The sequence below is a fragment of the Poecilia reticulata genome, chromosome 23, assembly GCF_904066995.2.
Source record: "Poecilia reticulata chromosome 23, P_reticulata-male-v2, whole genome shotgun sequence".
Taxonomy (NCBI): Eukaryota; Metazoa; Chordata; class Actinopteri; order Cyprinodontiformes; family Poeciliidae; genus Poecilia; species Poecilia reticulata.
In genome coordinates, this window is record NC_088852.1 from 12,128,942 (window position 1) to 12,698,148 (window position 569,207).

The following is a 569,207-nucleotide window of genomic DNA, read 5'->3' on the forward strand; positions in this document are numbered from 1 at the left end:
TATTTTATGAGAATAAAATACAATTTATTTTTATAAAATACATACATTTTATAAAATAAAATAATGATATGTTTAAATTTCAGAAATGTATAAATTTTCTTTGTTCTTTTTTAAGAACAAAAATTTATTTTGTTGTTCTCAAGAGGAAAAACAAAGTTTCCTTTGTCCTTCAAGAAGATAATTTTAAAAAATCACATTTATACTCAGGTAGACTTTTTGAGCTACTCCTCCTGAAGCTCCACCTACATTACATTATTCATAGATGAATAATGACATTCTTTATGCAATTCACTGCCAATGGTTATCCACTGAAAATTGGCTGTTTCCTTTCTCACACAGATGCGCCATATGACTGTGAGTGAGTGGAGGGGTGGATTTCTTTCCTTCCACTATAAACCGTCTTTGATAGCGATACTTTTTGCCCCAGGCATGTGAAACAACTGGAATCTTGGAGGGTAGAAAGACGTCGAGCCTGAGGGACAGAAACACAACAGAGTTCATGGCGCAGTGACTTCAGATAAATCTTGCCGAGTCAGCAGCCAGATCATCAAAACGATTCCTGGGGATTTTCTCAGGTGAGACGTTGCCTTGTTTTGCTGAACTTTTTTTTTTATATTTTATGTTCTCTACCAAAAGAAAACGGCTAATGCCACAGACCACCTTATCAAATCTCTCTAAATTTAATCTAAAATGTTATTCTCTCCATGTCTGAGCCAAAAGATCAAAAGACTTTATTGCAGCATTTCTATTTGGTTTTAACCATCACATATTCAGCGCTGGCATGCAGTGACATTTTAGAGGCAAACATCAAGTTGTTTTGTAAAGACTAGCTCTAGGCAGGCTTTGAGTTTGACTTGTTTTATTAGTTGCATCATAATGTGCAGTTAAAATCTTAAAAAACAAAATCTTTTGAGTGACACACGGACTGATTGTGTCCAAAAAATATGAGACTTTCAACTACTTCCCTTCACAAAGCTGTTTTTAGGAAAGAGTGTTTGAGTCTCTACCTATCACAGCACCACAGGTCATCAATCGATCGATATCCATCCATCCAAATCCAATCCAACCTAATTTAATTTTCAGAAAGCTGCAGCAACCAGTCCAGTCTCTCTGTTCTGATTGTCATATAAAAGATTAGAAACACCTTTATGTGTTGTTAGGGAACACCTTCATTTGTCACCTCAAAATTCATAATTTTCCGGTTTTGTAGTTGATTTTGTGATGTGACTACAATGCATGAGACAATGCAGAGGTGGGGAAAATCATCTAAATTGTCTGTTTTTTTGTCAATAAAAATGTTTAGATTTTTTTTATATATATATAGTTTTTTGTAAGATTAAATTGAGCCCAAAATTTAAGTTGGATTAATTGCCCAACCCAAGCTCTATGGTCTTAATTTCAATAATGAACAAGTATTGGACGTCATAAACTCAGACCTGGCTCAGTCATCTATCCACGCCGAACTGGTCCGGGTTCCTTTTATGGGAAAATGCTGCCTTTTACAATTGAACAAGCGCACTGAGAAACCACAGTGCACAACTTCTCCCAAATTGAAATGGAAAAAAAAAAATGTATTGTGATTTCTCTACTGGACTCCTTTTACCATGTTAATCCTGCTCCTGATCACCTGCAGGTTGTTGCAGTAGATAGTTCTCCTTCTTCAGCGTCTCCAGGTCGACTAACACCAAAACGTTTCCTCCTGTTGCGATCGGTATTTTTCACATCGACCTCCGGCGAAGCGACTTCGCCTGCTGCCTGGTGACACAAGCGCGAGCGTTGCCACCTCTGTTCTAGCTCCCTCCGAGACGAACAGAATCTCTTCTGTTAACCCTGCCAACGACGAAGCGAGCGTGGGCAGATGGAAGAAGAACCCGGTTCGGAATGTTCCTTAGATCGCAAAGTTCTTTTTCGAGTTGGACAAGAGTGACCAAGAGTGAAAGCTGGTTGGTGCCAATGAATCAGCCGTCTAACGCTGTTGTGATGTGTTATTATTTTTGCCAACATCTGCTATAAAGACTCAAGGTTGAATTTGCCTCTAGGGCAGCCGTAATTGCTGTGCATATGTTGTTTATGCGCTGTGCTGGAGCAAGTTTAAAAAAAAAACAAAAAAAAAACAAGAGAGAGCCTGTCCTGGAAATAACTTCAGTCACGCATTTGTAGTTGAGTGGGGTAGTAAGCGGTTAATTAGTAAGAGTAATTGGCTTTGTACTCATGTTGCTCTTAAGCTGACTGAACACTTTTGATATTGATTTTGCACTGCTTTACGTGTATTTTTACCCCATGTGGCAGCTATAAACTGCTGCGTTTTAGTGCGATTTTATGTGACTCTACCAATTTAATGTGTAAACAACCCCACTGAGTCCGATGGATGGATCTGCCATGATTCTTCACCTGTATGATGCTAATTGTTCGCTAACATTTTCGCAAAACATCAGAATTTACGCTTCTTTTTTTTTAAATTTCCTCCAATTGCATTTCTGTCAACATTTGCTTGGGGGCCTGAATCTTTTACGCTCGACTAAAACACAAACTGAGGAGAAATGTAACAAAATAATTAGACTGACGTTTCTACCAAATGAATCCTCACTGCTGCTGAAGCTGAAGCTGAAGCTGAAGCTGAGCGTTGGTGAATGAAATGGTTACTGCTGTAGAGCCTGCACTGCTAAAGGAAGTTTCACATTTTTACATTTTGAGCTCAAATCTGAACATGTCACACAAGAGGAATCCTAAAATACAAACAGTTTGATCTGCAACAGTAAGTAAAACCCAGTGGTGCAAAAATTCAATGAAAATTTATATTTCTAGATGTGATTTTTTTATATATATATATATATATATTTTTATGTATGAGCACAGATACATGTGTCACATGAATCATGCATTAACTAATGTATTTTTATCTTAAATAAATATGTGTCTTTAAATTAATTGCTAATTACACATAGCAATTATGACTTTGTTGAAAACATTAATATATTTAAGCTCCACATTACCAAAATAATTTTTTCTTATTAGACTTTACTGTATATTTGATTCAGGTTTTGATTAGGTCCTTGAATTTTAGAGTCATAAATCCAAACCTTACAAATATATTTCTTTATCAGCTTGTATTCGAATTACTACATATAACAGTGTAATACTGTAACAATTTATGATTAGTTGTTTTTAGTTTAATTTGTGTCACTTAGCATGAAGATCAAATAGAAATTCAAATGAACAAAAATGCTAAAAAAAAAAAAAAAACAATAAAAAGAACCTGGAGTTGATGTGGGGAGTGGATTGCAGGAGACATGAGTCGAATATGAATCAGAACAGGCGGTCCATCAATCATGTCTTGAAAAGGTAAATATTAGTTACACAGTGTCGTGGACGAGGGGCCCGCCTCCGATTATCTGAAGACGGGCAGGTGAGGCTGTCAGCCGGCTCTGTCCCCGTCAGAGCCGAGCACGAATCCCTTCAGAGAGCCTCCGACTTCTCACTTGTCAGATAACTAAAAACAGTCTGTCCTCGGGGATGGCCACCATCATTCTAATATATGCTGATTTGACTTTATGTTCCTCCGCCAAGGACAGAATACCACCTGCTGGAGGATCGGCTTTATGTGCATGTTTACGGGCATCTCCACTCCAGGGGCCTCGGCGTGAGCGAAGTCTTGCTGCTCCGCAAGGAGAAACCTGCCTTGCCTACTGCCACACCTCTCCGCTCATTTATCATAGTGACAAGTGAGCGAGGGGGAGCGCATCCTCACTTCCTCTCCGCTCACAGCCAGGCGACGTCTCCTCGCTGACAGATGGAGAAAATGAAACGCTGCAAAGAACGAATGACCAGAGTGTTGGCCAAACCGAGAGTTGCTGACATTTGGTTTTAGTCCCGTCTCCAGATGTTATCCCGAACTCTTCAGCGTCCCCTTGACCCTAAACTTAGAGTCGTAAAGTGCCGAGGTTAAAATATTCTCCAACAAAATGGGGGATAGCTCCAAGAAGCTAGCAAGAATATTTTGTGGAAGTATTTGCTTTTATCCCTGACCTGTCTGGTGTGTTTCTTTGTTTTCAAATATAATAAAGTTGCTTCCAACAAGTTTCTCTAATCGTAGAAAAAATTATTGCACACCGAGATTCCGAGTCTTTGGACCTTCCTCAAAGCCCCTAAATAACTTTGGCTAATAATGGAAATATGGTTATTTTTTTAAAATAAAGATCAAAATGTTAAAGTTGCCTTTTTTTAAAAAGGTCAAGTAACCTGTTTTTTTTTTTCCAATAGTTCATGCAACTCCAAATAAGTTTTTGTTTGGCTGGACAAAGGGGAAAAAAATCTCTTTGGATTGCAGAAGTTGTAGACCTGTGTCTTTGACCAAAGCAGTTTGGAAATTGTGACCAAAAAATATATTTTTTAATTCAGAATAGGATGGAAACATTATGTATTGATTTTCCTTTTTTTTTTTTTTAACTTGAATACATCTCACTCTCTAATACGCAGCGAGTCTAAAGTGCTTCATAGTGACCACCGATGGCCTTCAAAATGACTTTGTGCCTCAATTGCAAACCAACAAGTTACAGAAAGTATTTTTTTCAGAAAAACTTGTTGGCTCACAATAACGCCTACATCTTTTTAATTAAAATATTTCATATTTAGTTAATTTTTGAAAATGTTGAAATATTTTTTCCATTTGAATTTAAAAAATCAATCTTTTGTGGCCCTCAAATACTAAGTTTGCATACCACTGCTCCTATGATAGTGATTTACCTTCTGAATTAGTGTTCTAACACAACACAGTCATTTGGCTTTACTTTTTTTTAAACAATAAAAGATATCATGTGGTCAGATGGTAGGTGAAAATTCTCTGAAGGTACAGTATCTAAAATGATATTTCTCAAGTCGCTTTTCATATTTTCTTTACTTTGTGCCTGAGAACCAGAGCTGTGGACTCGTGCTATGGCAGAGCTCCAGAACCAGACATCAGAAGGCTACATTATTCGTGCAGAACACTGATCACAATGTTGTTTTTATGCTTGTTCAGGAAGATTGCCAATAATACCAAAGTTGAGACGCATGACATGAGATGACAAAATAGTTTCCTCAGCAAAGCCGGCACGAAGGCACAACATGGAAGTACAGTAGAGTTAACTAGTTGGGGAGGGTGACACAAAAAATATGAGCAAAATACTTCGGACTAACCTCAAGTCAACAACTTGAAAACAGATCGCTAACTTTTGTGCTTTCCTCGAAATGGAGATTCCACATTATTGCGAATTTAAACACAAGCCTTACTTAACCCTCTTGTGCTCCTTTAGGTCTTCATCTTAATGCTCGGCATTTAACACAACAACCCTCCAATAAACTTACCTCCACACTTCCTGAGATCACATTACCGAGGTGGGCCGACTTTGCGCCGTTTGCACGCTCTCGATGGCTTCCCCCCTTTTCCTCAGCGCTCCTCTGATCGTTTGAAATTCAATTATGCTAATCAGGGCTAAGGTCGGGAACATACAGGCTCGCTGCTTCTCTTCTCCTCTGCTTCATCTGCACGCCTTTGAGAATAATTATTCTTAAAAGCGTATCATTTAGGCCTCTTTAGATAGACGGAGTAATCGGTGCACTTTGGAGTGCGGCGGAACCTGCTGTGCATAGGAAAGAACCAAATCGACTGCTTGCGGAAAGTTGTAAAGCGGCAATAGGCATTCAGCTTCGCCGATGGAATTTTGCTTTTCTCAATATTTTTTTTCGTGGTATAATGTTTCCAAAGCAGTGCGGACAGCAGCCACAGTAAGAGGAAATGACCTGTCTTTAGCCCAGATGGTGGTTGTTTGCTGGATTACTAGCTTAAATATTCTGTCATATTCAGTTTTCACTGATGTATTATCGTTATTTTTAACTACTTATACAGTCATTTAACCAGCTGCTCTGTCCCTGCTGAAGAAAGGAAATGCAATAGCATGATGCGGCCACTACCGTACTTCATGCTGGGAGTGTTCCGAGTATCGGTACTAGAAATTTTACTGCAGATATTTCTCACTTGACATATCTCCATGCAAATTCTCATCCAACTGGAGGTGAATGTATTCCTTGTATTACTTTTATCTTGTGTTGCTATATTCGTTTTCATACTTTGCTCAATCCTATTGTAAATTTCAGGAAAGCTTTTTTACTTTTACTTACTTTTTGTCCACTTGAGCAATTTTTGAAGAAGAAAAGAACAATTATCTAACATGCATTATTCTGAGCTATGTAACAAGAAATGGTCTTAATCCTGATTTGAAAACATACACCACCGCCTGATCTGTATCTCCACAGCTTGAAGTAACACTTGGCGCCATTTTCTCCCTGATAAATAACTGTATAAATCTAGCCTTTAGTTTTCACATTACGTTGTCAGCTTAAAGTGGTCTGCCAGCCTGAAACGCCACCGGTCCACGGCGCTCTATTTATATCAGGATAAACATATATAATATATATTCCGGGGGTATATGTTCTGTAATATTATTATATTAGGCGCCACCGCGTCTCGCCTTCATAATCATAATTCTGCAACCCCACAGCTGCTTCCAGACCGTGGGGCTGCTGCCAACTGGCATTTCTTTTCCACATTTGGAGGTAATGTGTTGAATATATTTGTTTAGATCTGTGGACTACGTTCAGGTCCTGTGACAACCTAAAGTGCCACTTGGAAATCCATTCCACTACAAAGAATTTAAACAGATAATGAAGGAAATAAAATAACTCGCTGCATCCCAAATTGTTAGTCTGGACGTTTGTTTGTTTGTTTTTTTCTAATCTTATGAAAAATAAGCTGCAAAAATTTCTCCAGGCTTCTCTGAAGGCGGTGGCTGGTTCCCGGCGGCTTAGAGCCAGCAGATTAATATTACCATCTGTCCCCATCAGTGCGACGATGTTGGAGTCGCTCAGGAACAGGACAAAGAACTGTACTTTTATTTATTTATTTTTTTAAAAGGGGTTGCCCATGTTCGTCTTACAATGTGAGACGTTTTTGTCTTTTGTTCTGGAAAATGAGCTTAACTTTCACTTCAAAATGCTTTGTGTGTTAAAAAAAATTGGAGCAGGGACTGTTGGAAACGACCTAATCCCTGGAAATTGATCAACTCTTTAAACTATATGATCATTTAGTTCTTTTGAATATATTATTATGACTTGTAATTGTTATAGAACAGGTTTTATGGTGGGAAAGCTTTTTAAAATGTACAGTTGGTTGCAGTGTTTTGCAAAAGTATTCACACACCTCCGTGCATTTTATAGGGATTTATTTTATATATGGACCAAAATTAAGTATAAAATTGTTTTGTGGAGGGAAAATAATATGTGATTTTGCTATGTTTTTATGTTAAATCTGAAAAGTGTGGCATGTTATTGTATTTAGCCTTTTAAAACTCTGAAATTACAGCTGCAAGTTAATTTGGTTGCTGCACTTTCAGGTTTGAAGGAACATTGTGGATAAATCAAAGGTCACATCACCAGTTTTTCAGATATTTAAAACAAAACAAAACAAAACAAAAAAAAACACAAATCAATAATTTTCTATATTGACTTATATGAAATGTTTATGTCATCATATGTTTTTCAGCTATATTGCCCACCTCTATATGTAAGGTTTTGAACCTTGACCAAAGTTTTGCATTTTTGCATTTTCTCACCAGAGCTGCTGCTTAAAGTTACTTGAGGTGTCCACTAATTTTATTTAGGTGTGTCAGACTTTAAGAGGCAAAAATACGAATGTGCGCCACACTTTTCTAAACTTTTTCACTAGCTCCAAAAACGCATTGAAGTTTGCGATTATCACAAGTATGACTACTTCAGCACGCAGCTTGGACATTTAAGCCAACGCAAGGCTGCATTTCTGAATCATCGTGCGATAAGTTGTGATATGTCTTCCACAGCCGTGATCTTTTACAGCATTTTATTCCTCAAGGGAAACCAGACTGTAGTAGTAGATATCCACGCCAGGCCAGCTGTTTCTGCATGGATTCTTTCTAAACTCAGTGGTCACTTAACGCGATTTGTAGTAATGTCACTTATTTACCTCACAGAGCCATGCCTCTTCCTCCTGCTCCAGTTGGCCACAGTGACTGATATCGTTGTGGGTTATCCACAGAGCGGGTAGGCAAGCCGAATTGCCTAATGTACTGTAGAGAACAAAATGTTTGTAAATGTATTATTTGGCTTGATGAGACTGCCTCGGGCGGTTGTGTACTTCCATTGTTTGCCCAAGCTGTGGCTTTCTGTCAGCACTTTGAGTCCATTATCGCCGCCGTAATTTTCAGCAAATAACAAGGAGTTAATGTACAGGCGAAAGCGGTAATGTGGCCAATATGGCGATATCAAATTTCTCAAAGTGAGCCCACTTTAACTGAGTATCTGCGACCGTATGAGAGCTTTAAGCAGCAGTGTCGGGATGTGATGACATTTACGGAGGTGGAAGCTTTGGCCGGGTCAAACATGCGGAGGTCATTCATGGTGAGTCTGGGCCGCACGCGCGCTCCGACCTGCCAAGAAGCAAAGACGACTTCAATAACTCGGCGAATCAGGGCTACAAAAGGCACAAGGAGGGCTGTCCTTGGGTGTGATGGATCGAGCAAAGTCAGCCTTACAACAGAGTGATACACTGGCAGTTGTTTCACACAACACTAAATTGCGCCAGCTGACCGGAAGCCTGCATATTTTACAGTATCAGTCACTGTCTGGTGGTTTGCAAGTAATAATAGGAAAGGTTTGTTTTCATGGCTTTCAACGAAGCAGTAAAGACAGAATTATATATGTATATTCTTGCTGCTTCTATTGTTTAAGGGGAAAAGAAGCAGCCAGGTGTTGCTGTTCAAAGGTACTTGATTGTTCGATGTTCAGCCAATCTGACCGCCAATGTAAAAGTAAGGAGTTTGGTGGTCTGGGACAAGCAGGCATGTGATAGAACACAGGCATGTGATAGAACACAGAACACCAGAGTCACTGATTCCACAATCTGAAACGGGTATTTAGAAACGGTTTGAGGTCCATCATTTCACAGGAAGAACGAGTGTTCAATTTGCTGGTTTGAGGTGTACAGTGATGTTTAACACAATGACAAGGGAGGAAAACACAACGGGCGATTTTTAGAGGAGAAATTTCTTCTAGCCACCAATGTAGCGAAGGTTATAAAGATTATTCAGTTTCCTTGAAGCATGCCAGCACGTAATAAAACAATGACAAGATGGGAGGGCATTTGCAATAACTTTAAAAAAAGAAATCGTCACCGGCCCATCAGTCTGAGAAAGTTTCCATATAAGTTGAAGGCCTTTAACTCAAGGCCGGACTTTAGAAACCTTAGTGAACAAGTTAGTTTATTAGAAAAAAATTAAACAGTTTACTTTGATTCTAATCTGCTGTTCCACCTCTTCTACAAGTTTGATTGGATCGAGATCTGGTGACTACAGAGGCCAGTGGAGTATAGAGAACTCATCGACAGGTTCAAGAAGCCAGTTTGAGGTGATTTGAGCTTTGTGATGCTCTGTTGCAGGGGGGCATCAGGAGACAGGCAACCTATAGCCACTTTGGCTGTAATAGGTGCTCCCTTAAGCCACCGTTTCCTGGGCATTTTACTCTGACATCAACAAGGCATTTCCACACACTCAACTGTCACCCTCAGGATATTGTCCTTAGACATTTCTTTTTTTTTTTACAGACCATTATCTGTAGAAATGCTCAGATCAGCCTATCTGATACCAATAACCATGCCCCATTCCTAGGATCTTTATTTTTTGTTAAATCTTCAACAAGCTTCAACAAGTCCACTTCTTCTGTATGCTGAGTAGTGATTGGCTAGTTTGATAAATCAGTTGAACTGGTGTTCCTGGTACAGTAGCTGGTGACTGTGTTGGATTTCTAGGTGCATCTTTCTGAGGATGCTAGAGGTTGGATTGGCTTGGAAGAAAGTTTAAAGAAAAGTCAGGAAAGTGAGACACGTGCTTTGACCACCATTGCTGTAATCACAGTATAACAAATCCATCTAGGCAGGATTGGCATGGTTAGCAGTAAAGCAGATCGTTCAGCTGACAATTTGACATTTTAAAAGTTAACGCACAAATTGGTTTATGGTTATCTGTAACAGATGAAAGTTTATGAAAAGAGACATACGTGATAAAATCGGGCAATTCCACATGTAAAATATCAGTTAAAAATGGCTTAACTTACATTTAATTTATAGAAATTATAAGTGTTACTATTTTTTTTTCTTCACTGGATAAATAAATTCAAGTTAAAACCTATGTTAGGATTTGTCTTGAATGCTCAACAAGGGAGTTTAATCAAAAAATAAAAGCTATTTTAGCAAATCTTTAACAACGGTTCCTAGAATACTCCAGTACACCGGATGTACTTTCTTTTACAACAAACAGGTTTTCTGCTCAGACCAAGCTTCCATATTTTACTTGAAATCCAATAACTCTGGAGAAAAAAAAATACATGTTTGTGGTTTTATTTGATTTGCAGCATCTGGGAAGACTGGTGTCTGAGAAACAGTCATGGGTTTCTATTCAATTTCTCTGAAAAATCACTTTCACCTTTTTTTTTTATTCCTTGTCATGTAGATTCCTTTGAGGAGAGCTGGAGAACCCTTTGAATTTCTTTTTCAATGTTAGAAAAAAAATCTCTCTCAAAAATGTTTTTTCTGTGCAAAAGTTGCAAAATCGGGTGAAGCAGAAAATAATAATAATGTGACGGAAGGGAAAAACGATATCTTATCCTGTTTGTCCTTTGTAGAAAACGAGCTAATGATCTGGAAAAGAACATTACAACAAACCAAAAACAACATACAGTCATATTGAATCAAGCAGAATATTTTCCTTTTTTTTTTTGCATGTTTGTGGTTTGGAGAATGTGTCTTTTAACACCTTACTTCACGTAGTGTCAGGATTGGTGTTGGTCCTTGTCTTGTTAGGACCTGTCAAAACAAAAGCACTTCCTTTTTTTCTGCAACACAGAATTGAAATGAACTAAATAAAGTCTTTTTTGTAGTTTGAACACGTCGCCACTGCCACACGGGCCTCCACATGCCGAACATGTAGAGCCATTTTATTTCAGCTGTGGACTCTTGCTCGGTGTCGTTGCTTGGATACGATGATAAAAAAACTTAAAAAAGCAAGACATTACAGCAACCATTGAACAAAGTGGAGCCGTGCAGAACACCACCAGCCTGGCTACCTCTTGTCAGTCTGGCCTACAGCTTGGTCACTCACCGCTGTGGAATGGCATCGCATTCCTCAGCCTGCATGTGTTGCCAGTCAGTGCAGGTTGGTATGTGCATAGAAATTGCCTGTTTTGTTCCTTTAGTAAGAAGTACACAGCTCCAAACCATCACACTTCCTACACAAAAGTTGTTTTTTTTGTTTTTTGTACTGCAGAAAGGATTTTAGAAGTTTTGTGTGTATAAATATGATGGAAAATTTTGCATTTTCCTTTTTCAGGTGAAGTAAAAAGAATATTACAAATGTCTGAGATTTATTGCCAAGAATCCTTGTTAAAACAATAAAAAACAAATCCCATAAAAAACAATTTTTTTACCTTGTAATACCAATATATAAGCCGTTGCTGAACGGGGCTTTCCCAGTATTTCAGCTTTAAATTGTAAAATCACAACGAGGTGTCTTTAACAATCTGGCCACGTGGGGGTCAAAGTACTTTAAATGCAGTGATACTTTGAAATTTTTTCTGATTGTGTGCTAAATATTGCTGCATTTTCCTGAACAGCTGATCCACCAACACTTTCCAAAGTCTGCCAATGCGTTTACGAATGCTGGGTATGAAGAATACAACAATACATTCCTGTTGTTACTGAAATAAGTAACTCCACAGTACCAAACAGAGTCCTTCTATGTAATTCTTTGCATTAAGTTATTTAATGACCACTTGCATGAGCGCCTACGTCCCAAGTACAGATGGCATTGGACCCGCTTTTTAAAACAAAAAACCCAACCATTTCCACAGGATGTATAATAATTGATATTTGTTAATTACCTCAGTTTTCCCACAGGGATGCATAGATAAACCATGAAGAAATGAACATTTTCTGTGACGTTTGTGAAGCCTTTATGCGAGAGTTCCTCCATTGACTGGCACTGAAGCTAATTTAAAACGAGCAGTTCTGAATTATCCATGGCCCAGTGGAGTGGTAAACATGCAGTTTGTAATTAGGCAACAATAACAAATGCTGCATTAAAACTCAGGGGTACATCATTTTGTCCGCCCCTGATAAAGAAAAGGTTTGAATTAACTGTAGGGGAACGCTTGGAAAATGTGCTTCCCACGACAGTAAAAGCAGGCAATTTAGCAAGAGAAATGCCAACGCCAGTGAGTGACAGAGGTATGTGTTAATATCGTTCTAATGCAGCGTGGAGGCAATAAAAACTAAAATTGGATGGGGGCTAAATTCATTTCAGGAAGTGCTGAAAAGAAAGATCTACATCCAAAATGTCACAGCGGATATTGAAAGAAGATGGAGTGTCAAAGGCAGCGCGACCTTGTCAACTACATCAAGGCACCTTGAGTCGCCGGCTATTAATGTATTCCAAACACAGACACGGTTTCTGAGAGACCAGCTGTCCCTGGCTGTAGTCCAGCCGCCAATCATCTCCCGAAGACAAGCGGATTCAGAAGTTGAGCCCCAGGCAGAGCTGAGCCAGGGAACGAGCGTGATGGAGAACCCGCTGGGGGGACACAGCAAGAAATGAGAGGAAATAAAATGTTGATTTCAGAAAGTGAAAGATAGGCTTCAGTGGAGTTAAAGCAACGGAGTCTGCAAGAGAAACCTTGGCCTTTACGGAAAGATTAAAAAAAAACAAGAGAAGTAAGTGCAAACAATTGAGAGTCTTATATCAGCATTAGCTGAAAGAACAATCAGAGGAAGAAGCCATTACTCTAAGGGCAAAAAGAAGAAAGCTAGATTATAGTTTGCACGTTTTTAGAGACATCTTGTGGTCTGAAGAAAATCGTACTAAAGGAAAAAAGGAATCTTTTGTAACTGAAGACAAAATCCAACTTGCAAAGTATAAAGGTGGATGTATCATCGGTGGAGTTTTGCTACAAGAGTGAGTGTTGCACATCTGAAAAATATGGCAAAATCAGGAAAAAAAACCTTAAACATCTCGAGACATGAGCCAGGAAATTCAAGCTTGGCAACAAAAAGATCTTCCAAATGAATAATAAGTCACATGACATAAAAGGCAGTTTTACCATCTACAAAAAATGTATGCACATCTGACTTTGAATTAATACATTTTATTTATAAAGTGCTTTTCATGACACTCAAAGACACGGTTCAATAACAAAAGCAACAACATGAAATCAGATAATCAACATTGACAGAGATTTTAAATAGGTGATTTCGAGTAGCGAAGTAAAGGGAAAAATTATTTAATTGCCTTGGCCTTCAGAAAATACAAATTTTTGTTGGGAAACAGTAAAAGTTTAGCCTGATTTTGTGGTTTTATGCATGCGCAAACATCTGCTTTTTGATATTAGTAAAATTTAATCAATAACTAAAATGGGGTTAGTCACATATATATTTTATTTTCTGACCACCATGTTTTTTCCTCCACAGCTCCGTCTTGTATTTAGATCAGTAACTGCCATGAGAGTAATTCCCATGTTAAACAGTTACTCCACCGTGTTGATGGTTCACTTTCTTGCTCTATTTACTGTTTATTTTTTTCAGCTGGAATAAAAGAAGAAAAATCGTCATCCCAGACTAAACTTCTGTGAGACATTTAACTCAGATCTGTCAAAACACAAAAGTATGTTTCACCCCTTGCAAACTGGAAGCGGGAGAGAAGAGGGAAACGGTGCAAACCAAACCCTAAAAACAGGCAGTCTCCAAGCGATAAAACAATAACGCGGCAGAGGCAGGAGGTCAGACTAGAACAAGAAGCTAAACATCCTCTGAGCCACGGTTTGAAATTTAATCACGCCTGCTATTTTTATTTTTTTTTGGATGCGACTACCATCCAAAATTGTCCTGTGTGGGATTCACAGGACAATCCCACACAAGTTAAACCCCAGGCAGATAACGGCCACATTTTGATTTTCTTCAACAATAATTGAAACGGGATCAGCCGTGTTTATTCACAAAGATGGAACGCAACTCAAATTTCACTTTGTTCCCAGAATGTGATTTAGTTGCTTCTCTCGTCTTAGAGTTCAGGATGAAAGTTCATACATAATACAAGATAGCAGATAAAATTATTGTATAACTTGATTTTTTTTCTTCTTCTTTTTTAGGAAATTTTAACGGAACAAACTCATATCTTTTTTGGGGGGGGGTAGTCAGAGGACAGGCATCGAGGTTTTGAAACTGTCCTTGAAACCAGTAGCAATAGCTTCAAGTGGAATGTGACACGTGTCTCGGGGGTTTGACGGTATTAATCCATCTGCCAATCACCACGGGCGACCGGTCCACTGAGGAACCCCGAGTGTGTTTATTAATTAAGACGCTGTCATGCTGAGCGTAGAAGTATTTGGTGCACAACAAGACAGTATCATTATCCCGGCCACTAGGCCTGCAGCTGAACGCTTCTGTTATTCAAGTCGCTTCTTCTTTTTTCCCCCTTTATCTTGTTGCTCAGTGACATTTCAGGCAGGTTGGTTTATGAAGTAATGTCATCTGGCAGCAGGAGTTTTTCCATAACTGTAAAATAATAGCGTTGTAATGACATAAGAAAAAAAGAACTATTTCTGTTGCACGGGCATTAATATTCCTCGCTGTTCCGGTCTGTATTGTCAAAGAGACGGTGAGATGTCAATATTTCAGAGAAATGGAGCGTCTTTGATTGAAGGCGGGATGTTGGAAAAGGACATGAACAGAGAACATTTGGACGAACAAATGCTAAAGAGAAAACGCAAGAAGATCTTGAAATAAACTTGAAGAACATTGCAGAGTCATTGCAGAAATTCCATACATTAAGTGAAACTGCATTAGCTCAATTTGAACACATGTTTCTAGTGTTTTCATTTATTACGCAAGACCATAAGGGAAAAAAATCTTATTCGTTATACTAATGTCATGGAATTGAGTCGATGAAATAAACTTTTGTTGATGATATTCTGAAATACATTACAACGTGGACAAAATAAACATTACTTTAATTTCAATTTGTCTTAATTTAACGCCAAAATCTTAAACTAAGTTTGTTGCTTACAGAAGTGCTACTGTTCAAGTGTCTTCTTGCACTTGAACATGGAGGATGCAGCACACTGAGGACAGAAAGCTTAGTGCGAACCAACTGACTGTGTTTCTACAGTTGAAGTGTATAAAGAATGATTTTAATGTGACTCAGTGACAGGGCCTCGGCAGAAAAATGAGGCTACCTTCCCCCCAAGGGTTTCTGTGTTTCAGCTGATAATTGAAAATAATGTAAAAATAGTCATGGACTGCGGACATGGGTTAACTCTCGGAGGACGGAGGACTAAGGTCAAACTCTCTCCTTTTACTTTTAATTTCCGTATGATTAATTAAACAGCCAGAGTTGGGTGGGGAACATGTTTTACACTTGGTGTTGGATGTTCTTCGTTGATTTCAAAAGTCAAATTGATTTAGTAACAAAAGAGCGTGGATTCCTGGGGGTGAAGGAAATTAGACGCAAGGGTTACACATAATAACGGTAATTACAGTCTGTCCCACATTAATGGAATGTGGTCAAACTTTTTTTTTTATTCCTTTCTCTTTGTAACTTTACATCTTCGCTCTCCAGATCAAAGCTCTCTAAAACGTCACGAGTGTTTGTACAAGCACATTATTGACTCGTCTCGATTGTCTGGGTTTCACTCATCAAAGTCCCTTTTAAAAAAAATACAGACTAGCAAAATATTCTAATTAGTGTTTCAACCTCTAATCTTCCTTTCTAATCTTTAAAACCTTAAAATCTGTGATGCAGCCAAAGTAATCTTGCTTTAATTCCCTCAGTGATCAGCGAAATGTGTATCTAAGTAAAAGCTGCAATAGGATTACTTTCATAATGAGCATAATTACACAACAACACGGCACTCTTCCCTGTAATTGAATTAAAACATATGATGTAGGCTTAAAATCTGCAACATTTTTATTCTGTCTCTGGAAATGTTTTTCTTTTTTCGTTAAGCCACGATTAGAAAGTTCCATTCAAGTTGTTTCACTCTCGTTTCAATCTGCTTGATTATCAGAGTAAGAGGCTTTCACACAGTGTAAGCATCATAATTGTCAGACAGTGGAAGACAAACATGCACAGTGTGCATCTATAAAACCTAAACAACGGCAAGGTTAGCTGGTATGAGGGAGGCGAGAATCTCAACATCAAACGTTCCATCAGTCATCCACATTAAAACCATCCCACCGTTTTGCCTCTGCTCAGTTATGCATCGGCTCAACGAGCCCTAAGGTGCTCTGCGGTATCCGTCACCTAGCCTGATTAGCAGCAGATGCTTTCAACATTTAGGGTTTTCAAGTTCATTACAGCTGATGTTGTTTTTAATTTTTAAAAAAAATAAAGGACGTAAAAAACTGAATCAAAACATTGCTTAGTTTGAGTAGAGTGTGGCGCCCCCTCTGACCTGGACACAAGAAACAGTTTTGTGCCAAACAGCCATGTCTTCTTCTGTGGTGGGTCTGCCTGAAGCTGTTGTACCTTAGCTTGTCTGTGTTTAATTGGATAATGTTTGGGATACAAAGGTGACGCCCCAACACAATACAGAAACGCACATGACTTTTCGGACGGGGGGCTGTCTTGTTGAAACTGCACTGTGCCAACAGGGTGATAGTAATCACTTAATCACTACGAGGGGGTTATGAGGTCGTACGCTCTGATTTCCCCTGTAAAAGGCCGGTAGTAACAAAGCGTCGGTTCCTCCACATTGCCAGCAGAATAGGTCCTTCCATACTTGGGCATGATTGTTGTCATGGTAATGCAAGGTTTATCCTTGAGAATTATTTGTAGCCAGCTGCTGCTGATGTTTGAAGGCAGTCTTGGGATGAAATAGTGACCTGATAGTCCTACTGATGTCAGTAGATGAGAACAGGGTCGCAAGGGTTGTGGAAATACATTGCTGTGAGAGAATTTAGCGCCTCATAGATTTATTCTGTTTTAATTGTTACAATGAAAATTCAGTTCCTAGATGACGAACTCATCTAATGAAGCTGCATTATGTAACTTTTGTAAACGGTATATATATGTTTTTATATATATATATATTTATTGTACCTGTTACCATGTCATGACAGTATAACTTGATAGATAAAATCAAGCTCTTCTGCCTCCTCCTTGTAGTCCCACAGCCATCTTCAGAAATACCCCTTTCCTGGTCAGAAATAACCAATCAGACCCAGGAGGAGGGTCTAAGCACTGTCAATCAAGTTTGTGTACGCGCTGGTCAATGTGCTTAAAGTGGAAAAACAACTTACTGTTACAGGAAAACTGCTTGTCCGCAATGATCTGTGTCCATGCTAACTAGCCTGGGCATTCTCAATGTGGGGAATTATCTGTAGCATAGCAGAGAGCAAAGGTGAGGGTGTGAGCAACATGTTACACCAGAATGATTGACGGCGCTAAGACCCTCCTCCTGGCTCTGATTGGTTGTTTGTAGTTAAGTGGTGTGATTGGTTGTTTGTAGTTAAGTGGTGTATCGAAGTAGAAGTAGTAGTATTGGAGTATTGGTCTCATATTATACTATGGAAGTGTGAGTCAGATACATAGGCACTTGAACAGGGAGAACAATGATTGCGGGAATAACTACAGTTCCATATCATTTGCAAACATTACAGTCGGGATGTAAAATGGATTTATGACGTAAGGTGGTTAGAGTGTGTGAGTATGTTAGCTGTTAACTTGACAAAGTAGTTTAAAAAGACTAAATTTCTCTAAGAAGTGGCTGAAAATTTAACCCCTAACATAAAACAGCAGCAGAATAATTGTAAAACTTCACACTTTCATCTGTTTGGTATTGTTTTGTGGTGCTATTAGTTTGTCACAGCTGGAGAAAATGCAGTTTGTTTTAACCAAATAAGTATCTGATAGATGCCACCGCCATGAAGAAACACTATTGCTATGCATAGTAAATAGCGCACAGAGATGCTGAGGGTGATTGTTTGTAGAACCCGAACGTTTCTTTCCACATAACAGACCAATGTTCCCTACATGTTGTTTCAGTAGACCGTTCCCTCTCCATGGTGTTTCCCACATCTTGTGAGTTAATGAGTGGACTCCAGCACCCGGCTGCAACCCTGACTAGTATTAAGTGGCTTTAGGAAATGGTTAGGCCTTCTCGCCATCTCTTCCCCAGGAAATGAGTGCATACTTATTTAGCATTAGACTCATTGTGACAGAAATACGCACCGAGTTGACAATTCGTCCATCGCTAGGCGATCCAGTTCAGATTTTCACATCCTTATGGCAGGGCACATAATGTCCTGAGCAGAGGTCAGCATGGTCAGCCTGACCCATCAGCAGATATATAACAGATATAATTAAAACTACGCCGCTCCTACCATTTGGCCAATTTTCCTGCTTTTACCGCAGCCACTTCAACAAATTGACCGATGCCATTCATTATTGCTAGCTGTTTTAATTCTGTTGGGAGATTGTTAGGTATTTCCAATTTGTTATAAAATGTGTAATATCTTTTTTTAAAAACTGAAAAAAGTAAAACAAAACTCAAGCCCATAATGTCTGTGTGATTGACATGAGAATTTATTCATACACTTTCAAGGTCTCTCAAGCATTTACTCCGCAACACTTCAAAAGCTTCCAGAACACACTGAGTGGGTGCATGATTAATGTCATTTACCGCTAACCATCCTTACTTCCTAATGTACGCACTGTAATGCACTCCAACTCTCTGCTCTCGTGGAGTTTAAAAGGCTTTCAAGTTGTTGTATTTGATTTCCGCAGGATTTTTAATGTGCCTGCTTTCCAGTGGCAAGCCGCAAATGCTCAGGCCCCCGCTGCCTCGCATTAATGCAGCCTCTAAAGCTGTTGTGAGCCTGATTGAGCAGTCCATCTTACTGCCTTTTTCTTCTTCTTTTTTTTCTCCAACATCTCTCAGGCTTAACTAATGCAGGCAAGGAGACATCAGACTTGTACAGATCATAGAATTGTATGCAGCTGCGCGTCATTCCCGGTGTGGTCGAAGTAGCGGTCACGCCGGTGACAGATTTGATGTGCGGACAGAGGCACAATGTAGTGTAAAGGAAATAATGCTTTGTAAGTGGTTCAGTCTCCCGACTTCCAGCGAGATCTGTCAAACTTTTGAAGTTGGCAAAAGGAAAAAAAAACAAAAAAAAACTTTCCAATATCAACAGCCTCTGTAATCTACAAACACAGCAGACTTAGAGTTGCTAGCGGGAGCCACAGCTGAGGTGAGATCCAAGGCAACTTCTGAATTGTCAGCTCAGACACAAACAGGAACTCGCGTACGCACCGACCCTCCCAATCCTTGTAAGATGTAGACTCACCATCAGGCATAAGCGTCCCTCCCCTCCCTGCCTGCCTCATTCCCCCAAAATGTCTCTCTTCTCATGCAAACGGTAGCAGATAGACTTGTGGGGTTTATTGTCAAGATATCACAAAGACAAAGAGCCAGCCCCCTCTTGGGATGACTGAGCTTGATCAAAGCAAAGCTTTGTTCCAAGTCGAGATCACTTTTCAACTTCTTGAGCTAATGAACAGTTTATACAGCCTAATGAAGTCATCAGTGGCTAGCGAAAGTGACAGTGTTTTTGGTGTTGCTAAACAGCACATTCTCAGAATAACATTGTTAAAGTATCGCTTTGCTAGGCGGCAGCAGCGGCGGCGCCGTAGAATGAAAAAGTGGGAAATGATTTCACACTCTGTCTCCGCTCCCATCACAAGAACAAGCATGTCAAGGATAATCAATGTTCGCGTGTCTTTGGATCATTTAGTTCCTCCCGTATGCCAGTCGGTTTATGAGAAAATGTCAGATGCAGAAATGTGCAGATGATCTGCCTCCCACATACTCAGAGCTGTCGCTGTGCTCCCCACTGCCTCCCCCAGCAGTCCACTTGGCCATAATGTTAATGTGAGACAAAGTATAACTGCAGTTGTCCATTAATCTAAGGTTGATCACCATTCATTAGGGGGTGCATACGGGGAGCCCATTGAAACGGTCTCTGTGTTGTATTACAGCATATTACACAGCGGCTTGATGGCCGGGTTTACAAGAAAGCTGCGATCATATTAATATAATAATTCTTATTCGGATCGGAACCTCCAGCTGTACCAAAATGAACAGTTGTTAGAACAGTAATTATAGTGAGAAACACATTTTATTTTGTAACTGATCCATTTAAAGTTCTATACATGACAATGGATTATGATTACGGAAAGCAATGCTCTGTTTAGAGAATTAGCTGCCGCAGTTGACTGTGCATTAGTTTAAATTCTAGTAGAGACACCAACATGCTGACGGGAAAGTTAAACGCAGATGTTACTTTGGACAAGCATAACCATGCTAAGATGATAATTGTAAAGTAAAACAGAAATGTTAAAAGCCCGTACATACTCCGCAAGAGCTTTGAAAAGCTGAGCCTTCTTTCTTACCGCACATGTTGATGTACGGTTTGGGATCTTTGAGGGTGGAGAACAACAAATGATGGATGCAGCAGTCCGCATCATTTGTAGACAAGACGAGAGCTATGTCCTTTAGCAAGATGTTGCTGACTGATTTCTTTTTGCCGTGGCAAGATGGGTGTTTTAAAAAGGCTTTTATGGCCACAGATGTCAGCGCAACTACTTTCCCCCACAAAATCTATAATCCTGTTGGGTACAGGGAGAGTGACGAAGAATTTATTGATGGCAGGTTCTCTGAAGTGTTGCCCCGACTCATTAAAACTCTCCATGTGTGCAGGGACTAATTCTACTGCATAGTCCTTCACAGAGGATAGCATGATCTTGTGGACTTGCATATGGGAAGTATAAATACTAAGGGCTTCTTCTTGTCCTGCTAATCTGTGTTCTACTAATGTTTGGTATGTCTTGGCGAGGCATGGTATTTTTCTGACAGTAGACTCAAGTGAAGAACTGTACATTGTGTAGTTCAGCTACTTTCTGGATTATCTCTAGGCTGGACAGTGTTTTTCATCTAAAGGGCAAAAAGATACTGTAATGTTTTTGGTTGTGTTTTTGCAACACAACCAAGTGCATTCTTCTTTTGGCAATAACATGCATTCTCTTCTGAGCTTTAGGAAATCTGAGGAAATCATGAAAAGTTCGAAATACAAGTCAGTACTGACCTAACACCGTTAGATATTTTTCAGCATCACTACGAGTCCCAGCTTGCATCGAGGTCAGCAAAAGAACAGCTTCACCACGAAAGAATGTATGTCTGTGATTGGTCAGGTCAGGCTCCAGAGCCTAATCTGACAAGAAATCTATGGAGTTGGCCAAAAAAAAAAAAAGGCCATGCACAACAGATGCCCTCACAATCTGGTAGATTTCGAGAGGTTTTGCAAGGTAGAGTGTTCAAATACTGTCAAAATATTGGATGCCGACAGACTGCAGGGAAAGGAAACCGAATGCCGAAATTGAATCAAACGGTGATTCAACAAGGTATTTGTTTAAGGATGTGAAACCCGGTTATTGCAGCTGTTTTTGTTTATTTGTATCTTTCCTCCAGGCAGATTGGCCTGTTTTTCAGTTGAACTGTCCAGGAAATGCGTTCATTTAAAGGCCTCCTGACAACGACAAACTTTTTTAAACAAAGATGTGTTGACTTGTGGGATCCACTATACAATAAATTACGAAGCGTTGTCAAAGTGCGTTAATTGGAAGGACAAAAACCTCAAAACATTTTTACTTAGATGTTTCCATTGTTATTTTAAACTATCTTATTTTCAGTTAAATCCATTTTGACTGAGCCTAAAACCAGTTCTAAAGTGTAAACGGTTTTGTTGACGGTCTCAAAGTCAAGTCGTTCATGACGATGAAGCATGAAGCAAACTCTCCAGTTGAGGAAAATCAGACATCTTCCATTGTTGAGTCATGCACTGAGGATTAAATATGGAATGATTCAATTAATATCTTTGAAAGTCGATGGAGTGAATCCAGAGCAAAGGACACCTTGTGCAGATCCCGTCGTCTCTGTTAATGATTTCACGTAAACCTGAGTGTAGCGGCTAAACTTCAGTTCCTAAGAACTAATCTGACCTTTTATTAGGATACCAAAGCACAAGGGAATCGTATCTGAATATAAATATGCACATCAGCTGTTCCGATCTGACCTTGTGGGATGGCTCGCCCCGGCAATATGTTCAGCACATATGTTCCTCTGGCAAATCTCGCGAGCATATACAATGCGTTATGCGGCGCTCTTCGAAACACCTTAAACATCTCTGTCATGGTGAGTGAGAGCTGCTCTGTCCTTTGGACAAACGGAGAGCTGTACTGTAAGGAAGACTCTGCGCCATCTGCCAATCGCTTTCCTGTAATAAAAGTGGGGCTCGCTCAAACAAAAGGCAATACGTACTCTCCTCACCACACTGACATAGCAAAAGAGTGGGAAGTCACAAATCACTTATGGCCGAGAGACAGGTTTACTGCGGCAGTAACTCTCCCCCCGCTCTCCACCGAAGCACACACACCGATGCTGCAGACCGATCATGGCGACGTAGTTGCTAGGAAACACCTTGGGGCCAGCTCCCTTAGTATCTGACCTGATTAGTTAATTGCAAAAAGTGAGTAAGTGGCGAAATTGCTCTAACTGTCGTCGACTGGCGCAGGCTGAAGCTTTCCAGTATTTTAGCAGGTGATTGATGATTAAAGCTGCCTCGCCGGTTAGAGCGTTTAAACAAATTAAGGCCAAGGAAGAGAAATCATGTACTGTGGTTTGCTGATATTAATATGCATCAGTGCTTCAAGTTGGCAGTGGCTATGATGAGGTGAAAAAGTCCATAAAAAGCCTAAAAGCATTAGCTATAAAACTGACACGGTAGAATTACTTTCAGCACATGTTAAAACTCAGATTGGATCATGTTTAAAAGCTAAAGTAGTGCAGCACTCTCCACTGCAGCCACATTAAGTCATTCATTGATTTGATGGGTTATAGATGCTGTATTGGAGGTGATTCAGGGCCTTTATTGGCAACGGTTTAACTTTCATGCCCACACATGACATTGTGGTGTTTACACAGGAGCTGATATACAATTTACCATATGGGCGACGCAATTCCACTTACCAAAGAGGTCGTAAATGACTGTAAATGTCACTTTCAGGGCGGGTGTGATTATTTTTTTCTCTTTTTTTGCCAGACTCATTCTTCATCAGCGTTCCTCTAAAATATGGGCGGCAGAAGACTTTGACTTGTGCCAGAACATGACCTTTTGCCTCAGAAAGGAGTCATTGGTAACCCAATTAAAAGCAAATGTCACGCTGGTAATTGCGCCTCACAATGTGAATCATCCACGCGGGGAAGCTCACTCTAAGCCCAGGGACAGAGGGATTTGTGACATCGAGGTTTCATCGTCTCATTGCTGCTCGCCGTCCCTCTTGTCTGTGGTGTATACAGTCATTGGTTGTTCACCCTTTCAGCGTGCAATTGTTGTGTTGTAGTGTTCAAGAACATCTAGCTGGACAACATTTAGCCTCCTCTCTGTTAATAACCAATAACATTGTGTTGGAACCACAAAGATGGCTGAAGGAGCCATATAGACAGAAATAATGGCTTGAAGCATCATGAACTTCTCTAAACCTGAATATCTACAAAAAAGTTCCTCGGACTATTAGTGATGATATTCCAAATCAAAACTATTGTATGAATAGTTAATGGAAAGCATTTTTTTAGTAAGAGTGAAAAAAAGATTGTGTGCCACAATGTGTGTGTGTGTGTGTGTGTGTGTGGTTATGTTTTGTTGTTTCGACTCTTCATGCAAAAACAGATTAAATAGTAATAAATGCCTGATAAATTTGTAAAAACAAAATTTTATGTTTTTGTGGGACACTCTTGCCACCCCCACTAAATGCCGCCCTGGGTGGCTGCCCATGTCGCCCATCAGAATATGTTACTTCCTTAATACCTTTAATATATTTGAAAATTTAAATAAAGGGGATTTTAGGTTTCCCCTACAGTATTTCTGAAATCTCTTCTTGTTCTTGTAAAACCCTTCATTTTTTATCACCCTGCCTTGTCAGATGTATATATTAATTCCTAATTAATCCAATTTTTTTTTTTTTTACCATAATAGCATAAATACTCATCATGGTCTCATTGTGAGGCAGTACAAGATCTGATTAGATTTGCTTTTTTACCCTCTCCTCACATCTGATTCATCCAAAATTATGCCAAAAATATGAAAGGGTATTGAACCCTGCAAATTTCCTACTACATTTGCTAACACTGCTAATATTTGGAATTGAATGGGTAGGAGTAGTGGTTATGGCCAACACAGTCAAACAGCCTGCGCCACATTTGCTCTACAATAACGCCACACAGTTATTAGAATGTGTCGAGCATTGAAAATGAAAAAGGAAATTACTTCTTCCCTCTGGCAGATGTATTGGAGGGTATGTTTCGCACAATGTATATTGAGTTAAGCCGTACCTATAATAGCAGACAGTATAATCTTGTGCTTGTTATCTAGATTGTCTGTTTCTCAGAGCTAAATGCAAATGTTAAAGCAGATTCGGGCACAGATGGCTGCTCGCCTCTGTCCTACAGCACAGCAGATGGGAGGTATCAGCTTCACAGCCTCACATTCATTTTGCTCTCCATTCCAGTTGTAAATCAAACTTGGAGGATTTTTTTTTTCTTTTTTCTTTTTCCTCTGTCTTCCTCTCCCTGACACGTTTGTAAAAACCTTCCATTTCTTTTTTTAGCTGGGGTGGCACACATCCCGCTGCCTCATAAATTACTTGAGAAACACACAGCCCTCCAATATTGCATCCTGACTTTGTATTTTATTATCTCATAATTGCAAAGTGATGATTTGAAAAAAAAAAAAAAAAAAAAAAAAAACAGAAGAAAGAAAATAAATTGCGATACAGTTTAAAGGTTTGGTTTTTCCGAGTCACAGTTGTTGTTGTTTGGGTTTGTGAGATCAAAGATAACGGATTGATGTCCATAAAATATGTTGTCACCAACGAGACGATAGCTGAGAGCTACAAACGTGACATGCAGTAGATGATTAACTGGTGAGCCTATGTCAGGGCTTTGCTCAATTTATTTATTTTTTATATATATATAAAAAAATGCATTTAAAGTACTGTTGATCTGATAGATCGCTTTGTAGACATGAAACGTTTTTCTTGGTTCTCCAAGAACCAAGAAAAGATGGTTCTTGGATCTTGTCAGATAAACTAAAAACATTTCCGTATCTTCCTAATCTTGATACAGTTTTGGGATTGGGAACCCAATCTGACTTGGCAAGACTGTTGAGACAATTTAATGACGCAAAATAAGACTAGATATTAGCAATGTTTTTGAGAAAAGCTCTTTATTTGTCACAGAGGGAAGTTGAATCGCTCTGTGTATGCCTGCCTCATTCTAAATTAATCCCACTGCCAAGAAAACAGTAATATTCTATCATGAGGTTCAGGTTTCACCAGCCCGATATGAAATTGTTTACTAAAAATGACACTCCAAACTTATTTTTAAAAAAATTGTAAAATATTCCTGTAGTTCGGCATCAAAACAAAATATTGTTTCATGTGGCATAGTTCCAAAAGTTGCATGTCTAAACATAGTTTGAAACTTCAGTTCAACTGCTATCCATTCTGCATGCCAAGAGGTCTAAAGCGACACTACATCTGTTTGGTTCCGATCTCTACAACCCAGAAGGCCCTTTTACTGAAATCCTTCACCACGAATACATGCTCTGTTTCACATCTACCTTGAAGCACGCAATAACTTAGATCCACCTCTGTTGTTGTAACTGATACCTTGGGAAGAAGGCACAGAAAAGGAGAAAACATTTACTTTTCATGGAGTTTTGCACCTTTAAACTATAGAGTTACACGTTAAATATTGCAGAACGCCTCGAGAGTTTAGGTGTTGGTGTCTATGCGGGGAATTCGTGCTCCGATTGAAATGTTTTGATAGCTTTAGAGCACAACAGGAGAATCCCCTTATCTGGCAGGTTTTGCAGATGCTGTGTTGAACTTGTTTTGAGGAAAATATAATAATATCTTTGAATAAAAATAAAAGAACCGTTGTTTCAGTGGTGTCGATCACAGATGTCCGCAGTAAGCATCCATGCCTTCTCGAGCTGCAGAGCAGCTAAAAATCTGGCGAGTGCGCCGTGGAATCATTCAGCGTGACATTCAGCAGACATGCTAATGCTATTTTAAAAGCTAATTTACTGATCATCCAAGTTTGAAGTGTGAAGGGAGTTCTGTCACAGCACACTTTTCTGGTTTCCTCCAGGTTTTCACTGTGAAAGCAGTGAACAGTCAGAGGCAAACTTTAATATTGTGTTGGAGAGAAAAAAATACGTTTTCACACCAGTCAAAGGATGAATTATTCTATCAAGAAATTGCTTTTTTCTCAAAAAGCAAAATGATCTGGCTTTTTAATATCCTGTTCTTGCACGATATATGACATAAAAAAACAAACAAGTAATACAAATAATTAATTCTGAAGTACTGATTGAATTATTAAAATAAATGTCCAGTCTGTTCTTTGAGACGCATGGATTAAATCTACAGCCACTTCACCACATTGTAAAAGTACTATACCTCATGCTAACTTAATAATTTATCCTCAAGGTGACACATACAATATTATTCACACCACTAAAAGACTTAGGTTTAGATAAATCACCAAATTTTACTTATACATTCAGATCTCCAATCTGAATGGAGCTACAAAGAAATTAGGATGATGAAAGACGTGAAGCTCATCACTAAAGATAAAACATCAAAATGCCACCGGGAACGTACAACAATGCTGACAGCAATTATAAGATTATAAGATTTCCCACTAAATATTTCAAATGATTATTAAAATATGCATATACAATGTTTTGCACACATTTTTTAAGAAAATGTAAGAAAAAAACTAAGAAATTTCACATTTTCCATAATTATTTTAAGAGATGTCTGTTTAATTTCCTGACAGAAAAACAAACTACTTGCTTGAATAATAATTCAACTCCTCAACCTGCCAGGGGCGTGAATACTTGTATAATTTCAGTCCTGTTGCAGTGGTTTCAGAAGAGATGAAAGTTCAGATCCATGAATCTGAGGAATTAAATACTATTTACTTAGCCGGAGACTCTTGAGCGGCTAATTCTCATTAGCTTTGGCATTAGCCCCTGCACAGATGAGAAAATAAAAATGATTGGAATGCAAATTAGAAGATTCCCAGTCTAAGTCCAAAGCGAAGGCCAGGTCTGGTTTACCTCACTTGATAAGGAGCGATTTTGGAGGATGGGAAGCTCTTTAGGATTGAATGGGGGGAAGAAAAGAAAACTAAGCTTTTCTCCTTGCGAGAACTGAAGTTTTATTTACCTGCCACGGTTATCAAGATTCAATGTTGGTTCACCTCCTTACATTAAAGCAGTGATAATCTTTCTGACAACTCTGGCATTAGTCGGAGGGAGTGTCAGGGAAACACTCTGCTGAATTCGGCTGCAACTGTAAGTCTAAATCCATCTGCTAGAGCCCTGCCATTCTCCTGTCTAATTCCTTATCGTCTTGAAAAATGAGGACTCGATTTATCACTTTTCGGGACGTGGAAGACATTTATCGCTTTAAGTGAAAGCCATTGTCATAAGTTTCTTTGGAAAAAAAAAAAAAGCTGAATTTGACGTTAACTTATAGCAGATTGCCAATTTCACCATTTAGTAATTCGAGAGAAATCACTCAAGCTTATATTCCTCGAGATTTAAACCTCGGCAAAGAATTTTATCTTCGCTGGCTGATTGTAAATGTGTAACTGTCTTTTGAGACTGCACTGATGAGCCCTAGGCATGATGGGGACTGGATCTTGATGCCGTTTTATCATCCAGTCTTCCTACTTCTATTTGAAGCCCATAAACAAACAATATCACATCAAATCAGTTGCATATTGGTTTATTTTTCTATAGATTCACTGAAATGCTAAGATTTTACATGAAATAATTGTTTTTTTTGTTTTTGTTTCTGCAGTTTTTGTCAGGAAATGTTAATATTACATCAGCATTCGTAATAGAAGCCCGGGTTATTTTGATAGCAGCCTTTAAGTCGTCTGCATTGTTGGGTTTTGGTGTCTCTACATCTCCCTCTTGACAATAAACTGTCAGTTCTGTTTGGGCTCAAGCTATCTTAATGGTCATGGTCATTTCTGCCTGTTGCCATCAGGCTTTATAATGCCCAAGTCTGTGCTAATTGATTCACATTTTTTCTGCACTCATTTATGGTTTATGATTGACAAAAACTGATACTTTTTCAGTCTTTTTTTTTTTTTTTTAGATGTCCCTGTGTATGTAGGTTTGACACGGTTTTGACACGCTTGTGTCTCCCAGAAGGACACGCTTGTGAGATTTCATGGTTGCATTCTGATCAAATGCTTGAACCTTCTTACTTCCTCTCAAAATGGAGGCCCCGTCTCTGTAATCTCGCCCTGAAAGATGGGGTTCCTCACCTTATCTGATCTTAGTCACCCTACATGGATAATGATCATAGGTGAGGTTTGGAAAATAGATGGAGCAGCAAATCATGAGTTTCAGCCTTTACTAGGAGCAAGCTCAATTTTGTGACAAGAATGGAGATTAAAAAGTCTTTAAAAACATCCTTGGCTTGCCACACTTATACAATACGAGCTACAAAAGGTTTCAGGCGACACAATCATCTTCTATCAATCAATCAAGTTTATTTGTGTAGCACATTTCAGCAACAAGGCAAACGTTGCATCAGTCCTAAACTTGACAAGCGCAATATCTTCCTGTATCTAGAAACTTTAAAGACTTTTTTAAAAATTGCTTGATTTAACTCTCCAAGATATGGATGGATTGGTTGTGAGAGAGTCTAATAAACCACGGTAGTTCTGAGATGTTAACTTATTTTCACTGAACCTTATATTTCCCATAGAGATGCACTAACATTCGTGTTGGACGACATTAGTCATTTTTTAACAAATCGGTGTCGGCCCATAAAGTAAAACTGGACGGTATGAGCAACCAGTAATTATTTTCTTCTTGTTCCCATTTGTTTCTGGATGGGACGTTATGTGGTTGGTTTTGTGGTATTTGTCAGTCATGCCGCACAGGATTGTGGGGAGTTTAACTGAAGCAGGGATCTTTTTTTTTTTTTAATTATAGTATATCTATTGGTTATCGGATATCAACACCACCCCAAATTTTTATATTGGTGTTTTTCTAATTTTCAATATATAACAAAATAAGAGAACATCCAGAAGTGGGAAAAAAAGTGCAGTTCCATACTTGGCCTCAATTTAGGTGAATAGTTTTCGATGATGATTCCTATTGCTACTGATTCTTTGGGTTTGTCTTTTCTCAAAATTGTTTTAGATCATGGCTTGATAGACGACAAATCATCCTTAGACAGAAAGTAACTATGGACTAGAAGTGTAATGGTGTGTATAAGTGTGCTTCTCATGCTGAATCCACTTTACACCTACTCACCAACCTGGCTCTGTGACTGCTTGTCTTGGCATCTTAGCTTTTTTAAACTCATAATTTCTGCACAATTCAATTCCAATACAGTTAGTTAGAGGGAGAAAGAAAAGTTATTCAAAAAGTTGAATAATTGTGCGTGTGAACTAATGCTTTATTGAAGCACATTTTGATTTAGTTTCGGCATTCATACTTATTAGGATCCTACATCTTGACTTGATAATATTCGTCCCCATCCGACTGTGATGAAGTTTTCCAAACCTATCAGATTGTGAGGACATCTTATCTTTCTTCGTGGGATCTTCATCTTCCAAACTTGATATAACTTCCCCACCGTAAGCTCCTCTTGGCAGAGTCATCTGTGCAAAGATAAATTTGCAGGTCAGTCCAGATATGCTAAATTACATTTAAATCCAAATTCTTCATGTTCCTCTCAAGGACTTGCAGAGTTTTCCCCAAGCTGTGGGATTTTTTTATCTATTTTTGCCAGTACACTGTGTGATTCTGTTCTTTTTCAGTCGTGTACCTGTGTTCCAGCCTGAGATTCTGGCTTATCAGGTGAAAGCTTTTACTCTATTTTCCCTCATCCATCTTTCCCTCTTGAAATCCTCTTGGAAAGACGGCTGTAGGAATTGCATGAATGGGGAAACTAAAGGCCCTGTTGACATGCTTGGCACTCCTGAGGGATGAGATTAATTATTACAATTTACCAGTGTGGTTTTATGAGCTAAAGATTGTCAGGATGTGTGCGTTTTTGGGGGGGGGAGGGAGGATTAGTAAGATTCATGTCTATCCACGCTGCGTGAGCGATGTGTTTGCAGTTCATAAAAAGGTCAAACATCGTGATCAAAGCTCCTTCCAACATTCTGCCTCAGTGCCACAGCTTGATAGTAATTTTTAGCACAGCCAGCATTCTGTGCGAGTTTAATCAAAATTTGTCCCAAAGATAACATATAAATCCAGGCACATCTAAAGGATCAGGTAGAGGTGTGGAGGAATTTAGAACGGGAGGCTTCATTTCAATATTTGAGGCGACGGCATGCTGCTTTTCTGCTGCTTAACGGACCCATCAAAGGAAATTGTAACGCAGATATCCATTTGTCAAATGAGATCCGAGGCTGATATTGAGGCAGGGCTGCTTATGTGTCCTTTGTGATTTTTATCTCGCTGCTCTGATGTGTTTCAATAGGCATTCATTCGCTTTCAGTCCCGTACTGCCTGAGACTTGATGGAAAGTTTGGAGAATCCAGCGTGCCAGAAACAGTAGTCTCGCTTCATCTTTCATTATCTTTGCTCTTCTTTCCTCCATCTGTCTATACCTCCTATTAATGCGGCCTCTTTCTCATCTTGCACATGGAGGCCTTGCAAATCCAACCGTCTTTTAATCTCAGCAGCACAGCATAATGTGTAATAAGTTGAATCTATTCAAGAATGAGCCCATCATCCATCTACCAATCCAACCTTCTATAAGTTGTCCATCAATTAATCCGTGAAAAGTTCACCATCTGTACATTATAAACTTTGGAACTTAAACTACAGTCATTTCCTGACTATAAACCGATACTTTTTTTTTTAGTAGCTCTGAACACTTCGGCCAGAACAACAGGTTTGTGCGTGATGAAGAGGACAGCACAATCCGAAGGGAGATTTGGCCTCTAGACGAAAGTGACATTGAGAGAGCGACAGCGAAAGAGAGACTGAGGAAGTGTGTGTGAGGCTGTTCGGTTCAGACACTGAACAAGACGACTTTAGTGGTTTTAGTGCTCAGGAGCGAAATGAAGACGGCGACCTATTGCTGTGTTTACATTACAAACGTGCGCAAAACTTTGTTGCTGTCCAACTGAGGTTGATTGCGTTAAACAAATCTGACGTGAAGTCATTAAAAAGTAAGCTGAGCCATGATCCTCTCACCACTTCCTGTCGACTTCTTTGTTTCTCCGCCGGAAGTAGCATCCGGTCGTTGAGCACATGAATCATGTGACGCGAAAGAAGTATTTTCATCGAGTTTTGCAAAATGCACTGATTTCAATATGGCCAAAAAAGGACATTTCACACTAGCGGCAAAACTTTACATTGAAAAAGGAGAGTTTTTTTTTCAAAATTGTCGCATTTCCATTAAGCAAGTTTATTTTCAAAATGTCACATTTTATATTTTTTTTATAAAGGGTACTTACAGTATGTATTTGTGTATGTAATCAGTACATATGAAAAAATCTTTGTTTAAATATCTCAGGTTACAACATGCAGTATAGCGCCCCCTAGGGATATGGGTTGGGTTTTTTCTTTTGCTTCATCACGCAAAAATATTGTATTCTGACAATACTTTTATGATCCCTCGCACTAATGCGTTTACTAGTCATGCAGCATCTTGAATACCGACAGACTTTCTCCTACAGCAGAAGGTTTTTCCATCTATGTTAATATCTCTCTTGTGAAATATCTTAAGTTTCATATCTTTTACTTTGGGAAACAAACACATCACAAACTTATGTGGAAAATGCTTGAGGCGACCTATTTTTGTATTTATTTTTGTCTTATTAAAAACAACTTTAGAGGACTTTAGGCGTCCTCTAAAGTCCAGGAATTATGGTAATTAAAAGAAAAGCAAAATGTGGAGATCTGGGCATGGAAAGGCTTTGGAGTTGTGAAATAAAACCTGGAAGAAAATTCTTATTATTCCACATAAGTGGTGTGCTGCATGTTCATACAAATATACCGGAATATGAATGGGTTATTACCGTACAGTTTACATTAAAACATTATATCCGTAACACTGCAGAGTCAGAGTTTAATTTAGATATTTTTAAGAATTACAATTCACCTGGCAGTACGCTTTCAGATAAACCATCAAAAGCCTTTTAAACACTATGTTAATTTAAACTACCAGCCCACTTTATCCATTAACCTTCAGGTGTAATTTGCTTTGGGGGCCATTATGGATTGGTTGTTCCCAGAACGCCCTCCTCAGTGGATATGTTCATCTTAACGGTGACGTTTCTAACCTGTGGCAATCACCCTTTGCTCAGTTGTTTAATTTTGCTTTAATGGTCTTAAATGGCTTTCATTTAATTGGCAGAGGGAGCCGATGCCCTGGGCAAGGCTCTTGAAACTCTGAGCCGAACAACTTTCTATCAATAACTAAATTAGGCTGAGGCGCACCTCTAATGAAAGTCTTGTAACAGTCTGCACAGGAGATTGCAGACGCAGGCCCTCCAGTGAAACAAAGAAACACGGGGCGAAGGTTTACAGTAGACTTTCAGTCGTGACAGCTTCGCGAAGACAAATCATTGCCAAGTGTTTTTATCAGCAGCTGTCGCATCACACATCCATCTCAGTTTATCTGAACGCTGTCGCACATTACACGGTGAGAGTGGGTGAGTGTGACGGGGAGAGTCGGCTCTTCTGTTGGAAGATGCAGGACCTAACGTGTCCAAAATATTAAGTAACCATCAAAACACATCCGCCGCAATGCAAACTGACGTGGAGCCGGAACGTGAGATCATAACTGCAAGGAAATTTTTAAACGAGGGAATAAATCAAGGGAGTAGGTCTTATTCTAATTTAACTGACTCAGAGGTGGAAAGCATCTACGCAGTTTAGACTGAAACCAACCCTATATTTCTGCAGATGTTGACTTTTTGACCTTTTGTCAACATTTACTCCTCAAACGTTGCCCTGACGACAGACGAGGCCCTCGGTTTGACCTCTGCCTTGCGTCACTAGTCCGCCTTGCGCTGATTACCAAACAGACTTGGTAAATTGAACTAATCGCCTTTGATTAACTACAGACTTGGGGCTCGCGTTACAGCGGAGACAAAGGTCATTCTTCATAATGTGATGTGACGTTGCAGCTTGAACTGTCGAGGCGGCGCGCCGCGACGCAGCTCGTGCGTGGACAAAGTGACGGGGTTGGAGGAGCAGAACAGTGATTGAACATCAATCACCGGAAAGAACTCAAAATATTAGCTCCTGGCATGAAAGCAGTGTAAAATCAGTCGGAGTTTGCTCAGATTTTATGAAGGCTTAAACACAACTCTGCAGTAGATGCATTATTTATGCATCTACTGCAGAGTAGGAGGATGGATTTATTTTACATTCAGTTGATGCCAAGCTAGCAAAGCAATGCATGAATGGTAGGTGTCTAGAGGTAGTTAAGACAGTTTTAAGGAGTTAGAGGGTTCCACCCAGCACTAACACAATGTACCAATTAGTATAGACCTGGTAACACAGTGGACTCCCAGTATCCTTAGGGATTAGGGGCCACAGTGGCCTGCAAATAGCTAAATTTTGCAGATACTTGAGGCCCCCTATAAACTTCTTATAACTTCCTGTTTTAATAGTTCACATACGAAGTATACACTACTGCACATCAATATCCACTGTGATATTGATGCCACTTTAAGCCAATACCTGCAGTTTTCCTTATTTCAGCTCTTGGAATTACAGCCAATCAGTGGCAAGAAAAACAAATGCTGCTCCGGGGTTGGCTGCTTTGCAATAGCCAACCAAGTAGCTTTGAGAGTCAATGGTACAACAATGAACATCCTCTACTCTGTTAAGTATACTAGGCATATGAAAGACAAAACCATAAAAGTTTGAAAAGTATTGACACTGCAAACAAATTCTCCAGGTATCTTTTACATAAAATAACTGGGTTAAGACCAATTACAGTATTTACTATAATCTAAACAGATTTTTCACAACATGAGCACAAGTAGAACAAATAAGCCCCATGTCCTATTAAAAACATTTGTATTAGCATAAAGAACTGAAACAGACTCGGGATATTCTGATTTATGCACAGTATCAAAACATTATCCCCGTTTGATTTAAATTTTTATGCCAGCCTAAGCTAGCTCTCTCTGGTCAGCTCCTTCTGTTGGCAAAGAACTAATTAAGCCCCTTCTGTTATATAATTTCATTGTCTATTATTGTATTCCTAATCTGCATCCAACACAACACATTTTGAAACTACTCCAAAGTTTTAGTTGGAAATAACACACAAGGTAAAAGCTAATTAACTTATAACCCTGAACAAATTGCTTTCTGTCTGCTCCAGATCCAACGATTAAAAAGGGGGGCTTTTTGTTGAAACATTACTATTGCGGAGGTGCAGGAGCAGCAATGCCAACCATGGGTCTTATCACTCCAAGCACTCAAAGTCCATTAGCGGGCGCAAAGACTTTGAGCTGATTAATTGATTTTTAATTGGCTGCGATGATGGGGCCACTCCTGGCACAGCATGATGGCTTTATGAGGGGACAATTTCACTTTGACAACATGTGGCCGTTGTTATCCCCGACGAACACCCACACAACTTCATCCACACAGACACGGCGAGCTTTTCTGCTCCCCTGAGTGTGGTTGTAGCGATGTTAACTGTGCCGTGCTGCTTGTCAGGTACAGGATTATCATCGAAAGTGTACACAGGTTTCCCACCCCCCCCCTCGATATGTTTCTCTCAGGGGGCTTGGTTGGTGTCGGGAGCCCTTTTCTTCTGTCAGAAGAGCCTATTAAACAACCCTTTATTGGACAAGGTCTCAAAGAACAAGAAAATATAGTCTGAGGAGATACAAACATGCGTTATTGGTTTCGTTTTCGCATTTATTCTGCCGTGCTTGCTCGGCATCGTATCTGCAAAGCCGCATCTCTTGTCTGTCTCCAGCATTGTTATCTGCCTGAGCCGAGCACATGTATGCACAAATAAAACGGCACAAACAATATTTTATCTCCTGACTTTGCGAGTCCAATCTGCATACGCCAAGCGTCACCCGGACAGGGGGGTAGAGGGTGTCATGTCGAGATGAGTCGGGCACGAAATGAAATGCGACTGAACGCGCCTCGCTATCTGATGCCTCCGAGGTTCTTCAAGGATGCAATCTCTGAGGTAAACGCGAAGCCGAAACGTGATGGTGGCGAGAGTCATAATTCATCACGGAGATGCGCGGCGTGGTGGGTGGTCAATTATCAGCGTGGAAAACAGGCGTACGGCGCCGACACGCCGGCCGAGGTGAGCTTTGAAGAGGAGGTTGTTGGCATTAGTCACGCGCAAAGAAACGGCATAAATAACTACAGTATGCAGGAAATTAGCCGGTGAAGGGAAAGGAAAACAAGTCTTTACAATAATCATCAAGGGCACTTACTGGCAGGGGTATTCTTCATTATTCATTCAAAGAGGATAATCGCGCCTTAATCCCTCTGTACCTCAAGGAAAAAGGCTTGCAAAAGTATTGCTTGTACTTTAACTTTCATATTTTGACACATTAGACCTGAAAACCTAGATGTATTATTACGGTTTGATGCAATGGACAAATGAGAAGTAGTGTACAATTGCTTTTGGTAAACATCATATTTTTATCCTCAAAATAAATAAAACGCATAGCAAATTAGCTTAGGCTAGACATACTGACACCAAATGATACCTTTAAAAATATAACCAATAATTGGTACTAATAACATGACATTTAGTCGCACTGGATTTCATTAAGGCCTACCGAAGAAAAATGACAAAGTTCAGAAAGGATCAAATCAATGTCCTGTATGTCTAAAAAATAATTTAAAAAAAAATGACCTGCTGTTTTTAATATTACCAGTAGCCAATTCCGTCTGCTTTGGTACATATCTGAACTAGAGAACATCGCTAAGTCATAATTACACTTTAAGGCAGCAGAGCTTAATGGCTGAGCGCTACAGAAGCAGCAGAAGCAGAGCGAGGGAGGCCGGATGCCTCTCAGCATTAAGTATCTCTCTTGGAAATTGTGCAAATGAAAAGGATTTTAGCCTTGCCAGAACCTAAACGGGTTGAGGTAAATCACTGTGATCAATAATCCCTGACCTAAAGCAGTGCTTAAACTGCAGCGACATAGGTGCTCACATAGACTGATTTCCCCTGATGCGAACTCCTGCAAATTCACAGTTGGATCCCGCTCGGTTGTTCTTTTTTTTTTGTACCCTATTGGGACTCCCCCGCCCCCCTCTCCTCCCTCCATAATGTAATGGTAACAGCTTTCTAATCCCTATGGGAGGATAAATTTAGGACACATTCCCATTTGGTGCCCTTCTTATTATCACAACTGGAACTTAATCTGAAAGTTACACTGAAGCGGAACACCGTCGATCAAGAATACCAATAAAGTGCTCTCTGTGTATGTGTGTGTGTGCATTTTGTGTCTTTTTGTCCATGTAATTGTTGCCGGCATCAAACACACATCAGAGCTGAGGAATTACAGCAGCCCGACAAGTGCTGGTGGAAGAAAATCCTCATTTCAGCCGTCTTTTCCGTCTGCACTCGGCTTCTGCGGGAACTGCCCTGATTTCCATCTTTTCTCCCTGAGTGGGTTCAACATTAATTTTGTTTTTGCGGTGAATATGGATTGGCATTAATCACAGATGATAGAAATTTGCAAGTTTAATTCTGCCCTCTGAAAACTCAGCTGCATGCTGGCTGCTTATGATTACCAGCCCTTCCCTTCGCCACACTGAATTTTTGCAATAAAAAATAATTATGGCAGGAAGAAGAAAAAAAAAAAAGTCTTGATGATAACTCGCTGATTTCAAGTGCTCTTAATGGTCTATTGTCTAAATTTGTCAAGCGCTAAGAGTTGTTTTGTTGTCTCTTGAAATGGTAATTAGCCCAATGCAATCTGTCCTCAAACACCGTATCTACATGACTCAGGCATTTCAGCCAATTTATCTCAAGCCTGCCACAGCAAATGCAGAATGATGAAGGAAATGGTCCTAGCTTTTAATGTACACACAGAACCGCAATCTTTGTCACAGCAGAACAAACTGTAGCTAATGGTTGTTTCTTTTGGACCGCAACCTGGCTACTTTTTTTAAGAGCTTTTTGTCAAAGTTTTTACGTTTTTAAAAAAATTGCTACAAAGTAGCGTTAAAAATTCTCTGTTTGACAATTAACCCCTTTGCTTTAGTTGGTCAGTTCACCTCCGTATGTAATGCTCTTAGCTAGCAGCCACTTTCCCACTTGCGTTGCGCTGTTAGCTAAACACCAGGTGTGTCAACATGGAAATTCGCTACTTTTAGATACATTTAAGCTGTTTCTCTGACATTTCTGGGCTTCTTAGTTTTCAATAGAATTCCCCTTTACAGATTTTTTTTTTTGTTTTAGTTTTATTGATTTCTGATACATCTCAACAATTAAGACTCACTTAAAAAGAATCTGTATGACTAGCTAAAGCTAAAAGATCTTGAAAAGCAATCTGGTGAAAAAAAATCAATTAGCAGACTGCAATCGAACTTATTGACATCTGGAATGGGACTACAGAGAATCAGATTAAGAAGCATTATCCGCAAATGGACGAAAATACGAAACGGTAGGGAACCATTCCACAAGTGGGCCTGCCAATCAAAATTACTCCAAGAACACATCAAAGAGTCATCCACAAGGTGAAAATATAACCAAGAACAACATTCAAAGCACTGTGGGCCTCAGTTGTCTCGGTGAAGGTCAATGTTTATGATTAAACAATGAAAAAAACCAAGTAAATACACCAAAAACCTTCATTGTAGACCAATATTAGAATCACAAACCCTTCACTGACATTGCAAACAAGTCAATGACTCTTTACAAACTCTATGAGACAAACAGACCCACTGCTATCCGGTTCAGACAAGAATTACTCATCTGGTCACACTTCTTGTTTCCTATCTATCCTGGCAACTGCAAATAATATATTGGCTGTTCATATTTAAAATTAGCGTTCACATTAGTAGGGAAAATTGACCCTGAGCAATTGTCTGGTAGCTTTCACCTTCGCGTATTCTGATTGTCTGATAGCATTTTGCGATGACACATGCCAGCTTAATCAATCATAACCATTATTATATAATTGCATGACTGCCAATCACCGCTGTTGTTATAAGAGTACAAATATAATTTATGTCTTACACGCATTTTTTATTTTTTTTTGGCTGAGCGTCTGATTTCCTTGCAATGTAGATAAGACGGATTTAAAGGAATACAGTCGTCTCCCGGCATCCATCAGGACCTCCTGCTTGTACCTACACAAAATGTCAAGGTTAGTAAGTATTTAAATGTCAGGATGATTTATTTGGACTTGATTTACAGTTCTTTTATGTTTGATTAATAGGTTCCGTCTGATAAGATTTGATAAATGACAGCATGACAGCTTTATAGATGTTAACGTTTAAATGGTTTATTAAACTCCCACCAAGAATACTGCTTCTAAAATTAGATGTACTTGGTTGGAAGATTCTTTGGGGGGACTGTTAATGGATCAAATGTATGCAAAAAGTCTGAAAAGTGCAGCCTGCATTTGCATTACACCCTTAAATTAGCACTTTCAACTCACTTACAGGTGTGTGACTTGTTGGGCATATGCCTTTGCTGCTCCGCACATTCAGGGACTGAATTTTTGTGCCCATTCTAATTAGATTTATAATTTGTAATGTTTTGCCACAGATTCCCAAATGGTTTATGGTCTTAACCATTCTAACACCTGATTATGCTTTGATGTAAGCCGTTCCTTTGGGGCTCTGGCTGTCTTAGGTCTTTTTTAACCTCGCTCATGTTTTAATTGTCAGTATTTCCTCTTTCTGTCTTTATCTTTCTTCCGATCAAAGTCAAACCAGATCCCATGTCCCTTTTCAATTCTTCATATAGCATGGTACTGCAACTATAATGTTTCCATTGGGGATGGTGTGTTCAGGGTAACGTTCGGACTTAGTTTTTCTTGATTTTGCAGGGTCTCTTTGTATTTTGCCTATTACGGACTTCAAATCATACCACTTAAGGATTTTATTCTCCATTTACCAGTTCATCTGCATTGCAGCTTTGAGACATGGATCATCTCCAGAAGAACTAAATCCCAAGCACAAGCTAATTGAGATGTCCCTGTCCAGTAACCGGGATAAGATCCTAAAGTGATTGTGTTGCTCAAATTTGGTTTTGGAATCCTTAGAATAGTTATCCACAGTTTTTTTTATTTTTAATTTTTATCTGATTTATGGTGAGTGATACACCAACTCTTAAAAAGCTGATTCAGATTAGTTTTAGCTTTCTTACCCATACATGTAAACTGTCCAACTAAATAAGTCGAGCTGAGATGAAAGGACTTTCAAAACCAAACTGTGGCATATGGGCTCAGTTGGATAAAACCAAGAGGAGGCTGTATTTCTATTTTATTTTTTTTTTGTTATGTAAAATAAAAATAAAAAAATTAATAACTTAGTAAATTTGGATTACAGCAGGGGGTGAGCACATTTATTTTGAGTCAGAAAATTAGGGAGCAAAAACATATGAGTTTGCATAATCAGTGTCGTGTTTCCTGCCCCGCCAGTTGCACTCACACAGAGGGGAGAAGCACACGCTTTTGTCTTTAAATTTTTATGACTTAGAAGTAAGCACTAAGTTTGTAAACATCTTCTTTGCTGAAAGTTTTCTGTACAGACTATCAGCTAGAACTGCACAGAAATGTGTCAGAGTAAATATGCTAGCATTAGCCTAGCATTTCAGCTAACTTCCGGATGGAAGGATTGTCAGCAAGAGAAAGAAATGTTTAGTGAAGAGATGTGAGTTGAGTTAGGTGTGTCTTTTGAAACTAATGATGGAGCTGTGAACCTTTTATGTGACGGATAGTCAGAACATTAGAGCAGCTTTTATAACCAAGTTAGCTCATGTTGGAGCTGCGTCGTTAGTCCGCTCTGCAGAAACGCTGATTGGTAATAAATATCTGTTCTTGTCAAGAAACAGAGGAGGCTGCAGAGTAATGAACGTCATTACTGTGAGCTGAAGTGTAACGATGACAAGTGGTGCGTCGTCGTACTGCACTGTAAAATTGCCTTCAAGTTTATTAATTTTAATGAATCATCGGCGTGTGAATCATGTCAGGCGATGCCTATTACCAAATTGCATGTACCTGTTATGGTTTTCGGAGTAATTTTCACCCACATAAAGTAAAACCCTCAGAAAACACAAAGGCGGTTTTAGGCTGATACTTTTGAAAACGCTGTGTTTTCAAAAGTACCATACGGGTCTTTTATATATTAATAAAATATCTGCAAAGGAGAGAAAACTGCAGATTGAATCGGAAAGTGTGTTGGTCCATGTTGTGGTGGAGAGGCGAGTTATTTCTAGAAGGTCAACAGAGAGTTGGAGGGTGGAAAACAAAATGCAAGTAAGTGTTACGTTTTGTTAGATGTTTAGTGAGGGAAGGAGCTACAAAGGACATGGCTGGGTGAGTAATCCATGTTAGAAAATTGTTTGTGTTCTTGATGATCTCCAGAGGATTGTCTTTCAGGAGTTGATGAGAGGAGCTTCACTAATGAATCGTGGAAGAGGCCGATAAACAGCGTAGTGTGAAGTGAGGAAACATAAATCAAAGACTTACGGAGGGCTTTGGACTTCCACTTAGGGTCTACATTCAAGTGCAGAATGACTGCTCCCTATAACCAGCAGTTCCGATGGGTTGCAGGTGAACGAGGTGCAGCTCTGACAGGAAGTACACTTCCGAATCAGACAAAAAGAATCCAGATCCCGACATTTCTACAAGCTACAGACATAAACAAGTGGGTGAGAAGATAAGAATAAAGTCCTTGTTTCTCAGAATTGAAAGAAATTGGTAGTGTTTGTTCAGGGCACCTACTCCAAGAACCCTTCACCATGGTGTGGCTTTAACCGGTTCTTTCCCAGCCAACCCTGTTCAGATTTGTCGCAATTTGCATATCCTGCATAGTTCCTTCTTGTCTTTTAGAACTGCCTCTGGGGAGGTAGAAGGCGGACTGGCTGGATATTGCGCGCAAGCGATTTGATTGGCAGTAGACCGCATTCATCAGCTGGCCCGTGGAATCTGTGAGGGGACTGTAGAAGCTGGCAAAATGGCGAGCTGACAATGGTCAAACCTTGAGGTAAAAACCTTTTTATCAATTGTGGCGAAAGTGAGGATACAGTGTCAACTTGCAACCCATAACCGACAACTATACTGAGAAATTTCAGAGAAACTGGTCGCTAAAGGGTACATGCACAAAATTACATCAGAGTGTTAACCACAGCTCCTGCTCGCTGCCAATGAACACAACCCAATTGGCTAGAAACTTGATATTGGATAGCGGTTCAATGCGGGGCCAGTCAGACTTGAAGGAGACCTCAGGAAATAGCCAGAACTTCCCGGTGGGTCTTCATATGACGGACGGATGGATCTACTAATGCTATCTATGCTTCATCTTCAATCAATCTTTGTTTTCAGTATTTAATTGGGCATATGCCGGGCCGCCTTCAAATTCACATTAATCCCGCAGACTGTGAATGGCTTCATAGCTCGGTGTTCGTTTTCTCAAGTTTCACTCCTGCTGATATTTAAAAATACCTGAAAAAGTCACATGAGTGCATGTGATTCATTACTCCCACCCCTGGGAATATTTGACATTTGTAAATGATGGCTGCCTTTGTTAAAAGCGTCAAAGCCGAGGCGTTCATTGTTGTATCTCTCGCTTTGTAGCTCAACCTCTAATCTCCTTGAAGCACTTCAAAACCGACGCAGTGCCGCAGGTTCGCCGTCTCTCCCGCTGCCTTCCCTCTCCTTGCTCAGACTTTCCTCTTGTTTCGCCACAAAGTGACACAGAGCCCCCCCTCATTGTTAGCAGATTGTGTCCTGCAATGGAAGGCAGTGGCAGCTGAGTCTTTTGGATCATTTTTCGACAGATTAAAAGCTTATTCAAATTATGTTTCTGCCTCTCTTATAAACAAGACAAGCTTGGATTTCCCCGCAGAGAAGTGCTGGTAAGTAGCTTTGTAAACATTTGGGTCTAGAAGCGCACAAATTGAAGCCTGAGTGATCTACTTCTTGTTTGTGGAAAAAGAAATTAATAAATGCCCACAGACATAAATGGATAAGTCGTTTAGCTGCATTGTTGTAATTGTTTGTGTAATCTGATATAGATTTAAAGTCAAAAACATTCCATCATTGCATCAGAAACACGGAGGAGCGGCACCTAAAATTAATTCGCTACCACGCTAATGTGCCTCGAGCGCTTCTGAACATGGTAAAGAAAAATGAATGCATTAAGACCCATTTTGCTGAAAACAAAATGTGGCCGAGCAAAATTGCATTTCACAGGCACATTTAGGCCCCCGTGGACCCCTATTAGCTAGGAGCGTAAGAAGGCAATGGACAGAGGAAATTCACAACAGTTCGGAAGCACGAATGCAGTAAATGGAGAATTTCTTTGATCGCCCCATTTGTAGGCGGCTGAGCACTCGGCTTGTTATAAAAAATGAATCACGTGTGCTTTTCAGTGGAACAGGCTCAGATCTCCACAATAGCTCAGGCTGTGCTGCACCAGTTTTGCTCCGCTCGTGCGTTTGGCAGCCTGGCAAGTCCCCGTTCTTTGCATATTCATGTGGAGCTTGCAAAGCTCTGACACCTAGCTGCAAACACGGCTGAGGGAAAGCAGTAAGACACTGGTCCTAAGCATCAGGCTGGAGATGTGTTTTTTGTTGTTGTTGTTGTTGTTGTTTCTTCTTCCACTGTCAGCTAGGTTGTCTGAGTCAGACTGACTGCAGTGGAGTTGAGAAGCGCTACGGTAACAGGAGGCGTCATTGTGATGCTCCAGCGACGGCTGCTGCTGATGAAAACATACGCCTAAGAGACGGGAATTGTTTTTAATGAGGTGGAGTCATCCTCTCCCAGGAGAAATCACTAAAGTCTTTTCAGGAACCCTCCACAGCACCCCACTAGGTTTTTTACAACAAGAACTACAGACAAACTTCTCTGCATGAATTATTAAAATATAAACCGCTCAGCTTAACCGTATTTGAACAGCACCTCTGGAAACCAGAGCAGAAAAAAAAGAAGAAAAGACAAATTTCAAACTTGTTATAAAATGCAGCGTTTCAACAGAAACTTGAACTGCATATTAAAATAATCAGACAAAGTCTACAGCTGCGATACATTCATGTGTTTTTCTTGAGTTTAGTTTAGGATGGGAGCTGGATAACTGCGCTGAAATTAGCATCTGAATCAAGTTTCTGATTTGGCGGCTAATTTACTGATTATTTTACATTTATTTGAAACTGGATTGTTAATCACCAACTCAGAATCTCTGTCAACACTGGACAGAAATTAAAAAAAAAAACTACCATCATGTTTTTGGAAAAGAGCAATTGGAGAATTTTTTATGCTTCTTTTTAATGGAGGGCCACCTTCTATTATGAAAAGCAAAGTGATCTTGTAAAAGTATAAAAATATACTTTAATATATACCAGGGCTGGCTGCCCTATTTCTACCTGCTCTTTACCAATCTTCTTTTTTTCTTTTTGCTCTTCTGTTGTTCAAGAGTGAGACATTTTTCGCCACCTCTTGCCTGCGTCTCTGCAGGGCTTGTGCCTCTTGTGAGATGCTAATGCAACGCTAGCTTAAATTTGGAAACAAATTACACTTTCTACCCATCGAAGCCTGTTATCACTCTATGACTAAACAGAATAACCCGCTATTTGTCTCTCAGCGCGGAGATTGAATGAAGGGCCGAGTCGGGGAGCGAACGGCAAAGGGAGTTTGAGAAAACCCACAATAGAAAAAAAGAAAAAGAAGAAGAAAGAGAAAAAGACGGAGCGAAGAACACTTGATTGGTAATTTTACTGTCAAACACCCACACTTGTGTGCAGTTTAGGCACAAATTTTTCCTCTAGACACAATGATCGTATGCGTGCAACGTTTATGACATCATTAAACTGGTTTTGCTTTGTGATGTTCAGACTATATACTTACAACAACAGCCTGATGCTCCTCTCTGACAAAATTACGTCTCTTACACAAAGACAAAACCAATAACAGAGGGAGGGAGAGTGTGTGTGTGTGTGTGTGTGTGTGTGTGTGCGTGTGTGTGTGTGTGTGTGTGTGTGTGTGTGTGTGTGTGTGTGTGTGTGTGTGTGTGTGTGTGTGTGTGTGTGTGTGTGTGCGTGTGTGCGTGCGTGTGTGTTTTTTGCAAAGTCTATAACTCAGCTGTTCCTCTTCTCTGTCATACTTGGAAATGTAGGCGACATGTGGGGGAGTGTGTAGCAGCGATAACATAGTTGGAGGGCTGCTGTGTGTGCAACTATGACTTTGGCAGCATAGACAAACAGGAAATCAGTGGGTCTGGTTGCCTTGCAGTGTAAGTGGCAGGTCTGGTCCAGTTTGCTTTGGCAGGGTGGGTCCAACGTGCTTTAGGCCACAACATTCATAAAGGAGACAAAGATGAGGATGATGAGAGCAAGGAAAACCCTGGAAATGGCAACAGGGACAACCAATGATAAACCAATACTTTAAAGAGCTAAATCTGTCTGCTACACCCACAGCAAATATAACATCTACCCTGTCAAATGTTACATTTGAAACAAATCAAAGTTCAACATGAATAAAAGTGAGGACAGTGATTTAATTAGAGATAATAAAAAAAAAAACAGAATCAAACTTTGTTGCTGTTTTATTTATTCAATCAAAGGAAGAAGAAGTTGCGACTCCCCACAGCTGGTCTTACTCCCTTTAGTTGAATTAACTTCATTGAGACGCCTCCTGTAGACGTCTAACAGTCTCTGACATAAGTCTGAAGAAAGTTCACTTTCTGCTCACTTTGATCTTTGAGTTTTGACTTTTTTTGATGTATAGCTCTTTTCTACTCACCCCACAGCATCTCAGTGATGATGTGGACTTTGAATCAGCCCGAGACTTTATTTCTTATTTCTCGGCCTGTCCTTGGCTGACTCCTGCTATGTTTTAGGTCATTATGACGTTTCAGGGTCCAGGTCTGCTTCAGCTTTAATTTTTGAAAATGCTGTGTTTGGTTAACTTTCATATAAAGAAGCAACAACCTGCTTTTGGGGCTATTATGACATTTCTGTGAGGATTTCAGTTTTTCTGCGTGTTTATTTTTGGTTTCTGTGTCTTTATAATTTCACTGTTTTTGGAGACTTCTTTTAGTATCTTTTGGTCTGCTTTCAGGGCGAACTTGCTTTACCAACCAGACCTAAGCATGTTGGCCCTGGTTTTCAAATTATTTTGACATCTCTTTAAATCATTTACCAAACTCATGAGCTACTATAGTTGTTGTAATGGGCAGAGCACATCTTTGGATCTCACTATGATGTTCACTCCATCGTCAGCAGTGTACTTAAGTACAGTTTTCGTGTATCTGTACTTTACTTTAGATTTAATAATGGGTACTTTCTACTTTTACTCCACTACATTTTACAGTAAGTATCTGTACTTTCTACTTCACTACATTTCTACAAAACTGTCTCGTTACTCGTTACATCCAAGTCGCGTTGCTCTTTTTTTCCGTTAAAATGTGAAGTTCAGGGATTTAAGGTGGCGCCGTAAAATCCAAGCAATAACGTGACTTAGTGTCTGTTGTCACCCATCGGCTCCACCTTTACCCGCCCGCAGAGCTCCAGACATGCGCAGTGGTTTCCTCTGAGCGGGAGAAGATGTCTGTTTAATCGATAATAGCTGCATAAATCATAATATATGGCGACATGTAAAATAAGCAGCGCTTCGCTTTCACAGACAGTGGGGGCTTCGTCCAACTTTTAGCGTCACTTGGAAGGAAAGCTTAAAGAAAGGTAAGCTCTGTGGACGTGACGCTAGCTAAGCTAGCTGTACAGAGACACATGTTGCATCTGCGATGAAAAAAAGTTGTCACTCATGCACTGAATTATCGTGTGGAGGTGTTGACTGAGGTGTCGCTTGGGACAACGCTGTGACCGAAGTCTGCAATATAGTGATATAACATTCAGGAACGATCCGATTCTTCTGGACGGATCTTTACTAAGTCCTAAGGTCTGAAGCCTCACTGAGAGCCGATCTTTGTTCTTGTGTACACTGCGGTAGCTATATATATATATATATATATATATATATATATATATATATATATATTTAATCGCTGAATAAGTAAAAGTTGAACGTATGAACACAGAGCATGCTCATTGCTCATTGGTTACTTGTCGCGCCGTTGGACAGTGTTCATAGTTGAACGTTATTTACCGTTAATTGCGATGTTTCAGTTGTGGTTTCTGACATGGGCAATATGGTCAACCGCCCAGGGCGTTATTTTTCTAGGGATAGCAGGAGACATCTGCGGATTGTAGCACAGCGATGAAAGCAAAACAGAATGAAGTGAGTTTTAATTGATACTGGCTAAATTCATTTCAGCTCTTAAGTATTTAATATCTAGGTGTTTTTATGGGAATGTGGATCTTTCAGATCAATCCGAGAACCAATTTTGATAGGTAAACTTAATGTTATTGTGTCATTTAGCGCGGGGCGCTGGTCTTGGGTTCGGTGGTCTTGACTACAACTCTGCTACATGGCTCCTTGGTTGCATGTCCTCCACCCCGCCCGCACCTTCTTTACATCCCCTTTCTGTTCTTTCTAAATAAATGTGACTAATGAAGTTCATGCTATGTTAGGACAGGAGACAAAATGTTTCCATCCCTGAAATTATGATTCATAGAATCACATATCTAAGTCTAAACTGTTACAGAGAATAAACACAATAAGAACATGTTTAATCTGTGGTAGTGTTAATTAAAATGGCACATTTCTGATGTATTAAAATTAAATACGATCGGCACACTTAATGATATTAGCGATTGGGTAATGCATTCAGCGAGTACTTTTACTTTTAATACTTAAGTATTTTTAAAAGCCAGTACTTTTTTACTTTTACTTAAGTAAAATGTTAATGTGGTACTTTGACTTTTACTTGAGTACATTTTTGACTGTGTATTTGTACTTTTACTTAAGTAAATTTTTTGAGTACTTTCTCCACCACTGATCGTCAGCCAGGGCCACCAAACTTAATGTCCTTCAAGATTACATTCTGTGTACTTCTAGCCATTTTATCTGGGGTGTGCCAACATATTCCAAGCCAGAAACTGCATTCTTAAATTCAATTTTGCAGATATTTTTTAAATTTACATTACTTGAATTTCTCAGCGTGGGCATATCAACGTGTCTAAGTGGATATGTACACTTTGCAGGGATGCTAGTGGGGTGCCCAGTTTGCTACCTGGTGTTGGACATAAACTGCAGCAGAACCAATCAGGTCAAACGTCTTCGTTTCAGTAAGAATTTAAATTGATCTTTTTACCCAACTCCTAAACGCCTTGTAAACTCCTGCGCAAATCTAAAAGACTCTTTGAATGACACATTTTAGGACCTAAAGGGAGCTAACCAAATGCTGACTTTTGAAGTAATATATATTTATTTCAGTATCCACTTCAGACACTGCAATACACAATCCCAAGGACAATAAAGTGACTTTTTAATAACTTTTCTTTGTTTGAGGTAAAAGAACTGTTTCAGGCTCTTTTTTTTTTTAACCAATATGTATTTAAAAAGCAGGCAAATAGTTTGTTTTGTTTATAACCTCTGCTGATTTCTGTATTCATTACACACAGGTCACCTTAAGGGGTGTTTAGTCCTGTCCTCGAAGTGCATTCATATTTTTGTTGAGCACCATAAACAAACCTAATTGGCTGAGAGCAACAAGGGAACGGAAAAATGACGATGTTTGTAACTGGTCAGTATTTTTTATGCTGGTAATTATTAGTTCAACAGATTATGTATAGTTTTTAAAGATTCATTATTTTAGTGACACCACTGCTATATCATATGCAGGGGTGAAAGTAAGGGGGTACGGCAGGGTACTGCATACCCCTAAAAGATTTAGAGGGGGTACGCAGTACCTGCAAGAGAGGAACGGGTGTAAAACATCAATGGGTTCACAGTGCAGCCGAGAGTTCACCCACTGATTAACCGTGACTGATTAGTTTTTCAAGAACAATCTAAAACAGACTTAATCAGTTAATAACTTTTTTCCCCTTTTCATATTGTTTCTGCTAGAGCAGCAGTGTAACACGTCGATCGCGGAAGGTTTTGAGTCGATCTCAGCTTTAGGTGACAAACTGAAAGCAGCCAGGAGGCTGAGAGCAGCACGTCCTCCTCTGACTCGCTTAAAACGTTATTAACTTTATTAAAGAACAACAACAACAAAAAAATCAACAAAAATAATATTCTCTGTAATTATTGTTTCAACGAGGTGTTGCGCAATTCTGTGTGGTTCGGTTCCATTACCAGCAGGAGTTTAAAATTAACTAATCAACTACTGCTGTGTTCAGGGAGCGCTTATTAATGATCGCAAAAATAAATAATGATAGCAAACCTGATATCGTAACGGACTGAATGTTTTAACATAATCTCTGGTCGGCTTGTGGAGCGCAGGAGGTTGCCATGGCAACGGGTGTGCTGAAATGACAGAGACAGACGGAGAGTAAAAATGTGCGAGTGGTTTAGAGTTGATCACCTGTTCGGGTTGTTTGACCTTTTTTTTACTTTTGTCTTGACGCAAAAGTCAAGCCATAAAAACATAAAACTGTAATGGACTGGATATTCAGATTTTTTGTGGGAATATTATTAGTACTATTATTATTATTAAAAAAACAATAGTAATAATGACAAGTTAAAATTTTATAATTTAATGTTGTTATTAAGTTATAATAACAAAGTTATAATATAACTGTTATGTAATTTTATATAATATTGCTATTGTTTTTTAATCATAATAGTACAGTGCTTTTTAATGATAATGATTTATTATATATAAATATGTGTTTATTATATACAAATATATTATTTATATATAAAAATATATAAAGTGTATTATTTATATAATATATATAATAATATAGAATATAGAATATAAATAATAAGTATGAGAATATAAATATTTATGTTCTCATAAATATTATCTATATTATCATGAATATTATCATAAATACTATAAATATTATCATAATAAATATTATTACAACAATAATATTATTAAATAATAATTTGATTATTAGTTAATTAAATTATATAATTGAATTAAATAACTAATTATTATTAATTATTCGGCTCTTGGGACATTCCACGTCCCAAGAGCCGAAATGGGTTTTCTCCGTGGGGTGTCTGGGCTCTCTCCCTTAGAGATGGGATGAGAAGCTCGCTCATCTGGGAGGGACTCAATTGCTACCAGAAAATAGTTTGTCAAAACTGTTCCTCATTCCTGAAGTAATCAAATATCCAATGCCAAAACCCAGGGGAAAAAAACATGCTGACTAAGATCTCTGCCATACTAAAAATCTGGGGGAGCGCTACAGATGTAACATGGTGTCGGTCAAGATGACGGTCAAGAATTTCAATTCCTTTGATCGCAAGCTCAGCAGGCGGCAAATTCGAATTAGTTGGGAGATCGAACATTGTAGATATTCTCTTCTTTTGCCCTTTTCTGCAGCACACAAGTTGAGGTTTAATAGTCAGGTCTCTTCTTTCCAGAGCAAACGTCCCCAGCCGGGAAAGTTAGCTCTTTTGGAAGATCGGCCAAATCACTCCCTAGGACGATTCCAAACTTCCCCAGCCGGAGAAATTTGTTGACGAAAACGGCCTTAGAAGACTGAACCCATCAAGAGTCTTCCCCAGGCGGGGAAGTTTGCTCTTTGGGATTAGAGAAATAGTTCCCTAGGACGATTTCTCTTGATGAGTCTGGTCTTGTAATATCCCTATCATCAGCACAGAGGTTGAGCTTTTAAACTCAACGCTCTCCTCTTCAATCCAAACTTCAAAATGACAAAATTCATAGGAAATTATTTGGATTTTGTCATTTTGAAGTTTGAATTATGTCAACAAACTTCCCCGGCATTGTTCAAATGACAAAATTTCAAAATGACAAAATCCAACTTCAAGATGACAAAATTCAAACGGAAGTTTGGATTATTTGGATTTTGTCATTTTGTAGTTTGAATTATGGGGAAGTTTGGATTGTTCAAATGACAAAATTTCAAAATGACAAAATCCAACTTTAAAATGACAAAATTCAAACAGAAGTTTGGATTATTTGGATTTTGGATTTTGCCATTTTGAAGTTTGTCAACAAACTTCCCCAGCCGGGGAAGTTTGTTGACGAAAGCGGCATTAGAAGACTGAACCCATCAAGAGACTTCCCCAGCCGGGGAAGTTTGCTCTTTTGGGACTTGATGGGTCCAGTCTTTTTTTGCTGCTTTTCTCAGACCTCTGGTTGAGTTTTGGGACGTCTTGATTTCCTTCTGATCGCTCCAACCCTCCTCAGTCGATGCACTTTTTGGGGACTGGGGAAATCATTGTCCTCATCTCCCGTTTCTCTATCAGAATGGTCTGCATAATCTGTTAGTTTTGTGTGTCCTGTTGGACCATAAACTCCCCCAGCCGAGGAAGCTAAATGTACATTCTGATGAGTTGATCTTCTCACTTTGGATGAAGGCTTAAACAAATACTCGTCGAACTCGTCATATTCGGTGTCATCCTCGTAACTGGCGATATCAAATTTAATATCAGGAAGCAGCTTATTGAATAACTTTCTTACTCCTGTAGTTATTAAAAATCCGGCTCCAAAAGTAATAGGAAAAAAAATTGTTTTGAACGCAATTTGCTCCATTGTAAATAAAGGTACTTGAAGACAGCGATCGCTAACGAAGAGATGCTTTAGTGACATTATTATTAATAATAATTAGATTGTTTTTGAATACGATTCAGGATTTAAAATGAACTGATGAAGATGGTTTATGTGTCTAGTCTGGCCTGGGAGAGATGCCTGTGGTTCCCTTCTGGACCTGTTGCCCCATCAACCCGATGTGGAAGACTATCTTCAGAATTCAGGTCTCACGGCATCTCAACGTGTCAACATTGCAGCCAGTGGGCTGAGGGAAATACAGCTCCACTTTGTAGCAATTCAAGAGCTACACAGCTTTTATTGTGTCGCAAAAATTTCATCAGCATAGAAACTCCAAAGTGTGCTTTATAGTTTTGTCATAGTACCCCCAAGAATTTAAAACTACATTCACCCCTGATCATATGTAAAACTTTAGTAGACTTGGATCTACTAACCCTGTATTTACGCCGCAGCTTAATAACAAAACTGCAGCTTCAGAAAACCGTTGTGTGCCTAAACATTATTTTATCAATCAATTCAAAGCCGTTTTTATCTTTATACCACATAAATTACAGCAATATGAAAAGTTATTTAATTTTTAGTACCTATCAAATGCAGAGACAGCTACTTGTTAATATTTGATCAGTTTGCTAATGGGTTTTATCAATACTTTCTGTCATTACCAGCCGTTTGAGGACATTCATGATCTCGATATGGCCCAAAATAAAAGTCAGTTTGATAAGAAATCGCAGCATATTGATGTGTTAGCATGGCCTAGTAACTCGTCTGTTTCTTCTGTCTCCGATTGAGATCCCTTCAGTGTTTAGAGACAGCAATCAATGACCTTAAGGCGGACATATCAAGCAATCTTACAAGACACCAAAGTGGGAGAAGAGAAGCAATATTTGTGCTTTTCATATCCGGATGACGCCACTTTGTGATCGGCGGCACCGTGTCACTTCCAGAAAGGCGAATCAGCCTCCATCACCAACGCCTTGTCACCTCGCAGACGCCGTCGCTTCAGCGTACAAGCCGATCAGACGTGTCGCTGCCACTCCCGCTTTCCAGTGCGAACAGACGCACACCTGGCAGGTCTGAGTGACAGCCGCACGCTCCACATGAACACCAAGCAGACGCAGCTGAGTGACAGGGACGTCACTCGCACAACAATACAATTAAAAGCTACAATAATTGCCTACATGAGAGTGAGCGAGGCTATTATGCTGTCAAGCGGCTTGAAGGGTTTAAGACAGCGGAATTTGTAAAGACTCCTGCTTGATGATGGGGAAATCAAAAATGTTCACCTCTGCGGCGGAGACTGCAGCTCCCTCCTCGGCACTCGCGTTTGGACAATGCCTCGTCTTTATAATCGTCTTTACCAACTGTCAGCAGTGTGTTTACAAGGCCGCTCAATTGAAATAACCCATTTCCTTCTCTTCCCACAAGTGTTTGAGCCCCTCAGAGCCATCTGGTGGTCAGCGGGAGAACTGCAGCGCAGGAAACTTCTCTCCAATTGGAGTACAAAGCTTCGTTGTGCACCACTGAGCACTTTGACTCTCATTCTTATGAATTATACAGCTTCTTCTCTCTTTTTTTTACACTTCTTTTTCATCATGTGCCCACTAACAGTAATCCAGCACAACAAAACATCCCGGAATGTACCTTAATTTGCAAATACTATGTGAAATGGGGCTTGAGGGCTTAAGTCACTCGTGTGCAGTGAATCAATACACTTGTTGGCAAGATTGCTCATTGTGCAGCCTGATCATACATATGCAAATGCCCTCTCATGATCCCGGCACAGTGAAAGAATTACAGCGAGCATCCGTCACACTGAAAGACACTGTACCGGCCCATATAATCACTCAGCTGAATTGAGGGCAAGCGGAAAGAAAGGAAGTGTTTTTCTTTCGTTCCCCCATCATCAGTCAAAAGCCGGGGTAAGAAAGTGCTCCCCGTGTACTGCTGCACAGATGCTTATGAATCATTTTCATAGACTTTTTTTTTTTTTTTCTCATTTCAAACACTCTACCCGCTGCTGCCCCTCTCCCCCCTCCACGAGCCGTAATCGGGTGCAGCTTTTTTGGTAAATATTTGATGGTCCTGGCCTGGCGTATTTGAGAAGCAGAGATCGTCCACGTGGAGTTGTTTTTAGGTCATTTCCGAGACTGTTCCTCTTCCACTTCTTCTCGCCTTGCTTTTCTTCTTCTTCTTCTTCTTCTTCTTCTTCTTCTTCTTCTCCTTCTTTCCAGCCTTTCAGCTTGCTCCCAGTGAAAACTGAAAAAGGACAGGATGTGATAGGTGGGTGGAGATTTGTTTGAAATTTGCCCCAGTTCAGAGAAAAGGGAATCAAGCATGTTGTCTGTAAGTGTGTCGGGAGATAGCAGAGGGGAAGACTCCTGCCTTTCCATTTCCCCTCAAAGGATATGCAACTGATTCAGGGCTTCCTCCCTACCCCCCGCCTCCTATCTCGACATTAAACAGTGTGCCAACCTCTGTGATAAAGCAGGAAGGTAGAGATAACCTTGAGACAAATGCAGGAAAGGAGCTGAAAATCCATTGAAAAGTTGTAACGTTGTGCGATACTAAAAAACTCAAAAACGTGCCAAACCAATTTACAAAGCAATGACGTGTGCAATGCAAAGAACACTTCAGAGTTGACAGAGAGTCATATTTCAGTCAAGTTATTTTCACTCTCAGAGCACATTTTAAGCAATATTCAGTTCGACTTTCATTTCGCAACAAATGCGGTTCAATTCAAATGCGGCTTGTTTTATTCCAAAACAGTCCCTGTAGGTCACCAGATTTAGATGCAGTCCCACATAATACAATCTAAAGCACATTTTAATAAAATGGTAAATTTCCGGCAATTAGTAGAAAGTTATCCTTGAGGCTGATCAGCTGATTGCAGAGAGTTTATGACTTGGGGAGCAATCCTAAGCAAGCATGTGGCGACAGGGGAGTAGAAGCATTCCTTTATAACAGAAATAATATCCTCAGGCTCTGAATGAACGGCCATCTTTGAATGAGCGCTAGAAACGAGACAGAGTCCGAGTTGTTTCTTACAGAAAATATAATAAATAGGCGGTACAGAGTTAAAGGCTGAAATAATTTCGTTTAGGAAGGAGAGACGGCTAAACACAGAAGCGCTGAACTTACTTTCCACAGCAAAGAAAACAGAGTACACATACAGCAATTAATGACATCAATGCCTTGATCATTGGTTTTGTTGAGAAAGGCAACACATAGAAGTGCTTCCTTTGTACAGGAAAGAAAAAGCAAGGAGATTACCCGTCGTCGATGGCAACGACCGTTTCATCCAGCACTCCATTCGGTAAAGAAAAAACACAGAGGCCTGGGACATACTCACATTTCTTGGCAGCAATAGCTACAATTAGGGAATAAACACCCAAACACTAATCTACAGTTACTTTCTATGTGAAAGAGTATTAAAGATGATACATTAATGGCTCAATTATGGGAAATTGAGCCACTAATTAAACATGGGAGAAGTGAGCCTCCTTCTGCGCAACAACAATTTTATCTGAAATCAAACCAATCAGACCACTTTTTTTTTTTTCCAGGAAAAAGCTAGCTCATTTCACCACCTCATTGTCAAATCACCTTTCCTTATTAACGCTAAAGACATCCAGGATGATGTATTAAGGCTACCACTTTCACGGCCTGTCAAGTACCGTGAACATAAGGTGCGCCGTAAAACAGAAGCAAACTCAAAACTGCTACACAGGTTTAATTCTGGAGTTCATCAATCAGTAGAAAGCACATTTAAAAAAGCAGGAACTGACCTTCCCTCTTTCTAAGCTCTTCTTAGCTGGTGTTAATGATATAATGCAGCAAAGTGGAAAAAAATTTTCTTGCCTTCAACTTTTGACATGTATCTTTGTGCCATTTTAAAATTGACACAGGTTTTAAATAATTTGCCGAGACACAAGAATGAGGTCTGCAGTTGGGAAGAGTAAAATCTAAGGGTGTACTTCTACAAGCACTGTGTACAGGTGTAGAGTCCCTTTGGTCGGGCAATCCCTCAGGGCCAGCTGAGAGAAATCCATGTGACAGTCTGCAAGCCAGAGAGACGCAGAAGGAGCGAGAGAGCCAAGAAATGGGCTTTGTTTTGCTAAAATCTGTTAGGGTTTACCTGTCAGCCCCTAGGCAGAAACAAAGTGGATACCTCATTAGTTTAAAGGAGGAAGTTAAACAGCACATTTGTGTCAAATTCCACTCATTTTTATATTATATCTAAATTAAGGAGCCTAATAACCCTAATTCGGTGGGACAGCTTGACAGTGTACACTGAAATTATTCGCTGGAAGAAACATTTCTTCTGATAGGAATTAAGATGTCTCCAGAAGAACCGATCCTATGAAAGACAAGTATTTGGTTTTCAATCAGATATTGTTTTTACATCTATTAGAAGTGTTTGGAAGATATTTAACAGCATCATCTGGATTTTAATACCATTAAAAAAAATTCTTGTAATGAGATGTGAAACCTGCATTTACCAGAACTGAATATTACCAATGATCTTCTAGCATTTGTTCCTGCTTTGGTTTGCAATCTACGCCATTTAAGATCTGGAATGGAGAATCGGAAACAACTTGTTGAGTTGCTTGGATCATCAATGAGCTTGAAAAGTGCCAAGTTCTCTAATCTGATCAAAAGACTTGACTTGATGTCTTCCAGGCAAGGGAAGAGCCATACATCTCAAAGAGTGAAGCAGATGTTCACTCTTTGAGAGTGAACACTGAAGGAAGTGAAGGCTGTAATGTTGGATCTATGAAGTTTGAGTAATGGTGCCTGTAAGGCATTTAGTGGAGAATGAGTGATATGGAAGGGGCAGCAGAACCTCTGAACTGGTAGGGCTGCGCAAGTGCATTTAGTCCTAGCTGGTCAGACAGAAAAACCACAAAGCAAGAAACCAGGAATGTAAGGTGCAATTTATACTGTTATGCATAATGCAGTGGACTGCCTTGCCAAATATTGTGTGTCAGTTGACGTCTTTGATACGTCACCCTGAAATGCACTGAGGCTGGACAGATTAAGATGCTCCAGCCTGGGATAGATTTATCAGGGACAGGATCCCTGTGTGCGGCACCTTGGAGCGTCGGCCTCTGCTAAGGTGCAGCCTGTGTGAGTTGCTTTTGACCCGGTTTGATGCTGCTGATGTGGTGTTATTGTTTTGGCTTGCATGACAGAACTTTTGATGATGGTACTTGACAGCTTTTGTTGATGTAGTCTCAAGGGTCCTCTAGATCCTCCTTTGAACAATCATGCTCAGCCTGGGACTTTGCTGACCGTGTGCACCAATGACGATTGTCTGACAAGGGAGAGGTTTTAGCAGTATTGCCTAATAGGAATGATGTCGGTGCCTCTGTCGTTGTGTCCTTGGGCAAGACACTTCACCTGCCTTGCCTGCTCCTCATGATTGGGAACTTTCTCCAATCTTTCTCCAATTATTTCCAAACTGCCTTTAAAAATGATCTTACACATCCTGTGATGGACAGGTGATCTATGCAAGGTGTTGTTGCCTCTAACCCACTGACCATGAGATGCACACCAGCTACATCACCTTTATTTAAGGGTAGAGAAAAGCTGGCAAATAAGCAACAAGCTTTATCAAAGAGGCTCAATGTGGCAGCAAGAGAAGAGCTCATATCATGTTGGTGTGAGAAAAACCATTACCATGCTGAAATCGGTTGTCCCATGGGAGGACTGCACGGGTGACGAGACAAGAGCTAACACTGTAGAGGTAGTAGACCAATTTCCATAAAAATGCAGCAATTGTTCACATTTCAAAATCGCTGATCTCGCCGGTCCTTTGATGGAGCCTCTGTACCGGATTCAATCTGGGAATTTCTCATGAAATGGAGTCATTGAGAGAGTTTCTGATAGGAAAAAAAAAGAAGAAAAAACACATTTCGTCAGGGTGACTTAACACTTCTTGACAACACTTTTTACAGCTAAATTACCAGAGTTATTCACTGTGTTTCTCCTTCTCGCCACCCACACTACAAAGTGAGGGCGAGAGAGAGAGAGAGATGAGATGGAGTGCATTCATTTTATGCGTGTCTTTGTAAATTGACGTTGCAATATGCTAGCACCGTGAGATAGGTTAATGAAAAATCATTATGTAAATCCAGGCAAACACAAATTGGATTCAAATGAGCCAAGTCTAAGGTATGGCTGAGGAGATGTTAACATTTATTTGCATCATGCACCGTCACTCTGTCTTCGTACTCATTTCTGACTGAATCCCAACAAAAAAACAAATCTTTTCTTGGGCTCTTTCTAAAATGTTCTAGCTTTAACTTCTGTTCAGAGCAACAACGAAATTGTCTTGTGTTTGCAGATCGTGGGCCGTCTGATTAGGTGCCTCAACACCTTAACTCTGATACATAGCAACTCTGTGTGTAGGTGTAATGTACAGTATGTGTTTGTGTGAAGACAAGAAAGAAACAGACTTTTTTCTTTTCATCTGTTCCTGTGTTAATCATTCATCTACCACTAACCCAGTTGGGATCACTAGACATATCCAACCATTATGTCATCATCTGTGCTCTTTAATTTAAGAATCCCTGTAAATATTTACATGTTCTGTTGATTTCTTTTGCTTTACTGCCTGGAGAAAAGATCCACACAAAGTTGTTACTTTTTGCAGTGTCGGGAAGAAAAATGTTGAGCACAACTGAAAAAGTGACGAAGTGTCTGATATATTGTACAATTATAAATAAAAACGAGGGCTCTGGCGCTGGTGTGGCAATCGCACTGCTTTAATCAGAAAGCAATGCAGTATCTGTCACTGAAAAAGGAAATATGAGCTCATCTTAAAGGCAGCTTAAAGAAAATAGTCCGGTGACGAAATAGTTTTTTCGTCTTATTTGTCACAAATAGATCGAGTCGGGGATGCTCTCTCTGAGAAAAGCCATTAAACGTTACTGTAAGGTTACGGTATAAATAAGGCAACATAGATGTGCCATCTTTTTTTAAAAACAGAACTCCAAGCTCTTTCGGTCATTTTAAATGGGGTTATGAATGTGTGAATTAAGTATGCATACCTTAAAGTAAGGTATTATTCACGGAGGCTGCATACTCCCTCATCACTCAAATATTCAATGATTTATTTTACTTTCCTACTCTACCTTTGTTCATGGTTGCAGGATGGCTTGGGGCTATCTCAGGGCAGGTCAAATGATGATGCTTTTATTTAATAAGCAAAAAACCTATGCAAACCTAGCTCCCGCTATCTGAAAAAGTAATGTTTTTCTTGTTAAATCATAAATTAACTGTGATTTAGGGTGTTTTCACACCTGGTAGATTGATAGACTTGGTGCGATTGGGACCAACATTTTGCTACATTTCCAGTTGGTGCGGTTTGGTTTCACGCTGCACTGTCAAAAGAACGGCCAAGAACTACTGAAGGAAACAACACGAAAACCTCTGAAGAAGACATGATCTCAAATTTCTTCTTCACAAAATGTAAAACAAAAATGGAGTAGCGTCAAATTTGAGTGATTGTAGCATTTCTCTTTTGTCATTGGTGAAAGACCACAAATGTTTTTGCACGTTAGCACTAGACTTGCACATTTTGGGTGACCTGCGCTACAGTTTTGTCTACTGCTGTTGGAGAGGTTGGCATTCACATATGCATTCGAACCGCACAAGAGTTCACTTCAACCGAAACCGAGACCTAGGTTTGTAGGCAAATGAACTGATCATTCACATATGCATTCGAACCGCACAAGAGTTCACTTCAACCGAAACCGAGACCTAGGTTTGTAGGCAAATGAACTAGAGTTTGATTAAAGCGGTATGACTAGGAAAAAGTGAAAGTATTTGTTAGTTGTGTGTCCTGTTACAGCTAGTGTCAAATTAGCATAATAGTAGTCAAACATAGTGGTGCAAACAAGATGGTCTGGGGCTGCTTTGCCTCTTCTTTCCACAATCCATAGAGCCATGAATTCTGTTTACCTGAACCTCAAGCTTACTTAAGAGCTTTGTTTTGCTGAAACCTCAAGGAGGGCAGGGCACTGAAATGACGACGGCATCCATTAGTGCAAAATGGGCACAGAAACAGCGTCTAAAGAATACCTCTGTAGTAGCAACTCTTGTGACTTAAAATAAACCAGCTCAAGCAAACATTAACGGAAAAGATGGGTACAAGTACCTCTCTGTCACATTTAGCGGTGGTTCAAGTATACTTAAACCGTTCAAGTATACATGCGTATGCACATGCCAAAATCTATCGGAAATCTCTGAAAAAGACTGACATCCAAAGGCTTTTTCCATAAACTGATATTTCCTGTAGGTAAAGTCTTTCTTTAAGCCGACTGCTGCTGGAGCATGTAGCTTTCTGCACCTGCAGCATAATCAGATGTGATGGTTGAAGGCTATTTGTACAGCTGCAAGTGGTGCATGCTATATTTTACAAAGTTTGCACACTTGGTTTAGCTTGTGTTCATTGGTTTGCAATAAGATTCTGCGTCTGAAAGGCTTTAGAGAGAGCTCATTGACAGACGTTGGAGGACGGTCTGCAGGGAGCAGTTCAGCTCATGCAGAGCAGTGCTGTGGGACAGTATCGGGATACCCTGCATCACTGCGCACAGACAGCTGCGGAACAGTTACTTTTGATCATAGAACAAAATATACCGTAGGTGGATGGATTCCTGCCGCACCAAAGCGTTGAGCACATCATTCTTCGGTGTGTTTCTCAACAAGCACTCCTTTAAAGCCGATCCTCTGTGTATTGGAGATGCAGGGGGAGGAACGGCACGCCCCCGTCCTCTTTAATGTCTTGCGTTCAGAATAAGGTCGGACACACCACACAGGCACAAAGCTTCGGATGCGCCTCTTCCCTCAAGGTAGCGACACACGTCGAGCAGCTGGGCTTTTCCCTGCAGTGAGCTGAAATCCACCTGTGATTAACCCCGCATTACCAAACCCAACGTGTTATCGTGTGGAATCCAGAGCCTCCGGGCCTGCACTGACTCAGTGTCGCCTCGTAAAATGCACCATTAAACAATTATGAGGCTCTGTGAGTGCGCCCCCGGACCAAAAACACTATCGGCAGGCGCTGTCGTCTTTGGTGGCGGGTAAATGGAGGAGGGAGGGGGTTGGGTTTCATATAGGTTACGTCTCCTGGGCTGATTATTGCCAATGGATCATTGACCCATAAACTATGTGCTTCCTGGATCTCCTTTTTTGTGCTTAGAGAAACTCTAGAAAGCTTGGATGCTGTCCAGTATTGACAGCTTGAAAATATTGAAGTTGTACAGGTTACAAGAAAAACTATATCAACCAATCAAGTTTATTTCAGCAACAAGGCAGTTCAAAGTGTTTGTGGATCATAAAAACACAAAAAATAAAAGAAACTATAAAACATCATCCAATTGAGAAATCAACAACAAAAATATAACATTTTGTCAATGATTATGGGTTAAAAGCAACTCTAAACATATAGGTAGTTTTTTAAATAAAGCAACTTCATCATTTAATAACTTCTCCCTAGGACTTGAAGATATATTTTAAAAATACAATATTCCTTCCATGTAAAGGAATTTAGGGTTTTGCCGTGTTCCCATACTGCCACATTAAACCAGACGTGACTTCAGTTTGTCTGCGACAGAATGCATCGTTTTAGACGTCCTGCTCGTAGCAATAAAGTGGAAGCATTTTGCATCTCCTCAACACAATGTGTTGTTTAGTGAAGATGGAGGACAAGAATATTGTAAACAGCTGCTCTCTCTCTGCCAGTGAGGTAGTGCAGAAAGTTCATGATTGCAGTCTCTGAGTGTGTATTTTGGGCTCTTTTAAGCAACCAGACTGGAAGGTAAAAAAATGCATCTGGCAGATCAAAGTAGTTGCACCCTTTTTTATAAAGGAGACCAGACGCTACTTCCAAATATGTATGGATGATGATTCTGTACCTCCCTAATAAAGCATAAAGATGTTGGAAAGAGACATTTGGCACCAGATTAAGGAGAGGGCATAACATATTTTTACCTAGTGTATGGTAACTAGACCAGCTGAAGAGATAACGGTCACCTTTTCCATCAGGAAATCTGTCCCTTTCCAATCAGACTGAGTTTTTCCTGCAATAGCTGGAATCACCATGGTCGTGTCTCAGATTCTGTTCATTTCATTCATGTGGCAAAAATTCCAAGTTTCCAGAAACTCCACACTTAAGTCAACTTTCCACTGCATTTTTGCTTTTGTATGAAGCACTCAAGAAGCTTCTGCAGATAGAAGATCTTGGCCTGGTAGAGTAGGTGAGAGGCAGCCTGAATAAGAATTTGCCCCCAGTTCAACTGAGCAGCTGGCTTTGAGGATTGATGTCTTGCTTCTGATCGGGAAAAAAGTGCTGCAGTTGTCTAAAGTTTAGAAGTGCACACCTTTTGAGTTCTTGTTCCCTAGTGTAGACGGAACAGATAGTATTATTTATGTGGAGCTGTGCAGCACTGAAAGTTTTGTAACGGTGTGTTTTGGTGAAAAGCTAGCTGATCCAAAAGAAAAAACAATCCGGCTATAGCCTACCGATTTCTATCTTAATCTTGATCCTTTGATACTCTGGATGGTGATTGAAAGGATGACATCTCAAATACAAGAAAGGTGGTATTGAAAAGAACTCGAGGTGAAAAGGAAAACTATGAAGGCAATAAAATGTTCCATTCTGAGTTTGTTGCTTACTATGTTGATGATGTTGTGAGCGGCACATGAAAGCATGTCGTAATCAAAGCTGAAAGTGGTTTAAAAAGATGAAGCATTTCTGAGCCAGGCAGTGTGTCGGTTCAAGGTGTGTATACTTAAGCGTGTGCTGGCATAAATTTGAATGCATCCTTCAAAAACAACACAAAAGCTGAAATTTCAGTTACACAAAGACTTCTACATCAGATTTACATTGACATGGATATCTTATCAATTCGATTCAGTTTATTTGCATGGCGCAACTTCACAATGAATGCCGTCTCAAGGCCCGTTAGGAAATAACACTCAATCCACTCCAAACGTATAGACAGACTTTTTTCTTTTTTTTTTCTTTTTTAAATTAATGCAGTTGATTTCAGTTTATTCAAATTGGTTAAAAGGCGCTCTATCCAAAGAAACTCAGCGGACTCCTAGACGGAGAGTCCGCTGACGTAGCGACGGTGAACTGTTGCTTGCATCGAGTCCTTGACTCTCAGTACGCTATGCTAAGTTTTGAAGAACTTCTGTTGGGTGTAGTCTCCATTTTAGTACATCATTGTATTATTCATTATTATTTTTACCCAATTATTTTGGATCCGCTGCTGCCAATACTTGCTCATGTTAATTTTGGACACTTTGTTTTATGACCTTTACTTTCCTTATGGTTTGGCCCAACTCCTTCCTGTTTTAGTGTCTTCAATTAATAAATAGTGTGATATGGAGTGGTTATAACTTATTTAAGTGAATAAATCATAGTTTGTGACATTTTGAATACCAAGAATATGCCAATTAATTATAGAAAAATAAAAATTGGCAAGATGTAAAATTATTCAACAGTCTGCTTTTAACCTCGCCTTTGGAGGATCTTTGTGAGTTTTAGCATAAGAGCTGTTTCTGCAGCCAAAGCAAAGCTACATGGTTAGTGGAGCTAAATCATCTTTAAACTGTATATCTGGCATTTGTCTGAAGTCAGAAGTAAACACCGGAAGCAGAACCAAATCAAGTTTCCAGGGACTTCTAAAGCTGATGAAACTGTTCTTCGGCTCTTCAGTGTTGCTGTACTTCTGGTTTTGTACTAACAAACTGGATAATTCGCCTGTTATCACCGAGTCATCATTTTAGCCATTAGTCCCTTCATTTCAGGCATCAGCGGTGACGCCCACAAACGGGTCAAGTCGTTGCAGTCGCCTGATTGCTTTTTGAATTTGCATTTGAGTTCCACGTTGCTGGCACAGCACCTCTCCGGGTCTCTCAGGGTGGTCCAGCGGCTCATATCCTCCTACATTATCGGAGCTCGTAATCCTCCCAATAATGCAGCGTTTTATTGGTGTCAGATCGCCTGCTTGTAAAATGGTGTGTTGCCTTCATCACCCCTTCCGCTGCTCCTCCTCCGCCTCTTGTTCTTTATTCATTTGCGATACAAAACATCTCTCTTTTTCTGTTTTGCAAAGGGAAAGAAATGGGTTTTGCGTCTTTTCTGCGACTGTCATCTTTGTTATGAGAAAATCTGGACATTGTGAGAGAGTATTCGAGGCCTGTGGGTGTATGCATGTGGCCGTTTTAACTCAGAGGAGATAATAAGGTCAGCAGAACAATGTGTAATCATGAAGGTCAGAAGTTCAGACCCAGTGCGAAATGTCATGCTGGTAACACTAAAGTAGATGGCCTCTTAACTCGGCAGCGTTGTGCAACTCTTTGGTACAGCAGACACCATGACTGACGCCTTATTATGCTCCCTAAGCCTCAATTACAGCATGAAATCTTATCTTCCATAAGTCTCTCCTTCAAAACATCTGAAGGGCAATCGGCCACACAAGTAGACGTGATGGGAGAGGAACTCAAAGAGAGGTGGCTGTTTTCTATAAAACGTCTTCACCTCTATTTTTTCTTCTTCTTTTTTTTTTTTGTTTCCATCATACACATGATTTCATCCTCAGACCCTATTAACCCACAGGATGAACTTTCGTTCCCCACTCCGGTCCCCTTGTCTCTGTGTGTGATGAGGGAGGAAGGGTCAGGTGTTTTTATCCTGAGCTCAGTGAGGATCTTGTCATGCCGGTCCCCAGAGAGGAGGCGGTAATAGCGTTTTTGAGGGAGAAATCATGGGGCGAGGTGCAGCCGGCAGGTCAAGGTCAGCATGTTGGATCTGCAACTAGTCTGCCAATTGAGACTCGAAGACCGTGGCGTTTTGAGAGTCCGTGCTCCCTGCACGGTCTTCTTCTGCAATTAGTTGCAAGGAATGCTGAATTAGAGCCGATCGCTGCTGTTTTCGCTCGCGTGTCTGTGGATAATAAAAAAGCAATGATAAAAAGGTAAGGTTGGATAATTGTGAGACATCACAATGCGATTAACATATTTGTCTGTTAATGACCTTGTTGAAAATTATCTCGTACAGATGCGCTCATGTATCACAACACCAATAACTTACAAGTAATTTAATCATATAATTAAATCTCTTGATCATGTAATCAAAACCATATGGTGCATTGGAACAGCTGTGTATTGTAAGCCAGCCAGTTCCTTAACTCACTGTGTTGGCGCTCCACTAGTGGGAGACGACCACTAGGGGCGCTGCTTCCCCCTTCTCACTACACTGTATTTGAATCACGCATTTCATTAAAAGGAATGCTTTTGTTTTTGATGTTTCTGTTTGTTGTTGACATTGGGCAATGGTGATAGTGGAGCTGTCTTTCTACAAGTTTCTGCTTATTTTAAGTCTTAAGTGACACTTTCTTCAATGTTTTGATGCTTTTTTGGTAAAATGACACATTAAGAGCTTAAAATCATCAAACATTGTGTCTCTACCAGCTGCTCTTCGCAAATACATATGAATGAGCTATTTTATGTATTTAAGTTATGTAAAAGTTTTACTGAATATGGATTAAATTCGAAAAATGTAAGTTGTGTGCTTTCTGTAGCTGCAACATTAAAGTTGCTTTTTAAATAATGTTGGTATTTGGCAATAGACATGTACTCACATAAATAAAATATTTCAAAATTAATGGAGTATTTTTCATCTGAAATAGAGATTTATTTATTTGTCATATTTTGGTCAGGTATTTGGTTTGTTGGTTATAGGGTTGTTTGGATACTTGGTTGGTTTGTTGACCTATGGGGTAGTTAGTGGGTCTGTTGTTTTGACTGGTCAATGGTAGAGTAGTTTGTTTGTTTGCTGGGTAGTAAAGTTGATTTGTGTCTTTTTGTTAAATTGATTTGTGGATAACTGCTCTCTGTAATCCTTTCCAGACCGACAGATCTTAGTTGTTCCTGAATTTCCTTGAATGTCAGCATGTCTTGGTGGAGAACAGGTGTGGTAATCATCATGGCTGGGTGGCTAAAGATGGTGATGTTTCAAAAGGTAAATAATAAATACTTCATTTAAATTCTGCATATTGTGTTTACGTTAATATTTAAATTGGTTGGATGTTCTGAAACACTGAAGTGTGACAAACATGCACAAAAATAGTAAATCAGGAAGTGTTGCCAGTACTTTTTCACGACACAGTAATGTACTACAGGAACAGGAAGTTGAAAAAGATGTAATGTGAAATAAGTGAGGTGTTATGTCCAATGCAGCGACTTCCAGAGCAGGAAGGAAGTCTGAACGCAGACCTTCACCGCTGGTTCTTGGATGGCTCTTTCTCTGTTAGTAAATGGAATCATAATTTGAAAAACCGTGTTTTAGATTCACTCTGGTCATCGATCGAAGACATTTTCAAAAACGGCAACCAGCAAAAGAAATTTGTAAGCGGGGCCAATACCTTTTCATAACTGACTGAACAAAGAAGAGCAACAAGTCATGTAAACACTGCATGCTAAAGGACAAAAGTCAATTTTTGCCTCGTGGGTTGTTGGGTGTAGTTCACGATGTGTTACTTTAGTTTTTTTTTTTTTTTTTTTCTTTTAAGGAGGTGATGATTTTCACTGCTATGAAAGGTTGTGCAAGTGTTCTCTGGCTGAACTTCATGAAACTTGAAAGAGAGGTCAAGCAGGTGAAAGGGAAGAACCCAATAAATCACGGATCAGTTGCTGTTAAAACCAGGAGGTACGGTATTGGTCTTGGTGGTGCTCTGAACCTCGCAGGTGTTACTCTTGTTTGGTCACACAGCACCTGTTCATTTGCGAGATTAAGCCTTCTTGACCCAAACTCCCCTCAGGTACTTGTAAAGAACTTTTGTGCCACCTGCACAAAGGGTTTGTATTCCAGCAGGATGTCGATCCTGAACACATTTTGAACATGTCGGAGTGTGATAATACAAGGTGTTTGAAAACCCCTGACCTCAGGAACAGATTTTATTTTTCTGTTTCAAATTTTACTTGCAGAAAATATAATTTTGAAATGAAGTTTCATAGGGAAAATGAAAAGGTAAACACATCTTTGCCTTAATAACTGGATGTGGTCGCTGTCATTAACTGTTGGTGATAACTGGCATCAGTTCTAGGAATGTTTGCCTTTTAATTGTATATTTGTGAAGGGCTAAAGGTCATGCTAAGGTCATGTATTGGGTTAAAATTTGGCTAGGCCATGCCAGGGTATGACTGAAATACAGGTGCATTCTCAGCATTAAGAACAGGATTCAGATCACTCTTTCATTTAAAAAAAAAAAGTTTCTTTATTGAAACAATTTCAGTAAATTAGGATTTTACTGCACCAAAGCCTACATTGAATGCAAAGAGCTTAGTTAATTAAAAAAAAAAAACAGAGTACACAGTATTTTCCAGTCCAACATTGACGAGTAATAACTTTGCTCTAATTAGAGATAAAGCCTTTACATGCATCAACACTGACCCTCACTGAGGTAGATGAGGTCTGCGGTAATTTACATGTTCCCTACTGCTCCATGTTTTCACAGACTTTATGTATTGCAGGTAGCATCAGGATTAGCTGCTGATAAACAACATCTCTTCCTGCTTTATATGTCACTCTCTTAAAAGTCAGCTCCAAAAACGCCCTGCTACCTGTCTGCTTTAAGTCTGAGCGAAATGTGAAAAGCCGAGGCTTTTTTACATGCCATTTGATGAAGAATAATTTCCTTCTTCCTTTTTATTTCTACCCTGTAGCAGTTTAAAGGAACCCGAGCTGTCCGAGGCGATCCGTAAGGATTTTACACTAAGGGACCGACATGGTGGATGACGAGGGTTAGGATATAGAGGTGAAGATGACCGAGAATGAGAACAAGGAGCTTGTCTTTGTAATGGAAATGAATCGAAGTTTAACTTCATTTTTCTTTTCTTTCTCTCTTTTCTGAGCACCGGCTACGCTTTTCTTTACCCCAAACACCAAGAAACCCACCGACTCTTTGAAGATCAAATGCATCGCTCCCATTCTAATCCTCCTCCTAACATGATATCTATTTACATCTGCAGTCACACCAAAGCGAAATTAGGATCCCTCACGTACCGGCTGAACTCTTGGCGAATCGCAGAGATCGGCGTGAAAACCTGCATGTCACGTCAAGTGGCGTTCTGCCACTTTGTGATCTATCCTAATATGTAGAGGAAACACAGGGCGAGTGTTTGTTTTGAGTGCATCATGCCTCCGATTACGAAAAGACCTGATGTTGTTTTTCTTTTGTTTGTTCCCAGAATCTGTCATTATCCTGTTGGAGGACTCGGCAGGCGTTTTGAAGAGTTAATAATTTAAAAAGAGCACATTTTCCAATGGCATTTTCTCTTATTTTTCCAATTTTTATGAGAGAAATAAAAGAATCATGAAAAACTTTTTTTAATTGCTCTGAAAATGGCAGGTAAAAAGTGTGTGTGTGTGTGTGTGTGTGTGTGTGTGTGTGTGTGCGTGTGTGTGTGTGTGAGTGCGTGCGTGCGTGCGTGTGGGGGTGTGCGTGTGTGTAAACCTGAGTGGTATGTTCACTTGTGTTTCCTAATTTGAAGAATAGCTTATAGAAATCATTTTATTTTTTACCATCAAAAAGAAATACTAGGTCATCAGTTAAAAGTTGGTTTATTTAAGCTTCAATTAAGAACTATATATATATATATATATATATATATATATATATATATATATATATATATAAAGTAAATATTATTTTTGAAGATATTGTTCAGAGAACCTCTACAGGTTTCCCACTGAAATTTTAAGTTTTTTCTGGAAGACCTTTCTCACTGGAATACAGATTCATTTCTTTAAGACAGCGTGTATTAATTTTCTATCCAGAAAATCTAGAACTTTAAAACACTTTGAACTTTTTTTCTTAGACTTTTTCACATTTTAATTGATAAGTGATCACTTCACCTTTTGCTTGGATTTTGCTTCATTTCAGTCAATTTCGGCCTGCTACAGGCATTAAAGGTCAAGGTGCTTTCACCACAGCCCTAAAAATATCTGTCACACTTTAAATAGTCACTTTATTCTAATCTCCACCAGGGGCTGTCCAAGTATCACCCTCCATTCACTCATTCATTATTCACCGGTGTATTAATAAAGGCCGCAGGACAGAAGGGAAGCCACAAGGTCACGTGTTGCTTCACGTCAGTAAAAAAAAAAAAAAACATGGTTTTTGAAGTAAGAGTCTCTACTCACTTTTCTGTTGGCAACCTGTAATGAATGTGCAGAAACGTTTGAAATCAGATATTTACACACACTGCATAAAAAAATAAACACAACTCTTCATTTTTTCTTATTCTCTCACATTAAATCAGACCAAACGTCTCCGGACCGATTAAAAAAAAAATGTATTTGCTAAAGGTCTGAGTAAAGATCAGAACAAACTTAAGAAATAAAACTTTTTTTTTTTTTTTTAAACAAAGTTTATTTAAAGTAAACTTTATTTACTTTATTCTTTGCGAATGGGTACAATTTCTCACCAGAAATATTTTGTACCAAAACATTTTCATCTCTGGGTGAATTAACCAATCAGAAGCTTACAAAGCATGACGTCATGACTTTAGCTTTTCCCAATTCTTAAGAGGTAAAACATTTCGCCTAAGTCACTCAACGTCTAAGTCAATTCTGCCAAAAATACTAACAAAATTTATGTGAACTTCTGAATACGAAGAGATTATTCTGGCATTTGGCAGGTGTTTAGAAACAATCATGGTGACCCTAACTGACACAAAATATGAAAAAAATGTACTCCGATCTGTCTCACAGTGACATGAAGCGGTTTTCAGTAGTGTATTTAGACATCTGGTTCATAACATAACTATTATAGCTAAGTTATGGCAACGTGAAGTATAGATTATGCGCAGAACATACACACATAAACACAAATTTTCTCCCGTGTCATTTTTGTGTTGCTTTTACACCGAACAGATGGCCCTGCTGTCAGCGGACGCAAACATTTCACTCAGCGATGCGTTTGCCCCGACTTTGACTCTCGCGTGGAAATCATATCAAACGTCTATCGGCCCGCCGCCGCCGCCGCCTCCTGCGTCTCCCAACAAACAGGAAGTAAGCCGTGACGGAGATCATTTGGTCGTAAATGTCTCGGCTCCGTCCAGACCCCTGATATATGTGCGTCTTTATGGTTGTTGACGCGGCAGCGCCGGGTATCATGGGAACGGCTCGGCTGAACATCTGTAATGGGAGGTGCCAATTATTTCCCAGTGAAAGCCCATCTCTAACGCATCTTTCTTCGCCGTGTCCCAAAGCTTCATCCCTGGGCTCACACATTGCGTTTTAACACTTTATTTCCTGCATTACATCATGTTTTATGACCAGTTACCATCTCGGTTTCCGTGGAACGAAAGTGTATTTGCAGTTGATGTCGACAGCTCGTTCTGATAGCTCAGGTAGAGTGCTTTGTTTTCTTTTTGTTTTCGACAAGTTATTCCTTTTGTAGACTCTGTGTGTTTGGAAAGCCTGCTCGTCTGACAAAGGATTTCGGTTGTAATGTGCAAGCCCCGAGCAATAAATAATTTCCACTGATGCATCTTTAAAGAAAGAGCGAATGCTACATTTCAGAGTAATGATGAAAGAATGTACAAACATTTCTCTTCATAGGAGCCGAGTTCAGAGTTGCTTTGATGTCACGAAAACCTGACGTCAAAGAGATTTCTACCTTTAAGCCACAATTCTTCACACAAACGCACTAAGCCAGACTTTTTGACAAGGCGTCATACACTCTTGACTCGTTTCAGCAGTTTGCAGCGAAGAACATCAACTGTGTTTGATTTGTTGGACCCAAAGCCGATGTGACTGATTCACCTGGGTACTGGTTACGGGAGTCTGAACATGTCAATCAGAACCTGAGCCTGGTGAGCCGCAGGAAGAGACCAGATTGTTTTGTTCCTTTTTTACTTTTAATCTTCCAAATGCTGCTTGTAAATTATGGAAAGATGTAATTTTGCACAGTTGAAATTGTCTTGTGATGTTTACACGCAGTTGATGTTTATAAAACATGTTAATTATACTCCTAATTTTATGAAGACCTTTTTTCTAATATTGCCGATTTCTAGTTTTAATCATGTAGTTCAGGACATAATTAAAGATATCAGACCTGTTTATGAATCTGCAACAAAATAATCATGTAATGACATATAAATCTATCGATATGTATGTATATGTAAACATATTGTGCATCTGATTAAGACATAAACCACATATCGACAAGATATGTGCGCTGAATTTATTCCACTTTAAAAATAAAGATTTAGACTTTAAATATTAAACTTTTTACTTCATAATCAAATTCAAAAACACTTCACTGATCCCAAATGGAAATCAAACGTAAATTATATTATTCAAGATTCGTCAAAGCGTATCTGTAGAGGCTGAGAGCTCTGGACGGAATCTCCTGTAGCAGTCAGTGTTACAGTGAATATGAAGAAGCTTTTAACTCAACACAGTTTTTCTGTGACAACCTTATGTAGACGATGCTTAGGTTTTTCCACAATTTCCTTAATTTTATGTATATTCCGTGTGTAATATGAAGTTCTGTCAGATCATTTGCATCACTGGATGCAATTTTTGTTATGCTGACATAAATATTCATGCAGGATGAATCAAATAAAGTAATTACACTACAAACTTTATTTAAAGACACTAAAAAGTTTGTAATTTTACTGTCTTTAAATTAAAATTAGACCACATTTTTTTCACCTGTACAATATTACATATAATATAAGCCAGTCCTCACTTTTGTTTAATCTAAACTGGACTTCTGTAATTCTTACTAGGATGTTGCTCCTACTATAAAAGCAGAATTTATCTTTGCTATCGTACACATCTTTACCAGGAGAGCCAATAAAACTTTAGATCCATACTATAACAGCAGAAAGCTTTGAGTCATTGTAAACTATAACAGTTGACATTGTAGGAAAACTGTGCATAAAAGGAAAACTTAAAAAGAAAGCAATAATTCCTCTTTATTTCCTCTACCAGAATGCATCCTTTGCAGGTGCTTTTTTTTTTTTTTTTTTAGAGACACTTAAAGGGAAGGGGAGAGCGATTCGGAGGATTCAAGCAGGTTTTTACTCAGGACGCCTCGGGTGTTTGGTATGCACCCCAACCGGCTGAAAATCTGAGATACCACTCATCCATCATAAATGCACCAGTCAGGCTGCAGCAGCCATTAATCCATTTCAACATGGCGTTAATAAACCTTATCAGGGTGACGCCGGCTGCACGTTCTACGACTGAAACTTTGCAGCGTTAGCGTCACGCAAGACGGCAGCGGCCTCTTTTATCTGATTCGAAACAATATGATGAAACGAGAAAAACATCAGTTTTGTTAAAAACATCAGTATGATGTCAGAGCCGTCATAATTACTTCTGATGGGTTTTCTCTGATGTAACACTTCGGAGATGCGTAATACTGATAAATATGACAGTTTGGAGGTTTTTCTGGCCTCAGGCTGTAAAGATCTGAGAAACCTTGATAGAAGCTACAAACTGCTCGCAGAAAGCAAAACAGCCAAAGGCCATAGTGCCCCCCACCCTACCCTTCGTTAGTATCTATAAGTACCACTTCTGCTGGTATAACAGGCTCTGTCCAGTTTCTGCAAATCTGTTGCCCCCCCAACCCCCCCTTCCACTCCCCTTTTTCCTTACTTTCCAGCAAGGCCAGAGCCCTGAGGAGGCGGAGCAAACCGAAGCGTGTGGTTGAGGTAAACACCTGAGCTCGCCATGTAAATATAGCAGATAGGGGCATGGTGCTGACTGTAAACTTTTCCCCGAGCCTCTTCATCATGTCGGGCAATCAGACCAATCCGCGGAAGGATCCCGCACTCGTTTAATGGGTCTTCCTGACCGACGGCGTGCAAAGTGGAATGGCAATAAAAAGGCCCGAAAGTAAACAAGCAAGATGAAGAGTGACGGGTTTTATCGCCAAATTCATCATCATTCAGAGGACCGGGGGAGACGAACACTTTTTCAGATGAGCGGAACAGGCTGCCGACCTGCGCTCCTTTCGCTTCCCTTCATGCCGCTCCTCTTGTTCACTTTCCGCACGGTCAACATTTCTATTGCCTCGCCTTAAAAAGAAGCAAACGTGTAGCAAGAGATCAGGAGAGCGCATATGGTGCTCGTTTCTGCATCAGCGGACTAATGCTCTTAAGTTCCCCCCTCCCCTTTGTTCTGAGTGTCATTGTTTTAAAGGTCGAGACAAAGCGGGGCAGTGTCTGTGCGCCGATGCATCATTGCAACAAAAAAAAAAAAGAAAGTAGAACATTGCGCCTATTGTTAGTCACCTCATAACTCCCTGAAACCTCAGCAACATTTCTGATGGATGAAAGGTCGTATTTGGAAATACTTGCAATTCCATGTAGAGTAAGGAGGACCTGTTGGCTAGTGAGAATACTCCAAACAATTGTTGTTTTGTTGAAAAATTTATAGTTGGGGTGTAATGAGATGTTGAGGGGAAAAAAAAATTATGCTGCCAGTTTTTTGTCAAGAGAAACGGGATCGGACCAGAATATTGTGCAACTTTTTAGTTGCATTTGTGGATGTATTTTAAGACAGCACCTCAAACACACCATTCCCATGCGATGCCACATAAAAACTGTGTAAAGACGGAGTCTGAAAGTAGGTGAAGTGAGTGTATTTATCAATAATGGGCTGAAACGCCGCTCATAGACGAAGAAGCCATGAAAACCTCCAAAAGCAAACTAGGCGCTAGTGAGCAAATGCCTTAATTTGCTCCTGCGCTGTGATGCAACTAAAGTTTCTGGGCATCAACCAGAGAACACAATCGAAACCCTGAAGGGAACGACTGCCTCATGCTGCCGGGTGTTTTGCTACAGAAGGAACTGGTGCGCTTCTAAACGTAGATGGCTTCATGAGGAGGAAACATCCTATAGAAATATTGTCAATATCCCAAGAAATCCAAAAGGAAAATAATCCTAAACCTACCACCAAATTAGTTGCAAATCGGTATAAGGACGATGAAACCCATTGCCGATTTGTGAGCAGAGATGAAAAGGTTTATGACAGCAGGTAAGGCCCACAGACCTGACTTGGATGCAACAGTTCTCTCTAGGCTCTAGAGAAATGAGGCCACTTTTTTATTTTTTGCAAACTACTCTGAGAAGTTTGTGAAAGGATACCAAAAGGGTCATACTTTAAAAGGCAACTATATCAAATACTATGGAAGAACATGGGCTTTTGAATTTAAGGAATTGTGATTGTCTTCAGGAAAGTTGAAATAATCCAACAAAATCCTCACAGCATTCATTCAATAATCCTAACTGATCTAAGCTGCTGCTTTGTTTGCTTATGCCTTGGGCCTTTTCCCCGATTGAGTTATTTTAATGTAAAATGCACTCTAGGCCTGTATGTGATCTGCTTAGACGGATTTATTTTTTTGTCTCAAAATGTTTATGGAAGAAACGCAAAGACCTTATTTTCTCTTTATAAGTCTTTCAGATGTAAGGAGTTCTGCGTAAGTTTTCAGACTGTGGCTATATTTCATGTTTTCATTTTGACTGCAGTGGAGTCTTTGCAGGAATTTCTACAACTTTTTTTTTCACGTTTTAAGAACAGACTGAATAGCTCGGCCCAGACAAAAAAAAAAAAAAACGTAGATGGCGATTATGTCTTCTTAAAGGGAGGGGCTTGTGGTTTAACATTGACTGTAGTAGAGGATCAACTGCAGACTGGCTCCCCTTCCTCTCCTCTCAACCAAACTCCAGAGCTCTACTTTTATCCCGTTAAAGATCCACAGGTAAGCCCCGAAAACACTTTCACAAGCGATACAAAACCTTCTTTTAGTTAGCGGAGAAAAAAAATAATAAAAAAATACACAACAACGGAGAAAAAAGATGATGCGACAACTTTTTTTTTTTTTTTTTTTAAAGCAGCAAAACGAGGTCAGACTATCCCACCTTTTCTTTCCAGAACATCTTTTGTTTGCTGTTTTACGCCACCGCGGGCGAATTAAAGTCATGTGGCGGCGGCGTGTTGGAACTTTTTCGCGTCCAAGCAGCGAAAACGCACAAAGAAAGGCGAATGTCCGCCCCTTTAATGCGCGCTCAGCTCTTTCTGATTCTTATCGAACAAAGTATGAAGGCGAAGCCAGGGCGGTGGAGGGGCTAGAGGGGGCTGTCTGCGACCAACCCTGGACAGCTAGTGGCCGACATGACGCTAAGCTACTGCTACATTCCTGGCAGAATGTCGCACAAGGATTTATACTGTTTTAAATGCTGTTTGAGCATCTTCCAGGGTTATTGTCCTACAACGGAGTGTCAATATATGGAAAGTGTTGAACTGTAGTTAAAGGGACCATCGTTAACCACTGTAAAAAATAGTCTTGTTTGTCATTTGTAAAATTAGTTTGACAATAACGACATAGTGGGTGTTTAGATGTGTTAATTTCCATTACAGGATTTCAAGAAATGGGCAAAGAAAAAAAAAAAGAAAAAAGGAGGTAGATATTGCTTTGTTTGTATTTGGGTTGATGACATCACAAGGGGCAGAGGGGGAAAAAAGAGGAAAAAAAGCACCTCCTGGTTAATTCAACTGTTAGGGCAGTTTCCTACCAATTTTAGATAGATTCTACAACTCTTTTCTATTTTGTATTATTTTCGGGCAACTTATATCCATTTATAATGGTTATTTTTCCTGTTGTGATCAGTCTGCTCTAATGTAAAATTACTCTATGATCACTGATCAAACCAAAATTAGTTTAAGAAACCTCTATCTGGCAGATATTAAAAATTGATGAGGGTGAATGGTATCAGGAAAATGTATAACTGGAGTGCCATTGGTAAAAAAAATTGTAGGGATTAACCATCATTTTCTTCCTCACCATTGTCTTCTGTTACCACTGCACAATGTCCCCACCACTCTCCGTGACCTTTAGCCTCTCAGCCAATAAAGCTATACATCAGATGTGAGCTTTAAGGGCAGTAAGAGTCCATCCAACTGGCCAAATATATTATCACGGTGTAGACTTTAAGTTTGTGACATTTGAACTATGACAACGTAGCAGATATTTTGTCCTTTGCTATTGTACTGTCATCACAGTGACACAGCAGCAACGACTGCTGGTTTTTATAGATTGGAGCTTCGATTTATTTTTAATTGCATAACTGCAACGTCCCTCAGGCAATACAAATGAATGCTGGACTGGTATTGGGAAACGGCTCCATTTTATTTCTATTAAAGGAATCTAATTGTACAGACTACAAATTATGAAGGTGATCACCATTTTTTCCATAAACATTATGGCACATTAACGACTTTTTTTATAATATTTTTGGCGTTGATTCTAATGCATTAAAATAGTGTTTGATTTGCAAGCTTTTCAACCCAATGTGTGGGAGAGAATATTGACCCCAATAACCTCTATGCCACAGATAGCAAGGCTATAGCTAACAGCAACAATGATAGTGTTCAGAACTTTTATATAGTATCAGTTTATTAATATTACTTTGTGAATTGTGCCATCTGTGCATATTTATCACTCATAAAGTGAACAAGTTCCCGTATTCTACTTGTGTCACCTAAAATAGTTACATGATTTGCCACTACAGTTGCACTGCATGTAGCCTGGGCTCAAACTATCCTTATATTAACAACTTATCTTGTAGACAGCTTTGCAAGTTGCAACAGCTCTGCAGGAAACAATGTTGTGACTTGAAAATCATCTAAGTTGTTTGGTAACCTTAATTTTAGGTTACCAAGCAATTTTAAGTAAACTGGTCACTCCCCGGTATCTGAAAGACCTTTAAAAAGCTTGAATAGTGTGATGGAACATCACTTTTGCAGTTATGAAAAGATAACCCTCTGAACACCTGGATATGCCTTTGTACTTGGGATATCCACATGGCTTTTATAACAACTTGGTTTGAAATGGATGCTGAACATCTCTGAAATCTGGCTATTCCAGTCTGCCTTGGTCTTCTTCAAAAAACACTTGTGAAAAAGACCAATGAGTGTTTGATAGTTTCTTACGTTTTCCTGAAATCCATGTAAAACCTCCCAATGCGGTTATTGCAGGGTAGTGAACACCTGTCAAGGAGCATTTTTTTTGTTGAAAACATGCAGATAAAAAGGACAAAACAAGAAAAACATAATTGAAATATTGAGCAAGTTATTTATTTTTTTTAACTGTTAACAGTACGTTGCATTAAATAAAATAAAAAATACTGCTCTGTAGGTGGGAAAGTGTAATTTACAATGATTTCGATTGACTTTCAGAAAGTCTCGATTGTTGTTTTAGTATCTGGGAAATGTGAAAAGAATGGAGCTAGAAAACCACGGATACGTCAGATGTTTCTGAAGGCTTTTTGGCCTCAAGAGTACTGATAGTTTTTTGTGTTACTATATCTGATAAGTTGAGTTGGGGGTTTGGAAAATGTGTGGAGAAAGCCCCTCTGCTCCTTATAAGGTCCAGCTTGGTGACAGATGATTGGATTCGTCTCTGAAATTCAGTAATTTTTTAGAGTGGGTCAACATTTTATATCCCGACAGTCTGTGCCAGGAGTTGGTCATTAAGGCCAGTTTTGCAGACTTTACTGTGTGAAAGAAGACTCCAAGTTCTTGATAAAATAATTATCATTACTCACAAACCTACTTGAGGTTTGTACATTTTGTACATTTTCATCTGTTCCCCCAGATCAAAAGTTGTTGGGAAGTAGTGTAACAATTGATTAAGTTTACGAGATGAGGTGATGCACAGTATTTGGGTCAAGAGAATGAGAGAAGGTTTTGAGAACTTTTTTTTGAGAAAGCTAGGAACCTCTCTCGTCCATTTTCACAAATACGTAAGGCTCAACATAAAAAGCTGTAATCATTGCAGAATGTTCTATATGTAATATTTATGCCTCTCTAATTCCACATTAGCTCTAATGTCCATCGAAAGTAATCTGATTTATGTGGTTTTTGCATTACATCTTGTCTGTCCCTCTCAGCTTTTTATTTTTTATTTTGACCCCAGTATCTCAAATATTGCTCCACAGACAACTGAAAAGTGGTTGGGGTTCTGGGTGTTAAGGAGTTCTGTTCAGATTTTATTAGCCTGAAGGTACATGCTGTGCACAAAAAGAGAAACTTCTTCTTTCACTTGAGGTGGCAAGAACAAAGTTCTTTCTGACCAGGACATTTCATACTTCTCAAGAACTGAAGTGCAACATTTGTATATAATAATTGTCAGACACGAGATGAGAGAAAAGTTCTGTCAAATGAAAAGAATACATTTTTGTTATTGTAGAGTATGCGTAGTTGTTGAGTAGTGAAGACTTTAGAAAAGGGAGAATCCAATGCAGGCTAGACCTGTTAAAGGAACTGTGAAGTTATGTTCAGAAGTTTCAAGGCTGTTGCTAACTTTAGCATTGTCAGTAGCTAGCGTTTAGCTGATAGTTCCACAGCAGCTACACACAATATTTAAGTGGTTGGGGCTTCTTGTTAGTTTGCTTGATGAGCAGTTTTTGTCAGTCAACACAATTTGACTGTGCGTCAAGGTAAGAATTGCAAATATAGACACAACAGGATATGAACTTTGAACGTCTTTGTCGAGGCTAAAAATATGGACGGCTAAAGAAAAAAACGGGCTGTTGCTAACATGTTTTTGTCCAAATAAAAACAAGAACTAGGTAAACTTTTGTAGCCCTTAAGATTTCTTTGGAATGTGTAGCTACTTGAATAAGTATTACGTTGGGTTTTACTTTTTTTTTTTTACAAGAAACGCTAAGTACTAAAAAAAAAAAAACTTTGTCTTGCTGCTTCTGTTGCATTTTGTGAATATACCAAAAATAACCCAGCAAAGTTTTAAACTAGCTAGCAACTTTCCACGCATTGCATTTTTTTTCACATACCACTTCCCTTATATGTACAACACAGCTGTGAGTTCAACAAGTGCTACTTTGAGCAAACGGTTTCAATTGCTTACAAGTGACTTTTAATTATAATTTTCTTCTAAACTGTCTTGCCAAATTGCTTATAATTTTCTCCGTGGTAACGTATTTTTAAAGAAGCTGACACCAGTATATGTCGTCATTAAATAAGAAGTTTTGTTTTGAGAAATTAGAAATTCTACTCTATTTGAACAAGCACCATCTTGTGGCCAGACAGTTTTTTTTTTGTTTGTTTTTTTTGCATGCACAGACCTAGAAGGCTGCCCCTATACAGGCTTGTGTTAAACTGCAAGCTTTAAAGTACAACACAAAAACACAAGTTTTTGTGTTGTACTTTGTACTCAGAATGGGATTGTATAATTGGCCCAATATGATCTTGGTGCCGTGGAATCTGGAGGTAATTGCATGGAGTGATAACAGAGGTTTGGCAGTGTGGGGGCGAGGGCCTGGGCCAGGGTTAGGGCTGGGCGGGCAGGATGTAGGGAACACAGCCATGCATTTCCGGAGTCTGGCTCTGGACTGCCCGGTGCGGTGAGGCCTTGCATTTACTGTACGTAGCTTTCATTTTCTCCCAATCTGCATTTTCCATCCCATGTTTTCCTTTAATTAAAATTAGACGTCAGAGTCTGGGTTATTTTGCCTCATTCTCATTACAATCAGCAAGTTGCAACGGCATGAAGCATGTTTTGCATGCATGAAGTGCATGTGGTTGGTTTGTTATATTTTGATGACTAATTGAATCCAATACAGTATCAAGTTCCAAAGCAAGAATCCACCGTTTTTCTTGCGAAGCAGTTGTTGTTTCACCACCGCTGAGCTAAAGCAGCCAACCGAGCGGCGGAGTGAAGTTGAAAAATATTGGAAAACTGGCAGGGGGAATCATCCCAACACAAATGACTGGACCGTTCAGTCCTGTTCTTTAAAAAAAAATGGATGGTGAATGTAAACTATTAAAGCTTTCCAAATGCGATTCTTGGTATTCTGGCGATTGCATGCTGACATGTCAGTTCAAACACACATTGTTTCTACACAGCAGGTGCCAAAGCTATTTTCTGGTTTCTCCTCACAACAGACGAGTGAAGCAATGTCAAGCATGTTTTACGTGCTGCGGTGTAATTTCGGGAGGATTTGTTTGTCGTAATGATACGGTTTGAAAGTGATATTCGGCACCACCGTGTATACTAAGAAACGCAACAAATGTGTGCTTTTTATTTTATCAGTCATGTGCTTGTCGTCCATGAGCTGTGGTTGTTTTGGGAAATAAGTCAGTTTAAGGTTTCAGGGTTGTGTTTTCTGGACAACAGACAGAAGAGGAGAGGGTTTTGGCTCAGCCGTGACTGACGTGCCGCTCAAGCGGCTTGTGGGACCTTGGCAGTAGACTTGAGGCCAACTGCCTTGGAATTCTATACCATGTAATTTGAACGAGCAGCATCCAGAACCGCAGTCTTAAATTGTGTAATATGGTGAGCTTGGATGTACCAGCAGATGTTGGGGCGAATAGGAAATTCAGCTCGAGTACATCGGGGAGCAACGGTAAGCAAATGCAAGGTTGGTAGGCAAAAGCTGGTAACCTTAGATGCATGAGATCCTCACAGTCTGCCACTGTTGAGTAAAAACACCACAATATTAATACATCAATTTAAAACAAAACGGACAACACATTGTAAATGCTTTTATTTAGAACTTAAAGGTATTAGTTATTCTCATTATTAGAAGTAGGAATAACAAGAAGCACTCCTGATTTGGTTTATTTTTTACCAGTTCATATAAAAATTTTGAACTAGATTGGCACAAATGTTTTCCAGTGTCCCTGAAAAATATGAAATATATATGTTTAGCACAACAGGAATAAAGTTGCGAAATTTAGCAATGTTGCCAGTAGAACTGTATGAAAGATTGTAAATGTATTACTTTTGTAGTAGTTGTCAGTATCGTAAAGAACTCGATGGACTCCAAAAAATATACATTTTATTTGTACCTTATGTTCAAAATACTCCTTGTCAGTCTTTTTATAGATGATTTTTTATTATTTTTTTTTTTACAGAAAAACACTTAAACTGGCAAAGTCATTGAGAAACTACATTACGCCCCTTACTAGTGAACATAGAAATACCAACACTACTGAGCTCAGTATTTGAGTATTGCAATTCATCGTTATCCCATGCTGTGTTAATATCTTGACCTAACTTCTTTAGCTGGTCTCGATATTTTCAGAGGGTCCTACTAACTGCATCTTGTCTGAATCATCGTTGGACTTAAAGCACTCACCAAACGGCAACTACATCATTTTGAATATTGCAAGATCTCGTCTGGTAGTTGATCTTTGATTAAAACAAGCAACTGACACATAGAGTAGGGCTATGTGTTGCTATGTGTCTAGTTAATTAATTGAGCATCTATTCTGGTAGCCTAACATAAATGTTCCTTGAAGCTTTACAGCTGTAGCGTATGCAACCCAAGAAAGCTCTGGTCACTCCAGGACTCTGTAGAAATGGTTGTTTTAAAACCTTAGCTTTTACAAACTTTGGTACACCCTTCTTATTTTCCTTGCAGTTGAGCATGAAGCAGCCATACCGGGAAGCATGGTCCAATTGGATGTGCTGGTATTTTCTCAGACTCTGGTTGTCTCTTGAGGGATAGGGAATGATTGCTATGGTCTCCTTTTTTTTCCCCTGGCCTATTACACATTCACCACCAAATCCAGCCTTATTGAATCAAACCACACTTAGAGTAATCTTCTGCAAGCCACAATTCAATACACTGTACAGCATGAAGGCCTTTATAATGATCCCTTCTCCGTGATCGCTCTCTCCGTTTCCTTTCTTTCCCCTAACAAACTCTTCAACTTTGATCCTACTGGCTAAATCAGTCATGTGGACCCAAAAACCTTTGTTTGAATTCCTCTGGGCTTTAGTCACACTCTGATGGAGAGGGTTTGTTAGATCAGCCACTCGCTCCTTTGGTTTTCTGACTTTAAAGTGTGATCATTCAGAGCCAGATTGCCTAATAGGCAGCATGGCACGCCAGTGTTGGTAATTGGCATATCGGTCCACCATCTGCTAGTTGCCAGATGCTCGCTTTGCCAGAGGTTTCATAGCTTTGGAAAAAGAAACAGACAATTCTATTACTGTAGCTGTACTTTTATTGGGAGATTTAATTCATGAGACAGCCTTGGTTTCTATCTTAAAAGGTAAAAACTCCACTCAGAATCACGTAGCCTGGATTTCAAGTGGATGATTGATTGCATGCGAGTGAGGTCAGTGCTCCTGAGCAGCACGTCTGATGTCATCCCTCAAAGATGCATGTTTTCTACCCTTTGTTTCCCAAAGCGGGTTACCCTGAGAAATGTGCAACCTTGCTGAGAGGGGGACATTTAGCCTTTAGGCTTCTTCTCATCTGATAAAACAAGCACAGGAAATGTCTCTGTTAGCTGATTGGCCTCGTGTTTTCATTCGCCGACGTCCCACTGGGACTTCAGACGTGCACAGTGTGTCCCCGTGGCAGAGAAACCACCTTACACGTCTTTCTCCAAGCAGCTATGCTAACTTCATCTTTGCCTCTCTCTCTCCTCTCTGATTCATTTCCACATCTCCTTTTAATTTTTCCCCAATCATTGCTAAAACTAAACAGGAATAATCAAGAGCCTATCAAGTTGGTGTTTAAAACGCTCGTATTTTAGGGTAATTGGGTAATATGGTCATGTAAACCCCAAAGGAGTGTGTGAAAAATACCATTCAGTGTGTACACATGACTAAATGAGGTCATGCGTTTACAGAGTTTGGAAGTTTAACCATTCAATGAATGGAGCAGGAGTGAAAAGAACAGACAGCCGGTTTGCAGGTCTATCCTGCAGGATTTATACTTGTGGCTTTTACTAATGTGTTGAAGTGTGCATGGTGATTGTGAGGGACAACGCAGAAAAGTCATGTTGGATGGCTGCCACCATGGGAGCGAAAACTGGCAAGAGTGAAGTTGGACTAGTATGTAGTAATGATGAAAGTGAGGACTTACCTCATCCACATAAAAAAATCATTGTGTCCTTAAATGGGTATTCACATTAGTCGGCCCTCTAATTCTTCCCGGATTTAACCTTTAGATGAGCATGGTTTCTGTTGTAAGAAATTGTTTATTTTAGGTCTTGGAGTAAAATAGGGTGTTGTAACATGTTCTCAAACAGCAGGCAGTTGGTATTACATTTATTAGGGGTTGGCCATCTTAGTAGTTGTGTCCTTGGGCAACACACGTCACCCCCCTTGCCTACTCTTGGTGCTCAGAGGGCCTGGTGGTGCTGATTGACAATGTTTCCTCTGTCCGTCTGCCACAGGGCAGCTGTTGCTACAATGTAGCTTACCACCATTAGTGTTTGAATGGATAAATAACTCAGTTTAGTGTTAAGTGCTATGAAGTCGTCGTACATAATAAAGTGCTATATAAATGCAGGCCACTTAGCATTTGTGAAAACAGAAAGACAGAAGACATTTACATTTGTACTTGTGGTTTTTGACTGGTTTAAGTGTTGCTAGTAAGGCATGTGGAGTATTGTTGATTGATCATATACCTTGAAAAATACTTGAGTCATAAATTTAACTTCTAACTGATGGTGTTTGCAGACCCTAAAACCACTGGTGAGTGCAAATAACGTATATTGCTGTTTTAAATTCCTCGTAGTAAGTTGACCTTTTCTTACAGGTGCTTTAAATGTTTACTGTTCACATAGTAAACACAAAATTCACTGTAGGCACAAATAGTACATTAGAAAACCACATTATAAAATAAGGGTGACTGGTCTTGGCTAAACAAGCTAATAGTGGCATGTATGCTAGCATTACTACTACTACATGTTTTAAACATGAACCCATGTCTAAAACCTTTGCTGGAAGTTTCTCATGTGATACTATCAGAGTGGTTTTCATAAGTGGTGACTTTCAATTAGGCAAAATAAATATTAATCCAGGATATGACGGACAAAATGCTATGTCGTGGTTATAAAAACTATGTTAGCACAATTATTCAGTTCCTAACCCACAGGGATTTGTTTAAAATGTGTTGTGTTGGCATGTTTTTATGTGACGAAGAAATAGACTTTTTCTTACTCTTAGTATGGTGGTATTCCAGTTCATAATTATCAGTCGGGCTGTTCTCATAATCCAGCTTTACATCCATGTCCACCAGCTATAGCTATTTATAGTGAACAGGACAAAAGTTAGAAACTGAGGGACTTCCTTTCACCTCGCATTATTCTGTTTCCTTATGGAAACATCTGGCTTGCTAGCTGCTAAACCCTTAATTTCCTTAACTGAGAAGTTGCTGTCACATGGACATTTAGGCCATAAGTCTTTTCATTTGCTACTACCACAGTGTAGCAACTGTATTTAGCTTAATTTTTCAACACATTAACTTGCATAAAACAAAAGTGCTGAGGTTAGCCAAATGTTATCTACTGTCAACAGTACAGTTGTGAAATGTTTATCTGTTAATGTGAAAAACAAATGCCTGCAGTCCCACCAGAAGGTACTTGCACCCCTTTACTTTTTCCAATGTTATTATTTTGCAGAGTCATTTTAAAATTGGCTACTGTAGAGTATTACTTTTCTGCATCAACTAGTAGTGCCCCAAAATAACTAGCCAAGAGCAACTTTTTAGAAATATGTCCAGATTTTTCACAGCCAAGGCTTAGTATTTTCTCCAAGCACCTTAGGCAGCTGGTGCAGCCTCAGATCTTTTTAGTTAAGTCTGTGCAAACTTTGTACATCTGTTTTGGGGTTATATTTTCCCATTCTTTTGTAGAACCTCCCAAAAGCTCAGTCAGCTTGGTCTTTCCAGAAATTTACAGGGCCACTTAAGGATATTCACAGGCTGTTCCTGAAGCAACCCCTTTGTTATCTCGGCCAAGTTTTCAATCACACAACAGTCCTAATATTTCCTCTGAAATTACCATAATAAAAAACAGTTCATGCTTGCATTGCTTCCAAAAGAACAAAGAGAAAATATCCACAATGTTTGATTATTAGTATATTTTATTGATGTGCAAAGAAAACCTGAGAAAATAGAAAAGATGCAGTATTCAAATCTTGGATTAATTTGCAAAAGGGGAAAAAAAAAACAATCAAAACCAACCTGACCTTATGTGCAAAAGTCACTGCTCATTGCTACATGTGGTGTAAAATGAACGCATCGCTTTAGAAAACGAATATACCAACAGTGAAACATGGTGGTGGTAGTATGATGGTGTGAGGGCTGATTTCCCGTATGAGGATCTTTAGAATGTTCCGTAATTGATGGACCCTTTAATTTTGCTTTAACCACACCATTAAGCCAATCTGTGAATGGCAGATTGAAGCTTTTGGAGTGGCGTAGTCAAAGTCTGAGCTTGAATTTGGTCAAGATACACTGGCATTACCTCAAACAGGCTGTGTTTGCTTAAAAAAAACAAACAAACTCTGAAGTGACTGCAATTCATCCACAAACCGATGGTCCGTACTCAAAGTGCTTCAATTACATCTTAATATGAACTTTGTTAGTTGTTTAAGACTCAAAACATTTTAGCAAAGAACCGGCATTAAGTTTTCCGCGTCCTGGTTGGCGCGTCAGGCAGCAGCCCCGTCTGGATTCTGCGTCGGAGTTGCAGTAATTGTTTAACAGTGCATTTATAGAGTGTACTCTTTGTGCCTCCTAATCAGAAGCATACTGAGGCATTTACATATGAGCCTCAGAGGATTGCTCAGGAATGCATTACAAGACAGAAGTGGAGAGCCGGCACTGGTGGACTACTCCATTGTTGGCCCTTCTTCCCACTTCATATGTTGCTGTCCGGTCCGGTTAAGAGAGGAGTGTTCAAAAAATAAATGTCCATGAAAATGATTAAGGCTGAAGATGTCACGTGCAGAATAGCTAATACAAAGCCATTTCGAGCTTGACACTCTGTACCAAATGCGCACGGGGACACTGAGAATAAATTTCTGTTAAAAGGCAGAACTCCATCCGTCTACCTATCCAGAGGCCCTTTTATAGATCAGATCGGTTTTGCGGATTCATTTCAGTATGTATTGGGTAATTTGTCAATTTTTCCCTTCTGTACTTTAACTTGGTTCTGGCAAGGTTACAAGGAGAGCAAAAATATAGCCTCAGAAAACCATTTTAATCAGACGGCGCTCCGCGGGGACAGCGGCTGGCATTGGAGGCCTCTTTACCTCATCAGAGCTCTGCCAGCGGTGATTGGGAGAAACACTCAGTCAGGTTTTTATTGAATAACCCCGGCTCAATACCAGAGGGGCTTTACTGTAATAGAGCAGCTCTACAGCCGCCGAGGTGACAGCCAAATGGTACTTATTAAACTAAGGGCTAATTCATACTACATGCCCCTGCTGCAGCTTTAACCTTGTTGGAGGGTTATGGTTTGGTTTAACTGCTAAAGTCCGGACGCTCTGGTAAAACAGACACGCATGTGTGTGTGATTACCCCCTGATCAGACAAATCTAATGTCATTATTGTAAACGGCTTTGCTAATCCAGCCGGATTCCTCGTTCTCTAGCTGCCGTACATACATGTCGGCGCCTCGGATGCAGCCCCGTTCGGGGATAACAGGCCGTGGGTGCCATCATCTCGACTTATTTACACAGTACACAGCTCTGTGCACAAATTGAGCATGACATCTAATGGAGTGTGAGCACAGATTAATTACCCCCGCATTCAGACTAATGGCTCCTTTCTTCATGATTAATGATGACACCTGTCACAACGGAGCAGAGCGAGGCCAAAACATACCAAAGACTTTTCACAATGCCGGAATGAGAGAGCTGAAACAAAGAGGCATTAATAAAATTTTTGGTGATTTCCTATAACGGAGTGGGATATGTCTTGGACTGAGACGCGGTACATTCAGTATGTCGTCATGCTGTGATTCACAAAAGGTAAACCATAGTTGAAGACAAGGACAAATTGTTTCTGAAATCTTCTAAAGGCAAAAACCTACTTCCATTTGTATGCCCTGTCCTTTATTTGGGATATGGCAAACTGAAAATTGGTTTTCTTATACAACAAAGGTTTTTTCTCATTTATTTATTTAGCGGTAATGGAGTCAAGAGACCTAAATACAGATGTCTACAACAATTTTTTTTGTCGGAATACACCAGTAGATTGTCTGATTCCCCTAATTTTGCGAGATTGGTTTCACATGCAAGAATGAGACGATTGTCAATCATATTTACCTCCATCAACCATTATAATAACCCATTTGGTTAACAATGGTCGCCTCACCGTTTCCAACTTGGCAAATTTGCTGCCATCTTTATATTTATATATATATTTATGTTGCTCCATTTAAATAACAATAAAACACAAGATGGTAGTTAAAAAATTTAAAGGCTAGTAATTGATTTGGAAGGCAATGTAAAAAAAAAAGTCAAATCTGATGACCAAGGTATTATTCAGAGTTTATCTGAAGAAGTGGGTGTGGCGCTCATTCTGACTGCCCTCATTACACCCGCCTTAATTGGAAACGACGCAAAACCACCCTCCTCCCACAATTCCAGTGGAACAATGGGCTCTTGTTACCAAATAATCTGCATTCTATGTATGGGTTGAGTCAGGCAAAAAAATTTATTGGACTCGGTGTGCCTGCAGTGCCAGTCGCTCCTGCGACAGCCACCTGGGAGACCACCTCTGGAAAATAAGCCCCTATTAGTTCAGGTTAGACTTAATGGCCAGTAATGATACCCTGGCCAAGCCAAACTGTGCAGAATGGCTTTGGGCAGCGACGAAATGAAATACCAGTCACTCAAGCAGCGAACATAAACACAAGATGGGTGGCGGGCTCAATAGGTGCGTCTGTATTTGCATTTATCTGTGCGTTTGAGAGGGGAGGAGAGAAATTTCCCCACCAGAAAAAATGGGTGACCCCCCACCCCCTCCACCAAAACCCCCCTTAAGGGGAGATTAGTGCTGGAAGGAGAGGAGGAGGGGTGGGGAGATTGGATGTGGTTTTGGATGTTCTCCAATTTAGCGCTGCTGCCTTGCTGATCCAAATCTAATTTCCACTTTTGCCATTAAAAGCTCGGCGCGACCTCGTCTGAGCGACCAGTGAATCCTCCCTAAGAGCAGCTCTCAATTATTTACAATTTCATGCCTGTCGGAGATATGTGTTATTCTAATAAATTTAGGAATTAAGCAGACTTGCGATCCGTGCATATATTAACCCTCCGAAGCTGAATTTTCTCCCTAATTTAGTGGTAAATGCCACATCGCGCCTAATGGTATTGAAAGATGATTGCGACTTCCGACGTCTGAACAGTCCGTGGTGGAGAATTAGCGCGGGCGTCGCGATGAGAAGCGGACCGATGCGCGGGCGTCGCGATGAGAAGCGGACCGATGAGAGGCAGTTCGCGATGAGCAAAGCTGCGGCTCGGAGGCCTGCTGAGGCAAACTCGCTGTAGGAGACTCATACAGAGGAAGAGAGGGAGCTTTGTTATGTCTCATGAAGCTCTAGGGTTTCCTGGAATTTTTGGCAATGGATCCCGAAATCACATAACCACTAAAAGAGAGAAGAATGAGGCCGATGTGGGGTAACTCGCCTTTTAAAACAAAACAAAAAAAACCCAGGCATTAAAAAAGTTACAAAAGCTGCAGAGTGCGTTGCAGGTGTTAACATGACACAGATAATGCATTGCGTACGGACATATTAAGGCCAGGGTAATTAGTCATGCAAACTCCACCTGATGCAAATGTGCAACATGCGTGATGCTGTTTGGTGGAGTGTTTATTTTTTCCTTGACGCTTTAGTCCCTGCACTTAGAAAGGAAAAACAGCAGAACCGTCTAAAGTTCTGCAGTGTAGTAGAGCAGTGGTCCCCAACCCCCGGTCCACGACCCGGTACCGGTCCGTGGACCAATTGGTACCGGGCCGCGCAAGAAATAATCAAATATTTCCGTTTTATGTATTATTTTAGTCTGGAGGATCTTTTATTTTGAAAATCCTTTAACCGGATTCTCTCTGTTACTTGCGCGCCAACATTGAGCCCATAAGCAGCAGAATGAGTAGAAACAGATCAGATGTCTTTTGAAAGTTTCTTTGCAAAGAGGAAAAGGCCCAGAGAAGAGACAGGAGAATGGATTCATCCCGGACCGGTAGGTGTATCCCACATTACAAGCCGCTCTGCGCGACATGCGGTGACCGGCTGCTAATGAGGAAATTAAGCTTCAAATTGCTTCGCCACGTGGAGACCAAGCAGGCTGTGGATATAAGCAACACTTCGGGTGTCATTGTCTCCCATCACTCCCAGGTGGGACCGCCTCGTTGCATAGAAACAAGCTCAGGGCTCCCGTTAGTCATTATCGTGAGTTAAAATTTTCACGTAAGTAAAATGTTCGTTTTTGTGGCGCATCTGTATCTTATTTTGAAGGGATATGTAAACGTTACCATAGCGAACAGAGTCAGAGAGCGTTTGGGCAGTGGTCGAGAGGAGATGAGTAGAGCTTGTGAGTCTGAAGTCTAGTTTAGATGGCAAGATTTAAGAATTGTCGGCCGATTCTCCAAACCTCTGTTACCACAGAGCTGATAAAAGATAAAAGTACAACAGGTTGGATCGGTTCGTGTCTCCAGCCACACGGCAGGAACCGATTCCAGTCACGAACATCCCGATTCCAGAGGATAATCCAGTAAAACCCCCAACATAGCGGGAATTTAGAATAACCAAACACGGATGACGATGTAGTAGCAGTAGTGATAGTTTGTGTACTCGTTTTAAGAGATAAAAGACGTAACAAAAAGAAAAGGCGGTGGATAAAAGAGGAGGGGAGCAGCCGCTTTATTTGCTGCACTATGATTTGGAGGTGACTATGTTTTTTTTTTACATTTTTAACTGAATAAACATATAATGACCTTTACATATAATAATAAACATTTTCACGTATCATCTCTGATATCCACCGGACTCACGGTTGAGCGATATGTCAGCTGTTTGGGATTCCCCTCTGTTCTTATGACACGGCGCTTTCTGATTGGCTTCCTGCCGCGCTTTTTGATTTCTGATTGGCTACCTGTCACATTCAACAGGTTTTATTCTCGTTCCCAGTCAGGGAAAACCCCACAGGCTGCGATAAAAAGGCCAAGAAAAACTAAATTGGGCATATTGAGGCTTTACCGGGAACACCAACATGCCCCCCGCACCCCTCCCTCCCTGCACCCCTTCCCCGGCCGCAGCAAAATTTCCAAGTCTTGACCGGTCCGCGGCAATAAAAAGGTTGGGGACCACTGTAGTAGAGTGCTTTCAAAACCACTGAACTTATAAATTGTCACGTATTTTATTAATATTTTATGTTTTGTATACAATGTGACATTAATTGTACTTCACTCTGATAACCCTGAATGAAATAAAGTGCAACAAATTGCACAAAAATAAAATCAATTGCCTCGATTCTATACACCAAGTCAGAAAACTTCTGTATGCACAATCTTTGTGGTGAAGCAAGGTGGTGGCAGTATCATGTTCTGGGATTATCTTGTTTTCAGAGACTGAAAAGTTCGTTGGAAGACAATACTGGAAGAAAATATATTTTTCTAATGCCAGAATCATAATGCAGTGTTTAATAACCTCTGAAAACGGCCCATTCAAAGTCTAGATTCAAAACCTGAATCCAATTAAGAATCTTTGGCACGACTGACAGGTTTACACAGCATGATGGTGCCACCACCCGAGCTACATTGAAATTATTTTAGATTTTAGTGCTAAATATTTATAAGAAAGAGTTGTGGGTTCACTAATCAGTCGACAGATTGATCCGATTTCCTTAAAGGCCTGAAAATCAGCCACTGACACCTGGTCACCTCTGTCTGCATTGAGACTTTCCAGATTTAAAAAATCGATATCAGCCAAGAATTTGAATGAGCAGGTCGGGCTTTTTAAAGATCGGTGATCGCCCAGAAAACTGTAGTCTGTGCACCCCTATATAAACCGCTTGACCGCTGTTGCATCACTGCAGCGTGATAAGTGAAAAAAGTTAGAGATGTTTGGATACTTTTGCAAAACTCTGTAGGAAAAAAAAAAGAGAAAAAGGAATCGGCTCAGTCTAGTGACTTCACGCTGCTGTCACACAGCAGGAGGCAGCGATGTGTGAAATCTGGCCTCTCTAGCTTAAAGCGTCGGTACACCTGTGCAGAGCTTGTTCCAGGCCCTAAGACCCCCGGCTTAAGTGTATCACCTCGAGGGAGGTTTAGCAGGGGGCAGAAGACCCGCTTGTGTCCAACACAGCCATGCACGAAAACGAAAGCGTGTATGGTGAGTGAAGTTCAGCCTTGTCGAGCCTCGAAAGGATCAGCGGTATGAGAAGAGTGGAATGTTTTTTTTTTTTCCTCTTTTTTTTTTTTTTCCCCCTCACAGGAAGGGAATGAAGTGAGCTCACTGCCACTCAGAGAATGTGCTTTCACTGATTCTAGAGCAGTGTTGAAGATTTGATGACTGTTGCTAAATGGTTAATTATCTCACCTTAAAACTGAAGTTGGTGGAATAGACCTTCCACTATCAAGGTGATACTGAAATATGTAGTGCGGGTAAATGTTGTATTTTTAATTAAAGAAACTGAATTTGATGAGGTTTAAATCATGCAACATCTTACAAGTATGTGCTATAATACACAATGAATCTGCTGTTAAAGAAGACAACTAAAAGGCTAAAAGGAAAATGTGCTGAAGTAGAATTATATTGAGCAGATCACACAAAGTATTTAATTTTTATATCAACTGGATGTCGTTTTAAGTATGGGATCCATTTAAATATTAATATCTTATTCCAAAATATATACAACAGAGGCATTCAAGCAGATTTAGACATATTAGCTCAAATGTTTCTACACGTAGAAACCAGGGGATTAAGTTCATTGCGAGGGTACAGTGGAGAGGAACAACCACTATAAACAGGAAGAAACCTCCATCAAAACGGGGCTCAGTTTGGGCTGAAATCTGGCTCAGCCGGACAGAAACACTGATGATGATGAAGAATGCCTGCCAAGACAGAAAAGTCAGTTTTTGACGGCGGCAGACTGTAGTTATCTGCTTTTAAGGTGATGGTTTGCTTTGAGTGGAAACATGTGCCTTAAAGGCAAGAGGTCAGATTTAAAATTAAAAAAAGGCAGACGCACAGTTGACAGGTTATTTCTTTGAAAGCGTGTTGTGATGAAAGCCTCCTCTTGTGGTGAAAATCAAACAAGCCGCTTTTTCTTCAGTGGTTCCGTGGAGGCAGCGGGTCACACCATGGAAATATGAGCAGAAGCAGAGCTGACTGACATTTCAGAGCTCCTGTTATTAAAGTCTAAACGACAGCCCTGTCTTTTGATTCAAAATGAGCAATATGCATCCCTTCAGTGTGTACTCATTGCACATTTTTGGTTCTAGTCCTTAAGTGGAAAATTTGCAAACTCCTCTGCTTAACTCTGATAAGGCAAATATATTATTAGTCCTATGTCTTTTTACAAGTTGGACTGTTCTGATGATGAAAAGTGATTTGGCTCTCCTATCTAGAAAGAAAATGGAAACGTATAAATGTCTGAAAGCTGTTTAAAATGTATGTGACAAAATGACAAGCAGCTGTGGACAGATGGTAATCCTGTATGCTGAGGTGTAATGTGAGTTGGGACTGCAGGGAATTAAAACTGGATGTCGCCCAACCCTTCAGCGCACATCCACCACGTGGCAGCTTGGGCCCGAATCTCTTTACTCGCATCCAGTTTTGGATGAATACCGCCGTCTCTCACTAGAGCAAGGGTCTTGATCTCAAATCTATCAGGTTTCCATGCACAATAGGCTTTTCACATAAATAAAAAACATTTTCGTAGCAAGACGGAACTGTGTACTTGCTCCGCTGTTCCTCGCCCAGTGTGAGTAATAGGCCTTCTTGGTCAGGTCATCTTGATGGTCCACCACCCCACTCGCCACCCACCCCACACTTTAATCTCCTCCTATCTTTCTCCAGGAATGCAGGCCCTTATTTTGAAAAATACCTTGTCATGTAATACCCTTGAAAAGCTTGCAGAGTACCTAAAAAAAAAAAAGAAAAAAATGGCATTCCACTGCGTGATTTACTCGTGTGCTAAAACAAGGCAGGGAAGATGAGGATTTATGGCATTTCAGGGTAATTTTTAAATAAATAAGTCTTCTAGTTTGATGATTTTTTTTTTTCATTTAAAAAAGGGGCATGCACAAAAAAGGCAATACTGTGTCAGGGTCTTCACTCAGCTGTCATGTTTTCAGCAGTCTCTCACAGTTTGGGGGCATTGCATCATGCATTGCAGCCTCATGCATGTTTCCATGTAAGGTATGATAGGAAGACATTCTGCCTTTGTGTGGGTTTGAGTCAGCCTCATAAATCACTTCACTGCTTACAATACTTTTTTTTTTTTTTCCTCCCTCCCAGCCCTTCCGATTTTCTCTTTTCTTTCTTACCGGAGTGTAATTTCTCTCCAGGCTGACGGGGGGAGCCGCCTCCCTGTCCGGCGCGACCAGAGCGCGGCGTTTATAGGAAGCGTGTCAGAGTTGCTCAGCAGATCCATTTTGTTTCCACTTTCTCCTGTAGGGAAACGCATAAGGAACCTCTCAAGCTTTATGAGAAATACATTTTTATGTTCCACTTAATGATTCCAGCCTGTCATGTTATTGCCAATAAACCAGAGGCGGTGGGGCTGCTGTAGATTCCCCTCTGGGGGTTCTTTTTAGCGGCGGACAACAAGGGAAAAAAGTCCGATTTCACCCTCTTACGTTTTAGTTTTACTTTATTGCCATCAGCTGGATAATCTGTTCTCTGGCCACGGTGTCAGCAGTAGCAGTGCTTTCAGTGAAACTCGCCATATATCAGCACTCTGGCTCCGCCGGTCTCCTCGGTCAGCTCACTTGTAGCAGATTGATGTCCTGTTGTGCAGATGCAGACTTCTGGCCGGGGCTCATTTACTCTGACGGAAGGCAGGTGTCAACGCGGGCCGTCCCGGAGGCGCGAGCCGAGGCTTCCGCTCTCCGGGAAATTGACATGAGGAAGGGATGTGACAGCAGGGACGCTGTCAGTGCCAACATGGGTTTTTTTCTGTTTCAAAGGAAAGAGGAAATTAAACCATTAAATGTCTGTCTTTAAGATATTAATGCTTAAAATGTTTGGCCTTTTTTAAAATTTTATCTTTGACTAGATTCGGTTTCCAGAGTGGGTCTCTTGTAGAAACGGTGCCTGTGTAGACTGGAAAAGTCTGGTTTTCCAGATCTGGATAAGTATGGAAATAAAACGGTATGAGGAAAATGTTTCTATTTCCAGACTTTACCCCAGAGTTTATCCTATTATCTGAATGTGATGACCCTCCTTCATCACTCCATCATGGGCTTCTCTCATTCTTTACTTCCTCCTTGGTGCTTTTGCTTCTTTACCACCTTGTCTTCCCTTCGTTCCTTTCTTCTGTTTTTCCATTCTTATCATACGTTCCTGTTTTAGCCTTTTTCTTGCATCCCTCCTTTCCTTCTGTTTTCCCTTAGTTGCTCTTTTTTTGTCCTTTCTTCCTTTACCTCCCTTTTTATTTCCATGTCTTGCATGCTTCTCTCCTTCCTTTTTCATACCTTGTTTCTTTTTGTTCTTCTTTTCTTCCTTCCCTTTTGTCCTTTCTAGCCTTTGTCCTTCCATTTTTCCTGTTTTCTTCCTCCTTCCCCTGTGTCCTTCCTCCCTGTCTTTACTTCTTTCCTTGTCTTCATTGCGTTCCTTATGTCCTGTTTATTTTTCATTGTCCCACCAGCTTCCCTCCTGTCTTTTTGCTTTATTCTTATATTCTTACCTCATCTCTCCTTCTTTCATTCCCTCTTTCCTCACTTCTTTGTTTCATAATCCCCTGTCTTCCCTTTTCCATCTCTCATTGTCCTCAGTTCACTTCTCCAGCTTATTTGCGACTAGCTGTCGGAACTCTTTCTCATGGCAGCATCGTTGCATCACTGTTACAAGCAGGCATGAGCTGGCTTCTGCTTTCAAAATACACCTCAGTTTTAAACCACTAAAATATGGCGTCACACGGCTGCACCGCTATGGAGTAGTTTTAATAAGACGCCAAAGAGTAAAGTGCAGAGTTTCCTCAGTTTGTATGACGCACATAAAAGTTGTGGAGGCGTCAGTCAAGATGAAGTTGGCTGGCTGGAAATGTTTGTGGTAGTGCCGTCATTTGTAAGAAACAGCCATTGGAAACAAGCAAAGTTAGCATGACGGTTAGCTAAAAGAAATCTGTTTTCCCCTAAAACATGCTAACAAGCTAACGTTAGCCTGTCAGACTTCTCCCTTCTTTCTGTGGCTCCTACTTGTCCAAACCTCAAGAAGTTTGCACAATAATGTTGAAAACCGATCTGTGAACTCCAGTTAGCATGGTCCGTATAAACTAAGAACTCTGGGAAATTGAGTGTGGAAAAGTCTGGAAGCACTTTAGAAGTGTGTCGGAACCCCTTCACACTTCTAAAGTGTTTCTAAAAACTAGCTTAAATTGTTTCTTCCTGAACAGCTAAAGTCTTTTCGGATTCGTGTAATACAAAAGTTTAGCAGTATTTTTCATCTACGTTGCCAGGCTCTGTGCTGCCTGAGTGTACTTTTGTTTTCTGCTGACGTAAACAACAAAACAGAGAAAGTTTCAGATAATTCAATAAGTTTCTTGTAAAATGGCATGCCCACACAGACATTTATTTTGTTGCAAGAGGATGTCACATAGCAAGGCCAGGGAGGGGAAACGACTATAAGGGAGGGTGGGGGGAGTCCGATAAACAAGCTGTCTCCAACTTAAGAAGAGGACTGTGGCGTTGCAGACGGCCACTTTTTCACTGAGAGGAATGTGAGGGGCTGCAGAGACTCGGGTGGAGAGCTCATATGTGAGAGAGAAAGAAAGAAAAGCTTTGGAGTGTGTGTATAAAAAAAAAGAAAAAATGAAATGTCAGCACCATGAAAAGATCGGCGTGCCTCTCTCCCGCGTCTCCCGGAGTCGCGCAGGTGTTCGCGTTCATGTGCGCGACCGTGCCCAAACACAGAGGTGTCACGGCGGGTCCAACAACACCATCAATCACACTGTGTTTGAGAGGAAGCCAAGGCTGTGGCCACTATGTAGTGAATGTGAGAGCTCTATCTTGCTGTGCATGCAGCATGCAAGAAAACCTTCCCTCCTTTCTTTTTTCTTTTTTTTCCTTTTTTCCCCAGTTTGGTTACGGGAAAAGGCAGCATTTTTTCCTTCCATATTTGGTCATATGGAGCACTGCCAGTGAGCAGTAGCCTTTTGATGCTGTACAAACATCCCTATTTTGTGTGGGATCTGTACTTTTTGGAATGCTCTTACTACAATTTAGCCTGATTGTGGGTGTAGCATCTGAAACGGCACTTTTTAAAAGGGACACAAACCCTTTAAAAGTCAAACACTAGAAGGAGATTGGATTGCATTTTGTTACTCTCCTACGGAGAACTTTCCTCTTTGCGCGATTATTTACGATTCGGACCGAAGGAATCCAACTCCTAATGCAAATGTCCCTCTTAAAACCAGCTTTTAAAAGTGAGGCAGCGTTTCATAACCCGCTTTTTCCAGCCAGCGGCTTCAATTGTCTGCTCTCGGACAGTCACTTTATTTGGAGAATCGGATCAGCAGCTGACAAATAGGAATTTATCATTTTGGGTCGGTGGCAAACTTTGGAGACGTTTAAATGAGGTTTCAGAGTTGGCTTTAGTTTTAAAAAGCGTTTGTTTTTTTTTTGCAATTTAATCTAGTTAAGAGGTGATACTGTGAGTAGTTTAAATAAAGAAGCTACTATGAGATTCAGATGATGAATATGGTGCAATAGTGAATTGTTATTGCAGTTTAAGAGTAACACAGCTTTAGGCGTGGTGCTTAGGAACACAATAACAAACGGTGCTTATGATGGTATTTATATCGCTAACATTGTCATAGTTTTACCCCAAATTTTTATGGGATTTTATGTAACAAACCCACACAAATTCAGCACAAAATAAAACTTGGAAAATTTTAAGTTACCAGATTTGTAAATTAGGTCCATCTGAAAACTGACACCAAACACCAACCTAAACACACACACTCCTCAGTGTAAAGGATGCATCATGCTGTGGGGAGGCTTTTAGTTTTGCCACAATTAGATTTAAGTCTACTCTTTGACTGGGACTTTTAAACACATTAATATTCTTGGATATACATATCAGATATTTAATACAATTAACCTGCATTTTCCTTTGTTTTATTTTTTTTCTCCCTTCATTATTGCCCCACCACACTTTGTGAATGTTAGTATCTCAACCATAAATGTGTGCTGTTTAAATTCACTAATTAATGTGACTATGCTATTTGATAATGGCTAGCTTTTAATTTTTGGGTAGTGTTTGTGTTCTCAATGTAAACAATGATGGATGATTTTGCAAAAAAAAAAAAACCTTGGCTAGCTTTGAAAAACTTAACATCGCAATAAATGCCGCAAAGCTGTAATTCTAAGAATTATTGAATTCAAGCAGTCTATCATAACCACAGTCTGGGATATATGGATATTGCAATGACAACTCTGATTTCATTACATTAATTATTGCATTGTAGTTCTGTATACTGGGTATATTTAGGGCCTGAGTCTTCATATTCCACACCTTTTTATATTGATAGAAATTTTAAAACGGTGTCCGTTTCTTTCCATTTCCCAAATGTGCACTACTTTGCACCAGTCGTTGATGTAAAATTCCAGTAAACTGCATTGCTTGTGGTTTTATCGCGACTAAATGTGAAAAGGTAAGTAAGTTTCCTTCAGCTGTCTCCAAAAGAAATACCCCGCCTCTCGCCCGGAAAGTTAGCTAGAGATAGGCACCAGCAACCCTCCCGACCCCACTAAGGGACAAGGGTGCAAGAAAATGGATGGATGGATGGATGGATGGATGTCTCTGAACACAAAAACTGAAGAGCAGAGGAAAAAATATTCCAAAAAAGAAAAAAAAAAAGAAAAGTGAGTCACAATCTAAATATACAGAAGATTACAGCATGTAAAGTGAAGTTGAATTATTTCCCGCACTTAAACACAGGATTAAAGTGCTACATAATAATAATCTGTTTCAATCAAGGCAGTGCTTAAGAAGGTATGTAACTACAAATTTCCATCCAAGAAGAATTCCTTAACTTGACAGATAATTGGAAGAACTGTTCTTCATAACATCAGTTTTATCAAAGCGTTCGCTTTGGGAAAGTAAGATGGCGCCAAAATAAGAACAGCTGATTTTCATGGTCCTTTTAAGGATATTTCCAGTGTGTTGGACCTCACTTTGCGTAATTTCAACCATAATTTGTCTTAATGTTTTAGGCCATGGTTGGAAGGTCTGTACAACAAAACATGATAAAACTGGAAACCCAATCTGGGGTAGAGCAGATCAGTGCAAACAAACCCAACATTTGAACATCAGATCAGCTAATTTTCCCCAAGTTGTCCACATTATTGTTAGGATCGTGGTGCCGTTTGTCTTCTAGGCCACTGATTGAGTGTTGAATTTAACCCCAGCTTGTTTTGTCCAGCGAATAAAGCCTCCACGGTATTCCATTGAGACTTTCTTGGCTGTGTGTGTGTGAGAAGATGAACCTCAGTCCGCCTGTCTCAGCACATATGATTCACATGGCACAGAGAGGTGCTATGGAATGTGAACCATTGTCTGGGAATGCAGGAGTCTCCTTTTTCCTCACCAAATGGAAACTTGACATCTTTAACCTTCAGGTCTTTTCCTCATCCTGATGTGAAGATTTCCCTCGCTGGTTGATCTTTTGTTTGTTTTTTTATCAGCTTAAGTCAGCACAGAGGAAACCGAAGAAAGATTTAATGGAGAATTGCGTTTTAATCACTAGATCCTGATGACAATTCGCCTCGGGCGTTCATGGTTGCGTTTCACTTTGCGTTGGCATTACCCTCTACCCTGTAAATGCCGTAGGCTCACGCTTGGTGAAAATTTTCCCCATTTCAGCTGAAGCTTCTGAAATTTGTTTTGGAAGACGAGCGAATGTATGCGGAAAGCAGATGGCAGTGAGGCCAAGCTGAGCGCTGATGCAGTTGGCCACCTCATACGTTGCGTACAAAGTACGGTTGCAGCTGAGGATCCTGGCGTTGGGAGCAAAAGTTTGTGGTTGACATTCGCTATGACAAATCAAGAAAGAAGTTTGGCTCCAGCGAAGGCTTAAACCCTGTAAATTAAGCTGAGCACTCGAGTTAATTCATAGCCAACCATCCCCGCCTCTCTTCATATTTTAGCTATGCAGAGTGTGCAGCTGTTGGTTTAGCTGTGGCGTTGTGGTCGAAGCAGGAAGGACAGTAAGAGAAGTGTGTGTGGGAAAGTTAGAATTAAACTCTGAGCAAAGGCAGTAGAGTTTTGACACAAAATGTAGTGCGAGTTATTGTGTTATAAGAAATATTGGAACCGTTGTTTAAATAATTATTTAAATGTTAATACAGGAATAAAAAATGTTAGTAAAAGATTTTAAAACCCAACACAAAGTGATTGTGAATGTAGCTCAGTGGGTTGGAGTGTTGAAACAAAAATGATTGGCCTACTTGACATGATTAAACCACAGCACAGCAATTCACAACATGTGACAAGTGGAAATTAAGGTAAAACATTCAGTTTTATGATAAAGAAAAAATTACATCTGCATTTTTATAATAAATTAGCATCGTAAACTGACAAGGATTTCAAGCTAACATAATGTAGCTAGGAATCTGAGTTGTTGGACTAAAAGTAGAGCTTGGATGTCACACCGTGTGATACATTTTTAAAATGAAATTTAGACAAAGCACAAAAATAAGTTTCATAATGAAGTAAGCTGTGTAATGAATAACATTAGCTGTCTATGAATAGCTAAAACAGCTTAAACCCATTAGGCAGTCTAAACAACAAATTAGAAAGAAAAAATATAGGACTGTGTCTTGAATTTGGATCATTTCAGGTGTTAATGAAGAAATAAAATCTCTCTTTTGGGAAAGAAAATACAATATAAGCTAAGAAAGTGTGAATGTACAGATACTGGGTCTGTAATATCAGTGTTGCTTCAGATTGTATTTATAGTGGCCTCGTGAATTTGTGGCCCAAAGACTGGTGGGAGACTTGTCAATTAAAATATTTTACTTTGAAAAAAAAAAAAAATTACTTTTCGCATTATAAAATATAAACCCCCTTACACTTATTTTAACAGCTCTGAGACTACTCTCAGGAGACTCCTTACCTCTGCAAGAAATGATACATTTACCCAACTCAAACTGTCCCCGGAGCCTCGGCCAAAACAGCTGTTAGAGCGCACTACCTACCGGCATGAAGTGTCTTCCTCTCATTACGTCTCGTCTTCCTTATTTTACTGCCAAGGCTTTATCTGTGTGATAAAATAACCATAAAATGATCATTCTTTCTTTACTGAAATACACTTTCTCAGCTTGAAATGAGAAAGAGCACCTGCCCCTGCTCTTCCTCTTCGGCCTTTTTTTAATATGTATATATACTTCAGTCATTTTCTCTTGAAGGGTCGTAGATTTAACGTTAGTAATTAGTGCACTCTTGCTTTCCTGCAGAGGAACTCCAATTTGAACTGAAATTTCCATCATTATTTCTATAGTTTAAATTCCAGAGAAAGTGTCCAAAAGAGTAACCCAAGAGGGGTCACCAAGGAACTCAGAACAACATCCAAAGCTTTCCTTTCCTCACTTGCCTAAAGTGTCTACATAAACCTCAGAAAGTACATAGCTGCACCCCTGTTGAACAATCCACCCCAAAGTAAAAATACTGTCGGAATGTTTATGCTGTCAGCATGATGGGGTAAATTCACACCAGTCCTGTTTAGTCCACTTTAATCGAGCAGCAGTCTGGTTTGTTTGGGGAGGTGTGAATGACTAACTGAACTCTGATACTTACCAAAAACGGGAACTTAAAAACCGCTTTAAAACCTAGGTTTTGGTTCAATTAACGTGAACTCTATCTCAGTTTGGATTCATATCTGAATGCCAAGTGAACCAGAGACTGCTCCAAAAGCAGGAAGCAAACTATAGCGCAGGGAATTCTGGGTCAATGGAACCAAAACAAAGACGAGAGTATAATGCTAGCAGGACAAACGAGAAATCCTACAACTGCTCAATGGTGATTGTGCTTTGTGAAGGAGGAAGATGTGTTCATGTCATCTTTTTAGGTTTTCATGTTGTTTCCTTCAGTAGTTCTTGGTGCAGCGCCTCTACAGGTGAGGGGGGGAAACGGGCAGGTTTTTCAATTGGTTTGAATCATTTGGCACAATGCAGCATGAAAGTGAACCACACCAGCTGAAAATGGTAGAAATGTTGCAATTTTTAACATAGAACTGAGTCTCTGAGACTATCTGGTGTGAAAACACACTTTAATGCAATTTAAAAATGTTACGTTGACTTAGCACTGACTTGTTGATACACTTTGTCACCTTTGTTCCTTTTATTAAGTAACCGCACAGCTGGAAAATCCATAACTAGGCGCAATGCTGGTTTTTGCTCATCCACTTCGTCTCAACGTAAACCCCCTTTTACTCAATAACCAAAACAGGGCCTGCGCACACAAAGAAGAGGAGCTTTGTTGAACTGGCATGTGAAATAAGAAATATGGAGTCTCTTTAAAGTCCGTCTGTTAGAATCAAAGGTGAAATAACATTCCTCACATAACTTCATGACTCTACCTTGAAGATTAATGTGTTTGTGAAGAGATTGCAAGAGGATAGCAAGTCCTCTCTTGTGATAGAAGTTATCCAATGTTGGGAGCATTTCAGCAGAACCCGAAGCCATTTTTTCTTTCCCAATCCAACCTCTTCCCTTTTCTCTAGTGGTGCCTCATTCGAGCAACAATGTTCTATTGTTTGAACTCAAGACTTTCGGTGTGTGGAGTCATGAAGTGTAATCCTAGTGAATGTGAGGATCATATCAGCTTGGGTCTTAAGGGCTTTCAAGAGACTGCCACTTAGACGGTGGGTTATGTGCCAGGTTCTGGCGGTCTCGACGGCTAGTAGTTTGACTGGTAAAAAAGCCATTATTCATAGTAAGATAGAGAAGGCAGACGGTGAAAGAAGGAGAGGCGAGGAGTGGATAGATGGCACTGAATAGGAATAAACGGACAAAGATGGAGAAGGGATATGTTTTACAGCTGACAGGCATGAGCAGGTTCAAAATGTGACAAAATGTTTACTCTGGCTGCCTCGACTTTATGCCTTTGTTAGCTTTTTTGCAATGTGTGGGTGGTCCCTTCAGCGATGCACACAACAGTTACACCTCTTGGTTGCACTAAAGACCCTTTCTCTAGGGACCCAGGTGATTCCTCAAAGGGACAGTCGTATGCACTGCCTTTTGATGACAGTTTATTTTATCGCTCTATTTTAGAGCAAATTTAAGGGACTTAAGTACAATCCAATTACATTGCCATATTCAGTGTTCAGATCATATTACTTGGAGTTAGTCAAATTCGGTTGGTCATGCAATAAAGCCCAGCTAATTACACTGAATTGTGACTTTTGGTAGCACTGAGCCAGGTGAACTTTCTATGGGGAAGAAAATAGAGCTAAGCCAAAGTTAATAGCTGCAATAATCGGGAACAATACATATATTATAACAATAAAAAGTTTTTAAAATGCTTTTATTCCCTCTCGCCTTGTTTATTACTCGATAATACTTTACAACATGAATCACAAATCAACTTACAATGTATTTGTTGCATCCATCTGTTGATAAATGACAGGTCGTTAAGTAATTTTTAAAACTGTGCACGTTGAGCAAACAGGCTTGCACCTCAGCTGCATAAATCAAACATTATGTGTAATAATAAGCCCAAATTTATATTCTTTGCGTGCTCGCATTGCTAATACCTTCTCCCTCCCTGGGCGTTTGGCGGTTTATGGTAAGCGTGCGATGAGGACGGCGAGGTCCTCTCAGGTTTGGTGGTTGTTGCTCTCGTCTCGTTTCTTGATTACGGCGGTGTGACCGGCCATTAACCACCCTCATCGTTTTCACAAATAACTCCAAATGCAGAGCTAAACATGGAGTCCTCGCTCTATTTAGGGCTCCTCTTAAAACTAGGGTAAAGCCGTACGGAGGCATGGTTTTTGTTTACTCTACATGCTCGCGTGAAAAGGGTTGACAATGCAATACGGGGGGTGGGGTGGGCGAAAGTCTGCAGGTGCTTTTCACATGCATGCATCCGTTTCTGGTCATTAGTATGTGCAAGCACAGAAAGTCTATAACGCCTCTCCTACGTGCCTGTTTGCATATATACCTGGGTGGCAATGTCTAATGTGAGACCACAAATGGGAAGATATGGAGGCATAACTCACAGCATACAGGAAGCTGAGAAGGAAAACAAAGTTTAGCCAAGCTCTGACACGTCTGTAAACAACACGGGGAAAACATTTTGGAGCAGAGATGGGAGCACAGAAAGAGGGAGGGGACAACTAGGAAGGAAGGAGGAACAAGCAGGCATTTGCTTTTTTCTGTCAAATGATTCCAGCTTTGGGAGACGTTGTTGCTTTGCTTTTTCGCTCGGACAAACCGTTACAAGTCATTGGTATGGTGTGAGGGACAAAAACAAAAGACGTTGGAGGCTAATTCAAGGTACGATGCAGTTCCTTTAAGGCTTAAGTCTGTTTTAAGAATCTTATTCTGAGCACCGTTGTTTTGTTTTTTTTGTCACACATTATTAAAATAGGTGTTAAGCCGCAGCTTACATGTAGCCCGTCGGTTATAGTTCGCTCCATTTCAGTTAGACTTTTCATAAGAATCATAGATATATGATGGAAAGCTCAACAGCTCCTGGGTGGTCTCAGGCCTCACAGCCGGTCGTGTACCAAGTCAGTTTTTTTTTCTTTCTTTCTTTAGATTTACTCCAAACTGATGATGTTAACATCCTGTCCTGGCTTCATCTTCTTTCTCTCTCTCTCTCTCTCTCTCCATCTCCCTTGTTTTTGTGCTCAGTTACTGTATATGCTTTTTTTTTCTTCCTTTTTTTTTAGGTTAGCTTCTCAGCTTGCTGACGACTAATGAGAGCTGTGTGTGCAAAATTATAACCCCATTGAGAGAGGTAGCAATTAAAGTTGCACATCGTGCTGTTTAAGTCCAGTGTAGTATTTAAACATGAAAAGGAAGCACTATCTGGGCCGGTGCTTGCATGAATTGAAAACAACTCTGGCAAATACGTTTAAAAAGCCTTTAAAATAAATGTAAAATATTCATGTTTTATTTTAGGAATGCATTGCTGTTAATGGATTCCTTCTCTTTTCCCTTTAAATGAACTTAGCATATCAAACATGCTAATTTAACTTAGCTTCTAGCGACTCAGTGGCTACCTTTAAAGACCAACTAAAAACATATTTTAAAACATGTCTTTGCTTATATTTTTGTGTATTTAGTTGTTTTTTTTAAGCGTTTGTAATTTTTTTCTTTAATGGTGCTGTATATATAAAGTTTTACTGATTTTTTTTTAAAGTCAGGAAATAACTACAAGAAAATATATGTAATACCACGGCCTGTCACAATAATAAATTTAGCTGGATTATAACTTGTCCCAGAAATGATTGTGATAATCAATAATGTTATTTTGAGACTGCTTTCTAGTAAAATGTAATGCAAGAAAACATTCTTAGAGGTCAATAAAATGTACATTTTAATGAATGTTTAAAACAGCAACTGGAAGACATTGTAAATATCCAAAATAAATTAAGAAAACAAGCGAAATGACAAACTGAATCATGAAGAATTTGTAAGCAGAATTGATGCTGTACAAACATGAGACCGATGTGAGTCTGAAGTTTTGTCATCCAGTTTTTGGAAGAAAGTGAGAGAAAAATGATAAAAAATGGAAATTATTGAACTTTTTTTAATTCATCATGCAATTAATTGATTTATTGCTTAATGCAACAGGCATACTAAGATCTACAATCTTTTTTTCTAAATTTCCATAACAACAATCAGACATTTTTTACATGGGTAACTGCAGTAGAACAATAGTTGGAGCAGAACCACGTCCAAAACATACGGGACACTGACTGGAGCTGCGGCCCTCTGCTGTTGAGGTTTTTGTACATCTTTTTTCTTTTTCCAGTGGTGCCAATAAATGAGGTCAGAGCTGTAAATGAATGCTTTTCCGTCCTGCTTCCTGTCCAGAAAGCGAGCAAATGAACATATCTGTGTTTGATGATGTCTCCGCAGAGCACCATCATGGAGGACATGGACTTTGAGCGGCGCCGGGAGCTGAGGAGGCAGAAGCGGGAGGAGATGCGCCTGGAGGCTGAACGGTGAGACGCGTCCTGGGTTGTCTCTTTTAATATATGTATTTTTATTCAGGCGTGGTTGTTAATTCTCTGCACACCACCTCTGATGCTCACGCCAAGTTAGGGGAGGACGTTAGCCAGGAGCCGGGTCTTTTAAAAACATCACTCAGCAGATATTGGCTTTCCCTAAAGCAGGCAGGAAGAAGAAAGGCTTGATAAGAAATCTGATACGCTCTGTGATGACCTTTAATGTTCAATCGTGCCCTGCCTCCCTGTTTCCAATTTTCTCTCCCAGATACTATGGCCTTTTGAACCCTCTTTTATTTAGTGGAAGAAACTGATTAAACTAAAGTTGGCTTCTGCAAATTGATTCAGCCACAACACGCTAAAGTGGACTAATCAAAACGATAGTTAAAAGGCGTTTTTATTACGAGGGTTTTATACAGAGTGCGACAAGAAAGCGTTTAGACTCTTATTTTTTTTTTTAGTTTTCTAAAAGGTCTCTTCATCTTTAGCGCTAAGGAAGAGTCTGATTTGGATGCAGATAACCATCCAAGGTCACTTGCTGCTTAGAAGCCTTTATATTAGAACCAGCATCACTTATGGAAAACAAAGTGACACCGGGTTGAACTCTACAGAACGCTTTGATGAATTTTCTCTGAAAATTCGTTCTGAGGCATTGTGAATATGCGAGTTGTGTTTTTTTTTTTTTTTTTTTTTTTGTAAAGAGTGAGGCCAGCCGCTCAAGGTGAAATTGTTTATGTGCAAAGGAAAATCTGCAGTACACTTGAGGTAACATGTAAGGCACAGTCATTTCAAATTGGTGCTAAAATTAAATCTACTTTGCACCTGATAAAATGTAATGTTTTGGTATTGGTTTGAATTTAGGGCTACATTTTTATAATTAGATTTAAATCTGACCAAAGCTGCTTTACTGCTTTAATAATGGTCTTTGGCCATTTAAGTCTGCAAAAGAACTACTTCCTTTTTTGCTTCAAAATAAGAGTCACAAGCGTAGATTAAAGGATGTCCTGTGCAAAATAATGCTGTGAATTAAAACAACAACAACTAGATATGGCCTTTAAGATGGACTTCACTTAAATGAAAACGCATGATCAACACTTTTACTTCTCCACAGAGACTAAATACTGCATTGCTGACATGCTAGTTGCTAACGCTGTGCCAATTATATGATACCAACCTAATTTTTCATATTTAGGTGTTTCTGTGGGTGGAAAAGCCTGTTTCATGCAACCTTTGAGGTCCTTAAAAAAAAGTGCCAGCTAACTTTCTGCCTACCAACATGGACAGAGAGATGTCCTACTACTTTAAATTACTTTTTAAAAATTACTTTACTTGAGCATTTGTAAACTTTAGCAATCAGATATCAAACAATGTATCCTTGGAGAGCTTGTTGTAGTGGTAAGATGGGCTCCTTATGTATGATTACAGTCGTCAAGGCTTCTGCACTTGGTTTTCTGCCTGTTTTCATTTGGACAGCTGTGAATAAAAGCCAGATGTTTTAACCTTGATCAGCTATTGCTAATTTAGTTGTTGCATAAGAGGATAAAATATGTCTGAATCAAAATATGTTGATGTTGGATTTTCTAGAGACGCAGTGCGCTTGTGTTTGGTTTTCCTCGGCGAAGGTAAGCCGGGATCGCTCTGAAAGCCGAAAACGATGGCGAGGATAGCGCTCCTCATTCAATTACAGGTTTTTAGATTCAAGATCTCTACAACCACTTTTTGTCTGTTATGCAGAAGTAATGTCTTAAGGGCCTCTTTTAATTTCCACCTCTTAGACTTTCATGCCTCATTTCCTCAGATGCACTCTTAATAGCTGATTTAAGTGAAGTTTAATGGTTTCACAGCTCCCTGCCCCCCTTCTCACAGTACACTGCTTGGAATTATTTATACATTTTTCAAGTGTTTATGTTTATAGAGGAGATGGAGTTGGACAGAAAAAGCAGACTAAAAGAAAAGGCAACGGAAGAGATCAAAAGGGTCAACTGTGAGAAAACGTTGAAGCTTTTTGGGAATTCATTTATACTTTGTCCATGATTTTATGTATCAGGCAACACAGATCTCTTGTTGGTGTTTTTTCTGACAATACATTAAAGCAAGCCATATTTATAGTGTTGTTGTAAAGTATTTTCCCCTTACTTAGTTCCAACAGATTTGTCTTAGATCATCAAACTAATCTTATTATTCCACAGTGTTAACAAAAATGCAGTTATCAAATGATTTCATTTATTATGAGGAGGAAAAAAGCTGCACTTAACCTCGCCCTGTGTGGAAATCTACCCATACGCTAAGGCTATAAATGTTGCTGAAAATGTGCTATATAAATAAAATTGCCTTACCTTACACCTGTTCAATTAGAGAATCGGGAAATTATATGACATGAGATGGAAGAGACGCCAAAAAGCAACTTATCAGGTCCCAATTTAAAGAATTCATGAGCAGATAAGAAATGGTTACTGACATCTATTGCGTGTCTGGAAAATGTTAGAAAGCATTTTTTTAAGGCTTTACGGCTGAAATAAACCACACCAGGAGCCACGAATGGATAAAAATGGATGAGTGACGAACCATCCAAGGAGACGCTAGGCTGCCTAAATTATTCCCAGAGCACATCAAGGGACACGTTCAGGAGGTCAAAACAGAACCAAGTACGACGTCTAGAGTAAGATCGGTGTTCGTGGGGTAGACATGCAGGGTGATAACCGCACCTGAAAACAAAATAAAAAAGAATGTAAACCCTCATCTTGATCTTGATGAGCTCCAAGACTTTCTGCAACATCTTGAGTGAGCTGACGAGACAGAAGCAAAACGTTTTGGGAAGTGTGTGTCCCCGTTGCATTTGGTGTGAAATTACACACTTTCAAAGAACCACAAACAGATTGAGGTGCTGAGGCAGAAACTTAAACAGGCATTTTATTCTGAAAAATTAAAAGGCAGAGTGGGCCATAGTTTCTCCTCAGAGATCTAAACAGCCACTGCCAGTCTTTCCAAACCCTAGATGCCAGTTGTTTCTCTGAAGGATGGCACAAACAGTTTTTAGCTTTTTTTTCACCTGAAATAAATTAAATAATTATTTGGAAACTGTATTTTTTTTCCCCCTGCTTACTCAGGGAATTGGTACCAATTGGGAATAAAATTGGTTTGATGATGACAAAAGGTAAAAACAAATCAGTAGGGAGGCATTTCAGCTCCGAGTTTCTGTGAGGAAGAATGTGGGGCCATGTAATGGTGCCTGTAGGGATGCTAAACTCCTGGCTATTATGTGTTTACTGGCCAGCTCTCCATTTACTACATGCTTGGTCACTGCTATTGTCTGTGCGGTAGAGTGTGAATAGTAGTGTGGTCAGTGGGTGTTTGCATGCTGCACTCGATCATGTTGTGCTTTGTGTGGGGCGAGTTCCTGCGTGGAGTAGATTTTCACTCTGCGTGTTTCACCTCCAGAGGTGATGAAAGCTTGACAAGCTCCGTTCAAGATTTTTTTTTTTTTTTTTTTATGTTAAATCCATGTTTTGTTATGTATGGCGTGGAAGACAGGCAGCCAAGTCTTCCCTGTTCTGTTTCGCATCAGCCTCCGTTGGTCGTATGGAAGTCGTTGCTGAGACAGAGGTGCACGGAGGGCTTTGATTTACTTCTCAGGTTTATTCAATAAAGCCACAGACGTCCGCATATTATTCCTCAAAGCTTTCTCACACGCTCGTGTTCTTCAATTCCCCAATCAATGCTACTCATCAGTGCCGGAGTATGTTTCCCTTCAGCGAGAAACACTCAGACAGGAATGTCTCCAAAGAGCTCATAGACATGGAATTTTCTCATTCGATTCTGAAACCATGCAGCTTTGACTGAAACTGGTCTTTCTTTGTGTAGAAGCATACGCGAGTCAACAAAAAGTTAATAATCGTCAAATTAAGTTTACAAACTTTTCTGGAGTCTGGCAGAATTTTAACTTTGCTGTACAGACAGCTAGTTTGTGATGTTTAGATGTATAGTTTTTTTAAATAAAGCTGTTCATTTTCTGGTTACTTATTCTGTTGCTTGTATGTTAAACCTGTTTTTAACAAATTTTTGGGTGAAAACCACAAAACTACTTGTTGTTAATTTTTCAACATGTTTAGCTAGCAAAGCTACTCATTAGCTTTGTGCTAACAAGTCAGCTAATTGTTATATATCTTTGCAAAATTTTCTTACTTATAGCATATGAAAGTAGTCGTTTTTCTCAAGCTTTTCTGGTGTTGTCTTGGATTTATTTTTCATTCGCGTTGGCAAAGGAAAAAATATTAGCTTTTCATTAGCTAGCTATTTGCTTTTAACCTGGTTGAGTTCTGTGTTACAAAATAGTGGCACATGTTCTGCTAAAAGTAAAAATAACTGATTTTCAACAAATGTTGGATAAGATGCTATATCTTATTTATAAAACCTGGTTTTTTGTTTTTTCTTTTAGTTTTTGTAATGAAGTGTGCCAGCATTAGCTTAATTTTCAGACATTTCAAGCTAAAACAAACTAGCTGGTAGCTTTATGCTAGGCTAAAAGGAAGGGTAGATTGAAGCTTTGTGGAAAATCTTTACATAAAAATAGAGAAAAGGTTTAATAATAATCACAAATGTCCAATAATGTCGTGTTGCCACAGTCCAGATGTTAGATCTTCATGGACTATGATGTCAAAGACTGTTTGAAATCCTGAAAGATGTGCAAACTTGTACTGGAGAAGAGTGGCAGATAGTCATACTCTCTGATAAATCTTTCTTCCAATGGTTTAGAATACCCACAATTTTTATTTTTATTTTTTTGGAGAATAAAAGACTAGGGATACCTTGAGTCCTACAATGTGTTAACAGAGACGCACCCTGATGGAATCCACATGTTGGATTTCTTCAAATTCAAGGGAGCACAGTTGCTCATAATTCTGCTGAAGAACAATTCGTTGAAGGGGAGGAGGGACCAAAACTTACTCCAATAAGCGTTTTTCTTTTTTGAAAAGTCATTTTCTAGCAATATGAGGCAGCTTGTCTCAAGACAGTTTTAGTGAAGCGTCTCAATGATCACACGTCTGAAATGAGAAAACGCTGAACTATTCCTTCATCTTCTCACCATTCAGATGCGGCTTTCTTTCTGCTGACCTAGTCCTACCCTTTCCTCTTCATTCTTTACGCCTCTCCTGACACTCCCCTCGAGAGACCAGGAAGTGCTGAGGAAATAACACCCATCCCCTGTGAATGAGCCATGTCAAACAGTCCCCACCCTGGCTGAACACCACTCCAAACATGAGCCGATCGTGCTTCGTAAACCTTCGACTTCTGACAGGAACACCGACAGACACGGACACATGGAAACCTTCCGTGGACGGAGAGGTTGCTGCCTTGCTTTTTAACCCTCGCGTGCCAAATCTTAACCTGCTGGACCCTTTTGAAAGCTTTCAGTAATTCAGGAATTTATTGTGACGTTTTTCTGTGAGTAGGAATAAATGCGTCTGGGTGGGACTTTGTATCAGCTAACGTTGTGTATCTTTGGAGGGATGCAGGGAAGGGTGGACTGTGGTCCTGTGGGCCGGCGGTAGGAAGGGAAATGATCCAGGGAGACCAGCGTGGGAATGGGTCAGCATTTCTGACAGCCCAGTCCAAGCCCCCGCCCTTCACTCCCCTCCCAACCCCTCTACCATCCTTAATTCCTCTACCCCGCTCGTCCCTGCAGCCTTTCTCTCTTCACTTTCCTCCCTCGCATCGCTCTGTCCCACTGTTGCCACGGAGGCTTTAAGAACCCCTTTCCCATGGGCATTTCCCAAATTATTTTCACTGACATTTCTGGGATATTTTCTTGTAATGATAATATTTGGACATTTTTCTCCCTAATAAGCTCACTGATGGCGATGCTATGTCTGCAGACAGTTGATTTTTTTAAAGCTCACTCAGACCTATGCTGTATTGCCTTATATTTTGAGCTGTAAACTCATGTCAAACTGCTGTGTCTTGAACTTTTTTGTTATGTTAGAAAAAGCTTAATGTATTTTTTTTTTTTTTTTTTTTTAGGATTTCACGTGAACATAAAGTTGTGCATATTTGTGGAGCGGAAGGGAAATAAAATCATTTTTCCTTCCACGTAACAATATCGCGCTGCAAAGTGTTGACACATCATAAAAGTTCCACTCGCAGAACTCGACTGTAACGTCGACAAAATGTAGGAGAAGTTCAAGAGGTGTGAATACTTCTCGCTATAAATATGTAAGATGTCACCTTGTGGTCTCGAATGTTGTTTCCTTTACATTCCATGTTTGGTCTCCCTAGAAACGGACATCTGTTGAAGGCAAACGCACTTGGCTGCAGCTTTTAACCGTGGCTGCACATCATTTTGTACAGGAAAAGTTGGCCGTGATAAAATCTGCAGATTACTCCTTTTTCCATTATTGTGCACACCCTTTCCTTCCCGTTTTTCATTTCCCGCTTCTCCTTTTTGTCCCTGCTCCCCGTTTCGCCTGCTCTCTTGTCCTCTGCTCCCACCTCATATTTCTGTCAGTATGCTGATAGAGTTTGGGGCCCAGGTACGGAAGGAGGCGGTGGGAAGGGGGGGGATATTAAATCAGAGCTTTGCTTAGTGCATGCGTCTCCAGCCAAGGCTGTGATTGACGGGAATGCTAATTCAGCTTTTAGGAGTTTGTTCTTCTCTCCTACTGGGGGAATCTTTAACCCTGAGATCGTCGTCGTCATCGCAGCCACCAAGGACCCTTTTGTTCCATATTTAGCCCGTGTCTTTCCCTCTTTCTCATGACATTCGGTGCCGTTTCTGGGGCGGACCGGTCCCATGGGAGCTACGCCGGTTGTTTCACAACCTTTTTTTTTTTTTGTCTATAAAAACATCACGTTGCCATTGCATTTTAAATGAAGGTTAATGTGCTTTCTATTAAAGGGGAGTATAGTTAGAGGACATTATTTAGAAAAGCATATACATTACTCTTTTGAATTGTGGCTGATGTAAGTGCACTGGACAGTTTTATGAATTTGTTAGGCTTTTCCTACAGAGAAACATAATAAAATGTAAAATATTTCCTAATATTCTCAATTCAACCAATGTAACTAACTGCTAATGTCATGAGAAAATAGGTTTCCTTACAGTCATGAGGGGAAAAAAACTAAGTAAGCTTAGACCGACTTCTTTTGGATTTAAGAGGAAAAAAGGAACATCCAGTAGCTGCTAATCAATTGCACTTGATTTATGGCTCAACAGCAAGTGTGACCACATTTTGGAAGCCTGCTAATCAGTAATGAAATGGAGGATTCCTCTGTGTAAATACAATGCCAAAGCAGGAAGACATCAGCATTACTGCATCCTCAAAGATGCAACTGCTGCTGCCCGTCAGTCTGGGAACAGGTTATAAATCCGTTTACCAAACAGTCGAACTCTTGTCTTCCTACAGGGGGAAAATAGTATTCTTGATCCGCTGATCTGAAGCATAAATACTTGCTAATACAATATGAAGCTGGAAAGACATCAGCAATGACTTCAGAGCAGCAAGTGTTACTCCCTACCAATATGGGAAGAATGTCGGGCTGTTTCCAGGTTATTTCAAGTCTCTCCTTCGTTGGTGAAAAAGATTATTCCCAGATTGTTGGGCTAAGAGATACAGATGTGTATTAACACAAAAAAAGAACTGCTTTCTGGATAAGGGGGGAAAAAAGGACATAACTGCATGACTTGGGGTTTACCAAGCTGCATCTGAACAAACCAGAAGATTGCTCGAACACATCCTAGTTTGGCTCCAAAGCACTTTGTCGTATTGGCTGAAGCCTGAACCATATCAGCTCAAACACCTTCCGTGATCATAAGAGATTAGAACGACGGCAAATTTAGCATTTTGTTTTTTTTACTTTTCTTCCAGCAATTCTTGTAATTAAGTCAGTTTCAAACCCCAAAGTTCCCCGATTTAAAGAATCGCACAAGTAAAGCGCTGCCTGACATCACCGACGTCACCGTCCCACAGGCCTCGTATGGGCGTCAGCAGATTTATCGGCGCTGTTATGACAACACGGTCCATGTGGGAGCAAAATTGGAGCCAGAGCCAGAGAGACGGGTAGCAGCCAAACGGGGCGAAATGAAGGGAAAAGTTGTTCACAAGCTGTAAAACTTTGCATAAACCAGAGCAGCTTTGGCTCCGCTCACCACACATGTTGCAATTAACATGCAGAGGCATGCTTCGCTGGCTGACCTCAAGAAGCTGCGCTGCGATCTGCGGTAGCTGGGGCATGTGGTTCGCGGTGGGAGTGTAAAGGTCAGCCAGGGCAACGGCGACGAAGCGTGGAACTCTGTTCATAAACGTGAGGTGGCCCGATTTCAACCAGAAGTCCTAAAGTTTAAAGGGATAAAAAAAAAAAAAAACACCAAAATGATGACTTTGATGTCGGGCATCCATATTTAAGAGGTAGTTTGGTATCGGAGGTACTTGGAATTGCAGCAACTTCCATGTAAACTGCTTATTGTAGCTCACGTTCAGTTGCACCTTCCTAGATTCCCCAAGCCGACTCTGGCCCCAGACGAAGGCCTGGACTTGTTGCTTTTCATCACATCAAAGTTACATTTAAATTTGCTTTAAAAGGAAATAGACTGTGAACTTTTTTTATTACCTTTTTATGATGTCTTGTTGATGCAGGGCATTAAATAGATGTAACCACAGTGTTGTTCTTTGCCTTTTTTTTTCTTTTACATCCTTGGTAATGTCTGGGCATTATAGTAAGTAGAGCAAGAAGGTTGTAAAACCTAATTCAAAATCCAGATGTTTGCCCGTGTCTGAGACTCGACCTGCTCTGGCCGTTATCGCATCCGCTGGAGGCTTGACCAGATATACCTCCAGGTGGAAAATCGGCAGCAGCTTTTGAGCAGCTGCTGTTGTTTTTTGTTGAGTTTGAAGCAGTAAAACGCCTTTGATTTTTATTGCCTGCACTACCCGCCGCTTAATCGGCACACTTGTTGAGAAAACGGTGTGAAATTTAGAGAAATTTGAGATTAAATAATAAAAAACGATCTAAGAGTTGAAAACATTTTTAAATAAACTGATTTTTTTTCTCCCCTTTTTACAAAATTACCAGTTTCACTACTGTTAATAAATTTCAATAAAATAAGTACAACTGAAGCACTGTTAAGTTAAAGATGCACCAAGAAATCAACTCATGATCAGAATTGACTTTTTCCCCCTTCTGCCTGCCTTTTCTGGTTTTCAAAAAATCTGATTTTTTTTTTTTTTTTGATCAGTAAACTACGTCATGCAACACTCTTCGGTGCGGAAGTTGTTCCAGAAGGATTAGCTGATTTTTTTCTGGAACATATCACCAGGGAGTGATCCTAACTAGATGCCTGAAACCGCTACAAGTCCGACTTACTGCCGTCAATGTTGACCAGGTTCTGATGGTGGTCACACTGGAACCTGACAGCACATATAAAGGGGTCTCCAAGTTCATAAAACACTTGTGAACTGGTTGGGTGAACTTCCATGCACCTTTAGGATCCTGCTAAGGGTTTTCCATGGCCTGGATGAAAACCAGAGTATTCCCAGGCTCACCATTCCAGTTCAATTAAAGATTAAATAACGTGACGCTTTTAGCATGCAGATAAGTGCACCCCTTGCAAAAATATACAAGACTTGCTGTAATTGAATTAATGTACCTTTGACATACACGTCTATAGTTACTGGCTCATTCCCGTCATGTCAGCACAAAAGAACAACTTTTCTCTTGATTTTATTTCAACTTTTCGTTTAATTTTGTTCATGTTCGAGAATCCCGATTCCTGGTTTTAATGCGTTTCTCAAAGAATTAACTGTTAAGATCGCTTATAATTTAGACCAGATCTGGACAATCCCGAAACACTTTCATGGCTCTCTCTTATCCGCAGCCAAGCGAGGTCTCAGGCTGACTTTTTATCGCTCGTGAAAACTGCAGCCTCGATAAGAAGTATTAGATGTCTCACAGCTGACAGGTCAGCGTGATAAGAGAAAAGGAGCGGGGCAGGGGGTGTGAGGGAAAAAAAAAACCCCGAAGCAAATCCATCAGCTCTGGTCACTGTGGTGATTACAGTCCAATTTAAAGAATCATTCACTTTGAAGTTTCTGACTTGGAGGTTTAATTGAAGAAGGGAAGAAGGGTTGAAAGTTGGCTTAAGAGGACAAAAAACAAAGAAGAAAATGTCCTTTTGTCCTCTCACTTGGCTTTTCTTCTTCTTCTCGCTGCCCTCAGCATGCTCAGGAACGATGACGACGAGGAGGAGGCGGCCCGGGAGAGGAGGCGCAGGGCGCGTCAGGAGAGGCTGAGGAACCGGGAGAGCGAGGAGCCCAGCAGCCAGCCGGACGGCACCATCATGACCAACAGCCACAGGTGACGCTCGCACTGAAACGCGACTGTATGAACTTCTTGGGTCCCGGTGTCGCTGTTAAATTAGAGCTGGAAATAAAAACGCAAATTATAGCAAACGGTTCTGCTCTCCCTCAGCAGGGGGGACTTACTGTGAAGTTTCCTGCTGGTACAGAGTTCAGCTTTTTAAGCCACAAACTAGTGTAGCTGAGTAAATGGCGCTTCTTCATCTCAAATGAAATGTCGATGACCTAGATAGGGAATAAAGCAAGCAGCAAATTGGGAGGACTTCCTTTCTAGAAAGAAAAAATGCATGCTTGGTGTTTCAGTAATGTATGATCTCATCTGAAAAATAGCCAAAAAAGAAAAAATCCATTGCGTTGCAATGGTTGTTTGATGAATCGTCTTTGCAACAGTGGAAGTGGTGGGATGAACCGACATCCAGAAATACAAACGTCGCTTTGTGGTCATGAATGTTTCCTCCCTTTGGGCTCGGAGATACATCCTGGGCTGGTCAAACAACAAGGGGACTGTGCCCGAGGACGCAGAGACGCGACCAAGCAATAAACCATTGTTGATTGTTTGCCAGACGTTTTAGGCCAGAGCAGTTTGAGTCACGCTGGTTTGAGTGAGGTCGGAGGATATACACTTTCAGACGGTCTGTTTGTGTGTTGGCTTAAGATTGATTACGCGGATGTAGGTATTTGTTTTGGACGTAGGTGTGTAAATGTAAAGTAGTGATTTATTGTGTCCTACCTGCAGTCACGGCAATCTCAGTTTTGGGGGGGGGGGGGTGGATTTAATATTCCCTTTGGGAAGTGAAGCTAAGCGCTAACCGGAGCAGGGTTTCCATTCAGGAATTCATTTGCAACCTTAAATAAGTTTGAGTTTAATCATTAGCTCTATTAATTGTTATATATTTTATAAATGTATATTTTAAATGCTTATAGCTGCTGTTTAATTGAAAAGTGTCCGTATTTCCACGTTTACTCGCTAAAACTCTACTATTTAATCCATCCTGCCACAAATCTGGTATTCCTTCAGAATTACAATTATAAAAAGTAACTACAAAAATGGGACAGATTCATAATTAATAATTACATAAGCCAAATACTGATGAAAATCTTGATTTCCATCACTGTTCATTTCGGTGTTAAAAACCTAACTAATTTTAAAAACACTGTAATAAAAAAATAACAAAAAAAGTTAGCTTATGAAAAAATGTCCCTGTTTACTTCACTGATGCACAAACTTCTTTTATTGCAAATTTTTATATAACAGACCACACCACTCTACGAAAACTCAACAAACCCATTTTCTCTCAATTCTTGTGCATCCTATCAGAGTTGCCCTGACCCCATAACTGTTCGATTTTGACCTTTTGCTGAAAGGTTGAAGGACTGAGAGGAAATTGTAAACGGTGTGCAATGAAAAACATTTTTCATCTACTTCGCATTATTTGGCAGCTATGCTAAGAATGTTATGTATTTTGATGTGCTTTGTGTTTTTTTTTTTTTTTTTTTAGTTTCTCCAGATCTCCATTATAAGCACATTGATTTACTTTTCAGTCCATATTTTTGGTATAAGATGCTTGAAAATAACGTATCTTAAATGTAATCTTCATTAATAACAAACACAGTAAAATAAATACAACAACAAAAAAATAGCAAAAACTGTAAAGTGTCCTATAAATACGTTGTCTGAACAGCCGCCGCCTTCTCTGACCTAACGTAAAGATCCCCCGCAGTGAAACGGTTTGTCCTCTTCCTCTCCCCGTAGCGTGACAGAGTCCGTCTCTGTGAGCAGCTCCTACGGCGGCGGCGGGGACGACGAGGAGCAGGCCTTGCAGGAGCGCATGGCCAAGCGCGAGGAGAGGCGGCAAAGGCGCATGAAGGAGGCGCTGGAGAGGCAGAAGCAGCTGGAACCCGCCGGCGACGGCGTCGGCCCGGAGAAGAACAGCACAGAGGAGGAACGGCCCTCCCGGCGCAGCCGCCGTTACCGTGACACCGTGGAGGACGAGGAGAAGACTGAGAGTAGCAGCTCGAGGCGGGAGGTGAGAGAGCAAGAGGAACCTAGAGAGGAGGAAGAGGAGCCTGCTCCTGAGAGAGAGGAAGAGGAGGAAGAGGAGGAGAAAGTTGAAGTTGTGGAACCCAAACCAAGAAGGTCTAATCTGAGAGAACAGGTCAGTCATGGTCATCCCTCTTGTAGTTTTCAGGCATTAACACCACCTTTTTAACATTACAACATAATTTATTGTGATTTTATGTGATAGTTGTGGATAATTGTGAAGCAGAAGGACTTTTTAAAACTCTGCTGAAGAAATTGATGATTGTAAATCTTGTAGACAGCTGGTGGCATTGGATCTATTTCCAGGTGCCAGATTAAGGTTTGTCCGGTTTTATTTTTAAATCATGAGCATCTATCATATAAAATCCCAATAAAACACATTGAAATTTGTGGAAAATTCAGAAAAGTTCAGGGGTCAAATGACTTTCTGCTGACAAATACCTGCAAACACGATGCTTGTCTCTGCAGGCATCAGCAGAGGAGACTGTAATGCAACACAAGGTATGCCAGCCAAGACCCTTGGAGATTTCTCTTTTTTTTTTTTAGCACAAATCCTTGAGCGAATCCCAGATTTGTGCTTCAAAGAACTGCTGTAATCCCTTTTCTTAGGATCTCATTGAAGACGAAACCCATTCGGTAGTCAGTGAGAGTTCAAGTCAGGCCAAGTCAGCAAACTCCGAGGCTGAGGAGGATTCAGTAGCATCAGGGGAGGCTGAAGAGGTACCTGAGGATGATTATGTAGATATCCCAACAGAGAGCAAGAGTTTATTACTAAATGACATTGAAGAGGACTTTGAGGTATCTGAGATACAGCAATCAGAGGATAATGAGGTATCATACATGCGGTAAGAACTCCAGTGTAGGTGTGCTGCACCGCTTCAAACGAAAGATGTTCCTGGGTAACTTCAGCGTCACAATCAGACCTCTTGAGGAGTTCGGTAAAGAGCAAAGAAAAAAATGTGGTGTGATTAACCGAGCGGGACGCTGAAATTACCCGAGCACCTGGTGAATGTGGCGTGGTCCGCACCGTAACCGAGGCAACTCCGTTACGTTCCACAGAGTGGTGGTCACTGTGTTCCTTCTGCAACTCTTCCACTTCGACAACTCGTCACGTTTCAGTCACGTCTTATTTGGATTTTGCTCACAATCGACCCCCCCCCGCCCCCGCCTCTTCTTTCTGCATCTCCGCCCCTTTTTTGACCTCATGCCCTCACTGTCGCTGTTGTCGTGTGTGTGTGTGTGTGTGTGTGTGTGTGTGTGTGCGTGCGTGTGCGTGTGTGGCGGCAGGTGAACGAGAGGGAAGAGTCTGAGGAGGATCAGAGGAAACATAACGGAGGACTGCATGATGAGGCGGCTCCCAAACAGCACAGGAAACCCGAGAGGACCCTCAGGTGCGCACCTGCTGCGTCTCTGTCCACTTCTCGTGCTGAGGATACTGTCGTCTTAAATATTTCTGAACTTTTCACCAAGTTGAAACTGGGTTAATTAGCCATTGTGGGACGTTTGTGAAGATTTCACAATGTATAAAATATGTTCCTTTATGATACTTCCAGTTTCAGTTCATTACTTTATTATTAACCTATTTATCTTTTTAGTTAATGTCATCCATCACCTGTTTATCTGTCCATGTATCCATCTATCTGGTCATCTCTCCATCCATTTTTGTTGAGCTATTCCTCATTGACCATCTTCCTAAATAACATTATTTGCACATAAATATCTCAGAAGTGTGGCCTTTTATTAATAAAACAGGAGTGTTAGTATTCAGAATAAAGTCATATTATAAGAATTGTGAGGGAAAAGTTGTACTTGGTTATAATATCACGATAATATAGTAGTTCTGAAATTGAAATTGTATAACATTAAGTTGAAATAATACTAGACTGAAGTTGCATTACAATAGTAAAATTGTAATAATAGAAGAAAAAACATTGTAATGTTAGAATAGTTGTAAGTCAAGGTCATATTACGAGAATAGATGTAATAATAAAAGGAAAGTCAGATTGAAATGAAATTAGTCTTATTACCAGAGTAAAGTCACAATATAACCAGAATGAAGTCATAATATTAGTAGAATGAAATAGTAATTTTATAACTTCCACATGAAAAATAATCAAAATGAGGAATGTTGAGCATCTTGTGAAGTGATACTTTGGTAAAGATGTGTTTAATCTTTAAACACATCAGCATCAAATTATTATCTGCTGCAGGACTTTAAGACGACTGGATGTTTCGAAGAAAGAATCATGGACTTGATGAGCAAGTCACAAATCTTTGCTTCTTTCTTGTAATTTTACGACTTTATTCTGCTAGCATAACTTTGTGTATTAGTCAACACTTTATGGAACCACTTTTTGTTGCAATTCCAGCTATAGGTCTTTTGGGGGAACGACTCGATTAGCCAGAAACCTTTCACAAGCCCCAGCTTTACCATGCAAAGCAGTACTGTGTGTATTTTTTATGTTCTCGGAGAGAAAATCCCTCGGTGTCTGTGTTTAAATATTAAGCTCAGATCAAATGTCAAGCGGGTAACCCTAGTCTGTGTTTTCGTGTCCGCCTCAGCCGTGGCAGCGTCCGTTCCCCCGAGGTGTCCGCCAGCGACGAGCAGGACGACGACGCCCGCCTGGAGGCAGAGCGGAAGCTGGAGGAGCTGAAGCGCCGGCGCGATGACGCCGAGAGCGAGGAGTTCGAGAGGATGAGGCAGAAGCAGCAGGAGGCCGAAGCCGAGCTGGAGGAGCTGAAGAGGAAGCGGGAAGAGAGGAGGAAGGTGCTGGAGGAGGAGGAGAGGCAGCGGAAGCAGGAGGAGGCCGAACGGAAAGCCAGAGAGGAGGTAATGCTTCACCGACGGCGCTTTCACCTTTTTCTTCTTCGACGATGGCAGACTCTATAGATCAGAGCTTCACACTGAAGTCCTCGCCCTATTTGTAGCTCTTTCCTATCTGTCGCTCTTTCCTCTTCCCCTCACAAACGGCCTCACCCCGATGTCTTTCTATGAATCTTCCTTTGTGTTCGCCTAAACGGAGGTGTCGTCGCTTTTCCTTCCACCCGAGGGCCCCCACGCTCCCGCCGTCACCCAGGCCGGGTCGTCTTTGTTGATCTTGGCACCGAACGTAGCGGCCCGTCTCTCACCATCAGCCCCCGCTCTCTTCCTCTTGTGTGATGTTAATGAGGCCTTTTGGTTAGTAATTAAAAGATGGCCCAGAGATACAGGGAGACTAATTAACCAAGACAAGGAAGCTGGAGAGGGTTGACACTCTGCCAAGCACCAGCCATTGTCTGAATTTACTACAAACGCCTCGCACGCTAATTGGTTTTTGTAGCAGTTTGTTGGGTTGTTGTCCAAAATGGGCCGTTGTCTGACTGAGGGGACAAACTGTAAATAAGAATATCTTCTGAGGGGTTTAGCAGGTCCGTAACCTGCTGCAGTTGGTGAACTAAATCGGTTCGATTCGTCTTTAATTGGTTCTGATTGTCTGACTGTCTGACTCGTTGTTTCATTTTCCTGGTACCGTCCTTGGATATGAATATATTTCAAAAACATACAGTTCAAAATCAGGTTACTTTTGTTTTTGCTTTTTCGTCACACAACAAAATTCATCCAAAGTTGATCTGAAATCATTTTTATGAACTTTTACTTTGGTAAAGATGTATTAAAACTAACTCATTCAGATTCAGACTTGGTGGAGGTCACGAACTCATGATGGACTCAAACTCTAATGGATTTTTATTCTACAGAGCAGAATTCTTGGTTCTATTAATTACATTAAAAGCCCCACATCATGACACAGCCACCACCGTGTTGGACTGTCAGTGTGTTATTTTTTTCTGAATTGATGTTTTGTGGTAGATATGAAGGGACTCTCACCTTTTTGAAACTTCCTCTTCTGTCTCGTCAGTTCTCCGAATGATTTCCCAGAAGTCTTTGGGGTTGGTGCTGCAGTGAGTGTTGGCTTTGGCCTTGGAAAGTTCAGCTCCCACTGAGGCTATTTTTGCCCAGTTTCTTGTTGTTGCACACTGACCCTTAGATTTTCTTGAGGTCTTCAGTTGTTTTGGGTTCCTTTACGACCTCCTGGGCGAGAATTTGATTGGCTCGGCGAGAACGTTGGGTAGATCGGCCACTCGTGGGACGGTTCAGCACCGCTCCACGTTTTCTCCATTTGTAGATAATGGCTCTCACTGTGGTTCACTGAAGTCCCAAAGCCTTAGAAATGGCCTAGTATCATTTCTCAGACTGATAGATGTTTATGACTTTGTTTCCAAAGCGTTCTTGTATTTCTTTAGATTGCGGCTTATGATGATGATCTGTACATTTCCGTAAGCTTATTTCCGTACATAAATTAAATAATCACTTACAACCGACAAAAAGACAAAAAAAAAGTGCAGAAACGGAAGAAACCTGTAAGGTTCTCGGTTTTTTCCTCTCCTCTCCTACAAGTATTACTTATGAAGAGTTTTAGTGGATTGCTGGTTCGACGGTGTCCTGCAGCTTCAGCAATAAAAAAACGAATGTAAAAGTAAAGCCCCGATCAAGCCTGCCTCGTCTGTCTGTCTGTCTCTGTCTGCCGCAGGAGGAGAAGAGGAAGATGAAAGAGGAGATTGAAAGGAGACGGGCCGAGGCTGCGGAAAAGAGGCAGAAGGTGGACGACACCGTGGACGGGGAAGGGAAACCGTTCAAGTGCTTCAGTCCTCGAGGCTCTTCTCTCAAGGTAAGCTCACCTTCTCAAGCTGTCACTTCAAGCTCACATTAATTATTCTTTTAAAATCGGCTCCATTCCTTCAAACCTTTCGTTCCATGATGGTGAACTCAGGAAGAAAAGTCCTCCAACCACCAAACCAATTTGGTTAAAGTTGAAATTTATCTTTAAAATCTAAAACTTTGTTGCTTTTTTTTTTTTTTTTTTGGCTTCTATATCTGTCTCCATTAGGGACGGACTGGTACAAGATTCTCACGGTATGTTGTTAACCTGCAGGGAAAATACCATCATATTACAGTCTAATCAAGTGTGAGCATGGTCTAATTACCCGGCATTCAGACTACAGGGTCATTCCTTCATGAACAATGATGACACTATGAAGCCAAGCAAGGCGAAAAACATGAAGATTTTTGAAATGCTGGAATTAAAATTTTGTCCTGAGATTTTTTATTCCATTGTTGGTGCCATGTTAAAGTAGACTTAATATTTCTGGTCGGATATAAAATTGTTTTTCTTGTTGCAGCAGGTAGAAACTAAGTGTTGGGAAGCATTTTATAACAAAATTCACAACAAACTCTGAGTACAAGTTGTTTCGTAATGTCTTTAAACTTTGTTTTTTTGTACATGCCAAAGATCCCAAGCCGTTGTTGAAACGGCGCCCCTGGTGGTAAAAAGTGAGAAGTTTTAATTTAATACGAAGGTACAGCTATAAAACTTACTCTAAACCTTTTTGGTTACAATCACTGCTCTGGATAGACATATAGTGAACAGGTAAATTAGTATTGCATCTTTTGCCTAAAATCTCCCTCATCTGGCAGTACGTCAAAGCTTTTACTCATTATCCAAAATGTTAAAAGATTAAGACTTCACTGCACCTCTCGTCTTCTTTAGGTCTTATTTATGAAGAGTTATCTCACAAAGATCAAGCATTGCGCACAAATGAAGAGAAGTTCAGTGACTCTTTAAAAGTCTGCCGATACCTTATCCTGTTTATCACAAATAAACATATATAAAAGAGATCACCGTTCTGTGTCCCACACTTCCTTTCCTCTTCATTAAACTGTCACAGATAAGGAAGGTTTAAGTAACTTAAATGTGAATAAATGTCTCCAGTGTTGCCAGAAGTCAACTCCCACACGCTGAAAACCAAGGGGGATTTTCAGTGTGTGGAGAAAATCTAATTAGGGACATTTAGTAGTAGTGTGGTGCTGGCTCAGAGAGACCCCCAGACTAAATGAGGGCTCTGATGGTGAGCTCTGATCACACCGGAGTCCTGAATGTCGCCGGGTTGTAAATAAATTTCAATTCTCCACCTTTCAGACACAGCCTTACTTTGTCATCATGTTCACTGTAGGTACTGTTGTGCATGTGTGTTGGGGGGTGTTTTTATGCATGTGTGTTTGCATGTGGTACAAGATTGCTAATGAAGGAACTTAAGGTTGTGATTTTGTTGAAATGTGTGCATTTTTACACAACTGCACTTAGAAATTGTGGCTTGCAGCAGTTTAAACATCTATACGGTTAATATCACAGAAATGTGAGACATTGTCACCGATTTTCAATGTATTGAAAATAAAAGTTCTAACCATCAGAACGGCTATTAAAAAGTTTTTCCTTCAACTTTCACTATATGTGGGAATATTTGGCAGTCCCAAACCTTCCCACTCAGGAATATGACTTCAGTGTAACAGTTTCCAAAAAATGAATCCAGTATTATCCGAGAGGCTACTTAAATATAATGCTAATGCTGTCGCATACTACAGCCACGGCATCGAAAACAGTCGTTTTAACTGAAACGCTAAACAATTTTTTTGTTTAATGACTGGCAAACAAATATCTTTTGAAAAAAATAACCAGAGTGCAGTTGTTGGCTCCTTAAAAAAATTGAGAAATAAATTTGATCACATACCAGCAGTGTAATAGGTAAACAGATCCACATGATGCAGCTTCCTTCAATGCCAAATCTGCTATCTAGCCAGCTAGCTAACAAAAGCAGGCTATTTACTCTAGCTAGCTAGCTAGTCAGCTACCTACCTAGCTAAAAAGAGAGATTAAAAAATATGTTGTTCTTTTGTCTCACTTTAAGGGTAGCAGAGTGTGGGAAATTCAACAACAAAATAACAGTTCAGTTGCGACATGGTTGCTAACATTTGTGTTAAGGAGCTAGCCAGCTAAGAAACACCTGGAGAGTTAGCAGTGTGGCTAAAACAGTTACAGTAATGTGTACAGATTGACTAATACAGCTTTATACTTTTATTATGGCCTTTGTGATGTCTTGTTCTATCTTTTAGGTGTACCAGTCCTATAAATGGAGGCATTGTATTAAAAAGAGTTGAATCAATTTCATCTAGCTGCGGTTGTACCATGTAAAATTGCACAAGCTGAGATATATTGGCTTTTTTTTTTTGTTTTGTTTTGTTTTGTATTCCATCCAGAAATTGAGCAATTTCCTGCTCAATTTATGTGCTGAGTGAATTTCATGCCTCAGTGAAACCTGTCAAAAGCCTATTTCAGATTTCAAAAAATACAAGCATGCAATTGAGAATATACACTTTTTTCCCCCCATTTTCTTTTTTTTTTTCCCAGTACACTCCTCTTTTTTTGTTGTTGTTGACAACGGCGATTTTTATGCATCCTGTTCCATTAAAAGCATAGATAATTATGCCTCACTGCTTGGAAAAAGCTCACGGCGCAACCCGCATCTCCAAGTGCTCGCATTTCCGTTATCATCCGTCAACCAGCATAACCCTGGTTGGTGCTGTAGATAAAGCAGAGACGGACAGCAGGCCAAATGAAGGACAGGCTGCAGGGATGTGCAGGAAAGCGATTAGGGTTAACAGGATTACTTTAACTGCGTTCGGGTGGAAGCAGCTCTTTATAAAAAATAAAAATAAAAAAAAGTACGCGTCTGAGAATGGGGAATTTCCTGTTGGGAGACTATTTTTGGAACTTCAACATTCGGTAGCAGCCGAGCAAAAGGTCTGTTTTCACAGGAGGGGTTAGGGGGGAGAAAAAGAAGGGAAAAACGAGAGCATTTTCTGAGCATTTGTCTTTTGTCCATCTACTGAACGTTGTGACTGAGGAATGCGGCCTCCTCTTTAAGTCTTCGTGTTGTGTATATCATAAACACCCCTCTGAGATTCCCACAGTTCTACAGCAGGGAAGGGAAAGAGCCCGCTCTGTTTGTCTTGTGTTTTCTGCATGTGTGTGCTTGTTTGGAGAGCAACTTTTGCACACAGAGGGAACAATGAGGGACTTTTTTTGATGAGCTCAATCAAGTTTTGGATTTTAGATTTGTCCTCAATGTTTACGTGAGAAAAATCTTTCATCCACAATTAGTATGGAATAATGTCCAAGTTAGGTACAAAAGCAATATTTCTAACTCGTTTTTTATCTTGTTTTCCAGATTGGAGAAAGAGCAGAATTCCTGAACAAGTCGGCACAGAAAAGGTAGAACTTCATCTAAAAATTGCCTTTTGATTCTCTTTGTTTGATATTAAAATTAGCTTGATCTGAAATATTTAGGTTCGACATATTAATGTGAAAGCATGTCGTCTCTGCAGCTCTGTGAAGGCGTCTCATTCTCCTGTGGTGTCCAAGATAGACAACCGGCTGGAGCAGTACACCTCAGCTGCTCAGGTCAGTTGTTTTAAGGCTATTTATTCATTATTCACGGGGACAAAATGGCACTGGGTGGGTACGAAATCTTGTCTTTTTAATAAAACATGGTTCAGTCACGGCTACAGCTGCCATCCCTGTTTAACCCGGCCGCTATTCGTCTCCGCAGCGAGAGAACAAGGAGTCCAAATCCCCTCGCTCCACCGTGTTGGATCTTCCCATGGTCACTGACGTACGAAACATTAAGAGCATGTGGGAGAAAGGCAACGTGTTCAGTTCACCTGGAGGTGCTGGAAGCACTTTTAAGGTAAAAAGAAAGAAAACTACAAAAAAAATGATACCAATTAATATTTGAATTTTGCCACCTCAATTGAAAGCCTGGACAAAAGTGCAAAATTATTCTTGAGTTTCCATGTGTCAACACTTTATAGAACCAGCTTTTGATGCAATTACAGCTAAGTTTTTTTATGGGATATTTCTCTTTATCAGTTATGTAAATCCCTTTTACCCTAAAATATCCATTTTTTTTATAAGCAGCAAGGCATTCTGGGACAATTGAAGGAAAATGTTTCAGCTCTAGTCAAAACCCGACTCTAGAGAGTTAAATTTTTGTCTTTTATTAATTAATGTATTTTTTGTATGAAGCCTCAGACTCAATTGGATTGAATGGAGTCCATCTGCAAGCGTCACATTTCAAGTATTATCTCAATAAATCTTCTTTCCTGTAGTACAATATGTCCAAAGCATAATACTACCACCGCCATGTTTCACTGTAGAGATGGTGTGTTCAGGGTGTTGTGCAATGTTTTTTTGTTTTTTTTCTACCACACATTGCATTTTGCTTGATGACTAAGAGCTATAACTGGACGCGTTACTTATTAGGTGATGGTAAAAGGCAGGAGCATTTCACTTCCTTATCTGTCAAACTTGCACGACATTACAAAACGCCAAGTGTGAATACTGCTGAATTGGCAAGAATACTGCAACTTTGGCTGACCTTTGACCTTGCTCAAACAGGAAGCAGCTGTTATAAAGACGGGCGTGGCGGGCCGCATCAACGACTGGCTGAATAAAACCCCAGAGAGCGGCAAGACGTCAGGAGGAAGGCCAACGGTAGGTCACTGCCAGGAAATATACTGCAGCTCCAGCTCAGAGGCGCTTTCAGTGGTTTATAAACCGCAACATTTACACAAGTATATTAAGAGAGAAATGTCCTAATCAGCTACCCTGCTGTGGGTTATGATTCCTCTAGTTTCTGGGCATCCGTTACATTATATAACAAAAGATTTGAACCGGAAAGTTTTTTTTTTTTCCTTTCTTTTTGTCTATCCCCTTTTTTTTTATCTTGTTTTGCAAGAGAGCTTTCATCTTGCAACATCTAATCCCTTTCAATAAAAAAAAAAGTTTCTGACTCTTCCCTGCAAAGCAGACTTTGTTTCAGGGAACAGTCTGGTCATCTAGTTGGCGCCACCTGGTGGCCACAGATATAGTTGTCATTTCAACATACAGATGGAAACTGTCGACAGCAGTTGGGTGCACTCCGTCATGCAGTTTTAAAACTTTATTATGATTCATTTTCATTATGCGGTTTTATCTGATGATAGTTTGTTGTTAAACGCACTGGAAAAAAATTAAATGACCCCTTACAGATTTCTTCTATTTCTACTTTTTTGTCTCACTAAAATAAAAAAAGTGGTTTTAAAAGGATGATCTTATGTATTGAGAGTAAAAGATTTGAAAAGCAAGTTGATTATATGTGAAAAAATTAATTGCCGCTTTTGTTAAATTCTGAGTTATCCGTGATTACCTCAAGGTTGATTAATCATCCATCCGATCCAAAAACCATCAGTGTGGCTGAATTAAACAGTTCTGCAAAAAAAAATAGTGGGCGAAATTAAATAAACCGTGATGTAAAAGACTCGTTGGCTATTTTCTTTGTTGGTTATCAATGGCCTGAAAATGTTTGCGCTTACCACACTGCAAAAACACAAAATCTTACCAGGTATTTTCTTTTGCCTAGTTTCCAGTGCAAATAAGAGAAAAACTAACTAACTTACTAGAAACTTTTCGGTAAGAAATACAAGTCAATAATTCCTTAATATTGATTTGAAAAAAGTACTTGTTCCAATAATCTGCCGATTGCTGAGCAATATTAAGGAGTTGTTGACTGCTATTTCATGGTGAAAAGTTACTTGTAAGTTGATTTTGTCATATTTCAAGTGTACTGATAATTTATCATTAGATTTTTGCAAATATTTTGTGTTTTCTGGGAGATCTGTAAGGGAATCAAGAGGAGAAGGAGGACATTTGTGTAAGAAATCGAGTCTAAAAAAACCGAGAACAGAGTTCGAACCTTACAGCAGATTCAAGTAAGATGGTGTTGGGTTTGGAATGAGGTTTCCGTTTTTCCACTTCCTCTGAACAAACAAACACTCCTCCAGCTTTCCCTTCCTCCTCACTCTCCCAGCTATCTGTTGCTTCAGTCTAAATCAAACAGATCTACAGTTGCCGAGCGCCACAGATAAATCGCTCTGTCCCTGCCTTTTGTTCCCCGATTCACTCCGACAGGACCTGAAACCCGTTGATGTCACCAACAAGAGGAGTCTATGGGAAAACAAAGGCGCCACTCCAACAAAGGTAGCTCCTATTGATCTCCGCTCACTCTGTCTTCTTCTAACATGAGCCGGGTGATTAGAGGACCAGATCGGAAAAGGGAAGGGGCGGGGGGGAGAAAAAAAAAAGGCTAGCTGAGCATTACAACATCCAGATGAAGTCTTAACTATGCCATGAAGTGGTTTGTGGTCTTGGAAAGCTTTCCAGGCTTGTCCTCGGTGTCCAGTTGTTGCTACTCAAGAGAATGTTTCGCTAAAGCGGAGGCGGAGGTGGGGGGGAAGGAGCCGGAATCTCACGTTATTTTGACCCCGCCGTAGCAGGAATGGAAGTAACAATCACTCGTGTTTGTTTTTGTTTTAAAGAACTCTCACAGCTAGTTGACCTCGGCATTCAATCTGGAATAAGCCTGGAGAGGTAAAGGAGTAATTAATCTGCGTTTCCTCAACATGCCTGTCCTAGAATGACCCCACGCTCTGCTGTCACGCTGTTTTGCTCTCTTGTCACGGACACAGCTGCATTCTGTTCTGCTTTGTTTGGACACCACTGCTTATTATACTCGCAATAACAATAAGGCGCCCATGAGTTTCAGACATTTATTACGGGCTTGATTGGAATTTAGAGCAATAAACAAGAGTCGGGCTCATTGGAAAAGACAAAACGTATAAATCAAGCCCAAGTCCGGTCATCTCGACACCCATCGACACAGATCGCCGCTGTGACTGGGTGACCGGTGTCCAAACGCAGGGTGTTCACGCTTTTCATGGGTGGCTTTGTCACGTCGCACTGCTCCAGCTTCTGTTGGCCACGAATCACAGCTCTACGCTCAGCTTCGCTGAATGTTTTGTTGCCAAAGTTGGTGAATTTGTTTTTACATTTTTTAATCTGCACCCTTACAGACTTCCTTCTACGATGATCTGAAACATTTTGAGTGAAAAAAACAATAAAAATCTGTAAGACTGCAAATACCGTCACAGCATTTTATATAAAACTTTTGTTTTTTACTGCAGAAAGAAAAGTGTGTGTCGAGGATATTCTGCAAAGTGTCTCGGTCAGTTTTTCATACTTGGGCAACAGCAGACCCGTCTGCTGTAATGAGTTCTGTGGTCTGGGCTGTGGAGAAGCAGGGTAGTGGTTAGCAAGCTCATTGTTAGCTTACAGTGTGATGTAAGGAAAAATGGTTCAACTGGAGAGGTGGATGTATTTTTGTAGTAAGTAGTTCCAGGTATGTTTTTATTAAATTTCCATGTCTTTGCTGCTTTATAACCTTCAGTTTGTTGTGATTTTTTTTCCAGATGGCAGGCAGAGGAGAGACCAAATCAGTCGCTAACGGTGAGTCTTAGGTAGGCGATATAAGGGTTAGCTTGCTATTGCAAGCCTAAAGGGTTTTTTAACAAAACAATTAGTAGTTTCTTTAAAAGATTTTTATTTTTTGAAAGAGCTTTTAGCAGGAATTTGATCATTTTTATGGCTGTTTTGGAAATTGATGTCCGGTTATCTCGTTAAAGTAGCTACCGTGTTTCCCCGATAGTAAGACACCCCGATTGTAAGACGTATTGGGGGTTTCAGGGGGGTCGGCTAATATAAGCCGTACCCCGAAAGTAAGTAAGACATATGTCTTACTTTCGGGAAACACGGGGGTATTGCCACCTCCCTCTCATCTAGCTGCGCGCCGCCTCCTGCCCACGTCCGCACCGTCCCCCTCTCCATACGTCACCGTGCCGTCCCCTGCACTTCCTTTTATAAAACTGTTTTGTGGTGAATACAATACTGTTCAGGTTGTTAATAAATGTTAATTTTATGGTTAAAACAAAAAATTCGACAATTTTTTTCCAATATAAGACATACCCCGAAAGTAAGACATAGTAGGGCTTTTGGGGATAAAAAGAAAGTAAGACACTGTCTTACTTTCTTACACTGTCTTACTTTTGAAAGAGCTAAAAGCTCTTTCAAAAAATAAAAATCTTTTAAAGAAGACACTGTCTTACTTTCGGGGAAACACGGTAGCATTAGCATTGCAGCACGGCTAGCTAAAAAATTAGTAGTGCAGATGAATGTGAGTTTGAAATGACATATACTTGTTCTTGTTGACATATAAGCATCTAAATAAGCTAAAGAAAATAAGTGTAAAGTCTTATTTGTTGATAAAATGAGAAGCTAGCAAAACGTTGTTAGCCGTAGCATTTTTCTACAGGAGGAAAGAAAAAATGACAAAATTAATCTGCTGTAACAGAAAGTAAAAAAAAAAAAGTAGCTTATATCAGTTCCTAAATATAAGTGAAAATATGTATATCTATACCATTTAGCAAAAAAGTATTTCTGGGAGCGTCTGAAGGAGATTTTCTGGAAAGTTGACCCAAAATAAAAAACGTTTATCCACATGTAACCTTAAAATTCTCCTGTTAAATTTAAAGCAGTTTTATCTCCATTACCTAAAATTTCATGCCTCACAAAGGACTAATACGTTTTAGTCCTTACAAATCTGGTCAGAGAGCACCAGATTTCTAAAGAGCAGAGTGGACATATTCTTTCTCCAAGCTGTCACTTTACCCTCTCCAACCAAAGAGGGTTGCAAAGTTCATTGATGTTTTTTTTTTTTTTTAAAGTACCACCTTTTCCCAGTTTTTTTCCCCCTCGAATGTTCACGTGAAGATTAGTGACCTTTTTGCGACACGTGTTAAATTGTCGACAGAGCTCTGATTTACACAGCACCGTGTCCTTAAAATGAAAACTGGCCACACCACTGCCCTCCCTGCTGTCTTTTTCCAGGGTGCCATTTGTTTGACTCCACAGCCTTTTAGGATGCCACCTAAACATTGCTTGCTATTTTAAAATCGGACCGCAGTCCCTCACTCTCCTCCTCTCCTCCACTCCACCGCCACCTCCGCTCCCCTCCGGCAGTCAGGCAGGCGAGAACTTTGGCCTTGATGGATTCTGTACATGTCGATGTAATGCGCCGCTTGTTCGGTGCACGGGGGGGACAACACACATGCATGCTCCCCTCCTTCCTCCTGCTTCTATAAACACACTCAGCAGCCATTGTGACGCCACTCAAACCTTTTAGCTTTTTCACTCACGCACGGCTCCACTTTTGCTGCTCTAGACCCGATGAGTGTTAGAAGCGGAGCTCCTGCCAGGCCGGTTTTGACACATTAATGGCTGGTATGTTGCAGATTAGTGCACCATTTCAGGCCGACTTAGAGGATGACAGAGGATTTGTACAGATTTCGGATTTCTCACCCAGAGCCGGCTGCAGGACCTTGGTGGACGTTTGACGCTGCAAAACACACACACACACACACACACACACACACAGGCGTGCACACGTTGGCAGCATATGTGGAAAAATAAGCTTTACTTGAAATGGTTTCATTTTGAAAATATTGCTAGCTCATCACAGTTAGCATTGCTCATCTAATAATATCTAATGATAACCTTTTAACATTTTTGCATTTCATCATGTTACATCCATAAAAGTCTGTGTTTTGTAGAGCCTTCATTTGCTCGATTAAAACAAAGTAGCACATATTTTTGAAAAAAACCAAAGTGTGTTTGTATTCACCCTCACTCAAGACGGTACTTTGCAAAACTACTTCTATTGTGTCTCTGCCAGATTAGCATATCTAGATACTATTCAGAATAACTAAAGAGCAGACATGTTCAATGCAAAGGATCGTTTAAGACTTGGAGCATATTCTCATTGGAATTTAGGTCTAGACTTTAATTAGGCCGCTTCTAACAAGTGAAAATGCATTGATCCAGGAGTCGGCAACCTTTTCAATTCAAAGAGACACTTTTACCCTTCCTAACTATGAGAAACATTTGTCTAAAAAGATAGATTCTGTAAATGTGATGTTTTGATTTTTAAAGCTAGTGCAATTAGACTACTTTTTACTTGTTTTCAGATTTTAGGGGGGGGGAATATTGTGATCTAACTTGTGTAAAGGAAAGCATGATGCTGCCATCACCATCCCCGTGCATGGTGTTCAGGTTGATGTGCAGTTTTTGCATAATTTTTCTCATGCAACCAACGATTGCGACAACATGACCAAGTGTATATTCTCCAAATTGTACGGCTAAAATCTGTTGCAAAGATATCCAAAATGAAAATCAAAGCATGCTAAAAAGAGGAATCCTTGCTCTGTATATATAAACCCACGCCACATTTTCCAACTGTTACTTTGCAAAAAAATGTTAAAAATCTGTCTTTCCATTTCAAAGTTATGGATTAAACTCTCCGTCACCTAAAATCGCAACAAAATACACTGAGGTTTGACCAAATGACTCCTTTTTCCAAGCCGCTGCTTGCGTAATGTTGCCCTCTGAATGACACGTTGTCTGCATGCAACTACGTGACTCCAGCTCCTTGCTGTGCTCTTTATTTACTTCGACCCCGCGTGTCTGACCATCAGCCATTAACCCACACCTGTCTGCCACTGATGGACTTGTATCGTGTCTTTCACCAGGTATGGGACACTAATGTCTTAAAGGAGCCACTAAAGCTGGGGACCACGACAATCCAAGATTCTACCTTTTGAACAATTTTATTTTTTTTTCCCCCCCCTAAGAACCAAATAACGACCAGATCCCTACGAGGAGTGACGCCACACTGTACTGAAAACACCTCCTGCATTTTTGCCAAGTGTAGTACTTTTTGCACAATGGGTTAGGTTCTGAAAATAACAGAAGAGGGGGGGGGAAAAAGAAAAAGAAAAACGCTGTGAAATTTGGACATTTTTAGACCTGAATGAGTTCCCAATCAGCATTTTAGATTTTTAGATTCCTCCACTTTTTAAGTTCCTCCCCGTTCCAAATAAGACGAGTGAAACCAGATCTCTCCCTCTTACAGCTTACTTTCCATCTCTCCTTAATTTTTTCTGTTTTTTTTTTTTTTCTTTTTTAATTTATATTTAAAGAGACGGCTTCACACATCGCTATTTTATACTCAGCAGCCACCAGTTCAGGATAGAAATGTAAGCACTTCTAGATTTTAGCGGATTTCACTTGTATTAATTATGTCTTAACAATAGCAGAGGAAAGGTCTGAGTAATATAAGTTAGCACATGTGACGTTTTGAGTATCATTGTATCATGTATAACATCTCTACGCTCCTAGAAGGTATTTTTTGCTTTTTTTTTTTTTTTTTTTAATTTACGATGGAAAACTTCACCAACAGACGGTTAATTGTGAAGGTGAAAGGATTACTGAATATTCAGAAGGCCATTATGACTTATTATTATCCTTTATGTCATTTTAATTTAAGTTTTAATGTGGTTTATCGTATCTGGCTGTTATGTATTTTTTTTTTCTTAAAAGCTTTTGTTGATCACTTTGTACAGCACTGCGAAAAGTGTTTGCCTCCTTACTGATTTCTCCTGATTTTTATTATTATTGTCCCACTTAAATTCCTCACATCAAACACAAATTGTAAGTAAAGGTACAAAATGAATTTTCCAAGCAGTGATATCATTTTTATTTGTATTTTTTAATTTGGGGTAAATAACCTTATCCAAACCCAAATTGTCCCTATGCAAAAATGTAATTTCCCCCTTTTTATGTCCTTATTTATTTAAGTGCGACAAAGAGAGTAAAAAAAAAAAAAAAATGGAGCAAGTCTCTAAGGGGGGACATCCGTTACCGCAGTGCTGTGAAAAAAAATAACGATAAAAAAAAAAAAATCTTCCTACATTCCTGTTTGAAAAGCTCGTGGTGCCTTCGCTGCTTTGAAGCTGTGCTATGTACGGAAACTGTGCAAAGAAGACCAAGTTTTGTATTCTGCCTTTTACAGTAATCTCTTCCACGCCTCTTCTGCTCGAGCAATGTAACGAGTTAGCAGTTTAAGGATATTTACCACTATGTAGAACCTCTCGCCTTCCGACCGCAACAGAAGATGAAAGAATCTCAACAAAGATTCTGTGATTCTTTTTTTTTTTTTTTTTACTTTTCTCTCTGACATGTTATGTAGCTCATATCGTCGGCGCGGCACAAGCTTTGATTAGTACATGATCGGTTTGTCGGGGCATTAAATTGATTAACGTTACTGCTCAACAGTCTGACAATCACATTCCTGTGGCTCCTCTAAAAAAGCAGGGGGCTTGACCAAAATATTTTATAAAGAGTGAATTAATGTGACATTTATTTTTTTTTGTAATACAGTGGTTTTATTGTGCTGTATTTTTTTTTGTTACAATCGTGTCCTTTTTTTGATGTTTTTTATGCTTTTCTTTTTCAATTTTTTACCAGGCACTTGTTTGTGTAGCACCAAGCCTATGCAACACACACATCTGTACTTGTATCTTATTCTGTATCTCGGTGTCATAAACGTGGATGGATGTTTGTAACATTGTACCATGGACTGACTCAACTGCAACAATAAAGACATTGAGGTATTCCAGTTATAGTCTCTTTTCATGTCTTCCATTAAGTATTCAAGCTTCTCTTTTGTTCATAGTCGCTATTTTTCCCTTTGGTTTACCTGTAAGCTGTTTTTACAATGTAAATACCAAGACCATGGATGAAATGGATTGAAAAGCCAGGATTCCTTTCCAGTCAGAAAAAAGTCTGGAATTTTCTTTGTCTTTTCCACATATGGACAAACGGAATACAACATTTTCCATTTCTTAAATTTTCTTCTCCCTCTCTTCTTTCCTCCTGCCCTCTTTTTGCCATTTAACCTTACCTAGTTCCTTTATGTTGCATCTTGTCCTTCCTGACATTTTTCAAATTTTTATGTTCAGTTCTTCCTCTTTGTTCTTCCCTTCCTTGAGTTTTCTTTCCTTTATTTCCTTCTTCCTTTCTTTGGTCCCATCTTCTGTCTTTTGATGTTCCTTTTTCCGTGGTGACCTACTTCCTTTTTTTCCCATCCAGCCACTCATGTAAAACCTCTATTTCTTTTCCTAATTCTTTGCGTGTTTCCTTTTCTTCTTTGTGCTCTATACGCCCTACATTGTTTCCTTTATATATCTAGCCTCCCTTCCATCCATGTTTACTTCCTACCTTTGAGTCTCTGTTTCCATGTTTATAAAGTACGAATTAAATAAAGTTGTAATATCTGTTTTTTCTGGAAGCCTGTTTCTGTGATGGAGGGATATCTTCCTTTAAGCAGATAGTATCTCATTTTAAGGCACCATTTTATCATTTTCACAGTCATCTTAAAATTACATCAGAACAGTCGATATTTGTGTCATTTGAAGAATGTATCAATATCCATGATAAAATAAGGTATTTAAAATGATTAAGTTTTAAATATGACAACGCTTATTATAATTTGAGAAGTAATTTTGAACTATGCAATTTGAACAAATTTTTTAATGTTTGACGTGCATTTATGTACCAAAATGGTTCTTTAGTAGCAGCTACTTGGTTAGCCAGCTAGCTAGCTAGCTAGCTTACTCAACATAAAGGTAAATTCATTATTTTATTTATTTATTTATTGCATCATGAACTTCATTATACACTATTAAAACAAGATTAATGCAAGTGGAATTTGTAATTGTCATATTCTGCTAGCTTGTTGTTGAAACTGAAATCCTTTGCTAGCTAGCCTAGATTTTTTTTCCCCGTGGTTTTCACACGGTGTCAGAATGTTTGTCATTGTTTAAAAAATACGATATATATTTTTTACTTTTTAATTAAATTTATCAAATTCTATATTTGTATAGCACACATTCACAATCGCAACATCTCGGTTAAGACGAGTCGGATTCCAAAGATCCTCTGTCCATTCTATCTGTATTATCTATATCATCTCTTCTGTCTTATTTTGCTACAACTCTCCACCCTCCCTTTCTCCTCCTTTTGCCCCCCCCCAGCATGTGAAGGCTGTATTTAGGTCCAGGTGCGTCTCATCTGACTTTTGTCTCCAACAATAGAAGGGACCGTCCCAACCAGTCATTGCAGAGACATGCGGTCACGAGACCCCCGGGGCTGTATTAAGTTGTGCCGTTTGGTTGGAAGAGAGGATGACTGAGTTTGTATTTGGCTGGATGTAGAAGAGGAAGAACAACACTTGCCCTTAAATCCCATCGCTTCTTCAGGGGACGCATAGCGTAAGAGGTAAGAGTGGCCTTGACCTCGGGGACAACTAAATGAACATGACCGTAAAAGAGAACTAAAAGACGGCTCTCGGCGTGGTTTTAAACACGAAAGACATTGGTGTAATATCTGATATTAGCGTGACGTACCAAGTGATTTCACACGCAGTATTAAAAAGCCAGAAATGGAGATATAACTAGTGGCCTAAGTTGGCTCTAGTGGGGATTTTCTTCCTGCTTTTTATTCCGAGTGCTGCATATGCGGGTGAAGAAGGTGCTAAGCTCGCCCCTGAGGCCGCTGTGTTGGTGGCATGCTTTGCAGGCTTTGACTTAATGCTCCTTAATGCTGAAAGCAGCACCGGCAACATTCCTGCCGCCGTCGGACGGTGTGCTGTTCCACAGTTTCAGCCAAACGCCAACTGACCGCGTTCATTAAACCAAACGCGCATTCAGTACCCAGGGCCTCCGGGGCTTCCGTCCGTTCCACTCTGAACGGCATCTTCTGGTTTTTATCCGTATCCCATGCTTTTCCCCACTTCCTCGACCTTTGACTTCCCCCGCTCTAACCTCTACTGGCCCCTATCAAATACCACAGTATTTGACTTTGAGAACCTAAAGTCGCAAGAAGAAAAACCCAATTAGATTCAAATGTGCATTCAAACTTTTACAGTGTTGGAAGGAATCTGGCTCGTTTCAAAGTCAAAATCAGCTTCTCCTCAGTTCTGTTGTTGTAAAAATGTCCCCTCTCTCCCCATTACTGGCAGCTGGCTGTCAAACCTGCAGCAACATAAATAGCCCGCTGAATGTTTGGACCCGGCCCACTGATTTACTGGAGCACAGACGAGGTGAGCCATTGTCTGGAGGAGCTGCTCCGCACCTGTTCAAGAGCTCGTCCTATTATTCTTAAAAATAGACCCTCGCTCTCCCCTTCGCTCCTTCAGCCATTCTGACATTGGATTTTATGATCGTGTGATTTATAAGCCTGTGGAAAAAAAAAAAATTGGAAAAAAAATCTCTGAAGGAAGTGTTGTGTGCAATCAAATCTTGACATCTAATCCAATGACGGGGCGCGCTGATGCAGTCTGCTCCTGTTCACCTTGATCTCCAGCAGCCAGAGGTCACTGCTATGCTTGGATCAATGTCTGAAGCGCCTCTGCTAAAAAGGAACATGGAGGCTGTATATAAAACGGAGCGGTTAGAGGTGGGACAAGGTGGGAGTCGTAAAAAGCACATTGATTTCTAAAGTTCATTTCCTTTTACCTTTCAGGACTTTGCGACCTCTGGTCATTGTTAAATCTTGGTCCGTATTCACAATTGGACACGAATTATGACCGACTTGATTTGTTTATGCAGTCAAGTCGGTCGCTTTACTGACTATTTAACCAGTCTGACAATGCTAGGGGAAAAAAGCAAAAAATGTTTTGTGAGAAATTGTTTATTCAATAGCAGGAAACTGTTCACCTTTTCCTGTATAATCAATAGAGTGAATTTTTACTCATTTTGTCACTTTTAAAGCCTGAAAATGTATTGTTTTGCTAAATTGTGATGCGGGGGAGGAGGGATGCATCCATGTTTTCCAAATCTACGGAAGCCCACTCCCCAAAAACTTGTATCTCATTATTAAGGCTTTCTCATCATTATAAGACACAAATTGTGTTTTTCATCAGAGTTGTGGAAATGGGTTTCATTTAGCATGTGCTCCTCTTTACTGTGGTGCATCCAAATAAAAAACCAGCACGACCAATTCATTTAAAAAAAGATCGATATTAGTAAATAGTAAAGATATTAGTAAATTTATTAGTTGAAACATCTTCACCTACATACAAATCTAGCATTCCAGGCTGGTTGGAGTTGAGGGATCCTGTAAGGTGCTCCGAAAAACATTACGCTGCATGAATATGGAGGCAACAAAATAAAATTACTATTGTCAACTTTTATTGCTCTTGAGCTATTTTGTAAATAAGAGAAAAACTTTCATCTCTACTTGTCACGATTCAATAATAATAAATATGCACTTTCTGTTCGATCTGATGACGGGAAATCTGAAAACTGGGCGCATCTCTTTCCAACAAGCTGCTTCAAAGCTGCTGTCTCTGCTACCTGATCAACCAGTGTGAGGATTAAAAAAAAACCCAAAAACAAGCGCATCACGTCTTCAGATGCGTCGGTGGGTCATTAAAAAATTCATGCGTTCCCTGCAGTTTGAGCGCCACTCAGGCCTCCGTCGGCTGCCTGCAGCCTTGATCAGCGCCAAGAGGAAATGACTGCGGATTAGGCTTGGAGCTGTTTAACACCCTGGGCCTCAGCCTGCAGAATCATTTCTCCCTCCACTACTGTTCCAACTTCACAGCCCTACCGCCAAGATATTTTCTCTCTCTCTCTCTCTTTTTTTTTTTTTTTGTTGTTGTTTTTGTTGTTTGCACAAATGATAAAAGGCTCCGAACGCTGGGGAAGAAAGGAGCCATCTGTCGAGGGCTTGTTGTAACATTAGAGTGATTAAAAACAGGGAGCCAGGTAAATAATCGCAGCAGGGAAACATCTGAGAAATGAGTTTGTTGTTGTAACTAATCAGATTCGTGGAAAACTTAAGCCGTCTAAAAAGATGTGATGAATGTGAGCAGTTTCTATGAGCACAAGGTGTTCGCACATCCTTAAAAAGTCTTGAATCAATGTATCTAAAATGATGGCCTTGAAATGTCTTAAATTCAATCAAAAACTTGCAAGTTGGCCTTAATTAATCAGTGATTTAATTTTGTTGTGACGGGACTATTTCATCTTGTATTCTCTTTTCTCATGGGACGTTTTCTGTCAGGCAAACATCTGTGACTCGGGGTGGTTGAGGCTACCGCTAACTAGCTGCTAACTACCCTTGCTAGCTAGCTACGTATCTTTTTGCGTTTTTATCATCAGTTTTCTGGACGGACGTTCTGTACCACCGGCTCACCTCTCTTGTTAACCCGTACGATGCTACGTTTAATCTGCGCAGCAACATCTTGGCTCTACTACAACATGAAATATGCAAATTCTTTGGTACATTTTTGTCGTCTTAAAAAAAAAAAGTTTTTAAATTTGAGTTGGTGAAACCTGAAGAAACCCTGTAATATGATTGTTTTTCTTCAGTTTGATTAAAGAAACTATCAGCTAAAATGTCAGAGGAAGCAGTGGAGGACGTCGTCGAGGAAGAAGTTGTGGAGGAAGAAGTAATTGAAGAAGTTCTAGTGGAGGAGGTGGGGTAAGTAAAATCCACTTCTAAAGCTTTTTATCACAATAAAAACAAAACAATCAGATACTCTGATCATTTCAAATCTTTGCCTAATTTCTTTTCAGGGAGGAAGGTAAGTGACGACTTCTGAAGATGCTCCTTTTTGTTAAAAAAAGAAAAACTCGTCACTTCTAGCCTCCATTCTTAGACGCGGCTGACCTGATTATGTCAGCTGAGGTGGAAGACGAAGCCACGGGAAGGCGAAGGCTTCACGTGTGCAGCCTCTTTGTTGGAGTTACATGCCTGCTGTCAGCGAGGAAAAGCAGACAGCAGGATTCGGAATGCTAACACCTCGCTTGTCAAGCGCAGTGATGGCTGCATGCTTTTAAAGTGTGGAAAATTAACAACTAATTTTAGGCTTTTTTTTTTTCTTCTTCTTCTTTTGACACATCTTTCCAAACAAATGTGCGTGTACTTTTTCCGAGTCCATCCTGCCGCTACACGTCAGCATAGAGCTGCTTTACCGTCTGAGGCTACAAGTATCTATTGGGGCGCGTTACAGACGGTGATCTAAGCTCATCCCTCTGTGTTTGTACCTTTGCTCACGATAAATGTCCAGCACTGCGGGGGGTTTGTGTGTGTGTGTGTGTGTGTGTGTGTGTGTGTGTGTGTGTGTGTGTGTGTGTGTGTGTGTGTGTGTGTGTGTGTGTGTGTGTGTGTGTGTGTGTGTGTGTGTGTGTGTGTGTGTGTGTGTGTGTGTGGTGTGTGTGTGTGTGTGTGTTTATGCATCCCAAGAGACGGTGATGTGACCAGATTCCTGCTGGGAGCTGTTTGCCGAGTCCCATTGATCCACTAATCCATATTTGGTTCACTCAGTCATAAAGGCTCAAAGAAAAGAGAAAAAACAGGCTTTTTTTTTTGTCTGTGAACACAGCCTTTTTATTCTGCTCTGTGCTTACCCCCTCGGGTCGTATAATCTCAGCAAAGTGTGTTTGCATGTGTGTGCGGGTGTTGCTGCAAGTCTTTTGTCATGTCTGCAATAACAGAGCTTGACTGTTTTTTTTTCTTTCTGTTTTTATTCTTGTCTTCAGAAGAAGCTCCACCTGGAGTAGAAGGTAATTTTCGTCTTTTAAATACTTTATGGTTTCGCCTCTCGTTTGTACAAACCGTAATAACATTTACGACGACGACCGCTTAATTTGATATTATAACGGCCTAATGTATGGCACTCTGCCGTTTGCAAATAACGCACACAGAGCTGACTGAGTGAAATCTGTGAAAAGCGGCCTCCACCTGCAGATTACTGTAAATGATGTTGTCTTTTCATAGCTGCTCATTCGTTTTAGTCCCATTAGCCGTTTTGAGTCCAGTCATCAGTAATCACTGCTTTGTTTGGCTGCTCAGCCGCTGCCTGCAGAGTGAGGATCAGATGAATTTACTCTAAATGAGATATCCATTTGTTCGTGTCGCTGAATCCACTTAAGAGACATTTGCCGTCTATATGCAGGAATAACTTAAAGACCAGGTTCGTTTATTTCCACTTTTCATGACTGGAATCAGAGTAGTTACTATGTAAAATGTAAACTTTTTTATCTAATGTTTGTATTGCTTCTTTTTTTCCGCAGAGCCCCTTGTCTCCACTACTGAAGGTAAAACAAAAAAAAAATCCTCTTTTTACTTATTTTTGTTTTACCATGAACTCCACACAGAGCCAGCCAAAATTATAAGACCTCCACACCACAGGGGGCCCCCAAGAGCACTCATCTTGTGAATTTCTACACAAATAATCAAAATGTTTCATTTGTAGTCTATTATAAGAAGAATGAGCTGATTTCTAAAATCACTTTGAGATTTTCTGGATTGCAAAAAAAAAAAAAATCATGTATCAGATGATCAATGTGCCGGTTTTAATCTTAAAAACAACAGGCTGATATCTGAGCTGTTTACAAACAAACCTAGATAAATCCTTCCATCCATTCATGTGCCAATGCCACAAACTGTGGATGGTCAAGCAAAATGTAAATGGGCCCCCAAAACTGAAATATCCTCTGGGGCCCCATAAAACTTTTGGCCGGCCTTTACTACAGATTAAAAGTTTTCTTGCCGGGATACTGGGAGCTTAATCAGTCTAAAAACCTCAAATATTGTTGAAAAAATTTCAACCCACATGTCCTGAAATGTATAATAAGGCATGAAAGAGAAACCAATAAACCAGGTTACATAAAACTAATGTGATCAGAGATTTGTAGAGGCACTGCAAATACATTAACATGTTTATTTGGATGTTCTGTAGTTATTTTAGTTATTCTGACCTTCCTAGACATAGAAATCAAAGATCTGAATGGAGATTTGTTTTCTGCCTTTCACCTTAATTTTTGTGCGTTTGTAAGAAACTTTAAATGAGTTTAGAGAATCTGTGCAGATAACGGTTTATTACTGCAGTATATTTGTGTGCTCCTGCAAAAACAAAGATGCGTTTCCCTGTTATTAAAACCATTTCTCAAGAAAACTGTCCCATTCCATGTTTAATCTTTTGAAAAAATCCACTCTGCTTCCATAATTCCAAAATTATTCTTATTACACCGAGTCAATATTGTGATGTTTAGCCCAATATAAACAATCAAAGTCGTGAAAAAGAAACTGAAACCTTTAAAGTGAGAAAAACATTTATTCATTAACTTTTGTGTTTATTCATTCCGCGCCGGTCAGTCTTTAGTCAGCAGGACCATCTGAAACAATTCATCAACGCTGGTCAGGAACATAAACAAGACAACTTTTAAACATCTGAGAGGACGAAACCCAGTGATGATCTGGGTCTGTTTTCCTGCATCTGGCTTCCTTTATCCTTTATGTGAAACTTGAATTTAATATCTTGTTATACACGCCCGTGTTTTCTTGAATGTAGAAATCACTTTCAAAGCGACCTGAGCCACGTTTATTGATGATGTGTTTTCCATTTCATGCTGTCTCCTCCGATTACGTTCCAAAGAGCCTGCAGAAGAAGGTACTTCTAAATTGTGTTGTGCAAACTTACAATGTTTTTGTTGGGGGTTTTTTTCCTGTTGTGCAGTTTGGACAGAAAGACATTACGAGCTGATTTGTCTGTTATCTCAAATACTAATTTTTCAATCTTCTGTATGTTGTGCTATGGAAGGATTTACTTGTAAATGCAAATAGCTTGTTATTTTCCCCTCTTGGCTTCAGATTTATTCTGATAACACACTTTAATAGAGCTGCCTTTATCCAAAAAAAAAAAAAAAAAAAAAGATAAGACTTTTGTGCCTTGCCTGTATGCCCTGGTGTGACATGGCATACAGAATGAGTTCAGGCTTTCCATTTCACCCTGACATGCAAGAAAGGTTTTCACTTCGGAATATATAAAGTAAATATCAGAGCTCGGTAATGTGGGGTTTGGAAGTAATAAAAGGAAATCCATTTATATTCTGCCTGTTGATGCTCTAACATTTCCCTCTGTCCTTTCTTGTTAGAGGCTCCGGCTGCGGATGAAGGTGTGTTTACAATATTATAAACTCTCAAAAACACGCCGTCAAATGAACTCCACTCTGAATGGTGGATGTTCTGGGATTTACTGTTTAACTTTATGGGTGGAAGATATATTTGCTATTAAGGATCACTGACAGTGTTTTATGTATGAGATTTTAACAGTTGAGTAGATCAATCAGAACTTATAATAATGTCACGTAGGTGATTTTTACCTAAACGAAAAAAAATATGGCTTTACATATAAACTCCTCAGATGTGGACGTTTTATACTTTATATTTTCTAGTAAAGAGTGCAAAAGTATTTGTACCGATTTTTACTTGAAGAGAAATAACTCTTGGAGACCAGTTCTGTGTATAGTCAAATAATTCTATAAATATAAGCAGAATATTTGGTTCAGATTGGTTAACTTTGCAAATTATTTTACTTTCCCACATTTCAGTACAAAAACCTGCGACATACTTGTTTGCATAGCGGTGGTAGTGTCATGAATTGGGGCCACGATGGGCTACATGTTATCATTGTAATTAGACTGTAATTTTAAAAAAAATGCAGAAACTGAAGAAAATGTCATAGAAATATTTCTAGTCATTGATGATTTCACCCTTTTGCTTTTTGACGCTCTTCTTTCCTTGTTCTTTCCTTTAGAGCATCCAGCTGCAGATGAAGGTATGAAGTACGACCAGTGAATTCCTCATTACATGACTGCAAATTCACGCTGTTAAAAAAACACAAATTAATTAATTAAAAAGTGCTGAATACACTGCTGCACTTTATTAAATTAATTGAACATCATACATTAAGCGCCGGATTGAGTTTTGGTAACAAAACTCAGTCATGATCGCTGAGCAGCATTTTACATGAAAGAAAAGGAAAAATGATGCATTAGAACTAGACAAATTAACCATTTTTACCCTTTTATATTATTTATAAACCAATTTATTTTGCATGGTATATGGGCTTTTTATTATCGGCTCTAAATAATGAGTACTGTATATACACGATTAGCATTTTATGCGAATTAAACAGCATTTTAATTTGCAGTAAATCTGTTAAAAAAATATAACAAAACATACTTTTTTCTTTTGTTGTTATAACAGATGAATCCAGGCCCAAACCAAAGTAAGTTTTCACCACCTTTTTACCAGTGTACAAATGATTCTTATTATTCTAACAGACGTGCTCCTTCGCAGGGCGTTCGCTCCTCCCATCGCCGTTCCTAAGATACCAGAGGGGGAAAAAGTTGACTTTGACGTGAGTCAAACTGCTTAAGGTTGGAAAAAAAATAAGCATCTGGTGAATGCTACTGATGTTTAAAGCTACCCAAGTGTCAATGAAGGTGGACGTTTTGAGTGGAGGCCCCATTTGAGTGTGTGTGTGTGCGTGCGTGCGTGTGTGACCTCCTTGTAGGACATCCACAGGAAGCGTCAGGAGAAAGATCTGTCTGAGCTGCAGTCTCTGATCGAGGCCCACTTTATTCAGAGAAAGAAGGACGAGGAGGAGCTCATCGCTCTTGTTAACAGGATTGTAAGTCTTCCATGGAACCATGCACCACTGCCAAAGTGATGTACCACCCAGCAAACAATTACGTTTTGTTTGTACCCACGCGTGTGTGTGTGGGCGCGGACGATTAGGAGAAGCGTCGTGCTGAGAGGGCTGAACAGCAGAGGATCCGCACCGAGCAGGAGAAAGAGAGGCAGAATCGTTTGGTTGTGAGTACCTTTTGAAGCTGCGGTTAAAGTGATTGTTGTAAACAGGAGAGGAATCTCAAATTGGTCCAAAGTTACTCATGGAAAGTTCTGGATGGCACCAAAGAAAAACTAGAGTTTCACACCAGCTTTAATCTGCAGGAGAAAATTAATTGTTGTTAGAGACGAGTAAAACAAAATTCCTCTTTCACTTGTATTACAAAATAAATAAAATAAAAGCTGTGTGTTTTTCCTGTATCATAAATTGTCAATGAAATATATAGATGTTTGTGGTTGCAGCATAAAATGGGGGGGAAAAGTTCAAGCTCAAAAAGCATGAACATATTTGTGGGAAACATTAAATTCCTTCATGTTTTCTCAAACTGAACAATGTTGGTGTTTTATGTGTGAAATGCTACTGTCTCTTTAAGACTAGCTTGCTCTTGTCAAACATGCCACAGCGCAGGTGATTCTTATTATGTGGTCAAGGATTTAACACATTGAGAGAAGGAAAACTGACAAAAAAAAAAAAAAATATATATATATATATATATATGTATGTCAGATTTCTTACAAAAAACAAAAACGTCATGTTATTGTTGCTTAGTTTTTTGGTTTGTCGTGGGCTTTTTTAGATGAAAAACGGGTTTGGAGTGCTTCTGTAAAGATGGTGGATTTTTGCATTATTTGCTTGACAGGAAGAAAAAGAGAGGAAGGAACAAGAGGAGGCTCGTAAGAAGCAAGACGAGGACGCCAAGAAGAAAAAGGCCTTGACTAACATGACTCAACAATATGGTGGCCAGCAAAGGGTCGGTCACAGTTCAGCATTTTTTTTTTTAATCTAATAATTAAAAAAAACCCATCAAAAACAACATCCTGCACCTTTTTTTGATTTTGCAGCCAGATGGAAGGAAGGGAGCAAAGAAGCAAACGGAGAGGGAAAAGAAGAGAAAGATCCTGGCAGAGCGGAGGAAGCCGCTCACCATTGACCATCTGAACGAGGACAAGCTGAAGTGAGTCCGAGGCAGGACATCGGTTCATTAATCAAAAGCCATCTGTCGTGTGAGTTTGTAGCAGGTTTTGGTTTTCAGCCGCTGATTTTTCTGCCTGATGTTTAAAAGGGAGAAGGCCGGTGAGCTGTGGCAGTGGCTGATGATGCTGGAAGCCGAGAAGTTCGACTACACCGAGACGCTCAAGAGACAGAAATATGACGTGAGTACTGACAAACTAAAGTAAATAACACATTATTTATTTATAAATAATCGGTGCACAATTAGCTAGCATCAGAGAAGTAGATGTGTTTGAATAAACCAAGTTATTATTGGTCAGTACAGCAAAGATTAAGCAATTACATACAGAGGAATATATATTTTCCATCTGTGGGGCCTTTATTGTCCCACAGATGGAAATACAGGTAATATTTCATATTTTTATATAAGCAACTTTTGGTTTTGACATTATCTGGAAATTGTTAGCTCTCCTGCTGTTGTGACAAAATCAGCATATATTACAAATTTTTCCAGTAATTCACATTACGCTTTTCCTTTATGTTGTTAACATCTTTCCATCAAATTTACTTAACTCTAGTTTAAACACTAGACTTTCTGAGCCAAAGTAAATACTCTTTTTTTATGATTAATAAGCTTGTCTGTGTTCCAACCATGAAATTTGCATTAGTGATAATTATGCTAACGGTATTAAACTCGATGAGCGTCTTTTTGAGACATCTGCTCGAAAATCACCAAAATGAACTGAATACATCATGGGAACTGCAAGGTTCCTGTGTGAATGGTTCTGGTTATAATTACGGTAACACTTCTGAGAATACACCAGAGGTCTAAAACACAATATTTAATATTTAAGTTACTGAGTATTGGAATCAGGTCTTGAAATGGTTGTGAAAAGGTCATTTAGATAAGTGGAGTGGATATGCAATGTTAGCATGAGCATAATTAGCTAAATATTGATCTTGGTGAGGAGCACAAAAGTATAATTTCTTTTTTTTTTGTTGGCCAAGCGGTGTATTTAATGGAAATTCCTATTTTCCAAATACATACGCTAACAATATCAGCATTGCTGACTCTATCGTAGATCTTTAAAGATATCCTTTATGGAAATATTCTAGTTGCCATTTAACAAGTCACTTGCTTTTTGTGTTTTTTGTTTACCTTTTTACATCTTGAAGGCATGCTGTCGCTCTCGTTCGCGTTGAGCTGAAATCATTTTGTCAGACGGGGCTTCATTCATTCCTCAGCTGAAGCTGCATTTTGACAGCCAGTGATGATAAACGTTTCATTTCTGAGATCGCGTTGCCTTTTCCTCTCTGATTTTTCTTGATGATCGAGTTCAGTCAGGAATTATTTAGACGTCCATCAGTGAAACAAACAGCGTCTCAGTTCTTCTTCAGCACCACCAGATTCCCTCTGGCATTCAGTGTGACTTTAACTAGTCCGTTTGTCCTCCACAACAGATCAACTTGCTCCTGAATCGGGTTCAGGCCACCCAGAGGTAAGCAGTAGCCGTCTGTAAACTCATACACTCGTCTCTTGGAAAAAACTAATTCTACGGGAGCATTTTTTTTTTTTGTAGACTTAAAACTTTAAAAAATAAAAAAAGTTAGGGTTCTCTGTGTGGAACAGTCATTGTCTGCCATGTAGCAGAGCTGCTAAATGCAAGATTTACATCAGTAAAATAGAGCCAGTCTGCATGGACTAGACCGCATTATATCACGAAGAAACATTGTTTTTTTTCATGCTGGAATGAATTAAGATTTAAAATGCTAAATTTGAATCATTGATTATGGGGGGAAGTTGTTCCAAACTAACAAACTAACCCTAGAATCTGTAACGTTTGCCTTTATTCATTTTTATCCACGTGTTTGACAACTAAATTACCTAACGTTTTGTTTTTCTTTCATGTAATGTGAATTAATCCCTGAGTGTCCAACGCTAACTGTGATGCTAATTTGTATAAATGTGCTAACATTTCTGTCTAACTTGCAGCGCCAAAGGAAGAGGCAAGGCCAAAGGCAGGGTGAGATAGACGGCCCCAACCAGACAAGACGCCTGAGCAGGAGTTTGCGTCGCAGCAAAACACAAGTTGACAGAAATAAACCTACATTTCTGGGTTTTAGAGCACCAGTGTGTTTTGTTGTATTTCTTGAAAATCCTGAAAAAACCTAGGATTTTAATTTCACCAACTGAATATATGTCAAAGTTCCGGTAAATGTTTTTATTTTTTCAGTGTGGGATAGTTGCTGCAATAAAATATTAATTTCAGGGTTTTTACCGTGAATTATCCAAGAATGCTAGTAAAGGTCTGATGAAGCAGGTGAGATTTTACTCAAAATAAAGCAAGTATACAATGTGCTTTATTACATATTACATACATATGTATGTATGTAATGTGTCACATATATACACATGTATATATGTGTATATATCTGACACATAACATATATAGTTATGTGTCAGATATATACATGTATACTGTATGTATGACATATGTATATAACGTATACATATATATATATATGTGTGTGTGTGTGTGTGTTATGTGTCATTTGATGTCATACTAGTTATGTATCATTTGACATATTATGTCAGTTATGTTATTTTACCTAGTTTTACCTACTTTATGGCATCAAATGACATAGTTACGCGTCATTCGACATTGTTTTTGACATCATACCGAAACGTATAAACGTCATAGTATTGATATTGAGGTGAAATGACATGATTTACAATTATATTCTGTGGTCTTAGAAAATGTGGCAAAATGGCACAGTATAGCATGGTGTCAAAATTTAGGTAAGAAAGACGTCAAAAATAATGCAGACACTGAAACTGTTTATTGACATATTATGTCAGTTTATCTAGTTTATGGCATCATAAATTTTATATTTATGTGTCATTTGACATGTCAGTTATGTCGTCATATGAAATTATGCGTCATTTGACATCATAGTATGACGTTTTATGATGGTAGGTTTTCTCTATGACTTCTTAATCGGACGTGTCATGGCAACTTTTGTTCACCTCTATATGTTGAAAACATTCTGCCATTCTGACTTTGAGCTGAAACCATTTTGTCAGACGGCGCTTCATTCCTGAGCTGTAGTGGCATTTTGACAGCCAGTGATGATAAACATTTCATTTCTGAGATCATGTTGCTTTTTCCTTTCTGGTTTTTCTTGATGTTCAAGCTCAGTCAAGAATTATTTAGACATCCATCAGTACAACAAATAACACTCGACTACTGAAAAAGCTAATTGTGCTAGTACATCAGTGCAGCATCCGTTACTAGTCTGGTGTTTGCTCTTTCCTGTCCTGATTTTCATGCAGCCTTGTAATGCTCTTGTTTTGCTTTTTTGTACAGCGTGACAAAAAAGCAAATCTGTATTAAATTAATACAGATTTAATAGGAGTTTCCAATTTTATTCGGGGAATAAAGCTGTTCACTGGTCCTAAATAAATAAATAGGATTGTTGTTAAAAAAGGCAGTAGCTAAATTAACAAGCTGATTGGCTCATTTTCACCTGGAAGCCGCTTGTGCTTCGCATCAAAAAACAAGTTGAAGAAAAATCACAATTTCTGGGTTTTAGAATACCTTCTGTGTTTTGTTGTATTTAATGGCAATAAAATACTTTATTCATTGTTTCAGAAGCCTTACAGAAATTTCACATCGAGGCAGCAAATGTAAACTTAAATAACACAATAAATAAACTGTGACCTGCTTTACAATACAGTTTGAAAATAGTGAGAAAAACCCCCCAGAAGTTCAGTGTTCTTATTTGACAAGTGCTACTTCTTAAAAGGAAAAAGGCTGGAAATGATTATTTTCTAACTTTCAGTAGGTAACCTTCCTTACAATGTCCAACAAATTCAGTGCAAGTTTTTCTTATTCTTATGCCAACATGATACATATTGTACAATTTGATCAAGTTCAGACATGATGAATTGAACATCTATCCTCTGGTCATACTGTGACTTTTTCACCAAAGATGTGTTTCCCTGATCTCAGCGATCACCTGACTGGCCCTTTGCAATGCCTGTTGGATAAAAATAATAAAAGTAAAAATGGGAAGAACTGGGTTCCTACAGTGGAGGGGCGGGGCATTTTACCTGCAGCATGTCAGCAGCCTCCTTGCGCCGCTGGGCCATGTCTTCAGACTCGGTCAGCAAGTCGTTGAGGAGGCCTGACTTGTACAGCTGTCCGACCAGCTCGCTCTGCAGGCTGTCCTTCACGTGGTTCACCAGGAAGTGCATCACTGCCTTCGGCACACTGCGGAAGGGGGGGCAAAGTAAACGGATGGAGATCCTCATGGGTCCTCAGTGGTGTCACCCTAAAATAATCTTTTGACGGTAGAAAGCTTTTTTTTATGCGTCACTGATGAGTATAAAAAGTGAAGCATTTCCTGGTTGACATGTGAAAAGGTTCCATTTTGTTCACCACTTTTCAAAATCAGAAGGCCCTGAGAACATGGCATTAAAATAAACTTCTAGAAGCACACTGTGGATTTTTATCAGGGTATAAAGGTTTCGCACGAGACCCCTGAGCCCACCTGTCCTGGATGTTCTTTCGGACGATGAGGAAATACGACTTGATGAGGCGCTCGATGACCTCGCAATCCCTCTGCTCTCGTGACGACAGCTTCCTGGCAACCGGGACCGGCTGGGGAAGCAAACCGAAAGGTCCAAACAATGAAAGGAGTTCATTTATGAATGGTTGAAAAACAATCCAACAATGTGCTTTGCAGGGTGAGGTTCGGTTACCACATCAAGCAAGTTAACAACTCCCTTCAGCGGACTTCCTGGTCCGGAGCCGGCCGTTTCCTCTCCCTTCTTCAGCATCCCTCTCCAGTTCCCGGTGCCGTCCTGCTCACCTTGAGGCCCTGCAGCCGCTGCCTAACACACACACACACACACACACACACACACACACACACACACACACACACACCAAGGGTTAAAAGCAAAATAGTTAGGACAGCAACAAGGACTCACAAATTCTGTTTCTGGTGGAACAAGCAGATACTCAAAGAAGTTGGACTGCAGCTAATTTATTCATCCCCAATTTAATCCCACATATCAGGACTGATTAGTGGTGGTTGCAGTGGCAGGTTCATGATGTGGGACGCTTTGTTGCAGGTTTGAATTTATGCTCCAGGAAGATTAAAACAGTCTCGAGAATGAAGCAACAGCCACGGTGTGGGGATGTACGGCACAAACGCTTGAGATAAAAGTACAGAGATCAAAAAGTCTTTTTAAGTGAAGCTGGGCAATCCAGAACTGGAAGTCAGAACGACTGAAAGATGTGAAGCAGGGCCAAGGCAAAGTCATGCTGTGGGGGAACCTGGTTGCTTTAAATGGGGATAATATTTACTGCTCAGAGATTTAAAAGGTCCTACACTGTAAAAAGGAATCCAAGCAGCTTTCTGACATTTGTAAGCAAAGGTAAAATAACAGCCGGGCACAAAGATATCAAAATTAGATCTGTGTAGAAAAAACAAAAATTCTAATTCACCAATAAAACTCAAACGTGATCTGAACCTCACAAGATCTTCCCAAGATCAAAGAAGCAATAAAAAGCATCAAAAAGTGTTGAGTTGGAAAAACAGGGAAGAGAAGGAGATGATTATTTTTGGAGGGTTCTCCTGTGGGACGAGCTTTGGTTGAAGAAAAACACGCACACAGCTGTTAGAGCAAGTTCCATCAGGCTGAGGGACAGCAACACATCAGCAGACAAAGATCACAGTGCATGCCAGCAGCTCATGCACATCCATCCATCCATCCATCCGTCCGTCCGTGCAGCACCATCAGACCCACAGCCGGCCGGGCGCAGAGCCAGCAGGCTGCAGTTTGTGCCCACCTTGGCACTGTCCATGTCTGTTCCGGACGCAGACGGCTCGCCAGAAACCGCAGCTGGGCCTGCCGGGCCTTTGCCAACAGACTAGCAGGAATATGAGGGCAGAAATGTGGAAGAGGAGAGGAGGGGAGGAAAAAAAAAAGGCTCTGAGAAGACAAAGGAAAAAAGAAAAAAAAAAGACGAGGCTGGCAATGGAAAGTTGAGAAGACTCAGAGAGAAAGAGCCTGGAGATTTAGGATTAGATTCCTGGACGGAAACTATCCGGAGCCGTTCGCGTTTGCTGGTCGTCTCGCTGTGGCGCTGTGAGCCGACGCTGCAGATTCCAACCCTAATATTAGAGCAAACGAGCTGAGACTTCAGAAACCCGACTCAAACGTTTACCTTATCCCTCGGTACGGCGGCGGGCAGCTCTCTCATCCTGTTCCTCCTCTGCTCCTAGAAAACGAAGAGAAAAAAAAAAACGGTTAAAAAAAAAAGAAATTTCCGGTCAGATTAAATTAGTGGAGCGAGTACGGACCTCTATGTTGTTATTCATGACTCCACAGGCGTCTGCAAAGTCTGGGTGCTTGGTGTTGATGTAGGCCAGCTCGATTGCTACCAAGTTGTGAACCTGCAACAAGAACAATAACTGAACTCTGCAGCCAATCAGACGCAGGCGTGCGGGTGGAGGTTCGTACCATCTCGTTGGTGATGGGGAGTCTCTTCCTCAGGAGGGAGGTGACCACTTCAACGATGGCTTCATGAAGCTTTGGGAATCTCTGCAGCTCCTGACAGATAAAATGGTGTGAACATGAACGTGTGTGTGTGTGTGTGGAGAAGATGAGGACACAGGATGAGTGTTTTCTACCTGAGTGCTGTAGTTGCTGCAGTGCTGGATGATCCGCTGCATCTCCTCGTGAACCAGCTCCACGCAGCGCAGACTGGGCTCCTCCAAACGCTTCACCTGCTTCTTCACCAGCAGCTCGAAGGAAACCTCGGGCACAAACAGGGACGGCCGCGGGCCCTGGCAGGGTGAAGGCGGGGGACGGCTTTATCATCAGGGCTGCGACTAAAATCAGCTATTCTGACGATTAATCAAATAAAAAGGAAAAAAAGGACATTAACGCACCGTTGCGTTCCTGATGGCTGTCAGGATGTCGATGGTGCTCAGTCCTCCGAGGGGATCCACGGACTCCAGCGTCCGGCCGAACGTCTCATGGAAAATGTAGCAGATCCGGGCCCCGCCGCACCTGAAACGCAGCGGCAGGAGATGATGGAGATTGCCGTCATGTTAACGCTGCGGCATCCGACTCACAACTTCCAGCATGTTAAAAGACAAAAAATATGTGTCTAGATGTCATCTATTACTCTGCAGTCCGTTTTGGTCAGTATTATTCCTGATGGTTTGCAAGGGCGGGCCAAAATGTATTTGTTAAATGTTCTTTTTACAGCAGCCCTGAAATGCAATGGATGCAATTGGAGCCGCCTTCTTACGACTTATGGGTTCAAAAAGTAAAGGAATTGCATACAATGGAAAAGATAACCTACTCACTCAGACTTCAAAAATCCAAGTATGACCTGCGCTGGGGACCTGCAAAGGCCCTGTTGATTTAGTTAAACCTAATGGATTTGTCTTTTGCCTTATGTCGTTTGGTTTTCTCTTCCAGAGTCCATTCTTATTTAAATGGTGTACAGTGATGAGTTTATAAACATGCTGTAGCTGTAAATTGTTATTCCAAGATGTTTATTGTATGGAAAACATCATATTGTCAACATTTGTATTATGTACCACTGAAGTATGATTGTACTATGCTCTACTGGAAAAAATTTTTAAAAATCTAAGTTCAAAAAAAAAAAAAATACTGACATATTTCAACTTAATAAAAATCACAGTACATTACCTAATCTTGTCACTATAATCAGTAAAAACAAACTAATTTCCACTACATGATTTATTGTTTCTCTTTTTTCTCCCTCTCTTTCTGCCAAAAACTGGATGATAAAAGTCTTCAATTTGGTGTTTTGGTCTCAACGATTCTGCTTACAAGGACTTCAAAATTCATTTTATCTGTTGCCTTGTTAATTTATTTTGGATATTTAAAGTGTAGTGTTAAATATTCATTAGAATTTAAAGCTTACTGATCTTTGCGAATGTGTAAAGTTATTTTGCCGTTATCATTGTATTACTTAAAAATGGTCTCAAAACAACATATTTTATCGTTTATCACAATAACGTCTGGAACAAAAATTATCGGCCTAAACGTACCTATTTTTAAAAACTGCTCACTTATGTGTATTCAGTTTTTTTTTTTTCTCCATTTCATGACATTTTTCAGTTTTCAGCTGTGTGATATTTGAATGTCTTCTGAACAGGTCATTGTTCAAAATAAGAATTTGTTCTCAGTCTTCTCATCTCGTCTTAAAGGTTAAACAAATAACATTAAATCAGAAACCGAAGCAGCTGATCCGCTCCTCTTTCCTCGCTGGCTCAACAGCACCACCGCGTGGCGGAGCCGCTACTTACAGCTCTGCCGTCTCGATGTACTTGGCCGTGCCCTCGATGGTGTTGCAGTACTCCGTGGCGAACTTGGTGATGAGCTGCAGCAAGGTGGCGCTCTGGTCTTCCACGGGCTCGCCGTAGCTGCTGAGCAGGGACTGGTACTGGGCCGCCAGGACGTTGATCCGTGTCTTCAGCTCCGGGAGGCAGTCTCGGATGTGATGCATCAGTAGCCTGACATTAGCAGGGGAAAGGGCAGAGCGCTTGGCTTTAGATGACAGACATTAGCCATTCTCACTCGGACGGCTCCGGGAAGGAGCGATGCGGCATTACATCATGATAACAGGGACGGTAAATATGGGAGCTTAAGGCACAAATACAAAATGTGAGAGCTGAATGTCAGAGAGTTGTTTTACAAGTTCTTAGGTTTATTTAAAAGAAGAAGAAGAGCCACAGAAGAACAAAGCAAAAAACATAATTCAGCAGCACTCCTGCCTGGGTGTAATTTGTTGTTGTGGGGGATGTAAGAAGGCTGCTGCTGCTGCGCGCTTGAAGAAATTGAAAAATTGAGCTGAAATTATGAGAATTTATTTTTACTGAGATGACTCAGAGCTGCCTGCAGCAACATCAGCTGCTTCAGAGCCAGAACCGTCGTAGGAGGTGCAGATAATAAGTCAATGTCAGATCTAAAAAAAAAATAAAATAAAAATCTGCATTGTTGTTTTGTAATTGATGTTTAGGTTGGAAAAAAAAAATACTTTATTTATATATACATATTTTTTTCCCTGGGTCTATCTAAAGCTGGGTGATTAAGTTAGAGATTAGATTTTTCAAATCAATAACACTATATAAACCTTTCAAAAGTATTTTTAATAATTCACTTGAACGATTGATTCTTTCTGCTGCCATGCATTATGGGCGATGTAGTTTTAGGTTATACATCACCTTATAAAGAACTACAACACATGGAACAACTGAATCCAGCAGAAACAAATTACGATAGGAGAAACTAGTCATAAGCAAGTAAACAGATTTAAGTTCAAAGTTAATATGAAATTTGAAATGGAAAATCTGGGTGTTTTTAAACACATAAACGCCGTAAATTTAGATACACCCACAGAAATGCTATGTAAATATGTATATAAATGTATTTATTTTTGACCTGAAGCTAAAACTTTTAAGCATTCATTCAACGAAATCATTTTAAAAAATGTGCACACAGGCTTTTTCCACATTATTGGACACACAGAAACAGTTGCAAAGTCAGCCTTTCATCACTTTAGAATATTTCCTGGATTAAAGAACTAACGTCTCTTGCATTCAATTAAAAAAAAGGAGTTTTAAAAGAGCAAAAATATCTGCAGTTTAAGCTCTTTTTTCAATGTCTGGTTTGACGAAATGTGTCTTTATCCATTTGATTGTTATATTTTAAGAATAGCAGTAAAGGCACAGTGGATAAAAGATCAAAAGGCATAAAGCACGGCAGTGGGAGCAGCTTGATGTGGGAATGCAAATTCTGATCTTACTGCTATAAACTTTTAAAAACGGACTTTTATCGTTTTATTCACTGCATCATTGCTGAACCATTTCCTCCAGAGGTGAGCTCACCTGTTAAGGGTCCGGGCCAGGTACTTGGTTCCATTTCTGTTGGCCAGCGACGGGTATTTCTTCTGCAGGAAGGCGTACTCGTCACGGATGGCGTCGGTCACAGACTTCCTATTGTTGATGTCCAGCTGACTCCTGAGGGTTCAGACCGGAAACGTTTACAGAAAGAAATCTTCATCAGCGCATGCCTGAGTTCATTTCCTCAGCTAACAGCAGGGGTGGGAAATATGATGATAACATCGCATCTGGAAGGACAACAATCTATCCATGATCTGCAAAAAGAGGAAGATTGTCTGAATGCACATTCTATACAATAAAGGTCTATGCTTTCACATCGGTTTTGTTTCTTTTCCTTCAGCCTCACAAATTAGCTTCTGCTTTTAGGGTTTTAATGATAAAAGCATAAACAGGCATTAAGCTTTTAATATAAAATTAACATTAAAGCCATATTTAGTTGCTGCAATGATAAAAGGTTTTGATTGTACATTAAACCCGTCACCTCCGATAAGTAGCATCTGAAGCAAGCAGACGGCATCAATTACTTTTACTACAAATAATAATAATAGACCATTATGTTGATGATAAACCAACTAATTAATATGATAACCATTCAATTCCATTTAGACACAAACATTTTTTAAACCTCAGTTATGTTTGACTCAAGTTGGCAAAATTAGACAAACTAATATTTTTATCAAATCGGGAATTTATGGGAAAAAAGAAAACGAGTTTCTTTTCGCCCTAATGCCGAAAACTATGAGGCATGATGGCCACTTTCATGTTAGATAATAAAATGCTGCCCACCTGTTCACAACTCCAATGATCCCCAGCTTAACAGGAATGACTCTGCCCATCAGGACGTCCATAGCGTCCGTACCAGCGTCCATCAGGTCCAACTTGGTCACCACGGCCAGCGTCCTCCTGCCTGATGATTCACATTCAGACGGGAAACGTTTACAGAATGAAACCTGGGCGAGGATCACCGCCATTTAAAGATCACGTTTCTGCTGTTCGTACCGTCTGGATCCACCTCCCGGGCCACCTTGAGGGCTTCCGAGGTGGCCATGTCCGTGTTGGCCGCCGTGACCGCCAGGATGATGCAGTTGGGGTTGGAGATGTGCTTGAGGATCAGATCTCGTATCTGGATCTCGATGTCTTTGGGCTGGTCACCCACAGGCACCTGGAGAGGCAGAGGAGTTGGAGTCAGCTTCCTTCACAGGGCGATCGAAAGGCTCATGGAAACGGGATGGGTTACCTTGGTGATTCCTGGCAGATCCACCAGCGTGAGGTTGACGACGTGAGGGGAGAAGATCTTCAGGTGAATGGGATCGTCGCTGATTCCCTGCAGAGGCACAGCAGTTAGCTCAGCGCGTCGTCACAGAATCACAAGCAGCAGGACGAGTTTAGATTCTCCTGCAGGCTGAGATCAGCAGCAGTATGCTGCTGTTCGTCTGACAGGCAGCGGATACCACTCTCTAGAGGATCTTTGTTTTTCTCTCCAGCAGTAAATTTATAACTTAATAATTTGATACTACGCTTGAATAATGGATTTCCAAAACACAGCCAGCTCCTGCCAAACCCCCAAACAGTCATATCATTGAGATGCCTGAGATTAATCAGCTCTAAAATAACTAAATAAATGTCAAGATCAATTTTAGACACAAAACTCAAGAATGAAACATAAACAAGCTGACAAAGTATTCATCATCCAGTGACTTTTACTCTACAGCACTTTGTGGTGCAGCCAAAGCTGATTTTAGTTATGAGACTTTATTAAAAATAGTAAATGATCCAAATCCTGTTATTATTTCAGAGGATAAAGTACATTTTTCAACAGAACCCAAAACTGTTTAAAAATGTTCTTTCCTTCTGTTAAGGCTAATGAGCGACACCCTGTCCAACAACATTAACAAAAAACATCTACTATAACTAAAATATTGCATGTTTAGTCAGTAGTTGAAAATATGTTGAAAAAACAAATCAATAGAATTAAGGATTTTAAATTTTATACTTAAAAAAATAAATCTTATTATTATAAGAGTACTTTTAAATTGATGACTTTTGCCTATGTGATAAAAAAATGAACACAATACAGTTTGAAAAAAAACAAAACAATTAATGTCCTTTAAAAAACTGTGGGAAATGTAAACAGAAAATAATATTTAAAAACAGTGGAAACATGAATAATAAGACAAGAAATATATATTTAACAAAACTAATTATACGGCTTGTCCTGCTAACTGTTTGTTTGCTAAAAGGTGCCGTCACCTCCATTGTCGTTATTTCACTCTTTTGTACCTTTGCAGTTTTGTGTGCCGTGTTCCCAACCTTTACCGGTCATGAAATACTGTCGTTTTATTTGTTATTATTATTATTAGCTCAGTCCTAGCTTTAGCACATGTCCTCTTTTCTTGGAGCTAGGACGAACTTTAACTCTGTTTCAAAATGTAAGTGCTGGCGATGAGAAATTAGCCTCTCAGGTATAAATCCAGTAAAGGCGAGAGTCTGCATCCATGACGGTTAAACCTTTGCAGAGTTTGGATCGACTTTACAGGAGCTATAAAGTCTCCCTGCTGAGAAATACTCACTGTTATAGTTTTAATCCTGAAACTTAAAGCATCTTTTTCCCCCCCTGACTCAGAAAAAAATAATGACTAAACAACTGATTCAAAATCAATAATTTTGTTGCCCCAAATGGCAATATTCATGCTGACAACATAGAGATGAAGTTACTCTCTCACTCAAGAAATACAGATGGACACAACAAACAATTCACAAGAGACTGAGGGTTTGGTGTATTTACGTTTTGGCGAATGAGGATTCGTGGTAGAATAGTACAACATTACAAAGCGAAGGATTTATTAAACCCAAACAAAAAACTAAAGCAACATTTTGCTTTTCATTTTGTTTTCTAATCGCAGTAACTTTTTGGCCATCAGAAAACACACAAACACTCCGCCTCGGTCCAAGCTCTCCATCTCACCTTATTATTCCCCGACACTCGCTCGGTTTCGTTTTCAATTTCCTGTCGGATTTCATCAAAATCTGAGTAGATCTGCAAAATGAAAAGAAAAAGGGAGGAAAGCTGCACAACAAGTCACGACCAAGGTCACCACACTGCGCAGGATTATGTGGAGGAATACCTTATTTTTAGTGTGTAGAAACTTCCCCCACTCCTCCACATCTGACAAACACAATGAGAAATTGAGTCATATATATATATATATATATATATATATATATATATATATATATTCTACCACGCATAAAAAAACAAACAGTAAAAACTACTTAAAGCCAGAAAGAAACAGCTGAAGAGGCAAATCAACCACAACTAACGCAAGGATCAACGTCTCACCAGAGGTAACGTTGTGGTTTATCTAAGCAGGTTCAAATACGGGAGGAAACATGACTGAGCTGCAAGGCGCTAAACTCAGCTATTAAAAATAAATAACACCTGGAACGCTGGAACTCTGAGACGCTCTGCTCTGCGTCTGCATGTGGTTCGGAAAAGAGTGACAGAGAGAAAACTGATTGCTTTACTCCAACCCTGTGGGAAACTATTGAAATATATAGTTACAAAGTTCACCCCATCTAATTCTACAGGATCAGGAGTCCACATTTATTGTATATAGTTTTGCAAGAAGTTGTGGTAAAGTGCATCCTGATGTATAAAACTCTACAGAATTCAAAATGGTGTGTTTGTTTATGTCCATTACCACATTAAATACATTTTCTGTTGACTGGACACCACACATGTCAAGCAAAGATGTGCATTTCCTGCAGGCACCCACCTCCGTCCTCATTTTTCCGGCCGTCTCCAGGATCTACGTGGACCAGCTGAAGGATGAGGGGCCGCCTGGTCACAATGCCAGTCCCACGGGGCAGCAGGTCCCTGCCCACCAGGCTCTCCAGCACGGAGCTCTTTCCGCTGCTCTGGAGACATGAAGACATTATGAACACAGCCCGATATGGAAGCATATTCAGCCAGGCTGGGGTGTTTGCGCTCAGGAACCGACCTGCTTTTAGATAACTGGGGCTAATTTAAGAATGTGGGCTGATAACATTTACCAGTGTGCAGATTTTTATCATGTGCATCAGCTCCAATAAAAGCTGTTACATCATAGCTATTTTTTTGTCAAGTCTCACTTATTTCAAGGGTATAATAAAGTGCAATTAAATCAGACACTGTAATATTAGTGCTTCCGCTTCATTCATGCATGTTTTGAAGCAAGGTTACAGGGCTACGACTAGCATGACAGCTGCTATCACCAAATGCTCACAGGCACAGCTTCTTACCTGAGTCCCCACCACTGCAATCTGCGGCAGCTGGATGATATCGGCCCCCACGGTGTTGAACACATCCTGCAGCTTGTTTATCACGGGGATAAGAGCCTCCATGTTCGCTGGTTAACGGGTTTTAAAGAGACTCTATAGCGAGATGCAGCCAAAGTCATTCAATGTCCCCCCCGGAACCACCATTGCAACAACGGAGACCGGGTAGAGCTGGGAGTTGCAGTTTCGTCAAGCGGGAGCAGCTGAAAGGAAAAGACTACAAGTCAGCTGCTCAGGACGAAAACGCCGAAGCGCATGCGCACACTTCTGTTGGTGGACGGCTAGCTTCGTTAGCTAGCTGGTTTGGATCATTTCAACGCCGACCTGCTTTTAACTACAAAGTTTATGTAACAGGAGCAGAACTTTAATAAGCTTATTTAAGTCATCATGTTGCAGTTTTTGGTGAGTTATATTTTCATGACGACATCCATAGTTTTGCCAAGTAGCTTAAATGGTAACTGTTAGCGCTACATGCTAATGAAATATCTGCTAAAAGTTCAAAGGCAATCATGAGAAAATACCTAAGAGGCGACGAGTTTGTTTCCATTTTTGGCACATCAAATATGTATGCTACTAGCAATATGTATGCCATAAATAGATTTAGATTATCAGAAAGAGCAGTAAATTAACTTTAAGATGGCAGCAAGTTAGGTATGTATTGTAAAAAATGGAATAAAAAACATTGAAAATGTGAAAAAATTGACACCCCATTAATACGACTTAATTTTCGTTTGAAGCTAAATTATCATTTGTGAATAAGGTCTAGTTTAGTGGATATAGTGTCAGTTTATGAATCAGTTGGTAATTTTGTCGGCGCAGGATGAATGTTCTTGAGCTGAAGAAGAAAAAGCTCCTACAATTACTAGTTTGCTTTACAAAGTTGATGTAACAAAGTCTTTCTGTGTAAAAACAGTTTTCTATCATGTCTTTTATTTTTCTATTGTAGACAGTAACGTGAGCAGGCACCCTCCAAAAGCAGCGACTATGGGTTTTGAATGACCCAACATGGAAATGAATAACAGCTCTACTTTGTTTACAGGCTGGCTTCACTTTGGGGAATGTAGTGGGGATGTACCTTGCTCAAAATTATGAAGTAAGTCATGTTTGTTTGTTTAATTAAAAATGACATTCCTAGACTGCTCATACTGAAATTTTTTTTTTTACCAATGCCATTTCTCTTATTTGCCAATTGCCATTTCTATTTAAGTGTTCTGTTGCCAATATTAACCTAGATTCTGACCCGTGTAGGTACCCAACATAGCCAAGAAAATTGAAGCTTTTAAGAAGGATGTGGAGGCCAAGAAGAAGCCCCCAGAGTGAGCAAAGCTGGACTGTGCTTCAAGGAAGAGGAGACATCTTCTGCTGAGATTATTTATCCACAGGGTTATATTGGCTCAGGGGGTGTGTGCATTTGCTACAGGATTATTTGACATGAGTAAAAGCAGAAGCAGTATTCGTTTCCCTCCTCTGTAGTAAATCCTTGTTCCCATTGGAGTTTTCCTCCTTGGGTAAATTGCCTAGAAACTTGATTTAACGAATAGTGCAGCTAACTGGTGGGATCACTTTAAAGTCTGATTTGCCAGCCAGCACTGGTCGCCTGTTTTTTTGTTTTGTTTTTTTTTTTTTTTTGTATAATGCAGCGTGACAATGTTTAAAGTGCATTGAGATGTACAACATAATTTAACTACCTTCTGAATTTTTAGTAACAACTGCCAAACGTTTTGCTACACCTTCACAAACATTGTTCTCATTCCTCAAGCCTACAATAAAGTTACAGAAAATGACATTAAAACATCGTCTCATTCCTTTGAGCATCAACTCTTGCACTAAAAATGCTCTTTCAACAGATGGCGCTATAACCCTGTAATGTTTGGCAGATCTTATCCGTCTTCTTGTTTTGTTCCCTTTTGGGAATTTGGCCACCCAAACCCTCTGAACTCTAGACAGTCTGGTGCATTGTGGGATATGTAGTAGAGATTCTCCATGGCTGCAGGGCTGAGGATGTCCACCTCCATCTTGTTGCATTTGGAAGATTTCTTTTTTTTGAGTTTTTGGACACCAGGTCTTCTTGGCAGACTTGGAGCTGTGAGATCTCGGCTTCTTGGACTTGCTAGGCTTACAGAAAGAAAATAAAAAGTAATTGTTCTTAATATATGATTGACAGGTAGGCTTTTTAAAATATTAACTTTGAATACTTTACCATAGCATAAGATATTTTACATTTCTGTAAGAGAATAAGACAATTAAGTTGAAAGTATAGAGGTAAAAAAAACAACTAAAATAATTCTTACCAGTGGTTGTCTTGGCACGGTTCGGAGTGGCAACCAAATGGTGAGATGGTGATACTCCCGTCTGTTTATAACCTGTTGTCATGGAGACCGCGGACACTGGACTGAATGAAGCGACTGACCTTTCTCACAGACCTCTACATTTCTTCACTGAACCCAAGAGACGGCAAACCTCCCAACCCAACTCGCAGCGCCACTCTCTCCTCATTACAAAGTCTTAACAATTGAAAATGCATCAACTGAAGTGAAAATTTGTAGAAAAACTTGCATTTTAAGACAAAGAATATACTGAAACCAGGCATTACTTTCAGTTTTATTTGCAGGGCACTGTGAAGTGGGGTTTTTGTCATTTGAAAGATGATGGCTTTCTTTGGCAGCGTAGATCACGACCCGTCTCTGTAGCCCTTCTGTTCACATTGTTAAAGTGTAGTTTTGACATCATTTCAACAGAAAAATACATTCAGCATATTGGAAACTATCTGAACACCATGCAACAGCTCTTGGATCTCAATCATGCATTTCAAATAAATACACATTTGCATGCAGTCACTTCAGAATTGAAAAAGAAAAAAAAAAATCCAATATGGACCCGAGAAAACGCTCAAGTTGTGACACACAACCCCAACTACAGTGACCTCTTAAAGAGTTCATCTGACATCAAGTGCACGTGTGCTTTAGTGCGTGTGTGGTAACGGTTTGGAATCGATACACAAAACGAGATATCAAAAATAAGACTTTGTCGTCTGCATAGAGCTGGAGATTCAATTACAGTCAATAGCAGAGCTCAACCTGTTTTAGCCCTTCAGGGTAAACGGATCGTGCGGTGCTCCGCCGGGGCCTTACTGGGTGGTTATGAGGTGGACGATCATGCGGATGATGCGGGAACCTCGGGGGCAGCTGCACAGGTCAATGCTCGGGCTCCTGATTTTGTCTTCCAGCAGCTGGTCCAGCTCCCAGCGCAGCTCCTTCACCAGCTCAGCCACCTGAAAACACACACACACACACAGGTTGGTAGTCTCAAGAATTTGGGATCAAGTTATTTATTTTATTTAACCCGTAACAGTTTGTCTGACCTGATGCGACGCTGCTGAGAATCGGATCCAGCCGTCGTCCAGAGAGATGACGAACTCCCCTTTGTGGAGCTCCACGTTGATCTGACCGCCTCCGAATAGCACCAGCGGGTAGACGCACACCATGCTGCAGTCTCTGATGAAGACGCGGCTCGTCTTCACCTTCTCGTGGTAAACCAGGTAGGGGCTGCCGTAATGGCGCACCTGTGAGTGGAAAGAATCGTGTTTTTTTTGGTTTTTTGGTCTGAGCCGACCTCGGCGGTTCCGTGCGGCTCAGGCTTACCGTGTAGTTGACGGACGAGGGGTGGATGTGGACGCAGCCGTCGCTCTTTGTCATGAAGCGCAGCTCGTTGGCTTTCGGTTGCATCTTCATGGCGCCCTTGCTGGTCATCTTGTAATTCCCCTGAGGAGCTCGAACCTGGATCGACCGAAAACATCGAGTTTCAGCTCATGAAAGAACCTTTTTTAAAACTATTGGAAGCAGGAGACATTGAAGGACAATCACCTGGACCACGTTTGGATAGAGAGCTGCGCACAGCATTGCAGACATCAGGCGGATGTTTTCTGAGTTAAGGTTGGCCTGGGAAGCAAAATATGACTGATTTCAAAGAGGTGTTCTTCACATTTAAAGCAAAACGATGGATTCAGTGTGTGTGTGTGTGACTCACCTCAGGCCCAGTAGCCTCCAAAACACCATCCGCTCCCTGTGAGGATAAGCGTTCAATAACCCTGGCCCTCAATCCCTCCTTAATGAAGCCGATGTCTGACAGCAGCTCTGCAAACTGCCTCTTCAGGCTGGCGATCTCCTGGATATGGAGCAAAGTTTAAGATGTTTAAAGAGCTTATTTTACAACACGATCACAAATTTTTATCTAAGAAGTTTGTGATTTCTGACCTGTAAACTGCGCCAGGACAGGAAGTTCTCCCTACAGTAGCGGAAGCCGGCCTGGTTACCGCTCTTTGCAGCGCAGCACCAACTCTGCCAAGGAGGGAGAGAATCCGTTACACAATTTATACCGTTCCAAAACTCAGATTCCCATATATTTTTATCCTATGTTTTTGCTGCATCATAAGACACTGGATTGCTTTTTTTTTTACACGGAAGCAGCAGATTTAAAACACAGATGGTGGGAAAGGTAATTTGACTGTGTAATGCCATTCATACTTCGTAGAAAAGAAAATAAGTCAGTACCTTGTATGCCTGTAACAAAGCCAGATGGTCACTGTTGGCCACTGCAAAGCCAAGTTTCTTCTCACTGGCTTCCTCTCTCTTATCCCAAGGTGACACCTGGAAACGGCCCAAATGCACAAAGGCTTCAGGAATCAGGATGTTGGATTGTTTTTTTTGTTTTTTTCATATTACAAATTAGCTCCATGTAGTTGTGATTCACATCGCAAAGAAAATCCTGCTTACAAACGGTGATTTAAAGGCCAGACTGGCTGCGATGGTGAGCGCCGGGTCGAGGCAGCGGAAGATGGCGCCAAACAGCATGAGTTTCCCGATACGCACGTCGACGGGCAGGCAGGCCAGGTGGTAGCCCAGCGGAGTCAGCTTCTCGTCCGGGGTCAGAGCTCCCAGGTCCTGGAGGCGCTGCCTGGCAGCGTCTTGGCTCCCCTCGGCCGGCGGCTCAATGAGCCGAGAGAAGACGGACTCCAGCTGCTGCTCGGCGAACAAGTCCAGGATCTTAATTCTGTTGTCACGGAAAGAGCAGGAAATACGAGTTAGAATTGGAAAACTCCGCTTTAACAAAAGAGCAAAACCGGGAAGCAGACGGACGGACCGGAGGCAGAGCTGCTCCAGGGGAACTCTCTGGATCTCGGGCAGCTGCTGCTCAGCCAGCTGGTGGCGGAAGCAGTGGCTGGTGAAGAGGTGGAAGCAAACCCCCGAGGCCACTCGGCCCGCTCGACCTTTCCTCTGCAGCGCGTTGGCCCGGGACACCCATGAGTCCTCCAGGCTCTCCATGCTCTTGGAAGCATCGTACCTGAGAGAACAGGCAGTGCAACGAGGACTCGTCTCAAAACCGTTTAAAAAAAAAAAAAAAAAAGGATTCATCTGTTTAATCTAATCTAACCGAACCTCTTTTCCTTCATCTTTCCAGAGTCGATGACGTAAACTACGTCGTCGATGGTTACCGAGGTCTCTGCGATGTTGGTGGAGATGATGATCTTGGTGACGCCCTCGGGGGGACGGCTGAAGACGGCCTGCTGCTCCTCATTGGATAGAGTGGAGTGGAGCGGGTAGACCACGCATCTGGTGTGTGTGTGTGTGTGTGTGTGTGTGTGTGTGCGTGCGTGCGTGCGACAAACACAGAAATTGAACATCATGGATCTTTTACAAACTGAGAATCATGTAATACAGTGAATTCACAGGATGTGCAAAAAGCCTTAGAATAAGTGAAGCGATCATCTTAAACTGAGTACTACTCTAAATGCTTAACTTAAAAAAGAAAATGAGTTTTTAAGTAAATATTTCTGTTTATTTTAAGGGATTCTTGCCATTTTTCTTAAAGACAATAATTTCACCCACCGACTAAACGTCCAAAAATTATTTTGCTGCACAAACAGCGGGATTTAATGTCGGTAAATGTTCCGTTTCTGTAAAGCTCACTTAAAAAAGAAAAAAAAAAAAGCATTAAAAAAAATAAAATAAATTATAATAAAAGTCCCAAACCTGGTGGTGCGTCTGTTGTTGAATATTCTGTTGGATTGCAGCTGCTCGTAAAGCATCTTAATCTCAGCGAGGCCTGGCATAAACACCAACACAGCACCTGCAATCAAACCAATAAAAGTAGTTTAAAATATTAAGAATATCACCTTTTTACAAAGAGAAGCACAAAGTGTCCTGACTGGCTCTGAGAAACTCTGACCTGGTGGGTAGTTGTGTTGTCCGTCCACTATCCACTCCAACAGGCTCTCCACCAAGTCCATGTTGATCTTGTCCAGGTCCATGGCAGCGATAGTTTTAAGGACAGATTTCTTTGTGTCTGTAAGAGCAAAGTGGATCATTAACACCCTGACAGAACCTTGAAGCTGAACAATTTCTTCTAAACTCGCCTTTGTATCTAACGGTGAGCTCCTGCAGGCCGAGCTGCTGGTCTGGGATCGAATCTTTGACAAAATCTTTCTTGCAGAAAGACATGAAGTTCCACACGTCGTCGCCCAAGTCGTCCACCGCGTCCCTCACGCCTCCACGGCCGCTTGCGGAAGACGAGCTCTGTTTTCCTGAGCGCATGAAAGGGCTGCCATCTTCTATAACGTAGCTGGAGACATAAATGAAACAAAGGATTGGGTGGCAGAGGTCAGATGGAATAATGGATGGACAGATAATACAGACAGACAAATAAAGGACAGACAGAAATGAAAAACAAAAAGCAAAGAAAAGACAGAAAACAAGAAAAAAAAGGTGCTAGACAGACAGAAAGTAAAAAGAGACAATGAATGAAAGAGAAAGAAAAACAACAGAAAAAAGAGAAAGTAAAAGACAATGGAAAGAAAAACAGAGAAAGAAACAAAGACAGAAACCAAGAAAGGAAGACAAATGGAATAAAAAGTAAAATGTGAAAATTCAAACATTTAATTTCATCCAGACATGGAAAATCTCAAATCAAATGCTAGGCTTTTCCAGACTATTTAGTTAGAAGAAAAGTGAAGATTATTACCCAGTTTTAGCAATGGCATCTTCAAGGAAAAACTGATCAACAGGGAATGTACGACCTGGAGAAGATAAACATTTAGATTAGACACATTAAAGTTCCACATTCAAGTTATGCACTGTGGACCAGAGTCCGTACCGGGTATATGGATAGTAGGACAGTTGTAGAAATACTCTGAGAAGAGGTTGGCATTGAGAGTGGCACTCATTAGAATAATCTTCAGGTCTTGCCTCTTTGTAATAAGGTCCTTAAGCACCAACAGCAGGAAGTCACTGTGTAGGAAAAAACAACAACAGAAGACGTAAAGAAACACGAAGACTCTGCACAGAGTTTAACATTCATCTGAGTTCAGTAAGCTGACCTCTCCTCTGTCCGCTCATGCACCTCATCCACAATAACGTGCGACACTCCTCTGAGGTCTGCGTCGCCCTCCAGTCTTCTGAGCAGAACGCCTGTGGTGCAGTACAGCAGCCGGGTGGCCGACGTCTGGAAAATGTAGGAAAGAAAGAGATTTATCTTCTCTGCACGCCGGAAGGTATCCACATTTGGGTTTCCTCTACATGTAATCAGAGTTTGAAATGACTTTAAACGTCATGAAATGTTAAAATCCGGCACACGCACTTACTAATGGAATATAAACCAGCATGTGTGCATACCCTGACGCTCTCCAGGCGGATCTGGTAGCCCACCGAGTTCCCCAGACACTCGGCCCGCTCCTGTGCGACTCTCTGAGCCACAGAGATGGCAGAAATCCGCCGAGGCTGGGTGCAGATGATGTTGGCCACCTGTCCGGCGGGACCGGCCAAAGAGGCGTCCAGGATGAACTGAGGAATCTGAGTGGTCTTACCGCACCTGGAAAGAAGGAGACGTTTTAAAAATGCACAGAGAACAGAAACACGACAGATGAAGAGCATCGCCTTACCCGGTCATCCCGCTGATCACCAGAATCTGGCAGCTGTCCAATTCATCCAGGATGTTCTCTTTCTCCTGCCAAGCCGGGAGGTTCCTCCTCTGCTCCAGCATAGACTTAAAGCGCCTGGAAGACTGGAATGAAGGAGAAATACAAGTCTAAAAGTTAAAATTCTGAGAAAAAAAATTCAGAATTCTGAGATTGGATTTAGGGATTAGAGTCCAGAATTCTGAGATTCAGCCTTCTGAGATTAAAGTCCGAAATCTGAGTTTAAAGTCAGAATTTGGAGAGAAAAAAACATAGAACTTGGAAAAAAAGATGTCAGAAATTGGAGGAAAAAAAACATCAGAATTAGAAAAACCGTCAGAATTTGGAGGAAAAAAAATGTCAGAATTTGGAGAAGAAAAAAAAAGTAAAAATTTGGAGAAAAAAAAAACCTCATTGGAATTTGAAGAAAAAATGTCAGAAATTGGAAGGAAAAACATGTCAAAATTTGGAGAAAAAATAAACAGAATTTGAAAAATAAAAAAAAACTGTCAGAATTTAGAGAAAGAAAGGTCAGAATATTGACATTAAAGTCAGAATTCAGTTTTTATTCGTGGCCCTGATCATCTCCCGTACCAAAGTACACGAATGGACACCTTTCTACAGTTATGGCAAATGTGGTTTGGGCACAAAATAAAATCACCTGTTTCTTTCCAAATGATATCTTAGATAAAAAAATTCTAAAAAATCACTTTTTGGCATAAAACGACTTGGGCCATTGTTGTACGAAGGGGACAATGTAAAGTTTCTGATGTTTTCTACCTGTTTTCTCTGGAAGTCTCGACACAGCTTGCCATTTTCTTGCAGGAGGTTCTCAGTTTTCTGACTGTGCTTGCTCTCCATCTTCTTCTTCAGGTTGACGTAGCTCTCGGCCTCCACTGGGACGGCTTCCACCTCCACCTCCTCCTCAGGCTCCTCAGCCTCTGCAGTCTCTTTTACTGGAAGGAAGAGCAGGTATCAACAGCAAAACAACAGACGTCAGATGTCTGCGGACCTGGATGACTCACTTTCTGCGGGTTTCTTGGTTGCTGGCGGAGCGGCCCTCCTGCTGTTGGTGCTGCTGGTTCTGCTCTTTGCGATGCTGAGAGGATTCGGTTGTGGTGCCACCACAGGAGGCGGCGCGCTGTACTTGTGATGCCCGACGGCCAGAAGCTCCTTCATACACTGCTCGTCCTCGCAGAGGGTGATCAGGGTGTAAACGACGGGCTCGCCGCTCTTCGCCGCAGCTAGTGCTTCTCCAAACAGCTTCTCGGTGACACTGAGTCTCCCCGCGGCTGCCACCGACTCGTCGTTGGTGCTGAAGGCGACTATCGGCGCCTCGTGAGGGTAACGGTTTCCCTTCGGGAAGCGGACCTCCAGCTCGTACTCAGGAGCAGAGTAGCTGGTGAAGCCGGGCTGGCTCGGCGCCTTTGGGTCCGAGGAGCCCGCCCCGGACTTCTCTCTACCCGGAAGCTCGTGTCTGAACCGGCATTTGTCGCCAAAGCGGCAGCCGCGGTCTTTGAGGTAGAATTTACAAACACTGCGGCTGCTCTTGCCCGCGGCGTCGCCTCTGTTTCTGGCCGGTTTGTCAGTGAGGAAGGGGATGTCCAGAGACACCGTCCACACGGCGTTGGCGATGCGCTCGTTGAAACGGTCGCCGTAAATGGCGGCCAACGCCAGGGCTTCCTCCTGACGCTGGTTCAGGCATTCGTCCATCGGCACCCCCTGGAGGCCGTCGGGGGAAACCGCTTTCTGTCCAAAGCGTTCGCTGAAGACCTGGAGGAGGAGATGCTCTAAAGTCGCTCCGAATTCTCCTCCGCCGGACTCCAGAGCCTGTTTGCTTCTCTCCCTGTCGAAGCCGTATCTTTAAAAGGGAATGCAAAAATGTTATGAAAAAATTTATTATAAATAATAAAACAAATAAAACTGGTTTAGAGCAGGAAATTAATTGTAACTTAAAAAAACAACAAAAAAAAAACATTATTTTGATTATGTTTAAAATGAACAACATAGAACTTTGGATAAATAAGAATGCATCTGTTTTCATTTTTAGGATGTTGATGTTCATGGAAAATGATCTGAAACAAAAAAGCGTCCAACATGACAAAAACAGATCTACATCATGTTACTGGGACCTTTAATTTAATTCTGTTGTGGAAATTCAACTAATTATTCAATGAAAGACTGAAAACCTGCTTAAGCCTGGATCTGTTATTATTCTTATAATTAAAGATGTTAGTAGAAGGAAGGAAAAGGGGATGAAAGAAAAGAAGGAAGGAAGAAAAAAGGACAAAAACACACAGATGATAATATCAGAAATAAAGTTTGGAAAATCAAATACTGAGTAAAAATACTTTGGTTAAAGTCCAAACGTTTCCAGAGTCTTAATAGAAACTGGTTAATTTCAGAAGCGGCTCGAGTTTCAGGTTTCAACCCTGCTTGACCTTAAAACAAACTTTCTGATGTGATCACCTGCAAAGCTTCCCGACAGCAAATAAGGAGATGACAGGTTCAGGTGTGGGATGCTCCTTCTCTTCCTCCTCCTCCTCCTCCTCTTCCTCCTCCTCTGGGTAATAAGCAGGGCTCTCATCTCGCTCCACAGGCTCATCGTTAGTGACCCAAAACTGACCTTCCTCACGGAGATCCAGCTCATCATATTCCTCTTCTTCTGAATAATCAGAGCCTGACTCCCTGATGCAAACAGAGTCATACGTTTGTTTCTAATAACAAATAAAATAACAATAACAACAAGAGAAGCGTAAGCTCACTCATAAGGCTCGTCAAAATCCTGCGTCTGCAGCTCCCGCAGCAACTCCTTGAGCTGTTCTTGGTTCTCATTGGTCATGAAGATTCTCTGCAAGGGCATGCTGCTCGCCTCGGGCCTGCTGCCGTCGCCTGCTTTCAGAGGGACCCTGGTGCTCACCAGGGACCTGGGGAGGGGCTTCCTGTCGCTCTTCGAGTCCCTTCGGCGATCGTTAAATCCCCGTCCTCGTCCCGCATCTCTCCCCCTTCCACGCCCGCCGCCACCACCACCGCCGCCTCGTCCTCTTCCAGGTCTGAAGAGACAGAAGTTCAGGGAAGGCAAAGCTGATAAAGTGATAAGTGATGCCGTGAGTACCTGCTGGAGCGAGAGGGTCCAAAATTGAGGCTGAAATCGTTATCGTCGTCATCCCAGCGACCGGCTCCTCCTCCCTTCCGGCTTCCACCTCCGCCACCTCCGCCTCCTCTGGGTTTGTTAAACCTTCCTCCTCCTCTGTTTGGCTTCCCTCCTCTTCTCCTGGCGTTCATCTTTCTGCTCCGACACACACACAATCAGTGTAAAAAAAAAAAAAACACGCAGGATTTCTCCAAATAAACTCCCTTAAACTTCAAAGTAGGCAAACCTTAAATCAGTGTTCCTTCATGGCTGCGAACCATCTGTGAACGGAGACAAAAAAAAGAGCAGATTGGATGTGTGTGTTTTCAGCTTTAAAAGCAAGAAAAAGAAAAAGAAAAAAAGAAAGGCAGCCTGGAATCCTGGGAACAGCAGCAGAGACGGGAGATGGACGCAGAGCGAGGCGGTTACTGTACGGGCACGACGGAGCGGAGAGTGGCTTATAGCTGAGGGGGGATTTTCAATTCAAGTGCAAAGCAATGAGATGGTGGCTGACACACTACGCTGTTGGCTGCAATTATGCAATCAAACTGCGGAGCAACAACCCCAGCAGTGCCGTGCAGCCCAGAGGCGACGCGGCTGCTCAGCCGTATTATTAGCAAAAAGAGCTTTGAGGGCACAATCATGGGGAAGGTTAGAAACACTTCAGAGAGTTAAGAAACGTCAGATGGTGGGTTGCTTGTCACAGTAACGCATGAAGTTTGTACTTTTTTAAATATATTTAGGTGTTTCGTACACACCAAGTTTTAATTCCACAGTGCAATCAGGTTGAGTTGTACACAACATTATTTACACTTTTTTTCTTTTAATCAATTCAACTATCAAACTTTATCTACAAAACATTCTTGTCCAATTTTAATTGTTTAACAGCTCTACATCGGCTTTTATAATAATAATAATAATAATAATAATAATACATTGTGTTTGTGTAGTGCTTTTATAAACACTTAGACACTTTACAGGAAACAAGTAATATTACAAACAGCACATTAAGTACATCAAACAAAATGATAAAAAACTTAAATAATTAGCACATTAATAAGCATAAAACAGGACAATAATCATACATTAAAAGCTGTTTGGAAACTGTTTTGAGATGTGATTTTAATTTTTATAGAAGATTAAATTGAGTTATAGTGTCTGCAGAAATGCTGCAAAGTAAAAATCAAACTAACATCAAGATTGAATTTGCTACGGTCACTCTTCAGCATTACTAGGAAAAGATTAAATTCAAGGCTATTAAGGTATTAAGAATAGTAAATTTATCTTTATTATTCTTATTATTGCATATACTATATATAGTCATTTTATTATTATTCCTGCTGCTTTATTGTTGCCATTTTAGAAATATTAACCATTCCTGGTGGATACAGTTACTCCAACATTAACCTACAGCTAAATTTAATCAATATAATCTCTTTGGCTTAGCTCTTCTGTCTTCAAACTGTTTTGTGTTTTTTGTATACGTCAAAAAAGTAAAAAAAAAATTAAAAAAAAAAATCTTATGTGGTTGTAATCAAAACTTTTACTGTTAAGATTGTGGGTTTTTTATTTGATTTTTTTTTCACATTTAATTTTAAAGCAGACTCAGTCTAAACTTTTACAGTTCCTATTATTAGGTTATTTTCTTTTTTACATGTAGCTGAATAAGACTAAAAATGTATATGATCTGTAAATTATAGTATATAGTGAATATACTATATTTCTGAGGTAAATGTGATTTAAATATGTGTTAAACAATCACTGAGTGTACTTAAGGAGACATCTAGTCCAGTTTACTACCACTGACCTCAGGCTACTGATGTTCATGGTGGTGGTCAATTAATTTGACCTCATTATTAATTTAAAACTACAAGCATTCAAATTTGAGAATACGTTCACAGCTTTTTCATGACTAACCCCAATTAAATCATATTTACTGAGTGGGAATTTGTTTGAGGGTTTAATGAAATGTTCCACGACGCACTCAAAATTAATTGAATGTAAGGGAACTTGATTACATGACTTCAATAAATATTATCTGACAGCAAGAGGTCGCCTAGAGTTATTCAAGTGGGATCACTTGAATATGTTTCGTGTACCGTACAAGTTACCATGTCAAAAACAAAGATCATCATAAGCATCAACTGAAAATCTATGTAGAAAAAAAAAGTTTAAATGGAAATAGTACACAAATTAAAAAAATATATGATCATTGAGACTTTTATACTATTATGAAGTTAATAGTTCATCAAAAATACGTAGCCACTATGAGAAATAAACTGTACAGGGTCTCGGTACATGTGTGCGAAAAGGTTTGTTTACGAATGCGAAATTAGCGTGCCTGCAGCCCGACCATATTGTTAGCTAACAAGCTAACAGCTAGCACGCTCTTAACTTCCACTGTAGCATGCTAGGCTATGTGAAAGATTTCCTCACAACCCAGACTCTCATGTTTCACAGTTTAGGATTAACCTAAACGTCTGAAACGTATCATAACCGATAAAGCCGACGATACATACCTTTCAGAAAATAACTTTTAAAGCGTGAACATACCTGAAACAGCAGCTCCAACACCCTCCGCCCCCCGGCACAGTGCATTCTCTTTCATTGGCCGAAGTTCGGAGTTCAGACTTTCTTTTCCGGTTCTTGTGTTGCATAACTGTAGTTTTTAAACCACTTTTAAGTTACTTATAACATTTGGCATCACACAAGGATAGCAGTAATATCAATTTTCATGAAACAATACCTTAAAAAATATACATTTTTCAACTACGTGAAAGAAAGTAGTCCCGCCCCCTAACTGCGGTGATTGGTCCTTGATTCTCCAGTCTTCTGCTGCTACTAGACTTTATATTAAGTTAAAGGGAAAAAAAGAAAGCAAACAAACATAAGAAAAATACTAATAAAAACTTTATCATTCAGCTAGCATTAGAAACTTTGGTAAATTTCCTTTCTTTAATGTAGCATGCATATAGAGTTATATCATCATCAGCTAGTAATAAAGCTTTCCATACCAATCACTGCAAATAAAAAGCTGCATGTACAGTAATACAGACGTAAAGCTTTTAGTTGTATTTCAGAGAAAAATGGTGTCTGGCTGCCTTTTCTGTTCATTTTTATCACTAAATGTATAAAAAGTCACACAACAGGCAAACTACAAATAATATAAATTGAAAACATTTCTTCTTGTATTCACAATGTAATAAATGCAATAATACCACCAGCTGTGTGTCATCATTGGGTTTAACGTCCCCAACTTAATTTTTTTAATAATATTTATAATATATAATATTTGAATAAGAAAACCTTGAACTGAAACTTAATTTTATTCATGTCTGGCCATTCCTAACAATATCAAAATACATTTTGAATAAAGCCAAGGAAACCAGATTCATTGAACTATTCTGATACATAATGGTAAATTTATTAAAACTCTTTTTGTAAGGTTTTTAAATGTAGTTGTAGTTCTTTCCGCTCTCTAGGGGATGGCGGTGTTCGCCTCAGCCCGGTTTTTAAAAAATTATATATATATATATATATATATATATATATATATATATATATATATATATATATATATATATATATATAGGCCACGCCCCTTCGATGTACAACCCCGTCCTTTTCCGCAAACAGCGGTTGCTGGGCCGCGTCAGAGACCCCATTGTTACCATGGCAACACCTACCTGCAGTTAGCTGCCGGAGCTCATTCTTAATGAAAACGTGTGAAAATTTTAGACTAATTACACCCATTTGGGCACAGCTAAGACTGATTCTTCATTCTCAACGACTCTGGGTTCAAATTTCCGACTTTACACGTCTTTTTTTTTCCCCATTCAGAGTGAAACAGCGTCTGTTGTGGACTCCGACAGCCATCTGCCAACTGAGGGAAGCTGTCATAGCATGACTGGTGAGGTGCAAATACCATCACACAGAGAAAAAAAACCCCAAGTGATTCTATTTTCTGTCAGACAATAAAAAGGGGACATAGTTTGAATCTGTAAATATCCACATGTAGACCAATTTTATTTAAGTGTTAAATGCGTTTGGATGTGTTTGTCTGCAGACACTGCAATTAAGGTTTCCCTCATTTTTCCAAATGGGGACAAGTACGGTGAGTAGGGACGGAAACCCAACCAACACTTGAATGTTCGGACCCTTTTCCACAGGTTATGTAATTTCCTGTACAGGTTTAATGACGTTTTACTTAAGATACAACAAAAATCTACAAAGGTTGCCCAACTGATTCCAACCAATGTGGAGCACATTTAGTCAAACCAAGTGGGTCTCACACAGGTTGAGTTGGAAACATTTGTTTGACTAAATGTTTTAATCACACAAAGATAACCTGAGTAGTTATAAAAAATAATTCAAATGATGACAAAAACTTAAGAGTAAAATAAAGTAAATAAAGATTAAAGTAATCAAGAGCAGTGCCAGAGTTACATAAACTGTGTGTTCACGTCACAGAGGGCGAGTGTCGCAAGGCTGAATCTGGAGAGCTGGTGAGAAGTGGCACAGGAAAACACACTTCAGCCAGCGGCATCATATACACGGGAGAGTGGCAAGAGGACAAAGTATGCGTTATCCATCTCTCTGTCCTCTTTTTAACGCCTGTTTGTTTATGATACATGTCTTTCCTCTCTCCAGATGCTGGGCAAAGGGACCCTGCAGTTTCCCTCTGGGGCCGTGTATGAAGGAGAGTTCAAAGGCAACGCGTACAACGGCTTTGGGACGTACACATTTCCGGATGGCTCTATGTATAAGGGCCAATTTTGCAATGACAGGTAGTCACCAGAGTACCCTCAGGCATTTCAAATGTCACAAAGTACAGTTCTGAATATCTGAACTGGTGTTTTATAGGTTGGAGGGAGAGGGTACCTTCACTGACACACAAGGCCTGAGGTGGACTGGAGACTTCCACGGCGAAGCAGCGCCTGGTCTCAAACTGATGCACAACCTCTAGACAAAAAAAAAAAAACAGACTGAAGAATCATTGATTAAAACTAAACTGCATTAGAAAAACACTAACACTGAAGGTTGATTAAACGTTCAAGTGTAAACATCTCTATCTCTATTCAGTAAAACACTTAGATGTTGGAAATCTTGAGGAAGCAGAATCAACGGGTATAGTTTAATCGAAAATATCTTTTATTTAAATTCTTGTTCTCTTCTAAACAGTATAGTACAAACAGTCCGTCTCCGATTGGCTCATCAGGACCTGCTGACGACTCCTTCCCACGAAAGCTCCCAGCTCTTAAAGCAGAATTTGGACACGTAAGCTTTTTTCAGAGAACAGTCGAAGGCAGGGTTAAGGCACCTTTTTACGTTTTCCATGTTTTTTGTGAAATGACAGATGTGGCAAGGGGCGTTTATTTGCTTCACGGATTTAGGAAACGGGTGTAAATGAGTTATAATTTCCAATGAGCAGAGTAAGAAGCCAAGATATACAATTTCAGTTTTAAATTTATTTTGCACCATGTTGACTTTGGAGCTACATTGTCCATCCATCCATCCATTTTCTTACACCCTTGTCCCTTAGTGGGGTCGGGAGGGTGCAGAAAGACCGGGGCCGGCAATCGAACCCAGAACCTTCTTGCTGCAAGGCAACAGCTCTACCAACTGCGCCACTGTGCAGCCCGGAGCTACATTGTTCCAGATTGATTAGCATTTTGGATTATTTCCTTGCAAGGATGAAAATGTTTGTAGAAATGATGCAGAGTTTATCATGAATTTTGTTTTTAAAACACAAATGGTTTGGAGACACTCATGGGGACAGAATTGAAAATCATTGGAAGTCAGCCTGCACCTCACTATGAATATATTCTCACTTTCATGTGTAAAAGAAGCTTGTGTGGTGAGGTCGCCAAACTGGCTCTGGCCCGGGGAGCCACATTTTGCTAAATCCGGCCCTGCTCCCGACACGCACCACATGAACGTTTTAAACTGCCGCCATGAGGCAAACAGTGCCACAACAAGAAAGCAGAACTACTAATCGCCTGCATGGTTTCCTGCCTCAAGACATTAAAACATTACGGGTTTTTTTTGTTTCTTTTTGTTATTCTGTGTGTTTTTTTGTTTCATCTACTAAATTTTTCCACTCTGGTCTGAAATCCCACAGAAATTCTTTCTCAATTTGTTGTATACTAAAATTATATAATGAAATCCCAGTTAATTAATTTGATTAAGCCAAAGAGCAAGTATCCATGAGCAGAATATCTGCAGTTCAGCGGGCAGCTATCTGAAATTAGCGCGTCATGTCTGTAGCTTAGAGTCACTTTCTGTGCTTCGAAACAGCAAGTGCCTGCCTGTGTCAGCTTCATTTAACACATTACATTATCGGACGGGTTCCGCTTTGGGCGCGTCGGCTGTTTGTAACTACTTCACTTCCAACTCTTACTCCAGGAATTTTAATGGAAAGTGGATGAAGTCAGTTCTCTGTTCTCTTACTTCTGAATCCCCCCTGGTTGCGTTTCACCTGACCTCCAGCATGCACAAATACACTTGGCTTAACGCACATAGCATCCTTAAAAATCAGAACACAAGCAGATCAAGTTTTTAGACAGGGTTTAATAGATAACTCTGATATTATAATTTATCATTCTGTTGTATAATGCCTCTGTGGATCTGTAATTGCACATACCCCTGAATAAATTCAGTAAAGAGAAGTAACTCCATCCAGAATATACAGATATGGAAGAGTAATAAAAACACACACATATAGATACTGTACCGACTTCCACAGAATCCTACATGTAAAACACTGTACAAGGTACAAGACACAGCTATTATTATTTTGATTGTACAGTTAAAAGGTAGAAAATAAAACAACTGTATTGCAAACCTCCAGTAGTGATTTGAATGCAAAAGTGTCAACATAATTAACAAATAGGAGATGGCACTCAAATTTGGCACAAGATACAAAAAAAAAAAAGAAATTAAATGCAGCTGACAAATACAACGTCACAACTGTGTACACCTTCTGGAGTTAAAGTTTGTTGTACTGAACTATGAGAGTGAAGGTTTGTACTTTTCTCCATGTAGTGAGCTAGAGAACGGTGAGGAAGATTTTTAAAACTCTTGCTGTATGTTATCTCCATAAACCTGAGAATATATATAAACTATTTTTAAACTATTTTCTTTGTGAAGAAAATTGTGACTTTAACAGGAAAACAGAATAACAATAATAGAGCTAGAAACACAGTTTTTTTTTTTTCATAATTTCTGAAGAAAGATTCTTTTCAAAGGTTGTAAGCCGTTGACATCTTACCTGCAGTCGCCAACTTTCTTGACGTCATCGTTCAGGATAAATCAAACCAACTTATTTAGAGTTATATTAATGTAGACACCAAAGGTATTTTCCACTGCATGTAAGATATCGACAGCTTATTACCTTTTAACCCACCTCCGCCTCGGAAATCCTGAAGTATCCTCTTACTGTATGAATACAGGTGCAGAGAAAATGTTGGTCATGCACAATTTGTACACAAAGGCAAGCAGCCGAGCATCAAGATGAGCATCCTTACAAAGACACGGAGGAACCTGTCCCACAGAGCGAGTACACTACAAACCAAAAAAAATGACATCAAAACATCCCACTGTGCTTGTCCGTGTGCGTAACAGCAGCGTTCTGCGCTTGGTGCCCTGCTTGGGTACTTCAAAGTGAAGGAAGAATAGCAAACAAAAAAAACCCCAGCACCAATTATTATAGCAATCAAATCCCACCATCGGTGTGCTGAGCAGTTACATATTGTGCTGTAGTTGGAAAGATAAACATGGCGTCCAAGAGAGTCGCTACAGATTTCCAGCTGTTCTGAATAAGTGCTAATTGCTGAGATTTGAGAAACCCAGATGGTTCAGCAGAAAGGCTCAGGGAAGCAACTCCACAAGTAGGAGAATGTAGTGACTGTTGGAAACTGTGTTGAAGTTGCAGACTTTCTCATTTGTAACTACTTTATGACACACCAAAAATAAAAATGTAACTCAACAACATAGAGAAGCCACAGTTTAGTCAACGCTAACTCTACTGTACAGAATATCAGTAAGTAGCTAGCTTTATTACTACATAATTTTGTGCCCAAGCACGATAAGTTAAATGTACTTTTTGTACAGGAAAGGTCTGAATTTCATCTCCCTGGACTTTTCTGTAGAACCACCCAGAACTCTAGTGCTGACAGGTTTTGATATTTATAGCAGATGGATGATATCTGTGACTGCAAGTTTAACTCCAAACTCAAAATGAAAGTAATTCTCCCCGTCAGTTCTGCCGTTTAATATTAAGCATTCGGCATATAGCTTATTTGTTAATTTTTTAAAAGAAGGATTATTGTTTGACATTCCTTTAACTATATTTGCTGTCCTTTCATAAGCAACACCATAAATAAACTAATACACCTACAGCTGGTTTTGCTTTCCTATTTTTTTGTAGCTCCCAGAACCACATTTTTTTGTGTTTATATTTATCATTCTTCTTGTAACTTTTTTTTTATTTAGAAAATGCAAAAAACAATGTTTGAGTTTCTGCTTACAATCTAAAACCTCATAATTTGAGCTCATTTGTTTCAGAATAATAAAAAAGTTGTTTTTTAACTTATATTTAAAAAAGAAAATCATCATAAAATGTTTCCCATACAGTGTTACAAATAAATAAAACATAACGAAGGAATCAGAAGAGCACTGACTTACTAAAGAAGAGGAACCAGCGTTTTTTTGGGGGGGAGGGCAGTAGAACTGGCCGAAACAGTGTTGTGCTACAACAATCTGAAAGGTTTTTGAGCTGCTACTTTCATTCTTATGTGCTTACGTGTGTTCACAGTAGTTTTAGGCACATGTTATCATAGAAAATGTGTATGTGCTGCATCAAACCGACCTGATCTTACCTGCGTTCCTTCTTCCTCCTGAGATTTGACCAAACACCGTTGCTTCTTGTCTTGTCGTCTTTCAGCAAAACTTAGCTAACTTCAGAAATAAAAACCACACTTTTTAAATCAACCTCTGCAGTGCCACGTCTCCCCGCTGCCTCCGCCTCCCGGCCATCACGGGTTCTGCAGTAGCCCCTCCCACTGGATGGGCTGAGAGAACACCTCTCGCTCCAGCCACATCTCGTAGCTGTAGTGGAAGTCCTCCGGCAGCTCCACGCGCTGGCCCAGCACGCTCTGCAGGCAGTTGTCCACGGGCGCGAAGTCGCCGTTTTTGTTCTTGTCGTAGCGCCGGCTGTTGAACTTCTCGATGCTCTCCCGCAGAGCGCACTCCTCCGCCTGGAAGTCCCAGGGTCGGGCATCGATATCTGGTGGCAGAGAGGAGGAGGAGGAGAACTTATATTAGCGCGCGTCGATTGAAATCAATTCCACTTTTTCCAGACAGAACATTTGTGGCCACATTTGCTCGTCTCCAACTAATCCGTCCTTTTCCTATCAATCTGTGCTTCTCTGATGGTGACAAATCACCCTCCTCTGAGGAACAGTGACCCTGAGAAGTCTCCCCCATCTATGTTGCTATGGCAACACCACCCAGATTATTGCAAGAGGCTGCTGCAGGATTATGTTTCAGAGCGCACAGTAATACTATAACTAAATGTGCGTAGTAAGGAAGGAAATGTTTGCCTTTTTTTAAATCACACTTATATGTTACAAATGAAACATATTTTAATAGTGGAAAGGAATAACGCTGAAGTAAACACAAAGTGACATTTTGAAATAATGGTTTAAATTATTATTGTGTAAAAAAAAAAAATCTCTCCAAACCAACCTTTTGTCTTTTTTTTTTTGAGCCACTCTGAGTTGCGTTGCTTTCTGAGATGTTTTGGACCTCAAACCTCCAAACATTAGCCGTTAGAAACGCATGTTTACCGTTTCCGTAGGCCCAGTCGTCATTGAGCCTGTGGCGGACTTTCTGGTAGATGGCCGACATGGTCTTCATGTTGCTCTTCCTCCACTGGCGGCCCAGGTACTTGGTCTGAATCTTGAGCAGCTTGAGAACGTAGAGCTGCATCATGGCCTGCTTGACCTTCAGGGCTCTCTTCAGGATGGGGGCCGACTTAAAAACAACCAACATCTGAAAAGGAGGAAGACATTTACAAAACAAAACTGAAGGAAGGAGTATTTTGTGTTTTGAATTTGAGTATAAAACGCTCGTCTTGAGGAAAGGCTTGTTCTCAAAACACTTGTTTGGCATGTAGATAGCATATAATGGTTGTTATGGAAACTCTTATTGCCCTCCTGTCTGTGCATGCTAGCACCATATATATATATATATATATATATATATATAGCTATTTATCTATCTCTCTGACTGAAAATTTAAGTAAACTATTTTCTCATAGCTATTTCCTGTCCTGTCTTGAGTCATGTTCTCTTGTCTTTCTTATTATGAACAGTGGCATTTTAAACATTTGTTGTAAAATCTAAACACTGAAATAAAAATCTGATCGCAGCTTTGAAGTATAAGGCCTCTGGGTTACATCCCGGGTCTGCCACCTTTACAATCTAAAGAGCCATTTTTCCTCTCAGTCTAGCTAAATAAAAGCCGTAAATGTTACATTACAGTAAAACAGACAATATTTTTTTGACATTTCTACTACAGAAAATATTTCAAATGACCCACAGTAATATTTCTATTTCTAAGTTTTAAAATCAGAAAGAGCATAAAACTTTAGCAGATAGAAAAGCTCGTATTTTCCGAGATAATGAATATAAAAGATGTAAACAAATATTACAAGAACTCTCAAAAGGTGGTAAAAATCTCCAATTAATGCAAAATTACACTGCTGCACCTAAATATACATAAACATTGCAGCTTTCCATACATTTTCATCAGGGGTGCTAATGGCTTATCAAGACATCTTACACACACACACACACCATGGTTCTGGAGTGTTTCCACTTGGTCAGCTTGTTGAGGATCCTCAGCAGGTTGATACAGGAGAAAAGGTTCCTCCAGCAGAACTGGTTGTTGTCTCCTGCTTCCTAAAAATCAAAAACAAACGAAACAAACGCAACTCAGCCGAGTCAGAGCGACGCACAGATGCTAGCTGATCTTCATCTGGCGCTTTCCGTCACTCACCAAGCTCTCGGCCGTGAGCTCAGGCATCTCATGGACCACGCAGTGGGGAAAGTCCAGCACGCATATGCTGCGACACATCGCACGTTGTCACGTATGTAGCGAAACATTCTGCAACGGTTTTTAATTCGGTACGTGAGCTAACATTTCCTACCTGTTTTTGGCACTAATATAGGACATGATGTTCTGGTTGAAGAACTTGAGGATGAGCGGGATGCAGTTGGCGAACACCAAATGCTGGGAGACTATTTCGAACTGCGGGAAAAGGAAATGCTCAAAGATGGAAAAATAATCCCGTTTCGTTAATAAGGTTTTTGCACGTGGGAAAGGTCAAGAGTCGGAGGATTTTATTCTCATGCAGCAGAGATAGAAAATCCTTCACATTACTGGAGAGGCTTTAGAAAGATTACACACAGCGTCAGTTCAGCAGTGGACTATCAGGATTTAAAAGTCAAGTGATTAAATATGAGTTAATTTTTTATATCTATCCTGAATTGTTTGGTTGTCAAATAATGTAAAACATATACGAACATTTACGAACACAAACCTATTTGTATTTTATTTGGATTTAATGTGACAGATCAACACAAAGTAATGCATAATTGTGAAGTGCAAGGAAAAGCAGGGCCCTAATATTTGCTAATTCTCAGTATTACTGTAGTGCATGCAGTTCCTCTTTGTGGCAGCAGAGGGAGCCAACATCTTAACTCTACACAGCAGCAAACTGAAGGAGATTACAAGAAACGTTTCCTCATAGCAACAGGAAATATCTGCATCGGTGCATCCCTCCAGAGCAGAACGGAGTGATGATGTCTGGGAGTTTTGGGTGTGGGATCAAAGGTCAGGGGAACACCTGCGCTGATGGCTTGTACCTGGTAGACGTGGTTCAGCTTTAAGTGCTTGAGCAGCAGGAGCAGCAGGGCGGAGATGGCCTTGACGATGATTTCTTTGTGACGGTTCACGTCAATCCCCAGCTTCATGCTCTGAAGGACGGTGATGCTGCAGGACAAACACACACACACACTATAAGTAATCCATTAGATTTTTATGACACAAATATGTCTCGAAAAAACACGATCAGGCTCTTCCTCCTTCGGAGTCAAGGAATAACTTAGACAAACGTGTGACACATCGGGTGGGAAATGTTTCTTTTTTCCACTGACTGCATCAGAGACATGCAACAACATATAAATAATACAAAGCGGTTTATGTTCAACAGCGCCTCCTGTAGACAAAGATACAGACTGACGACAAGTGTAACTTTCTGTGTCTATGGTTAGACAGACTGTGATGAAAGCAGACAAATTCTGTGGAGTAAAAGTCACCTGATGAATAAATCCCTCCTACGTAATGACCAACTTAAATATTTGTATTTGTAGACTTTATTTGCCATCTTATCGTCTTATTTCTCTCCTTTTGCCATTATTCATTCCTTCCTTCCTTCCTTCCTTCCTTCCTTCCTTCCTTCCTTCCTTCCTTCCTTCCTTCCTTCCTTCCTTCCTTCCTTCCTTCCTTCCTTCCTTCCTTCCTTCCTTCCTTCCTTCCTTCCTTCCTTCCTTCCTTCCTTCCTTCCTTCCTTCCTTCCTTCCTTCCTTCCTTCCTTCCTTCCTTCTTCCTTCCTTCCTTCCTTCCTTCCTTCCTTCCTTCCTTCCTTCCTTCCTTCCTTCCTTCCTTCCTTCCTTCTTCCTTCCTTCCTTTCTTCCTTCCTTCCTTCCTTCCTTCCTTCCTTCCTTCCTTCCTTCCTTCCTTCCTTCCTTCCTTCCTCCTTCCTTCCTTCCTTCCTTCCTTCCTTCCTTCCTTCCTTCCTTCCTTCCTTCCTTCCTTCCTTCCTTCCTTCCTTCCTTCCTTCCTTCCTTCCTTCCTTCCTTCCTTCCTTCCTTCCTTCCTTCCTTCCTTCCTTCCTTCCTTCCTTCCTTCCTTCCTTCCTTCCTTCCTTCCTTCCTTCCTTCCTTCCTTCCTTCCTTCCTTCCTCTGCTTCCTTTCCTCTTGCTTGCTGTCCCTGGTTTGGGTGGACTTCATATTTAAAAGTTTACCCAGAGTGAAAAAATCTGCCATAGGAAGTGTGCGCTTACGGCATCTCCTCGGGCAGCACGTCAGCCAGGATGTTGATTGAGTCGGTTTTGGCTTTGGATGTTGGAGCTGCTGCCAGCAGGAGCTTCAGGAGGGCAATCTGATGAGAATACGAAAATGGGCAACTTTACATTATCCATTAACAGGTTAACTTAATATATTTGTGTTGGAAAAACATTTCCAGGTTTTACCAAACGAAGCTCAAAGTGCGCCTGTTTCATATTTCATATTAATGAGGTTGTGAAGTTGAATATTTGTTCACCACTTTTTGCCTCGATACGTCTTTCTTTATGTTTTGGTGAGGATTAGTGTGTGCAGTCTTCCCAAATGCATTTAAGTGAATGGAAATAAAAGTTTTCATGAACATTTTGAGCTTTACTGGTTTACAAACATCAAAATCACTGCTTTTATTTTGAAAGAAACTGCTAGTTTTGTAACAATTCCCAAAAAGGGCTCCAATGGTTACTAAAAATATTCAACAAGTAATGGGGGAATAGAGAAGGACTAAACAGATGACAGCAAAATCACTTATTTCAAGTAGTCAGTAGAATGGGGTTTGTATCGACTTTTAATTGAATAAAAAAGAAGCTGCATCTGACTTTTATTATAGCACCACCTATTGGTCATATTACACCATTACGCTTTCAGTCTGATCCAAAAGGTTGAAATGCTTCGGCTATGTTTGAAAAAAGTGCTCAGGTTTCCTGCACAGAGGGGTACGAGTAATGAGAAGTTAATAAAGAGCCACTCACCACGTACTGCGAGAGATTAGGAAGCATCCCCACGTATAAAATCTCAGCAGGGGTTTCCTCCACCTCCTCCTCACCCTGTCAGCACAACACACACATCCGACAAGCACTGACTGTGTTGAGTCTCTAACAGAGATGCCTCTAATTAGAGTTTTAATTTGAGCTTAAACCAAATATAATGATAAATGAAGAGAAACTGAAACAGCAGCTCACCAGACTGAGCGGACACTGCAGGAGCTCCTCTTCTCTCTTGATCTGGATCTCAGACACAGACACATACTTGTGCTAGAGAAGAGAAGAAAAAGGCAGCTGCTGTAACGGTTCTAAATAACCGGTCTGTTATTTAGACTGTGAAAAAGTTTGGTGTCTTCTTTTTTGTTGTCGTTTTTGCTTTTGTGGATCGTCCAACTTCGTTTGACAAAGGCAAAAATAACCAGAGGAACTTCAAAAAAACATATATTGAATAGAAAAGCCCTTGAAAGCCAAGCTGACCCTTTGTGGAAAAGTAATTGATCTAAATAGAACCTGTCTGACAGCGTGAAGTAGGATAGCAAATTTCAAATGCCAAAACATGAGGCCGCGTTCTTCATTATTTTAGTAATCGTTTATTGTAACGATTAATCGGATAAAAAAATATGCATGCTCTCCAGATTTTTCATTTAACCACTTAAGCCGTTTTATGCAACAGAAATTAATTAGAATATGCAAACAAATAAATCAATTTGTTTATTAGATTTAAAAAAATCAACATTTTGTTGCCTAAAATGTAACAACATAATGTTCGTTTAGTGAATTTGAACCAGGTGAAGCGAAAACTATGTAGTATTCAATGAAAACATATTTACAGACAAATATGTTTTTAACATGAAAGGCAAAATGTAAATATGTTTTGTACAATTCTGGTTTAATTACTGCTCAAAGTAACAATTAATCAATAACTTAGTTGACAACTGTTTTGATTAATCGGTTAATCACAATTAATCTGATTAATTGTTTCAGCCCTACCACGATTCAAGACACGAGAAACAAAGTCATCAACATGTATTAGTCTGAAAAGTATTACAGAGTCATTTTTCAGGTGATTGGACGCCAATAAACCAACATGAGAGTCAAACAGTCATTAAGTTTGATGTTCCAGATTGATTTATGACCTGAAAACTGCATGAAAAAAAGCAAAAGCAGAAGAAATCTGTGGGTCAGGAGCCCAATGTTTTCTCACAGCACTGTAAAAAATTTCTGTAGAAAGCAAAACACAACAAAAGTTTGCCTGCTCACCTGTTTGAGGGTCTTGACACTCTCATGGATGGGTCTGGGTAACCCCACCAGGGTCTCCGTGTCACTGCGGGAGAACAAAGGGTTAAACATGACAGAGAGATGAAATGATTGACCTTCAGGAGTGGCACGCTTACTTTCCCAATGTAAAACCAATGAACTTGTTCCTGCTGGTCTCCAGGAAATGCTCGATGTCCTTCTCCCTGTGAACACAAAGAATCAGACGGTGGAGTAAACGCAGGAATCAACGGAGCTCAAGAAAGAGAAACCCAAAAGCTCGGTGTTCTGATAACAAATAAAAGATGCACAGCTACGATGAGACACATTATTCATGGGTATAGAAGCAGCAGAGGCACCCTGCAGAAACACCCAGGCTGCTCTCTGGCATAAGCAGATGGAGAGCATATTGCTGCTTGAGCGCAAAGAGAGAAAACTGTAAGGATTTTTTATTTAGACCTAATTTTAACCTCTTAAATGCTGGCATGTACCAAAGCAGGGAAAATTAGTCCTGACGCTATGGCTTTTCAGGCTTCAGCGATGGGAAATGGATGGAAAACAAACATCACGTTTCTGACTGTAGTTCAGGGATGTCATGATTTAACAAAAAAAAAACAAAAAAAAAAACAGACTAATACTACAAATTGTCGTTGTTTATGTGAAAATCCGATAACATAGTAACAAAGTGAGGATTTTCTTTTACTGTAATCTAATTTTCCTCTTTAGAATTTGAAAAAGTGCATTAGCAAACTATTATTTTTCTAATCAAATATTCTGATGATTAATGGATTAATCAGATAGATACATACACATATTTTATACAAGATCTGAAATATACTAAAAGAAAAACATTTTATTACCTACGATGCAATAGCATTGCATTGTTTTTGTGTACACGGGATCATTTGTAGCAAAGGATGAATGTGAAGCTAAAAAAATACCCTTCTAACAACATGTGAAAAACTCAGTTATTTCTCCTGGATTCAATGTCAACACAATGCAGCACTGATCTGTTAAATATTGTTTTTGGATTTGCCAGTTAATTATTGGATAGCAAAAGATGCTTAACAGACTTTTTTCACAGAATTTTAACTGGATGAAGCTAAAACTATGTCACTTCTTAGAACATATTTATTTATAGGATTTTTTTTTAATCTTAAATGCAAAATGTGTAATATTTTTGTACAGTTTTGGCTTAATTACTGCTTTTGTCTGTATTCTCCGGTTAACAATTAATCAATTGTTAAATTAGTTGACAATTATTTCAATAATCGATTCATCACGATTAACCGTTTCAGCCCTATACTGAAATAAATTCCAGCATTTTCAACTTTCTTTCAACTCCTTCAGTGAATGAGACGCTCACCTAACTTTGGGGGCCCAGGGCAGACCTATGGGGAAGTTGACCCTCTCTGTCGGGGGTCTCAGTGGAGGCGGAGGCGGCGGAGGCTGGATGATGACGTCCCGATCCAGGGGGTCCACTTCCCCCTCGATGCCGCTGTCAGTGTCCTCCGGGTCGTCCTCCTCGTCACGGGCGTCGTCGTTCTTGAAGGGGTCCCGCTCGTTGTAGGTGTCCAGGCTGTCCTGCTTGACCAGGGGCTGGAAGGGGAGACAGAGGACAGGGAGTCAACACTCACAAGGTGAGACTGTACTTATGGGAGTTCAAATGTGCCATCTTTGAAAAAAAAAAAAAATCAACTACATTCTAATCATCTTTTAATCTTCATTTCAGTTGCTTTTTGGATGAAAATATAAGAACATTGACAGGTCTCCTTAAACTTTCCAGCCCACACTGCTGTTCTCCAATATAACGGCTGATTTAATTTATTTATTTATTTTTTAAAAAAGGACGATTTAGAGTTTGAGTCGTGATCATCAAGTGAGAACGAATGAAAATTTCCCATCGTTTTGCCTTTTAACAGCTGCGACGAAACAAACAGGAGGACGAGGGAGACGTCAGTCAAGCGCAACTTGCACACACCCACGCACAACGGAGAGGAGGACAGATTAAACAACGATAACACCTGTTTGCCTGCGGCACGTGTAATAAACCCACAGGAGTTTATCTGGGTTTACATAAGAAAAAAAATATTCCACTCACTGGTTCCTGCTTAAAGGCCGCAGATGGTAGTTACATGTAGACTGAGGATGTAACAAGAAGTCAGAAAATTGTTTTTAATTAAGAAATATTTAAACTAACTTAAATGTCCTTGTTGCTGTTTGTTATGGGATTAAGTTCAATCTAATATAAAAATTGCAAGGGCTTAGAATCAAGAATTTGAGACCACAAACAATATGGAAAAAATATATATTTATGTTTTTTTTATTACACATGTTTTTTTTATTACACAATTTATTACACAATTAATTAATCCGTATTTTCCAACAAAACAATCATCATGATACTGCATTCACCGTTACTATTGATTGGCAACAATTGATGGTATATTTGCTTCTTGTGAAAGCATCCTGCAATATTTTGGAGATAACCTTTTAGGTTAAGCTAACCTAAGCTTTCCCACATCATAATACCACCACCACCGAACTTGGCACAAATCAGAATCACTTCAAGGGATTTTGAGGTGGAATTAAAAAAAATGAAAGACCCGGACTCTTACTGTTATTAGATCATTATTTCTCAAATCCATCATATTTTCTCATTTGCATAAGAATACAAATCAGAATGCTGAAAAGCTTTCTAAAACCTCAAAAAACAAACTCCAGTTGCTGACGGCTCGCAGTAGTTTGACTCAAGTGGGGGACAAAAAGAACGTTTCCACAGCAACCAAACGCAGCGTGTCGTTTTTGAACTTACCACACAGGGGCACATCAGAAGAAAACAGGCACACAACTCAAGCCAACACCGAGTTTTCATGTCCAAACAATCCCATTCCGAGCGTGAACCTCACAAACTCACACAGCGTGTGAATGGCAACGGTGCAAGCATCAGGCATGAGTAAGCTTTCCGGCTGCTAGCTGGACTACTGCAGCTGATGTATGGTGCATCAATCGGGGGACTAGAGGTGACGGGTGTGTGGTGGGAAGGTGGTGGTGGTGGTGGTGGGGTGGGGTGAGAAGAGAGGAGCAGGTGGAACTGTGTGGGGAGCCATTCTCTATGGAAAAGCCATTCTCTGCTGAGTGAAACGACAAAGCCGGAGTTCTGCTATCGGGGTTAGGAGGACCACCGCTTTCAATTACATCCAGTTGAGAGCTTGGACAAGTTCAAGTTAAAAATGGAGTCTCAATGAATGCATTTTAAAAGGAAGTGGTCCCTTGCCGAAACGCTACAGAGCGCGGTGGCTTGTTTTGAAGCTAAAAAAACAACAAAAAACTAGTCGCAATGTGATGAAAACTACAGGAGAGATGCTCCTAAAGTGAATGTTTGAAGTGAACTGTCTATATGGGAGAGTGGAGAGAGTGCCCCACTCCGGAGCCGATGGTTACAGCCAGCAAGTCAGCCCTGTCCCGCCAACCCTGCTGCCCACAGAGGAGGAGGAGAACGGGAGGGAAGGAGAGATAGAGAGAGGAGGAATTAGAGAAAGTGGGATAATGAGAGTAGAAAAGAACATACGAGGAGAAAGTAAAGGAACTAGCAGAGAGGAAAAAGAAAAGTGGGATCGCAGGGAAGTGGGAGAGGAGTGCAAAAAGTCCAGCTCGGTGCAGAGAGGAAATGCAGGAGGAAAAGAGAAGGGAATTTGTGGGTAAAGACCTGCTTCTTGGGAAAGGGACTGTCTCCTTCCAAGCTATCAACAAAGGCACTCTGTGGGGACAGAAGGAAGAGGGGCAATGAGAAACCAGAGGGCAGTTAGAGCTCTAATAAAACAAAAAAATAAAATAAAATAATAAGCAGAGGGGCTGGGAATCCCACCAAGATCATCTGTGGTCACTGACTTACAGCAGGGAACTGATGATATTGGCGAAGCAGTTAGAGAAAAGCTGCAGAAGATCTACTCTTCCATGCTAATGAGGGGTTAGCTGTTAGCAAAACAGCTGAGGTGTGTGTGTGTGTGTGTGTGTGTGTGTGTGTGTATGCATGTGTGTGCGCGAGCGGGTCTGGATGCGTGTACCCTGCGGCTGCGGCGGCCTCTCTTCTGCTGCTGCTGCTGCTCGATGAGCTCCATTGCCGAGGCTGGGGGAGACGCCGCCCTCATGGCTCGCACCACCTTGATGCTGTCCTCCGGCAGCGGGGGCAAGGTGAGGCGCTCCCGGGCCCCCACCTTCATCTGCTGGAGCTCCTCGAAGCCCCCCAGCGTGAACTGGGAAGGGGGACATAATATGAAGTCTTCTCTGTTTTTCCTAGCAACTTTTTGATTTTTCCAACTCTGCTGTTAATACTAAAATTTAAGTTTTCTCACGTTATTAAACTTAGACATATTTAAAGCATAAGACAGAAACCTCTTCAGTCGCTGAATATAAAAAGAAAGGATGAACAGAATAAAATTCTCCTTAATCTCTCATCAACAGAGGGATATTAAGAAAGGCAGACTTCACTCGCCACTCTGCGTCAACGAAAACAATCCATCACCGCAGCATGATGCTGCCACTACTAGTTTTATTTCTGAAAAAAAACATTAACATTTTTTTTTTTCAATTACATAAAATCATAATAAAACATATTAAAACTCATAGAACATAGAAAAATAATGTAGCTTTATTACACCAACCAGCACAGTTTTCCACAGCAGCAGCAGCACTTTCTTCATCGGGAAGTGAGGCGCGTTCATGCTGCAGAACTTGGTCACCATGGTGAAGAGGAGCAGAGCGAAGGGCTCTCCGTTGTACAGAGGCGAACCTGAGGGTTGTACGAGCGTCTGCGGGTTAGAAACGACGACTGAGAGTAGCTGATGCAAACACACTGCGTACACACACACCCAGCTCGTTCTTGAAGGTCTCTCTGGCTGCCCTCCACTCGGGTCGGTCATCCTCTGTTTGGACACGAACGGTCTCCACCATCAGGTACATGATGCTCAGGAGCACTCTGAGGATTTTGAACACATAATACAGTTAGACGAATCGTTCAAAGGGTGGTTTTGTCCTGAAAGCTGCAAGGGATTTTGCAAACAACTTCTGTTTTAGTAGAAGATCAGATCGTCCACAGCCTCTTTAGATACTATATTTCACATAGTAGTGCATAATTATGGAGTGGAAGAAATATGAGAGACGGATTGGAAGTGGAAATCCAAAAATGTGCAAAGCTGGCAGACTAGATACTCTACTTACATTGTTCTATTTTATTTGGTGAATTATTTTAATGCAGTTGCTTTGCTTGTACAGTGTCCTCACATATTTCACTGTACAACACACTACTGACAATTATATATACTGTAAGTGCTTCTAATTCAACAGTTATCAGTTCTTTAGAACTACTTGGGTGTAAATCTGCTTCTCCAGCTGGTAATTATTTGTGCACATTTATCCAGAAAGAGCACAGAAGGAGCTCTGAGTGTGTCATCTGAGCAAAGTGTGTGATTGTGGCGTTCGGCCTACTTTGCTCAAGCATCGTTTCCACCAAAAGAAGCCGGAGCTTAGAAATTAAAACGAACAAACAGTACAGAGTCGGTTTCCTCCAGTTATTGTCTCTCAGTATTTTCATCTGAAACGAACGAGGAGTCGTCTCTTCCTGCGATTCGTGTGACTTACCTGAGCTCGGTGCTGTCTGCCAGAGAGATGGCAGGCTTCCTCACTGCACTGCTGCACGCCTGGCTGTTACTGCAGAAAGAATTACTGCTTTATTTTTATTTTTTAAATCGCACAAAAGTCTGAAAATCCTTGCAAACGCATAAAAGATAACTTGTTATAATCACATTATAAATTAGAAGTCTTATCAAGAGTGTTATTTTTTTTAAATTTCCCAACATAATCCATCACTATTCTACATGTATTTGTCTCACTTGTACAGATTTGTACTTAGACTGTGCCTTGGTGAAGCTTACATAACTACATTCCCAAGGAGGCTGACACTAGCAGCACTAACCACATACTTACAAAAAATTTAAGAAGGGTAAAGTACCTTTTAAAGTATTTATAAAGTATACAATAAAGTACCCATATGTAAATTACAATTTTCTCTTGGTCTTTTGTGAAGGGAATCTTTTCCTGCTTACTCTATCTCCATGCTGAGCAGCTCCAGCAGCGCTGTGAAGATGCCCATGTCGTAAAGCAGGAAGATGTTGTGTCTGGACCACTGGAGCACATCCACCTCTGTGTCACACTCATCAAACACACCTGGTCAAAGAAGTGGGGGGGGATGAAACACAGAACAATTGATTGTCAGTAGCTTAGCTAGTGTGGAGTCCCAATTAAAGATCTGAAAGTGAAAAGAAATTAAAGGCAAAAGTGATAAAACAATAGAGTAACACTATCACACTATACAGTTCTGGAAAAATTAAGATCCCACTGCATTGAGCCTCATTGAAAACCTCCTGGTTTTTCCACCAAATACTGATTTCTGAACTCTTCCCGAGTTAAAACATTAGTATTGTTGTCTCTGAATTAATACTAACTTGTTCTCTTTGCATTATTTGACGTCTGAATAATGCATGTTTTTCATTATTTTGACCATTTCTCATTTTCCGCAAATAAATACAACATTTTTGCTTGGAGCTTCAGAGACATGTTGTCAGTAGTTCATGTAATAAAACAACAATGTTCATTTTACTCAAACATATACCTATAAAAAGCAAAATGCAAGAAACTGATATTTTCTTTTTCCAGAGCTGAATGTGCTGAGGCTGTTGGTGATGGACTGGGAACACGAACCCTGAGCCAGGTAGAGGATGGCCCTGGCCACCTTCAGCCTCTTGTCCCTGTCCGTCACCTCCAGCGCGTCCAGCAGCCTCATGATGTACGTCCTCTGCTCGTCCACCGTCAGCTCCGTCCACCTTCTGCCTCGAGCTGCAACACACAGTTTGCTTCTGTTTTTGCTTTTTTTTCCAACACATTTTAATACCAGGCAATGTGAAAAACAGCTTTCAAATGATGACTCGATTTATCGGGTGGAGAAAAAGCGACTGAAAGCTTTCCGGCCTGTGTGAAAATATATTTAACCACAATTTACCCAGGCGTGATCACTGCTTGGCTAGTGGTAATAAAGAAAACAACTGATATGGCCTATTCAAAGTCTAACCTAGGATGTTCTATTAAAAAAACCCTCCGAATAAAAACGATTCTGAAAAGAAGAGTGGGCTAAAATTCAGCTAGAAAAATGTTGGTTTTGCATGACTCCAAGTAAAAAAATATTCAGAACTACAATCTTTGTTTGAAAATATTTTGGTTTAGTGACAATATAAGCCTAAAACCTTTGAGGTGCTACATTTTCTAGAACATCTTGAAACATTTTAGGATTTTATCAAATTGATAGTCAATAAATTGCACTGCTCATCATCCCCTGACTTAAACAAATTTCTTCACCATAACACATCTGCTTCAACAACCCTTTTCGTGGAACTATTTTTATTTATTTTTGAGTGAAATGGACAAAGCCAAATCACGGGGTTCCCCAAGGCTCTGTTTTGGGCCCACTTCTATTTCTCAAAATAAGAAGTCGGAACCAGGAACTCTGAAGTATCCTTTTGTTTTCTCCAGTAATCGCCAGATTGTCTTAAGACATGATTTGTCCTACTTGTCTCCTAATCGGGCCTATCATCTCCCTTACTTTCTAATAATTATGTAATAATAACAGTTATATAATAACAATTTGTTTAGCGAGTACGGATGTGCATCAGGAGGCCAACTCCTGCTTCAGTCTGTGTGTTATTACTGGAATATTGAGTGCCATCCCTTTGCATTAGCTGCAGGAAATATCTGAAAGCACAGAAAGCCCTAATTAACAGGAACTGATTATGTTATTATGAGAAATTAGAAAAGATTATTAAGACCCAGCAGGAAATGAGGCACACACAATAAGTACACTTCTACAGAAGGAAAACAAAGCAAAATGCTTTTCCTGTTTTCACTGCGATCCATTATTAGATGGTTTATTTGATCAGTTTTAATAGACACTATAAGCATCATCATCATCGGGGAAGAACTGATAGCCTATAAAGGATGCTGAGACTTACTCTGTGTGCTCTCAGGAAATGAAAATAAGATTTTTAATTTCAGCCCCATCTGCAAAAGGCCTCAATCAGACACGTATCGTCTATTACTGTAATTTATGTTCGTGACTTCCTGAGAATTCATGGGGCAGCAGCATAAAACATTGATGAGCAGCCTGACAGTTTCACATGCACTGCAGAGCCCAAGTCGAGCAGGGAAAGCAGCCTCTGTCGATCGGTTGCACCACACAATGCACTCGACCTAATGAAAAGACCGCGGTGCAAACAGGCGGCCCTGAGCTGCATCTCTGTGAAGCAGCAGCCTGAGAGGCTGTCGTCTAATCCTGCTATTTATTACCCGTCAATTCAGAGGCGAGGTGACGGAGCAGCGCTTCTGATTAAAAAGAAAATAATACATGCTTTTTTTTGGAGCACAACGGGTGCTTTGTGTTTTTTGTTTTTTTTATGGTGAAACCCTCTGGCTTGCTAAAATGAAATGTCTGCAAATAACGGGGGGAAAAAAAGAAGAAGCAAAAACGGGTTTGATCTAGAAATGAAAAGTACGATTTGGGTGGTCTGTTCTTCGAAAGGCTTAAACAAGCTGAGCTTTGATGTGCCTGTTCCCCACTCTGTTCTCATTTTAGAATAAAAACCGTTTATAATATCCCAAAGACGCCATTTCACCAGAAATGACTTTGAAATGACTGTTATCCTGGCATCCCTCTGACCACAAAGGTTGTTTCCACTTAATTAGAGGATAAACATTGCTTGGCTTATTTCCTAATAACTTTTTGGTTTATGCAGCCATGTATGCTGCTGAAATTTCAGCTGAGTTAATCTTCAGGTTTAAATTTAAGAGCACTGTAAGACATCAGCAGTAAAATCAAACGCTTCTGGTACCTGTCTATGCCTAAGCTTGTTACACATTCAGGTCTGCAACAAGCTTTAGCACAAAAAGCAGCCAGTTCATACTTTAAAACTGCACGCAAATGGTAGAATTAAATAGGAATCTGTCAAGTGAAAAAGCTCTGGGATTGGGCGCACCGCAGGGAGCCATCCTTAGCTGCCTGTTTGTTTTTTGTGATTTGTGAACAATTTTGAAGCTTCTTTCAATAAAACTGAGGAATTGGTTTTATTGGTTGCAGACTGGGTTGAGGACATGCTTAGCACCGAGTTACATAAAGTCAATGACTGGCTGGTAGAGATATCTCTAAATGCCCAAACCGTAAAGAGAAAAGCTGATTCCTTTTTTTTTTTTACAAACTGGTTATAAAACAGTAACTAAATTAAGTTTAGGTGTCCAGATATTCTGTTCTTTAGGGTTTCATTTAGTATAAGTTTTATACTATCTCTTTCCTTCCATTTGTTTTCAGTAGTATTGTATGTTTGTACTGAATTTTAAGGGAAATATGGACATAAGCTCTTTGCTTTTTTGTCTTGTTATGCTCGATGATGATACCCAATTCTAATTACTAGGTGTTAATTATGTTATTGGTTCCATTACCAAAATAAATTCAATACATTTCAATTTAATTCAAGTCAGACACATTAAGACGGAGAGAAACACTACCATGGCTCCTGAAGTCCTCCTCGAAGTAGTCTCTGTTCAGGGCGAACTCTGGCTCTTCTGTGTAACTGTACAGCTCTGCAGAAAACATGAAACAAAATATTAAAATTTTCCTGTCAAAAACGTGTAGTTTTTGTGTCTTGGCTCAAAGAAAAATGATGAAGTACTTCAGTTGAAGTCTAGGCTTAAATTCATGCTTGAAAGTAAAAAAAAATTTCCAAAGAAAACTGAACTACAACAAATTTAAAGACAATTTTATTATTGAAATGAATTTTGCTTAATTTATGCTGGTTATGTCTATCTGTTCTTAAAGTTGGGCATACAATCTGAAAATTTAAGCGCGACAAAACAGAAGAAATGTGTAACCGTGGAGATGGGATAACTTTTCACCTCAGCGCTGTCAGGTCAGTAACTACAACCTCTTCTGTCTGTACTCAGAAAACCCAAAGTTGGTTTCATTAAGTGTCAGGTAGGTGTTTAAAACGAAGCCTCTCACCAGAGCATAATTTCGACTCTCCAGGCCCTGATTCCCGTCAACAATCATTGCAATCCTTTAAGCTTTACAGCAAACTGAAGACGCCTGGCTTAAATTCTTTCGTGAAACTGACCTAAAACGTGCCTGTGAACAACGCAAAGCATGTCAACTCCTTAAAGGAGGCTAATTAGACCAGGCTCTGAATCAAAAAGGGGTAACTGGTTCTGGCTAGACTCACAGAAGAAAAGACCTCAGCTTCTGTCTCAACTGATGTGGATCACATCGTTTTCGTGGGCATTCATCCATTTGTCACACTGCTACACGTCTCCTTCTGCTCTCAGAGCACTCGTCATCGTCTGACCCCGAGGAGATGAGCTGTTGTGACTGACTGCATGCTCACCAGGGTGAGTAAGATTCTGGCAAATTCCCCACCGCGTGCCGTGAACATCATGACTCAAAATCAAACGCACCAAAACACAAATTGGTGCTGGATGAAAGCCTAAATTAGTCACTCAAAATTAACTCATGGTCAATCAAAAAAAAAAAAAAAAAACATTTGGATATGGTTGGATTTGAAATGTAAACAAAAAAGTAGTAGTGCGAGACCTAGGTTTTTATGTGAACCAGAGTTTATTTTTTGGTCCGCATCAGAGTTGGATTGCACATTTAACCCTCCCCAAAGAAACAGGATTTTCTAAGGAAATGAATGAATGAGGGTTGGTGTGAATGCACCCTTGGAAAGATGGAATATCAAGGTACAAAGTTCAGGAAGTGGCTCCAAGAAAAAAAAAACTACTGATCTAAAGTTGCCCTTTTCTACAGCCTGAGCAAAACCGAAGAGCCTGAAACAGCTGAGCTGTGACGTAAGTTTATCTTGCCACAATGGACAGTGAAGAGGAAGGCAAAGAAGTTAGGAAATAAAAACAAACTTCGTCCCAGCTCATACAGTAGTTCGGGAGCTGCAGCAAGAAGTGAAGGTTGGGGTAAGTCTCCATAGCGTCAATCTCCTTTAAGGCTTTTGTGCACATTTTTACCAGGGGTTCCAATGATATGGAAGGGTGGCAATGCATGGAAAAAGGTCAGCATGCAGCAGATGAAGGGACTTCAGTAACCTTTGACTCCTACCTGAGAGCTCAGCCGTGAGCATGTCCGAGTCTCCATATTCAAACTCCAGGTTTGGAGACTCCATGGAGCTCTGAGGGGAAAACAACAAAATTAGCCCATTGTGAATCATTCTGAACTTTCATTCATCGCTGTAACTTAAACCTAGGTATAGAATAGGCATGATCTATCCGACGGTGTCATTGCATACCAAAGTTTTCATTGTCCTGAGATTATTCTGCACCATTTGTCTTACATTTTAGTTTCACCCATAAACAACACATACATCTTTTGGTTCATTCTGTCTCCTCATTTGGATTTTCAGGTTATTAATATTGCCTGTTCCGGCTTCAGGCCGTGCTGATTAGCCATTTACATATTTTGCCTCAGATCCTTGCCCTGCAGTTTACAGGTGCTCTCTATGGGGCATGTGCGGCTCCTGAATTAATCAGCCTGTAATTGAGCGGTTACAGGAGCCTCAAAGTGGTCTGGTGTTGCAACAAAGAGCAGCGGCAATGCAGCAGTGAGACGGGAGAGAAGAGGAGAGGATGGAAGGCACACACAAGCAAATATGGCCGCCTCAGTTTCACACAGGATTAGCTGCCGTGGTCAGGAAGAGAGGGTGGGGGGATCCCTGTTGGCTCCATATGATTAGCACATGGGATAGAAAATCCTCAGCAGCTCAATGCAACTGCAACAAATATATTACAAAAGTGTTTGCATTAAAATAATAATAATAATAATAATAAAAATTACCTTCAGCACAAGGAAGAACGGGTTTCAAGAAGTTTAAAAGTTGGTTTCGAGGTAACAAGGTCCAAGCTTGACGGATTTCTTTGCACTCTCACGCAAGCGTGTGACAAGGAAGCAATTTGCAGGAAAACGGGTTGTGCAAGACACACCAAGACATGAAAGTGGAAGACAACACTGGAACGTAAACAGGAACCAATCATAATAAGAGTAAGGTGCACTACAGCTTTGACATTACGGACCAATGCATCAAACAAAAACCAAACGAGGGAAGCAGCCTGACCACCAGATTAATAACAAAAGTCTAATTTTATGCGGATGAGGATTAAATACAATCCTGACGTCACCTGGAGCTCCGAGCTCGGAGCGTTAGCTGCATTTAACCCAATGAAAACAATCCCTGAGGGGCCCAGCCCAGATCCGTAAATAAGGACGTGCTCTCTGACTCAGCCGTCCCGGTTAAGTAACCGTCTGCTGCCGTTCATTAACAGTCTCTTATAAATACACGCTGACACTCAGTCAGCATCGTGTAAGACTGGCTAAATAACGCCATTCCATACCACTACTGCTCTTAAAAAAGACCCGCTTAAAAGTGCAAATAAGTAAGGAAATCATTCGCTACCGCATTTGGAAAGTTCAGGATTTGGTTCAGTGGAGGAACAAGAGTGAGAATCCAACTCCGCTTTAAACCGCTCCACCACTTTCACCCTGACATGCGTCTACTGTTTGTGTGTTGGTCTTCATGATGCGATTTGTTCACTAATGTTATCTAACAGACCTCTGAGGCCTTCATTAAACAACTGGATTTATTCACAGATTAAATCACACATAGCTGGAGTCTAATTGAGAATTAAGTGGCTCCTGAAGGCAAATGTGTTGCACTGAAATTTAATCAAAGGTATCAGACTAAAGGGGGCTGAATACAAATGCTCACCACACACTCCAGACCTAATCTGTTCGTCCATGTAAACACACTAATAGACTTGACTACAGCAAAAACTTCTGAAAAATATGAATTATCCTTTTAAGTATCTGAAGGAGACATGGCTCAGAACAGAGATGTTTATCCACCATCCTAAAAGTGAGAACTTGCATTCGCATCAAGTCCATTTCGACTTTGTTTCCTACCTTCTTCTTCATCCTGTCTTCTCACTTGCCACAGAGACAACAGATGACCACTCAAACCGGCAGAAGCAACTAATTTCCACACAGCCCTAGATGCTCTACATAGGCAGAGCATCTAAACACAGCTTTGACAATAAAAGCTTTCAACGCCTGAGCCATGGAGCCACCGACACCATCAACCAACCCCCTCCTCGGCCCTGCCCATCCCAGAATCCAGTGGCTGTGAGACGAATTTGCTCTAATTCTCTCAAACGCCCCCCTCCGCTGCTTTCAAAGCACGAGCTGAATGACAGCTCTGACTGACAACCAGAGTCTCTAATGTACCGCATCTGGACTCAGCAAGCCTAGCAACACAGCTTCATCGTCTAGTTATTTTTGCATGAGGAGAATAATTAATAGTCATGAACTCAGAAGGAGGCATTCAAAGTTGATTTCCAAGGTTAAAACACAAGAAAACAGGAGCAATATGATTCATTAGCAAAGCTAGTTCTTTTAGCTCAACGCGTTACTTAAAGTTACAAGTCAGACTCTTTTTTTGAAATCAACCAAAATGTCCTAAGATATGAATGGATACTCCATGCCATGGTGTTTTTCTATCTGTTCTGCCATTTTAAAAAAATATATATAAGACGTTTCTTAAGATAGACTCTACTCTCTAAAACAAGCTCCCATATGGAGGACTCTGATGACATCACAAGAGGCATGAGTCCATCTATTTGAACTTTTATCGTTTGTTTTTGCACGTTTTTAAGCAAATATCTTCTTCAAATGAGAATTGCTGTATTCTGGTTGAAGCAAAAAAAAAAAATTTGAATATTTTTCATCTTTAAATTTTGGATACATATCACGTAAATTACACAGACATGTATCTGTTGTCTAAAATTTGTTTATTTGCAGTTAAGCAACATGTTTGGTAACATTTCATGCTTTTAAAAGTCCTTTTATGAAACCTTTTCCCTGTAAATTAATTTACTTCAGTCAAAACATTTTATATTTGAAACACGTTTTGTAAAATGGTGCCCTCTTCAATGCCTGCTGGGAAATATTTCTAAAATGTCACATTTTAGAAATGTGATTTCTTGTTCTGTTTTCTCATTTGTAAATGTGTATATTGTAAAACAATGCAAAAAAAGTGCTTTTAAAAAAGTAATTTTGTGAAATCCTGATGTGAAAATCTACAGTCCTGGGGTTTTTTTCTCAGTGAAGATTGTTTTTTAAAAAGGTATATACAGAATATCAGCTTTATACCAGACATTTCAATTATTATTCACATTACATATCATCTTTTTCTTTTTTTTTAATTGGATAGTCCAGATATCAATAAAAACTATAAGACTGGTGCTGTTCAGAGAGCGTAAAGTAGGCTAGTGTTTTGTTGTAAACGTGTGTCTGGTGGCTGCTGAGTGGTCCTGGCAGCAGCAGACACATTTCACCACCTGCATGCCGCACCACTGTAGGATTACCGGGTTATTTTTAGGACTCAGCTGCCAAAATAACACATCCCCGTCAGCCTGCATGCCTGCACGCTTTCGAGCCAAGACACTGCATGGAAAACGGACATTCAGCTGAACTGAAAGCTCCCCAGCAACAACATACACACACGTTCACACATACACACAAGCACCTACTACAAGCTGTGACAGCCCCAATGTACAACATCGCCTCTCGCATTTACCTCCGACTCTTTCTGCTGATCCTTGAACACATCTTTCCCTTTCGGCCTCTGTCTGTCGCCGTTATCGTTAAGGTTATTAATGATAGGTACCTCCATGTCCTCCGCCTGCATCTTTGCTCGCTGCGGCGCGGATCACTCTCTCCGCGGCGGGTCGTGCATGCCCGGTCCGGCGGAGAGCCGAGACTGCACCGCACCAGGAGGAGCTGCTCCACTACGGGGAACCAAGTTGAGGGTCTCCTCCTCCTCCTCTTCTGCTTCTTTCTATCTTTTTCTCTTGCTGCGGATTCTGTCCCCCCCTTTACAAATCTGCTTGATTCGCTGTCCCCGCGTGTCCCGAGAGGGCGGGGTTACACTCAGACAGCAGAGAGAGGGGCGTGAGCTGACCCCCCTCCCATTAATGTCAGTGTGCCAGTGAGAAGGTAAATGGCTCACAGCTATTTCCAGAGCCCTGAGAAAAGTCTTAAAATCGTTTGAACTTTTTCTTGTTCATGTATTTTATGCGGTTTCTACCACTACAGGCCTTTCTGCTTACGTCTCTACCAACTTTGGAAATCTAGAAAAAGATCCGTTTTGATCACTCTTGTTTGCAAAATAGATCAAGCTCTGTCACATTGGTTGGACACCATGGATTTATGTGTTTGGACTTTGACTAGGTCTCTTTCTACAGATGGCTCTGTCACTGTTGATGAAGATGTGGATTGTCTTTATTCTTAATCTGTTTTGCCATTAACTATTTACTTTTTTAACATAAAACGTACTCCTGGATCAGTCCTTTGTGCATTTTTTGTGTCTGATTTGTCTTCTCAAACCTCAAGGATTTTGCAGTGATGTAAAGAAGGGGTTCCATTCAAGCCTTGACCCATAAATAACATTTTATTTCAAGGTATCAGAGTAAAGTGGACTGTGTTCTTGCACATATCTGGAAGAATAGAAAATAGAAAAACATTTCTTTAAACATATTTCAGGAAAAAAAAAAACACCATAAATATTCATGAACAAAATTAGAAATTTCAATAAAAAACCATGCCATCTGATGCAAGCGACATAGATGTTTCTCCAAAACAGACAAGCTGCCTAAAAAGAAAGGAAGTTAAAAATATTTTGAAATAAGCGACGTGTCGGATCAAACTCTAATTTCAGAAACATGCACAGAAATGACATTCAGGTACAAGTCTTTTGTGAAATTGTTTAGATTTGTTTCTTTACAAATTACTGAAATTGTTACAAATGGGGTTTTTTTGTGGCACATTTTTGAGTAAAATAATTTATCTTTAAACATTCAGAGACTGACATGTTTTAGAAAATGCTGTCCTCTTAGACGCCTGTTGGGTAAAATTTGTTTGCTTTATGAACTTTTTCTTTTAACAGTAGTAAGAGCGGTATTAGATATTTAACTGGTTTTCACTTTTTTTTAGGTTAAATGCAAGTACCTCGAGAATCATGTTGTAAACCTCGGTGGCTCAGAGTTGTCCACACGTCTGACTCGTCTGCTTTAAACGCTCCACAGACAGCGAGACGTTGGTGGGAGACCTCTCTGTGACCTCTCCACCCCCCATCAACCTGCCCACAGCAGAGAAAGTGAATTATTGATATTAGGAGGTGGGGCCTGTTGGTTGGCTGCAACCAGCGCCCACACTGTGAAAATCACCTAAGCTGACGTGGGTGTACAACTAACCATATGTAGAGCTGGTGGAGTGAGGAACACATGGTAATAACAGGACGAGGCTCACAGATTTCATCAGTGTTGGAAAGCTTATCGGTGTCGTAGTTACACGCTGAGAACCTGCATTTATTATTTTTATATTCCTGATCAAATGAACATCTGCTTTCTGAAAGCAATCGATATTTTTTGTTCAATAAATACTTTTTTTTAAGTAATGCAACTAATTTTATTTGGTGACATTACTTAACCAAGTTTGTCTTTTTTTTTTTTTTTTTGTTAAGTAAATCTGCAGCTTCATATTTTATAGTCACGAGCCTTTATTAATGAATGTTTTTTCTGGAAAATATTAGATCTTCCTTTATGGTTTTTGTCGTCAGAAAATTCAGCCAAGATGCTGCTGCATTTTCAATGACTCAAACTTATGCAGTTCTGCTCATTCACAAGTGGCAACCCTCTTAAAGTGCAACTCTTGCATTTCTACGATAACATTCTCCTACCTTGTTCTGTGTTCTTCTGGTCAGTACTTGCTTCTGCTTCTGTTTTATTCTTCTCATCAAGAAAGGAATCCTCAATAAATGAATATTCTTATTTTCGTAAACTCTTTTCTTAGCTTTCCCAACTTGAGAAAATAAACATATCACTGTGGTTAGTCGGAAGTTACAACCAGTACACAAATGTTTTGCTCAAAAGTTCAAAATTTGAACATTTCTCATTGTTTTCGGTCAAAATTGTTTAATTTCGGTGTTGGTGTGACTTAACCTCTACCTGAAATATATTTGTTGACTACATGCATCATATCTCCAGTATGACTGCCTGCATTCTTGTCCGAAAACTTCGCATTAAAAAGCCGAGTTGCCATGGTGACGCTACCAGGATATGATCACGTGTAATATTATTGAGCTATATTTGTTTTGGGCTAGCTCTAAAATGCTAGCTCTGAAATATTTACTGAGCAAACTGTACTCACATAATCGCTGTTTAATTTCGCTGACATGTTTTATCTACCGCTGTTTCACCATCTATCACCAATAAAACGGCGCCGTTTCAATTTCTTCAGCCGTAACTCCGTCACTGGCCAAAAACTCACGATAGGATACGTAGATGCGTAGAATTCAATGATGCGTTCACTTACACTAGGAAATCTCATAATTACTCTGCAAAGGTCTAGACCAGTGTTTCTCAACCTTTTTCGGGCCAGCGCCCCCCTAGCCCTTATCCCGGTCCCTCACCGCCCCCCACCAAAAAATTTGTAGGCTACTTTGCACTGACAATTATTTTATTATTAATGTTACTATCATTATTGTAGATGTTTTGAATCGGCGCACCGATTATGTTTTCCCGTACACTTCAGCGCGCCTTACGCTCCTTCACCTCGCGCACATAACGGGGTAAATGTAGCGAGTTTTGCACTAAACGTATCGGCGTCTGGAGGAAAGGGGTTGGGGGAAGGGGAGCGTATGTTTCTACGCTCCTTCGTGGGGGGCGCCGATTTATGTTTTCGCATCCACCTGAATAATGTGTAGTTGCGCCCCTACCCATGGCACTTCAACAATATTATTTTACCTTTTATCTGGAAATAGTGTTTGTTTATTCTTGCCATAAAGTCCTCTGTATTATTGATCGAAAGGTCTTGCCATACCAGTTTATTCCTCCGTATTTACTTTAGTTTCTTAGTTTATTCTTGCATTTTGTTCTTCATTCATTTCCATTTAGTTTCATTTGATTAGTATTATCCTCTCTTGGTTTATTGCTCTGTCCACTTTAGTTTCTTTCCTGTTGCTAAATCATTTTCATTTATTGACCATTAGTAATCTCATCACCTGCTGCGCCGCTTAATCGTCATGTGTTTCACATCATGTGTTGATTTTTCACTGTTCAGCGTCGGATTCTCTGTTTTTATGCCATAATTCACATCTAGTTAGTCGCTCCGTTTTGCCCGCTTCTCATGTTTCAGAATTTTGCGCAATGTGCGCGGCGTTTTTTTTTTTTTTTTTAACTCCCAGGTGCAGGGCGGTCGGGAAACATATCGATGGGGAAAAGGCAGACTGACATAAACCTTTTAAAACAACGGAAACAATCTCGGTGTTATGATTATTGAAATTTAAAAGTGCTGTGGTACCGTTGTTCCATCAAACCCGTTTCACGTCGGACCACTTACAGCACCGGTGTTAACGCTACAAAATGAACGCTTTCTATCGAGGTATATCACCCATGGAGGGATTTTTTTATTTAAATGGGTTCATTTTTCAGAGGGATACAAAGTGAGGGCATTGTGATTTTAGTAATTACATGTTTATAAGAGCGATTTTCTGTTGTCCTTCCATGGTAGCGGGCAGCTTTCAAACGGAAATAAAACACTTTTAATATAAATTGCTGCTTTGACATGATCACAGAACTGCCAAAACATATGTAGCCTACATAAATACCAGACAAAGTGAATCACAGCAGCGTCATCAGCCGGTGTAAAGCTGAACTGATGCGGAGCGGAGCTGCGCCATGAAGCTACAAACACTGAATAGAAGAAGAGCTGCCATCGATACGGCAAGCATGATTTAATGTTACACAATACAGTTTTATCAAGTTGTTCAAAGTCTAAACTGGCATTGTTGTGCATTTAAGGTGTAAAGTTTACCTTCGACCAAACGCCCCCCAAAGGCATCCCAGCGCCCCCCTTTTGTAAAAATGTCCGCCAGCGCCCCCTGCCGTCCTCTCAACGCCCCCTGGGGGGCGGTACCGCCCACGTTGAGAACCGCTAGTCTAGACGGCTAATAAATCTGTTAAAGTCCGTACTTGTTTTCCTAGAAAGTTATTAAATGTATCTCGCAAAGTAACCATTACTATTTTTTAAAAGTAATTAATTAAAACACGTTCGTGCATCGAACTGGTTCTGAACTGGAAGTTGACTTTTAAGCAGACCATCAACTAGCTGGAGGGTCCATCAATTTTCCTATTAACGTCCTTGTCACTGCTGAAGAAAGATTCCCAAAGGATGATGCCGCCTCCACCGTGTTTAAATCTGGGAATTACAGATAAAATTTTGTAAACCACCTTGTTGCCACAATTGCATTAAAAGTTAAAAAGTAAACAAATAAGGTACTACACCATTTCTCTATCAGAAAGTACACAAAAGTAATAAGATGAGAAATACTTTTGCAAGATCCTAAACATATCATGACAACAGCTCCTTGATCTTAAATAAGTGCCAACAGTACCGAATTTTAAGCGACAGATTCATCTCATGGCTGGAGCCTGAGACCACCCAGAGGGAAAATAATTGATTAAAAAGCAGTCAAGAGTTTAACAGTTTGCATCTTTAGGAAAACAAAGAAATGCTTCAAATAAATAAATAAAACCCTTCAAATTCTGTCCCCCCCCTCACTACATGCCAGACAGTTTCACACCGTCGATTCAGACTGGAGTCATGCGTCAGCTCTGGAGATGTCAGAGATGGCACCGTCTGACCGCTGCTGGCTCAGATGAGCTCACTGAGGCAACAGCACACATGGATCCCCTCTACCCCGACAAACAAATACAACCTAACCCTCCGTTAAGCGACATCAAGGCAAATCAACCACACAACACATTCCACTTTTTACAGTTTTATTCATTAATATTACAGATTATTGCTCATCTTCTAACATGATCACTTCAGATTTTTTATTTTTTTATTTTTTTGTTTTCAACAACTTAAAGCATGACTGAGAATTTAGCCAGTTTGTACTGTATGAGGATTTACATCAATAAATACAGGAGACTTCTTTACACCTTCCTATACACCTACATTTTTTGTCAGATCTGTATATAGTTTGTATATACATAAACAATGCTGGTGTCTTCCCTCGTCTAGTTAACCGTATATTAAAACAGTTCTCCTCCCTAAACCCGCAGGTCAGGATCCTGAGGCAGCTGTTAAAAAGTAACTACGGCCTGCGAGACAGAAATAAAAACATAAAAGATATGGACAAACACACACCCACACGCGCGCGCACACATCATTCATAAGCACATATTCACAGAATTAAAGGGGGGCGGGGGGATAGGCCTTAAGACAATGGGTCACACAATCCTGTGTGGAGATTCAACAGCACAAGGAGACAAGGACGCACAGACACCGACTGCGACACAGAATGGAGGAGTTTTGCTTTAAGGTGGCATCACAGATTTTTATATTACACACTTCTTTTGGGCCACTATTCAACTCTTTTTTTTTATATCAACGAGATTAATTGTAGACAGGTGAAAAATTATTTAAAAAAAAAAAAAAAATCTCGTTCAAACGCAGAATTGGAAAAACAAGCTTGAAATGCGCATCACAGTATGAAATGCTTTCTGATCGGGATAAACATCGGCTGATTGTGGTTCTATACAAAGTATTGACACCCCGGGTAAAGACGCAAACAAAAAGCCTAAGGTCAGCCGTGCTGACCTCACGGCGTTTGCATATCGTACAGCATGTTGAGTGCAAGTTGTGGTAACGGCAACACCCTTTGGTGCAGAAGTCGTTACTGAAGGAGGGACGTTGAAAGTTAGGCGTTTTCAATGTGAGTGGGGTGTAAAGAGTTCCTGAAAAGGAGATGCATCTAAATTTATTCAGGTTGAGAGCAAGAGAGACTTAAAGTGGATAACGGGAAGGCTAAACCAAATATGGTACCATTTCTGTTTTATCCTTTCAAACAGTCAATTTCTGCCATTATAGTGGATTTGTGAAACTTTAGACTAAAGGTAAGGGAATACATTCTTTAATGCATATGGAGACAAAATTATTCATTTTAATTCACTGATTTAACTCCAAAAATATGCATTTAAAAACTTTAAGAATGTAGTACTTTTTGAAGCTACTTTGCATTAACTCGCACAGTGTGACATCGCATCTGCTTCCAACTCACTAAATGCCCTGATGTTCACTTGAGATGCAGACAAACTGGCTGTTGATTAGAAACCAACAAATTTTCAGAACGACTGGATTCAACTTTGGTGGTCAGAAACTCAAAAATCCAATCATTAACCTGACCAACAAACGCAACATGCTATTATTGCAAGTTGACAACAGTCTTCGGTGTTGAAGTTGTTACAGAAAGAAGATTAGTTTCAGTGCAAGTGTTTCAAATGAAGTTGGGAGATGCAAAAAAAAACGCAAGAAGCTCCTTAGAAAGAAAGATGTCTGCTCTTAATTTAGGCTGCAAAAGAGTACGAATTACAGAAGATAACAGGAAGTACGAATGCATTTCTAGCTTTCAATCTGTTCGTCATGGAAGAAGATGTGGAAATGTTCACAGGAAACTGGAAATGGTCATCTGTGCTTTATCATTGTTATACAGCAGCGGAACAGGAAGTCGTAAACACTGATCAAGGGACAATTAAAAAAAATGAAAGATTAATTTAAGGCTTTAGGTTGTAGCTTTACTTGGGGTGTCAAAAAATCTGGAGGGGAAGCATGATAGATTTTTTAAAATATATAGTATAGCGACACTGGTTTGGGTTTACATCTGGTTAAGCTTTGAAGATTGTGCAGATGAGATGTTAATAGCGATTGCATCTTATTATACAATTATAAAAGAAAATAATTCTTCAATAGTGGATGGAAAGTCATCGCAAAATCTGATCTCCAAACATGAAGATGAATGTGCTTCTGTGATTAGGATAAAAACAATCATCGGTCAGAAAGTTGGCGAGTAATTGACACATTTCAGTACCCTTAACCTGTTGATGTTGTTGTATGGCAAGTACAAAAAAAAAAAATTAAAAATTAAAATTAAAAAGAAGCACCATACTTTTGATGGAGTACCTGCAACAAACTGCTTCATGCTATGTAAATACTCTGTCACAGTATTCAGAATGAGGGTTTGAGTACATTTATTACAGATGATTAGAACATTTAGTTGCTTCTCTGTGCGACACGACGATTCGGTCAAAAATGAAATATTAGATGGAAAGATAGAAAAATCTTAAATTCTATATAAATATCTAAATATACAGTATACCTTTGTAATGATTAGACAATCTGCCATGCTTCTACTACAGTATTCCTGTTAAAGAAAAGGAAGAAGAAGAAACAAAAGAAAATGATTAAATACTTGTGACTTCAACACTGGTGTGTTTTGAGCAGCTGGAGACCAAAAGCAGCCAATGAGATGGTTTCACTGTGGGTTTCAAGAGACGGGTGAGGAGAGCAAGTCGACATCCAGTCATGTTTAAAAAAACAAAACAAAAAAAAAGGAAAAAAAAAGCATTAAAATACAAGATATGATTGGACCCCTGAGGCCCTCGCACAAGATCTGCAACCCGCCCTATTTTTGTTTTGTTTTGTTGAAAATCAAAAGGTAGAAAACAAGAGGAAAAAAAAAAACTGAAAAAAAGGGAAGAATTGTCCATGACTAAATCTTCAGCTGCACACCTATTAAAAAAAATAATAAAGAAAACAATCAAATTTTGCTTACAGAGTGTGTTTCATCTTTTTAAGGAGATAAAGAATCAAAACTCTGGCGCTGTGGAGGGAGGAAAGAGGACTAACGAACAACTTGACGCATCTAAAGAGAGATGGCGGAGAAAATAAAAGGACTTGTTCGACGAGGAGCGAGAGGTGAGAATGGTTCCAGAGATGAGTGATTTTTTATTTTATTTTATTAATACGATTATTACTGTGGGCGTGTGGGAATAAAAAAAAGCAGGAAACAGGAAAAGTTAGGGCCTCTCCTTTGCTCCAGATGTAAAGCAGGTGTTTTGACTATGCCGTCTATCATTCTATCACCCCCCGTTCTCCTCTTCTCCCTCTGTGAGTCCGTGCAATTCATGGAGAACTGATATTTCCTCATTCAACTCAATGGTTTAATACCTGGAGGGGAAAAAACAACAACAAAAGAACACAATAGAAAGTTCAAATCAGAAAGTGAACAGAAGGAAGCAAGTTTAGTAACTTCTGTCCGGCTAAAAACCACAAACTTTCATGCATTTCATACAATAAAAGTTGCAACTGATGTGGAGTGGAAGCGGCCATTTTGGAGCAGTTTACCTATAGTAGTTTGGCTTAAAGGGCCCGTTCTTGTTCAAGCCCAGGTACTTGGCCTGCTCATCAGTCAACTCTGTGAGATGCGCGTCAAACGTCGGGAGATGTAGGCTGGCCACATACTCATCTGGACAGCAGGAAAAAAAAAAAGGGAGCAAACATCTTAGCATTTTTCAGGATCTCTGACCTGAAAAATTATAATTTCAAAAAGGAAAACAAGGAAATCCAGGTTAACTACTGTCTTCTTTTTCTCATACAAGCCCTTTTTCATTCACTGACAGCGCGACCTATATCTGCCTTTCTTTACCAGGCTTCACTCTCAGCAATGCATGCATGCATGATCCGTCTTTAATATCAAACTGAAGACATTTTTACCCATTTTCTTGGGCAGCAGATAAACATCCTGCTTGTACCGTCCCTCGGGGGCGTTGTAGAGCTCTATCAGGGCCAGAGCCTGCAGGGAAACAAATCACATAAACATTTTTGAGCAGACTTCTCAATTCGTCACAGAAAAAGAGAGCTGTAAATGTAGAAAAAAACAGAGAGAGAAAGAAAATCAGTTAAAACAACAAATGTACCTGGGTTGTGGCAGTGATGGAGAGCACAAACGTGGGCACAGTGGAGCAGCTGAGGTTCAGGAGACGGCCCTGGAGAGAAAATTAAACACACACACACACACACACACACACACACACACACACACACACACACACACACACACACACACACACACACACACACACACACACACACACACACACACACACACAAAAAAACACCCCGTTAGAAACACACTTCTGCTAGCTTGGTGTTGCTCAAGCTTTTACCAAGACCAAACAGAGTAAAAACCTAATTTTTACATATCAGGGTTTCCTCTACATGTAACTGATTACAGTGCACTGCTGAGGCAAAATAAAAACTGCCACATCTTCAGAACGAAGATGTTTAAACATTTGCTAAAACAATTAAAGCACACGGGATGTTTCCCTACAAATACAGACGATACATGGTCTGTATTTGTACACTTAAACAAACCATAATCAGAGTTTAAAACGAAATTAAACATCATGGAACATTAAAACTTAATCTACTTCGAAAAGGCGACACTGCTGGCGCAACTACTGTGCGCTGCGCTGCTCTCAGCAGTGAAGTAGAGGGAAAGAAAGCACAATTGAAAGCCACCAAAAGGAGGTTAAGTTTCATGCATTTTTAGTTCAAGTCTGTGAAAAACAACCCTAACGTTAAAGTATTTTGTGTTTGAACAACAGTAAAGAAGCTAGTTAATATAGTTTGGCTTCCATGCATACCTAGCTTAGTGTCGGATAATTTTTCCCCCCACTTTGATTCATTTCTGGTTGTATTTTCAGTTAAATAATATATTCAAATATTTTCAGAAGAGGGGATGTCGGATGGAGATGCTCAATGTTTTTTATTGTGGCACAGATCCCTCAACTTCTCAGGAATGCAGAAAACGGTGTTCTCTACCGTGACACTTCCTAACGTTCCTTGAGTGATATTGGTGACTGAAACGAATTAGTCAAGTACACAGGTTGAAGTGGAGAATTTTTTTTTTTTTTTTTTAAGGTTTTAGAGGAACGCCTGCAAATCATAATAGAAATATGAAACAAAACAAGCTTTTAATTCCAGGTTCACTGATGTGGTTCCAACCTGCTTCAGATCAAACGGGTTCAGAATCGTCGGCTCCAAGGAGCTGGCAGCTCGGCCGGCCCTGCCGTGCTGCTCTCATTCTGTCATGCCTCGTGATTCACTCACAAATACACCACTTCTTATCCAGGCGACACGTGCCCTGATGCATATTTTACGCTAACTTCAGACATCTGGATGCAACCAGATCTGTTTTCTGCATCTTTAACCGTTCTTTGACCAACATGAATCAGCTAAATCTGCAATGCAGTCCACAACAAAAAGTCAGACCGACAGGATTTGTTTGGATGTTTTTAGGCAGAGAGTAAAGCACCTCTGCCAGCAGGACTATCCTCTTGGCATCCGGCCAGATGATGTGGTCCACCTGTGAGCGAACCCTCTCCCAGGTTAGTTCAGGAGTCCGCAGGCTGGCCTGCAGAACAAAAACAATTTAAGGTCATTTTAGCCTCTACATGTGGAAGATGATCTTTTCCCCAGCTATTATGATGGATCAAATAATTGAGAACACTTTGCCCTTGTGCTCCTACTTGACTTAAAAGGCCAAAAACTAAAACACATTTCCAAATTTCTTACAAAATCCTGCAACATAAACGGTAAGAGAAGCAGGCATTGTTAAAGGCTTCCGATGTCGTCATCAGGAGTTGCAAACTCACCACATCGATCTCGGTGTTGGAGTGCCCCATGTTGCAGACAATGCAGCCGTTCTTCATGCGGTCCAGGTGCTCTCTCACCACAACGTTCTTATTACCTAGTGAAGAAGAGGTGAACGAGTGATTCAATCTGAGAAAAGGTGCAGGAAAAGAGCACACTTTAAGAAAAAAAAAAAAAAAATAAAAAAATATATATATATATATATATATATATATATATATATATATGTATATATCATATGAGGTCTGGATAATACAACCAAGTCTGCCTCTGTCATTTACAATTTAATTACCTATCTTAGAAAGTGGGCAAAGTTAATTAGATCTGGAAATAGAATTCAGTTAGAGTTGGCTCAACATGTTGAAAGGATATGAAGGTTTAAAGAATTTTCTTTTCGCATTAAAACTATGAGAAAATATTCTTTGTGAAATATTTTAACAGTTACCCATTACTTATAAAACCTACAGATACAAAGTAACGGGGTCAAAGTTCAAATGGCGGTTTATTGAGCCTACAAACATTTCTAAATTATTTACATCCCTCGAACTTTATTTCTATCCTTCACAACTAAAAACTAAAAATGTATTTTCGTGGGATTTAGAGTGATTGGGTGGGGATTTGAAGCTGGTCATGTTGATGCAGGATGGACTGGACTAAACGCTGGAAACCATAAAGAAGAAAAACTTCTTACAGGCTCAAAAAGTATGAACATGTTGGAACAGAGCAGTCACAGCGCAAAAATAAATCAAATTGAAAATCTGTAAAGAAAAAGAAAAAAAGACTTAAATTCTACATCTAATCTGATAAAGACTAATTAAGCAAAGAAGAATGGCCAAAACCTTCAAAGGTGGTAGAGGTATATCATTTTCCCTTTTACTTTATGATTATACACTTCTTTTTGTTGGTGTGCTATATGGAAATGGACCTAAATACATTGAATCATATGAAAATGCTCAAAGGAAACAAAACTTTCTCAATGTGCTCTATATTCGCCAAACCACCCCCCCAAAAAACACACACAAAAAAAAACACAATTGGATTTTTACACTAATCTTCCACACAGCTGGATTGTCAACGTCGCTATATTCACCTAAAGGTGAAGATCTCATTCAGGGGGAAAAAAAAGCAAAGGTATGTTTTTTCTTAGTTTAGTATTTTAGTTTTTTTTTTTTTTAAGGCTGCCTTGTCCATGTGCAACTCGCTACGATTGCAGATCCTCCGCTTCAACCCTGACAGGCGATATTTGGTAATGAACTGGCCACCAGTAATTCTCTGCTCTAATCCAAAGGTCAGCGTCGGCTCCCTCGCCCTCGAGGTTCAGAGCTTTATTAGCGACCACTGCAAATGATTTCGCTGACTCAGTGACCCGTCTAGTCACCTTGAACAAGACGCAACAAAAACTGTGAACTTCTGCACCCTGACTAGATTAGCAGAACGTCAACATCAGCGGCTGCCAACCTGTGCAGGTGATGACGATGTCCACTTGTCTGATGACTTCGTTGAGTTTCACCAGCCTGAAGCCATCCATGCTAAAAAAAACAACAAAAAACCAGCTGATTAATCACTAATGATTAATCAGTAATCATAATTAATCGTTAATTACTTAATAATCAGGATTAATCAATTAACTGACATAACTGCCAACTAATTTAGGAATGGATTAATAGTTCCTCCAATTATGTCCATTTGCTGAAAGAACATACTCAGAGCAGTAACTAAACCAAAACTGTACAAGAAATATACAAGTTATGCATTTGAGCTAAAAACCTGTCTTTGAATAAAGTCTACCCAGAATTTAAATGGCACAGTTTTAGCTCCATCTGGTTCAAATACTGTAAGACAATTAAGCACTTCTTACTATGTAATCATTAATCAGTTAATCAAAAAATAATAATATTCAACAGATCAGCCCGACACTGATAAGTTGAGTAAAGAGAGCTGAGCTTTTCACATGTTGATGTTAGAAGCATTTTTATTTTAGGTGCAGATGCATCTTTTGCCATCTCCCTTTAGGCAATACAATATTTATTTTCTCATTTTAAAAAGGAGTTGAAATATTTGTTTGCATTTTTCTAATATTGTATAAAAGACAAAGACGTTAAACAAAAAATGTGCAGAAAGTGCCAAATTTTTAAATCTGATTAATCGATTAATCACTAGAATAATCCGATTACTCAAATAATTGTTAGCTGCAGTAATAGTGAAAAGTGACTTTCCTGCAATATAAATGAGCCAAAATAAAGAAAAACTAAAGCTTACCAGGCCTGCAAGGCGCAGATGGGGTCGATCTCTGTGACGTAGACGATGGAGCCCATGGCTTTGAGGGCAGCGCAGCAACCTTTTCCAACCTGACGGAGGTGAAAATAGAAGAATTGGTCATTTACAGTTAACAGGGGTGCATGCAGTGTGTTACAGAGAAACGCCAGGCAGAAATGCACACAGCATTCCCAAATAGCAGGGCTAGAGCTGTGATCGGTGCAGTCGCAGTCTACTGTGATGTAATAATAACACAGACACTGACACCTCAGAAAATGATACAAAGAACTAATCCAAGGATTTTTAACAAGTATTGGGTGGGTACGTTTGATTACTGCAGATTTTCTCTCATTCTCACAGGCTGTGAATTTTTAATAGAGTTGAGGTCTGGGTTAGTCCAGAAGTTTCTGTACCTTACAGTTTCTGGCAGACTGGAGTTGCTTGGTTGTTCTCAATTTCCTTTCAATCAGAACCAACAGTTCGAGTCAGATGGTTAAAAGTTGGACACAATTAGGCGTTCCAACATTTCTATAAACCCAAACACTCATCAAAATGTGTTTCAGGTATGGCTAATTTAGTTTGAACCACCTTCCCAAAGCTCTGACTGCCACCTGTTGAACATTTCAGGACCATTCTTAAAGATGAGGTTTGCTGGCAATTTAAATGAACTTTTTCCTCAAAAAGTGCTCAAACATCCTGCTGTTATTGGTGACAGAAAGCAAAGTGACACTGTGCCAAACATTAGCAGAGTTGGACCTATATTTCCATACCTGTGTAGATCAGAGAAAATCCAAACTTTTTCACCAAATACTTATTTCAATTTTTAGCGTGAGTTTTCTCATTTTTAGCAGAACACCAGCAGGAGCACATGTGACTTAAATAAAACCATTAGCCTTACCTCTCCGTATCCACACACCACCACCTGTTTGCCTCCAAACATCACGTCAGTGGTCCTCTTCAAGCTGGAGACACAGATACACGTTTCAGTGCTGCTGCTTCTCTACTTTTGGAAGCAATTTGTAAGGAAAGAAAACATGTTTTATACCCATCTAAGATGGATTCTCTGCAGCAGTAAAGGTTGTCAAACTTTTGCTTGGTAACGGAGTCGTTGACGTTCATGGCTGGAACACACAGCTTCCCCGCCTTGGACAGTTGGTACAACCTGAACACACACATAATTTCTTACTAGATCTTTTTGATGGCACAACTAAAAATAGAACCCAAACATAAACAGATTCAAATGTATTTTCTATTTTAAATCGTTTGTATCAAACTGAGTGCAGATAAAAATGTGTACCACTTTCCACCACTAGATGGCAATGTTGCCAAACTTGACTGTGGATGCAAATATGGCCTTATTCTGTTACTGTGCAGGTTTTTACAAATATTTTAATCTTAAAAGATACAGAGAATCAGTTTCATCATCTTTCAACTAAAACATGTCTGTAATATTTAGCAAAAAGAAAAAGAATCATGCAAAAAGAAGAGGACATATGGACGCTGCTTATCCCACCTGTGGACGCCAGTAACGCTCTCCTCTACGATGCCCTTGATCTTCTTGAACATGTTGGGGTACTTTTTATAAATCCAGTGCGTCAGGTCTCCGCCGTCATCCAGGATCTGAGGAGAAAAATGGAGTTAAAATAAAGATTAGGATGAAAAATATGAAAAGATGTTAAGAATAAATTAAAAGAAAGGAAAGAAAATGGTGCTTCTGTCACATATGTGACAGACCAACACATGGTAACACATGATTATGTGGGGTAAAAAAAAATTATAAAGGCCATTGTGTTTGGTTGGAGATGGTCTGATATGATTAGGTCTGCAACTAATAATTATTTTAGTAATCGATTACTCTAATGATAAATTGGATAAAATTGAAATAAATTTGGCAAATTCAACAGATTTTTCATACGACTACTTACGCCATTTTCTACAGTAAAATAAATACATTAAAGAGGTGTAAACAAATAATTAAATTCCTATTTAATTATGAAAATAAACATTTTATTGCGTTGCACATGCGTCAAAAACTACGTAAAAAAAAAAAAGAAGAAAAAGACGGTTGTTACCATGTTGGGTTGCCAGCCTTCCACGTTGACGCAGCGGTCGATGCACCACCAGAAGTCGTCCTCTGACTCACCCTTCCAGGCGAACACACTGAAACCTGCGGAGTGGAAGGAAGCGAAGAATGCAGAGTTGACAAAAACGTGACAAGAAAGAAGAGACAGTAAGATTTTAGACTGAAGGCTTTCAAACTGTTCCCACCTCCTTCTGCCAGAGCTGCAGCCACTTCGTTCTGGGTGGAGTAGATGTTGCAGGCTGCCCACCTGCACTGAGCGCCCAGAGCTGCCAGAGTCTCCATCAGCACCTGAGAAAGAGAAATAAACAAAGCTGCAGAGTTTGGCTTTTTTTTGCCAAACTGAAGACATCAACACGTTGCCATTTATTTTTGTCGTGTCACTCACGGCGGTCTGCGCGGTGATGTGCGTGCAGCCCACCACCTTGGCACCGGCGAGGGGTTTCTCCCCCTGAGCTCGCTTCCTCAGCGCCATCAGTGCTGGCATCTCTGGCGGAAAGGGAAACACACACAAAGCGGAAGCTGGAATTAGCTGGAAGGTAAAAGGAATTCCCAGCTTTAATCTCATTAGCTGAGCTCTAATCCATCCAGTTGTCCAGATGAAGGAGCTGCAGATGCTAAACGATGCTATCTGCGTGTTTAGCCCTGCGCTGCTTCGCGTCCATGTGATCAAACTCCTTCCGAGTGTGTTGGTTCTACCTTGCTCTGCGATCTCGATCTCTCTGCGCCCGAAGTCGGCCTGCTTGATGTTTTTGATGCAGAAATCTCCGTTGCCTTTGGAGTTCTTCTGCTGTTTGTCCCGGGGTGAGGTCTCATCGTCGGAGCTGTCGGTGTACGACGCCGCTGCAAGCGATCGCACGTGAAAACGTCAGTGAAGGGAAAGGACACAAAGTGCTTATTTTCAGCAACCTAAACCCGGCTCTGCAAAAAGGTTTCGCAGCACTGGCCTTTTTCCTTAATACCCTGTAATTCAAACTTGACCAGGCCAAGCTTTCTGGATCACCCAGTAGAAGTGACAATAAATCTGTCTGGCATAGCTTCTCCCGTTACCGGGCAACAACAGAGAGACGGCGCGTCTGCCAGGCGTCACGCTGCGGCTGCAAACTTTCACTCTGTGCCGTTTGTGCAGGATCATAATTACACCAAGTGTTACTCTGTTGGCTTTTATGTTTTAAAGTATAGAGACATTTACTGTGATTCAATAGTGTGTCAGACAAAATGACAAAACAATCACCTTTTGCCCATTAGATCTACAGAAAATGATAGCCTAATAAATCTCATTTATTGCCAATGTCACAACTTTTTGAAAAAGAGAATTTATAATTTTAGATAAATACCCACTATAGGAAATTTGTTGTCATTTTTAAAGAACCGACATTTTGCTTATATTTTTACAATTTAAAATCAAGATAAATATAACATTTAACAAAAAGAGGATGGATTTTTTTTCCTCTGTGGGATGAGAAATTATACTTAAAATTAATAGATTCCAACCTAACAACAAGAAAAACAGATACAAGAACATATTGCTGGTACTTTTGTGAAAATCTGATTATTTTGGGGGGGAAAAAGAAAACAACAAATGCAGAATTTTAACAGTTTTTCAATCTAAATTTCAACAATATTGGCTGGTTCTTTTTTAATTCTACGCCAAAGTTATTAAGAGTCACTCTTAAGGCTGCAAGAGCCACAGGCTGGAGGAAACCTGCTTTCAAGTAAAGTTTGTGTATAAAAATGGTCTAATCAAATTTAGATTAAATTTAATTGAGAATCTGTGGGTTGAAAATGGATGTTCAGAGGCCCTTCATGCAGCCTGAGAGAGTATTGCAATAAAAAACTGACAATAATAAAAAAAAGTCCTTATGTGTAAAATAGATATAACCTCAAAATAATCTGAAGCTCTAATTGCAGCAAAAAATGGTTTTATATCGACTCAAGGGGAGGAATACACAGATTCTTATCTCTGCAAATCTTTTTAACCTGTGCATCATCACCCTACCACTGCAAATAAAATCCCAATTCTTGTCGCTCTAACATGACAAACTGTCTCACTAAAAGCGCAGAGAGGCAAAGACTGTTTTTAAAGCGCCTCTGATCCTGGGGCGTCCATCACTTCCCCTCCTCTAAGTGTGACTCAGCGTCCAAATGTCCATTTGGCAAAGCGGAGCACCACGGTGCAGATTAATTCATTACGTTAATGGCTTCATTGGAGGCTCTGACTCCTGACACGCAGCGGAGTATCAAAAAAGCACAAGTCCGAGCAGATTACGCAGGAAAGCATTTAAATGTTTACGAAAACGGCCATGATGGGGAGAGGTCAAAAGGTTAAGAGCAGTGAGCATTACGAATGAAAACAGGGTTCTGGTGTCAGCCATTTCTCAGACTTTGTGACCTCTCCGCTCCGTCATTGTTCTAGGAAATCGGGTAAATTAGTGTTTTTGTAAAGTGTGTCGTCTGACTCCAAGTACCTGTAAGAATAAGTTTTTCCCAGAAAGGTCAGACTGAGCTACAAGCTTGAACAAATTTGTGAAGGAAAAGGTCAGAGTAATTGTTCACAAAGGTGCTGTTCCCATTAGTTACAAACTACAGAAAGTAGGTTGAGCAGTTAATATTGAAACAGTTGTTTGTGCATCAATTTTCTAAGTCATTTCCTCTTTCACTAATTAACATTTCAACAGATAATCAATCTAAAGCTCAACTCTGTAGCCTCTTCCTGCTACAGCATAAGATACAGGATTGTATCATTTACTTATTTTTGGTTTCCCATTCCAATAAATTCCTGCGGGCGCTCTGGAGACCACCGGCAGCTGATCTGCTAACACAGAGCCCACAGTTTCATGAGAACTACAGGGTTAGACTGTGAGAGTGAGGACAGAGATGGTTGATGAGGAGAACAGGGGGTGGGGGAGAAGGTTAGTCAACCATTCATACAGGTGGAATCAGCAGGAAAAGTGTTGTAAAGTCAGGGATGTCCGATAAGCGGCGGGTTGCGGTGACTGAGTGTCTGCCAGGCTGTTTGTTTACCTGAGCTGTAGCTGTCTGTGGAGGACTGGGAGATGGAGCGGGACAGAGAGCGCCGGCCGATCTTAGACGGGCGCTTGTTGAACTCCTGTTTCTGGTCTGCAAACTGGATCTGAGGAGAAGACAAAGAACAGGGATTCAGAACCAAAACGACGCTTGAGGCGCATGTAAAGCTCAAGTGCTGACATACGTTAGAGATCCAAAACCTCAAAATCTTGAAATCAGAAAACATCTTTTGGTGAATTATGTGTAATGAGCAAGGTTTTAGAGTTCACAACACAACAGATCGCTCTAGTGGAATCTGTTGACCACAGGTGTTGTTTGTGTGCATAAACTTTTCTCAGGTGTAAAAAAAAAAAAAAAAGATGTTAAGCAGTGTTTTAACTTCTAATCCAGTCACCACGTGTGTAGCTTTAGCTTTAAGTGATTTTTGTGCTGGGAGAAAACTAATTGTAGATGAACTCCCTCAAAACAAATGACACCAAAAAGGTTTTGAAAGTTACTTTAGTTGCAGCTAAACTAAATAAAAGACATTGGTTACGTGTAGAAAAGTGAGATTTGCACTAATTTTCTTGGTTTTAAAATAAATCGGACTGCTTCGAAAGGCGGAATTTGGGAACTTCTAATCTACGTCTTATGATACTGTTCATTCAAAAGTTTTGTCTTGGTTGGCAACTAGTTTATAGTGTTTTTTTTCCCTCTCACATATATTTTATTGAATACTATTTTGATTGCACTACTGTGAGCTACAAGCTTGAACAAATTTGTGAAGGAAAAGTTATAAAACTCTTGACTTTTTTTTTTTTAAATCAATAAAAATCAGCTTTTAAAATAAAAAGTTACAAAATCAAAACAATAACATTCAACCAAAGATGACAGAATGGCAGCACTGTCGGCGTGCGTACAGAGGGCCTAACTTTGAGTTTTCTCTCTCTTTCAACGATAAGGCAAACAATAACTTTTTTTATCAAATCAAACAAGGCCACACAAGGTAGCGCAGTCATACGAGCTCTTTGAAATGAGGCCACGCTCCGCAGCCAGATCACTAAACTGAGCGTGATCCTATCACTTTCTTTCCACTCTTACATCGGAGCTGATAGCCAGACGCATCATAATTCATCTGCTGATAGTCGTTCAGAGAACAAATGGCTAACCTATTAGGCAATAAATCCTGCAACAAGGACTAAACATCCGAGTGGATGAGAATTAAATGTCAGAGACTAAAAAAATAAAACCATTGCTGAATGCCAAACAGAATTTAGAGCATTATTGGGTTTTTTTTGTGTTTTTTTTTACAAAGGGCAGAGGTTTTTGCCAATTCTACAAATGACGAAAATTGCAAGAAGCTTTGCAGAGTTGATAAATAGCTGCAGCGTGCGTCATACTTCCTCCCCTCATTCTCAGTCAGTTCATCTTTGAAAAAAGACCGTCCTTGAAGACAGGTTTATGAAACACAGCGGAGCTAAATAACTCCAACTACTCGATTGTTTTGAGTCCCGTCGCTACAATGCAGACCACAGACCAGACACGTCTATTGCGCGACGCTACGGTTTGCAGAGAACAAGCTCGTGCACACACTTAAATGCACGTACGGAAAACAAAACTTTTGATCCCGAAATTGTCCGAACCCAATTTGGGCCATTTAACAAAAATCCCCCCATCCACCCACAAAGAGCCAGCTGAATGTTGGCGACTGCTCGCCATTAGCTGATGAGAGTCCTTTCAGCTGCTCTGACAAACCACTGACTCTCTTCTCATCCGGATGCTAACATAACAGCATCAGGTTCCAACAAGACTCTGTAGTCCTGGCTAATACGGCCATTATTCTCTCCTTACCCTTTTCACACAGGGCTCAGTGCTCTCCTCCTCCTCTTCTTCAGACCGGTCACATGTGTGGGTGTGCTTCTGATTCATACCCAACTTCAAATCTTTAAAGGTCAGCTTCTTTTATATTTTTTTTAAAAGAAGGTCAAATCTCCTTTCCCACATTATTCTTCCGGGTAAATTTTTTTTTTTAAAGACTGGAGTCCCTTGGAAAGTTGATGACACCTAAAGTTTTACAAATTCAACATCATCATAATCAGATCAAGATATCTTTAAAATTGCGTTTTATCTGAGGTTGATTTTATCTCCGGATCAAAGAGAAGATGTATTACTGCACTAAGAAGATTAGAAGGAATTTTATTGATGCATCAGGAGCTGCAGGAGTTTCTGAGACGCTGCTCTACATCGCTTCTATCGCAGTTCGGTTTCACTGACCCCCCCCCCAAACGGGCCACAGCTGGCTTTTGATCAACTCAGGTTTATTAGACGGATGATGTCTGGCAAGAGCTTTGCACTAAGGACTGAAGGTTGTTTTACGAGCTCGTGGGGAGTATATCAAGTGCTCACATGCTATTTTTCTTTTTCTTTTTTTTTTTGGGACAAGATTACCACAGATTAGATTAGGATTTAGAACAAGGGGTACTGCCAGAGAGAACAGCACACTGGCTTTTCTGGGACTGACCAAACTAACCCTTTCTCTGCCCAGTTCCACTGTGTAGATGTTTGACATCTGCACTGATAAATCCTGAGAGAACTACTTTAAGGTGGAGATAAAAATAATAAAAAAAATTCCCAAGATACCCATGTGTTTCATGTGTGCATTTATGACCAATGGAGAAAATAATGCACCTGTTTGATGGGAATTTCAAGTGATTTTCATTTCAATTTCTCCCCCACCTGTTTGTCCTTACTTTACAAGATGGACGCTGTCCATTAATGAGGCTGTTGGCATGGAAATTGTGCATGTTAATGCAATATTAGGACCCACGGGACACACCGGTGTGTCCAGGACAACAGACATATGGCTTGCTGTGAGGTCTGGGTGACATTATGGCTCAGGGAGGATGATTAGGCCTCCGTTTGGTCCTGCTACTTTTATCTAGCAGTTTGTGGTAAAAAAAAAAAAAAAAAAAAAAAAAAAAAAGTGGACAGAAGTTACTGTAGTACAGTAACCAATTGTGAAACTAGCAACAAATGCTACATAAGTTTCTGATTATTTCTGGGTTTGTTTTTTCTTTAAGTCAAAGGACATAATGTTAATATCAATTGGGTCAGTTCATTCCAGGAAAGCTTGGCTTTCAAGATATTTTTAATTCGCGGCTGCAGGAGAAATTTAAAAATAACCCGCAATTGTGTTTTGAGCTGAAACAAAAGGTTGACGTCCGAGCACGACCGCAATAAATCTATATCCTTTTAACTCTAAATGGATGCCTTAAAGCACCCAAAGAATGGTCAATTACTCACTTAAACATCCAGGGGCTTCATGTCCCATCTGCTTATTTAAACGCCACGACATTATGTAAGGATGCTCTAAAAGCCACTAGAAATACTAGAAAATCCCTGCTTGGGTGGAAACGCTTTAGGACAGAATCCAGCAGAGCTGGTTGGACACATTCAGACCAGCTGAGCAGCAAAAAGACCCGCAGCACAAAGCAAGCATCCCATCTTGGCAGTGTAAAAAAAAAAAAAAAAATCTGAAACCCCCAGTGGGGGAAAGGGAAACGAAAACAAACAGACACAGATGCAGCTACGATGTGATATGATGCTGCAAGGTGTTTCCCGTGACCCAGTATTGGCAGAGGCAGGGTGGACTAATTCAGGAAATTGCTCTTTCAAAAAAAAAAACACAACCAAAACGTTTTACTTGGTTTCCCTCTGTGGTGTCGGTGTCTACCTCCAGAGACTGAACATGCTGCTCCGACATGCTCTGGTATTTATCAATGAAGCTCAAATAAACGGTTTTAGATGACTTAGAAATGTTTTTTTTCTCTTAAAATAAACAGAGAAAATTGAGAAGATCTAAAAGGAAACAGTAACAAGAGGGGCAGCAGTCAGTGTTGGACCACTGAATTTGAATTGATATTCAAAAGATTAAACTCTGATTCTGGATAAAGTCAAAAGGTTTCAGAACGACTAGGAATGAGAAAATCAAATTTGTTTACTATTAAATGATACTTTATGCCAATATTCGTTGTCTGTACAATGTAAAAACAGCAGAGCCTGAACAGTGGTTTTAATTACAGACAGGCTCATATTCAGTTATTGATAGTGCATCCCCAAGAGGGTTGAACAAGGAAGGAAAAAATTAAATCAGGTACTCAACAGTTCAGGTTAAAACTTGGCATTAAACACAGGAGTTGTGCAAACAATGGACATCGTTCACACTCACACTAAGGCTGACAAGTTGTTAAAGCTTTATTCATTTTCTGTAATTTGATAGCAATTGTAGAGAAAACCCTGATAATGAAAACCTTTCAAAATTAGCTTAATGTGCCGTGTAACATCAAAACACAGACATTTTTTTTTTACATTAAAAAGAACCAAGTTGGAAAATATAACTGCTTCCTGGTTTGATCATCCCAAAAAAATTCTATTTTCTTACTTTCCTAAAGTATATTAAATTACTACAGGATAATTCAAACAAGAAAAGGAAGTTCTGCTTGTAAAATGATCCACAGTCATCTGCGTGAGACTGTGTGTTCAGCTGCAACAATCAGGGACAAGCAGACTTTTATAATAAAAAGGAATGAAAAACAAGTGCAAATGTCTTCACAGCTGTGATTCCTGCTGGTTTTCTGTGCAAATATCTTCCATCTAGCTTTCCCCCCTCCCTACAATCAAAATTTGGCTTGTGAAATGGCACATTTTTAAACCACTGTGGCATGCACCAGCAGGATGAAAGTTGATGTGGTAAATTACTAAACAAGTAACCAATAGTGAGTTAGTTGATGCCACTCACCTTGCTTAGCAGGTCATAAAACACTGAGCAGCTAAAGTTTTCCTACATCCCCAGAATGCTGAGCGGATCAGTGAAATTATATGTTCTTTCAGATGTATTATCGATTGATATTGATCAAGAGTCTATCGTGTTAAAGTCCTAACAGCAAAAAAAGTTCAGAATCACATTCGTAGTTCACCATTAAAGGACAACAACACTAATGATAACCACTCCATCTGCTTTAAAGACTCTTGTTTATAGACCAGCACAAAAAGCTCCACAGAGGATTAGGAACATGGTCACTCAACTTCTCATATATTCCAAGCGAAGAGCCATCCCATGAAGGACGACCTGAATGTTTGTGCCACAGATACAAGGCCCCCCAACAGGCGATAAAATTGAGTCCAGTTGAGATGACAAGCCCATGCATTTTAAAGCATTCCTGTGTATGAGTAAAGCCCCACAAACCAAATAAAGGAGAACATGAAAAGAGTGGCCAGAAGGAGGGGGAGAGAGAATTGTAATTTTCCACCTCTGTTTAAAATCTTCAGTCACTTACACAACATGTATGCCTCTCAGCCACATTAAAAAAAAAGAAAAAAAAAAAAGGCGCTCTGTGTTTAATCTAGTTTCCTAACACAGAATCAGTGGACAAACAAGCCGAGAGAACCGTGGCTATAAGAGTACATGTTGTACTGGGTCACACGTCTCTGTCGATAATTGCTTGCTTGTTTTAGTCCTAGTTGACAAGAGCAACATCAAGTGCTTGCACCCCATCATTTGTTGAAAAAAAAAAAAAAAAACTACACAGTCAGTCTAAACAGATCCAGATCCAGAGCCAGCTGGGCCACCAGCAAGCAGAAACAAGATTGTGCAAGAAGATGCTGGACGACAAGATACAGGTGCTATAGATGGTCGAACGAGAAAATCAGTTCATATGGACAAAGCAACAGCTAACCACTCTTCTTTGACAAACTAGGAAGCTGACAAAAGCTCCGTTTCAGTGCAGTGCAATTACATGAGATTAGCCGACAAAGTTAAAAGTAGACCAGACAGGCTGAGTGGAAGGATGAGTGCTCCAGAATCAAAATGCCAATGGACTCTTAATAGCTCTGTGTTTGGATGGCGTTAGCCAAAAAGCCTGGAAATGGAGTGATAGCAGTTAAAAGCCTAACGCCACAGACAAAAATCACAAAGTATCCAGAAAGCTAAATCCTAAAAGAGCTTCTGTCAGACTGTCTCTAATCTGAGACTGAGACTTTAAATGGGGAGTGAAGCCAACGGAAGGCAGGTCAGAAAGTGAGACAGATCATCATAATCAATATCACACTGTAAAAAGACGAACATCATGGCCAAACTGTGTGCATGAAACTGGGTATTGATCTAATTTAAAGAACTTAGGGTTAGGGGCCTGTTGCAATAATATCTCCAATACAATGTTCCCACAACATTATGATACATTTCTATACTCAAGAGTTTCCTATACATTTATGGGTGGGCATATTGGACAGAAAGATGGTGTGATGGATATTTGACAGATGGATGGAAGGGTAGATAGATGCGTGGCTAATATATGGATGGATGGGTAGCTAATCAACAAATGATGGCTGTATGGATAGAAGGATTATATGGATAAAAGAAGAGTGAATAATGGACAATAGGATGAATGGATGGATGATTACATAGAGGAACACCCTTCCACATAGAGGAAGTGGAAGGGTGGATCAATGGACAAATGGATGAATAAATGGAAAGAACTTTTAGGGAATGGGAAAAGAGATGTCATAAAACAACTATGTCACCATCTGCTCCTTATCCCGTTTGTCCAAATATGAGAAAAACCAAACTCCCTCACACACTGAAGTGAAGTTACAAAAAAGCTGCACCCGTGACACCGGCCACCATTGGAAATGGTACCACTCACTTCAATTTACCTAATTATTCACTTTACATTTAGTCCCTACCAACTGGTTTAGCTTAATTATCTTGATATTTTCCTAATTATTTTTGCTCAGTTTCTCAATCCAAGTCACGTAGTATACAAATTACTCCTGGTGCGCAAATAAATCTCAGTAATGCGCCACCTTTTTCTAAAAACATACTAGCCAGTGGCAGCAAGGTGCTCAACAGACCCACTGACGTAAAAGCGTATTTTCGGGACATCTTGTTACCTGCGCACTCGGCCTTGGTAACAAGACCTTTAGTTGCTCCAATCTTTTAGGCCTGCAGGAGGGTTTCACAAGACAAAACAGCAGACGTCTTGTTCTTTAGCTCTCTGCCACAGTGCTCTGTGGAGGACTTATTCAGGCTTTCTTTTTATGTTGGTCACGTCAGCCTCTCCCTCCCTCTACTTGAACTAAAAGTAGCGAGCAGACAGCTAATTTTGACTGTGTTTTTTACAACCTCTCGGATGCCACATCCAACACTGGTTAGGTCGTTTCAAGTTTTTCCAAATGCTATTTCTGGTTTACCATTTTTGTGTTTGTGAAACAAAAATAATAATACATCATCAGAGACAGTATTGAGAGACAGAGTTTGTATTGTTTTAAATCTGATTCCGTTTCAAAAAACAAGGGTTTCCTTAATTGGAATCTTCTATAATGCATTTTAATTTAAAACCTTGCCCACTGGTCGGAGTAGAAAGTATTCTGCATTCACTTCGTTCACCTCTAAGTTAGTAATGGGCTGTTTAAGGTAGTGGTACCCAAACTTTTTGCCATGGGGGTGAAAATCATTTAATTGAAAGCACATGCAGGTCAATAATTGTGGCTGTAGGTTACTCCAAAATTAAGATGAACGCAACAACTTTGGTAATAAATGGGATTTCTTTGCACTTTATATATTTTTAGATGTAAAAAAAAAGATGAAAAAAAGGTGAAAAAGCGTCCCTCTGCATCAACAAACAATATTTTGTGTTGCCGACACAAATAGTACCACCTAAAACCATAACTAAATCTACTGACCATTAATCTATTTGTATTGTCTACAGCATCTTAAAATCAAACTAAATCTTCCCAACTGTAATAAGACTACAACAATCAAAACAATTTTATTTAGCAACAGTGTAAATAGCTATTGATTTTCTATTTAAATAAAAGTAATTCCATTATGTTATACTAGAGTAACCAGACAAATGGCTTCTGCAGTCAAGTTGCATTATTGAGGCATAAAACACAAAATTGTAAAAGGTTGTCAGCCGTAACTCCCACTACTCTAAGTATTTGCACAAAACACAACATCCATTTTATATCTTCTCTTTTTTAATATAAAATAATGTGAAGAAAATGTCCTTTTTACCAGCAGTCTATTATAACAAGACTGTTTTGCCTTTTATTATCCTACAAAATCCAGAAAAATATGTATGTTGATGTATTATACTGAGAGACTCTCATACCACCCCATGCATACCCTCAGTGTGCGACTGTGAAGGTCAGAGGCAGTCTGAGTAAAAAGTGAGGTCAAAGTTTAGTGAATTACATTTCTATAGAAGAAGCAAAACTGTTTTTGTTTCTGGAGTTGGAAGTAACACAAATGGGAAGCTATGATGCACACAACCAAACAGACTCTGGGAAATCTTCCAAGCAGAGACAATGTCCCTGAACTAAGACCAGAGAAAAAAGACCAGACACGTTGCTGGACATAAACGTAAACGAGTGCAGGACTTTGGCAAAAACACACTTGGCAGTCAATAAAAAGACTCCATTGCTAGAGCTCTCACACAGAAAGGGAAAAACAACAACCTGCATGCCTCCATGTTGAAGAGCAGCACTGGGAGGCAACAGTGATCCTGCTGTTATTACCCTGACCTGACATTTACCCTCACAAAGCAAATGTGGCGCTACATTCCAAAGAGGGCTACATACAACAAGTACCTCATGTATAAAAAGGGTTTATGCGGCAGCCATTATGAGTAATTGCACAATCCAGGACGGGTTGATATCTGAATACCCGAACCAATAAAGGGAATCGTAGAGAGAGAGGGGGGGGGGGGGAAGAGCTAGCGTGAGTTGAAGCGCGTTTCCATATCAAGCGTGCTGCCCCAGGGAAAGCTGGGATGTAAGAACATTTCCTCCTGATTTATATACAGAGACATCCTTTGACTCTACGCAATGACACACATGCAGAGAAACTCAAGTCACGATTCACATGCCCTCACATTACCCGTTACCACACGTACGCAGAGCCCATGCTCAATCAGCACCGGCCCAACACATGTCCAGCTTTGCCTCAGCCGTGATGCTCCAGCAATGCTTTTTAACCGCGGATGGTATGCAGAGTGATCTGCAAAGAGCACTCTGCGCCGAAGCAATCCCAGTTCCTCCGATATGGTCCGATAGTCACAGCAGAGAGGCCTGGGACACTGATACCAGGAGAGACCAGGCAATGAATGATGGGCTTAGTAACAGATTAAACCCTGATTATTTGACACAGACGGGGGAGAGTACATCAGCAATTACATTCAAAACTTTCCACTGTTTTTTTTTTTCTTCCCCGCTGCAGAAACTGGACGACGGCCAAAATGGAAAGTTTCGGCCGTCCTCAAAACACTTAGTTTGTTTTCCATTTATAGTTTATAGCATTTTTGACATTCCGTTATAAACTGAGCGGTATATTCCAATTGCTGCTTCCCTCAGTTGCATAACTGCGCTCTGTTGCTCGTGTAGACCAAACCAGGACGCAATTTGGAAACCCAATGATCACTCGGTGATGGAGGTCAAATAAGCTCCATTTACACAGACGGCAAAGCGATCGCTCCCATCGACCCAGTCCTTTAACAGGGTTATCCCGTCTGCCTGTGTTCAGATTCCAGTTTTGTATTCAGATCAAATTAACGATAGTTCATACCCAAAATAACTTGGCTTTTGTATAAACTTATAAAGTCGAACCTGCATATACAACACTTCCACCAGTTTATGCTTTTCACTCCATTTTACCAGCAGTAACAAACTTCCTTTAGAATTAAGCACCAATGGATTGGTAATGTATATCATTAGGCTAAATATAGCCATTAATTTCTAAAATATTAAAGGATTAACTGTAATTAATTAAGAAAAGGAAAATTAATAAGTCCGCCTTGTTGGTTTTTTTCCCAAATTTTGCTTTTTCAAGGTGCCAAAAATAGCATCAGTCATTCCCTGAGGGGGAAGTATGATTACATCGAAGGCTCACAGCAAGGGGAGGTTCTGCTCTATTTCTGAACAAAGCCATTACTGGGTCAGTGGTCTATGTTTAATTGGGAGTGTGAAGTAATTTGTCAGTTCTTTATGGCTTTCATTTATTTGTTTTCTTTTGTTTTAACCGCCTTAAGGGTTTTGCTTCCTTTTAAGTTTTTAAAATCCTTTACTGCTAATGTGCTAGCATGTTCAGCAGTGGAGCAGAAAAATAAGCTTAACAAGTTGGCACAAGGCTCTAAGAATAAAAAGACTCGCCTTCTGTTTTTGTAATATCTTTGGCCAAACAGTTCAATTATAAAACAATGACATGCAGATGTGGTCAACTGTGAATAAGGGCAAGAAGATATGGATATTTTACACACTTTGAACACCTCTAGCAATGTCCGTTTTATCACATCATTTAATCTTTATGTCTCCAAATCAATTTTCTCCCATCTTTGAGTTGTCTGGTCAGGTTTACTTGACCTGAATCTAAATTACAATTTAGATCTTTTACCAGACCACAGAAAAGTAGTGAGTCACAGTTTAAATTACATACATACTGGATTTTCTTGAAATCTGCATTTGTTTTGAAATGACTCCAAAAGCCTTCCCTCAATTTGTGTAGAGCCACAATTTTTCATATGTGATCTTTACAAAGTTCCCAAATTTCCTCAATACGCCAAGTTTCAGGCAATCCACAAAGAACCATTAAAACTAGAGATGTGCCAATCAGGTTTTTTCCTCCTGATATCGATCACCCATGAGGGCCGATCACTGATACCGATCACATAATTTATTTATTTATTTTTAAATCATAAACACTACCGGTTACATTATGTGGAAAAAGGAACCATGAATTCACCTTAATTTAGACAAAAACTTGTTTTTAATATCTTTTTACAAGAAAACTAAACAAAACAGGCATTGTGTAAATTGTACTGCTATCAATAATACTATCTTTAACAGACTGATAACATATGAAGGATCTGAAGAGGCTAAATAATGCAAAGAGCCAAAATAAAACCTCTCAACATTGCCAAAAAAATTCAAATATAAAACTTAACATTCAAAGGCAAATACAGGTTCCATTACAATAAACAATCCAGAGTTACTGAATGAAAACTTCCTGATAGCATGGCGGCTAGCTGATTACTGCTAGTTCTGAGTGGCTGTTTCTGACTGAGCGGAGTAATCATGCAGAGCAGGGATGAAATCAAATTTTTTTTTTGAAATTATCTGTCTCATGTTAGGACAGCAAAAGTTTTAATACGCATGTAAAATTTATTTTTTTAGGTTAGATGCTGCAGCTTTAAACAGAGGTTCGGTGTGAGAGTCACTACCAGGTGGAGCAGAAGCGGCGCTCCGTCTGTGAACTATTACTACCTGTAGCGCGTAGCAGCGGTTCAACAGCGAGAGCAGAACCCGCGTCTTACATTGCAGCTCGAAGACTTAAATAATTTTGCGGGTTATTTGTTTAGCTTTCTGACCGTCATGCTAATCCGGGTGAGTGTTTGTAGCTGTGCGCTGCTTTACCTGCTATCTGATCCTCCATATGTCTTTTTTACTGCAGTGAGCCTCGATGTAGCCAAACTCCGTCAAGTATGGCATTGGTTTTATGTCGTATTAGCTTCGTTGTGTTGATGCATTTTGACGTGCTTCAATTTTCCGCCGCAACACGCAAACTTTCCCATTCACTCAGTGCGTTATAGTTCCACATCGCTTAGGATTTGTTGCCAAGCGATGGAGCTTAGGACCTTAGCCCTGGCCCCTGACTTGACGTACCTTCCTCCGGGGGAAAGAGGGGTGGGGCGATTTATGTTTTTGCATCCACTTGAATAATGTGTAGTTGCGCCACTGTTCACACTTCCAGAAGCCCAAAGACATTTCATGACTTCATAACTATTGCAACAGGCAGCATCTCTTCACCGTTCCACCCTGGAGGTCATTCAGCTTATTCTTATTATTTCACGAATGAATGAACTTTTCACCAGTTTGTAAAACCAGTTTGCATGCCAAGGTGCTAGATTTTACATACCTTTGGATATAGAAGTGGGACTGTGGTGTATCTCAGCTTGTATGCCCAATTTTGACCCAGTTTAGGGAACATAAACATCTCTTTCAAAGCTCTGCAGTTTTCAGGCATGAGCAGCTACGCTCTCCATGTGCCAGGAGCTACTGGTTAGGCCTGACTAATAGGAAGTGAAGCAGACAGATGGATGCGTGGGGGATAAGGGGTGTGGGGGCTTGTTTCAGGCTTTGTGAGGCCTCTTTTGTGAGGCAGCACTTTTTGCACATAATGTCGCCTCTTTGTTCGCAAGCACCGCTTCAGAACGCGGCTGCATTCCTCTTCGTCCTGCGTGGCGAGTTCAGTGATAATGTTTCATGATCCTCATGTATCTCAACACCGGGGTCAACGAAGTGCACGCACACACACAACAACCTGGTTGCCGCCCACTTGTTAAACTGAAACTATGGTGGCTTCCAATAAGCTAGAGCCCTAGAATCCCCCCCTTTCCCCACCTTCACTGCTCATTTCTTTGCTCCAGGGAGCTGAAACTTGCTGTAGGGGGATTTTGATGGAAAGATGTGTAACTCAATCAGCTGCAACGACGAGCCAGGAAATCTAACAGGGAAGTCAGAGATGTAGATGTGTGTAGGAGGTTCAGGGAAGCACACACACAGTAACTGCGCCAGTACTAGCGACTCTCTTTACGTTTTCTTTCAAATGGTTCGTCTCCAGCTACCGCCGCAACCAATGTGTCGCCTGCGCTGTGTGAGGCACACCGACCGCTTCAAAGCCTGTACAGAACATTCTGCTGCTTTCTTTTTTTTTTTTTTTATTATCTTTTTTTAGGCCGCTAAATTTTTCCTCCAAGTGCAGACACCAGCAAATGACAGGATACTAGAGCAAAGATTATAAAGAGTTTGCCGCCTCCTTCCTTCTGTCTGTCTGCACCCAATCCGCTTTGACGGAAGACTCGCGCATAGGATTCGCCCACTTTTTCTGTAAAAAAAAAAAAAAAAAAAGTTTAAATAAGTTTTACAGCAGTTCAAGGTTCCTTATAGTTAAACTTGATTTCAGCAGGTTGGCTTAACAACACACCACTGCATTCAACGTTCTGAACAATTTGCATCTGTAGCTTTTTCACATTTTGACGTTTCCAACACACACTTAATCATTTTGGAATCTGATGCGAGTGTGACATATTTTTTACAACTTAAAACATAATGAAACCATTATTCGATTGTGAGTTAATTTCAGCATAAATGCTGCTGTGCTACCGCCGAGGTTTGTTAGGTGACATTAGTGAACAAACAGCATCATGAAGACCTGGAAAACACAACAGGGTTTCTTGGAGCGAACATAGTTTAATGAATTTAAGATATTTTAAGGTTTTAATTTAAGATTTTTTAAGGATGCGCAGACACCCCGTCAGAGAGAAAGCAAGTTAGGTTATAAAACAATAACCCAAGCTTTGAATGTCTCACAGAGCTCTGTTCAATCATTCATCAGAAAACAGAAAGAGTGTGACACAACTGCAAACATACTAAAGCACGGCCATAAACCTCTTCTGATAGATAAGGGAAGAAGGTTAAATTAGTTCAAGGCATCCAAAAAGCCCATTGTAACACTGAAGGCGCTGCAGAGATCCTTAAGTTTATGTTGGTGAATTGTTGATCGAACATCCTTTAATCTACAGCTATACCAGTTCTCTCAATGGACTTTGCATATCAGGAACATCTCTTTGACCTTTGCACCCTTGCGTGAGGTGCAGAACATTTTAAATAATGAGTTGCAGCAGATCAAATCTACCAATATTCAACAAAAGTGTAGCAGAAAAAGAACCCAAGGAGGATATGTATTCCTAGTAGACAACTCAAACTATACAATTAGAGCTTCTCAGTGTTTCTTCTAGTGACATTCTCTGTTTTCATATCAATAAATAAAAACTACACGTTTTTTGTGCATGCAAATAATTGTAAAAATCAGTGTGTGTGTGTGTGTGTGATTTTTAAAGCATTTCTTAACAGGCGTTTATGACTCCACCCAGATTTATTTTTGTACCACTTACAGCTGGATTTTTATGCCCTTACCCTGTCAAGTGGTCAGACTTCTATTTTTATTTTGAAAAATGTTATGGCGTCCTCTAAACCCGAGATCAAATGTTCTGTTGGAGCCACTAAAATTAACTAAATCTGGATTGTGATTTGCTGACGCAGGCCGAGAGAAACTAACTGGAGTAAAGTACCGACGGTCCATTCACCGAGCGGTCCCAAGTGGCACGGATAAAGATGGTTTGGGAGGTGTGAACTGACGCCTGGCTGTAGTGGGTAGTGCTGATATTTACACAGAAAGAGAAAGAGACAGATAGAGATAGAGATGGAGAGAGAGAACACGCAGTCTGCTGTGTTTAGGAACACAATAAGACTGTGAGGAAGACAGACAGAGGAAGTCTCGGGTTTATTTTCAGAAGTCTCCGCCACCATTTGGAAAGCACTACAGAGTGATTTGACATCAGATTAACAGGCTGAGCTGAACCAAGAGGGGACATAAAGGAAGAAGAAGTGCTGTGGCATTCGAGGTAATTTCAGGGCATAGTGGAAATAGCGACCTAAATGCAGATTTGATGAGCAAAGGCAGCCAAGAATTACTCACCTGTGCTACTTTCTGTAACAGAGGTTGGTAGTTCTGGTCATTGAAGGCCTTGTACTGCATGTTTTAGATGCTCCATCAAACTTCCATAAAATAACATTTAGGCTTGGTAATATACTTTCAGATTTACTAGCTCCTTAAATTGTGGGGGTATTATACATTTTTCGAGCATATCATAGCACAATCAAGTAACCAAGTCACCTTAAAGTTGTTCTAAAAATGCTGCATATCAAGCATAACTCAAAATAAAATTGACTTCGAAATTTGACACTGAAATTGGGCCTCCGTCCTGCTCTTTCCAACACTTCGTCTTCAGATCGCTCTCACAACAACGCTTCTCCAACAAGCCATTTACAAACGTTCTTAGGAGAGTTGCACTGAGAAGTAGTTCATATGAAGAGGTCAGAGTCACAGTTCCTCTGGGTGTTTGATGGGTGCTGCTGCCGCTAGTCTAGAGGAACTGAATGGATGAAGGGGAAAGGGTGCTCTGTGGAAAAGATGGCGCTTTGTGAGAGCAAGTGTTTTGGCAATCTTGAATGAGATTCAATGATTTCTCAAACATGTTTAAAAAAGAAAATCAAATCAATCAAAGCAACATTCAGGCATGATTTTTATGAAAGAATTGCATTATAAAGTAACAAAGCACTTTAAAAATTACATTTTACATAATGCCCACCTTTTAAGAGTGAATTTTTTAACTCCAAGTTTTAAAGGAAAGTTAAAAACAAAATCAAAGCTTTAGACATATTTTCCTTCCACACAATTTTCCATCAATATGCCCAGTTGCAACTGATTTGTCACTTTGTGAATGTATTTTAGTGAAAAAATACCCACTACGGTGAATAATAAGTCTGTTACCGTAGGAAAAAAGGGGCTGAACAGAACAAGAAAACCATGGAATTTATGGTATTATTAAATATTATTTTCATCAGTCCTCTCTCTCGCCTCCATTTATGATGCTTTCAATTCTCTCTGAGGCTTTCAGCTACTTAGGCGCCATCTTCCCTGTCAGGTTTGGTGGCGTGAGCCTCCGTCCAACAGGCTGGATATATAAAAGTGTGACAACAAGGTGTGAATTTGTGACACTTTAGAGCAGCCAACACTGCATTCCACAGAGCTCCCGCAACCTCACAAAATGTCTTTTTTAATGGTAAAACATCAGAGTCAACAGGTGAAGTTAAATACATAACAGGTAATGCTTAATCTTATTGACCATCTGCTAAACGTATTTGCTGGACATACGATAATGTAACATTAATGAAGGACAGTGTAGTATTACTTGAGGTAATGCATGTCGTTAACGCTATGCGCGCACTCATGAGCTCGTGTTTGCTGAAGTGACTCACAAACGATCCGGCGCCTGACGGAAAGACGGCCACACGTCCCTCCTTTAATGTTTTAGAGACACGAAGACACTCCAGAGCAAACCCAAGAGCAGCAATTCTCCTATAGACTCAACCCAAGATGATATTTGAATAGCTATGATAATGATCCAAGCCGTTTAATACACAAGCAAGTTAGGCTTGCTTTAGCTCACCAGGATGACGTCACTTAAATAAAAACCTACGACGGGCCTGAATGCACGGCAACTAAAGGCTTCCATTCAAATTCGGATCTTCCATTCAAATTCGGATATTTTCAAAGTGCTTTGAAAATATTTATAAATTACTTCTTTATCTAGATGACTGGAATTCTGGTCAGAACCACCGCAGTTCATTTACAATCCAAACCGTTTAAATGTTTTCAGTTTGGAGTGGCAGTTGTGGCTTTCATGCCATAACCACCATAAAATAATCTGAGATTAATGCTCCATTGGTCTGATTTTAATTGCACACTGGACTGCAATGTTGTGACGGGAGGAGATCTGTATCTCCAGACCACATAAAAAACAACAGCCAAGGCCGTTATGCTGTACAGTACATGTCTAATGTGATGCTTCTCGTGATAGTCCGAGCCTACTTCTGATTGGCTGATCAGTACCTCATCACGACTCCTCTACCTGAGGGGCTCAGATGGGATGAATCAACCTTTCAGGTTTTTGTGTGACGTTACATAGTACTTCATTGTTTATTCAAATATTGAACACAAGCTCATCATTTAGTAACTTTCTTTAAGGACGTTTCGGCATCATATTCATCAAAGTTTCTGAAGTGAGGAACCAGAAGACATTCCAACACCATAACAACAACAAAAAACTTAACATAACGGCTGCAACTCTCAGAATGACCTTTGAAATTGAAGTTGACCATTCCTTTCAGCTCAGCAGAGGCTGCTTTGGTAAAAAACTAACCAGGCCACGTTTTTCCAAGGTAACTTTTGCAAGAAAGTTACATGTAGGGCTGAAATGATTAATCAGATTAATCATGAACCGATTATTGAAATAATTGTCAACCAATTTAGTAACTGATTAATCGTTAACTGGATAATACAAACTCAAGTAATTTGCTGAAAAAAAAAAAAACACCCCAGCATATTCAGTTTTATTTAACCAAATCTGTAGAAAATATATATACATTTTGTAAAAAAAAAATGTGTAGATATGATAAAATTCACTTAAGTAATGGTATGTTACTGCATTAAAAAACTGAATTGTTTAATGTATTTTTATAATTGTATTAAAAAGGCTTACGTGGCTAAATGAAAAATCCGCAGTGTGACAAAAATTTTTTTACCGATTAATCAATTAATCGTCAGAATAATCGACTAGCCCTAGCTACATGCTAAGAAACTTGAAAGAAATCTGGAAGAAAATAGTTAGAATTACATCCAACTATAAACCCAACCAGAATGTTTGGTTGATCCAAGTCGTGTACTGCTATGGGATGAAAAAAAAAATACATGTTGCAGTTTGCGAAAGTACTCAAACAAAAACTTTAAGAAACAAAAATTTTCGGGAGCACATATTTTAGTCATATAGAACTAAAACTCAAGTGTTTGGCCATAATGATTGTCATTTCATGTGAAGGATAAAGTGGCCCAAACCAAAAAGGTGTGTACGAGGAAGTCTGCTTACAAATGTGACTCAGTTCTACCAGTTTGGTAAGATTTAAAGGGATAAAACTCCAGTAAATGACGGTGAGAAGCTTGTGGGAGGAAACCCAAAATGTTTGACCAGGTTGTCATTCAGCTTAGAAGGAATGTTAATCAATACCAAGGAAATGATGAAGGTTTTTTTTTCTCTCAAAAAAAAAAAACAAAAAAAAAAAAAAAAAGGTCACACACCTAATTTTAGATTTTAGCACATAAAAACCATTTCATTAAACCTAACTGACCCAAAACATGAAAAGTGGTGTGCAACTTTGTGAGTTTTTTTTATAGCACATGCCAACTGCATCTTCTAATCTATAATTGGGTTGTTAAATTTTGTCTTCTTAAAATTTATTTTATGTAGTTAATTATTTGTCCCACTAAACCCAAAGAAACTGTGTTGTGATTAACGCAATTTAGCACACAATGAAATCAGAATTAATTTGCCTTAAATCTCCTCCAGACCATTCTCTTCCCAAGCAGAGCAGCCACAGGTCACCGTAAGCCTATAAACCATTAAGCGCTAGCAGGAACAACAGCTTAGTGCATGACATAACGTTTCTTTCAGATGGGGAAGAGCTTTCTCAACTGCTGCATTTCTGTGGAGTCATTTGGAAATATCGCCATCATCAGTATCCACTTTGATCCGGCAGGTGGCCTCTTTGGCGGATACGTATGCGCCGTTTTGGGTTGGGGTTTTTTTTTTGTCACAATATCCGCAAACGGTGATCATGACACAACGTAAGCCAGTGTCAGGAAGGAAAAAAAGAAAAAAAGCTCTTTCAGGAAAGATCACTGGACTTCCCGGAGATCGGAGCCATTCGTGCCAAACCATGCTGGTTGTGAATTCTGCTCATCGGCAGCTCAGAAGTAAAAAAGCTTACATCTGTCCTCACCTACGACAGGAAGATGGCCTTTTAATCCCGTGTGGTGACATGATAAAGGCGGGGATTTAATGCTAGCCAGAAACTCGCTCGCTCACTCACTCCACGCCGCCCGCTTGCACACTTGCATCATCAGCCGCAGCGCCGGACCAGCAGAACTCAGCAGATTATGAAAGGCCGGGCTGGGTTTGTGTACGTCGGTGACGTTGCAGGGCGCTTGCTGCACCTATAAATACAGCCTGTGGACGTCCACAACCGGGTATTTATATTAACAAACTGCTTAACTGGACAGATTTCCACTCCAATGGATTTGCTGACAAGTGAAGCTGAAAATTAAAAAAATAATAAATAAACAAAAACTCACCTCTCTATGATTATGTTGATTACCGAAGAGTACTTTAGCTTTTTTTTTATTGCAATGATCTCCTCGTATCAAAGTGAATTACATAGATTGCCCTATAAATGAACTTAATCATTGATGTCTGAGCACAGGTTGGAGGATAAAAGTTATGTAATGATTGCAATCAACATTAGATATAAACAGGGGGGGGGGGACTGGAAGATATTTTAATTTTAGTTGAAGAAACATTGCATCTGAGGAAAAAAAAGGAGAATAAGGGCGACCACAAGAAAAAAACATAAAAAATTACCAAAGTCATATGAGAATAAAGTTGGGAAAATATGAGAATTATGTCATAGCATTATGGCTATTATGAAAATGACTATTCTTGTAACATTTACTTTAATTTCATAATTTTATACTCTTGAAATATTATAACTTCAACATTTTATGACCATTTTCAATTTATAACTATATCCTGAGATCACAGCTTTAGTCCGAATGTACCACGACTTTATTTTTGCAACACTAAAACTATTCTCCTAATTTTGTAAATTTATGTGTTATTAGCAAGGCCCCGGTGCTAGCACTGCGTCATAACTCGGTAATCCAGATGTTGCTGACCTGTAAATCTGGAGATAAATCCCAAAACATGATTTATCCCCATCACCTAATACTCTCCGCTGCTGGAGGGGATGCTCACACACATGCTTGACGTAAACTCCTCCACTAAGACGTCTGCTCTGTGCTGCAGCTACTGAACGGTTGCCTATTATTTAACTTTATGAACTTTATGAACTTCATCAGCTTGGTTGAATTTGGGGAATCTAAAATGAGAAGGCAAAATAACAGTTATAGCATATACAAAACACCAAGTCCATTTGCTTCTTCCAACAAGATAAATGACATCATATTTACATACATGCTAAGCAGTTGTTTGGGATAGATAAAATAATAAAAATGTATCCGATCTCAACCATGGCACGAACTTAAAAACATGACAATGTTCAGCAAAACAAGAGCCGGCAGACCATAAACAGCTGAAGTATCAAGTTAAGGAGAGGAGCTTCTTTACAGACAACAAAAATGTATGAGTTGTCAGGTTCGTGTTTCAACAAAAGAACATATTCACTATTATTGGGAGATGGAGATGCTATCACTGTGCATGATTGTGAAGTTGAAACCCATGCAAATAACCCTAAAAATACAACTAAAGGCAATAAGTTGTTTGTTTTGTTTTTTTTAATCAAAAGGACATTATGAATGGGTGACAGTGAATCCACCAAAACACATAACCTCCAGGGTAAAACATGGGGAAGATACTGTGGAGATGCTCCCCCCGGCCCTCAGCAGCACTTTAACAGGAAGCAAAAATGCGTGAGATTTCAACTTCACGTGGCAACGAATAAACACCTTCCTTGTGGCTGGAAGGTACAGCATTGGCCCGGTTTAAGAATAGCTACAACCCATCAGAAAATCGATAAACTAATTTTGTTGCAATTGCCCTTTTTTTCCTCCAAATCATTTTAAAATCGGAAAATGGCGTCATAAAGGCTGCACGCCGTCAACAAGTTGTGTTTTTCCGGACGTCTTTAAATTCACAAATGTAATCTCAGCAAAACTTTTACAATCAGCAAAACTTCCAGGATATATTCAAGTCTTTATGAAACCGATTTGACAAAAAAAAACACACAAAAAAACCGAACGAAAACAGCAGGAGAAACTCACCCTGCTATAAAAGTGGATATAATGTGGTGTTTCGCCCTCATTAATGATACGGTAGAGGTTTCAGAGGGGGAAGCCGTGATTAAAAGCGTTAACGGTCACAGCTGAATCAGTTCTGGGACCAGCTAGCCTGTTAGCATCGTGACACAATGCCAGCTTTCCCAGTCAGCTCTCACTGCACCGTTTACCTCGGCTCCAACCGAGAAAAGTGTTCTCATCGCTCACCTTTTTCATCCGCGGAGCCTCGGCGACCGTGCCGTCACGGTTCACAAAAGCGTCTCCGCCGTTCTGCTGTGGGTCCGAGTGCTTCAAAGCGGACGCCTGTGGCATCTTGGCGGCGCTCGGGGTGAGCAAGCCCCGGCTGCCTTCCCCGGCTTTCGCGGAGGGCTCCGCGGTGGGAGACGTAGCGGCTGCGGCGGAGGAACCGGCCTCCCTCTGCGGCTCGTTTCTGGCGAGGGTCTTGTCCTCCGAGGTAGGCGTCACCGGGGACTCGGCTGGCAGAGCTTTGCCGGCGGAGACGTCTTTGAGTTCGACCTCTGCCATTTTCGCTGCCACAACCTGGACTGACATCGCCGCAGTTTCTCAAAGTCCTTTTTCCAGCGCTGATAGCGAAGCGAGCGGATGTGAATGGAGGAGCAGCGGCACCCAAATGCATTATGGGACTTGTAGTTTCACTGCCATACTCCTTTTCACTACCCTATTGGGCATCTTTTGTGACAGTTTTAACCTCTTGTCTGAACATCTCCAAAACATTTCTAAACATAATAACCAAATGTTACACGACCACAAATTTATGAAACGATCAAGGAAGCGTTTCCGATCGAGACTTTGCCTACATTTCCCAAAAGGAGCAGCAACGTGGCAATGCACTTATTAAAACCTCTCAAAAATACAAAACATACTGCACCGTTTTTGCTAGATAATGCGGTTTTAAAAATAATCTCCCATACAATGTTCATTATAAGATGCAATAAACTCACACGCTTTCATTAAAACAAGAGATTCCACAAATTAATGTGATCAAGCCACTGAATTGCTCGGCTGTATTTTCCACCAGATTAAGTCAGTTACTAGATGGCACAGCATCGCAGAGCATCTGTGGCGGCACATCATTATAAAACGAGTACAGCGGTAAGGTCAAACCGGAAAACAGAGCTACACTGCCACCATGCGGATTAGTTTGGCATTAAAATACATAACAGGATAGAGAAAACCTTTTATTACAGCAACAGTAAACACAGCTTTTGGCAAAAGACTTGGAACAGCGCTGAATGATAAGGAAGTTGAAACAAATTGATTACTTTTTTAAAAATTTAAAATCACGTCAAAAGGTCACTTGTCAGGTCTCTAAAGCACAACTTACATTTTTCCATACCCACCTGGAGCATTATAGCCTTTAAATATCATAGTAAACATATGATTTACAGTGCAATTCAAGTTTTTTGATGCCGCACTGCTGCCTCTACTCCAAATTCATGGTTTCAGGTTGATTCCAGTAGATGTCAGCAGTATTCCCTTACACCGCAAGGCATTTATTTTTACAAAACAATGAGCAAACCAGTGACATTTTTTGCAAGTTGCTCACAAGAAATAAAAATATTTACATTCAGGTAAGTGGGTTTGGGCCCCTTTTTGCTGTCATTCAGATAAATTTGAGGTATATAATTTACAAGACTGCCATGCTGTTAAACGACAATCAGGAAGAAAAAAAAAAATCAATCGGGTCTCAAAGATGTAACAGAAATAGTCAATTAAAATACAGCATCTTTCTTTCCAGAGGTGGAAGTGTCCATTATGGTTCATGCATTTCTCTTTTCAAAGCAAAACAACTGTTTGGGGTATGACCCTGAAAGAGTTCTTAAGCTGATCTTTGCAGCATGGAAGAAAAATAAAACGAAAAAAAAAAAAAAAAAAAAAAGGCATTTGCAGCCATTTTGTGCTTTTAAAACACGATGTGTCAGTTCTCAAATATCCAGAGGATGTTCACTCCAGAGAGGCCCAGATTTACCCTCCTAAAAAAAAAGAAAAAAATCAACATGAATTCAGTAAAAACAATCCAAAACATAGGACCAGTAAAGCTCTGAAAACAACGTCCAATAATTAGCCACAATAAATGATAAATATGTCAAAAAGAGCTCACCCCAGCATCCCTGACTCCTTGGTCTTGATGACGTAGAGGAACATGAGGATTGTGTGGAACAGGTTGTTCCTTCCCTGTGACAGAAATCAAGATGGGTTTCATCTCACTGCGATTCAGTGTTCTTAGTTAGCAACAAATCATGTGTTGAGCCAGAAAAATATATATGCTTTAAAAAAAGAAAAACTCATTAAAATATTTCATGTTTTGCCACACTACACCACACACACATCAACTTATTTCATTTGAGATTTTATGTGATGGACCATAAAAGGTAATAATCCTAAGCAGTGTTGAATTAAACTGAAATACATGCAAAACACTATTTGTCAAGGAAAAACAATTACAAAATAAAATTAAGTGCAATAAACATTTAGCATTTAAGGAAAAAAAAAAAAGTCTTGTTTTCAGTCACCTTAGGAAGACTATAGATGTGTCCTTGGTATATAAGCTGGTAGTGAGGGGGTGTGGTGCTGCTTTGATGGATGCAAAAGAGGTTCTCTTTGGTAACATCTACGGGAGTTAAAAACACACACAATGGTATAAAAAAAAAAGAAAGAAAGAAAGCAGGAAAGTCTGATTGTTTTTATAGTTTTGTTTCCCTCCTCGTTAACAGACCAGCTCTCACCAGGTTTGTCCGGAGTGTGGCTGAAGTGCTGCGAAGTAAACGTCTTCCCATCTGGGTACTTAGGATGTGGGGGCAGCCTGGAGTCCAAATATGTGCAAAACACATGCATGAGGATCTGAGATGAAGAAAAAAAAATAAAAAGCAAGAGTGACCTAGGGGGTTAAATATTTGACTTGATGCAACACAAAAACTCTTTACAGACACACACATTAGGAGAGTACCAGTTTAACATCAAGAAGTTGAGAGAGATTCAAAAATACCACAAAGAGTTCTAAACACCCACTAAAATAAAAAAAAAAATCTGAGCAATTGTGACAATTCATTCGTATTTGTTTGGATGCAGACTCACGGCGCAGTCAGTCGGGAGATCCGTGTCCCACTTCCTGTTCTTCAGATCGCCGCCACCGTTCCAGCGAAAGGAGCTCATGCAGCCACTGTGAGACAGCTCTGAAATAATAAAAACGTAAACACACTGATGTGTTTTTTCTTCGTAACACGGCAATTTAAACAAAAAACAAACAAAAAAAGACAAGTCGAATGGTTGAACCAACCTCTTATGCGATCCACTAGATACTCCTGGTTGGGTGTGATGTCCAGGTACTGGACAATAGAGGTCAGCGTGGGGATTAAGGAGGCTTTCATCACTGCTGCCTGTCTCAGGCTGCTAATGCTGGCCTCTAGTGGAAGAAAGCGGGAAAGCTGCTAGTAGATTTGTTGCAGTAATTCCAAGTTATAAAGCATTTTCAGCTGGTCTGACCTCCTATCTGGAGCTCCGGACAGCCCATCCTCCTCAGCTGGCTGTTGACAGAGTCGATTTCTTTGACCAGAGGGACCAAAATGGTGTCACTGATCCACTGCGGACACAAATGGTATTTTGTCTGAGTCTGCTTTTTACAGCCAAGCGCTCGAGACTTTATGGAGGACGGTACAGGCTTTCTGCAGGTTTCTCCAACTCAAATTTAACACTTATGAGTAGAGGTTAAGGCCTACATGTCCACAGAAATGGACGAACTTCGTCCAGTCAAGTGGCAATTAATTTGTACTTAACCATGACAGACGCAAACAAGCTAGCGAGTTACTTGGCAAAAGTATATTAGCAGCTAATTAACGGTAGCCTCAAATGTTTCGACTCACGGAAGCAATTAAGATGTCTGAGTGAGACTCTAATTTTTTTACCTGACAGAAAAGCCCCGCAAGAAGAAAAATACATAGAATATACGAGATTTAATAGTTCCGCTAATTCAATATTTAAGACCTGGGAATAACTTATTAAAGGTCAACCTACTTTTTAAATGAATTTAAGAATTTTTAAGGATGCGCAGACACCCTGGCGTACAGAGAAAGACGTCCAGTGAAAAACATCAGGACTCACATTTCTAAGCTTGGCAGTCCAGCTGTCGACGTGATCCGCTGCGGCTCTACTGGTGGTGATTCTGGCCCACACCTAAATATAAAGACATTGCAGGGATATACACGGATTCATGATTTTTTTTTTTTACAAATTCAAATCCACATCTTTACTTATCCACATATAATCTGGTCCCCCTGAATGAAATCCAATGCAACAAACATATTCAGAAGACATCTTGTTGGTAAATTATGTCCACCTGTGTTTTCATTTAATCTCAGTACAATCGCAGATTTTCGCTACATTAGTAAACAGAGGTGGTGGAATAATAGTGAGGTGGGGATCTAGTCAAAGCCTAGATCTAAATCCAATTAGGAATGTGGCATAACTTGAAAATAGATGTTCAAAAATGTTTTTTTCCTATCAATCTAACACAGTCTGGAGTCGTTTGCAAATAATAGGGAAGCATTTTCATCTCTATGTGTACAAAAGTTGGTATTGAGATACCACAAAATACTGATTCTGTGCTGTCTGAATGCAAATTGCACACAGCCTTTTTTTTCTTCTAATCACATGTCTTCTGAAGATAACTGCAAAACAGTATTAGTGTATTGCATAAAATCAACAAAATGGACCTCTTCTGCAGCGTGTTTAGAACCCAGGTCTGTCTCGTCCTTGTGCGCCGACGGCGCCTGAGAGCGGCACGCCGGCTGGTAGAGGAACTTCCTCAAGCTCTGGGCATAATCTCCCACAGAACGACTGTAGTTCCAGAAAGTAGGGCTGTGGCTTGGAGACACGGACTCTGGACTGCCTGCAGATGGAATGAAGCAACCAAAAAAAATAAGTTCAGAAAAAAAATATACGTATAAGAAATTAAGCTTAGAAAGATTATTAGCTCATCGACTGGTACTCTGCTGAAACTTCAGTTCATGTATAAAAGGAACTGGTTTCAGCTGAAGGACTCCTTCCCACCGAGCTGACTGCGGTGACTTTTTTCCTCCTCGGAACGCAGGAACCGCTCCAGGCTCTTCAGATCTTCCATGTAGTCCTCCTTGCTTCCTGGAGAGTTGAACACCGAAGGAGATGTGCGATACCGAGCTCTCAAGCCAGAGCCTTCTGCTGACCCTATGCTGTTCTGATAGGGAGAAGAGCCTGAAGACTGACTGTAGTTGAGCACCTAGGATTCAGACAAACGTAGAATATGTAACGCTAATTTAGATGCATTCCGTTTTCCTTTGCTTCTGGAAAAACATGCACCTTTCCAAAGGCCACTGAGGGGGTAAAAGGTCCTCCTGCGCTGCTTGGTGGGGATGGGCTGCCCAGAGGCGGGCTATAACCGGGCGTACAGCTGGGGGAGAACTTGGGGCTGCTGGAGGCGGGGCGAGAGGGACTGAAGCTCAGCACACTCTGGCCCTGGAGCGGAGAGGACTGGGCGGGAGCTGGAGTCTCTTTCTTCTCTGGCTTTTGTGGAGGAGAGGGCTGGATATCTGCAAGGGAAGTGACAGGAAGTCACTTCAATATTCCGATAAAGGTATTAAGATGGCTTAAAAACAACCATCAGGCACAAAGCAAACCAAAACCTGAAATTCTGTGCAGACACAAAGAGAAACTTACTTGTGTTCCTAAGACCCAGAAGGTGATGCTGCTGAGGGGTAACGGCAATGGTGGACGGAGACATTGTGTATTTGAAATACTTCCAGAAGTCAAAAAGAGCATTGAGACTGAAAAGACAGGCGAGGACCAGTTCTGCAAGAATATGAAGAAAGACAAGCACAACAAGAACTTAGGTGTAGGATTTAATTTGAGGAATTTATTTTGAGCGTCTCTGGCGTTAGAGGCCTAATTTAAGAAACCCTTGTGTGGACGGTGGGTAAGCAGCAGTCTTATTTTGTAAGAAAAAAAAGTGTAGTGGAATCTCACCGATGTACCAGATTGGCCAGTAGGTGATGTTGTAGTACCTGCTCAGCAGCTTCCCTGACCTACAATAAAGTAATAAAAATGAAGAGCTACAGAAAATGCTACATATGGCTTCACAGCTATGATTTCTTACATTTCCGTGTAAATCATGCCAGCTAGAGAGACGTTGAGCACAGCCCAGGCGAGAACGATCTGCCGAGCCTGCTCCTCCCTCCTCATCCTCAGCGCCTTGTCTATCATGCTGGGCATCCCTTCCTTCGGTGGGGTCAGCATGGCTGTCACTCAGACCAGGCTGGAAAAAGTAAAAAAAAAAAAAAAAAAACATTGAGTAAAGAAGTCAAACATGAACTTCGCGCAACAGTACGCGGACTTTGAAACTTATTTTGTGAAAGAACTTAAGAGTAGTTTGACTTGAAATAGTACTGTGGAACATGAATGTCAGCAGAGCTGTTAGCTGAACGGTTAGCTAACAATCAAAACAACGGTAACAGTGCTTCAGAAGTTTGGCTTTACTTTAAAACTCCTTTATCTGTAAAAGTAACAGATGTTTAAAAAGGCAAAAAATTTAAAATAGAATGTGAAAAATGCAACAAACCACATACCACGCTGAAGTGAATGAAAGCAGCGGCGCTGAATATTTTGTATTTCTAAACGGAAGTTCCAAAAGCACTTCCGGCACACGGTTTTCATAGTAAGAGCTTTTGGTAAAATATAGTATTTTTACTGTTACTTAAAATATCGTAATAAATCATGTATTTAAATACAGTGTTTTTACATGTCTGTCAGTTTACGTGAGGCAATAGTCAGAAATAGCGTTAAATATTAAATAAAATTAAATTAGCGCTAAATATTACAAATATTACAAAAGCTGAGAACCGTCGATTTCTCACACAGATTAGAGGTCATATTTTCAAATATCTTAGGTTAATAGTCTATTTTTAAAATTAAGAACAGACAAGTGTAATAAGTATAAATATTCAGAGGAAAAGTCAGTTTGTTAAACTGGTATGATTTAATGTCAGTTTGGTATTCAGTTATTTGTGGCGTGCTTGTTGTTCAATGTCGTTAATTGCAAATCAATCAACCAACCAATTGATAAATGACAACTCTATCTGCATTCTTGTAAGCACCAGCAAAATGGCAGATTTAATATAAAAAAGTTGGTGTAACAAGGACACACAAGAATTTATCTGATGAAAAAAAAAGGCAATTCCTGCAAATCCAACAGGAAAAAACTAACTGGAGAAATAGATATTAAACAACAAGTTGGGCATAAGAAACATAATTTTACAGATACGACAAATACTGTAGCAGCATTGATATGGCAATAGAAAATTCAAAGAATTTTTATGTCATGATATAAAATGTGGCATTGGTTTGACACAGGTCGTTTTAGAAGTATGCGGTAAATCAGATAAGTAATAGTACAGTAAATAAATAAATAAATCAAATCATCTCAAGAGGCACTGTCTTCAATGAGGAGGGGACAGGGACTTTTCAGAATTATAACCTCCAACATCTAAACCATAGTCCTCATCATTCAGTTCATCTCCACCTCTCCTCCCTCTGCTGTCCTCTTCTTCGTCATCCTCCTCATCCTCTTCTTCCTCCTCCTCTTCCTTGAAAACGTTCTCTTCCTTTCGAGTCGTTCTGTCCCTCTTGGGCCCTTTGCAGATCTTGAGGTGACGCGTGAGGTGGTATTTAGTAAGGAAAGCTTTGTGGCACTTCTCGCAGACAAAGTCTCTCTTGCCCTCGTGAGAGTTCATGTGTTTTTTCAGGTGGTTGGTTTTCAGGAAGTGCTTGTTGCACTTTGTGCACTGAATCTGACGCTCACTGTCAAAACATGGGAATAAATAATAAGGTATTTAATATAAAGAAAAACCAAAACATGAAAACAAAAATGAAGAAAATAACACGTACTTTGTGTGAGAGAACATGTGTTGTCTCAGGTCTTGTTTCCTGATGAATGATCTGTCGCAAAGGTCACACTTGAGCTTCTCTGCGCCGGTGTGGATGAGCATGTGGGAAGCCACGTGAGATTTCTGAGTGAACGACTTCCCGCAAACTGTGCATTTGTAGTTCTTCTGACCTGTCCAGACAGAAAAAGGTAGGCGATGTATTCAGGATTGCAGTTATTACCGATGCTTCACCGAAGGACAGCTTAATTGTAACATCCTTTCCTTACCCTAAATGAAGGTTAGTATGAGAAGTTAGCCAGTGACGATAACAAACGTTATCCAGCAAACTGGCAATAAATTTCCACTTTCACATAGATGCAGAAAAACTTGCTGTAGGAGCCATTTTCCCCTTTTTTCTTTTGGTTAAATCTTAGAATTTAAATTGTTTAGTTTATTCTTATTGTTTATTTCCTACTTGATTTATCATTAGAATTTTTTGTTTAATTTGCTGTTTAGAATAAGTTGTTTTGATTAGGAATTCACTTGATTAGTTAATTAATTTCAGGTTGGGATGTGGGTATTTCACGGTATAAATAGGTGGGTCTTAGGTAGCATATTATGCACGTGGGTGGTCATAAGGTTTTTTACCAGCCTACAGAATCAGCCAAAGAATAAAACCAAAGAACTATATTTTGACTTTTGATCCTTTTTTTTGCTGCGTAAACCAGAATCCACGGTGCATCAGGTGACTATTTGAGTTTGATTCACCTTTTCTTTAGATCACCTTTGAGTTTTGAGTTTTTTGATTTTTGAATTTAAGTTTAGAGACAAATGGTCACTACACTTGCCAAGCTGGCAGGTGATATGTTAGCAGATAGTTAGCAGTAGCCTCAACAGCCTCGAGTCACAGAGTGTAAAGACAATTTTTCTTTTGCTAGACAAAACAGTCTTGCAAGAAAAGAAACTCTACACATACAATACCAAATTTCAGACCTGTTATTAATGTATTTAATGCCAAATTAATAATAAAAAAAAGAAATGCAAGACATTTAAGACCTTAATTTTGGATACATAATTTAGGACTTTGCGCAGACACCCAGCGCAAGGAAAATAAAATTCGGTGAAACTGGGTAACTCGATGCTCGACAAAATCCTCACTGTACCTGTGTGAATCTTGAGGTGCATCCTGAGGTTGCTGGGATCGCTGAACGCCTTGCTGCAGTACTCGCACTTGTGAGGCTTCATACCAACGTGCCCCATGAAGTGCACGTTCAGCTTCGTGGAAGTGATGAAAGCCCGAGAGCACATGCTGCACTTGAACTTCTTCTCCCGCACGCTGCCCTGGCCTCTTCCCCTGGAGGCGACGCTGTTGGAGTTCCTGTTAGTGCTGCGGCTATCGCCGTTTGCTTGTCCCGCGGCGGGGTTGCTACAAGGCCAGGGGGAGGACGAGGCGCTGGAGCTGCCGTTGAGCAGCTTCTCCTCGGGTGGAACGTGCTGCGGCTGCTGTGACTGCAGCTCTTGGTGCTGCTGAGGTGGTGCCGGCTGCTGCTGCTGCGTCTGGGCGTGGTCCTGCAGCGATGGGCTGTGGCTGTGCACAGGCTGGTTATGGCTGTGGTTGCTGCTATGGCTGTTGAGGTGAGACTTGAGCTCGGAGAACGATGAGCACTCTTTGCCACACTGGCAGATCTGGCCGTCGGGGACCTGAGGAACACCTGGAAGAACAAAAACGGTCATCAAGTTCTCAGTCCAATGAGCTCTTCTTTTTTTTTTTATTGAAAACCTAAAGCTGTCTATGAATCAGTGGGAGATATCTCTGCAGTGAGCAGGAACCTAGACAGCTACACTTTTCTCACAATAAAATTTAGGCGCTTTTCAAACAATGTGGTTTGAATTTGAAGTGTTTTCAAGGACTTTATACAGAAGTCAAGCTCTTTTCAAGCCTTAAACATGCCCAACTGAAATTCAATCACGTTCAAGGATTTCAAGCACCCATATGAACTCTGAACCTGGGAAAAAAGATGGACACAAGAAAAAAAATAAAGAATGACAAGTGTCAATCGTTTTTCTTTCTCTGAAATCAAATCCCACGCTTTCCCAGATGGTGATGAAACCCTGTCATAAATCTCTACTGGCTCAGCCACTCATAACCACGTTGTCTCCTCACCTATCAGCCTGCAGTAGTCTCGGCTGTAGTAGAAGAGCAGCTCCTGGTCGGGGTGAATCTCTGTGGTCGTACAGAAGAACAGCTTCCCGTTGGCAGGGTACGCCACCAGATTTTGCTCTTCGTGGGTCCTGAAACACCAAAACGTTGCATTTGGTTTGTAACGTTTTCCGCCTCCTGCGCGTGGGAGTGATCGGGAACCTACCTCGCCTTGCGCACAAACATCATCCAGTTGCACTCGTTCTCATCGGTCGTCACGATGTAGAACTCCAGCACGTTGTTGTGGTACATCTACGGCGACGGACATGCATTTCCATTCGTTATTTTTGACGTAAAAAGCGTTGGTGGATTTAGACAGCTGCGCGTCAACAGACCTTCCAGATCTGAGGCGTGTCCTTTTCTGGCCAATCAGAGAGATCCACGTTGCTGCAGTGCTGCCCCACCATTGGCCCGAAGCAGGTTCTCTGGGGAATGACATCCCGTGCAAACACTCCTGGAAAACATGTTGGGAAACATTTGATAATATTACAATAAATTGCTAAAACTTACAATAGGGCTGGGTGATAAATCGATTTTATTGATTAATCCAATTTTTGGTTTTGAAGATTAAATTTTTTGGAAGATCTGGATTTCTTTTTTTTTTTTACATCAATGCACTGCTTGTTTCCATAGTTATGAGTGACCTTTACAATTCTAGAAGATTTTTTTCATTAAAATGACTTTATCCTGTTCATTTTCATAAATTCTTCGGGCAAAAACGCACTTTCTGCTAATAATATTGATTATCTTTACAATGAATCCAAAAGATTTGTAGCTTTGTACTAAACAGTTTGTCACGCAACTCAGAAATGATCATTTGAAATAAAAGCCACTTTTTGAAAATATTTTCTGTCACTTGAAATTTCTTTTTAAATAATTTATTAAAATCAGAAATCAGATCTGAATGTGGAGATTTTATTTTTAAGCCACATCGCCCAGCCGTAGCTGAGGGGTGTCTGATCTCTTACCAAGCGGTTCGTCGGTTACAGAGATGCGAAGGCAGAGCGGACGCGGCAAAGAGAGGCGAGCCCGGCTTTGGATCGGCGCGTCGGGGATGAAGGTGACCGGACCGTGCTCCGGACAGTCGGAGGCGTATGAGCGCTCACACAGTGTGCACCCTGAGGAGAAATCAGCAGAGATCAGTAGATGTCAGAACTGTACCTTTGAATGTTTCAAATTGTTAATTTCACGATTCGTACACTTTTTCCCACCCCACAGTAAAATTCAAGCATTTTTAAAGTAAGTAAAGTAAGAAAATGTTATGTTTTGAAATGTCTGTCACACACCCTACACACCCGACAGGTCCCAGAACGAAACACTACCTTAGCAAAAATTCCCCAATTCCAATAACTAGAGCAGAAAATGTAAGACCATCTTTATTTCAGTAACAGATCAATAAGTCATTGAGTGATTAGGAATAATAAATAATTATTACATTAAAACAATCCAAACAAATTGTGTTAAGGTAAATTACCTTCCTGCTCAAATTAAATGCTTAAACATAATCGACAAAAAAAAGTTTTAAAAAAATTTTATTGCTCAGTTTTCTGGCATTTCACAAAGAGAAATAGTTTTGGTCCCTCCTACCTAAACTAAAACAAGAAAAGTGTCTGATTTAACTTCAGGCAGTGGGAAAGAAAATGTGCATGTCTTTTTATTAGGTACCTGGTTTCAACTGAAAGTAACATTTTCCAAATGTAGGCTTTTAATCAAGCGTTAGACTGCACTTTTTTTTTTACAAAACTATGAAGTTCCGATATCAAGCACTTTCAAGGACTTTATACGGAAATAAAGCACTTTCCAAACCCAGGATTTCAAGCACCCGTACGAACCCCGTGTTTGTTTCTGATCTTAACAAGTCGATTTTAATCATCCGCTTATACTCACAGATGGAGCAGGGGGCGTCCATGTTCTCCTTGCTGGGAGCCGGATCCTCCAGCTGCAGGGTGGAGTTGACGAGGACCAGGTTGTTCTCGGGGCCGAGGGCCACCTCGGCGGTGATGGAGGACACGTTGACCGCCTCCAGCCCCATCCCCGAGTGTCCGTGGAGAGACACGGGCTCCAGCTGGCCGGGGTTGGACATGGAGCCGGTGAGCACCACGCTCACCACGCTCGGGTTCATCTCTCCGCTCCCGTGGAGCTGCTCCCCGAGCCCCCCGTTTCCACCACCACCACCTCCTCCTCCCCCGCCTCCTCCGCCCCCAGCACCTCCCGTCCCGGAGCTTCCCACTCTGCCTCCCAGGTGGTCCGGTTCCATCACCACAGGCAGCTCCAGCACGGGGGGCCCGTGGAGAGGCATCACCCCGCCGGAGGAGTTCAGACCCTCGTGAGGCTGAGGCTGCCGTCCTCTGCCGAGCTGCTGGGCATCAGATACCGCCACCGCCACCACCCCGTCCATGCTGGCTAGCTCCTCCCCCATCCGGTCAGGAGACAGCGGGCTGTTAACACGTGACTCCATTGCCAGCCCCGTGGAGTCCAGCTCATGAGGGCCGGCCTGGTGAAGGTCTGCCTGACCGCTGACCTGCCTCGAGTCCAAGGGCACCAGGCCCTGCTCCAGAGGGCCCCCAGGCCCGCTGTAGGGGTCCAGACTGGAGGGATTGTTGCTGGCCACGGACAGTGTCCCGTCCATGTTGAGGCTGCTGGGATGAATGTACTGAGGAGGTGGACGGTCTGCCAGGTAGGACAAAATTCCTTATAAAAAGAAAGAGACAGTGGATACTGGGATGAAATATGAGTTACTGTTTGGTTTTTATGTCTAATAACAGATACAAATCACAAACCCACCTGGCAGTAGGTGTCGGAAGTAGCTGCTCTCCAGGTGGGGATACGGCGGAGGAGGCAGGGAGTAATTCCTCTCAGGCAGGCCGCACATCACCCCTCTGTCACTGAGAGGACCCATGGGCAGCATCAGGGACAGAGCAGAGGGGAGGGAGCCGAGGGACGGGCCCAGACTGGGGATGGCCACCGGCATGCCTGAGAGAAACAAACATGCGAACGAACAAGGCTCAGACAGAAATAAATACATTAAATTAAATGACGAGAATAAAGTCATAATACTACAATAAGTCATAATATTTCAAAAGGTCATAATATTACCAAAAATAAAGTCATAGTATAACAAGAAAAAAAGTCATACGAGAATAAAGTCATAATAATATGAGAATAAAGCCACTGTACTATGGGAATAAAGTTATAATACAAGAAGTAGTAATACTTCAAGAGTAAAGTCCCAATATTACCAAAATAAAGTTGTAGTGATATGAGAATAAAGTTGTACTATTATGGAAATAAAATTGTACAAGATTAAAGTCATAATACTAGAATAGCCAAAATATAACTAGGATAAAGTCATAGTAATATGACAATAAGGTCATATTATTATGAGGATAAAGTCGAAGGAATTACCTGAATAAAGTCATAACACTACCATAACATTACTTTATTCTGTTAAAATTGACAAAATAAAGTCAGAATTTTAGGAAAACTCCTAAAATAAGGAATGTTGAGCATCTTGTCAAGTTATACTTTGGTATCCATTTTACCATTAATGAAACACTTCAACTGTCAACACATCAGCATCAGATTATTATCAGTAGCAGGCTGTGACTATATTTTTGTTTTACTACTGCAACTTTATTCTCTGAATTTTACAACTTTATTTTAAAAAAAAACTATTTTATTTCTTTACTTTTCTTGGCAATAGTGGCAATATATTGAGCTTTAATCCGTGCTTATACTGATTTAAGGATGTCAAACAATCTTTGACTCGATAAACTGTTTCCATACCTGGGGTGGGGATGGGATTGTGAGTGGGAGAAGTGGGCAGACCCAGGTGGCTGGCACTCACTGAGGGCACACTCAGCTGGTCCATGCCCACAGGACTCAGGTTCATGTCATTCATCCTGAAGAGTCAACATCAGAGTCAAGCGACCCAATTGACCTCTTTAATTACAATTGTCATCTTTTACAGATGTTTCAGTCCAAATTTAGCTGTGTCCATGTCTACATTTCTTTATGAAACTGCAGGATGAATGTGTAGCCTTTGTAGCTTACCTGAATTCAACAACTGCTGTCCCTTTAAGAATCCAACGCGACTGCTACATGTCTCCCCTCAACTTAAATATGAACGTCTCCAGGGTACCTCTGCGACAAATGAGAATAATAATCGCCGTTTTAGTGAATAACGACAAGAGGTGACAATGTAGCTCCTTAGCCGTAAAAACACCAGCTCTGGTTTTGCTTTTAAGCTAGCGTTAGCCTTGAAAACTTACGTCTTCGCAGCACATAAAAACGGAGCAGGCTGATGAGTTTCCACCAAACAGAAACTTGGCTATATCGTCACATGGCTGAAAAAGCTGTATCCTTTCGGAAATGTTGCTAATTTGTCGAAATGGAACGACATAATAACACAAAACCTCCATGAACGGGGCCATGACAGCAACTTTGCCTCTATTGCGCATGCGCATTCTAATTTTTTCACACACGCAGTTTGACGTCGGTTTATGTTAGTGGTTATAGAGAGCCATAGAATGGGAAATAAATAAATGAGTAATTGGCATCTTTATTCCCATTTATACATGAAATGGCTCTCCATAGTACAGTGCTAATAAAAATATGTAAACGTGCAATTTCTTATACTCAGACATATGTGCAAATTCATTAACACTTAATTATGAATGGTATCAGTTTGGGTTAGTTTTTATATATTACATGCGTAATTATTATTTTCTAAAGCTAATATACTATTAACGTATAAAATCAACCACAAATGTTGAAGTAATCTCAAATTGTTCTTCTTCGCTTCCTATTAACAGTAATTGGCCTGTTGTTCCACTAGATGGAGCCATTCGGTTTAAATATAGTTAGGACAGTAAATTTTGCAACTCTGATATAGGACGTCTGAAAACGTAAAAATATAACTGTAACAAAAATCTGCATAATTGTAGAGAACCTCAGCCCACTGGCTGCAATGTTGACACGTTGAGATGCCGAGACCTGAATTCTGAAGATAGCCTTCCACATCGGGTTGATGGGGCAACAGGTCCAGAAGGGAACCACAGGCATCTCTCCCAGGCCAGACTAGACACATAAACCATCTTCATCAGTTCTTTTTAAATCCTGAATGGTATTCAAAAGCAATATAATTATTATTAATAATAATGTCACTAAAAGCTGCTACTGCTGCTCATCTGATGGAGACATAAGAGAGAAGCTACAATTCTTTTAAAAACAGATATAAACATTTGTTTACCAGTTGGTTAAATAGTTAGAATACAAGAAAAGTGAAAAACCAACAGACTCATAACCAGTTTACAGGAAAGCATAGAAATGGACTCATTTATCTCCTTCCTGGCCATCAGTAATGTGGGCTGCTGATGCTGTGCTGCTGTTGGTGTCGAGCAGAAAAAGCTGGAAGACGTTACGTTCTGTTCTGTTGTTCACGTTTCTGCGTCGTACAGAACAAATGTGTTCGAGTGGGTCGTTTACAACCCATCAAATATGGAGCGGCAGCAGCATCGTTTCTTTGGGATCATCCTTTATTCTATTTCTATGCTAACGTGTAAAATTATTAAACCAAAATTATTTCTTTGCTCTTCTCCATGCAGGCTAAATTTCTTGTCGCAATTTGCAACAGCAGCAGCAGCGAATGTCTGTAAGTTACATTTAATTTTACTTTTAAGATATTTTTAAGTCAAGTATGATTCAAAATTTTAAACCTGATATAATAATGAAAAATCCAACTTAAATTAATGGTTTTAATATACCACTGTCAATCTAAACTTAATATTTAACCATTAAGATCCTTGTTTTAATCCCTAGCCTCCAAAAATATACCCTTCTTAAGTCCGTCATGGCGCCTCGAATGATTAAGTGACGCAGTTGCAAAGTTTTAATAGTTTGAGTCATGCAGAACTGATTTGATCGTTTCCATAGCAATGATCAGAAGCAAGACGTTCCCCCAGAACTACAGTGAGCTCATTGTAACTCATCTATGACAAAGATCAAAGAACTTCTGAGGTTATGAATGCTTGGCTCTCAAAACAAGGTTATTCCCAAGCATCTCTTCGTTAGCGATCGCTGTCTTCAAGTACCTTTATTTACAATGGAGCAAATTGCGTTCAAAACAATTTTTTTTCCTATAACTTTTGGAGCCGGATTTTTCGGGAGTAAGAAAGTTATTCAATAAGTTGCTTCCTGATATTAAATTTGATATCGCTAGTTACGAGGATGACACCGAATATGACGAGTTCGATGAATATTTGTTTAAGCCTTCATCCAAAGTGAGAAGATCAACTAATCAGAATGTACATTTAGCTTCCCCGGCTGGGGGAGTTTATGGTCCAACAGGACACACAAAACTAACAGATTATGCAGACCATTCTGATAGAGAAACGGGAGATGAGGACAATGATTTCCCCAGTCCCCAAAAAGTGCATCGACTGAGGAGGATTGGAGCGATCAGAAGGAAATCAAGACGTCCCAAAACTCAACCAGAGGTCTGAGAAAAGCAGCAAAAAAAGACTGGACCCATCAAGTCCCAAAAGAGCAAACTTCCCCGGCTGGGGAAGTCTCTTGATGGGTCTAGTCTTCTAATGCCACTTTTGTCGTCCTAGGGAGTGATTTGGCCGATCTTCCAAAAGAGCTAACTCTCCCGGCTCGGGACGTTTGCTCTGGAAAGAAGAGACCTGACTATTAAACCTCAACTTGTGTGCTGCAGAAAAGGGCAAGAGAAGAGAATATCTACAATGTTCGATCTCCCAACTAATTCGAATTTGCCGCCTGCTGAGCTTGCGATCAAAGGAATTGAAATTCTTGACCGTCATCTTGACCGACACCATGTTACATCTGTAGCGCTCCCCCAGATTTTTAGTATGGCAGAGATCTTAGTCAGCATGTTTTTTTCCCCTGGGTTTTGGCATTGGATATTTGATTACCTCAGGAATGAGGAACAGTTTTGACAAACTATTTTCTGGTAGCAATTGAGTCCCTCCCAGATGAGCGAGCTTCTCATCCCATCTCTAAGGGAGAGAGCCCAGACACCCCACGGAGAAAACCCATTTCAGCTCTTGGGACGTGGAATGTCCCAAGAGCCGAATAATTAATAATAATTAGTTATTTAATTCAATTATATAATTTAATTAACTAATAATCAAATTATTATTTAATAATAATAAATATTATTGTTGTAATAATATTTATAGTATTTATTATAAATAATAATATTTATGAGAATATAAATATTGTTTATATTCTCATAATTATTATTTATATTCTATATTCTATATTATTATTTATATTATATAAATAATACACATTATTTATATATTATTATATATAAATAACAATTTATTTATATATAATAAACACATATTTATATATAATATAAAGCACTGTTCTATTATGATTAAAAACAATAGCAATATTATATAAAATTACATAAGTTATATTATAACTTTATGTTATTATAACTTAATAACATAATATTAAATTATAATAACATAAAGTTATTATTGTCATTATTACTATTGTTTTTTTAAATAATAATAATAGTACTAATAATATTCCCACAAAAAATCTGAATATCCAGTCCATTACAGTTTTATGTTTTTATGGCTTGACTTTTGCGTCAAGACAAAAGTAAAAAAAAAGGTCAAACAACCCGAACAGGTGATCAACTCTAAACCACTCGCACATTTTTACTCTCCGTCTGTCTCTGTCATTTCAGCACACCCGTTGCCATGGCAACCTCCTGCGCTCCACAAGCCGACCAGAGATTATGTTAAAAACACAACATTCAGTCCATTACGATATTAGGTTTGCAGGCTTGATATTTATTTTTTGCGATCATTAATAAACCTCTCATGAACACAGCGGTAGTTGATTAGTTAATTTTAAACTCCTGCTGGTAATGGAACCGAAACGCACAGATTTGAACCTTGTTGAAACAATAATTACTGAGATTATTATTTTTGTTGGGTCATTAATTTGAGCGCGTCTTGTTGATTTTTTTTTAATTACTATTGTTGTTCTTTAATAAAGTTAATACCGTTTTAAGCGAGTCAGAGGAGGACGTGCTGCTCTCAGCCTCCTGGCTGCGTTCAGTTTGTCACCTAAAGCCGAGATCGACTCAAAACCTTCCGCGATCGACGTGTTGCACCGCTGCTCTAAGCATGAACAGTTCAGAAAAGGGGAAAAAAGTTATTTCTTAACTGATTAAGTCTGTTTTAGATTGTTCTTGAAAAACTAATCAGTCACGGCTGATTAGTGGGTGAACTCACGGCTGCACTGTGAACCCATTGATGTTTTACAGCCGCTCCTCTCTTGCAGGTACCGCTTCCCCCGCTGAATCTTTTAGGGGTACGCAGTACCCTGCCGTACCCCCTTACTTTCACCCCTGCTCGCCACACACTGTGAATTATCAATAGAAATCTGGACTTTGACTTTCTTTGACAAAACAGTCTTTTTCAAATTCTAAAAGGTTTTATTCCAGGATTGACATGTTCTTAGTACCAAACGCAGCCGCACAGCCTGATGTTGCCCTCACAACATTTCAGTCTTTCTGATATATGTTCTTTAATGTCTCTGGTTTAGAACAGGACTTCGTCCATCCTAGGCCAAAATCAGAGCATCAGTCTCACAGATGTAGTGACGTTTCCCTGCACAACTAATGTCATCCCAGCTGTTCATCCAGCCCTCAGGTCCCGCCGCATCCGGCGGTAGAATGGACACGCAGTCCAGACCGGCCTGCTCAGTGTCCCGGGTAGCTACGGAGTTGTTGGGCTTGCCAGGTCTCCAGAATCGGACATCGAGTTTGAGTTTGTCTCCATTGACCCAGAAGAAGCTTCCTTCCTTGACCAAGTCCTGCAGTCCGATCCACGCTGAGTGGAAGTTTATGTCGGGATTTGCCTTTTTAAACTGGAACGTCAGGTTCGTCAGGAACGCCTGATCTTCCGCGTTGTGGACCATTGCTAGGTCCCCCTTGTGGTGGAGGCAATCGATGCGAGCATTTTCCCATTCCTTATCCACGTCGGACAGGAAGAAGCACCGGGAAGCGTGCTCCTTCCACCCCGGCAGGCAGCGGGAGCACTGCAGCGTGGACCGGTCACAAAGATCCCAGATGTAGTCGAGCCGCTTGGAGAAACTGATTCTGTGCAGTTTATCGGCGTTGTCCGCTGCAAGCTGCATCTGCTCTAGACTCGTCCTCAAGTCTTGGTTGTTGACAAACTCACGAATGAAGAGTGCCATCAGTGTGGCAACGAGCCCGCTCAAAATTCCGATCACAACAAAATACCAGTTGGGTTTCCATTTCTTCATAGAGATGCTGCATGTTCGGTTCCCAGGTGCCTGGACAAGTTCTGGAGGTGTGTAGCTAGCAGACCTGACCACAGACACACGCAAAAAAGGGAGAATCAAGTTATCCGGATGTAGTTAAACAATCTACCTAAGTGCCCTTAAAATATTTCCACATTTTGCCACAAAATGACAATGCGATATAAATCAACACAAATCTGTTCGTGAAGTGGAGGCGAAGTAAAAAAAAAAAACAACAACAACAAAAAAACTGGTCCAAATAGTGCAAATAAAAAGCAGCTCTTAAATGTCCAATCTGAGATCTCTGAAATAATTATGCAGCCCATGCTATTTCATAGACAGTTATATTTTGCCTCTTTACCAACTAATATAATAAATCAATATATCTGCTGTTCCTTCATCAATATCCTGTAATTCCATCCTTACCTGTGAAGCATTATAGCGTTTCTTAAATATGTGAGCAATGTCATGGCATGGGTCTGTTGACTTTGGCAACATACATTTGAGACCTGGTGATTTTAAATGGACAAAAATTCACATGTTTTAAATGAAAACAAGGGAGTGTGGTTTCCATAGCAATCTCTCCGTGTCCTGCTGCTGAATCATTGGGGAACAAAAAAATAAATAAATCATCGTTACCTTTTCTTTTTTCTTATTGTGATATGTAACAAATACAGGTGTTAGAAATTGGTATGCAACAAAGGCAAAAGAAAAAAGAAAAGGAGAAACAGGAAAAGAGTCCAGTGTGGTACTTAGGTATTTGTAGTGTTGGCATGATAAAGGAAAAAGGAAGATGTTAAAATTAAATCAAAACAAAAGTTAAATTGGTATTTATTCATTCATTTATTTTTTGTATATTCCCCAATCTCCAGCGGCCAACCCCAGAGCAGAATGACGAAATACTTAAGCTGACATTATTATCAGTGATAATAAAAAAAAAAACAGTAACAACAATAATAACTATGGTAATATTCAACAATAATTGAAGAACAAACACAAAACATAATGAGTTGAATTGATTCAGTGCAAGAAAATATCGTGAATGTGTGAGTGAAGTTAAACAATAATATGTTATGTCTACCCAGACACCGATTCTGAAAAACATTGATTTAATTAATTAATCAATGAATTAATTAGCAGGTGATTTGTTGTTGGGCATTTTAAAAAGTCCGTTATGAAGGTCACCTGGTGAGAGTGAATCTGTAGCGTGTTAATTTGTTCATTAGATAAATGAGGAAGATCTTTTCCTTTTAAGAAGGATTCTATTTTATTATCTTTTGGATTATTATCTGGTGTGCATAACTGAATACAAAAAGATTTAAAGATACTGTTAATTTATTGAGGGTCCTGAGCTGTTTCTTCAGCTGAATTTAAAATAGCTGACATGGTGGATTTTTCTTTTTTATATATATTATAACATTTGTAGAATTGTTAATAGGGGAGGGAAAAAAATTATGAAAAAAGGACGAGTCATCTTTATTTTGTCCACAAATGTTAGCCAGGGCATATGTTACGTTATAAATTACTAGTGATGATTATGAATCTACCGAGAGGATCTACTATAGATTTAATGTAGTTAAAATGAATATTTTGATGTAATAAAATGTAATGTTGATGAATAAATATGACTCTACTGCTTAAGTTTGATACTATCTAATTCTGTATTGGAAAGGTGGGTTTCCTGTAAAAAGCATATGTCTGCTTTCAGCTTTTCCAGGTGAGTGATTATTACAATTTTTGTATTTCCTGTGTTTTAAAGCTGGTTTAAGTTGCTGTATATTTCTTTTTTAGGTTGTTCATTTGAAGATAAATCAGTGCTGGATTGGCATAAATAATATGATCTTATTTGAATGTTGGCGTTTGAATGTATGTAGAAATGATCTACCCCCTATGCATGTGCATAGTGACTGAGAAAGAGAGAGAGGAGGGCAAAAACAGTTGAAACAAACAAAAGCAGTAAATAAAAAATAAAATAAAAAAAAATAATTACGTGGTAGGTGACTGAAGATTAAATTGATTACAAATGGCTGAATGGGGAATACAAATCAAAATCAAAGACTGTGATACAAAGTGATTGACATATATGTCATTTATCGTATACGATAAACGTTTAACAGTTTAGAAAAGCCGCGGTGTCGTTTCTGAATCGCGGTACGCTTCCGTACAAGAACACTGACCTCGATATCTGTCGTTAGTAAGTCGGTGTTGGATTCTCCTGCTGTGTTGCGGGGTTATCGGTCTTAACCATGGTGAAATTGTAGTAGTAGTTATCAATGTAAGCTTCCAGATCGGGAACGTCCTCCGGTGTGTTGCAAATGGTCAGAAAAAGGAATTAAAACGGCAAAGGCATTGAAAAATTCGATGAAGAAGTTTTGTTCATACTGATGAGTGGAAGTACGGCGCCATGACCAATCTTCCCTTCAGGTGAGGTCTGGCGAGCGTACATTTTATTACAGTCAGCTCAGGTCTCTCGGATTGGTGGGAGAGCCTCTGTGGACAATGGTTTAAGTCTCGGCACACACTGAATTATCAACAGAAATCTGGACTTTGATTTTCTATGACAACACAGTCTTTTTCAGATTCTAAAATGTTTTATTCCAGGATTGACATGTTCCAAACGCATCCGCACAACCCGACGTTGCCCTCACAACATTTCAGTCTCTCTGGTCCATCTTCTTCCATCCTAGGGCAAAATCAGAGCATCAGTCTCACAGATGTATTGACGTTTCCATGTACAACTAATGTCATCCCAGCTGTTCACCCAGCCATCGGACCCCACCACATCCGGCGGTATTATGGACACGCAGTCCTGACCATGCCTATCACGGACATTGTCACCGGGATCTGTGTCGTTGTTGGGTTGGCCAGGTCTCCAGTATATGACATTCGGATCGATTTTCTTTCCATTGACCCAGAAGTGGACTCCTTCATTGACCAAGTCCTGCAGCCCGATCCACGCTGAGTGGACGTTTATGCCGGGATTTGCCTTTTTAAACTGGAACGTCATGTTCGTCAGGAACGCCTGATCTTCGGCGTTCAGGACGACAGCTAGGTCCCCCGTGTAGTTGAGGCAATCGATGCGAGCATTTTCCCATTCCTTATCCACGTCGGACAGGAAGAAGCACCGGGAAGCGTGCTCCTTCCACCCCGGCAGGCAGCGGGAGCACTGCAGCGTGGACCGGTCACAAAGATCCCAGATGTAGTCGAGCCGCTTGGAGGACATGAGTTTTTGTAGTTTCTTGGCGCTGTTCACTGCAAGCTGCATCTCCTCTAGACTCGTCATTATGTCTTTCTCCTTGACAAACTCGCGAATGAAGAGTGACATCAGTATGGCAAGGAGCCCGCTCAAAACTTTGATCACAATAATCAAAATTTGACGTTTCTGTTTCTTCTTAGACTCTGCGGTGCGGTTTATTCGGTTCCGAGGTGCATGGGCAAGTTCTGGTGGTGTGTAGTTAGACCTGACAACAGACCAAAAAAAAAAAAAGAAAAAGGAATTAAGTTCAGCTGCAGTGCCCTTAAAATATTTCCACATTTTGCCACAAAATGACAATGCGATATCAACACAAATCTGTTCGTGAAGTGGAGGGGAAGTAAAAATAACTGGTCTAAATGGTGTAAATAAAAAGTAACTCTTAAAATTTGCAATCTCAGATCTCTGAAATAATTCTGCAACCCATTTCATATACAGTTACATTTTGCATCTTAACAACCCAACAATCAATATATCTGCTGTTCCTTCATCAATATCCTGTAATTCCATCCTTACCTGGGAAGCCTTATAGCGTTTCTTAAATACGTGAGCAATGTCATGGCATGGGTCTGTTGACTTTGGCAACATACATTTGACCAGGTGATTTTAAAAGGACAAAAATTAGCATGTTTTAAATTAAAACAAGGGAGTATGGTTTCCATGGCAATCTCTCCGTGCCAGTTCGACGAATCCCGCTGCTGAATCATTGGAGGGAAAAAAACATAAGCAACAACAACAACAAAACACATTATTTTGAGTTTTGATGAATTCAAATAGCACGTAAGATGTGCTACTTCAAAATCGCAATTTTGAATAAAGATGAGTAAATAGAATCAGTTTTCAGGTCCCCCTTGAAAACGAGATCTGGATCTTAATGGGGTTTAGTTAAATAAAGGAAATAAAAAAATAAATAAATGCTGAATTTCATTCAGTAATGGAGAAAAAAGCTATCCAAACTAACCTGAGTCAACATGAAAATGTCAGCCATCTTGTTAAAACACAAAACTGTAATTAAGTCAAACTGAGGCTCTGACATGAAGATATAATCATATTTAATAAATCGGAATGCACTCAAACAAGCCCCATTGTCATATTATGTTATCATTATCACATGAAATGTAAAATAAAAGCTATAGCACCATCTATAAAAAAAGATAATCATCAAAAAACTTCAGAAACAGTAGAAATCAAAGTCCCTGTCATCTATTTAGTCTAGAAAGTGTCACAAAATCATATCTAAGACTTTGGGAGACCAGCAAACCATTTTCTTTCTCCCCTTTATTTGTCATAAAATGGGAAAATTATTCTTTCCAAACTGGCTTTAGTTTATAACATTTTATACAATTATACATCATATACAATTACAATGTTATATTTTATGCAATGTATATATAAAATTTTTCTGTTATGACTTGGATAATAAGTTGCAAATGTTAAGGTTTTACTCCATTGTTTTAATGCAATGGTTTATTGAAGTTTTCGACTTTTCTAACTTCCTGTATCTGGTAGCTGTGCTGAAGGGCAAACACTAGCTTCCTGATCAGGAACAGTTAGCTGGGATTTGGTTGTTGTTAATTAAATCTGTTGTTGTTAATTGTGTATTCCGACATTTGTACATCAAGCATACCAACAGTAGCATTTCTGAATTTTTAATTATTCTGTGTTCTTGTTCGATGCTTTCTTAAAAAAAAAAAAAAAAAAAAAAAAAAAAAGGGGGGGGAGGTGTAATGAATCGAATAGTCATCTGCATACTGTGTGAACCATACAGGTCGCAATGTATAACAATTCTTAAATTGTTTTTTGCTTTTGCTTCTTCTGTAGTTTTAGATTTTCTTAGGGTATAGACTGAATATGTTTTTAGCTCCATCTACCTTCTCATTATCCCATCCAATCCCAACAGCATGATGCTGTCCCTGCAATCTTTCATTCTGAGCTTTGTCTGCTCAGAGTTTTGTGCTTTTTAACAAGAATGTTGCATTTCAGTCTCTGTGATCCTACTACTTCCTCCCACATGTGTCTTGTCGCCAGATTAAAACAGGACTTCGTCCATCCTAGGCCAAAATCAGAGCTTCAGTCTCACAGATGTAGTGACGTTTCCCATCACAAGTAATGTCATCCCAGCTGTTCATCCAGCCCTCAGGTCCCACCGCATTCGGTGGTACTATGGACACGCAGTCCTGACCGGCCTGATCAGTGTCCCGGGTAGTGATGTCATTGTTGGGCTCGCCAGGTCTCCAGTATATGGCATCCCATTTGATTCTCTCTCCATTGACCCAGAAGTGAACTCCTTCCTTGACCAAGTCCTGCAGTCCGATCCACGCTGAGTGAAAGTTTATGCTGGGATTTGCCTTTTTAAACTGGAACGTCAGGTTCGTCAGGAACGCCTGATCTTCGGCGTTCAGGACAACAGCTAGGTCCCCCTTGTATTTGAGGCAATCGATGCGAGCATTTTCCCAGTTCTTATCCACTTTGGTCAGTAAGAAGCACCGGGAATTGTGCTCCTTCCAACCCCGAATGCAGCGGGAGCACCTCAACGTGGTCCGGTTACAAAGACTCCAGATGTAGTCGAGCCGTTTGGAGGACAGGATTGAACTCTGTTTCCTCTTGTCCTGCTCCAAAAGCCGGATATTATTCTGGAAACTCTTCACTTGGTTCGTCAGCTGCTTGACCTGCTTCTCATACTGATCTCTACTTTGTCCAGCTATCTTCAAGACCCCATTCAGGCGGTTGATTTCCATCTCCAGCACGGTTAAATTGCAAGAAGATTTGTCCCACATCTGGTCATACTCGGCCTTCAGAATGGAGAAGTTTGCCCTGGTTAAGTTCAGCTGTTCTGCAATCAAGTTTTTCTCTTCTAGCAGCCTCTCAGTGTTGATCGCCATCTCCTCTTTGAGTTGCTCTAGACTCATTATCACGTCTTGGTTGGTGTTCCACTCAATAATGATGACCAATACCACCGCGAGGAGGATGCCGCTCAGAATTCCGATCAAAACAATATGCCAGATGAGTTTGAATATCCTCTTAAATTCGACGATGGCAGTGCTTTTGTTCTCAGGTCCATATTCAGGTCTTGAGGGCGTAATAGACCTGACAACACATATAAAAAGAGAATCAAGCTCACTGAGAATGTAGCTAAACAAACTAGTGTAAAGTTGCATTGCCCTCAGAAATGTTCCACATTTTGAAACATAATGATCCTAAACATATTTTAATGAGACAGACCAGGGGTGTCAAACTCATTTTCAATTTGGGCCATATTTGGATGTTCTCAAGGTGCCAGAATGTATTGATAAGACCCCTTAGCAAACTTTTACCATTTAAATAAATAGCTGCCTCTGCATTTGATAAGTATTCAACATCTTATCACATTGATCGGTCTTCGGATTCCGTGATTGTTTTTGTGATTTTTTATGAGTTCTGAGTTTTCAGTTATTTAAACTAAACGTTTTTTTGTGGAGAATTTGCAATAAACTCACAGATACGCATTAGCACAAAAAAAAATTAATTAAAATGCTGGGATTTGCTGATTTTTGCATGAATTTTGCTATTGCGAAAAACTGGAGGGAATGACTGATTTCATATCTGGAGTCTAGAAGGCCACATAAAAAGATATGGCGGGCCTGATTTGGCCCCTGGGCCTCGAGTTTGACACATGTGGACTAGACCAACAACAATCAGTTCAGGGGAAGGAAAAAGGTACTTAGTCTAAATGGTGTAAATTAAACTAGTTCTTACATTTCCAATCCCAAGTTTCTTAAACATCAATTTTGCTACCCAGAGAAATTCACTGACAGTTACATTTTACATCTTACTCTAACGTATAAACTAATATATCTGCAATTCCTTCATAAATATCCAGTAATTCCATCCTTACCTTGGACTCCTAAAATCGGTTCGGAGATATGTGAGTAAATGTACGACCCTGTCTTCATAAGACATTTCTTCTTCACACACTCAGCAGATTGTTGGCCTGCTGACTTTGGCAGATACATTTGACACCAGGTGGTTTAGAAGTCTGAATGTCTTAAATGAAAACAAGCGAGTCTGGTTTTTTTCTGGTATCCATGGCAATCTCTCCACGGCAACTCTATTAATCAGGCAAACTGCTAAATCATTGACAAAACCAAAAAAAAATATTTCTTTTTCAGTTGTGGTGTATTTAAATAACAAAAATGTGCACAATAAGAGGTTTTCAAATGCTGAATTTCATCCAATTTAACCTGACCTTATGTAAAAATGTCATCCAGCTTGTTAAAAAACAAATGACCTGCAATTGAACCCTTTTTAGAAAGCTGAGCTCAATTTCGCAAGACAAACTCAGGCCAGATTATTACCAGACATGAAGATGTACAGTCATATTCAATAAATGAATTAGTGATTTAAGATTTTAGATCATTTGGGTATCTAAAGTACATAACATGACTTTAGACGGGCATAAAATCTTAGCTCATCTTAGCTCATTTGTGGCCAAATGATCTAAAACTTTACATAATTTGCTTTTAGTTTGCAACACAACATAAAGATACAAAATGCAATACATGTCATCCATTTTTTTCCTGGGATAATTAGTTGCAAATATTAAGGCTTATTGACATTTCAACTTTTCTAACTTCCTCTAACCAGTAGCTGTGCTGAAGTGCAAACACTATAGCTTCCTGCCCGGGAACAATTAGTTGGGATTTGGTTGCAGGTTCAGTGTTGTTATTTTCATCTTCATGTATTTCTTCATCAACGATACCAACACCAACACCTCAGCATATTAAATAATTATGTTTAATGTGTTGTTGTTTTTTTATTAAAGAAGGTACAAATAGTTTCAGTAGTCATCTGCATACTGTGTGAACAATACAGATGCCAATGTTTAAAAACTCAAACTTTGAAGTGTTTATTTATTTAGAGTTGGCATAAAAACAAATGTTTCATTAACTTGTAGATATTGCTTAAAAATCTTACAATTGGGCTATGATGTATTTTTTATTTTCTTGCTGTGTTTTTTCTTTCTTTTTTGTAGTTAGTTTGGGATTTTCTTGGATCATGTTGGCATAGAGTAAGTATTTTACACAAGAAAAAGAAATTGCCATCAATTGTATTTCGAATTTATATTTTACAGATTAGACTCTGGGTTTAAAACAGTCATTAGAGGTTATTTTGTGAGCGTAAAAAAAACCCCAAACAAAATTGTGACAAACTTATCTGTCATCTCAAAGAATACCCACATTGGTACACTACAGGGCTTTTCAGTACTGATGAAAGATAAGGTTTGTTGTTTTTTTTTCTTGCAGTTTGTTGTTTTCTCCTTTGCGGTGAGAGTTACTTCCCACTGAGCGGAAGGAAGGACATGTTTTGTAGTTTTATCTCTATCCAAGACCATCTCCGCCCCAGATCACACCCCTACAGGTAAAGCGCCTCAAAGCGCTCAAGTAAGAACTAGCCTGTTTCTATCCCTTCATCCATCAGGAGGAAACTTTTCCTGAAAAGCGTTGGACAGATGAGGAGAGTCTGACAGGGTGAGAAATTAACTTTTGAAAAAAAAGAAGAAAGAAATCTTCGCATTAACTTACCTGAATTGTCCGTGATTTTCCTGTTAACCACAAACGCTAGTTGTTTTTTGTTGTTGTTATTGTTTTTTGTTTCTTCAGAAGCATATCTCATAATAAGGAGTTAATGGAGAATCTATTTGTGCCTCCGCTGGCTCTCCGCGGGATCTCCGTGAACAGCGGCTCCGCGCGCCACAAGGATGCGCTCCGGCTGGGGATGCCCTTCCACATCGACACCGCCTACTTCGACCAGGGGTTCCCCTGCGGGCGGTTGCCCCGCTTCCCCTTCCCCGCTCCCTTCGGCGTGTGCGAGTACTCCTTCGAGCCCGCCTTCATCCAGAAGCGGAACGAGCGCGAGCGGCACCGGGTGCGCTGCGTCAACGAGGGATACGCGCGCCTCAGAGAGCACCTACCGCAGGAGTTTGAGGACAAGCGGCTCAGTAAAGTGGAGACGCTGCGAGCGGCCATTGACTACATCAAGCATCTGCAGGGCCTTTTGAACGTGGACGTCTCCCGGATGGAGATGTCGTACAATGAGGCGCGCGACTGCGAAGCTCTGCGGCGGAGGACAGAGTGCGGAAGTGACGGAGAGTCCAAAGCTAGCATGAGCGACAGCGGGGACAATGTTTACTGAAGATTTCCATAAACTAAAATACAGTTTAGGGAAAGAGATGTAAAAAAAAAAAAAAATGTTTTTTAGAAATGTTAAAAAAAGAAAAAAAGAGCCTTATCTGACAAAAAAAGAAAACAAATTCTAAAAGCTGAATACATTTATTCAGTAAAGAAAAAATAGTTTTTATTATCACTCAAGTTGTGCAACACGTCCATAGCATGACAGATCCTTCACCTTATTTTGTGCTGTGCATGAATTTAATAATATGGCATAAATAATAATGGCAAAAATACTTGGTGAGATTTCATGAGCAGCAGTGCTTGTGTTTTTTCTGCTTTTACAAATTAAATAAATGTATTCAAATTTAAATTTAGTTTTAGAAAAATCTTACGCGACTGCATTTTATATACACAACTGTCCACTGAACTTCTCTAAATTTCACCTTAATTTTTATCTCCCTTCACAGTTTCTCTATCAATTTCACGTGACTTTGACTTCGAAATATTAATATAATTTACAGTAAGTTGTTCAAATTGAAAGTTTTCTTTAGACTTAAATCCATCAGGGCCTAACTGTGCAATTATGTCCACATCACAACAGAAAAACATTCTCCTTAAGGAAGACATTTATATTTTGTGTAGGATGCAAAATAAACAAATAATAAACTAATGGCAATTGCAAAAGTTTGTTCAAATTAAGCCAAAACTGTTTTTGTAATATTAAAAAATATATTTCACACAAAAAGATGGTGCATTTAATCTCCTAAGCAAACTTTAAATGAATAAAGTAGCAATGACAATACTTTTTCTCTAAGCAATGCAAAATGTAACTGGAGAGTAAAAGACAAAAAAGAGTTAAAAGTTTAATACTGAATGATTTTTAATGGAATGTTAATTTGTATGCTTCTTGTTTAATAACAGTTAAATTTGATGGTGTCAAATTAAATCTTAAAATTTTGACCAGACATTAATTGAATTGTTAGAAGTGTTGTAGTTGAGAAACTTTACATCTTGCAGCAAGAGTTTAAGTTTGTATCCACCTACAGTTAGCTTAGCCACAGCACTAATGCTAAATCGACTGTCCAACAAGTTGAGCTTCTTAGCGGTGGTTGGCCAGGAAAAGGTTTCTGTATCACTTAGGTAGAACATATTTACTAATGTTTTATGCTTTAGTCATAAACCAAAAGATGCAAATGCATAAGTGAAATGATCATAATAATCAGTAAGAAGTGTGAACTGCTCTAGTACATTATTAAAGTTGGACGGGATTTACGTGTGCTTTTTATCTGGCAATAAATTACTTCTAGTCAGAAATAGTGAACAATAACTGCTAAAATACATCTCATAAAAACAATTATTTTCTTGATTTTGCTATTTTCTAACACCGTATTTATGATTCAGGATATTTAAATGGACCAAATGGATGCGACTCATCATCTTTGCTTGAATTAAATTTTTTTCTTTGTTTTTTTTGTTTTGTTCTGTTTTTTTTTTGTTGTTGTTTTGGCACTAAGAGCAAACCAACATTGTTTGAAATGATGGGACTGCATATAAATCCTTGTGGTGAAATCTTAATCCAACACTGGCAAAAAAAACAAAAAAACTATACCTGTTCAATTTCTCCACATTTTGTGAATTTAGTGTGTTAATATCAATATTATGTGATAGACCATCTCTATCTCTCACTCTCTCTTTCGGGTTGGTGTGGCCTTGAAAGGTGAACCTCTGAAGATTGACCTGCATTTAGCTCCATATTCTCCTTTCCGATTCTCACTGGTGCCAAACCCACCAATTTTTTTTTTTTGAAAGAGTAAACAAAACCTTTAATACAAGTAAAAGGGATTAGGAAAGACCAGCAGAGTGCAGCTCAGATGAACCGTGCTGCTATGGAACAGCGGCATTGACAGCCTCGAAGCGTGACGATCCGTCACCAAAGGTGTTTGGCAGCACTGTGTACAAATTAGACCCGATAATTAGCTGAGTGCTGGTAGCCCCAGGCTTGATGGTTCAGCGGCGCTCTGAAGACCGAAAGCGTGAAGCTATACTTAAAGGCAAGCCTCCGTCATAATGGATGTTTTTCTTTCTGGATGTGCAATAAGCTGATTGTAATCGGGTTCCTGCCCCGATTTCTTGCAGGAGGCACTTCTTTTACATTGCATAGTTTGAGCAGGAGTATTTGGTTTAGTTTTTGGATCGAGTTATGTCACAGAGTGTACAAAAAAAAAAAAGAAAAGATTAATCAAAGTGCTCTTCTCATGCTTGTACAGTCAGAGTACAGCAGCGGCGATCTGATCAACCTATCCAAACAGAGGAGGGACAGAGGGCCACCATAGGCCTTGATGTCAACAAACACTCAGGGAAGATGAGAATTTGATGGAAAAATGTCGATATGAAAAGCTAAAAATAAAACAGTCAGGTCTGTGCATGGAGGTACTGTCGAAATGGGCAAACACATGCCGACTCTGATCAGGTAGTAAAGGTAGTAAACAATACAACCTTCTTTTCCTGTGTGCACAAAGCTACAGTTGTGCTACGCACGACAGAAAATTCCTGCAAATGTTAAAGATGACTGCGTGCGATAAGGTTTTATCGGTTGCTGTTAGATCAGCGTGGGACCACCAGAGGAGGTTCCTGCGACGTGTCCGGACAGGGAGCCCTCATGTGGGCACGGAAACGGAAGAACCGGGACACAAAATGATGCAGGGTGCTCTCTACACCTCAGGTAAACAAAAGAAAAACAGTAGGCCTACACCAGTTTGGTGATACCGTGTACTAAAAATGACTGAGTATCATCTGCAAAGAAGGTAATTTTATTAACCACCCTCCCTTCAACCCGAAACTACATGAGTGGGGAGCAAGGTTGAAAAGAACTGAGATTATACTGAAGACATCACAGGAACACAGGATGGCTATGATGAGATCAATAAACACTATAAATAACAGAGCTAAGTGGGGAAAATACAGAAATAACTCAAAACACAAGATCCAAAATACAGAAGTCAGGAAAAGGTAAATCACAAAGGCAGCTAGATCATGAGAAACTGCTGTAAAAGCGGATTTCATACTGCAGGGTTTGGCTTTCATAAACTATGAGTGACTCACTGGTGAATTTTGCCAACAACATGTCAGACAAGTTGCTTGAAAACCTGTTGGTCAAGCTTATAATGTTGAAAAGAACACCAGCAAAAAAAGATTAGATAGAATTTATAGCAATTTATTCATTTAAATATACATTTATATATTTACAAATGACTAAGTGTTGCACACTGAGCCGCTCTGGGAGCCGACAGTGTGCGGATCATCACATTTGAATTCAGGCACTCAGCAAAAGTGCAGATCCTCCAGCTCGTCAAGGAGAGCCTCCTTTTCCAGCTGCAACACGGAGATCCGACGGTTCTTCTCGCTCACTTTCTACGAGAGAATTTATTTTTAACTTGGTGTGAGGGCATGGACAGAGGAATTGAGAGGAATAAGCTAAAACTTATTCAGCTTTATATTTACCTGAGTCAGTACCGTGTTTCGCCAGCGGAGGTCGCTGTCCGCCAGTGTATCACAGAGGCAAGGATTGCTGCTGACGTTGGGTTCACTCATTATAGAGCCGAGGGAGCCGTTAACTCGCTGGATGTGCGTGGGGAGGCAGGACCGGGCCTACAGAGAAACAAACACTTAACCACAATTAAAGAGGATAGACCTGATAATGTAAACGATGTAGTTATGAAATAATTAGTGAACGTTTTGGATGATATGGGTTCCTAAATGCAAACTTGCACAATTAAGTTTGTTTTGATGCAACATCATGGCTTCCAAACTTGATTTCTCTAATCTTGAAAAGCTGTCTAGCTAGCTAGCTAACTATTCATTTAGCTATCTGGCTAACTTGGATAGTTAGCTATCTGGCTAACTATCCAAGTTACACTTTCAACATGAGGTTTTTGTAGTAGTCCAGAAGCTTTTGGTGGATGTTTTTGCTGATTATGCAAAACATTTTATTTTATTAAGTTCTGTTATTTCTTAACAGATTTTAATTGGTTTACTTGTTTTTAAAGCATGCTATGTACATTTTTAAAAGGATTAAAAAGTTTGACCTGCTTGAGTCAAAGAAGCAGAATCTCAGAACACACAAATGTCTATAAGTTTCAGCCATAAACCTGTTGATCTTAAGTTAAGCCATAAGAGTTTAGAGATAGTCCCTCATCATTGTTTTATTAATTTTTTCAGTGCTAGTTCAGCTCAATAGTTGTCTCATCTGATCAAGACATTTGGGCTTGTTCATGTGGGCAGCTGGACAAGCCCGGTGAAAGTTGGTGATAGTTTTTGTTTTTCTAACAGACCTTCTTTCCAATGCTGTACATGAAACGAAAAATAAATGTCCAGTTCATTCTCAGGCCGACTCATCCACTGTTTGTCTTCTCAACGGCGCATGACGCTGTACCTCTGCTGCACGTTTGTGGTAAGCACCGGTGCTGTATCTGGTCTCGGTGCACCGCAGGGCCCTGTTCTCCTCGAGCCGCTGGAAGTACCACAGCCGACCCTTCTCCAGAACCTCCAGACCCGACCACAGGGCATCCTTCTCCTTTTCCAGGTCCTTCATCCGCTTAATCTGAGTAGAAAAATAAAAATAAAAATGTAGAAACTCTTCATTTGGGCAGCTATTTTACTGCAAATTACATGAATATTAATCAGAACCACTATTATTCTTACTTCCATTGGAGAGTTTGGTAGAAATAGATTAAAATATATATCACAAGAAAATAATGAAGTGATGTACAACACATTGAGGCCACTTTAATATTTAAAATGTAATTAAAACTATGATGAAACAGAAAAACTTCAGAAAATATGGACAATAGTAACAATGTAAGCACATCTGAAAATATTAATCGAGTCTCCCTAACTGTACAGAAGGCTAAACGAGGAACTGTGCAGAACAAACTGGACATGTGGGGATTTGTCACTCAGACAAATTCAGCCAAAATGGAAATACTGACTGATAGCAGGAAAAAAATAAATAAACATGACGAATCATCAGAATCAGGAACATATCAGTCGCCTCAAAGAAGGGCTGTAAATTTGTAGGCAAAAAAACAAGCAAACATAAAACTGTTTATTAAATTAGATTTTAGGAATATTAATATAATTGTTGACGCAAAGTCAAAATCCTCTTGTAATTTTGGCATGGTGAAAAGCCAAAACTTTCAACTTTTCCTTTCAGTCCAGAGTTTATAGGAGCAATAACATGTTACATTGTGGACTCGGATCTAAAGGAGCAAAATTACAGGCTCAGAATGTACCAGAAAAATAAGAATCAAAGATTTTACCATGATTATCACGTGTGAGGGACATCCCACAAGTGATAGATAATAAAGTTTTTACATATGTAGACAAACATCAATCACGCTCTGAACAACCATATGCAAAAAACCTTCATCATGACATCACATCGCGTTAAAATGTTTTATTTCATAGATTTGGCTCCAGGCGCACATGTTGATGTGTTTATGGACACACACATAAAAAAAAAGATCAATGGAGGTTTCAAGGACAGTTCGCTGTCGGCCACTGTGGTCCCATAATGACAGCAGTGTGTTTTTGCTCCAAACAATCGATACATAACTTTTTAGGTTTTGCCAATGTTCTGTCATTTTCCTAATGGATTAAATTTGTGTCCTAATCATGCTTCAGGGTCCAGCATTAGGTTAGAGGAGATAGTAATAAATGAAAACCCAATGGATTCATAGTTTATATGAGACTGAACGTCTTGGGAAACCCCTAAAATACAAATTGTTTTCTTCCAAAAAATACAACCAAAGTGATAAAAATGTCCAAGCCCTTTAAATCCTCGGGGCCCAGGGCCAATGCCGTTGCCATAACAGTTGCTAGAGTCCATCCCTGTCTGGACTGGGTCCAAAATCTTAGCGTTCGCCAGCTTTTCAAACCAGTTCCTAACAAGAAAAGCAAGTGTTACTAACCTAAAGTAACTGGGAGAGTTTTAGGGTGTTTTCTGTACTGCAACAAGTTCAACTTGAATCCTTCCAGAGAGGAGGACCCACATGCAGCAACAAGGACGTGGACGACTGAGCAGTAAAGCTAGTGTGAAGCTAACGCTAGCACCTAGTCGCTAACTTGACATCAAATTTCTAGGTGTTGTTACTCTCATTTAAAAGTCTCTCCTAGAGGCTAGCCAAAACTAGTGTTAGTTGAAAGCTAAAAAGATTAGCATGCTACTATCAAGTGTAAATGCAGCGTTACAGAGAAGCTAGCTGAACATGAGAAGTTCTTATTTATTACATATAGGTAATAAATAAGATTCATGAGAGTTCATTAAGTGTATAATGTCAATGACAAGCTTCAAAAATGGCAACAGGCTTATTTTCTTTGATGGTATAGAGGACTTTCTAATTTTAGCAAAGGTAATATGAAGCTAACTATCACACAAAGCTAACCAGCTTGAGCAGTCAAAACGATTCCTTTCTAGCCAACTCTTCCATATCTACGTTTAGCTTATTTGTATGTTTTAAGTACATAGATTTGAAAACACTGAAGACACCAATCAGAAGAGAAATATAGAGGAACGATTTGAAGAAGTTTCCAGAAGATTTTGAAGCAGACAACACTACTGGACTTTGAAAAAAAATAAATCTGACACATTCTTTCTCTCATTATTGTGACATTTAGCAAATAAAAACTATTTTAGTAATTCTAGCTAATCTAAAACAAGAGCAATTTGACTTCAGCTAGCCAGAAGAAAATGCTTACTTTTCTTTTTATGCTGTGTCAATGACAAGAAACTTCTGGTTTCAGCTGTATCTATTTCATGTGTTGTTGAATCTCTTTGAATCAGGGCATGGGGTGCTGCTTTTTGAAATCCTAGCCTACTTCATGTCGTCAGACAGGTGCTATTCAAGTGATTTCTTGATTCTATAGTTCAAGCAATGATCCGACCTGGGTGTGGCTAGTAAAGCTGATCCAAAACAATGTGACTAATTACAATTAATTCATAATTTAGCAGTAAAATGATTTTAATTTGACAACTTTGCATCATATAAAAACTGCATTTAGCATTTTCTAAGATTATATTTGTCTGATATTACAACTTGCTCTTTACAGATTTCCTTAACAGGAGTGAAACTTTTCCAAAATACTATAAATAGCTAAAAAAAAAAATGCATTCACAGAAGTTATGGATCCATAATCTGCACCCTATATGAGTTTAAAGGCGAACTAACACCTTGTAGTCACTCTTGAAGCGTACGTGAGAGGCGCTTCTACAGAAAGACATATACTTAGATAATATGTGCTAAATTTTAAGCTTTGAGGAAAGGTCGAGAAAATGTACCGCAGCCAAATACATCAACCCTGTGACACTTTTATGGACTCCGGAGGAAGTAAATTGTGATCTAGTTATCATGTCTGACCATAAAACACACACGGAGACAACATACACAAACACGAACTCACCCATAGGTAGAAGCGAAGGGCCTCCTGGCTGTGAAGGCTGGTCCTCAGTGGGATGATGACAACGGCGTAGGAGCCAGAGGCGGAGAGACGGCAGGCCATGGAGAGGAGGTCACGAACTGAGGGCTACCCCATACGGCTGCCTGCACTGTTGACAACAAACCACTGAGCTACACTGGTTTGCTTCAGAGAAAGAGTGAGTGTGTGTTTGTTTGAGAGACACACACACAGAGAGAAAGAGAGAGAGAGAGAGAGAGAGAGAGAAAGAGAGAGAGAGAGGGGAAAGAAGCAGAACGACTGACAGGCACCATGGTGCCCCGAGGGTGAGGTAAATTCCTCATGTCACTGCTATGACTGGCACATCAACAGGGTGGAGAGCGCCCGAGCGAATGCAACAGAAAACACAACAGTATAAAAAAATATAAAAATGAGAGCAGGAAACGTGAAAGGTGGCAGATTTTTAAGGGTGTGGACTGGTGTGTTTTGGAGCTCAGTGTCACTCCTGGATTTAAATCAAAACTCCACTGAGGCTGGAAAACGACTCTGCGTCTCTTGTATCCGTCTTCTTCTGTTTAAGGACTGGCAGACGTTTCCAAGTATCGCGTCAAGCATTCCCGCGTCGGTGCCGCAGAATGAAAACAGCAGATGTAACTGGTTTCTTATTTTAATGCGCCTTCTGTCCCGACATGCTTCCAGGAATGCGACACAACCTGAGGAGAAAAAGGGTACAGAATAAAAAAATGTAGATACTGTATATGCTTCTATCGTTCTGGTTCTGAGTACAGAAAGTACATTAGATTTGGCTCACCTGCAATAACATCTGAGGATGAAACAACAGCAACAAAAAAACTGTTTTTTATTGGTGTCTGAAGTGAGATTTGACCAACAGTTTCCTAAACTCTTCATAGTCCATTAAGTCCATACTGTCCCGATAGCATGACACGGTTCCTGCAGATTTGTCCACTTCTCAAAGATGCTCTGTTGGAGTGAGATCTAGTGACTGTAGGGTTTGGACTACGGTGAACTCATTGCCATGTTCAAGCAAAATTAGCAATTTAAGGTAAGGAGCAACTAAAATATTTTATTTAATAATCTATTCGCATTAGTATGTAATCGCGGAATAACTTCAAAATAAGATCTGAAGAGTGTCAGTTCGTCGTGCTGTCTTGTGACGGACTGCCGACCTGTCCCTGTGTTCCCTGCTTCTCACCCATTGACCCCTGGAGAAAAGCACCAGCGCCCCCTGCTGGATGTGGATGTCAAGCTCAGTAGATGTTGATCGTTCTGCCTCTACAGCTGTACATCTGAAAATAGTTAAATGTTCCCTTGAAGCTTCATTATCTTCCAAATAAGCTGTGCATTCACCATTAAGTACGTTTAATCATACAGAGGTTGCGGTTGAGCCAGTTTCTATTGACAGTAAAAACAAGTTATCACATCTCTCTTTTTGCAGGGCGTTCCACTATTACACCCAATTTATTGGACATAAATTTTAATCGTCTCTAAAATTTTATATGCCATTTTGGGTCCGTTGAAGCTGCAGCGCTGGTCGTCAACCAGCAGGGGGAGCAGTGAGTCTGCTTGTTGGAGGCAGCAAACTTCACAGCGGCTGTTTTCTAACGGGATGTAAAGGCAATGACTTCTGTGAAACACCAGGTGGCGCAACACAGTGACAACACGGTTGGGGTTTGGCAGTTTTAAAAACGGGTGTGGATGTAAATCAAAACAATTTTTCAAATAAATATTTCAACTTCACATTCAGAGGCTAATCATTTAAACTTATTGAAATCACCTTCACTGTTTGTTACATTACAGGTACCATTTTCTTTCCTTTATTTTATGGGGGCGGGGAGGAGGGGAACAGCAAATAGTAACATTTTATTCTACAAAAAAATAATAAATAATAAAAATCTTTATGACTTTTGTAGAACTTCTTACCAGCTCAAATAGACTGAATCGCATCTACTCTTTTTTGCAAAACAGCTCAAGCACAGATTTTAAATCAAATTTACATCTAAACTTTGACTAGGCCATTCTAAGTTGTGAATGGGCTTTAATCTAAACCATTGCATTGGTTATAATGACCTTGCCTATTAAGGGTCTTTTTCTTCATCGGGATGGTGGGATGTTCAATTAGAAATGACACAGTTAAAGATATTTAAAAAAAATGCTAATTGCTACTTATAAAGTACTTTAAAGTACATTTAGTTTTCAAATTCTTTTAGGCTTGGTTTAACAAATTTACTCTGTTTTAAAAACAGGATTTGGGTTATCTTCTTCCAAGATGCCTCCTATATTTAGCAGAGTTTAATAAATTGAATAAAAGCTGATTTGGCTGCAACGACCTCAGTTTCTCAGTAAAAGTCTCTGGGTAGACATGGCTCCGCTGATAAAAGTTTGATTCTAAAACGACAAACACTTTTAAGTTCAAGTTTATCTGCATAAGCACATTTCAGCGACAAGGCAGTTCAAAGTTCTGTACGTCGTAAAAACATTGTTCAGTCACCGGTTGTGAAATAAGCGACACATTTTGACAAATGCCATCTTCAAAACCATCAAAGCACATCAAAGATCTTTAGCTTTGATTTAAAGGAAATCAGTGGTTCGGCTGCTTTGCAGTTTTCTGGAGGTTTGTTCCAGATTTGTGGCGCACTTTAACATTTTCGACTGCAAGAACATTAATCATTTTATTTTCAGTAAAAATAGAAAAAAAAGTTTCATAAATTTGGATCATTCTTGAACGACAGTTGGGCACCACATGAAAAAGTCAGTTCATGTGCCACAGATGGCCCCCAGGCCGCACTTTGGACACTCCTGCTATAGACTGCAGTTGGATTTTATTTTTTATTGGTCTATCAGAATAAAAGCGGCTAGATACAAAGATTTTGCAGAGGTTTTGGTTATAAGGAGACAGAATTTACTCCCTGCAGAGACGAGCGGCGCTCTGTGTCAGCATCCAGGGGATAGAGCCTGCAGGGGGAGACCCATGACTCTGTTACATCACGAGACGTGTGATCCCCCCTAAATCACGGCCTAAAGCTCCACGCGCTCATTGTTTCATCCACAACAGATTGTTGTGTCCCCATTTGGAAGCCCATTGCAGCTACTCCGAGTGGATTTTTCTGGACGGGTCAAATGATAAAACGAGTCTTTATGTAAATATCCCGTCTCGTTCTGGCCGTTTCTGCTGCTGCTGCAGACGTGCAGCATGCAGATTTGGAGTAATTTTCCATTCTTGGGCCCATGCATAAAGAGGAAGTTACCTAAATATCACATTAAAGTGCGCGACTATATTTACAGCTTAGTAGTAGTAGTAGTAATCTGAACACACATCAGCAGAAGGGGGAAGGTTGTGATACAGGCGCTACAGTGAGACGCTTCCACTTCTACAACTTTGTGGCTAAAACTGGGGGGCCCCTTCGCTTCCTGCGTTACTCTTTCGTGCTTTATCACACACCTAATGCTTTTGCTTTCTCACCGCCACTACTCACACATACTTTTAATAACGGCTGCGAAAACACGTGGACGCGGATTTTGCAGCTCGGGCCACTCTAGAGAATCTCAGATCAACATTTAACACGTTGCGGCACAAACTGATGGGAAAACAACATTCTTCATGTTGTCTTTCATTGCAAAGTCAAACCAACCAAAGATAAATATCTGGTTATGAAATATCCACAAAATATGCAAAGGAAAATGCAAAATCTTTAATTCTACCAGCATAAAGTGGATGTTCTTTGATGAATGTTGCAGAGCATAAAAATAATTGATACTTTTGTAACTCAAAGTGTCAGTATCCCTCAGGCTAAACTATATAAATCCATCCCCAGGTATGTCTGACATACATGTCCATCAATACATTGCAAAGAAACAACATAGAGAACCAAACATGGAGAGGCAGCATTCAGTTTTTACACACGGCAAATCTAGAACAAACTCCCAGAAAACTGCAAAACAGCTGAAACGCTGTTCTTTTAAATCAAGACTAAATGTAGAGTTGCCTTTGATTAACAGAGAATGGAACTCTGATCAATATATTTGATGTGAACTGATGATTTGACAAAATTTCATGATTACAAGCTTGTTTCTCAACTGGTGACTGTATGATGTGAAGCACTTTGAGATTGTTGCTGAAATGTGCTATACAAATAATCTTGAACTGAAAACGTTTTAAAGCCATCAACAAGTCCTATCACAATTCGGCCTTATTTATCACAGTTTTAGTTTTCATGTTGGCTCACAAAACGTGAAAACCTTCACAGTTTTCATCTTCCATGTGGTTTGTGTGAAGATCTTTCGCCTCCATATGTGACCTGATCCACTGCTGCAAACTTTAAATAAAAAAACAAACAAAAAAAACACCATCAGCGACAAGAAGGATCCAAACACTGATCTAAAAAGTTCTCCTCCTGTGGTTTCGACTTATGGATCTGGACGCAACTCCGACAAATCCTCAATCTTGATCAGGACATTGGTGCAAAAAGAGATAAAAAGGTGTCAAGGAAAATGCATGGAGAATATCTGATTCGGCTCTAACTGAGCAGACAACCTTCACAAAAACAACACCATGGAGACTGCTGGGTCGCCGTGCAGGTAACATGATCACACACAAGAGAAGCCAGTCAGGCCACAAATGGAGTCCACTCCCCCCCCCATGCATGCCCTTCACCTTCCTTTTGCCTCTCTGTTGCACTGTCACGCACCGCTCAATAGGTCTTGGACAGATGCAAACCAGATGTTGCCCAGATGTAGATAAAGGGGAAAAAAACCCAACAACAGATCAGCTGGAGCAGGCCACTTCTTCTCCTCAGCTGTGCAGAGAAGAAACAACCCAGAAGGAGCTGCTTGTGTTGACACACATGCATCTGTTTTGATGGAACTCCACACACACACACACACACACACACACGCACACGCACAAAAAAAACCTAGCGAACATCAGAAAGTGGAGGATTGTTTTCTGTTTTCCGTTCTCATTTTGGACTGCAGATAACAAGACAAATGCTTCTCAGGAGAAAAAACAAAGGATTGATTTACCCCTCCCACCTCCTCCTCCTTTTTCTCCCCACGCCCACAATCCAACTCTGCAAAAACAGTATTTCAGATAGCGATCGCCAACAGGAGAGGCTTCACGCGCAATGTGAGCGGCTCCGAAATCAGCACCTCAAACCGCTCGTGTGTGTGTGTGTGGCAAGAGAAACTGGAGCGTGTCTAACGTTTGATTCCAGCTATGATTTTCTGTTCCGCAACGGAAGGAAGAATCTGACCTGAAATTTAGCTTTTTGTCTTATTTCAATGGAAATGAGACAAAAAAAAGTTTATGAGACAAGTCAAGCTAACAGCTTTTGCTACTGCAGTTTTTTGAGCGCAGCCAGGTGGAAGTGTTGCTCCTTGTAGGTTTCCCATCATTTTTTTGTTTCAAAATTTCAGATTTTACCAGAGTAAAATTCCTAGACGTCTCAATCCATGTTTCATGTTCCACGTTCGACATGCTGAAGTCAAAACGACGCTGCTTTTGAAGTCGATCGAAAACCAAAAGACGGCGGCAGCTGAAGAGTTAAAACCTGCTTAGATTGTATTTTGGCATCCGTCCACCTTTTAATATTCCACTCCCTTGCTATGTTTTTCTTTTTTTTTTTCAAAAGATTTCTATCGTTTAGATCCCAGAGCTAAATAGTGACGTAGTTTGAAAAAAGAAAAACAGTTTGCTCTCTCGCTCCTCCTGATCAAACTTTAATGTTTCAGATCCTTAAGCCAATTTTGAACTGTTGCTACTACATGAGCAAACACTCTTCTTTGGTTTGATTTCACTACATCCAGGCAGGACCAAGGAAACGGTCAAGTAGGATCTGTGTGAAGATCTAAAGAGATTCAGAAAAGCATACTGGAAGATCAACATGTTGGTGGTAGTGTGATGATCTGGGGTTGCTTTGCTGCTTCAGGACCTGGACAACCTGCTGTAATTGGTGGAACCACAAATTCTGGAAGGAAGGAAGGAAATACCATCGGCCATCTTGAGCTGAAATGCACTTAGGTTATGCAGCAGAAAGTCCGTCGTCTCCAAGTTTCTCATAAATGAAAGATAAAGATTTTGGTGTGCCAACTCAAAAGGTTTGGTTAAATGTGACCAAAATGCCGTGGTGCGATCTTAAAGGACACACACACACACACACACACACACACACACACACACACACAGCTTCAGTGAGGTTGAAGTAAAGCAAATGGAGGTGGTCCAAAGTTCATTTGCTTGGGTAGATCTTTATCTGCAGGACGACTGATTTCATGGAGGCGAGGCGTCATTTTATATCCTTGCAGACATTTAATAACAATTACAAACTGCATCTTTCACATCAAATGTCAGAAAGCGTCTGAAATTGCTTATTTTCCACATTTCGCGTCGCATTTCTGCGTCTTTGCATTGTTTGCGTTTTGTCGTGGCGCGTTAGGAAACAAGGAGCTGACGTAAACAAGCTCTGGTCTTGCGGCGAGACTCTCTGCAGCGCTTCGCTTCCGCAGCTGAAGGGCAAGAGGAACGTGGAAACCCCCACGCCGCACCTGTGAACCAAAAACCTGCTCTCTGCTGTGATCCTTTTTGGTTTTTTTCTTCTTCTTCTTCTTCTTCTCCTTCCACTTCCTGCCGAGAGGAAACTGACTCACAGTACGTGTCAAGCGTCTTCCTGAGGTGAATTCAGCTCCAGATATCTTGCGGTGGCGGTTGAGGACTTTTGAGTCGCGCTTTTTCTCAAAACGGCTTTTTGGCAAAATTATGTCGATGATGCAGAAACGTGGAAAGGAACTAGGAAATTTAGCTCGATTAGATGTCAAATTTGGCCATTTATTCTCAGCAGGTCTTTGACTGGGCCATTCTAACTCTTTTATCCTTTGACTAGAAGAAGTAATGTGGGAAAACACAAGACCCACCATGACAGTTCCTACTGTTCGGAGCCGAGTCACATTGCGCTTGTGTGACTGTCGTTTTTTACGAGCATGCTAATGTATTCAGAAGTGGCAAAACAATGGACTTGATGACTGCGTAGCCACATGTAACACACAGCTCAGGATTAGGGATGAAAAGAGGGGTGGGGTGGGGGGAAGCCCACCAGAAACCTACGTAGCACAGTGGAGAACAAGAGGATTAGGCATTTAATATGCAACAACAAGCTGACTGTAAATACAGGTCAAAACAGCCTCATTAGGCTGCTCCACACACAGATTTGTGGAGCATTAGGAAGCAGGGGACACACACTATTTATTTTCATGAGAGAGGCTGAAAAACCCTGAATAATAAATCGTCTTCTCATGAGGGATTATGGCCCAAAAAACAAAACATGCATTGTTTCTTCTTGCTATACGTGCATAAAGTTTCTTTGGAACAACACAGAGCTCGCTGGATCTCCAGACGCTGAATAGAGTTGTCAGTATTTCTGGGTAAAAGTGAGGACTAGAGCTGCAGAGTGAGGGACGTTGTCTGGTTAGCGGGTCGCTCAGATGACTCAGATGATGGCTTCATAACGAGCATATAGTGTGCCAGGAAAAAATAAAAAAACAAGAAAAATCTAATGTGCTCCTGTTTTTTTTTTTTTTTTAAACCAAGTTATTCGTCTGGCATCATGAAAAAAAAAAAAAAACGATGTCTGTGGAAGTATTTCCCTTCTCTTTCTCCGATACTAAAATCTAGTGAAGCATGTTTAGTTTATTTTTAAAGACGTAGACGTTCCAGTGCTTTGCAGAAGTGTTTTTCTTTTGTTTCGCTACAACCTCAAATTTCAGCTAATGTAAGTTTGCGCGATTGATCGGCTTGAAATATATAGCAACCCTTTTATCACAGGTCTCGATGCAGGTTGTTTACTGCATGTCTTCGCTTAAACAATAGAAATATGATCCGTTTCAGTTCCCGCTCATGCTACGGGTGAGGTGATTTTATCAGATTGTGGTTTTGTTTACATTCATGCTGGTATCTGTGCAACTTTAATGACATTTTTTATAGTCACTGGAGTTTAAATATATATGTATATTATGTTTGTGTGATGTTGTACACAAATGTCCCCATTGTGTGACGGTAAAGGATATTTTTGCACTATCTAGGATTTACATGCGTGATTCTTTAAAAGCGTATTCATGCTGAACATTTTTATGACTATTATTTAAAACCAGATTGAAAATAAACTGGTAACGAAGCCATGAAGCCATGAAGTTAACTACATTTGGTCTGTTGAAACGGCAAAAATACATTTTGCAATGCAGCCAGTGCAACAGTATTCATCACTTTTAATTTATGTTTTGTCATAACCACAAACCTCAATGTATTATATTTGGTTTTTATGTTAGACATAAAGTACTGCATGATTAGGAAGTACAATGAAATGGATTCGTGTATATATATATATATATATATATATATATATATATTTTTTTTTTTTTAATCCAAAAAGTATGCCTTGCATTTTAAAATGCATTGAAGTACTGCACATATATAACTTTCCGATGACTGCAAAGCAACAGAGAACTTGTTAAAGACACAACTGACATAAGTTGTATATTTTTTTTTTGTGTTGTGCATCTGTTTCAGTTCTCATCCTATTTGTGTGGTGCTTTATGCCGCCCTGGGTGACTGCCCATCAGGCCCATATCACAAACCACAACTTGCTGGGTCAAAATGCAGACCTAAAAACAACCAAGGATCAGTTTCTAGATAAGAAAACTGCCCTCTGTCTAGTCTAAGACTTATCTGTTTGGCAAAGAGGAATGGTCAAAGGTTTCATTCTGTGAATGTGTAAAGCCGGGAAACTAAGGTGGAAGGTGACGAGGTATGAACTCCTAAATCTGAACTACACTGGTTTTATTCAGACTTATTGAGGTCAGGTCAGTAGGTCAGTTGAAAAAAAAAAAAAAAAAGTTTTCAGTAGCTGTGCAGCTTGTTCCACTGCCCCATTTTCTTTTCGCGGGAAAACTAAAATAATTTCCCCTCTCTGGGACGTGAAGGAGAGGAGAAAGTGTTCCTGCTCACGTTGCAGCTCAACGTGACTTGAGGTACGGGCGAGGAGCCAAAATCTAACGTGAATCCAGGGCTACACGAGAATGTGTGTCACATTTGAGGAAGGAGGGAAATGGCGGGCCATGCCAAAATATTTGACCTACTTTCGGCCGCTCAGAGAGAGAGAGAGAGAGAGAGAGAGAGAGAGAGAGAGAGAGAGAGAGAGAGAGGAGGGGAGAAAGCAGTGAGAGCTGCAGCTAAAAGCACAAGCAGACTAAAACTGGAGAGCATTTTCGCTTCACGGACTCTTGAAGTAAATGCACGAGCAGCACTGCACGCACTAACTGCGTCTTCTCGCAGCTCAGTTGGCAAGCACTTTGCGCTGCGTTTACTGACGCTGAGAATCTAGAGTTGCGCTTCACCTCGATCGGGTCTCTGCACTGAGAAAGACTGTTTTGACGGAAACCACGTGACCGTCTCCTTCTCGTAGGACGTCCCCTCCTGTCTCCCGAGTCCACAACAAACAAGTCACACAGATAAGTAGGCTAAAAGTACCCTTTCGTGGGCATTGACTCCTGGAACTTGACAACGTGACAGTGTTTATATCCACGAGGTGCTGTCACACAGCTCACTCCCCGGGAGTCGGTGGTTATCTTTTCGTCATTCGTCTTGAGAAAACTTCATATTAAGATACTCACGCTGATGGTAAGAGGAAGTCTTTATTTTTCTTGTCCGCATGTGCATGTACAAGTTCATTGCGCATAAACGGGTAAACGAGTGAATTTCGATAGTCGCACGTTTCGTTTTTCCTAATCATTTTTCGATGAAAAATGTGTTGACACGCGCATTTTTTTTTTTTCTTCTTCATTTTGTTTTCTTTTTATGTACAAGATGAATTTGCGTGTGTTGTTCAGCAAAGTGGGATGTTGACACGATGCGGAGCGTTTCTGTGTCGCATCTCATTAACCCACATCCTCTGTGAATCTAACTGCGTCACTCAGCACAGCCCCGAGATTTGACCTCCCGTTATTGCAATACTTTCACCGCCACTTTTCAGTTTCTTCAGCTTGGGCAAAAAAATAAAAAATAAATAAATAAATAAAAGGTGGATATTGGAATATATTTGCTCGTTATGTTTACTTATGCCGGTTTTCCTGAGGTTCGAGAATTTTCTCACCGTTATTCTGTGGAAGCGGGGACACCGACCGCAGTGGAAACCTGAGCCGCACGCACACCGCGCCCACTCCACTCTCCGCAAACAACTTTCACTGCTTCACTATTAAGCCTCCAACGAGGAAAAACAACTTAGAAAAAAAGCGGCTTTACTTCAACTAAAAGACTTCAAACTGTCCTATATAGGCTCTTTAGGGGGTGCGGTGTTAACTTTGAGGTGTGGGTTTCCGACTGCTGTTTTTTTTCAAATTCTGTACATTTTGTTCTGGATGTGTCAAACCACTGAAGCATCGCTTAATTCTCCTCCCATGGACCCCTCGGGGGCCCCAAATTTCTGCCTTCACACTAATGTGGTCCCTGTTTGGCATTTCTTCAGCTCTCCAGTTCAGGTTAAGCTTGACAACTAAACAAGAGCAGCTTGTGCGAAGTTGGGAGTTTGCAAGGTTTACAAAAACAACTGCTCATCCAAGATGGCATAATTTATTAACTAGGGTGAAAAAAAACGTTTGGCTCACCAGAGAAGATTCAGTTTTAACTTGTAGAATTTACATAAATTCTCAATAAAGAGAAAATCCAGATTTTTTCAAAATTATTTTTGTCAGAGAAAAAGTTTCACAAATCAAAAACTTTTCAAGAGCCTGCATAAACCAATCCAGTTCTAGTTTGATTGCTTTTTATGCTTTCATCCATTTTAGCCATCTTAAAAAACAATCTAATTGTGTGTCATTTTCTAAAAGACTTCATTCTCTTATGAAATGATAATGAACCTCCTGCCAGTGGATATTATGTATTGGAGTTCAATAATTATACTTACCTAACTGGAAATTATTGGAGAGACAGAGGCTGCGTTTTCATTGACCGTATAATTGCCGAAATTGGAATTACAGAAACATATTTGCGTAATGGAAACACTAAATTTGAAAAAAAAAAAAAAAACGTCTTTTGATAAGTTTTTGGGCTAGCATGAGGTGGTTCTTCAGATGCACCGAAATTAGTTATTTCGCAAAACTACGATGGAAACACTTTATTCGCAACACACGAGTCACGTGATCAACAACCAGACATTACTATTGGAGGAAAAGACAAAATACGACAGGAAGTGGTAGGAGGATGATGACGTAGCATATTTTTAATAAATTATTGTGTGAACAACCATGATTTTACTTTCTTATTTAATAGAAACACCAACATCCAATTGTGAAATTGTGTTTTTTTTGACAGCATATCGACAAAGTTTTGCACACACTAGAAGTGGAAACACAGAGTGACTCAACCTGGTTGATGGTTCACCTTTCTGTCTGACTCTTATGAAGTAATTTAATAGGCTGCAGATATAAGTGAGCTTTGCTAACAGAGCTGAAAACGCAGAGTTGGAGCTTCATCTAGGAATTCAGCTGCATTGCTCTAATTAACTGTGGCAGAGGAGGGAATTCAGGAAACATTCCTCATCAAAAGCCTTCACGGACCTCTCCTACGTGACCTTTGACTAGCAGGCTCCAGAGCAGGTGGAGACTCGGGCCATTTCTGACACAGCTGGGCAGGCGCTGAACATTGTTGGAGATTTATTTGGTGTTAGTCCAGGAACCTGCTGGTGCAGTAATTGCTCAGCAGGTTCGACCGCATGCGTTTCTGATCCATAAATGGGGCACATAATGCTCGCTTGTGGGGGGAAAATTAAGTTTACCCTTTCTTCGAGACGCAACTGAATGCATGCAGCGCTTATATTCGGCTTGTTCTCCCAACAGGGATATGATGATGGCTTCTATATCAGCATCGTCCGGAGGAACCATGACGTCTGAGTCAGAGATCTCGACTCTCCAAGGCATCGACGCCTTGAAGCTGACAGTAGGGCCGGTGCGGAGAAACCTCTTCGGCCCAGTTGACCACCAGCAGCTCCAGCGGGACTTCCAGCAGCTGCTCCGCATGAGTGTGGAGGTCGCCAACAAGCGCTGGAACTTTGACTTTCAGAGAGACGTGCCAGGAGAAGGCACCGACGTGGAGTGGGTGGAGCTCGGGTGCCAGAACGTGCCAGCATTTTACAGGAGCTGCTTGTTGAGGCCCAGGTTGTTGGCCAGAAAAATCACGAGGAGCACCTCAACGTCGTCGATGGAGGAGGAAGACGGCTCTCCCGTCTCTGGAAGCTCGTCTGGGGAAGAGTACCTGGAAGTGACCACTAGAGGGAGCTACCCACTCAAGCGGCTAGGAAAACGCAGACAATCTGCAATCACAGGTCAGCCTGCTGCATATGTACATTATATGCATTTTTACTTTTGTAAAATTCTCTTGACTTTTAGAAAGTATTGAAATATATATATTTTCCTTTCAGATTTCTTTAAGGTGAAAAAGAGGAAACTCCTGCCCAGCAAAGCTTCCTCTCGGCAGTAGAAAAGTCCAACAATCTCCACAGAAACGTCACTAAGTGGTCTCCAGCCCTCTACACTCAACATGATAGAGATCATATGTACATATGTAGCAATTTATAACAGACTGTTTATAAGCTTATCCAATGTTGGACCTTAAAACTTCAGACTCCAACACGCATTTAACTTTCAGCACAAGGAAGCTACCTTTCTTTTTATTCAGTCAAGCTCAAGACTCTAGTTTTCAGTGGATAAATATATGATATATATATATATATATGTATACATACACTGTATATTTTATATACCGTTTTATTCAGCTTCTTTTAATACTGTGAAATAATCTTAAATGCACTCATTCAGGATACTAAAACAGCAAAAAGGAGGTTGACCTCAACCCATTTTTTTTTCCTTTTCTTTTTTTGCTCCAAGTCATTCCAGGTTTCTGATCCGAGCGGTTACTGCCTCAGCACACTTGGCCTTTTGGCTTCACCCCGAGCCTCTTAAAGCTGGAGTCGGAGCAGGGGTCAAAACCTCAGCCAGGGTTCAACACGTGGCAGCACGACTGTCATTAGCTCCAGGTCAGAGGTTGGCGGGTGCAGGCGGAGCATTTTAAATGCTGTACGACAGACTTCCATTTTGAGGATTAAGTATTTTCTATTTTTAAGATCGTTGCCAAGATAAAAAAAAAAGAGTAATAGACAATTACCCATTGTGCAAAACGAGGTAAAAATAAAGTCCCATAACTCCCTGAACTGTAGTGCCTTGCAAAAGAATTTAAGATATTTCACTTACAACCAAGAACGTAAATGTATGCGACTGGGATCAGACAGTGGAAAAATTATGCCTTCAGAAAGTACTTAAAATAGTTAAAAACTGTCTAATGATCCAAGTAAAACTCCAAATTCAAAATCTATGAATCCTTTGCAAGGTATTGCGTACTTTCCTCAAGAAGTCATTTAAATGTCAGTTTAACACGGCAGAGTAATCTACAAAAGGCAAACGTCTAGTTTTGCTTAGTAATATTTGCACCATAGAGGCTTTTTGGCAAAATGAGAAATCCTGTTTGCTGTGATTCATTCAGCTTTTTGCTTGTAATATGTAGCATTTTCCACTTATTTTTTTAATCATTAAGGGAACGCAGCATTTTCCGTTTTCAGAAGTCAAACATTTTACTTCTGCTTTTTTCTCGTTTTTTTTCTTCCTTCGAAAGAGTTTTTATATGAAGAGTCCAGCTCGCCTGCTCTGTTGCAATCCAGTTCCTCGATTCTACATGTGAGGGTTTGTGAGACAAGTTGTAAAAAGATCGACCAAAGCAATCGATGCGTTGGCAACTAAGTGCAACAGATCCCAAACTAGTTCACTTTACATTTCTTAAGGGGCTTTAAAATACCAAATTACATCTGCTTCAGTTTTTCTAGAGCCTAGACTTAAAACTACCGGCTGCAAAGTCAAATCAAATGAATTTGCAATAATTTGTTAACATTTTTTTGGCCATTTTGTTGTAAAATATCTTTAAAATCAAGATACTTCTGTATTTTATGATACTTTTTCCATCTATTCCAGGTCTTGTGCCTCTTGTGATGTCATTCAAACAAAGCAGGATTAGCAGTTCTAGTGAACATTAGTGAAAAAAAAACAAAAAAAAACTTCACACCACTGGATTGTTTCTTCAACAGGATATTGCAGCAGTAATTAAAAAGTAAATAGCCATATGCTGGATTTATCCTGCATTACTACCTCAATAAGGTTATCAAACGATACAGAGACAAAGTAAAAAGCTGAGTTTGTTTGTTTGGCGGCCATGAAAGCAAAGACTAAAGAACGAGTCGTGTTCTGTTGTGGTGAAGAAGCGCCAGGTAAAAGAGTCTGTGTCAGAACGCGGGGTGGGCGGGTGGTGGGCGGGTTTGACCGCTTTTGTTTTGCCTCACTTTTCGTGTGACGGCTTTCCCAGAATAGATCGCTCAAGTGGAGCAGCATTGAGAGGGGGAGGGGGTAAAAAAAAAAAACTCCTGAGAAAATGTCACACCCAGACCCCTCAATCTCCATTAAAGGATTTTTCCATCCTTTTTGTCTAGTAGCTCTTGTGTGCCAAGAGTTTTCAAACAGCAGGAACATAATATGTTTCTCATCTATTTTTTCTCCCAACTACCCAGTCAGATTATTTTAAAAAAATGTATATCTTTGCACTATTTACCTAAGAACTACTTTTATTGTGATCGCGGAATCTGCGGAAAACGGACACAGGGCAGCAGACTCTGCTTCAGACTGAGACTTTCAGCTTGTTGTAGCCACGTTACTCCTTGTTAAAGTCTATTAGAAAAAAATAAATAAAGCAATGAATCCGTTTCCACAGGTTGCAAACTATTATTTTGCAGCTTTAGCAAAAGTGTTTATTTTATTTTGTACATGCATGAATGTAAGATATTTGTACACCATTTTGTAATAATTCTACTGTAATTTAATGCTGGTTTATGCATCTTTGTATCACCATCTTTTTGGATGATATTTGTATTGTTGCTCTCCCGCTTTTCATAACACATTTCATTTGGTTTGTTTCATCAATAAATAAATATAAAGAGAAATCACACTGCTGTAGATCTCACATGACTGGCTACGAGAGAATCCAAAGTGAAAAGGTGGAATTTGAAGTTTTACTTGCGCCCCCTAGTGGATCTGACGCAAAACTGCTTGTAGCTTGAAGGCGACTTTGCATTTATTTCAAACAGAAGTAGAAGTTACAGTTAAAAGATGCACATAAAAGAAACCATTAAAAACACAAGAGAAATTTCACACCTAATCATTTTACAATCTATTACATGTGTTTGGCTCCTTCCATGAACAGAGTTATGGTTGAATATATAATGTCCTGATATTAAATGGTATTAAAATTAATGCAACTAAAAAAAATAAATAAATCATTTTAACAAAAGATATCTACTTCTAGTCATGAAAAGAAGTTGGTAAACTGGCAAAGCTGAATATTTTGGTTGCAGTGGCTGTAAAGGTTCGATTTTACAGTTAGCCTAAAATAAATGTAAAGTCTATGGCACAGCCTGGAAAAGATGCAGCTCTCTTCACATTTATTTACATCCCTGATCAAATGATACAGAAAATGTTACAGCTAATTTTCTCTGCAGTAACACTGGATAATTACTTACTGATTAATTACTTTCGAAGTAATTAATTTTAAATAAGTAGTTAAGGAAAAATGTCCCACCCCCATGTTACGCCGACATTTGTGGAAAACAGTTTTCAACCTAATGACAGAACAAAAACTAAAATAATTTTACTGTTAGTTTCATTCTGTTGTAGAAATTCAATTTCAAGCTTATCCTGTATTTTTAAGCAGCCGACTGCTTTTCTACAGTTTTTATATTTAGAAAAGACTCGAATGGCCTCATTCTATGAGATAAAGACTTTTATCCTGGCAAAAATGTTAATCTAAAAAAAGAACATTTGTTTTCATAATAAAACAAGTTTTATTTGGTGCACAAACAGATTTGTTTTCTCACCAAGAATTAAAACGGCTTAGTGGGTCTTGACAAAATGTATTTGGATTGAAATACAATATATATACAATTTAACCACATATTAAAAAAAAAAAAAAAAAAGAAATGAATACTTAAATTTGAGGAGTTTCTAATTTGTCCATTTTTTGATGACACAGAGGATCTTCAGTCTTATAAAGTAAGATCATAAAATAGCAAAAGCCTTGATCATCTTCACCTCCAATATCTCCATACCTCCAATAATTAAAAATATTGAAAACAATCAGAACTATGATAAATTAGGATGAGGACCCAAATTTATACGGAAATCTTTATTGAAATATAAAAATTGGTTTATAAATTTTTCCTATTTTTCTAAAACATTTAGGCACCAAACATCTACATAGTGGAGTTTTATTAAGCTGGATGCTCCAGAGGCCATGTAGCCAAATGCTAAAATTAGCTTCCGATTCTGAAAAAAGTATCGTTTTACTTCTTTTTCAAGTTTTCCCCACTCAAATTAACTCCATTAAAAACCAAAAAAAAAAAAAACCTCTAAAATTAGATTGTTTTAATCTGGGTGATTCGTTAAAGAACAGCTTGTTGCTTTCAATACTTTTATTGGCTTTGTAAAAAGCCAATAAAAGATTTTAAGATTAGCCAAGATGGAGGGGAATATACCCAACCCTCACTGAGAGTTAAAGCATCTTTTTATGGTGCAAGTTTGTGCTACAGAACAAAAAGATAAATTTCTTTTAGGGGTTTTTTTTTTTTTTATGAGGGCTCAGATGAATGTGGAGGCCGCTGTGAGTTTAAACCTACAAAACATGCCGCGCCACATTTAAAGAGTGCGAGTTAGTCACAAATTAAGAAACTGAAAACAAAATTGTAAACATTTCTGAGAAAAGAAAGTGAATACAAAACGTGTCGGTGGCGTGAGCGAACGATGGAACCGGTCCCCACATTTACAGGATCATTTTTCACCCCGATTGTAAACAAAGATGAAGATTAAAGTGGTTCACTGAAAAATTTTCAGACCGATTGAATCCGAGTGCAAGATTACAAAACTACAATCACTATTCACATTCTTTGTTTTAACCTCAGGTCTTCACGTTTACATTCCTGATTTAAGACTCGTATCAACTGAAGTGCGTAAGGAAAAAGAAGTATTTACATTAATTTACAATGTTAAAATATGTACACCAGTGTGGCTCAGGCCAAATCCCTCTATACTCCTCAGGCACTTCAGCTAAACCCCCCGCCCCGTATTGAGCTCAGTGAAGTCTTACAGTACGTTTTAGTGTTTCTGTTCTGGCCGACAGCGAACCTTCTGGATCCTGGAGCAGTCCTAATGAGCAGAACCGGAGCCGGCGGTCGGGCTCTCAGAGCTGGTGGCGCAGAGCTTGCCTCTCTCTCCACATGTCCCGCAGTTCTCTTACAAGCAACGGCACGATGAAGACAACGCTGCCCCCTGTCTGTCGTTACAAAAACAAAATAATGCACATTAAAAAAAACAAACAAACATGAAAAGCTGTTGAGATGAATAGTCATTTATGTGGAAACTGGGAAAGTTACCATGACGACGAAGAAGTAGAAAACACTCATCCAGCCCAGTCTGCTCTCAATTAGCGACACCAGGTACTGCAGGATTAAAAATGGAAGGGTGACCATGAAGGGTAAATATTAAAGCCGCACTATTCAGATTTTTATTAAAAAAAATAAAGTCCATCTGTGATGATCTTTTACCTTGTCAATGTGTTTTAAATGTCAGCCAAAAAGTTACATTTTGTTTCTTATGTGACTAGAGAATCTTCTTCCACATGGTGTGGAAATGCAGGTTTCAAATACTCAAATGTAAGACTTTAAGACCAATATTGGTCTTAAAACGGAAAATTGTCAAATAAAAAAATTGGATTGGCTGGAAACGGGAGTGAACCAACGGCTAATATGAACTTTGTCCAACCAACTGGTGATAAACCTTTCATGTCTGGTAAGCATCTGCCAATATATCCATAGCTACCTTATCAGCCAGCAAGCTAGATAAGGGTATATTGGCTAATAAGATACTCTTGCTAATGTAAGTTAATGTAACCTTGCTAGCCAAGTAGCAAGGTAGCTACTTACTACTAGCTAAGTAGCTAGCAAGATTACATTAGCAGCCTTAGCAGCCAGCTACCAGTAGCCACAACCGTGTGAGACTCAAACTTTTGCTCAATAGTAAAGTTCTGTCAGAAAAAAGAAAAATACACTATATGAGACTTTATAGTCTGCCAAAACAAAATTTAAGACCTGCGATTAACATTTATTCTCAATTTAAGACTTTTTAAGACCAATTTTAGATGCACGAATAAACATTTTTTAAGGAAGAGCCAAATTTTCTGGTGAATTTTCTCCAAATCTGTTTTGATGAAATGCCCGTCTAAGTGCAACACTGGCATTTTAAAAGCATTTGTTAGGTTAATCCTCCATGACTGGCCTTAGTGATTTTTCTCCCAGCCTTCATTCTGGCTCACCTGTCCTACAGCAGCTCCTATACTCCCGGTTCCATCCACTATCCCGGTGACGGTTGCCAGGGCCTCCTGGCTGCCCCTCAAAATGTCCTGTCTCCCCAGATCTGCAGAAATGGCCGAGCTGATCATGTTGGACGGACCGCCGATGAAGAAGCCAGTGATCGCCAGGATCACTGCGTTGATCACCTTGTCATTAGGAGAGCCTGAGGAGTTCAGGGGCAGAACTATAGACTATGACCCTACGTTACACGTGGAAGCAGTAGTCGGTGCTGTGGGTGCAAAAAAAAACTCACGGCTATATCCCACCAGGGAGCCCATTGCCATTACGAGGCTGAAAACCAACACAGGCGCTCTCTTCCCCATGAAGTCAGAGATCAGACCTTGAAGGGTTCCCCCTGCCACAAATGCACAACATCACGCACTCAAGTAGAAATCATGAAACCAAACCAAGCGACCGACACAAAACGGTGTCATTACCCACGATTCCGCCGACGTCGTACCATACGGACAGCCTGTCGGCCTCGGCCTCCTTCCACCCATAGTTGTTGCTCAGGTAGAACGGCAGCCAGAAGAAGAAGGAGTAGTTGACCAGCTTCAGGCACGCGTACGCCAAGGAGTACTGCGGCGTGAGCAGAGGAGATTTACAGCATAATCAAAAACAGAAGTCTGTTCTCTGGAGCAAGGAACTCCTTCAGAGTCCAGAGTTTTCAGGACCCTCGAATGCCTGATTCAAAGCCTATTTTAGGTGAGTTTGTTTGGATCAATCAAATCAGACTCACCAGCAGGACTCCAGGAAGGCAGAACGCCTGGAAAAAGCCAATGGCGTAAGGAGGCTCGTCCTCAGGCTCCTCCGGTGGCTGATCCGTGCGGCATCGTTGGCTGTACGTCTCCACCTCCTGCTCATCATCCTCCTCGTCACTCATCAGCGGTCTGTGGCTGTCCGTGTCCGTCTCCACCGGGCTCAGTCCGGTTTCTGATTCCAAGTGCAAACCTGCCATGTAAACGCAAGCAAGTCTCATCGAAGGTGTAGTGGATACAGAGTTGGTCGTGGAAGACGTTGGCGTTTGTCTCTTCGCAATCGTTCGTGCTTCTTTCAGCTCTTACCGACTTCTTTCGGCGAGGTCAGGAGGCCAAAGAACACCACCACCCCGCCAGCAAACTGTACCACAGAAGTCACCAGGAAGGCGTACTAGAAACAGGAATACCACATGCTTGACATTAGTATCTAAAGCCAGTCAGTGCTAGAGGAGGCAGACGATAATGGGATAAAGAGATTTGGTCTCACATTCATTTTAAAATACCGGATTTCTCAGATTAAAAAAAACAGATGTGGGACGTGTTTGCTGCGCTTCAGCCACTAGAAACAAATGATGTATAGATATTTTCTCCCATTATTCAGCACCGAACAAAGAAACTTTAGTATTTCTCAATATAGTTGGACTTTGTATTTACTTTTTTTTTTTTAACTGTCGCTAAAACTTAGTGTCAGAAGTTAAAGGAACAAGCCGATACTGATGACAATACCAACCTCGTATCCGTACTTGAGCACACTTGAGGCCAGGAAGGCACCCAGTATGTTCCCCACTGAGGCGCAGGCACTCCACAGTCCAAACACAAAGCCGCGCCTGGAAAGCAACACGGATGCATCAAAAAACTGAATCCTTGTTCTTTGTCATTCACCTTCTAAAAATAAAGCAGCTGTAACTCAAAAAGACAAATCTTTAACTAGTGTTAATGCTTCCGTCTGCAGAGAAAAATGAATCTAAATGAAGTTTGAGCGTCTATGAATGGGCATCACTGTCCGTCTCATGACTACGCGTTTCAGGATGTTTAAGTGTCCGCGGCTCATTACGCACCCCGCTTTGCCGAACCAGTTGCCCATGACGGCCACCACGCAGGGCCAGACGGCCGACTGCAGCAGGCCGTTCAGCACCCACAGGCTGCAGTACAGGTAGATGTTGTAGACGTGGAGCCATTCGGTCAGGGTGCCAAAGAGGAATTCCTGCAAACGCACGGGTTACGCGTCAGACGAGGGAAGACGTTTGAAGCGTTAGCCGCGAGGTTCACGGCACTCACCACCACGGCGGATCCGCACAGGCCGAAGCAGAGCACGTAGCGCAGGTTGACTCTGTCCCCGATGATGCCGCTCAGATACAGACCCTGCATGTTGATCATCAAACACACGATGGTTTGAATGAATCGCCTCCTTAGGCGGGAAACGTCTCACTTTTTGCTTCGCTTTCATCCGACTCACCACCGCATACGAGAAGAGGAAGATCGAGTCCAGAGCTCCCAAAAACAGCGTGGCCTGCTTTTCGTCAGCAAACAGGTGATTATCCTCCCATGTCTGTACGGTCATAGGAATTACAAAAACTTCAGACACACATCTCCCCCCCCCGGTCCCCCCTCCCGCAAAGAGCACATTTTCGTGGAAGAAAGTTAATTTGTTGCAGAGTATCGGCTGCCTGTACCTCGACCGGACAGAACGCAGGAACGCTGTCGTTATGGGTGGACGGCGTCCACTGGGCTGAGATGCTGACCTTCACATTGCTGAAGGTCTTCCTGGATGCGTGCAACAACACATAGCTGGGAGAAGACAGAGGAGGAACATGACTCCGCCGAGAAGCAAGAAAAACTGCTGGATTTATCATCTAGTTCAAGACACAGATTTTGTACAAAATGTCTATTGGAAATCTTTACTGTCTTCGATATCTGACCTCTGCTCTGAGCAAATCTCTTCTTGTTGACCTTCACTCTTTAACATAAACACAACGCATGTTAGAACAAACTGCAACTCGTGCACAACTCAGTCAATAAATATCCAAATTAGGCACATAACTCTCCATTTCCAGATAGTTTACTGAAGGTGCAAGGTTATCGTTAAAACTAAAAATAACACAAAATTAGAAGAAAAACATTTTTGTTAACAGATAAAAATATTGCTGGATTTTTAAAAGTTACTCTGCTATACATCTTTCATAATTGACTGGTATGCATGGTCGTCCATTTGCACTAAATTAACACATTTTCTTTAAATTACTTTAAAATGTTTTGTTTTTTTAAAAGATCTTTCTATCCAAAAACTAAATTTACTTTCTGCCTTACCCCTGTTATGCAACAGACAAAAACCAAACTATAACGGAAACTAATAAAAACTAAACTGAAACTAAGCATTCTCAAAAAAAAAATAAATAAAAAATAAAACAGCTGGTTAAAATTAATAAAGACGAACACAGAATTGAAAATCTGAAGTCACAACTGAAATAAAATTAAAATAACTATTCAGAGTGATTTAAAACACATTATTTTCATTCCAAGTCATGGTTTTGTGAAACTTTGTCTATCCCGTAGAGTCGCAACGTTGAAGTTTGAGGCTGTAACGTGACAAAACATGAAAAAGTTGAAGGGACGGGAAACTTTTAGCAAGGCCTAAAATATTTAGGGCGACTGAACACCTGGGAAATTCTCAGAGAATGTGAAGGTGTGTCATGTTGTACTGGAAAGGGAACAGCTTATCTGCCGTTAGGCTTAAATTGAACTAAACGGTCAAAACTGTGAAATTGAAATGTAAAATTGGATCGACCTAGCAGAGAAGATAAACACAGATCCATACTTGGGGCTGGAAGTTTCACCTCCAAAGAACAGCAAACGATGTGTTTAGGCTGAGCGGACAAACTTTCACTAAATTTAAAAGTCACAGTTACAAAAGTTCAAACAGTTATTCCCTAAAAGAAACATCACCATCCCATTTTCTAGATTACCTAAAGAAGGTGAGGAGGAAGACCACCAGATGATGATGGGTGTACTGTGACAGACAGCCAAAGCACAAGGGAGGCATCACAGGGGCAGCTGGAGGGGAGGAAGAGGAGGAGGAAGGAGGTGGTGTCGGGTCAGTGGAGGTCTTTGCAGGACAGGGAAGGGGAAGCTTACATGAAGACCTCCAGTACTAACTCAGATGAGACAAACGCATCACTACGGGAGGAAAGCTGTGCCTGCAGAGGAAAGAGGCCCAAATTAAATTCATTTATTGAACAAAACTCTTTATGGCAAAAAAAAAAAAAAGGAAGTAGACATTTATTGGCACTTTTATGTGGGAAAAAGCCATTTCATTTATACCAAAACAAAGTCAGAAATTACTAACAAGTTCCAAGACAGTCTGATTAACTTTAAAACATGTATAAATGAAATCAGATGACACATTCAATTTAAAGAGGGCTGTAGTGGGCATTAGCATTGCCATTTGTGATTTTGTTCGAAACAATTATCTAACGGAAAAATTACAGATTTTTTAACATGAACATCTCCCTGAAAGAAGCCATTGATTGTTCTGCCTTTCAAGAGATATACCTGGTCTGAATGCTGCCCTATGTGCAGCCAAGGCCACCTATCAATGGCTCCAGTCAGGGGAGGCTGACTGACTTAAAACTGCAACACCTCCCCCACCAGGTTCATGTTGCATCCAGAAGAGTACCCAACTCCTAAAAAACGGAAGCTTTGTCCTGATCAATCAGCTCAGGGGATCACAGTTCTTAAGTATTAAAATCTTACATATTTCAGTAATTGATGCATGTATTTTTAATTGAAAGGGCTAAAATAGGTGTGCATTTACAGCAGCTTCCGCCGTTTCTTTTTAGGTTGAGAGGCACCAATATGTTTGTTTCCTCACACTGATTATGTATCACTGCGGTCGATATCAGCTTTTTGTATATCACTCAGATTTTGCTGTGCCCTCTTTGTCTTCACAGAAACACGTCGTATCCGATAAATACCTAAGCGATAATACGTTATTTTCTGCGTGCTATATTAAAATGTACTTTTCACTTCCACACTTTTATTATTCCTACAGCTACATTTGCCACATATGCCAGTGAGTGACATGGCACATGATCACTTAGCTTCAGAAGCTATATAAACTGTCAGTTCCGGGTTCATTTGACATTAAAGTCTTTATAAAAAGCTACGCAATACTCACCAAGCTACGGTCAAGAAACAAACAGAAGGTCTCACCTTTCTGTAGAGGTCCTCCGAGCCCTGTTTACTCTAGATACAGCGACCGTACGTCTATGTTTACTGTGAATTTCTTTGCCACTGTTCAAAGGCACAGACCGCTGCGAAGAGTGCCACACTACTGCCACCTGCAGGACAGGAGTGACAATACGTTCATCATCACAGATCATGGTGGATGAGGAGAGAGAAATATGGTAAGCTATTTAGATAAATATTCAAGGATTCAAGGATTTTTTTGGGGGGGGGAGGGGGGGGGGCGGGGTACGAAATTTGGACTCAGGTCCAAGATTAAGAAGTCTAATACATATTTATATAGTATAAAGTGTAAATATGCCATATCCTTAATAGATTATTGATATGTTATTTTATTTACAGATCAAATGCTTTTCGTTTCAGTTCTTTATTTCAGTTACATCGACATTAGGTTAAACATTCTTTCAGGCAGATGGAGTGGCTGGCCATCCTTCCTGTACAGGGAGATTGTGGGTAAAATGTCAGTTTGATTCTGATTTCTACTGGTTTAATTTGAGTTTGCCAATTGTTTGAGTACTTACCTTTACTGGGTGTGTCTCCTCAGCAGGGTGGAGCAGCAAAAGTAGACAAATGCTCCAGGTGCTGTTAAAAAGCTCCTGGACCATACCATTACAATTAAGAGGGGTAGCACTTTGAGGGGTTATATTTAGTTACATTTATTCTTTGGTTGACCTTAGATTGGTTTAGTTCTAATGATTTGCCTGCATGTAAATATGTATTGGTACCATTTATTGCTTTGTGTTAGGTTTGTGTATAAATGTTTATTTCTTTTGTTTTATCACCCCCTTTACCTGGTACGAGTGTTGGAATTGCCCAAAGTATAAAAGCCAGCTTCTTTGTATCACTGTGAAAATGGGTGTCGGTTCAAATGTGACCTGCAGCTTTTAAATGAATCCGTCTCGACTGCATTCTGTTGCCTCGCCTCCTTTCCTGAACGCAGAGCCTCCGCCAGTCAAAGTGACAGGCTCCTAAGCAGAATTCAATTTGAGGGCCCACTCGTTGTCCACCGAAACTATACAATAAAATTTATTAAACAAAAACTACAAATAAATATTCACATATATATGATAATTAACACAAAAACAATAGTAGATTTAATTGAGTAATTTTTCTAAGGTCTCTTTTACAAGAGTGACCTGGCGGTGGTTCTCCAAAAAAAAAAAAAAAAAAAAAAAATTATTCAAGGGGCTTGAATAAAATTGTGAATTTTTACACAAATGGCTTGTCATAGCCAGCTGCTTAGACGAGAGGCCCCATGTTGGTGCTCCTCCTGATGGTTGAAACAACTGCTGCTGGCTGTCAAGCAACTTCATGCATTTTAAAACTAGTTATTTAGTTAGTTATTGAGCCACCTTTTTACTCTATTAGTTGTGGAAGCATTTTATGCTATCAAATCTAGCATAATATTAACAGTGTCTAGCAAAAACTGTTCACTCCTTCAACTTTTTTTTTGTCACATTACAACAAACTTCAATGCTTTGAAGATGTAAAGTAGAAATCAAAGGATTATGTACTGGAAATTCTTCACAAAAAAAATCTAAAAAGTGTGGCGTGCACGTGTTTCGCTCCGAGCAGATTTTAGGAGCAAAACATCTTTTGGCAAAGTATCTGATCAGCTTTGCACATCTGGAAACGAAAATTAATCATTCTTAGTTATAAAAACAACTCAAGCTCCACCACATTCTCTCTGGCCTGTTTGCCTTGTTCACTGGTCTTCCTTCACTAATTTTTTCTAACAAATATCTTAGGCCTTCACAGAACATATGGATTTAAACTAAGATTAAATTACGCAAAGGTGGATGAAATAGGTGATGTAAGAGTATGAGAATAAAGAGGGCTGAATACAACTATGTAAAAAAACCCCAAAAAAACAAGAGAAACCACAAACATGAAAAGTAAGATAAATCAAAGAATAAAAAAAAAAAAGAGGAATGACCGAAAATATTAACACAAAAACGGATCCTGTAGGTTAAACGACAGATCAGCGTGTGTGTGTGTGTGTGTGTGGGGGGGGGGGGGGGGGGTGGGGGTGATCTGCTGCAGCTGCATAAGCATCCATAGTGCAGGAACAGCTGGGGCAGAAATTCCAACAAACTTCAAATTTGGTAGGGAGGTGATTTAATGTGATGATACGTGTCCCATGGAACAAATTCTCCTGCAGCCACGGGTTAAAAATGTGGCTTCTGAATTGTTGCAGGGAGCATCGGGACATAACCATTCATTCTGCTTGTTCAGCTGTGAGAGGGGCACGCAGCAACTCAAAGAGGGGAGAGGAGCAGGAAGTTGCATCCAGAGTTGTGGGAGAGTGAGGGTGAATGAAAGCTGCAGATTGGAAGAGAGTCAGTGGGGGGTGGGGGGGGGAGGGGGATTTGTTAGTTGGAGAGAGAAACTTTTTACCATCTGTTCAAGGTTTGACTGAAGTTGGGAAGCCTGTCAGTCTGTCTTTACATATGGAACGCTGCTGGGGTCTGGACGCTGCACCGATGGACATGGATTTAGGAGCCGCAAATGCAGCCAGCCACAATTTTATCAAATGGATGGAGGTGAGAAATTATTTTTGCAATATGGTGACAGAAATATTGTTCTTGGGTTGTTCACTGTTCCTAGTTTATTTGAAAGTTATTTCCACTGTCGGTATTTGTCATGTTTGTTGCACAAGTTGCTTAAAAAAAAAAGAATAAAATGCTTGAGATAGGATCAAAGCAGAAAGTTATGGGGTTTGTTTCTACTTTTTACTCTTGTGGTAAAAATCAATAATGTCCCTCTGGGTTCTCCTAATCCTCTTTTGCTTTAAAATGCCAATATGTATCTGTGTTTCTTCTCTACGTCTTCTCTAAAGATGCTTGCTGTCCCTCCGCTCGTGTACACTGTTACAGTGACTGTAAACGGTAACAGCAGTCACAGATCTGGGAAATGACCAAGTGCTATCTTGGAGGACACTGAACTTTAAATTGTTGGCCCTGGAGACATGTGAAAGTATGCCGAGCATGTTTGTCCTCACAGAAGGCTAGCTTTAGACCAGTGCAGTGACCAAGTGACAGAGGAATTAGCTTTAAATGAACGGAAAAGCAGAGGATAGAGATTCATCATGAATTCCTGAGCATGTCATACAGTGGTGTTTTTGTTGAATTTGTCCAACTCCTTGTGATCGATTGAGAGGAATGCTGTGAAATTTAATTTTAGGAGCAATATGTTATTGTAGACTATCCAAAACAATTGACTCTGACTATTGCAGGTGTCCAGTGATGATGGAGGCTGCTGAGAGAATCAACACAGCTGTCGACAGGTTTGTACGAAGGCCCAGATTATTGTTTTAACCTCTAATAATTTCACCAGTGGGAAGTTGAACCAGCAACCTACTGCATGTATATGAATAATCACCATAGTGACCTTTAAATATAGAGTCATCTGCATAAAGGTGCACCTTACCTGATACCTGTTCTCCCAGATGTGATTAATAAAGTAGGGCATAAATGAAGACAATTACTTTTATAGACTAAAAAAAGTCTAATAAAGAGAGGCTTGTTTATATAAATATTACTCCATGTGAGAGATGTTGATATCAGTTTCCATATATAATAGATAGAAATATGAGGTGATATATGGGAAAGATTGTAAAATCTTTTCTGATTCAGTCACTTTATGAAAATAATGCTGGTAAAGATCTTGGGAAAATCGAGGAAGCTGCAAACAAATATGAAACTGTTTAGCTATTCTTCTAAAAGAATAGATAAAAATATGCCAAAAACATGATGTCGATACAAAACAGGTCAATACAAAACAGTGGAACCTGTATGAATTTCAAAGATGCAAAACATTTCCCTTCCTAAGCCTGAGAAATGAGGAAAAGCATCCAGCTGGCCTTTAATCCTCCCATCCATAGAAGGTCCTTAAACTTGGGGCTTCCCATTTCCTCTAGTTTATTTATTAAAACTTAACAGTCCAGCAAAATTTGGCCCTAGTCCAAGAATGTGTTTATTTTGCAAAGATGATGAGAAGAAGATGATCATGAGCTTCCCCTCTGGCATTTACTCTCAGGCTCAGTTTTCCCACTGTCATCATGAAAACTGAGCGTCCTATGACTGGTCGCCCCACTGACCGCATGAGAAGTTCAGGAAACTCTGGTGGTTTTATTTCTGTAGAAGTTAGAAGTCTACATTTATTTTATTTCTGGCACAATATAAGACTGACCAATTCATTATGAATCGAAAGCTAAAAGTGTGCTTTTATCCAATGTTTAGGCAAAAGTTGGGCTTCCTTCGAGGGAAAAGCGTGACAGTGGAAATTGAGGACATTGGACAAAAAGTAAAAGAGACAGAAAAACAACCTTTTGCACCTTTAGACAATCTGTGGAACCAGAGAGAAGATTCGTCAAAGATGGATTTCAGGAGACCAGTTTGTGACCTCTACCCCAGCGACAGCACCACCGTCAGAACCAAACTTCCAAGATCCAATGGGGGAAACATCAAGGACAAGATTTCTCTTTGGGAGAACAAAGAATCCACTCTTTCACATTTAACTTCAAGTAGCTTGAGCAAGTGTGCCAGCATTAAAGGAACCGACTCCTTGACAAATGGCAGCAACAAAATTGTGGGTAAGCAAAGGTCTGAAAGTACCAGGACAGCAGCCAGTAAGGAGAAAGACCTTGGGAAAGAAAATGTATTAACGCGTGACGATTCAAGACCTTGTTCCCCTGATGAAAAGCCAAAACAACCTCGAGTGGCTAATAGTGGCAGTAGTTCTAGTGAAAGCAGGGAAAAGACTGCCTCAAAGAGATATACAGGTCACAAAGAAACTCCTCGAGATGATTCAACTCCTTGTTTGCCTCATGTACCTGGGAATCAGCCCCAAGTGATCAATCCAAGCTTGTCCAGTGAGAACACAGCGAAAGCTGACAAGAGAAACGCAGGTCACAGAGTCGCTCTTAGTGATGATTCAAGGCCTTGTTCTCCACCAGCGACTGAGAAACAGCAAGTTGGGATGCTAAAAAAGAGCAGTGAAAAGAAATCATCAGAACAAACCAGTGAGGTGACGAGAGCGGTGTTTACTCTTTTCAAGAAACTAGAGACTTTGGGCGAGAACCATGGCAAAGCCCCCGCAGAGCTTGGAAACTACTTCAGCCCACAAGGCAAGGACAAAAAAGTCGAGGTGAAAAAGAAAGAACTTAATGATTCAGCTGAGAGTAGATCTTTGTGGGATGGAGAAGAGAGGGAGAATCAGGAGAACGTGTACACGGAGCCGGGTGCCCTGCCCATCAATCCAGTGCCCAAACCCAAACGTACCTTTCAACATCCAGCGACTGCCTCCATGGGAACGAGTTCAAAGGAGGGGAGAGGGAAGAGGAACCTCCCTCCGCTGCCATCCATTTCCTCTAAGGCATCCTCAAAGCCCCCCTGTGGTTACTATGGGAAACTCAGGGCAGACAGGTACCTTAACAACAGGTACGAATGGTTTGAAACCAAATCAGTGACGCTTCTGGGAAGACTATATCAAAGTATTAAACAAAATCCATTGTGATTATCTAAATAATGTGCACTTTTGTGCCAACTGTGACAGGAAACCATTTGACTTTGAAGACCGTACAAGGTCACCCAGCCCAGTTTTCACCTGCCCCCTGTCTCAGGAACATCACTATGAAGACATCTTGGGTCAGACAACTGATTCATTTTATTTATTCCCCCCTTTTGCTTTTGGTGTAGTATTATAACATGATTTTGTGATTGTACATTTTCACTTTCTCTATTTTCTAGAAGCATTTATGGGCATAACTCTGTGTCGAGGGCCATACCACCATGTCTACATATTCTAAAAAATATTATATAAACATGTTTGTTTCTGCAGACTCATCCAATGAGAACCCGTATGAAGACATAGAGTTGGAGAGTCAATGTTCGCAGCAGTCTGTCCCCTCATCTCCTGGTGCCGATACAGCGAAGGTTCACAAGCAGAAATAGCACGAGGCAGCTGCAGCTTAAACGAGGTTATCGTAACATTTTTCTGTCGTTAGGCATCCAGGCCTGGTTTCTTCAGACAGAACTCAGGCAGAAGCTTCAAGCTACTGGATCTGAAGAGAACCAACCAGTCGGCCCACGGCATCAACAGCGGAGGCGTTTCATCTCCGCCCCAGCTCAGCCCGCCCTCCACCCCGCCCGGGCCTGAACACGGCGCCTGGATCCCAGGGGATCCCTACAGCCGCACCTGCCGCAGGATACCAACAGTCTGCATCGCAAATCACAGGATAAATACTTTTGGAAAACTGTATTTCTTGACACTGATTCAACCCTTTTCCCTCCTCAATAGGTTGTTCTGAGAATCAACAGTATATTTGAGGGTCGGAGCAGAAAAAAACAGCTGCGAAGGATGCATCACTATGCCGAAACTATTTCTGGAAGAGGTTTTAGTGTTTATTTTGCTCCGAAAAATTACAGTTGAGTTCTTTTTATATCTGGGACAGCAATGTGGATTGTTTGGCTTTCGTTCGCAGTAACTGATGAGAACAGTGACTCTGAGAGTGAAGTTGAAGACAGATTGAAAGGTAAGGTGTGATTTTTACAGTACATTACTGTACTGTAGCTCAAGAGGTATGAATGCTTCCACAAGGCCGTCCATGTCTTGTTTATTTTATGCAGCCATCTTTAACTCGATCTTATCTTTGTGTCCTGTTCCAGTTCGATCTCTCCTGAGGCAGCCGAGAAAGACGCAGGTCCACTACAACGACTCCACCACCAGAAGCCGCTCTCTGGATCAGGAGCGCCACCAACGCAAGCTGTTTGAGTACTTCCTCGTTGTTTCACTGCAGAAGTCAAAGGTCGGCGACCACTATATGCCAGAAGTCACACAGCAGTTTCCCCTTAAGGTCAGCAGAGAAGCACTAAACTCATCTAGTTTGAAAAAAATGTCCTTCATGACTATTGGGCCTTCTGGCATACATCCAATCCAAACACAACATATATAAACCTTAACTTGAGTTATGATTGAATGTGATCAACATAAATAAATCCTCAGATCTGTTAGTTTATATACAGATTCTTTCAAAGTATTCACCCCTTGAATTTTTCAACAAACTAAAGATTTCCTTGCTAGAACAACACAAAGTAGCATCTGATCCATGAACTGGACAGAAAATTATACATAAAAAAACTGAACAATTTTCTGGTACCTCCAGATAAAAGCAGACCCAGGGCATGGTGGTATCTGCAGAGTTTATGCTAGTAGGTGAAACTGATCGCTGCTTTAACGGCCTGTTGAGCAACCAGGTCTTTCTAGATTTGTATTGAGCTTTTTGAAATGTTCATAAAGTTAGTGATATTGCTACATAGCCTAACTCTACTTTAACCTTCTTAGCAACGTTTTCTTTCTGACTTTTCTGCAGCGTTCCTTGATCATAAGGATGCTGCTTATTGCTTTTTGAAGGCAATTGGTAGCACTGAATTTTATTTAGGGATATCAGAGTAAAGGGGACTATAAACAAATTCATGTCTCTTTTTTTTTTTAGAATATTTAAATACCACAAGTTTCACCCTGCAACTATGCATTGTGTTTGGTTTGTCTTTCGCATAAAATCCAGATTAAATTTGCTCAAGTTCGTGGTTTTAGCATGAAAAAAATATTTAATTTGTTAATTTGTTCATGTTAATTTATGGGTCGAATCAGAATTGGGTTATCTATCTGGACCCTACTATACTATAGTGTTAAGATGAAATTAATTTTTAAAAATAAAGAAAATCCACTCAACTGTTTTGATATATGTTGCAGTTGGAGCGAAGCTTCAAGTTTCTGAGGGAGACGGAGGATCAGCTGAAGATCATCCCTCAGTTCTGTTTCCCCGACGCAAAAAACTGGGAGCCTGTGGAGATGTACCCAAGGTGAAAACTCTACAATGTGACACAACTATTACTGCCTTACAAACCTGGAATGTAAATCATAGTTAATGCAATAAAAAACACTATACTGATTATGCTTTTATTTTCAATTTCACAGTGAGATGTTCTCCTTTGTTTTGACCGGAGAGGACGGCAGCAGGCGGTTCGGATACTGCCGCCGCTTACTGGTAAATATCAACGAGCAGGGTAAATAAAAGTGACGTAACTGAACAGGAAGTGGCTGAATACCAAATGTCGGCTGAGTAAATAAACATGCCAAAATGGTGGACGTGCCTGTGGGAAAACGGCCCATCTCAGAGCCGAGGCGGAAGTGTCCGAGACTGGGAACTGTACTCCGCATGTGAAAGTGTGCATATGGTCCTGTTTATGGATCTCCAAAGGGAGTGGGCTCACTTTGTCAAACCCTAATGCGTCTAGAGTTCCACTGATGACCTTTGACGTTTCAAGATGCGACAAATGTGTCTGCTTTTGAACAAATGGAAGTGAGTTTTCTCCTGTGTTTCAGCCCAGTGGAAAAGGCCAACGCCTGCCGGAGGTTTATTGCATCGTTAGTCACCTCGGCTGTTTCAACCTGTTCTCCAAGGTAAACGCCTGCTACCGCGGAACCGACGCTGCTGCATTGCAGGACTTTAGTGTACGTTCGTACTTGGCAGGTGCTGGACGAAGTGGAGAGGCGGCGAGCTCTCTCCCCAGCTCTGGTCCAGCCATTTATGAGAGCCATCATGGAAGCCCAGTTTCCAGCTCCAGGAAGAACCATCAACATCAAAACCTTCCTCCCTGGTTCTGGCACTGAGGTGAGACAAGAAGACAAAACACACACAGAACATTAAGGAATGCCTTTCAATGCATTTTCCATCAACTCTGTGATAATCCATCTTTGTATGCAAGTCACTTTAAGCAGTTTGAATTGTCCATTGTGTCAATTATGATACAGGACTTATTTTGAGGAATCTTTGTGATGTTTCATTAATATTTTTGGTTAGCCAAAAGCACCCATTACTCATTTTGTATCAAGTTTTAAATGGTGTTTATGGTAAACCGTATTTAATGTGCAGGTGATGGAGCTCTGCCGGCCATCTGACTCCCGTCTAGAGCATGTGGACTTTGAATGCCTGTTCTCCTGTTTGAGTCTGCGGCTGCTCCTCCGCGTGTTCAGCTCTCTGCTGCTGGAGAGAAGAGTGATCTTCACCGCTGATAAGCTCAGGTTGGCGTGCTCACGTTCAGTGCGACCAATTTCCTCAAGCTTCCCAGCAAGCAAAATCTCCTTGGAATTAGATTTTGTTCCAGACTCCCTCCTTCCAGTGTTTATTAAACTGTGCTGGTGGGACTGCTGCCTAGGGAGAGAAAAAAATTTATCTCTGGGATGTTGTCATTATGAAGTTGGATAAATTGTGGGTGGTCCAGAGCAATGTTTTTAAATAAATGTAAGGCATCCCAGGGATTAGGAGCTCATGCAAGGGTGACATCTGGATCTCTGGTGGATGAATTGTTGGCCGGTTTGTTTGCTCCACTGGGAAAAGCCAGAAATGGTGGCGTTTGATTTTCCCTGAGAAGTGTTGAGCTTTGGCACCATCTAGTGGTGGAAAAGTGTTCTTCCATTAAATCCTCCAGCATAATTTCACAGCTCAACTCCATGTTCTGTCCTTGCAGTACCCTCTCCCTGTGCTGCCACGCAGTCGTTGCTCTGCTCTACCCCTTCGTCTGGCAGCACACCTACATCCCGGTGCTGCCCTCTGCCATGTTGGACATCGTCTGCACTCCGACCCCTTTCATCGTCGGCCTGCTGTCCAGCTCTTTAACCCAACTCAACGAGCTTCCCCTGGAGGAGGTCAGATCAGAGGGACAGGCAGCAAAGCTTAAAGGGGCAGTATTTTTTTGAGCTTTTCATCATGTTACCATGTTATTCCCTCATCAAATCACACTTTGATTCTTTCATGCGTGTTTGAGGAATCTTTTAATCTCCCGTGGCAACTATTCAGTTGTGCAAACTCCTGGGTGAATCTAGCGCCGCCTTTGAAATCTAGATCCTCCTCAGAGCTGTTTCCGAGCTCCCGCCTCTCTTCTGCCCTCTCCTGCCATCTTCCCACTCAGCCCCTTCAGACTAGTCTGCAGCAATTAGCAAACACCTTATGCACTTCTACTTTTCAGTATAGCACTGGTAAAAGTGCTGTTAAAGGGTTAATAGCGGAGCTATGTTGTGATGACTTCCTGAAGACGAAGTTTCAGAAAGAGCAGGAATTTTTAAAGAGCCAGAGGCCCAATTTCAAGATGTTGAATTAAAAACTCAATTTTCTTTTAAGTCATTTTTATAACAACTGGAGGAACCAGTTGCTAGATTGTGCTAATAAAATCCCTCTCTGAGTCTGGAAAATACATAATGTTGCCCCTTTAAATTTTGCATCTGAAACTTATTCTTGCTTTGGTTTGTTTATCTGTAGTTTTATGTTTGCTGGTTAAAGATAACACCACTTAGTTTTTCTGTGTGCAGGTTCTTGTCGTGGATCTCGGCAATAATCGACTTCTCAGACAGGTGAGTGCATATTTCAAAATTTGAAGTGATCTTTACAAATAAGGACACGCATTGGCCTTCTCGTAAATAAGATTTGTCTTTCTCTGCTGCCACATTTAGTTGGATGATGAGGACTCAATACTGCCCTCTAAGCTCCAGTCGGCTCTAGAGAATGTTCTAGAAAGAAGAAGAGAACTTGCTAACGACAGAGGAGCAGACTCAATCAGTGGTGAGACAAAACAGGGCTTTAAAGTGATCAGTCTGTGAAAGTATGATTATGTGAAAAAGGCTCCAAGCAGTCAATATCTTATGTTTAACTTCTTATAATCTAAAGGCTTCTTCAGTTATCCTGGGTTAGGAGTTTCATTGTTATAAATTGGTGATAGGGCCGTTAAGGTAAATGAAAGGGCATTCCGAGTCACTGACCCATCCCTTTATTACCTTGATAATTATTACGCCCTATTATTATGGTGCATTCACATGAGTCACTTCGACCTTGAAGACTATATGTGCTTCTATTTTTAGCTCAGCTGAACAAAGGCATACAATGTTTTCTCATTATGGACTCTTGGAGAGTAATGATGCTCTGGATCATAGACCATTTTACGTAGAAGAATAGAAAAGAAACAATCGTAAAGTTATTCCCACTAGGATTATTCCAGACCTGCCTGATACCTGCCTGATATAGAAATAAGAAACAATCAATAAATTAGCATTCACTAAAAATTTGCTTCAGGCACTCTGACCAGAACCACCAATCTAAATGTGTAATTAATGAACAGGGCCAAGAGCTACTGCAGGTAAAATATTAACTGTTTACGACTTTTCCCCCAAACATAACTTAAATATACCTCTGATTTCGGTTGAAACCCATTTGAGATTACGCACATTTCTTTGAGAAATACTTAAAGCTAAACACAAACCACAGATTCAAAATAATAATAAAAAAAACCCTCTAAGAACTCATGGCCAACTAAAATCAAAAGGTTTTATTTAAGAATGCATCAATTATTGAACAGAACATAAAAAGTGAGAAAAAAGTTCTTTAGATGTTTTGTAGCTTTTTATGTGTTTGCAAAGGGGGTTCCTGGCCAGAAGCTAATGCTATTGAAGGGGTCGTGGCATGAAAAAATGTGAAGTTTGATGAAACTCCACCTCTTCTTTGTCTCTTTAGACACTGGTCATCTTAGCACCATTGTGTCTGAGGCCTTTGTCCGCTTCTTTGTGGAGTTAGTTGGACACTACCCACTGTTCATCACCGCCGAACGTGAAGATGGATATTCCTCCTCTTCGTCGTCCTCTCCCGCTTCCTGCACGTTCCAACGCGAGGGGTTCCGGAAAGCGATCCCTTCCAAGACCGTGCGCCGCTTCTTGGAAGTCTTCATGGAGACCCAGATGTTTGGCTGGTTTATCCAGGAGAGAGAGCTCCATCGGCAAGCTCTGAGAGGTACCAAAAAGGAGAAAGAAGGGCTTCGGGTTCGGGAGATTGAGTGAATGTTGATGATTTTGACCCTCCCTGTTATTAACAGGACTGTTTGAAGTGAGAGTGCAGGAGTATTTGGACTCCATCAATGAGAATGAACACCGGAGGGTCAACAGATTTCTCAAGGGATTGGGTAAGAACAATTCGGATCAGTTAGCTTAACAAGATATTGACTCAGTCCCACCTTAAATTATTCTTTTTTTTTGGTTCCTCCAGGAAACAGAATGAAATTTCTTTCTAAGAGATAATGAAGAGAGACAACATGCAAAAGAAGAAGATCCTGATTGTAAGCTCAAGGAATTTTCTTGGAACTTGTCCTGTTTTTTGAGAACTTTTGACCAGTGAGGCAGTGGTTTAGCTTCAAGAATGCCTCGAGATACTTTGACTGAAAAGTTGATCAGCCATTTAAAAGCAGGTTTATAGATGAAGACACCTGGAACTAAGGATTTATGTAAATATTTCAGATCTTCTTTGGGAGATTTTCAAATGGGAATGTACATGGTGCCATCTTTTTTGGCATTGTGCAGCATGCGCTGACAAACTAATTTTCAAGCACACCAGAAAAATAAAAAAATGGTTTGACTTTATGTTTGTAGTTTTTTCTACTGTTTCCAGCAGGGGGCTGTATTAGAGAGAAGAAAATGACAAACCTGCCCGCTCCTCCAAAAATCCTTCAGGTTTCTTTCAGGCCGTAATATTTGTGTCTTTCTATATTTTTGTTTGGGTCAAACTTTTGATCAAACAAAAGCTGCATTCTTGGGGGAAAAAATGTCTACGTTTGTACCAGTATAAATGTATCAGTGTGCTTTTCTACTATCTTAATGTAGTTGAAGATATTTTGCATTTTTGACTAAGGATCATCAGTGTGGAGTCGTTGATAAAAGATTCACAGCTCGATTCTGAGTCATGGAAACTAAACAAATACAAACCCCACAGGAAAGACGGCATTCAATGTCAGTATGAGCACATAACATATCTACAAATCAATGAATAAGTAGTGCATTGCTTAAAATAAAGGCATATGCCTGGTTAGTGCCTGCTGAGAATTCCTGAGTAGAGAGTCAAGACATTACTTTCTGACATCATGAAGTAGGCAAAAAGATCTTGTAAAGCGACGCATCCTGATTTATAGAAGCTTAAGACGGGAAACTAAATTACTGTAACCCTTTCCAGACTGATAAATGACATATTTCTATGGCCGTGGGACTCCAGTGAACCACAGAAGAAGAAAATATCTAACAGGTTAAATCAAGGTCACATCTACCTTCAAAACAAAGATTCACTGTGCCTTCTCTTCTAGTGACGCCACGTAAGCCAAATGATCAGATCTGTTTCAAGAATGTTTTTTTGTATTTTTCTCCCAATTCGCCTGCTTTTAAATCAAATCGTTCCTCAAAGGTTCATCCTGTACAAGAACTCCAAAGCTTATGACATATCTGAAAACACCACATGAATTTGAGGAACGATGGAAACAATAAAATATGTCAAAGTGGTTTGTAATGAGAACCACAGCAGACTATACTAGTCTAATACCACAGCAAAATCCCCAGAAACTCATCTGCTATCAAGTTTATTAGTGCCAGTTGAATAATTGATTGTCTTTTTTGATCTCATCAACCAAAACATACACAAAGCAGAATTGCTAGTTTTTGTATTTTGTGAAATTCTGTAGTGATAATCTGTTCTTTTCAGTCATATTCATGAAAAAACAAAAAAATTCAGATAAGTTACTTAAAATTTGCATTTACTGTACTGCGTTACTGGCAATTATCCAAATTTTGGGTTGCGTGTAAAAGACACAGAAATTTTTACTGCAGCCACATTTTTAAACCCCCCCCCCCCCTCCACTAAGCTTTTATATCAAAAGTGGTTTGGCCCCAATCTAGTCGTTCTCATTTTAGCTTGTAAAAGTAACGATTCCTGAGCTTAAAGCTGCAAATCAAGCCTTGTCAAACTAAGAAATAAATCTTTCAGGGGAATTAAAGTATAAATATGACAACATATAGGAATGGAAAGCTAGCAAAAAGAAAACGGATCAACTTTGAAAACCAACTCAAGAAACATAGTTTAATCATTTTTCTGAAAATAGATGTTCAATATCTGTGTTCAATTATACCTCTAGTTTCTTTAACCATTGTTTATTTGTGCTAATTGTTTCCATAGATGAACAAACTTGATCTTCTTGGACCCCTTCATGTCATGGGATAAAACTAATTTACAACTTCAAATTGCTCACCATTGGTAAAAGTAGATTTATCGGATGAATGTACCGACTACTGAAAAGCGATAAATTAAGAGAATGTTCTTTAAAGTTACACAGCTTGCTTATTATCTTCACACTAGAAATTATCTACCAGCTATTTCTTGTAAACGTCTAATTACTAACAGTATAACTTTTGACTTTTTGCTTGTAGATTTCTTGGCCTCCTACTGGTTAAGAGATTTGCTCCTTGCTAGAAGTTCGTATAAACTAGCTTTAGCATGCAGCTTTCTTGGGCTAGCATATATTAACAGAGAAATTATTTTAGCTGTCACATCTTTGCCTCTCGAGCTGACAAATGAGGTCACAAAAAGCTATAATAGTGAAATGATTTAAAACTGAGGTTTCAGAGATGTGTAGAGTCAAACGAAGACATTCACTGTACCATTGGTTGATTAGCTTAAGCAACTTGTGGCTTAAAATATAAGATGTTAAGATTAACTTTGCATCATGGCACATTTATTTGGAACTGTACATGCTGTACGCAGACAGCACCAGACAAGAGAAGCAGCTAAAAGAGGTTAGCTTAAAAACAGTTCATATTGTTAGCTTCAAACAGCTACTTAATATCCCAGATGCTACTCTGAACAGCTGAATTTGAACAAAACCTCCTATTTTGATTCTTTGATTAAATAAATAACCTGTAATATCGATAATAAGACTGAGAATGTATTAAGAAGCATGGGTTGACACAAAAACAGTTAGCCTATTGCAGGGGTGCCTAGCTCTAGTCCTGGAGAGCAACTATGGTGAATTTTTCTATGCATTTCTTCTCCAACAGACCTGAACTTAATAATTAGGTGATTACCAGGTCAAGACACGCTGATGAGGGAATTTGACTCCTGTATAGTGAAGAGGGGATACATCTTAGAGGTTGGACTCTTAACTGCTTTCTAAATAATGCGGCTTCAGTTCCCACCATATTTAATCAAGCCACTGGTAAAAATTTGTAGCACTTCTTGAACTTTATTTTTTTTATATCATCCATAGCATTTGCATCTGTGGCAAGATAACTCCCTTCCCACCTTGTACTTCCAGTTGTTTTAGTCTTTTACTTTCACTGATGACATGGGCAAAGAGATGTTGCCTTACTTGAGCAACAAGCCTTTGCCTGGCATCATATTTATAACCCAGGGATAAGTTATTGACAGCTAATTGAAGGTTACTGAGCAATGGGAGCTTATAGTATCATCACAAGATCATAAGACGAAGGAAACTAATGAAAAAGCACAACTAATAGCAGTAACCTTTTATAGAGCACTGAATTCAATTTTTGTAGAAAAGTCTGTTTGGAAGTCTTGGAAGTGATGTGCTTCATTGACACAGACTTCTTTCATAATTTTATAATTATAATTTTAAGGTATCACTTCCGTGCGTCTGGCTTCTTCTTATTTACGTCACAGATGATTTTTACATAATCAATGACACTTTGAAAACAATCGTATACGAATCCGGAATAAGTATATGTGACGGCCACAAATCTGACTTTTTTGGCGGGGTTGAAAAGATGGGAATCAGACTGCTATGAAAAAGTCGGATTTGGGTAAATGTGAGAATGATAAAACAAGAAATACCAACAAGAACAAAATTCAAATGTTACTGAAGTTCAAATATTAATAATTTTTGTCTTATACAACCCACACTCACATTTGATTTGTATTAAAACCTAAATCCAAGTTTTACAGCAGCAACAGCTCTAAAATATATTTATTAAATCAAACATTTCCAACATGAGGAGTGCTGTCTATAAGAGCTTAAGAAGAAAAACAAAGGTTTCACAACACAACTCAACACATCCACCTTCAGTCAGGCTGTCAGGGTTAAAAATGTGAAAATCCCAGCATCTTTTCGGAGCTGCTCCTCGATTGGGAAAGCTGCAGTGCAGAAGTCATTTCAGGAAGATGTGGGGAACTGACTGCAGCTGAGATGTTTGATCAGCTTGCTCGTGCTGTTTGAGCCTGAATGTGTTATTGTTATGCTGGTGGATTTGTGTGGATTATGTGCAGATGTCTGAACCCCAGACCTCATACAGTCATACCTCGTTTCCTGCCAAGCACCTGGCTGTGATTTCAAGAAAGTTAGTTAACCGGTAATTATAGGTCTGATTAATCCCAACCAGCAGGAGTTAACCTCCAGAACCTTACGTCCTGCATCAGTGAATTTATGTGGCTAAAATTCCTAAACCCTCACTGTGCGTCTTCAGTCAGGTGGCAAGAACTCTTCTCCACCACTTACAAACAATAATAGTTTGTTGAAACTCTAATCTTCCCTCCAAAGTGCATTTCACTGATGTCTCTTACCCAACTGGATTCCACGTTTATGAGACACTCTGCAGCTATCAAATCTGAAAATATCCACCTACGTGTCAGAACCTGCTGGAAGATTCAGCAGTGCAACACACTGCATCTCAAACCATCCAACCAGCAATAAAATCACTCTATCATCATGGCCCATTAAAAACCAACCACCAATTCAATTAGGAATCCTCTGCGGAGATTTAACGACCTCATTCCAAGGCTTTGCAAGCTTGCATTTCGAACTCCCTTGAGGTTGCCTTTACTAATTACAGGATTCATGGTGTGATTTACGAAGGCGCGGAGGTGCAGGAGCCAAGCGCCTCTTGCCATTAATCAAAATGGAGAGTTTAGTGTCTGCTGCTGACATTTTGTTTCAGCCTTTTCTCTGTACATTCACACCTACAACCCTGGAGCCAAAGGATCTGCGTAGATTTGAGAGGGGAAGAAAAAGCGAAGTTCGTGGTGGCTGTAACTCCCAAGTGTCAGAAGCAGTGCTGAACAAATTACCCGGACCCGAGGCTTTGTTGGGCTCTAACACGGTATGTAGATGTTCTTGACAAGTGCTTTTGTGCTCAGCTGAAACTTGGAAGTCTGGTTCACAAGTGTAACGGCAGTGTCACGCTATGTTTTCTCCCCCGCTCGAGTGGAAAAGTGCAAGTTGCTGTTAAAGAAGGTGTATGAGGAGCCTTAGAGAGTTGCTAGAGAACCCAACATTGTGAATATAATGCAAAGAAATGCATCTAAACAGACATGCCAGGCAAGGAGAACATCAATCTGACAAGGAATGGAAAGGCCAATGGTAACTTTGGGGGATTCACAGCTCAGTTTGGATGCATTTTTTGACAAGATAATTATTAGCCAGCACTACATAATCCATCTTTTATGGAAGAGTGGCAAGGAGAAAGCCATGGTTGAAATCCAACTATAAGAAGTACCATAACCCAGCAGATGACACACAAAAGAAGGCACTCTGGTCAGAAGAAACCCCAACACAAGTTTACATATACTATAATGTGTGGCAGGAATCTAGCAGCACATTGTCCTGATCACAACATCCTAATGGTAAAACAAGATGGTTGCCAAAATGTTACGAAGTTCAAAGGATACTTTTCTAAGACTATGTGGAAAAAAACCTCAATGTGCGGCTTGTTTTTTGGAGATGCAGGTGCCACATCCAACCAAAACCCTGACAAATAACACCAGAGATCTGAAATCCACCATTTTACACAGAAGAAACCATCAAAGCTTTTGGAGAGTTGGAGTATGCAGGGAAAAGAAAAGGCAAATCTGTGAAGAAATCAAGTGCAGGAAAGCTTATTAAGAGTGGAGAGTTTCCATTTACCTGCTGCTTAGGCCGACCGATTCAAACCAAGAGCTCGGAAAGAGGATGAACAGCAAAAGAGGAAGGCTGTTGAATGCATAAAGCATGGGTTGCATGTTTAACCTTTTTTTTTCACCCCTTTAATCTCAGATTTTAAAATGAGGAGAAAGGCCGAGGCTCAAAAATAGAACCCTGGAGGAAAAAAAAAAAAAGAAGAGGGGTGGATGTTAAAGGGTGGGGGGGCAGCAAAGCTCCAGGCCACACACAGAGATCTTCAGGGTTGAGTCAGTCAGCCTTGTCTGCATGTGGTCTGTTGGATGTGTCCAAGTTTATCCCCACTTCCGTTGCACCACCGTTTCTTACGACAAATGGTTAAAATCCTCCTCTCCTAACTCCTGCTCTCGTCTCTCATTCATTCAGCTGACATTATCTTTTAAAAAGACATATAAAAAAAAACAACAACAAAAAAACAGGGGCACTATCCGAACATTATTTCACAGCCAGTCATGAAGAGGAGTCTGTCTAGATGTGAGCAAACATAATCATGCACACATGGACTGGCTGGAGGGAATTCTCTATCAGGCCTGCTGCAGGGTGGTCCGGTCTGTAAGTGTCATAATGGAGAGCCATCGCTCCTCTAAGGCTTCTGTGTCTAGACTCGGAGGAACTTATGACTTTTCTTCAACTGCGGTAGGTGCTTTCCTTTTTAAGGATTGTTCATGAGGCCGGGGCATTGCAAGATCTCGTCTTTGAAATTCAATAATCAAAAAAAAAAAGCAAAACAAAAAAAAAAAAAAATCACAGCAGTAGCATCGTTATCTGTTTGATGGACTGCAAAGACGTTACCTCAATATATCAAAAAGTGTCTTCATAAAAGATCAAGCTGTAAAGAACTTTAAAATTAATTCGTTCTCTGAATGTTTTTTCTTATTTATTAAACCAGTATGAATAATAAAAAAATATAAAAAAATGTTTTTTTAAACTATTTTTAACATCTGAATTGCCCATTTTTGTCAGAATTTGACTTGATTTTCTGGATCAAAAGCAATAATAAAAATAGAAGAACCAATGATTTTTGTAGCCATTACGGCAACCTAGCATATGTGGAGCACAAGCAGCAACACTTTTTTAACAAACTATCTCTTGGGAGGTCATAGTTCCCAACATTCTCACAAAGTAAACATCAGTAAACAATACTCTCATGGTGAGGACTTACTAGTTTTAATGTATAAACTTCATTAATTGGTTTAAAATGTAAATATTACTCATTTAAAAATCATAGCATGTGGATGTAAAAGCTCCACAATGTTTCCGTACAACTGATCAGCATCATAAGTACTTCTTGTGCTATTCAGTCTGTACATTTGGCCTGTAATTACATTACGACACCACAGTTCCCTTGAGCACTATGTGCAAATGTTTTCAGCTTCTTTTAGGAACTATTTCCCTCAAGGGCAACTTAATAACTGTGACTGATTAAGGGCAGGACTGTTGTTGACTGTGTTTTTTGACATTAGCGGAATACAGACAAAGTTGTGTAAACACTTGTAATGGACATGTAGCAGATGATGGATCCATTTTTCTCCTTCTCCAACTTGAATCAACTGCCTTATAGAGCCAATAAGCAAAAGTGTCCACAATAAGTTACACTTAGCAGGGTGAGACTTACAGTGTCTTGTCAAAGTCAATATACAGCCTTGAACTTTATGTATTTTATTGGAATTTTATGAAAATAAAATAAAAACACCCAACAAAATAGAGCATAATTGCAAGATAGAAATAAAACATTATGCATTTTTACACAATGCACATACATGTACTTAAATGCCTATAATGCAGAGAACCACAACTCAGGTGGGAGAATCTGCTGACAGGACAAATATTGGTGATAAACTCCACAAATCTTGTTTTTATGACAGATTAACAAGAAAGTTAGTAGTTAGTTTGTCACTCTCACTTTTCCACATATAACAGGAGGAAAAAGTGACCACAAAAGAAACATGAAAACACAACCGTGGTCACATTCATACCCCTGTACTTCCTCACTCCATATTCAGCTTTGACCCTACCGTCTATTGTCCTACAGGCTTGCCAAAATTAACAACATGAGTGCATGTAGGAGTCCACAATCCTAACGGCCTTTCCTGTAAAGTCTGCCATCTGTTAAAGTGATAATCTACATGAAATGTGACCTTGGATGGCAGTTTAAAGACGTTTTACTGAGGTCTAAGAAACCATATTAAAGAGCAAGGGTTACAGCTGCAGCTCACTGTAAAGAGTAAATACAGATTAATAGGTTTTCCTGTTATTATCAGCTCTGTCTGTGTGTGTGTTTTGTGTCAGTTCTGCAAACCACAGTTTTTAAGGTGTGTCCAAAATGAGGTGTAACATGCAGGCATGTTTAACACGGAGAGAGAGAGTTTGTGGCGAGGGAAAATGACTTGGCAGTAATGTTGCCAAATTGATTCTGTCTTTAAGCTGTCAGTCAAGACTTTTATTATTTACAGGGATTGTACTTTAACTCTAAAGGTGGCTCGGAGTTAAATTTGCTTCTTTTAGAAGACAAAAACCCGTCATGATCGGACAATGTCCACGAAGTCCAAGCATTGAATATTTTTCGACAGTTTTTAAAACTATAGCTGCTTTTTGTAGTGTCTCTTTTCATTTTCCACTTAAGCTTGTGTCTAAAATGATTTGTTTCTGCTGGTAGCCTGGTCTTCCAAAAGTCTGGAAATGTTTTTGTTTTTTTTAGATGTTTCAGATTGGCTGAGGTCAAACATAGCGGAGAATTAAAGATCGAAGGTCAGGAAATACCTCAGGTTACAGTTTTATTACAAAAAAGAAAAGAAAAAAATCTCTAACAGTAAAACGGCTGGAAATATGTTCAGCTTGGATTTATTTTTGCGTGATTTGAAAAGCTCAGAGAACAGAGAGATGTCCAATAAAAATTGGTGTGGATTTCCTTAGCATGTGGCAAATAGATTTACCATTACATTATTAACAAGGACGAGTGTGTGCATGTGTGTGTGCAAAGAACAGATTCAGAAGAGCTGTTTCCATGTCAGTCTATGGGGTGCAGATTCTATAAAATAAACTGGATTCATCTGAGCCGATTAAACAAATTACTCCACAGAGAAAATGTTAAATGTTAAATGTGTTCAGTGTACCGTCTGAAACGGTACACTGAACACACAAACTCACTCAGTGGGAATACACACCGTGTGTATAACAGTAACTACACCAGGTATGATGTAGCAATGTGAAAGTTGAGTATCATAATTATTGAGATTAGCAACATTATGAAGTTAATCTTACCATATAGGGATTATACACCAACAAAAACAGAAGCAAAGCAAACTTTTGTGCTGAAAAAAAAGTGTTACATTCTGTATTTCAGTGTATTTATCAATCAATAAGCACATAACACAAATGTGGTCCAGAACATTTCCTTAATCACATTTTTAGTGGTTTGTAATGGCGCCTTGTGGCTTCTTGTGCAAAGGAATCCCCTTTTATTTCATTTAATTTATTTTACTACAAAGAATTTTATTGCTGTTGCACAACAGCACTGTAGGGGGAACCCAAAAAAAACTTCCTTTTGAACAGTAAACAGTAAGGGTTTACTGTAAACCCTTGTTTATGTTGGTTAACTTGATTGACCAACAAAAGGGGAAGGAAATAGGAAGGGGTTGGAGGTGGGTGGTGTAAAAGCGACACCCAGGGAGTGACAAGAACAGTTGTGTTTGTGGTATCTGGCAGCCATCTTCTGCCTGTTTATCTCCACAACAGAGAGAAACACCGCTGGGTTTGCTTCCCTCACTTGCCTGGTAATGTTCAATGGCACCGAGAAGTTTTGTCTACAACATTTGTGCAGGGCAAAAAAACAAAAAAAGAAAAGCAACTGGAAAATACTCTGCAGCTATTCATAAGCATGGATCTGGCCAGAGTGCACAGAATACATTTGAAATATGAGCTGATTTGGCTGTGATCGGCACTAAATATCTCAACATTCTCCCTTAAAATGAGATAAACATTAATTGGAACACTATGAAACTTTGCTTTGCCAAAAATCACAACGAAATCTCAACAGGCTGCGCTTTCTGTATTGTAGTAGCAGTGAAAAATGAGATTCCCAAAAGCATTCCTCTCCTTAATATCACATCACAATCTCAACTTCTGCCAATTTTTTATTTTATTTTTTCTGCCTTTTCAGTTTTTGGACTGTAGGCTGGAGCTGATTGATTGACTGGTGGACGCTGGCCAGTGTGTCCTTATTTGAACCGCTGGCGTTAGAATGGCCAAGACTGCAGCGAGAGATAAACTTTTCTCTGCCGAAAACTGCAGCAGGTGGCTTGTGTTTGGGTTGTATGCTGGCTTAGTATCGTGTTACGCACTTCTACACATGTAATCAATTAGTGCACAGTGGATCCTCAGAGTGGCAGGCGATTGCTCGTATGGCTCCACGTTCACAACATGAAGAGAGGGCAACAGAAAGCGACGGGATAACCTGAGCTGACCGGCGACGTTTAGATTGTATTTCTGCTAGTTTTACAGTAAGCTACCTGTTCAAATTCCCAGAAACAAATCAGATTTTCCAGAGTTATTGCAAATAATAAAAATAGATCCCGCAATTCAACTGATTTTCTTTCTTTAATAGTGCCCTTCAAACTAATTACCTTCTTTAATAAAGATGTGGAAGCTGCCTTAAAATAAATTAAGATTTATTATGGATGGCATTAAGAGTGCCACTGAGAAAGAAGCAAGATTTTGTGTCTTGAGAACCATTTCTGTGTTTACAATATGTTTTGAATCATCATTTTTGTTGAAAGATGAAATAATGACTCACGCTCAGATTTCTGTTTGTGGTAACCAGAATTGTAATCGTGCTTGTAATTTATATGTTGACATTGTCATGCAGTCCAACAAGATCTCAACAGTCTTCTTGGAGGGGGGCAACAGCATCACATGTCTTCCACCATGCATTATATTTAATCAGTTATTATTATTATTTTTTTTACAGTGGAGTATTAGGACCATGCTAAATAGAAGTTGAAAATGTCACGAGAATAAAGTCAAAGTGCTACCAGGATAAAGTCATAATATTACGACTTTGTTCACGTAATAATATTTTTCTTAGCAATGCCGTGTGAAGGATATTAAAATAAGTAGGTAAACACTAACTGAACAATGGGGTTACAAGAATATTCACACATCTTTTCAGTGCCTGCAGACAAATTCCTGACAAGTGAGGCACGTGTCCAATGATCTACGGGGATTGAGAGGGAAAAGGATCCAATTTTGAAAATCCACCTTCGCATTGTCTCATTGACAAATATCTCTGGCACAAGCCTTATGGGAAACACTTGTATAAATACAGACTCTGTCCTTTTGTCTGTTAGAGGTAGAGAGAGTTGCCTCCAGGGAAAAGTCTCCTAGTCATAACCAATGCAGTCTGACTTGGCTGTGGAGACTGTGACCAAATGTGTAAGTTTCTTCTAGACGGAGGGCTGCTGTAGCATTCACACCGGACTTAGTGATGGGTACACAATGAAGAGACTCAAAAACATTCAAAAAATCAGCAGTACATGTAGAAAAACGTTTAAATTAATACTGATAATACCACTGATCAAATTTAGGTAAGGAAAGGTAATTTTATTTATATAGCACATTTTCAGCAACAAGGCAATCCAAAGTACTTTACATGGCCGGGGGCGACAGAGGCCATCGCCATTTAGAGGGTTACCCACTTCACAGCATATCTATAAGTAAATGTGCAGCTCTGGGAAAAATGAAGAGCGCACTGCACTGAACACCATTGAAAACCTCCTGGTTATTCCACCAGATATTAATTCCTGAACTCTTCCCGAGTTGAAACATTAGTATTGTTGTTTGTAAAATAATGTTAACTTGTTTTCTTGCATTATTTGAGGGCTGACCATTTCTGATTTTCTGGAAAAAAAGTAAATTTTTCCTTTGAATTTCAGAGGCGTGTTGTTGTCAGTAGTTCATAGACTAAAAGAACAATCTTCATTTTGCTCAAATATATGTTTATAAACAGTAAAATCAGAGAAACTGATCATTTTAAGTGGTTTCTTAATTTTGTTTTGAGAGATGCATATATATATATATATATATATATATATATATATATATATATATATATATATATATATATATATATATATATATATATATGACCCAATACCCACCATGGAAAAGACGGTTAGAGGCTAAGATCAAGATAACAAGGAGGGAAGTGAGTCAACTGTCAGAGCTCCAAAGGGGTGCAATGAAAAGATCAGTACCCAAGAAGTACAGCCAGATGCCCATACCTGAAGCACTCGAAACTGCCAAACAAAGGCTCCAAGCCTTGGCCAGCCGCCTAAAGAGATACACGAGAGAGAATGAAGCCAGGAGGATTAACCGGCTCTTCGCCACCCAACCAGCTAAAGTGTACTCTCAATGGCAGGGAAATAACAACAGAGCAGACCCACCCAGGCTGGAGACTGAACAATACTGGAAAGGCATATGGGAAAGGGAGGCGTCCCACAACAGCAATGCACAGTGGCTAACCTCTCTACGAGAGGACCACAGCAACCTCCCGGAACAAGCCCCGGTAACCATCACTGTGGCAGATGTCCAAGACAGAGTCTCGGGTATGAAAAACTGGACAGCACCAGGACCTGACATGATCCATGCCTACTGGCTTAAGAAACTCACTGCCCTCCATGAGCGACTGGCAGCTCAACTGAACCAGCTTCTACAAAATGGGACTCACCCTGAATGGTTAACTGAAGGGCGCACAATCCTGATACAGAAGGAACCCTCGAAGGGTTCAGTCCCATCCAACTATCGGCCAATAACCTGTCTCTCTACAACATGGAAGCTCATGTCAGGCATCATAGCGGCTAAGATAAGCGGGCACATGGATAAATACATGAGCAAGGCACAGAAGGGCATAGGCATAAATAGCAGAGGAGCCAAACACCAACTCCTTGTAGACCACACAGTCGCCCGAGACTGCAAAACCCGACACACCAACCTGTGTACCGCTTGGATTGATTACAAGAAAGCCTATGACTCAATGCCACACACTTGGATCATTGAATGCTTAGAGATGTACAACATCAATAGGACTCTAAGAGCCTTCATTGCAAACTCGATGGGGCTGTGGAAAACCACCCTTGAAGCCAACTGCAAACCACTTGCACAAGTGTCCATCAAATGTGGCATTTACCAAGGAGATGCTCTGTCCCCACTGCTGTTCTGCATAGGCCTGAACCCTCTCAGCCAAATCATCAACAAGACTGGCTACGGATACCGACTCAAGAATGGGGCAACGATCAGTCACCTCCTCTACATGGATGGCATCAAGCTGTAGGCCAAGAGCGAGCGAGACATCGACTCACTGATCCACACCACCAGGATCTACAGCACTGACATTGGGATGTCATTCGGACTAGAGAAGTGTGGTCGGATGGTTACAAAGAGAGGGAAGGTCGCCCACACAGAAGGGGTCTCACTCCTAGAAGGAACAATAGCAGACATAGAGCACAGCTACAAGTACCTGGGAATACCACAAGCAAATGGCAACCTCGATGAGGTCACAAGGAAAGGAGCCATAGCCAAATACCTCCAACGAATAAGGCAAGTCCTGAGAAGCCAGCTCAATGGCAAGAACAAGATCCGTGCAATAAACAGCTATGCCTTACCAGTAATCAGATACCCTGCCGGAATAATTAGCTGGCCAATGGAAGAGATGAAGGCCACGGATGTTAAGACTAGGAAGCTACTAACCATGCATGGAGGGTTCCACCCCAAATCCAGCACCCTGAGACTCTACACGAGCCGTAAGGAAGGAGGCAGAGGACTAGTGAGTGTGAGAGCCACTGTCCAGGATGAAACATCCAAGATCCATAAATACATCAAGGACAAAGTCTCAACGGACGATGTGCTCAGCGAATGTCTCAGGCAGTGGGGAACAGAAGACAAGGTGCTGGAAGTACCATCATGGGAGGACAAGCCCCTACATGCGATGTACCACCGACAAATAACTGAAGTGGCTGATGTCAGGAAAACCTACCAATGGCTGGAGAAAGCTGGACTCAAGGACAGCACAGAGGCACTCATCCTGGCCGCCCAGGAACAGGCCCTAAACACCAGAGCAATAGAGGCTCAGATCTACCACACCAGACAAGACCCAAGGTGTAGGTTGTGCAAGGAGGCCCCTGAGACAGTCCAGCACATAATAGCAGGGTGCAAGATGCTGGCAGGGAAAGCGTACATGGAACGACATAACCAAGTGGCAGGCATAGTGTACAGGAACATCTGTGCAGAATATGGACTGGAAGCCCCGAGATCAAAGTGGGGAACACCCCCAAAAGTGGTGGAGAATGACCGAGCTAAGATCCTGTGGGACTTCCAGATCCAGACAGACAAGATGGTAATGGCGAACCAACCGGACATTGTGGTGGTGGATAAAGAACAGAGGAAAGCCGTTGTGGTGGATGTAGCAATACCAACTGACTACAACATCAGGAAAAAGGAGCATGAGAAATTGGAGAAATACCAGGGCCTCAGGGAGGAACTGGAAAAGACCTGGAAGGTGAAGACCACAGTGGTGCCTGTGGTCATTGGAGCCCTCGGGGCAGTCACCCCCTAACTGGAGCAGTGGCTCAAACAGATCCCAGGAACAACATCAGACATCTCAGTCCAGAAATGTGCAGTTCTAGGCACAACCAAGATACTGCACAGAACCCTCAAGCTCCCAGGCCTCTGATAGAGGACCCGAGCTCAGAGGATGAAACAGACCACCCGCGGAGGGTGAGAAGGGAATTTTTTTTTTATATATATATATATATATGTACACACACACACAATTTAGAGCCGTAACAATGAATCAATGATTTAAATAACTGTCAAATCAGTAATCAATTAATCATTAAATGGAGTAGACAGACTCAAATAAACATATTCAGATCAGTAACTGAGCCACAACTGTACAAAATATATTTACAATTTGCATTTAAGTTAAAATTGCCTTTATCTGTAACAATGTTTTAGCCAAAACTCCTCAAGCAGCTTTGTTTCTTTTATTTTTTTACTAAAGAAATGCTCCAGAATTGCATTTTAAGGAATTATTGTTCATTTTCTTTTTTTTTTTTAAATGGACTCTGATGCATTTTTTATATAGTATAAAAAAGGATTATGAGGTTAAATTAAAAAAAATCTGCAGGATGTGCCATTTTTTAAAATCTAATTAATCAAAACAATCAATTAATCGGTTACCAAAACAACTGATAGTTGCAATCATAATACAACTTCCAAATAAAGCTGCTACTCCTCAAGCAGCTTTAATGCACATTAAGACACAACCTGAGTCAAATCAAGGCAGCTGAAGTTTAGTTTTTTGAGTTTACTTTGCCGTTTCAGGATTGGGACAACTTCCCGTCTGTGATTGTGGAATGATTTCTGCTCTCTGGCAGAAAATCCTGAAGGACAGCGAGTCTCCATGAGCTCCTGACCCTAAGCTCAAGGACACGGGTTATCAGCAGGACAGACCCAATGACTTTCCAACTCCCCTCACCATTATCTGCAGGGACCTGTTGGCCACTGCAGTGCATTGGGAAAGTATTAACCTGATCCTCTGAAACTTCAGTCTGTGCTGTGATGATTTCACAATCCTTGTGGTGTTGTGCAGCCTTCGCATTTTGGGAACCAACTTTCTGACCAGCGCAAGTTGGACAGGGGTGGGACTATCGGAGGCGTAAATAACAATCTCGCAAGTTGTGGTTTGGTACCATTAAATCCAGATGTTCTCTAACAGGTAAGGCCTGCAGCCTCGTCAAAAACTCACTAAATCCCCCGGCTCTCTGCGCTGATCCTGACACAGCTCATTAAACTGCGATTACACGCCTCCCGAGGGTTAAGGCCTCGGACCTGCTCGTTATAACGGCAGCAGAAAACAGAGCACGCAAAACGGTCCACCAATAATCCTCCATTGTAGTTTACCTCAGAAAAAATGCACATGCAGGCAGTAGGATGTAATCAAACATTAAACAGGAAGCATTTTTCCACGAAGAGCACTGATCAGAAGGTGCCATAAGCTGCGACGGCCTCCTACCGTTAGCATTAGCTATTGGCTGACCTCGAAGGTACTCTCCACGATTCTCCTTCCTGGTGAATGACACACAGGACTCCTCACATTTTCCAGAAAGTTATTGGGGATCCGGGAGAGAGGTCGAATTAGCCCGAGATGATGAAGAACAGATTTCAGACACAGGTGCTTCAGAGGAAGCGGATGGGAGGTCCAGCCACATTTAGCTAATTCAGTTAGCTAATTAAATAGTTTTAGACATGCAGTCCAAGAATGGAGCTTTTATTGGTTAATTTTATTAGAAGATTCCCCGTTCTGCTTGCTTAGCATGTCTTCGGAGTTGGATTACGTAAAAACATGTCAATCCTAGCTGCAATAATACTTTTCATGTTTTCCCTCCATTTTAATGGTCGCTCTTTTCTGCTTAGTTTTAAACTTGACCCGTAAACTTGACCCTGGCCTTTATTAGAGTCTGTACACAATTAGTCGATTGCTAAATTATTTGACGATTATTTCTCTGGTCGATTAATCACAATTAATCTAATTAATCGTTTCAGCCTTACCTAACTTTGAGATTCCTTTCCAGTAAATATCGACAATTCTTCTAAATTGTACTGCTTGCATTTCCAGACTCAACCAAGTGCCTTTCAACAATTAAAGGTTTGCTCCCAAAACGTATTGGGAATGTATTGAAACTTGGTTACTTTCCTAGAACCTATCAAATATTTCACTGGAACTTAAAAGGTTTTTTGTCCAAAATTTACAAGATACTTTCCAGGAAATGCTATAGGATTATTATTTTCTGCTTACTTTACAGAATCCACCATATAGTTTCTTGTAACTTTCATTGAATGTATAGATTACTTTACCAGGAAATTTCCAGGGAACTTCTCTAAAGCCACACATTCATTTGGTTCCATTTGGCTGCCGGTCCACTGAGGTAGTTAGGAGGCCACATTGTCCCAGTGGCGGAACAAAGGACAAGGTTCGAGATCTGACACGCTGGTTTCGAACTTAGAACTGCAGTCCACCTCGTTTTGGAGAACTTTCATGTTTCTTGGTCTTTCTAGGCTCAAGTGTTACTAGATGTACACCATGAACCATCCTCCAGTCAAAACCGTGTGAGCCAAAAGTGTTTATTTTAAACTCTCCAGCAATTGCCTAAATATGCCTCGAAGATATACGCGGTGGAAGAAGAATGTCATGTGTATATTTAGAGTAAATGCTATGATAGTTACAGTCAAAACACGACACAGCGGCTAATACACCACTGCCTTAAAAACGAGCAGCTTCCTGGCACTAATGCGCTGGAAAGTCATTCAGAAGAGAGCTGGACTTCTTCTATTAATGTTTCACAGAGCATTTTAAAAGCGGTGCTGCCGAGACCTGTGGTTGGTGTGCCATCGGGAGAGCTTTCAAACAATAGACAGAATGGGGTTTCCGCTGCTTTGTGATGGAAAACTCACCAGGCTGTGGCCGCCTGCCATTACAGTGAGCCGGCCACAATTAAGAGGAAGACTTAAATGTGAAAGCGGGCTTGGTGTAAAAGCATGCACGACGCTTTGATCTTCAAACGCAGTCTGATGCGTCTACTAAAAGGGAAGTAGGAGCTCGGAACGCGGTCCGTTTTATTCATAAAAACGAATTTGAAGAGTTTAAAAGTTCACGTCGCCACAAAAGTAAAGAAAGGAAGAAAACAAAGCGTAACGGTGAATTTTAAATCGCCATCTCTGATAGAAATGAGTCTGCCGAATGTAATAAACAGTGAAAAAAAAAAAAAGCCCAACTCTAACAAACATTATTCTTGGTGAGCCGCCAGGTTTTTGTCCTCATCCAGGCCCAGAGTACTCTCAAGTGGGCCTGAGTGTTGTCCTGGTGTTTAAAGAAAAGCAAAACAAGCCAGAGGCTCCACTGGGAGACACACAGCTACACACAGCTACACTCCACTCTAAGCACGCACAAAAATGCACAACTGTCCACATTTCTGTCTTCCCTTATGCCTGGCTGCAGAGCTCGAACACACAAGATTTACAGTTATTAGGCTATTTTTCACAAGCTCAGTCTGATTTTCTACTGATGCCTCTGGTTAACGCTCGTCCAGCTCAGACTCAAACCAACCAAAGGAAGTTGTGTTTGTAGCTTCACTGTCAAGACATTGTGGTTGTTTCATAGGCATATGTCATGTGGCTGGGTTGGGTTCCAGTCTCAATTTGAAATGATTATTACTAAATTGCTTCAGCATATCATTTCTACGGCTGAAAGTCATTTTAATGAGAGAACAGAGTGAGTAGATGTCTGTTCTGTGGGTGCAGCAGTGGCCCTAAAACACCTGTTGCTGTGCATTGCAAGATGGCCATCTAAAAGAAAACAACACTTATCGTTCGCTTGCAAAAAAAGTGAAAAATTAAAAGAAAATATGAATGACGTACCACTCTTTTAAAGGTTGCACTGTTTAAATATAGAGTTACTCTAGACTTTGTCGCCTGATATCTGTCTCTGCCGTCAGATTACACAGACAGCTATCCAACAAGATACTAGTATTATCTTGTTATAAGAGCAGGATGAGTAGAAACATTTAAATTTAGTACATAATCTATATTTTTGCATTCAAAATTTTCATTTGTCATTTTGTAGAAATCCGTTTTCACTGAGGGCTTGTTTTTTTGTCCACGAAGCCACATTTTGTTGATTATGATTGATTTGCAAAAGCAACAAAAGGGCTCAAATATTTTCCTAATCATTTCTTCAGGTAAAATGGCCCAAAAAGAAATTTAGCCGACTCTGAAAAGCCAAAAATGACAGTCGATTGGAGGGATGCAGCACTCTTAATATCACTTAGATATTGTGGCGTGATCACAGAAGCAAACATTTTGTTGCAAATATTCAACAGGGTCACAAGAAACACATTGAGAAAAAAACTCACTTAAACAGATGAAAATAAAGAAGTGAGAAAGGAAAATGCGTTTACCTTTTTTCCCATGTAGTCTTGTAATAATTCTGAACAGTAATAGTTGCTAAATAGCCGAGCACATGTAGATACGCTCTTTTGTCCCAAAATCTCACTTCTTCATCATGTTTTAACATTTTTGGATTAACTGAGAGAACTGTAAGGAATAAAAATTATTTTCAGTCCGAGAGAAAACAAAACTTGCCTAATAATTGTGTAAAGTGCATCTTAATCAGTAGCACACAAATCAACACACGGTACATATTTATGAGCATGTCCCCTTACGATTTAACGCATAAAACCAGAGAAAATATCATTAATATATCAGTTATAAGTACCATTAAAAGTAGTGAAGTCTATGTACTAAACTGAGTTAAAGGAATGATTGTGTGCAAATGTATCCGTTTTCAGAGGGCAGAAATGTGAGGATGTAATGATTTATTCCTTCACAGAAAACTGCATTTATCTGGTTACAATTTGCAGAATATTTTTTACAAAGGTCAAACATTACTCTTCTTTACCTAATACTAAATTTCATGTGTCCAGACATGTTAAAAACACAGACCGGTTTTCACAGTGTCCCAGTTTTTCCCACATGACTTTGTGTGTCATTGTTGCACCTGACAGGTGGATTTTAAAACCAATGGAGGAGGTCAAAGCTGTTCACTCTGCAACAAAGTCAGCCAATAGGAAGAAAGAGATATAGGACGGGTCCTTATAGAGAGAGACCGGTTTCTAGAGCTAATTCGAGGTGCTTTGCACATTTTTTCATAACAGGGAGGCATTCAAAACCCCAAGATTTCTGAGAAAATGCTGCATATGAAACATAATGGGGATACTTCTGCAGTTAAAGAAGTGGAAGTGAAGATGAAAATCAAGATCTTTTTGTTATAATTGACAAAAGACGATGTGAAAATATGTGCGTGCTTTGCTTATTTGATAAATAATTCTGGATAAAAAATGGTTCTAATTGAAGTTAATGACTCTAGTGAGTCTAATCTTAGCCCGAATACTTCGCCTCGTATGTTTCCCATGCCCCACTGTCACCCAAGAGCCCAAACCGCATATTTTAAACAAAAGGTATTTCCTCGGCCATTATTTTTAATAATATGTCTGCTCATAGTGACCAAGTGAGGACCCCATGTGCTCCGCTGCATAGCTCGCATTTTTACACACGGACTGTTTATACAGCTGCATAACTTTCGGAGCCTGGTTTTGGGCCCGAGCAGGGTGACGCAGATGTTTGGGTTCTGGTCGGTGCCATCTGGTAACTCCGGCTCTCAGGAGAAGGTAGCAGGATGAGGATTTAACTGTGGATGGTGGAGCATGGAAAACAGATACGGTGTCCATGGGGATAAGAAGCGTACGCGGAGAAAAAGAAAGAAGGCATTAGGGGTAAAACGTTTGGAGGAAAGCGTTGATGAAAAACGTCCGGAGGGAGCAGGTTGAAGAGGAGATGGAGGGCAGGGTGAAGGGTTTAGCTGAGGTAGCTGGTGTGAACTAAACGACAGCGGGCTGGATGGTGGGAATGTTGAGTGTGAAATTGAGGGCATTAAGAAGCGAGGAAGCAGCGGGGCAAGAGGGCACGGTGTGAGCGTCTCGGCGAGTGTTGCAGCGGAAAAAAAAAAAAAAGGAAAACGTTCAGTTCCTCACAAACATGTCCATACGTCTAGATCCCCATCACGTTTTTTCCACGCTGTAACCACAGATGGTTGTGAAAAAGCAAAACAAAGTGGTACAAAAGAGGCACGATTAGAAGAATTCTTACGTTTTTCATGTTAAGATTTGAAATCTGTGGCATGCCGAGTTATTCAGTCCCCTCATGGAGCCAACTTCCTTCAGATGCCATCTAATTATAACAGAGTCCAGCTGTGTGTAATTTAGTCTCAGGGACAACGCTGTGAAGAAGTTTAGAGCACAGTTGAGGTATGAAAGGACATCCCAAGCTTTGGGCATCTCGCACAATCCGTCAGTCAAACACTTAAAGAATATCACAAAAACAAAAAATACAAAGACATGGCAAGAAAAACCCATTGTTGAAAGAAAGGCATAAGGTATGCGTGTTAGAAAAATGACGCTGCACATTTCCCTGAAAACATCCGAGCCTGTAGCAGCAACAACCTTAAATATGCAGACGCTGGTGCAGTAGATCAATGCATTAAAATGCTAGGTCTAGTCAAAGTCTAAAGCACAATGAGAATCTGACTCTCAGGTCATATTCAGATTGACTGAACTTGTGAACTGAAGGCATCATATTAGAAACAGGCAAAAGCTCCAGTCTCTGAATAGTAAATAAACCCAAAACAACAGCCGTCAGGTCAAAGAGGGGCTGGAAATTTATGCAAATCAGCCTTTTCAGATGTCTTTTTGAAAAAAAAATAAAGAAAACCATGCATCATTCTTTCCTTCCACTTCGCAATAATGCACGTCTTTGTGTTGGTCTATCACATAAAAGCCCAATAAAACAATGATTTATAGCTTGTGAAGTCACATCTTCCATCTAACATCATTCCATTCCTCTCATCTCTGCAGCTAAATTGGTCCCTGCTCAACACTAAACCACATCAGTAACACGACTACCATCGCTCTCTGGAAGGGCCGGCGTGAGACGCGCACGGTTTATGTGCGTGTAACTAGTAGGTAACTGGTCAGACGGCATAAACTAACACCTAATTACAACTCGCTAACTTCACCAAAGAGCTCAGAGTCTTACGACAACTTACTGGATGCGTCTATTAGGAGAGCACGTCTTCAGCATGTTGAAAAGATTACACGTTTTGATTGCAAACACATTCCCAGCAGGTTTCTGTTGGAAAAATTCATCAGCCAATCAGCAAAACAGCTGCATTATGTTAAACAAGGGCCAGAAGTACCAAACATCTGCACAATTATTGCTCTCCACGCTCGTGAACAAGAATCATGTCCGTCTGACATGTGTAACTCTGCGCTATCTGAGTCATAGTTCTTGTCAGGCCTCCCCATCTGGACAAATAATGACTAATAAAGACTCTTTTGTCCCCTGAAGGAATTTCGTTGCAAGAAGGGAGATAAGTGGAAGAGCAGAAGTTCTGAAAAGAAGCGGGTCCAGCGGGGGGTGACTACCGCTGCAGCACAGGGCGTACGCGAAATGAGTTTGGTTTCCTAGCCGACGAGCACGTCCACGCGAGGAAATGGGAGTTTGCGGCCCAGACACGTTAAAATGCCACTTGGAGCCGATTCGTCCAAACGTCCGATGAGTCGTCTGAGGATTGTGGCCGCGGGCCACTTCGGTTCGTCTCCCTTCACTGCCTTTTCCTGTCTGAGCTTCTGGCACTCTTTGATTCAGCTCAGCTGTAACAACAGCAAATCTGAAGGTTGCAGGTTGTTTCGGGTGGAGGAGTTGGCGGCAGTGAGGGAGTGGAGCTTTACTTCACTCAACCCTGTTTTATGAGATCCCTTCGAGATTGGGTATCTTGTGTTTTTTAGCAGAGCGCTAGAGAAAAACAGTGTCCTCCAAACTTATTGAGTGCCTTCTTAAAGATGCGTGAAAAGCTTTTAAATCAGTTCAGCAGCACAATCGCAGCGGCTCCTCTTTGTACAATTTCCGTCAGATTAGATCTACTATCCTCCAACATATCTGAATCAAATTAATGGTTTGTTACCAGTCATCTGCAGACCAACTACAGTCCAGTTAAAGTTTCAGTGGAGTTCAGGAAACACTGCTGGTTTATGTTCGTGGCAGTGGGACAGAAAAGGATTTTTCTTTTGCTGATGTGCTACCCACACAACAAGTTGGTGTAAAAGAAAAGGTCTAATGATTAGTGAGTCTTGGCTTTTCCATGACGTCACTCTTTGATATTCTGCAAATGTCGAAAAAACACAAAGTTTTGGGTACATTTGTCATGGAAATGCAGCTGGAGACCAACAACAATGTTGCAATTGCTGTGTTTCCATTAACTAAGAAATTGAATAAAAAAGAAAGTGATCACACGTGAATAAGTTTGATCACGTGACGAGTCATAAAAAAAAAAAGAAATCACCGCACCAACCTCCTCCTACAACTTCCTGTCGTCTTCTTCGTCTTTTCCACTAGTAGTAACATCCGGTTGCTGATCACATAACTTGTGTGATGTGAACAAAGTGTTTCTGTTGCAGTTTTGCAAAATACACCACCTTCAATACAGTTGAAAAACCAACTCATGCCAGCGCAAAAACCTCAAAAACTTTTTTTACTGCCATGTTTTCATTGAGAATTTATTTTCATAATTCCAATTTGAACAATTTTATGGTCAATGCAAACACAGCTTCTAATGTTCATCTTTGAATTTTTTTAACTTTTCTTGCTACTTACATTAGCTTTGTCTTGTAGAAAGATGAAAATGGGTCCTTATCCAGGGGCTAAATAAAATATTTGTCTTAATTTCCTAGAAACCTAAAAAAGGTAAAAGAATAAACATTTACTGTAAATTGGTCAAAGTCCAAGTAATTTAAAACAAGATTTGTGTTTGTGTGATTTTTTTGGTGTAGAAAAAAATAAACTCAAATAAATCTGTTGTTGTTACTTCAGTTAAAATCCATTTTTAAAGGCCTTTTATAGATCTTTAATATGGGAGCATAAAATGCTCTTTACAAGCAAAACTAGTTCAACCAAAATTAAACAAAAGCAAATACAGTTCATGAGACGGAAGAGTTGAAAGTATTTTTTTTAAGTAATAATTGCAGTTTTACTAAAATAAAAAAAATAGCTCCATCAGTTAGGTAACTAGTAGCTAATTTACAACTCATTAGGCAAAAAATATGACTTGGACCAAGGAGTAACAGGTCAAAGGTCAACATCCCTCTCCACAGCTACTCTTAAGCTCAGGATCCTGGATTGCAGGTCTTTGAGTAAAACAGTGAAGTGATTTTGTTAACGTAACAAAACAGTATTTAACCCTTCAGTTGTCAGGCTGAAAAGTTGACATTTATTCATTTTTTGTTGTAAAACACTTTGATGGCTAAGTGCATACACTATAATAGGTCTTTGTCTCATCTACAAAAAACCTAAAATAAAAAGATTTTGGAAACTTGGTGAACTATTTCTCAATGCTCTTCACCAATTCAGCTTGAACTTTTGCACCGTCACAGTGAAACTGCATTGTGGTAAAAAAAAAATTCAAATCCTTACAGGAAAATATCCAGCCTCTGTCCAAACCTATGGGCAAATATGAACAAGATCCATCTCATGTGTTTTTTAAGCTCCACCAGGGGGCGGTGCATTCAAGTCTGAACGGCGGTCATTGAGCTGAAAACACACAAACTCCCGGTTGAAGCAGAAATGGCAAAACTCAAACCTCAATATTCACATAAACCCACATGAAATGTATAAACAGCGAAAACTTTTGACACAACTGACATGAACTCATTTGTAATGGAGAGCATTATTTCAGAAGGAAGCTCGCTGCAGTATCTTTGCTGCAATCGGTGTGTAAAGGCTGCATCAAACTGGGAAGAATAACACTGCCTGTGTAAACTGAAACTGGCTCCCAAACTAAATTCAACTAGGCCGTTGAAGAGGGGAGGCCGTGTGCACTGAGCTGTGCTTTTCCACCCGAGGTGTAAGAAACCAACTCAAACCATGTAAACCGAGGGCAACAATAAGTTTGAGCTCGGTTTTAATGCTGCAGCAGAGATCAAAAATATTGTTGCCCTTCTTCTGCTCTGCCCTCCCCCATCACTCTTCTCACAGACTCCCGAAACAATTCATCTCGTAAAATCCAAACTCGCCTCGCCATATGTGAAAACGCATGGCTCCCGTGGGTGCCCTGGAAGAAAATTACTGGCCACAAGACAGCAGCATAGGATCCTTGTTTTTGTGCTTTGTTTTTTTTTTTTTTTTTTGGAAAGTTTGTCAGAATCAGACGCTGCAGACCTAAACTCCAGCAGCTCTAACTGATGTAATAATGACTTTTTTTTTTTTTTTTACTTTCAGTATGATTGTGTCCTTCTGTAATATTAGAGCTGTTTGCACTTTGGGTTACATTACACAAAGAGGGGGGAGGAGGAGATAGTATACACACTGCTGAAAAAGGACGCTAAGTATCCAAATCCCTTCTGTAAACACCGCTCCCGTGGCCACGTGCCAATTTGCAGCACTTGTCAAACCCACATATATCATGCGTGCTATATTGCCTGCGATGCCTTCCTGTTCCCCTCGGCATGTTTTATTGTTCCAGTTTCAACATTAAACATTGTTATTATTGTGCACTTTTGATAAATGACTTTAGTTCTGACAAGTGATATTTAAACATTTGTTTACGGGGTCTAAATGTATCCTCTTGGTGCTAAATGTCAGTCCCACTGAAACACCGTTCCACAAGTCAAGCCGCCCCAAAAGATTTTGCATTGCAATATATTTTATTACCTGTTTAAAGTAGACATCCGGATCAATGTTAGAATAGGGAAAACAGATCTTCTTAAGGAAGTGAGCTCTTTAAAATTCACTTTAAATGGGAATTTGCAGAGCGAGTTAGCTGGCTATAATCTCTATAATCCTAGAAACATCACAATCCCCTGAAGGTAAAATATACTTTACTGATAGCAGGTCCATAGAATTTAATTAAAACAAAAAGACAAACTAAACTATTAGCTTATCTTGCTCTCCTGAAAATGGAAAATAGTCCATATTCAGGAGGGCATTTCCACCAGCAGATGGACTCTCACTGGACAGGCAGACTGAACCCAAACACCTAACGTAGCGTTATGCTAGTGCGATGACGTCTTGTGCTTGTTGCAAGCAGTGACTATTTTCTATCTCCTAATAAATGGACTGTGTTGAGTGACGCCAGTAGTTCCATCTTAACTGGATTGGTGCTAAACTAATGGAAACATTAGTTTGGATCAACAAAGAAACGTTCTGACCGGAGGGTCAAGCTAGCCTCTAGTTGAGAGGAAATAGTTTCCCATTGTACTTCAACTGTCAGAAAACCATTGAAATATCCTGCATATGCTAATACAAATCCTTAAATCTTGTGAGGATCAATCTAAATGGTCATTTACATCCATGGTCTATAACAAAGAAGGTCATGTTAGGCCGGCTAAACCTGCTAGCTGTTAGCTTTGATGCTGCTTTTAAAGCTAATCTCTCTTTCTACAAAATGCAACAGATCCAGTTTTCCACTGCAGTTAGACAAACAAATGGAAACATAAATCTGACCTATTATTAAAGCTACAAAGTTAAGTTCAAATTTTAAGTTATATTTTTTACAATAACGGAAGTAAAGTCAAAATCATCTCAAAGACGTTTTGACCAGAGTCCAGGAGACAACTAGTTTTAAAGCAGCGTTCAGCCATTTTAAAACAGCAACTGGATCCTTATGGAAACACGACGATCTGAACATTTACAATGACATTCACTTTAAATGGATATTTGGGTAAAAGTCTTGCTAATTAGCTTCGACGCTTTGCCCTGACTCTCAAGTGAGAACCTCTCTCTGTTTCTAAAAACAGAAGCAAAATTAAGAGAAGCCATTAAAATCTGATACATTCAGAAAAAGTCAGCCAAAAGCTAAACTAAAACGCTCTCAAATTCACAAAGTAGCTTTACAAAATGAAAACACCATTGTAAATTAAATGATAAAATAATGAAATAAAACTGGTTGACAAATAAGCTCCCCATTAAAAAAACAAAAGTGTTTTCATTTTATAGTGACTTATTTATTTGATGACCTATTTATTAATAGTTGTATTTATTTTATTTATGCATTTAGTTTTATATGATGCAGGTCACCGTACCTGCATTGATCAGGCTCTGAACGGATTGCTGAATTGGAGTGTCCAAACCAAACGTGTGTGTTGCCTCTCATATAGAGGGATTTTCCAATCTCCACAGAAACCTAGACAAAAAAAGGAGGGGGGGAAATCAATCAGCTTAACAAGTCACAGGTTTAAACTATGTTAATGGAAGAAGCATTCTAAGCTGTTTGTCTTATTTTGTTTTCTGTCTAGAATGCATGTGAAGAAAAGGAAATCTAGACATATTTTTATAAGTAACGAGACATGAAAACACAGCACATGCAGTGTGAAATCAGTCAGAAGAAACTCCCAACATAAGGAAGCATACTTTTTGGTTTATTATCGTTTTCGGTGTAGGGTTTTGTTAGGATTATCTCCCCAACTGACACAAGAAGCATTTTGGTGCCATTATACCTGTTTTGTTGAGCCCAGCCAAGTTTTAAACATCAGGCTTCACTTCTCCATCTCTAGTGGAAACCGTGAGCGCTCGGAATGATGGGAAACTTTTACTACACCAACATGTAAACTTTGAGGAAACTAATTGTGTGTCATTATGCCCACTGCACTGCTCTGGTACTTTTCTGTGTTTACTTAAACTGAAAACAAACCCCAAGAAGCTCGGCTCTAATTGTGTGGTTGGTTTATTTTATTTGTATAGAGCAGCATTATGTTCCTTCAAGCTTTGGATTACACTCTGATATTTCCCCCCTGCTTTAAAAAACACACTACTTGTATGTCTCTGTGTGAAACATCTGGATCACAAAACTCTACTTTCTCTCTCTCTCTCTCTTTTTGTTTTTTTGTTTTTTTTTCTCCCACCCCCAAATCAAAACCAGCGATCTTTGACTTATAACATTCGGGTTGGGTAAGACGTGCCGCTAATATATGTCAGCCCATATTGCTTTTGAACATCTGCCAAGCGCTTCCAAGTGTTTCAGCCAACTTGTTGTGACCAAACTGAAGCATGGAGATTAAATGGCCCGTGTATCAACAAGTAGGCCGCAAGCACGCAGGCAGGCAAGCAGAAGAGCGGCCACATCACATCTCTTGTCATTTACGCTAGCTGTGCTAGCAGCATGCGCGACGTCGTTCGGTGCCTCGTGAAAGTATTCACGCCCCTGGAGCTGTCGCCACGTCGCATCTTAATACATTTTTTTGGGATTTTATATCACAGGCCAACGCAGAGTGACACAAATGTAGTTGTTCAAGTATTTTGCATATAAAAATCTGAAAAGTGTGGCGTGCATTTTATGCTGGTAGCTGGTAATTAGCATCTGCAAAAAAGGTAAAAAATAAAAATATTTTCCTAATTATAACAGGTTCTCCCCTACCATTAATTTTAATATATGTCCATCATCTCTGAGTAACTTTTCTGTCTCTGTATTCCCACAGCATTCTGCTGCTACCACCATGTTTGACCTAAGGTATGGTGAAAAACTTTAACCATGTAAGACGGTAAATTGCGAACATAACTTGTTAGATATTGAAAGTTCCAGTTGCTATGGATAAACGTTCAAATATATTTACTCATCGGACATTTAAAGAACTGCACAGAATTAAAATAAGGAAAAACATCCAGGAAATTTAGGACACGAAGGGTTAAACAGGACTTCTTTCAGCAACGACTTCTACAATTCTTCTATAAACGCCAGTGGACAAATGATAGTTGTCAAAAATACATTTAGTTGGTTCACAGTTAGTTTGCCGCTCACATAATGTTTTGCATACGGTCAAAAAAAAAAGCCTAATTTTATTTCATTTTAATGTTCAACGACCTTTCAGGCATTCACACTGCAGCTGGATTTACACTCACTTGGACTCAATTCTACACACAGTTGTGCTATTCACTAATTGTAATCCATTTTTCTGCAGGACTCGGGCGTCCTGCTGACAGATCCTCACAGCAAACCTATTGATAATCTCTGAGGCGAACTGGTTCCAGGAGGCTTGATTTAAAAATGCAAAACACCAGCGATCACCCGAACACATCATCCCTCGGGTGACACGTTTGCTTTTTGGAAACCTTGCAGATTCCACGTCCCCAATTAAATAATTTTGCTCCCAAATAAATAAATAAATAAATAAATAAATAAATAACACAGAGGTGCAATTAGAAAAGCTCAAGGCGTGCTTTTGCATGGTCGATGCAGTGGAAGTGAATGGGGATATATGCAGTTGGGATGAGCACTGAAAAGACAGACTTATTACTTTTTTATTTTTTTTAATCTAATAGAGTGAGGAGAGATGTGGCAAACCTGGATTTCATAAGCAAGCCACTCTCTGACTCAAACCGTTAGCGTGTGGTAAGGCTGCGGGTATGTTTGGAAGAGAAGACGAGGAGGAGGAAGGGGAGGAGAAGCTCGTGATTCTGTGGTATGACCAGCGAGTGGAGCATGAAGAACCCGCTGACCTTAAGATCCTCCTTTCCCTTCCCTTCGCCTTCCTCGCTCGTGCCGTTTCCATTACCTCCAGTTTATCCTGTGTTAATAATATGCCGAGGCTTGCAAGCATCCAGGATGTTCACGAGCAACCGAATGCTATTTTTCTTTTTCCCTCTCTCCAATTTTAAACCTCTTTTGGTCAATCGCGACAGAGTAAATCTGCGAGGATTAGGCCAAACGGTGAAATCTTAACGTACATCTCTCTGGTGGAGGTTTTTAAATGTAATGCAGAAGATGTGTGTGTGTGTGTGTGTGTGTGTGTTGGAGGTGAACTTGACAGTTTTAGTTCCTCATTATTCAGACCTCAGCAGTGGTTTCACAGTCCTGTGCGGTGTGCGACACCAGACAGCAGCCATCAACAGTCTACCTCTTGCCCCGTATCTCACACACATCCCACACAGGGTGCAAAAAAAAAAACAACAACGAAAAAAACATCAACATCGACAACACCGCGTTGGCTTTGTGTGAAATCACGTGTTCGGCTAAATTATTCAACGGCCCGGGTTTCAGTTTAGAAGCAAATTGCTACGAATCGGGTTTGCAGACATGTATGTGCTGAGCTGTGCCGAGTCACTGCTGTCCCTTCAACCGTCTCCGCATTGTGTGATTTATGCGCTCGCGTGTCGGCAAGCAGGAGGTTCTCATTTCCAACAACAGCAGCTTAATAAGCACATATTGTGTGCTAATCTTCGTATTACATACATATGATTTGCGCGGACACACATGCGTCGAGCTGCCGCTTTGAAAACCTGCTGCCGTCAAGCTCGGAATTTAATCAGCGATTCAAACCGCAATGTTTTTCCAAAGGAAGAAGTACAATTTTTCCCTCTGTTTCTCACTGGTTGCCTCCCCATTGTCCACAGTTTGTTTTAATTACTTCAAGCTGGAAACATCCCATTTGGTGTAAATTGAATTGCAGCATGGTTGGGAGTTTTAAAATCCCCCTTTGTTAATTTTGCATAGTCCTCATGCGCGTGTCCTTTTGATGAAATACGCTTCTTTTCAAATCAAGCAAAGAGCATGACAAATGTTATGTGTTTTGTTGAGGCACCCTTTTTTTCTTATAAAAGTTGCCGCTAAAGTCACATGTTTGGCCACAAACTGAAACATACTGAACATTTAAAGTAGAACAGGTTTATTTTATGCCATCCAAAAGTATCCGCACCTCTTTTTATGTCCTGTTACCACCACAAACCACTGTATTTTATTATGTTTTTATAGAACAGACTATCACAAAGTAGAGCATTTTTTTGTCAAGGGAGAGAAATGCATGATTTTGAAAATAAAACAAAAGATGTCAAACGTGAGTCATCCATTTACAATCAGACTCCTCTGAACCAATTATCCTTCAGAATAACATCACAACTATTGTTTTGCACTATTCAAATCACTAGATCCAAGCCATTGTTGGAAAAAAAACAAACAAACATCAGAAGCTTTAATTAAAAGTTACCACAATCCATGAAGAGGACACATGTGAAACAAATTGCGAAACACTACATGCGACAGAAAGCCAACACAGCATTCATCCTTCCCAGGGGGAAACGTGGTGATGACAGCGTCATGCTACAGGAATTATGGGAAGATGAACAGAGATTGATATTGGGAAATTCTCGATCCAAACAGAATTTGCGAAAGACTTGAGTGGGTAGAGGTTCAGCTTTCAGCAGGAAATTTATACTAAACATGCAGTCAAAAGTACAATAGAAAACTATAGTTGGGAGGCCCAGTCATCTAAACTCAATTAGGAATCTACAGATGGGTGTGAAAATTTATCTTCAAAAAATGATCAGTATCAAAAGTGATTCTTAAACAATTTTAAAAAGACAGGTTTCCAGTTAGCTTGTGAATCTACCAGAATAGAAAACAACAATACCAGGTCCAGCTTAAAGAAAAAAACGCCCTTTATTTGAAGCTGCTGCTATTTGTGAGCAAGCCTCTAGTTTGCATTTGCAGTGTACAGAATTGTGCACCAGCCCAGACACATAAAAATGTCTGCCAAACTCTAAATTTATAAGCAGTACATAGTATTATGTGTGATGCAACATGCAGTAAAAGCTGCTCGTCACCTACTCTGATCTCAAGGGGTTAAAACCTGCTTCCAAAGAGAACCGACCTGATATGCTGATGATGTGAAGTTGCAAAGTTTGAATATCCAGGGGGGAATATTCCATGCTTCAGCAGTTTGTAATTTGTCTACATTTAACAGCGTGGAATAGGCCAGAGTAGATTTTTTTTTTCCTTTCTCGTAAACCGTTTGGAAAACAGCTCTCTTAAATATATTTATACTACACCTCAGTTTACAACTCCATCAACTGCAGGGTCACCAATGAGTCAAACAATATGGGTATTACTGTTCCAAAAAGGGAGCAGTGTTTGAACAGACCACTCATACTCTAGGTTACACACAATAAACTAAACGATTTATTCTTAAACATTAATATCGTTTATGGTTTTCTGTAGACTAATTTATCTATCATGTAATATTTATGCACTTGGAAATAGAAGTGCAATTTCTAGGCTATGCGAAGTGTTTGAGTATACTATTATTCTGAGGTATTAAGGCAGTTAAAAGATTCACAAATCTCTTCTTTTGTTGATCAGAAGACAAAGTCTGAGAAAAACAACTGTTCTTAAGCTAGTTCTCCATCTGCTAGTTCAATAGTCATCTTTCTCAGTCTTTGATAAATAACGCTACACAGTAATGTTCAAAAACACTATTCGTACACAATACAATGAAACAAATGTACAAGCACTAATCAAAATGGGTCACAACAGCAGCCTCAGTCCGACCTACAATGCTAATGCCTACGTTAGCTTGCTAGAGCCGGCAGCTAATTATTGCGATTTTTAGAGTTGCTAACACCTGCATGCAGTAATTCCTCAGGCATATCATGATTTTAGTTCCTCTTTTTGTCAGCCGGAAATGACAAAAAGGAATCGAAAATGGCTCTTCAAAGATGACCTTCATCAAATGTGATTTCTACGTAATTAAAAACGCTGAAAAAACCAACAACTTAGACGTCAGACGACTAGAAGCTGGTAGGGACAATCCCCACAAAGGGATCTATCTTTAATGAAACTTGGTTCTACAAATGAATAACTGAGGGGAGCTAAATGCTAATGCTAATAGACACAACTAATCATTGAAATTTTCAGACTTGTTCAGAATAACCATAGCAACTTCTCATTTGTCTTAGCTGTTAATTCTAGAAACAATATTGCCCAGCTAATGTTAATAATTATAGCTAATTATACACAACTTGTGTGTACGTAGAGAACATGCAATAAAACTATGAAATAGCCCTTTTAGTGCCTTCTGGTGTTTTCTTCTGGCGTTTATTTATTAAATAAATACCTAGGAATACTTGGTGCATAATTATGAAGCACTGTGGCAGAGTGGCAGCCACTCAACACATTTCTCCGATATGAACAAAATGCAGAAACAAATTACAGTAAATCCAAAGAGCAGCATGCTGATGAGTTTAGAGCAGCTTCATTGCTTCTTGTAAACATATGCGGCCACAAGAGGAAAATAAAGAGGGCAGATGAGGGGCGGCGGGGCTAAAGGGAATAAAAACGGGAAAAAGGGTTTGCGGTTGGCGGCTTAATCATAAGCACGTTCTTTTACCGTAAGCGAAATAAATGTAAACAGGTGGTTATACAGGCAGTCAACAAGAAAAAAGCAGAATAAAAACAAGCGCTAGCTTGTCAAAGTCATTTGTGACTCGTGTTTGTCATCCTAAAACGTGCACCGTGAGGACAGCGAAGACTTTGCTCGGATGTCCAGGAGGCCTGGCAGCATTTAAAGACCAGCCCTCCTGCTTCACGTCTCGAGGGCGATGAGGGGATGCAGAGCCCGCTCAAGGGTCAAAGGCCAGAGCCGCGTTCTCTGTCTAAGCTCAGATCCAGTTTCAGACGTCTGAACCCCACCAACACTTCACAGCGTGATGAAAGGCTCTGCTGACTCACTGAAAAACCCCCAAGTGGAGGCTATTTATTTGTCAATGTCAGCTTTTAAAATTAGAACAAAGACGACAGAGGAGGAAGAGGACATCAGAGAGACTCATATTTGCTCGTGAGTCATGCAAGCAATTGCAAAAGCATGTTAATCCCTTAGCCTCTTTTTAAACTGAAAGTCTCTAATGAATTTCCAAGGGCTGCATAAATGGCGGTTTAATAAGTGGTTGGTAACATCAAAAGTGTGTTGTGGTAGCGCCATGTATCTCAGCTTCAAGGCGATTTGCTCGTTCGGTGATCTTGCGAAAGTATTCATAACCCTTGAACTTATTCACTTTGATCCGGAACTACAGCTATCAGTGTATTTTAGAGGGATTTGATGGACTGATATAAAAGTGGCACATAAGGAGAAAAATATCTGGTTCAACAACTTAGCTTAGAAATAAATTAGTGCCAACCTGTGTGTAATTTGAGCTCAGAAAGTTGTGTATAAATTTAAAGCAGAAGCAGGTTGTAAAACAGCTTGGAACATCTCATGGAGAATTGTTAAATCTGTCAGTTTGAATAACAACTGCAAATTTACCAAGATATAGTCCATCCATCCATTCATTTTCTTGCACCCTTGTCCCTTAGTGGGGTCAGGAGGGTTGCTGGTGCCTATCTCCAGCTATCGTTTCGGGCGAGAGGCGGGGTACACCCTGGACAGGTCGCCAGTCTGTCGTAGGGCAACACAGAGACACACAGGACACACAACCATGCACACACACACTCATACCTAGGGGCAATTTGGAGAGGCCAATTAACCTAACAGTCATGTTTTTGGACTGTGGGAGGAAACCGGAGTACCCGGAGAAAACCCACGCATGCACAGGGAGAACATGCAAACTCCATGCAGAAAGACCGGGGCCAGGAATCGAACCCAGAACCTTCTTGCTGCAAGGCAACAGCTCTACCAACTGTGCCACTGTGCAGCCCAAAAAAACGAAATAAAAATTGTAAGAGTATGAACACATTTGCTCATTAGAAATCTACTGAATTAGCTGAAATTTACTGTGGGACTGAAGAGCTTTTGGCAAGTTCACATTCTACTTTTTAATTTTTTTGTTTTGTTTTGTTTTTACATTCTTGATGGTCAATTTAGGACTCATGCCAAAACATAAAAGAGATTGGAGCGCTTTTGATATTCATCCGAGGTCAAGAACTCGCTTTCATCAGTGTTTTTCCAACTCCAACTAAGAAGATAAAGCTTTTATTCCAACAGATCCTCCTATTGTCTGCAAGTGTTGTACATGCTTCCCCTCCTGATCCCTCTGACCCGTTACTTTTCAGAATGAGGAACTGAGCTGACAGACGGATGACGTTCTGTTTTATACTCATGATTTGAATCAGTACCTTCAGCTACCTGATAACCCCAAAAAGGTCACAAATGCGGACAGTGAGGGGTCTTTTACATTCCAGCAGCAGGAATGTCGAGTATCTCTGACCTCGTTTACTGGAAGTCTTGTGTCATCGTCATGCATCATATCCTGGTGACAGACAGAAAGCTCTGCTGCGAGGCTTCTTTTGGAGTGAAGAAAACGCTCAGGAAGCGTCTGGTCATTGAAGGATTGATTTTAAGGGAGCCTCCCTTTGTTTGCCAGCTGGAGTCTTTTCCCAGAGCAGCTATCTGAAGCTGTACCTCCCTGACTGACAAGACAAAACCTGTCGTTTTGGAAACGGGTTCACTGAAAAGCAAACCCCATTGCAATGCAGACCTCAACAGGCCTTTGATCTGGGGGAATCCAGCCCATTAATGTAGTCATAACTAACTAGCTATTTGCAGGAGATGCTTGGAAAAGTAATACATTCGAGTTTGATACATCAATCTTAGCCTAAGTGTAAGCATTATTCAGACTGGGAAGTAAATGAGTAAGCTCAGCTCATCAGGAAATTGTATTTTAGAAGCCGTTACACAGTTTCCTGTCATTTTCATTCTGAAAATGAGTGGGAATCAACTGAGTTCTGATGAGATTCACGTCCCGTCACATCTTTAAAGTATGTGTCATTTTCTGAATAGTCCATGTGAATTAGGAACTCACCCTGGTCTTCTGCATCAGGACAAAGTACATGACTTTTGCCATTAATTTAATGTCAACGTTTCAAGAATCCCCACAATTTGTTTACTCAGTCAGAAAGTAGGTCATGCTGTCAGTTTAACTGAAGCATTAGCATAAATTATGTATTTATTAGCTCATTGCTGCAACATCCAAGACTCAGTTGTACCAGGTTCTACAGAAGTTCGTCAAGTGAAAATGAACTGTGAATGAATCAGTGTTATATATTACTAAGTTGTGTCTATTTCTTTAAATCAGATATCAGTGTAACAGGACATCATGGGCCAAAAGGTGATCAGTGAAGAAAGAGGTCTATGACATTAAACATTTCACCTTTAGATGTTTTTACCTAGCTTACCAAGAGAAGGTAGCGACTAATTGTGAAGCGGAAGAAAAAAAAACTAAAAATTTGAAGAGTTTGCCACGCAATTGTTGTCAGATACTCAGTTATTTTAATTTACTGTAGTTCTTTAGGTGTTTTGCACATCAAGAGAAACTTTTTCCAATTTTTTAACTACTTCAAGCACAGTCAGATCGGACGGTGAGAGTCTGAACAACAATTTGAGTCTTGGGCTTTGATTAGGACATTCTCAGTCATGAATATGTTTTTATCTGTACCACTCCATAGGTCAGACATTCACTGTCATGTATTAAGCTCACAGTATATTTACGTCAACCCCCACCAGTCCCATTCCCACATCATAGAATAGACTTTAAAACACTGTTATTAGTTTATAAATCACTGAACGGTTTAGCACCACAATACCTTAAAGATCTGTTATTGCTGTACCAACCGTCTAGACCCCTCAGATCTTCTGGTTCTGGTCTGCTCTGCATCCCCAGAACCAGAACCAAACCAGGAAAAGCAGCATTCAGTTTCTATGCAGCACAAATTTGGAACAAACTTCCAGAAAACAGTAAAACAGCTGAAACACTGGGTGCCTTTCAATCTCAACTTAAAACCCACCTGTTTAGAGTTGTTTATGGCTAAATTAGGATTAGAGTGCGGGTTCTGATGTCTTCGATGCTTTTAATGTTTTCCTCTTTACGTTTTATCTATTTATTAATTTCTTTTTATTCCTCTTTCTAATGAAAAAAAGTGGCGAGTGACTGAGGGTCATTGCGCGCACAAAAAAACCCCTGTAAATTCTAGACTCTAACAGGTAAAAAATAGTGCACAAAAATCCTTGTAGGACAGCAAAGAGCAAAAATTCACGTGACAGGTGGAGGGAGTCTGGTGCTGCAAGGTTGGAGACCTTGTCCTGTTAGGCGAGGGGCCTGGATAATACCCGTGTTAAACGGACGGCGGAGTCTGGCGACGACAGGCGCTTAAATTCCGTAACAAAAGTATGTTTTTATCTTTTTTTTTCAAAATCTCTTTCTTTTTCTTACTGTTTATTCAATGTCACATGCTGTTTTATTTTTTCTTTAGTTATGTAAAGCACCTTGAAATGCCTTGCTGCTGAAATGTGCTATACAAATAAAAATTGATTGATTGATTGATTGATTGATTGATTGATTGATTGATTGATTGATTGATTGATTGATTGATTGATCATGGTGCTGCTACTACCAGGTTTCTGAGTAAAGGTGGTTTGTTCAGCATTATGTGTTACGTTAGTTTTCCATATGCCAGAAAGTTTTGGGTTCCACCTCTTCCGCATGGCCCGAGGCAAACTGCAGACGTTTTCTGTTGTCCTTTCATAAAGAATGGCAGATGGATTAGAGGAAGATCATTAGAAAGCACAACTAATAGTTTTCCTGACAGATTCTCCCACTAACTGGTATTCGATTACACGCAGCTGGACTGCATTTACAAGTTAGATGACTCCAGAAGAAGCAGTTGTTAGTGCTGGATTTTATTTCAAGACTCCGGATACTTGGACATTTAAGTAACTTCTAAAACCGAACAACATTTTTCTTTCACTTCACAATTCCAAGTTACTTGGTGTGGATTGCTTACATAAAATCCAAAGGAAATCATTTTTAAAAGTTTGTGGTTGCAATGTGACAAATGTGACTAAGTTTAAGGCCTATCTATGAATAACTTTGCTTACCAAACACTTCTCAAGCAAAATTACATATCAAATTTAGCCTGATTTTAACTTACATTTTTATGGATAATGTAAATGTATTTCACATGCATCTTAGCATTTTTGGTTTAACGACATACAACGTTACGACAGGATGTCATAACTTCATAGAGTTTAGCCCTGACTCACAGGATTAGCTCATAATCTTTGCGAAATCCCCCCACAATTTAACAGTGCACAGACTTCAGACTGTGCAGGCATGGTTTGGTAACGCTGTGATGCTCAGGGCGATGAGACCATGAGAACGTCAGGCAACCCGCCGCGGCAGCAGGTTTGAGAAAGAGGAAACTTCTTCTCACACCTGACTGAGGAGAAAGAGGCGTGAGAAGTAGGTGTTGCTGCTGTAGCTTCTTCTTTTCTGCTTTTATGCGACTAGGACAGATGTGTTCTCTTTCGAAAGTAAATAAAAAAACCACAAAAAAAAAACAGGCTGATCTTGGGACATGGGTGTCCAGCTTCAGTCCTCAAGAACGGGGGGTCCTGCTAGTTTTAAGAGTCTCTCCTCCAACACAGCTGATTCACATCATCCGACTCAGAAGGTTTTGCAGTGGCTTGCTAATGAAGCATAATTTGATTTAGGTGTGCTGAACATGCAGGATTCGGGCCCGTGAGGACCAACTTTTACACCCCTGCCTCAGGATACGCAGTTCTGGTCAGAACTCCAGTGTAAATCTGGAGCTTTTAAATGATTAGTTTAAACGATAAACAACACCAATCACTAACGATTTATAAAAACAACAATTAGTAGCAAAATGTTTTAACTTGTCTTCGAGGATGCCATAAAAAAAAAAACAGAAAACAACAGCATGCTTTATGGAGCCATTATGAAGAATTGTGGATATTTCTAGGTACTTCTCCACCAGTCCCTCCAAGCATAATTAGCTGTATTTATTTAAATCGGTTGGATTCTCACCACAAAGCGAGCTTTTAAAGATAAAAATCTGTTTTCTGTGTGCATTTGCAAACAATGTGCTGTTGTGTCTGGCGTACTGGTGGTTCCTCTATTGTTCTGGAGCGGATAGGAACCAGCGTGGCCCCTCCAAAACCACAACCTCAACACAAACAGAAAGTGATTCTGTTTTTAAAGATATCAGGAAACCAACCAATTTTAATGTACTCAATCAAATCTGCCAAGAATGGAAGCTCTATGGGTACAATTCCTAACTTCTCACCATGCGTTGCATGTCTTTCCTCTTCTCTCTGTGCCATTCTTCCCATCAAGCCATTTCAGAAAAGCCAACACCACAAGCCCTTAAGTACAAGATTCACACAATTTTATCCCAATACTCAAGTTGAGACTTATTACGGATAAGTAAATATTTGTACAGAGTTGCCCAAGCATTACATTTTCCTGTAACTTTTGGAAGCATCCCTTCTCCAACACACCTGGATTCCCTCATCAGAATATCATTCAGCTCTGCAGAGACCTGCTCATTTCATTCAGGTGTGCTGGAGAAAGGATGCATCTAAAAGTTTGCAGAATGGTAAACTCTCCAGGGTTGGAGTTGGCTGTGTATGTATATATCTTGGCCTGTATGTAAAATTTCTATCATTTTGAAAAAACAAACAAACAAACAAAAAAAAAAACTCAGGCATTTTCCTCCAGGTTCGTTAACCCCAGGCTTCAGTGGTAAAACCACTGATAAAGAAAAATAAAAGCAGTCTGAATAAATCGCTACTGCAGAATTACAGGCTGATCTCCAACCCTCCATTCACCAGGAAAGTTAGTGAAAAAGCTGCTTCAACAGTTAAATAGTTTCTTAACGATGACCAACCGCTTTGACGTCTTTCAGTCCGGTTTCCGTGGTTACCACTTGACTGGATGTGGATGTGTTCAGTGACATCCACATAAATACAGACTGTGGAAGAATCACAGTGTTGGTCCTGTTCATCACAGCTTTTGACACTGTTGACCAGGACGATATTAGAACGACTGGAGAGTTGGGTCGGACTCTCTACTCCACTAGTTTGAATCTTACCTAAAGAACAGGAACTTCTTTGGGTCAATAAGTAACTTCTCACTGGAGCAGACAGAAGTCACATGCGGGGTACCCCAAGGTTAAATCCTAGGATACATCTTATTCAATATCTATGTGCTCCCACTAGCTCAGGTTGTAAAAGGAAATAATATTAGCTACCATAACTATGCGGCCTTCTATCACCTGAAGGACATTTCCAGGATTAAAGGACTATCGTCACAGTAAAATCTAGAGAAACTCATATATGTGTTTATCTTTAGTCACATTGATTACTGCAACAATGTCTTCTCAGGTCTGCCTAAAAAAATCAATTGTACAGCTTTAGTTGGTCCAGAGCACATCACACCAGTTCTAAAATTCTTACACTTGCTCCCCGTAGCTCAGACTTTAAAATAAATCCCTGAACAGCTTAGCACCAAAATACATCAAAGACTTGTTGTTTCAACCTTCCAGACCACTCAGGTGTTCTGGTTCTGGTCTACTCTGCCTGTTAGTGCCTGAGTTTGGGTCCAACTCAATGATTCAACACAACACCCAGTTATTTTCTTCTTTAATTAGATCCGAGCTGTTTGTTGAACAAACCCTCCATTTTGACCTCAAGAACAATTCAAAGGTCTCCATAAAAGCCCATAATTCAGGCTCAGGATGAGTAAGTGTAAACTACCTTGACTAAAAATGCTGAAAGTCTGTAAAGCATCAGAGCCTGTTTGAAATTAGCAAGTCTAGACTAAGGAACAATTATGGGTTTATATTTGCATGCCGCAATAAGATTATCATTACAACACAGAGCTGAGTTCTAACATTTTTCAGCTCTACTGATAAAGACCTAATGTTTACCCGGACTTCATCGGATTCTTGTCAAACGCTATGTCAATAGAGCTCAAACTTCAGCCGATCCCTGATCGTAGGGAAGGGTCAAAGGGTGTTCAGTCAGTCCTTCGTTACATCAGTTCACATCCACATCTCACTGCAGGCGATACAGGAGGGTTTTCCCATCTCATACCCAAACAAACACATCACTCAAGCAGGCAACCCAGAAGTGTCTGGGTGACTGAGTCATTGTGACCAGGCAGGGGGAATTACCAGGGTCAAACAGGCACTGTTTGTTAAAAACAAAGCAAATTATTTTCCCCAAGACAGTTTCAGTGGGTCTAGGTGATCAAGCCGAGTCTTACAGATGGCTCATCTATTGATTAAGGTCAAAGGTTCACTGACAACAGACATGCTTCTAGGTTTCCGGTCAGAAAAATACCTCCTCTCTACCACATCAGAGACGCCAAACCAATAGTTAGACTACACAACTGATTGTGTAGTTAGACAGGAGAAGATAAGTCTTGGAGAAAAAGGGGAAGAAGTCTGTAAAGATAAGACATTCCAGCTCATACTGGAATAGAAAAGATAACATTCTGATTAAAACGTCACAGCTTTATAATACAACAGCAAATGTAGAAGAAAAAGACAAACAAGAGTTTAAAAAGGTCAAACCTAGCATGATTTTCCAGTTGATTAGGTTTTGGTTTGTTTCTGCACTTTAATTTCACAACTTTAATCAGAGGCAGCTGTGATATAGAAACGGATTATTGGAGATGTCAACATAAAGCAAAAATAAGAGTCCTCGCCGTCTCGTGTTGCCCTTTTAAAATCGGCATATTTAGCTGGATTTTCCATGAGGTTGTTCAAACATCTATCATCTGCTGAAGTCGTTTCATCACTCAGCTGGTCCACAAGGAACTGTTAAGTTCCTACATTTGATATTCTTTTAAAAGCCTCTGACAGTGTGGCCGTTCGCCCTGATGCACGTTGTGCTGCGGCGGAGCCATCCACCCCGAGCTGACCCCGGGCTAGCCGGGCCTTCGCTCCACGTTCCCCATCTCCCAGTCCTCCTTCCTGAGGGACAACAACTGGCAGGACGCCCTGTGTTTTTGTCTCAGACACGCTATGCCTGTCTGCGGCTCACGGCTCCGCTCGCTGCAGCACGGCGGCTCCAGCCAATCGTGGAGCGGCCCGGGTCGCCACGAGGGCCAGACAGGGCGGTGCCCTCTCCGAAAAAGCCGGAGTGGAAGAGGAGCTCACGTGAAACCTGTTTATTTGTCAGAGGAGAAACAGGCAGGGTGGAAAAGAAAAGGAAAAAAAAGGGAGGAAAAATGAAGTTGAGAAAAGTTTCAGTTGGCAGAAAAATAGAAAGGAGGGAAAGGAAAAGGGGACGGCGCACACGCTGGAATCTGTGTTGATGCTATAGATCAAGGGTCCCCAAACTTTTTCTTGTGACTTCTCCCTTCTCTGGTGGGGGGCCGGAGTCAGTGTGTAGCAGAAAAAGTGTGATCATTACAGTACAGGAGTTCCTAAATGTAAAAATGTATTGTTTTCCAGAAAGCACAATCAAATAACCCTCTCTGGGTTCTTCATAGAATAAAAGTCAGGAAATAAATAATAACACTATTAATGAAATGAATAATACCCAAATAACCCTCTCTGGGTTCTTCACAGAAATAATCCAGGAAGGATTATAGTCCGTATTTTCCTAACTATGAGCCGCACCGGACTATAAGGCACAACCCCAAAGTTTTTGTTGTTGTTTTTTTTTAAACCAGTAAACATACACATATAAGCCGCATATATCTCTGCCGCTCCAGGTTTTCCACAACGATGTAGCAGGAGCAGAGGGGGGCGGACAGCCAAAATTTGTGTAATAACGGGTCAATCGTATATCACATTTATTAGTGTTGAAAAAGAAAAAGTTGCCAAGATTAGATTTAACTGAACTGATTACGGTAGTTTCTGAACGGTAACTGTAACAGTAAAAGTGCTGATCCTTCGTGTTGCTACTAGCATGTGCTAAGTGAAAATGGGCGCCTTCTTCTTCTGCTGCTTCTTCTTCTTTAAATTTCAACAGCAGCTTGCATCCATTATTGTTGCACTACTGCCATCTACTGGATCCTAATATCTATACCTCAAATTCTCATAATGATCCCAGTATTATAAAAAAAAAAAAAAAATCTTATTTTTCCCCTCAATGCTATATAACTGATCAACAATATTCTCAAATTTCAATTCCCTATTAAAATCTAATTCCGTTTTAATGGGAGCTTTCTTCTTTTATTTCCAATTTTGACTTCCAATGATTCACTTCCTGCTAGAGAGCTCCCTGGTGGTTGAAGAAAAATTCACATATCCACGGCTTATAGTCCGGAAAATACGGTATATGAAAAAAAATCTGAATGCTCTCTGGTATTGTTCAGGGGGCCGGACCAAATGTGGAGGCGGGCCGGATCCGGCCCGCGGGCCGTAGTTTGGGGACCACTGCTATAGATATTTCCACCCATCAGCTGTTATTCATTTCTTTGGCACATAAAGGGCAGCCGTCACGCTGTGTGACATATTTCTTCACCCGACTGGGGACCAAATTGGATTATGTGGTTGGTTGTTCTCCCTTTAATGGGGAAATCTGGGACTTCATATGCATGAGTGGGTTTTTTGTAAGGTAAATGGACAATGCCCTTTTAACGAGCACAAAACAACCCCGCTGCATACGTGGGGGAGCTGGAAATGTTTCGCAATTTTAAGTAAGTGGAAAATAGCCTGCATGTCAAAACATATTTATTGTTAAAGAATGCAAATTTATCATTCTACTTTTTTCCAATCTATATTAGTTGCTGTGCTCTGACGAAATCGAGCAAACGCGCCCCAAAACGCAAAGCAGATTTTCACAAAAAAAAAAGAAAAAAAGAATGAAATTCAAGCTGCACATTGTTGTTATAAACGAGATGAAGCGCACATGTGTGGGATAAATCATACCTGCCCAAGTCTTGGTCGATATCCAGAAAGAAAAAAAAACACATGCCCCCTTTTTTTATTGGTTCTTTCCAACCACATTAAATCGACTGTGGTTCCTATTGTCCATTTCCAACGGAAGAGGATAAAATGTGATCATGCAGAAAAACGAGCCTAAACAAAGAAGCCGTATAAATATTGTAAAAAAAAACAAACAAAAAAAAAACAGGAGAATTAATTAGGTTTCTTTTGATAGTGGTTTCAACAGCTGAGCTTTATTTTTTTTATCCTCGACTCGTAAAACAAAAAGGGGGGAGAGGTTTAACAAGACCGTCAAATTTTACTGGTTTCTTGCATCAGCTTTATTGTACTGTAATTGGCGAAACTTCACTGAAACTCAGGGATGCAGCGTGGACTGAAGAGAAAAAGGAAAAAAGGAAAAAAAAAGATGTATACTGCTTCACGTACAGGTTGGTGTGATTGCATTTCAGCGTTTCCCTGGTGATGTTTAGACCACATGCAGCTCGTTATTATTTGTGTGAAAATCCAGATGGGGACAAGTTGTTGCCAATGATTTCCACAGATTCACTTGGTTGAGAAAAGCCTGGTTCTGACACCGTATCTCTTAAATGAGAACGTATTTCACACAATGTAACAATTAGTCTATCACTGTGACTTAAAACTCCTATTTTTCCCCCCACTTTCTGTTACAGAGGCCTTCACTGTACTCACACTGTGTTGGGTCTTGCATGAAGAACCCAACATTCTTTCCTCTAATCCATCTCCCCATCAAGAAAAAAAAAAAAAACCCTGAACATTTCACAACTTAATTTATCAGAACCACTAAAAATTCAAAACAAGGGGTGACGTTCGACTTCAGATTTTCTACTTTTGGTCATTTCTATGGCAAAAAAAGGATTTATTTTAGGGACTTTAACAAATGTAATAAAATGATTTATATGTCCCAAATTGTTTTGTTCACAGAAAAGAAAAATCCAGATCAGGTATGATTATTTTTAGTTTCGATTTTAAAACGGCGACTACGAGTCAAATACCAACTTGAGTTTGGCCAATTTTGCTTACAAAGTCCACAAAACAAGGAAGGAGAATAATTCTCCAATTACTAGACATGCAAACAAGCAACAGAAAACAAGGTTATTTTAAAAATAATAATAAGTATTATTATTATTTTTATTATCAAACTGCTATACTCTTAGTAAAAAAAAAATATGTATACTTTTTGTTTTGATACAGAATGCCACACAAAAAAAAGTCATTGCAAAAAAATAAAAAGACAATTTTTTTTTTACTTTCAAGGTGGTAACACTTTGAAGGGGTGTACACTTTATTTGACATGACAGTGCCATAAACATGACATAACACATTATGAACATGAAGAAGTCTTTATGAATGTCTACAACTGTATTCATGAAGTGGCATTTGGTAAATAATGACACTTTTACTGCAAAGCAGCTCTAAAAGTTGCTCTAAAAGTTCCATTTAAAGTGTCAATTTTGCATTTTTTGGTCGATAATGCCCCTTTTAATGCAAGTTCTATGAAAATTTGCATAAAAGTCAATTAAAGGTGTCACCTCATGACAACAGTCATAAACATTCATAAAGACTCCTTCATGTTCATGTCAGGTGTTATGTCATGTTTATGACAGTGTCATGTCAGTCTTTTGCACGTCCCGTCAAATAAAGTGTTACCTCATCATCTTTGTGAAATAAAAACACCACATGGTGAACTCAGGTGTGTGTTTCTGTACTATTAACACAGGTGTGTGTTTCTGTACTATTAAGAAACAAGTAACGCTTTTAGTGTTACTTGTTTGGAAATTTGTTCCTAAATTAAACAGTAGATCAGAAAACCCAAAGTCACTCCACCCCAACCTCAGTCTCAAAACTCAAAATTCCCTCAGGACTTAAACATGACATGAGTCAGTCTGAGCATTCCCCTAATTCTCCCACAGAAGCCATTATGCAGACGGATGAGCCGGATGGGAAAACACTGAGATCATTTCCAATTTACTTCATATTGGTGCTTTTAAAGAACAAGGAGTTTGATGTTATCCCTAATATAAAAATGTTAATATTTAAAGGAAATAGCATTTTGCCAACTTAATAAGGAGCTAGCCTTGAGCCTTGTTTCCATTGTCACCATGACAACAAAACAAACAAACTCCCATCTGCAGGTGTCAACCTGTGACTCCAGCATTCTTCCTCTATGATTAATGTGAAAACACTGGCTATGACATATTTGTTCATTCACATTTTTGTCATTTTCTTCTTTCTTCTGTTTAGCTGTTCCAGGCTAATGTGATCCTGATTTAGATAAATAAAGGACAACTTGTCCTTGTTGGGTTTATTGGCCTTATAATGCTCTTTGCAGACATATTTCCTGCCAGATTGCTATTTAAACTGATCTGGTTTTCTGAATCTGATACAAAAGGTTAGGTTGAAGACAAACGGGTCTTATTGGACGACAGGTTGATTTCATGCAGGTTAGTTTCACTCAGCAGGCAAGGGGTGTTTTCTAAAAGACAAACAAAAGAAAATTTTGTTCACTAAGCAAGATCGTAATCCGCTAAGAGCCTGTGATAACCTCTAATAATTGTTACTCATAGACCTGTGATCTAGCCAGACGTTGTGCTGCAACCAGCATTAAGAAAGTCCTAAAATGGATTTAGATTAATCATGTGTTTAATACTCAGGCGTTGCATGACGAACAGAAGTCATGCGCGCCGCAGAAGAGAAAAGAAACAGAAGTGAGACGAGCCCACCTCGACGAGAACACAGAGGATAAGGAGTTAATCAGACTGCTTCTGTAAAAGCAGGTCTGTCGATGATAAAAAAGCGAGAATACGAATCAGGATGTTCTGAAAAAGTAAAAATGATGCTTCTTATGTTTCCCTCCACCCAAAAATCTTAACAGCATTAGAAAAATACTTAATATGCTTCTGCTGCGGGCAACACGAGCTGCTATGAAGTTAGTAGGTGACTGGAGCAGACAGCTGTGTGAAGCTGACACCCCACCCACGACAAAAAATCCAGCAAATAGTCTGAATGGTTAGTGCTCCGTTTGTGCAGGTTTGTGCCGTTAAAATTTTCGTTTGTGCAGTTTTGGTTTCTGAGATATTAAAAGTTATTTTTTAGGTCATCCAGAGTTCACCATCCCCCCGTATTGCTCCAAAACAACCCAAAGTGGACTAGTCCGTTTGTGCAGGTTTGTGCCGTTAAAATTTTTCGTTTGTGCAGCTTTCGTTTTCGAGATATTAAAAGTTACAATTTTGGCCGAAATGAAAATGAGTTTGACACCCTTGATCTGGAACGTCTGAGCGCTAGCTTTTAGCTTCTCTCCACCAGCACATTTTTTTTTTAGTAATCTGCAATTTTACTTGTCAAAACATTACACACTAACCCAAAAAGTAAAAATCACGAAGGCAGCATCAAGCTACTGGGACAGTAAAGGATGGTCATATGTGACAATGGATAAATATATGAAAATGCAACAAGAAAATCTGTCAGAGGTTGCCAAAAGAATTTCCCACTGGCATAAATATTCACCTTCCAGCTGGACAACAACTCCATGAATACCTAGTGATCCGTCACATCTAGGTCACAATGTCAGGAGAACAGTCAGACTGCATGTTGTATTTACAAAGACAGGCTGTTTTTGGTTACATCCAACCAGCAGTGCAGATTTTTTGCTATCTCAGTAAAGTCACTGCTTTAGTGAAACAGTGACAAAAATGCAGGAAATAACAGCAGCATTAGGTATAATGTTACTTATTTCCACCTCTTTTCTTTCCCCTTCCTCTTTGCTCTCTCAAGTCAGACTGTAAAGTCCCACTCCAGACTGAGAGCTTATTATGAAATCCTTTCTGTCTCTCTGCAGTATGACTAACTAGCAGGATTACATTCTCTTAGTGGGTTTCAAACGCAGCCCCAAGCGTTATATACTTTACGTCTCTTTCCACATCCTGTCATGTTGCAGTGGATTTTATTCGGGGGTGTCAGGGCCAAAGGGGTGAAAACAAATGCATGGCACAATTTGAAAAACATTTTTTCCTTCTAAAAATTATGTACTATTTTGGGTTGGTCTGTCATAAAGTCATACATTATGACAGACCAACTTTAGCATACAGTTTTCTGCAGGCCTTTGAGGACAGCTCGACGAAGATTTAAATCCGGAGGGAGACTTGTGCAACGCGATTGTTTTCAGCTGTTGAGAAATGCACATATTGAGTATGTATGAAAGCGGAACAATAGCTGTCAACAGTAGCTACAGTTTCCATGTTTATTGTGATGAGGGATCATGTTGCTCAGCACAGCCATGTGGTTCTCCTGTGTTTTTAAAAGCCTTCTTGGACTACAGTAGCTCTCTGCAGGAGAGAGTCATGAGGTCTGTCGGGCTTCGGGTTCACAAAAAGTACTCGGTAATGAAATATCTGAAGTTTGAGGATGAAACTTCTGGCCAACCAAAACCCACTTCTTCTTAATATCACAGTGAACATCCCCGATATGGTTCAAGCAGAAGTGAGTTTTAAAAAAATAAGCAAAGGACGGTGTGCATGTTTGTGACTCTTCCAATGTTTTCTTTAAGATCCTGGACTTGCTCAGACTTCAGGACTTGGTGCAGGCATTTTGTTTAGTTCTCAACTAACCCTATAAAGCTTAAAGCAAAACATAGACAACAGGAACTGAAATCATTCTCAGTTACTTTGACCTGCTTTAACATTGATGCTATATTATGACAAGCATGACTTGCAAAAATTGGTATTTTTAGTCTCACATTTTACATATTTTCAGACGGAATCGAGAGAAAAGGAACATGTAGTTGTGAATTTGTGTTAAACATAAAATGGTGGCCATAAGAGGAGACTGTTTTTCTGAGTCAAATTTTTTCCGTGACCCACCTGTGGTCGTGATCTGCAGGAGTTCACTTTTGTCTACAGTCTTTGTTGTGGGCTTTGCTTTTTCCTGCCTTTATAGCTAAACTTACCATAGTCATATGTTTTACCTGAGAATTTCACCAAGCAGAGTATATTTAGCTATTTTTGACCAAAGTAACTGTGCTAGCTTCATTTGTCACGCTAATTTGAACCATCATGTGTCTAGATACCTTCGGTTAATACTTCTGTTAAAAGGGTTGTTTCAAATATATGAAAATTACATCAGTTCAAGCTGTTTCACATTGACAGCTGTAGACTGGAATAAATAAAAAGAGGTCTGTGAACAAGGATGATGATCTTTGACATTATGTGGTGTTATAAAGTGCAGCACCACCTCCCACTATCGCTCAAACTGACTCATGACTCTACCAAAGGTTGCAGTCTGAGTAGGAGCAAAACAAGTTATGTTTATGCCTGCAAATAACCACAAAAGATTAAAATAAAAGTGTTCAAAGTCAGGACAAACACTCATGACTTTAATGAAGAAGAAACAAGGCAGAAACACATTCCTAACCTCTCCAGCTTTTTGCTTGTAGCTCGGCGTTAACACAAATTACACGATGCTGATGTATTTTGTTACCCAAGTGCTGAAAACCAGAGGGAGAAACATCCATTTGCAACACTTCCAAACCTAATTTGAGCCCTCGCACCGCAGGAAATGCATCAGTGGGAAGCTAAAGTCTGCATACCGTTTCACAAAATCTCTCCTTTTTTCGCTTGCCTGCGTAGTGCGGGCCACCCCAACGGCACAACACGCTGCAAAGCGTGAACCCTCCCTCATGGGAGAGGCGGCTGCACACTCTAGGTGTGTGTGGGTCTGTGTGCGGGCTTTCATAAAGCCTCATGAGTGATTGAGTACATAAGCGCGTTGACACGCCACATCCCAAACATGCCTGCGTAAATAAGCCTGTTTGTGTCAGAATGAAATCCTTCTTGCATGCCATTACTAACGATTGCCCTGACCTTAAAATCACAACAGGAGATCCGTTTTTTTTTTTTTTTCCCTTCTTCTTCTTCTTTGCTGTTTTGCTGCCGATCAGTCATGAGGTCACTCTCGACTGTAGAGCACACAGTGTGCGTTACCGCTTTCAACCATCTGCATGATGACAGATGTAGTAAACGGACATAAAACGAGGGAGTTGCGCCGTGCCATCCAACAAACATCTGCACGTGTGCAGTTCTTTCCTGTGACCTCGGCTGTGAGTTCATTCTTCCCTCGCAAACACATTGAGCCCTGGCACCGGCTCCGCTCTCGGCTGCTGCCCTGCTACTATCAGCACATTTTTAACAGGCTGCCTTTTAGAATATAACGGCCTCTGTGATGACAGTATGCCTGTTTACTTTTATGTGCAACCGTAAAGGACTCAGCAGTCTGGATCGTATCAAGCACGTATATGATATTTGGCTTCTTTGCATTTTTTTATTTTTTGGCTGAGTGTACAACAAAAAGAAAAAAGAAAGAAGGAAAGAAGGTTGGGAGTTACCAATCAGATTTTATGCAGAAAATACCTGTCAGATTTGAAATTAATGTTTGATTATCGTCTTGTGGCGATTATGGCTTTTGATCTAGATTCTAGATGAATCAGACGAAAGACAGGTTAGTCATTTATGGCTGCTGGTTTGGCAGACAAAGAGGCTGTTGGAGGTGAGACGGTGTGCCTGAAAGTTCACCTATAGGTCGTGGGCACAATTCAGATCAAATAGAAATCCACCATTTGAGAACTCCCAAATGGCTGAATTAATTATCTAAGTGTTTGTCAATTACAGCAAACTCTAGACGGAAGTCGTTGTTGCCAAAGTTTGGTACAAGTAGGTAGATACTTTTTTCTCCCATATAGCCTGGTTGGTTTGGATATTTGTTTTGCCCCTGGATTGATCTCAAACATTTAAGTGTTATAAAAAGCAACTTTAGCGTTAAATTATCCTGTAAAATGATACTCTAAGTACTCTGTTCAACCCTTTTGAGAATAACGTCATCATTTCAAGCCCAAGTTCCTTATTAAAATAAACCAGAACCAAACCTTGCTCAAAAATGCATCCCTTGTTGACACTGACTCAGCTGAATTAAGTTGAATTTCTTCTCACCGCCCTATCCGGCGCAACAAGACAGGCCTGCATAATGAAAAGCCAAGGCCCAATGCTGACTATGGCTTGTCTGAGAACAGCTGATGCTATCGTGGCTGTCTTTACATTGAGATCCTGATAAGGACACGGCGTCAGTAATTTGCTGTAGTCAGTTTGGACCTGGTTAATGGTACCGTTTAGGTGCTGGTGTCTTGCGTGATGGTGACTACAGTCGGTCTTTATGTGAGGGTGTGGTGTATGAAAAACAGCCGCCACACCCTTCAAACACAGAAAATGAATCATTGCATGTACGTGGACTTTGCACGTACATGCAAAGTCCACGTTTGCATGTACGTTCTTCTGTCACACTTCCAACATGGACGCCTGTCTATATGCGGTGAAGGGCCAATCCCTTTACCTACCTCTACAAATCACAGGCTTTTATTTAAGTCCTCCTGTTCAGTTTTGGAAAACAAAACTGAACAGTTTCCTTCGATGTGACTCATTATATGTTCCTACACTGCATCTGGCAGCTTGTCACATTTTATTTTTTTTGTCCTTATTACCTGTTTTTATGTTGCCTTACCACCAAGTTGTAAGGTAACTGCAGAAGACGTACAACTTGTTCAACTGCTTAAAATTTCCACATGCATTGAGGCATATAACTGATAACCCTACAAGCGAACTTCAACAGTATGTGGACATTTTTTGGATTTACGGTAAGTAAGGATGGGCAAGTTTAACGAGGAAGTGATCAGAACAAAAGAAATGTATGTTCCTTACAGTTAAGCTGGTAGAGGAAGACTAGCAGGTGATACCAGTTCAGAATGGCTGCAGGTTTTCCTAGGGACACGTGTGTCTTGTAATAGACACAAAAAAATGTTTCACGTTAGGCACTGGCCATTTAAAGTTAGTTTGGAAACATTTATGTGTATATTTTATTGCCATGAAAACATTTTTTAACGATTTTTTCGATTTCTTTTGTTTTTCATCAGCCTTAAATGCAAGAAGGAAATCCTAAAATTCAGTTCTCAAATCATGATTTAATTTATTGATGGAAAATGTTATCCAAACCTGCCTATTTCTAGTGTAAGTGCTTATTAATAAGAACTGTCCACCTTCCTCAACGGCCGCATTGCTTTGGAGGAATTTTGGCCCGCTCGTCCCTGCAGAATTGTTTGATTTGAGGCTTTCGAAAATAAATTAAGTGCTCAATGTCACGCAGCTGAGTCAGATTTAGGATCAGACTTTGACTGGACCGCTCCAAAATCTTCATTTTATGGTTTTTGAGCTACTCAGAGTTGGAGTTGCTTGTGTGCTTTGATAAAGAGTACAAACAAACAATTTCCACTGCGGTTTGGTGGAAAGCCTTTTATATGGATCTGTAACCTAAATATTGACAACTTTGTTTCTCACCAGTTATAGTTTTACATAGGGGCTAAGTTAGCTTGGTTAGCTTTCTCCCTTAGAAAGCAAATTCAGATGAAAAACGTTTTATTTTATAACTTAAGTTCTCTTAACCCATTGTCAAAATTAGCTTGACGATATGCAACATTTTGAAAAACTATGGAAAATTAACAAGAGAAAGAAGCAAAGGGCAAAAACTTTTGCACGGTGCTGTAGACGTGTTAAAAAATTTCACATTCTGTGACATCTCTGTCAAATTTAATTTTCTTATTACCACATAATCCCCTCTCACCGGTCGATTCTGCAACTTAAATTGTTTTCCAACTGTACCCAAGTTCCACAGACGTACTGTAAGGAGACCTTTTTGCTGCTTCCCACTTTTAAAACACACACATAGCATTGCAGTGATTCAAGACTAGACACGGCTTAACGTTGACCACAAAATAGATAGTTGGGAATCAAATGAGGAATGGTCTGTCTTCTAAATGTTAATCAAGTATCATCACCGTATGACGGTATTCAGCTCTCACAAAGTAAGAAAAAAAGCCCTGGATAACACGCACACACACGCACACTTCCACTAGGAAAGAGGGGGAGTGGGGAAGGGGCCCAGCATGTGACCTGAGGAGTGCTCCCTATATTTAGTGAACTTCTGGTGTTTTAATAGGCCTGACGTAGCGCCATGCTGCGGTCTGAGGCCTCTCTGTCAGCATCTATTTCCCCTCAGAGACTAGGAGCTGGAAAAAAGCACAAATCATTTAAACAGGCTAAAAATGTATCTGATGGCAACCGCCGCTGGATGAAAATAGCCCCGAAAGGGTATTATTATCTTCATTAATGGAGGGTAAATTTGTCGGCCGACTTGATCCTGAGTCAGGGACACTTAAAACTGCACTGGAGGTCGCGCCTATTTTAGAAGCTCTGGCAAAGCTGAGTGATCAGGTCAAGTCTGAGGAACGAATGGGCTCCTGTGGGTTTCTCCTCATAAAGTCAGACTCATGCTGAGTAAAGATCAACTTGGCCTCTCAAGGAGTTTCTCTGCTCGCAGTTTTTGTCTTTCGTGGCTTCAGTCGGACCTCTGACCACATCTAAACCTCTGTGTAGTGCAAACAACGTTTATATCGACTATAAAAAAAAGAGAAGCCATTGTCTGTTGTTCCTTTCTGTCTCTCTACAGTTAAGTCTTCAAGATTTTATGTGCAAAACCAGCACAAAGTCGAGTGTAATTGGGGAAGGAGAAGGGAAAAACGACACGTGGTTCTCCAAAACCTTTTGGAAATAAAGTGTGGCGTGCGTTTGTGTTCAGCCAAACGAAATCTAGTAAATAGTCCATCTGTGTGTAATTTAATCTCAGTATAAATCCAGCTGTTCTGCGAAGGACTCTGAGCTTTTTTTTTTTTTTTTAGAAAACATTACTGAACAAACAGCCTTGTGAAGACCAGGAGATGGGTCAGGGAGAAAGTTCTGGAGAAGTTTAAAGCAGGGTCAGGTTCCGGAACTATGGCTTACGCGTTGAACATCTCACAATAAACTGTTCAGGCCGTCACGTCTGCTGCTGACTAGCCCAAGAAACTAGCTGCGTTCTTATTGACCATAAAATTGCGCAAATTGGAATTACGGAATTAAATTAGCTCAGCGGAAACACATTCTTCACATCAATAATCGGATGTTGCTACTGGCAGAAACGACAAAGAAGAAGACAGGAAGTGGTAGGAGGATGACGGTGCTGCATGCTTTTTAATGACTTATTGTGTGAGCAAACTTATTCACGGGTGATCTTAATTGCATTTTTTTAATTTAATATAAACACCCCAATTATGAAATTGTGAAAATTAGCCGAGTATCGACAAAGTTTTGTGCACATTTATAATGGAAACACAGGTAAGATATTTTTTCTATCCTGGTTAAGAATATCAAAATGAAGGGACTAGATCACAACTTCATAACTACTAAAATATAATGCTCCATAGTAGCTCTGGAGAAGCTGCAGAGCTTCACACCTCGGGTTGTTAGTTGCTGTTATGGGGGGCATCATTGCGCTCTTCAAGTAATTTTAGTAGACTGGCCTCTTCTGGGAGAAGTCACCACTGTTCATTTTTTCTTCATTTGTGGATAATAGTTCCTCTAAAGTGCTTTGGACTTCCTTATATATGAATGGTACTATCCACTATACTTTAACTTGCCTTCTCACATGTGTTTGATGAAGCCCAAAAGCCTTAAAAAATGGCTTTGTGAACTGTCAATAACTTTGTTTCTCACCTGTTTTTGAAATTTTGAGATCTTTTGGCCTACTTCATGTTGTCAGACAGGTCTTATTTAGATGGCTCCTTACTTTTACAAATTTAGCTAGTCACATTGAATCAAAAGTGGTTGTTAATCACACTTGTTTAAAAGGTATCCTATTTTTTTTTTTGCCTTAATAAATAAAATAAGAATTAGAAAGCTGTTTATTAGTATTTACTTAGATTATCTTAGTCTGAAATTAAGATTTGATGATCTGAAACATTTCCATTTGACAATAAAAAGCATCAAAAACAGAAGTAGTCTAAGCAGGTGGCCACAGCATGCTATCAATAGTGACGTTAACCACATTAACCATTGTAACATTTAGGATTGCTCCATAACTGAGTGTGCACTTGAATTGTGCTTGCACTGACCACAATTCGAATGCGATCAATGCACATTTGAATTGTTTAGCAATGTTTAGCCATTGCTAAATAGCAAAGGTTAAGGTGAATTCAACTTTCATAAATTCCCTCACTTCAAACTAAGAGATAAGTGCGCATCCACGTTTAATCTCAGGGGGAAGCACGTTCATTATCTGCCGACAGTTGCCTAAGTGACTTCTTTCTTTTTTTTTTTTTTTTTGCGACTCGACGCGAAAATTATGGGAAGCATCTGTTAAATTTTTCTCAACGTCCATATATCTCTCTTAAAATGAGTGCCTAATCTTCTCATGTCATTACTTTGGCCACAGTTTGTTAACATACACTAACAAACTGTAATTTTACACAGGAAATCTTTGTTTTGTCTGTTCCCCACGCGGGGTCGGCGGGTTCACGATGACGTTTTAACCCTGCGTGAACCACACTGGGGGTGAGGGGGTTGAAAGGGGGTGTGGCGGGTAAGTTGGAGCTGAAAGATAGGAAATAGATAAATTGAAGTATGATGAGCTGGGATGCCCTTCGTGGCAGGTAAGGAGTGCAGGGGGTGTTCAGGAATGAAGGCTGTGTGTGTGATGGTGAGAGGGGGGAGTTACAGTGGCCAGGGGGGTAGTGGGACAGAGGGAGGCAGACACACAGTAAAGTGCAGAGGAGAGAAGGAGGACAGATAGGAAGAGTGTCAGGGAGTAATCTTATCAAGGTTGGTTTATCGCAGTGGTCTGCTCTCATGCACATCATGTCTATGGGGGAGGGAGAACTCTTTATCACGAACCCAGGAAGAGTCAAGCTGACGCCCTTTACTACGTCTGTTTACGTACTTGCAGAAAAAGACTTCCCTTTAGTCTGTGCTCCCTTTATTTTTCATTGCGACTCAAGACTACAGTGCCGTCCTAAATTATCCCTAATCCTTGAACGTTTCCACATTTTGTCAGGCTATGCCACAAACTTCAATATGTTTTTATTGGGATTCGACCAACACAAAGTGGAAGGAATATAATATATCCAGGCCCCTTTAACCTGATGCCGTTACATAAAATCCAGTAACTTCAGAAGTCGCCTAGTTGGAAATGACAATTCACCTACGAATTAGTCTGCACAACCGTAATTAGCTGTGAACTCAACAGATAACGTTTTATTACTCGCTGTATAGATCCCGGACTATAATCTGACATCAATTAAGGCTGAGGCAGCTGTTTAGTACAAGAGAATTTTTGACAATTTTTGAGAAAAATCTGCTATAAACTCCCAATTATGTATTAATGCAAAAAAGAGAGGGGAGTTGTTGATTTTGCATGAATTTCCACAATAATTCTCAAGAAACTGGAGGAACTGATTGATATAATTTGGCAGTAAACAAATAAAAACTGCATTGATTTGATTGATAACATAATATTTAAGCACACTCAGTGTTTTGTCTAGAATATAGAGTACCAGGTAAAAACCTATGATGGGCCAGATTTGGTCCACAGGCCTTTGTTTGACACATGTGCTTTAGACTGAAGCATATATTTGAGTTATATTGGGCCCAGTCAAAGTTCAGACATATTCCAAATGCGAATTTGTGGCTGAAGTAAAAAAAAAAAAAAAGATTAACACAGACCAACAAAATAACTAGATAATCATTCAGTAAGGGCCAAATGTGACAGGAATGAACATTGGATTTAAGAACAACATACCAACTAACACGGTGGTGGCAGTGTGGAGGTCTGGGTTTGCTTGCCTACTTCAGGACCTGGACGATTTAAATATGAGGATGTATGCATGGTTATTCCTCCTGTGTGTCTCTGTTTTAAACATCCTCAGGTTTGAAAAGCCATCACCTGCAGGCAAAGTCAGTCCAGAACCTGTTTCACTTTTCCTTCAGGCAATCGATATGAAGAATGTGGTTTGTGACCAAGATATCAAGGAATTAATAAACAGAAAATCTGTCGCTGATGAAGCAACTGGTTTAACGTGTACTATACTCACAGTTTCTGCTTTAAAGCTGCAGGTACGTATATGAAAGAAAACTGGGCGGTGGCGTAATTGCGTAGAAAATAAATTTGACAGGCCACATTGAGACATATGAAACAATGTATTAAGCAAATAAGCAACATATTGTATACGTCTGGCCTTGAAAAGACAACCTAGACTCGTTCTTGGAGAAACAACATATAAAGGAGGTCAATTAAATCAATAAAATTGTGCTGGACCAATAGCAGTTGGTTTCTGGGTGTGGAACGGCACAGCATCCGTGATGGATGTTTTCAAAGCTCCAGAAACACAGAATGTTCCTTTAAACAATGAGAAGGGTTGCACAATAGCGTCCTTTAGCTAAAGCAATAGTTTGGAGAGAGGTTACAAAGGAACAGAACGACAACACACTGAAGACTGATGGTAATGATTGCTGACAGAATTTGGACAACAGAGAAATTTTCAAAAAATGGGACATTTCTCCAAAATGGATGGAAAGACTATATGTGTGGCTTTCAATTGGCCCCAAACAACACTGAAGTGCTGTACGAATTTCCAACAAGTACCACCTGTGTCCCACGTGTAACAACAATCTCCAGTATTCTCCATATGTTGGGGCTTTGAGTTCTGAAAGACAGAATTCATTTCTTCCAGAGAAAACCTGCAGACCTGGCTAAAACCTTATGGGACAATGTGGTTCAGTCTTATGAAACCAAGTTTAAGCTTCTGAGTCAACCCAAACGTTGGTATGTGTAGCACAGAAAAAAGTAAAAGTACAACATACTGGAACACAGTGGTGGCGGTATCATGAGCCTCCTGTTTTGTTAATACTTTCCTTCAGATAGAACAGATGTTTGTGTCAAGGGTGATGAACTTAAGAATGGTTCCGGTAACTATTTTTGTAAGAGAGGGAATATTTATTTTTATCATCACACTGCAGGCATGATAAAATAAATATAAAAAAATTACTTAATATTTTATTTTCAGGGTGGAATTTTACTACTAGTCAAAAAATGAGAGGATAAAGTATTTAACTGACCACGGTGTGCTGCAAGTGATGGAGTAAGACTGAGCAAAGTGCCACAGGTTGTAGAGTTACTCACAACCTGCACAACCTGATTTATGTAGATTACTGTAAATGTTTTTCCCTCTGGTATGCAACCTGACAAAAACAGGATATGTAAGGAGCTTAAGCCTACTGTGAGTCACGCAACAGCCTCACACACTGCACTTCACCCCACAGTGTACAAACCCATTTACTCACAAGCACACCTGTCAGGGTTCAAACTGGATGAGTATCTATCATCTCCTATTCAACAGGTAGAAGCAAGCTGACAGATGTCCATGACAGGAACATGAAGGAATCCAGGACAGATGTACTTGTTTACAAGTACATCTATGTAATTAAAAAAATCCAATAACAACGGATATCCTGTCAACAGTGGCTGTGTTTCAAATCTGCTGCCAAAATTGAAACTGTTTTATTTAATTATTATGGTGACAACTACTTCACTTTGTCAAATTGTTTGCATTTTATATATTTCTAATGTGTATTTTTGTTATTTCTATCACCTTGTCTTGTTTTTTATGATGTGTGCTGTTGTTGCCTTTCTTGGCCAGGTCAACCTTGGGAAAGAGGTCTTTGTTTACCTTGTTAAATAAAGATTTAATAATTATTTTTAAAAAAGTAACTAATCAAACTAAGTTGATGTTCCGGCAGGTTATTTTTCATACTCACTCTGCAAAATATTGTCATTTACTTGGAAGAATGGTCATCCAGAAAGTCTCTGGTTTTATTCAATGACTTTGATTAAAAGTTGCACACATAATGTATTGAAAGTGTGAATAAAGTTGAGAAATTATTGAATTTTAGCTTATTTTTAAAGCAGTGGATACATTTATAGCTTCTTAAATGCTATAAATGCTATAAATGTAGCTAAGCTACAGCCAAACACTGTGGCTTAGCTATGGCTAGCTAAGCTACAGTGCTAAAGCTAGCATGCATAACCTATTGAAAATGTGACTAAAGTTGAGAAATGATTGAATTTCATTTAATCTTTAAAGCAGTGGATACATTTATAACTTTTTGCTATGGCTAGCTAAGCTAAAGTGCTAAAGCTAGCATACATAATGTATTGAAAGTGTGAATAAAGTTGATAAATTATTGAATTTTAGCTTATTTTTAAAGCAGTGGATATGTTTCCAACTTCCTGCTGTGGCTAGCTAAGCTATAGTGCTAAAGCTACCATGTACTAGCGTATAAATTAGCCGCTTTTGTGTTCTCCTTTATAACAAAACCAAAGCTAACATCTCCTGTGTTACTTATCTTGCTCATTCTGATTGCTAATTTTAAGCGCAAACACTACCATGTTAAGTTTCTACACCTATTACCCACCACTAGAGGGAGACGAGGGTTTGGTGAGGTTGTAGCCATAGAAACAGCCCCATTCTCATTGCTAATGCTTTCATATGAACAAGAACTTTAACTGTTATTTGTGTCAGTACTGTTGAACAAATGGCACCTTGATTAATGTACGTAAACTTTGTAAATATTAGTTTAAGAAATATAATTGACCCAACACTTACAAAAAGGAACGGCCCATATTGAATCAGCTAATAAATTATCTTTTTCCAATCTAATATACTTAGAAGGGAAAATCTGAATAAAAATTCCATAAAAAACTACTTAGGATTATTTTCATCTGTTAAACACTTTGTACTTAATCACTCTCAGCTGTTGCTGATGCCCAAAATGCAATACATAGAAAAAAGCAAAGGTGTGAGCAACAAATGCTCATAAGTGGCTCTTGAAAAACTACAAGCTTTGTATTTGTGCTCTGGGCATGCAGTGAGTGTGTTTGCTTGAGCACAGCCACACCCTTCAGTAGTAAAATCACATACCATTAGACCACAACCTAGACAGAAACGGCCGCGCCGGCAAACCTGCTGCGTCAAGATGACAGCGTGACTAATGTTATCAGCAACAGCATCTTGCAGTACGCTGAACCAGGCTGACTTTTGACACAGTTCAAAGACCTCTCTGTTTTATTTCAGTACTTCCAATTTCATGTTTGAGCTTTACTTAATTCTTATTCTCGGCGCTTAGAGATTTCTTCTGTTTTCACCTCTTTTTTTTGTTTTTAGATCTTTCAGGTCATCAAACAAAATGTCAAGGCAAAGATAAACTGAGTAAAAGTCGAGGACCACATTTTCTGAAAGCAAAGGATAAGTTCACTCATCACACCCAGGTTTGGTTTCTGCAGACCTGTGCTACCAGCAGCCAAACATGGTGGTGGTCATGTGATGTTCTGGAGCTGCTTTGCGGTTTTAGCACCTGGACGACATAAATTCTCCTTTATGCAAGGAGAATTTGGCTATCATTTCACGACCTCAAGTTCAAGTTTAAGCTTATGCAGCTGAACAATGATCCAAAGCACACCAACAAGCCCAACGCTGGACAGCTAAAAAAAACAACAAAAAAACAACTAATACCACATGAGGATTTTGAAGTGGCCTAGTCAAATACATGTGGCATGACCTTAAATGTGCTATTGATGCCAGAAAACTCTCCAATGTGGTGACATTAAAACATCCTGGATGAGTCAAAAATTTCTCAAATGCAAGGAAAAAAATGTATCTGCAATTTAGTTGTAGGTTTAGAAACAAATGAAAACCTTAAAGCAAAGAAATTGTAATCACAGAGGCTTATTCTTATCTGATTATAATTTTTTTTTTAAATTTGTAAAATCCAGCATGTTTATACTAAATATATTAAAATCCAATTTAGCCTATCTCTGCATCTTATCTTTCAGTTACTGGCTTCCTCTTATCTTATTTTATACCAGCATGATTACCCTGAATGAGTTTTGTTCTGATTCTTGGAGATAACGCCCCGTCCTCGGAGAAGTGAGCTCCACGCTCCACAGAGGAGGATTTGGTAAGAGGGTTGAAAGGTCTGAGTGATTTTTCAAACCCCAGTTATCCCTCGCTCTACACGCGGCTCCACTTAGTCTATTTAGGCAGGCTATAATTAGATTAGTGGACTTTATGAGCCCCTCCAGAAGAACAGAGAGGAAAGGAGAGGTACAGAGAAAAAAGTGGAGGGTGGGAGAGACGACCATGTTGTCACCCTTTGATCTGTAGCGCTTGTGAAATATGTTCCCTGTCCTCTCCATATGCCCTTCATAATCACCTAATATTCCTTCACTTACACACACGGGTTTTCCCTTTAGGTTCAGCACAGGAAAAGCCCAGAGCATGCGATCTGGAGTCTGTCTTTTATTTTGCTCCTCCAAAAGCAAATGCAAGGCACTTGGGGCAGAGTGGGACGGGGAGAGAAAATTATGAGACGTGCTCCCCACATTCTTTTCAATTTAATGGCTGCATTAGTATGTCCTGTTTTGACAAGGAGTTTGGGCCCCAGTGCTCCAATGCGAATTCCTACAATGGGAAGACTTATGGCTTGGTGGTTGGAGATAAATGTTCACCTCCAAAAATTTAAGGGTGTTGGCTTTGAGGTTGAAATGTTAGTTACGAAAGCAAGAGTTTCCAATCTGTACAAAAAAAAAAGACAATTTTGTCCTCTGGTCAACAACATGTTGTCAAACAATGTGATGATCCAGTTTGACATTGCATATAAGACTCACAATCGTCATGTATTTTGCGGGGCTTATGTGATAGATCTATTTAAAGTAGAAATGGAAATAGAAGGGATGCATGGTGTTCAAAACTGTTTACATGAAAAGTGTGACATCTGTTTAAAGTCCTCTAAATAAAAACTAGCAATTGCCCTTTAGACAGCAGAAGTCCACAACTGGTTCCCAGTACAATTATAAGTTTGGTACCAAGTAGAAGAATGTTCTTTGGTCAGATGAGACCAAAATTAAAAAGTCTGGGTGAAATACCACACACCAACTTGAACACAACATCCTTATGGTGAAATGGCCGCCTTATGAATGTAACTAGGGATACACGATCCACTTTTTCCTTATCACCAACTCTGATCCAATACAGTGCCGAATTGACTGAAAATTTAACTTTTTTAAAAACACAGACATAAATATACTAAATTACACATCGATTTGATAACTGTGCTCTAGCACAACACACTGAGAAAACCGTTCAGTTAATAATGGATGGAGCTAAATAAGGAAACTTTTTGGAAACAAAATCTGTTGGAATCTGCAAAAGTCCCGACACTCGGATAGATGTTAGATTTCTAGGGGAACAAACTCTAAAGAGTAATGGTGTGTACATGTCAGAACGACCTAGCCAATGTCTGAATCAAACTCTTTAACAAGAGTAGAAAAGAAATATTCATAAGTGCTCTTGACTTGTGAACAGTGGGACACGTCCATTCTGATTAGGCTACTTTTTCCAAGAGTTTGTAGAAACTTCTCTCTCTAGATCTGCAAAGGTGAAACAAACCCCATGAAAAGTGTTTCTACAAAATACTGATCCGAACCACAGCAGAAACTCAATACGTAGAATCGTCTGAACCCAACAAGAAGTCTAATACCTTCTTATTAGTGAGCTTGTGTCACTCCCTGATTCTTTATCTAAGATTTATTTCACCGATGCCATCACCAATGGCATAAACAATATTTTGAACGCGAGCCCAAGAACAAAGCATACACTCCCCAGATAAAATCCCAACTAATCTCCCATTCCATCTACCTTCTGCACGGACCACTGACTGCACTCATGCTGTGAGGAAGACAAACAGTTTGACCACTGACCTCCGGCTAGTCTGCCGCCTTTGAAGTTGACCAACAATCTGGCCAGAAGTTCCTTAACAACTGTGGACATTAAAGAGCAGAGTGATAAAACCATTCCTTCTTTTTACTGAGTGACTTAGATGAGAGAGTAAGCTCCTTCAGCTGTAATAATATGATGAATATGAGAAATGTTCCAGCAGACTGATCATGTGTTGTTTTACGGTATTTAGAGGGTTATGTCTCACATCTCAGAAACACTCCAACTTTATTATTAGTCAAGATTAAATAAAGGCGTTTTCACATGGTAGAAATGACTGTAATCTGTCTTCTGTTCTAGTACTTTTGGGCTCAAACTTGGATTTCTCTCTATCACTGAAAACTCTTATCTGAATTCCACTGGGCTCATAAAGTGGTCGTTGTGGATCTAATGCACTTCAGTGTCATGTATAAACACGCAGGGTAGGCCTATAAGGGCCTTTAGGGAGCATTTAGAAGTATGTTTATCCAAAATATACAGTTAAAATGACCCAAAATGAGATGTAAACAAATAGGTTTTGTGGCGGACGTTTGACCTCAGTTATTTTGAAAGATCTGATCTCCCAATTTCTAATTCTTTGTAAACAGAGGGGATAATCTCATAGCAACCTTTTTCTCTTACTCTTAGAGAAAAAGAGTAAGAGACAAAGGTAAAAAAAAAAATGTTTTAGGAAGAAACAATAAAGCCATGTACAAGAAGAGACTGAACAAACTTTACTTCTTGAGGAAATCTATGTCCTTCAGTGTTTGTAGCTGGGGTAGTAGCATGAGAACCAAAACTTAAAATCTTAAACAACCAGATTAAGAAGCCTGGTTCTGTACTCAGGACTACTGTGAATCCTCTGGAGATTATGGTACAAAGAAAAACTATTCACATAATCAAGAAAATGTAGGCTGTTATGTACAACAACAGAGGGTTCTTCAGATTAGATATAATACAAACTACAACATGATAGCCCGCCTGCCCATAGCAATCAACATCTACAACAACTCTTTTAAGAAACTTGACTTACTATAAGTTGAATTTGAATTATGATGGAGGCTGGGCACATGGTCTGAATGGGTCTTGTTCAAGACCTCAGTTGCAGATACAGGTCTTAGGAGATCTTTAGTGCCTGTCAGAGGAGCTATTGGTTGACAGCAGCAATGGTGGAAGCCATCAAGCTGCAGAAAGAGAGACTTAGTTGTATTAACCCTTGTGCGTGCGAGGACTGAGGCAAACGTACAAGGACTAAGGCAAATGATACAAGTGATATGGGTGAGGGGTCAGTTGGACCCCATTTGTAAACACAAGGGTTAAGGGACTCCTGTAACAGCAGACAGGAGGTAGCCAGTCGAACTCCAGTTTTTGTGGCTGAAGAAGCAAAAACCTTGGGAGTAGTTGAGGAATGTTTTGGGCAAGGACCTTTGGTTGGCCTCAAGGAAGTCCTGGAAAACTGTTTGACAACTCAGTGGGGACTCGATCAAAGACCAAGTACATAGATTAGACAGGGTAGGAGGGAGAGGGAAAGAGTCCATTACCAAGTTTGAGGTTACTGAGGAAGCTAAAAGGTTTCCTGGTGGCAGTGGTGGATGAGATTGGACGTCAATGAGCTGTCCTGGTTGACATGTGTCTTCAATGACGCAAGGAGCACTTAAGGTGGTGGTGGTCTCATTTTTTAAAGAAAGGAGCTAAGAATATGTCATCCGTGGATCATACCTCCCTGCCTCCCTAGGAAAGCTTATTCTAGACAATGTAGAATAAGCTTTCCCTGCACTTTGGCAGATTTCCAAAATGACGTGTCATTTTTCACGTACTGCGTATTCCAAGAAAAGGCACTGAAAACTCAAAATGATGAGACGGAGCCTACTTGCTATGCTTTGTTAAGCCTCATTGTTATCTGCAGATGTTGTCTCAGGGTCAATCTGCTAGTTCACCTTTTCAACAAGAAAAGCCGGTAGCAAACTGACATCTGTTGGTCGACTTTTTTTTGCCCCCCAAAAAGTCAAAGTTTCAAGTTTAGTTTTCTGTTATGTAATGTTATAAAATTATTTTTATTTTGTGGATTGGTAACTGGCAGGTTTTAAACAGGAGATTAAATAAACTCAACCTATTTACAAATAAAGCCAGTTCATACATGTCTCTCCTACAGCACTACCTTTGTCTCTCTGAGGACATTTGTGCTGTACAACTGTACAGCACAAATGTGATACACAAGAGTATCAAATAAATGTATCACAAGAGTGATACATTTATTTTATTTTTTTTATTCCAGTGTTGATGAAAAGCTCAACCTGTCCATTTATGTCCATTTTTAATGCTGACGCCATCCACACAGTGGGTAAAATGCTGCATCACTGCCTCAGTCCTGCGGCTTATTATCACCTATAGTACTGAGAATTTTGATGTGCAGAATTTTGCATGAAATTACATGAAAACAGATTACAGAACCAGATAATTTATGTAAACTAATCAATCACAATGATAACAGTATAATAAACCCTTGTTATAAACTTTTTGTTTCCTCTTCAAAGCTAAAGTGGCTAAAAGTTCAGCATGCATGTCCTCTGATGGTGCTTTGAGGATCTGTGTGCGAGAATGAAGATCACAGCAGGCCAACCAGAGGGTTTAAATGTGTGATTCCAGCAGTTTGGCGCAAGAAAATGCAACCGACACTGATAATGTCAAAACATAATTGCTGCTTTCGTTGCAGCGGTTTCCCCCACTCATATTCACAAACTACTGCGGCCTTTGTTTGCGTTACATGGTGCTTCTGCCAAACACACCAGCCCTCCCTCTTTTCCTGCACCGAAGGTAGAGGACGTTTGCAAAAGCCAAGACATTCCTGCAGCTGGGTGGTAGGATTGCGCCACTGCTTTCAGCCTCGTCCCCCTCTGTCTCTGTCTTTCCCTCTTTATTTATCTCTTGTTCCCAAGCAGACCAGTGAGCTGCTTCGGTTTCAGCAATCTGCACAGAAAGCAAACAACCAGCACTCGCTGTGTTTGTGTGTATTTATGCGCCAGTGTCAGAGCCCTTGGCATGTGACTTATTGTGCCGTATAAAACAACCTTTATTACAATGACTGCTCATTACCTCCCATGCTCTCGTATAAAGATATATTTATACACGCAAGGACATAACCTCATCGCTCATCTACATAACAATTATGGCCCGTTTTATGGGCCTCTCGGAGCCATAGAGGAAACGCTGAACGCTGTTGGTTGCAAAAATGGCCAGGGTGACAGACAGGTTGGGAAATGAACAACAGCCACAACTCATACTCTGGTTCCGTTTATGCTGTGGCCTGACTGTTTGTCTTCCAATCTCTCTGGCATAAAATTACTGCATCAGTAATGTACTCTGTATTCTGTGTGGTTACCAAGAAGAGTGGAAGTTGTGGTAAAAACACTCATATTCACCAGCTACTGTGGCCTCCCTTTGCGAATGCTGATAAATGTTATGTGGAAGCAAAGAGAACTTGATTGTCCCACGACAGTCTTGAAGTTGTTCTACTTCCTGTAGAGACAAAATTTCTTATATTTGAAGTGATGTTCATTGATAGGTATTTCTTGAGGTTTAACCTTTTGTATACAAATGGCTCCCTTGAATCTAATCTATGAATTTTAAAGATATTTCAAATTCATCTAGTGTTATATCTATATTTGCCGAATCTATAAAATATTGACAGGGCACAACCTTTGTTGTACAAAGTGCTACTTTCTGCAGTGGCTCTTACATTAAGCCTGTTCTATGTTTTACAAACCAATTTCCCCATCCAGAAGATTTTTCATGTTTTTTTCTCACAATTAAACATCTCAGACCATCTTCATAAATCACAATCAAGCATATTTTCTGGTTCAGTTTCATCAGCAACACCCAGGTCTGATTTATCACTTCAAGAATCACTCTAAAATGAAGTAGACTAAAATACCTCAAAAAGCAACACACCATGCTCTTATGTAAAGATGTCGCGTCTCAGTCTGGAAAAGCTTACAAAGCAAAAGACGTTATTCACAAAGAAAATATGGACTAGTGATGATGAATCCTCTCAGGGGTGACTAGCAGACCAAAAATTACTGAAAAAGTGCATCAACGACTCATCAAGAAGGCAACAAAAGAGCCCAAAACAACATCTAACATACTGCAGGCCTCATACAACTTATTTAAGGTCATGTGATAAAAGATAAAGAAAGAGACAGAGTAAAATTTACATCATGAGTTGAATTCCAAGGTGATGAATAACTTTTCTTCCAAGGACTGAACCAAAAATGAGTGAAAAAGTTGCAGAAGTCCAATAAAATGCTTTCTAAGACTTTCAGGGAAGTCTGGAGTACTACTGATAAAGACCATTTTAAAGAGTACAGAAAATGTTGGATGTACGTATAAATGAGAGGTATTCTAAAAATGTTGCATTGCTCTTGTCTCTCTTAAAACGTACATTCATAAAACTCCTGCAAGGAGAGAGGGCAGCAAGTGGAAAGCATATAAGAAACAGCCATTTTTATTAGTCATGTGGAAACAGGAAGTCAGTCCAATGCTGTTGTTAGATCTTGTACCTAAAAGTCTGAGTTAAATCCGATTCTTAGGCTAGTGGCACAAAATGAAGGAATAATCAGCTTCTTATAGCATCAGCCATAGGTATGTCTTTCTGCAGCCAAGAAACAAAAGACTGTCTCCCATCTGTGGACTGAGTCCAGAGATAAAAGGAGTCAGTTTTATGGAGCATGATAAAAGGTAATATAATTTAAATAAGGGGAAACCACGTCACTGGGAGCAGGTAAACTGTCATCTTTGTCCAGGTAGCTCTCAGTGCAGACACTTTCAGTCTCCACACGCGTTCAATCATTATCCCACCACAGGACCTATTGACCCAGTTTCTGTTTCCTTGATACCTGATTTTTATGTAAAATGTTCTGATGTTACAGATGGCTGATGATGCCAAGGTGACCAAGTTCAGAGTGTCTGGAAAAACAAAGCATCACACATTCGCCACGATACCCAACAGTGGGAGTGAGATGCTCTTCCGTATATCCATGTTATGTTGTGGACATACCAAACCCTCTATGAGAGACGTCAACAACCTCAAACCAGGCTTATTTCTCCAAACATTTGGCTCCGGTTGAAGTCTTGGTAGAGTTTAGCAAACTCGCCACATTTAAAACTTTTTTTGGTACATAGATGTAGATAGCATCTAAAGTTTGTTTTTACTTCTTTCACCATGCTGCTTATGGTACACTCCCCTAATGTACCAACATAAACTTGGGTCTGCGGTTCTATTAAACTTATTGTTGCTTTAACTGTAGATGCACAAGTTAGCTGAGAAGGTATTTTCTTGCTATTCTTGACTTTTGAAGCTCAATAGAGATGTGCCTTACTTAAATAGCAGGTTTTCCCTTATTTTCTATTTTTGACTGTGGCTAAAAGAGGAGATATTGGGATACTAATTAGAAGGTTGGTAGACATTCGACTTCAGTTGTTAAAAAGGCTGAATTGAAAAATATGTAGCAAAACAAAAGATACTGCTGAGGAAAATAATTTCAAATTTTAAAAAAAGGAGATTTGCAATATGTTAAGATACAAAGTCATTTCTACTCTTATCCAGAGTCACATACAGTTCAGTTGTATATGACCTGGTAAATCTTGCATGTCTTTGGTCAAATTGAGTACATTTGTAAAGTTCAATAAGCTGCTCCTTCAATGTCAGGACTGGCTTTGTTGTACAGTCAAAATATGTAATTATACGTTGTTCTGCATGCAAAATATGAAACCAATATCAACTGTATCAGAGACAAATATTTGCTCTCATTCATAGCTGGACTCTGAGCTGAAAATCAACAGGAATTAAGCTTTCCTTTGTGCCAGTGCACATAAAACTAACTCCAGCCTACATCTGCTTGACTTGACGATCCCGGAGCTGGTTAATAATCAACAAATACAACCTCATTAACGCTTATCAAAAGCTAAATGCATCATCATCCATCATATAAGGGGGCGTGTACTTTTGGATCTGACCCAGGTGGCACGCAGGGGTTGGTTTCACTGTGCATTTGTGAGCGTGTGTGTGTGTGAGTGTGTGCGTGTGTGTGTGTGTGAGTGTGTGCGTGTGTGTGCGTGCGTGTGTGTGTGTGTGTGCGTGTATATTTATCGCAAACAGATGCTTAATGTCCAGAGAAGAGATAAGTGGCTGGGGCTGATGCTGATGCTGCTGATTTGCCTTCCTGACATCGCTGTCACGCAATTTCAGTTTTGTTTCAGTTTCACAGATTTTGCACCTGTATATTAAAGTATTACACATCAGCTTGTTTATATGTGAGAAACAAGGGAGTTGCTACCCTAGTTTTCATTGTTCTCATGTTGGACTGGAAGTGACATTTGTCTTGTGGTTTAGCCAGACATTTACTTGTTGTTTTCTGTTAGAGCTGGTCGTTTCCTTTGCCGCCTCATGCGCTTGCGTACACACACACACACACACACACACACACACACACACACACACACACACACACACAGAAAAGTGGTTCACCATTGCAGGCGTGGGTGCAGGTTTTGCCCTTGTTTGATGTGCTCAGAGCCAAAAAGTTGTCCCCTTTGCATGTCTTGTGCGGTTAAACAACATTAGTCTCTGACTACAAACCAGATAAAAGGGCTTCTTCATGAGTGAAAGTGTGTGGGAAGTGGTAGCTTTCGGCAGCATCTGTAAGTGTGCAGCAAATGTACTGGTGTATTGAGGCTTTAAAGTTTAAGAAGAGGCCCTAATTCCACTAAAACAAGGAAAAAAGTCTTTAAGTAGGTCTGCTTTCTTCTGTTTTGATTTTACTCTAGGAAGGAAGACAAAACACAAAAGTATCCCTCAATTAAATTTGCTAAATCACCTCAACACAAATACAGAACCAAGCATAAATTTAGAAGAAAAACATTCGCAAAAACAATTTGCAGAGTAAGATCTTCTTTTTGTTTGTTTGTTTTTGCCTGCACCTTCTCAGTAGGTCGATCCAAAATCTTCCCTTTGTTTTTTCTGAACCAGTCAGAGGTGAACTTGGAAGTGTGCTTTGAATCATGATCCTTCTTCATAACCCACGTGAGTTTAAGGGTCACAAACTGGTTCGACGTTCTCCGTCAGCAGAATTCAAGCTTCCATGAATTATTTGAAGTTGGTCAGGTCCTAAAGTAGCAAATCAGCCCCAGACTATCACACCACCACCACCGTGTTTGACCGTAGCTATGATGCAGTTTTTCTGAAATGTTGCGTTAGTTTTAGGGCAGATTTCTGCCAGTCTGCCCTAAAACTGGCAAAAATCTGCCAGTTTTAGGGCAGACAGAACAAGACTGTTTACAAGAGTCTTGGGGATGATCAAGATGTTCCTTGGCAAATGTGAGAAGAGCTTTTGTGTTCTTTTTAATCATGAAACTCTCCCACGGATGCCATTTATGCCTAGTCTGTTTCTTTTTACTCAATCATGAGCTAAAGGTCGGATTGGGCTGGGTAGCTCATATTCTCCGAGGGCGTCAGCCAATTAAATATATTGCCTTTTAGTTCACAATATTGCACTCTGACAAAGAACCATTTCTTTTATAGTTTTGTTAAGTACAATTCTGCAAGCGTGCAAAAATCAAAGAACCGTGTTTCTCAAGCAGAGGTACTGGCACCACTGCTGGTACTTGGAGTTCCTCTAGTGACACTGAGGAGAAATTTAGGTATCTGTAGTTGTAAGGTAAATATGATCAAGTCTGATGATTAAGATCAGTATCTCTAAAAGCAGGAACTTGGATCTGGGCAAGTAGGAGTTGAGAATTATATTTCATAACTAACTAAAATTTACAATACAGGTTCTACATTATATTTCTAACACATTACTTTAGACTGTATGACTGGTTAAATGACATGCAAATAATCAAAAATGCCAATAAAAGCCCCCCCCCTTTCTGTCTCTAAGGTTTTTATGCAAGGCAGCCATGTTGGATTTTGAGGCCAATACTGACAGGAAATCTCTGACTTTCCCTCACAGATTTCTAATTAATTTTCCAGCTTCATAATTGAACATTTTAACTTGTGTGTAAAATATGAATCCACAATCATGTTTTATCCATCAACTAATTGTGTACTGTTAATAGGTAACAGACTTGTTTGGTGTTTTTTTATGACATAACACAACAAAGTGAAATAATCTTGTTGTACTCCTGCTTTAAAATTTCTGCCAGGAATTTGGGAGTTGGAAAACCTGGACAACGTGCTACTTGTTCGAAAAACTTGTACTGTTGACATTCCTGAGTTTCACAGGGATTGAGATAAAACTTCTTTGAAAACAAATTGGTTTTTAATGAACTGCTGAGCCAAGCAGTAGTTACAGTTTAACTACTGTTCTTGCCCCAGCTTTATAAACATGGCCAGGATATTGATTTATTGGCCCAAGAGTGTTTGTCTCTTCTTGGACATGTGACAATATATGGCTCTCTCCAGCTGTAACTGGCATCTCAGAGGCGCTAGGTCCAGAGGACATTCCCGTCTCCCCCCATTTGTGTTACTCTCTATGAAGTCAACCAATTCTTTTTCATTTTCACAACAATGTTCAAAATATCATTCAGCCGTGTCGAAAATTCGAACTTATTGCAGCTAACAGCATAAACTAGCACCAACAGATTCGTTTTCACACTCCAGGGCCAAGTTGCTAGCGCTAGCTGAGTTGTTGTCTCCATGCTAGCTCTGTTTTCCCGAGTTCAAAAGTTTGTTAACTTAATTTTTGTCACAAATCTTAATTAGTCTTTACTTGCTTAATTGAAGTTTAGCATCTCTGTTTTCCAGCACACTGGCAAAATCCGCTCTTTCTCAGGATTTGAGCAGAGAAAGGTTGAGCTCAGTTCTCTAGTCTGCGGCTGTAATCGTAAGTCTCGGTCAACTACAGGGTACAACATCCTTAAGATCAGGGTGTGTTATGTAGAGATAAAAATTATCATGTTTACAGTGGACTTATCTAATTATTAGTAGGTAATTGAAATGATACTGATACTGTTGGTTCCAGGTGAAAGGTGTCTTGTCTTGTCTTGGTCTTGCGGTTGAACTGCTAGTCTCCTGAGCGATTGTCTAAAAAATTATTGCGATAAACAATAATATTGTTTCAGGACCTTTTGACACAGATTTAATGGAAATGACGTAATAATGCATGCAATTTCCTGCCATAGATAGATACACTTTATTTTCAAAAGAACACATAACACTGGAACTGATAAACTAAATAAACAAAACAACCAAAAACAAAAATAAAATGGATTCTCAGTCTCCATTAACAAAAAACGTACTTGAATAAAAACTAAACATAAAGCCAAAGTGGAAATAAATATTGCATTCAACCAAAAGAGTGCAGATTATGAAGTCTGTATATTATATTGCCCTTCAGTAATCACTAGATTTAAATAGAGAAGATGGGTACATCCGACTACATAATGCAATAATTCATACTACACCTTTTTTTGCAGCTACATTTTCCCCTTATGACAATCTTAGATCGTTGGACGTTCTAAGATTGTCGCTGGTGATTTTGTAACCGATCATCCTGCAGTGTGTGGTGTGTTTCCGTAGATCGTCGTGGCCGCTCGGATCTAAATCAGGGATTTTCCCTGACTGACAGCGTTAACGCTGAATGTGACAGGTAGCCAATCAGAAAGCGCGGATTCTCCTCCGTGCTTTCTGAGGGGAAATTACGGAAGGGAATCCCAAACAACTGACACGGCGCAACCCGAAGTCCAGCGGACATCGGAGATTATATGTGGAAACAACATTAACATTGTGTGCAAAGAATATAGAAATGACAAGGGGAGGAGTTGGAGCCAAATTGCTACCGCAGTTGATAAACCCGGTAAGTTTTCAGCTGTTCTTCGTTAAAGTGACATAAATAGGTTAGAATGATTTTAATTCAGTCAGAACTTTACGCTGACGATAGCCACATGCATCACAGGTAGATTCTAGTTAATTATTGATTAATGCCTGGTTTTAAAATTAGTTAACTGAACTTGTAGCCATTATTTTGTGCCCATGTGGCTGGAACGGCACGATCGAACCCAATCGAACTGTTATACCTAGGATTTCTGTCGGCTAATGTGTCTCTCAGGTTTTGAAAATGGACTGACAACTCGTGTAGTGTGCGCTGGACATTACACAAAGGAAATGAGGAAGGGAGGGTCAGTGGAGAGCACCGGAGTTGAGCCTTTTTTCATTCAGTGTCATCAAGAGAAAGAAAAAAAAAGGCAGGAAGAGACTTTAAAGCCGATAATTAAAATTAAATCGACAAGTTTAATTTATCGTGCGATTAATTGATTTATCGTTTATCGCGACAGGCCTAGTCTGAACACATTTTAAACTAACAAAAATGTTAGTCACCTCACGCTGACGACACAGTGAACAGATTCTTAGGGTTACTTGAGATGAAACTTTGCATTTTGTACTTATTCAGTCGTTTTAGTCCTTCCTGTATTTCTGTACATTTGCAGGTTTGTTGTAGGTACAGACAAAATCACTAATGATTTTCAGTGACCTTATCAGACTTAGGCTGTGTTCACACTGCAGAAAAGATAAGTCCTGTACCTTTCCTGCCTACATGTGACCCAAACCTCAATCTTTTAAGACACCGGAAACACCAAAATATCCCAGTTTTTAAAATTCATGTTTAGGGCAATTATTTACATGGTTGTAAATCAAATATGTATCAGTCATTCACTCGACTTTTATTGGAGTCACGACTTTCAGGAGAGGCAGGAAGCTGCAAAATCATATTCATGATTTTGACTTCCTCACTGATGCACACACACGCTGACATGTGTAGCCCACGTTTAATTCTGTAAACACACCGTCCTGAATGGGACGTTATGTCCTTCCCTGCACATGCAGGTCACTCAGTGTCAAGGAGTTTTCACCCTGAAGACTGATGGCGGTGGTATTTTTATGTGCAATTACGAAAAGAAAAAAAAATGGAGTAAAGAAAAAAATCTGAGCTGAGCAGAATCACCTGCACTCCTTACAGTTAATCACAAATTGTAGATTTAAGTCTAAAGTAATTTTGTAATTTTACCAACGTGGTTTTTTTTCTGACAGGAAGTAATTTAAATGTTTTAGAGTGGCCCAGTCAAGAGTCCCAGTTTGAATTTGATAGAATATCTGAGGTAGTTGCTATTGATTAGGGTGATGGCACAGAGGCTGTCTAGCCTCAAAGACTTGAAGTTCATCCTAAGACATAAATCAGTAAAATCATCAGCAGTTATAGGGACTGTTTGATTGCTGTAATGTCAATAAATATTTTATATTGATTACTGAGAAGAGTATAAATAAGTCTCAATAAGAATTTTTTTCCAATTAAAATGTTAATGAAAACCATTTTTAAAGAAAATTGATGCTAATTTTGCAACAACTTATTAACTGTCAGGAGTCAAGAGTTGACCTTTAACCTTTTCTCTTCAAGAAAACACAAAGTCAGCAAATTCAGGGTTTCTGCAGGTTTCACCAACTCAAATGTAAGACTTTTTAAGACCACTAAGAATGAAGTTCAGCCCTGTAAGAAAAAAATATGGTGTGGTCAAACTACTCCTAAAAGTAGATTTATTCCAAAAAGTTACATGTAACTGAGTAAAAGTATCTAGTTACTACTCACCTCTACTAGCAGGCCAGCAAAGGTATATTAGCAGAAAGTTAGTGTTAGCCGCAACCGCCTCAGGTCACAGTATGCAATGAAGATGTCTGCATGACTTAAACTTTTGCCTTACAGAAAAAAAAAAACTACATGCAAGATAAAATAGACATGCTTTGACAAAATGTAAGACTTGTGATTAATGTATTTAAGGCTACATTTACATTTTTTAAATGAATTTAAGAATTTTTAAGGATGCGCTCACACACTGCAATTACATAACCGCCCGTCTGCATTAAAGTAGGCTGCTTAAACTTCGCTGTGACTTGGGCTCCTGCAGCCACACGTCTGTCCTCGGGTCAAACATTACTCAGTGGTAAAAGTCCCAGCTACGGTGTCAGAAGCGCACAGATCATAAACAGCAGTTTTCACTGCACCGCTGTTTGTTTTTGCTGCTGCAAACTTTTTGATTACCTAGTTAAGGTGACACCCTGACAGATACATGGCAAACTGCCGAAGCACAGATTTACTCTGGCACCAAAATGCTTGTGGAGTTGCATAAATATTCAAATACGACAGCAGCATTTGTACTCTATATCCTCAGTGTTTGGTGTCATGTTGCTCTGGTTGCCATGCACATGCAGAAGCCCACACATGCTAAGCTCAAAGTGACAGATGCCTGATTTGTGATATATATATTCAGGCCTTGGGTTATAAGCAAGACAAGAGCGCATCAGTGGTTGACTGCTGAATTATTTCAACTCAATTGCTCCTCTTCTGTTTTTTTTTTCTCTTTTTTTCAAGCTCAGAGAGCCCTTGGGGTCAAATGCAAGAAATCAAATCCCCATGATAGGCTCTGATTGTGTGTTCGTATCGTGTGCGTCTGTATGCAAGAGAAACTCTGCATTCAGTTAGCCTTGGAGACAAGTTTGTTTCCATAGCATGAACACAGTGGGCCCATTCTGTTCCGAGTTCAGTCACCTGATTCTTCTCAGTAGAAAAGCTGAGACAGAGGTATGTGTTTTTTGTTTATTTGTCTGGGAAAAACACATAAAATCTACTACAGGGCTCGGTCTGATCAAACCTTGTGGGTTTGTGGAGCACTAGGAAAAACACGCACGCACACACACGCACACACGCACACACACAAAGACTCCAGGGATTCATTTAAGGCGTTTACTTAAAAGTTGTCCAAATTAAAGCTCTAATCCTGGTGGAGTATGTTCTATGAGAGCCTCTCTGTTTGGCTTCTGTCAGTCCTGTCAACCTTTGAGCAAAGGTTAGCTTTCTAAATTTGTATTAACCTGTTCACACTACGACATTTAACAAAAGAAGCATTTTCAATTCTTTTTTTCTTTTTCTGTTTTTTTGTTTTTGCAAATGTGAGTCGGACATTCGCGTTCTTCTTGAAACAGCGGGGATTTTAACCTTAGAACTTGCCCAACATCTTTGTTGCCGTTGAACACTGACTCGAAGTGCTTTACATGTTGTTGGATCTTTCGTGACCTCTTGGATGCGCCGACAAATCGCTGATGGAGTAATTTTGGTAGATCACCCTTTTGTCACTGTACAATGTTTCACCATTAGTAGATAATGGTTCCTAATTCAGTTTTCTGGAGTTTGAAAGTCTTGCAACCATTTCCAAACTAACAGAAGGCAACAACTTTGCTTCTCATCTGTTGTTCAATGTCTCTAGATGTGTTGCTTTTTGTTTAGCCTACTTCATGTTGCCAGGCAAGTTCTAGTTACGTTTTACTCTTGTTATCTTTGCGTGACAAAAATGTTTAATGAACTGAAACATTTAAGTGTGACAAAAGAAGCGGAAACTGAAAGTGCTCAACCTTTACAGTACTTTGTAAAGGAAAGATCTGTAATGAGTTGAATGGATGAAAAGTATTTAAAAGCTCTCTGTCGATATGTTCTTCAAAAAAAAAAAAAAAGGATGCAATGGCAAAAATAAAGCGAATACAACTTCTCCTGTCAAAAAGGAAAACTGTTGAACACTTTGTGCATTTCTACGACTCGCCTCAGGACATTGGTGTCTGTGAACGGAGGAGCCGGCAGGACTGCATAGTCCTGGTGACCCCTGCTGCAAGTCAAACTAAACACTCCAACATTAAAACCAGCAGGACAGCCAGCAACTCAGGTCTGCACAAGGCTGCAGAAATCACACACACACACACACAAAAAATCAAAATGTGTAAAGGAAGAAAAAAAAAAAAACTAAACAATTTTGGCAGATTTGTGTGTTTACATCCTGAACTGGATGTGATTTGGCTTGGCTGCAGCAAAGCACAACCGAAGAGCATGTTTTCCCGCTCTACCGTTCTCAGCCTCCTTTTCTTTTCTGTTTGTTTTCATTCTCTCTTTATAAAGCTCCCCGGAGCATATGATTATTAAGGTGGCAATTCTAAATTAAAAAAACAAAATATTTTCTACTATTTCTTTACTTATTTATTTATCTGATTACCGTTATTCAATGCTGCAAGTCCAACGATGTTTTTTTGAAGACAAACTGGGGATCGTTCACAGCGATCCAGTGTGTTCCAAGCACCTGACTTAAAGCCCTGAGCAAAGCGTTTCCTACCTTTGGACACTCGGTGTCATTGTGTGGTGAGGAAATCTGGCTTGAAGATACCAAATACCAACACCTTAGTATTTGGTACTGACATTAAATGTGATGTGTTTCCAGCAGCGCATCTATTTATCTACTTTGGTAAACCCTCAAAGAGTGAACTCTATCAATCATCTTAAAAGTTTCAAAGCTGATTGTGGTTGAACTAATTCCTATATTTTAGCTTAAGTTTTTGAAAGAAACAGAAACTAATTATTGCCCAATTACAAATTTCTTCTCTTTTTTTATCACATGAGACAAGATGCAATTTTTTACTTTTTTTTTTAAGAGTTTAGTTCCATGAAACCCAGGCCTGATTACTGCCTGTAGACTCAAGAAATCACTTAAACAGAACCTTATTGACAACATGAAGTAGGCCGACAGAGTAACACATCAATCTAAAAGAAATTAGAAAATAAATCAGAAATAAACTCACTGGCATCTACTAGTCTGGAAGGGGATATAAAGCTAAAGGACTCCACCCAATTTTGTCAGTTTCGTGTTAAAAAAAAATAAAAAATTACTCCCAAGAGTTATCCAAAGGGTCACAAAAGAACCAAGAACGACATCTAAGAAATTGCCTGAAAATGGCCGTCATGGGAGTTCCATGGCCAGACCCGATGCTGACCAAAGGAAAACAAAAGCCCGTTTCAATTGCCAAAAACCATCTTGATGCTCCTCAACTCTTCTGTGAAAATATTCTGCAACCTAACGGGACAAAAGTGGAATTTGTCTTGTTACATTTGACCTAAAACCATCACAGACTTTCAGAAACAAAAAAAGGTCATGTTGTCAGTAAAACGTGGTGTTATGATGTATATTCACATAAAAACTGGCGGTTTTGTCAGAAGCCTGACGGCTGTTTTGGTCGTCATGGGTGATGTAACCACTCATTAGGTTTAGGCGGTAATAGGGCGAGGTTGGTTTTGAACTTCATAGAAACTCATGTTACCTTTGTCTGATATTACTTTTTTTTTTTTTTTGATGACTTATAAGCAAAGCATGTCACTTTAAATGTACTTTGCCCATTGATAGTGATGTGTTGGGCTCCCAATTCAACTTTTGCTCAGGCCCCAATACAACTTGTAAACAGTTACCATGGCTACAGCAGAACCTGTCATCTAAAACTTCACCTTTAAGGTGCATTTGTCCATATCCTCACCTGCTAATTGATTAGTTACATAAACTAAAACTTTTGGGTTAGAATAAGGATATATGTTTGCATAAAACCTATTTATTCACCAGGTAGAGAATATTTCAGCATACCTTGCAACCTGTGGCCAAAATAAACCCACCTATACTAAGTCCAACATTTGCAAGAGCTCCTAAAAATAAAGGTGTACTTAAAATAATTATGTGGGATGTTTTGCTTAACAAGAGCTATATTTTCAGTTACTCAGAAGGCGAATGCACGCGTATGGAATCAAGGAGAAGTTTGTGTTAAAAATAGTTTCTAACACTCAGAAGTTTTGGAAGTGGAAATAGGTGCGGCCTGCTCTGACAATTTCTTCTTCGGCAAAGATCTCCGTAACTTGCAGAGCTCAGCGACATTATTACGCCCAACATGGTGTTTTGTCGCACACACACAAAAAAAGGATACTCAAGTTTTGACAAAGTATAAAGCAGATGCCGAGGTGGCAAATAAACTCCCGACCGAGAGATAAGATGAGCAGAATTGTCTGATTCTGCAAAAGTGGTTGCTACATTTGAGGACAGCGTCAAAGACAATCTGGAGGATTGTTGCAAAAAAAAAAAAAGAAGAAAAAAAAAAGTTGAAAATGGCACTAAAAATATATGAGCTCACTCGTAAATCCTGCAGACACTCACAGCCAGTGTGAGATATCATGAGGAGCTCTTTCTCTCACACTCTCTGTACTTGACTCCTACACACACTAGTATCAACAGGAAAGAGACAGCCAATGAAACTAATTGGGTGGTGTGTGCCTTATGAAAAGAACAGTCTGTACTGTCCTCGACTCCCTCCCACAGCTCTCTGACTGGCTGCAGGCTAAGTGGTCTGCTTTTCTTCACTCTGCTGTGATTGGAGCCCGGGAACGCCAATAACTAGAAACTTTTTTTTCCCTCTCTTTTTTTCCTCCCCTTCCCCTGCTCCCCACACCCTCCTTTCCTCAGGACATACCCGTGTTGTTTTTTAACTTCAGACTGAAGGGATTCAGCAGTCACGGCCTGCACTCTGCTGCCGCTTCCACGCACAAAATGCACGCTATTTTTTATTTTGGTCCAAAAAGATTTTTTTATCTATTAATCTCCTGAACTTAATTTGAACCTTATGGAAGAGTTGTCAAATAGTAACAAATGTCTAAGTCAAGACAAAAGTCACATCTCTTAACTAATGTAGCAATTAAATCTTACATTTTGTTCACACTGAATGGTGCTTCCAATAAAGTAAAATATACAATAGCAATTATTTGGCTCAGTTTAGCAATTTTATTTATTCATCTTTTAAAAAAAAAAAAAAAAATGATGAAAATATATATTTACAAGAATGCACAAAATGTTGCTTTGGAAAGCTAAACTTTAACCCACAAAAAAAAAGACATAAATAAGTTAGTATAGCCTTACAGTGTTTTTAAAAAAAACAACAAAACAAAACAAAAAAAAACACTTCAAAGTTTTACACAAAGTGAGGGGGTGTCACTTTGCATTTCTGCCCTCACTTAAATGAGAAATGAATAGTGCAATTAATTACATGTTCCACATGAATGTCACACCACAAACACCATTCTTTGATTCACATATTTGCATAAAGAAGAAAAGCCCAGTGGTTTTAACATATTTTTTCCATCGATGTTACCCTGGACCACACCTACCTACGGAGGGGGAGAGCAAGTACGTCACTGAAATAGAAAGACACCGAATTTTACAAAACAGGATTTTTACGATTATTTGCTAACATTTCTTTAAAAAAAAAAAAGAAAAAAAAAAGGTGGGTATTACTCAGCAGTTTTAACAATTTTAACCCCCCTCTCCCTCCCAAACCTGGAAAATTAAATTAAATAAAAACAGGGAAAAAGAAGAAGACTGTAAACTTTATCTATCATGGCTGTTCCCAGTTTCGCGGATCCTCATCTTACACAGTGTGGACCAGGTGGGGCCTTCAACATCAACACTGTAAAAAAAGTGAACATTTTTGCTTCCATGTGACCCTGATGTTTGAAATCTGCATTTTTTCCTCTCTCTCTCTCTCTCTCTCTCTCTAATAATAATAATAATAATAATAAAAAACTTACATGAAATACCTGAATAATGACACAAATTAGCATTTTTGTTTTATACTAAATAACTTTCAAATTTCTCTGATGGGAATTGCACTGCAACTCCTTGAGTCAAACTCACACGTACACACATTTACACAAAAAAGGTATGAAAACCAATTATTTGCTACATCTGAAACATAGGTAGTAGATATATATATATATATTTATATATTTTTTGATATATATATATATAAAAAATATGAGCAAAATTCAATTTGCACACTGCTACATTGTCTGCTGCTTTTGAGGCAATTTTATAATAGAAAAAATATGAGTGCCAAAAGTCAATAGTGTACATATTCAGTGCTTGTGCAGCCTTCTGAGCCTCCTCCCTTCTTTCCGATAAAGCTGCTTTGTTTTTATTCCGCGTCTTCCGTCAGATGGTGAGGCAGCCTACAGCGGCAGGTCTCAGCGCTCTGTGGGACACAGAGGAAACGGGGCCGGTGATTCACTTATGCGTGATACTACTCGTGCATTCACGCACAACACAGAGCAAGAAAGCGTGGGGAGGAGAGGAGGGGGAACGTGAAGACATGGGAGTGAGTGGAGATGTTTGCAGCGGTTTTTGCATGCATATTTACTACATTAGGACGCAGAATAGAGAAGAGTGCAGCGGCCATTCAAAGCGCAATGAAGAGAAAATGGTTTCTAACCTGGCACCGTTCAGCATGGGACCTCCTCCTCCTCCTGCTGCTGCTCTGCCTGGCTTCCTGCACCGAGCGCCTGCTCTTCATCGTCGTCTTTGTCGGAATGCGACTTTTTGCCGTTACTCGTGCAATCGTCAGAGCAATGACCTGCAAACCCAAAATTGACGAATGCATAAAGCAAAACATAAAAACAAAAACAAATAATCTTAATGAAAAAGTTCGCACGAAGGAAACGCCTCCACTTTTCTTCAGATCGAGAAAAAAAAATCCCTCAGAAGAAAATAAATAACTTACGTTCAAATGTAGTCGTATTAGCAGTAAAAGTAGAAAAGCAAACATACTGCAAACCGATAATGAATTTATTCTATTTTCTTCCTGTTGTATCTATTTAAAAAAAATATATGTTTTTAAATGCATGACAGCTGCAGTAAAGAAGTGAGTTTTCTCACCTGCAGATTTTGAAGATCGTTTCCGCGAACCGTTAGTGTGAGCCGACCGCCTCTCCCTCCTCGTCTCCCGGCTGCCTTCGCCTGCCTCTCCCCGGGGCGGCTGGCTCCACCGGGGTGGCCTGCGGTAAAACTCCGGCGCGTCTTCGTCCTCCTGCCAGTCGTAAAGCCCCGGAGAGAGCGGCCTGTCTTCCACCGGGTCGAAGTTGTACCTGTCCCTAAAAGCCTCCACGGACTGCCGCTGCAGAGCCTCCGCTTGCTTCCGCGTCTCCTCCGGATCAGGTGTGCCGAACAGCACCCTGCGGACCGACCTGGCGTTGTCCAGCGGCCGCGCGTCCACCCGCTCCACCGTGGGGCTCGCGTTAGAGAGGCGAACGTCTGACATGTTGTTGCACATATGACGAGAGAGAAGGGGGGAAAAAAAAAAAAAAACCGCAGCGAAAGGAAAGAAAATGAAAAAAACAACAAGGTGTCGGTCCCTTTAAAAACTGCTATTCCAAAGTAGTATTCCCTCCAAATACAAAGTCACACGAACGACGCACGCATCCTCAGCGCCTATCATCCAAATTACGCCTCAATAAAAAACCGAATGGTCTCCAGGAAGGGGGGGTGTTTTTTTCTTCTTTTTTTTTCTCTTCACGCTACCACTCCTGTCAGGTTCGTAGTAAAAAGTCTGATGAAAACAAGTCAAGCCATAACAGCCAACATGGCGTTAAAGAGAGATGTGAGCGAAGGAGGAAACTTGACTATTTAAACAGAGAAGCGATTCGTCAGGCTGGAGCACCGCCCATGCGCGGCAGTGGGAACAACTGCAGAGCAGAGAAGTAGTGCAGAAGTTTGGAGCGGAGGGAGCTTTTTTTTTTTCTTTTTTTTTTTTTAAAAGGTGGAAATCTGAACAGTGTGGCGTGCGAGCACCCCACATTTAGCTGCTTGTTTTTGAGAGGAGGTAACCCCATAAAGACCTGGCAGAGAGATCCTCAATTATAGCTTTGTCTGGACTTTGACATCCTTACCTGTTGGGAGTCAATGTTGGTGAATCCCATTAAATCCAAATAGATTGGAGTTTGTGGTTGAAATATGACACAAATCACTACGTTTGAGCACTTTTGCAAGGCTTTGCGTTCCCATCAACACCTAATCGACACACGTGCATATCTTTATACTCCAGCAGGATGAAACAGGCAGTAAACCTGCAGTAGTAGTAGTAATGAAATGTCGCTCCGGGGCAGGACGCACTATCACACAAATCAATCACTGCTCCATCTGATCTGGTGTCACATAAACACCAGCCTCGATTCAAACAGTGGTAACTCTGTTAAGGCCGGGCGGGGCTTCTAGGGTCAACTCTGGTGAAGCTCGTACACGACGAAGGACCAGGAGAAAAAAAAAAAAAACTCTTCACCTCTGCCACCAATGACATCAGCTGTGGAGGCCTGATGTCACTGTTGGCTCGGCGCCTATCGCTGTGAGACTTTGGCACTGGTGTGGTTTGTGTGCTTCACTGGGTGTAATTGCTGATGTGGGTTTAAAATTTAAACACCAAAAGGAGAAGAAGGGAGGAGGGAAAGAGGTGTGTGGAGGGAGGGGGGAGGGGAGATGAGGTGGAGTTAAATTTATAGCAAACTCCTCCTCGTTGGGGATTTGTTTGCATGACTTTTGTAACAAGTGAATAAAATCAGAAGAAAAAAAAAAAATCCGTCTCGCGTAAGTTTTACAATGTCCCAACATCCACTCCCCGGTGATTATCATCTGGATTCCTTTGCAGCTTTTTGCCAGTAAAGGGGGAAAAAAAAAAAAAAAAAAAAAAGAGAGAGAGAGAGAGAGAGAGAGAGAGAGAAGCCTGCCTTCAAGGCCATGCTGTTTCAATTAACCCTCGCAGAGTCTGAAAACATCTCGTGATAAAGGCAGCCGGGGCCATCTGTTATATAGATGTTATCGGGTTAGGATCACACTTAATCCATAATGTGCTTGTGCTGCTGTAAACGTGCGCGCGACCCCGCGCTAGAGCCAGCAGACCCTGGCTGGAAACGGACCTTTGATCGGCTTCAGCTGGATGGGTGGGGGTGGGGGGAGGAATATAGGCGACGAGGCGGGAGGACGATCAGTTGCGGCCTAAAAACGCAGAACCGACGGAAAATATTCCTCTCCGAGGACAAAAAGGAACAGGAATGACACCAAGGGATGAATCCCAAAAGCTTCTTTTCAGTCCAACTGAGGAACTTTGTGTTGTTTGACATTTATTTAAAAGTTACACACAAGTGCAGTAGGTTTACTGAAAAGACGACTTATGAAGTTTACTGCTTGATTTGGATTTTATTTATTATTTAAAGACCCCCAGCTTCTCCAACATCATGATGCTGCCACCACCATATTTCACCATAAGAATGGCTTGTATGGTTCAAGGTGGACTTGCCAGTTAAGGTGTAAAGTGGGCTGAAAACAAACAAATGCCACATTTTTCAATCAAAACCCTTGTTGGTTTGTTTTTTTTTTTTGTTCTGCTCGAAAATTATTCTCCATTAAACAAAATCTAAATTTATGTTTTTGGTTTGAAAATGTTAAATTATTTGAAACATTTGTATGTATTTGTTAACCAGTAGGCAGTGCCAGCTAGTGTCCCCTTTAACATAAAGGATGCTTTTGAATTTCAAATTAAAAGCAGGACCAGTCACATTTTGTGCGACTTGATACGGTTCTCACACAATCCCCACCGGTATTTCTAGTGCTGAACGTTTTGTTCCACAAAAAGTACAAGTTCTGTTGCAGTCTGGTGAGCGTGTTGGAGGACCTCGTGTGTCATGAGACGCCGGACTTTGAACTCTGCTTCTTCTTTGCCAGCTCGGCCCGAATCTGATGGGGGAACTGGTCCAGGTGCTTATTCACGCACTGCATGCAGAACCTCTTGGTGTAGAACAGGCTGCAGTCCTGCACAAAAGAAAAAGCACAGTACGTACCCTTTGGTCGATGGATGGTGCTTACATGATGTACAATTACAAAATAACTTTTTATTAAACCACTTGTGTATCCAGGTGTTAATAGCGAGTGACAACGTGTGCAGATTCATGATGCTTAAATGAAAGCACCCATACATCTTTATTTAATAATACATAATAATAATAAGTAAGTAAATAAGTAATGTAATTAAAGGAAAGGAAATGTAACCTGGGACACGTGTACATCTTTTTTTAATCAATAGATTATTTTATTTACGTTTTATCAGACAGGTGTTCATGTGTCTTACCGGTCCAACACAGACACACATGTTGCATAGGCTGCATGCAGATCCCAACACCAGAAACTTCTCCTTATCCGGACTGAATGGATCCTTAGCCACAAAACATTCCTCAAGCAACCTGATAAAAGGTAGAAACAGCACTCAGGCTTCAATTACACTTAACTTATCTAGTCTTAAAAGCACTACTAAGATAAAATATACAATTAAGATCACACGGTGCCCTGAGTACAACGCAGAAACTGTAGGAGTTACTTTCTGCACCCAAACACCACACAGACGATGAAGCTGAAGCGTTGTTTGCTTTAGCACAAGCTAGCACCATTCGGCTTCGCAAATGAGTGTTTAACGTAATTTCAACTTACACAATGGCTCTGGTGTTAGGTGGTTTCTGGCCGTAGTAGGTATATGAAGTGCTCAAACCACATAACTGGCAATTGAATGTGTTTTGAAGGGTTTCAGTCGCAGTTTGCTCCATTGTTTAAAAGTAGAAAGTTGGTTTCAGTGGAAACCCATCCTGTTGTGTGAGCAAATAGCGCCACCAACTGGAGTGGGGGTAATACAACATGTTGTAAAGTCCGTATTTTTGTAAACAGAAACGTGATTATTAGTGGTTTTTGTGATTTATTTGAATTTTGATAATATATTAGTTGAGTCTTTTATATATCTAGCTATCAAAGAAAACATGAACTACATGATTAACTTTATTTACTAAATCTCATTTTTATACATTTATTACGTGTCAGACCTTTTATTCATGTTAGCAGTATTCTAATCTCCTAAAAAAAACATCCCCAAAATAGTTTTGTGTTATGTCATATTATAATTTATTTCATTAGCATTTTTAAGAACAGCAAAAACTGATGGAAGTACTTCACAGTTAAGCCAAACAAAATAATAAAATGCATACAGAGTAGAAAACTAACCGCATTGCAGTAAAAAGAAACATTGTGTTCCCTAAAAATTAGCCCAAAGGGCAACATGTACAAGATAAACAGCAAGTGGATTCAAAATGGACCCCTAAAAGGGTGAGGAACTACAGAGCAGGAACAGTCCCTAACACGTCTGGAAAAACTATCATTTCTGAGACATGATTTAAACCAAGTAAAAGTCTGAAAATGCAGATTATGCAGATCTCTGATGAGTCTAGATGGTTCATATCTGACAATATGAACATGTGTAGAGTGTTGTATATATATATTTTTTTTTATTTTTTTTTTTACAGAGTATTTGACATGTCTGGATGAAATTATTTGTTTGGGTATTACTGAATAGAATGGTTTATTTATATTAGAAATCCCCTTGACAGTGTGATTGTGCAGATAGTCCTGCTTTTTGAATATTATTTCATTTGCAGACAAACAAGAATGGAAAAAAAAATCTGTATCATTGCAACAATTGGGACTGTGGTTAAAAATATAAATAATTTACATCTTCATAGGCATGTATCTGAATGTAAATCACAGCATTGCAAAAAAACCCAAACATTCTATATATATTCATTTATATTATACTTCTACAGAATAATTACTTTACAGAAACAATTCCATGTACTGTACATGATTTTAAAAAAATAGAATATAAAACTTAATTACTGCATCAAGATTAATTCAAAGTCACAGATGAGAAAAAAAAGGCATCGATCTTTGTTATTTGGCAGCCGCCTTACTGTCCTCCTCTGTCGTTATTGTATTCCTTATATATTTACAAAATACTGCATGGACCAGTTTAACAGATGAGTGTGTTTTTAGTGCAAATATTTAATACTGGCCATTGACTTGAATTCACATGACTCGCACCAAGACATGCTTTTACAGGCAACCTAAGCTGAGGTCTGAGTTTTCAAGCAGCACTTTGAAAGATTCATATAAATGCGTAACATTAGACATTGTCATGTGTCGTATATCTGCTGAAGAAACACATGTTTACAGCACAGATTCAGGTATTTCTCTAAAATAGAAAAAAAGGTCTGATTAGGCAGATTTGAATAAATACACACAATAAATAGGACTATTCTAACCCCACCTACGGACATCTGTGTTTCATACTGTTAGGCTTTAATCAGTGCTTGAAGAATGTGCGCATAATTTAACTGCACTTTCAATTTCTGAACAATAATATGAACTCTAACTCATTCTGTCAATACATGTCTCTGTAGATTTCCTGCAGGAGCGGGTGCAGTGAAGTGTCCTCTGTTGTCTTGATATCCTGAACCAGCTGTGCGTGCTCTGTTACCAGTTCCCTGAGGTCAGCCAGCTTCTGCAGCAGTCTGGGGAAGAGGAAAGCGTCATCTGGATGATTGGCCAGCAGGTGGAGCCGCAGGGCCTGGATGATGCTTTCCTGCAGCTGCTCCACCAGCGGTACATCCACCAGTCCTGGACGGTCTGAGAGGGAAGAATGGTTAAGTAATACCCGGTGCCGTTTGTAAAGCTACAGTAAAAAAAAAAAAAAAAAAAACACCAATAATTTGGCTTATTAGCCTGTCATTAGAGGAAAAACATGGACGTTAATTTTTCAAAGTCATATTTTCTTCTTACCATATTTTTCATTCGCTTAAACGTCACAGTTTCAAATTAAATAATTTAACAAAATTAAATATTTAGCTCAAACATAAATATTTAGTTAGCAAGCTAGATATTTAGGTAATATGCTAAATCATATTTAGTTTTAATTGAGAGCTAATATTTTGTTTGTATCTATACTTAGGAGCTAATAGCTTACTAGCTAAGTATTTAGCTTGGAGTTAAATATTTAGCTAGCTCAGAGCTAAAAGTTTAGTTTGGAGCTGCTACCTTGTTGGTAATGTAAATATTTAGCCAGAAGCTAAATATTTCACTCCACATATAGCATTGAGTTAAATATTTAGCTTGCTAACTAAGTATTTAGTATCAACCTGAATATTCAGCTTGCTGAATATTTAGCTTACGAATGAATAACGTGGTGAAAATATGATTTTGAAAAAAAGAACCCCTACATTTTGTCCTCATTTCAGGCTTAATAACCCAAATTATTTTTAATTTTGGACTGTGTAGCTTTAAGAATGCCAACCCATAGAGTAGCACTCTTACTTTGCTTGAAAAAAACAATGGATATGCTCCCAGAAAGTAGAGCAAGGTTACCTCCACAGCAGATGATAGCTGCCACAAAGAGGGCCAGGTCACTGTCATCCAGACCTAGAGAGTTGAAACGAGTAGCAAACTGGAATTTGGGCTCCATCATGTCGCTGAAAGGCCGCCGGAGACCTTTAAGGAATTCCCGGGTGATGAAGCCTCCACCACGTGCCACGAGGAGGCCATCTTTGTTCATACATGAGGCCAGAAGGGTGAAAAGGGCTTCATAAACCGCATATTTCAAGAGAGTCACCTTCAGATGTAAAAGAAAAAAAAAAAAGGGTATAAAATCTGCCTAAACGTGGGCTAGCTGCAGAATAAACCACAAGTAAATGATTCTTTTAATCAACCTGATCATTCAAATCCAAGCTCTGAAAGCCAGGCACAGCTTTAGCGAACTCTGTTAGCTCTGTGACCGTCTCCACTGAGGTACTCTGGCAGCAGTAGAAGAGCCTGGCCTCTGCCTCCCGTTGCTGGAGCTCCTCACAAACCAGCGCTGGGATTATCTGTCCGGTTTGAAGATGGAGGTCGGGCTCCGCAGATTCAGTCCTTACCATGTGGGCCGCCAGGGTCTTCTCGGCAAGCTGAAACGTCTCCATGTCATGGATGATAAAAGGCTGTCGATGAAGACAATGTTTGTAAGTTGTGCATAGTACAGGGCTACAGGGGATCATTCTATTAGTACACTTGAAATAAGACAAAACTGACTTACAAGTAACTTTACAGGAACATCTAGGAGCTTGTTTTAAATAAACAACTCCTTAATATTGATTAAAAGTATGTTATAAGTGAAATAATATGCAAGTGGGACAAGACATTCTTCCCATATAACCTATCAGGAAAATGTCTTATAACTAGTTACTTTTCATCAATATTAAGGAACTAGTGACCTAAATCAAGCTCCTATGGTATTCTGAAAAGCTACATGTAAGTTAATCTAGTTTTATTTCAAGGGTTCTGAAGTATTTGCACAAGGAACTAGACCAAAAATGCTTAGTAAGATTTTGTGCTTTTGCAGTGTTTGCACAAGGAATGTGTGTGGGAGGCAGCGCGTCACCGATGAGCTTTTTGAGTGAGACACGAGCTGAAAAGAGGAAACTTGCGTGGTTTCTTCAGTCAGTTACTCAGATGTAGATGTAATGAACTTTAAAAAGCAGAAATAGTCCATCCAGTATTCCACAGATTTTTACTTTTATACTAACGCTGACTGGGAAAGCCACGCTGGTCAAGATCCTGACCAGGATCTTGTGGTCGGCCTTGACCGGATCTTCTTCTTCTGTTTCAACAACCTTGCTTTCCTCCTTGAGCTTCAGCTTCTCTGCTTGGGGCATGCGACCAAACCGGATGGCTAGAGGACATCCATTTCCTGTGCGAATAGTCATGGGTTTCTCTGTAAGTAACCATCCAACCCCAACCTGATGTTGGCTTAGAGGTTCTTAAAATAGTGTTACTAGAAACTTGTGGGATGCTTTTTGACACTGGAGATTATTTCAAGATCATCCACTCTTGTATTGGTCCCTCTCAGATTAGCTGCTAGCTTTAAAGCTCAAACTCATTTTTACTGGTACTAAATGAAGACATCAAATACTACTACAGGTAGTACAAGAATGTTTAAAACCTTTGTTTAAATGTTTAAAACCTTTATCAAACTTTATCTTTCATTTGCAATAAAAAGCGTTCGATTTTCTTCTTCTTTTACCGGCTGGCTGGTTTTTCCGGTCAGTATGAGCCGCGCTTTTGCCTTGTTCATGTTGAAGTTCTTGATGTAGGCTTCGTGGATCTGTCTGACCAGGATCTTGTGGTCGGCCTTGACCGGATCTTCTTCTTCTGTTTCAACAACCTTGCTTTCCTCCTTGAGCTTCAGCTTCTCTGCTTGGGGCATGCGACCAAACCGGATGGCTAGAGGACAGAAGAAGTCCTATTAATTTCATAACAAGCACAGAAAGCAGATCAGACTTTAGCAAATAGAAGTAAGTTTAAACAATTCTGCTCCGCGTTTCTTTTCTTCGGTGCACCATACGGCGCCTCTCACGTTTCAACCTGCTTTAAGGGGTCCGTGTAACAAACCCGCTGACCTCCCTGCAGTCACAGCAAGTGACGGACCAGATGTAGACCCGTTTTGAACCAGCTGCAACAGGACGTGGTTCTATAAATAACCGGCGGTGTAAAGGATGTAAAATCCCCAGCTATATCACAGAGGGACATGTCTCACCACTGTGAAGAGCACATGCAGATTCTGACTGAAAAAGATCTTCACTGTCATCCTACATGGCTGCTTTCATAAATCTTACAGCTATTACATCTGAGCATGTTTTTTTTAATAGTCTGCAGTGATGGGAAATGCAGGGCTCTGACGAAACCAGGAACTTCTTTCAGCTCTCAAATGGCTACACAGACTTTCTTGCAGCTATTATCTAACATAGCGTGAAATTGTTTGCACAATTGAATTAAAACTGCACCCACGTTTCTACAACACCTTCCCCTTTCCTTCCTGATCCGTGTTGACACAACACAGCATGGAGTGACCCAGTACATGCAGCTTAGACAAAGGAAAACACAGAACAAAACAGAAAAAAACACAGCAGCTCCCAAACCAACAGTTTGTTAGTGTCAAACTGTTTGTTTCCAATCACTGTTTGGGTTCATCAAGTCTCTTTTTTTAGTACATATTTAATTATCTTTTTTAGTTTGCTGTATTAGTTTTACCATTATTTTTCATCAGAATTTTGCCAAGTTCTTCAGATTATTAAAATCATGATGCAACTCTTCTTTTTTTTTTTTAAATGTAAACACATCAGTTGTTCCCATAACAGTAAACTAATTAACATAGTTTTTTTGTCTTTAACATTAATCTATTGTTGTTTTTACATTTGCTGAAACAAAAACATAGAAAAACCCACATAATTTATTAGCAGTATGTAGTTGTTAGTCAGGCTATCTACAGCTGGCTACATAACAAAATCAGCTCATCAACCGTAGCTTTAGACAGCGTTGCCATAGTGACGTGGTAACAGTAAATGGATTTAAAACAGACTTTACCGTTGTGGGACATCCCCACAGACACACACTTTTGGAACCTGCAGTACTGGCATTTGTTTCGATTCTTCTTCAGGATCTTACAGCTGCGTTCACACTTATCGTATTCCAGCTTCAGTCTGATGGTCCTCCGAAAGAAACCCTGATTGAGACACACGCACACAAAAAAATGCTGATTAGCCATATTTTTATTAAAAAAATAAAAATAAAAATAAAAACTAGCCTATGCACATTAATAGAAACTCTTAATGTAGCTCTTCCAGTTTCTGCACCAAAAAAAAAACTAAATAGGTAATTCTTATTCTAATTTTGAGCTTCACCAACTTTGTATGGTGAATTTGTTTTCAGGTTCGGCTGCTTACCGCATCAACAAAGGAACGTCTTCATCTTAAGAGTGTTAAGTAAAATTTGTCTGAAACTTTAGTTGTAAAAGTTGGATAGAAAAAAGTTAATGCTCTGGTTTTGTCATTCATTATGTGTCATGAAATGAGTTGGATTTATTTGAATTTCTAAAATTGAATGACTTAAATGCCTGCATCATGCTGGGAAACACAGCAACACATAATTATTAAGTTAGAGGAAAATATAAGAATTTCACTGAAAATCTGAAAAGTGTGCTGTATATTTGAGTCTGAAACTCATTTTCTTCCAGAAATGACTTGCAATTCCCAAAATAATCCCCCACAGCAAGATGCTGCCACCACCATGTTTCACTGGGCCAAAAGGTTCAAGGACGCATGAACATTTTGCAGACTACGTATCATTCATACGTTTATTAACATTTTTAGCCCTTTTAAGATTTAAGAGAATAATAATATATATTTCTCAATTAGATAATTCCCTTAATAGTTGAGTATGGTAATCACTCTCTGTCATTTTTACCCTTTTTTGTTTCTTTATTGTTATTATCGCAGGGATGAAAATCAAAACCGTAAAAAGCCGTGAACACCAATCTTTCCGAGAAAGCTCCCTGATTGGGCGAGACAGGATACAACCCTCCAACACTCACTCACGGCCCTGAGCCAACACAAGCAAACAGATGTCACACACATGCCAAAACATATGATCCTCTGATTTACTCTCACCCGCACACATCAATGAAACATCAGTCAGGACGCTCTGCAACCCTCACTGTCAAGTAGGGAAAATGAATTTTCTGGCAATATATCCGGAGCCACACGGCCATAAAAATACACCAGCCATCATCCTGCACAGCATTTTGGCTGCGTTTATGCTGAGGAGCGCTTTTGGCACGTTGCTATTAAAGGTTATTATGTGTCACATATCAACGTTTTTGTGTCATTTTTAACCAGAACCAGCTGGTTTTGTGGGCGAAATCTTTGTGAATGCCGTTAAAGTGGGGGGACAAAACATAAAGTTCACCATATGATAGTCATTAGAGAAGGAGTGCAAGACAACAGAGCTGGGGAAGGGAGGATAAATGTGTGGTTGTGCAAATATACATGTCTGTGACTTGGGGAGAACAGAGGAGAGAAGAGGCAAATACAGAAATTTTACATGGAGAGTAAAAAAAAAAACCCTTAGTGTTCCTCGAGAGTAAATTTCTCTTTAAGAAAGTAAAAAGATATCATTAAAAAGTACATTAACGTTTCAATTTCTAAATCTAACGAGCCTTACCTCAAATTAGTGCAAGTACAAACCACATAGATCCACAATATTAGAGCAGAGAAGCCCACTTTCACTGGGTGGGGTTGAACTCTGACAAATAAAACAATAGACAGAGCATTCACAGATAGCATGCAGGGATTTTTCCATGATGGCACAACATCGGCCATAGAAATGTGGGAGCAAAGTGCCACTAGAGTTCACCTCCGGTGGGTTCAGGCTCCACGTCACCACGTGCCAAATTCGGAGCAGAGGCACTGTGACACAGTGGATTACGTGCCAAAACAAGCAGCTGCTCTAACGACAAGATATGTGCCGTAGGACGAGATCCTAAGAGGTGAGTCATAAGACTCCCTTTTAAAAGGAAATGTGCACAGCAACCTCCAAACTAAGCAACCACTAAATCGCAGGATCCACTAGTATTACGTCTTTTTATGAGATTTTATTTAAAATCTTCTGGTATTTAAGAGTTTATGATGCCAAGAGTTGTAAAAAGCTTTGCAAGGCTTCTGGAAGAGCCCACAGCATCACAGAACCTCTATGAACTAAGAAATTAATCATATTATAAATTAAAATGAGCTTGATAATGTTCATTCTGATGTAGGGCAAAATTTGATTACAGACTTTATAATCTATTTTATTTATGGTTTTGGTGGTGTTTGGTTCTTACTTCCTTTTTAGATGTGTTTTAGTTTGGATGTTTAAAATATCGTCCAGTTCTGGTGTTGTGTGTTCTTTTAAAATTAAAGTTTAACAGTCTTCAAGAGGGCGAACGTCCATATTACTTGATCATGGTGTCAAAACAACAATATTATGGTTTATTATGATAGTTACTGGGAGAATTTGTCGTCCAGCAATAATTGTTAGTGTGACAGGCCCAGACACAATCCTCTGGTTCTTTCCCAGTTTGAAAAGCGGTTAACAGAAATGGACGCTTGTGTCACAACCTATTTAAAACCCGAGGGAAACAGAAACGTCATTACAAAAGTAAAAAGTAAAGACAAATCTAAAAAAAGTCACTTAGGTGCTCTTTTTTTGAAGAGATGTAGTTTTGCTGTACATCTTAATGCTATTCTTTACATAACATAAAACAAAATGAAAAAAGTGTTATAGTTTAATGTGTTTTTCCCACTGAATAAATGTGATCAAATCAAAATTAACAATTTTGCCTCTCTAACAGAAGAATAAATTATCTCAAAATATCTTAACCATTGTATTTTTCTTTCCGTCTCTCTTGTTTCAAGTTGGTTTCAGTGTAAATTTAACATTAAATTACAACCCACAGAAAAACTTATTTTACTAACTATGTTCCATTTGTTTTGCTGAAACCCTCAAAATTAAAGTTTAATAAAAGGACATGAAAGAACAGCACACAAAGATTTAGGTCGAAAACGACAAATAGCCGGGGGGGGTTTTCCCTCTGGGTTTTGTTCGACGACAAAGTCACACGACCAGACAAACACTGCGGTGTTTATCCGCGCCGGTTTCAACATACTCGCACAGGGATCTAGTGACGGCAGCTCAAGGTCTGCCACACACACACAACGTTCTCTGTGCTGAAGCTTATTAAATGATCACACTTCGGCATCCATGCTGAGCTAAACTATCAACGCTGAAGACTGCTCTCCATGTGTGTGAGAGAGGCAACAAGTGAACCGAGGGCGCCACGTCACCCACCTCACATGACCCGGCTGCCTCAGAAACTTTCCACTCAGCCTGGAGGTCAGACACCTCTGCAGGACGGGCCTGGCATGCGTTTGGATGATGCATGCAGTCGGCCGGTCTTGTTTGCGTGCGTGTACAAATGCTTGCATGTTTCCCCCTCTCGACCCAAAAGCAGTTAACTGAAACTGGTGGCAATATGTGGCTGTAAAGTTCCTGTTCGTCTTACCTTGCAGCCCTCACATGCATGCACTCCATAGTGAAAGCCTGAAGCTTTGTCTGTGCACACCCTGCACTCGAGGTTAAGGGGGCTGATATTCTCGTCTGGACAAAGCGATGCGCCGCACTCCCCAGGCAAAGGACTGGAGGCCGGAGTCAGAGTATCTGCAGAAGACGGAAGGCAAAAGAAATGGTTTTAGTAGAGAATACAGGCCTTAAAAAGAGTTTTTCAGGAGAATATCATTGAAATTGTACCTCTCAAGGAATTAATATACACCTTTCTCATGAAAATTAAAGAAGCATCCAGTTAGCATAGCATTAGCTTACTATATTATTTATTTATTTTAACTTAAGCTCACAATTTGGCGTTTGGATTTTGAATTATAAATAACTTTAGTGCTTCATTACCTCCTGCTGTCTTTCCAATAGTAAACTAAACTTTACTATTCTTTCCATTGACCTAATAATCTCTCTGGCTTTGTATAATGTTAGCTCTAAGGTTAGCATAAAAATATCAAAGTCTTGGTGTGCTCCATCTGATTTTCAAGTTTCAGGTCAAACTAATGTGTCCTGGAGCCTCAATTTAAATTTGAAATGTTGTGGGTACCCCAAAAAAACAGAGCTTAGCTTTAGCTTGTTTTCCTTTTTTAAAAAAGAATTATGTCACCACTAGGCACCCCTCTGGTAATATATATATATATATATATATATATATATATATATATATATATATATATAAAATTGATTTTATATATATATATATATAAAATCAATTTTATATATATATATATATATATATATATAATCAATTTTATATAAAATCAATTATATATATATATATATATATATATATATAAAATTGATTTTATTACAATATATATATATATATATATATATATATATATATATATATATATATATATATATATATATATATAAAATTGATTTTATTATGCCCTAAACAAAAAAAAGGAAAGAACTGATTTGTCTATTGTTACTTTTTCAGTGATTACACTATAAGCACATGTAGACAGTGAGTGAAGAGTGAGATCATAAAACACCATAACCACTTCAAACCGATCGATGATAATGTTTTGACATTTTAAGACAAGACTGTGCCCACATTTGAAAACATGTTTAAATCACTTTGGAGTTGCTTTGCTATATCTACAACATAGTGTACCATCTGCACCTGAATGTAGCCTGGCAGCTATTGGGAAAATCCTCAAAAATTAACTGGAATGACTTCAGGAAATGAAATTGTAGAGAGCAAAGATAAAGGTGGTTGAATCTGAAATGATAATTAACCTGGTCTCAGACAAACAATTAGCTGTTCCTGCTGGTTTTTGATGTGAAAAGCGTAACGCTTTTGAGTTTGGTATTGGAACTTTGTAGAAATACCAAACTACAGTACTAAAACAAAAGGTACAAGGTCCATCAATACTATATAGATTATCAATCCTGAAATTATGCTAATTAACTTCCTTTGAGCATTGGTTCAGTGCCATTACTTACCCAATGGGATGGAGCTGCTGGGCCCAGAACCAATGGTTTGGTACTCTGGAAAATCAAATCCCAGAGAGTCGTCTTCTATTGACTGGGAAAAGTCAGGAAGATTCTCTATCAGGTCTCCACACAGCGTACTGTCCAGGAGGGATTCCCCAAGAGGCGATGGGGGGCTGTAGAGTTCGGCGGCCATGTTGAAGATCGGGGATCCAAACTTATAGGGATTACCCATCACTCTCCAGACTGTAATAGAATGGCAGGGAAGGCAAGGTTAAACAAGATACTTAATCAAAAATGGCTGCATTTTAAACCACTGGTTGGACAACTTTAGGAGGATTAACCTCCCAACTGAAGCAAATGCTGGTACTAGAGGTCTAGTAAGACTAATATGGATGTAAGAACCTAGGTGAACCCATGTACATGGGACGTATATACATACAGCAGCATAAACAGTATGGATATTTTGATTATGTGAAGATTAGAGAAAATTGTCAATTGAGTTTTTGTTGTATAAGACACGGTAACTGGTTTTTCTGGCAATGTGGGGCTAAATAACAATGCTTTCGGTTAATAAAATGTTATGGTTTGCTGACGTGCGAGTCAACAGATCATTATGTACCCATTCATTTATGTTCTTTACCTGCCTAATCTTGTTCAGGATCTCAAATGATCTGGCCTTTCTCTTGTTTGAATAACATGCTAACTTCCTGTATTACTGGTCCGTCTTACTGTATTCACAGAGCAATATAATTTGGACTGAAATCTACAGAACAATTTTAGCTCACATAGCTGAACAAACATTTCTCAAACTAACGCTGGAACACGCTGCCTCTTTGGACTCTTGTGTCGAGACGCTGACAACGTGATTGATCAACACAGGCTTGTTCTTGTTTATCTAGTCTGTGTTGCGGCATTTCAGAAGACAAGTCCTGACAGATCACTACAGTTGGGTGACGTTAGAATGAAAGTGTGTCTGTGAACATAGAGCGTTATAGAATATATGAAGCACAGAGCACATGGTGAAACAGTGAGACAGCTGTTGGTCAGCAAAGAGGCTTTGATGTGAAGAATCTGCCCTCTGACTGACTGAGGCCTCAGACTGTCAGCACACATTTCCCAACGGCTACGTCTGGAAGCAAGTTCACAAAGTTTGTTTTATTTGTGGCATGTTTGGCCACCCTTGCCACTAGTCAATTATCAAAGCTTATTATTTTTTGAAAGGAGGTAGGGATTTTAGGAAAGCACAATTTTTGGATCTTAAATAACTAATATTTGCCCTAGATGAAAGATGACGAACAGCATTGCTACCCTATTCTGTACTAACCAATACTAAAGTGCCCTGCAGAGGACAGTGAGGGGAGCTAAGGGTCACTGGAATATTTATAGTTTTGCACACAATATTTCTGTTTACAAAATGGAACAGGATATTTTGTACTAAACCTTCAATATTTCATACTTTTATAGCTTTGGTTGTTTAATATCAGATTTTTTTTAAGGAGACATATGTGGGGTAACCTTTGTTGCTGACAATGCGTCAATTCACTCACCATATTATTTTAGTTTGGTCAGTGGTTGTAATCATTAAAAAATCCGATTAAGGTGCAAAATTATGAGATTTTCTCAATTTCTTTATGTCTTAATGAAAACACTTCACAACATGTAAATAGGAAGAGACAAAAGCTACAAAGTTAAAGTACAAATTGGCAAAACAAAAAGTCGACTCTATTCTTTAATAAGGTTTTAAACATCAATTTACTTGATCAGTTTATATCTGCTTACTATTATAGATTTCTTGTTTCATCTGTTTTGTCTTGGAACAAGGCAGTGTAGATTTGTTGCATGCTATATTTCTAAAAGACGGCGAGTAAAGGTCAACATCTTCAACGTCTCTGCGCTGTAAAATTACTAAACAATTCACCGGCTGAGTTTCGACCATGCTGAGTGACTATACTTCCCTTTCTCTGGATGACTCCGGCCAATGCCCCTAACGTTCCCCCATCACCTCAGAAAGCCATTGTGTTTTACCTCCCCTGAGGAACACCAATCCCAGTGTGATCTATCTTTAGAGCCACAGAAGTGGAAACAAAAGCTGTGGTGTCTGAGGCTTGCTACACTCAACAAAGCATGTTACCAGATGACACAAAAGATACTGACTGATAATCAACAACTACTGAACTGCAGCTTAAGGTGCAATCTACTTGATATTTAATATCAGACTGTCAAGAACAGAACCTGTATGATCTTGATTTATCCTAAATGCAGTCCTTTATATATTTTGATAATTTTAAGAGTAATAAAGAGTAAGTTGGAGTGTTTACAACTGCAGCAAGAACTCTAAGGCAAAACGTTTTTGTGTAAGTTAGCAGCAAAGTTGAAAATCTACAAAAAACAGGCTTACTAGTCTAAAATCACAATCAGTTTAATGATTAAATTAATAAATTACCTCAGCCGCTGCCACTCGAAGCATTTCCAGATTATGTTGAAAGTCTGTCGGAGACCAGATGAGAGAGGGAGGGAGGTGTTTTGGTCCTGTGACCGGATCCGTCAGGACCTTGAAGCGTCACCTCTTCCTCCTCCCTCCACTGTCAAAAGCTGCGGTTCTCCTCCCCAGGAAACGCCCCTTGACACACCTATAGATCTAACCAATCAGATCGAGCGAATGAAAAAGCATACATCGCTGATTGAACCTGTCCGCAGTTTTAAATTTAATAGAACATGATCTATGCGCGTAATTAAGCGTAGCGGAGACAGAACTACGGAGAACCAAAACTGCCACAATTGAAATAAAATGGATATAGTTTTAATAAAACTGGAAATTAATGCAGTGAAAATACAGAATGACAAAAGTGCCTAAATTTAACAAACACATAATTACTTTAATTTAATTAACTAAAATTACAAGTAAATCCATTACATTTTAAATAAGTTCATTTGAATAATAATTCACAAAACTCTACAAACTCATTTTTGATTAGGCTACGGTTACCGTGTTGTCTAAATTATGGAGGACCAAAAATGCCACAGTTTAATTAAACTGGAATTAAATAGACTATACATTTCTGACTAAATTTAAATACGCAAATAATTTATGGAGGGCAAAACCCCCAAATAATTGTTAAGTGACTTATTATTCTTTAAAAATAAGAGCAAATGAAAAAAAAAAAAAAAAGAAAAAACGAGGAAAATCCAATGAATAATTAGACTAAGTATGCATAAGTACTCAAATATTGTAATTATTTATGGAGAGAGGGACTAAACTTTAAGGATGAACAAATTGTTGTCTATAAATGTTAGAATTTAAATAGTAAATTAATAAATCTGTGTATTATCATTTAAAGTTGTACACTTATGGAAGTTCAGTAGTGTTGACTTGGCTAATTCGATTAAAACTGGTTGGAAACATTAAACAATCAAGTCATTTTAAAGTAATTGGATGAATACATAATTAAAAATATTGTTTTGACTACATTTGAAGCATATTTTATTCAAATATTCATATTTTTTTGTTCTGCAGTGGAGCATGAGATGATGAAATTTGCCACTCTGGCTAGTCAGAACAGTCGCATCGCCACAGGAAGTCCACTTTGAAACAATTATCTTTCAATTAAATAGCAAAATTTTAAAAAATATTATTGCTTACATAAAATATAGCATATTTATAATATATTGTAATTTGAGCAAGTAATTTCAAAAGTATAATTCAATAATTAGCATTTTTTGCCAACAGTGGTTTTGGCTAAAAGAAGAAGAAAAAAGGAAAACAAATCACTTTTGGCAAACAACGGCATAAACAATAATTTTAGGAAGGTGATATTTACATATCTTGGATAGAGGCACTTTTGGCCTTCCATACTTGCAAACCAATTTTCGCCACTTGAAGAATATTCCTATAATTTGTAATTGTCACTATTCTCTGGATAGTTCCAACTCTTATGCCATTAGTGTTAGATTCATTAAGCAAAAATCATTAGTGCAGATGACCAGGACTCAATAGAAATGCCCTCGAAACACGGACAGCGTCTGGCGCCATCTACTGTGAAAGAATGCATGGCAACGATTCAAACGTGTCCTCATCCCATCCTGGGATTTAAACTGCAAACCTTTTGGCTGTCATCTTTTCCTGTTGACTTCCAAACTCCTGCTAGGCAGTTCGGTGGGTTTTAAACAAAGAGGTGGGTGTTTCTGTCTATGCTTTGGTTTTTACCTTGACACCCTGCTCAGGTTCTGAACAAATCGGAGGATTTTTTTTAAGCTTTAAATCCAGATATGATCTTTTAGCAAAATATGTAAAATCCCATCTTGAAAGTTTGACTTTTCCATCCTTATCTTTGATTTCAAACCTGGAAATTAATTGTTTGAATAGATGGGTAATATTAAAAAAAAAGACAGATTAGGAAATAAGCTTCAGAAGCCTCTTAGATACTGTGAGTATTTTGTTATATAATGAGCTACTTAAAAGGGATTACATGCCAGGATTTCAAGGAGAAAATATTTCAATAATTAGCTTTGATGTAGAAAGAAGACCCGACTTCAATCGTTTTTTTGCGCAGTTATATCTTTATTTAATTAAGAAAGAAATACATGGCGAATTAATGAATAAACCAAGCGTACAGTTTTTGTACAATCTATACAAGGAGTCATGTTTCAGTGAAAACGCCTGATGATGAAGCAGCATCACTTACCCATTCAGAGACGAGTTTGAAACTGAATACCAGTCATGTGCCAAGTGTTTTAAGGGTCATTAGAAAGATGATAAAGAGGTTTGCGCTCCTGTGATGTATTGCTGCCCTCCAGGGAAGGCAGTAGGTTGTATAGTTAGCTCCTGATGGGGCAAAATCACAACCCTGAAACCACACAACCTACTACCTCACCCTGTGCGAACACCATGAGTCTCAAGTCAAAAGAAGACGTGAAGCACAACTACCAAAAGGGAAGAAAACTACAAAAATATTGATGCATTTAAACAGAAGACTATGATTAAAAAATTTAAACATTACACTGTGAGGCGATAACATGACTAAACACTGCTGTTCAACATATTCCTGTACTTAAAAATAACCTTTAATATATTATTATAAAAGCTTACTTTGATATAAAATCATTTGTTGTAAGTTAACATTAGAATGAATGTTTGTTTTCAACATATGTCATAACGTAATTGCAATTATGGCGCCAAGCAGGCTAGGACCGCCTCTGCTTGTTAATGATTTAAAAAAAAATATAAAACAGGATGCACACAGATGATCACATTAAAAAAACATCGGATGTTCCTGTCAATCTGCAGGACGTCTCGGTGTCTCATGACAACGTAGCCATCACAGTCACTTCAGGAAAGACAGTAAGTTGTATAGTCATCTGACAGCTTGGGAATGACCCTAAAACTATACAACCTACTACCTCACCCCAAAGGACAGTCTGTCTCTTGCTGCTGCCACTTGTAAATCCTCTGCAGTTTAACCTGTGGAAACAGCAACTTAAAACAACTGACAGACGTACACATGATAAATTTGACTAATTTTAACCATTAGTTACAGGCAGGCAAGGGCCGGCATTTGGGAGTCCTCTAAAATTTATCATTCATATTGTTTTCCTACCTGGATTTGGCATAGAGTAGCACTGATTTGTTTCTAATTGCTGCTGCAAACTGATGTTCAGCTGCAATTTTTTCCATGCTTAAAGGAAGATAAGACCACAATTCCAACTGGAAAAAAAAAAAAGATTCAAAATTTGGAAAATAAAGAATCACTCAATTAACGTTATCAAATTACTAGCAGCATGTTTGCCAAGTAGCCAAATGTAGGTCAGCTACAAGATGCCCTGCTAAATAGAACTTAAACATTAGAGCTTTAATAATCAATTATTTTTCCAGCAATTGGAGTAATTTTTCATTTTATTCTCACCAAAGCTTATGCATTTTCGTTATATTTTTAAGTAAATACGCTGAAATCCTCAAAATTTATCAGATTGTTAAAATTTCTTCTTTTACTTAAGTTCACTTAATTTATTACCCATCTTACATTTTGAACCCAGAGTCCATTTCAACACAATATAAACAAGAAAAATAATATTTCCAAAGTTGTTAGAAGTGATTTCCCCCCCGCCCCCCTCATTAATCTGATTATATCAGCAGTGTTTGTTCCATGCTTGAACTGGTTAATGTGAAGATGTTTTCCCTTCCCACACCCCCTTGAGTCAAAAGTGTAATTTAACACAGCCGTCTACTTCCTGCACGTCACTTGGAGTTTTTCAGGTCACTTCCCCTCCACAGTGTCAGGTCTGAGCGCTCCATCAGCTCACCTCGTCTCTGGTTTCCTCAACCTGAAGCTGACAAACAAGAGGAGAGAGTGAGCTGCTGTCGGCTTGATTCCAGACTTTCGCTTCCTATCTGAGGCGGGAGCCTAACGTGGCCGCCTGCACATGCCGAGGTGAATCCAAGGGTTTGGATGTTTCCACACTTCACGCACGTGAACGATCGGAGTACGAATTTGATAAAAGTGAACATCTTGTTGGTGACTAGCTGGGGGAGAAATCTGTGGGAAAATACTCAAAACAAGTTTGTTTGGCCGTGTTTGTCTATATACTGCAGGAATTGATGGAGCAGATGGGTATAAATATGGATTTCTGAATGTGCATGAGAGGTCACACTGACAGGTTGTGTTGGTTTCAGGGAGTTTCCTGAGTGAGAAAGGGCTCCGAGGCTGTGGCTCCGCTGCGGTCTCCCCCTTCGAGGTGGCGAGTGACAGGATACTGAGGCAGGGTCGAACTTATAAAAGTGACTCACTGCATTAACTCCTCTCTCGCGCACACGCATGCACCAGGTTGCGGCTGTTTTATAGCAAGTTCAGTTATCCCATAAATGCCGCCCAAATCCGCTGAATGAGCCACTTAACGTCCGAGCCCTGCGATGTGCACAGCGAACCCGAGCGTTTCGCTGCCGAGCTCGGATACTGTCGCGCAGCACCGTTTTTATCCAATAATGCAAATGCCGGAAGATCGATGGAGGAAAAAAAAAAGAAAAGAAAAATTAAGAAAGAATTAAATTAAAATCTAAAAAATATATTTTTAGTTTTTCTTGCAGAACGCAAAAATCCTGCTAAATACTGTAACTTCGAATTATTGTTTCAAAATATAGTTACTTCAAAAAGCTATAGTCCACTTATGTGAATCACTAGGAAGTTTAAAAAAACAAACAAAAAGAAACATTTTGCACATCCGCATAAAAATTATCTGGATTGAAAGTGTTTGCATAGTAGCAGGGGTTTTTATTCTCTGCAAAAAAGAAACAACATGAGGCTGGAGTTGGTTTCTAATTTGTCACTCTATTAGAGGGCAGAGTATTACAAAAAAAAAATAATCCAGAAGAAACTGTGCTAAAGGAGTTTTTCACTGCTTCCTAGTATTTATACCAACTCAGATTCGTTCCCTTTTAATGCTCAGAAATTCTTTAAGGAAGTTTGTAAAGTTATCTAGAGATGAAAAGGCAGTAAAATTGACCTTTATTGACAATAATGTTAAAACTGGAGATAAACCTTTCAGTCGGTCAGAGATTATAATCTGCCTGTTTCTCCTTGATCTGCTCTGATTGCAGATCAGCAGCTCAAATTCTAGGAAACTCTTTTTTTTATTCTTCAAATTCAAAGAATCTAAAGTCTCCAACAATCTTCAGTCCATAAACGCATCGAGCAATTGCATCAATTTAATGCTTGAGTAGTAACATCAGGTATGTGTTAGGGACATAATTAGAATAATCTAGTATTTCCTTTTATCATATATATCATACTTTATCAATGAACGTTTGTAATACTCTTGCACGTATTATAGACTTGAAAACCCGCCAGAAGATAACGTCCACTTCAGAAATAAACAACGTAAAGAGTTCGACTTGTTCGTTTTTAGAAAATGGAATAAAGAAGAACATTTTCTCTGCTCAGGTTTTGTTTTTCTAATACTTGCTCCTTTTAAAAAAAAATCCTCTAAATGCACACTTATACTTGGGGAATTAAAAAGAAAAACAAACCATTTGGAGCCAAAGTTGTTAATGGGATTGACTGAATGAAATTGTCACAAGGTCGTTAAAAGCTTAAAATTTTGAGCATTATGAAGGCTTTCCAATCGCTCTGCGTGCAGTTGACCCAAACCGCCAACAGGTGTCATGTCTCCCCAAGAATGTAAAGGGGAGTCTGTGCAGAGCAGCGGCGCTCGCACACAATGAGGCCTTTGTGCAGTTCCGGGGTGCAGGCCAGCGTGCACTCGTGTACAGTTTCCCTCTAATCTTCATTTGACCTTTAGGCTGAAGGCTTTTCTTTCCCCCTTTTTCTCCCCCACGACTAATTTCCCTCCAGGAGATTATCTTGATGCTGCTGCACATGCTTACCAATACATGCCGACTTTGACGAGTCGCTCGCTGTTGTGCGCCGCGAGCAACTTTGTTCAGCAAATTAAAGGCAAACTAGAAGTTGTGTTTGTATGCCTGTAGGCAGCTCGGAGCAAAAAAACTAAATAATGCAAATTTGCAAACTTCAGTGAAGCCAAGAGGCTATCAGGAATCTGACAATTCAGCAACACACGCACGCAAGCACGCACGCACACACACACACACACACACACACACACACACACACAAATGAATGAATTTGACAACTAAGCTCCCAGTTTCAGAATAGCAATACATTTTTAGAAAAATACGTTCAACAAACCTCAATTTTGACTTCCAGCCAGAAAAAATAGAGTGACTCCTAAATAATGAGCCTGTGAATGAAAGACAAGAGTAGAAATAAATACACAGTCTACACACACACACAGTAATAAACACTGGGCTTTCGAAGCATTTATACAAAAACACATGAATATGTTCGCACACACACACACACACACACACACATACATAGCAAGGTGTGTCTGTAGTCCTCAGATCATAAAGCTGCCAAACAGCTACTTGAGTGAGCCATTAGTGCTGATGGTACATATGTTACAGAGATCAGCATGATGCAGCTGAATTTAGACTGGAAGGCTTTATTACTGCACTGTGGACTGGCCAGTGTTAAGAGGCCTTATAATTATCTCCCACTCCAGAAAATTTCCTCTGTAGCAACAGAATGACTATAAATCCTGGCTACTTAAAAAAAAAAAAAAGTTATTGAAATTATTTTCTAGGATGTGGTTTATGTTTTAAAAAATGTCAGCAGTAATAAATGTGTCTTAAAATACATTTTAAAAAAGCAGCAGGCATTGATAATAAAGGCTTTTTTCATAGATTTTTAGTTTTTTATATGGTGTCAGAAAATAATTAGATGTACACATAAATCTGTATCTCTCTCTCACACACACACACACACACGCACGCACGCACGCACGCACACACACACACACACACACACACACACACACACACACACACACACACACACACACACACACACACACACCCACAAGCATTACTCTTTAAAACATCTTTTAAAATATAAAATCACATACAAATTTTAATATTACTATAATATTATATTTGATTTTACATTATATGATGTAAAATAAAAATACACAACTATTTGAAATAAATTTCAATGAAGGAAACACATTTACATATACACACACACTAATGTACATATATGTATATATGTGTGTATATAATATAATATACACACATATATATACACAACATATGTATATATGTATATTATATATAATATAATATATACACATATATAAACACATATGTATAAATATATATAATACAGACGCGCGCACACGAATATATATATATATATATATATATATATATATATATATATATATATATATATATATATATATAATATTAAAAGCACACGGCTGGAATGTACACTGTTTAATTTGAATTTGTCTATATGTCTGGAGTTTATTTGCTTGAACGATCCAGACCTGTTTGTCTTTAGACGACATTAGTCGGCAGAAAATCACTGTACAAATAAACCGGACTGATGTTTCAGTGGAAGTAAGCGCACTCTAAATGCATCTCACTCCTCATTAGCTCCTGTTTCTCCTCATTACAAATTAAAAGATTTTGCATTTTGGAGCCAAACTGCAACAAAGATCCTCCTGTCTGACTTTGTTGCTAAAAACCGAACCTTTATCGTCGCGTGACGTGTTCAGAATAACAAATCACTGCTTACAGCAAAGTGCCGTTTAACTGCATGTGTGTGCCACTACATCATACTCACATGCACCTGTGTGTGCTTGCTTATGAAAGACTGTGAGGCCCTTTATAGTGCGTGTACTGTGGGTGTGTATGTGTGTGAATGCTCAAAGGAGGAGGCTGTGCCCTGCACTCCTTAGGAGAGGCGTGGGAACCCCATTCATCTGAGGAGGCTCGGTTCATTGTGGGGTACATAGCATCAAATGTGTCTGGGTGTTTGCCTGTGTGTGTGTGTGTGTGTGTGTGTGTGCGTGTGTGTGTGTGAAAGACTGGATCTTGTATGTCTGGTGTAACTTGGAGGTTTTTGTGGGGGGGGGGTTGTGTTTTCTATTATTAAATCGTGTGTAATACATATTGAATTTAATCCACAAAAATAATTTCTCAGATACTTTCTTCTTTATTTTTCTTTTAGTCCAGATATAATGTTCTGCAACAGTCAGAAAAAAATAAGCAAGATTTTGTTTGCTACTCATGATAAATATAAGACGAGGATTAAAATCGCTTGTATTTCTATTCGAGATATCCCCGGTGTTTGTTCTGCAGGAAATATTTAGTCATTTCCTGCACGGTTCTGAAACCGTACACTGTTTTCAAATCAAAGAAAGCTAATTAAACGCGTTCAGACTGTGTACTTCAGTGCATTTCAACGCAGGGTAATGCGAAAAAGGAAATGAAAAAGACAACAACGTGCTATATTGAATATTACTGCTGTTCCTTGAGGGTCCGTTGGACTGCAACAATGACGTTCTCCCTGTCCAAACATCGTTGATTTACCTCCTAATTTCACCCCAGCGAGGCCCGCGGAAAGAGCTTTGGAGCCACTAAATAAGGGAGCCACATTGGGGGCCTCTTGTGAGGGTGACAGTGATGAAGTAGCCTGTGTTGGGCCCTGTAGGGTGAGAGTGGCAGATGAATAGGGCCTGTCAAACGTGGGATGTAGGTGGGAAGGAGACTGGAGGTATCTGGGATGACTCACGCTCCCTCCACTCCTCTGTCGTTTGGTCATTGTCGACTCTGGAGCGATATCGATGCGGATTAAACAGCAAACAAACAGATTTTTCAATTAGCAAAGGCCAAAAACCTGATTTACGGGCACCGATTAACAGACGTTACGCTTCATCGCGTTGATGAGGGGGTGTGGCGCAATTCAGGTTATTGAATTACGCATAAAATCTCACAAAATTGCAGCGAGTATTCTTCTCGAATGAAACAGGTTCCGACTTTTCTGGATTTGGTTAAGCTACACCTACTAGGCTTCTGCCAAAGTTGAGTCACTTTATCAGAGTCCAAGAGGAACAAGGAATGATTTCTCGACGCCCATTTAAAAAAAAAAAAAAAAAAAGTTATACAATTGGCCGTATTAAAAAAAAAAATTGCATGCTAAGCGGTAGGCTACCACTAATAGTTTTGTTCTGGCTTTATTAAAACTGCAGGGAGCCACGTGTCAGCAGTGACCCATTTTCCAAACATGTACCTGACTATTAAGAGTAGCAAACGAGTGGATATTGAGGGAAACAAGGGTTTAATGACACCTAAAGGCTTTCTACTCGACAATCACGGGATTGAGCAAGAAGGAGAGGAACGAATGGAGGAGCAGTGCATTGTGGTGGAGCTTGGCCTTGTGTTGCAGGCCTCGTCTGGCCCTCAGCCTTAGATTACAGCACCGGTTCCCTGCCTGTTCCCCTCCATGAAGACTTCTAGCTCAACCACAAACACATCCGAGAAGCAAAACCAGATTCCAGACGAAAAGAAAATACAACTAGATTAAAGAGGTTTGAAGAAACGCCACGTTCTGCCTCGTTCGACTTGGATAGTTGTGCGGCTGGACATTGTGGAAAGAAGCGAACATGATGATGGAGCTCCCGACGTTTGGTTTGCAAAAAGAAAACCGAGTACACATTCTCACACGACCTGAACCGCACGCCGTCTGACTTACCCGCTTCGGAGCGACTGGAATCGGCCGTCCAGGATAAACCGTGGGGTTCTTTGCGGACTTACTGCGATGGAAAACGTCCACGGCAGCACACGGTAAGCCCACATCTCCTTCCTGTAGAGAGGAGCAGAGACAGGGAGCTTCAGCTTCAGTCACACAGCTCTGCACTCGCTGCAAGGAGTAGGCGGGCACGCCAACGTTGAGACCCATTCAGCGTCCCGGAAAGTATCAGCCTCCTCCGTCTGCGCCCAACGCCTTTTTCATACGCCAGCCTTTCCCCCTCTGCCAGAGATTTCACCCCTGCAATCGCCAAAACGGTCGATACGCTTCGAGAAAATCCCTCCCCAGCCTCGGCTGACTGTCTGATATCTACAAACCAGCTCATGCTGCCTCTCTCCGTCCCTTCGCCTCCGATTCTGGGCCCGCCACAATAAGGGGGAGGCCATGTGGGTTTCCTACGGAGTCGCGTGCTCCTCCCGTCTGGCAGCTAACCGAGCTTTGAATGAGGAATGTTAGCAAACAGAGCTGCTGAATGTTGGATGAATGCTACGCCAGGCAGCCAGTCAGATTGCAGTACCGGGCCCGGGCACATGAATAATGCAGGGAAAAAAAAAAGAGCTCAGCTCCACCTCTTCCCTCTCTGCCTCTGCCTGCCCCTCCTCTTATCCCAGCTCGAAACTCAAATGCCTTCACGGGAGCGAGAGAATTCGACATCTATACTTCTTAACACTCTTGCAGTGGAAAATAATTGCAACAGGAGAGTATAGTCATGCATACACACGCTATTAGTGCAAATAAGTTCTTGATGCATCCCTTTTCTGTCCTCCTGGCTTAAATCTATCCCTTTTTTCAGTCTTTTGTTAGGAACTGGCACCTGTCCTAGAAAAAGCCTGGCCGCTGCTCCACCCTCCTGCTACCCTTTAACTCAAGACTGCCCATGACAGAGAGAGGGAAAGAGAGAGAGAGGGAGAAAGAGAGAAAGGAGGGTGGGGCAGAGAAGCCAAAGAGATGGAACGGTGTCCACAGATGGAAGGTGGAGGGCACGGCAGATAAGAGCAAGGGAAAATAAAGGAGGAGATTTCAAGGTAAATGTTCAGGAAACACGATCCCCGAGGCCAGTCCAACAACGGCCGAACGCTCGCACTCAGCTTCAGAGGGGAAGGACTTGTGAGGAACAGCAGTGGAGAAGCACGTGGTCAAAAGGGAACGAAGCAAACGCAGTCTTTCAAGTCCGGTTACCGACAAATCAGCCGGAGACGTCCCCACAAGCAGAAACGAAGAGGAAAGCAGCAAAGCAAAGCCACTTGTTGCACGAGAATGAGGAAGAGATCTTGCAGAGAGACGGAGTGAGAGCAGGCAGAGGGTTAAAATCCCAGGACTGAGAGTAGAGAAGAATCCCTCCCTCTTTTGGCACAGGGTAGCTAAAGGGGTGGGACCCGCCTGTAGAAATAGCAACAGAGCGTTTTTCCCCTCTCTTTTTTTTTTCAGAGCTGCAGTGTCCTAGTCTAGCCTCTCGCATGTGGCCGGGACCCAGGGAGAGAAGAAGAGGAGGAGGAGGCGAGGAGCGATGGATAGAAACCGAAGCGGGAGCCAAGAGGGGAGGGAACCCGGAGAGGGAGGGAGACGAGCGCTGTGAGTGGAGGACGAAAAGCTCAGCTGATGATGAAACAGGGGAAGTGTGGGAGTGTGCGCGCTACGCGTTTTCATCACCGAGTCCGGCGACGTAGTGTCCACGAGGCAAGGCAGGGAGGGAGCTGGAGGAGGTGGGAGGTGTCAGGAGCTCCTCTCCTTCAGGAGGACAGTCACAGAAAACTTACAAATGATTCAAGGATTCAGCTGCTCAGAGATTAACAATCCATCTTTGGACCGGACTACTTCCTTTAATCAGTAAAACTTTCCAGGGAGGAAGCAGTGGCGTTGGGGTTATTGAGGCCAGAAAGCACGTCAGCTATGACGGCTCTACTGTCTTTCTCCTTGATCACAGACACATTAATGAGCGGCTCTGACTGATCTGGCATGCGGTCAAAGGCAGATAAGCGCCTGGGTGTGACCGGGCCACGCCATGCAATAAAAACGCTTCAATATTAACCGCAGTGTGCCCGGCATGTGCCGCTTCTGGGCAACCCCCTCAAGCTGCGAACAGTCCGGCTGTAAGCTAGCCACAAAATGTCGTCCTGCAAGCGTCCAGCTTGACTGTCTCCCACCATTTTCAGTCTGCTCTGTCACGAACCAACAAACAGCTCTGCTCTGAGTGGTGGGGATAATCTTTTTTTTCAGTTCTTTCAGCACCGGATACCAACCCTCCCTTCTTCCTGTCTCACCTCTGCATCAGCATGCTGAAGGTTACTCATGCCAGTCTGCTTCCCCCCTCCCCCCCTCTTCACTCCACCGCCTCCTTGAAAAACTTCTGTGTCCAAAACGCTGTAATGCCGCCGTATCTGCAACAGATTCCCCCATGGCACAAGAAAAAAAAAAAAAAAAAGACAACTTCCTCTCTTTTGGAAGCAATTCCCCTCCCCTGCAGTCATCTCTTTCCCAAAAGAAACCAGAACTCCACACAGGCACATTTCCCCCCTTCCCACCCCTCACCACCACCTCTCTCTGCTCTCCCTGAAGTAGCAGCTCTACAAAAGAGAGGGGAAAACTGACTGAGATCTCACATCTCTCAGCAAAACTAAGGCAGTTTTGAGTTAAATCTGTCCTCAGCGCCTTGAGCCTCAGTACGACACAAATCGATCAGTGGGGGAAGTTTGGACAGAAAAGTGAGGGGTTTAATTTGCACGTTCTCGATAGAAGACGAAGAACAGGAGAGCAAACTAATATGGCTGCTCGGTCTTGGAGGCTGAAAGAAAAAAGGCGTTATGTTACGTAGGTGCATGTGTGGCTGCGAGAGAGGGAAAGTCTTCTCTTTTCAGCCTTCTGCAGATAAATCTCAACATATCGAACGACGAACAATGCAGACAAACTAAGTGGGGCAAGGATTAGAACCGGGGTTCAACACGGGGAAACGGATCGCTTCTTTGCTCTTTTTGGGGGGGGGGGATATAAACACACTCGTGTCCCTTGTTGAGAAAAAAAAAGGGTCGTGCAACCAAATAGTCGTCGGGTCCCGAACCCCCTGTGACGTCACATCTCGCCACGTCTGGGGAACCAATGGGAATCTCCATGCGTGCGAAAACGCCACTACAACTGCGTCCTGAATATAAATCAAACAATCGTTTGAAACAAACGCAAGCCTCATCTGTGATCCGTAGAGTTCCCCCTGAGCTCCTTGTGCTCTGTCTCAGACGCTGTTTCTGCTAGTTACTTGTTTACCATCTGACATGTGGCAGGAATTCAAAAAACTTGGCAGAGCCTGTTGCTCTGGGTTCATTCGAGGATACGGCTCTGGTTTTGGCTCGACTGCCAACTTCTGACACTGAAGCCCTCAGCGGCGGCCTCGCCCCTGCAGGAGCGGCCCGCGTAATGCTGCCATTGATGAAACTCCAATATTAACAACCCTCATTTATGACATCTCTATGAGCCTGCAACAACTTTTTTTTCCCCTTCCCCTGCCCTGAGTTAGAGCAATCTGTGCTCAGTGTTAGCATAGATTTACTAACAGCTTGCTGCATTATTAAGATTTGATAAGCGTGTAAGTTGTGTGCACATTTAAAGGAGGTGAGGAAAGACGAGACAAGCAGTTTTAGGCTTCAACAGTCCCTTGGATCTGCGAGAATTAAAGTAAACAAGAGGGGGATCTGAAAAGACAACTTTGCAAAAACCGACCTACCACAGCCTGTCGGTGTTGCACAACTGAAGTTGCACAGTGGCAACACAGCAGTCAAAATGAACTCCCTCCTGAACTAATACAGAGAAGCTGTTAACTCAGAGGTCCCGTCGGACCCCCTGTGTTGTCACTTCTTTATGAGTCATCCCACAAATCCACAGCCGCAGACAATGCCAGCCAACATACAGAACCGCTCGCTGCAGCAGGGAAAGCAAATATGGACTTTGTGGGTATTAAACACAAAGGTATGAATCACAGACGCTAATTATGACAAAGTAATGAAGGAGAAAGTTTTCAACTAATCTTATTGGTATTGTTTTTTTCCCTAAAAAGGAAAGTTTTTTTTTTTTTTAACTGCATGTGGACCAGTTAATGCTGTCAGTGTTTTAAGGTTTTCATCTTAGAGTTTAAAATGATTTCCATTAACAGGATTGCAAAAAATAAAAATAAAAGGATCGGAGCAAACTACAGTAGGTTTTCTCCGGCTGCTTGAATCAGTATGTGCAGTAGGGCTGTCCCTCTCCCACCTGTTGCTGCACGCTGCTCGTCAGCTGGCTGAAAGAAGGCTTTTAAGCATTTCTCCTGCTTGCAAGAAAGCAAAATTGTTTGTGATTTTCTTTTTTGAATAGTCGGAAATATTTATAATTATAAATATTTACGCCAGCAGTCACTCTTATTTGGGATTTATGAGGGGAAGTTTGAAGGGAGCAATATTCTGCCAAATAAACACATAAAAGCTATTATTAAATTTAGTGCTCTGGATATTTTCTTTGCTTTTTTTTAAACAGAATGTAAGAAGAATCAGTCAGATATTTATGGCTTTTATGTCAAACTTCATTAAGTCCTACTTTTTTTTTAGAACTATGGATAAATAAAGATAAACTTTCTGTTTTTAAGAGTGTTTTCTGCTTTTTTGTGTGTTTTGTGTAATTTATGAAATAAAAGATGCAAAAGCAAACAAAGAATCGTCACAGTGCTAACTGGGCACGAGGGATAAACTTGCATTTTAGTTCAAAAATCCAAAGTAGACATCCAACCAAAAGAAGCAGACTGTTCTTGTGTGTCCTGTTCTGCATTTTTTTTAAAACATTAACTTTTTTTACTCCAGGTTATCATCATGTGAGAATTCTGTAACTTTTTCATCTAAATGTTTTTAAGTAGGTAAGTACTGAAAGCTGTGAAGTTGGAGTGTCGGTACAGACAGACAGCATTTCAAACGTTGATCTTCAAAAACATTTCCTGCACTCTTAATTCTCTCCTGAACTTCCCATGTTGCATATCAAACCTACAGGTTACGACTATCTATACATTAACAGTCCATCAGACACACACACACATGCTTCCTGCTGTCTGTCAGCGACCAGCGCTGCGGCCCGACTCCTTCTATGAGGTGGTCCGCCGTTGGGGCCCCTCGGCAGCACGTGCCTCGACAACTTCTCTATTACAGACCTGACCCTAAAGGTCATCCTCTGAAGGGTTCTGAACAAAAGGGCACGACCCCGAGGTCAGAAGTGTAACGCCAGGGGCAGGCCGGGGCCCCGCGGCAAAGAGCGCGTGCTGTTTGCTTTGAAAGGTAAGGATCACTAACATGGAGGCCTAATAAGGATTAAGGGGCCATCTCCTCTGGGATGTCACTCTGGGGCCTCATACATCAGTCTCTATTAACCTCTGTGACCCCCGGTGGCCATTACGGGGCCATAGGTCAAAGCAGCTCACGCTGCTGAGGTGTAAAACCTCGGTCTGGCTTGAGTGCTGCTGACTGCTTGAACAAATTGTTTTTAGGAGATAAGCACCCTGTTGAAGAGGATGCGGCCTTCCTTTTACAGACTCCTGCTTGGCAGGGTCGAGTTCAGCCCCAAATAAAAGAATTTAATGATCCAAATCTGTGATGGATTAAAATGAAATCCAGAGAATTTTTTTTCTTTCTTAAAAACAAAGAAAATAGAAATTCTGTAAAGATTATTTCCTCCCATTTACAATAGGAGGGAGGAACGACTCGGTGTACTTTTGATACAACAGAGCAAGAGTGGATGGAGAAATAAAAAAAAAAAATCACAAAATGGAGGACAGGAGGAGACAAGATGGTGGACACAGCTATCTGGACAATGCTAATAATAACGTGGTCGACTGCTATTGAAAACAGATCAGCGACATCTTTACATGTATTACTTTTTCTTAAAGTCCACAACAGAAACACACAGAGCTTCTTTCTAACCAGGTTAACCCCGAAGTCAGAGCTCTGCTTTACTTTTTCCTTTTCTCTCTCAAACAGAAAACAAAAGCTGAAAATCTTTTTAAAATGTTCTTAAGGTTTTTTTTCTGTAACATGATTAAGCAGACTCTGAGTAGCAATTTTTGTTAAACCAGTCACGACTTTGCGAGCGTCGATTATATTAAAACAAAATACAGACAGAAAAAAGTCTGACATCTACCTACATGTGTGTGAAAGACTCAGATTGAAATCTATATTGTAAATTTCAACAATCAGAAATAAAGTAAAACTATAAACTGACTCAAACTAGCAGACTTGCATAAAATGTATATATTTATTTTTTTAAAAACTGTAATTTTAAATAAGTTGGTAAACTTAAGGAATCCGATTAGAAGAAAAAAAGCAACTCTTTCCCTCTGAATGTTTTTAGTGCGTTTCCTTTTTTATTATGCTGAAGGTAGAAAATTATATTAGAAATCAAACATGATTATAGTTTTTTAATAAATGGCATGCATTTATCGAATTCTTTAGTAAATACAATTTTTTTTACCAATTCATAAACAATCCAGTAAACTTGAAAAATCTGAAAAACGAACAATACTGAGCATTTTTTCTTGAGGAATATACATTGCAGGATTAAAAATATGTAGACAAGTATATTTTATTAACTGTATAATTTTGGTTATTTTACTCACATTGGATTTTTCTTTTCAAATATGTAAAATTAATTGTACAAGGTGCCCGTTTTATTTTTCAAAACACCTCAGATAGTTTGAAGTGAAACCATTAAAAGCACACCAATTAGAGATTTAGGAAAACTTTTACAAGTCACACTATAAGCAGATATTTTTCAAATGATTCCACATCACAAATACAAATATTTAGTTTGCTTCTAAACAGTCTATGGACTTGCCAGGGAAAAAAATAAGAGTTTTACTTTTGCAATCGTACCAAGAAGATAAACCAAGTGAGCCTTTAATTAAACAAGGTGGCATAAATCTGCCAGATAGAATCATTTTCACGTGTTCTGCGCAAACACATGACCTTTATCAACGGCGCTCAGCGTTAACTTTGATTTCGACGTGTTTCTTTGACAATCATTAATCCACTCACCTCAGAAAACCGAGCATGTCTGTGCGGAGGGGAGCCTGCTCTGCAGCACAGCGGAGCAAAGGTTGGAAAAGAGGAGAGGCGAACTGGACCAGTCGCTGGCTGCGGACGGCGAGGCGTCCTAAACAGCTTTTTAAAACGGCCAAACAGACTATAAATCCGAAGGGAAGCAGTAATTTGACAGCCAAGGTGCCTCTTTACACTGCAGCTCCTCTGAATCCAAATAAGGGGAAGTGATTTGAGGAAAACTGCTGTCCTACTTTTAGCTTCTTTTTCAACTTTCATATGAAAAAGTGTCTCTAGTTATGCACAGTGTGTAGCTCATCTGAAAACATTTATTAGGATGATATCCATCTCTTTGATGTAGTTTGTAACTATTTTGTTAATATTGCAAATTTACACTTCCAACAAAAAAAAAAAACACTAAAGCACTTTAAGCTCTTGAAGCCCTTAAGACATTTTTATATGCAATATTTTTCAGGGATAGTATAATTTGTGATATCTAAAAATGTAAATTGCTGAAAAGCTTCACAGAAATTAAAATAGGATTTTTTTTCTCTCTTTTTTAAACCTTCCACGTCTAACTTACCCCTCATCTCCTCCTTCCAACACACTAAAAGCATCTCCTCCCCTCCTGTCTTCCAGCTACTTACTGCTCACGTTTTAGGCTCCATCCCACATTAATAAATGATTATTTTAGCAGCTCTTATCGAGCATCAGGCTCTCCAGCGTTTGGCGGCTGTCTGGCACTCTCGCCGAGTGGTACCACCTTTTAAAGCGCTCGGACCTGCTGTTGGTTGGGGTTCAGTGCCACGTCACAGAGCAACCGCAGCCTGGACGGGCCCCGAGTCACCTGGCTCGGCCCGAATTGGAAGGTTTGGCACCCCGGCCGCCCCCACCTCTGAACCGAACGCGCCGTGAGGAAGGAGGTGGAGGTGGTAGAGCTTCAAAGGCAGCTTCGACTGGCTCTAACGTGATTTACATCCTGCTGTCCTCGTAAAAAATAAATATATAGAATCAAGACACTATCTTTAAACTGAAACGCAGCGTGTTAATTTCTGGAAATCATGTTTAGCCAAATAAGCATTTAGGAGTTTAGTTTGTTTCTCTTATTGAGCACAAATATAAGTATATATATAGATCTCTGTCTCTCTCACACACACACACGCACGCACGCACACACACGCACACACGCACACACACACACACACACACACACAGACAGACGTGGAGATGAAGCACCCTACTATCTTTAAAAATGAGAAATTCAAAAATGAGCTATTTGCATTTTACCAAACCTGCGTATTAATTTAACCACAGACTCATTTAATAAATTTAAGTTTTTTAACCTGAATTTTAATAAGAACATTTTTCTAAAATACAGAAAAATCATAATTATCTCTACTGGACATTGGTATAATATTGAAAGAAAAAAAAAATCACGTGTGGATAGAAACATTTTATCTATGGATATATTTTATTCAATCCGAGTCTCTAATTTCAATTTTCAAACACACTCTAGACCTTTGTAGAGTGATTTAGAAACATACATTTATCATATGCATCTTTCTCCACATGTAAAACTAAAACTTTCCATAAATAACTTGCATGCTGTGTTAATAAAGTGTCTGAAAATCATGTAAATTCAACTATATGTATGAAATACTGTGCCGTACATGCTCTCATTTATAACGTTACGAATACCACTACTGTTCTTCTATAAATCTAAATGGTTTTCTTCTCGTCACTAATTTAACTCTTTAACATTTACATACTGTTTCAGACCAAGTCAATTATTTTGTTTCCTCCTGTATAAATTCTTGTTCCATTAAAACGGTTTTGTTAATGCTGGCCATCTATGTAAAAGACTCGCAACTCTGAACATTCAACCATCATATCTCGTTAACTTTTACTTATTGCTACTTTTAAACGTTATTTATTACCTCCTCACTAAGGTCTGCTTTCTTGTTGAGCTTATTATTAAATGCATGCAGTTTTTTAGGAAGCACAAGCAGAGGGGCACTTTTAATTTCAATGCACATAATATATAATAATAATAATGATAATAATAATAAAGGAGTTCTATCCCTGTTACATTAGAGTTTCTTAATAAAATATCAGTTTATATCCTACCATGTTTCTTTACATCTGCCCACTGGTACAGCAGCCTTCTAACAGTGTAAAGCAATTTATTTCTTCCCATCAAAAATTTCCATTAACTTGAATAGTTTAGAAACATATTCAGATACGTATCACACAAACATATGAGGTTTATGTTAAAACTGATAAATAGAAAATGATTAGGACTTTAAATATGTTGAACATTTATTAAATTTCTTACTTTTTTTTGTTTTTACAAACTTTTTCTCCTCTGGCACCATTTTTGTTAATAAACGACAGCATGCAGAATGTATTTGTTCTTGATTAAATTTTTTTTGAAGTGGGTGATATGATAATAAATTTTGAATAATGTTAAGAAGGAACAATTCATCAGATTTTTTCCTTTAGGTACATCTCTTTACTTTCAGCTCTATATACTAGATTTTATATAGCAAAACTTCACTTTAACTGAGTAATACTCTATGTTCCAAATTAAAATATTTGTTGGAGTTAGGGTGTTCAAGACAGAGTGTACTTCAATGTTTTTTTATATATGAGTTGTACTTGAAACAAACTGATTAAACTTTATTTAGAAAGGTCCTTTGGGATAATTTTTTTTATGTGCTTCTCAAGAGTATTTTTGGCATTTCAGCAGCTGCTAAATGTCATTATTTCAGAGCCAGGTAAAGATCAAATTATTTACAAGGTCAATAAAGTCAACTAAGATTTAATTTCTTCAAACAAACAAACAAACAAAAATGAACCCATGAATCACCATTAAAACCGAGTCTCTCTCTGCTGAAATAAAGCGTTGTTTTATCGTCGTCTCTCTGACTCATTGTCGTTTCCTCTCCACTGTACGGTCCAGTGAGAAGGGAGCACTGACGCTGCCTCTCAGGGGTTAAGATGCTAGCAGTCATGTGCCTGTTGGCTGCAACAAAAGCCTCCCTATGTAGGGTGCATACAGATAGAGCGAGCCCCTTTGTGTGCGGCGTTTCACACGTCGCAGCCTGGGAGCTGCCAGGTCTGGATCTCTGGATCTCTGGGTCCTGGCTGCAAGCCTAGCTAGCAGCTTGAAGCACCTGACGCTGGGGCTTTGGCTTTGCCTTTCTTCTGCCCCCGACCCTGGAGGCAGGGGAAGCAGGAGAGGAGGGAAAAGATAATGGAAGCGAGGTCCAAATGGTGGGTCGCACGGAGCAACACAAACAGGCAAAACAAGATACGGCGGAGAGAGAACAGAGAGGTGCAGCCGGGCAGGCTGGGATCAGCAGGACAGACGGGTTTGTAAGCAGGACTCAAACGCTGACACGATGTAGGTCAGGGCTCTGGTAGTCCAACGCTTGTTAAAACAGGCAGCCTGGAAGCCGTGTGAGCAACAAATACGGCATTTTCTCCCCTGCTGTTAACGGTGAACATCCGCAACTGTTGCGATATTTACATTATGAGAGTCTGAAGGTCGCTCCTTGTGCTGAATATGCAAGTGTGCACAATGTTTAAACAGGTTATCACCTGGGGCAGACTCATTAAAAATCCATTAAGTTCATATTTAAAACAGAGAAGAGCTCCTTCCTTATTGGTTCCTCTGTTTTTCAGTGAAGTACACCTTATGGTTTGACACTCCTAAATCAAATTTGCTTGTACAAAAAAAACAAAAAATATATATTTTTGTGACGTTCAGGGCAAATCTAAGTCCTGGTCCCTGTTTTGAAAATACACAACCCTGTCCTTCCCCCACCTGTTGCTGTATGCTGCTGATCAGATCCCTAAAGAGAAAAACGAGACAAACAAATATGACTGCACACTGCCGGTCAGCTAGCTGAAAGGAGCCTGCTTCACTCTACCCTTGCTTACAAGATCTACACTTAGGCCATCTGGAAATATTTTCGATTACAGAAAACATGGTCAGCCATGATGAGGAAACATCACCCATCTCTCTTTAAAAGGTAAAACTGTTTTGAATCTACATTCTGCCCGGCAACCAGCAGCAGAACGGCTACCTGGGCCGACCAGTTAACCAGTTCACAGCCGAACCGGTTAACTGCTTTCTCCATAAGGAACAAGATGGCAAAAGGTTCGCAAGAAACATGCTTACTAGAAAACTACAATTAAATGTAGTGGGCTCTTATTATTTTCTGCTTTAAGTTTGTATCTTTGAATCAATTTGCTAAAATATTTTAATAACAATCGATTATTGCTGCTTTTCTGTTATGAAAAAAAGTAATTAGATCATGCAATATAGATGTTTAATGTGTAAACACCGTGACACAGAGGAAATGTTTTTAAATCAAGGTCGTCACAGAGAATTGGCACTTTCCTAGAAAGCACCTCTGCACCAAGCAGAAACCCAGCTCTGCATTTAAAATTCACAACTTAACTGAGGTTTACGTCACCAATTACAATTATCAGAAATAATTATCATCCATTTTTTGAAGTGATTATTCCTGAGTGGCACTCTTGCTTGGCAGATTTACGACAGTAACAACAAAAGCTGGTGAATGTTTCTCTCCTTACAAACAGGTGGATTCTTAGCAAAAGCGTCCAGGAGAAGTAATAAACTTTCAAACAATGAGTGATTCTGGTTGAATGGCTCCCACATATGCTCACCTATTGTTCCGCAACAAGCTATAGGTTTTATTGAGAGAGCAGGGAATGGGAAATGAAACCCTGCAGGCCTGCTAACCTTCTAGAGTCGGTGTGTGAAAGCGAGGTTAGCAGACAAAACAAACCCCCTCTGCTGCTCACACAAGCTGCTGCTATAAGTTGCATGTTAATTAAACTTTTCAGAGCAGCTCAGAGTGTAAAAGCTTCTGTTTTCTGACCCTGCACCCCACTGTCGCCAATCACGCACACACACGCACTTGTGCAAGAGATGTATACACGCCACATGCTTGGGTTGCATATTATCGGGACGAGCTGGCTGGACGTCTGACAACCGCGGCGAGGGAGGAGGAAAACAGTTACCCTAGCGTGTTAGTTTTCTGCCAGAGTCCCTATTGACCTGTTAAACCTTTGTGACTGGAACAAATGCAAATGGCGATGACTTGTTCACACAAAATACTAAAGAGCCATTCAGATGAGGCCCCGGGCCACAATGCGGCAGTGGCCGAGCGCTCCGTGGAGGCTGGGCCGGCCCCCAGTCTGAGACACAGAGGCAGAGATTCTTTCTGCCATCGCTGCAGCTCATTGTGGTCGTCTGGCGAAGGGCGATCATGCACTCTGATTGCTCCTCCTTACATACACACACACGCACGTTTACGCCTCTCCTGTAATACAAATAAAATCGTAAACACAACCACACTTCCTTGGACTTTACCCCATAATTATGTCGGATGTGATAATCTGATAGCGTCGCTGTTGACCTGAGCTGCTCCGGTTTTATGAATGACATCGGCTTTCGCAGGGACTCTGACTCAGGGCTTCCTACTGGCTAATATCGACCATTATTACTGTCGAGTGAATATACAGTAGACATAATGGAAAAAAAAGATTAATTATTACCTGCTTATATCTATTAAAAATGAAATGACACCTTCAGGTAAAGCACTAATGAGAAAATTCAAGTATATCTTCATATTTTGCCTCGTGTCAACAATTAAAGTCCAAGTAGGCAGTTGTATTTATTTTTTAGACAGAGTTGAAAATAGAAATAGTCTAATGTGTTTGTAACTTTATCATTCCAATGCTTTTATCAGTTTCTAACATGTCTATAAAATGTCTTCATGTTCACCATTAAGCAAGACAAAAACAGAAAACAGTGCATGCTTCAATTAAATGAAAATATCCAAATAACTTCCATGACTATGATATAACAATTTTAAAGCAAAAAAATAAAATAAAAATCCTCCACAATGTATTTGGTAAATGGGTTATTAAAAACTTTCAGATGCTTTGTTGCAGATGCAAGTGGAAGGAAGTGAAAGTAAAGCGGGGATATTTCCACTGCCAAAGAGCAACAAGTGTTAACACTAGTTAACTTTTAGAGCAGGGACTCAGGATGATACGTTTAATCTACTGAAACTGCTTTTTAATAAAAACTCTTTACGACTTACATGCTACAAAACGGCAGTTTTTGACAGAAAAGTGCAGTGAGCTCTGGTTCTATAAGAGCTAAACCTAATCAGCTGAGTTACTTTTCATGCATCAACAAATAAAGTAAAATAATATGACATAACATTTAAAAAAATTACTGTATGGTTCAAGTATAAAAATACAACAGCTCAAAAGAAAAGTAACAAATTTATCTTGATTAATTAAGCTTTTTCGCAATGTTCCTAAAAATGTACCTGTTGGTTATCCATGACTATTTTTGACAAAAACAGCATAACATGTTTCAGATTAAAGTATAGAAACAATCTTTTGTGTAAAATAAAAACCCGCAGGTGTAAAAATTTGTATTATATGTTCCTCCATAGTTTTCTGATTGCGTTCTCACTCACCAATAATAAGATGTCTTCTCCACTCCAATGTTGAGTTAACTGGATTTTAGAAAGGCGTTGTAAATAAAAACACAGTTCACTTAAAAAAACATAAAGTTTTACTATTTATTTCTGTCTGCTGTTGAAAATATGGCTACAAAACTAATTCAGTAAACATTCATCTGGTTCTGCTTTCCTGATGTCTGAAGAAGCTCCTGGCTAACGTTAGCTTTCCTCCTCTAATTGTTGATATGCCTTGTTGATAATTTGACTCCGAACTTGCGGAAAGAGTTTTTTTTCCGTCCTTTTAAGTTAATCATTTTGCTTTTAACGCACATTTATCAATAAATGGCATTATAACAGAGCGCTGCACTGTGATCAGATGAGTTTCAGGCCAAGGAGGAACTAAACCTTGGCCGGAACAGATCGCAAAACACAAAAAAGGCAGACAGACTCTCTTTAAGTGCTCTTTCCCGCTGCTATTAAAGATCCACAAATCATCAAAATTTACAACGTCCCATGTTTTTAATAAGCCCAAATCTGTGATATTATAATCTACTTTTTCATTATCAGACTGCATCTGGACCGGCTTGCCATTCGATTCGAATTCAAACTTCGAGAAAGGCTGCTTTGGAGGGTGTTTACGCTCTTGAACTCAGCAGCTTGTCAGATTTAAATCTTCATAATAAGAAGGAAATATATACTGCCCTCTGAATGTCAAATAAAAGTGTTCAAAGCTGATTAAAACGGCTTACATAATAATAATCCGAAGAACATGAGGAAACAGATGATGCACCTGGTTCCTGTAAAATAACTTCAAAGTTTGATTATCTTCCACATCTAAAAAAAAAAAATAAAAAAAAAGTGGTGATATTGACTAACCACACTGAATTAGCACAAAGTAATCATGACACTAAATTTCTGTCTTCTTATACAACAGTGTGACACAGATTGCAGCCTGTTTGGTTGTTTTCTTCTTCGATCTCTCCCCTCCAAATGACAGATTAGCAGAACCCAGAGGATGACTCTCGCCGGCACATCTGGACAACACCTGATCCGAAGGAGGCTGCCCACCGGACCTCCACTGAGCCGCATTTAACAAATGAGGGGTTTTATTGCAAAGAGAGGAAGGAGTGGGAGGTATAGACCAACCACTGTCCCATCGCTGGATTAATCTTTCCAATCAGAAAGTGAGCAGAGGGATTTTCTGACTCATTCATTGGATGGTGTTTGTTTAGCAGGGAGTAAGTTTTAAGTTAAATTCACCTGAACTGTTAAATTCACAAAAAACTGCTTGAATTACTCAATTCATGGTAAAACTTTATTATAAGAGATACTGAGTGTGAAAATACTAGGCTGATCTGCGTTGTATTTCGAGAGATGCCTGCAGAGGTCACACATGAGCTGAGAGCCAGGAGAGGAGAGGAGAGGAGAGGAGAGGAGAGAGGAGAGGAGAGGAGAGGAGAGGAGAGGAGAGGAGAGGAGAGGAGAGGAGAGGAGAGGAGAGGAGAGGAGAGGAGAGGAGAGGAGAGGAGAGGAGAGGAGAGGAGAGGAGAGGAGAGGAGAGGAAGGAGAGGAGAGGAGAGGAGAGGAGAGGAGAGGAGAGGAGAGGAGAGGAGAGGAGAGGAGAGGAGAGGAGAGGAGAGGAGAGGAGAGGAGAGGAGAGGAGAGGAGAGGAGAGGAGAGGAGAGGAGAGGAGAGGAGAGGAGAGGAGAGGAGAGGAGAGGAGAGGAGAGGAGAGGAGAGGAGAGGAGAGGAGAGGAGAGGAGAGGGAGAGGAGAGGAGAGGAGAGGAGAGGAGAGGAGAGGAGAGGAGAGGAGAGGAGAGGAGAGGAGAGGAGAGGAGAGGAGACGAGACGAGAGGAGACACAGGAGCTACAGTAACACAAAATAAAAATGCTCTTTTCCTTTATGTGACTGGAAAACACCCTGAGGTGGGGAAAAATAGTGGAAGAGATTTGTACAGCGTTAGGAAAAGATAACTTTGTGGCTATGAAAATGCGAGCTGTGGCCCTGCAGCATGGAAGACTGGAATTATCTACATGCAAAGAAAAAAAAAAAGAGCTTAATTCACTCCATCTTTATCGTCTTTAGGATAGGAACCACTGAAGCCACTTTTATGAATGAAAACAAGATATAATCCCACAACGCTGAGTGACTACACAGTTATCTTCAAATTGGGCTGCTTGAAATGTGCCCATTTATGAAAAACAAGACCTGGCATAGTGTTGAAGTCCTTTCCATAAGATACAAGGGTCAAAACTTTTTAAAAATTTTTTTTATTTTGAACAATGCAATAGGTGGAACGAGTTTACGGCTTCGGCATGAAGTGTAACCAGCAGCCTCTGCACTAAAGAGAAAATAACTTGGACCAGAGCCACCGCATGTGGCTGTGTAAAAGTCAAAAGAAATATTTTGAAACACAACAAACATGAGAAACCATATTAAATACTCGCACCCAGACGTGGAAGAGAAACAGCTGTCAAAGTAAGACGGCGTCGCAGCCTTCTGATTTGTAATCAAATCAAATCGTGAAGTGCTCAAAGGTTCCCGCTCCGACCGGCCACTGTTTTCGTTACGTTGAGCTGAATTTAAACGACAGCTGGCAAGCTGCTTGTGGTATGGCAGAGAGACTAGTTAACCAGGTGACACCAGCTTGCCCTGAGCATTTTTGATTGATTATCAAACATTATTGCAATATTTTGTAGTAGTAGGAACAACAGCTACTTAGTTTTAAACACAAGCAAGTTAAATCTGGTTTTACTTTTAGTTCAAAATGATAGAGTAAAAACTTTTGACAAGATCAAACTGTGGTGTTTTATCTCCAGTTTATAAAACAGTAGGAATCTCACTGAGACTTACAGTATGCTCAGCAGGGATGGAGGACTTCAGACCGGACTCGACCTGTTTTTTCCTGTTCTCGGTCTCGGCTTGTTGGGCCTAGAGAAATTGGGTCAAAGGCAGTTTGAGACTCCAGTTTGTTGTGCGTCAACAAACAACAAACTGAACGAGAATTAAAAGCGACGCAAGTGATCAGAACAAACTCAATATTATTGCTCATGATCACGAAGTTGTGTTGCATGTGAATTTTAACGACACCAGACGACATTTGGTCTGTGGATTTAAATAAAAGCGTCAGTGTGATCACGTGCAGTCTAGCTTTTGCTGAGCAAATACCTGCAATCTGACTGTGGAAAATTATTAAATTTGCTTTTCAAAAACAGGAAGAATTTGAAGAAGGGGGGAAGAAAAAACACAGAGAAACTTATAAATTTTGTCCACTGCCAGGATTAACCATATGCAATGTGGACATCTGCAGCAGACACAAGGAAAAACCACGTAGCAATAACTCTAAGTTTCAACACTAAGCGGCTAAATAGAAAAAAAAAAGTAGACACTGAATCTGCATATTAGAATTGCAGAAAAAATTTATTCTATAGAGAATCACATTTTCAATCGATTCAAAATGCTCAAAATTAATTTTAAAATGCGCTTAGCCGCTTCTATTTGCGAATATACTACGAATTGCATTACCTGTCTCTCCAACATATATATTTTGAATAATTCTTTGATATTTTTTTTATTTAACCCTCCTGTAGTATTAAAAAACGGGGTCAATGGGACCCTACAAGGTTTTACAAGGTTTTCTTTCTTGTGTCGTTTCGGGAGCTGACGGTCTGACGGTGCAACCCGTTTCCTCGCCGACTGATCGTTACATCAGCGGGAGGGTTAAAAAAAAGCCAGACAGCTAAGCTAACCTAATACTGGTAATTTAAGCTACAAACCTATTTTTATTCAAAAATAAACTGTCAACTGAATAGAAAAATGTATCTCTGAATTAAAAATATTTTCTGAATCAAATCATGATCCTAAAAATCAGAATTGAAAACATAGACACTGAAAGATTTGCATCTCTACTCTACACCCGTAAAAACAAAAAGTAACACTATTGCAACATCGTCTTAGCCACACAAGCCACCTTTTAAATTAAGGCACAAACTGTGCTCTTTCCTGCGGTATCAGTATCACAGCTCTACATGTAAAACTCACTTAACCCACAGCCGAAGTAGGGGGAAAAAAAAGACTAACATATCTTCGGTGTTTTATGCTCATAATCCGTGTGGGAGAAAATATCTAATCTGTTGCCGCTGCGTCTCAGTGATTCTTGATCGTTTTTGGCTTTTCCCGTCACCTGTTGTCTGCGTAACTTTTTTAAATCGCATAGTTTCTATTGGTTCTGATGGTTTGGCCTTTGTGAGCTAATTTGCATGCTGACATAGAACAATAATAATAATAATATTAAAATGCCTAAACATTTATTGACATGTCCTGGATATGTGTCTTTAGGAGCAGTAAACTTTCTAGCATCTGATGAATTGTTTTTAGACGGCTTTTAGATGTTTTTATTTTTTTAAATATGACAACTTTTCTTACTGTTTTTGTAAATTTAGCATACAACTCTTGTGCAACGTAAACTGATTAATTTAGTTTAGAAAATGTATATCACTGCATGTGTATTCATTCTTGTGTTATACAAAAAGCAATGCCTTTAAATATTTGTCAAGGTTCTAAACATTCAGTCTTGATTTTAGCCTCCCGGACTTGACTGATGCCAAGTTCCAGTTATTCAGTGTGAGTTTCTGACTGTTTTATTGTTTCTGTACTTTCTGGCCTAAGCTCCCAAGACCTCGGTTCTAAAACCTTCGAGTTTTCAAGCTTTTATTTTCTGCGAGCCACACCTGACAATAAAAGTCAGGTTTTTCGCCACGGTCCCGACCGACATCAAACCTCTGCTTAAGTCTACGGTTTGATATTATAAATACTCCGACTATTATTCAAAACACGTGAATATCTCTCGCAACCTTTTACAAAAGAATAAACCAAACAAACAACAAACAAAAAAATATATATACTGCTGTGCCTTGTCAGAGAAAAATGATGGGAGCTGGCTGAACAAACAGAACAAACTGTCCCACCCTATCAGTCAGAAGACGATCCTGCAGCCGAGCCATGCTCCAAACCACACAACTTGATTTCAAATTCAAGTGAAGCCCCCTTTTGTTTCCAAATACACTAATTACTGTACGACATGCTGATTTATGTGCAAAGAGAAACATGCAAACTGTGTCCACTTAATCATACTTTGCAGCCACAAAAAGAACTCACAGACAGGATGATTCCATACAATTACTGCATTCTGTGGCTTTCGTACAGAGCGCTGTATGTATCATCGCTGGTGTGTGTGTGTGTGCGTGTGTATGTATATGGTGTGGTGGGGAGGGAGGGGGGTCTTTTCCCACTTGAAAGAGCACAAAGAAGAAGATTAAGGGGAACATCTAGTTTCCTGTGCTCTGTTCAAGCAAACACAGCGAACTCTTCAGAAACTGATAATGATCTTGTGGGAGATGAATTATGCTGCACCAGTAAATTCCAACAAACTGAAATGCAAGTTAAAACAAACATGATCAACCAAGAGCTGGAAAGAAAAAAAAGACGACACAGGTTGGGTAACGTGCCTTCAGTTATCTACAAGAGTAATGCAGAGGCAAAAAAAATAAAAAAAATCAACCAACGCAAGTTTTCAGAACATTTAAAAAAAATTTTTGTTGAGTTAAGAACGCACCGGCGATGTTTTGAAGTTTTACGTCCAGTTCTAATTCAGATTATAGTGACCGGGACGGAAAAGGCGCCAGAAGGAGGGGGAAGTGACAGGACTGAAGAAAATGTGGCTAAAAACTAAAACTGTGGATTGATTTTTCTGTATCACACAGAGCTGCCTGTGTTTTCAAAAGAGAGTAGATAACTACAAGGCAGAACAAAGTGCTTTCAACCTCCGTTTATGGCGAGTCCTCTCTCTCTCTCTCTCTCTCTCTCTCTCTCTCTCTCTCTCACACAGTGTGATGTCACCTCTGTTCCTATTATAAATAATAATGTTCACTCGCTGGAGAAAGGAAAGAAAATAAATATCTTGATTGACAAAACTGGTTGTACAACCACCACAAAATAAAGATCAGTGCATGTCTCTCCTCTCATGACATCCATTGGATTTCTCCTGTTTCCACACTAGTAATTACTTCCCTGCAGAGCCAAAAGGCTGCTCCATTTAACTTAAAAATGCCTCGGCTTCGATTGCTCAACAGAATTTCAAAGTCAGAAATAAAATTTGTAGCTTCACATGAACAATTAACACGACATTTAAGAGTGTATGACTCGAGGAATCGTGCTCCCAACAACGTTTTCCGAATGTTCCTGTGCTCACCTGCGCTGCAGCGTCTTTCGCTTCCCAGGTCGTCCTCGCTCAGCCCGACTCTCTTCCTGCAGCAGGAGCATAAAAACAGAAAAGAAAAAAAAATGTGAGTTATAAAAATTAAAGACGGTGGGAACATTTCCTGCCCGCTGTTTCAACTTGCACTGTGAAATATTATTGAGCTTCGTGATTAATTGGGACACACAGTACGAGGTTTAGCTGCGTTCTTTTCTCTCAACACACCCCTGGCAGCACAAGTTGGGAACAGGACATTCTTAATGAAACAGTTCTGCTGCTGCTGCTGGACGTAAAACCGGTCCGAATTTATCCACTTTCTTTTTTTTTTTTTAAACCATAAGTTTTAGTCGTTTGTTTTAATTACAAATCGAGTTATTACGTTTATTTTCCAGAGCAGAGCCAGTCTGAGATGAATCAAGGTTTACAATATACAAATTTACCAACACATCTGCTGCTGCTGCTGGGAGCGGACGTGTCTCCTGAGCAAGTCCACCCCATTGACAACCGCTTGTGCAAACACACAACAAGTAAAGACAGGGAACACAGTTGGTTAAAAACTCCTCTTTATAGTCCCACTCCAAACACACACTCCTGAAGTGCTCCTGTTCCTGCTTCAATCCTGCAGGCTCGCAGTTCAAACGCGCCGGACGACGTTGCACAACACATGAAAGACGACCAAGTAGGTGGTTTTCGGTTTGAATATTAGGCCTGGTTTAATTCCCTAAAATTCATCCGTGACCGCGATATGCGCACGATTCTTTGAAGACGAAGATTATGTGCAATTAGGGTTTAGGTCATGCCGTTTCAACATTTCTTCCATTTGCCCTGGCCCGAGTTCAGTTCCTGAGTTATCGGAGAGCATATTTACACTTTATGAGCTTCAGACTGAATGAATCCACATCAAGTTTGACCTGAGAACAATATTACTGTTTCAAGCTGCCAGTAATCTAAGCTCCCAGTCCTTTTCTGCGATAACATTCTAATGAAACTAAAGTGATCTTTCACTAACATCACATCGCTGGCTTTAAAAAAGCTTGTTGAGTGTCTTTTTTTATTCCTTACTAATAATACAGACTACTTTTGCTGCAAGTTTGTTAGAAATGTAACCCAAAGAACCGGCACAGCTCCCTTCGCTTGCTTTCAGCTTCTTTCATAATGCTCACAAAATGAGTAAACTCTAAAAAAGGCAATGTGTTTTAATTTTCATTAAAAGAAAGAAAACAGAACAGCTAAAAAGAAAGAAGCAGCTAAAAAGAAAGAAGCAGCAGGATGGATTGCAGAGGGTTAAAGCAATGTAGTGTCCTGGGCTTTTTTTTTTTTCTTCTCCCAACGTTTTTTTTTTCTCTCCCCCTCTCTCTCTCTGATTCACAGTGGAAAGAAAAGGCCTTTTCCTTGTCCTCAGTTGAACTCCACATCAGCTTCCTGTTAGAAAGGCAAGGAGGAAACACCCAGAGCAATATGCAAGTGCACTCGCACACACAAACACACACATGAAGGTACAGAGGAAGGCCTTCACCAGCGGATTCCTCGCTGCCAGAGAAATTAGGTCAAGCACTTAAATGGCCCTGCACTGAGATTTAAAACGCCAAGCGCAGCGGAGGAATAAACGTGGACGCAAACTGTTGCACTTAAAAAAAAAAGTACAATACGCACACACACACGCACGCACGCACGCAAGCTGCACTCTTGCGGCTGGCCACATTAATAACTCCACTGAAAACGGAAACAACCAGAGGCAGGCGTCCACCTGCAGATAAATGTGCCCTCCGTATGTGTGTGTCACACACAATCTCATGCATTATGCATTTTAAAGAGACTATCCAGTGTGGGTGTTTTGTTTCCTCCCCCCCACAAATAAATGTACACTAACTATAAAAACCCAAGTAGGTATGGAAGTGTGGGCTTCCATTGCAGGGTTTCATAATACGTAAAGAAAAGTGCAAGATGAAGAAAATGAAAGCTGCTAAAGCTGCTCCGAGGGTTGGTGACATCACAAGAGACACACAAATCGAGACAATTACTTGGCGCAGCAACTTTAATAGGGGATTTTAATTGAAGACAAGCAAATAAAGAGGAAATAAACTAACTAACTAACTAACTAACTAACTAACTAACTAACTAACTAACTAACAGGAAAGACATTCTGAGTCAGTTTGATTTTATAGAAAAGTTAGCTAGTAGATTGAACAGCAGCACCTAGCTAAAGTACAAGCTAAAATACTACATCTTTGACTCTTAGCCAGGTTTCCCTTAGAAAACTTGCTAAGCCTGGTGGTTGGGGTTCAGGGCAGTCATTCATCCAGCGGCCCGTCGTGTTTTTGAGTTAAAAAATGTTTAAAGTTGACAGGAAATTTGAAAATATCACTTGATAATTATGTGTTATTGAAAGATTGGAAGTTTAATACCTGAACACCAACAATAAAGTATTAAAAAATGCAAACATTTTAAAAAGACATAAATAAATAAGCAATGCTAAGCCTGGTGGGGGCACAAGTAAAGCTTGGTGGCCCACCAGGCTTATAAAACACAGAGATTTAGCAAGTGATTAATTTGACCTTGCATGCGGCTACAAATCAGATAAAAAGGATATAGCACAGAAGATGTGACTGTGAATAAAGTAAAAAAAAATTCCACTGATAGCACCAATTCTTATAGTTTCTGTCCACATTTTGAATAAGAGTGAACACAGTTTTGCAATATGATATCAGTGATGTAGCAATCAATCAGCATGAGAAATGGCAATAATGTGACTTTCAAAGTAAAGCAGCTGTGAATAAGTTGGTTGCAACCAAATGTTGCTGCTGGTGCAAAACTTGAGAAGCATCAGCGCAGCCGGTGTGGGGAGTTCGTCTAAAACCCTGTTTTACAAGACTTTCTAAGTGTCTCGCCATGCAACACTGCAGTATCAGCCAAGCATGTTGGAGGAGAAAAAAAAAAAAAAAAAACCCGGGCCCCCTGACCTGAAACGCCCTGCAAGAAACAACACACGCCATCGCCATTACAGCCAATCAACTATTCATAGAAAAGCTGTGCTGGGCCTGATTTCAACGTTTAGGGTTTCAATCAATTGCGTGAGATATGAGAGTGCAGTGGTGGGAGTGAGAGGGAGGATGAAGCTGCTGAAAGCTAATGAGTGAAAATTTGGGTGAATCAAAGCAACCCCTCACCCCCCTCCATCACCACCACCCTCCTCCTCCTCTCTCTCTCCCCCTCCCCTCCTAAGTCCTTGTCTCTATGTTTCCCCCACTGCCACAGCTAGGCCCTGGTGCAACAGGGCAGCAGTGCAAATCAGAAGATAATCGCGCCAATTTTCACTCTACAGCCCTGTGCTTTCTCTGCATCACCGCCACAAAGTGGAGAAACGAGAGCCAGCCCATTGTGTGAGAGCCACCTGTGTTTCTGTTCCATTTTCTCCAAGGCACAATGGCATTTTCCTGTTTATAGCCATAGCTGCGCTTTATAAACACGCCATATCAGGGGTAGTAATACATCACATAAAAGAGTGTGATAGCTGGAGCTGCGGCCAAGGGGTCATTGTGACCCAGTTCATATTCTGCCTCCTGACAGCTCTGTTCCTCTTTCCAGTTAAAGAGTGAAGGAGGGGGAAAAAGCACTGAGAAAGTCATCATGTTTCACACTAAGCACAGATCTTTTCTTGGAAAACTGATAGTATGAGCAGAATCTTAGCCTAACCGGCCAACTGCCCCCCCACCACCACCACCTAGCTTGCACATACACAAAGCAAAAATACAAAGCCAGATGTGTAGGAGAGGAGCCGAAGGAAGCAGCAACCTTTTGCAAGAGCTTGTTAAAGTGAGCAGGTTTAAACTTTTAGACTCGTCCAGAGTTCAGCCAATGCTTCGCAGTGCGACGGGACGGCCAAAAAGGACCCGGTCTATGCTAATTCTGTTCATTCTCACTTGCAGAATAATATGTTGGCATTGTAAAGTAAACGTGCAACTGCAGCAGGAAATGCGTGGTTGCATTTGTCAACCCTTGAATGCAAGAGACCACATCGAGTTATTTTAGGAGGATGAGCAACTGTATCGATTAATTATGCATAGCCAAGCAGAATTTTGAACAAAAGTGAACTCGGAATGAACCTAACGTGTTTGAGAGAACGTCCCCACACCTTACAGGGAATTAACGTCGACTGCAAAATCATGAAAAATTGTCGTACTTAAAGTAAAATGTTCATTTTATTCCTGAATTAAGGGTAGGAGGCAATATATAGAGACCCTTTACTGCATTAAAGCTAGACATCAGTTTTCTGTGACATCACTCCAACTCATGCTAGATATAGTTTGCCACATTGTCTGTTCGGTTTTTATTGTAAACTTTTTCTTTTAATCAAGATGAAATCTGCCCTGCAAAAAAAAAACAAAAAGAAATCGGCACAACCTTTGATGACATCACAGAAGGCAAACCGATTGGTTCTTTTGAGCTGTTAAACAGCTTTTAAAAACAAATCCCTCTTCAAAAGTGTTCATTTTTATTTGGCATTATAACACTGGAGCTGCTTTTAGAGCACAAAGGAAATCAGGAAAATCTGTGAACAATGAAACTAGAAATTCATCAATCGGTGTACCGGTGACTGATGAGTCTGAAAAATCATTAGGGCTTCTAACTTGAGAACTTCCTTCATTATTGCTCTATAAAAAAAAATCAAAATTGCTCAAAAAGAAAATCGGGTCAAACTCGACCAAGAGAAAAAGAAAAGCCAGATCAATGCATCTCCAAGTTAAACACACAGAAGTGGTTTATACTCGAATGTTTCAGAATATGTACCGAAATGTGTCAAAGGTCACTTCTTTACGGTATTGCTTTCTAATTCCAGTTGACTGACTTTATTCTTCTGCCTCATTTAAATTCATCAGAGTCAAAGGAGAACTAACTATTCAAACAAATTAACCAAATTAATAAATTAGATAAATATGTACATAGTAGATATTTGCAGCTTCTTTAAGGTCTGAAACACTGATTTAAGATTTTCAGTGATTAGGATTTTTTTTCTATAACCTATAACACACAAAAGAAAACCCCAAGAAAAGGTCCTTTGATAGGGGTGTTAGCTTTAAATATAACATTATTGCCGTTTATAAATCAAAGCACATTACACTCAAAAAGAGTATCAAAGCAGATGCTGTTGGTTTATAAGTTAATAAAACCAAAAACAATGGGAGTTCCCATTTTAAGAAAAAATTTTTTTTTTTACTATTTCACCTGCCAATCACCAATCAACCTCCATAAAAGGAAAATTGGCAAACTCTGATTTCCCATTGGTTAATTTCTATTCAGAATCTATCAAAAAATCTTGAACCTCATGTGATGTCACTGACACAAATACACACAGGGCAAATTGATTTTTTTCTTTAGCGTCCGCTTGTCAAAACATTGTATTTTGTGAAATTCTGTTATAAAAATCTTTTTTTTTTTAATTACTCACTTGTGTGTTTTTTTTATTTGCAGTGTACATTTGGTAATGGGTAAATAAATAAATAAATAAATAAATAAATAAATAAATAAATAAATAAAACACTACTGGATTGCCTCTTTAAAAATGACATTCAGCTACTGTTGGGTTATCTCCTGAATGAATTTTGCGCAAAACTTCTCTGAGGGAAACCACAGTGACACATCGATGAGGGGGCAAAGCCGCAGAGCCGTGTTTTCTTGTCGTACATAGGCTTTAATCCTGGGCGAACTAATTAAACGCACATTTCATACTGAAATCCTAATTGCCCACTTTGTGAGGAGCGGTGATGTTTCCCCGCCGGACTGACGTGATGATCCGCCCGGCTGCCTTATCTGCGTTTGCTTTGAGGGGACAACAAAAGCGGAAAAAAAAGGTGGAAGATTATGCGTGTCTGCGCGGAGAAACTAGGGCACCAAACGCCGACCTCCCTTTTCGCTTTATTTCCCGACTACATCGACCGTCTAATGTGGGACTGTTTGGATGTCATGCTTAAATTTGCAACAGCAGCTGAAGCGCAGGTTTGTCACGCCGCTGTTAAAACTTCTAGGCTGAAGAACCGCGGATTGTTTCGGCCACAGCAGCGTCAATGTCCGCTGACCCAGTCTGGGAGAAATGACATCCGCTGCTGTCGAGTCGAAACACGAACTGCTGCTGTAGTCCGACTAATTTCTAAAAATAAAGCAAATAAATAAAGACAAAATAGTAATGCTAATACTTACCGTTATGCCTCAAGTTCATGTGTGAAGTTTGTAGGCTGGTCTCTTCCTCGTCCGCGGGTTTTTTTTTTTTCTATTATTTTCCCCCAGCAGAAAAAAAACACTACAAAAAATATCCCTAAATGCGGCAATTTTGGCTTGTAAAATGCTGGTAAAGAGGATATATCGACAGACACTCTCCAAGAGGAGCTTCCCGAGTCTCGAAAGGCTGTAAACCCCGTCGCCCGCGTCTCTCTCCCCGGCCATCTCGCAGAGTTCATCGGGGACACGGAAAAGCTGCCGAGTCCTTCGCCGCCGACGAACACAGATGCGCCGAAGTTCAACTGAGGTGAAGCACTTACACAACCTGCCCCGGTGTCCGAGCAGACACACAGCGCTACTCTGAATCTAATTTAATAACTCCAAATGGGTGCGAGAGAGAGGAGAAGACGGCTCATAACGGGGAAATATGTGTAAAAACTAGGCTGCGTAGAGATGATTATCAGAGGCAGCCTCACTCCCCCCTCCTCTCCTGCCCCCTCCGCCGCTCGAAAAAGCACTATTTGCTGCTTTATTGAACTCCCAGGAAGGACTTTAAGTAAAAATGCACTCATTTTTATTCGTAAAAAAGCTAATTATAGCCACTGAAAAATAAATCAGAATTTAAATTTTAAAGCAGAACAGCATCCTAGAACAAGTTATCACTTATTTGAAGATGGAACAAAGCTGAAGTTCAGTTACACCTTTAGCAACTTTTAACTCCATCATCAGTTATATTCCAATTACATATTCACTGTTTTTTTTTCTTTTCAAATATTATATTACATGGTTTGAAATATTAACAACATACAATAAACAATGTTTAATATGTTGTAATGGCTAGCTTAAAAAAAAAACTAACAGTCGAATTACACAATAAAATTGCTAATGATCTAAATGTGTTCCTCCGCACTCAAATTAGATCCCATATCAAAAACATTCAAAATGGCAACTTTTATTTCACTATAGCAAAACAACTCTGATTTTATGGATATTCCAACTTGTAATGGCCTATTGTTTCTCCTCTTGTGAGTTAATAAATGTCAGTTTCTCTCCCCGACGTCACAAGTACTTTAAAGACAAGTCCGGACGTGCTGCTGTTGCCCAATTAATCTCGCAAATGCTTTATTGATGAAACATCAGAGGAGGGAGTGAAAAACATGGATGTTAAAGGACCATTTACAGAAGTTTTTCTGCATCGGAGCCCCTGTAAAGAAAATTATTTTTAAAACCCGGGTAAAGTATGCTTAATCAGAGCAGCTTTTATTATGTATGTTGGATGAGTTCCAGATAGTCCTGCATTTTATGTTTATTTAAAATCAATTAATAGGCTGATATATCTTCTCGTTTTTTATAGCTAGACAGCTAATGAAATATCATACAAACCTTATCCTAAAGACTGGCTGTTTAGTAATGCATTTACAAATTAAGTTTGGGCAAACCATAACACTAAGTGTTAAGGAAGTTATTAATGCATTTTTAAGGTATTATTATGCTTCTTAAGTCTGCTTATGATTAATACCCACATTTTTAAAAAATACACATCTTTACAAAGAAATATTGTAATGTGATTTGACTATTTAAAAAAATGTACTGAACCAATTTTGTTTCAAAAAGAATTAAACTTCTGGAAATTTCTGACTTAGTTCTTTACTTTACAAAAAAGTTGCATGAAGAACTTTTACATTAAACAATTGCATTGCTATTTAATGTTAATGAAGCTAAAATGACAATGTATTTTGTAAGCTTTTGCTTGAAGCACACACACACACTAGCTGAGAAAACCTGCTTTACAAGGTGTGTGTGCGTGTGTGTGTGGGGGTGTGCGTGCGTGTGCGTCTGTGTGTGTGTGCGTGTAGTAAAGTTGCATTCAAGTGATATTACGGCTGAACCCAGTGACCGGGCTCTGCAACCTATATCCATAAACACAGAAATAACCTGCAGGATTAGAGTTTATGTGTGTGTGAGTGTGTGTTGTATATGGGCTGACCATGTATGCTGTACCCTACGAGGATTACAGGGTGACAGGTTCATATTGATCCTCTGATGTGACTCAGGACAAAAAAAAACAAAAAAACACCATACACACCTTTTTTTTTAGATTACTTCTGTTGTAATCTGTTACTTTATAATTACCGATAATTTTCTGTTATTTTTATGATGAATTTTTTTCTAATTATTCGCATAGTAAATTGTGCCTTTGGGTTAAACACGGGAACTTTATTTAAGATGCTTATTTTTAAAAGAAAACTTTTATACTAATATGAACATATCTATAGTTTGAATTAATCGTTTTGCATTTACATATAGAAAATGTCGTATATAATAAACGTGTTTGTAGACATTATGCTAAATTAAAAACTGTAATTTTGGTGAGAACAGAAGTCTCTTTTCATTTATGAGAAGTTCGACTTTTCCTCGCACTTGTGCACTTTATTAGACTTCAGTCTCTTTAATTTTACCAAATCTGAAAATGTAACAAAGTGATTAATCCTGTGGACTTTGTGGCACATTTTGTTTGTAGTAGTTCCATTTAGGGAGAAAGTATAATAAAGTACTCCCTTTCATTAGAGGTGAAGTTGAACACAGAGCCAATAAAAACCTAAAATACTGCAGTGACTTGATGAATTGGCTAGGTTAAGATCATAAAACAAAACATGTAAGTGAACTGACGTACTTAGAACTGATCGTTCTTTCTTTTTTATATATTTTTTACATTTTGAGAAGTAAAATTATCCCACATTTGACTTAAAAATCAGTAAGCTAAAAGCAGTTATTTCTCATTTTCTCCCCTGAACAATGTGAACCGGCGGCGTGTTCCAGCGTCTGAGGCGAACGGTGCTGATTCTCCTGGAATAGGCCAGCGTTCTCCAGTTTTCATTTTGCAATCACATCCTCTCTGTGCTCAGTCCACGCCACATCTCCAGACAGTATGGATGGCAGCTGAGACAAAGCCCAGCATTCTCCAGCACAGAGGGCCCCCTCTTACTTTTATTTCAGGCCACTGCTCTCAGACACAGACCATTCTGCGCCGAGCACCCAAAGATGGCAGCCAGAAAGGGAAGGAGAAGAGAAAAGGGAACGAGGTAGGCCCGAGGAGGCTGAGGGGGGACGTGTGGAAAAAAGTGGGCGGAGGCTCTGGCAAGAACCAAAACTCGCTGCCATCCTCACTACCTGATGGTTACTCCGGCCTGTTTCCACCTCCCTCCCCTCCACCGTGCTGCAGTGCGGTACCACGCCCCACTTTGTACTGCGAAAAAAAAAACTTAAATTCGGACACGCACAAGGACAGCTGAGTCAGTCACTCTGAGTAGATAACATTCAAATTTCGTTCTGGGTGCAGAAAGTTCTGTTAAACCCCCAAAAAGCTCAGTGTGGGTGTTAAACCTGCATGGTAGTTCAGAGCTTGGCCTGGCTTTGTTAGGCCTAACAGTGGCTTTCATTTGAACTCTTGCTTAAATGTAATGTAAAAAATTGGATTTTGTGAAATGACTTGGAAACTTTTTCCACCTATATAACCTGCACTAATACATCAAATGTGTTAGTAAATGTATTGTAAATGGACGTATGTTTAAATTAGTACCTTATTAAACTAACTTAGTATTTGGTCTTCTTGAGGGCAAACTTAGCATCTAATTGAGATGGTGATAATGGAGAATCCCACATATTAGTAGAAGTATAAAAACACATTAGAATGTTCACACAGATGTGTGTGTGTATAGATATACACATGTGTGTACACATCCATATGGTTATATGGAGGCAGGTGTGCGTGTGTGTATATGTGTTCATATGTGTATTTATAATTGTTTTTGTTGAACAAAGAGGTGAAGGACAATAAGCTACACTTCTTCTCACTCCTTTATTAATATGTCAGCTATTTTTATTTTTATTTTTTTTGGCTATGATTTCTTAAGTCTTATTTGATATTGTGAAATGTATGGTATATTGTAGTAAGTGCGAACTAAATATTTACATATTCAAAATAAATCAATTTGAAATGTAGTGAATCTGATGTTCATGTAGGATCCTTCATTTGATCTAGAGGAACTGATTGTACAAAGGTATCAGTCAGGAGATGGGTAGAAAAAAGTTCTGTATGTACCATGAAACAGTGACGGCAGCCATCTGTTATTGAAGGAAGTACGGAACAACGAGGTCATTACAAAAACCGGACTTTTCTCCAAAACAGGTTAAAAGACAAGACCGCAACTGTACAGTGGGGAGACCAAGAGGCACGAAAGAAGCTGCAGTTATTACTGCTGGTCTTTATGTTGCAGCAATCTCCTGTGACGTCAATATGTCTAGGCTGAGGAGCAGGATTACAAAACACACAGAAGTTTCCCAAACCCCAGTGGAAGGTTGTTGAACATCTGGGCCATAGTGTCTGCGGGTAAGTTTTCCACAAACAACCACTGGGAATCATGGAAAGAACACCATTCCCACAGTAAAACACGGTGGTGGCAGCACCAGACGGAATAGACGATTTTGTCACAGCAGGCGAATAGTTATGAATAGTTCCAAATATCAGTTTTGGTTAAAAACCTTTAGGGGTCGGATAAAAACAAGCTAGAAATTAATGACACTGCATAAAGTCATTAATTTCATAAAAATAATATAATGACTTAGTAATAGAAAAATAAGACAAAGTTCAGTATTTAGATATGTGGTCTTAGCTTAAGGGGACTCAAGACAAGAGATGTGCTTACAATCAGACAGATTTGGAGAACCTTTGCCAAGGAAATGTCAAAAAGTTAAGATCGGAAATCCTCCTACCTGTTATGCTTTTCTCCTTCACATAGATGTGATATTTTTAAGCTAAACAGCACAAGATTAATATTAAAAGTTTATGGAACAATTTACTATGATCTCATTTTGTTTCATTGCCTTTAACAGGGTTGCCCGAGACTACTGAGAGCTTGATCGCTGCATGTCAGAATTAATTCATGTATGCACTCACGACTGTTAATAAAACCTTTCCAAGAGGACCCACGGTTGGATGAGCATGCATGTTTTCACAGCAACGCTCTGTTTGAGGAACGATAACAGCTTTTCCCTGAACCTTCTCGGAAACAAAAAAAAGACGGACCTCCGAAGGTCAGCTAGGGCAACTGAACCTCCCAGAGGTCTAACATCCATCAGAAGTGTGAGAAACCGTGCCCACGTCTCTGTCTGAAAGCGAGGCTGCGGCGGCGCTATCGCCTTATTATCAGCAGAGAAGTAGTTGGGCAGTATATGTTGTGGCTCGGTTGCCACAGGTAACAGGTCAATGATTACAGAGAGGGGTGACCGAGGGTGTCCTCAAGCTGGGGTCAGAGGGATAACAGCGGGCCCGCGGCTGCAGCTGCCAACTCCTGGGCTGTGCTCTCATTAGTCATATCTGCTTCATACCCGTTCCCTGGCAGATGTAGATTTGAAGTAATCTTTTACTTTATCAAACTACAGGAAATAATACAAACTTTTTTTTGTAGCTCTGACTGTGAAGGAAGCAAAAGATTAAGGGTATGGTAAGAAGGCCCTGCAACCTCAAGACAATACAGATATCTTGTGCCGCTATGTTTCTGAGATACACGAGACAAAGAGGTGAGACGACAACAAAGTAAATACAGAGGTGAAGACAATCTGGTTGTCAAGCTAACTCAAGTGGGCTGGTTGCATTCTGAATACAGGCTTGCAGAGATACATATATTCAAAACTCGCAATCAGAAGCACTTATTTGGATAAAAGCACCAAAATTTAATTCTAGTCACGTTTGCCTTTGTGTAACCCGAGGATAACCTATCTAAAGGTAAGCTGGTTGTGTTTAATAAGTTGACTACTCATCAATAGGAGAGCTACTTTTAGGTGGCATATTGGATTAGTCCACTACTACTTTTTAACTTCTGTTTAAAGAAACCTATCTTGACTCTGTAACAGCTTTTGCTGCCCTGTGTTTGACTTTGCTGCATATGTAACCATCGATGCGCTCGTTGCTTGGCCTCCTGACGAGGCTGTGGGTACGTTTTTTGAAGCGTCGTTAAAACCATCTATTACTTTAAATGAATTTGTTCCCCACATCCTCCATAAAACAAGCATCTAATTCAAAGTTCTCATTCTTCTTTGTAAAGACAACTGACCTGGAACGACTCCTGTTTGGCGGGTCAAGTTGCTATAGAAAAATCTTGTCCTTGACACGGTGGCGGTTTTTGATACGGGCAGTTGCTCAGAGCGGCATCTGAAATGGGTCGGCTACACAAGTACCACTTAAAGGAACTTTAAAACTCTGATCTTTCCCTTTTCTCACTCTCCACCAGTCTGAATGGTTACAAACAGCCATTGCCAATGCAGTCCAGGAGAACAATTGAGTTCCTATGCTGTGTCTGACCAGGAACAGGAGGTAAACTTCTACACTGACCACTCCAAGTAAATTATGCCTTCAACAGCCAGTACATTTGCATTTTAGAATAGATTGTGTGACTAAATCAACATGCTTAGATTTACTCAGGAAAAAACAGCGATACTTTGACATCCAGTTCAAGGACACACACAGCTAAGGAGGACTTTATAAAACAGGTCACACTTTATAAGTCACATTGTCGTCCTGTTCCATCTTTCACTCCCTTGTCTCTCTGAGATTGAGGCTCCACCCGCCGCATGTTCTCCCGCGCTCTGCTCGCTCCTCCCTCCCATCCTATCCCCTTTCTACATGACATCATCTGCACATCTGTCGTCCCAACAGGGTGCTGGTGACACAGACAGGCCACAAAAATCAGAGGAGCTCTCGCTCTCCTCTTTTGTCACCGTCCCCCTTTCGCCTTCCTATCTCTCCCTCCGCCTTCGCAGCATTGTGTCCTGCAAATAATATAGCTGCGTGCTGCATTTTATCTGCCTGCTTCCTCCAATGTGGCGCGCACGATCCGAGCGAGGCAGGAAGCGGCCATTAAACTAAATGATGCATGGGCCTGACTCCAGGCCTTGACCCGTGTGATTGTGAGCAAACTCAATCAGCGAGGTCAGCTTTAACGCGAGGTGACTCCTAGAGAAAAAAAAAGGACGTTTTTGCTTCACTTTCTCTGATTCGGGCTAATAGATCCCGTTAAAACCAGTTAAGAGGTTTGTGGTTGTATCAGTTAGCGTGTGTGTGTGTGGGTTACAGTGACGGAGAGCGAAGGGGCGGGGGTGGGTGTTTTGGTGTGCTTCGACAGAGTGGACCAGCCCAGTAAGGCCCCGGGTATTTTCAAGGGGGAATAGAAACTTGGAGAAGTGCAACACATGTTTGATTCCCAAAGCCCCGAGCACAGTAATTCCTCACATATGAATTACTCGCAGATCAAAACCCAAGTTGTACCGGATCACACCAGCTGCTGTGGATTTACAATTCTGCTGATGTACGTGAACAAAGGCAGATAATCCTATAATTAGATAAACGGGGAATTTTGGGGGATTCTTTTCGCCCAAAAAAAGTTAAATTTTGCAACAAAAAAAAAAGCATGCCAAATAGAACATAAAGGATAAATAAATTAAACTTAAAGATCTCGGGTCTGTGTCTGAAACAAAACGAAGCAAAGTACACAAGTGAGGATGCAGTTGATTGGGAACAGAAACCAGGAGAATCGCTCCCTTTCACTCTAAACCAACAAAATCTGCTTCAGGGAACAAAGTGAGATTTTTTTTTTTTAGAAACGTGCTGCAAATAAATCCAAAATGAAGCTTTCTAAAGAGCAACAATGTTACATACACACATTATGAGCATTCTTCACTGTGTTGCTATAAAGACTAAATGTATGTGGAGACAAACAAATGTGACGGTTAACTTTTGAAATTTCGACGGTAGGAACCAAAATGGTGGAACTATTGAGAGATGGTGGGGGCGATCGGTGGGCTGTACTGGTTTGCATCGAGTCAAACGTTGGAGTAAAGAGCCCCCTTCAGGATGTCAGAGGTATTGCCCTTCTAAACGACAAAACGGTATACTTAATCCTTGACCTTTTTTCACATTTTATCAGCTTACAACCATAGGGTCAAGCAATTTTTTGACTGAGTTTTGATGTGGCAGACCAACACAATGATGTGAAGAACTGAGAGATGCTTTCCAAAAATATTCTACAAATAAAAAAATCTGAATAAAGCACATAATGTATTTTTAGTGAGCTGCAATTTTGCAATGTTTGCTAGCATACACCGGGAGGAGGCCTCGGGGAAGACCCAGGACACGCTGGAGGGATTACGTCTCTCGGCTGGCCTGGGAACGCCTTGGGATTCCCCCGGAGGAGCTGGAAGAAGTGGCTGGGGAGAGGGAAGTCTGGGCCTCCCTTCTGAAGCTGCTGCCCCCGCGACCCGACCCCGGATAAGCGGAAGAAAATGGATGGATGGATGGATGGATGGATGGCTAGCATACCTAGCAACATATCTCTGTTTGCTAGGTATTTCTCTACCAGCTTCGCACATTTTAAAAATTCTTCCACATCAGTGAGATCACATGGAGAGCATCTATGAATATCTGACTGGTACGTTCCATAACATGACTGTGTTTTCATACAAACTGTAGCTCTGTCTGTATTTATATACAGCCAGAGCTCTGTGTGTGTGTGTGTATGTGTGTGTGTATATATATATATATACACACACATATGGACGGTCATGGACGGTGAACTTTCATCCCAGTCTCAAGTCTTCTGTAGCTCTAACAGGTTTTCTTCCAGGATTGTGCCGCATTATCTCTTGCTCAATTAATAATGAGAGCATACTTCCCAAATGTGAACTCTATGTACAAACCAGGTGACGTCTGAAAACGATTGATTGGTTATTATTTACTTATTGTCAGAGCAAAAGAGAGCTGAAAATTAAAATCCCAATAAGTGTAATTTGAGTTTGAAGTCTCAATAATTGTCCAACGAATGTTACAGAAAATCTTAGTTCAACTTCTTCAGTTGTAAAATAAGCAGTTGTCATTTATTGCAGAAAAAATTAACAACTATAAATAATCATCTTAAACAACGGGAAACTGTTTAAGACGCAACAGCACTTCCTATTTTGGTATAACGTGCTACAGCTAAAAAAAAAATTAAAAAATTCACCGACGCTCTATATTGGTGCTTTGTCTCCCTCTGCAGGTACAACTGAGTAACAACAGGTAAACGTCTGACAAAACCATAAAATAAGTAGAGAAAATAAGGAGCTGAGTGAGAACTTTCAGATTTTGTAGAAAGGTTTAGCAGAATAACTAATAGTGAGAGACAGAAAAGGAAATCTAAGATGCTTCTTTTTTTTTTAGATTCAGCATTTTCAAAACTACACACAATAGTATTTATTCATCTGATTAGTCTTTGATTTTTTTTTTCTCTTTTTTTTGGCTATGATATGTTCCAATTTGGACACAAACATGTGCAACCACTCTGACTTTGCATGTCAACACAAAAACATAAATCCTACTCACATAAAACAACTCAACTCTGAGGACATTTATGTGCCTCGTAACGTCGCTAAAAAATATAGCTCTGCTTTCTTCTGATCTCGAGGAAGGGGATGGGGGCTTCGAGATGCTCTGTGTGGTAATCTCTCAAGAGCAGGATGCTCGTTCTTCAACGTGGAAGCAATTTCCCTCCGTCAGCTCCGTCTGGTTTCACTGAAATTCACAACAACTGTAAATTACATTTGATTAAAAAGCGGCGTGTTTTGATTTACTGGCTCGCCTCCGGGGGTAGAGGGGGGAGTTCTGCGTTTTATCTGTGAAATCGAACATCCCTGTTGTGAGCAGGAGGTGATGATAGTCATCTCTAACCAAAACCCCTCAGCCCAGGCCCAGTGTTTCCACCCCCTGCCGTTGCATATATAAATATAAGTTCCATGTGTTTGCCCTATTAGGGCTAAATAATGTTGCTGACATTGTGGCTGGGCAATGTCAGCATGTGCTCCACGTAATGGACCTACGTGGAGCACATGACCTGAACGCATCACCAAGGTCTTTGATGCCTCGGTCCAATTAAAGCCCACATGACCTATTAGAAGAAGAATGCTTTGATTCTTGAATATTTTTCCACCTTTTGCTCCCCCCAAACAAATGCTTAATAAGGCATGTAAATAGTGATCAATAATGAATATTAATCATGTCCTGCTCCAAACTAGACGCCTGCAGAGACACTAAAGTAAAGGCTTACTTTGAAGAAACCCCCGCAGATTGACTTGTCAGAAAGGTTGTTGTTTTAGCTCTTTTGTGTGTGTGTGTGTGTGTGTGTGTGTGTGTGTGTGTGTGTGTGTGTGTGTGTGTGTGTGTGTGTGTGTGTGTGTGCGTGATTGCGCGTGTGCGTGCGTGTGATGCATTTCACTCCGATCCTCTGAAACCGTTTTAACCCGAATGTTTTTCCAAAGACAATCTTGTGTCTCTTTGGCTGTATTTGTTATAGTAAATATATATAATAAATAGATTAGTCCTCGTTTCTTTTCAAACTGACTTTTTCGCAACCTAAATAACTTTACAGTTAAACTACACCAATATTTAGTTCTTGTATGTCAAAGTCCTGATCCCGTCTGGGTAAATATACCCAAGGGTTAGTTTATGGTTCGGTAATGGATAGTTAACCATAATCTAATTGTACACTCGAGATGACTTTTGACATGTACTATTAATGGTAAGTTGATTATTAACAACTTATGGAATGAGAGAGGGACAGTTCAGGATATAATTGGTTTATCTTTAATGATTTCTGTCTTTGCGTCTCTTAATTGATTCTTTAGAAACTCTTTTTGTGACTAGATAATTAAAAGTAAACAACAAGGGGACAGTTTACTGAACAGATTAACTAATCATAGTAATTTTTTAACAAGATTTCCACATTAAGTAATACTTTCCTTGGAATCAACTAATTCAAAACAGAATCAAAACTTTATGAGATAACAGTTAATTGAGCATTAACTAACATTAATTAATGATTATTAAAAACAATGACATAGGGAATGAATGAATGAATGAATGACTAATTACCTATTAGCTAGCATTAGCCATGTGTTCTAGATCCAAATGGAATCAGAAATTAATCAGGAGGTAATGAATATAAACAGGAGTGGAGAGTAAATCATTAAGTGATACTTAGTAGTTCGTAGATTAACTTTAATCACTGTTTATAAATGAAAATGGACTCAGGAATTAAGCAACAAGTAGTACTTGGGTGACCATTAACTACTGAAAGGTTAAAACAAGTTAGTTTAGCAGGTAATTCTTTAGATCCTTGTGAGTTTCCGTGTAAATTCAGTGAACTTATTTCACCGAGTCTGAGGAGTCTTTACATGCCGACTGTGTTGCATTTTTGTTTTTCATTGGCCACGAAATCATTGTGCACCACAAACAAGCACACAAAAGGATTAAGAGTCAATCAAGTCAAAAGAAATATATGTGAAAGTCCAAAAATAAGTATTTGTTTACAGTAAACAGCTATGCAAGCATTTCCATCAGTAGGACAGAAAAAGAGCCTGTCTGACTGCTTCTGCATGTGAATCCATTAAAATTAAGTGTCAATTTTGAGAAGATAAAAAATAATAATAAAAATAAAACTTTCCATACTCAAGATTCCTCAGGCGATGCCTTCAGTAATCCTTAGTGGAATATAACAATAAGAAATGGCTTTGTTGCAAATACGTTTTCTGTGAGTTTTTCCTCGGTGTCACCACAAGAGGGCGTAGTGTTCGAATACGCACCAGAGAAGTTCAATGGCTTTGCAGCGGATGAAAGCCAATTAAATGACATTTAATATGGAAATACTGAAAAGTAAGCCCGTGTCAGGGCTCCTTTTGCATGAATTACTTCAGGTGATCAGTATGTGGCTCCGGTTGATTAATAGCAATATGGATTAAGTGCCCTAAACGTACTGGAAAATAGATAGGACTTTGGACTTTATAGAAGCACATTGGGCCAACACGAGCAGAAGAAAAACAGTTGTTTTTTTTTAATTGGTCATAATATTCTAATTCTCTGATAAGCTGAATATTGTGTTTTCTTTACCTCTAAATTATAATAATATGAATACTGAAATACTATTTTTTTAATGAAGTTACTGTGATTAAATAAATTAGCCAAAAAAATTCAAATCTTTATTCAGATGCAGCTATAACAGACAACTGGTGCATTTTTATAGTCGCAGGGTTTGTTTATACATCAGGCTGACTACATACCGTTTCTGCAGTCTGGACAAAGTCAGTGGAAAAATGACCAATGACAAAGAACATCAGCACTAATTATTTTTTTATGTTGTAACATTGACATAAAAAATAACTAGTGCATTGAATGACATGTTGCAGTTTTCGCAACAGAGCTGAAACTCAGTCCGCTAACTTTTAAGAGAGATTTAGTCAAAACCTAAGGATTATTCGTGTGAATAATTCTAAACGAAACGTGAAAACCACAATGTCTTGAATCGAGATGTGAAGGGAGGGAGGGCTGGGGTGTGTGTTTGATGGGTGGGGATGTGGGGGTGTGCAGGGTCATTCCAGTGGGCTGGTGCACTCCCTTCCATCTCCACAACATTCCCACTTTTGGAGACCTGACCAAAGCGCGTCCGGACTCGGAGCCACGTGCCCCCACCCCCCACCCCCCACAATCCCACCTTCCCCTCCCCTCGTTTCCTCTTTTTCCTTCCCCCGACCATCACCCTACCAAGCCCTCTTTTCAGGCCAGGTGTCAAGAGCGCGCATCGGCCGGGAGATGCAGCGTCTGGTCTGCCGCACACGGACAGCGGACTCGGAGCTGCCGCAGAGCGCCTCGGCTCCCTCCGGACTGCTTCTAACACTTCTTTGAATCCACATATAAGGACGTATTTCTTCACGATCTTTTTTTTTTTTTCCCAAAAAAAGAGAGAGAGGGCAAAGCAGGCTGTGTTCAATGCGCAGCCATGCTTCTCATCTCGTCTCGCAGTGCGCTGCTGTCCGTCTACTACCCGCAGATCTTCCTCATCCTCACCAGCGGTAGCTACCTGTACGTTATTCTGAATGCGCATGCTTCCTTTGAATTTGATGCGCTTTTTATTTCCTGCAGCCTCTGTTACGTGCGTAAATTGTGAGCCAATCACGCACAAAATTGTAACGTCAACACGAGAAACCAAAACATATTTTCGACCACGTTGCTTAAAAAAATAAATAAATAAATTTTAGATCATTATATATATATTTTTTTTTTTTTACTTTTACGTCATTTGTTATTGCTGTTATTTTCTTGGGGAATACTTTGGAAAGAACCGGTGGAAAAACGCACGACTTCTATTTTTTTCTCGTTTAGTCATTTTCCTCCTCAGTGGAACACGAGCTGCTGATTTCTCCTCCAACACGCTGGCATTTTCATTCAGAAATTGAGCCATAAAACGGCTGAGTGAAAACTCGATCGAGTGCAGCCAACATTTAATCTGCTGACCAGCTGATGAGATAACCTGCCTTCGTGGATTTACACATTGCACCAGAACCACTCGGTCTTGGAAGCACCTCGTCAGAACCGGGCTATAACGTGGGACAGCAGCATATGGAAAATAGTTGTATTAAAATGATTACTTCATGCTCTTTTAATAGAAAGAGGGGCCTTTGTAAGGAGCGTTTGGGACTTAGGGGCCCCACAATGAGAGTGATTGCTACACCATGTTTGCCTCTCATTGAGAACAAGGGCAGGTTCTGCTATGAAATCTATCCCATAAACTATAGAGAGCTTTCTGCAGGGGTGGCGATCAAAATTAGTTCAATATCAACTAGCCTGACTTCATAAAATTTATAACCCATCAAATTTGGGTCCCCTTTCTGCTTTAAGGGAGAATGTTCTCCACATTTTTCTATAAGACTGTTCTGGTAAAGTCTTCTCACAATCCTCATTCCTGCAGGGCGTTGTCCTCCGTGGTGGCCCTGGGCGCCAATATCATCTGCAACAACATACCAGGACTGGCACCCCGTCAGAGGGCACTCTGCCAGAGTCGCCCGGACGCCATCATCATCATCGGCGAGGGCGCCCAGTTGGGCATCAACGAGTGCCAGTACCAGTTCCGCTACGGCCGCTGGAACTGCTCTGCCCTGGGGGAGAGGACGGTCTTCGGACAAGAGCTGAGAGTAGGTGGGTCTAGTCTGGGACTTGGCTCCTTTTGAGGGGGGGGAGTATTTTTATGGTTGCTTTGTGAAGTTTTAACAGTGGGAGAGCGGTAAAGAAAACATCCACGGCTCAAGTGGGAAAATCTGTCTACCAAATAATTGTTAGTCGTGCTCTCTGCAAATGTGGTCGTGATGAAAAGGTGGCAAGAAGAATCTTGCCAGGTATGAGAGGTCCGGTTTAAAGTTAAGCACCTGAGTTTAGCAAACATGAGGAAGGACTCGGTCCTTCCTCATGTTTGCTAAACTCAGGTGCTTAACTTTAAACTCATCAGACCAAAAGTCAAATTTTGGTCTGATGAGACCAAAATTTGACTTTCTGGCAGAAAACCAACACTGTACCTGTTGGAGTCTATGTTGGAAAAGTCCAATCGAAACCTAATTTGAAACTTGTGGCGAGAATGGACACTTTTATCCCGTCTGACGGAGCCTGAGCTCTTTACAAAATAGATTGTACTTAAATTTCACTTTCTAAATGATACATACCCTAAACCTCTTGGTAACTCTATGGCTGTCTGGTTTACATTACATTACGTTAACGTTCCAGAGTTGAAACTTTAAGGGTTTCTTCTCACAGGCGTACATACTTTCAACATTCAACGGAACAAGCTCAAATGCAAAGTTTTGAAAGATGTCAGCACCCAAGCAAACATTTCATCTGAAGCAATATCCCAAAATGAGTGAAGACATTATTGTGTCAGGCTCATCAGGGTATGGTTTCTTAAATTCATACCTGTGTAGTCCATTAACACCAACTAAAAATTCACTCAGTCCGACATTCTTTAAAATTTGTAATCCTCGCAGGCGCCTCTTTGCTCCAAATGTGAACCTCATCCATAAATTGCTTCTGGTCCAGAATGTTTTGTTGCGGTTTTGCTGTGGGTTTGGATGCATGTTTAATCTAGCAGTTCTGGGAGCGATCACTTTCTGCTGTCTGAAGATCAGTTTCCTCAGAGTAAACAAATTTAAAGAGACACTTGAGAACCTTTTTTTTTTGTCAAGTCCAGTTAAGAAAAACAATTAAAGAATTTCTGTCACGATCCATTAAATAAGGTCTTTATCAAAACGGGCTGGAACATTGGGGTTGGCTGTCTAAACCAAGACTACACAATAATCTTGTCCTGTAAGTGATTCTTACACAAGTTTACAATGGCGACCTTTAGGGCCTGTAAATTCATTAGGCTTAGACCAGAAAGATTCATGCAAACCACTAATTAAAGGCAGCTCCAGAAGCCGGATGGCAACGATGGAACCCTGAATGCAACGGCATTCAATCAAAACAAATCACAGCGGGAAGAGATGGCTGTTTGGCCACTGCTTGCGCCCGATACCTTGAGAAATACTCAGCAGCATCGAACAACTTATCTGAATCGCTCGCAGATTTAGCTTGATGAGGGAAGTCTTCAGCTGCAGACTTGACAGTTTCAACAAAGGAGTTTTTTTTATGTTGGAAGGGAGCCATCTAAAGGAGACACCATGCATGGGGTAAACACTCGAAGGGGGATGATATCCCATATCCTGTTAACAACTTTTGCAAAAATAAATTAATTTTCCCCCTTTGACTCCATAAACATGAAGCTCTTTGTTATGAAGCTCAAACAGTAAACACAGAAAAGTTTGTAAATGGGTTAAGACCATCCACAGATCATCTGGCTGTGTTACACACCATCATTTGCTGCAATTTCCTTAGTCAGAAAAAGGACAACACTGTATGACACAACAAAGCACAGCAACTCGTAGTCCCAGTGCAGAAAGTCAGCCAGCAGATGTCACTTTGTTTCCTTCAGAGTCCTGATGACTGCTTTAACAAGCCAAGCACTAACTCCTGAGACAGAGCCATCTGAGGCAAGACATGCAGAGACAGTCTGCTGCCTGTGTTAAATACTTCTGAGCAATGATCTCAGAGAAGCAACTGCTGCTGCTCATCAATCTGTGGAAGGATTAGAAGGCCGTTTAGAAAACAACTTGCATTGCCGACCGCTGTGGTGTTGTAGGCAGCGCGAGTGTTCTCCAAAACCAACCTTTTCTACCTGCCTGTGGTCATAATGTTGGAGTCAATATATGTGGAAAACATTCAGTGCAGTTGCCAACGCTTGTGGCTGTTAACATCTACGCAAACTCAACAGCTGAGACCAAGCAACATTTAGAAAAACTGCTAACAAACCGCAAATAACACTTCCTAGGCTCCAGAACTTGTTTGCACGGTTCACCAGACTCAAGAACAGGACAGCAGAACAAAATGAATCTGAATAAACCACAAGATTTCTGTCTCCTTTAGACCAATGAGGCCAAAGTGGAGATTTTCATAATACGCAGTGCCACATTTGGTGAGTCACACTGTTTAAAGAGCCAGTCATTTTTCCCCCTATTAGGAATATACGACCATTGGTTTTAGTTCCTCAAGACACTACCAATAAAAGAAATAAAATAAAAACACTGACAAAGTGAGCCATCAGAATAACACTGTCCACCCTAACTTCTCAAAAGCGCAGTTGTAATGCACTAAAGCTTTTCAGAGACATTAAGAAATTGTGATAACGTCATAGAAAAAGGTTATATTGTGTCATTTAGGCCTCACATTCCCCAAAGACACTGTGACAGAGGAAATCCAAAGGGGGGAATGCCTGGCCATCAGCGAAAGGGTTTGGAGTGGCTTAGTTATAGTCCAGCTATAAAACCAAACTTTAACGAGGTCGCTCATGCCTAAAAACCCAGAAAAGTGACCATGTTAAAACAATTCTGCAAAGTAAATCGAGATAAAATTCCAAGATGTGAAAACGCTCATTGCAGAAGAACTGATTCCGCATTCTATGTCCACTCATGTAGGTTATGTTAAAGTTCAGTGTCTTCATGATGATTCTCATTAACAAAAGCGACTTTATTGCTTCAAGTCTTTGCTTCATTTTGTACCATAGGACCAAGTTCAGACTGCTTTAAGGTACTGCATATCATTTTAGGGTTATGTGGAAATGCTGGACACTGATGTGACTGTCTGAATCACTACTTGGTTCAAGACCAAGAATCCCTAACAGTAACCCAAGTCAAAGAAATATCTACATTAGTACTCTAGCCTAGATTCTCAAGTATGTCATCAGTCATTTAATTATTGATTTGTATTCCAGTTCTGTTCTCCTTTCTCCAGGCAGCAGGGAGGCAGCATTCACCTATGCCATCACAGCCGCTGGAGTTGCCCACGCGGTGACGGCGGCCTGTAGCCAAGGCAACCTAAGCCAGTGTGGCTGTGACCGCGAGAAGCAGGGCTACCACGACCGCGAGGAGGGCTGGAAGTGGGGAGGCTGCTCGGCAGATGTCAAGTACGGCGTGGAGTTTTCGCGACGCTTTGTGGACGCTCGGGAGATCAAGAAAAACGCCCGCCGGCTGATGAACCTCCACAACAACGAGGCGGGTCGAAAGGTAACACACCGAGGTCCGATTTGATCAAACGGAAGGATGCCATTAACGAAAGGTGTGGACTTGAGTCACTTGACTTCAGACTTAACTCGGACAATAAATATCAGTGACCTGTGATTTTATTTGTGCTTGAGCTTTCAAAAATACTTTATACCTTACACCAAATAGAAAAAATATTTTAAGTTATACATTTCTAGGGGGAGTTGACTGCCACATATGACAATTTGCTACGAATTGGGAGATCAGACCCCCCAATGATCTGCTATATGATCTGTGGAGGTGACTGTTAGCCTGAGACATCTTTGCTTCTTTTAGCTAGATTGTCTGAGAGCTCTCTTTAGTTCCTCTAAACTGGATGACGTAGCACATGATGCCATCATGTCAATACTGACCAAATCCTATGAATGTATCCAATATCTGGCTGACTCTATGCCACAACAAATTGGGGCAGTTCTGATGGCATAAGAGGAACCAACCTAGCACAAGGTGTACCAAATATGATGGCCTCTGAGTTTAAACTTTCTGAGTAGTTTATATTCAAAAATTTTATTCGAGTTCAAAAATACTTTATTGATCCCAAAGGGAAGTTAGATAAAATATGAGGAAGGAGTAGCTAAGGGAGCGGTTCGTTGATATTTAATTTGAAGGAAATGCGTTTTCTACAAACTGTGACTGTTTCTGTCATTGTTATAGAGGGACTGGAATCAGCAAAAGGAGTGGCTCAGCCAAGCTCTATTCCTTCAGGAACCGCCACTTACAACAAACATTTCATGTCTGTGATGTTGGTTTTTTCCCAAAAAATAGTGAGAAATGACAGTCACATTACGTTTTTTTCCCCTAAACAGTCCAATCATCTATGTTTTTTTTTTTTTTTAATTTGCAACAGTGGTGTAAATGTTAATAAACTGAAATGCTGAAAAGCTTTCACACTTGAATCTTCAAGTGAAAAATAGTAACTAAAGCTAAGAAAGCAGATTTATTTAGCAATATCATTTACCATTTTGTCATGTCCTAAATTATTCAGGAATTATTTAGTCTGGCGTCAAGTTTAATGGGCTGCCTTTTTCTAGTGGTTTAAATAAAATACTCATTTCATTTGTTACTCCCATTTTTTCAATTTGGAATCATAAGACTCAACGGTTAACAGGGACTTGAAATTGAATTCATCGAACTATTATGCCATACTCATTGATCCATCCATCCACCCATGTCTTCCGCTTATTTGAGATGCTGTTTGGGATTTATCAGGTTCAAGATGGAGATGTTCCAGATCAACACTCTGCAGTTCATTCGAGGAATCCTAAGGGATCAGAAAGGGTTGTAAAACCTCCAAAGGGAGCGACATAGAAGGCATTCAAATCAGATAGAAGAACTTAACTTCATCTCTAAATCTGATCCCAACCATCCTTACAAATGAAACTTGTTTCAGTTGCTTGTATCAAACATCTGATTCATGATTTGTACCACGTAGCCACAGGTGAAGGGTAGAACATGGACAAACTGTAGTAGAGCCTTTGCATTTTGGCCCAGCTTTTTCTTCACCAAGAGAGACGGAAGAAGCATTGCTTTTCCTGCTCGGTTTATCCATCACTCGTGAACAAAACATTCAAGTCAAAGCAAAGAATATTCTTGCAATCCTCCCTCTATTCCCTTCTCAGCGACCGCATGCCTGCGCACGCTGATCCACCCGGAGTCGAGAACCGCTTCCAAAACCTTGATAACCTACCCTACCTCTGATTTGAATAATGATGTGTACGAACAAGCAGCTCTCTGTTATTAGAGCTTCAGTGACATAACAGAAAAAATATATTAAGTGTGGATCTTGATCAAAGGAGGCTTCCCCCACCCCTTTACATTCAAATCATTCACCTGTCTATTTTGTCATTTGAATGTATTTATAGGACATTATAATATATATCTGACTCAAACCACCATGTAAGAGTATACACGTCGAGTTACGCAACAGTTCTGGTCAGTCGACTCCTGTCACTGCGTTCTGTGGTTTGAGGAAAGGTAATGTTAATTAGAGACTCCAGCTTGGAGCTACGAGCCTTTTTCCCTGGACTTTCTGACACAAAGTTGGCTCGCCAGCTGCTGTGCTGAAAGTTAAAGTGGTCGCAGAAATCCCAGCTCCCCAAAAAGAGACAGGCCTAGCTGTTTACAGTGACGTTACATTCACCTTGCACAGGGTTTATACAGGTCTCTCGAACTCAAATGTAAAACTTTTTAAGACCAGTATTAGTACAATTTAAGATGCATATCACAGCAGTGATGTACAAAAGAAATACAGGGGACCAATACAGTGAAATTGCTGGGGCCTTTTTGTGGCTCTTGGCAGCAGCTTTGTGCTTCTCACATGGTATAAGACTTTAGCAAGCTAGCAGGCATTAGCAGCTTGTTACCAGTAGCCTTTACCACCTCGAGTCAGAACATAATGAGTGCAGATGTTTGTGCGTGACTCAAACTTTTATCTAATAGAAAGATCACATGAGAAGGATCTAAATAAAATGTGAGATTAAATAGTCTTGCCACAACAAACTTTAAGAACTGTGATTAACATATTTATGGTGATATGTTTTCTTTAATCAATTCAAGACATTTCAAGCCTTAAAGTTTAGACAAATGAATTTAAAACTCTTTAAGGACGCGCAGACGCCCCACTGTCAGTTTTCTTTCTTTAAAACATGCTGAGCCTTCACTCTCTTTGTGAGCAGATCCTGGAGGAGAGAACGAAGCTGGAGTGCAAATGTCACGGCGTCTCTGGCTCCTGCACCACCAAGACCTGCTGGATCACCCTGCCCAAGTTCCGAGAGGTCGGCTACCTGTTGAAGGAGCGCTACGGCGACGCGGTGCAAGTGGAGCCTGTCCGGGCCTCGCGGCTCCGCCAGCCCTCCTTCCTGCGCCTGAAACAGGCTCGGGGCTACCAGAAGCCCACGGACACGGACCTGGTGTACCTGGAGCGCTCGCCAAACTACTGCGAGGAGGACACGATCACAGGAAGCACGGGGACGAGGGGCAGGCTGTGCAACGGCACTTCCACTCACACAGACGGATGCAACGTGATGTGCTGCGGCCGGGGCTACGACACGCACCACTACACGCGGGTCTGGCAGTGCAACTGCAAGTTCCACTGGTGCTGCTTCGTCAAGTGCAACACCTGCAGAGAGAAGTCGGAAGTTTTTACCTGCAAGTAGGCGCAGGGAAACGGGGACTCGGAAAAGGAAAGGCCTTAAGATATTTATTACATTTTGCACATTTTGGCATCGTATTTCTACAGAAACAGAAACTCAAGCTGAATTTGAGCGGTGGAAGTCACTGGGAGCAACAGAGACAAACAACTTTGCAAAGGTTTTCAACTTTTTCACATATACTTATGCAAACTTGAATATATTTTTTAGGGGTTTTCAGTGATAGACCAACAATAAGTAGTTAGGTGACTACCAGCTTTGCACAAGCATGAAATTTTTTTTTTGTTGCAAAAAAAAGCTACAAATTAGAGTGTTTGTGGACAGTAATTTTCACAACTTGGAAGATTGTTTTTAGTTGTGAACTTTGACTGGACCACCAACAGTCGCTGTAGCTCTAGTATATATTTTTACATGGAAAAGTCTGCATACAATTTTCTTTCCACTTCACAATTAACACATTACTTTACGTTGGTCTATCGCATGAAAACGCTAAAACATATTTAGGTTTGTGGCGATTATTTTTGCTTCCATACTGGTGTTAGAAGACGTTGCAGTACGAAGGCAAATTTTTGGCATCGAGCGACGGCTGTTGGTTATTATTTTAACATTCATGTTCAGGGGAACATAAATCAGAAATGTACTTTGGACTGCCCTGGAAGAAGCCTCCACACGTGACCCGGAGAAATGGCAGCCGAGCATCTTCTCACACTGTATTCTGTTCAAACACTGAAACAAAAAAAGAATTAAAACTATTATTTATGTAGAACATCTTGTAGCTGGGCATCTCATACCACTCAAAAATATCTCCTTCACAATGATCCTCATTTGTTATTTAAAATGAACTGTACCTTCTTTGGCACATTCAGACAGTCACGTTACGCTATACTTTGCCTTAAGTTTTACACTAAGGGCCGGTGTTGAACTGGCACATTTTACACATAAACCACCATCCCAAGGCCAGATGGGTTTGTTCCGCCAACAAATGCATTGCTTTAGGAATCCAACCTGCGAGTCTGAACGGCCCTCCATCCTGACTGCACTCATTGTCTGGCTGCTGGACGAGCCGGTGCTTAGCAGAAAACCACGCAAGCCTCGTTGGGAAATCCACGGAGGAGCTATCGGGTCCAGAAGCATCCAGCGCAGCCGCGAGCGGGCCGAGATGAAGAGTCCCACACGGCGGCCTCTGCTTACACAAAGCCTTCCAGCGTGGTTTAGGCCTGCTCAGGCAGATGGCATCGGACCGTAACCACATGGAAACGGGAAGAGAGGGGGGGGCGGGGGGGGATGAATGCCAAAGATTTGCCATTTCTGGGCAGCACCCTTAATGTATTTCCACATTTTTTGTTTGTTTTTAGGCTTTGTATGAGTTACAAAACAATTGGAAGAATATATTTTTATATGAGGAATGTGGCACTTTATGTCATTTCTAGCTGGAAAGAGTGTTTCTTATTCATGTCATTTTATTCATATTTGAAAGCTATAACTTATTTGGAATTGATGTTATTTTGGAATAAAGCTCCTGAAATGGAAATACTCGACTACTTGAAGGGACTTGTCCACTTAAAACGGGAGTTTAACCTTCTCAAGACATCCAGAAAAGCCGAGTTATGCCAGAGACGTTACTGGGACATCGCAGTCATTAAGAATGTCATTGAAAACTAGACTTATTTCAGTAATTTAATTCAAAAAGGGAAACTCATATTGCATAGAGATACGACTGTTAATTTGGATAATTATTTTTCATAATTGAATTTTGCAGACAATTATAAGACGGATAACATATTTTTAAAACCCTCCACAACAAGGGTAAGCCACTAAAGTGATTGCTGAATCCAAGCATATTCATAGAAGGTTGAGTGGAAGGTAGACTACACAAGGAAGGAGGATAACATCAACCCTACAAGGCATCGAATGCAGCTGCTTTCTAATCAGAAAGGGCGTCAAAAGGAGTTTTGTCTGGGCTAAGAAGTCCAAATTTCCTACAGAGTAACTCCGGAGGATAAGAGACATTACAGCCAACAATGCAGACGACAAGGCTGCTGCTGGTAAAACTTAACACCTTAGCAGAGTGAAGCTGATCGCCTCCATGCCACGCTGCACTGATGCAGTAATTCATGCAACTCCGTTCTTTTATCGCTACAGAGGTTTTTTTGTTAAACTTTGTTTCTGCCACACCATTCCCTTCCACAAAATTTTCCATTTGTATTGTTAGATGCGTCGCCCTTTACAGTCGGCTTCTTTAGCGTGGACCTTTTACCCTCCTTGTGAAGGGAGTCGCTGGCTTTCTAAAGACTGTGTAGATCAAAATACAAAATTTCTACATTAACAGATTTTCTGTCATATTCCCATTTCTTGTAGAACTGAATTTGGGGTTTTACCAAAGCACACAAGCTTTTCAACGATGTCCTAATTTGTTGAGATGCACCAGTAGTTGAAAAGTTTGAAAACTTTAAAGGTTCATAAGGCTCGACAACTAAAGACAAAAAAAAAAAAGGCATTTTTTTAAATTCGCACACACTTTATTAGACCTTTTCTCCCAAATTTAAACATGATCTGGATATTATGATGCAAGGCGATCTCTGTAGGCCTCAGAACGGCGCAGTAGAGGTCTGTGATGTAAAATGCTGATATGGGAAACAGTAAAATTCTTGCATTGTCTGACTCGGCGGATGAACGCCCAGGTTGCAGCCCTGCCACCCCTTTCAGCCCAGCTGACTTGCAACACAGCCCTCTTTCCTGTGGGGCTGAAAAGCATTGCGGCCGGCCGGTCGAGCGTGAACTAAAGGCTGTTATGTTAGCCGTCTGAAATCCTGACGACCGGAACCCCGTAAAGCTCCCTCTACTGTGCTGCCGGATCGGCGGGGATGGTCCGTCGGATTGTTTCAGCCCATTTTGTCATTAAAAATCGGAGGCAGAGCAAACAGGGTGGAGCAGGGCGCGGGCAGACCCGAATAGCGCCGCATTGTCGAGTTGTCAGAACGGCTCAGCTTATAGAGCGGCACGAGGAGGACAGGAAGGAGTGTCGTTTTGCAAACTTGACACTTCCCATCCGATTCCCCTCGGTTTCTCATGCGTTCGTACGATTTACTCTGTGGACATTTCCGAAGCATGCTGTGATTAAACAGAAAGAGCGGGATATAATGACCGCCCATCAAATAACGACGGAGTCAAATATGAGTTCCTCTGCCAAGAGACGGGCTGTATGAATTTGATTTTAATGAGATGGTTGTTGATTTATGATGCACGCCATCAGCTTGTTATACATGGAAGACGAAGTGGAAATCCCCACTATCGAGGAATAAACCCTTCAGTGCCAAAGCGAGTAGAAGTGCAGTTATAAACTCATGTCAGGCAATTTTTTGATATATATATATATATATATATATATATATATACACTCTATATATATATTTATCTTAAAAGCATGCGTATGGACAGATGTTTTCTCAGATGTGCAAAACAGAAATCTTGAATACTTAAACACAAAACAAAAGTTTCAGAAAAGACAACAGTAGTTTAGAAAAGTGACAATTACTGGAACAATGATCTAAAATTGTCATCTTATCTTGCAGTTGCACAAGCTCACACTGAAAAGGGGAAAAAAAAGAGGATAACTTATTGAACCTCTGTGCATAATCACTGGAGATAAGTTTGAGAGTGCGTTCACACCAATTCTGCCTTAATCGAACTCTAGTCTGTTTGAGTAAGAAGGTTCGGTTAATTTGGGGAGGTGTGAATGCGCAATCAAACTCTGATCCAAACCAAAAAGGTGAACTCTGGTCCACCTAAGAACAAAGCGGATTAAAGCGCAGGGATAATACGATCAAAGCAAATGCGGGAGACTAGCGCTAGCGACAGAAACGGCTCCTGGTTGTTTACCAAAGACAAAAGAGAAATCCTACAAGTGGAAGTTATGCTGCGTATTGTTTAGAGGTTTCTGTGTCGTTTCCTTCAGTGGTTCTTGTTGCAGCGCCACCACAAGGAAAGCAGTAAAACAGGTTTTTCAATTAGTTTGGATAGTTTGACACAGAGAAGTGTGAAAGCGAACTGCACCGGCTGAAAATGCAACAAATGTTACACTTTGGTCTCCAGTTGAACTCAAGCTACTGGTCCATAAGGTGTGAAAACACCACATGATTTCATGGTCCTCTTTTAGGATTTCTTCTCGTCAGTTCACCCCAAAGCTTTTCTGTTGAATTCAGGTTAGATAGTTGTAGCAGAAGATACATTTTTGTCTGGAAAATCATTTCTGTGATGATTTGGCTGCATGATTCTGATTCCTACTCTACGAAATGAACCCAATTGTTGCTTTTTTTAAGTTTGCAGTTAAGAGCCCACCATATTGATATTTAAAATCTCCTGCTGTTCCAAAGACTAGGAACCATTACAGGATTCCTAGGAAAGTAAAATAAAAATGTAAAAACAATCACAGGCCTACAGCATCACAGATCTACCAGTCTTCTTTATCACAGTCGTTTTGGGATCTGGACAAAATACTGAAACACAATTGCATACACTACCAAAGCACAAAGTCTTACAAAGTATTTTTGGTCCAGTTTCTATTGAAAAATACCTTACTATACTTAAAATAAGACAAAACTAACTTGCATATAACTTTCCAGTGAGATAAAGGAGCTTGTTTTAAGTAGAAAAAAATTGTTCCACTGAGATTATTTAACTTAAAGACAACATTTTCCTCATAAGTAAAACAAATCTTCCAGTAGAAGTGGTAACAAGATATTTGTACCAGAAACTGGACCAAAAATACTCAACAAGATTTGGTGTTTTTGCCCAGTAAGACTAATTGGGTGAAATATCTGGTAGACTTTTAATACAGCATTCAAATTCTGCTTGCATGTAGCATATTCTGTCAGCTTGATGAACTTTTACTTAATTTTTTTCAGTGAGAATACGGTGCTGCAGTAAAAGATGAATTTCCAAGATTCTTACACGTCTTTACTACAGGTGCCAAAGAACCAATAAGGGAGGTATAGGTTGCTATGCTTTTGTTTAGTTTTGTTTTTTGGGTTAATTTCTGGAAAAAAAGAGGAAAAAAAAAAAAAAGTCTTCGATTAAGATGCATTTCCCATCTCTCAGTCACAGCTTCAAGTTTTATTCATGGATTAGATGTTTTCTCCCTACAATCCTAATAATAGGTCTAGTCGGACACGCAGTTATTTTAAGCGGTTTAATAAGCAGAGTTTCATTCTGCGGCCATGATATTTTAATTAGGCGAGGCCACGAGGGGGTAGATTACATCACGTTTCAGACATTCTCTTTCATGGTAACGGCAAAAAGCCACGTTTGGGCCTGAGATTAAATGCCAGCTCCTGCTGGTAACCCGAACCATGTTTGAAAAGCCAGAAAGCCTCGACCCCGCGGTGCTCTTGTCTTTGGATTAAACCACAAAACATCGGCGTCTCGGAGAGGTGCCAGGATGTGTTTGCCACTCACCGACTCCTCATTCCCCACACTTGGAGCTCCTGACATCTGTGTCTATAGCATGCAGACCTCGTAGGGTTTCAGTCAATGTGGAATAACTTTGGAGAGGTAGAAAAGTTCATTGTAGAGACTTTTCTGTTTTAAGTATTGTGAGTAAAAGCATCTCTACTGGGTAAATGCAAATTCTTTTAGCTGCTCTGCTTTAAAACCCGCTGATGGGTCGAGAGAACCTTCATCTTCCGACGTCTTTAGGAGTCTTTCCTCGCGGTTTTGAGCAGCAAGCTTCCATCTCGCTCCTCAACGAGGAACCCAAGCTCCCTGAGTGCAGAGTAGTCCACCGGGCCGCGCCTCTCCAGAGCAGCCACCAGCTCCTGGTTCTGCTGGTTGTTTTCCAGAAGGTTCCTGATGGCAAAGATGGCCCACTGGCTGATAACTTGAGGCAGTCGGTTAAGGAAAGACAGAAGTCGAACTTTAACCAAGATTCTGCTCGTGTCATTTTGTTTGTTAATATACACTGCCTTGCAAGAGTATCCTTATCCCTTAAATATTTCTGAATTTTGCCACATTGTAAAAAAAACACACAAAAAAAACACGTCAGTGGATTTTAAGTACAGAGTTTCTGTAGGATTCCCCCAATGAAAATGTAAGACTTTAAGACTAGTAGTAGTGTCGAGCTTTCTCGAGCAGAATGAAAGTAGAATCGTACGACTCGGCAACAGAAGTGAGGCAGTCGCAAAGATGAACGGTGTTCAGAAAACTGATGAGAAATTTACACTTACCCAAGATAGACACAAAAAGTTAGCAGCAAGTTAGCGGTAGCCTCAACCGCAAAGAGTTTCAGAAGCCTAGGTGGTTGCATACAACTCAAAGAAAAGTCAAACAAGAAAAATAACCTGGAATATGAGAAAATAGTCCTGCCACCACAAAACATAAGACCTGTGATTAATGAGTTTATGGTCAATAAAACCGTTTAGATCCAAGACTGTTCATATGTTTTAACTTATTGCTAAATAGATGGGGCAAAAAAAACTTTCCATCTGCAAAACTCATAGACGTACCCGGAAGGATTTGCTGCAGTAATTTCACCAAAAGCTGTATTGACTCAATGAAACCAAATCCAAATACCTGCAACATTTTTCAGATCGTTTAAGCAGTAAAAATGATTAAGATCCTCACACTGTCTCTTCCCAAAACAATGTGAAGTATTCACTTGCCAAAGTGCAACATGTTTCTGCTCTGTGCAGGTACTGAAGAAATTATCTCTGTCCAATTGTCGTCAAATTTGGGCTTTTTTTGTTGTCGAACTAAAGTTTTCAGTCGCCTTTTTGTTCATATTAGGGGTCTACTCGGTTGGCTTCAAATGCAAGAATCTTTACAAAGTTGAAAAAAAAAAAATTGAACACATATTTGTTAGTTAGAATTCTTCATATCTCGCAATTTTTTTTCCAGATTTGAAGAATTATGGTAACCCTGAACATGGTACCGCCTTCAAGCACCTGTTCTATTTGATTTTTTTTCTAATAAGCTGCAGGGAATAAGCAGGATGGATTCAAAAACAGTTTCACAGCTCAGAGGGAAACAATTATTCAAGGAACTCGAGCAAACTTCCCCCAAACGCCAATTCTCCAGCTTGGGATGTCAAACTCCTGTCCGCACTGTGTTTGTTTTGGGTCGTGGCGAACACAAGCATCCCAACCCAAACAAACCAGTTTTGCAGACGTGTTTTGGGATCTCAGTTTTCCCACTCTTATGTTTCCCAGATTTTTTTTGTTTTTTTGTTGGGTTTTTTTCCCCCCTTTGCCAATCGTTTTGTTTTTGAAGAGAAACAAGGACTGACAACACAGACAGGCAGACACAGTTAGCACAGTTTACAACAAGTCTGTAAAGAGGGCTGCATGGGAACAAAGGATCCCCTCGGCTCAGACTGTTGGCCTGGTAAAAAGCCAGAATTGCAGAGAAATCCATTTTAGTGAACTAACAATAGCGGCTGGGTCGACGCCCAGCGCAGTGTAAGCTTACAGTTATGAGACCTGATGCAAACGGTGCACAGAATGCAATAAAATGCTAAATAAGACGCAAGATCATAGAACAGATGAATACATAAGAACTTTTTCAACAAAAAAAAATTGATAATTTCTGGAGAAATGATTAGATCTCCTTCCCTCCGGATTAGGACCACAGTGGTTGTTTGAACATCGTAGATTGAAATAAATCTCATCTCAGTCTAGTCGCCCCTTTTAAAGCTATCCAATCATAATGCTACAGCCATGGGAAGCATAGCTGTATGAAATTATCTTAACCCGCCACAAAGGTATGTGTAGATGTAATCATGTGTAAAACTATTCATACCACAGTGGAGTTTAAATTACTTTAAAAAAAAAAAATTTACTTTACTTCACATATTTAAAAAAGACATGGTATGGAAAATACCGTTTTCAATAATCAACGGAAGAATCTCTATAGGCATTACATCAAAGCCATTACATCAAAGCCTTCTTCAAAATACTGACTAGCTTTTCTGAAACATGTTGCTAAAATTTAAAGATTACATCCAAATCTGCTATGGGATGACAAATTTAGGGCCTAATTGTAGCTGCCAGCACATTTTCTCCTTTTCAAACTCTGTTTTATAGATTTGCGATGGAAAAAATAAGTTTTGTATTCAAGCAGCAGCCTCACATGTTCCTTCGGTCTCCCAGCAACGAGCCTATCCACAATTACCGATCCATATGTGCCAGAAGCCTAATTATGGCGCTGTGTTTACTGTACAGTGGTTTACAGTTTTGGTTGAACCTAGAGCTTTGGCAGGACAACATGTGCATTGCTTCCACAACAATAATAAAAAAAAGCTCACTATAATCTCCCTACAGAAGGTAGTGACTAATGGGATCCCAGAGAAAACTCCACATTCTGGCCGAAGCTTAATGTTGTTATGTGGTAGTCCGGTAGGAAGAAAGTCTTAAAAATTGTGTTATATTAGATTCACATGATAATTATATGTCTTGTTCCCCAATGGTACATAGTCAGTTAATAAAAACAAAAACAAAAGTGGGAGATCGGTGTAATTATTTCCAAATAAAAGAAAAAGACTAATCAATGCGGCTTTAATGTCTGACCACATTTAAAAACCTCTACAGCAGAAATAATGACGAACTGACATTTTTAGAGAGTATATCATTCAAAATGTATTGACAGTTGATCGTAATATTTAATCTTCTGTGGGTTTGTTCTCCATGCTGTTGTGCAAGACTTCCCTCATATTTTAAGCCTGGCGGGCCACCAGGCTTTAATTGCGCCCCCACAAGGCTTAGCATTGCTTTTTTTTTTTGTTGCTTTTTTTTAAGGCTCTATAGTTGGTGTTGAAGTATTAATCTTTCAATAACGCATAATTATCAAGTGATATTTTCAAATTTCCTGTCAACTTTAAACACTTTTTAACTCAAAAACATGCTGGGCCACTGGATGACCAGGCTTAGCGAGTTTTTTGGGCATTATATGCATTTTGTACAAGTTTTTTTTTTTTTTTTTACCATTTAATAAGATCTTTCTATGTACAACACAGTGTGGTCTCTCATTCTGAGTGGCATGCTTGTCCACACAGAATAATTAAAGAAAAATAATTAGGAAACATGTTGGAACACACATTTCGAAAGGATACAAGGGTTGTTGCTGTCTATGTTGCAGTTGTCCAAGATGAGCGGGATGCCATCCAGTTCCCTTACCTGAGGACACAAGTATTTCAACAAATTACATCAGAAACATTTGCTACTTAAATCAATGGGAGAAAACAAAGTGTAATATTTCTGCTTCTAACACATAAAAGCTGAAATCCAGATTGAAAAACCCATTTTCATCTCTCAATTTCTTACTTTTCATCTTCTATATTTAGAAGTTGCGCTTGCAACTTGAGTCCGATACGTCTTCTCTGTCCATTTTTGGCAAATTTTTAAAGCAATAATAATAAAAAAAGTGAATGTAGTAAAACTCCAGACTTCACAGGAAACATGGAAAATTCATTCTTCATTGTGACCAAAAACAGAAGACGAAAATGATTTTTTTTTTTAAACCGGCAACTAAATAAATGAACAAAACTTACCCACCATATAAAATATCCATGTTTTTTTTTCTTTTTAAAAACACCAACATTTATCATCTTCCGTTTATAAATTCCAGTTTATTTTATGATTCTCAAACAAAAGAAACGGGGGTTGTCTGTAGCAGAGCCTCAAATGTGAGGAAAGGCACCAGTGTTAGTCTAAGACCACCACACTGGGCGATCTGCTCTTCATCAGCTGTCTGATCCTATAGGCTTAATGACCGTGTGTTGCCATTGCGGTTCTCCTCCAAACAGACTGGCAGGGAGCAGAAGAACGGCACCAAGTGCCGAGTTTCAGAAAATGGAATAGTCATTTAGAGCGTCGAGGAAGCTCACGTCTGTGCTTCTTTCCACTTTGAGAACAAAAGCTGCTTACATTACGTCCAAACCCATAAAGGGATGAATAACAAGCGAGCAGACCCGTGACTCTCAGGCCGGTACGGGCCGTTCAGAGCTTCGCATGCACATCTTAAATTACCCTCTCTGCCAAAAGGTGAACAGAATGACATTTGGTTTACTGGAAGAAATCCTCGTGAAAACAGATACGGGGTGATTTCTGACCACTGACGGACCACAGATCAGCATCCATAAATATTACGGAGAGGCCAGCTGAGGGTGGTCATCCCACAGGCATTCCACAAATCTGTTTCTATTAAGTACAACTGGGTGTATGAAGAGGCCAACTCTTCCCTGACTGCTTCGTTAACCGTCTGCGAGATGCTCACAGGCGGGAAGCGGACAAGGTCTCCACGAGCTTCGAGTTGAAACAAAGAAGGAAAGGAGGAAGGAAGGGGAGAGAAAATCACACTTAACCCAAGTGTAAACATAAAAATTGTCATATTTTCCAGCTATTTCTTCTAAAAAACCCATCTCAAGGTACTATTTTGGGGAAAAAGGAGGCACAATCTGAAATCTTAAAAAGCAACTAGTATCAGATATTTCTTAAACTTCCAAACAAAGAATGCAAAAATAAGAAGATTTGAGCCAATATATCATAAAAATACAAACATAAGAAGTCACCAAAAACAACATCCAATCACCAATTAAAAAAAAAAAAGAATAATTGTTTTCTACTTTTTCAACACCTTTGGAGGGAAAAAACCGACGAGAAGCAAAATTAAATATCAGTTACTAATAATAGGCCCGGTTTCATTTATCGGCCAAATACTAGCGATGTGAATCTTTCATTGTTTAGCCATTTGAGCCAATCCAAATTTCTGGGTCAGATTCAGAAACTATTTTTGATTCAGAAACAAAAATTGGTTTCTGAAAAATCGATTCAGAAACCAATTTTACTATTCAAATGTTTTAAAGATTCTTTAGACCGTTTTATATAAAATAATTATATTAATTATTCCATTAGTTCTCATTTAAAACGTGATTTGAGAGTAAAATTACTTCAATATATCAAAATAGTCCAAATATAACTTTACAAAAAATTAAGCAAACTAATATGAATTTTTGAGTATTTTGAATTTATTAAAAATTCTCAGGACTAGGAACTGCAAATTTTTTTTTCTGTTTCACCTCTAAGCGATATGTTAACAAATCTACCGATACCATTGTCAGTGTTGGCATATCAGGCATTCATAACAAAACTGATAATTTATATATTAAGTAACTTCTTGATTGTTAACTCGACACTTCTTAATTCCCAGTTATTGCTTGTAATGAATACATTTATAACACTTTACAAATGTGAATTTACAAAATACCTCAAGTTCCGTCAGATTGGATAGAGATCGTCTTCACACATGACTTTTCAGATTCTCCATTGGATTTAGAGGAGGGCTTTGTCTGAGCCATTCCAACACATGAATTGATCTAAACTGTCATTGTATCTATTTTTCTCTGTCTGGCTCAAAATACAGACATGCTGGTCCAGATATGCTGGAGAAATCTGATATAATCCTATGGGAGATAAGTCGGCATGTTTGACTACCGTATTTTCCGCACTATAAGGCACACCTAAAAAACTTCAATTTCCTCAAAAGCCAACACTGCGCCTTATAATCCGGTGTGCCTTATATGTGGACCGATATTGAGCCACAACAGGTCTAGCAACTACGGTAAGCAGCTGCCGGCTTCATTTTTGCCCGTAGAAGAAGCGCACGGTGCATGCTGGGATAGTTGTCAGAACATCGTGGAGAACACATTTAGCACCACGTTCTCCACGAACATGCTGTGTGCGAACGGAGAAGGGTGACCATCGTCCGGCCACGCCCCGGCCCAGTCGCGGAAGGCTCTCCTCGCCGACCGGAGTCGGACTGTTTTGTTGACATTCTTTATGTCAACAAAGTGGCTTTAGATATTCATCCGGGATGCTTCGACTAGGGTTACCAAGGGACCAGCCCCTATACATTTAAAGCCTGTGTGCGGGGGGGGGAGAGAGACAGAGACTGCGGCGGCAGCGTGTCGGTTGGTCTGCGTTACCCAGAAAGCAGTTGGGCACAATATCACAACACCAACACCGTGAGTGAAACAATGACTGGGGCAGCCTACTATATAAAGTACTCAGGGACCATTTCTTTATTATCACACATCCACATTTGTAGAGTACGGAACAACTCTAACTGTAGCGTCTATTCTATGCGCCTTATAATGCGGTGCGCCTTACAGTGCGGAAAATATGGTACTTTAAAGGCAGATTGCCCAAAGTCGGTCCTGGAGGCCCGGCATACTGCATGTTTTAGTTCTCTCCCTGGTAACAACCTTTACAGCATGTCAATGTTCTTCTTAGGCCTTTAATGAGCCATCATTTGATCCAGCTGTGTTGAACCAGGGAGAGAACTAAAACATGCAGGATGCCAGGCCTCCAGGACCGACTTTGGGCACCACTGGATAAGACAATGGCTGCAACTAAGCATTATTTTAGTACAATTGTACAAGTAAATCCTTTAATCGGATACAAAATATTATTTATTTGATAGTTAATTGACAGGAAAGTGGGTAATGAGAGAAGGGGGAAGACATGCAGCAAAGGTCGCCAAGGCCGGGAATCGAGCCTGCGACAGCTGCGTCGAGGACTAAGGCCTCCATATGTGGGTTGTGCATAACCCTTGCGCCACCACAGCACACCCACAATTTTTTTTTTTTTAAAGAAGTAAGCATTTCATTGCCTAAAATGCAATAACAGCATTCCTTGAGTGAACGCATTCATTTGTAGATTAATTTAATAATTTTTGGATTAACCAAATAATAATTAGATAGCAAAAGGTACTTAATAGGAGATTTTCATTTTTACAGAATTTGAACCAGGTAAAACTAAAACTATGCCACTTTAAGAGTTCTGGGAGGAACATATTTACAGAGTTTTTATATTAATTGCATATAATTTTACACAGTTTTGGCTTAACTACTGTTAAGTGATGGCCTTTTTTGAAGTCTGCATACTCCTGCTAACCGTCAATTGATTACTAAATTTGTTGATCAACAGTCGATTGATCGGATTCATCGTTTCAACACATGATCGGACCTTGTTCTGGTTGCTGGCGTTGCCGTGACAGAGGTTTCCTATGAGCCTGATGAGGTGGGCCTTGAAGCTGACCACCGGGGAATCCGAGGCCGGGTCTTCCTCTCCGTTAAAGGCGGAGAAGTTCTGAGTGGCGCTGAAGATATTCCTACTGGCCTTCCCAATGGCATGCACTTGCTCCAGAAGCTCTGCATAGGGGTAAAAAAAAGAAAAAGAAAAAGATTTTTTTTTTTTTAACAAAACATTTATTATACAATAATTTAACAATAAACTGTTACATAATCAGGACAAACAAGCTAAATAAAAAACATCAAATATTTACATCAGCAGCTTGTTATATATTAGTTCTTCCTGATCAGAAATGGTGCACAATACATTCTTAAAACCCCACAGTTGTAAAAAAACTATTTAAATCCCCGGTGGCTCTGTGGAAGCAAAACTCCAACCTCAACCTGGCCTTGATGTTACACTTCCACAGAGTCACAACATCAAGTTGAGGTCCAGCCTGCAAGAAGAAGAAGAAGAAGGTGGACAGACAGGAAAGAAAAAAGTGAGAAACTTCTACAGCTTAGTCGGATAAATCTTTCTCTCACGACTCTAAATTAGGTGGTTTGCTCAAAACTTTTTTGGGGAGGTTGAGGGGTATCTGTGCTCTGATTTTATTACTTATCCACACCGAGGAGGTTTTTTGGCAGGAATCTTAAGTGTCTGTCCTGATGAGGAACTGATGGGAATCGGGATCTCCGGCTCCCAGTCAGGGAGCTTGTCTGCTTTTTCATTTACCAACGGTAGTCTCTAGAAGATCGGGATGGTCCTGCAGGAACATGAACTGCTTGTGGTCTGAGGTCATCTCACACAGCACGTCCAGCAGACTTATCACTGTTAGTGCCTCCTGCAGGACCTACACAGGATCACAGCAAGCAGATTTAAGAAAAAAAAACATCTCAGAAAAGTAGAAATGTTTGGGGACAAATTTAGCAAGCTGCAGCATTTGTGACCTCGTTGCTGGAAGCAGAACCCGTCGCGAGCGTGAGAACCGCCCCGCAACCTTTCTGGAAGGAACTGGCCAGGAAATGGGCCACACTGGGGGGAACGCCACAGCCTTCTGAACCCTCTTCTCTTAACTGGGCCAACAGCAGCTCCAAGAGAGTTACTCTGAAAAAAACACATTTATTTTCTCTCTATTCTTCTTCAAACAGAAGCTAAATATTTACCAACATTTGAATCCAAATTAGTACAATTTTAGGTCAGATTTTGACAGGAATTTGATCTGTACCTGTCGTGATGGGACATCCCAGAGTACATGCTTTCCACCAGAGCTGAAGATTTGAGAAAATGCTGAGTTGCCATCAGGACACTGGATTTGTAGAAAAAGCAAAAATGTACTCTAAAGATCATTCAGATCAAAACATAAAAAAAAGTGTTTCTTCATAGAACATTAGTCGTTATTTCATTTGAGATTTTTGTTTACAACATTGCAGGTGTTGAGGAACAATATCTTCCATTACAACTATGCAAAGGAAAAAAGTAGACTTTATTTGCAGACTGTTGAAAATCAGAAAGACAAAAGAACATTCCGTAAAAGAAGCTGGATGTGGGCAGGAGACGTACTTACCAAAACTAACATTTGCAAAGGTTAAACAACTGGAGGTCTCACAGACAGACCCGCGTTTATTTTGTAATCAGATTAAGAAAAGGAGGACGGTGAACTAAAAGAGAGATCTCTAAAACATCAGATTTCAAGTCAACATCTTTACCAGGGTTTACCATAAATTCGGACTTAAAGCCAGGCATTAAGCAAACTCAATAAATAATAACTAAACAAATAATTGTTTGCCGTTTCTTACGACAGAGGATTAAAGCTACTTTTGATTTATGGTTGCTTTCTCTCTGTTGATCCAATAAACTAATCCAGACCTGAATAACTACAGCTATTCTGACACTTCAGCGGTCTTAAGATTGATGGAGAATCTTTTCTGTGCCCACTCCCTTTGATTTCTAGTAAATATTATTCAAACTGAATCCGATTTTTTTTTTAAACTGTCAAAAAAAAAAAACGCAGCAATTCCTCAGTAGTTTTAGGCTCTGGCAGCTTCAACAAACATTATCTAAGGATTTTGTTATTATAATGAGTTCAAACGTCTGGAAGCCGCACTTACGTCCAGTCCAGGTCAGGCTGGGTCCTGCACAGCTCCATCACTTTGAGAGCCAGCTTGATGTTCTGCGGTTTTGACAGATCCTCCACTTTGGCCTCATCCAGACAAGTGTGGAGAACCATAGAGGTGTAGTTCACCACCTTCTCATCGTCAATACAGAGCAGCTGCCTGTTCACACACAAATCTGGTTTAAATAAAACAGCATAAGGTCTACGAGAGCTTAAAAAAAACAAACAAACAAAAAACAACTGTAAAAAGGCGTCTTTTCTCTTTGTATAAAAATAGAACCGTTCTCACAGGAGGACGTCAGGGAAGCTGAGCCGCCAGACTTCGTCCTTGCTCATCTGGTTTCCGACAGCGAGGTTTCCAAGAAACTGGATCCCACAGCGAAGAGCTGAGCCGCAGACGGAGATAAATGAGTAGATGATTAGATGGGAAGACAGAAAAACAAATAAAACACAGATCGATGTCGCAGTAGTCATCTTTCCCCCCTTCCACTTTTTTCATAATTTAAACACTGCATCTTGCTGCCAATTCAACGGATTCAGACTTACGTTCATATAAGGCGTCTTTGGTCTCCAAATTTAGGGTCTGAAGAAAACTTAGGAGTTTAAGGGATATACCAATGAATCCAAGCTCCCTAGAGAATAAAAAAAAGGAGATTTTGTACGCAGTAAGTGCAAAGTATTCATAAAAGTACCTCAAAAACAGCATTATTTAAGTTTACTGGAATCCCAAATTGTTTTACGAACCAACACTTGAACCTTCAACACAACCATTGAACTTCTTCACATTCTGTTTGCAACAACCGCAAACGCCAACGTGTTTAAACGGACTTTAAAAACAACAGAGAAGCACAAAGTAGCACATAATTAGAGAGTCAAGGTCATTCTTGAAAGAAGGGTACAAAAAAAATCCCATTTGAGATTCTGAAACTCATGGTGACGGATACATTATGATGTGGAAATGCTCTTGTTTAGCAGCTATTGTAAATCTGGTCAGAGTGGATTGAGAGCTAAACACAGGGGAGAGCTGGACAAGCAGATTAGAGGTGAGATGGGATTAAAAACTATAATCTGATTAAAGGCTCTAATTAAATAATCACATTTCTTAAATCAAAAGTTTGACACTATTATTTTTATTCCAATACATTTTGAATAATGAGTGATTTAATAAACTTATAACATTTGGACTATGATAAAGTGAAGCAATTTCTACCTTTGTTTAGTGGAATCTGGAATGTTTTGGCTTTGATTTCGTCCCACCATGCAATCCACATGCTGGGTTAAAATGCCTTATGGGGATTTAAACCAGCAGCTCTACGTGTCCTTATCTTCCAAATTATACAATAAAGTTGAGAAAAATGTGTATATTTCATAGAAAAACACTTTTAGATTTTTGGCATGTGTCTGTGTTGCTCTTTACAGTCACTGTGTTTTAGTGCAAGTGCGATTTTTTGTTTTTCCTCCAAAAGGTGTTAGAAAGCATGTTGCTATAGCAACACTAACACATATTCAGCAGTCTCACCTCATCAGACTGTCTCAGACTTTCACTGGCTTTAGATTTTTGAAGATTTTGTAGTTTACTCTCAAAATCTCAACGTTTACAGTTTACAGAACAAAATGTGAAGAGATTCATTGGGTCTGAATACTTTAGAGTCTCACTGTGCAGCTGGAGTTTACCAGCTTTAATCAGACGCAACAGGAAGAAGAGGCGGATTGGCAGCTCCATTTAAGCTCTCATCTTCCTGCCGCTGCACTCTCGGTGTAATCACCTGAGCAGTTTCTGGTTGCGTGGGCTTTGAACGCAGGAGTTCCTCTGGGACCTGAAGCACTCAGCCGCGAGCTGGAGCTGCAGGGCAGAGGGCCGCGCGTCGTCATCGCCGCTTTCGCTCGCACTCTGCAGGCCTTCAAACAGCCTGGTGAGGACCTTGAGGAGATCAGAGAAAACGTCCTCCCCCACGGCATCCCTGAGAAGAGGAGAGTTTGCGAGAAAAATTAATTTTTGATGAGATTTCAAAACCAAGAATGATATCCTTTTATTTGCAGCCTCATAGAAAATATTTCTATGCCATGATCATCTTCGTGAAACAACCCATTCAATCGTCTTAAATACTAGAAGTGGTGTTGACATAATTAGTGTTGAAATCCTCAGTTTAACTTGGGAGAGCAGCTCAATCTTGCTCTAGTCCGAAGAAAAAAAGCTCTCTTCACATGGATTTTTACTGGTCAAGATAGACTGCTTGAGGTTTCAAACGACCCTGAAGGTGGTGAATTTAGAATATGCTCAATGTTTCTTTCTTGGTTGGCAACCTTCCAGTCCATTTTGATGTCAAACTGTTTCCTCTTGCAAATGCAGCACAGCAACTTCTAACAGATTTGAGACAGTAGACACCTACGGCGGTTTAGAGAAGAACCATAAAACGCAATTGTGTGTTTACGTGTACTAAAATTACAGTTTACTAGAACAGGGCACCTCATTAACCTTCATAAAAATTTTTTTATCATTGTTGCCTCGTGAGACAGTAATGTTTCAGTCAAGCTTACTGTAATAAACTTCGTTTATGTTGTGGGGAAGCAGCTGAACTTGCTCTCAAACCAACAATTTACGAACAGTGTATCAATAGCAGAAAGGCATAAATTAATAAAAACAACCAAACTTGTTTCCCGGGCATCACATTAAACTGAACACACTTCAAGCTAGCTTTAGCTTAGCTACCGAGCTAACGTCTTCACGTTTTTACTAAAGCAAGAGAGAGTATGGAATCAAACAGCACCTGTATTCTGCATCTTTCAACGCACTTGTAAACGTCTTCAACACCTGCAAGTGTTCAGAGCTCTGTTTCTCATTCAAAATGTCAGCGAGAAGCGCTGATATTTTCTGCTTGTCATCGGTGGAATCTGCCATGTTTCACTAGCTGCGTCATGAATGTGGGCGGGACACGCAGGTCAAACTCTTGACTTCTTATTGGCTCAATTTATCGCGTAGGCGGAGTCTAAGCATGTGCTCATGTTTGCTTGCGTTGACTCGCCGCCTTCGAACTGTTATTAGTGACAGAAGTACCGCATTATCAAGCGCAAAACGAAATAAGGCTTTTAAAAATGCAGTTAACTAAAATTATGCCGTAATAAAAAGTATATTTATTTACACGTACATATAATAGAATAATGAAGCAGAAAATATTTAAAGCAACTATTTGTCTTACAAATCATTTTTAATGTTATGTATTTTTATTCAAGTGTCGTTATTGTTGTAGAAGTCAGTTTTCACTTTAACACAAAGGTTTTTTGTATGACATTTTCGTTATTTTAATTGTGGGTTTGAAAAATCAATAAAAAAATAAGACAAAACATCAATTTATTAGGTTTAAGCTTTGCATTTTCCTAGTAACAACTGAAATCAGTATTTGAAAGCTTCAATTTGCATTTTCTGAAGTTATCTTAGTTTTTTTAATTCAAATGTCTTAAATGATCCGAAACCCGTGATACTACAACACAAGAAATTCATAACGGGGCAAATAACTTTTTCATGTCACTTGTAGACGTAATTGATGGCATTTGGAATTGAAGGATGTGAAGCTCGACAAATAGCAACCCCGCAAGCACTTCAACGTGACACAGGTAAATCAGAACATTTAAATATGCACCGTCAAGTCTGCATGTGGAGCAAGCTCTTATTTTCATCAGTGAATGTACAATTCCCCCCCAACCAGCGTTGGAGCAAACCTTACAGCTGGAGCAACAAAATCACATGAAAATCACTTGTGACTTCCAAGAACTGCGGTACACTTCAGATCACAAATCCATGATGTTCCCTCCGTTTCTCCACACGGCCAAAAACAGCACAGCAGTGGCTTGAGGAAGCTTCGCGTTAAGTAGAGTTGATTACGGATGGTAAAAAGCTTCCACCTCAAGCAATTTGTCATTTTAAAGAAGTAGTATTTGAAGAAGCAAATTTTCCAGTTATAGAAATCCCATTATTTATACACTGGAGTGGAATAACTGGAAATACCCCCACAAACTGGAAGCAGGACAGCATGATGGGAGGAATCTGAGCAGTTGGATTACAGGAAAACGTTCTATTGGATTTTAGAACTGTAGGAAATCTCAGTCATGCCAACTAGTTGATGGATGGTTTAGTCTGTTGCAGAAGACAGTATTTATGAGGGGGGGAAAAAAAACATGAATGCAACAACACACTACTGAAGGTTTTTATTACTCACAGATGGTTTCACAATTTTTTTATTCTTGTACAAAACACAATTGCTTCAGTTAAATACAAGCACTTAAATAAAGAAGTCTGGCATCAGAAGAAGCAAGACCACAAAATACGGAGTGAATTTCCGGCCAAAACGTTGCAAACAAATAAAGCATGCTGCACACAAATAAAATATGTTTCACAAATTGTTCTGCCAAAAAAATATTGCAAACAAATAAAGCATGTTGCACACATATAAAACTTATCTCACAAACTGTCCTCGAGCACAAAACGAGCTCTTTTTGCATACAAAACGCTCTTAGCCAAATTTCTGCCAATAGTTATGTTATGCCTTTTACAGAACCTTGACAGCACAAGAGGGTGATATTGAGACAACTGAAATAGTGTGTACTCTATAATCCAGTACAATAGATTACTTTGTATGGGATAACAGTTTGCAAAGTATGTTTTATCTGCGTGCAATGTTTGAGGACAGTTTGTGTGCTTGATTTGCTTAATTTTTTTTGGCAGTAAAGTAATGCTATAACAAAAACAGGAAGTTAGCCAAAAAAAAACATTTTCACCAACAGTAAAGGTAACAAGCTTTAAACTGAAATACTTTTATGATGTAAAGAAGAAATTACTGGCAACCTTTTCAATTCATCTTTTCTGCTAATACTGCTCTGCAATATTTCAACACATCTGGCTGATAAATGAAAGCTTGTTATTTTGTTAGCATTTTGCTAACAGATGTAAGCTTTGCGTTGTATTAGCGTTGGTTGAACAGTTGAAAGCAAAACATTTTCCTAGCATTTAGAGAACATATGAAAGCTAAGTATTGTATTAGAATTTGGTTAACAAGTGAAAGGTTAGGGGTGTATTAGCATTTGGCTAATAAGATAAAACCTTATTGCGTTAGCACTTGAGAAACAAATGACAGCTAAGCTTTGTATTAGGGTTTTGCTACGATATGAAAGCTTAGCAAGGTATTAGTATACGTTTTGTATATGTATGTTAGCATACATACTGTTGGTGTATGTTACATATTACAATATGTATGTTAGCATATTGCTAACATACAAAACGTAGCACTGTATGGCTAAAAGATAAAAGCTTTAGCTAAGCATTTAATAAGAAATGAACATATACAGTAAACACATTTGCTTTAAAAATAAATTAAGTCCAAACCAATATCTGCATGAGAGATTGTGTTACCATGTGGTGAAAAAATGAAAGCATAGCATTGTATGAGCAAGTGTCTCTAGAAAGGTGTGACTACAGCTAGCTAAAAAAATACAATAATCAATCTGTGTGTGAGAAGACGGAGGAAAATTATCACTTTCATTGATTCCAAATTTCATATTTAACATCAACATCCTTCATGTTGCTCGCAAAGAATCACAGAAATACTCTAATTCACCTGGAATTTTTTTTTTTAAATATTCTGGTTTTTATATTTTTTCAAGTAACTTTAATAACATATCTGGGAGATTTATGGCTATTTGCATCTGATCATTTAGAATGACAAAAACTTTCACCTGTAAATCTGCAATTTCCTGTCAGGCATAGTATCATCTTTGCAAAAATAAAAATTAAAAAATGCAGTTTGCCTGAAACGTAAACCATGCTGTGCATACATACGACCTCACAGAGGCTGAAGACTGTGGAGCATAAAAATCTCTCCTTTCATGTTAGTAACCTGCACTGGTTACCATCGACACCTGTAACTGGATTCTGTTACAGGTGAATAACTGTAACTGACTTCAGTTATTCAGTTACAGTTATTCAGTTTGTGCGGAGGCAAACAACCTCCGCACAACTGAACTGAAATCTGCCACTATTTTCCTTGTCGATGTATATTTACATTAATTATGTCATGTTTTTTTTGTTTTTTTTCCCAGTAGAATTATCTAGAAAACATTTACATTCCCTTCTCAGAACCAGAACTCGGAGATGAAGACGTGGATGAGGACGATGTTTTGTTGAGAAACGACTCCTGACTGGACATACTTCATAGTCACCTCCAGAACGAGCTCCTTCGGGCCCAATACGGGCTTGATCTGGCGGATTACCCCTGAGGGAAAAAAACAGTAATTAGGACAACAACGTAAATGTGACTTTATAAAGCGAAATCCCGTGTCTCCTTACCGACAACCATGCGCAGCCTTTATCACATCAAAAGAGAGTAGCTCGTCGGTTGCTAAAATGTCAAACACATCCGGCTCGTCTGGGAGAAGATTTTGTTTAGCTTCTGCGGACGTCCGCAGCAACACAATCTCTGTTGGAACAAACGGGTTTAAAAAAATTTTTAAAAATAAAAATGGGGTCGCCTGATTGGCCAAAGACTAAAAGATTTTCTTCCGCCAGTCTCACCCTCCGGCTCCTTTAAGCGTTGCAAGGTCGGCAGAGACAGGGCCGTGGAGGTGATGATGCGGACGGGGTCGCGAGCGCAATTGCCGTCGTTTTCCTGGCACGCTTTGACGCAACGCACCACGGCGGAAGCGTTACCTTCGGATCTGAGAGACGAGGAAAGGTGAAGAAGCAGAGATGTCAGCGAGTTTGTGACAATAAAGGAGGAATACAAAAATTTTATTTTGAAGTGAATCCTGCAGAACCCTGATCCCAAATCCAAACATTCCGGGACGTTGTTTGCCAGACATGAGGTCAAAGTGACAGAGATGAATTTCTGCCACCAAAGTGAAACAGAAAACCTTAAGGTGTAGAATCTAATGATAAATGTGTGAGTTTATTCTATATTATTGAAACATCCGAATTACGTGACCCAGCCCACAAAAACAACTACGACAAGATGGTATGTCTGCTTACATTTATCCTGCTGACCAATGTAGGCAGTGGCCACTCGCTATCGTTCTCAGCGAATGAACCGATAGCCACCCAGCGCCAACACTGAAAAGCCCATTAATCATGCTAACTACAACACCGTTCCACCAATAATTGAGCCTCAGTGAATTGGCCGAGCCCCAGGTGCCCCAAAAGAAATGCCACGTTTATTTTTCTTGCCGTCCACTAAGACCGCGTTCCTCTTCGATGTTTTGGTAAGGCAGCTTGGATCGCTCGGTTTGGAAATTTTGGTTTTAGAAGTGACCACAGCAGAGGAAGTACAGGAGAACTGGTGAAAAGGAGACCAGAGAGACATTATTCTCTGTCAATTTTTTTGACTCCATGTACATAAAAAATAAACAGAAAAGAGGCTAACGATCTGCCTGGAAGTAGAGAGAAATAATATAAAGCTGAAAAACTGATACCGGACATGTAGTGCGGTACAGTGCGGTAATCTGGCTGTTCGTCAAAATCTTCAATATCCAGGTATTTGTAAATCAAAGTGTTCAATATAGAATATGGATTTGATAGTTTTCTAACACAGAACTAATTCTGATCGCTCAAACTCACAGCTATGAACAGCTTAAAAGTAAAAAATTAAGGTAGGTCTAATCTTAACAACAGAAATAGGTGAAAATGTGGAGCAGGTGGTTATCACTACTAGATCAAAACCAAACGAATAAGAGCCAAAACGTCAAATGTTGGGAAGTGGAGAGCTGCAGTCACTCTGCCCTCGTGTGGTGGTTGAGGGGTGTAGCAAAAATATATATATTTAAGACAAAGAACTTCAAATTTTACACATTTAAAATGCTTTAAAAAAATCTTAAGCTGCTTTAGAGATCAGTAATTAAAAGGTAGGCGAAACTGGATCTCCATCTGTTGTTCTAGATTAGCTAGCGATAGTGCTGCAGCACAGCTGGATAGAGCAGGACGTTAGAAAAGCAGAAGTTTAGAATGTGAAGGTTGCGTCACTTTTATTTAGGCAAGGAATCACTGTAGTGAGTGTATTGAGGTTTAATGCTCTAATATTAGTGATTGATAGCTACCGGGCTATAAGCGATGAATCAAAGACCTGCCAGTCGTCCGATCCTGGCAATGCTGTGAAAATCTAAAACAACGTCACTTGGAGACATTGGAAAAATGAACAGAACATAAGTTCAAGCTTTCTGTTTGTTGTGTGATGATCTCCGGCAAATATCTCCTGACTTTAGCAGCCTTCTGGTTTCTTACCTTTTTCCTGCTCGCCTGAAATTAGGAGGACACTCAATAAACAGACAGCGAAATCCTCCCTGGACGTTAAAGCAGGTCTCCTTGGCAGAACAAGAATGAGTTCCTGCAGCACATTCATCAATGTCTAAGGAAAGACAAAGATCAAAGACGCTTAATCAAAGTAAAACTCTTGGAACCCCATGCAGCACATAATGGTTAGTTCATATTACCGGCCATTACAGCAATTAATTTCAGTGATCCTCAAAATTGTTTAGAGTGAACCACGAGATTCCTGACTTACTGTTTTTTTTTCCTCCTGATATTCTGCTGTATTTCTAGTAGTTCTGGTCTAATAATATCTTTAAAATGCTTAATGAAGATGCTTTAAGATGTTTTTTCTCCCTGACCCTGACAAGTACATGCGTCGTACGAGTGTGTGTAACCGCTGCTGGGGCAGGTGCAGTTAAAATCACCAGGCGTGTTGACACATTGGTAAGAACATACGTTTGGCAGCGTGCATTCATCAATATCTGAGAGGATGTAGACGACAAAAAGAAAAAAAACAAACACAATGTTAGGACACCTGACACAATTCCCAAAATGAAACATCTTCTAGAGATGAACATAGCCAGCTTCGGTTCTCGAGAACGTCTTGCTCTGCTTTGCAGCAATTACACCTTCACACGTCATCCCGTCGACGTCATTCAGCTGGTAACCGCGGTGACAGTAGCACTGGTACGAGCCGTAGACGTTGGTGCACTCCTGGCTGCAGGGTTTGTCCTCACACTCGTTGATGTCTGTCGTCAAGCAGGCGGAAGTTCGGTAAAAGACCAAAAAAAAAATGACAAAGGTTTCTTTGAAAAATATGTTTACCTTGGCAGTCTCTGCCATCATAGGCCAGCTTAAAGCCGGTTGCGCAGCTACATCGGTACGACCCCTCTGTGTTCTCACACTTGTGGGCGCAGAGTCGGCCGGGATAATGGGTACACTCATTCATATCTGAACAGAACGGGGTGAGAAAAAGAACTTTAAAAGTATTATTCGACTTTAACGACAAATTCATAATTCTGTCACATGAAGAAGCTGTTAGTCCTCTAGCGAAATTAATCAAGTTCTTGGTTCTGTACCTTCGCACAGTTTGGTGACGCTGTTGAACATGTAGCCAGTTCTGCACTCGCAGCGGTACAGTCTTTCCAGGTTGACACACACATGCTTGGCACACTTAGTGCCAACCAGACACTCATTCACATCTGTATTGAAATAAATAACAAGAAAAACGAACATATTATTGAAAGTCAAGAGTTTTTCACCAATAAAAACTACAACAGAGAATGAATATCCTGAAGAACATCTTAAGCAACGACTGAGAACGGATGAGAATCAGTGATTCTAGGGCATTGTGATGGACCGAGTTAAAACCAAGAGGAGTCACAGGATATTAATTAGAAAAATAGGGTTTTTTATTTTAACCCAAAGATTATAAAATGACAAAAAGATGAACTGAGCTCATAAAAGAGGTCAAAGAAACAAAACTGAACTCAGGCAAAAATGTGAACAAACTGGCGGCACCAACAAACATAACTGACCTAACAAAGAAATGACACACAAGGGTTTATATACTGGCTGATCAGACCAATTAAGACACAATAGGGGCAACTAAACAGAATACAATTACAAACACAAAAACAAATAACAGTACAGCTAAGTTTGGCTAAACTAAAGACTCACAAAATGAAAATTCAAAATATTAAAGTTTAAATACTAATATTTACTTAAATACAAAACTTATCTAAACAAAGAAACTACAAATTTCCCCTGCCAGCATGAACTAGTGGTGTAGCCCAATCAGCATTTAAGTCTGCTGAGCCCTGGCCCCATCTTTTGTCTGGCCACTCCACGGCAGGTAAGTACCGGCAAAACACAAACAAAAGGTCAGTCTCAAGCAAACAAATTAAACTTAAGTTGATATAAATACACATGTTAACTAAATGTGCGCGCCAACATAAAGAACAAATGCATCCAAATCAACTAATAAATGTTTTACTGAAACTAAAATGTTGTGTTTAAATGAAAAAATAAATTGTGCATAAAAGAGTTACCGACTTCAGAGTGTGGCCATGGATTTGGCCATCACAGGCATATAGAAACTTTTTAGAAATAATGGCATCAGTAACTTTTTGAATCACCAAAAAATGTCGATAAAGAAATCTGGCTCCGAACATTTTAACTCAAAATATATATGACCAAATCCAGGATGAAATGGCTCACCAGACACAAAATCAGAAAAAAATCATAAGACCTAAAACATAAAGACAGAATATGGTTGTTTATATCACATAAAACTCCTGGATAAGCTCGGGCAGGACGATATGGACCTTGGATTTTATCGCATTATTTTGTGGTACTACTACGACAACAAATTATGGTTAAAAAAGAAACAAGCTTCATTTTTAGGTAACTGGTTGCCATGACATCATTAACACAAATACTGTTCTTGAAAACGATTCCCATTTTGGAAATTATCTTGTCCAGATACTTAAAAACAGAATCGTGATTTATATTACCAAACTGCACACAGTAACCGCATTTAATCATACTACTTCTGATATTTTTTGATACTCTCGTGGAACACACATGGAGAAAATAGTAAAAATATAATCTCAAAACAATACGAGTTCTGTCTTTTATCCAACATCATTACCTGACATTTATTGAGTCAATGATAAACCCAAATTTTTATGAGAAATTTTTCATTACTAAAGCCCACCCCTACTCTCAACCCTCAGATTATTTATAACGTCCACATAAATAAACATTCATAAGCAAAATAAAGACCTGAATGGGCAGCCGTGCATTTCTTAAACTACCTTTACACCGTGTGCCGTTCACGCTCAGATGAAACCCTCGTGGGCATGAGATCGCATTGGCGTGGCAGCTGTAGGAGCCCACCATGTTGACGCACGTCTGGCTGGGCTGGCACGGACTGGTGTGGGCAGAGCACTCATCAACATCTAGCAAAAAGAGAAAGTATTAAGAGAGCTGACCCTTAACCTGGGAGTTGCTTTTGCTTGGAGTGTTGAAAGCTCAACGTACCGGTGCAGCCGCCGGCAGCGTTCAGAGCGAAACCATCTCCGCACACCAGCTTTTGCTCGCAGCGGAACGAGCCGCCCGTGTTGACGCAAAGCGCACTCATCGATGTCTGACAGAGGGAAATAACTGTTACAAGGCCTTTCTCCTCTGCAGGGACGTCTGACTATTTCATTTTGGGGTAAAATGAGAGCAAAGTGTAACCCTAACCCTAAAACTCATTAACAAGCTGCTAAAATATGAATAAATAACTTTCTCTGCGTCCAATAACTACTTTTTAAAATCAAATATATTTGAAAATGTTTTCACATTGATGTCATTTGTCGGCTAACAGTAAAAAAAAAACAAAAAAAAAACACTACTTCTATCTTGAACTTTCACAAATTTTGCCTAGTTACAAAGGGATTTTGTTTGACAGATGAATACAAAGCAGAGCGGACCAAAATGATTAATAAGTTTTTGCTTTGGAGAAAAATGCATTTATATTGAACTCCCTCCACAATAAGACTAAACAAGTACTGTGTTTTCTGGAATATAAGTCACCAAAAAAAGTAGCAGGAGCTACCTTTGCCCTGGAGCAATTTATAGTCTGGAAAATCCAGTAGAACGAATGAAATCCAGTGCAATCAAATATAACAAGCAGCATCATAAAGGCCGAGTACAAATCTGGTAGGAACAACTGCAGCTGAAGGTTATTCTACAATGTTTTGACTCAGTCCTGCGCCATTCTGACTTTCATTTGTGAAAATTACTCCAATTGTTTTCCTTTATGCACAACTTTGCATCTCTTTAGTCACATAAAAGCGTCTTCACAGGTCTGACTAATAAATCAATCAAACAGCTGCAGCTGATCCAGAATGCTGCTGCTCGGGTTCTCACTAAAACCAGGAAGATAGAGCACATAACACCAGTTTTAAAGTCCCTACACTGGCTCCCTGTAGCTCAGAGAATAGACTTTAAAATACTGATGTTAGTTTATAAATCTCTGAACGGTTTAGCACCACAATACCTTAAAGATCTGTTATTGCTGTACCAACCGTCTAGACCCCTCAGATCTTCTGGTTCTGGTCTGCTCTGCATCCCCAGAACCAGAACCAGACGAGGAGAAGCAGCATTCAGTTTCTACGCACCACAGATTTGGAACAAACTTCCAGAAAACTGTAAAACAGCTGAAACACTGGGTGCCTTTAAATCTCAACTTAAAACCCACCTGTTTAGAGTTGCTTATGGCTAAATTAGGGTTAGAGTGCGGGTTTTGATGTCTTAAGAAAATAAAAAATAAAAATAAAAAACGATAAAAATTAAAATAAAATAAAAATAAAATAAAACCAGTTAAAGTCCGCGGGAGGGCAGACTCCTCTAACTATAAGTTAGTTAAATTCTGTGTGGGACGGCGGCGTCCTCTGGTAAGAAGTTAAACCCTGAGAATCCTAGGCACTGTCAGGTACAATAAAAGCAGTTAAAGTCCGCGGGAGGGCAGACTCCCCTAACTCTAAGTTAGTTAAATTCTGTGTGGGACAGCGGCGTCCCCTGCTAATGGACGGCGGAGTCCTCTATGAAATAGTTAAATTCCGCAAAGGAAAACCAGTTAAATTCCGCGGGAGGGCAGACTCCACTAACTATAAGTTAGTTAAATTCTGTGTGGGACGGCGGCGTCCCCTGCTAAAGGACGGCGGAGTCCTCTATGAAATAGTTAAATTCCGCAAAGGACGGCGGAGTCCTCTATAGTTAGTTAAATTCCGCAAAGGACAACGGGAGTTTGTTTTTTTATTTTTATTTTTTAAATTTCTCTCTTTCTCACTGTTTATTTCTGTTTTTATTTTAATTATGTAAAGCACTTTGAAATGCCTTGCTGCTGAAATGTGCTATACAAATAAAATTTGATTTGATTTGATTTGATTTGATAAAATCCCACTAAACCACACTGAAACACATGGTTGTAAAATGACAAAGTATGAAAAGAACACTTTCGATATCCTACATTTAAATACCAAAAGTGCATCTAAATGTGGGATAGAAATCTTTTGGGGGATTTTTTTCCACCTTAGCAAGAGCTGCCTGTGAGTTTATAGCCAGTGTTGAGGCAAACCTGACCTCTGGGGCAGTTGTGATGGCCGGTCAGACACTCGTTGATATCTGAAGGAGAGAAAAGAACACAGTAATGTAGCGCGTAGCTCAGCCACAAGATACTGAACACGGTGGGACAGTCAAAAATAAATTGTATTTAAAATACTTATTTCAGTCAGTCACATACTGTCTGAGTGAAAATGTTACTTTCATAAAGATTTATTCCTTCTACAAAGTCAAAACAAATAAATTCACATAAAAAAGTGCCAACCATTTGTTGAAAAGGCTTTTCTGCCGCCTACTTTATCTGGAAATATGTGTTCCAGTCTGAGGTGACCTCGTGCCTAATGTCAGATAAAGTAGAGGACATGTAATCCTGAGGGCCTGAGGGCCTTGACGTGAAAGTTGCTGTAGTAACAACTGTCGTGATAATATCATTTATAATCCCAAAAAGAAAAGAGGTGCATCGGCCATTTGAAATGTGAAACCAGTTGCGTCACAGAGAGCTTACCTTCGCAGGTCCTTCCGTCCGGAGCCAGCTTGAAGCCGGATATGCACCTGAACAGATTAAACCCCTCCGTGTTCTCTCATATGTGCCCGCAGAGTCGCCAGGAGTAATACTTGCACTCATTTACATCTGAAGAGCACAAAGCAACACAACAAATTCACCTCTCACATTTACTTGCCGTCGCGCGGCAAGTAAACGATTCCCCTCAGAGAAACGAGCGAAAACTGAGCGAAAACCTTCGCAGGCTTCGGTGACGTTGCTCAAGCGGTAGCCCGCTCTGCACTCGCAGCGGTACGACCCGTCCAGGTTCACGCAGGCGCGGCTGCCGCACACGTTGGCAACGAGACACTCGTCCACGTCTGGGGCGAAAGGGACAGGGAGGACGTGAACGGGCGGAAATTGAAAGAAAAGGCGGGTTTTAGGCGACTTAAACTCAGACCTCCGCGGTTGGACGGTGACCCTGCGGACAGACGACCGGATTCCCGAGGCAGACGTAAGAACCGACGGCGTTGACGCAACTTTGGCCGCGTCGGCACGGGTTGGTAAGGAGCATACACTCGTCGATGTCTGGTGGGAGAGGAATAGTTTGGGAGAAATCATCTTTAATCCACGAGCTGCTTTTAACTGAGAGCGAAAGCAAGACATACCGATGCATTTTCCGGAAGCGTCCAGAGTGAAACCGTCTCTGCACACAACCTTCAGGTCGCAGTAGAACGAGCCGGGTGTGTTGACGCAAGCGAAGCCCGCTCCACAGTTATGGCTCCCCACAGCGCACTCATCTATGTCTAAAAAAATATACATATATCGTATATAAAATATATAGAAATTGTGGTGTTCCAGACACAGAAAAGAATGAACCTCTAGATTTAAGATTGTTGCACACTTTTGGTACGATTATACTCCCTAGCGCAACAAGTCAGCGTCGGGCCGGAGGGCGGGGCCAATGACCGGGCCCCTCACGTCTATCACCTGAGCTGCTGGAAATTGTTGATTGCGTTTAAGATGACTTACCCTCACACTTCACTCCGTCCCTTTTCAGTCGGAAGCCGTCGTTGCAGATGCGTCTTCCGTTACCTACACACAGCTGAGAGCAGTTGAGCTCTGAAAACGGCAGAAATGTGTCAGGAGACACACACACACACTACTTTCACAATTCAGACCACAACGAGCAATTTTAATTTTTTTCCTTACAGTTTCCTAAAATGTTTATTATCTGATAACTGGCTTTTGGAATTAGGTATTGTTAGTATTCAGGGCAGACTTTCTGATTTCTGATCTTATCAAAAATTATGTTTTAAAATAATAATAAAAAATAAAAAAAGCAATTGTTGTAGTACCTAAAGGGCAACAGTTGGACTTTAAAAGAGCTGTGAATAGAAAAGCAAGAGCAACCGATTCAATCGACTCCTCCTCAACCCCCAACAACAATGAGAGGAACTGATAACGTCAGTTTCTTTGATTGCTTCAAACTGAAGCAAAGAAGGACTTTCATTTTGTTGGGTTTTTTTTTCTAAGATTGTGCTTAATTTAAAGATCTGGCGAGGACTGAGTGTCTTATTTTATACCTATACATGTGACTTTAAAATCTAAGAAATAGAATAGAACCATAAAGAGACTACAACTGCAACCAAAACAATAGCAGGAAAAAAATTTAATAAACTGAAGGTGTCAAACCTCTGCAGGTATTTGGTTCGTCTGGAGGCCTGGAGATCAACACTTTAAGCTCTTCTTGTCCTGAGACAAAAACATGAGTAAAATGAAGAAAAAAAAAGTCATATTGAATGTCAAAGGATATAGAGCGCACACTCATAATGAATGAGCGTTACCTTCGTTGACAAAATAGAAGGAATGAACAGCAAAAACAAAAAACTTACCAAGTAATTTTTTGTATTTTTGCATTTGAAATAATAAAAAATTCACTTACAAGTCACTTTTCAGCAACATATAGGAACATTTTAACTAAATCAATGAGAAAAATCTCGTTTCACCTGTAGCTAGCATGTTTTCATCAGTACTAAGGAATATTTTTACTTAAAACTTGCTCCTATATCTTGCTAAAAAGTTATTTGCAACTTAGTTTTGTCTTATTTCAAGTATACTAACGTATTTGCACTAGAAACTACACCAAAATGGATTTTATATTTTTGCAGTGTGACAGTGGATTGTGTTCAAACACCCACTGTTTGTTGATGTCGAAACCCTACTGTTGCACGGCCAGATGGTGACGTAAGATAATACCGATAAGCGGTGAATAATCAGCGCCTGAAGCACAAGATTGCTTTGACCTTTCACCTTTAGCAGACGGAGTGATGTCCTTGGGTTTCTGACAGCGGACTTTAGCCGCGTCAGAGCACTGCTTGTCCAGCTGCAGGTCCTGAAAGTCGCAGATGAATCCCATGCTGTCCGTTTTCAAACCCAGTGTGCAGCAGTCGCAGCATGACTAAGCAAGAGAAGGAAGTTCAAGAAAACAAAACGTGTGTTAAAGAAAACAAAGTGTGTGTTTTCCAACATGCTGCTTGTGTTGGGAGGCGTGGAGGAGAGCACACCTGTGAAATTTGCGTTTCCCAGTTGGATCCTGTGAAGAGGGGCCGGCGCTCGCAGACCCCTCAGGGCTATCACCCTTCCTGGAGCTGCCATGATTAAAACACGGCCGATAATAAGTGTGAGATAACCTGAAACCAGCAACAATAACACAGCGCCGTTCAAAAGTATTCATAACACTTTCTTCTTTGCGTGTTGTCACATTGTCGACTGTTTTGATGGGATTTTTAAGTGAAACGACTAACTTTGTCAAGCTGGTGGAAGCCCGTTTCCACCAGCTGAAAGAAAAAAAATCGATTTAAACATGTCATCTCTGAAATTTGAGAAACAAAACCATAATTTCTACTTCCAAAGTGACTTTTAGTCATAATTGTCATAAGTCTGGCTTTTAAAGTTATAATTTTGACCTCAATATGGTTGAAATTGGTCTAAATTATTAGATTGTTATTATTTCGACAATTTATATCACAATAATTCGACACCGTGTCATAATTATTTTAAAGGTGAAATTACGACGATAAACGTGTCGGCAGGGGCGGATCGAGAAAAATATTTATGGGGTGGCAAGAGGGTGGCAGCATGTGTGTGTGTATATATATACAGGGGTGAAAGTAGTTTTTAATTCTTGGGGGTAATATGACAAAGAAATATATATACATACATATTACTTCTATGTGCTTTGGAGTTTCTGTGCTGATTATTTTTTTGCAAAGTGATAAAAGCTGGTAGCTCTTGAATTGCTACAAAATAAAGCTGTATTTCTCTCAGTCCACTAGCTGCAATGTTGACACCTTGAGATGCCATGAGACCTAAATCCTGAAAATCATGGCTTGGAGTGATCCCAGTTTTCCATGTCTGGCATATAACCATGCATTTATCTTTTAAACTGGTTATATTGATCCTGTGTCCATACAGAGGGATAATCAATAGCCCAGCATCATGACCTGTTTGTTCTGAGGATCCTGCAGCTTCCACTTCTCTTCCTAACATGGCGCCTCCTCACCCTGACTCTCATACTGACAGGAGGAACCACAGAGCTCGGTTAAGTTAAAGCTCATCTTCTGAAGTTGGGATATTTTTCCTCCAACAGGTTCCAGAGGAATCACCTCAAACCAGATGTTGGACTGGATTTTATTTCAATGTCATTTGTGAATGTTAGAGCCTCATTTTCAATAGTGGAGCTATAAAGGTTGAAAAAGGTTATTATTTTGGAGAAAATCTTAACATCAATATTTCCACTAAATAGGAGGCAAAAAATAAAACAGTAGTTTGATAAAGGAAAAGCCTCTCAGTCTCTGAGCCCGACAGCACCAAACTATTCTTTTATATTAGATAATTTAATTCCACATAATTATCGCAGTAGAAGCCATTTGTTTGTTAAATACTTAATGAAACATATTTACTGTGTTTGATGTTTGTTGTAAATGACTTGTACTCACAAAGAACGAGGTAATTAGTCCAAGTTTGTCGTTTATTGAACGTTAAGAAACTATGTTCAACTATGTAAAGGTCAAAGGTAAGCAAAGGTAAAACAACCCGAACAGGTGATCAACTCTAAACCACTCGCACCCTTTTACTCTCTCTCTCTCTCTGTCACGGCAACCTCCTGCGCTCCACAAGCCGACCAGAGATTACGTTAAAATATATAAAATTTAGTCCGTTACAGTATTAGGTTTGCAAGCTTGATACTTATTTTGCGATCATTAATAAACCTCTCATGAACACAGAGGTGGTTGATTAGTTAATTTTAAACTCTGCTAGTTATTTTGGTAATGGAACCGAAGCGCACAGAATTGTGCAACACCTTGTTGAAACAATAATTACTGAGATTATTATTTTTGTTGTGTCATTAATTTGAACACGTTTTGTTGACTTTGTTGTTGTTCTTTAATAAAGTTACGAATGTTTTAAGCGAGTCAGAGGAGGACGTGCTGCTCTCAGCCTCCTGGCTGCGTTCAGTTTGTCACCTAAAGCCGAGATCAACTCAAAACCTTCCGCGATCGACGTGTTGCAGCCCTGCTCTAGCAAAGCACGAAAAATTCAGAAACAATATGAAATGGGGAAAAAAGTTATTTACTAACTGATTAAGTTGTGCTTTTAGATTGTTCTTGAAAAACTAATCAGTCACGGCTGATTAGTGGGTGAACTCACGGCTGCACTGTGAACCCATTGATGTTTTACAGCCGCTCCTCTCTTGCAGGTAGTGCGTATCCCCGCTGAATCTTTTAGGGGTAGGCAGTACCCTGCCGTACCCCCTTACTTTCACCCCTGTCTCACTCTCACGTTTAGCTTACACAGACCTAACATTGGACTTAATTTACTTGATTCACTTGTTGCAAAATGTTTTAACTTGCATTCATGTAGCACTGAGGATTAAATATAATTTCTTAATGTAGTATAGTAAATTATTTTTATGTCTTTCATACTCCTGCTTATTGATATGCATTACTGGATTGGACAGTGCCTATTAGTCACTATGTGATTCATTGAGTTATGTCCAGAAAACCATTTTATCCCAATGCAGGACGAGCAGAAATCTGTCACAAAAATATTTGTAGCGCCATCATTTGTACTTTGTTTCTGTTAGTTCTGTCAAGATGCAAGAAGGATCAAATTCATCTTATATTGGTCAGTCGTTTTGTTTTAATATGCTGTAGGAGCCATAGTTTGATGTTTAGTTCAGTTTTTTGTCGCTTGTTGAACTTTTAGGAATTGCAGCGGGTGCAGACGGTGCGCCACAATAAAGGTACAATAAAGCTGATAAACAGGCGAAGAACCAAACACCACTTCTATTCTGGCTTTTCTCGCTGTGTGTGTGTCGGCTTTACGCGGACCCGTTGCCATGGCAACCGGCAGACAACAGCTCACCGAGCAGACAGAGCAGAGATTACCGATCAGGGGAATCAACACCAAAAAACTAAAAATGTCCCCCACAAAAAAGAAGCAGAAACACCAAAACATAACATTCAGTCTGTTACATTATTCCGTCAGGTTTGATGTCTATATTGTCATTATTAATAAGTTTTCTCCCGACTACCGCGGTGGTTGATTAGCTGATTTAAACAGCCGCTCTACTGATGTGACCTGATGTGCTAACGTAACCAAAACACACCGAACTGCGCAGCACATGTTAAGGTTATCAAAGTCAATAGAAGGTTAGCAACAGTTAGGCTAGTATAACTGACCCACTGCTCACTTGTTCAATGTTTTCTTTAAGGTAAAACTTTTTGCTCACCTGTTAAATCTGAAGCCCTTGTCATCCAATTCATAGGGTTGAATTAAACGCTAAATATTGCGTCCATTTTTCAGATTCGTTGTGTGACTGTGGTATTTTCTGACCACCCATAATGTTGACTCAATGGACACCAATGGTGCATGTGTGGCGCACGATAAGTCAGGTAATGTCCAGTCCAGTAATATATCCATCAATGCTGCTGCCTCGCGCTGTCCTTCTCTCGCACTTCCCGCCACTCAGCAGTAGGTGTCAGGTTACGTTGTGTTGCATTCAATGTTGTCGGAAAAAAGAGATTAGTGCGCTTAATGTCCGATTTCCCATAAGTATTTGGGGTGGCAACAGGAGTGGCAAGGCTCTCATTTGGGGTGGCAACTGCCACCCCAGTAGATCCGCCCCTGTGTGTCGGAACGATAACGTATTTTAAAACATGTAATGAAATTGCTAATGGTGTTTTCTATGTATTTTTACACAGATTTCACCAACAACACAATACCGTCATCATTTCCTTGTGAACAGGTAAATTAAAAAAAAAAGCTTCGTTTACCTCTTTTGCTATAAATGTGTAATGCTCCATTCCCGCAACATATTCCACATCTCTTCATAATTATTGTTCTTTTAAACCCATACAAAATATTGCAAATACAAAACTTTGATTTTCAGTTGTATGTAGGCTTTATTTCGATAGGAGCAAGTGCAGAAATGTCTCTTTGCAGTATAAAGGTTGCTGCAGTTTGTCGTCAAGTGACATCATCCGAAAAATAAATGTTAAAGGGAAATGAACAAACGCCAAATTTTGATAGCAAAAATAATTCACTATCAAATTATTAACATCATTATTTGCTATTGCTAGTTCTGTGCCCTGGATTATCTGCTCAGACACTGAACATATTTAGAAACTGAGGCAAAAATGAAGATGGTACATATGAATTTGTGATGCAAAAGTCAGTTGTGTCATGTAATCTGGTTTTATTACAAATATTATAAACTCAGGAAGTCTTCTTATGCTCAACACTGATTTTGTTGTAGATTAATGGCATTACGTAGCGACCTTTAGCAATAAGGTGGCCATGTAAACCTTTGCTTTCTAAACGACTCCGCTTTCATACATGATTTTGCTGGAGGTGAGCACTTCTCTCCATCTAATCAAAATGAAGCAATCAAGGTCAAAGGTCGGAAAGCTGATTGTGACTGAGGCATTGAATATCAGATCTCTTTAAGTTGGGAGCGACAACAGATAACAGTCGAGTAAATAACATCTAGGATTGCGGCAAGTTTGGGAAACTAGCAGCACAGAGTGAAGGGAAACAACCAATCAGCTTTTTTTCCCCAATTTTGTTCAGCGATAAGGTAATTTTCTTATATAACAACATCAAAAGAGACCCAATAATTATTTAATATAAATGTAACCAATGTCATTTTCATCTTCTTAATAAAAAAAAAAAAAAAAAAAACTGAATCAATTCATTTCTTCTTGAAGGGTTTCTTCCCAGTCATTGACGCACTTAGATAAAGTTTGAATTGTTCTAAAAAAAACATTCATAAAGAGAGATTATGCTCCTCCAATGAAAGCGCCTGTTTAGCTCTTCACCAGTAACAAACGTTGCTGGTAAACACAAATGGCAACAAACGTTGCCATTTGTGTTTATATATATGTATATTGTACATAGGCCACATTGTACAAAAAATCTACAGTATTTAGCCATCCTATACTTGTGTTTTAATACTATAAATAAAAATAAAATACTACCGCAGATGAGTTAATCTTGAACCAAAATGGCTAGAATGCATGGGTTATTGATATCAAGAGCATATTTCATGCATTGAAAGTCCAAATTTGGCGTTTTTTTCCTACTTCAGAAACTGTGCTTTCATTATTAAGACGCATTTACAGTAATTCATAACTTAAACACGATCCACAGAGAAGCTCACGTGTGTGTGGCTTTTCACAGTCGTCGTAGATGAGAAAGAAACAAAGAGCTTGTTTACTCTCTGTTGTGCACCAGCAGCATAAACCGCCGTTAAGAGTCCGTCTCACGCAGCAGCGGCGGCAGCGACTCTGCTTCAAACTTTATAACTCTGCTTGGAGTTATAAAAAAAGATCTAATTGCATCTAATGGCGGCCGACGCCACGGCCACGACTCTGGAAGACTTTTCTGGTCTCTGATCTATCCCCCTGGAATCTCGGGGGTCTGTCTATCCCTGTTGCTCCGAGGCTGGATTCTCCGAAGTGTCCGGTGTGTCCTCAGCGTCATCCGTAGGCAGCTGAGCCTTCTCGTCCTCGCCGCCATCTTTAGCTTCCGTGTCAGAAGCTGGGCAGCTTTCCGCCTGCTTACCGTCGACGCTCTCATCTGGCTTCGCCTCTTCTGCAGGAGGAACGCCTCCCTCTACGTCTGCAGTCGCTTCCTCCGTCTCTTTTTGAGTCATTTCGCTGCTTTCCTCCAGGTTCTCACTCTCTGCAGGAGCCATCGGCTCTTCCTTAGGAACCATTCCGCCGTCTCCGTCTCCTGCAGGGCTTTGTGGTTTCTTGTCCTCCGCTGCGGCGGCGCTTTGCTCCATCGGCTGCTCCTCCTCTTCTTCGATCTCGTCCTCTAAAGGAGGGATCATCTGCTCCTCTCTCCCCCCGGGGAAGACCTTGTCCGGGTAGGCGAGCTTCAGCTGCTCCTCGAAGTAATCCTCCAGGTACAACCCGGCACTCCCAATCTCAGATGTCGCCTTGGAAAAGGTAGAGGGCAACTTTAAGGTTGAAGGAAGAAAAAAAAAAAAAAACGAGAACGGAAGTAACATTAAATTTTTTGCAACAGAGGACTGGAAGGGAAGCCCACCTTGTAGTACTTGGCACAGTTGAAAAATATGAGCCTGACGTCAGAAACAAACTCCTCCGGGTTTCCGTAGCACTCGTCCTCCTTCGACTGCAGTTTTTTCTTCACCATCGTCAAATCCATCGGTGTCTTTATTAGCTCCTTGTACCGCCGAGTTTCCTACAAAATCAGCACATCTCAGGTCTGCTGCACTTGTTTTTGGTCAAGTCTCCTCATGATTTCTCCGCCATGTGGCGTAATCCAGCACTTTTACTTTTAGTACAAGTACAACGAGTCACTATGGATTTTGAATATAGCAAAAAAAAAAAAAAAAAAAAGAATAGAACAAGACAGAAGGACGATTGAAGTGATCAATCGACTGGGCTGAAAGATGATAGAAAGTTCTGGACGGAAGAGCAGATGCCCCGGCAAATGAAGGGATGGATGACTGGGTTATGTAGATGGACACTGATGGACAGATGGATGAACAAATGGTGGGATGAATGGTTAGATAGTTGGTTAGATGGACGGACAGATGAAGGGTTGGATGGATGAACTAATGGATAAATGAAGGGTTGACTGGAAGGATGGAGAGTTGATTGGTTGGACGAATGAAATTCACCCAAACATAAATATAACTAACATGATAAATAAGACCTGATGTAGCAAATAGAAAAAAATGACATGAACAGACAGAAAGATGGTTGGTTAGATAGCGTAGGGTTACCGATGGAGACGCAGGGTGCTGGAAGTCTGTGCTGAAGTCATTACTGAACAAGCGTAGCAGCAGCCGCTCGCATTTCTGGAATCAAGAAAAACATCACAGTCATGAGACACTCCTTTATTTATCCTAAAAGAGAATATTCTTCATTAATGTGTTGATAGGAAGAAGTGAGCACCAGTGTTAAAATAGGGTGAAAATGGAAGTAGTAGAGGGTTTAAAAATACCCTTTTGTCCACAGAGGGGAAGTGTTCAGAGCCCGGCCCGCTGCCTCTGTCGCAGTCGTACTCCATCTCTGGTGACTCTGTGTCCCGGCAGAACGAGCAAAACCACTCACCGCTGAAGAGAGGGAAAGACACAGAAAGATCATAGATGCTAAAAAGTGTGCTGCAAACGTTGGGACAAGGAGTCTTTCACCACAAAAAAAACTTTAACACTCCATCAGCTGTCTAACATTTTTACTAACGTTTCAATGGAATTGCAATTGTTTTCAGTTGATGGATGAATGCAGAAAAACAACCAGACACCCCCACCTTTTTGCAAAATGCTAAAGTTTTTATGCTAACATGAGACGTTTTTTTCTGATGTATTGCAATTAATGTATTTTTGTATCACACAAGTGACGCTAGCAACAACCAGATGTCTCTACTGGAGGAAACCACAAAGAAGACGACACAAAGTAGTTGGATGATGATGCTGCAGCTTGTTTTTCGATGACTCATTGAATATATTCACGTGTGATTTTAATTGCATTTCTTATTTAATGGAAACGCCCCTATTGCGAAATTGCGCTTTTTGACATTTGTGCCCATTTGTAATGGAAACGCAGCTACTGATGCTCTCCCATTTAACAAAGAAACTTTTGAGTGTCTACAAAATATACAAATCTGGTACAGATTTACCCTTAAACTATCTCAGTGGGGTTGAATAGGAAAAAAAAAGCAGCACTTTTCAAATTTTTATAAGCAAAAACTTTTCTAAACCATATGCCAATTGTTGGTCAGATTGCTGACGTTTTTGATCGAGACATAGCTAAAGGTGAGGGTTCATACAAAAGTTAGATTTTTATAAAAGCCGATCCGTGTCTCACCTCGGCGACTCGTTCAGAGCCGGAATGTGGCAGGAGAGGTGGAAAACTTTGGGGCACTTGTCGCAGCAGAGCAGCTCCCCGCCGTTCTGACACACGGCGCACCAGTCCTCGTTGGGGTCGTCCTCTGGCTCCGGCTTCTTTTCTGGGTCGGGCTGCAACTGGGTCTGATTGCACTGGTCGACGGAGGTGGACGCCAGGGCCGTGGACGCCACCAGTCCCTTTGGCGGCGGCCGGGGCTTCGACTGAGCGCCGGTGCTGCTGTCCGGGAGGCTCGACCCGCCGCTGGATTGCACCTGTGGACGGCAACAACAAAAATAATACGTCATCAGCACGGCTGGTGGTGGGATTACGTCTGGATTTGAAAGAACTGGACGGCTCCGCTTACAAAACGAACTTCGTCCTCGTCCTCGGGTTCGTCCTTGATGACGATTACGGGCCCCGGAGACATTCTCCTCCTCCGCTTCGGCGCGGGGGCCGATGGAGGCGCTGACCTCCAGGACATCGACCTTCAGAGTGAAAATTAAAGATGTACTAAGATTGTGAGTTCTGCGCAGAAAACTCCCGATGAGTCCAGCACTTTCTTACCCAGCTGTTCTGTCAGAAGAGGACGGCTTCGCCAGCGGCGAGTTCTGCCCTCCGTGACCTGATAGCAGCGTTTAAACAATTGGATGTCACATAAAAAATAAATAACTTGAGAAAAAGTTGGCAAACAAAAGCACAGACCTGTCACATGACCAAACGAGCTGCTGCTTTTTTCTGAGCTTCCAGCTGCCAGACCCAAACCCATGGTAGGTTTGGGGATGGAGATGCTGACGGTGGGGACGGGCAGACCTGCTTCGCTCCTCTTTAGGAGGGACGACTCCGGCATGCATCTCTGAGGGACAAATATTTTATTTTATTAAAGCCTGAATTAATACTTTTCACGTTCACGTCAGATGTTCCTGTTACCAACCTGGTGCAGAGCGACCTGGGGAGCAGACAGAGGCTGCGGGAAGCGGGGAGCGCCCTGCGATATGTCGATGGGTTTAGGGGGGAACGTGTTGCTGTGGATTAGTTCTCGTAGAGACTAGAAGAAACGCACAATAAAATTTTTTTTTTAAAAAGTTTGTCCTCCGATATGATACGACTCCTTTTTTTAATACCTTATTAAGTTAGAAAGAGGTTGAAAAACAAACACCGACTCATTTACAAATTCAGAAATGAGACATTTTAAAGGAATCACATGATCACTTTAAGTAGTTCACCTTCTGATACTGACACTATAATCAACACTATGTCATAGTTTATATGGGCTGCTAAATGTGTCATTTTTACTTTGGAGAAAAGAAATAGACAAGATAAGGAAATGACACAAAATGTACTTCATTCAACATTCGACTGTTGAGTGAAGTACTGTACTTATGATACATTTCCTATCGTAAGAACTAAAAGTTGCCACTTATCAGATTTTTTTTTTTACTCGTCAAACAACTTTGAAACCAACGTATCACTTCCCTTCTGCTCCACAATCATGCATCACCTTTTAAAAGCTGCTTGTTTTCACTTTGACAAATTTGAAAACTTCTTCAAGGGGCATGAATAATTTCGGGAGAAACTGTACAAATGTACATCCACCAAAATTACCTGTGACGCTCCGTAGCCTGGGCTCTGAATCATGGACGCCGGAGGGCTCCTGGGGTTTGGATGGCTGTTCCCGAACCTGCGTCCAGGCTGCACCAAGCCGGGAGGAGCTTGGGAGGGTGAAGACCCCCCATGGATGGGTCTGGTAGGTGGGGGGGGGCCTGGAGGAGCTGAGAGCCTGACATTTTGATACCAGGACCAGTGGTTAGGAGGGGGCTGCCTCTGAGGATGGTGGGAGAGCTTGTCAACCTTGGACAGGGTGGTGATTCAACAGGTTAGCCTATAGTGAAAATATAGCATTTAAAATGAGTTTAAAAAAATTCATGTTACCTGCATTTGGAGCTGAGCTAGAGTGCTCTGTCGCTGCTGTGCTGCTGCGAGGGAAAGACCCCCGGTCGGGGCCTCGGGTCTGGGACCCTGCTGATGGTTGGGGATGGGTGGCCTCCCTGGACATCGCTCGACCACCAGCGAACCTGCAAGGAAACGACGACGAGGAGGAGAAATTACCAACATGTTTCTACAACAGCTGCAGAAGAACACACATTCGGTTCTTTATTTCCAACAGAATGGCAACGTCTCCAAGTGCATAAGAAGGAATATTTCTCTTCTCTAATACTAAAAGTAAATGTGTAAATAATTAATCACTTTTATTAGGCTTTGGATAATTATGTGAACAAAACACTTCAAAGATAAAAAAGGTGTGATAAATGAATGGAGAAGCACTTTTTATTTATTTTACTTAGATTTTTTTTACACTTAGTTTTGTTTTTATATACATATACACTGCTCAAAAAAATAAAGGGAACACTAAAACAACACAATATAACTCCAAGTAAATCAAACTTCTGTGAAATCAAACTGTCCACTTAGGAAGCAACACTGATTGACCATCAATTTCCCCTGCTGTTGTGCAAATGGAATAGACAACAGATGGAAATTATTGGCAATTAGCAAGACACACTCAATAAAGGAGTGGTTCTGCAGGTGGGGACCACAGACCACTTCTCAGCACCTATGCTGTCTGGCTGATGTTTTGGTCAGTTTTGAATGTTGGTGGTGCTTTCACACTCGTGGCAGCATGAGACGGACTCTACAACCCACACAAGTGGCTCAGGTAGTGCAGCTCACCCAGGATGGCACATCAATGCGAGCTGTGGCAAGAAGGTTTGCTGTGTCTGTCAGTGTAGTGTCCAGAGGCTGGAGGCGCTACCAGGAGACAGGCCAGTACACCAGGAGACGTGGAGGAGGCCGTAGGAGGGCAACAACCCAGCAGCAGGACCGCTACCTCCGCCTTTGTGCAAGAAGGAACATGAGGAGCACTGCCAGAGCCCTGCAAAATGACCTCCAGCAGGTCACAAATATGCATGTGTCTGCACAAACGGTTAGAAACCGACTCCATGAGGATGGTATGAGGGCCCGACGTCCACAGATGGGGGTTGTGCTCACAGCCTAACGTGCAGGACGCTTGGCATTTGCCAGAGAACACCAGGATTGGCAAATTCGCCACTGGCGCCTTGTGCTCTTCACAGATGAAAGCAGGTTCACACTGAGCACATGTGACGGACGAGACGGAGTCTGGAGACGCCGTGGAGAGCGGTCTGCTGCCTGCAACATCCTTCAGCATGACCGGTTTGGCAGTGGGTCAGTAATGGTGTGGGGTGGCATTTCTTTGGAGGGCCGCACAGCCCTCCATGTGCTCACCAGAGGTAGCCTGACTGCCATTAGGTACCGAGATGAGATCCTCAGACCCCTTGTGAGACCATATGCTGGTGTGGTTGGCCACGGTTCCTCCTAATGCAGGACAATGCTAGACCTCATGTGGCTGGAGTGTGTCAGCAGTTCCTGCAAGAAGAAGGCATTGAAGCTATGGACTGACCCGCCCGTTCCCCAGGCCTGAATCCGATTGAGCACATCTGGGACATCATGTCTCGCTCCATCCACCAACGTCGCGTTGCACCACAGACTGTCCAGGAGTTGGCGGATGCTTTAGTCCAGGTCTGGGAGGAGATCCCTCAGGAGACCATCCGCCACCTCATCAGGAGCATGCCCAGGCGTTGTAGGGAGGTCATACAGGCACGTGGAGGCCACACACAATACTCAGCCTCATTTTGACTTGTTTCAAGGACATTACATTACAAGTACATACAAGTTGGATCAGCCTGTAGTGTGTTTTTTCACTTTAATTTTGTGTGTGGCTCCAAATCCAGGCCTCCATTGGTTAATAAATTTGATTTCCATTGATTATTTTTGTGTGATTTTGTTGTCAGCACATTCAACTTTGTACAGAACAAAGTATTCAATGAGAATATTTCATTCATTCAGATCTAGGATGTGTTATTTGAGTGTTCCCTTTATTTGTTTGAGCAGTGTATATAAAAAACACACAACTGAAGAGTGAGATGTGTGATGAAAATTATCTTAATCCAGTTTAAAAATTGCTACATAATTCAGAACAACTTCTGTGATGCGTTTTCCTTTAAATCCGTTTGGCTCCCAAAAGCTCAGAAATAATAAAAAAAAGAGAGTAGCTGAAAAACAGTAACACAAAAAAAACAACAACCATCATGTAGGTCAGATGAGATTAACACACTCTGACACACATAGATAAAAGAACAAAATGCCTTGTAAACTAGATCTCGATGCATCCATGAGAAAACCCCCCCGATAAAAACGTGAATTGACCTCACAAAGAACTGGATGTGATGATATGTAAACTTACATTCCTGTTTTGTTTTTTGTAACTTTAAGCCTCTGCTACTAAGACAGAAAAAAAACCAAACAAAAAAAAAACCCCAAACAGACGTACCGAGGTCTACGTTTGAGGCCCAGAAGCCCGACCGGCACTGGAAGCGAACCGAGCTCTGCGGGACGATGGACGGGTTGTAGCTCGTTCTCATCAGGTAGTGGATCTGGTAGAGGATCTGAGAGGCAGAGAAACGGGGATGTTAAAGCCTTGAGATCAGACATGACGGAGAGTTTTCAGCTGCAGCCCACAACGCTGAACAAGCATCTAAAACAACCCAAAGGTCCAGCACAATCCAATCAGTGTTCAACCAGTCAAAAAAAACCCCCAAAAAAACCTAAACATCTAAATTCAGGGTGATTTATCTCATTCCATACCACTAAATGAATGTTCCAGGTTAAAACTAATTTAGCAACTCATTAATCGTAACAGTATACAGAATCTGAAAAAACACTGAAAGAACAACACACTCACAACAGTCATTCAGCCAAAACTGTACAAATAATTGCATTTAAGATGGAAACACATTTTTTCCCCTCTACATCTGCCTCAATGGGCATAGTTTTAGCTTCACCTAGTTCAAAATCTGTAAAATAATTAATATAGCCTGTTAAGCAGCTTTTCCTATCCAGTTATTAATTTTAAAAAAATCACCGGATCAGCCTTGAACTGTAATGATATTGTCTTAAGCTGAAATGGTTGAGCTTTTCACATGTTGATGTCAGAAGAAAAGTATTTGTATCCTTTGCTACAAATGATCATGCGTTCATTAAAGGAATGAAGCTATTACATTTTAGGAAGTTATTTATGATTTTAAAAAGAAATTGAATTATTTGTTTTCGTTTGATCAAATTAATTGAAAAAAAGAAATAATCGATGCCTAAAATAATCATTACTCGCAGCCCTAACAGAAACAATACCAGTCTCTTGCAGTACAGCAGAGCCGTTCCGCTGTGACTCGCCGTCGCCCACTTGGTGAAGCTGATCACGTGATCCAGCTGCCTCGTCAGGGCGTTGATGTCGTCCTGCTGCTTCTTCAGAGCCAAATCGTGGTCCTTAGTCAGCGCCTGAGGGCGAGAGCGGCGTTCACTGAAACGTCACCAGAGGACGTCTGGTGGAAGCGGCTCAAAATGGAAGCGCAAACACACCTCGAGCTGGTTTATCAGGATCTTTCCCTTCCTGTTGATCTCCATGATCAGGTTACAGATGGACTTCTTTATTTCGTTCGTCACAGCTTTCCGGTTTTCCTCCACTTGCTGCAGTCTGCGGAAGTTGAGACGGAGAGGGAATTTGGCGTTGTGAATCCAAAGTGACTCCTCGTGATTATTTAATTAGGACTAAAACTGTCAGCTGTTTAGGTAACACTTTATTTGAAGGGGGGTGAATAAGACCGACATGACACTTTCATAAACACCTGCCATGAACATCAGTAAGTCTACATGAATATTTATGACTGTTGTCATAAAGCGACATTTGGCTAATTCATACATTTGTGAGAAAATTGGAGCCTATTTTTCTTCGGCTTTTGGCTCAGTAGTTCTGTATGAGTTACTTCTACGTTTAATATGCATTTTACAAAAACCTATCAGTTGTGAACAGCTTCCTCTTTCTCTCACATCTTCCTTTTCTGAACTTTTTGGACCTCAGCAATCTTTAAAAGCAGAATTCAGTCTAAAAATTAAACTTATCTTGCATAGTTTGGTTATTAAAAAAATAAAAAATAATTTAGAACTTTGTGAAAAACCTATATTTGCTGCTAGAGGTGATGTCTAACTGCTGATGGGGATTAAATTCAAGTCAAACAAATTCCAGCTGTAGCAACAATATTACGAACATTTTGTAACCAAAGCACAGTGAAATGAATCCTTTTAAAGATGCGTTTGAAACCAGCCGTGTTGCAGAACTTTACCCGGAGTTGATACAGCTCGACACTTCTTCAATGGCTTTTCTCTTTTCTTGCAACTGCAGCGTCATGGTTTCCAGATACTGCTTATGGTTCCTGTACGCATCCTCCAAGAACTGGTAGCTAGACACAAAAAGAAAACAACAGCATGACTGCAAAAGATAAGACAAGAGGACTTTCTCTTTTTTTTAAATATCTGTCATGATTTGTCCTGTGCGGTTCGGTGCGTATATATCGCCGCATCCCACGTGCTAAATCATCAGCAGGAACGCAATGTTACTTGTGGTCCTTGTGTTTGAGGAGCTGGCAGTCTCGACACGTGAGCCGGTCGCACGTCTCGCAGAACAGCTTCAGCGGCTCCTGCTTGTGGACGTCGCAGAAGACGGGCTTCTGCGTGGAAACGCCCAGAGCCTCTGCACAGGAGAGCACAGGAGGATTCGTTCATTAGAAACATGAAGCCTGAAGATTTACATTTCTTTCTTCTATCCAATTACTAATCTGTTAATCAAAACAATAATAATCGACACATCAGTAGTGAGAGTAAGTCAGGAAGAAAAGGCTGAGTTTTTCATATCTTATTGGAAGTAGATGAGTCCTAAAAGAAAGCTGTGTTTTTTGCATTTTTGGCAATAAAATTTTTACCATCATGTAGGTCAACTTTTGTTCTTTAAAAAGGGAATTGAATTATTTGTTTATTTTGCACGTTTTATGCATTTCTTAAGCTTTAATAAAAAAAACTGCAGAATGTGCCAATTTATTTTATCCGATTAATTGTCAGAACAATCAACAGAATGATAAATATTGGAGAGAAGAAAAGCAGCAACTATTTAATCAAACTTGGATAAATTACAATCAGCTACACACAGAAACAAAATGTCTGTTACCAGCAGATAAATATTACACTTTCAGATCTACTCAAATGCACAATTTGAATAGTTGTGAACCGCTTGGTTTGAAACCCAGAAGACCGGACAGTAGTTTACCATAAAATGAAAGTAATTGCAATCTAATCAATATCAAAATGTAAAAACAGGAATACTGTGCTTGCTTGTTTTGCTTATGTCTCCAAACTGTTGCTCCATATTGACATTAACCAGTCAAAAGAAAAAAAAAAAAACAAGAGTGCATTCCTTCATAAAAACAGCAAACTTCAAGAAGGATGAAGGACACAAACGATGCGATGCGTCTGCGCCCCACCTGGAGACATCTCCTCCTTCTGGCGTATGGTGTGGTCTCGGGTGAACTTCACCCTCTGGTGCGCCTCGATGCATGTCAAGCACAGGAACTCCACGCACTCCACGCAGTAGCCCGTCGCCTCGGTGTTGTCGTCACAGCTCATGCACACCTGGTGGAAGCAGAGGGACGTAGAGAAAAAAAAGAAAACAAAAGATGAGCGGGAAAGGCGCAGAATTTACAACCAATTTCTTTCACGAGATGATCCGCTCAGACAAGAGCTGGGGAGGGGGCTGTGAGGCAGAACCTGGCTGGTTTTCTCCACTGTGCTGCTGGGCACCTCGGCAGAGTCCTTGACAAAGAAGTTGTCCAACACGTCGACCTCCCAGCATTCCTGTCCGCACACCGGACACCGAATGGAACCAACTATAGTAGGAAGCACATATTATTGTGTTATTGGGTTTATTTAACCAGCAATACTACTATAAATATGTATGTCAGACAATGATGTGGACTTGGAACTTTATCACAATATTTTCTGGTGCTATTGTGATAACGATAAAGATTATAATTTATATATATAACATTTATTACAGTGTTTTTTTGCCTGTAACTGAATGGAGCAGCATTCCCTGCACCACAAACACATATACTGTTCTTTAAAAACATTCTCATTTAAGATGAGGTTCTTCAGGATGCCACTTTTTTAAAGTGTTTTTTATATCCATAAACTGCACAGAGTAACTGCATTTATCATGTTTTTGGATTTACTGATATTTATCGATGCTCTCCCAGAAAAATCAGTGTAGAAAACAGCAGCATTTGGGATCACACTGTCGATTTAGTTTTTTATCAACTCTCAATTTATCATCAAGATAAATCAAAACAAATTTTCCAAGATGAATGATAAACGATACAATAAATGCTCACCCCTACGTCAGAGTGAGGCGGTATGATCTGAGATCCTACAATGATTCAGAAATGGCAAAATCATCAGCCTCCACATACTCAAAACGTATTTTTACAACTTTACATTAATGCACCACTTTCTATCCATCACATCCAATTTGTTACTGCAGTTTGGGGTAAAACCGTACGAGTAATAATTTGATTTTCAATGAAATATTGATATTACATAGTGTGTATTGTTGTTTTGGCATTGAAGACAGGCAGATTGATGGACATATCTTGTCATAACACGTAGTTAAACGGTGATAAAACTGAGCTCCGTCTCTGTGGATGAGTGAATATTATCACCTGGACCGTGCGGGTCCCGCCTCGGCTCGGCGCTCCTCAACGGGGGAGGCAGGCACCTCCGGCAGAAGGAGTGCAAACACGGCAGCAGTTTGGGCTCCCTGTTGTGGAAACTTAGCTTGCAGATGGGACATGTGTCCATGAGCCCGAAGGCTCCCAACTGTTTCACCTTCTCTTCCCCTGCGGGCAAACTTTCAGCCTCGTTCTCCACGATGATGACGAGGTCGTCGTTATCAGCACTTTCATCCATTTCTGTCGCGTCACGATAACTCCAGCCGGTTAATCAATGTAGCTAGCCCTTCGACTAGCATCGAAAAGATAGCCTTTTGTTTCACTCATTTGGATTAAGAGTAAGATAACGTTGCATATAGCGGCATTTTCAATCCTGAGTGAATTAATTGAAATAGTAAATCATAAAATAAAAAGGAAACAACATGAGTTAGCTTATTGCAGCTCGTTTGTAAAGCTAAATTAGCAATGTAGCTTCTTCAAACGCATAAACGTTAGACAAAAACACTATTTCCACTTTGTGGCGGTTACTTTTTTTAACCTGCAAAACAGATAATCCAGTAGTCCCATATGTACGGAAAATAGGTTAGACGCAAGATATTTTCGGCTCACACGTCCATTAAATATCGACTAGCCGCCGTGCTTTCTTTTTTTTCCTCAAAACACTGGCGATGTGTCGTTCGTGGCCGAGTCCGATTGATATACCGGCTCTTCGAGGTGAACGATGAAAGCCGGTGTTCGATGGATTCTTAAGGGCAGGGACCACATGAGTGGTCTGAAACATTTCCTTTGAAGTTTATAATTACTTGCTTAGAAAGGTTATAATAATAAAGAAATATCAATATAAATTATGGTATGAGGGCTGCACAGTGGCGCAGTTGATAGAGCTGTTGCCTTGCAGCAAGAAGGTTCTGGGTTCGATTCGATTCCCGGCCCGGTCTTTCTGCATGGAGTTTGCATGTTCTCCCTGTGCATGCATGGATTTTCTCCGGGTACTCCAGTGTCCTCCCACTGTCCAAAAACATGACTGTCAGGTTAATTGGCCTGTGTGTGTGTGTGTGTGTGTGTGTGTGTGTGTGTGTGTGTGTGTGTGTGTGTGTGTGTGTGTGTGTGTGTGTGTTTGTCCTGTGTGTCTCTGTGTTGCCCTGCGACAGACTGGCAACCTGTCCAGGGTGTACCCCGCCTTTCGCCCGGAAAGTTAGCTAGAGATGGGCAACAGCAACCCTCCCGACCCCACTAAGGGACAAGACTATAAAGAAAATGGATGGATGGAATTATGGTATGAATACACACTAATAAAAGGGTGTGAAATGACGAAAGAGCTCTTTTAGTGAAGCCATTTGATCCGGATCCCCAAAACTATCCGTAATTCCCATCACACCAAAACCACTGTACTTGAATCATACGGCGCAGCTGGATTTTGCAGCTACGGTGTCCCACTAAGGACAAACTATGCATTAACGTCAATAGCTTTAAATTCATCACTCTCCTATACTCATATATGCGGAGTATAGGCGAAGCTAGGCAACCGGCAAAAATAGATAAAAAACCGAAAAAAACTGATTAAAGGAAAGAAAGGCATTAGTACAGGAGGCTGCCAAATGTGAAAGACTCACAAACATATTTTCCAACAAACTCTAGAGGCATGTGGGAGATATAATGTTAGGTCTAATTTAAGTACAATGTTAGTCATGAAGCTTATAGTACATTATGCCAGGGGTGCCCAAAGTTGGTCCTCGAGGGCCGGCATCCTGCATGTTTTAGTTCTCTCTCTAGTGGTAGTAACAACCTCCTCAGCAAGTCAATGTTCTCCTTAGGCCTTCTAATGAGCCATAATTTGATGCAGGTGTGCTCAACCAGTAGCTAACGTATTTTTCAAAGTTTTGCATGCTTTAAAATTTCGACATTTTTAAAAATCATTATTTTATTTTATTTGAATCCCTTCAAATCCCACTGCATTAAAATCGATGCTATGTACCAGTTACATTTTCTAATAAAAGTTTTACTGATAATGTCTCTTATTTACATGCAGTTATAGCAGAGTAAAGTGTTTATAATTACTTCTACCTTGGTAGTCCTTAATGTAATTAATACAGGTCAAATTTGAGGTTTGGCGAACGTAAAAACTGAGCTGAAATTAAACAAATTGTCGGTTGGTATATGTTAGCAAACGGACATCCAACGTCCGCTGAACGTCCGCAAGCGCCGTTCGGCGGACTTTAATTTAATTTAATCAAATTGAATTTCAATTTCTCTTCTCTTCATTTTAATTTCGTCGTTTAGTTTCATTCGTTTCATTTCATTTTGACCCTCGGGGGAGCGTTCGTGGCAACAATCAGGTGACTGAACGTTCAGTCCGAGCATGGCTTGTCCCGTTTGCTTAGGAGATGTGTCAGACGTCAGCTTTATCAAATCTGTTTGTGCAGGGGAGGCTGGCCGCTTTGTCTGGGAGGAGTTATTTGCCTGATCATAAGAGGAGGAAAAACTACTCTGCAGTTGGTGTGATTGGCACACCATTGTTGAAGGCTGTAGCTCTACATACAGTGTTCAGGAAAACCTTTGATCAAATATGGCACTGACACCCATAAAACACTCAATTCCTTTGAGTGATGGAAACAGCATACCTTTGATTGGACTGGGCACCTATTCCAATCCTCAAAACGTAAGACTGTTATGTTATCGGACAGTTTAACATCGTGATGTTTTCTTGAAGATTGTGTACTCAAGGAGGATACATTTATTGACAGACTCCCAAAGGCACGGCCTTGGCAGCTGTCAAACGGGCCATCGAGGTAGGATACAGACACATTGATGGAGCCATGATCTACTGCAACGAGGACGAGGTGGGTCAAGCAATCCGAGAGAAAATTGCAGATGGGACTGTAAAGAGAGAGGACATCTTCTACTGTGGAAAGGTTTGCCTGTTTGTGAATTGACTGTTGAACATTTTCCACCCTCTGGATAATGCTCATGGTCACAGAGATTGCCTATACTGAAGAACTAACACCCTTTTTGTTATTTGTTTTATTGGGGTCGCACTGATTTTTCATAGTTGTGGAACACGTTCCATCCCCCTGAGTTGGTACGACCTACTTTGGAGAGAACCCTGAAGGAATTACAGCTGGATTATGTGGACCTGTACATTATAGAAATGCCCACTGCTTTCAGGGTTCGGAATATGTTTTGTGACATGTATAGGGTCAAAAATCTTATTTTTGAGTTGTTTTTTTTTTGTTTTTTTTTTACCAAATTGAAAGTTTCTGTTAATTTTTGAAGCCTGGAGATACGTTCTACCCACAAGATGAGAATGGGAAGTCTGCTTATCACAAGACAGACCTCTGTGCTACATGGGAGGTGAGAAATCCTTGTCATCTATTTCATTCATATGTATGGTGCAAATTTGAGACTGTAAAAGACAATAGTTTACAGCAGTTACAAGATAGAGATCCAAGGTCAAAGTCAGAAGCTTGTCATCAGGATTTATGATCTTTGTTTGTATAAAAATATTTATGTCTTGTACAGGCTATGGAAGCTTGTAAGGACGCTGGACTGGCAAAGTCAATCGGCGTATCCAACTTCAACAAGCGCCAGCTGGAGCTGATCCTTAACAAGCCTGGGCTGAAACATAAACCAGTCACAAACCAGGTACTCCATGATAGCGCGGATAAAATAGATTGAAATTTTTGAAGATGGGAAGCAGGGACGATTCTAGGATATCACCTTTAGGGGTGCTTAGCCCCCAGCAGGGCTAAGACCCATGAGAAGATATTTGCTGGTGCAGTTTTCGAAATCTAACTGCTTATTTAGATACATTTACAAACAAAGTTAAGAGACATGTTGTCAGTAATTCATAGAATAAAAGAACAATGTTCATTTTACTCAAACATATACCTATAAAGAGTAAAATCAGAGAAACTTTTAATTTTGAGAGACAAGCAGCTGTGGAGTGACACAGTCCTAGTGTGATCTGCTGCCCTGGAAATTAAAATAAAATCTACTCAAAACTATGCATTTCCACTCATTTGAAGAACATTTTACTAAATTCATAGGTTTAATAAACCTAAAACTAGTTTATTATCAAGGTAGAAGGTCAGGTTAATGATTAATTTTCACAAGTCATTGACCTGACCTTTATTTGAAAATCATACTTAGAAATTGCACTACCCTTATTTTTATCTGAACGTTATGCGGCTGCTGGCCTTTTCCCTTTAAACAAGAATGAATATCCTTCTATGGAAAAGTGGAAATTATGAGTCAGGGTTTTACAATTTCAGTTCACAGTTCATGAAGTGGACCTATCACAGTTTCAGTATAAACCACCTTTCTTTTCACAGACAAAGAAACAGCCTGACCCTGACATTCTGCACTGTTCTTTAGTTGTACCTTATTTAAGTGACTCCAGAGAGGTTTGGGAAATGAATTACAAAACACAACAGTCACTAATCAAACTTCAAAAAAAGGGCAACAAGAGTAATTAACAAGGCAAAGGACCAGCCCCTGCACCCACCCACACTTCCATCAATACTCCTGCTGCTGTCCACCCACTCCCCGCCTCTCCCTCCTCAGAGTCCTTCATCCCCATGCGAGTCTCACCTCCATACCGCCTTCCTTTTTCTTCTCCTCTGTGATCCTCCCTCCACTCTTCAGCCAGCCTCCTCTACGGTAAACATCACCTCTGAAGATGTTAGAAGACACCCGGTGAGAATCCACCCTGGAAAGCTTGTGACATCCAGTTCTGTGGAGTCCTCCAGCATATCTTCAACATGAGCCAGCATCTACAGAGGGTCCCCTGTGATGCAGAAAACACTCTGCATTGTTCCGCTGCCGAAGACACGGCGTCCTTGTGACTCCAAGGATTATATGTGGCGCTGACCCTGGAGAGTCTTGTTCTGGAGCAGCTCTGGCCGCTGGTCCAACCACATCCTACCAGCCCAAACTTGGAGCTTAGGAAGTCATTATCTTCCCGTTCAACTGCGTAATACACTCACCTGAACCAGTCAGAGAGCACAGTGAGAACAACGTTGTTTTGGCTTCTCCAGTGCATTCAACATCATCCGTTCAGCTCTAATGGGTGAGAAGCTGACGGCGATGCAGGTGGATCTTCTCCTTGTGTACTGGATTGTGGACTATCTGACCGGCAGGCCACAGTTTGTGCGCCTGCGACACTGTGTGTCAGAAACACAGGGATTCCACAAGGGACTGTCCTCTCTCCCTTCATTTTCACCCTCTATAAAACCAACTTCAGCTTTTGCACTGAGTCTGCCTGTCGTCCATCTGTCCAATGTATAAATAGGTAATAAAATCAGTAATAAATAGTAATCACCCATACTTAACTATACAGCGAACTGTTACAAATGAACAAGCACATATTCAATGCATTACTAATGCCAAGTACTATACCTCTGCATAATGCCAGCTGTTCTAATAAAACATAAAGCAAATAAGGACACAAACTTGTTTCTGAAGATATAAAGAATTAAATAACAAACATGTACCATATAGAACACTATATATTGGCAAGTCAGTACCATTTTATTATAAACACCCCTCATATGCGATAGATAACATTGTAAATAAATAATTAACAAGTAGATAGCCATTAATTAAGCTTTAAACAGTTTACAATCCATTATTAAGCAGTTATAGTGCATTACTCAAAAGTAGAGGCAGTACATTTCTCCAATATAAATACTTGAGTGTCAATATGTGGACAGTCTAATACCAGGGTTACTAAGTAAAGCATTTTCTAATTTCCAAACAAAAATGTATTTATTTATTTTTTTGAACACAGGTTGAATGTCACCCGTATTTCACCCAGCCAAAGTTGCGTGAATACTGTCAGGAGAAGAACATTGTGATTGTGGGTTACAGCCCACTTGGGACAAGTAGGGATCCATCGTGGTGAGAACTTTTTTAAAATTATTATTTATAATAGTGAACAATGCATTGTTCTGTTTACAAAAAAAAACTAAGCTCGCCCCATAGATATATTTAAATTACGGTAGTAAACACTTTCATTCATAAAGTGGGGATGAGAGACGACGTTCTAACTGTAACTACCAGGTCAGTAGTGACAGCATTGCTTTGCCTACATCTCCCATAAGGCTGTGCGGTTCTGGATCGGAGTGCGGTGAAATTATCGAACATTCCATCAGACGTCACGTGTCTATCGTCCACATGTCCACTTAATACCGTCTGAAACAGGTTGCTTATAGTATTTTTTTATTTCAAACAGGGTAAACTTAGAATGTCCCCCAATGTTAGAAGACCAGCTTCTGACCTCAATTGCCAAAAAGTACAACAAGACCACAGCGCAGGTGTGCCTTAGGTTCAACATGCAGAGAGGAGTGGTGGTCATCCCGAAGAGCTTCAACCTTGATCGCATTAAGGACAACTTCCAGGTATACTTGCATTACTTCTGTTTATTGATGAATCCAAACTGTTTAAAAATAAGATGCAAGGAATTACGATCTGGCTGATTTGTCAAAACTGCAGGTTTTCGACTTCTCTCTGTCAGAGGAGGAGATGAAGGCGATCGAGGGGCTGAACAAGAACATTCGCTTTGTGGTGCTCCCCTTGTAAGTATATCATTAATGAAACTTACATTTTTGAACACAATCTTCATATTTCTTTTTTACTGACTCAACAGTTGGGCTGATCATCCAGAGTACCCCTTTCACGAGGAATACTGACATCCCAAACATTGAATAAAAATATTCAAAGCAGGACTATTGATGTCTTTATTGATTCAACTTAACCTGGGGATATTTTTTCTTGCACATTCAACACACAATTCCTCGTTCCCACTCTGCAAATGTATATATATTTTGGAGCTCTGGCATAATTCAAGAGGTTCAAAAATGATAACCGAGAAAAACTATAAGTTTATCTTCCATTGTAGTGAAGTTTTTCCATTTATTGAGGCAAATGGTCTTACAAAATGCCCAAATCTCACAAATATATTATTTAAGTCTTCATTTGTAATTTGGATCCTGTGTGGAATAACCTTGTGAGAATCCAATTCTTGTCTTTAACTTGGAAGATGAAATGTACAGATAAATCATTAAAAGCCCAAAACGAATGCAAGCATATTTAAGCGTAAATATACATTTATGCAAGACACACGGGAAGCTTTACACAACTTTATTGTAGATTGTGTATAAATACACATGCACAATTCAAATGTAAACCCAAGTGAACTCAAGTGCAGCCAAACCTGGAAACCTCCATACATCATGCAAGAACATCTGAAATATTTTATACAAAACAAAAAAAAAAAAAGTCCCAAAAACAACAGGAAAAAAAAAAAGAAAATCCTTTGCTTTAAAAAAATATTCCCTCCCTGGACAAGACTTCGCAAACTAGTGTATAACTGAATGCCCCGACTCCTCCGGGTCTTGCCAAGGTTTTAAATATATTGTCTGTTCATTATTAAATGCTTACATATAAATAAATAAACTTTATCAAATGTGCACTCACAGAGTGAACTCTTCTGTACAATATCATATAAGCCTATTGAAGCGATCGCGTCTCACTCAGTCCGGATGGGGTGAGTCGTCCTAAAGGGGGAAAAAAAAATAAAAAAATAAAAATAATAATCGAGGTGGCCCGTTGAGGCTGAAGCACGAAGATGCTCGTAAAGGCGTGGTCTTCTATTCTGAGGCAAGAACAGGTGTGTGGATGTCGTCGGCAAAAAAGCACTCATGTCGCGAAAAACGGCTTCAAAACGACTCGCATGGATGGATGATTAACCTGCCACGATACAATTCCACTGCATCATGGTCCTACAAGCCGAAAGGTGCGTTAGGCCGACTCACCCCACTGTTTTCAGTTGATTACCCCCCGTTTCCCTGCTTCAAATCAAAGCAGCACACACACACACACACACATATACACACACATACAGGCGGAAATGTTTTCCCAGAAATTCAGACAGCCAGGGAGAACTTGTTAACAGAAAGCATAAGAGAGGGCCGGAAAAAAAACGCGGGGGAAAATTCGTAAACCGAAAGGCATCATTCACATACGTGTGGTCTTTGTTCATTCAGTTCACGGTACATTCTGGCCCTCTTGTGGGTTAAAAAGACGAGACTTCGAGGCGATGCGGACATGAGACGGCAGCAAGCGAGAATGGAACGGACATTCGTCACGCGACGTTTTTGACGTGAGAAGTGGAGTAGGGGGGTCGTCGTGCGAACAAGGCGACTGGTTTCACATTTCGAAGTTAAGGCCGAGGTGATTTCAACGACGGACGACGCATCGGATGTCTGCGAGAGAAAATGGATGAACGCAGGAATTGGACGATTATTCAGCACCGATTCTTTAGATGTCTGTAGCAAAAGAAAATAAATTTTACCTTTTTTTTTGGTCAGTAAACACATCATGTGAAGCTATTCTTTACTAGTGTTAGTTAGGAGTTTAAAAAGAGGGAGCAAATGGATGCGTGACAAAGAGCAAGATAACAGGATCAAAGTTCGTTAGTTTGACCTTTTTGAGCTTCCATCCTCCATGTAACGGATCATGCTATATATGGAAATGTTACACATCCACAATCTATAGGGAGTACACAGGGAGCGCTAGCTGTGCTAACTGCTAATATAAAAATGCTAAAGACGATAAAATGTTAACCGTGCAATCATTTCGTTCCCATTTTAAGCGCCTGCTCTCACACACGTTGTGACGTCATCTCTGCTCAATAATTAGTGTTTGCTCGTGACAGGATGGAAGGAAAGAAATATTCTGAATCTTAAAGATTTGATATCAGCCAGAATCACGATGAAGCACGCTAGAGCTTTAGAAAATATATCTGGAAATCGGCCGAAAAATTGTGATCGGCGCGTCTCTGGTTTTTAGTCCCGGCACATCTTGAAGATGAAGACACGAGAATACAGGAAAGGACTAAAGCTTCAGATAGATACATTGACGAGAAGATTGGCAGTGGAGAACTTTCTTCCTAGCACATATCTACTGCAGAAGAATGCACAGTATTGGCTAACACAGGCTGCGTCATCTCTTAACACATTTTTGGAGTTAAAAAGCAGCCAATCACGATGAGGAATACAACTACGGGTCGACGTAAAGCCTGGGTTATAGACCACAAAGGCGGCTCGCTGGAAGCAGCTGCTGCAGTTTGTCTGGCGTTATCAGGAAATGGGAGAGGTTGTGTTTGTGCAAGTTCAAAAACGTTTCAGCGCATCGTGACAACTCAACGCAATTCAGTGTTTTAAAAATATTTACAAAATTGAAATAATACTAATACGATATGCAAAACAATTCACTGCTCAAATGATAAATAAAAAAAAAAAAAGCGGAAATTCAGAGCGCAGCGCCTGCTGGAGGCGCCGTCATCGGTCTCACTTTGTTCTGTTCACACAGCAGATGTTTAATGAGTTAACGTGGCGACACACTCGCTCAAAAACACACACACACACACACACACGCGCGCACACACACAGTGATTCACCCACAGGAGGGTCCTGATTTCTTAGAGTTGCGTACCAAGGCAGCTCCTCTCCCCGCCCCCCCCGCCGAACAGTCGTCGTCCTGGCAGCGGCTCAGTCCGCGCCGTCGGGCAGGAGCGACGGCGCCCGCTGCCACGCCATGCGTCCATATGGCTTTTTCTTGGACAGATCCCTTTCTCTCTGCTTGTTCCTGTAGGCATTTACCTCAGTTGGTTTTCATGGTAATGTCTCGATTGAATACCTGTTCCTCCTCTTCTTCTTCTTCCTCCTCCTCTTCCTCTTCTTCTTCCTCCTGGTTTATGTCTTTTTTACTGCTCTTGTTCTGGACTGGCTCGTCCTCCTCGTCGCTTTGCGCAGCGGCGCAGGCACCCTGAGAAGACGAGACAGTCCTTCTTTCTACCAGCTCTTCCGCTCCGTTCTCCTCATCATCCTCACCTTCCTCTTCCTCCTCCTCCTCCTCTTCCTCCTCGCGGTCGAGAGCAAAGTAGCCGGTGCCTTTGACAGTGTCCTGGCGCTGGTAGAACAACACATAGCCAGCTTTGGACTACACAAACACAGAATGGGAAAGTTTACAAGAATGCCTAATATGTAAAAAAAAAAAAAAAAAAAGAAAAAGACAAGAAATTTTTTTTGATTTTTCCTAGAAAATAAATTTCTATAATCTACCTCTTAGGTTAGCAACATTTTTTGCACAAAAACCCCCGTTTGTTGTTTTACAGTCAAAAATAGCCAACATTATATTCTACCGTGAAAAAGTTCCTGCCTGTATGCAGAGGTTTTCTCCAATACCAAAGTGACACCTAGTGGCAGAAATGAGGTAAGACATGAAACACAAATTGGCTGCTTCCCTGATGATCTCCTTTCCACCTAGTTGAGGTGGATGACGACGTGTTACCATTTTCTTTCCATTTTCATATATTTTGATCAGTGCTCAATGAGACGTCCACAGTAAAATTAAAGCATTTCTCAAGCATTTCTAGGCAAGTTGTGAAACTTTTCCTTTAAAAATAAAATCCCCAATTTCAGTAATCTTTCATTTTAACTACACATATCAATAAGTCACTGTGTCTTTAAGAATAATACATGTTATTCAATAATTGAAACAATTCAAATAACTCGTGTTCAGGTTAATGACCTTCCTGCTTAAATAACATGATTAAACACAATATAGTAAGAAAGTTGGGGAAAAAAATCTCTAAAATAAGTTTTCTGGCATTTAGCAAATAGAAATAGTTCAAATCAGATAGGCGATTCAAGCTAAGCTAAAATAATAGACGTTTGGTCTTCAAGGAAAAAAAGGTGGACGTTTTTTATTAGGCGTACGAAAATATCTGGTTTCAACTGTAAATTGTGTCCACATTTTTATGTGAAATAAACTGAGACTAAGGACACTCACCACTATTTGGTCTTCACTGGCAGGAGACACACTACTGTCATCAAAGTTGTACCACTTCCCATCTTCTTTGTTCTTAGCATACGCCGTGTCTGGGAAGAAAAGCTAATCTTAAATTACAGCAGATACTAAAACATTTACCTGGTTTGATTTATTATATTTTCCAGATTACACAAAAACACAGTTAGGAGCGATTTCCTAATTTTTCTGGGCTGTGGAAAAACTCAACTTGTTGAAATCTACAATACGACGAAATCTGGACTGGATAGTCCACAAATAAATGCAGAAACCTTGAAATGAGGTTTTATACTGTGATATCTTTATCTCACTAAATGAAATAATAATAAATAAAAAAAACAGATCAGGTCAATAAATTGAACAAAGACTCAAGTTGTGAGATGCACCAAATGGAAAAAAAAAAGGTCATTTAAATATTAAATGTTTTTTTATTTTTCCAGATTTTCTTTCTTTTTCTTTTTATGCTTTCAGATAATGAAGTGAGACCTCCAACTTTCATTTTTCTACACTCAGAGTTTGGATCTTATTAAATGCACTAAGATTTTTCCCCAATCCACTTTTACTTTTTTTCACTAGATTTTTTTTTATTCCATTTTGATATGTTTACTTTAAGAAGTAAACATATTCTAAACACTTTCAAGTGGAGAACATTTCAAGAGTTTTTAATAAAACAATCCATGTATAGGGATTAAATTAAACAGAAATTATAGAGTTGATAAACCAATATTTTCATCATGTTTAATCTGGCAGTAATCAGATTTTTTATTTGTATTTTTTATAATTTATGTCTAGGAAATGTCTAAATTGGCACAAACATCTCCCCACACAATCCAAGTGGTCATCAAAAATGATTATAAGACAATGTTTAGTGTTGCATTAAAAAATGCAACAATATTAAGTAAAACAAAAACTACTAGTCTATTTGCAAATAAAGAGAGCTCTTAGTCTTTTTCTAGATTACAAAAAAGGAAATAATTCACTTTAAGCAGGTTTAAAAGTGAGCTATGTTATATAATAAACTAGAAATCTGTAAACTTCAAATGGAAAAAAAAAAAGAAAAAAGAATTATATGTAAAGGAATTCAAACAGGAAACTGGGTAAAAGTCTTACAATGGCCGCCTCCCATCCCGCCGTAGTGGTTGGACACGGCGATGAGGTCATAGCGACAGGGCCCGGCGTTGGGGTTGATCAGGAACTCTGACATGTCCAGATCTCTGAAAATACAAAAAAAGCAAACAAACCGTTTCAACCGGTGACTGACTTCTGGAGCTTCTGGAGGTGTCATTTATGATCAAAAACAAAAAGAAACATCATCTAGAAATAGTATCATATTAAACAGGTGCAGCACTGGGTGTGTGTGTGTGTGTGTGTGCGTGCGTGTGTGTACCTGAGTGGGAAGTCGACCAGCGAGTCCAGCTTGTCCCTCATGTAGCGGCTGTAAGAGAAGCGCTTCAGATGGACAACAAGGACGGGCGGCAGAGACCACAAGTCCAGCTTCTTGGTGGCCTGCTGATGCTGCTTACAGTTTGGACAATACCTGCAACATCGGGACACAGGTCACCAAGCGGTTTCTGGACTATTACGGAAAAACAAAAGTGCAAAAAAATGGGTCAATTTAAAGATGAATGATAATTTGTTGCTGGCTTGTTTTTTCATTCAGAGATTGGTATTCATGGGGGCGTTTTTTTTTTCAGTATGCAAATTATCAGGCATAACATTATGATCACCTACAAGGGATTTTCTCTCTTCATCATGGCACTTGTAATGTGTTGGGCAGAGCTGGATTCAGAAGGATATTGGCCCTTGGGCTAGAACCAGTTATGGTGGCCCTATCCAAAAATAAATAAATAAGCATTTTACTTATGCAAACTATAGTGCTTTAAAAGTTAGGTCTTCACATCAGCAGGTTTAAAGCGTGATGTGGCTCCGTGTTGGTCCCAAAAAGATGTATTATATGTAGGGGTGCAACTAAATTATGTTAGTAATCAATTAATTAATTATTCTGACAATTAAGAGGATAAAAATTGGCACATTCTACAGACAACACATAAGCCTAAATACATTAAAACACACAAACAAAAAAATGTAATTTTTTTTAAATAAGAAAAACATTTAATTTCCTAAAATGCAATAAGATAGCTTTCCTTTAGTAAATCTGAACTGGATCAGGCAAAAACAGTGCCACTTGAGGAGCTCTGGGTAGAACCGAACATTGACTTATAAAATGATTTTCAATCCTCTGCTTATAGAAATGTGCTTTTGAGACTCCAAAAATATCATCTACCAGCATGAAGTCACTTTGGTTTTCAGTCGTTTTTCACCCATTTGTCATAGTGGGTGAGAACACAATCAGAACCACAACACTAAATCTTCAGTAAATAATATGCAGCTGAAAATCATACTTTTACATTTCCACTAATCATCAAAAATACCTGAAATAAAACAGAAGCTCAATGGTTACGTTGATGAATACAATGTGGTTTGTTTACTTGTACGAAATTAGGTAGAAACTAATAAACAGAAAATGAGATGTTCATGTTTGCTCCTGAATCTCTGCCAAAGCCAACTGCAAACAACGTAAAACTGAAGTTTTTCCAAGTGATCAGTTTCACGGTTTCGCTTCTCACCAGGGATCCTCTGCTCCCAGTTTCTCTTTCGTAGTGAAAAGCTCGATGCAGTCCTTCAACTTGAAGAAGGCTTTCTTCTGAGGCTTGTACTCCATGCTCTCGTGCTTGTCATAGTCCTGCACAGATCCAAGATTACAATCAAAAGCAGTCAGGTTTACATAAAGATTTAGCACTAGGGAAACATTCGCACCACATTCCCCTTCCACTGAAACCTGTTAATACATCTAAAGAGACGATATGAAGATGCATCAAGCGTTAAATCAGCCAGTAATGCTGGAGTCAGCCTGAACAGCAACAGAAAGCTGAAGACAGCTTGCGTGTTCGCTACGCGCCGCTGGAGAAACCGATTCTGATTACATAAGACACTTTGCGCACTGGGCTTTAAATTTAATTTGCCTGCACCGTAGGTGGCTGATGGAGTAGCGAGATGTGACGACAAGTCAGCACACAGCACAGTTAGAAAAGCTGGTTTGCATGTTTCTTTAAGGTCTTCAAAGTACAAACTGTCTTCACGCTGCAAAAACACACAATTCTACAAAGTTTTTTTTTTTATCTACTTTGTATTACAAGTATCTTAGCACACTTCAAACAAAATCCTTTGCAGCATGGGAGCTTGTTTAAGTCGATAACTCATTAATATTGATAAGGGCTGTAACGGTTAATTGTTAATCGTGATAATCAAGGAATTATTTACTTAAAACAAGCTCCTATATCTTGCTGAAACGTTACTTGTAAGTTAGTTTTGCCTTATTTCAAGTGTGCTTCAATATTTGCATGAGAAACTCGACAAAAATACTTTTACATTTTCATTGAGCTTAAAAAAAAAAAGCCTTACCTCAACAACAGTCTCGTCAAAATACTTTTTCTTAATATCTGGTTCCCAGTCCAAAGACAGGTACGAGCGGTCTGAAAATAGATGAAGATGTAAAAAAAAACAGATGTCATCAAGAAAGTCTCTCAAATAAACTTTGGGCCGTTTCCTACCACTCAGTCTGAGATGCCCCTCGTCAAAGCGGATCAGCTTGGTGTCCTCCTTGATGAGCGAGAAGTCCGTTTTGCCCATGTTGTTGAACTGGAATGTGAAAAGCCTCTTTCTGTTGAGGCCGGCCGTTTGCTGGCCCTTAGTGGAGAGCTGCGGCGCGACCACGCCGTTCTCCAGCTCGTTGTCGCCTCCCACAGAATCCTCCGATTGGCTGTTCTCATTCTCAGACGGCAGCTCCTGATCCTGGCTCGACTCGTCGTCCTGCTCGTCTGTCTCCATCTCGCCTGGAAAGGGGGATAACGCTTTGGATCAGTTTGGACCGACACAAAACTGAAGTTATTATCTTTGGACCACAAAGGTTCAGGTATTACAGTTAGAAACTGGTGATTAGACCCAAAATCTAGGTGTCGTGATGGACTTAGACCTGAACCTTCAGAGTTACATACAGATGGTTACAAAGTCGGCCTTCTATGACTTGAATAACAAATCCAGGAAGGTCACCCCACTTCTTAAGTCTTTATCCTGGCTGCCTGTAGCTCAGGGAATAGACTTTAAAATATTTCTGTTAGTTTACAAGTCATTGCACAGCGTAGCAGCTGTCGTCGCATCAACCTTCCAGACCTCTCAGGTTTCTGGTTCTGCTTTGCAGCCCCAGAACCAAACAAGGAGAAGCAGCATTCAGCTTCTATGCATCTCAAATCTGGAATCCCAGAAAACTGCGAGACGGCTGAAGCACCGAGTTCCCTTAAATCAACGCTAAAAACCTGCCTTTGATTAGCAGTAAGTAGACCATTGACCAACATATTTGATGTGCACTTGCTTGATGATGGGATTCGATAAAACGTCATATTTATTGCTCGTTTCATAACTGATGGCTGTGTGATGTTTTCATGATGGAAAGCACGTTGAACTGCCTCCTTGCTGAAATGCGTAATACAGATAAACTCACTTGGCGAGCCCTCCTCCAGCAGGCCATTAGTGGCATTTCCGTTGATGGTGTGTTGCGTGGGCGGTTGCGTCTCTTCGCTGTCCTCCTCGTCTTCCTCTACAGGAGACCGTACGAACCGGCTGCAAGCAGAGAAGCGGATGGGATTGCAATCATTTGGGCCCCATCTTGATTATCGCGTGCGGTCGTTCATCTGAAAAACCTACCAGAGACGAGAGAGGAGCATGTTGTAGAGTTTGTCTTCGCTTAGTGTTCTCGGGACGGCAATGAGGAAGGGCAGACCGAACAGTGGCGTGCTGGTGTGGTTGTAGCCCGACTGCTTGTATTTTTCCCTCAAGTGCACGGGGATCACTACGTGATCGGCGTCTTCTACTCTGTTCACCGCAACCTCGAAGCTACGGGGAGGAGAGAAGGTCTTCAAATTACACACAGACGATGTTTTAAAGCTGTATTATAAAAAATTTTTATAAAAATGATGAAAGGTTGGCAACATAAATAGTTTGTTAACTCGACACTAACACGTAAATATCGTCCCGCTCCATGATGCTGCTGAGGTTTTCGTTAGTGGCAAAGATCCGGTGGAAGCGGTGGTTGTAGATGTCAGTAACAATCATCTGAGGGACAAAAACACAAAAATAGCAACATGATCGAGAGCATATAGACATTTAAAACTCCTGTTTTTATTTTGTTAAAATTATATTTGAAGCCAACACTCCCGAAACTTTAACACTCGAACTCGTCTTGAAATTAGCATGTTGTGTGACTGTCGCTGCACCGAGTCGATACAAGTGATTACTGCCACTATTACGTTCATTAAATATCCATATTCAGATAAGTGACGTCAGCAAAATGTAAAGTGGTGAAAACAACTGAGGCTATTCTGTCAATTTTATTTAAAATTTTTAGCTAGAAGTAACCCAGAAATTAAAATTTGTACAAATCTGTTTTGCATCTTTAAATGGAAAATGTGTTGGCGGGTTGAGCAACAGAGTTGAACAAATGGTTTTACTTTTTACTCCTCATTCTTTCTTGCCATTTACAAGAAAAAAGATTAGAGCTGGAACGATTTATCGTATTAATCATGATGAATTGATTATTGAAATAATTGTCAACTAATTTAGGAATTGAGTAAAATTGAGTACTGGAGCAAACAAGACTCAAAAAAAGACAACTTGCTGACGAAACAACACACCCAGAGCAGCAACTAAGTCTAAACTGTACAAAGAATATATACATTCAACCCATAACTCCTCTAGTGGCCTAGTTTCTGCTTCACTATGTTCAAATACTTAAAAAAAAAAAATCTCTAATTAAGCACCCTTTTCTATTCAGTTAATTAAAAAAATAATCAACCAATAGCTCTATGCTGCATTGATGGTAAGTCAAGCAGAAAAGGCTGAGCTTTTCACATGTTGGGCGTATTTTTTAGCTGCAGATGCATCAAGTGTTCAGGAAAGGAATGCTGTTATTGCATATTCATCAAATGTTTACTTTCTTTTGCAAATCAACAAATCATTTCAGTATTTCTAATACCACATAAAAAAAAGACAAAAATATCTGCATAACGTGCCCAATTTTATTTTTTTTAAACAAAAAATTTTTATTTCGATTGGACTTTTATCAATTAATTGGTTAAAAAAGTCTGATGTTTGTGACGCTTCCCAAATGGGACTGGTTACCGATTATTGATTGATTTATTAATGAGGGTAAAGATGACATTTACCACGTTTTAAATGCTCAAAAAACAGCCGACAACGACGTCCATACCTTCTCAGCAGGCACGCCAGACAAGCTGGAGAGGGAGGTACAGAGGTCAGAGATGTAGCCCACCTTTGGCACGGTCAGCTTGTACTGAAAAGCAAGGGGCACGGGGTCAGAGCTCCGCATCGCTGCGTGGCGTCATGACGCGGCGTTCAGCGTGTGTTCTGCTACCTGCGTAGGTTTAGCAACTGGGTCCAGTCTGACGAGGTACACCTCCAGAGTCCGCTCTTTCTTCATGGGAAGCGGCAGGGTCAAGTAGCAAAAGGGGTCAAAGGTCACGGAGACCTTGGCGCACACGGGACAAACCAGAGTCGACTTGAAGAGACCGTGGAAGATGTCCACGATGATGGAGTCGTTCCTCTTGATGTGGTTCTCCCACGCTTCCTCGGCCACCACCTGGAATTTTAAGCCGGAATATGAGGATATTCCTCTAAAAATCTGAATTAGGGATACAAGATTTATCGATTCGTCTTTTAATCTGAAGGCGGTTGAACTTATCGGTCGACCAATGATTAATTGGTAAGCAGTTATTATTACAAAAACCTGCGTTAAATAATAGAAAGAAAAAAAATCACTCAATTTTAATATTTTGTCAGCCTACCAAATAAACAGAAAATTGTGGTTTTCTTGAGTTATTATACTTAAGACCTATTAATGAAATATTACAAAACAGAAACCTATTGGGTTGCTGAATAGAAAAATAAAAGACAAGAACTGCTTTATTCCCCATTAACAGAGACATTTTCATATGGTTTCCATGGTAGCTCTTGAAGGAATGTTAAAACTTCGCTCCATGAAGTTCGTTAACTCACAACATTCAAAATCAGACGTACTAATTGGCATGCTTTTTTTTCCTCTCCATTATGTTACAATTTTTCTCAGTTATGCCCTCCACTTTTCTGACATTATTTTTGCCTTCATAGCACATCAGTAATTTTTGAGTGAGACGATGAACGCAGCTCCGTCATTCTGCACAGTTTATATTTCAAAACAGGAACCACACAAAGTGATTCTGCATCCCACACCGGACTCTTTTTGGAGCGTTTTCTCTTTCCTGTTTTGGTATGGCTCTGCCGTCTTTAATTCTGTATCAACCGCTTTAAGTGTGACCAGCGGCGCCCTCTGCTGGATGGTGGCCAAACTATGAGGTTAAAACAAGGTCTGAGCAGACGTTGGTAGTTAATCGATTGAAACTCATAAACCGCTAATCAACAATTCATCGAAGGTCAATTAATTGTCTGCATCAAAGATTTGGGAAGATGCAGCGTTTGTGAAATCCGACCTTGTCCGGCCGTCCGTTGGCGTCCTTCAGCTGGATGTAGGGTTTCTTCCGGATGCGGTTCAGGTCCTCGTGAAGGCCGTCCAGGAGGAAGGCCAGGAGCTCATGGGAGTCCTGCTGCTGGTAGCCTGAGAACTGCGGGGCAAAGCGCCCCACTTGGGTCTGAAAAAGAAACAAAGAGTAACTTCTAGACTAAAATCATTTTGCTCTTTGCCCTGGGTTTGGTCAGTTTTCACTTGCTAATACGAATGTTGTATGAACACCAGAGACGCTACGAGAGCCAGTGATCTCAAGGCGGCTCTTACCTTGAAGGGTCTCGGGGTGACGTAACTGTATTTGCCCGACCACAGATGCTTGATGAGCTCAGCGTAGGTTTTGGCGATCTCCCCCTTCATGCCCAGGGGGTTGTCTTCGTTCAGCTCGTCTCGGTACTTGTCTTTCAGGAAGTACTCCGTCAGAGGGGTGATATTGCTTAAACACTGCGGGAAGGAAGGAGCAGGAAATGAGAAACTCCGGACAAAGACGTGGCTGTGAGAGGCGACCAATGGCCGATACCTGTACTGCAGAGTTCATGAAGCAGGTGTTTCCCAGGTTGGAGAGCCCACAGAGGCCCGAGCGCTCACTCTGCCGGCTCTGTTCCGAGTAGTCATAGTTGTTGCTGTAGGTTGGGTACGAGGAGGGCAGACTGTAGCTGGAGTTCTTAACACTGCAGAGTAAAAACATGCAAATATGCATCACACGACGTTCAGGAGGCGTTTAAAAACTGCTGTTCCACTTAGCAACTTTCCTGATCGTTTAAACCCCTTGAACATTTTTTGCATTTTTTCCCATGTTAAAAGCCACAAAATTCTACGTACTGCTTCAGGATTCTGACCCTTTTACTCTCAATACAATAAAATCTAATAGTGCTACCAAGAAGGTAGTGGCAGTACCATGCTGTGGGGATACTTTTGAGAGAAAGGTGGGTAATTCCAGAAGAAAGCCTTGAAATTGTTTATCAAAGCAATATTCATGTGGCAGAACGGCCTAGTCAAAGCATATCTGCTTGAATACCTTTGTGAGAGGCTGGTATAAGCACATCCGGAAACACATGGATAGTCACAACGAAAGGAGGTTTTACTGGATATATGCCACACTTTTCAGATTTTCCTCTCTTTTTCTAATAAAAGTAACGGCTTGCAACGTTTTTCTATCACATTTTATGCCAATTAATTACATTGAACTTTATGGGGTTTTTTTTGTAAAGCACCACAAATACAAATATATTCATTTTTTTAGTTCACTAAGAAAAAAGAAAGTTTTACTTTTAGTACTGCAGTGTTTGCCATTTTTATGAGGACGTCCTGTCCTACTGGCTTCCTTGAAAGTACGCAACAACAAAAAAACAAAAAAAATAAAAAGTAAAACTTTCAAGTAGAGCCTTTAAACCGCAGCGATCAGCAGACCTCTGGGAGGTGGGCAGCACAACGCGAGACGTCTCCGGCTCCCACTGACCGAACGACGCTGTCGTGATGGTGGTGGATGTTGGGGCTTCGCAGGTTAGAACGCGGTGGTCCACCCTCCGGCTGTCCAACTCCACCGCCTCAGACCTCAGGCACCACCAGCAACACAGGAGCATGACATCTCAGCCCCTCCCAGCCCGTGCCGGCCCACATGTCAGCACGGAGACAAATCGGCTCGAGTCCAAAAGAGAAATAAACAAAAACGTCGCGAGTCGAGCTTTTTATAACCACATGAAGGTAAAGTCCTGCTACTTCCTTCTGCTGTCGACTCCAAATGTTGATGTTATTCCCGTGAACTGATGGAGTCTTCCGTTTTCTGTGCGCATGCCCTTGTCTTGTTGTCCTCTGTACCCTCGGATCTTCCTGGCTCTGTCCTGTCCACCGCTCCTCCCTTCTGCTGCTCTACGGGTCCCCGCAGATATTTATAGCAGCAACAGCAGCAAGGATGCTCAGGACTGCTACCGAAGCACGGGGGTGTACGGGAGAGAGGAAGAGGGAGGGAGGGATCGAGGGGCTGACAGAAGAGAAACGAGATGAGCAAGGAGGGAAGCAGCTGATTCACTGCATTCAGCTGAGGCTGCAGTCTCACTCTCGTCTGCTATGTTGCTCCCTGAAAAAAATCTGATGGTGGTTTTTCAATTCAGTTCCCCCACTCTGTTCAACCCTTCTTTCAAATCCCCTCTGTTTCTGTCATGTTTGTGTGACGAGTTAAAGAGAGAGAGAGAAAAAAAAAAAGGCCGCTAAACGAATCCCCAAACTGCCCGATCAGTATGCGGGAGCAAACTCTGGTGAGGAGAGGACCGAACGGATGGAAATGCGCGCTGAAGGTCGGCGAGTCTCTGCAGAAGGTGCGGTAAAGACACGGAAAGGAGGAGGTTGGGAGGGGGTGGAGGTGGCGTTGGGGGGAGAAACTTCCTGCCGGGACTTGAGCAGGACCGCGCGGACGACCGCAAAGTCAGGGAGACGGATAGCGCGCAGCACGGGAGCGCTTGATATGAAAAATAGAGGCCGCATGCATAATTAAGAGGAAACCACAGCGCTGACTGGAGTGAATCAGGGATAGGAGAGCTGCTGAGAGCAAAGATCCGATTTCTCCAAGTCATCCCGTTTGTGTCTTTAACGGCGAGCAGAAAAAAAAAAAAAAAGTGCCACTTCGAATGCACACAATGCAGAGCTGAAACAGGACGATTTATGGCCACCGTCTAAGTAAAGACCATAACAAAAACCTTCTCTGTTCACTATTGATCTCTTCTGAGGGTTTTTATGAGTTTCTATCTGCCAAGCAGAAGAACAGATACAAACGCGCCCTGAAATGTGCAGTACATCTAACATGAGTCAGGTCAAAGGTCAAGAAGCTTCTTGCAAACAGCTCATTTAGCCTCTGGTTGCTGATTTGCAACTAATCTGCAAAGCAGGTCACAAGTTTACATACGCCCATGGTGGCCAGAAATACATTTTAATATTTTAAAGTTTATAACAAAGCACTTGAAATTCTCTTTATTTCCAACGTGGAATGAAAAACAAAACATGCATCTTAAATGAATCAAAGTGTTTGTGGCAAAACTTTTCTGGTATCGGCATAACTCTACAAAAGGCTGGTAGAGTTATGCCTGTCACAAAAACAGATTTTGCTAGGCGAAAAATTCCTCCAGTAATAACTGCACTAAGTGATGGTATATTAATAATGGCATAATAATGCAGGTTGGCCTTCTCAAAGGAAAATAAACAGTAGTTTTGTAAGGAACGCTTCACACTGAAACTAAATCTGCTTTAAATATCCAAAATAAAACAGAAATAAAATCCACACATAACCCGAAACAATAAATAAAAATCAATCATGAAGTCTCTATAAACTAAATTGCAGTTCAAAAAAATATTAGATGAAGCTCGTGTGGTTAAATGATTAAATTCTTAAAGAGACAGTAACTTAGATTGAGTTTTGTTTCAGGCTCAAGCTACGCCAAACACCAATGTGTGTTTGTGATCATCGTCTCACTGGAGCCTCCAACTGTGTCCAAATTCTCAATCAAAAAGTTGTACATCAGAAGATTTAGCTTAGATATTCGGGTATAGTCTCCCTTATTTTGCTTCCATCAACTTTACTCCAGTACCACCAGGTTTTATGATTCACAGTATTCTGAAATTCCTCATGCGACTCTGTAATGTCACGTTTAGGCATCGTTTTGTAGCGGAGATTTTACAGCAAGGTTGAATAGAGAGCCGTAGCAGATTCAACACCCAGACACCCCAAAAATCCCACCCGCCCAAAACCCCCTCCCAGCTATTCAACCCGCAACTATGCCTTACTTCCTGCTGTTGAAGCTGCTGTTATGATTGTTTGTGAGAGATGAAGGCGAGATCTTTGGCAAAGCAGAGAGATTGGAAGCGCCAGATGACCTTCAAAAAGATAAAAGAATAAGATCATGAGTTAGAGCAGAGAAAGAAGGTGTGCGCGCCTCAATCAAATTAAATTGGAATGAATTGGAAGCAGAGGGGGTATGTCAGCAACAAAAGGTCAAGCAGAGGGAGGCAGGGAAGCTTTGGAAGATGGTGCAGTGGCATTAGATGAACAGCTTAGAGCTGAAAGCTTCGTAAAACAGGAGAGAATAGCAAGGATGGTGCCAATTTATATTATGTAACCTTTTTTTTTTTTTTGTCCTTCGAACCGGCTGCAAACGGGCCGTTCAATAACACTTAATCTGCTGTTATCTGCACATCGCAGTGCAGGTACCTGCAACCTGTTTAGGTGGAATATTCACTTAAAAAAATAATAAATTGTATTCTTTACTCACTTGGACGCCATGGAGCCTCGGGGCCAAGTGCCATCCTCGTTCTTCTGCTCTATTACGAGCACCTGTGGGAGACGATCCACAGAAGAAGAAGAGAAAAGGTTCTCCATCTGTTGGATTGAAGGTACTAAATGTTTAACTATCTGCTGTTAAGCTGAGGATGTCTATCTGTTGTAAGCAAATAAATATATATGGTGCCATTTTTTTAGCCTTCTTCCTGTTGCCGGGCAGAATTTATTATTTCAAGCAGAAATCAAAAACGTAAAAATGCACACAGTGCTTGGTTGGTTTTCAAAGCTTTTATTTCTTAATCATGTAATAATTTGAAAAACTGCTTTTTGTATTCCAGACCAATCTGCTGATGTTAAACTAAGTTTATCTGAGATCTACAAGGTGCTCATTCAAACTATGCTTCTACCTGTAAACATTAAAATGACCTGATTCCTCTAGTAAAAGCCGCAAAACAGTAACATGATCTCAAAACATCTCTACAGCAAACTGTGGGAAGTTTCTAGCAGAAAAGCACTGATCCAATATTTATATCTGTATCAGCCAAAATATTGAAAAAAATTCTAGATCAGGTATTGGTGACAGGGCAGATCTATTCAGTATATTTCTATCCTCTCTGCTCCGAGCGATGTTGTGCTTTATTATTTCTTCTACATCATATTTAGAATCCCTATTTTGCACTTTCTGAACCATTTGAAAAAAACTTTGTTGCGCTTTATATTAAGGTAGTCAACCTTTTATTTTTGTCAGTTTCAGTACATTTATTTTACGTTTGCCGTTATGTTCATAATTGCACTGACTGAACACAATAAAGTCGCATTGTTTTTACACATCTGACCAACCTTGTGTATTTAAATGTGCTGTACTAGTGCAGAGTTACCAAATATATTTGTAATTCAGCACATTTATGTCTGTATTTAAAAGAAAAAAGATAGGCTTTCAGTCAATTCAGCACTGTTTCTCTGTATCAGATCGGTATCGACCGATACTAAACTTCACATAACGGTATCGAAAGTGAAAAAGGTGGACCAGCACGTCCCCAGTCTTTAGAACAGTAGAGAAGCTCCTACCTGTCCTTGATAGAGGCCGGCGTCTTGGATGGTGCTGTCAGGCTTGTTGAGCGGCTCGAAGGTGTTGCTCATGTACCTGTTCCACAGCCTGGTCTCCTTCTCGTCAGGGATGCTGAACAGTTTCCGCATTTCCTTCTCTATCATGTCTGCAACATCACAACAGTTTACGATGTAAAAGTATCCAATTTAAACCTTGTTAAGGTGCTTATTTGACCACTAGAATGCTGCTTATCGCCATAATTCAAAGTCTTGTTGTCTAGAAGAGCATTTTTTAAAAAGATAATTTAGTGTCCACACATGACCCCTGTAGAAAGAACTCCAAAATCCAACCACTTTAGAGCAAAACTACGTTTCTGTAATGAGAAACTAGTTGCATTTCGTAGTTTAACAAACTACCTACACATATGAAATATTATTTTTCTTTTTAATAAATAAAAAACACGAGAAACTTCCAGTATATTTGGGTCATTTTGCACCTGCTTTGTCAACTGATGATTCAAAAACATTTTCAGAAATGTGTACATATAAACAATAAATATCAAAAAGCAGATGGTTTTAAATCAGAATAGGTTAAGATCGGTTTCAGCAGAAACACTGAGGATCGCCACAGCCACTGCTTTAACAATTTAACCCTGAGCAAAGTGATTACTGGAGCTGCTGATCCTCCAGACAGGATAACTACTGGGACTGTTTCAAACTGATCAGCTCTGAAAATGTCAAAAAATAAAAATCTGACCACCATTTTCAGATGACTTTGTTTTGAAAAAGAAACAACAACAAAACTAACAACACAGATCAAAGTATATCTATCTGCTGAAATGGCCCTGTCAAAGCCCAGATTTGAATAAATTACAATTAATCATATGGAGCACAACTGAAAAAAGAAAAAAACGCTTTGGAACATAAATAGCAGCTTGCAGAAGTATTCATACCCTTTGAATCACTCATTCATTCATAGTTTGTCAAAACTGACAACAGCCAAAACATTTGCATTGTAAAACATGGTGGTGGCAGCATTATACTGAGGAAAGCTGGTCAAACGACTCCAAACGTCAGCCACAGCAACAATGCAGGGGTTCAAATCTGTGTATACATTTCAATGGCCTAGTCAAAGTCCAGACTAAAATCCAATTAGAATCTGTGGCCAGGATAGAAACGAAGCTCTCCATATAATCTGACTGAGCTTTTGAGCTTCTTTGCAAAGAGGAATCAAAGCTCAGCTGGTGGAGACGAACCCTCAACTGTTCTGCAAACCATTCAGGATGGAATACAAGTTACACTACTATGACTTCAATTTGTAAAAAAAAAAAATAAATTCCTTCCACTTCAAAATAACTGAAAATGTGCACAGAAAGCTGAGGTAAGAAGACAAAACGTCAAAAGGTTCAGTAGCTACACCTCTGCAAAGCGCTGTAAAAACACATTCAAACTGAAATTCAGTTTAAAGGTGACCCGGACGATCCTGAAGCGTACCTATTGTGTCGGCTTTACTGAAACGTCTGGTGATCACGTTGTCCATGTTGCCGTCTTCACAAAGCTTCAGCTCTGTCAGGTACACCTCCACCTTGCAGTGCTTCACAAACATACCCTGTTCCACCACCTGCAAACAAACAAAACACAAACACATGATTATATCCAGAAGACTGGAAGCTTTTTCTTCTTTTCCAGCATCTTATTTGTTCCTATATAGACCGCTGGGTTATGAACAAGGATTTCTTCACTAAAGTGAACACAGAAAAGTTTTTTTTTTTGTCTCTCAAGCAGCTCGTCTTGCACAATGAAGCAAAATCTGCTGCCCTGGTTGAAACCTATCAAGTGCTATGACAGAATCAGAGTCGAATGCTTAATTTAGATGTACCTCGCGGAAACAGCTGAGGAGTCCCAGCCTATTTATTTCACCGCTGAGCCCCCTCTCTAACACATGCATGCATAAACACACGCAGTACTAAGTTCACAAATGTCACTGGGGCCGGCAACACGCAGCTTGGGTTCTCTCCTCAAACCCAGAGGCATTTTAGTGGACCGAATCGGGGTGCAACCGCTGTACGTCTGGGAGTTTGGATCGGCCGAACTTCTGGCTGAACTCTGGCCGAAAACAACTCGTCTCGCCCTCCTTCTCTCAACCCCCCCGTCCCCTCGAAGTGGTTATGAATCTTCTTGCACTCCTCTTGAAAGCTTTCTCTCAGTGTGACCTCGGCTGGCATTCCTCCACTTCAAAAAAGAACAACAAGGACGCAGCAGCTCTACGCCGGCGTTGGCAGTCAGGACTGCGTAACGGACCGCAGAGCCAAACCTCTGACCATGGCCCTCCCGAGACTTTGTCACCCATTTATGCTGCCTTCTCCCCACAACGCAGGAACACAAACCAAACAAAATCAGAGAGAGAGAGCAAGAGAGAGAGAGAGAAAAAAAAAACCTAATGATGAACCTCCTGCATGTTGGGTCTTGTAGCCCGCTCCATGTAGCGTTTCTGTCACCCAGAACCGTTGCCTGAAAATAGAAACCCTGCGGCCACCCGATATGAGCCGTGGCATAAAAGGGAAAAGGGGGAGGGTCAATGGACGGGGGAGAGAGAATGAAAGAGAAAAATACATGAGAGAGGTGACAGCAGATAAGGCCTCATCCGGGGGAGGGGGGCAACGATGCCACGATTAGCGAGATTTATAGGGAACAACTTGGTCCTCTACATTCCCTCCTGAAGCCCTGGACATACTAATTATCACCAACATTACCGAATGCCATTCGTATGACCAAATATGCTGCACATGCTTGTTACAGCTGCCTATCTAACAGCAGAAATGAATAGAAATGACTGAATAGAAATCACTGTAGCTCATACAGCTTCAGACAGATGTAAAGATTTATGCAAAAACCATCATTTACAACCAATCTAGTGTCAGATTTTTTTTTTTTACTTCTAAAATAAAATGAGTGTACTTGTATTCTGTCTATAATGTTTACAAATACTTGATGACTCACTTTAGTGCCTCTTGTGATGTCATCAACACAAAGGCACATAAGTCGAATTAGAGTTTTTTTTTCGTCTCTTCATTGTTTTTTTGTTTTTTTTTAAATATTGCTTTAAAAATATATATATTACTAAAGAGATGATGGAAAATAAATACATTAGAGGAGTGTATGTTTAAAAACTGACTACGTTAAACTTTAAACCAAACTTTGTCTCTACAAGTTTCAAGTTGAACACTTTCAATATCATTATAGTCTAAATTTACGATTTAGATGAAAAGTGGCTCCAGAGAATTAACATAATCACTTGAGACTTTACAACCCACATTAAAGAACAAGTACATTAAATTTTTTAGCACACTCTGGTGTTTTCAGCTAGTAAATTATTTTTACACCCAGGTGTGAAGCAAAACTTCAACACCTCTAAACACCGTACCAAGTACACCGTCTTCTAGTACGATCCCATTTTGATGAAATCAACACAGAACAAAACGAATGAGGTCAGCTTACTTCCAAAAAGTTAACTGAAGGAGGAAGGACTAAAGACATTTTAACAGAATGTTAAAACAAATACTGCACTTTGTGCTAGAAATCACCTTTTTTTTCCTGAACCACACAAGCCTTCATAGCTTTCAGGCGACTGACAGAAAGTCTACCTTGCGTGCGATTGGCTCCTGGCCTTCTGTCAGCCCGTACCAGCTGACGAGCTTGTTCCAGCCCTCCGTTGGGACCAGGATGTAGTCGAGCTCGTCGATGAGGTGCTCCTTAATTGCCAGCACGTCCCCATCTAGAGAGGAACAAGCGGGCAGACAGACAGTGCATTTAGTGGGGTACCCTTACATCACAGATCCAGCGAAACAAAGCAAAGAAAAGAGGGCATGCTGGAGAGCTTTCTATGAACCCACCACTGAAAAAGCTACTCTAAAGACTCAGACAATGTTCTCTGCATTTCCAGAATGATGACACTGGCTGCAGGGTTTTATTTTAACCGTCAAAACATCAAAATAAAGTCGAGATGCAACGAGAAATCGGTTATAAGATAAGAGAAGGCGTCGCACCAAAGAGGTACCAAGTCATGCTAACGACAACCCTCTTTGGTGAGGAAGTGGTGACTAAAGGAAGAATATTCCAAGTTAGCCTTTCTCTGACTTTAAAATGAAGCAACAGGAAGCACAGAGACGAAAGAAGTTATTTAAAAAGAAAATCACTTTTGCCATAACACGCTTGGTCTGACTGTTTTGTTAAAAAAATCTAAACAGTCAGACCTTGAGAGGAAGCAAAAATTCCAACAGGTAAGAGGAATAGTGAATAGGAAATAGTACAGTTCCTCTGTTTTGTCCTTCTGAGCGTTCAGCCGCATTCTGCCATGGAACCAAACGAGAACCAAACGAGGAGAAGCAGCATTCAGCTTCTACGCACCACAAATTTGGAACAAAATTCCAGAAAACTGTAAAACAGCTGAAACACTGGGTGCCTTTAAATCTCAACTTAAAACCCACCTGTTTAGAGTTGCTTATGGATAAATTAGGGTTAGACTGCGGGTTTTGATGTCTTTGATGTTCTTGATGTGTTTTTTTTAAATCTCTTTAATGTTTTTATCTTTACTTTTTAATTTCTTTTTATTTCTCCGTTTTAATGCCTTCTTAAAATCTCTTTCCCACTCTCACTGTTTATTCAATGTCATATGCTGTTTTCATTTTAATTATGTGAAGCACTTTGAAATGCCTTGCTGCAGAAATGTGCTATACAAATAAAACTTGATTGATTGATTGATTGATCGGGGAAATGTTTTGCAGGTATTTGGGAATCTCAGGTAAGGATCTACAGTCTCTTAAATTTAAAAATAACATGATGCTAATGCAAAATGTTCACCAAATCGATTTAATAAGACAAATGGTATATTCATTAAGAATATAAATAGATCAGTTGTGCTTGTTGATATAGCCTGTTTAAGTGTTTGGAGCAATGTTCAGATTATCCAAATAGTGATAGTCGAGGTCACTCGGCTCACAGATTTGGGAAGCGTTGCTATGGGGACACACTCCTGTTTACTCTCCCCATCCTCATAGCTAATATACAATACTATAGACAGCTGAAAACACTCTCTAATCATACTGTACTTTTTAAATATCAGCAAACCTTGATTTATAGGTTACTCATCCCTCACACACAGAAAGTTGCCTCTGACACTAACACGGATTATCAATTCACAGCAAGGAGTAAAGGAAAAAATATTCTCATTGTTGTTCTTATATACCAATCAATCGGATGCAGATTAATATTGATGATTTTACTGTGATCCCTACTGGTTATCAACAGGTTGAAACAGGAATTTTTATTTTTATTTTTTAGAAATTTAGTGCTCCGTATTCAAAAAATGTGTAACTATAAACTCCCACTATTCTTAAACACATAAGTCAATGGCATGTACTTCCTATACTGATGCCGGTTTTAATTATTACGATAAGGCACATTTATTATTATGCACCTTTAAATGAAATGGAATTAGTCAAATATGGAGATGGCAGCTCAGGCCTCAAGGAAACCCCGAAATCAGGATCGACCAGAAAATATTCTTACGTTGCAGCTTTTAGAGAGCAATCGGAGTGTCTTACCTTTGAGGAGACCAGAGTTGTCCACCGGTCCTGGATAGACATTCTGATCTCCCATCTGGTACTTATCCCAGCTGTCGAATCCCACATATTTCTTCCACTGTTTGAACCAACGACTATCCACAAGATACCTGGATAGAAAGCAGAATCCACTGTTATAAGGTGACCGAAATTGCGTCTTAAGTTTCCTGTCTTTGCCATACAAAAAAAAAAAAAAAAAAAAAAGGCTCCTTAAGAGGCTTAAAAACTGTAGCAGCAGCCTTATTGACACAGGTCTGAGTTCAGGTTGCTGCAAGCCTGGCCAGCTGGCTTCGACACTTTGACAGGTGCTTGTTTTCCGACTCCGCCCTGCTAAAGTCGTCTGAGGAACCCTCTGACTGGAAAACCACTCGGAACGACGGTTGCTAACCAATTAGCTATTAGCTTTCTACTTAGCAGGAGAAAAGCAACCGGCTCTAAACTGTATGAGAACGTGTTAGCCAAAATAAGACAAACGGGTGTTTTTTTCCAGCGTTTATTATGACAACACAGGTCCGTCGTTTAATAGTTATGCTTGAGTTTAGTCGTTCTTCATTTAAGTGTACCAGCCAGGCTCCCGTTAGCTCCCTTGGATTCAACTCACTGTCAACACGGCCCGTTGGCTTTCTCATACCCTTCGAGGCGTTGTCAGCCCCAGCCGGGCCTGCAGGCGGCCACGCAGCAACACCGAATGCGATTTAACTCAAGTCTTACCAAGTGTCTCCCTTCCGTAACTGTGTTTTCAGCAGCGCCGCGATCTCTCCTCTCTGGGTATCCAGATCAGCCGCTCCGCCTTCCGCCATCTTTCCTCGGACATGACGCGTCGCATGGTAGGGAAAGCGTGGGGCGTCACTGGGGCACGTACGGGGAGACGCTCCGGCAACAGCCAATCCGTGAGCTCAGCGGACAAAAGCGAGAACACGGGATACCCAGTGGTGTAATTATTCTAGAACTCTGGTTCAAAACTGCTCCATCATTATGGCAAGCAATAGTGTCATATAAATGTAAACCCGATAATGCAATTCATTTATGTCAAAAATTACGTTAAGGTCACATGCCATTGGCGGGGGGTGCAAGCAGGAGTACAACTAACACTAAAAGCGCTGCACAAAATATTTAAGAACAGCAGCAAAAATGCTGTTTGTCATGTCCTCGATTATTTAAACCATCCAAACGTGACTTTAAAGGCATTTACAGATCAAATATTTCGACATAGTCATATTTTATAAGTTGCACTATTAAAGTTTTTTTTTTTTTTTGCAGTAACTTCATCACTTAGTGAAACTCATAATTACACTTACAACACATTAGAGTGAATATCAAACCACATTTTGATGATCATCAGTGTAAAGTCAGTTTGTTGTAGCTCATATTTGGAATGAATACAAAAGCAGCCGATAGTAATTAGTTACATTTATTCAGTTAAATTTACTTGAGTAACTTTTTTGGAAAAAGTATATTTTTAGGACTATGCTGTTCTTTGTACTTTTACTTGACAATTTTTTATTATGAAGTATCGCAACTCTTACTCGAGTAATACTTCTGGATACTCTACCCACTGCTTGTTCTTCATTCAGTCTTCACTGAATGAAGAACAAGTTGGACTTAACAAAAAATTCACCGGATACAGACACACACCCGCAGTTTTTCTTAAAGTTTCATAAATATTACATTGGAAGAAATTATTTCTTTGCCTGATTTTGTTACTTTGTAATATTTTATAATTATGTTCATTTTGGTCCTTACCAATACCAAAATTTCCACAGTCAGTAATTGAGAACCCTTTCATTTGAGTAATTTATTGGACTGCTACATTTTATTTTTTGCTTGAGAAAAAATATCTTGAAATAGTGCGACTCTTACTTGAGTACAATTTTTGGGTAGTTACACATTTTATTTGATCTCCCCCTATAGGACGTGAGGGAGAACAGCAGCCAGAAAAGCCCAGTTCCTGATAAAAATAAGAAAATCTGGTTTTAGCATGGCTGAAAATAAAAGGAAGCAGGGTTTGCGTTTTTCCAATAAGAAAAAAAAGAAAAAAGAGTCAAAGACAAGTTTATTTAACACCATACTTACAGAATTCACATTTTTTGTATAGTTAACATATGTTATAAAAACAAAACTACAGTTTATGCCTCGTGTTAGCCTTATATTTGCCTTTATATTTGTTTTTCTACAACAAAGGATAACAAACTAACTCTAAATAGTTTAAATACCACTGAATGACTTCTGCAAGCATTTGTTAAATGAGATAAAAGAAGATATAATATAAAAGAACATTATGATGTTTACTTTATCAATCCAATATGTTGTCAATATGTATTTAAATTTAAATAGTTAAAAAATGGCCCATTGCTTTTAAAAAATTATTTTCATCCCTACTTTTTCTGTCATCGAACAAACACACCAAACCCAGCGCTGAACTTGTTCTGCGTCTCCTGAGTCCTTAATTTCACTTTTAGGCATGATTGCAGGTAAAGATGGTGACTTTTTTTCCTTCTTCTTAATGCTTCTGTATTTGTGAGGAGGAGCAAAGAACTCTTTGATGTTCTCAGTTATTTTTCGTTAAGACAAGGTGCTTACGAAGCACCGATGGGGCTTCATAAGGAAGAATCTCTCTCCGACACAGGAAAGTAGCCGTTTGTCGGTGCGGTCGAGTCGTCCTCGGGAACAAAGATAGCCAGTAACCTCTCCTGCTCCCTTTTGGTTTTAGGTAAATCATCGGAGGGCGTGACGAGCGCCTGGATGCGCTGCAGATAAATCGATAAATAAATCAAATGATACATGAAATAACAACTCAGAAACAACTAAGAATCTTTGGCTATCTTACAAAGATGTATGAGGAAGTTCTTTCTTAGTTCTGCAAAGAAAGAAGCAGTTTTTCCACATAGCCCATATGGACATATGCCCAGGGCGACATTTGAAGGGGGGAACAAAAGTACAATATAAAAAATATATATATAAAATAAAGGAGTCCCCACCCATGGTGACATTCGGGAAAAATTTTGGTGTGGATGATAGTACCACAAACATCGCTCTTGAAAAACAAATATTTTTGAAGTAAGGTTCCTTTTTGTACGCCGCTTACATAACGAAGCATGATTTATGTGACCCACAGAGACTTAAATTAATCATATTTTTGAATTTACTGTTATTTATTGACGCTCTTGTGGAAAAAAACAAACACTGGGATAGGTAGCAAGAATAGCACTTTAGTCAGCTTTTTTCAACACTAACTGAAATATATGGTGATCAAAATTTGCATCATGATTAGAAATTTTTCGCGATAAATGACAAAACACTACGATGAATGCCGACCCCAACAAGAGACGTCAGTAAACGACTCAGGAGGGCCGAAGACAAACGCATGTCCCTTTTTACAGATTTGTAAAAAGAGCGCAATTACTTTTGCGAGACACCTTTGAGTTAGTTTAATCTTAAAATAAACGCATCAAGAGGGCCTGCATACCTGTTTGAGTGTTCCCTGTGTAGTGCTGATCTTGTAAGCCATCCATAAAGGAATGCACACCATGGAGGAGAGGGCGAGCAGCCAGCCTATGAAGTATCCCCACCACGGATAGACGTACACGTTGTTGTACTTCAGAGGAGTGTATTTTATGAGGGAGAAGGCAAATGTTCCCTGCAGAGGCAAAAAGATGAGAATTTCAAATGTTACACTGGAAAAATCCAAAAATCCCAGCAATTTAAAAGGCGATGCTCCTCACAATGCACGTGGCTGGGGTGAAAAACAACCAGCAGTACTTGATGTAAGGTCCTGGGCGGTAGCCAATCATGTCCTCAATGTTGTCGTAGAAACGGTCCGCACCTGCAGAGATGCGACGAGGACGCACGTCGCATCACGGGGCGTTAAATTCCGAAGCATCGGGTCTCCAGAGACTAGTTTGGTGGTGGCTTACCATAAACCCAGGCAATACAGACGGTTTCAAAGATGGACATGAGGAGAAGACACATCCCGCTGGCTGCGTAGTAATCGAACAGCTGGAAAACATACATTCCTCCCTGGAAATAAATAAAGCCGCGGGTCAACTTGTGACAGATTTATCTTTCAGTTTTCTTTCGGAAGGCAAACAAAGAAAAAATGTCGAAGAACTAAAATTTAATTTTGAATTTGAATTTGAAGGAACCTTATTTGCAATAACCCTTTAACGTTTTTAACCACCGTGGCACTGAGAAGTAGCGCGTGTAATGAACTCAGCTGATGTGCAGTTTCACCAGGTATCTGCTAATTGCTGCTGGCTAGTCTGAAGGAGCGAGTGAGTCATGGGAGATTTAAGGACTCTTCAAACCCGCATAAAAAAACCAAAGCAACACCCCAGGGTATGTTTATAACATGATGTGAAGCTCAAAAAAGTACACTTTATACAATACTTACCCTTTAAGTTATAGCAGTTTAAGACACACAATGTACAGAATATAGTCATATTTACAGACATTGTTCACGTGAATGCATTTGTTAGCCCCGCCCCTACCTCCATCAGCATGATGAGGCCCATCAGGAAGGAGAAGAGGACCACCCCCAACAGGAACAGTTCCCTGCGATTCTTGCGCCGGAACACACTGGGGTACATGTCAACGATGGCCGTTACCAGGCTTTCCACGCACACAAACTGTTAAATAACCAAACAATTGGTAAGTCCGCAAGAAAATGAGGAGCCCCTTATTGTCACGACAGCAGAAAAAGGTGCCATGTCCCCGACCTGGCTGTCCAGACCCAGGAAAACTATCATGACGAAGAAGAGCGCGGCCCACAGGGGAGAGAAGGGCATCATGGAGACGGCACGGGGGTAGGCGATGAAGGCCAGGCCGGGTCCTTTTCAAAAGACAGAAAAACATACTCATACATCTTCAACTTTTTGTCGAGATTTCATGCAAAACAAAAGAGTGCACAATTGTGGAGTAGGAAAAAAATGAAGTGGTCCTTCGTCTTCTACACAGGCGGAAAAAATAGGTGAACTCTGAAGGCAATGGCTTGAGTTGGATCTTTCTTTTTAATACAAACGGACACCTATTATTTCAGACTTTTGTTTGTAAAGAACTTTGAAAACGTGGAGAACTTTATGTTTAATTTGTAGTTGCAAACGTGATAAGAGCGTGGAGGTTCACTGTGGCTGAAGCACAGAACGAAATACTCGGAAAATCCTCGTCGATGCTCCGGTGCCGCGTTTCTAGTCTCACCAGACTCGGCCACTTCGGAGATGGGAACATTTTGCTCGTAGGACATGAAGCCCAGGATGGAGAAGATCGCAAAGCCTGCCACGAAGCTGGTGCTGCTGTTCAGGAAGCACAGAGCCAGGCAATCTCTAACAAAACACACACACGTTTGCATAATCAGAATATATAATAAGAATAAGAATATTTGCTGTAAAATTTATGAAAGAATTGTTAGTATAAGTTGAGACACCTGTAGCAGTTGTTGTTATATTTGTTGTAGCTCCCCAGAGCTGTCAAGGAGCCGAGGCAGATGGCATAGGAGAAGAAGATCTGGGTCCCGGCATCCATCCACACCTGTCATCAATTTCATTTTAATGTGCAACAGAAATTCAGTGGAGCGTGAACTTATCTTAAACATAATTATCAACATCTTAGACCGAACCTAGACTTTTTGGTAGTGCAAAAAAAACCAACAAAAAAACAAACAAACTCTTGGTTAAATATAAAAAATAAAAAAAAACATTATTTTGCACAAAATTAATAAAAGAGTAACATAATATTTGTTCTAACTATAATAGATTTTTACATTAGAAAATAGATATTCTTTTGTTGATGACCAATGATGAGGAAACTCGTCATCTGATTTTAAAAGAAAATTATTTTTCTTAACATTTGACACTGTAAGTAAAATATCTCAAATGTGTGAGTTATGCTACTAACAAAGCGGATCTAAAATGACTCCAGAAGAAATAAAAACAAGATTTAGCAGATTGAATTCTCCAACCGACAGTGGAAAAATGAGATGCTAATGGCCCATCTCATTTTTGTTTGTATCACTAACAGAGCATGTTAGTGATACAAAGCTGTAACTGTAGGTGTCATTGGAACCATTTTAACAATATAATTATTACTTTTCAATTTGATTAGAGGGTTTTTCCAGACGGATTTATGACATGTTTCTTTCTCGAAACCGTACCTGCGGATCAGCCAGTCGACCCAGATCGGGGTACAGATAGAACTGAATGCCGATCCCGGCACCGGGCAGAGTGAGTCCTCTGACTAACAGCACAACCAGCATCAGATAAGGAAAGGTTGCGGTGAAGTAGACCACCTGTATCGGCGAGGGACACGAGGGTAAGAGACACGAAAAACAAAAATCCTTCCAAAACAAACAGCAGATGTTTCCCTTGACGTGCCTCCCAGCCTCTCGCCCCCCCCAAAGGCACATCTGTGTCTTGTAATCGAGTTCAGATTGGGACGGTGCTTCATTTTCTGTTCCCGACCCACCTTTCCTGTGGATTTCACCCCCTTCCAGATGCAGAAGTAGCACATGACCCAGGCGACGAGCAGACACAGCGCCATGTCCCAGTTCAGAGAGCCCATTTGGTCGATGCCGGAGGAGATCCTCAGCGCTCTCCTCCTGCGCGATCGGGCACATTCAGATGAGAAACAGTCGACGAGAGAGAATCGTCCGGAACGGACCCGGAAGCGGCAGCTCGACAACTCACTCCCAGAACTCGATGACGGGAGAAGTTGTGTTCAGGTTGACCTCTTCGGCGACGGAGGCGTTTCTCCTTTGGAACTCGACGCAGTTTTCTGCGATGGGGGAAAAGTCTAGGAATGATGGCAACTTGATGCTACAAAACGGGGCATTTGAGACGGTTTTCCCCACGTTCCTTACCCGTGTTCCATGTGTTGTTGCAGGACGACCAAGGCAGGTCCCAAGAAAAGGAGTAGTAGAGGTAGAAAATCCCCCAGGCCAGGACAATGATGTAGTAGAAATTCAGCAGAGTCACAATCACCTGAGTACCGTAGCCAAGACCTGCGGAAAGGACGATTGCGCAAATCGATCAGCAGGCATGTCTGGAATGGTCCAGTCAAAGTCCAGGGCTGAGAATCGAAAGAATTGAATAGTCTACAGCATATCTCAAAACAATGATTGTTCACAGATGGGCAAAGAATCCAGAGGTGCAGAGCTTGTAGAGACAGATTTGTATTACATAAAGGCCCAATAAAATAAAGTTTATTTTGTTACTGTAATCTGAGAAAACCTTAGGGGAAGTTTCCCGCTCTTTCCTTACCTTCGAACAGGGGACTGATCTTTCTCCAGCAGGTGATTCCTCCCTGGCTGGTGTACTGACCCAGAGCGACCTCCAGGAAGAAGACGGGAACGCCGCAGGTGAACAGGAAGATCAGGTACGGGATTAGAAACGCACCTGAGCGTAGTAGACGGGAGGAGCTGGATTATTTATTGCACACGTTGCCTTAATGTTGCAGTGTTGTCTTTGTACTGAAACTTTATGTATAAAAAGAAAAATAAAAGAAAGGTTGGAGGTTACATTTTTTTTCCCTCTACAAAACTTTGGGTGTGCTCAGATTTCCGGCTCTCTGCGGGAACAGCTGCTGTGAAAGCGAGGGGCAACAACAGCTGTCTGACCCCGCTTTATCCTGAACTCTGACCCTTCCTGCCGCCCCGTGGAGGGACAGAGAGACGGGAGGGGGGTAGGAGGGGACGGACACGGTGTCCAGTTCGGCAGCTACACCAACAATCTCAACCAACAATTTCTTTAACTAAAGAGGAAAATTTGCCCTTCTTCAACTACTTTCAGTTTCTATACCAGCCGTTTGACCTTTGACCTTTTCGCAAAGCCTGCGTCGTGCGGTAGGCATCTCTACTCACCTCCTCCGTTCTTGTAGCAGAGGTAGGGGAAGCGCCACATGTTGCCCAGGCCGATGATGGAGCCGGCCACCGACAGGACGAACTCCAGCTTGTTGCCCCACTGACCCCGCTCCTCCATCTTCTCCTCCGAGGCCGGAGGCACATCTTTGACGCGGTTGCTGCCGTTCGGATGGCCTGCCTTTGCTCCTGGGAGACAAACGGAGAAAAGTTGATTCAGGTTGGGAAAATAGGAAAAAAAAAAAAAAAATCTAATAATAATAAAAGAACGTCTACCTTTCATTGTGGCGTCACCTCTGAAGCGTCTCTAGGGGTTGAGGGCGTTTGAAGATCTTTATCCAGAAAAGCTCAAAGTTTTAGTATTTAACGTCGCTGGCGAAAGGAGTGGGGGGGGGGCGGGGCTTTGTAACGCTAAACCCGAGGCTGGCCTTACGCTCTCTTTCCCTCCATCTGCCCCCCTCGGGTGCAAAGTACATCACCGACCGCGTCTCGACAGTTAAAATAAGGTGCAACATAAGAGTCAGACAGGGCGACCTTTGACCCGCCCGGTCTCCCATGTCCGTTTCAGCTGCAGCGCACCTCTGCTGAATAAACGTGTTATGAAAGACACTGAAAATGACTCGCATGAGGGAAGTTTGCAGAGCATAACCACATTTCAACCATGTTTTAGAGGGGAACTGGTGAAGGGTTGTGACATAAGCAAAAGTTAGGCATCCTTATTGTCTATTACATTGAAGTGTTGCACGACTCCTCCTGTCAGTACATTGACAGAGGTGAAACCGCTCACAAGGAGGACAGAAGCAGCTGAGGTCAGTTTCCGCCTGATTGGACTCAGACGAGTAGGTGCCCCGGCACAATCATCAGGCTCCGCCCCCCACAATCCCGTGCTCCTGCTGTTGGATGAAACGGAGATTTACGGTTTTAAAAGACCTGCAGTCTCACAACTTCCAGGGATTTTATGAGACAACACCAGTCCTGACAGCTTTGTTTAAATCTAGGGATTCATTTTGGATCTTCAACTAATAGCAAAATAGTTCAAGCTTGGTTTAATTCCCAGTTCTCAATTGAATCTGAACTTTGACTGGAGATTTCTAACACATAATTATAATTTTATCTAAACAAATTCACTGTAGCTCTGGCTTTAAGTTCAAGTTTGTCGTCCTGCTGGAACACAGATCTGCAAATGAGAAAGAACCAGCTGTTGTTTTTAAATTTAGATATGAAACTCAGTTTAAAAAAAAAAAAAAGTTTTTCAGTTTACTCCTGCAATATCTACATTAAATTTACACAAAGAATGACATTAAAAGTGCTAGTAAGACGCAATGAGATCCGTTTTTCTTGACATCAGGTTGAAAAGCTATGTTTTTTAAATTTGCTTGCATCATTTTCCATCCGACAGACAAAAAAGATCCATCTTCTTTTTGCCTGTGAAATAATTTGCTTGTGACTATGTCAAAGGTCACAGCGACCTTTGACATAGTTTAGTGTTTTTACAATTATTTTTGGCTCAAACAAACTACAAACCATTGATACCGTCATATTTCACATTGGTGTTATATGGAGGTGCAGAAAGAGGAAAGTAAATGTGTACGATTTGACTAGGAATCGTTTATTAAAAGGTGAGAAAACAAAAAGCCACAAACCATTTTTTTAACTGTTTAAAAGTTATATACATTATAAATAATTCCCACTACATTTTAACAGTTTTTTTGTTTCCTCCTAGTCTTGAGTCCTACACACTGAGATGTTTTTTTTTTTTTGTTTGTTTTTTTTTTTAATCAGAGTCAGAGGGCAACAGTGAGCGAGACAGAATGTCCCAGGATTGGGAACATGTTCATCTCTAAACCAAGCAGCTTGAGGAAATGTGTGAGTGCTTCACTGTAAATTAATAAAACCAGAGAACTATTTAACCCTCCTGCAGTCTTAGTGCCATGTTCCGGAAGAGCTCAGCGGATATCACTGCTCCGTCAGTTCCCAAAACCCAGAGAGAAAAAAAAAAAAATCCTAAAAGCGCGCGTGGGGTCCACTCGACCTCTCTTAGGGCTGCGGGAGGGTTGAGGGAGTGAGTGTTGTTGTAGACCGACACCTTTTACAGGAGGAGCATCACCACATCTCAGACGTCAGAGAGAACTTTTTTCTCATTAAACCACGGAGTATTTATCACTTCTTGTCCTTTGTAATCCATATGGTACCAGAAATCCTCCGAACAAGCCTCCACGCAGAGTTCTTCTAGTCGCGCTCGCCCCGGTTTTAGCGCTAGCTGTCCTGCCGAGGCTCCTGCTGTTGGTGTGAAGCCGCCGGGTTTAAGAGGGACGCGGCGGACCACGGAGCCACGGCCGCCGCGCCGCACGGAGACAACACCACGATGCTCTCCCCCGCCACGTCTTCCAGGGCCGCTCCGTCGACAGCGCCCGCCACCTTCTGAGAGCAGTCCACGCAAATGTAGTCCTCGTTTTCCGCCATTTCGCACGACACGCCCACGCAGACCTGGTGGAACCACTCGTCGCAGCCGCCGTCGCACTGCACCCAGTCCACCTGGAGACGAACGGAAACGCAATTAGGATGCTTGGATAAAGATTTTAAAAAGGAGGAAATAAAAGAAAGTTTTTTTTTCTCCCAGCATGTGTGGGTTGAAATGTAACAAGATGTAAAAAAAAAAAAAAAAAAAAAGAAAAGATCGTAGGCCAATGGATTCCTCAGGTCTGATTGGCTGCCGGGTTGGACACACAGAGCAGAGACTGGCCATTGGTTAACTTGGAGGAAACTATTAAATGGATCGCATCAATGGGACACGTTAATATGTAATGTGCGACTCTCTTTAAGGTGTTCCATTGATGCTGTTATGTCAGTTTCGTTTGGTGAAATTGGTCAGCTGAATTATCTAGTTCATAATTCTACGGCTGTGATGACTGTGATATGTTGGGAAATGAATACAAACACTCGTGCACAGTGTATGTAACAAAGACGGAGAGTTTACATTGAGATTTAAAGTTGATGTTATCCACTGTATGCCAGACTCAATGGATTTATTAAGCTACATTTTTGACTAATGTATTTGCAGCTAACGCCAAGCTAAAATAAAGGATGTTGCTTTACTTCATTTTTGAAAGGAAGAAAACGAGTAAAACACCAATACAAGAAAGAAAGAGAAAAAACTAACGAGACAAGAAAAACAAAAAACAAGAAAGAGGAAGAAAACAAGACAGCAAAGAAAGAAAGACAACACAGATAAGACAGAAAACAAGGGAGGAACAGGAAGTAGAAAGAACGCTAGGAAGAACAGAATTTAAATTACCTACTTTTCATAAATTCTAGCATAATAATATTTATTGAAGGAGTTTGTATTCATAAGCAGACCTTCAGTTTTATTGAGCCTGGCCTGACTGTCCTCTGAGCTCTCAGCCTGTCAATCATCTATGTTTTCGTTTCTCAGCAGGGCGGGTCTGGATCCATAGTGAGGGAAGTGACCTCGTCCTCACCTTGTCTTTACACGGCCTCTGGCAGTTCTTCGCCGCACACACCGCGTTCTCATCGTTGGAGTCCTCGGCACCCGACCAGTCATATTTGGACGGGATGTCCAGGATCTTCTTCTCCTTCCTCTTCTCCAGGACGTCCTTGATGGCCTCGGCTTTCGCGGCTGCCTTCTCCTTCCTCTTCCTCTCCTTCTCCTCCTTGGCCAACCGCTTGGCCAGCTGTTTCATCTCCCGGTTCTTTTCCAGGTTGAGCTTCAGCTTCTTCTTCTTGGGCTTGCCGCCGAGGCCGAGCTCCAGGCCGACCCGTTTCAGCTCCTTGGACTTCTGCAGCCTCATGTCTCCCATGGCGGCGGCGGCCGCGCCACCGGCGGTGGCCATCAGCATGTGGTGCTGCTCGGCTCTCTCCAGCTTCCGCTTTCGCTTCTTCTCGGAATCTTTAAATTTGATTTTGAGCGGTTTCTCCAGCAGCGAGTTGTCAGGCTGCAAAAAGGGATGGAGGGAGAAAAAAAAAAGTTCAATATTTTGCCAAAGTTTGACTTGTAGAAGTAGCCACGCCCCTAAAACTGCTGCACATTTGGTCTCGTTCCAACTACATACTGCAATGTAGTTTATTTGGGTTCTATGTTCTGACCAGTCAACAGAACATAGATCATAGTTATAAGTATCAGATATTTCAAACTAATGATTATTTTAGTAATCAGCTATTCTGACAATTAATCGAATATATATATATATATATATATATATATATATATATATATATATATATATATTGGCATGTTCTGCAGACTTCCCATTTAGTCACTTAACCCTTTATACACAAAATTGGACATAAACTGAAAGATGCAAATAAGCAATTACTTTTTTGAATAAGAAATAAAAATATATATTTTTTTCCTATAGCGTTCCTTTAGTGTAAGGTTGACCATTCATAGCAAAGGATGCATCCCCGGCAAAAAGAAATAAAAAAATAACTTTATACTTGTCTGCTGAATAATGTTTGGATGAATAAATGGCTTGTAAAATATGATAAATAAAAGATTTAATTTTTACAAAATTTTAAACTGAGGAGTTCTGGTTAGAATATATCGACAGATAATGCAAACTGTATTTATTTTTTGTACAGTTTAGGCTTACTTACTGCCCAGACTGTGTTGCTCTTTCAACAAATGACCATTTTAGAGTCTGCATACTTCAGTTAACAATTAATCGGTTACTAAATTAGTTGACAATTATTTCAGTCGTTGATTAATCCCAATTCATTCGATTAATCCTTTCAGCCCGAATAAAAATCTGATAATGTATCGTGCATTTATAGCTCAAGACATACTAAAATGCACATAAAGCATTTCAATTCGTTGACACACAACCCCAGCACTCTCCTCCGCTGTTCTTCCATTTTCAAGATGTTGCAACTAGTTGCACAATCGATGCGCTGCCTTACCTCCATGACCTGCAAGAATCTCTCCTCAGAGGGAGGGTGCGTGGCTTGCAGAATCCTCCAGATGTGCTGGGTCTCGTCCAGGGACACCTCCAGCAGGTCTCCCAGCATCATCAGGTCCTCCAGCTGTGCCTTGGCCTGCAGGGACAGTTCCAGCACTGGGGGCTCCAGGCTCCGGGGGATCAGGGGGGTCTTCCGCGGTTGCTTTCTGGGTGTGCCGAGATCTGAAGTGCAAAATATTTGGAAGTAAGACAAGCTAGACATCTGAATGTAAGGAAAATGTGTGTAGAAATAACAAAAAAAAAAAAGCGTGTTGTGCACTCACTTTGCACGCAGGACTTGGAAGCTGACGAGTAGGCGTGCTCGGCGCAGAATGAAGGCGTGGCGGCGGGCCACATGTGACTGACCACCTCCTCAGACTTCACGGGGATCTCTTCATCGCAAAACAGGTAGGGCTTCACCTCACCTGGGTCCTGGAAAGGCACACGTCACAATTACAGAGGAAATTTGGGACCATTTGAAGGCAACGCTTTCCACAAATTACACACTCAACTTTCCAGAGTTCTCAGGACCTTCCTGTTCATTTTATAACATAAAACAAATCAAGTTCATACTTAAAGTTGTGGCAAACTGTAAAAAAATAGAGCCGGTCTGTAACAACAAAGAAATAAAAGAGAGGAGGAAATAAAGGAAAAAAGAATTAAAGGCAGAAAGTAAAAGGAGGGAAGAAACAACGGAATAAATAAAGAAATTTATTTCCTTCTTTTGAAAGAAACAGAAATGATGAAACAAAATTAAAAGAACAAAGAAAAAGGTACAAAGGAACAAAGAGCAAGACGGGGAGAAAGAAAGGAACAAATAAAGAAAGGAAGGATTGAAACAAGGAAGAAGAAAACACACAAGGAAGTAAAGGACACATCTAGACAACATTTCATAGGGTCTGGAAATACATTATCTTATTTTTTTTTTTCATACTTTTCCACAACTGGAAAATACTGAGATCATATTCCACACCTTTGTCAGGCTGTGTAGGAATTCTCACTTACCTTTATGTCGTAACCATAAGTCTCCCTGATGTCCTCGTCTGAATCCGTTTCCTCGTCATCGTAGTCCACAGACGGCCGAGGTGAAGCCGCTCTGCTGAAACCGGACTGCTGGAAGGTCTGGATGTGACCCTGCAGAGCGGAGAAGGTTACAGCGTCTGACTTCAGTTCAACGCTGGAAAACTCAGCTGGGTTTCTAATCAATCAACCGCATGATAAATTAAAATGAGGTAAATAACTTCCATTCTGACGATTATTATTTTTGAATGGCGTTGATGTTTAGATATTTCATCAATTATCATCTATGGTTTTGGTTGTGGTTTTTATTTCGGTTTTATTGATTGTTTTTGGTTAAAAAGCTTAACCAAACAGCGGCGACTTCTTCACAGACGTTAAAGGGTTTTAAAGGCTCACCTGCAGGTCAGGGTTGGCGGCGGCTTTCAGCAGCTCGGCGTTGATGATCTTCTCGGTTTTCTCCCTCGCCGCCTGCTCCACCATGCGCTGGCTGAGCACGGAAAGCTTCGCCAGAGCTGAGGACAGCTCGTCGGTAGCCAGAGCTTGACGTGCTCGATCCTGAAAAGGCAATTGGGCGAGAAGAAGCAAGTTAATCTGAAAGCAAACACTAAAAAAGAGAGAAGAAAAAAAAACGCAGACGGAGAAGAGTTTGGTGTGAATACCTGCCAGCTCATAGCCCGCTCCGTTAAACACTGCAACGCCTCTCCTTCCGGCAGACGCACCGGCAGCTTCTGCAGAGAGACCAACAGGGACAGGATGGTCTCCAGTCTAGGCCTCCTCGACCTCTGGCACAGCGGACACAGGAACTTAGAGTCTTTGCTGTTGCTCTGCCAGCTGACGCCCACTTTCTTCTGCGTCCCCATCTTGGGCAGAGGGACGCAGGCGCCGTGGAACCAGTCCTTACACAGCTCGCACTGCAGCATGAAGCCGCTGGCCGTCTTCCGGCACAGGCAGAACTTGACTTCCTCGATGTGGTCCGCCATGGCCATCTTGGCTAAGTTGGCGGCGCGGAGCGAGTGGATGGCCTCCACTTCCTTCTGCTCCTTGGCTTTGAAGACGGCCACCACGGCCGAGGGGTCTCGGACCTCCTCCAGGCTTTCCTCCAGGTCGCTGAGGGCGTCGGGGTCGTAGCCGCTCCGCTCCTTCTCCATGAGCTCCTTGACGCGCTTCCGCTTGCTCTTGCTGTTGCTGTACACGCCGATGTCCACACGAGGACTGAGAACCTTCAAAAAAAAAATAAATAAAAAAATAAATAAATAAATAAATAAATAAATAAGGGAATATTTTATTTTGTACCCCATAATCACACTGGATGTAACCTGCTTTATATATACTTTTAAACCGCTATTACCCGAGTCAGAAATATACCGAAGTACTGAGAAAAATATCTAAATATTGATCATTTTTGTTGAGAATTCTATATGATGAATAAATAAATCCACGTACACTATATTTAAAGGGGCAGCATTATGTATTTTCCAGGTACATACTGCTATTTTACAGCACAATCAAGCAACTAAAACACCTTCAGTTGTTTTAAAAGTGCTATGACTTAAAGGAAATTTGACTTCATCTTGAAATCGGGCCTCTGTCTCCTGTATAAACCCTTTAACATCAACGATGTACTCAGCAATGTACTGAGAAATATTCCAGCAGATACACAGTTCCACTCGATGTTTGCTAATTGTTGTTGGCCAGTCTGAAGGAACTGGATGGGGGAGATGTAGGGAAGGGCTGCTCTATGAGGAGGAAGTTTAGAACCTGCAGCTTAGAGGAGGAGCTGCACCTCAAAGGGGTTTAGCACAGCTGAATGGTTGCCTTGGGAGATTCCAAGCATGCTTTTGATGAGGGAATAACATGATGTAAAGCTCAAAAAAGGTCAATTTTACATCATACTGCGCATAAGAGGACTAACATTCATGAATACCATCGCACTCATTAACATCATAGTAAATGTCTTAGAATGGTCTAGTTGAAGTACATATCTAAAATAGATGAACTTAAAAATAAAGCTTTTTTTTAAGTGACTGAGCTTGAGCTCATTTATTTTGAGCTGAATTTTCTGGCGTTTGATGTGCAGAGAAATAACCCAAGAGTCACGAAGCTTGTTCTATTATCACCGTATCGACTGAAGAGGGTTGAATGCAATGCACTGAACACTTTTTTTTCCTTTTTTAAATTATGAATATTCAACAGAATTTTCCTTCCACTCCTCACTTTAAACAGACATGTGAAAAAGATCAGAGGCAGGGAATCCCAGGGTTTCCCTACCTGCAGCAGAGTGTAGGTGGAGTTCTTCTTGAGGAAGGTGCGGGCGGTCCGCTCCCTCCAGGCTTGAGCCGAGGCCACCTGAGACTCCACTTGTCCGAGCGGATCGAGCCGCACGGGGATGGAGCGGCCTCTGGCCAGCAGGTTCTCCAGCTGCTCCAGGTACGCGTAGCTGCTTCCGCTCTGTATGGCCTCCACCTTACAGGTCCAGTCCTTGGCTTTCTGCAGGGCGTCTTCCAGAGCCAGAACATTAGGCAGATATGCTGGGATGTTCCTTGCCTCCAGCACAATGCTCTCCAGCGTCACCATGCTGTGGCGAGGTCTGGGTTTACAAGAGGACACACAGGCAGAGGGGCGGTGTTCTACATCGCTTTGCTTCAACATCCAAATATCAGGAACTCAAAGCTGTATTTTAGGATGGTAATCGTTACCTAGCCTGCAGGCAGGCCCGTGCTTTATCCTCCCATCTCTCCGAGACGGTGAGAACTTCCTGTAGCTCTGCCATTGCTTTCTCCACAGCGTGATGCGGCGCTAAGCCGACTCCAGAGTCTATCAGTCGCTTCATTAGCTCCAGAGTGACGCGGTGCGGCTCAGCAAGGGTGCCACGGACCTTCGGTTTCAGAAAGATGGCAGAAGAAGCAAAAAAATAATAAACGGCTTAGTTTGTTTTAAGTTATAAAAATATTGTGCAACTCTGTCACTGCTAGCAAGCAAAAAGAAGCATCTCCCCTCACAGACACAGGGTTTCTGCAGGTTTCACCAACTCAAATTTAAGACTTTTAAAAGCCATTGTGAATGGGATTTCAGTGCATTCGGTACACTGGTGATAAATTTCCACCTAACCATGATAGACGCAAAAATACACAACAGATTTCTCCAAATTAAATTCACGTTCATTTGATTGATGGTCTTAAATATGCTATTTGGGACAGAAGGGCTACAAGCTGAAGATATTACTCTTGACAGACTTATAATTTTTGTTTTATTAAATTCATCATAATACAGAACGGTCTCGCTAGAGCCATAAGTTAAATTTGGATTTATATTTGTTAATTTTGCTTTCAAAAGCAAAATTAACAAATAGCAAATAAAATATTAGCTCTAGCTAATCCTATTAGCTAGAGCTATGTCTCGAGTCATAGAACGCAAAGAGGACTTCTGAGTGTGACTAACTTTTGATTGACAGAAATGTCCAACAAGAAAAAAAAAAAAAAAAAAAACGACATTAAAGCGTTCTGTCAAGAAAAAAGGTAAGATATTAAAGGCTAAATTACCTTTTAAAATGAATTTAAGACATTTTAAGGCCATAGTTTTAGATACACAAAGACCTTTTTAGGATGGTTAATACCCTGTGACAGAATCAAACCCTTTTCCAAACGTTCACAGTATATGTCACATTAATGATTAGCAACACCAGTGGTTAAGGACAACCCACAAACGGAGGCCTTTGTTCTCGACGCGGCTGTCGCAGGTTCGATTCCCGATCTGGTGACCTTTGCCGAAGGTATTCCCTCTCTCTCTTTATCATACTTTCCTGTCTTAACATTTTCAAATAAAGGTCACTAGAGGGAAAAAAACAACTTAAAAAAAAAATTTGCACCACCAGCCCCACCTCATCAAGCCAGCGGGCCTGCTGCAGCTCCTGCTTTAGCTTGGGCAGCTCAGGAAGCTCCACATCCAGGCCGCTGCCCAGGTCCAAAAGCTCCTGCAGCTTGGAGGAGTCGGGCATCTCGTCAGACAGAGCCACCTGCGCTCGCTCGTGGAAGTCCTCCACTGTCTCTAGTAACTCCTGGAGACACGGAGAGCATTTTAAAAAAAAATCCAAAACAGCAGGTGTTCGATGCTGCTGAATGAGAAAGAGGAAGGTTAAAGGATTTAAGACGAACTTTGACTTGTCGCGCCTGGCTGATGATGCAGGGCAGCCGGAAGAGCTGCTCCACGAAAGCCTTGAGCTCGTCCACGGTCAGCTTGGTGCGGTTGCGGCTACTGTCTGAACGAAGGCGGCTGCTGCAAAGACACAGAGAAAACTCCCCATTCTCATTTAAAGCAGATGAATACATAACTAAACACATGAGATTTTAAAAAAATACAAATAAAAAAAAACAAAACAAAAACAGCCAACAACGCAGCACTTTCTTGATACAAATGTGACTAACCAAAGTAGCTGTGATTACACAAAAACATCTTTACTGCTGGATTCCATTAGCATGAATACAAAGTTTCACTGTGAGGGAATGGCAGATGTTTTTACAGTGATTACAAAATAAAAGAACCTGCGAAAAATAAACTGCGGAGAAGAAAGAAAAAAGGAAAGAATAAAGCACAGAATTAGGACAGCTGACAAAAAGTCTGATTTTAATCTTCTGAGATCAAAATACCAAGAAAAAAAATCAAGATTTTTCAGTGGGCCTAATCATCTTCTATATGAACAGACGAGGGGATGGATGGGTGAATAAGACAGATGGACATGGAATCAAGTCTAGAAATAGAAACAAATAGTTTTCAGTGATTCTCATGGTCTTCAAAACACTTCAGACTCTATTTTTCTCAATCTTTGCCGTTTTGGAGCCCTGCTGGGAACCAACCTGTGCCTTTGCTTGCGGCTGAGCAGCAGCTGGGCCACAGAGGAGCACGTCTCTGCCTCCTTCACCATCTCCCTCAGGCGGCGGAACAAAGCGTTCTCGGGATACTTCCTGTCCTCGGCGTCCTCCAGCAAAACCTTGAGCTCTATTAGATCTACCACAGAGGAAGAAGGAGCGAGAGACGAATCAGTCTGGAAATCAGTTTGCTGGTGTTAATTAAAACTCTCACACGCCTCTGATTTTAGCTCGTTTTTTTATACGGATAAAAATATTCCAGGAAGGTTCCTGCTCTGTGAGAAACACTGAAATCAAATTCCAGTCTTTTCTAGACTCTACACAAGCCCTATAATATAAATTTTATCATCATCTGGATGTGTTTTTTACGGCTGAATTCGGGTCTACCTTTCTTGTTTTTCTGGTCTGCCGCTAAAGCCTCTGCGACCCGCTTGGCCCAGGTGTCGTAGGACTGGGCCCGCGTCTTCACGCCATACAGCATGGACGGAAACTCCTCCAGATCGTAACGGTACCTGAAAGAAACCGCATGATGATGCAGTTGCACACATTTGTCCGTTAAGCTAAAGTTCCGCAAAACCCATCCTGAGCTGTCGTGCAGGAACAAAAGAGGATCTCACCGGAGACACTTGCTGCCGAGGGGACAGTCGCAGAGGTCCTTAGCGTGATGGAGACAGACGAGCCTGTCCGGGCTGCAGGAACACGTCAGCGCAGACAGGAAACACGTAGTCTTACACTTGTAGCACTGGCGCTCGTCATCTGGAACGAGCTCGAAAACCTCCTGCTCTGATGAAAGCACTCCCTTTGAGGAGAGATAACAGAGCGGACGATGATTACATTCACGTCTGACGATTAGCGTCCAGCTAACCGGGAAGGAAAGACTCACCATCTCCTGGACAGCCTGCCTCAGTTTAGTTTCCTCCTCTATCATATCGTCCATTTCTTTGAAGACGGCCGCTGCCAACTCTACGTCGAGGTTCTCAGGATCGGCCGCCATTTTGCATAAGAGCTCCTCGTGGGAGAAGACGCAGTAGCGGTGGAGGCGGCGGTAGTGGGCGACACACTGACGACCCAACGGCAGCTAGGAAAGCAGAGAGGATGTGAGCGCTTTTCCAATCAAAGAATGGAAATAAAACCTACAAGAGGAGTTCTTGTTTTCCTAACCCAGTCTGCGGTGCAGAAGTTCACAGCTTCTGCAAAGTTGTACCCCTGGTTGAAACCGCTGTGGTAAGCCCTCGGGAAGGTTACCACGAACTCCCCTGCACACTGATTGGTTCGGTAAACCTGGAGTAAGAGATTTTTTTTATTCACACGAGACAATCCGGACATCTCGTCGAGTCAAATATTTAGACTTCGGGTGTTTCGGTTACTTACGGGGACGCCGTGATCCATGAGGACATTGGGATTCATGATGGTGACCAGCTGATGCAGGAGGTCTGGCTGAGAGTCAAAAAGCTCCGGAGCCAGCTTTTTCATGACAGCCTCTAGTTTCTCTGCTGCAGAGGCTGGCACTCCATACCAGGTTTTGGGTTCTCCCCTGGAGGACAGACAAAGGAAAGCAACAGATTAATAAAATAATAGGAAAAAACATATAGTTGATTGAAAAGTTATATTGCTTATATTTTAAACGCACATTGAGATTAAGATAATTCCCACCAGATTTCCAGACAGCCAATGATCCTAAACAACTGCATTGTTGTCAAAAGCAATCCATAAACACCACAAATTATATCTAAAGGCGTTCCACAAGGAGCCATTTTAGTTTCCATTTTGTTGTTTATTTTTGAAAATGACTTAGAATTTACTGACTGCAGACGTCAATTTATTTGCTGATGATGCATTCATATGTTTCCAAGCTCAAATTTTTGACTTTTAGTCATAAAATTTTTTTTTTACTTAATTTAAAAGTATCTCCCCTCTGAAGCACTGCTCCAATGCAATAACTGTCACCTCTAAATCAAAAATCTCTCACCAGTGAAGGAAATTGATAGAATAGCTCCAGTGGTCCTCGATGTGCCAGCAGAACGAGGAGAAACACATGCCCACATACAGCCAGGGCACCTTCATGCCTGATATGTCAACATTAATGTGTGTGAGAACTGACTGCTCCAGTACTGGCATGTTGTTCAAGTTCCAGCCTGAGTTTGCATATTCCTGTCAGAAGAGGAAACGAGGACTTCTTTACTAATGGGTCAAAATGCAAAAATACATCATCACTTTTTTTTCCTTTTTTCCCCCAAAGTGATTTTGGAAAAAAAATTATAATTTCTTTCTTTCCAAAAGACTTTTTGAGCAAAAACTCCCAACAACTTAGGCAAAAAAATTACTTATTTTAGCAACGTGGCATTATTACAAGACTATATATTTTTCAACATAACTGATTAACGTTATAGAATAAAAATTAATGTAACAGGATAAGAAATTAACAAACTTAAACATATAACCTATGACGAAAGATAAAAACATTACATTTTTGTTTAAGCACAAAGCCTTTAAATGAATCTAAATTTTTCTTTATTAATTGTGTTACACTGAAATAAGCTTTTTACATCAAATTTAAACTAATTTGATCAAAAAATGTGTTACAGTGAAACAAGTTATAGTGCTTACATGTGATTATTGTTGATATTATCGCCACCTGGTGGCTAAGACTAAATATTTCAGTAGTTTTTGTTAAACAGGTCAGGGATTATTTTTTTTTTTTTTAATAAATAGCAACCGAAACGTATTAATTACATAATTCAAAGATCACGGCAATGTGAGACGCATGAGTGTTGTCACCTCTTCATCTCCCAGAAGCCTCCTCTTGCCGTCCTTCATAGGAAAACCACTGCCCACGTCCTTGGAGCTGATGTCAGCGCCGTACTCTACGATAACGTCCTCCTCGATGCTGCTGACCAGGCGCCAGAACTCCTTCTCGACCAACTCTGTCGGAACCATCTAATAACACGCAGAGGACTTTGTTGAGCTTTCAGATTGAGGCGCAAACTGCCGTGACTCCATTTCCCCACCAACGGGTCAAACACACCAACTCAAAAGGTTTGCTCCACTCACGTGAACTGGCATGTTGAAATAGTCGGATTTAAAGTGGTCGGCCATTTCACCGAAACTCTGCAGAGTGTACTCCCTCACCGCCTGCTCAAAGCCAAAAGCCTCTCGGGGCTTACTGCACTCCTGTGAGGGAAACAGAAATGCGCATGAATTTGAAAGAAAATACACAGCAGAAGACATCACGAGTATCCAGCCACACAAAACTCTGGTTCTGACACACAAAACTGGCTCCAATCTTATTTGGCAGGCAGGAACTACTTTGTTTCATTTGGTAATTATAATTCTGGCCAAAATAAATGTGAATTGTGAGATTTCCCAAGGGTCCATTGTTGGACCACTTCTATTTAACACCAATAAGACTTTATATGTCTCACAGCATAACCCTAGTCCTCTATGCTCACTGTTGCAGTGTGTCCATAATATAAATTAGACTCAGTGGGTCTACAGAACACAGAGCTTGCAAGAGACCTGACAGTAAAGACTTTGTCCTGCTAAATAAACACTTGTTTAATGGCTCTGGAGCTCACATGATTATTGAGTAAAATGGTTTTCTCTAAAATTTAAAGTTATCTTTTTTTTTTACATGAACCGTAATTTTAAAATAGTTCCGAGTCATTAAGAAATGACGGATCAGAGTAAAATAGAGTTGGCCCTTTTTTTTGGATCTAGTCTGAAAAAAGAAGTGAAATGAAAAGGAGAACAAATTTTGCTGGATGGTAAATTGTCCAATAAGTTATTGCGATAAACAATGATATTGTTGTTTTTAGACCATTTTCAAGTAATATAATGGAAATGGCATAATAATGATAGAAACCATTCTCAAAGATCAATAAACTTTAAATTCTAATGAACATTTAACACAGGAACCGGAAGACATTTTAAATATTCAAAATAAATAAAACTACAGAAACAACAAACAAAATTAATCACGAAGAAAAAGCTAAATTGTTCTTAAAGAAAACAATAAATCATCCATATGGAAATCAATGAAGTCGTTTCAATTAATCATGCGATTAAATCATTTGTTGATAATTGCATCAGGGCTACTTCTGAAGCAGTCAGAGAGCACAAAAAAACAATCCACACAGTGATAGCATACGAGAAGAAATGTAACAGGTCTAGCTGAAGGTTCTTGAATTTGTCAGGTGTCTCGTAGCCCACCTCAGCGACACACTTCGGGCACCTCCAGTCTCCTTTGGGCACGTCCTGCAGGGGTGGAATGAGGCAGAAAGTGTGGTAGCTGTCGTCACAGCCGTCACACAGCAGCAGCCGGTCTTCCTCGTCGCCTCGTCCGCACACCAGGCAGAAATAAAGATCAATCTGGGGGGGAGAAAAAAGAAGGCATGAGAGATCTAAAGACTGCCACAGCTCATCTAACTCAAAAAAACAAGACTCAGATTTTGAGCAAAGAAACTGAAACTCTTACAAAGTTGACCTCCAGAGTCTCCTTGCGTGGTCTCATCTTAATGGCGAAGGCCTGGGCTTTGAGATGCCGCTGCTTCTTAATGAATCCATCGTCTACGTAGAACGAGAGCAGTGCATGAGTTCGCCTGATGTTTGCAAGTTGCATTTAAAATAAATAAATAAATAAAATAAAATAATAATTTACCAGCTGATACAATCTCCAATCCGACCATCTTGGGACTTGTTCCAAAGATTTTGAGGCTTTTGGGCTCCTTGTTTTCCCTCTAGGGGGACAAAACAGCAGAACTTATACCATGTAGTGATTTACATTTTATCATCACAAGGAAGAGCAGCGAACATACAGTGGGTGAATGAGCTCATGACTTTCTGTAGCTGGTTTATGTGATTGATGTAAACCGCTGCTTTCCCTCTTACCTCAGACTTCAGTCGCCTGGATCGCCTCTCTGATGGAAGCCGATCTTTGGTTTGAGTCACGTCACCCTCTTTGTCTTTCTCCTTGTCGTTTTCATCCTCCTCTTCTTGCTCCTCTTCCTCCATTGCCTCCTCCCCGACACCCTCATCCACTTCTTCCCCATCTGCTCCCTCATCGTACAGCCGCTGGATGCCCTGATTAAAAGCGACAGGCAGAAACGAATCAACGTCGTTTTCAGGTCCAACGTGACCGCTTGCGTTTTTAAACAAAACTACATCCGTAGAACGACGGGCACCGCTTACGGTGAGGGTAGCACCAGACTGGAAGAGTTCATAAGGGTAAAGGAATCTCTCATAATGCGAACGCAGAAGAGAACCGGTGCCTTTTCCCGATGGGAAGCCCATGCGAGTCGCCACTTTGGACCATCTCTTCTCTTTGCACACCGTCTCAAATCCGCCTTCAGACGACACAATCTGAAAGGGACGCAAGCGTCCAACATAAGGACATTAAGTTATTTGAATGTGTCCAGTAACTTTTAGCTGTGTTCATTGTACCCACTGAGTGCAGCAACAACTGTCTACTTAAAAAGACCAGAAAATCTGGCTTCACCTTGCTGAGCTGATAGAGATCCAAAATCTTTCTCTCTACATGAGGGAAACGAATCTTGGATCCTTGCAGCTCCCAGAACTTTGCGATCTGATCCAGGAAGTTCAGTTTTACTCGAGTGAGTGCCTGTAAAAAAATAAAAATAAGAAAAATGAAAGATTAGAGTTACAGATGAAAGAGTGAGTGTTTTAACTGGTGTAGAAGTCCAGCTGGTTATGAAAGGCTATTGCGGAGCGTTTCTGCTGACCCGGATTTTAACAAGGACATTATAAATCTTCACATAATGTTCCCACCAATGGCTGTGAGCTTTAGCATCTTAGCCACTACCAAAGATTACATTTGGCAAGGACATTAAAGTTAATTTGATTTCATCTGACTGGCCAAATATATACTCAATTTGCAAAACCGATTAAAATAAAAAAAAAATAAAAAAATCACCTCAAGTTCATTGAGTCTCTGCACTCTCGGGGTGAAGCGGAAGTTGCGAACATCACAGGCAAACGGAGGCTGCCAGTCCTGATGGACAGAAGAGAAACAGTAGGTACTCCCAGAACTACTTCAGAAATGAGGAAATGGAAACAATCCAAACTGGATATAACGCTCAAGGCAGCAATAATTAAAAAAATTTAATAAATAAAAAAAGCCTTTAAGATACAAGGTTTCCCCCAGAAAACGTACTAAGGCTGGTGGTTGGATGCTAGGGCAGTCACTCATCCAGTGGCCTGTTTTGTTTTTGAGTTAAATTATTTTTTTTTATTTCACAGAAAATTTGAAAATATCAATTGATAATTATGTGTTATTGGACGATTGGAACATTAATATCTGAACACTAACTATAAAGTCTTAAAAAATGCAAACATAAAAAAAAATTTAAAAAAAGACTTAAATAAGCAATGCCAAGCCTGCCAGGCTTATAATACACTGGGGGAAACCCTGTGATAAAAATAGCTATACACCCAATTTACAAGTGTCCCACTGTTCATTTTATTGGAATGTTTGGTTGAGTTTTAATTAAATTAAAAGTATAATCCTAGAGTTGTAGATTCAAAATATGAAAGGCCATTTTTTTAAATTCACATAAATAAGAGCTGTCACCATTTCTGAGCTGACATGAGCATTAGGCCTGTATTTTCTCCAATGTCATCATCGACATTATTGATCTATGACTTAGTCGTCAGGACAACAAAAACAAAGCATTAGATACAGGAGTTGTATAAAGCTTTTTAAAACACTTTTCATAACAAAAACACGGAAAGCAGACTGACACAAAGGGCTAATAAATAAAGCTCTGCTTGACCTTTGTTAGAGTAGCCAACTACTAGTTGAGTTACACAAAATTCAAGCAGGCCTACAGTAAACCTCGGCTGCGCACTTTTGATATCATCACAAAAGGATAAACCCGATCAGATTTCAAACAGAAGGGTTTTCTCGTGCTCAAGTGGAAGAGTTTACCTGGGGAGGTCTGATCTTGCAGATGCCCGTTTTCTCTGCAATCGGTCGGATCTTATTGATGAATCCTAAAGGATCCGAGAATTCCTCCCAACTCGGCTCAAACACCGGGCACTCGGGAGGGGGAACGAACTCGGCGAACGCAGCCATGTCGAAGTGAATCCGGGGAAGCAAGTCATTCACAAAACCCCCCAAAACAAAACAAAAAAACAATACGCTCAAAATAAAAGAGTTGACATCAAGGATCCATGATTTAACAGCAACAGTCTTCTTGGGGAAGTTCCTCCACGTCCATGATTATTCTGCAAATCTTCCCTCGATGAGAAATGTATCACATAGCAGTGATCATGTCTTGATTCATAATGAGGCTTGTGAGAAAATCCAAAATACAGAAAAAGGCAGCAGCTAGTGATGAATGTGCTCCCATCCTCCGTAAACAGTCGGGTAGGCCAGGCCGGGAAGTGTTCACCTGAGACGTAGGGTAGGGTCAGTCCTACGCGCTATCATCTCTTTCTTCCTTCGGGTTTCTGCGTTTCCAACAAAGTTATCAGCGCCTAGCTCACACTTTGCTTCTTCTTAAGAATACCACCCAAACTGGATGCTAATAGCAAGCTCGCGTAGTCGGATGATGTATTCACCCTGTTCAACAGCTCGTACTCAAAGGGGCATCAAGCAGGAAGCTAATTAAATCGGTGCTAGCTTAGCATTAGCTGTCTGTTGCGCACCTAAACATTGCCGTCAGACGAATAAAGTCGCCTAAGCGAGCTAGTTTTCTATTATACATTCGTGTTAAAATAACATAAATTTTGAAAGCACAGACACATTTGTTTAATGCTTTAAAACGTTTAAGGGTGGTAGGTTTGCGCATAAATATACGTCGTCTACGAGTAACATAGCTGCATTAGCAGATATGCTAACTAGCACTAGCAAGGAAGAGAGAGCCGTTGTGATGCCTCCAGAAAAACTCGGAAAAACCAGCTTTTTCAGCGCTAGTATTGATAAAGTTGAGAACAAAAACATATAAATTAAGGTATTTTATCAATTTAAGTTCAAACTGATTTTTCTTTAAAAAGTGTCCAGAAGTTTGTTTTTGACTTGCTGCTTATGCAAACACTATACTGGGTCTGCATGTTGATTTAAATGACAGAAATTCCGAAACGACACAATGCAAAATGAAAAATAATATTAATTAAAAGAGACATTTATATGAAGAGCAGATGGGCTATAAATACAGGAATGCTATTATTGGTGTCTATTACATTTTGTTCTACGGTTGTTGGGAAACACACAAACGGAATATTGTTTTGACTTTTAAAAGGTGGGTTTGGAACATAAACCCTCATACTTTTATCTTCTTTTAAAGAAAATGCAATTATAAGAAAAGCTACAATTATACATTTTAAATAAATACAAAAAAGTAGGCGGAGATACTGCTCATGCTGAAGAGTTGACTATCAAATTAATAGAAGCTTTCAGTAATTTTCTCTCTC

The 569,207-nt window shown here is 40.3% G+C and overlaps 29 protein-coding genes and 4 long non-coding RNA genes across 70 annotated transcripts; 11 read left to right on the plus strand and 22 right to left on the minus strand.

Annotated features, from left to right (window-relative positions):
• Nucleotides 1-442: 442 nt before the first annotated feature.
• cald1a (caldesmon 1a) lies at nt 443-133,971 on the plus strand. 9 transcript variants are annotated; one of them, XR_532757.3, is made up of 17 exons: nt 73,745-73,851; nt 104,177-104,262; nt 114,475-114,612; nt 116,368-116,770; nt 117,124-117,156; nt 117,265-117,375; nt 117,943-118,046; nt 119,218-119,485; nt 121,224-121,361; nt 124,756-124,799; nt 124,913-124,988; nt 125,137-125,274; nt 125,985-126,080; nt 127,536-127,604; nt 127,943-127,994; nt 128,588-128,909; nt 132,044-133,971. XR_532757.3 is itself a non-coding variant. In XM_017302820.2 (16 exons), the coding sequence occupies exons 2-16, from the start codon at nt 104,186-104,188 to the stop codon at nt 132,055-132,057; spliced, it is 1,746 nt and encodes a 581-aa protein (XP_017158309.1). In that variant the 5' UTR covers nt 443-575; nt 104,177-104,185; the 3' UTR covers nt 132,058-133,971. The 9 variants fall into 9 exon arrangements, 7 of the variants coding, with proteins under 7 accessions (XP_017158309.1, XP_008399280.1, XP_008399285.1 ...); XR_532756.3 differs by having other exon boundaries at nt 128,873-128,909; XM_017302820.2 differs by lacking the exons at nt 73,745-73,851; nt 127,943-127,994 and adding an exon at nt 443-575 and having other exon boundaries at nt 128,873-128,909.
• Nucleotides 45,969-67,453, plus strand: LOC145550206 (uncharacterized). Of its 2 annotated transcripts, XR_014086114.1 has the most exons (4): nt 45,969-46,142; nt 64,976-65,087; nt 65,638-65,774; nt 67,316-67,453. It is a non-coding gene; the product is annotated as an uncharacterized LOC145550206 (long non-coding RNA). The 2 variants fall into 2 exon arrangements; XR_014086113.1 differs by having other exon boundaries at nt 65,638-67,453.
• Nucleotides 46,528-48,891, plus strand: LOC145550230 (uncharacterized). The gene is made up of 3 exons (XR_014086144.1): nt 46,528-46,698; nt 47,565-47,648; nt 47,985-48,891. It is a non-coding gene; the product is annotated as an uncharacterized LOC145550230 (long non-coding RNA).
• A 4,599-nt stretch (nt 133,972-138,570) lies between the features above and the next one.
• tnnt2e (troponin T2e, cardiac) lies at nt 138,571-147,139 on the plus strand. 2 transcript variants are annotated; one of them, XM_008401066.1, is made up of 17 exons: nt 138,571-138,640; nt 138,731-138,842; nt 138,938-138,945; nt 139,904-139,927; nt 140,438-140,461; nt 141,802-141,816; nt 142,301-142,321; nt 142,963-142,983; nt 143,415-143,436; nt 143,508-143,568; nt 143,725-143,841; nt 143,949-144,026; nt 144,701-144,811; nt 144,903-145,015; nt 145,124-145,214; nt 146,473-146,510; nt 147,005-147,139. In XM_008401066.1, the coding sequence occupies exons 2-17, from the start codon at nt 138,757-138,759 to the stop codon at nt 147,042-147,044; spliced, it is 870 nt and encodes a 289-aa protein (XP_008399288.1). In that variant the 5' UTR covers nt 138,571-138,640; nt 138,731-138,756; the 3' UTR covers nt 147,045-147,139. The 2 variants fall into 2 exon arrangements, with proteins under 2 accessions (XP_008399288.1, XP_008399291.2); XM_008401069.3 differs by lacking the exons at nt 138,571-138,640; nt 138,731-138,842; nt 138,938-138,945; nt 141,802-141,816 and having other exon boundaries at nt 139,828-139,927.
• A 1,452-nt stretch (nt 147,140-148,591) lies between these two features.
• On the minus strand, nt 148,592-159,496 carry LOC103459482 (dynamin-1-like protein). 2 transcript variants are annotated; one of them, XM_008401071.3, is made up of 19 exons: nt 159,250-159,496; nt 158,745-158,886; nt 158,094-158,134; nt 157,934-158,005; nt 156,206-156,292; nt 155,968-156,130; nt 155,755-155,875; nt 154,954-155,085; nt 153,373-153,579; nt 151,978-152,098; nt 151,717-151,872; nt 151,547-151,636; nt 151,387-151,479; nt 151,251-151,304; nt 150,873-150,953; nt 149,777-149,908; nt 149,566-149,675; nt 149,126-149,285; nt 148,592-149,052 (listed from the first exon to the last, which is right to left on the minus strand). In XM_008401071.3, exons 1-19 carry the CDS (start codon nt 159,349-159,351, stop codon nt 148,996-148,998), a joined length of 2,121 nt encoding a protein of 706 aa, XP_008399293.1. In that variant the 5' UTR covers nt 159,352-159,496; the 3' UTR covers nt 148,592-148,995. The 2 variants fall into 2 exon arrangements, with proteins under 2 accessions (XP_008399293.1, XP_008399295.1); XM_008401073.3 differs by lacking the exon at nt 150,873-150,953 and having other exon boundaries at nt 159,250-159,493.
• A 26-nt stretch (nt 159,497-159,522) lies between these two features.
• stmp1 (short transmembrane mitochondrial protein 1) lies at nt 159,523-161,077 on the plus strand. The gene is made up of 3 exons (XM_008401074.3): nt 159,523-159,687; nt 160,325-160,378; nt 160,534-161,077. The coding sequence occupies exons 1-3, from the start codon at nt 159,673-159,675 to the stop codon at nt 160,603-160,605; spliced, it is 141 nt and encodes a 46-aa protein (XP_008399296.1). The 5' UTR covers nt 159,523-159,672; the 3' UTR covers nt 160,606-161,077.
• smkr1 (small lysine rich protein 1) lies at nt 160,861-161,805 on the minus strand. 2 transcript variants are annotated; one of them, XM_081604093.1, is made up of 2 exons: nt 161,577-161,805; nt 160,861-161,395 (listed from the first exon to the last, which is right to left on the minus strand). In XM_081604093.1, the coding sequence occupies exons 1-2, from the start codon at nt 161,656-161,658 to the stop codon at nt 161,166-161,168; spliced, it is 312 nt and encodes a 103-aa protein (XP_081460219.1). In that variant the 5' UTR covers nt 161,659-161,805; the 3' UTR covers nt 160,861-161,165. The 2 variants fall into 2 exon arrangements, with proteins under 2 accessions (XP_081460219.1, XP_081460220.1); XM_081604094.1 differs by having other exon boundaries at nt 160,861-161,400; nt 161,577-161,662.
• Nucleotides 161,806-161,867: 62 nt separating this feature from the next.
• Nucleotides 161,868-173,133, minus strand: dhx57 (DEAH (Asp-Glu-Ala-Asp/His) box polypeptide 57). The gene is made up of 25 exons (XM_008401075.3): nt 172,920-173,133; nt 170,614-170,647; nt 170,349-170,522; nt 169,999-170,286; nt 169,703-169,921; nt 168,259-169,094; nt 168,014-168,189; nt 167,219-167,340; nt 166,953-167,148; nt 166,658-166,782; nt 166,435-166,568; nt 166,303-166,357; nt 165,698-165,903; nt 165,511-165,627; nt 165,315-165,411; nt 164,721-164,894; nt 164,425-164,625; nt 164,058-164,334; nt 163,836-163,931; nt 163,539-163,622; nt 163,312-163,449; nt 163,149-163,223; nt 162,927-163,061; nt 162,647-162,847; nt 161,868-162,556 (listed from the first exon to the last, which is right to left on the minus strand). The coding sequence occupies exons 3-25, from the start codon at nt 170,516-170,518 to the stop codon at nt 162,413-162,415; spliced, it is 4,266 nt and encodes a 1,421-aa protein (XP_008399297.1). The 5' UTR covers nt 170,519-170,522; nt 170,614-170,647; nt 172,920-173,133; the 3' UTR covers nt 161,868-162,412.
• An 865-nt stretch (nt 173,134-173,998) lies between these two features.
• Nucleotides 173,999-175,429, plus strand: morn2 (MORN repeat containing 2). Of its 5 annotated transcripts, XM_008401078.3 has the most exons (6): nt 173,999-174,089; nt 174,207-174,276; nt 174,433-174,480; nt 174,837-174,943; nt 175,017-175,153; nt 175,230-175,429. In XM_008401078.3, the coding sequence occupies exons 2-6, from the start codon at nt 174,270-174,272 to the stop codon at nt 175,330-175,332; spliced, it is 402 nt and encodes a 133-aa protein (XP_008399300.1). In that variant the 5' UTR covers nt 173,999-174,089; nt 174,207-174,269; the 3' UTR covers nt 175,333-175,429. The 5 variants fall into 5 exon arrangements, with proteins under 5 accessions (XP_008399300.1, XP_008399302.1, XP_008399298.2 ...); XM_008401080.3 differs by lacking the exon at nt 174,433-174,480; XM_008401076.3 differs by having other exon boundaries at nt 174,032-174,276.
• Nucleotides 175,430-176,916: 1,487 nt separating this feature from the next.
• On the minus strand, nt 176,917-200,581 carry strip2 (striatin interacting protein 2). Of its 4 annotated transcripts, none has more exons than XM_017302862.2 (22): nt 200,242-200,581; nt 196,716-196,785; nt 195,119-195,193; nt 192,272-192,406; nt 191,617-191,737; nt 191,153-191,221; nt 190,384-190,490; nt 190,177-190,304; nt 189,580-189,768; nt 189,222-189,272; nt 186,879-187,111; nt 185,653-185,718; nt 185,519-185,582; nt 184,457-184,528; nt 184,247-184,321; nt 183,497-183,594; nt 182,297-182,423; nt 181,579-181,679; nt 181,428-181,494; nt 181,226-181,330; nt 180,215-180,419; nt 176,917-179,652 (listed from the first exon to the last, which is right to left on the minus strand). In XM_017302862.2, exons 1-22 carry the CDS (start codon nt 200,350-200,352, stop codon nt 179,402-179,404), a joined length of 2,520 nt encoding a protein of 839 aa, XP_017158351.2. In that variant the 5' UTR covers nt 200,353-200,581; the 3' UTR covers nt 176,917-179,401. The 4 variants fall into 4 exon arrangements, with proteins under 4 accessions (XP_017158351.2, XP_017158353.2, XP_008399309.2 ...); XM_017302864.2 differs by having other exon boundaries at nt 200,332-200,580; XM_008401087.3 differs by lacking the exon at nt 200,242-200,581 and adding an exon at nt 197,448-200,231.
• A 514-nt stretch (nt 200,582-201,095) lies between these two features.
• On the minus strand, nt 201,096-204,184 carry LOC145550237 (uncharacterized). Of its 2 annotated transcripts, XR_014086156.1 has the most exons (5): nt 202,872-204,184; nt 202,670-202,770; nt 202,402-202,523; nt 201,672-201,801; nt 201,096-201,315 (listed from the first exon to the last, which is right to left on the minus strand). It is a non-coding gene; the product is annotated as an uncharacterized LOC145550237 (long non-coding RNA). The 2 variants fall into 2 exon arrangements; XR_014086157.1 differs by lacking the exon at nt 201,672-201,801 and having other exon boundaries at nt 202,872-204,178.
• A 1,303-nt stretch (nt 204,185-205,487) lies between these two features.
• Nucleotides 205,488-240,191, minus strand: ahcyl2b (adenosylhomocysteinase like 2b). Of its 2 annotated transcripts, XM_008401090.3 has the most exons (17): nt 239,354-240,191; nt 218,584-218,692; nt 216,259-216,402; nt 215,948-216,048; nt 215,748-215,850; nt 215,552-215,646; nt 214,993-215,099; nt 214,525-214,641; nt 214,378-214,441; nt 213,483-213,571; nt 212,682-212,752; nt 211,226-211,320; nt 210,886-210,984; nt 209,486-209,554; nt 209,283-209,361; nt 208,914-209,034; nt 205,488-208,736 (listed from the first exon to the last, which is right to left on the minus strand). In XM_008401090.3, the coding sequence occupies exons 1-17, from the start codon at nt 239,696-239,698 to the stop codon at nt 208,730-208,732; spliced, it is 1,815 nt and encodes a 604-aa protein (XP_008399312.1). In that variant the 5' UTR covers nt 239,699-240,191; the 3' UTR covers nt 205,488-208,729. The 2 variants fall into 2 exon arrangements, with proteins under 2 accessions (XP_008399312.1, XP_008399313.1); XM_008401091.3 differs by lacking the exon at nt 205,488-208,736 and having other exon boundaries at nt 208,910-209,034.
• A 139-nt stretch (nt 240,192-240,330) lies between these two features.
• tmem209 (transmembrane protein 209) lies at nt 240,331-245,890 on the minus strand. 2 transcript variants are annotated; one of them, XM_081604289.1, is made up of 15 exons: nt 245,754-245,890; nt 245,292-245,450; nt 245,162-245,220; nt 244,856-244,987; nt 244,499-244,728; nt 244,214-244,418; nt 243,877-244,052; nt 243,266-243,337; nt 242,651-242,747; nt 242,445-242,570; nt 242,243-242,340; nt 241,894-242,008; nt 241,681-241,778; nt 241,269-241,342; nt 240,331-241,140 (listed from the first exon to the last, which is right to left on the minus strand). In XM_081604289.1, the coding sequence occupies exons 2-15, from the start codon at nt 245,429-245,431 to the stop codon at nt 241,086-241,088; spliced, it is 1,677 nt and encodes a 558-aa protein (XP_081460415.1). In that variant the 5' UTR covers nt 245,432-245,450; nt 245,754-245,890; the 3' UTR covers nt 240,331-241,085. The 2 variants fall into 2 exon arrangements, with proteins under 2 accessions (XP_081460415.1, XP_008399311.1); XM_008401089.3 differs by having other exon boundaries at nt 245,761-245,866.
• A 383-nt stretch (nt 245,891-246,273) lies between these two features.
• prdm4 (PR domain containing 4) lies at nt 246,274-253,726 on the minus strand. The gene is made up of 12 exons (XM_008401093.2): nt 253,528-253,726; nt 253,310-253,399; nt 253,043-253,158; nt 252,041-252,229; nt 251,144-251,947; nt 250,225-250,374; nt 249,592-249,710; nt 249,423-249,508; nt 249,221-249,348; nt 248,220-248,768; nt 247,079-247,247; nt 246,274-246,991 (listed from the first exon to the last, which is right to left on the minus strand). The coding sequence occupies exons 3-12, from the start codon at nt 253,155-253,157 to the stop codon at nt 246,631-246,633; spliced, it is 2,670 nt and encodes an 889-aa protein (XP_008399315.2). The 5' UTR covers nt 253,158; nt 253,310-253,399; nt 253,528-253,726; the 3' UTR covers nt 246,274-246,630.
• Nucleotides 253,727-257,717: 3,991 nt separating this feature from the next.
• LOC103459492 (low affinity immunoglobulin epsilon Fc receptor-like) lies at nt 257,718-259,107 on the minus strand. Its single transcript, XM_008401096.2, has 2 exons — nt 258,995-259,107; nt 257,718-258,635 (listed from the first exon to the last, which is right to left on the minus strand). The coding sequence occupies exons 1-2, from the start codon at nt 259,036-259,038 to the stop codon at nt 257,867-257,869; spliced, it is 813 nt and encodes a 270-aa protein (XP_008399318.2). The 5' UTR covers nt 259,039-259,107; the 3' UTR covers nt 257,718-257,866.
• Nucleotides 259,108-261,139: 2,032 nt separating this feature from the next.
• Nucleotides 261,140-265,900, minus strand: LOC103459543 (uncharacterized). The gene is made up of 3 exons (XM_008401188.3): nt 265,696-265,900; nt 262,338-264,908; nt 261,140-262,029 (listed from the first exon to the last, which is right to left on the minus strand). The coding sequence occupies exons 1-2, from the start codon at nt 265,758-265,760 to the stop codon at nt 263,873-263,875; spliced, it is 1,101 nt and encodes a 366-aa protein (XP_008399410.1). The 5' UTR covers nt 265,761-265,900; the 3' UTR covers nt 261,140-262,029; nt 262,338-263,872.
• Nucleotides 265,901-266,143: 243 nt separating this feature from the next.
• On the plus strand, nt 266,144-267,992 carry LOC103459493 (achaete-scute homolog 4). The gene is made up of 2 exons (XM_081604317.1): nt 266,144-267,328; nt 267,461-267,992. The coding sequence occupies exon 2, from the start codon at nt 267,486-267,488 to the stop codon at nt 267,990-267,992; it is 507 nt and encodes a 168-aa protein (XP_081460443.1). The 5' UTR covers nt 266,144-267,328; nt 267,461-267,485.
• A 3,176-nt stretch (nt 267,993-271,168) lies between these two features.
• On the minus strand, nt 271,169-280,570 carry LOC103459494 (suppressor APC domain-containing protein 1). The gene is made up of 5 exons (XM_008401099.3): nt 276,234-280,570; nt 275,429-276,135; nt 272,403-272,570; nt 271,472-271,618; nt 271,169-271,381 (listed from the first exon to the last, which is right to left on the minus strand). Exons 2-5 carry the CDS (start codon nt 275,525-275,527, stop codon nt 271,292-271,294), a joined length of 504 nt encoding a protein of 167 aa, XP_008399321.1. The 5' UTR covers nt 275,528-276,135; nt 276,234-280,570; the 3' UTR covers nt 271,169-271,291.
• Nucleotides 280,571-284,637: 4,067 nt separating this feature from the next.
• On the plus strand, nt 284,638-290,523 carry cdkn1d (cyclin-dependent kinase inhibitor 1D). Its single transcript, XM_008401107.3, has 3 exons — nt 284,638-285,107; nt 287,321-287,805; nt 287,902-290,523. The coding sequence occupies exons 2-3, from the start codon at nt 287,325-287,327 to the stop codon at nt 287,958-287,960; spliced, it is 540 nt and encodes a 179-aa protein (XP_008399329.2). The 5' UTR covers nt 284,638-285,107; nt 287,321-287,324; the 3' UTR covers nt 287,961-290,523.
• A 1,220-nt stretch (nt 290,524-291,743) lies between these two features.
• Nucleotides 291,744-299,961, minus strand: slc37a3 (solute carrier family 37 member 3). 3 transcript variants are annotated; one of them, XM_017302874.2, is made up of 15 exons: nt 299,498-299,961; nt 298,944-299,071; nt 297,698-297,928; nt 296,408-296,522; nt 296,191-296,283; nt 296,013-296,096; nt 295,793-295,938; nt 295,465-295,561; nt 295,041-295,125; nt 294,716-294,927; nt 294,414-294,555; nt 294,230-294,331; nt 293,940-294,139; nt 293,002-293,067; nt 291,744-292,901 (listed from the first exon to the last, which is right to left on the minus strand). In XM_017302874.2, the coding sequence occupies exons 3-15, from the start codon at nt 297,772-297,774 to the stop codon at nt 292,809-292,811; spliced, it is 1,512 nt and encodes a 503-aa protein (XP_017158363.1). In that variant the 5' UTR covers nt 297,775-297,928; nt 298,944-299,071; nt 299,498-299,961; the 3' UTR covers nt 291,744-292,808. The 3 variants fall into 3 exon arrangements, with proteins under 3 accessions (XP_017158363.1, XP_008399326.1, XP_008399328.1); XM_008401104.3 differs by lacking the exon at nt 299,498-299,961 and adding an exon at nt 299,317-299,417; XM_008401106.3 differs by lacking the exons at nt 297,698-297,928; nt 298,944-299,071; nt 299,498-299,961 and adding an exon at nt 296,654-297,688.
• A 1,378-nt stretch (nt 299,962-301,339) lies between these two features.
• On the plus strand, nt 301,340-311,438 carry LOC103459495 (DENN domain-containing protein 2A-like). 2 transcript variants are annotated; one of them, XM_008401101.3, is made up of 20 exons: nt 301,340-301,519; nt 302,212-302,262; nt 303,218-304,417; nt 304,533-304,624; nt 304,818-304,912; nt 304,984-305,193; nt 305,277-305,370; nt 305,461-305,511; nt 305,645-305,832; nt 306,732-306,841; nt 306,957-307,026; nt 307,365-307,442; nt 307,513-307,653; nt 307,915-308,063; nt 308,510-308,687; nt 309,348-309,389; nt 309,489-309,597; nt 310,543-310,815; nt 310,898-310,984; nt 311,068-311,438. In XM_008401101.3, exons 1-20 carry the CDS (start codon nt 301,485-301,487, stop codon nt 311,097-311,099), a joined length of 3,285 nt encoding a protein of 1,094 aa, XP_008399323.1. In that variant the 5' UTR covers nt 301,340-301,484; the 3' UTR covers nt 311,100-311,438. The 2 variants fall into 2 exon arrangements, with proteins under 2 accessions (XP_008399323.1, XP_081459788.1); XM_081603662.1 differs by having other exon boundaries at nt 303,218-304,402.
• A 78,623-nt stretch (nt 311,439-390,061) lies between these two features.
• Nucleotides 390,062-392,830, minus strand: cdkn1ba (cyclin-dependent kinase inhibitor 1B). Its single transcript, XM_008401109.3, has 3 exons — nt 391,237-392,830; nt 390,794-390,934; nt 390,062-390,556 (listed from the first exon to the last, which is right to left on the minus strand). The coding sequence occupies exons 1-2, from the start codon at nt 391,628-391,630 to the stop codon at nt 390,804-390,806; spliced, it is 525 nt and encodes a 174-aa protein (XP_008399331.1). The 5' UTR covers nt 391,631-392,830; the 3' UTR covers nt 390,062-390,556; nt 390,794-390,803.
• A 696-nt stretch (nt 392,831-393,526) lies between these two features.
• On the minus strand, nt 393,527-395,167 carry cdpf1 (cysteine rich DPF motif domain containing 1). 2 transcript variants are annotated; one of them, XM_017302791.2, is made up of 3 exons: nt 394,831-395,167; nt 394,444-394,586; nt 393,527-394,158 (listed from the first exon to the last, which is right to left on the minus strand). In XM_017302791.2, the coding sequence occupies exons 1-3, from the start codon at nt 394,941-394,943 to the stop codon at nt 394,109-394,111; spliced, it is 306 nt and encodes a 101-aa protein (XP_017158280.1). In that variant the 5' UTR covers nt 394,944-395,167; the 3' UTR covers nt 393,527-394,108. The 2 variants fall into 2 exon arrangements, with proteins under 2 accessions (XP_017158280.1, XP_008399332.2); XM_008401110.3 differs by having other exon boundaries at nt 394,475-394,586; nt 394,831-395,019.
• A 98-nt stretch (nt 395,168-395,265) lies between these two features.
• Nucleotides 395,266-411,335, minus strand: pparaa (peroxisome proliferator-activated receptor alpha a). Its single transcript, XM_081604042.1, has 8 exons — nt 408,068-411,335; nt 405,634-405,867; nt 404,129-404,283; nt 400,615-400,753; nt 399,275-399,474; nt 397,926-398,192; nt 397,585-397,828; nt 395,266-396,849 (listed from the first exon to the last, which is right to left on the minus strand). Exons 2-8 carry the CDS (start codon nt 405,854-405,856, stop codon nt 396,605-396,607), a joined length of 1,473 nt encoding a protein of 490 aa, XP_081460168.1. The 5' UTR covers nt 405,857-405,867; nt 408,068-411,335; the 3' UTR covers nt 395,266-396,604.
• Nucleotides 411,336-415,453: 4,118 nt separating this feature from the next.
• LOC145550183 (uncharacterized) lies at nt 415,454-444,237 on the minus strand. Its single transcript, XR_014086071.1, has 3 exons — nt 443,794-444,237; nt 437,593-437,648; nt 415,454-417,842 (listed from the first exon to the last, which is right to left on the minus strand). It is a non-coding gene; the product is annotated as an uncharacterized LOC145550183 (long non-coding RNA).
• A 12,325-nt stretch (nt 444,238-456,562) lies between these two features.
• On the plus strand, nt 456,563-466,026 carry wnt7ba (wingless-type MMTV integration site family, member 7Ba). 2 transcript variants are annotated; one of them, XM_081604043.1, is made up of 4 exons: nt 456,563-456,741; nt 457,638-457,864; nt 461,039-461,310; nt 464,022-466,026. In XM_081604043.1, the coding sequence occupies exons 1-4, from the start codon at nt 456,659-456,661 to the stop codon at nt 464,499-464,501; spliced, it is 1,062 nt and encodes a 353-aa protein (XP_081460169.1). In that variant the 5' UTR covers nt 456,563-456,658; the 3' UTR covers nt 464,502-466,026. The 2 variants fall into 2 exon arrangements, with proteins under 2 accessions (XP_081460169.1, XP_008399334.1); XM_008401112.3 differs by having other exon boundaries at nt 456,572-456,751.
• A 1,643-nt stretch (nt 466,027-467,669) lies between these two features.
• Nucleotides 467,670-482,607, minus strand: atxn10 (ataxin 10). Its single transcript, XM_008401113.3, has 11 exons — nt 482,438-482,607; nt 481,436-481,630; nt 480,216-480,301; nt 479,959-480,055; nt 479,665-479,829; nt 478,782-478,862; nt 478,504-478,660; nt 478,289-478,406; nt 477,509-477,693; nt 473,596-473,659; nt 467,670-470,370 (listed from the first exon to the last, which is right to left on the minus strand). Exons 1-11 carry the CDS (start codon nt 482,566-482,568, stop codon nt 470,186-470,188), a joined length of 1,464 nt encoding a protein of 487 aa, XP_008399335.2. The 5' UTR covers nt 482,569-482,607; the 3' UTR covers nt 467,670-470,185.
• A 1,250-nt stretch (nt 482,608-483,857) lies between these two features.
• Nucleotides 483,858-499,920, minus strand: LOC103459504 (fibulin-1). Its single transcript, XM_081604318.1, is given in 22 exon segments — nt 483,858-485,932; nt 486,014-486,136; nt 486,232-486,374; nt 487,930-488,053; nt 488,316-488,438; nt 488,586-488,705; nt 488,782-488,907; nt 489,036-489,158; nt 490,776-490,919; nt 491,002-491,090; nt 491,092-491,107; nt 493,039-493,131; nt 493,574-493,699; nt 493,807-493,953; nt 493,956-494,012; nt 494,015-494,137; nt 494,218-494,430; nt 494,540-494,671; nt 495,245-495,304; nt 495,863-496,010; nt 496,117-496,164; nt 499,891-499,920. Coding segments are annotated over 22 exon segments (2,448 nt in total). The 3' UTR covers nt 483,858-485,792.
• A 74-nt stretch (nt 499,921-499,994) lies between these two features.
• Nucleotides 499,995-513,343, minus strand: trim24 (tripartite motif containing 24). Of its 2 annotated transcripts, none has more exons than XM_008401116.3 (19): nt 512,652-513,343; nt 511,702-511,820; nt 511,419-511,566; nt 510,502-510,634; nt 510,228-510,344; nt 509,467-509,581; nt 509,239-509,385; nt 508,382-508,496; nt 505,906-506,048; nt 505,579-505,797; nt 504,908-505,021; nt 504,679-504,829; nt 504,541-504,598; nt 504,341-504,461; nt 503,956-504,248; nt 503,093-503,204; nt 502,872-502,946; nt 502,169-502,324; nt 499,995-502,058 (listed from the first exon to the last, which is right to left on the minus strand). In XM_008401116.3, exons 1-19 carry the CDS (start codon nt 512,896-512,898, stop codon nt 501,540-501,542), a joined length of 3,102 nt encoding a protein of 1,033 aa, XP_008399338.1. In that variant the 5' UTR covers nt 512,899-513,343; the 3' UTR covers nt 499,995-501,539. The 2 variants fall into 2 exon arrangements, with proteins under 2 accessions (XP_008399338.1, XP_008399337.1); XM_008401115.3 differs by having other exon boundaries at nt 505,579-505,824; nt 512,652-513,342.
• Nucleotides 513,344-514,812: 1,469 nt separating this feature from the next.
• Nucleotides 514,813-519,385, plus strand: LOC103459507 (aldo-keto reductase family 1 member D1-like). Its single transcript, XM_008401117.2, has 10 exons — nt 514,813-514,996; nt 515,084-515,319; nt 515,405-515,572; nt 515,710-515,826; nt 515,934-516,011; nt 516,180-516,302; nt 518,449-518,558; nt 518,893-519,058; nt 519,153-519,235; nt 519,307-519,385. Exons 2-10 carry the CDS (start codon nt 515,227-515,229, stop codon nt 519,347-519,349), a joined length of 981 nt encoding a protein of 326 aa, XP_008399339.1. The 5' UTR covers nt 514,813-514,996; nt 515,084-515,226; the 3' UTR covers nt 519,350-519,385.
• A 400-nt stretch (nt 519,386-519,785) lies between these two features.
• usp15 (ubiquitin specific peptidase 15) lies at nt 519,786-543,260 on the minus strand. 9 transcript variants are annotated; one of them, XM_008401118.3, is made up of 22 exons: nt 542,806-543,040; nt 542,077-542,204; nt 540,118-540,248; nt 537,968-538,094; nt 536,495-536,640; nt 535,419-535,525; nt 534,934-535,023; nt 531,680-531,830; nt 531,430-531,603; nt 531,128-531,286; nt 530,017-530,241; nt 529,852-529,935; nt 528,604-528,698; nt 528,291-528,479; nt 528,088-528,206; nt 527,141-527,422; nt 526,992-527,062; nt 526,157-526,272; nt 524,917-525,066; nt 524,640-524,743; nt 523,515-523,603; nt 519,786-522,662 (listed from the first exon to the last, which is right to left on the minus strand). In XM_008401118.3, the coding sequence occupies exons 1-22, from the start codon at nt 542,892-542,894 to the stop codon at nt 522,324-522,326; spliced, it is 3,165 nt and encodes a 1,054-aa protein (XP_008399340.2). In that variant the 5' UTR covers nt 542,895-543,040; the 3' UTR covers nt 519,786-522,323. The 9 variants fall into 9 exon arrangements, with proteins under 9 accessions (XP_008399340.2, XP_008399342.2, XP_008399343.2 ...); XM_008401120.3 differs by having other exon boundaries at nt 535,419-535,480; nt 542,806-543,037; XM_008401121.3 differs by lacking the exon at nt 534,934-535,023 and having other exon boundaries at nt 542,806-543,039.
• An 870-nt stretch (nt 543,261-544,130) lies between these two features.
• LOC103459509 (sodium- and chloride-dependent GABA transporter 2-like) lies at nt 544,131-550,325 on the minus strand. The gene is made up of 15 exons (XM_008401128.3): nt 550,217-550,325; nt 549,944-550,129; nt 549,345-549,479; nt 548,945-549,085; nt 548,772-548,859; nt 548,551-548,683; nt 548,240-548,374; nt 547,514-547,617; nt 547,288-547,412; nt 546,810-546,922; nt 546,582-546,719; nt 546,009-546,111; nt 545,817-545,917; nt 545,561-545,731; nt 544,131-544,841 (listed from the first exon to the last, which is right to left on the minus strand). Exons 1-15 carry the CDS (start codon nt 550,221-550,223, stop codon nt 544,692-544,694), a joined length of 1,830 nt encoding a protein of 609 aa, XP_008399350.1. The 5' UTR covers nt 550,224-550,325; the 3' UTR covers nt 544,131-544,691.
• A 1,203-nt stretch (nt 550,326-551,528) lies between these two features.
• kdm5a (lysine demethylase 5A) lies at nt 551,529-568,654 on the minus strand. 2 transcript variants are annotated; one of them, XM_008401131.3, is made up of 28 exons: nt 567,721-568,654; nt 566,707-566,784; nt 566,272-566,394; nt 565,965-566,135; nt 565,665-565,856; nt 565,435-565,513; nt 565,252-565,343; nt 564,987-565,145; nt 563,829-563,948; nt 563,556-563,714; nt 562,747-562,928; nt 562,149-562,311; nt 561,939-562,058; nt 561,661-561,855; nt 561,395-561,576; nt 561,165-561,289; nt 560,766-560,916; nt 560,067-560,184; nt 559,793-559,969; nt 558,612-558,790; nt 558,184-558,502; nt 556,575-557,135; nt 556,312-556,470; nt 555,901-556,029; nt 555,180-555,327; nt 554,858-555,078; nt 553,420-553,893; nt 551,529-552,475 (listed from the first exon to the last, which is right to left on the minus strand). In XM_008401131.3, the coding sequence occupies exons 1-28, from the start codon at nt 567,865-567,867 to the stop codon at nt 552,197-552,199; spliced, it is 5,202 nt and encodes a 1,733-aa protein (XP_008399353.2). In that variant the 5' UTR covers nt 567,868-568,654; the 3' UTR covers nt 551,529-552,196. The 2 variants fall into 2 exon arrangements, with proteins under 2 accessions (XP_008399353.2, XP_008399352.2); XM_008401130.3 differs by having other exon boundaries at nt 560,067-560,187.
• Nucleotides 568,655-569,207: the final 553 nt, after the last annotated feature.

What these genes read in the sequence shown, in the direction of transcription:
- prdm4 (XM_008401093.2), bottom strand. Translation starts at nt 253,157, where the DNA reads ATGAATGACATGAACCTGAGTCCTGTGGGCATGGACCAGCTGAGTGTG. An exon ending in TGTAACCGACGAACCGCTTG is followed by an intron (nt 249,711 to 250,224) that starts GTAAGAGATCAG and finishes CATGTTTTCCAG; the next exon opens with GAGTGTTTGCACGGGATGTC. An exon ending in ACACGCCTCAGATCTGGAAG is followed by an intron (nt 249,509 to 249,591) that starts GTCTGTTGACGC and finishes CCGTCGCCGTAG; the next exon opens with ATGTACCACAACAACGTGCT.
- LOC103459482 (XM_008401071.3), bottom strand. Translation starts at nt 159,351, where the DNA reads ATGGAGGCTCTTATCCCCGTGATAAACAAGCTGCAGGATGTGTTCAAC. An exon ending in TTGCAGTGGTGGGGACTCAG is followed by an intron (nt 158,887 to 159,249) that starts GTAAGAAGCTGT and finishes TCATGTCTCCAG; the next exon opens with AGCAGCGGAAAGAGCTCCGT. An exon ending in CCGCCGTACCGAGGGATAAG is followed by an intron (nt 150,954 to 151,250) that starts GTAAACGTTTGA and finishes TATTCCTGCTAG; the next exon opens with TCTGTTGGCAAAGGCCCGGC.
- cdpf1 (XM_008401110.3), bottom strand. Translation starts at nt 394,943, where the DNA reads ATGGAGCAAACTGCGACTGAAACCCTTCAAAACACATTCAATTGCCAG. An exon ending in CCTAACACCAGAGCCATTGT is followed by an intron (nt 394,587 to 394,830) that starts GTAAGTTGAAAT and finishes ACCTTTTATCAG; the next exon opens with GTTGCTTGAGGAATGTTTTG. An exon ending in TGTGTGTCTGTGTTGGACCG is followed by an intron (nt 394,159 to 394,474) that starts GTAAGACACATG and finishes TCTTTTGTGCAG; the next exon opens with GACTGCAGCCTGTTCTACAC.
- trim24 (XM_008401115.3), bottom strand. Translation starts at nt 512,898, where the DNA reads ATGGATGAAAGTGCTGATAACGACGACCTCGTCATCATCGTGGAGAAC. An exon ending in CAGTGGAGAAAACCAGCCAG is followed by an intron (nt 511,567 to 511,701) that starts GTTCTGCCTCAC and finishes TGCTTCCACCAG; the next exon opens with GTGTGCATGAGCTGTGACGA. An exon ending in AGCACCCTGCGTCTCCATCG is followed by an intron (nt 502,325 to 502,871) that starts GTAACCCTACGC and finishes CTGATTTTGTAG; the next exon opens with GAAACTCGGCGGTACAAGGA.
- LOC103459543 (XM_008401188.3), bottom strand. Translation starts at nt 265,760, where the DNA reads ATGTCTTATGAAGACAGGGTCGTACATTTACTCACATATCTCCGAACC. An exon ending in ACCGATTTTAGGAGTCCAAG is followed by an intron (nt 264,909 to 265,695) that starts GTAAGGATGGAA and finishes ATGTGTTGTCAG; the next exon opens with GTCTATTACGCCCTCAAGAC.
- LOC103459494 (XM_008401099.3), bottom strand. Translation starts at nt 275,527, where the DNA reads ATGGCCTGCCGTCTCTCCGCCTCTGGCTCCTACGCCGTTGTCATCATC. An exon ending in CCCTTCGCTTCTACCTATGG is followed by an intron (nt 272,571 to 275,428) that starts GTGAGTTCGTGT and finishes TTTTCTACTCAG; the next exon opens with ATTAAGCGGATGAAGGACCT. An exon ending in ACCACAAACGTGCAGCAGAG is followed by an intron (nt 271,619 to 272,402) that starts GTACAGCGTCAT and finishes GTTTCTCTGTAG; the next exon opens with GCCCGGTCCTGCCTCCCCAC.
- usp15 (XM_008401118.3), bottom strand. Translation starts at nt 542,894, where the DNA reads ATGGCGGAAGGCGGAGCGGCTGATCTGGATACCCAGAGAGGAGAGATC. An exon ending in CCAACGGACGGCCGGACAAG is followed by an intron (nt 530,242 to 531,127) that starts GTCGGATTTCAC and finishes TTAAAATTCCAG; the next exon opens with GTGGTGGCCGAGGAAGCGTG. An exon ending in CTGGTCGACTTCCCACTCAG is followed by an intron (nt 524,744 to 524,916) that starts GTACACACACGC and finishes TTGTATTTTCAG; the next exon opens with AGATCTGGACATGTCAGAGT.
- LOC103459493 (XM_081604317.1), top strand. Translation starts at nt 267,486, where the DNA reads ATGGAGAATCTATTTGTGCCTCCGCTGGCTCTCCGCGGGATCTCCGTG.
- tmem209 (XM_081604289.1), bottom strand. Translation starts at nt 245,431, where the DNA reads ATGCTGACCCCACCGAAGGAAGGGATGCCCAGCATGATAGACAAGGCG. An exon ending in CTGGCCAATCTGGTACATCG is followed by an intron (nt 244,988 to 245,161) that starts GTGAGATTCCAC and finishes ATATTCTTGCAG; the next exon opens with AACTGGTCCTCGCCTGTCTT. An exon ending in TCTGGGTCTTAGGAACACAA is followed by an intron (nt 244,729 to 244,855) that starts GTAAGTTTCTCT and finishes CTTCCCTTGCAG; the next exon opens with ATATCCAGCCCTCTCCTCCA.
- atxn10 (XM_008401113.3), bottom strand. Translation starts at nt 482,568, where the DNA reads ATGGCAGATTCCACCGATGACAAGCAGAAAATATCAGCGCTTCTCGCT. An exon ending in CAAAGACGCCTTATATGAAC is followed by an intron (nt 480,056 to 480,215) that starts GTAAGTCTGAAT and finishes TCTGCGGCTCAG; the next exon opens with CTCTTCGCTGTGGGATCCAG. An exon ending in CAGCCTGACCTGGACTGGAC is followed by an intron (nt 478,863 to 479,664) that starts GTAAGTGCGGCT and finishes CTACAAATCCAG; the next exon opens with TGTCCTGATGGCAACTCAGC.
- stmp1 (XM_008401074.3), top strand. An exon ending in ACCTTGCTCAAAATTATGAA is followed by an intron (nt 160,379 to 160,533) that starts GTAAGTCATGTT and finishes TGACCCGTGTAG; the next exon opens with GTACCCAACATAGCCAAGAA.
- LOC103459509 (XM_008401128.3), bottom strand. An exon ending in CAACAACACATGGAACACGG is followed by an intron (nt 548,860 to 548,944) that starts GTAAGGAACGTG and finishes CCCCCATCGCAG; the next exon opens with AAAACTGCGTCGAGTTCCAA. An exon ending in CACAGGGAACACTCAAACAG is followed by an intron (nt 544,842 to 545,560) that starts GTATGCAGGCCC and finishes ATTTATCTGCAG; the next exon opens with CGCATCCAGGCGCTCGTCAC.
- LOC103459507 (XM_008401117.2), top strand. Translation starts at nt 515,227, where the DNA reads ATGGCACTGACACCCATAAAACACTCAATTCCTTTGAGTGATGGAAAC. An exon ending in ACCTCTGTGCTACATGGGAG is followed by an intron (nt 516,012 to 516,179) that starts GTGAGAAATCCT and finishes TGTCTTGTACAG; the next exon opens with GCTATGGAAGCTTGTAAGGA. An exon ending in CGCTTTGTGGTGCTCCCCTT is followed by an intron (nt 519,236 to 519,306) that starts GTAAGTATATCA and finishes CTGACTCAACAG; the next exon opens with TTGGGCTGATCATCCAGAGT.
- strip2 (XM_017302862.2), bottom strand. Translation starts at nt 200,352, where the DNA reads ATGCAGGCGGAGGACATGGAGGTACCTATCATTAATAACCTTAACGAT. An exon ending in ATCAGCAGAAAGAGTCGGAG is followed by an intron (nt 196,786 to 200,241) that starts GTAAATGCGAGA and finishes TTTTCCCCTCAG; the next exon opens with AGCTCCATGGAGTCTCCAAA. An exon ending in TGCTGTGGAAAACTGTGCTG is followed by an intron (nt 189,769 to 190,176) that starts GTTGGTGTAATA and finishes CCCCCTTCCCAG; the next exon opens with TTCACGCTGGGGGGCTTCGA.
- LOC103459495 (XM_008401101.3), top strand. Translation starts at nt 301,485, where the DNA reads ATGCAGCCAGCCACAATTTTATCAAATGGATGGAG. An exon ending in AGTTGAAGACAGATTGAAAG is followed by an intron (nt 305,512 to 305,644) that starts GTAAGGTGTGAT and finishes GTCCTGTTCCAG; the next exon opens with TTCGATCTCTCCTGAGGCAG. An exon ending in CCATCGGCAAGCTCTGAGAG is followed by an intron (nt 310,816 to 310,897) that starts GTACCAAAAAGG and finishes TGTTATTAACAG; the next exon opens with GACTGTTTGAAGTGAGAGTG.
- cdkn1ba (XM_008401109.3), bottom strand. Translation starts at nt 391,630, where the DNA reads ATGTGCAACAACATGTCAGACGTTCGCCTCTCTAACGCGAGCCCCACG. An exon ending in ACGATCTTCAAAATCTGCAG is followed by an intron (nt 390,935 to 391,236) that starts GTGAGAAAACTC and finishes TTGGGTTTGCAG; the next exon opens with GTCATTGCTCTGACGATTGC.
- cdkn1d (XM_008401107.3), top strand. Translation starts at nt 287,325, where the DNA reads ATGATGATGGCTTCTATATCAGCATCGTCCGGAGGAACCATGACGTCT. An exon ending in CAGACAATCTGCAATCACAG is followed by an intron (nt 287,806 to 287,901) that starts GTCAGCCTGCTG and finishes TTTTCCTTTCAG; the next exon opens with ATTTCTTTAAGGTGAAAAAG.
- kdm5a (XM_008401130.3), bottom strand. Translation starts at nt 567,867, where the DNA reads ATGGCTGCGTTCGCCGAGTTCGTTCCCCCTCCCGAGTGCCCGGTGTTT. An exon ending in ATCTCTATCAGCTCAGCAAG is followed by an intron (nt 566,136 to 566,271) that starts GTGAAGCCAGAT and finishes CGTCCCTTTCAG; the next exon opens with ATTGTGTCGTCTGAAGGCGG. An exon ending in ATTTCAACATGCCAGTTCAC is followed by an intron (nt 563,715 to 563,828) that starts GTGAGTGGAGCA and finishes GCGTGTTATTAG; the next exon opens with ATGGTTCCGACAGAGTTGGT.
- tnnt2e (XM_008401066.1), top strand. Translation starts at nt 138,757, where the DNA reads ATGTCAGAGGAAGCAGTGGAGGACGTCGTCGAGGAAGAAGTTGTGGAG. An exon ending in GCATCCAGCTGCAGATGAAG is followed by an intron (nt 142,984 to 143,414) that starts GTATGAAGTACG and finishes TTGTTATAACAG; the next exon opens with ATGAATCCAGGCCCAAACCA. An exon ending in TCAAGAGACAGAAATATGAC is followed by an intron (nt 145,215 to 146,472) that starts GTGAGTACTGAC and finishes CCTCCACAACAG; the next exon opens with ATCAACTTGCTCCTGAATCG.
- wnt7ba (XM_081604043.1), top strand. Translation starts at nt 456,659, where the DNA reads ATGCGCAGCCATGCTTCTCATCTCGTCTCGCAGTGCGCTGCTGTCCGT. An exon ending in CTTCCTCATCCTCACCAGCG is followed by an intron (nt 456,742 to 457,637) that starts GTAGCTACCTGT and finishes TCATTCCTGCAG; the next exon opens with GGCGTTGTCCTCCGTGGTGG. An exon ending in ACAACGAGGCGGGTCGAAAG is followed by an intron (nt 461,311 to 464,021) that starts GTAACACACCGA and finishes CTTTGTGAGCAG; the next exon opens with ATCCTGGAGGAGAGAACGAA.
- cald1a (XM_017302820.2), top strand. Translation starts at nt 104,186, where the DNA reads ATGGAGGACATGGACTTTGAGCGGCGCCGGGAGCTGAGGAGGCAGAAG. An exon ending in AACGGAAAGCCAGAGAGGAG is followed by an intron (nt 119,486 to 121,223) that starts GTAATGCTTCAC and finishes TGTCTGCCGCAG; the next exon opens with GAGGAGAAGAGGAAGATGAA. An exon ending in AGTACACCTCAGCTGCTCAG is followed by an intron (nt 124,989 to 125,136) that starts GTCAGTTGTTTT and finishes TCGTCTCCGCAG; the next exon opens with CGAGAGAACAAGGAGTCCAA.
- morn2 (XM_008401078.3), top strand. An exon ending in TCCAAATGGGGACAAGTACG is followed by an intron (nt 174,481 to 174,836) that starts GTGAGTAGGGAC and finishes TTCACGTCACAG; the next exon opens with AGGGCGAGTGTCGCAAGGCT. An exon ending in GAGAGTGGCAAGAGGACAAA is followed by an intron (nt 174,944 to 175,016) that starts GTATGCGTTATC and finishes TCCTCTCTCCAG; the next exon opens with ATGCTGGGCAAAGGGACCCT.
- slc37a3 (XM_017302874.2), bottom strand. Translation starts at nt 297,774, where the DNA reads ATGCCTCCCTTGTGCTTTGGCTGTCTGTCACAGTACACCCATCATCAT. An exon ending in AACTGGTTCGGCAAAGCGGG is followed by an intron (nt 295,562 to 295,792) that starts GTGCGTAATGAG and finishes GTTGCTTTCCAG; the next exon opens with GCGCGGCTTTGTGTTTGGAC. An exon ending in CGACGTCGGCGGAATCGTGG is followed by an intron (nt 294,332 to 294,413) that starts GTAATGACACCG and finishes CATTTGTGGCAG; the next exon opens with GGGGAACCCTTCAAGGTCTG.
- LOC103459492 (XM_008401096.2), bottom strand. Translation starts at nt 259,038, where the DNA reads ATGACATTGCTCACATATTTAAGAAACGCTATAATGCTTCACAG. An exon ending in AACGCTATAATGCTTCACAG is followed by an intron (nt 258,636 to 258,994) that starts GTAAGGATGGAA and finishes GTCTGTGGTCAG; the next exon opens with GTCTGCTAGCTACACACCTC.
- dhx57 (XM_008401075.3), bottom strand. Translation starts at nt 170,518, where the DNA reads ATGAACGCCAGGAGAAGAGGAGGGAAGCCAAACAGAGGAGGAGGAAGG. An exon ending in GAGACTTCCAGAGAAAACAG is followed by an intron (nt 167,341 to 168,013) that starts GTAGAAAACATC and finishes CCTTCATTCCAG; the next exon opens with TCTTCCAGGCGCTTTAAGTC. An exon ending in GGAAAGATGAAGGAAAAGAG is followed by an intron (nt 164,626 to 164,720) that starts GTTCGGTTAGAT and finishes CTGTTCTCTCAG; the next exon opens with GTACGATGCTTCCAAGAGCA.
- smkr1 (XM_081604093.1), bottom strand. Translation starts at nt 161,658, where the DNA reads ATGACAACAGGTTATAAACAGACGGGAGTATCACCATCTCACCATTTG. An exon ending in CCGTGCCAAGACAACCACTG is followed by an intron (nt 161,396 to 161,576) that starts GTAAGAATTATT and finishes CTGTAAGCCTAG; the next exon opens with CAAGTCCAAGAAGCCGAGAT.
- pparaa (XM_081604042.1), bottom strand. Translation starts at nt 405,856, where the DNA reads ATGGGTAATCCCTATAAGTTTGGATCCCCGATCTTCAACATGGCCGCC. An exon ending in TGTGGGGATGTCCCACAACG is followed by an intron (nt 399,475 to 400,614) that starts GTAAAGTCTGTT and finishes TCTGTCCTCTAG; the next exon opens with CCATCCGGTTTGGTCGCATG. An exon ending in AGCTATCATCTGCTGTGGAG is followed by an intron (nt 396,850 to 397,584) that starts GTAACCTTGCTC and finishes CTTCCCTCTCAG; the next exon opens with ACCGTCCAGGACTGGTGGAT.
- ahcyl2b (XM_008401090.3), bottom strand. Translation starts at nt 239,698, where the DNA reads ATGTCAGTCCAGGTTGTGGCAGCGAAAATGGCAGAGGTCGAACTCAAA. An exon ending in TGCAGCTCTGGCAGAAGGAG is followed by an intron (nt 215,647 to 215,747) that starts GTGGGAACAGTT and finishes TCCACTCCGCAG; the next exon opens with GTTTCAGTGTGTTCGCCTGG. An exon ending in AAGGCTGGCAACCCAACATG is followed by an intron (nt 215,100 to 215,551) that starts GTAACAACCGTC and finishes TTTTCTCCTCAG; the next exon opens with ATCCTGGATGACGGCGGAGA.